General features: G+C 39.1%; 2 protein-coding genes and 2 pseudogenes across 38 annotated transcripts; 3 read left to right on the top strand and 1 right to left on the bottom strand.

The window, feature by feature from the left end:
- The first annotated feature begins 8,818 nt into the window (after positions 1 to 8,818).
- Positions 8,819 to 9,424, top strand: LOC307097315 (glycolipid transfer protein-like; annotated as a pseudogene). The gene has a single exon. The product of its transcript is annotated as a glycolipid transfer protein-like (transcript).
- An 82,055-nt stretch (positions 9,425 to 91,479) lies between these two features.
- On the top strand, positions 91,480 to 91,864 carry LOC307096337 (small ribosomal subunit protein uS8-like; annotated as a pseudogene). The gene has a single exon. The product of its transcript is annotated as a small ribosomal subunit protein uS8-like (transcript).
- Positions 91,865 to 160,948: 69,084 nt separating this feature from the next.
- On the top strand, positions 160,949 to 406,445 carry ABI3BP (ABI family member 3 binding protein). 31 transcript variants are annotated; one of them, XM_079766383.1, is made up of 63 exons: positions 160,949 to 161,095; positions 221,107 to 221,286; positions 248,558 to 248,626; positions 252,089 to 252,221; positions 258,698 to 258,879; positions 259,425 to 259,480; positions 268,860 to 268,908; positions 270,179 to 270,250; positions 271,105 to 271,197; positions 277,543 to 277,620; positions 279,777 to 279,851; positions 280,582 to 280,656; positions 281,290 to 281,361; positions 281,859 to 281,933; positions 292,282 to 292,344; positions 293,629 to 293,703; positions 294,247 to 294,321; positions 295,140 to 295,199; positions 296,934 to 297,005; positions 297,798 to 297,872; positions 301,314 to 301,355; positions 302,499 to 302,546; positions 303,190 to 303,270; positions 303,715 to 303,762; positions 304,824 to 304,886; positions 305,004 to 305,078; positions 305,862 to 305,912; positions 307,431 to 307,490; positions 308,314 to 308,439; positions 308,737 to 308,769; positions 309,557 to 309,643; positions 311,228 to 311,287; positions 311,543 to 311,626; positions 315,337 to 315,396; positions 316,211 to 316,294; positions 317,557 to 317,616; positions 318,706 to 318,789; positions 319,470 to 319,529; positions 320,308 to 320,391; positions 322,033 to 322,089; positions 327,650 to 327,724; positions 329,428 to 329,484; positions 330,154 to 330,228; positions 330,679 to 330,726; positions 333,818 to 333,892; positions 337,749 to 337,823; positions 343,619 to 343,678; positions 344,514 to 344,561; positions 345,367 to 345,447; positions 347,515 to 347,592; positions 351,810 to 351,875; positions 354,036 to 354,110; positions 363,231 to 363,308; positions 365,020 to 365,124; positions 368,029 to 368,157; positions 368,698 to 368,766; positions 373,682 to 373,891; positions 380,545 to 380,653; positions 399,963 to 400,042; positions 400,845 to 400,874; positions 401,495 to 401,656; positions 403,606 to 403,728; positions 404,985 to 406,445. In XM_079766383.1, the coding sequence occupies exons 1-63, from the start codon at positions 161,017 to 161,019 to the stop codon at positions 405,098 to 405,100; spliced, it is 5,079 nt and encodes a 1,692-aa protein (XP_079622509.1). In that variant the 5' UTR covers positions 160,949 to 161,016; the 3' UTR covers positions 405,101 to 406,445. The 31 variants fall into 31 exon arrangements, with proteins under 31 accessions (XP_079622509.1, XP_079622498.1, XP_079622512.1 ...); XM_079766372.1 differs by having other exon boundaries at positions 292,279 to 292,344; positions 330,154 to 330,225; XM_079766386.1 differs by having other exon boundaries at positions 292,279 to 292,344; positions 347,518 to 347,592.
- A 1,115-nt stretch (positions 406,446 to 407,560) lies between these two features.
- Positions 407,561 to 441,478, bottom strand: TFG (trafficking from ER to golgi regulator). 5 transcript variants are annotated; one of them, XM_079766937.1, is made up of 8 exons: positions 441,362 to 441,478; positions 437,394 to 437,620; positions 434,372 to 434,455; positions 424,745 to 424,891; positions 420,713 to 420,880; positions 415,869 to 416,009; positions 412,251 to 412,349; positions 407,561 to 408,385 (listed from the first exon to the last, which is right to left on the bottom strand). In XM_079766937.1, the coding sequence occupies exons 2-8, from the start codon at positions 437,575 to 437,577 to the stop codon at positions 408,006 to 408,008; spliced, it is 1,203 nt and encodes a 400-aa protein (XP_079623063.1). In that variant the 5' UTR covers positions 437,578 to 437,620; positions 441,362 to 441,478; the 3' UTR covers positions 407,561 to 408,005. The 5 variants fall into 5 exon arrangements, with proteins under 5 accessions (XP_079623063.1, XP_079623067.1, XP_079623064.1 ...); XM_079766941.1 differs by having other exon boundaries at positions 441,229 to 441,477; XM_079766938.1 differs by having other exon boundaries at positions 407,561 to 408,382; positions 441,229 to 441,362.
- Between the last annotated feature and the right edge of the window lie 10,672 nt (positions 441,479 to 452,150).

Raw genomic sequence — 452,150 nt, 5'->3', positions numbered from 1 at the left:
TTCAAATAACTTCTTATGCTGTATTACTGAAAACATATAATTTAAAAGACATCTTCATTTTGTTGTTCACTAAAATCAAATGCACAATTATTAAGAAAATGAGTCAAATGCAGTTTGTCTGGTGCTTTGCTTGGTTTGGAGTGTTCATCTTTTGCTCATATTTACCACTGATTGTTAAAGTGTCCCTATCTTCCTTTCTTACCTCTTCATTTTTACCTAAAAGACTGTTGGGGGAAGGAGGATAATGTGCCAGGTCGACAGTTGGCATCATATTCATTAGCCTATCTAGGGTTTGATGGAGACTAGGATTAAGATACTAGATAAATTAAATGTTAAAGAGCTGTCCTGGGGCGTGAAATGAAAAGTCATATATTAACTTTCATGAATAAAGATACTTAGAACTTTTGCCAGGTAAATCTGATGAGTGCAGATCTGGATTTTATTACTTTTGTTTGGGTCTTTATGATTACATGTACAGATGTTCCCACTGAAAGCATAAATTATGCTGTTGTCTTCTTTATACCATTGATTTCAGCTATGCTTTTATAAGTATTTTCATTAATTAAACCAATATTAATAGTGAAAAAAAATATTAGTTTCAGTTTTATTTAAAAACTAGAGACCTGGTGCATGAAATTCGTGTCCCTCAGCCCAGCCTGCACCATCTCCAATCTGGGACCTCTCAAGGGATGTCCGACTGCCTGTTTAGGCCCAATCCCAATATGGGATCGGGCCTAAATGGGCAGTCAGACATCCCTCTCACAATCCAGGACTGCTGGCTCCCAACTGCTCACCTGCCTGCCTTCCTGATTGCCCCTAACTGCTTCTGCCTGCCAGCCTGGTCACCTCTTAACCACTCCCCTGCCAGCCTGATTGATGCCTAACTTCTCCCCTGCCAGCCTGTTTACCCCTAACTGCCCTCCCCTGCAGGCCTGGTCACCCCTAACTGCCCTCCCCTGAAGGCCTGGTCACCCCCAACTGCCCTCCCCTGCAGGCCTGTTATCCCCCAACTTCCCTCCCTTGTAGGCCTGGTCCTTCCCAACTGCCCTCCCCTGCTGGCCTGATCGCCCACAACTGCCCTCCACTGCTGGCCTGATCGCCCACAACTGCCCTCCCTTGCAGGCCTGGTCCCTCACAACTGCCCTCCCCTGCTGGCCATCTTGTGGTGGCCATCTTGTGTCCACATGGGGGCAACTATCTTTGATCACATAGGGGCAGCCATCTTGTGTGTTGGAGTGATGGTCAATTTGCATATTACTCTTTTATTAGATAGGATAACATTTATTGAGTGTGCTTACTATGGCCAGTAATTGTATTTTACATGTGTAAATTAAGTAATATACTATTTACAGTAGTGGGGAAAGTGAAAGTAGATACTATTATTATCCCCTTTGAAGAGGTGAGGAAACTAAAGCATAGATAGGCATAGTACTTTTCCCAGGGCTATACCACTGGAGGTATACGTTAGGATGCTAATAAATAGAATCAAGTTCCTGCATGATATTTTTGGAATGGAGGAGGTAAAAAACCATCCACATGATCAAGTGGTGACCTCAGCTTCTTCTATTCCTTACTCAGACTGTTGGCTCAAAAGGCAGGTGAGTCACAGGTAGGCTTTCTGTGGCTATTGGTATGTGGATGGATAATTCTGGTCTACGCTGCTCTGGACATTGCACTAAAGATAAAGCATGTGGACACCATGACTCAGTTTTAGCCAATCTTCCAGCTTTTACTTGGAAATATCCCAGGGGAATAGAACAAAGATTTTGAAATAAAAATTGTGAAGAGAATGGAAATGGTTTTATCATTAAGCTTGTTGCTTAGAGATTTTTTTTTGTCTAACCAGTAGCTATTGGGTAGAATAAATGAATCTAAAATTTGTCAAATTAAAAATGATGACCTTTCATTTTAATAGAATACCACTCTCATCCCCAGCTATCTTTTCCTTTAGTTTGGCCCTTTTGAGTTCAATTAAGCAAAATGTTATTGATCAAGTTTCAGTTAAGCAAATATCTGTGTAATGAAGGACAAGACACACATGACTGTACTGTCAGTCAGCTTTTGATGGGGGATAAAATACTAGACATAAAAAAGAAGTAGCCTGGTATACAGGCAAAGAAGAGATGATTTCTGACATGAGAGAGGAGGGATCAAAGCTTCAAGGAGAGGGCAAAATTTGGAAACATTGAGATGAAGAAGAAAGATATTCTAGGTAGAGAAAACAGTGTAAGCAAAGATGGAAAATTGTAGTGCATGTACAGGCTTGGTGGGGTTGAGGTTAGAGTTGAGAAGGAGGAGGAACAGAACAATTATATGGGGGATTGAGACAGGAGATGTTGAGCCTAAATTATGGGGGCCTTACCTATTATGTAGGGTTTATATTTTATTCTGTGGGCAACAGAGGCCATTGCAGGAAGAAGGTGGACAAGGAATGGACTTTAGGAATCTAGCTAACTCTACCCTCAAGGCTAGATTTTAAGTGTAACTCTGTGTGAAGCCTGGTTTATAGAAGGTAAAGAACAGAGGCAGAGGCTCGTTGGGAGGTTTTTAAGGTAGTTCAGGAGAGAGAGGTAACAAGGATTTGAGATCTGGAGTACAATGCGACAGGAAAAGAAGGTCCAGACTGAATGTATGTAATTGGCTATGCTGGGGATGGAGGGTAAAGGAAGGAGGTTGATCAATGCTTCTTGCCTCTGAGTCTTCAAGTTCTGATGAATGAGATTATCCCATGCAATTGACGAAGATAAAAAGGAACAGAGATCAACTTGTTTTGCCTTGTTTGTTTTTGCAGTGGTTGGTCACAGGGAGGAGATTACTTCTTAAAATAATCTGATAATATGTTTTTCATGTTTTTATTCGATATAGTTTGAAGGAGTAAAGTAGAAAAAACAATCTATAAAAATTTTTATTAGATAAAACTAGTAGAATATATTTGTTTTTCTTAAGCAGGTAAAAAAAAGCAACCAATTCAACTGTATTTGGACCACCTGAGGGTAGGCAGGGGCTGTTCCTCATGATTTGGAGCATGGAGAGTGGGGGGTGTGACCAACAGGCCCAAGGAAGAACAGGTTGTACAGTATTCTAATTCATTTCTTGATGACTGGCAGAAAACATGGTTGTATAAAACAAGTGGATGAGAGAACAATTGTTCTTAAAGATCTTAAGTGTTGTCTTGATCTGAGATGTAGTAATTCTATGAAAAATACTGGTAAGCAGCCTCACCAATTGTTTTAAAATGTATTTTTATCTATTACAAAGAAGACGGGAGAGGGAGAGACAGAAACATCAATGATGAGAGAGAATCATGGATGGGCTGCCTCCTGCACGCCCCCCACTGTGGACCAGCCCGCATGTGCTCTAACTGGAATCGAACCAGGGACCCTTCAGTAGGCAGGAAGATGCTCTATCCACTGAGCAAAACCAGCTCAGTGGATATGTCTCAATATGTCTTCTGATGACCAGTGTGCTCTTTTACCCTAATTGGCCAGCCTCACCAATTTTATGTCATTTGACACAAATACCTTCCTGAGCTGTTTTCCATGGGGATGAAGAAGTTAACGCACTCTTTCCTTTAGTGGTGATGGATTTATATTTGTGTTGATCACCCCTACTCTTTGCCCAGTTCTTTAAAACTAACAGCCAGCGTTTAAAAACCAGTTGTTTGGAGTTAGAGAAACAGTCTACAGATACTTAACTAATTGGAGTCTCTATATTAGGGGTAGCTGCTAAGTGGAATTTTGGCAGGCTACAGTGAGTGTGGGTATCGGTATTTGGAAGGGAGCGCGCAAGAATACCCGTCCGCTGATGATAATTTTTTATTTTATTTTAATCCTACACATTCCTGAGTCCTTTAAAGCTGCACCATGGAAAGAACCCCATGTTTCACAAATAAGAGGCTTGCCAAATTGAACAATTGTTGCTAAGTTTTGTTTGTTTTTTTCCCCCTCTTCTCCTCAGGGCCCCTCAAACTACGGCCCGCGGGCCACATGCCGGCCCGCCGAGGACATTTATCCGGCCCGCCGGGTGTTTTTGCCGCCGCTGCCTGTTCTGCTTAGCAGCCGACTATTCCCGGGCCCGCAGTGCGCATGTGTGGAATGTGCGCCGCACTCTCCGACTCCCCTCCTTCTCTCTGAGGGACAGTGAACTGGCCCCCTGTTTAAAAAGTTTGAGGACCTTTGCTAGAGCTTGAAACCCCTGACATTGACCCCATTTGTTCCACACCCTGAATAAGAGAGTCAGCTGTCAGACCCAAGAACACTGACTACTTATCAGTTCCTGGACACAGGTACTCCAGGAGACGATAACACAATCAATGCTGAGAGATTTACAGGTTTGGAACAAATTAACTTTTGGGTGAATTGCAAAGGTTGGAGAAGGGGGTAGGGTTATAATAAACCAAATTAGTAGAGATTTATAAAATAAATAAGAAACAAACTAATATCATTGCAGCTTTATTTTTAGCAACAAAATATTGAAAATAAATTAAAATTTCTGGAATGGGGGAAGAGTTAAATAAACATTGGTGAGATTATTTAATGGAGTATTAGGATGCTGTTCTTACTCATATGTGGAATCTAATGACCAACATAAATGGATGAACAAAATAGATCCAGAGACAAAGAAGCATGAAACAGACTGTCGAATCTCAGAGGGAAGATGGCAGTGGGTGGGTGGGTGGGTGGGAAGAGATCAAGCTAAGAATTTGTATGCATATATGGATAACCCATGGACACAGACAATAGTGTGGTGAAGGCCTCGGGTTGGGGGCAGGCTAGAAGGGATCTATGGGGGGAAATTGAGGGACATATGTAATACTTGCAACAATAAAGATTTTTAAAAATAATGTTTAAGACTAATGACTGAAAAAAATGTCACAATTTATTATTAAAGAAAAAATCTATATATGTATTGGGATTAAGAGTGATTTTATTCTTTTGCTTGACTATATTTCTAAAATTTCTGAAATAAACATGTATTACTTTGGCAATAAAGTAATGAGAATTCACACCTGAGAGATGAGTTATATCGCCTCCAAACACGACTAAGCCTCTTTAAATGCTGACATCCACGAAAGGACTAACACTGCTTTCTGTTGCCTTTGCTCTGCCCAGTGTTCACGTGTTAAGTCATGAAAGGCTTTGCGATGGGCTGTCCAGGTTGGGTTAAATATCCTGAAAGGCTATTGGAGGTTTATTCACTGAAGCAGTATTTATAATAAAATGCAATCAATTCATCATTGGTTAAAAAAAATAACCAATTCAACTGTATAATAACTATAATAAGTAGTACTATGGTATGTTTATAAAGTTTGAACTCCTTTATCTCCTTGGATTACCCAGAGGTTTCACTACTTTAACTTTGCCTATAAAAATAGTTTGGGCCTGTTTTAGTAAAGCAACTTTCTCACATTTTCTTGGCATGTCCCCCCCATCTAAATGAGAATAATAGAGACATGCACATTTAAAAGCATGAGCTTTCCTTCTTTCACAAAAATTTGTTGGTATCAATGGAAGAACTCTGACTCAGTTCATGATCTCTATGTTAAACAGTATTTTCATTCTAAACAAGTTAAAAATGCAACTTTCCATTAGCACAAATTTGGCCAAAAATCTCAGAGGGAAGTGATTGCTGGTGAGTAAGAAGAAGAGTAAAGTAGTAGTTGAAGACAGGACAATCCCACGATCTTTAAATTTATGTTTCTTTTCTTTCTTTCTTTCTTTCTTTCTTTCTTTCTTTCTTTCTTTCTTTCTTTCTTTCTTTCTTTCTTCTTTCTTCTTTCTTTCTTTTTCCTCTATAAATAACAGAACCATTGAAGAAGGGAAAGCAAGTGAATGTAATTGAGACATTAGATCATTTCTACCTCATTATCCTAGAACCAAACTTGACATATAATTATATAAAAACTTGTACCAGAACTCCTAAATATTTACTCTCTCTCTGACTGGTTCTCTCCAGTTTGCTGGCACAGACTGGTTGCCTTTCCGTCAGGTAGGCAGCTCAGAAGCCTAAATTCTTAGTCTCTTAAACTCCCCTCTCAGGATATTGAGCTCTGCACATTCTAGTTCCTGCTGAAGTTTAGGTATTTGTGAATATTTCATATCTACTAAGTCATGTACACATTTTTCTCACCCAAGGAATTTAGTAGTTAAGGTACAAGAACTGCTTCTAAGCTTAAATGATTTTATTGTTGGAGGACATAGCCTGATTAAGTAAATCTGTGAAACCTCTTTTGCACAATACAAGAAATACAGAAGGTTAATTGTCTGACTTTTTTCACTTTTCAATTAGTATCGATATCATTATTTTTAAAGTTATAAATGGTGTATTCTGATTACAACGCATATGTTGGAAAATGGGCTACAACCAGCAATTTCTGAATTTAGATCTCTTTTGTCTACGAGAGTGAATGGTTTCTAGTTTTAATTCTAAAGTCTTAGGAAAAAACTATTATAGGTACCTGCTACCCAAAGATGATCTCCCCCTGGTATTTATGCCTGTATCAGTTTCTTATTGCTGCTGTAACACATTGCTACAGGTTTTGTGGCTTAAACAACAAGAACATATATTATCTTACGATTCTGTAGGACACAAATCCATTGGGCCTCATTGGTCTAACATCAGTGAGTCAGCAGTACCATGTCCCTTTCTGGAGGCTCTAGGGAAGAATTCATTTGTGTGCCTTTTCCAGCTTCTAGAGGCTGCCCACATTCCTTGGCTCGTGGCTCCCTTCCTCCATTTTCAAGCTATCAATGACAGGTCAGTCCCCGCTCATGCTGCCATCTCTGTTTCTCGGGAGCTGAGAAGGATTTCCCATTTTGAAGTACTCGCCTGATTAGATTGGGCACACGTGGATAACAGGCTACTCTCTCAAGGTCCATACCCCTAATCACATCTGCAAAGTCCCTTTTGCCATGGAAGGTAACATTTTGAAATTCAGAAATCTCACTAGATTTTATTCTCAGTATTTATTTATTCTAGATAGATTTTATCTCAATATGTCTTCTGATGACCAGTGTGCTCTTTTACCCTGAACATCAAAGTATTTTGTTGGTCAGAAAAAAAAATCTATTTTATTCCTGTGATTTTCATTACAATTATTTTTCTCCATCTATCCAGTCCTCCCCAGGGTTCCTAACACGTAGTGCTTAAAGTGTTGTCCCTGGGGACCCTGTTAGGAATGGAAATTCTTGACACCCTTAGACCTGCTGAATCAGACACTTCAAGGATGGGGCCCAGGAATCTTCAGGTTTATCCAAAGAGCAGGTTTACATGCTCTTCAGGTAAACCTGATATATGCTAAAATTTGAGTCTAGCAACCCACTGAACATTGAGAGATAATAATAATAAGCTATTGCTGTGAGATAAAATAACCAGACTGGACGGTTAGCTAACAGTCTCTATCATCCATCTATTCTTGTGAAGGCGAGATCGCAGAGGAGCTTTCTGTCCTGCTCCCCGAAATTTCAGGCTTAGCTCTCTCTTGTATCCTGATGACAGTGCTTTTTCTAACTGTGTTTTTCCTCAGAGGATGCAAGCAGAAATGTCAAGGATCCTCTGACCTTTTTCTAAGCAACTGATACCCTTTCTTTTGAATCCATTGCCAACAGCCTTTAATTCCCCGTGTCTGGTGGAGACTGGATTGGTGGACACTGGCTGGGCCATTGCCTTGGGTCCTGTTGCATGATGCCCTGTTGGTCAGCTCACAGTGCTCCTGGGCCACTTGATGTGGGAGATGGGGAGGGTTTGGCCAGTTCATTTAGCACACACAATTTTGAAAGTGGCAAATACGTAGATTTTAAATGAGATAATGTTTCACTGGTTTATTCCCCAAATTTACAAATTAACCACATATAAATTGAGATATAGGTGAATTGCCCAGCATTGGTTCTTGGTAATATTGATAATATTGCCAAAAAGCTTTTTATAACACTCCCTCACAAAAAAGGGTAAATGGAGAGAGAGTCCAAATGATTTTAAAATTATTTACTACATTGATTACTAAAATAAATGGCTATACCAACATCATCTGGTAAGTTATTACATAAATAGGATGAGCCTTCATTTTCAGTGTGAAAGAGAGCAGGGTATGAGCTATGGGTATAGGTAGCTTGTATCCTAGCTCTGCTACTTGCCAGCTGTGTGGTCTTGGACAAATCACATTATCTCTAACAGTCTCATGCTCTCCCAGCTAAGCTAGCTGGGCATCTAACTGACCTTATTTCTAAATTTCAGTTTCCTTTTCTGTCACAGGAGGCTAGTAATACCTGTCTTGCCAGATAGTTTATTAAGGTCAAACATGACATTTTATGGAGAGCAGTGTAACAGAGAGGGGACTCTGCACTCAAAGTTGGGTTTTAATCTAGCTCTTCCTGTTGGTAGCTACAAAAACTTGGGCATTTTCTTAACATCTCTGTATTAGTTGGTGCAATAACAATCTCTATATATAAAAAGCCAGTGTCCGTGATGACTGTGATGACCAAACGACGGGTCACCAAGAGGTGCATTGAGCACCTCTTGGTCCATCCCCCCTGGTCCTCAGGCTCCAATTGATCAGGGGATGGCTAACGGGGGGACCAGAGTGAGTGGCGCAGTGGGGACTGGCAAGTGGATGGAGAGCAGACCTCTTGGTCCCTCCTCCCGGCCCTCAGACTCCAATGATCGGTGGTGGCGGCAAGGTGGAAATGGGGACTGGCGAACGGGCAGAACATGGTCCTGATGGCAGGCTAGGTGGTCAGTCCAGAGTAGGTTTGGAGTGTGCTGGGGAAGGAAAAGGAAGATCCGATTAGAAAACAGCATCACCGCCAGCCTCGACCCTGCAATGACACTGCTGGCTGAGCACCTGCTGAAGCCACTGCGCGTGGACAAGCAGATGGAGACCGGGCCCTTCCTGGAGGCGGTGTTCCACCTGCTGCCCTTCTTTGATTTCCTTGGGTCCCCAGTGTTTATGCCCATCAAGGCAGACATAAGTGTGTACAACACCGACCTGGCCAAGTTCCGGACCCTGCAGAACATCCTGGAGGCAGAGAAGGAAATGTATGGAGCAGAGTGGCCCAAAGTAGGGGCCACGCTGGTGCTGATGTAGCTGAAAAGGGGCCTCCGCTTCATCTAGGTCTTCCTGCAGAGTGTCTGAGATGGGGAGTGGGACGAGAGCCACTCCAACCTCATCTGCGTCAATGCCACCAAGGCCTAAGAGATGGTGCTCAAGAAGTACCATGGCTGGATCATGCAGAAGATCTTCCAGGCAGCGCTGTATGCCATGCCCTACAAGTCCAACTTCCTGAAAGTGTTCTCTAAGGGCCAGAACATAACAGAGGAGGAGTGCCTGGAGAAGGTCCATCTGTTCCTGGTCAACTACACGGCCGCCATCGACGTCATCTACGAGATATACACCAAGATGAACGCTGAGCTCAACTACAAGGTGTAGGCATGCCCAGCGGCCGGCACTCCCAGAAAGAGACAAGCCAGAATAATTGTGATGCAAGCTGGCAGGCCACCTTGGCCTGCATCCCCCAGAGCAGCCCAGAGTTTGGCTGGGTTGCAGGGGACAGTCCTGGTTTCTGAAAAGTCATTTTTGGGGTCTATCCTCACAGACCAATAAATAACCACCCTACTTCTGACTCACCTTTAATTCCATGGCCGCACAGACTGACTTCCTTCATTTCAGTGTGATAAAAATCAGTTAATGTTGCTAATAAGTCAAGTCCTAGGGTTTTCTGTCACTTCCCCCCACATGGTGCGTGACCCTCGGGGAGCCCTGTCATACACCTCATTTTAAAAAAGAGGATCTGGTGCAGTGATGTTTTGGGTTGTGTAAGGACCACGAAGAGTCTGACTTGAAATTATACAGGATTTTTTTTTTTTTTTTAAGCAGACTGCTGTGTGCTCTCCTGTGGTTGCACAGCCCAGCGTCACAGTGCTGCCAGTATAGACCCCACTCTTTTCTACTGTCTTTTTCCAGACAGTTTTTTTATAGTTGAAAACAACCACAAGCCTTTGATGACCTTTACCAAGGGGACTTTATTTTAAAGCTATCAGGTATGAGTAACTGACCACAGATAACTGAATTTTCATTCTTATGTGCCGGAAACCAATCACTGTTTCACTAATAGAGAGATGTGGACAGGAAGCTGGGAAGGCTGGTCAACAACCTTAATTGCTCTAACCACTCATTGTTTAGTTGAAACATTGTTAGCTGAAGCAGCCTCCACCTCCGTTTGTCTTATGTAAATTTCTGTAATTTCCTGCCTAAGGGCTATGGGTGTTTCCTATAGCCTCAATAAAGGGATAGCAAGGCCAGAGCCTAGGGTAGTTCTCCCACTAGAGGTGGGCTCCTGTCTGGCCCCCAATATTGCCAAATTAATACTTTCTTAGTCTCTTTTCATTTGTGTGCGGCCTTCTCCAGAACCTGAACCCTGAACCGGAACCCTGAATCACGCAGGGTGTGAAAGGGGTTCCTACATCTGGCGCCTAACATGGGACTTCTGGAGGAGATGATATTTTTCACCTAGAGCGAAGGAAAGGAAAAAATACACCAAGAAAAGGAGTGGAAAATTCACCAAAAATAGGTGAGGGAGGTTCACCGCATGCAAAGCCCACGGACTAACTGCAGAGTCGCAATCTGTAAGTAGGGTGGGAACATCTTTTTCAGCCAGGCTAATGGGGAAGAATTTGGTTATAAATATAAAGTAAACTTTATCATAGACTTTTGGTTTGCATGCTTAAACAATGTGGTTTCTTGTTCAAATTAAAAACTTAGTTTGTATTTGGAATTTAAAATCTGTAATAAGAAATGAAACCCCACTGCTGAAACCACCTCTGGTGCAGAGAAATTCAAAGGTGGCAGGAGAGGGGAAGGCTATCTGATCTTCTGCAATGAGATTACTTAAGGCCTTGTTTAAAAATTATAAAAGAATTTGCAGAGAGATACAAATCTTGGCCAAATTGGGTGTTAGTTATTACTTCGGAAAGCGAAAAAGAAAGAAAAAATTTAAGATCTGTCTATCTTTTAAACATGAAAAGAAATTGACAGCCAGTTTGAAATTGAATTGCCATGGCCCAGAGCAAAGAATATTCTTACATGATATTATTCTACAATGTCATTATAATTTTTGATATTTTACGACAACATATTGTACAATTATCCCAAACAAACTTACAAACCAATTCTTTGAATGTTTGGCAGCAATTTAAAAAAGAACATGAAAGGAATTAAGGGACTGGGAAGGCACTTGAGCATTCTATATTGGCCTCTCTTGCCCTTTTTGCCAAGAGGGACCCTCCTACAGCTGTTGCCTGAACTTTCTGTTCATGCTGAGGTTGAAGCCTCATGGTGGCTGTCCCATGGATCTGTTTCTTGCCCAATGGTGTGAGCTGGGCCCTCCCTGGAGAAGAAATATGGGTTCCCCAAGATATGTGATCAGTGCTGGGGCCCCACCAGCAGGCGAGGGGATCCCAAGGCAGGTGCTGGGCATGGAGGCCATGGGGGAATAGGCTACCAAGGAGACAGAACTGAACCTCACATCACCCTGCTTGGCCCCAGAGGATGGCTGGTTAGCCAGAGACGGGTAAGATTCCTCAGGGAAGGAACAACTTAAGACAGGCATAGTTGCAGAGGGGCCATCAGGAGAGAACTTGGGGATCAACAGAGGTGGGGCACAGGACCTCACCCCCCCAACATTGCAGGGGCTTGAATCCTCACCCCTTCTGAGGGAGGTCTACTGCCCCCATGGCTGCTTTGCGCTTCCCATGCCCAGCTCAGATAGGGACCCAGGTAACTGACAGAGACTTGGCCGACAGCAGCTGCCTTATATCTAAATCCAGCCTAGCACCAGGAATGCTCAGAGCCTACTCAAGAATGCAAATAATCCTTTCACACTAATATTTACAGGGTAAAATAGTAGTCAAGTTTTCAGATTAATTTAAATTGGCTAATTGAAATAAGTGAATATTTCATGGTAAAATTGCTTAACATGCAATAAACCTAAAGCAGTCATATTTTTGTGCAAAAAAATTTTAAAGTTATCAAGACTGCATTATAAAAATTTTCCAAAAGCCTCCTAATAATTAAATTAAAAAAAGGGGGGATAGTGGAGTAATATTATGTAAGGAAAAATATCCTGAAAGTAAATTACATCTAGAATTTTTTTACTTTGAAAACTAATTTTTATTTGTAATGCTAACAGCAAGACACCCATGAAAAACACACATGGTGTCAAAATAAGTCAAAGGAAAATCATTTGGGCAAAAAATAAAAAGGATTCTGAGTCAAATTTATAGAAAAGATTCCTTTATTAACTTTTGGTTGATAATATGTTTGTATATTTTCAGAAAACAACTCCAAGACCATGTGGATTCCTGCAACAGAGAGGAATCGACAGGAATGCTCCAGCCATGAAGACAAGAGGAGAAACAGTCCAAAGATGGAAGATGCTGATGATGCCTTGCCATGCTAGTAGTCAGCAGCTGTGCGTTGCTACAGGTTGCCCAGGACCACACCAGAGAAGGTCGGACCTGCATTGCCACCATTTGTCCACCATCCAGATACTATTGCTAACATATACTCAAAAAACAAAACAAAAACAACTGTTGGACATTGAAACTGGGACTCAAAAACTGTTGGCCCAGAAAGAAACTTACTGCAGACTGATTTCATTTGACTCTCAGCATAGTCATTGTTGCTTGTCTCATTTTTTGTTTTTATATGTTTATTTCTAGTTTGCAGATGCAAGATTTTTTAAGGAAAAGAAACGGGGGAGATGCTGGAAACCAATCACTGTTTCACTAATAGAGAGATGTGGACAGGAAGCTGGGAAGGCTGGTCAACAACCTTAATTGCTCTAACCACTCACTGTTTAGTTGAAACATTGTTAGCTGAAGCAGCCTCCACCTCTGTTTGTCTTATGTAAATTTCTGTAATTTCCTGCCTAAGGGCTATGGGTGTTTCCCATAGCCTCAATACAAGGGATAGCAAGGCCAGAACCCAGGGTAGTCCTCCCACTAGAGGTGGGCTCCCGCCTGGCCCCCAATATTGCCAAATTAATACTTTCCTAGTCTATTTTCATTTGTGTGCGGCCTTCTCCAGAATCCGAACCCTGAACCGGAACTCTGAACCACGTGGGACGTGAAAGGGGTTCTTACACTTATGCATAAATATTTCCTTCAGGGACAGCCTACCCCACCTAAGAAACTACCTATCATGTGTGTTCTCTCAGAGGAGAGACTATGAGCCCTCCGATGCCGAGACCCAAGGAAACACCTCGCTGCCTTAAGTGTCCCTCCTGGCACTAACAAGAGCTGTATTTTGAAAGTGTTGGGGTGAATAGAAGGACCCTCAAAGAATTCATGTGTGTTAAAAACCCAATGAGGAACAATTGGTGATTTTTATGCAAACACTAAATAATTATTAATAAATAAATCTCTATTTTGGAATCACAAAAAAACCCACACAAAAACAAAAACAAAAGAAACATAAGACAAACAAACAAACAAACAAACAAACAAATAAAAACATCCTTTGGAAATAGTGAAGGGCAGTTTGTCCAGACTGTTGAGAGCTCAGAATTAGAGTTTAATTGGGATAGAAATCCTGCTAATAGCACCTGATGCCTGAAATCTGAGCACTCTACTTTTAGGTTTTCCAGTTCAAGTTTTTGGAGACTGCCTATTAAAACATTCCTGGTTGGAAAGTGTTTGTATAGAAGCCCATAAGTATTAAGTATTTGCTGTATTTACCATGCTTAGCTCTCTGTAAGAAATATGAAATAATGTTCAATGCCTCATGTCAAGAAGCTTGAATTTTAAAATAAAAAATAAAGAAGAAATATAAATATTAAAAATAAAGAAAAGCTCGAGTTTTAGGGGCAGGCAGGCGAGTGGTTAGGAGCCCGAAGTCCCAGATTGAGAGAGGGATGTCCATGGGATTGGGCCTAAATCTGCAGTCTGACATCTCCCGAAAGGTCCCAGATTGTGAGAAGGTGCAGGCTGGGCTGAGTAACCCACCCCCTCCCATGCACAAATTTTATGCACTGGGTCTCTAGTGCTGCAATAACAAGCAACCTCCAGATCTCAGAGACAACATAATTTTATTTCTCCTAATGCAAGCCAGGGGTGGGGAGGGCAGAGCTCTGCTCCATAGAGTCAATCAGGCCCCACCATCTGGTAGCTGCGTCTGGAATGTGAAAATTCCCGACTCACAGTAGCTGGGGAAGAGAGAAACTGGACTGTGTGTGGGCTCTTTACTGCCTCATCCCAGAAGTGACACATCTCATTTTCACTTACACTGCTTCATCCAGACTACTGGTATTAGTAGGTCAAGTGGTATTCACACTTAATTTTAATATATATGAAATTACCCTTCCTATTTCTACAAAATAATATGCTTGTATAATAAAATTCTTAGGACACACACATTTAATGATGGTAACCTTTGGAAAGTGGAATCAAGGGTTACGTTCACTTTTTCTTAACATAGTACTACTTCTATATTGTGTGAGTGGTTTACAAAACATTATTAATTTTGTAATAAAAACATAGAATTCTATAAATGAAACACAAATGACTCAAATTTTACATATTGGATTGCAACCTTTCCCCAGTCTTGTCATTATGCTGCTTAAAGGAAAGGAGAAAGGGAAATGTAGGATGGGTCTAATAATGGTATTTACCTCTGTTACCTCTTCCCAGAACAACTCCACTCTCAGCTCTTTCAGCTCTCTGCTAAAATGTCTTCCTTTCAGAGAGGGCTTTCCTACTACCTTAAATAAAAGAGCCCCTTCCCCACCATGTTTTCATCATCTTCCTTACACTCCTTTATTTTTCTACACTTCATGGCTTAGCACCACCAGATATGTTATGTATTTACTTGTTTGTTTGTAATTGTCTGTTTCCCTTCCTAAGTCTTCTGGAGAATGGTGCCATGTCTATTTGTTTGTCACTGTATCTCCAGGTCAAGCATAGGAACTGAAATATAGGAGATAGTCATATGTATCTATGTCTTTTTTTGTTTGTTCACAATATTCACAATGTGTGTTTTTGTTTTTGTTTTATTAATTCTCACTTGAGGATACTTTTCTATTGATTTTTAGAGAGAGTGGAAGAGGGGGGAGAGGAGAGAGACATTGATTTGTTTTTCCACTTATTTATGCATTCATTGGTTGATTCTTATATGTGCCCTGACTGTGGATTGAACCCACAACCCTGGTGTATCTGTATGACACACTAACCAACTGACCTACCCAGTCCTCTCTCCTGAGGACTGCTTCTCCTTAGGTCAGGGGTATTTTTGGACTCTTTCCTCAAACCTGTCACTGGTTCTATATACTCCCTCCCCAATTATTTCCACATGACAGGAGTGTAACCTCCTAATTAGTCTTTTGAATAGTTTTTTAAAAAATGTATTTTTATTGATTTCAGAGAGGAAGGGAGAGAGAGAGAGATAGAAACATCAATTGTGAAGCCACGGCCCCTGTGGCCTTGGGTTCAAAGACTTGGAGAAAGAGCTGACGCGTAAATTAATTACACAAGATAAGAAATATAAATTTGGAAATTATGGGGGTAGCCAGTTGTGATCTTGGTACAAGGGACCAAGTTCCACTGAGTCTCCATTCCCATCTGCTTTTATTTACTAGAATACACAATTGCTTTTCAGGAATGCAAACAGACATATCAATGGTAATGTTTAGTAAACAGTAATATTATTAGCTTGGGGGAGTTTGCTTTAGGCCATTGAGTCAGCAGTAGGTAATAAAATGCAGATATTCATCCCTGTGAATATCAAAAAGCCCCATTCAGCCTTCTGACCGGACTTCTCGTATTTCTATTAATTACTGTTGATCTTTCTTCCAGCATTTCCCCTTCTTTAATTTCTTAATAGATGTTGATATTCCGTTTGCAAAGCTCCTATTCTTTTAAGATTTTTATTCCGCATCTGCAGACTAAAATTAAACATATAAGAATAAGAATGAGACAGGCAACAGTGGTTATGCTAAAAGGCCTTTAAATTGCTTCCAGGTATTTGACCAATTAGTTTGTAAGTTTGCCGGGGATAATTATACAATATGCTGATGTAATCCTAAAATATCAAGGGTAATGTTATTTTTGCTTTAAGCACCAAGAAGGTGATTTTTCATTGAAGTTATCATTTTAAACTATATCACTTTACTGGTGCAAGTGCAGCAGCTGATTTCCATTATTACTATACGCAGACCCGTAGGGGCTTCAATCCACAAAACAAAAAACTGTTCTTGACTTTGCTGCTGGTGGGTGCCATTCATAAGACTTTTTACTTAATGGCTTAATCGGGCGAGGTCTTAGTAATGTTAAATTCTGTTTCCCAGGAGCAAGCATTGATAGTAAATGTATTTAGTTTTTACTTCCCCCTCCTTTGGTGTGGATGCTAGCCAGAAAAACCTCTCTTTAATTCTACACACAAAGGAGCAGTAGTTTGATTCTGTTTCATATAAAAAGGGAAGCTGGGTGGGGACACCCATGTAATTATACTTTGTCCATATACTTACTATACTAGGCGGGGGATCAGCCCACGTAAGGGATTTTAACTAGGGAGGACTTCCCCATTAGTCCTTGGTGATATTACCGCACAGCTGGTGACTGCCAGCATGACAAGAAAGACGTTTTCCAGAATTCTTGGGGTTTTGGTCTCTTCACAAATTCATTCAGCTTTCTGGACCATCTTCTTTATCATTCCCTAAGTCATCTCTGGGCTGTTCATCATCAGCTGTGTTCTTCTTCCACTCCTTATCTTCAGTGTATTGCCTGGAGCTGCTGCTGTCTGTGGCTGGGGTAGCCAATTGTCTGCAGCTGCAAGGTGTGGCTCCAGGTGCAAGGTCCTCATTAATCTGGCTAGTTCCTGTCTCGGATCCATGTTGCAGTTTAATATTTCTTGCGTGAATCCACCAGGTTTGGAGAAATTTTCTGGAAATATACAATCATATCCTCGACCACATGTTAGCAATGGGTCGGGTCCCTTCCATAAACCAGACTTGGGATCTTTCAATTTAATTAGACCATTTTTCTTTGTTTTATTCTGACACCAGTGTAACTCCATGGGTGTCTTGCCATCAGCATCACAAGTGAAAAAATTTAAAGTAATTAAGGCTTGGTGCAGCCTACCCACAGGTGATTTCTCCATCATAATCTTCCTTTTTTGCTTTTCAAGTTGGGATTTTAGCTGCTGATGTTGGCGTTCAATAATAGGCTGACCCTGGTAATTATATGGTATTCCTGTAATGTGCTGAATTTTCCACTTTTTACAAAATTTTTGGAAATGACAGTTTGTGTAAGCAGCCCCATTATCAGTTTTAATAATTTTTGGAATTTCCATGATGGCAAAAGCAGCTAGGCAATGATTAATAACCTGTTTTGCCATTTTCCCTGTAGCTGCAGTAGCCCATAGGACTTTTGAAAAGGTGTCTACAGAGACATGCAATGCCCCAAGGCATCCAAAGGGAGTATAATGTGTTACATCCATTTTCCAAATATGGTCCCTTAGCAAACCTCTAGGATTGACTCCTGTGTTAGGCCCTTGAGGTAGATGTAACATGCAAGTGGGACATTCTCTGATAATCTGTTTTGCCTGCTGTCGAGTGATTGAGAATTGTCTAGACAACATTTTTTGCAGGCTGATGTAAAAGCTGATGAGATTCTGTGGCCTGTTTTAATAAAGCAACCAATTGATCAGCATGTGCATTTCCTTTTGTTAATGGGCCAGGTAATACACTGTGAGCGCTTATGTGAGTAATATAAAAAGGATATTGTCTCTGTTGTACAATCTGCTGAACTTGTTTAAATAGTAAAAATAAACTTTGGTCACTGAGCCATTTTAAAAGAGCAGTTTCAATTCTATTTACTAAACCTGCAGCATAAGAAGAGTCAGAGATAATATTAAGAGGCTCTTGAAAATCCTGTAATGCAGCCTTAATAGCTTCTAATTCAATTCTTTGGACAGAAGTATGACTAGTTTGGATGACTTAGTCTAAATTCATTGTATGATAAGCATCTTTGTTGTTAGATGATCCACCAGTAAAAACAGTTAATGCTCCAGGAATAGGTTCCTGCCTAGTATTTTTTTGTATAATAATGGGGGTATAATATAGAAATTGTAATAATTGGTCTTTTAGTAGGTGACAACTAAGTTTCCCTGAATATCCATTCAGTCCAATTTGCCAATTTAAATCAGTCTGAAATAACATTTCTAATTGCTTCCCAATGAGGGGAAGGTAAATACATTGGGGTTCTTCTCCTCTAAGCTGTCTGCAGTGCTTTCTAAATTGAAATATCAACTGAGCCATAAGTTCTATATATGTAACTGCAGTTTTAGAGGATTGATGTCCTAGGTCAGTGGTTGGCAAACTCATTAGTCAATAGAGCCAAATATAAACAGTACAACGATTGAAATTTCTTTTGAGAGCTGAAAACCGACTTCTGCACATGGGCCACAAAGTTTCAATTGCACTGTACGTGTGTGCCCGCACGTGGTATTTTGTGGAAGAGCCACACTCAAGGGGCCAAAGAACCGCATGTGGCTCGCGAGCCGCAGTTTGCCGACCACTGTTCTAGGTGGACCCATTCAATAATAGCAAGAGAGTTTTTATTTTGGAAGATGACTCCAGTGAGACTATTTGCAGTAGGATTAATCTGTCCCAATAAAGGCAATTCAGGCAGTACCCATGCCACTTGGGCTAAGGAGATTGCCTGCTCAATTCTTTGTAACTCCTTTCTAGCTTCATCTGTCAATACTCGGGGTGAGGAAAGATTAGAGTCACCTCTAAGTATATTAAATAAACTTATCATCTCTCATGTAGAGATTTTTAGATAAGGTCTTAACCAATTAATGTCCCCTAATAATTTTTGAAAGTCATTTAAGGTTTTAAGGCAATCTTTTCGTATTTCAACCCTTTGAGGCCTGTTACATTGGTTTTCAATTATGGTTCCTAGATATTTGAAAGGCATTTCTTTTTGTACTTTTTCTGGAGCAATTTTTAAGCCCCATTTAGGAAGTTCCTTTTCTAATTGAGAAAACATTGCTAAAGTCTGTTCTTCCCGTGGACTCGCTAGGAGGAAGTCATCTATGTAATGGACAATATAACACTGGGAATATTTGTCCCTTAAAGGCTGAATAGCTTTGCTACATATTTTTGACATAAAGTAGGGCTATTGGCCATTCCTTGACGCAAAACTTTCCCTTGATATCTTTTCATAGGCTCTATATTATTAATAGATGGCACTGAAAAGGCAAATCTTTGTTTATCTTGCGGTGCCAAGGGAATGGTGAAGAAACAATCCTTAAGATCTACTACTATACGAGACCAATGTAGAGGGATTTGTAAAGGGACTGGGAGTCCAGGTTGTAAAGCTCCCATGGTATGCATAGTAGTGTTAACGGCGCTAAGATCATGTAAGTATCGCCATTTTCCTATTGCCTTCTTAGGGTTTGTAAATATAGGAGTATTCCAAGGACTATTGGAAGGTTCTATATGACCAGACTCTACTTGTTCCTGTATTAATTCATGAATATGACTTAATTTCTCCTTGGTTAATGGCCACTGATCCACCCATATAGGTCTATCATCTTTCCATTGTATAGGCTCAGCATGGGGGTGAGGAGATTGAGCAGTGACCACTCCTAAAAAGGCTGATATCCTAATCCTTGTCTTCCTGTGTTTCCTTTGGCCTGAATGGGTTCTTTAATCTCCTAAACCTTGACCAGCTTGATATCCCATCTGAGTTATTAACTGTTGTTCCTTACCAATAATAATACAAGCTTGTAAACCTTCTAAAAGGTCTCAGCCCCATAAGTTGACTGCAATTCCAGAGACTATATAGGGCTGAAACCATCCTGCTTGTCCTTCCTCTTCTTGCCACTTTAACACTGCAGTGCTGCGTTGTGTGTTATCAGGAATTCCAACACCCGTGATAGAGCCTATAGCTTCTACCATGGACCAACTTGGAGGCCAGAATTCTTGACTGATGACACTAACATCTGCTCCAGTGTCTACTAAACCTTTAAACAGTTTTCCCTCTATTCTTAGATTAATCATAGGACTGGTCTTGCTAATTTCCTGTATCCAATATATATCTGAGCTTCTAAATCCTGTGTTCCTCTCTTCCTATTTATAACTTCACCTTGCTGAATATAAGGTAAAAACAGGAGCTGAGCAATTCTTTGTCCTGGAGTAATTAGCATAATATGTTTGGATTCTAAAATTACTTTGATTTCTCCCTCATAGTTTGAATCTATGACTCCAAGAAAAACAGTCAGTCCTTTTAGAGTATTTTCACTTCTCCCTAAGACTAAGCCTGACATTCCTGGTGGCACAGGTCCCCAAATTCCTGTAGAAACAACTTGTCTAGCCATATCGGGGATTAGGGTGATTGTTATTGTACTATTGAGATCCAAGCCTGCACTTCCTGGTGTGAGTTGAATGAGGGAATCTACTTTGGGCCTGGCAGGGTGGAGATTCCCCTTATTTAACAATGGGGTTGGGGATGCCCCTCTGGCCATTCCCTGTGTCTTGATTTAATGGTTCGCCATTTCTATGAAATTTAGATCTACACTGCTCAAAAGTTATGGGAATATTCTGTCTGAGATTTGAAGAAGTTTGTTCTTGACATTTCTCTAAAAATTCTCCCTTCCATAGCAAATAATCTCCTCCATCCAGAGTTCCATGGGCCAGAGAATACCAATCATAAGGAGCTAGGAATGCATCAGAAATGTTGGTTATAATTTCTCCAGTAAATGGAGCATTGGGGCCATTCTCTATCACACTATCACGCAAGGCCTTTATCATTTTAAAGTCAAATCTTTCAAACTGTCTTATTATTTGATTTTGGAATTGTGGGTTAGCTACCTGTATAATAGGAAAAGCAAGTCTATCCTCCACTGTCATGTCCTTTAATCCTTCTCAGATAGCTCTTTGCATAGGTGATTCTATTAGTGGTGATTTAAATGTTTCAGAATCAGGACATGAAGGCCACTCCCCCAATTTATCTTTCTGCTCCTCTTTAGGAGCAGAGGGTGCAAAGGGAGGAGGTTTTCTTCTCTGAAAGGCTCTAGCAAATGCAATACCGTTTTCCACAAGGAGAAACAATTTGGAGGCAAACTTTTCCCTTGCTGCTGAGCTTCTTTCAAGTTCTGACCTATTCTTTCCCAACATACAACATCCAATGTACTCTCATCAGAAAACCATGGACTATATTCTATAATAATCTGTAGAAACTGTAAAAGAAGATTTTCTGACACTGAAATTCCCTTATCCTTGAGCATCCAAGCCAAAAGTCTACAAGAAAGTCTTTCTCCTTTCGATGAATTCTGCCCCATTATGATTTTGCTGAAACAAAAGAAATTACTCTAGCACCTACAGATCTGTAGGCTTCCACAGCTGACACGAATTTTGCACGCAGTTAATCTTCCACCACTGATCCGGTGATTTCTTTTTCCACTCTGGCGAATTCTTTTCCTGTTCAAGGGTGCCAAATGTGAAGCCACAGCCCATGTGGCCTCAGGTTCAAATACTTGGAGAAAGAGCTGATGTGTAAATTAATTACACAAGAGAAGAAATATAAATTTGGAAATTATGGGGAAGCCAGTTGTGATCTTGGGACAAGGGACTGAGTTCCACTGAGTCTCCATTCCCATCTGCTTTTATTTACTAGAATACACAATTGCTTTTCAGGAATGCAAACAGACATATCAATGGTAATGTTTAGTAAACAGTAATATTATCAGGTTGGGGGAGTTTGCTTTAGGCCATTGAGTCAGCAGTAGGTAATAAAATGCAGATATTCATCCCTGTGAATATCAAAAAGCCCCATTCAGCTTTCTGACTGGACTTCTCACATTTATATTAATTACTGTTGATCTTGGTTCCCAACAATCAATGATGTGAGAGAATCATTGATTAGATGCCTCCTGCAGAGCCCCCCACTAGGGATCAAGCCCACAACCTGGATATGTGCCCTGATGGGGAAATGAACTGTGACCTCCTGGTTCATAGATCGATGCTCAATCACTGAACCACACCAGCCGGGCTTGAATAGATTTTTTAAAGGTATTCAGTAGTTATGCTTCTATGTGCAGTATCCTCTTTGAAATCCAGAAGCTCAGTTAGGTAAAGAAAGCTTTTTTTTTTTTTTTTTTGGTAATAAATCTTATAAGATGCAATTAGAGTAGATATTTTATCAAACCACGTGCATTATCAATTAAGAAAAATAGCAACAAAACTCTTTACCTTTTCCCTTTGGTGTATCTGTTGCTGAAAGCTACTCTTTAATCTCTGCAGCTAGTTTAGTTAATGATATTAGTTCCCACAATAATAACTAACAACACGAGTATTTACTGTTCCCTATCTGATTTGATTCTCTTATTTCATAGATTTTAGCAATTCCAGTTTTCCAACTTGTTTTCACTTATTCCCTGTTTTAGAGGCTTTCAAATGTCAAATCCTTTGAATTCTTGCCAAAATAATTATTTTATGAAAGCACAATGTGTAAAACAAGTAAAATTTGAACTATTCTGGTCAGAGGTACACATCTGGAAATATGCAGCCCTGCGTTTCCCTGACTGTAGTTGATTTTGCTCTTCACATACATTATTATATCTATCCTCTCTCTCATTATTACTGTCACAGTTCCTATTTTTTTTCTGGATATCCTGTGTTATATACCCCTTCTTCTGTGTCTTCTATAGTGTCCTATGCATATCCCTACCATTGTTCTTGCCATACTGAATTTTATTTTATTTTTAAAAAATGTATCTTTATTTTTGGAAGTATTATAGATGTCCCCCTTTCCCCTCCATTGACTTCTTCCACCCCGTCTGCCCCCCAGTCCCTTAGGCCTTCACCACATGCCATACTGAATTTTAATTAGATTTGTTTATTTCTCTCAGTAGATGATGAAGTCCTTAAGGCAGGGACTTCCATATCTTCAGTGTCTAGTAACACAGTACACACCTTATCAAAGTTGTTCAATGACTGACTCATTGGTCATGTCTAAGATCAGACATGCTAAATCAGAAAGGGTAGATTGACAAAGCAGGGATCTAAATGATGGACAGCTGGTGACAGATCCAATAGGTAGGCTGTCATCATAAAAGTGATGCAGGGCAGAAAGTGTAGGAGGCCCAGAGGGGACATGTATCAGTCATAACCCCATCAAGATAGAGATGGTACACTCAAATTAGGATATTTGCAGGGAGATATATTTACAAAGAGACTAATTGTAAAGGCGAATGGTCTGGAGTGTTTAGCACCACAGGATATGATGCAGTAACCTGGGATGAATGGCAATTGAACTATTACCAATCTAGGCCCAAATAGACAAGGGAGGGAACCATTCCTACAACCCAGAAAGAGTCACGCTTCTCCCTCCCGGCAATTTTTTTATGGCTCCCCACTGGCTGATTCCAACTGGAAGTCTGAGAGAAAGGAGCCTGTTGATGCAGTTCACCCAGGTCAGTGTCCCAGGCAGGAAGCAGGAAGGAAAGGGTGGAGAGTGAGTCTGGAGGGGCAAATAAAAGATGTCCAGCACAAGATATCAGGTATGGAACTCAGCCTAAAAGCGAGGATAAAGATGGTTGTTTGCCACATTAGAGGGATATGAGGAAGTTATTAGCTCACTGTATTGTAAACAACCACCAAGTCCAAGTGGCATACAGCAATAAGCGTTTATTTAGCTTATGTGTCTGTGTTTCCTAGCTTGAGCTCAGTTGGGGTGGTCTGGCTGAAGCAACCTCTTCTGTGTGTCTCTTCATCCTGGGACCTTCCAGCCCATCCGTGGATGCTCTTCTCACAGAGATGGCAGAAGCAAATGGGATCAAGGCTAATTGTGCAAGTGTTCTTCAAGCTTCTGGTCATGTCACACTCCCCATAATGTTCTATTAGCCAAAACAATCACATGGCCAAGACTAGGGTAGACAGTGTGTGTGACTGCTTCTGAACAATAATTTATTGTACTCACCAAAGATGATCCTGCATTTTCCCTCATGTCACCTTTTGAATATTGGTTAAGGGAAATGTTGACAAATGATAGAGGATTTTTGGATGGATCTTGGGAAATTCTCTCTGACACTGTCCTTCCTGAAAGCATGCAGTAATCTGCCTAAAAATAAAAGGAGGATGTATTAGTAGTAGATTCTTACACATTTAGCATTGCCACAGAAACACAATTAACATGTAATGCAGCACTAAGGAGGAAAGCAATTTTTTCAGCATTATTCTTGGGAATGTCCACACCAAATGGATGCATATAATATTCTCTAGCTGGCAAATAAACCTACTAGCACTGATGTTAAAAAAAATAAAATAAAAAGAGCCTTTTAGAAAGGTACATGACATTTTTGGAATGCATATGTGGCTTAATTTCAAATGTAATTTAGCAAATCCAGTGGCTTTTTTGTTGTTAATCCTCACCCAAGGATATTTTTCCATTGATTTTTAGAGAGAGTGGAAGGGAGGGTTAAGACACACAGAGAGAACTATTGATTAGTTGCCTCCTGCACACACCTGGATCAGGGCTGGGGATAGAGCCTACAACCAAGGTAGGTACATGCCCTTGACTGGAATTGAACCTGGACCCCTTAGTCTATGGGACAACGTTCTATCCACTGAGCAAAACTGGCTAGGGCAAATCCAGTGGCTTTAAAAAAATGTGAAAAGGAATAACTTTGAGTTCCTGGTTGATGACGAAATCCAGAGATGAAAATACTTGAAATTTTCTTGCTTTTTAAAGGCTAGAACGTAATGATATAATAAATTGGCATGTAAAAATAAATTATTTCATTCATTTATTCACTTACTTTTTATCATTCCATCAGTTAACTTTAGAAAAAATATCTATTTTTATTGATTTCAAAGAGGAAGGGACAGGGAGAGAGAGATAGAAACATCAATGATGAGAGAAAATCTTGATCAGCTGCCTCCTGCACTCTGCCCCATTGGAGATTAAGCCTGCAACCCCAGCATATGACCAGGAATCAAACTGTGACCTCCTGCTCATAGGTTGATGCTCAACCATTGAGCAACACCAGCCAGGCTCCATCAGTTAACTTTTATTGAGCACCTATTATAAATTATGGTTAAAGAGATTAATGAGTCATGATGTCTACCATCAAGAAATTTATCACCTTGTTGAGAAGAGAAAATATAAACAAATTATAGGCAAAAATAACATAAAGACTACAGTATATTTTCTTTAAAACTCACTGTAAGCTTTCTGAGAACCAAACCCGTGGCTTGGGATCCAACACGTGGTATTAGTTGTATTTAATAACAACTGAGTGTGAACAAAAAATGATTCATTCCAATGGGAAAACTTATGGTAAGTTTCATGGAAACTATGATATTTTGGTTGAAATGTAAAATATGGGTAGGATTTTAATGAGTGCAAAAGATTGGGGAGATAATAAGGGCATTATGTTTTGGGGAACAACATAATCAAAGCATGGATATGCAACAATTTCGTAGCATGTTAGAGTAATGGTGAGTGGTTGGATATGGCACAGCATAGGTGCCTGAACAGATGTAGTGGAAGATGGGGCTAAGGAGGAAGTTTTGGAAGGGTTGTTTAGAAACCTAAAATTGAGGCTGAGGAGTCTGCATTTTGATCTGTGAATATTGGGGAGCCACTGAAGGTATTGAAAAAGGGAGTACAAGCAAATGGCTAGCAAAGGGGTGAGTGCGAGCTGGGACTAGTTAGGAAGTCTAGCCACACACCAAGCAAACAATTGATGTTAGGGCTGGAACAGGGCAGTGGCGGAGTCAGGGGAGAGGAGGAGATGGGTGTGGCCAAAAGCACTGAAGCATACTTGAAGGGCTTTGGCAACCAGCTTGGTGTGGGTTGAGAAGAATTTCTTTGATTCCAATAGCTCAAGTCTGGTGACTGTAAGGATGCTGGTGCCATGAGTGAGGGAACGAAGGAGGACAAGAATGTTTGGTCTGTCTTCAATTTTGTAAATGTTGAGCTTGAAGTCCAGAGGGCACATCTATGTGGCTTGGCCATTAGGTAGTTGGAAATTTGAGCCTGGCACCCCAAGGAATGCTTTTCTTTCCGAGGACCCTGCCCAATGGTATAATGGGTTGCAGGCTGAAAATCTTGTCTGGTCTAAATTTGGAGTGACCAGATTACTTTTGAGTGGCAAAATTGTGACCATTACAAAGACTTTCTAAAGAAGTAATAAAGATTTTAGGATATAGTGTAACACTCAATATTTTTCTTTGATTCTTCCTTGCCATGTCATTTTAATCCTTTCCTTCTCTTCTTTATACTTCCCCAAAGCCATTAACCAAGGTAGGAATGCTTTTCTTTCTGAGGCCCCTGCCCAATTTGGTGAGGTCCAAAGAAACAACATGTTAAGGACAATTTGAAAAGTTTTGCTCTATTCTTAAGCTGGCTCTTAATAGTTCCGGACCATGTATCCCTGAGGTGTTTATCACTGTCTCATATGACCACCTCGACTGTTGTCAGTGAACCGGGACAACCAGATGGCATTGCACAGCGAGCTTCCAAAAACAGCACATTTTTGAATATAAAACCCTGATTTTGAAAAAAGCCCCAGGCACTGTCCCTTCACTGCAGCCCCTGCTCTGAGCCAATGTCTGCTCTAATCCTGTTTTTGGGCTTTGCTTTCCATTTCTGTCTTCACTCAAGCATTTTTCATCTATCAGCATACTTAGCTTTTCTGTTTTCTTTTTAATCGTGGTAAAAATATATATCACATAAGATTTACCATCGTAACCATTTTTAAGTGTACCATTCAGCAGTGATAAGTACATTCACATTGTTGTGCAACCCATCTCCAGACTTGTTTTCATCTTGCAGAACTGAGACCTTACCCATTAAACAATAATTCCCCATTCTTGCCAACTACACCCCATGGCAATTACCTTTCTACTTTCTGTCTTATGAATCTGACCTCTAGGTATCCCATATAATGGAATCACACAGTTTTTGTCTCGGTGATGTCTTCCTGGTTTTGGTCCACCTCCTTGGGTAGGATTTGAACTCACTTTAGGCTTTGCCACTTTGTGTTCCCATTGAGAGAAAAAAGGCTTGGAGCCCAGAACCCCACTGGCCGTTGTGCTGGGCCTATGCTACTCCCCTGAGGGAAAAGATCCCCCTCATTAGATGTCATGAGAGAATGCTTTAGCTACATGTAATTTCCAATATCCAGTCTGCTCCCCATCAGATCATGGAACTGGAAGGAGCCTGAAGCTTAGATCATTCAGAATCCTGCCTTATGGCAAAATGTTGCTTCCTCTGTGCCATCCCCCTCCCCAACTATGCAGGTAGATTAAATGCCAGTGGGAAGAATACAGAATTCTGCAAATCTAGAGAGCCCAAGAATGGCAACTCAAAGAGTTAGAATATAAACAATGAGAAAACAACCACACCAGAAGTTTGGCATTTATATTGTACTTTTTCTCTGAGGACAGTAGCATGCCTACCAGATATTATCTTAACAGAGAGCTAAGTCCTTAAGAAAATTGCATTCTTACTCCCCTAATAAATATCCCACTGGTTGACCTCGTTTGATTTAAAACTGAAGATGTCACCCTTGAAAACTTGGGTCATTGAGGCTGTTTTATGATCTCAGAGGAGTCTCTTTAATACACCACTATGGTGGATCTAGACATGGAGGTGAGTATGTGGGCACCTTGGAATCATAGCTCCAGCAAGAATCTGAAGGATTAGTGCTGAGGGTGAGCTCAAGCCCACAGCGGGAGTGGGAGAGTGCCTCCTGTTTCTTAGAACTCTCTGGCTAAAGCTTTCACTACCTGGGCAACCCCTCTTGTCTGATTAGTTCTCTGTTGTACCCCCAGCTTTTCTCACAATGCTTAACACATAGAAAGAATTCAGTAAATATTTGCTAAATGATAAAAAAGAATACATATGAGATTGTTCTTCAGTTTTAAATCTCAAAACTTTCATTTCTCATCATGCAACTTGAGCTCATAGCTATCATCATTAACACTTACAAAAGTAGTTTGATATATTTAAACTAGAGGCTCAGTGCATGGAATTCATGCACGGGAGGGGTCCCTTAGCCCGGCCTGCACCCTCTTTCAATCTGGGACTGCTGGCTCCTAACCGCTTGCCTACCTGCCTGCCTGATTGCCCCTAACTGCCTCTGCCTGCCTGCCTGATCACCCCTAACCACCTCTGCCTCAGCCCCCCCACCTGGGACCCAGGCTTCCCTCCTCTGGCCACAGGCACCGAGGACCAAGACTGTGGGCAGCTTCCCTGCCTCTGGGGCGGCTTCCCCTGGGCCAGCCCATCTTTATCGGGAAGGATGTCAGACATTTGGTAGATCTGGTCAAATTAGCATATTACCCTTTAATTGATATAGATAGTATTTTCAAGATTCCAAGAAGATTAAGAAGGTGCAATGGAACCTGATACCCCATTTGAGCACTCAGGCTATTAGGTCCCTGGGATTTCTTGTGATCTCCTACCCATTTAATAGTAATGGAAAAACTAGTATAAGCAGTTTAGCTGAAAGGAAGGGAAAGAGAGAGAGAGAGAGAGAGAGAGAGAGAGAGAGAGAGAGAGAGAGACTTAATTTTGTTTTTCTATTTAATGGAAATATCAGGAACTGACAATATACTTGGGTTGGATGAATTCTGAATTCAAGGAACTGATTAATATAGATATAATATCTTTGCAGGGAGGTGGGACCTAATTTTACTATCAACTATGATATTCTCTTGCAGTCCAATCCCCAACATGTGGACAAAGCAATTCCCAACAGGGACTTTGAATGAGATCCAAAGGGATCGGGCCTAAACTGGCAGTAGGACATCCCCTGAGGGGTCCTAGATTGGAGAGGGTGCAGGCTGGGCTGCGGGACACCCCCCAGTGCATGAATTTTGTGTACAGGGCCTCTAGTATAAGTATAACAAGACTAAATTAATTAGTGTTTCAATTAGTAAATACTGAAACAGACAAGGCTATTTGACTTCCATGGACTCTGTTGTTGTTATATAAATGACAGGTGTAGTTAATGATATATGAATACATAAGTGAACTTTCAATAGGGATTTCTTAATACCTAGGCATGATTTTCCCCCCACTCTTTGAGCTGTTTTGTGTTAAAAATGCAGGGATCCAAAAGCTCCAATGTTATTGCTGGCATTTACGTCAAGACACTCTCCACTTACATGGACTTCTGTGGGTCACTTGCAATGTTTTCTTACTCTTCCATTGACCGTGTTTTTCCTTTGTCCTTTTTGGATGTGTCCTAACCTGCTGACTTGCCTCTAACAGACAGGGCGGCCTCACTTGTGGTCAGACAAGTGCAAGCCAAGGCTTATCCCTTTCCTGGATATTTTCACTTTAGCTTAATCTCAGCCTTGGTCAATATTTTGAATTTCTAATCTCTTCATAGGAAGTCTTGGCTAGATTTTAGAGGCCTCAGATTTATTTTATGGCCATTTGCCACAGGCCTGGTCCCAGAACTGGTCAGAGATTTATGCCAGCCCTGCCAATCTGTGTCGAAGGAAAATAGAGGTTCAGCATTGGTATGCCTCCAAGAGAATTCCTGGCAAGACCATTGAAAGTGTGAGATGTTGGTGTTATCTTTTTTCCTAAGATTCTTGCTAAAAGGCCAGCTTGGAGTTCCGATAAAATTTCTGAAATTGAAGTTAATCTCTATGTCTACTTCAATATATTTCCAGAAAATATGGCACGGGCTTACACCAGGCCTTTCCAAGAAGGAGCCTATCAAGGAGAAGACTGGTGGAAAGAGTGAAGGTGAGCTGCGGGGTGAGCTCTTGTTCCTGGATTTACAGAATGAGGGCAATGGTGTGTCTCCTGCCATATGGAACTTCCTCCCAGTAAGGGGAGGACTCAGCTGAGGTCTGAGATATGAAAGACACAGCTGGCATCATACATGTCTATGCCTTTGCCTCATCCATTTTGGAGCTCGGAGTCTCTGCTTTTAAGTATTTCAGGTCCCTGCTTCTGAGGAACACAGGTTTCTTTACTCTTCCATAATCAGGCTCTTAGTCCAGGCTCTTTCTGCACCAAGATCTCAATACTCTAGAAATCAGTCTCATGCTGGTGATCTCTCTCTCTCCCCTTCCCCACTTCTCTCCATCTCTCTGCAATTTAGGTAGAGTGGATGTATTACTTTTGAAGAAATACTAGTATAACCTGGTCTAGATTTAAGTGAGAAGTGATGTAGCTGCCAGTTTGAGACAGAACTCTTTTCTTCTCCTTCTTCTTTTTTTTTCTGGTAGCTTTTTCTCTTGGAGGCTTTAAACACCAATTTGACTTCCTTTCATACTTTTTTTAAAAAAATATATTTTATTGATTTTTTTTTTACAGAGAAAAAGAGAGAGGGATAGAGAGCTAGAAACATCGATGAGAGAGAAACATCAATCAGCTGCCTCTTGCACACCCCCTACTGGGGATGTGCCCGCAACCAAGGTACATGCCCTTGACCGGAATCGAACCTGGGACCCCTGAGTCCGCAGGCCGATGCTCTATCCACTGAGCCAAACCGGTTTCGGCCCTTTCATACTTTTCATTAGGGAATGGACTGCCCCCCCCCCCCCCAAGTCAGTGTTTCTAAAACAGCATTAACTATTCCAGAAATACCTGGGTGATGTATAAACAAGCACATTCCCAGCTCCCAGCATCACAAAGATCCCCATTCAGAATAGCTAGGATGAGGTACTGCAGGAAACTCATTACACTACAGAGCATTTGAAAGTATTGTGCCTTCAGGGGATTAAGTTCTCAGGGTTGCAAGGAGGTGGTGAGGCAGCTCGGAAGTGGAGGCTGGCTTGACATGGAGTTGTGGGATGAGGGGAGTGATGCCTGTCAGCTGCGCTCACCCTACCCCAGTCATTCCCAGCAGCTGAACAACTGTACTAACTTTCTGTGATGTTTGTGTAGAAGCAGGAAGCCATCTTGAACCTGCATGCTCCCAGCACTGTCTGAGCGTCCTCTCAATGTCCTGATCTTTCCAGTAACCTTGCTGGCAGAGCCAAAGTCGAGAAGCAGGTAAGCAACCTGCCTTCCTGTGTTGGCAAACATACACATTTTGATAAAGCTATTGGCATGTTTAGGAGAGTATCATTAACTATTCAAACTCTACTTCACTCTGTGGGACTTCAAAATTGCTTTTGGAGTGGTAAAGAGATTTTTGGAGTTTTCCTTGCTTTGAGCTTTGTTGAGGTTGGTTTTAGTAAAAGCCTTCAGGAGATTACTGTATTGTAGGAGCTAATTCGTATTTGCTTAAAATGAATTTCCTTTAGGGGATTAGACTTTAAATGTGACCAATAACTTACCATATATACTGTTTAATATCACAAGGAGCTGCATATCACATAAAATCGTCAAATGTGTAAGGTAAGTTCTGAAATATGCAAAACTAAAACTCACTGGTATGAGATTAGTGCCAGGTACATAGTACATGCTCATGAATGGTTATTGTTGAGGGAGGAGTGGAGTTTGAAGGATGGATTGAGTAACTATTAACTGAGAAACAGCTTTGTGTTTGGGGAGAGCAATAAAAATGTCCTCTTTATCAGCCAATGTTTATGATGTAAAATATTTCCTGATGGCCCTTAAGCACTAAGTAATGGATGTTTATTAGCTGACCCTTTTAAACACATTATATTTTGTTTTGCTCTTAGTAATTGAAGATAATAAATAGTATTGTTGCCTATACAGCAGCTGTGATTTTATTCCCCCAAAGGATGCTTTGTTTAGATGGTGTTGGGGGAAAGCCTCAAAAATCTAAATTCAGGATTGAGTCTGAAGAACTGACGTGTAGTCTTTTTCAAGCTCATAAGAGCTTAAATGGGAGAAACTTACGTACAAGGGCAAGGCAGCTGCTCCCAGTGGTGGCTGGCTGGTATTATCCATACCCCTCCCAGGTTAGTCTCTTTTTTATAGGGGTTAATAGTAAAACCATATGGTGGGTAGTCATGTACACCATCAGAAAGAACAATGCATTTCTAAATGAACAGATAACATCAGGCAGTTATCACACTCTATACATTCATTAAACTCCTTCCTGGGAGCATGATGTTTATCTTTGGGTGGCATTCCCATTTTCTGGTAGTCAGCCAAGCCTGAGACTACACAGAGTTAAGAGTCCAACATTACCCAGACGCCTTTGCTTCTGGAGCCATATTGCATCTCAGTCTGTAGTATCAGCTTTTGCTATTCATAGATGACAAACCCAAGCCATTTCTCTTTTAGTTAGTGGGAAGTGTTATGAGTTTGAGGATGAAGGTTTAAAGTGTTGATTAGGTAAAGTAAGCTGTCTGACTTCTTTCCAACTGGTCCGTATGAATGGTTCATTTTCCGTAGTCTTATTTTCAACAGAGATTCTTGAAGCCTCTAAAGTTCTCATTAAAAAACAAATAAACCCTGTGTTGAAAAGATATGCATCCTGCCCTGGCCAGTGTAGCTCAGTTGGTTGGAGTGTTTTCTGTTCATTGAAAGGTTGCCAGTTTGATTCCCAGTCAGGGCACATACCTAGGTTGTGGGTTTGATCCCTGATGGGGCATGTAGGAGAGGCAACTGATAAATGTTTCTCTCATACATTGATATTTCTCTCTCTCTCAAAAAAAAAAAAAAAAAAAAAAAAAAAAAGAAAAAAGAAAGAAAGAAAAGAAAAGAAAGGAAGAAAGAAAGAGAAAAAATATGTATGCATCCTTCCTTTTGCCAAATTTCTAGGTTTGGGATACTTTTTCCTTAATAATAGTAATTTCCATAAAAGGTACACTCAACTTTATGTTTCAATAATTTTTCTGTCTGACCTGTGCCAGCATGGCATAGGGAAAAGTGCCTGGGTTTTGAATATGCCACACAATCTAAGGTTTGAATCTTGACTCTGCAATCCCAACCCTTACCCATATGTGATTTGTGTTGTTGGCGAAGGAGTTTGGGACAGCTGGGAGGCATAATAAAAATAGATTTGAGCCGAAACCGGTTTGGCTCAGTGGAAAGAGCGTCGGCCTGTGGACTCAAGGGTCCCAGGTTCGATTCCGGTCAAGGGCATGTACCTTGGTTGCGGGCACATCCCCAGTAGGGGGTGTGCAAGAGGCAGCTGAAGGATGTTTCTCTCTCATCGATGTTTCTAACTCTCTATCCTTCTCTGTAAAAAATCAATAAAAAATATATTTAAAAAAATAGATTTGGGGCTTGGGAACATTAGGAGAAAGCACATTTGATACATCTCTGGCATTCTCTTACGGTAACAGCTCAATATGACCACATTTCACCAGCCCGAGGATACAAAGGGGCATCCAGACAGCAATAAGCCAAAGTTCTTGTTTTTGTCTCCAAATGCATACTTAGAACTCTCCATACCCTTGCAAAGCAACCCTATCTCATAATATTTTTGGCTTTGTCCCAGAGAAGTACCCATTTGACAGTCAATATGACAGTCACCCCAACCTATTCTTCTGTGCCTTGGGCTTCCCCCTTGGGAGTGTTTCTGCTTAGGAGGCCCTTTGAAGCCCCAATAGCAATGGAGAATGTTGGAGAATGAAGAAACCAAGGGAGATCCCTTCTGATGTTCCCAAAGCCAGTAAGTTGCCTTTTCTACTATTCCCAGGTGCCCCTCCCTTCCCTCCTATAATTGGGTGTCTTAACAGGGCAGGTCATTCTGACAAATAGAGTGTGGGCAGACTTCCTTCACCCAAGGACTGCATACCTGGGTTCATGTATGTGAGCTCTTGCCTTAGGGTGAAGAAGATTTAAACAAATATTATTCAGTTGTTATTTGAGTGCTAATTGATACCAGTTGCTTTGAGATAGAGATATAAAGGAACATTCCTGACTCTTAAGCTAGTTCAAACTATCTAGATTAAGTAAGATAAACATGCTAAAAATTCAAATAATTTTGCAAAAATTAAGAAATTGAATAGTAAGTCATTAGAGCAACACCAAAATGATAGAGTATTTTTTCTCTCCAGAGAGAGAACTCAAATGGGATTTATGTACTTAGTGTGAAGATGTTTTTGTGCTTATATATGAAATGTCTAGGAGTTTATGTTGAAATCTTCTGGCCTTCTTGGCAGGGTTTTTGTTTATTTTGTTTTTTTGCCTGGCAAACATATTGACTTGGAAAAGTAATTCAAGAGCTCTATTTGTGCCAGTGGGAATGTGTGCCTTGTACCTTGTCTGATCTTGCAAGTCCTGGACTCCTGTCTTCACAAATACAAATGTGAAGTTTCTTTAGCTAATTAGGCACTGCATTGCACTTTTAGAGAACAGTAGATTTACAACTATAAGATTTGGTCTGAAGTTACATGGTTGAAGTATAAAAAGGTTTTTATAGGGTGCAGGGGGCTCAACATTGTAACGTTTGAAGTAACTACTAAACAGAAACCAGATCTTTCCTAAAAGGAGGTGTTTCTTTACTTTCAGCATTACTGGGTAGGACTGCTCAGGGTAGAAGACTGTATTTTTGATGAGAGAGTAAATCATTACTTAAAAAAAATGTTTTCATATGTCACAAATTTGCTGCTGAAGAATAAACTACATTCTCTTTGCTTTATGATGAAAAACTACATAATTGAGAATCTAAAAAAAAAGGGGGGGGTCTGGGCCTCATTTCAGGTAAGCTGAATTAGAATTTCTGGAGTAGGTCCTGCACTTTGTCCAGATAATTTTTTTTAAACAGAGTATTTTATTTTAGCATTGTTGTTATTTAAATAGGAGGAGTTATATAAATCATCTTTTACCTGTTTTTAAAATAAAGGACTGAATGATAGAACTTATTTAACAAATTTAGCAATATATGAAATGCCTTTCATTTGGTAGCTAGTGAAAAGTAAACAAAGAACAAAAGAGGAGCAAGAAGAAAGAAGAGGGGAGGATATAAATATTATATTGACCCCCCTTCCACAAGATATGACTAATATTGTTTTTTAAAATAGTCAGTTCTTTAGAGCAGGGAAATCTTTTTCTGTAAAGGGCAAGATCATAACTATTTTTGTATTTTGCAGATCACATGCCTTCTCTGTTTTATTTTTTCTTTTACTTAAAAAAATTCTTTTTTTAATTCTTTAAAAAATTTTTAAATTTATTGTTGACAGTATTACAGATGACCCCCATTCCTCCCTTCTTTTACCCCCCTCCACTGACCCCAGCCCAGGCCTTCACCAAACTATTGTCCATGGGCTATGCATGTATGCATATATGTTCTTTGGTTAATCTTGTCCCATCCCCCCCCAACTCCTCCCTTCTGAGGTCTGTCAGTCTGTTCCATGCATCCATGTGTGCAGGTAATTTTAATGTGGATCTAAGGTAGAGACTCACTGCCCTACCCCAACTACCCCATGAAACAACACTGTGTTTACTTAATTGTCTTCAAAGTACACTTTACTTTTGAGCTACATGGGTTTGAATTATGAGGGTCCACTTATATGTGTATTTTTTTTCGATAAATACTGAACTACATTTTCTTAATATTTTATCTAGCTTAGTTTATTGTTAAGAACACAATTTATAATACACATATACAAAATATGTGTTAGTTGACTTTATGTTGAGGATAAGGCTTCAAATCAATAATAGGATATTAGTAGTTAAGTTTTTGAGGAATCAAAGGTATCATGATTCCTCCAACTTAGTTCTTCTTTCACAAGGTTGCTGTGGCTATTCTGGTTCTTGTATGGTTCCATATAAATTTTTGGATTATTTGTTCTAGTAGTGTGAATTACATCATTGGTATCTTAATATAAATTGCATTGAATCTATAGATTGCTTTGGGACATTTTATTTATGTTAATTCTTCCTATCCATAAACATGGTATATACTTTCTCTTAGTTGTATTTTCTTCAGTTTTTTTCTTCTGTGTCTTATAATTTTTCATGTACAGGTGTTTTATAGCCTTGGTTAAATTTATTCCTAGGTATTTTATTCTTTTTGAAGCAATTGTGAATGGGATTGTTTTCTCAGTTTTTGTTTCTGATAGTTCATTTTGGTGTTTAAAAATGCAACCACTTTATGGATATTTATTTTGTATCCTGCTACTTTACTGAATTCATTTTTCAGTTGTAGTAGTTTTCTGGTGGAATCGTTAGGGTTCTCCATATAACGTCATCTGCAAATAATTACAGTTTTACTTTTTCCCTTTTGATTTGAATGCCTTTTATTTCTTCTTCTTGTCTGATTGCTGTGGATAGGACTTCTAGTACTATGTTGAATAAGAGTGGTGAAAGTGGACTTCCCTCCCTTGTTCCTGATCTTAAGGGAAATGTCTTTAGTTCTTGCCCATTGAGTAGGATATGTGGGTTTGTCCTATATGGCCTTAATTACATTGAAGTGTGTTCCTTCTAATCCCACTTTGCTGAGAGTTTTTATCATAAACTAGAGGCCCAGTGCATGGGATTCGTGCATTCCAGGGGGTCCCTCACCCCAGCCTGTGCCCTTTTGCAGTCCGGGAGCCCTCTCACAGTCTGGGACCCCTTGTTCCTTACCACCTGCCTGCTCGCTGCTCCTTAGCGCTGCCACGGAGGCAGGAGAGGCTCCCGCCACCACAGTTGCGCTAGCCATCCGTGAGCCTGGCTTCTGGCTGAGCTGTGCTCCCCCCACCCCCGTGGGAGCACATGGACCACCAGGGGGCAGCTCCTGCGTTGATTGTGGTGGTCAGTGCATGTCATAGCGACCGGTCATGGTCATTCCACTGTTCAGTTGCTTTGCATATTAGCCTTTTATTATATAGGATAAGTGCTGGGTTTTATAAAATGCTTTTTCTGTATTTATTGCTATGATCAGGTGGTTTTTATCCTTCAATTTGTTTATGTGGTATATCACATTTATTGTTTTGCAGATATTGTACAAATCTTGCATGCCTGGAATAAATCCCACTTGATCATGGTGTATGATGTTTTTAATGTATTATTGGATTTAGTTTGCTAATATTTTGTTGAGGATTTTAGCATTTATATTCATCAGGGATATTGGCCTATAATTTTCTTTCTTTATAGTGTCTTTATCTGGTTTTAGAATTAGGATAACGCTGGCCTCATAAAATGAGCTTTGGAGTCTTTCCTCTTTTTTAATTTTTTAGAATAGTTTGAAAAGGCTAGGTTTAATTCTACTTTGAATGTTTGGTAAAATTCACCTGTGAAGCCATCCAGTCCAGGACTTTTGTTTGTTGAGAGGTTTTTATTACTGCTTCAATTTCATTACTTGTAATTGATCTCATTATATTTTCTTATTCTTCCTGATTTGGTTTTAGAAGATTGGTTTTAAGGATTTATCCATTTAATTCAGATTCTACTTCTTGTCTCTATGAATTTGGCTCCTGTAGATACCTCATATAAGTGGAATTATATATATTTGTCTCTTTGTTTGATTAATATCACTTACCATAATATCTTCAGGAATCACCCATGTTGAGCAGGTATTAAAATTTCATTCCCTTTTCAGGCTAAATATTCCATTGAATGTGTATATCACATTTTGTTTATCCATTCATCTGTCCATAGACATTTGGGATATTTCACCTTTTGGTTTTGTAATGCACTATGAACCTGTGTGTACAAATATCTGATTGAGTCCTTGTGCTATGGACTGAATTATGCAAACACCCCTCCCATAGCATCTATCTTCATTCATATGGTGAAGCTCTAACCCACAACGTGACTGTATTAGGAGATAGGTTCTTTATGAGGTAGTAAGGTTAAACCAAGTTCTAAAGGTGGGACCCTAATCCAAAATGACAATGCCTTTGTAAAAAGAGGAGGAGAACCTTCACTCTGCCATGTGAGAACACAGCAAGAAGGTGGCTAACTGCAAGTTGGAAGAGAGTTCTTATCAGAAACCAAACTATGCTGGATCTTGATCAGAGATTTCCAGCTTTGAGAACTGTGAGAAAATAGATTTTTATTGTTTAAGCCACATAGTCTATGGTATTTTGTTATAGCAGCCTGAGCTAACTAAGACATCCTGCTTGCAATTATCTGGGTATATACTCAGAAGTAGAATTGCTAGATTATACAGCAATTTTATGTTTAATTTTTGGAGGCACTGCCATACTGTTTTCCACAGTGGCTGCACCATTTAACATTTCCACCAACAAGCACAAGGGTTCCAATTTTCTCACGTTTGCCAACATTGATTCATTGGTAATGGCCATCCTAATAAGTGAAAAGTAGTATTTCATTATGGTTTTGATTTTCATTTCCCTAATGATTAGTGCTGTCAACCATCTCTTCATATGCTTGTTGGCTATTAGTATATTTTGGGAGAAATGTCTATTCAAATTCTTTACCCATTTTTTAATTGGGTTATTTGTTTTTGTTGTTGAGTTGTTGTAAATCACTTTTAATAGAGCAATAGTGAATACAAGGCATTTTTTAATTTTTATTTTTAAAAAATATATTTTTACTGATTTTAGAGAGGAAGGGAGAGAGAGAGAAACATCAACGATGAGAGAGAATCATTGAGTGGCTGCCTCCTGCATGCCCCACACTGGAGATCAAGCCTGCAATCTGTTCATGTGCCCTGACCAGGAATCAAACTGTGACCTCCTGGTTTATATAGGTCGATGCTCAACCACAGAGCCACACCAGCTGGGTTACAAGGTACTTTTTTAGACAAAGGTTTCAGCTTCGATATAATATTAATTTTCTGGAATTTCCTTGCTGTATTTAAATTTCACAATTTCCTGTCAGAATTTTTTCATTGATTTTTTTTTTATGGTTACTGGGAAGTTGGGATTTTTAACTTAGCATCTATGTTATGAAATGCTGGTGACTCTACTTTCTGACAAGTGTTCTAATTTAGTTGCTAGTTGGCCAAACCATATTTTTAAAAGTTAACATTTTAGAGAATAAATCCATAGCTTTGGTTTCAACTTTTAAAATTAAATAGTGATGTTGTCTTAGGTCTTATAACACAAAAAATCTGTTTCTTACCAAATTGGATGTGAGAAGAGAAACAAAATATTATGACTCTCAACTGAGAAATCTATATATATAAAAGCCTAAGTGACTGGCCGACTGGCCGACCAGCTGGTAGGTATGACGTGCACTGACCACCAGGGGGCAGATGCTCAATGCAGGAGCTGCCGAGCGACAGCTCAATGCAGGACCTGCTGAGTGACAGCAACTTTCCTCTCACACTCCAGGACCCCTTGTGGGATGTTGGACTGGCGGTTTTGGCCTGATCCCCTCAGGCCAGGCCGAGGGACCCCACCTTGCCAGAGGAGCCCTGCTCACTCCACAGATGCCCTTCGAGCCTCGGTGCCGCCCCAGGTGTGGCTGGCAGGGGAGAAACCGCAGAAGGTTGGCTCTAGAGCATATCTGGACCGTCTCACCCAGTCCCGCCCCACTGGCCACCTTTTAATTAATTTTCTTCAATGTGCACGAATCTGTGCACCAGGCCTCTAGTATCTTATTATCTCTTAGAATTTTTTTGTTTGTTTGTTTAAGAGCAGGTGACTTAATAGACTAAATTTATTGCCAAAGTAAAATTGAATATTGACTTATGTGTTAGTTTCCTATGGCTGCTGTAATGAGTTACCACAATCTGGGTGAGGAGACAGAAGAAAGCTAGGAGGATAGGGGCAGGACCATGGGAAGGGAAAATAAAACCCAAGAACCCAACCAGATGGAGATACTAAGACACCCCAACTGGGTGGGGAAGGAAGGGTGTATGCAAGAGACATGAACTTTAAAATGCATGGTCATTGCTAAGAGAGACAGCTTGCAGATAACCAATCACACACACAAAAAAATAAGACATATAAGCCAATCCCAAGGATGTTGCTAAGAAAAAATTCTTTGAAAGGACCAATCAGAAATTAACAAGCATGTATACAAAAAGTGCGTGTACCTCTTCTCTCTCCCCCCAGGGCACTAGGTGCTAGATGCTTGGGTTGGTGGCAGGAGATGTGCTCCCTTGTGCCCATGAGGCTTATGACCATGTGGGTCTCCACACATGGTGTATTAGGCTTTAAATCGATTGGATACTACACTACTCTCAGCTATAACATGGAAAGGAAGCTCTGGACACTGGCCTGCTCCTGGAACCCCAACTGCACATTGTCCAGGACTGGCTTCTCTCAATAAACTTGGCTTCCACTAACCATTTTTGTCCGTGACTTCATTCTTCGATTTCATGAGACAATGAACTCGGACATAAAAACCCCACATTTTGGTTTAATTGGTACCTTAAAGGAACACAAATCTGTTCTCTTACAGTTCCGGAGGCTAGGAAGCCCAAAGTCAGTTTCACCGTGCTGAAATCAAGGTGTCGGCAGGCCATCCTCCCTCTGGAGGCTTGAGGGGAGACCCTGTTTCCTCACCCATTCCACCTCCTAGAGCAGCATTCCTTGCTGTCCTCATGTGCTCTCTTCCTCCATCGTCAAAGCCAGTGGCATAGCATCTACTTCAGTTGTTGCATTCCTTGTTCTGGATGTGTGAAATTTTCTGCTTCTTCTTCTTATAATAATACCTGTGATTTCATTTAGGGGACACCGGAAGAATCTAGACTACTCTCCCTATCTCAAGATCCTTAAGTTAATCACATCTGTAGAAACTCATTTTGCTATTTAAGGTTACATTCATAGGTTTCAGGGATTATGATGTGGCTATCCTTGAGGGACCATTTACTAGCCTGCCATAACCTACATACGACTCTTTGGTAATTAAAAAAAAAAAAGCAAAAGGAAGTTGTAAATATTATACATGTCATTGAAACCTAGTTATGGAAACAAAGCTTAAGTTCAGTAAAATTCTCCTGTTTTAATCATGCTAACTGCCTCACATTTTCATTTCCCATTTTGTTCTTAACAACTTGCATTTGGCTTCTGCTCCATGGTGTTGATACAATGCTTTCAAAAGTTTATCAGTGACCATCGAACCAAATCCTGGAGCATGTCTCCTTTCATCCTTCTCATTCTATTTGACTCATTCAACAGACCATTTATTAATAAATGAAACTCTCCCTTTGCTAAATGCCTGAAATACTCACCTACTGGCTCCTCTTCTTCCATCATAATCGTTGCAACCAGTCCTTCTCTGTCTTTTGGTTTCTTTTATTCTCTTAACACTGATATTAAAGTCTTTGAGGTTCTGTGCATGGTTCTCTGGTTTCTTCCCATAACCCAGAATCTTTATCCTCTCTTGGGTTTAACTACTGTTTTAATGAGACTTGCCAACCTTTACCTTTAAATCTGAATTTTAACTATATGCCTTTGGCAGCCATCTATTTCCTGCTCTCTTACAGGTCATGTAACATAGATATCCTGATGTGATCTCCAACCCAACATTCATAAAAACAAACCTCATCTCTTACTGGTTAGAAAACACCACCACCATTTCACTAGAAATTTTGGTATCTTATTCCTTACTAGAGGCCCGTTGCATGAAGATTCGTGCAATAGGCCTTCCTTCCCCTGGCTGCCGGCACCGGTTTTCCTCTGGCACCTGGGACCCAGGCCTTTGCTCTGGCCACAGCAGAGAAGCCAAGCCTCTTCAGTCTTCAGTCTTCACTCTGCACCTGTGTATGTACATTAACCCGACAGCTTTATTGGGTTAATTTGCATACCCACTCCTGATTGGCTGGTGGGTGTTGCAGAGATAGGGTCAATTTGCATATTTCTCTTTTATTAGTTTAGACTAGAGGCCTGGTGCATGAAAATTCATGCACTGGAGTGGGGATCCCTCAGCTTGGCCTACCCCCTCTCACAGTCCGGGAGCCCTCAGGGGTGGAAGGCGACCCGGTGATCAGGGGAAGGCAATGCCCCCATCACACTTCTGCTGCTTTCATCCAGCCCTGGTTACCTGACCTTCGGGTGGCCCTGGGTGGCTGGGCAGCCACCATCTGAGGCTTGCCTGCACCTCAGGTATTGGCTGGGCAGCCGCCATCCAAGGCTTGCCTGAGCCTCGGGCTGGCCCTGGGCAGTTGTGCATCTGCCATCCGAGGCTTGCCTGCACCTCGGGCCAGCCCTGGGCGGCTGGGGGCTGAAGGGACTGGGGTACTCTGGAGGCAGGTGTGCAGAGCAGCTGGACTTGCCTGGAGGCAGGCCCAGCTGTGCCGCCCGCCTGCCACCCTGGTGGGGCTGAGGGGACTGGGCGCTGCCATCTTGTGGCTGTGGGCGCTGCCATCTTTGAGGGCGTGACAGTCAATTAGCATATTCCCTCCTTATTGGCTTGTGCGCCACCATATTTTGTGAGGGTGTGATGGTCAATTAGCATATTCCCTCTTTATTAGATAGGATAACTATGCTTTGCCCTATGCTTTTGATTCTTAGTGAAAATAGTTTTTTGGTTTTGTTATTTTTACCTAAGCAGTCTAGAGCAATTCCATGCAGAGTATGATCAGTAGATCCACAGCATTAGCATTACCTGGAAGCCTTTAGAAAAGCAAATTCTTAGTCTTATCTCAGACTTTCTGAATTACAATCAGTATTTCAGCTGTTTTAGCAAGCTCTCCAGGTGATTCTAAGGTGTGGTGGTGTTCAGTACCACTGGTCTAAAGTCAAGTCCAGACTGGCACTCCATGCTTAGATTACTTCAACAACTTCTTAACAGGTGAGTCTTCCTATTTCCAGTCAAATATCTTATGAACAATTATTTTCTTTTTGAATTCCTTATTCTCTCTGTCAATCTTATTTAATATCTTATAGCATTATGTATTTCATGTGTGTGAAATATGTGGTAACTTGCCTGGAGGACATGCTTACGGTGACTGGACAACCAGAATTGACTAATGCACTTCAAGTGTTTCATTCCTGTTTTGAGTGACAGGCTATGTCAGCTATTTTTTCTTTTTCTTTTTTTAATGCTCCCACCTCACTGAATTTAGCTACTTCCTAGTAAACTTCAAAATAGAAATCTTTTCCATCTAGGAAAGTTGGTGACAGGAAAGAAAATAGCAGAGAGGGGAGGGAGAGGACTGGTGCCCCAACTAAATTTGGATTGCAAATATGAGTAGGAATTTTAGCATTGAATACATTTCTGAACTTTGTCATGCATCAGCAGTTTAATTTTTTAAGAAAAATAATATAAGTAAAATTCCCAAGCCCTGTAAGTTCCCTTTAGCTTTCTTCATGTAGCTAGAGTTCATGGTAATGATTTATTTGAAATAAGCTCATTTTCTATTCTTCAGCATTAGTTAAGGCCAGGACACAGGGAGGAGTTCCTTTAGTTAGATAATTAGCATTTGGGAAGAATTTAAGTCTCCAAATAAATTGCACACTTAGCAAAAAAAATGAATTGAACATTTGTCAGTGTTGGGGTATATGCTGAAACAGAACACAGTGATGCTTAGGTGAGGTTCTTTCACGTTGTTCACAGTTTAATGTGGGGGACAGAATAGTAAACAGACACCTAAAATATGGCCCACATCAGTGTAATTGACTCAAGCTCCCTCTGCTTTTAGGATGTCAGAGAAGATCTTAATTCTGCACACATGTACGAGGGGTTCAGCAGTGTAAAGACTGTCCTCTGAGGCACCTGCCTCTGTCAGTTCTTCCTCTTCTATGTCGTAAGTCCTGGAAGGGTAGATCAACAGGACAACTTGTGCTGGGAAAATGGTAGTCAAAGGTGTATGAGATTGTTTTCAGTTACAAACCTTATTGACTTAATCTAGGAGGAAAAACAAAACAAAACAAAACAGGAGTAGGGCTCTAACTAAATCATGCCTACTTAATTTCATGACTGGAAGTTAAACTGAATTGTTTTGGCAATGTGTCCAAGATAATAGAGTTTAAATGATGGATTAACTCATTCATTCATGTGCTAATTTAAGTCACTATGAACCAAGACCAAATTGTTCAAAGCTGCACTGAGATGGCTTATATCTTTGATCATTTTAGGTTCAAAAGTTACTTAAACTTGTGAATGTCCCTAGAGTTTTATATGTATACTAGAGGCCCAGTGCATGATTGAATCATGCACGTGTAGGGTCCCCTACACGCGTTCGCTTTTCACGGTGGAGCTGGGTGCCTGTCCACTGATGCACCAGGCCTTTCAGAAGCCTCCGGCTCGGCGGAGGCTTCTGAAAGGCCTGGTGCCGGAGCAGACAGGCACCCAGCTCCCCCACTTTTGATGGTCCACGGCCGCTGAGGGGGGCTACCCTGCTGTTGAGAGGCCACTGAGGGGGGCTGCCGCGGACAACGGGCTACCCTGCCGTTGAGAGGCGCAGCTGGGTGTCCGCGGCAGGCCCCCTCAGTGGCTGCAGATCTGGCCGTTGAGAGGCACAGGGGGCGGGAGTCCCACCCCCTGCGCCTCTCAACAGCAGGGTAGCCCCCCTCAGTGGCAGCGGATCCGTGCCTCTCAATGGCTGGATAGGCCACCCCGAGTCCCGCCCCCCAGCCTCCCGCCGCCCAATCGTGGGCGTAGTGGAGTGATGGTAATTTACATGTTACTCTATTATTAGATAGGATATATATATGATTTCAGAGAAGAAGGAAGAGGGAGAGATAGATAGAAACATCAATGATGAAAGAGAATCATTGATCTGTTCCCTCCTGCACGCCCCACACTGGTGATTGAGCCCGCAACCCAGGCATATGCTCTGACCTGGAATCCATCTGTGACTTCCTGGTTCATAGGTTGACACTCAACCACTGAGCCATGCTGGCTGGGCCCTAGAGTTTTCTTGATTCATTAAGCTGATGATTCATTCTTTTTCAAAGAAGAAGCTGGTAAAGTAATAAAAGCCAGTCTAAATCATTTATTCAGAGGTTTCATCCTTTAAATGAATAAACTATTGATTTCACATTGTCTGTTGAACAAACAATAAGAACTTTGTAGTTTCTCATCCAGATAGCATAAAACCATTGATAATGATAAACAAAGTTGAATACCCATGATCTAGAGTACTAAATATTCTTTAAATAGTAAAAAACAGATTTTCCCCTCCCTCCCTCCCTCCCTCCCTCCCTCCCTCCCTCCCTCCCTCCCTCCCTCCCTTCCTCCCTTCCTCCCTTTCTCTTTTTCTTTAATGAACGTGGAGTGGCAAGGACTATCCTTTACAAATTTCTGACAAATATAACTCTTAAGCATTAGTCTACCTTAAATCTTTCTTGGCTATTTCTAAGAAAATAAGGTATAGAGCCAACTTATTTCATATTTTGGTACTAATGCACTTAATCCAGTGATTAGCATGAGGCCACATTTTAAAAATTATACCACATAAATTAATAGAATCACATTTCAAGAGTACTTCCCATTGATTTTTACTTACTATGTTAATAAATCCATAGCCAACATTCATAAAAGTTGAGTATACAGAGCACAATCCTGGGCACAGTGCACATGATTGGAAAACACTCTTTCCTTTAAATTTACAATGTTCTTGTGAAATCTAAACTAGCATGTAAAACCATGGAGAACATACATTGCTGCCTGTAAGTAGAAACAATTAATGGGCACTCGACCAAACAAGTAGAAAAATAAACAAAAGATTCCTTAATTGTGAAGGCTTGCAAATCAATTCCTATGCTAACTTGCTCTGCTGAATAGCCTGCAGCTCTGTCCGGGTTGGGGGAGTTCCAGAATGATGTTTATGTGAAGATGTGTTTATATGACATTTAGGAACCATTGGCATGTATGTCTTTGAAATTTATTATAAGCAGCATAAATCAAATCAAACCTTGTAATAAGTTGTGGCAGCTTTCCACTTCTGCTGAGACATTTTCAAAGCCTCATTAGCCTGGAAATCAGAGGGTAGGAAGTAGGGTTACCTAACATCTTAGGTGATTTTTTCACTCTTTCAACTCTATTTTAATCTCATCCTTAACTCTACTTCAGATCAATGATGTATCTTGTCATATTCTCTTAGAATTTTTTCAAGTATATTAATTAAAAAAAATAGTTTGTGCTAATACAGTGTTTTATAACCTCTTAACCTTTGTCCCATTGTGATAAATCTTATGTCTTCCTTTAATTTTATTTACAATTTTAAAATAAAACATCATTACAGACACTATTAATAATAACCATAGATTATTGCACATCTCTACATTTCCCAGTCTGCTTTGCAGCTAGGTTGGGGCCATGTGACTACTGCAGGAAAAAAAAAAAAAGTAAAGAAATGATTTCTTGGCCAGGGCAGTTAAGGACCAGTGTGCCTACACCATCTCTTTCTTTCTTTTATCTGTGTAACTGGAAGTGAAGAAATCCAATAGGGTGCAGTTGCAGGACTGAAGAGCCTGGGCCTGAGTCACTCACTGCTTGGCCAGCTGATTTGCACTGAATGGGATGAATGAAAAAAATAAATCCTTGTAGTTAAGTCATTGAGATTTCAGAATTCATTTGTTACTGAGGCATAACCAAGATTAATTAAATAATGCCAATGTCTTGAATAAAATATAAATCAGACAAATGAGATAAAAGGTTACTTCCTATGCCGATTTCACAATCATTGGATGGGGTTTGGAATTAAATCGATGAGTTTCTAAGTAGCACTTCAGGAGTGCTTTCAAACAATGAAGTCCTGGGATGAAGATTTATACTGCCTAAAGAAGCTGTCAACCCTCACAGTCAAACTGGGTTCTTGAACATCTCTCATCTCCAACAATTCGGTTCTCAACCAAATTAAATTGTTCATGGAAAAAATGTCTTGGTCTTTGAACAAAACTTCTGTTCTCAAACTCACAACCCATTCAGGTTGATACATCATCATGTCAAAAAGCATCTCTTAGGCCACAAACAAAGGAGAGAATTCAAGTCAGTTTACAGCTAAACCTCTGAGTTGTTAATATTTCTGGAAGTTGTGTTGTGAATTTTTTTTTCTTTTGTTGCTGGCAATGGATGATTAGCACTATTTTAAAACACAAGGAGGCCATCCAGAATGCTAATATTGCTAAGGGTGTGAAAGAAACGATGATCACAGGCAATTGAAGAGGTAGAAAAACTGTTGTTGATTGGATAGAGGAAAAGCAGTTAGCCAGGTGGCAGCATTTCTGAGGCAGTGCCTGTGAAAAAGCGAAGATGTGGCACACTGACCTCCTAAAAGACACCTCTGAAGTGAGTTCTGAAAGTGATTCTTTTAAGGCTAGTAGGGGGTGGTTTGATCAATTTAAGAAAATAAGTATTTGCTTATAGATTAAACAGTACATTAGACATGTTAGACATGTACTACATATAAGAAAGGTTAAAATGGAATAATTTGAGGGTCTGGAACAAATTAATCCAATTTACATTATTTCTAATGGGGAAAAATAAGTTGATTTTCAAACAAATAGCTTCTCGAACAGCCTTCCAGAACGAATTAAGTTTGAGAACTGAGGTTCCACTGTATTATAAAAAAATATATTGTGATTCTATAATATTGATGCCCCAAAAGACGTTTTTCTAAATAATAATTTTAACTACTGGGTTAAATGACTGAACGTTATTCTTACCAAAGGTTTGCTTTTTATACTGAAGGAGAATATAGGGGGCAACCGGGCGGGAGGGGGCCGGGGGGGGGGGGGGGGAGGATGTGCTAGCAATCTGAATCTGTACCTAGTTAACCAGTATCCTAATGCACATTCTTATTAGCCTATAATTAACTCACTGCCCCTTCCTGAGGCAATAATCTGGTTTCCTAAATACTCCCAGTTTACAAGGGCCACAAACCAAGAATTTAACAGCTTAGCCAGAAGGGAGGTCACTGGCACCACCCAGGCCAGGCCTTTAGCTGTAATCTTACTTCCCCATTCTAACTAACTTAGGTAGGGCTGCAAAAGCCCACCACAAGAGCCCAGAAGTTAGGAAACAAAGAATTTTAGGAATATATATAAGACGTAATCTCATTGTATAAGGGGTTCAGGCTTTGGATCTTCAAATACCCTGAGCCAGCAGCGCTGCTTTGAATGAAGGTTTCTTTTTTCCCCTGAATCTTCTGAATACCCGTTGTGTGTTTTCCAGTCGCCTGGTAAATTCTGCAACAATACATTTTTTTTTTTTAAATTATAAAAGCAACATATGCTCATTGTTGGAGAAAAATTTTAATAAATACAAAAAATAAATTAAAAATCCCCCCAATCCCTCATAATTTTACTCACCAAGAGATAAATGCTAATATTGTTAGATAGCTTTTCCTTCCAATCTTTTTACTTTGTGTATATAAATACATGGTCTTATTCAGAAGACTTACAATATTATATTTTTTCCTCTTGATTTTTCATATAATTATACCATGAGCTCTTCTCCATGTTAGTTAAATATTCCTTGTAAATATTGTTTTAGTTTTTATTTGAATTTTAAATGGGGCTTCCTTGAAATAGATTTCTTTTTAGTTAAGATGGTAACTTTGTGGGAACTTTAAATCTGTTTATTTATAGAATTGATCCTGATGGCCACATTGAACTTCCGAGAACAAATGTGTGGAATTAAGACTCTCTCTGTGTGTATACACACATACATATACATATTTATAGATACTGTGTGTAAATATACATCAAAGAGATTGACCTGTCTTACAATTCTAGCTACCATCCACTTAAAAAAATTCACTTTTATTTTGGGACTAGAGTAACTTCAAGAACAGTTGTTAATTGTTTCAAGTCAAGAAGGATTTATTGAGTATCAATTTATGCAACTACTGTAAATTGCTGGAGGTAAGAAGATGTTCATTCCTCCCCTAAAGAGCATAAACTCTAGACTAAATTTTAAATAAATGGGTCCTTGGTTGATGTCTGCTGGAGTTGAGGAAACACCAGGCACTGATACCACTTGGACAAATTACCCAAGATGCACTTATTTGAATGATACAAAATGAAGTTAGTATAGTTAGACTATTCAGTAGAGATCTACAATGTTACCCCCCAAACACACACACACACACACACACACACACACACACACACACACACACACATACACATCTTATCCCATGACAGGAAGCACCTGTGAGAACACAGTGGCAGATAGTAGCTTGTTGTGTGAGGGTATATTATACTTTTTGGCCTTGGCAAGGTCATCTTAGCAAGGTCAGCTACATGGGTGTGTGACCTTTGCCGCTGTACTAAACCTGCACTCAGAAGGGGACCCTGAACTTGAGGTTTAATGCTCTATTGTTACCACGTTAAAATTCTTAATTATCTTTGAGTTTGTGTTCTGTGAGTGAAGTCTGATGGGACAATGGAATATGCACTGGGGTTGGAGCTTTGACTCCTGTGAGGTCCTGTCTTTGCCACTGCCCTGACTCTCCAGATTGGGTTCTCAGCCACCTGTTCCTCGGCTCCATTCAGGGATTGCTGTTGCGCTCCATCCCTGGTGGGGCCTGGGTATGGGGAAGATCAGTTTGGGGCACTTGTGTCCCACCCCATCACAGATACCCACAAGTGTCTTTGTGTCTAAAGGACTGAAACAATAAAAAGCAAAATAACAACAACAACAAAAATCACCCCAACAGGTTAATTAACAGACTGCAGAAGGAAAAAGAATTTTAATCCTGACTTTTGAATTTTCATTGTCTGCTGGGCACTACAAATTCTGCTGCTGGCTCTGCATCTGGGCCAGGGGCAGGTCGTCAGTTCTGGAGTTATACAACATTTGATTGCAAGGCTGAAGTCTACTCAAGTGACAACAAACATTTCCCCCTCTTTTCTCTCCTTCAGCTTCAGGCTAAAAAGGCCTGACCCAAGGTACTGTCCTATGAGGCAGAACCAGAAAAAGGATCAGCAAATCTACCCAGGTGTCTCCGGATGTCATATGAACATGCCCTTAGTCTAGCTATAGGATCTACTTGGCATCATCTAAAATCCTTATTTGGTATGAAAAATACTGTAGTCATGCCATTGCTGTTCTCTGTTAGTCTGAAATTAAGATAATATATTCATGAGCACTGTAACATTTTAGTTCTGTGAACAATCTTTATTGCTGTAGATGCATAAGAAAAAATAACATATTTTAAGCTAAAAATTGGGGAAAATTTGGCCTGAATTGACATGAGGGATTGCTTTATGAGTCATATACTTATACAAATCTACTTTATATTTATGCACACATTCATTTATTCAACAAATATTTATTGATCACCTATATGCCAGTTGCTTTGCTAGGAGCTGGAGATAGTATGGCAAAAAACAAAGAAATATGGCTCTGACATCATGGAGCTCACAGATTAATGGGCAATAAGGACATTTATAAAATAACTGCATAATTAAAATTGTAATCGCAAACTGAAATAAGTACTCTGAAAGAAAGGAACAGCCTATAGTAGCAGATAACAGAGGGACCTAACTTAGCCTAGGACAGTGATGGGCAACCTTTTGAGCTTGGTGTGTCAAACTTCACCAAAAAACTGAGCATAACTCGGGTAGTGTGTCACTTTGAGGAAAAAACATTATTTCGCAAATGTTTCATCCTCAGGAGCAGCAAATGTTTCATCCTCGGCATGCGGCCGCTGAGGCGGCCGCATGTCATCAGAAATGGCTACGCGACACGCGTGTCATAGGTTCGCCATCACTGGCCTAGGAGATCAGAAAAGCCTTTCCTGTAAGGTAGTGGTTGAACAAAAGCTGAAGAATCTGTTGTTAACGAGGTGAACAGGGCTGGGGAGGGAATGGCATGTGCAATGACATTACATATAGTGGGATAGTGGCAGGGGGAGTATGGCCCATCTGAAGAATTAGAATGTCAGGTTGTTACAGAGAACCAGAATAAATCAAGCAATGCTCGGAGAGTTTGGAGTTACATTCATTACGCGCAGGTCCAGAGGAAAATGTCTCTCAAATTCTGGGCCCCAACATGGAGGAATTTTCCCTATTTATATGTTTTTACCTTCTTTGTCTCTCAAATATGGGGTGTTTCCAGCCCCTTTTGCAAGTTCTTAAAGAGCCCCTATGTGCTGGGGCCTTGAGACCTCAACCAAAGGCCTGGCCTGGTGCCAGCACTGATAATTTTGTCCGGGAAAGGTTTAATGGCCTCTCTGAAGTGGGAGTAGTCTCATTTTCCTTATTATTTAAGCAAGCAAGCATTTACAGAAGCCAAATAGCAGGGTTAAAATTTCAAACAGCAGTTTTTATATAAGATGGATGCTTCAAGGTCAGAGCTCAGAGAGTGAGAGGAGAGTTCTGTGAAATGAGTCTGAACAGTAGGCAGGGGTCAGGCAATATAGGCTTGGTAGACTCATAGAGAGCAGACTGACAGCTATTGATGGGGATGGGGGTGGCGGGATTGATAAAAAAAAAAAAAAACAAGAAAGAATTCATGGACACAGATAATGGTGTTTGCTGGGAGGAGGGGGGTGTAGAGCTGGGAAAAACTATAAGGGGGATAAATGGTGATGGAAATAGCTAAAAAAAAGAATATTGGTTTGTGACCTATAGACAATGGGAAGACACTGAAGTGATTGAACAAGGGCTTGGTAGAACTAGAGTTACGTGCAAGGTCAGACTTATACTTCGTAAATGATGACTCTGTCTGCTGTGGGAAAATAGTTTGGAAGGAGTCCTAAGTGAAGGGAGAAAGACGTTGGGGAGCTGGTTCAGTAGTTCAGGTAAAAGATCATGGCAGCCTGGACTAATAATGGTGATAGTGGAAACAGAGAGTTGTATGGATTCAAGAGACATTTAGAGAGCAAAATCGGTAAGTCAAATGTAGGAGGGGGTATCAGAGATCATTTCAAGTTTTTGGCTGGCATACTTTGATAGATGGTAGATCCACTCATTGAGAGGAAACAAAAAGAATCAGGATCAGAGGTAAATATGAGGCATTTTTTAGATGCCCCAGCTTTCAGAGTGTAAGTGCGGAGGAGATAAATGTAATATGGGTGAGATTTTATAGTATTGGGCTTATTGATGGGTAATTGAAACCTGGTAGATGGTGTTCCTGCAAGGGGGGCAGAAGGAGTGCTATATCTTGAAAGCAAAGGGAAGAAAGTGTTTCAAGAATGAAGCACTGATTCCAGGTGTTGTATGTAACCAAACAGATGAAATAGGAAGAGTTCTGAAACCTCAGGGTCTTCATATTAACAAGAGCTGCTTGGACAGAGTGACGAATAGGAGCAAATGAGACCACTTTAGGCAGATCTAAGTATGTGTGGCCTTTATAGAGAGAAGGGAGAAGTCAAGAGCTGGAAGGGGATTCATGGCAGAGTTTTAAACTGGTGAGGCTTAGATTGATGAAACTAGCATACTAGTAAAGGTTTTGATATTATCACCGAGTAACAAAAATATATATCTTTATAACTTACACATAAGGCCCATTGGTTTTATTTTTAAATGCACCTTCTCTTCAAATTTACATTGTATTTTCAGCTCTTTCCCATCATAAGCATTCTTTTAATAATAACTCTATGACACTCCCTATTACATGCCTTCTCTCTAGAGACCCAAGGTGAATGCTCACAAAATTTCTTATAAAATAAGCTAAGTGTGAATATTTCCAAATTGTTTTCATAGCGATGCTGTCTGATGTAATTCCCAAAGGCTACATCACTGGGTTTGAAGGAAAATTTGCTTTAAGCTTTCATGTGATTGCATGTATTCTTTCTTCCAAATGGTATGTTTTTGGAGCAGAACACAATGGGTGAGTAACATAGAATAGAGTTGGCAGAACATGTTTTTACTTGCATTATACTAGTAATGCTTTTTTTTCAACTCTGTTAAGAGTGAGATAGTTATAATAGTGAGAGACGCCATGGATCAGCTTTCAACTTCCATAAGCCTACTTTCAATAATATTTGTAAATGCCACTGGCATATTTGTATTTTCTTCTCTTTTCATTATAAATTGATGGAGTTAGTGTTCATAATTGTGGACACATTTGGTGAACTTTCTCATTCTGTGGGCCCCATTACACTAGGATATTTCTCTCTCTTCTTCCTCCTGTTGCAACAGCTCTATAACTTTCACAGGGATGCATCTACATTTTTTTCTTTCTTTTTTGTTTTCCTCTTCAAACTTTTGTTGATATCAGTTCAACTCTTACAGTTATGTAAATGCCTCTTGAGTTTGTATTTTACTCCAGATTTTCCCCCCAGACACGTACTTCACTTTTTGTTGCATCTCCCAGTGTCTTTATCTCTTTTCTTCAACCCAGTTAATAATTTCCTATTGTTTTTTGGTTTCTATGAAATCACTTTTCCAATTACCAGGTGTACCGGTTACTAATGAGGATTTTGTAATCAAAGAAAACATGATAATTTCAAGAGAAACATCAAAAGTGCTTTATTCAAAGTAATGTCCATCGCTAGCTACACATTCCCCCCATCTTTCAGGTAATTTGTGGATACCGTCCCAATAGAACTTTTCTTGTTTTGAGGCAAACCATTCAGAGACCCAATTTTCCACTTCATACGTTTTGAAGTGCTGCTCAGAAAGTGCGTGTGCCATGGATCGGAACAAGCGGTAATCTGAAGGAGCAAGGTCTGGTGAATACAGCGAGTGGGTTAATACTTCCCAGGAAAGATCTTTTAACGGATCTTTAACTGGTTTTGAAGTGTGTGATGGTGTGTTATCATGGAGCAAAATTACTTTGTCGTGTCTTCTGGTCCATTCTGGTCATTTTACGATCAAAACGTGGTTCAAATTGATTATTTGTTGTGGGTAGTGATCAGTATTAATGGTTTCACCTGGTTTTAGAAGCTCATAATACACCACACCTTCCTGGTCCCACCAAACGCAGAGCATTGTCTTCTTTCTGAAGCGATTTGGACTTGCAGTCCATGTTGATGGTTGACCTGGATCAACCCATGATTTTGTGCATTTGGGATTCTCAAAATAAATCCACTTTTCATTGCCAGTCACAATTCTATGCAAAAAAGACTTTCTTTCATGCTGTTGAAGCAACATTTTACTGATGACTTTTCCGTTTTCCATTTGTCTTTCATTCAGGTGATGTGGCACCCATGTTCCTTTCTTTAAAATCTTTCCCATTGCTTGTAAACGATCAGAAATTGCTGAGCAACGTTTAATCTTTCTGCAAGTTGTTTTAATCTTTCTGCAAGTTGTTTAATCTTTCTGCAAGTTTGACATGCATCTTCATCCAATGAATGCTTGTAATTGTTGGTCTTCAAACTTTTTCAGTTGACCTGGTTGTTCTTTGTCTTTCACATCAAAATCATCACTTTTAAAGAGTTTAAACCAGCATTCACAAGTACCTTGAGCTGGAGCATGTTCACCATAAGCTTCCCGAAGTAAACAATAACTTTCAGCAGCACTTTTCTTCAAAATAAAGTAATGAATTAAAACTTCCTGCAAATGCTTTTTTTTTTTTGGCACGAAATTCAACATTTTTAAGCGTAAAAATATCTATGATGTTAATACCTTCAGCAAATTTGACATATGTTTTGAAGCTTGCTGTCAATACAACAAAATAGCATACATATCAAATCGCATATATATCAACATATGTGTAACTCCATCTATTGAAAAAAATCCACATTATTAACCGGTACCCGGATTGGGGATGTGCCCACAACCAAGGTACATGCCCTTGACCAGACACAAACCTGGGACTTTACAGTCCGCAGGCCGACGCTCTATCCACTGAGCCAAACCAGTTAGGACACTGCCTTCATTCTTTTTTTCCTTTAATCTTCCAAAGCTCCTAATTAGCTCCTGATAAGTAAGCTAATTCAGGTACATGTCTTCTGATCAGTAGAGAACAACTTCTGAAAAGCAGTAGTTTTCTGCTTCTCCCTTCCCTACCTGCACTTCCATTTTCAGAGGAAAGTGACCTTAACTTTTCGTTCTCCTGTGGTTATTTCAAAAACTGTAGGTAATGTGTTTATACATGTACTTATTTATTGATCTACCAATTTCATGTCTATTGACTCCCAACATAGCATATAAATCTTTTAATTGTTTACCCCTCCGCTTCTGATGTTTTGATATTTATATTTGTAGTTTTTATTCTTTTTACTTTTATCACTTTAATCTATGTAAGCTTTTATTTCTTGTTCTTCAACTCTTTTATTGTTTCTTTTTACCCCCCAATAGATTGTTGATTTTTAGAGAGAAAGGAAGGGAGAGGGAGAGAGAGAGAAACACTGTTGTAAGAGCACAACATCAATAGGCTGTCTCCTGCATGCCCCTGGCCAGGGATGGAGCCTGAAACCCAGCATGTGCCCTGACTCGGAATTGAACCAGCAATCTTTCAGTGCACAGGACAACCCCCAACCAAACCAACTGAGTCACACTGGCCAGAGCACTTTTATTATTTCTTGATTTTCTTTCTGTTAAATGAGAAATCAGTTCCCCAACCATTTCCTCTACCTTTATTGTAGTCATCAGTTACCTTCTATCTGCATCACTTCTAAGTTTTCTGTGTTGTTGTTATTTTTACCTCTAAAGGTTTAAAACAAAAAAACCAATTGCCTCCATTATTATAACATTATACTGTATATGCCCACAGCTGGGCCCCCATTACATTTCTTCCCCTCCAGGAGTCAATGCCATTATTTCCAGGCCCTGAAGGAACATGTGCTTTGTTTCAGGTCTATTGAATTCCTGCTCTTTTTTGTTTTGTTTGTTTGGTTGTTAAGGAGAAATGATTGTTAAGGTATTAAAATAATAGTGCAATTGACACTTGAACAATGAAGGGGTTGGAGTGCCAACCCCTTGCACTGTAAAAATCTACATGCAACCTTTGACGCCCTAAAAACTCAGTTGTCCCTCAGTATCCTTGGGGGGATTGGTTCCAGGACCCTTGTGGATAACAGAATTTGCAGATGTGCAAGTTTCTCATATAAAATGGGGTGGAACAATGCATACAGTTGTCCTTCCACATTCGCAGATTCCCAACTATGGATAAAAAAAATATTGTTTTCAGCCCTGGTCAGTGTTTCTCAGGGGTTAGAATGTCAGCCTGTGCACGCAAGGATCTCATATTTGATTCCCAGTCAAGGGCCCAGGATGGGTGGAGGAGGCAAGCAGTCAATGTGTCTCTCTCACATTGATGTTTCTCTCTCTTCCCCACTCCCTCCCTCCCTTCTACTCTCTCTAAAAAGCAATGGCAAAAATATCCTCAGGTGAGGATTAACAAAACAACAAAAAAATTGTTTTCAATCTGCAGTTGGTTGAATCCATGGTTGGGAAACATGAGTATACTGAGGGCCAACTGTAAATTTATTGAAAAAAATCAGCATGTATGTGGACCCCTGCAGTTCAAAGCCATGTTGTTTAAGGGTCAACTGTACATATATTTTTGTATTTAAGTTTTATTATTTTTTTTTCAGAGAAGTTTTAGGGACATAACAAAATTGAAAGGACAGTACAGAGATTTCCCATATGTTCCTTGCCCCCAAACATGCATAGCCTCCCCTGTTATCAACATTTTCCACTATAGTGGTACATTTTAAAATAATTGATAAACCTACATTGATACATCATTATCAGCCACAGTCCATAATTTACATTAGGGTTCATTCTATGGGTTTGGACAAATGTATAATGACATGTATCCTCTATCATTCAGAGTGGTTTCATTGCCATAAAAATCCTCCGTGTTCTGCCTATTTATACTTTCCTCCTCCCTAATCCCTGGCAACCACTGATCTTCTTCCTCTCTATAGCTTTGCCTTTTTCAGAATGTCAGGTAGTTGGAATATTTCAATATGAAGCCTTTTCACGTTGGCGTCTTTCATTTAGTAATACATGTAAGGCTCTTCCATGTAGCATTTACATGGCTTGATAGCTCATTTCTTTTTTGTGCTGAGTAATATTCCATGTGTACATGTACAGTTTATTTATCCACCTACTGAAACACATCTTGGTTGCTTCTAAGTTTTGGCAATTAATAAATAAAGTGGTTATAGACATCCACGTGCAGGTCTTTGTGGGGATGTAAGTTTTCAACTCCTGTGGGTAAATACCAAGGAATGTGCTTGCTGGATCAGATGGTAAGAATATGCTTAGTTTTGTAAGAAACTGTGAACTGTCCTGCAAAGTGGCTCCACTGTTTACATTCCTACTAGCAGTGAATGCAAGTTTCTATTGCTCCTTATCCTCCCAGCACTAGTGCCAGTCTGGATTTTGGCCATTCTGATTCCCGTGTAGAGGTATTTCACTTAATTTGCATTTCCCTAATGACATAATGTGGAACATATTTTCATATATTTATTTGTCATTTGCATATCTTTGTTGGTGTGGTGTCTGCTGAGGTCTTTGGCCCATTTTTTAATCAGATGTTTTATCCATTGTTGAGTTTTAAGACTTTTCTTTATATTTTGGATACCAGTATTCTATCAGACATGTCTTTTTGCAAACATTTTCATCCAATTTGTGCCTTGTCTTTTATTCTTGACAGTGTCATTGGCAGAGCATAAAACTTTAATTTTAATAATCCTAGCTTATCAGTTCCTTCTTTCATGGATTGTGACTTCGGTGTTGTATTTAAAATGTCATTGCTATACCCAATGTCATCTAGGTTTTCTCCTGTCATCTTCTAGGCGTTTTATAGTTTCGCATTTTATTTTAGGTCTGTGATCCATTTTGAGGTGACTTTTGTGAAGGACATAGGTCTGTGTCTGGATTCATTTCCTTTTTGTATGTAGATGCCAGTTGTTCCAGCATGATTTGTTGAAAAGACTATCTTTTCTACATTGTGGATTCATCTACTTCCCTTAGCTGTTATATTTCCATATAAGTTACTGCTTTGAATTGTTGCCCTTGCTCTTTGTTCCTATTTTTGTCTTTTGTACTTATTTGTCAACTCTTTGTCCCTGTAGCCCTTATGCAGCTAAAAAGGTAAAACAAATTTACAAATAAAAAAAGGCTATAAAATAAAACATAATTCAAACAAACTGCTTTAATATGCATTTTGTTGAAAATAAATTACCTTTTATTAGATATAATATTTTTACTTTGAACGTTAGCAGTTGAGCATTGATCTATGAGGTCATGGTTCGATTCCCAGTCAGGGCACATGCCCAGGTTGTGGGCTCAATCCCCAGTGTGGGGCATGCAGGAGGCAGGAGGCAGCTGATCAATGATTCTCTCTCATCATTGATGTTTCTATCTCTCTCCCCTTCTCCCTTCCTCTCTGAAATCAATAAAAAATATTTTAAAAATAAAAAAATATAAAGATGACCTATCTATCTATCTATCTATCTATCTATCTATCTATCTATCTATCTATCCCATCTATTATCCATCTATCTATTTAATCCCTGAGAAGGGAAAGGAAGTAATTAGAAAATACTGTACTACAGTTATAAAAAAATGTAGATGTGCCATTGTTCTTTACTCACAATAGATGCCCAATAAAGACTTGATTGGTTCCAGATGAGTAGAACATTTGTTTTAAAATCTAAAAATGTTTAGAAAGTCTTCGTATCTCTTTTTGAGGCTGGTCCTTGAATATTTGTTTTCTGACTTGTGCTGGAGAGACCTGTCTGAATGAGGGGTGAGGTGGTTCTGTGCTTATGACCACAGAGTTTGAAGCTGCTCCTCTATAGACTCATGCAGTTCTGACTAATACCTGTGTAGGTATTTGAAGATGTGCTGACCTGTGATCTGCTTACTTAAGTAACAGAAAGTTTTGTCGGCTCCTAGCTAAGGTTTTAAAATAATTTTGAAACAATATTGGACAGAATTTATCTCTGAAAAATAAATAAGAACATGACTCACCATGAACAAACACAAGGTACTTTTTCCTCGTGTTGGAAATCAGTGGAGTTTCTCCAGCTCTTTAATTTACTTTCACAAGCTATAAAGTTTTGAGAATTTAACCCAGATTGCAGCACAGCTGCAGTGTTTGGAAGCAGCTGCCTGAGCGGGGTGGGACTTGTCATGGTTATTTGAAAGGATGTTTGGGGTTATTTGACAAAATGAAGAGCTTAACAAAGAATGAAGCTTTTTATTGTTTCTTCCTTCTCTCTATGCCACCCAATATTTTTAATTTGATGAATCATCTGAAAATTACAAAAAGTTGGTTAATGTTAAAATAAAAAGATTTTAATAGTTAGACAAATCGACTCTCTTCCTCCCACCCCTCATTCCTTGTGAGTGAATCAAAGCAATATAAACATATCTCTTTCAATCAATATAATTATTTTGTTGAATGCATTTTTTGGCAAGTCTTTATATACTCACCTCTGAAAAGAGAGTTAGAATTTTCTTAAATCCCTTTTTGTGTGATTTTTTTTTTAAAAGATAGACTTTATTTTTTAGAGCAGTTTTAGGTTCATAGCAAAATTGAGGAGAAAGTACAGAGTTCCCCTATACCCGCTACCTCTATACATGCACAGTCTCCCTCACTATCAATATCCTGTATCAGGTGGTGTATTTGTTATAATTGATGAGAATTATTACACTGACAAATAATTATCATCTAAAGTCCATAGTCTTGGTCTGGGGCATTCTATGGCTTTGAACAAATGTACAGGACTCGTGTCCACCATTATAGTGTCATACAGAGTAGTTTCACTGCTTTAAAGATCCTCTGTGCTCCACCCATTCATCCCTCCGTCCCCCTCCTCCTAGCATCCACTGATCTTTCTACTTCTCCATAGTTTTGCTTTTCCAGGATGTCATATAGTTGGAATCATATAGTATGTAGCCTTTTCAGATTGGCTTCTTTCACTTAGTAACATTTAAGTTTGTTCCATGTCTTCACATGGCTTGATAGCTGATTTCTTTTTAGCATTGAATATTATTCCATGTCTGGATGACCTGCAGTTCATCTACCCATTCATCAACTGAAGGACATCATGGTTGCTTCCAAATTTTAGCAATGATGAATAAAGCTGTTATAAACATCCATGTGCAGGTTTTTGGCTCGACATAATTTTTAACTTCTTTGGGAAAATACCCAAGAGTGATACTACTGGATCATATGGTAAGAGTATGTTTAGTTTATAAGAAACTGCATTTTACATGCCTACCAGAAATGAATGAGAGTTATTGGTGAGATATTTTAAAAATACATTTATTTTAAATTTTATAACAACCTTATAAAATGGGTATTAGATTAATGCAGAAGTGGTCAGACTCAAGGAGACAGATTATCCTGAAGCTAAGAAGTCAGTCTGAAGTCTGTTCTGGTGCAAAACTTTGCATTATGTCTTCTGTGCCATGCTGCCTACTCTAAATATAAACCATGATACACATACAAAATATTTATAAATCCATTAAGTTCAACTATTTTTTCTAAATAATCTTGAAGTATTATAATCAGACATTCCATGTGCTTACTATATATATGTTGAAAATAGGGTCTAGCTTGCTTGAGTAATATGTTTGAAGTCACGCAAGTAATTAATGGTAGAGCTAATTTTGTCCTAAGGTCTCTTGACTTTGGATTTAGCACTGGTAATACTGATTTTCATATGTTGCTTATGGAATTGTGTTGCTACATTATATTGACTTTTATTTTTAAAAAGTTTTGTCAAATTTGGCTTTAAAAATAAAGTTTTGTTCTATTTGTCTATATAGATCATTAAATTAACAGATAAATTCAGATCTGAATAGCTTGAAAAACTGGAGTATTTACAAATGAGAATTTGCACAGAAAGGTTTTAGTGTATGTCATAACAACCAAGAGAATTGATTCCAGTTGCCACGATAGAATGTTCTATTTATCTAGAAATCCTCCAGTGCAGCTCATGCTTAAATAACAATCAAACTTTCATCTTCCCTCTCCTGCTTTTTTACTGCTCTCTGCTCCTCACATTTAGGTTCAACAAGTATTTATAGGTCATCTACTTTGGGCCAGACTGCGTGTGAGTGAGAGTATATGGCACAGCATGTGTCTTGCTGAGTCCTTACTGCAACTCTGCAGAATGGACACTACACTGCAGAATGGACAGCACACTGCAGAATGGACACTACACTACAGAATGGACAGCACACTGCAGAATGGACAGCACACTGCAGAATGGACACTACACTACAGAATGGACAGCACACTGCAGAATGGACATTGCACTGCAGAAAGGACAGTACACTGCAGAATGGACACTACACTGCAGAATGGACAGTACACTGCAGAATGGACACTACACTGCAGAATGGACAGTACACTGCAGAATGGACACTACACTGCAGAATGGACAGCACACTGCAGAATGGACAGCACACTGCAGAATGGACACTACACTGCAGAATGGACAGCACACTGCAGAATGGACACTACACTGCAGAATGGACAGTACACTGCAGAATGGACAGTACACTGCAGAATGGACAGCACACTGCAGAATGGACAGTACACTGCAGAATGGACAGCACACTGCAGAATGGACACTACACTGCAGAATGGACAGCACACTGCAGAATGGACACTACACTGCAGAATGGACAGCACACTGCAGAATGGACAGTACACTGCAGAATGGACAGCACACTGCAGAATGGACAGTACACTGCAGAATGGACATTGTACTGCAGAATGGACAGTACACTGCAGAATGGACATTGCACTGCAGAATGGACAGCACACTGCAGAATGGACATTACACTGCAGAATGGACACTACACTGCAGAATGGACAGTACACTGCAGAATGGACAGTACACTGCAGAATGGACACTACACTGCAGAATGGACAGTACACTGCAGAATGGACAGCACACTGCAGAATGGACAGCACACTGCAGAATGGACAGTACACTGCAGAATGGACAGCACACTGCAGAATGGACACTACACTGCAGAATGGACAGTACAATGCAGAATGGACACTACACTGCAGAATGGACAGTACACTGCAGAATGGACAGCACACTGCAGAATGGACAGTACACTGCAGAATGGACAGCACACTGCAGAATGGACAGTACACTGCAGAATGGACACTATACTGCAGAATGGACAGTACACTGCAGAATGGACACTACACTGCAGAATGGACACTATACTGCAGAATGGACAGCACACTGCAGAATGGACACTACACTGCAGAATGGACACTACACTGCAGAATGGACAGTACACTGCAGAATGGACAGTACACTGCAGAATGGACACTACACTGCAGAATGGACAGCACACTGCAGAATGGACAGTACACTACAGAATGGACAACACACTGCAGAATGGACACTACACTACAGAATGGACAGCACACTGCAGAATGGACATTGCACTGCAGAATGGACACTACACTGCAGAATGGACAGTACACTGCAGAATGGACACTACACTGCAGAATGGACATTGTACTGCAGAATGGACACTACACTGCAGAATGGACAGTACACTGCAGAATGGACATTGCACTGCAGAATGGACACTACACTGCAGAATGGACAGTACACTGCAGAATGGACACCACACTGCAGAATGGACACTACACTGCAGAATGGACACTACACTGCAGAATGGACAGTACACTGCAGAATGGACAGTACACTGCAGAATGGACAGCACACTGCAGAATGGACACTACACTGCAGAATGGACAGCACACTGCAGAATGGACACTACACTGCAGAATGGACAGCACACTGCAGAATGGACACTACACTGCAGAATGGACAGCACACTGCAGAATGGACACTACACTGCAGAATGGACACTACACTGCAGAATGGACACTACACTGCAGAATGGACAGCACACTGCAGAATGGACATTGCACTCCCTACAACGGTTGCCAGGCACTTGGGGCTTCCCACCCTGGGAACCTTCTGTACTTGGCCCATGGTCCTTGCTCTGCTCATGTCTGTCTAACTGCCCACCACAGCATGAGGCCTGGCAAAGAGAAGTTGCTACAGGATTTGTTGAATCATGGTTTTGCAGTCTCCTGACTGCAATAAGCAGTCAAAATAGTTTCAAAGAACGATGTATCTTTGGTTTATTTCTTTCTAAATATTGTAAAATCACTCCCTCATTAGAAAATAGACTCTTATATTTCCTGGAGCCTTAGGAAACCCCTTCATGTATCTTTTGCCTTGCAGATAACTCTTTGCTACTGCGGACTAGTTCTTGTGGTTTTAATTTTAAGTGATGCACTTGGAATAAGGAGAGCCTTTTGAAGTCTTTTCTTGTGAATTCAGACTGTAAACACACATCATTGCAAGAACTGCTGCTGTAGAAAGAGTCTTAAAGCAAAAATAAAACTTAGAAACTTTAGAGCAAAATGGCAACACTCTGTTTTATCCAAAAAAGAAATCCTTATGGCATCATAATTGGGACCCACTGTATTTGGAGCCAGACAGCCTGCCCTTGGCTTTGGAGGCCAGCAGGCTGGTCTCCAGTCACCACAGCCTAAGCCGGCCCTATAATTAAAGAGGAAAGCAAATGAGGAAAACTTTGGAAAGCCCCTATCTCTGTTTATGTGTGTTCCTTTACCTAGTTTGTAATAATGAGGCTTTTTTTTTTTACATTCTGTCCACAGTACTTGTAATGGTTCTCTGAAACCTAATATTTGTCCCTTGTCTCTATACACATATTGATGAATCCTGTAACATAAAGAAGCTTGTAGAGGATCAGTGTAGTATTTTATAGAGCCCAATATTTTGCTTTTAGGTAGTGACAGTAAGCTATTGTCATGGGGGAGGATGGCAGTGACCTCCACTGAGGCCACACATGGACATCAGAAATACGTGGCTCTTGTTTAGCTTCTCATGTAATTATATGGAAGTTTGAAGCATGAATTAAAGAATACCTAAAATAAATATTAAGTAAAGAACTTGCCTTTTGTTTTCTAGAGATTATCTGAAATGGCCAGTTTATATTCCAGATACTTAGCTCAAGAAGTGTGCCCACTTTGAAATTTTGTGCTTGATAATGAAGCACAAATATTTTTGTCACTAAGTGGACATATGACTTAGAAGGCCCTGAAATATTAAATATCACAGAATATAGGTTTCTAAATTAATATGAAGGAAATTAAAAAACATATAGAATAAACTTGCCCCCAAATCAGTGATTCTCAACCTTGATTGCACATTAGATTGACATGGGGAGCTTTAATTGTTACCAGAGAACCACCTTAATTATTACCAGATACCTACCCACTGGGATCAAAGGGAGCTTGGCCCTCTCCTCTTTGGCTCTTGCTATACTCTCAAGAAAGAATTCAGAACCGTGACAGAAAGCAGTGTTGAAGCAAAGCAAATGAATTTATTAAGGAAGCAAAGCAAGCGAATTTTTTAACAATATACTTGGCATAAAGCATAAGCAGGCAACTCAGCTGGTCTGATGACCCTGCCTGGTGGAGGTTCAAGAGTTTTATGCTTTCTCCCCTATAGGTTTCAAGGCTCCCCTTTAGATTGCTGTGGCTTCCACCAGAATTTATGAGAACATCTGGCGATTTTATCTTGGCAAGTCCCAAGACTGCTGACTGTTCAGTGAGTGAGATAAACTCCCCCTTTTTCCCTTTCCTCCCCCTTGACCTAGTAGCTATTTTTCCTGCCACATTCCCCCCTCAAGTGATACCCTCCAAATACTGTTGGGGTTTTGTCATTTGTCCCCCAGATTTCTTCTGTCCTTGGGTTTAGCTTGCACAAATGGCGTTAATTGGGTCTTTGCTCTCTATTTTAAGCTATGTATTTTCTACTTAGAAAGGAGAAGTAGAAACATTTTGCTCTCAAGAGTCCTTGGTTGGGGAAGATAAGGCCTTGTGATTCATAAACTGGCTGTGAGATGCCCAAACTTTTTGGCTTTGTTTAATATTCTTGTCTCAGTTTCCCCATTCCATTTGCCCAGGAATTTTCCTAGCTTCTTACTGACACAAAATGACATTGATGCTTGGGTCCCACTCTAGTCTGACTTATCTCGTCTTGGGTGTGTCCCAGCCATCAGGATTTTTGAAAGCTGCCTTAGGTAAAACTGTTTGATAGGCCAAATGTATTAAAAAGTATTGATTTTATCCAGGTGTTTCAGAGTCAAGTTAAGCAATATCAGATCAAATATAGCTATCAGCTGGTAAGAAGCAGCATAGTGCTCACCCTGATTATTTTCTTAAATTTAATGAAAAATTGTGTATACTCTTCAATGTCTGTTCCACCCTCTATACTGTAAGCTCTTTGAGTGCAGGGAACATAAAGCTATATAGTGGCAGACATATGATGGGCCCTTATACATCCTATACTAGACGATCGGTGCTCAAAAATTTGTGCACTTAGGGTGTGTGGGGGGATCCCTCAGCCTGGCCTGAGCCCTCTCTCACACAGGAGCCTTCAGGGGATGTCCAACTAATGGCTTAGGCCTGCTCCATGTGGGGAGTGGACTTAAGCCAGTCTGGCCTCCCTCTGTGGGAGGTGACCCGGGAGCTAATTGGGGAACAGCGCTAGCCAGCAAGTGGCTGGCCCCACCCCACATTGCTCCACCACCACTGCTGGTGGATTCCCTCTGCAGGAGGTGACCCATGGGCCGATCGGGGGACGGCACCGGCTGGCGAGTGACTGGCCTGCCCCCGCCCCCCATCACCCCGCCACTGCTGGTGACCTCCCTCTGCAGAAGGCAACTGAGGGACGGCACTGGTTGGTGAGTGGCTGGCCCCGCCCCCTGATCGACTCTCCACCACCACCGGTCGCTGCTGACCCCCTGATTGCCATCCCATCCCTCTGCCCGCTGGCACCCACCTTGGCTGGCCTGGCACTGCCTGCTCGCCAGCCCCACCCCCTGCCAACTGGCCGCTGTTCAGTTGATTTGCATATTACCAGTAGGCTTTTATTATATAGGATTGTCCTATATAATAAAAGCCTAATATGCAAATTGCTCTCTTGACCATGAGCTCAACCAGGAGTTTGACCGGGAGTTTGACCAGGGGGTGGGGCCGACTGACCAACTTCAGAAGGGAGGCCCCGGCAGCGGCAGGCAGCTATCGTGGGAAGGGAGGCTTCGGCTGGCAGTGGCGGCAGGCAGCCGGCAGCCTCCAGAGACCCTACCTGTGCATGAATTTCGTGCACTGGGCCTCTAGTTATAAAATGGATAAATAAATACTTATAAATAAGTCTGGAAAGCATCTGATTAAGCTAATGTCATGCCAAATTTTTTTCTATGGGCATGTTATGCCTTTAATTCTTTCAGTTAGTTAGAGCATCATCCTGATACATGAAGGTTGCAGGTTTGATCCTGGGTCATGGCACATACAAAAATCAACCAGTGAGTGCATAAATAAGTGGAAGAACAAATCAATGCCTCTCTCTCTCCCCTTCTTCCTGTCTCTGTAAAATCAATCAATCAATAAAGAAAATGTGCTAAACTATTGATTTTTTAACATTTCAGTGTCATGTAAGAATATAAGCTCCGTGAAGGCAAAAACTTTGTTTTTTTCATTGCTCTATCTTCTATGCCCCCAATAGTAAGATTTGAAATATTTGTTAAACGAATAAATTATGTATCAGTTCTTTTTAAACTGTACACCAAGGAGACCAAAGATCTTTAGCTATGCCCCAAGGTTTGGAGATAGCAGTGCTATATAGCAACAAGAGAGACTATGCAACTGGGGCTACACTCTCTCTCATGCTCATTTCAACTAGAGCACTCCTTTTATTCCTCAGGTCTCCTCATTTTATTTTTAAAAGCTGGAGTCGCTAACTTGTACTAGATCAGAGGAACATTTCCTCCATAGGGACTAAAAAGTTAGTCTCTATAAGTTTATTTTAAAGAATGAGACAAATATTTGTAAGCATGTAATTATGTAATTTCACACACATACATAAAAAGTGCACAAAACATAGGCAATGCATTTATAACACAAAGACAACACCAAGGTCAAGAAGTAGAAGATTGCTAGCATCCCAGAAGCCACTTTCATGTCCCCCTCAAATATTTTCTCCTTTCCCCCAAAGAAATCACTATCTTGACTTCTAACCCTCTGGTTTAGCCTGCATTTAAAAGAATGTGATATGATAAACAACAACAGCAACAAAAACCAAAACCTGTATATACCTTTTCGTGTGCACTTCTTTTTCTCAATATTATTTTTGAAATGACTCCACATGGTTTTATTTGATTTATTTTCAGTACTGTGGTTTATTTTCAGTACACATTATTCCATTATATGAATATACCATGATTTATTTATCCATTCTACCACTGATTGATGATCATCTGTTTCCAGTCTGGGCTACTATAAATAATGTTGCTGTTGTGAACATTTTTGTACTTATTTTTGACGTACATGTGTACGCATTGCTGTTTGGTTTATAACTAGTTTATAGGATACAGATGGGTGTATATTCAACTTTATTTGATATTGCCAAACAATTTTCCAAAGTGATTATTTTAATTTATCATCTCACCAGCAATATATTCCCTTCCCGTTATTGCTTCTTCATACCAATACTTAGTTTTTTTTCAGCCTCTTTAATTTTAGCCATCTTATTGGATGTATAATGGTAGCTCATAATCTTTTTAATTTTTATTTTTTCATCTGCTGAACGTTAGGCCATTTAGATATCTTCTTTCTGAAGTGTTTTTCAATTTCTTGCCCACTTCACTAATGGGTTGTCTCTGTTTTACTACAGGGTTATCTCTCTACTAGTTTGTATAAGTCCATTGCATATTTGGATATAAGCCCTTTGATGATTATCTCTCTATATAAGAGCCTAATATGCTAATTGTCCCTTTGACTGTTCGACCAGTTGCTATGATGTGCACTGACCACCAGGGGGCAGACACTCTGACCAGTAGGTTAGCTTGCTGCTGGGGTCCGGCTGATCGGGACTGGGCGAGATGGACCAGACACGCCCTGGAGCCCTCCCGCCGTCCCTCCCCAGCCCTGATCATGCACCAGTGGGGTCCCTCAGCTTGGCCTGCACCCTTTTGCAATCCGGGACCCCTCAGGGAATGTCAGAGAGCCAGTTTCGGCCTGATCCCTGCAGGCCAGGCTGAGGGAACTTATTGGTGCACGAATCCGTGCACTGGGCCTCTAATATTTATTATAAATACTTGCTTCCATTTGCAGCTTGTTTTTTCATTCTCTTAGTGGTGTCTTTTGATGAATAGAACTTATTACACTTAATGTAGGGCATTTGACTGATATTTTCTTGATGGTTAGGTTTTGTCTGTGAGTGTGTTCTGTTTGAACAGCCTTTCAATGCTGAAGTCATAAAGATATTCTGTGTTATAGTCTAGAAAAGCACTGTCCAATAAAACTTCCTACAGTCATGGAAATATTCTGTTTCTGGTCTGTCAGGTACTATTTTTAAGTGTTATTGAGCACTTGAAATGTGGCTAATGAAACTGAAGAACTACATTTTAAATTTCATTTAACTTTAGTTAATTTAAATTGCTACTTGTGGCTAGTGGCTACTATATCAGACAGAGAAACTCTAGAAGTTTTATTTGTTTGTCTTTTACATTTAGATCTATAGTTCAGCAGGGATTGATTTTGTGTGTTTTTACAGTGTGTGGTAAGAATCAGGCTTAATATTTTTTTTCTATATCCAATTGCCCAGAACAATTTCTTGAAAGTATTGTTCTGTAGTCCCAATTTTGTCATAAATGAGGTGACATACACAGTTGGGTCTGTCTTTGAGCTCTTTATTTTTTGTCTATTTGCATATCTTTGTATTGTTTTATATTATCTTAATTATATTGATTTATTAAAATTTATTAATAGAATAAGCCCTACTTTTTTTTTTGAGAACATCTTGGCTATTCTTAGCCTTTTGTATTTCTATATGAATTTTAGAATTAACTTGTCAAGTTCCACACACACAAAATTCTGTTGAATTTTGATTGGATTTTTATTAATACTATAGGCCAAGTTGGAGAGAACTGACAACTTTACAGTACTAAGTTTTTTATCCAAGAAGTGGCATGACTCTTACATTGTCTTAATTTTCTTTCAAACATGGATAATTTTTCAAATCTTTTGTTAGAATTATTTCTAGGGATTTGATATTTTTGATGCTATCATAAATGATATTAATAAATATTTTATTTTCTGTTTGCTGTTGGTATAGAAATGCAATTGATTTTTGTTATATTGATCTTGTATTTGGAAACCTTGCTAAATTCATTATTCTAATAATTTATTGTAGCTTCTTTTGTATATTCTACAAGTATATCATAAGCAAATAATGACTATTTTATATCTACCTTTTCAGAATTTCAAATTTATTTCTTCTTTTTCTTGTCTTAATGCACTGCTAGACCTGCTCTGAGCAAGCAGGCATACTGCCCACACAGGGTGGCTGCACTACCTGACTTTGAGCCTAGGCAAGCGCACATGGAAGGCTGTTTTCTGCAGTGTAGGAGTGGACCTCCCACTGACACAGGGCAGCTGTACAACCTGGTCCCCCAACCAGACTGGGGACCCTGATTCTCTGCACGAGAGGCAGCACTGAGCACCAGTGACTTGACTCTGTTTCTCACTGTGCACGCCTAGGATCCCTGGCTCCCAGTGCATTCACACTAAGAGCCAGTGACTCCAATTCTTGGTGCATGCACACCAGGGACCCTGATTCTTGGTACGAGGCTGCACAAAGCAACAGAGATTCTGATACTCAATTCTCGGTGTGGGCACAGGGGGACTCTGACTCCTGGTGCATGCTAGGGGATTCTGATTTTCAGCACACACCAGTGGGGCCTCTTTTTCAATGCAATGCAGGTGGGGCCCCTGATTCTAGGTGCGTGCATGAGGCTGCACTGAGTACCGGTGACTCTGATCCTTGGTGAGCATGGCTCCCACCAGCCCACGGCAGCCACATGTCTTGGTGTCAGAGCTCTTCAGTGACACTTGGGTGGCGCACTCCCACTGCACATGGTCCAGGCCCCTGCAACTCAGCATTTGAACCTTCTGGTGATAGAATGGGGAGACAACGAACCAATCCCCAGAGGAAAGAAAATGAGGAATCGCCAAGAAAGGAAATAAGTGAAATGGAGGCATGAAACATGACAGAAAAAGAATGCAGAGTAATGCTCATACAGTTCATAAACCAGATGGACGAGAAAATCAACAACCTATGCAAAAATCAGTAAGAAATCAAAAGTGATATAGCTATAATCAAAAACGCCATGGAAGGTTTCAACAGTAGACTAGAAGAAGCAGAAGACCAAATTAGTGAGTTAGAAGATAAGATAGAGAAACAAGCCCAATCTGAACAGCAACTGGAGAAAAAATTAAAAAGCAGGAGAGCCTAAGGGAGCTTTGGGATGACACTAAACTAAGTAATATATGTATAATAGGGATGCCAGAAGGATAAGAAGAGCAGCAAGGATTAGAAAATCTATTTGAAGAAATAATGAGAGAAAATTTCCCTGATATGGAGAAGAAAGAAGTTACACAAGTACAGAGAGTCCCAAGCAAGATGAATCCCAAAAGACCCACACCAACACACATCATAATTACAATGGCAAATGTTAACGACAAAGACAGAATCTTAAAGGCTGCAAGAGAGAGACAGAGAGTTACCTACAAAGGATCCTCCATCAGATGTCAAATGATTTCTCAACAGAAACACATCGAGCTAGAAGGGAATGGAATGAAGTATACAAAGTGATGCAAAGCAAAGGACTGAATCCAAGAATACTATATCCAGCAAGACTATCAATCAAAATTGAAGGGGAAATCAGGAGCTTTGTAGACAAAAAAAAAAAGGCTAAGGGAGTTTATCACTAACAAGCCAGCAATACAGGATATGCTAAAGGGAATGCTGTAAAAAGAAGAAATAGAAAGGGAGGAAGAAACACAGGCACAAAGTACAGAAATGGCTACAAAAAGGTACCTATCAATAATAACATTAAACATAAATGGATTAAATGCTCCAATCAAAAGACATCAAGTGACTGAATGGATAAAAAAACATGGCCCATATATATGCTGTCTACAGGAGACCCACCTCAGAACAAGGGCTTCACACAGACTGAAAGTGAAGGGATGAAAAAATATCTATCAGGCAAATGGAAATTTTAAAAAGCTGGGGTAGAAATACATATATCTGACAAAATAGACCTCAAAGTGAAGACCATAACAAGAGACAAGAAAGGCCACTTCATAATTCCAAAGGGATCAATACAACAAGAGGATATAACCCTGATAAACATTTATGCACCCAATGCAGGAGCACCCAAATACATAAAAAAAAAACTTCTGGAAGATATCAGGGGAGAGATTGACAGCAACACAATCATAGTAGGAAACTTTAATAACCCATTAACATTATTGGATAAATCCTCTAGACAAAAAATTAGCAAAGAAACATCAATCCTAAATGACTCACTAGATCAGACGGACTTATTGACATCTTTAGAATATTCCACCCCAAAACTATAGAATATACATTCTTCTCAAGTGCATATGGGCATTTTAAAAGATAGACCACATATTGGGACACAGGCAAAGTCTCTCCAAATTCAAGAGGATTGAAATAATATCAAGCATCTTCTCAGATCACAATGGCATAAATTAGAAATCAATTACAGTAAAAACAATCACAAAAATTCAAACACTTGGAGGCTGAATAGCACACTATTAAACAATGAGTGGGTTACCAAAGAGATCAAATAAGAAATAAAAAACATCCTGGAAAGAAACGACAATGAAAACACAACAATCCAAAATCTTTGGGACACAGTGAAAGCAATCCTGAGAGGGAAGTTCATAGCATTACAGGCCTACCTCAAAAAACAAGAAAAACCATCTAACTCTGCAACTTGAAGAATTAGAAAGAGAGCAACAAGAAAAGCCCAGTGTGAGCAGAAGAAAGGAAATAATAAAGATCAGAGCAGAAATAAATGACATAGAGACCAAAAACAAAACAAAACAAAACCAAAAAAAAAAAAAAAAAAACACATAAAAAAACAATACAAAAGATCAAAGAAACCAAGAGCTGGTTCTTTGAAAGGATAAACAAGATTGATGAACCTCTAGCCAGGCTCACCAAGAAGCAAAGAGAGAGGACCCAAATAAACAAAATCAGAAATGAAAGAGGTGAAATAACAACAGACCCTACAGAAATATGAAGAATCATAAAAAAATACTATGAGCAACTCTACTCCAACAAACTGGTCAACCTAGAAGAAATGGACATATTCCTAGAAAAATATGACCTTCCAAAACTTAACCAGGAGGAATAAAAAAAATCTGAATAGGCCAACAACTATGGAGGAAATTGAAGCAGTAATAAAAAAGCTTCCAACAAACAAAAGCCCTGGCTTCACAGATGGCTTCAAGGGGAGTTTTATCAAACATTTAAAGAAGAAATAAAACCTATCCTCCTCAGACTATTCCAAAAAATTCAAGAGGAAGGAGCACTTCCAAGCTCTTTCTACAAAGCCAGCATTACCCTAATCCCAAAATGAATCTCCCTTATAAACATAGATGCCAACAAATTCTAGCAAATTGAATCCAGCATAACATTAGAAAGAGAGCAACAAGAAAAGCCCAGTGTGAGCAGAAGAAAGGAAATAATAAAGATCAGAGCGGAAATAAATGACATAGAGACCCAAAAAAAAAAAAAAAAAACAAACAAAAAACAAAAACCCACACACACAACAAAAAAAACCCCACAATACAAAAGATCAATGAAACTTCATGAGGAAGATCATACACCATGAACAAGTGGGATTTATTCTGGGATGCAAAGATGGTACAATATCCACAAATCAATAAATGTGATACACCACATAAACAAACTGAGAGATAAGAACCATATAATCATATCCACTGATGCAGAAAAAGCATTTGACAAAATCCAACACCCTTTCTTGATAAAAACTCTCAGCAAGGTGGGAATAGAAGGATCATACCTCAACATAATAAAAGCCATATATGACAAACCCACAGACAACATCATACTTAATGGGCAAAAACTAAAACCATTTCCCCTAAGAACAGGAACAAGATAGGGATGCCCACTTTCACTACTCCTGTTTGATGTAGTACTGGAAGTACTAGCCATTGCGATCAGACAAGAAGAAAAAATTAATGACATCCAAATTGGAAAAGAAGAAGTAAAACATCTCCTTATTCGCAGATGACATGATATTGTACATAGAAAACCCCAAAGACTCCCGCCATCAAAAAATGACTAGACTTAATAAATGAATTCAACAATGTAGCAGGATACAAAATCAACACCCAGAAGTCTATGGCTTTTCCCTACACCGATAATGAACTCACAGAAAGAGAAATTTAAAAAGCAATCCCATTTACCATCGCAAAAAAAAATAAATAAATAAAAATTAAGATACCTAGGAATAAACTTAACCAAGGAGACAAAGGACCTGTACTCAAAAAATTTCAGGACGCTAAAAAAAGAGATAGAGGAAGACATGAACAAATGGAAGACTATAGCATGTTCATGGATTGGTAGAATCAACATCATTATAATGTCCATACTACCCAAAGCAATCTACAAATTCAATGCAATCCCCATTAAAATACCAACGGCATACTTCAAAGACCTAGAACAAATTCTCAAAAAATTCATATTGAATAAAAATAGATCCCGAATAGCTGCGGCAATCTTGAGAAAAAAGAACAATGTTGGCGGGGGGGATCTCACATGTGGTATTTATTGGGGGGATCACAATACCAGATATCAAGCTATACTACAAAGCCACTGTTCTCAAAACTGCCTGGTACTGGCACAAGAACAGACATATAGACCAGTGGAACAAAACAGAGAACACAGAAATCGACATAAGCCATTGTGCTCAATTAATATTTGACAAAGGAGGCAAGAGCATACAATGGAGACAAGACAGTCTCTTCAATAAATTGTGTTGGGAAAACTGGACAGGTACTTGCAAAAAAATAAAACTAGACCACCAACTTACACCATACACAAAGATAAACTCAAATGGATAAAGGACTTAAATGTAAGATGGGAAACCATAAAAATCTTAGAAGAAGCCATAGGCAGCAAAATAGCAGACATTTGTCGTAGCAATATCTTTACCTATACAGCTCCTAGGGCAATGAAAACTAAGAAGAAAATAAACAAATGGGACTTGTTATCAAAATAACAAGCTTCTGCACAGCAAAAGAAACCATCAACAAAACAACAAGAAAGCCACTGCATGGGAGAACACATTTGCCAATGTTATCACCAATAAGGGTTTAATCTCCAACATTTACAGAGAACTCATACAACGTAACAGAAGGAAGATAAACTATCCAATCAAAAAATGGGCAAAGGACCTAACTAGACACTTTTGAAAGAGGACATTCAGAAAGCCAAGAGACATATGAAAACATACTCAAAGTCACTAATCATCTGAGAGATGCAAATCAAAACCACAATGAGGTACCATCTCACATCTGTCAGAATGGCTATCATCAACAAATCAACAAACGACAAGTGCTGGCGAGGTTGTGGAGAAACAGGAACCCTTGTGCACTGTTGGTGGGAATGCAGACTGGTGCAGCCACTGTGGAAAACAGTATGGAGTTTCCTAAAAAAATTAAAAATAGAACTGCCATTTGACCCAGTATTACCACTTCTAGGAATATATCCCAAGAAAACAGAAACACCAATCAGAAAGGATATATGCACTCATATGTTCATAGCAGCACTATTTACAATAGCTAAGATTTGGAAACTGCCTAAATTCCCATCATCAGATGAGTGGATTAGAAAACTGTGGTACAACTACACAGTGGAATACTACGCTGCTGTAAAAAAGAAGGAATTCTTACCATTTGCAACAGCATGGATGGACCTGGAGAGCATTATGCTAAGTGAAATATGCCAGTCAGTGAAGGATAAATACCACATGATCTCACTCATTTGTGAAATATAAAAAACATTATAAACTGTTGAACAAAAATAGATAGAGGCAAAGAAGCATCAAACAGACTGTCAAACTATAGCAGGAAGGCAGGGGAGGTGTGTGTGGGGGGGTGGGTAAGAGATCAACCGAAGGACTTGTATGCATGCATATAAGCACAACCAATAGACACAAGACATTGGGTCTGGGAGGTGGTTAGGGCAAGTGCTGAAAGGTATGGGAGGCCTGGGGGGAGGTCAATGGGGGGAAAAAAAGGAGACATATGTACTACTATTTGTAATACCTTAAACAATAAAATAAAATTAATAAAATTAAAAAATAAAATGAGCCAATTTCCAAAAAGATGTACTGACAATGAACCAAATAAAAGTGACATAATAAATGCATTTGTAAAAACACAAAACAAAACAAAACAAAACAAAACAAAACAAAACAAAAACTACAGGTTTATGGCTGTAATTGCATTATAGACATTTTAATATATACTATGTTTATTGTAATTCAGTTCAAAATTATTTCTAATTTCCATTTTGATTTCTTTTTTTAATCTGTAGATTATTTATATAGTAAGATATTACATAATTTCTAAATAATTGGGGGATTTAAAAATTACCTTCTTGTGTTTTTGTATAAGATTGTCTAAGTTTAAGGTGTACAGATTGATTTGATATATTTATATTTTGCAAAAATGATTACCATCACAGTGTTAGCTGACAATACCTCACATCACATAATTACCAGTTCTTTTGGTGGTGAAGACATTTAAGATCTACTGTTAGCAACTTTCAAGTATATAATACAGAATTGTTAACTACAATCACCATGCTGTGCAATAGATCCCCTGAACTTATTCATCTTACAAATGAAAGTTTGTACCCCTTGATAAATATCTCCCTGTTTCCTCTACCCTCCCTGCTCCTGGCAACAACCATTCTACTCTCTGGTTTTATGAGTTAAACTTTTAGAATTCACATGTTAGTGAAATCATGTAGTATTTATCTTTCTCATCTGACTTATTTTACTTAGCATAATGTCTTCCCCAGTTCATCCATGTTGTCAAAATATGAGGATTTCCTTTTTTTCTTATGACTGAATTATATATATAATCTTTACTTAATCATCTGTCAATGGACCCTTGGCTTGTTGTTATACCTTGACTATTATAAATAATGCTGCAATGAACATAGCAGTGCAGGTAGCTCTTCATTATACTGATTTCATCTAGTTTGAACATGTACCCAATAATGGGATTGCTAGATCATATGGCAGTGTTGTTTTTAATTTTTTAAGGAACCTCTACTGTTTTTCATAATAACTGTATCAATTTTACATTCTCATTAACAATGTACAAGACATATGATTTGCAAATATTTTTCCCCATTTTGTAGGTTGCCTTTTAATTTTGTTGATGGTTTCCTTTACTGTGCAGAAGCTTTTTAGTTTGATATAGTCTTATTTATTTTGCTTTTGGTGCCTATGCTTTAGCTTTGCAGTATAGTTTGAAATCAGGAAGTGTGATGCCTCCAACTTTGTTCTTTGTCAATATTGCTTTGGCTATTGTTCCATATGCATTTTAAGGTTATTTTTCTATTTCCATGAATAATGCCATTGAAATTTTGGTAGGGATTGCATTGAATCTTTAGATAGTTTTGTGAAGTATGGACATTTAAAAAATACTAAATCTTCCTGAATCTGGGATATATTTTCACTTGTTTGTTTCTCCTTCTCCTTCTCCTTCTCCTTCTCCTTCTCCTTCTCCTTCTCCTTCTCCTTCTCCTTCTCCTTCTCCTTCTCCTTCTCCTTCTCCTTCTCCTTCTCCTTCTCCTTCTCCTTCTCCTTCTCCTTCTCCTTCTCCTTCTTCTTCTCCTCCTCCTCCTCCTCCTCCTCCTCCTCCTCCTCCTCCTCCTCCTCCTCCTCCTCCTCCTTCTCTTTCTTCTTTTCCTTAAGAGAGAGAATGGAAGAAATAGGGAGAGACACAGAGAGAGAAACATTGATTGATTGTCTCCTGCATGCACCAGGACTGGGGCCAGGGACTGAGCCTGCAACCAAGGCACATGCCCTTGACAGGAATCAAACCAACAACCCTTCAGTCCACAGGATGATGCTCTAACCACTGAGAAAAACTGGCTAGAACTTCATTTTTTTTTCATTAACATTTTATAGTTCTCAGTTTACAGGTTAATCACCTCTGATTAAATTTATTCCAAAGTATTTCATTTTTTGATACTATTGAAAATTGAATTGTTTTATTATCTTATTTTTCATATAGTCCTCTGTTGCCATTTAGAAATGATTTTGTGTCCAACAACTTCATTGAATTAGTTTATTAGTTCTAACAGGATTTTTGGTGGAGTCTCTAGTGTTTTCTATATACTAGTATAAGGTCATGTCATCTGAAAACATACACAATTCCACTTCTTTCTTTTCAATATGGATGATTTTTCTTTTTCTTGCCTTATTGCCCTGGCTAGGATTTCCACTACTCTGTTGAATAGAAGTGGTGAAAATGGACACTGTTCTTTTGTCTCTGATCTTAGGGGAAAGGCAAAGCAAACAAAAAAATCCAATCCACAACATACCAAAAATAGTTCTAAGAAGGAAGCTTATAGCTATAAATCCATACATTAAGAAAAAAGAGGGGGTAGGTAGGACAGGGTAAAGGGTGGATAAATGGTGATATAAGAAAACTTGACTTCTGGTGGTAAACACACAATACAATATGTAGTAGAGAATTGCATCCCTAAAACTTATATAAAATTATACCAATGTCACCCCAATAAATTCAATTAAAAAAATGGAAAAGAAAAAAGATCTAAAAATGCAACCTAACTTTACATCCAAAGAAACTAGAAAAAAAAGTTAGCAGAAGGAAATAATAAAAATTAGAGCAGAAATGAATGAAATACACACCAGAAAGACAACAGGAAAAGTTCAACAAAATTTAGAGTTGAGTTTTTGAAAGGAAAAATTGGCAAACCATTAGCTAGACTTACCAAGGGAAAAAAAGGACTTAAATGTATAAAATTACATATCAAAAGGGAGACATTAGAACTAACACAACAGATATACAAAGGATCCTAAGTGACTATTATGAGCAATTGGATAAACAACAAATTGGATAACCTAGAAGAAATGGCTAAAATCCTAAGAAACATAATTATATCCAGGTTGAATCCTGAAGACATAGAAAATATGAACAAGCCAATAAGGATAAGGAGATTGAATCAGTAATCAAAAACCTCCCAAAAGAGAAAAGCCCAGGAATAGGTGGCTTCACAGCTGAATTTACCAAGCATTGAATCTACCAAAGAAGAATTAATGCCAATTCTTCTCAAACTCTTCCAAAAAATCAAAGAAGAGGGGACATTTCCCAAGTAAGTTTTCAAGGACAGTATTAGCTTGATACCAAACTAGACAAGGATACTATAAGAGAAGAAAGTTACAGGCCAATATCCCTATGAACATAGATGTAAAAATTCTCAACAAAATTCTAACAAACCAAATTCACAGCACATTAAGTGGATCATACATGACGATTAAGTATGATTTATCCTTGGGCTGCAAGGATGGTTCAACACACATAAATCAATAAACATGAGCCCGACTGGCGTGGCTCAGTGGTTGAGAGTCGACTTATGAATTAACAGGTCATGATTCAGTACCTGGTCAGGGCACATGACCAGATTGTGGGCTCAATCCCCAGTGGGGAGTGCAGGAGGCACTCAGTAATTCTCCCTCAGCATTGATGTTTCTCTCTCTCTCCCTCTCCCTTCCTCTCTAAAATCAATAAAAAATATTTTTTAAAAATAAGCATGATACACCACATGAACAGAATGAAGGAAAAAATCATATGATCATCTTATTATATGCAGAAAAAGCATCTAACAAAATTTAACATCCTTTTATGATAAAAGCTCTCATTAAATTAAGTATGTGCCTCAACATAATAAAGGCCAAATATGACAAATCTATAGTTGACATCAGACTCAATTATGAAAAGAACTAATTCTTTAGTGGTGTGTTAATAATTAGATATATGTCAATTCCAATTCTTTTGGTAGTTTCACTGCTCTCTCCTTTTATTTTTTATGTGTGTGTTTTTTTTATAAGTTTCTGTTTTTAATCTAGCTGTAATTTTATAATTGAATGTTTCATTTATTTTCATTCTTCAAAGTCAAAATTTTTACTAAAAGTAGCTTTATAAAACTATAACTCGTAAGTTTTGACATATAAAGATTTCAATTTTATTTTTCCTAACTTACTTTTGCATATTTGAGTTTTACTATTGATATTTTAACTAATGGGGAATTTTAAAAATATGATTCTTTTTAAAAAATGTCTCAGCTGAGTAAGTTCCCCCGCCTAGGTTGGTCATGAATTTCAACTTCTAGCACTGATAGATTGCTGAAATCTTGACTTTACACTTTGGCGTCTCAGCTGGATGTTTTTGCTTGGGTTTTCAAATCTCGCTCTGCATGGGAAAGGCTTAGGAATTGGCAAATGCCTCAAGAGGAAATTGTTGCTGCATTTCAGACTATGCTTTCTATTGCTTGTTCCTCCCTATTATGCTTTGGCACTGTGGTCTGTGTCTCTCCAGCCTGGTGGAACTCCTCAGAGCCCCAGTCTACTAATTTGTGTTTGGAAATGATGGTCCAAATCTCCAACACCTCTAAGGGAAAAGCCAACCATCAAAGTGGGTTCACCTTAGTCCGTCCCTCTTTTCTCTCACATCTTTGCAACTGAACTCCCGATTATCTTGGTTGTCCTCTAATGCCTTCACGGATGCTTCCAAACTTTAAAAAAATGTCTCTTATTCAGCTTTTATAATTGTTTTTGGCAAGAGAACTGATAATGAGAATACAAGATTTCCTCCTTAATTTAATGCATTCTTTTCTTATAATGGTCAATTTCTTTTAAATTTTAATCATAGTTTTGACTTCAGTTTATTCTATTTTCAACTCAACTTTTGACTTAATGTTTCAAAAGTCTATTTTCTTTTAATTTATTAAAAATATAAAGTAGAGCCCTGACCAGTGTGGTTCAGTTGGTTGGAGCATTGTCCTGTGCACAAAAAGGTTGTTGGTTCACTTCCTGATCAGGACACATACCAAGGTTGCGGGTTCAATCCCTAGTCAGGAGGCAACCAATGGATGTATCTCTCTCAAATCTACCAGTATGTATCTCATCTCCCTCTCTCTCTCTCTCTCTCTCTCTCTCTCTCTCTCTCTCTCTCTTCCTCCTTCCCTCTCTAAAATAAAAAAATAATAATGATAAAATAAAATAAAAATACAAAGTAGATAATTTCTAAAAATACCTTCACTTTCTTACTGTAAACCACTTTGTGCATACACCCTGTATCCTTAAGGGAATTTTTCTCTTTATGTAATTTAATATTGTTTTACTCATTCTTGAAAGAGAAAAAATCTGCCCAGGTTCTGTATTTGGAAAAAAACAATTTAAAATTACTCTCAGTGCCCTTTTTTGAGTGTGGAGTAAATCTCACACATCTTAAACTGAATGGGATAGTTTTTATTAGATAGCTACTAGCCAGATGTCAAAGGTCATGGCTCTGCTAGATTTTCTCTTGACTTTCAGCTGAATTCCCTGACTCAGAATGGAGTTTATTGTTAAATCATTAGAAAACAATTGCAATTCGTTCACCAGGGTAGTACTTGATAAATAATGCTGGTTTCCTTGCCTCTTCCTTTACTTCACCCCTGTCTTTTACCTACTCCATATGAGAAGATGCAACATCCCTCCACTTTGTGTTTTTTACGCCATCACTACCTTGGGTTAGGAGGCTTAGACAGAATGACGATGCCTTAAAAGTTGTGTTGTAGAGGAGTGGCTGCCCAACACCAGATATGGAAAAGCGGAGAGTGTTTATGTCAGGTAGAACTGGGCTTTAATACTGGTTACCCCATTCTCAAGTTACTCATCAGTGGAGATTATTTCATCTTTTTCAATGGTAATATTGGTATGATAATGTACCCTCCTCAAAGGATTATTATAAGAACAAACTAACTAACAAAACACGATCAGTATACTCTTGCTACAAAAAAAGTGCTCTGAGTCCTAGCTGTTATTATAATTCATTATTACCTTATTTTAAATAATAATAACCATTAGTAACTTCATTTTGCTAACAAGACTCCTTTGAGAAATCTATGTATCTTGTACATTAAGCAAGGCTTTGTAATATTTCTAATTTGGTGGGGGAGCGGGGTGGGGGGAGGGGGGACACAGTCAAGTGGAAGTTCAGTTGGCAATGCAAAAAATAAGCCTTGTGGGAAGGAAGGCCCTTAGGCTAGTCTTTGCAACGTGAGTGACTCAGCGGGTCCTTTGAGGGGCCAGGGCTTCCACATCAAAGCCTGAGCAAACACCTGTTACAACTATCTGTGCTAGTTCCCCAAAGTTCTGTTGTTGCTGCCATGTCTTCACTTTGAAACCCTTAACAAACTTACTTCAATTTATCATTCCAATCAGAATCTCTGCCATTCATGCTCAGATACTCTTAAGTTACAACTGCACAGGGCAATTGTGATATTCTCTGAATCTGTTAACACTTTTCCTCTTCTATGCAGTTTTGTATGCTATTTTCCAGGCCTGACCAGCCTCGAATGTCTTTTCTCCTTTGTTATTGTCAACACGAATTATCAATCTTTTCCTCCTTCATGACTCACCACAAGTATCTTCTTTTCCAAGAGTTCTTCACTTACTCCTCAAGCTCCTATTATTTTTATTCTGCATATTGAAAACTTATACTTGCTATTATTCACCATCCAGGCTGTAAACTTCTTGAACTGTGTCTTATTTTCTTTTGTATTTCCTGACAATAAGGTGTGATTTTTTGTATCTTTTAGGCATTGAATAAAGGGCATTAAAAACTGAACTCAAGTATCTTAATTAATCATAATGTTTTTTCTTTTAGATGCCATTGGTGAAAGTACTTAGACAAATGGGAAAGAACTACTTTTAAAATCTTTTATAATTTTGTTTGCATATATAGTCAATTGTCTGTAGATGGTTATTTAAACTAATAGTGCCTTAGTTTCTATGCTCTCAACTGTAATCACTGAGTCAGAGAAGGACTTTATTATTAATTATAAGACAGTACTTTACACTGCACATAATGTCTCTAAGTTTCATTCATAAAATCAACAAGGGCACTTCTAGATCTTTATGCCCTGTTTCCAGAGTCTTTAAATGAAGTTCTCATTTCTTTACCCTCAGATGAACACCTTCTTTACTCTTGATCATGGTTAATGATTTTACTCAGTTTCCCAAGTCAGAAATCTCCATGTTTCATTCAATTGTTTTTTTTTTCCTATATTCTATTTATTATCTTATATCTGTCAATTGACTTGAAGTTTAAAAATGAAATGCTTGGGTTGTGGGCTTGATCCCTGGTAGGGGGCATGCAGGAGGCAGTTGATCCATGTTTCCCTCTCACATCACATTGATGTTTCTCTCCCTTTCCCTCCCCCACTTCTCTCTAAAAAAATAAAATAAAATGTAGCTCTTACTTTTTCTTCTTTTCCTTTTGGAAAGAGTAGGAACCAGTCTCTTACTCATGTCACTGACACTAATTTCTTTCCCACCCTAGTCTATATTAGTCAATGCCAATTTAAAAATTGTTCAATAAAACCATCTCTGCTCTTTGAAAATCTTTTAGATTCAAGTGGCTAAATTATTGAATTAAAACTCATTAGTTTTGACCAAACTGATCAGTCTCACCTCCTACTGATCCTCTCTGTACAGCTTAGTTCAAGGAAAGCTTCAGGTCTTTTAGGCTTCTTTGGACTCATTTGTTTCCTATTTCCTGTCTAGAACAGCCCTTCTACTCAACCTTCTAGCCCTAACAAAATATTAATCCCCAGGTAAAAGTTGCTCTATCCATGGGGATTCTCAGCCCTTTGTTAATGTACCCTCAGTGGTTACTGCACTGGTGCTTATCAATTTGTTTGTGTTCCCTGTCCCCCAGAGTATAAGTCCCGTGAGAGCAGGAATCCTAAATTATCATTTAGGCCCAGTGCATAAAACTTGTGCACTGGAAGTGTTGTCCCTCAGCCCAGTCTGCACCCTCTCCAATCTGGGACCCCTCAAGGGATATCCAACTGCTGGCAGTTGGACATCCCTCTCACAATCCAGGACTGCTGGCTCCTAACTGCTCGCCTGCCTGCCTGCCTGATTGCCCCTAACCACTTCTGCCTGCCAGCCTGATCACCCCCTAACTGCTCCTCTGCCAGCCTGATTAACACCTAACTGCTTCCCTGCTGGCCCAACCACCCCCAACTGCCTTCCCCTGCCAGCCATCTTGTGAAAATGTGGGGTGGCCATATTGTGACGATGTAGGGGCAGCCATCCTGTGGTGGCCATCTTGTGACAACATGGGGGCAGCCATCTTGTGACACATGGGGGTGGCCATCTTGTGATGATGTGGGGGCAGCCATCTTGGCAAGGGCGTGAGGGTCAATTTGCATATCACCTCTTTATTATATAGTATTGTAATCCCAAGGTCTGGCACAGTGCCTAATAATGGTAGGGGCACAATTTGCTTTTCTTAATTCTGGATTTAAAATTTCAGCCATGTGTTTAAGGGTATAATAAGAAGAACAGTAGAAGCAAGTCAGGGGACCTGGGTTCTGGTCCTGAGTTCATTGCTAACAAGCTGTATAATGCTGGGTTTATCACCTCATATCAGAAGTTGCAACACACCTCCACTTTGTGTTTTTATGCACATCTCCTTGTACTTCGGTTTCTTCATCTGTAAAGTGGGGGGAGGGGGGGTTTGAACTGGATGCTTGCTATAGAGGCCCTTCCTATCCTAACTGGTGGCGGTTCTAGGTGCAGAGGTTTGTGTATTGACTTGAGTGGGATGGTAACGTTCTATGGCACATTCTTAATTTATAATTATTAATTGCCTCCTCTTCCTTTTTTGTACTCTAACCACACACTCATTCTGATTTAATGAACTGGATTTCAGAGTGAGATGTTGAAGGTTCATAGTGTCATAGTTTAGACATGTGATCTTGTAATCACATGAGGTCCTCAGTACACACATTGCACACAAAAAGCCTTTAATTAGACATGTGAAATGTATTAGTCACATGCTCTTGAGAAAACTATAAAAAGGACTCATCCCAGGCCCAGATGTGCCCTTGGAAGGTTCAGGCCATCAGCAGGGAAGGAGGGGTGAGAGTTTCAGCCATGATTACTCCCATCTGTTGTTCTTTAAAACAAACAAAAAAGTTTTCTAAATGAACACTAGATGTGGGAAAAATGATAAGATGCTGATATCAAAGCTGGAAAAAATATGTTTTGAGATGAGATTTTAGATTTCAAATTTTGTTAATACCTTAACTGCTTGTCTCTCTTTCCCCCCCTTGACTTTCTTGTTTTTAACTTTGATGCTTCGGTGATGAGCCTAGAACATACCATTTATTATGGTGGGGAAATCCACTCCGTGGAGCTAAGCTTGATCACAACTTTTCCATACAAACTTCTGGGCACTCTAAACATGTATGCAATACCAATTTTCCTCATTCATTTAAGGAGCAGAGAATAACTATAAGTGGAGAGAACTCAGTTGAAGGTATATTAATCCATCTAACTCTTTTTTTTTTTTTTTTGGTTAATCCTCACCTCACTCAAGGATATTTTTTCCATTGATTTTTAGAGAGAGTGGAAGGAGAGATACACAGAGAGAAACATTGATGTGAGAGAGACACATCAATTGGTTGCCTCCTGCATGCACCCTGACCAGAGCCAGGAATGGAGCCTGCAACTGAGGTACGTGTCCTTGATCAGAATCGAACTTGGGATCCTCCAGTCTGAAGGCTGCAGCTCAATCCACTGAGCCAAACTGATGACGGCTCATCTAACTTAACAAATATAAACTTGCTACAACACAGGATAGAATTTGTGTTATTAGCTAATCTATTATTTTTCCTGGATGACAGCAGAATTTATGTCTGGGTAGACCCCACATGACTATTGGTATTAATAAATAATCAAATGAACCAACTAAATTCTCATAGATGTATTAATAAAATGTGCAGTTGTTGATGTCTGAGGAGTGTGAAGAATGGAATTGCTATAAATATTTTAACCCTTTGGTTTAAATTTCTAACTTGTTGTTGCCCAATATACATGAAGTCCTACTGTGACTTTACATAAATTCTAAGAAGATAGTTTTATGACTGTGCTTACCCTTTCTAGTATATTTTCATTCAAGGCAGTTAATGAAGTGTTTTAACTTATTTGTTCTACATAACTGAAAAAAATCATCAAGCTCAAAAGTAAATAATAATTCTCCTGAGATACTCCAAGTCCTAATTAAATGCAAAAACATTGAATACTTTAAAAATGTGAAATGTTTATAGATGTAGATATTTTAAAAACAGCAACCAAATATTGTTTTTTCTTCATGCAGATAAAAAAAAGAAAACACATTTAAGAACAGTATGTTTCCTTCACTTCTATTTCCAACAAGGAGTCAAATTTAAAGGCTTCATTCATTACACTCTAGAGAAGCCTTTCACTAAAGAGAAAAGTTGTTGCTTTAAGTTTTAACAAATGTGAACAATTTCAAGTGAATTTGAGTGTTATTTCAAAGCCAGTTTATAGAAATCAGGATCAGAATTGAACTTTTGAAACAATTTTGTTCCTATTTGTCTTTTCTTCCTATTGCAAATCTGGGGGAACTATGACACAATTTGATTTTATAACATGTTCACGTGTATTCCTATTGGATGTCTTAAACCAAGAGAAAACCCTTTATGTTTCTGGGACAAAAAATATTAACACAACTGGCACAAACATACTGTTACTGAATGAGTGGATCAGTAGATGAATCAATGAGTCCAGTCCTTTCTACTCTGCTGAGCCAATGATACCTTTCCAAATAACATCTCAGAGATGTCTTCTGTACAGTTTAACAAACCGAGCTGATAGGAAAAAATGCCTCCTTCAGCACCCAACCATAGAGTATTTGGAAAAACTTGAAGCAAAAACAAATTTTACTTTTTTCTCTTTATTTTATTTTACCCCCATCCCCATTTATCCCCTTATACCCTCTTCCATTTCCTTCTATCCCCTCCCCCCTACAATCACCAGACTGTTGTCCTTGCAAAAGCAAGTTTTAAATGAATAGTTCAAAAGAGAGAAGAAACAAAAGAAAAACACACACCTTCACATAACAGAGATAACTGAGGTAAATCCAAATGGCCATGGATGTATCTCAATTAGATGGACTTAAATGACCGGGGTTTGATATGAGACCTAAATGGAGACTTAGGTCTGTAGGTACCAAGTGTGGAGGGAGCTGGAATTGGGCTGACCATATAAAGCCAGTAGTCTGAAATGGCTGTGTTGTCCCTAAAACTGACTCTAGAAAATCTGGCTGGGGCAATTAGAACAAGAATGACTGCTGTGGGCACTAGGAAGTGTCATCCTGGAGAATTCAATACATCAAGCTCATATTGGGAATGCCACCAGGGCATAAGGCTGAAGAGACAGTCTTAACATCCCTTTCCCCCTTTCCTCTGGGAAGGATCTGGAATTGGAATGACATTGCATTTCTTACCAACAGTACTGGAATCTAGAAAACAATAGATATATGCTTTTTATTTTTTATTTTTATAAAGGTGTTAGTGTTTTGTTTTAATCCTCACTTGAGGATATTTTTCCATTGATTTTTAGAGAGAGGGAAAGACAGAGAGAAACATCGATGTGAGAGAAACACATCAATTGATTTATTCCTGTACACACCCCAGGGCCTGGGCTGAGGAGGAGCCTGCAACTGAGGTACATGCCCTTGACCAGAATTGAATCAGGACCCTTTGGTCCACAGACCAATGCTCTATCCGCTGAGCCAAACCAGCTAGGGCAATAGACATATGCTTTTAAAGTTGAGGAGAAAATACTTCCAGCCTAGAATTCTATGCCAGCCATCTGTCAATTATGACAACAGAATAAACAACCTCGTAGGCAATCTCTTAAGTAATTTGCCCTCAATATCCCTTTTCTCGTGAAACTATTGAAGAATGTACAGTATCAAAGTAAAGAAAAAAATAAGAAACTATAACCAAAAAACCCAGGCAATGGAGAATCCCATAGAGTAGAGAAAGAAACGAAATTCCCCGGATGATAACAAAGTTCAACTTCAGAGTGACAGCTCTTCCTAGAGAGCAAACAGTCTAGTTTTGGAGTGAGAGAACACAGGGATCCGGGTGGATGTTTCCAATGAAAACAAAACACAATGGATGGATCACCCAATGTGTTGAGGAGAGTTTTATGGATCTTGTGGAATGTTTGCTTCTAAACTGGTCATAGCCAGTAGGAAACTAAGGGAGAAAAAAAGTCAACTATTAACTCAGGGATCCCTGAAAAGAAGGATTACACAAAAAAGATGAGTTTTATTAAACCTTCAAGAGGCAAATGACCTCTAACTTGCACCATATGTTTCAGAAACTAGAAAGAGAAAATATCCCAACTAATTGTCTATTATATCTTTGACATCTGTAGTAGATAGGATAATGACCTCCCAAAGATATCCCAATCATTGGAACTTGTGAATATGTTGTGTTACATGGCAAAGGGCAAAGCAGTGGATGGAGTTGAGGTTGCTAATCACCTGAGTTTAAAGTGTTTAAGCTTGAATTGTGCAGGTGGACTGAGTGGAATCTCACAGTCCTTAAGAACAAAATAAATGAACAAAACAGAAACGGACTCATCAATACAGAGAACAAACTAATGGTTGCCAGAAGGGCGAGGGGTTGGGGGCTGGGTGAAAAAGGTAAAGGGATTAAGAAGTACAAATTGGTAGTTACAAAATATTCACTGGGATGCAGAGTGCAATATAGGGAATATAACCAGTATTATGGTAATAATTATGTATGGTGCCAGGTGGGTACTTGAAATATTGGGGGACCACTTTGTAAAGTATATGATTGTTTAACCACTATGCTGTACACCTAAAACTAATATAAAATAATATTAAATGTAAACTGTAATTTAAAAATAAAATTTTAAAAAGTGGAAGGAGGAGTTGGAAGAGAAGGTCGGATGATGTGTTATGAGAAAGGCTCAACCAGCCCTAGCTGGTTTGGTTCAGTGGATAGAGCATTGGACTGCAGACTGAAGAGTCCCAGGGTTTCAGGCTCAATCCCTGGCATGCAAATTAATGTGTAAAGTAAATTCAATCCCACTCAAAATTCCAGCAGGATTTATTTTATAAAATGAGACAATTAAATTCAAAATTCAAGTGGAAGAATAAGGAACCTATTCTGAGGACATTGTTTCAATAAATGAATTCAAATCAGTGGGAAAATAATAGACTATTCAATAAATGAATATGCCAATTGAGTACTGCTAAAATAGGCAACTATAAGAAGTTGCCTATTTTAGCAGTACAGGGGCCCAAAGGCCCACCCCCAAATAAACAAAGAAACAAAAATAAAAACTTTTGAAAAACAACAGGTGGGGTCATCTGTCCTACTAGATATCATGATTTATTATAGAACCACTAGAGGCATGCGGGGAATCGGGCCGAAACCACCTCTCCAACATTCCCCGAGGGGTCCTGGATTGCGAGAGGGCACAGGCCAGGCTGAGGGACCCCACTGATGGCATGATCGATAGGGCCCAGGGAGGGACTGTGGGAGGGCTCCAGGGCATGTCTGGCCCGTCTCGCCCAGTCCTGATCTGCTGGACCCTAGCAGCAAGCTAACCTACCAGTTGAAGCATCTGCCCCCTGGTAGTCAGTGAACGTCATAGCGACTGGTTGAACAGTTGAATGAAAGGTCAGACACTTAGCATATTAGGCTTTTATTATATAGGATGATGTTGAATTGATGCAGGGATGTACAATGGAGCAGAAGAGAGAGCACAGAGAAGACCCATGCATATACAGAACCCTTATGAAAGAAATGGCATTCAAATCAGTGGGGAAATAATAGATTATTCAATAAATGAATATGCCAATTGGGTCTCCATAGGGGAAAATATAACTCTCTTATATTGCACATCAGAATGTAAAAAAAAAACACACAACTTTAAAACTAAAACTATTTTGATTTAGATCTAGCTCATCCATGTTGATCTAGAACCTCTTGTTCAAAAACAGGAAGATGTGTAAATTGTGTTCATTGGTATATTTTTATAATAGCAAAACACTGGGAGTAATTTGATATCAGTCAAAAGGGAAATGGATAGGATAAAGCTTTTAATATGTTGGAAAATGAACAGCAATTCAAACAAACCAAATATAGAGAAATCTTAAATCAAAGGTGGATGAAAAAGCAAGCTTTAGAATGATTCACATTATAGAATTGCATGTATGTAAATTAAACCCAAAGCAATGTTATAGATTGTTTTTGTATTTATGAATGTAGTAAAAGTATAAAAGCTTAGACTGGAAGGCATATATGCCACATTCCTCATAGTGGGTAGGAAGGGACTTGTTGCAAGCATAAGAGTACAATGTCTTGGCTTAAAATATCTGAGTGTTAGTTTATATTTTGATTCAATTTAGACTCAGTTCTTTTTATGTCCTGAAACTGTCTGAACACATTTCTAGAAGTCTCAGCTACAATCAAACTAGTTCTTACTATTTGGGACCAAATAGATATTTGTGTTCTTAGTGTTGTAATTTTGAGGACAAGTTATAAAATTTGCATTGGAGCAATTATGACCATTTTTGTTTTATTTCCCCTCTACAGTCCAGTCCAGTAGGAGGGCTTTTATTTCAGTTTTTAAATTTATTTTTGAATCATCTTAGGTTGATAGAGAAGTTGTAAAGGTGGTCCAAGGAGTTCCTTATGCCCTTCACCAAGCTTGCCACAGTGAAAAATGGAAGAAATTAATCCCCAGCTAATGGAGTAGTAAGACGACAAATGCAGTCACACATATGGTCAGCCGAGAGCAGCTTGTTTAAAATGAGTGAGTTTTCACCCATGTGAGAGGTGACATGCTTCTAAGATGGAAACAATGTATGGGAAGAGAATGAAAGCTTGAACAATTTTTCAATTTGTATCATTAATTGTATTGTGGCATCATTTTAAATTAAGTATTCAATTTATTTGTATGCAAATATAATTATCACGCATAAGTAGAAACAAAACAAAAAATTTTAAAATGTTCGCCACTGTTATTGGTGTCACTCACTCTGGTCCCAATTTCCCATATAGCCTGTTTCCATCTGTTACATCTGAGCTACAGTGTTCTTTTCTAGGCTAGTTGGGTGCTCTGAGCCCTCAGCTGTAATAGACTCCCTCCATCTCTCCTGATCATTTCTAATTGTCTGGAGCCCTCAGCTTTAATTGACTCCCTCCATCTCTCCTGATCCTTTCTAATTGTCTGGAGCATCTGCTATGTGTAAATTTCTCGTGCTGTATTCCTTATCTCTTTACACAGTTTTACTTTCCTATAAAGCTTTTACAAATGAGCTCTACCAACATTCTTTTCCCATTTGCACACTTTCTGATCTCCTCTTGTTTAAATAACGGTTGTAATTATTGCATTGAATCTATTCTACATGTACATACTGCTTGTCTGCAATAATAACAAACATTTGTGGTAACTGGACAAAGATACCTTACATTATCATGGGAACAGAAGTACTAATACACTATTCACCAAAGACCCACCAATTTCTATGTTCAACCCTCTGAACTTCTGCCTATTCAACAGACTATTGGGACAGCTCTGAGTACCTCCAGCTCAACATATTGGAGACCTAACTAATAACATCCCCATTAGACCCGCTCTTCTCTCCATGTTTTCTGTTTAGTCAATGGCACCTCCATCCACCAAGATGTGCAAGTCGGACTGTCATCCTTGAAACTGGATCTCCTTTCCTTATTTTTCATATCCAGTTTTCTCCCAGGGTATGTTGATTCTGCTTTTTACATATGCCACAAATCTGTCTGGATTCAAGCTACCGTGGACCGTGACAACAGGCAGTTTGCCGATCTCCCTGTGTTGTCTGTTGCTGTCCTTCAGTGGGTTCTGTAGACTGGACTAGGGGTGGGGGCAGGCTTTCCAGAATGCAATCACTTCACACATACTCAAACCCTCACACCCTGCTTGCTTAAAACCCTGTCCTCCGGCTAAACACTGAAGTCCCTTATATGACCTGTAAGGACCTGCCCTGTTTTTCCTTGATACCCTTATTGTGCTCTGGCCACACTAATAGCACATAGTACCATTTCTCCTTTATTCTTGATACCTAGATTGCCTTCTGTGACACCCTACTCTATCTAGTTGACCCTTACACTTTTGTCAGATTTCTCCTTCCTTGCCACATCCTTAGAGAAGATTTTCTTGATGTCCCTGAATTGGTCAAATCCTCCTATTATTTGTTTTCAGAGCACTTAGTACCTATTGTCCTTTTTAGTACATAGCACAGTTATACTATTACATTCTTTTGATTAAGTATTTTTCTCACCAGACCTACACTGTCCAATACAGTAGCCACTAGCCACATATGGCTATTTAAATGTAAATTAATTGAAATTAAATATAATTAAAAATTCCATTTTCTAGTCATGCCAGATGCATTCCAAGGGACTAAAAGCCACATGTGGCCAGTAGCCACCGCATTGGGCAGTGCTGAACAAACAGCGTTTCCATCCTTGTAGGAAGCTCTGCAGGACCGCATGCACCAGACTAAAAGCTGCTCAAGGGCAGAAGCTGTTTATTTTCTTCTTTCCTGTTATCTCACTGTCTGACTGTCAGTTTGTCTGTTTTTGTCTTCCCATTGTATTCCCAGTGCCTAGCAACATTCTGGCCCACAGAAAACCTTCAAAACATTTGTTAAGCAAATGAAAAAATGAATCAATTAATGAGCACCTAAAGCCTTGTGAGGATGAAGTGGAGCTGTTGAAAGTGTCTCCAGTTGTTATAACTCTGTGTGCTTGCCCTTCCAGTCCTTTTCCCTTCCTCTTTCTGTGCCGCCATAATGATGCGCATGAATGTCCTGGCTGAGGCTCTAAGGAGTATCAACAATACCAAAAAAAGAGGCAAATGCCAGCTTAGTCGGCCATGCTCCAATATCATCCTCTGGTTCCTAACTGTAATGATAAAGCATGGTTACATTGGCAAATTTGAAATTATTGATAATCACAGAGTGGAGAGAATTGTTATGAACCTCATGGGCAGGTTAAACAAGTGTGGAGTATTAGCCTGACATTTGGTGTGCAACTCAAAGATCTAGAAAAATGGTGGAACAATCTGCTCCCAGCTGTTAGATAGGCTTCATTGTACTTACAACTTCAGCAGGCATCATGGAGCATGAAGGAGCAAGGTGAAAACACACAGGAGGAAAAATCCTGGGATTCTTTTAAAAATTATTATTTTAAAAACTTTATTGAATGTATTGGGGTGCCATTAGTTAATAAACTTATATAGGTTTCAAGTGTACAATTCTATAATACATCATCTGTATATTGTATTATGCGTCTCCTTTCATCTCCATTTATCCTCCCTTTACCCTCTTCTACTTTCCCCATCCCCCTTTCCCTCTGGTAATCACCATACTGTTGTCTGTGTCTATGAGTTGTCTTTCTTAATCTCTTCACCATTTCATCCATCCCTCCAACACCCTCCTCTCTAATAGCTGTCAGTTTGTTTTCTGAATCCATGAGTCTGTTTCTATTTTGTTTTATTTGTTTCTTTCATTAGATTCCACATGTAAGTGAAATCATATGGTATTTGTCTTTCTCTGACTGGTTTATTTCACTTAGCATAATACTACTTTCCAGGTTCATCCATGCTGTCACAAAAAGTAAGATTTCCTTCTTCTTCTTCTCCTTCTTCTTCTTCTTCTTCTTCTTCTTCTTCTTCTTCTTCTTCTTCTTCTTCTTCTTCTTCTTCTTCTTCTTCTTCTTCTTCTTCTTCTTCTTCTCCTTCTTCTTCTCCTTCTTCTTCTTCTTCTTCTTCTTCTTCTTCTTCTTCTTCTTCTTCTTCTTCTTCTTCTTCTTCTTCTTCTTCTTCTTCTGCCAAGTAGTATTCCATTGTGTAAATGTACCAAAGCTTTTTTATCCACTCATCTACTGATAGGCACTTGGCCTGCTTCCAAATCTTGGCCTTTGTAAATAATGCTGCAATGAACATAGAGTGCATATATTCTTTCAAATTAGTGTTTCAGGGGTTTCTTTGAATATATTACCAGAAGTGGAATTGCTGGTAATATATTCTGTCATAAGACAATTCGGTTTTTTATTTATTTTTTTAAGGAAACTCTATACTGTTTTCCACAATGGCTGCACTAATCTGCATTCCCACCAATAGTACATAAGGATTCCCTTTTCTATGCATCCTCGCCAACACTAGTTTGTTGGCTTATTGATGATAGCCATTCTGACAGGTGTGAGGCTATATCTCATTGTGGTTTTAATTTGCATTTCTCTGGTGATTAGTGATGTTGAGCATATATATATATATATATATATATATATATATATATATACACATATTGGCCATCTGTATGTTCTCTTTGGAGAAGTGTGCATTCAGGTTCTTTGCCCATTTTTAAAAATTGAATTGTTTGTTTTTTGGTATTGAGTTGTATAAGTTCTTTATAAATTTTGGATATTAACCTCTTATCAGATGTACCATTGGAAAATATGTTCTCCCATTCAGTGGGTTGTCTTTTCATTTTGTTGATGGTTTCCTTTACTATGCAAAATATTTTAGTTTGAGATCGTCCCATTTGTTTATTTTTTCTTTTGTTTCCCTTGCCTGAGGTGACATATCAGAAAAAATATTGCTATGAGAAATGTCTGAGATTTTACTGCCTATGTTTTCTTCTAGGATTATTATGGTACTAGAGGCCCGGTGCATGAAATTCGTGCATGGGGGGTGTCCCTCAGCCCAGCTTGCACCCTCTCCAATCTGGGACCCCTTGAGGGATGTCCAGCTGCCCGTTTAGGCCCGATCCCGGTGGGATCGGGCCTAAACGGGCAGCCGGACATCCCTCTCACAATCCAGGACTGCTGGCTCCCAACTGCTCACCTGCCTGCCTTCCTGATTGCCCCTAACCGCTTCTGCCTGCCAGCCTGATCACCCCCTAAACACTCCCCTGCCAGCCTGATTGATGTCTAACTCCTCCCCTGCCAGCCTGTTTGCTCCCAACTTCCCTCCTCTGCCATCCTGGTCACCCCTAACTTCCCTCCCCTGCAGGCTTGATCGCCCCCAACTGCCCTCCCTTGCAGGCCTGGTCCCTCCCAACTGCCCTCCCCTGCTGGCCATCTTGTGGTGGCCATCTTGTGTCCAATGGGGGCAGGATCTTTGACCACATGGGGGCAGCCATCTTGTGTGTTGGAGTGATGGTCAATCTGCATATTACTCTTTTATTAGATAGTATAGAGGCCTGGTGCATGGGTGGGGGCCAGCTGGTTTGCCCTGACGGGTGTCCCAAATCAGGGTGGGGGTTCCCTTGGGGTGGGGGGTGGCCTGGGTGAGGGGCCTGTGGTTGTTTGCAGGCCAGCCACGCCCTCCAGCGACCCAAGCGGAGGCCCTGGTATCTGGGGTTTATTTATCTTCTGTAATTGAAACTTTGTAGCCTGGAGCGGAGCCAAGCCTTCTGCTCGCTCCATGGCAGCAGCCATTTCTGTTGGGATTTATTTATCTTCTATAATTGAAACTTTGTAGCCTTAAGCGGAGGCCTGGGCCGGCCAGGGTGTGCGGAAAGCTTGACTTCCTCCATCACCGGAGAAACCCAAGCCTCCCTCCTGATCTCTCCATGGCTGCAGCAATCTTGGTCGGGTTAATTTGCATACTTGCTCCTGATTGGCTGGTGGGCGTGGCTTGTGGGTGTAGCAGAGTGATGGTTAATTTGCATATTACTCTTTTATTAGATAGGATTGTAACCTACATTATTTAAGTTTATTTTTGTGTATGGTTTATAAAGGTAGTCTAATTTAATTTTTCATTTTTTTGCACCTATCTGTCCAATTGTCCCAATAGTATTTATTGAATAGACTATCTTTACCCTATTGTACATAGTTGTCACTTTTGTTGAATATTAATTGGCCATAAAAGCATTGATTTATTTCTGGGTTCTCTAGACTGTTCCATCTATATGTCTGTTCTTATGCCAGTTTCTGTGCTGTTTTGATTGCTATGCCCTTGTAGTATGGTTTGATATCAGGTAGTGTGATTCCTTCAACTTGTTCTTCTTTCTCAAGATTACTATGTCTACTCAGGGTCTTTTGTGGTTCCACATGAATTTTTGGGATATTTGTTCTAGTTCTATAAAATATGCCATTGGTATTTTGATAGGAATGGCATTGAATCTATAGACTGTTTTCAGTATTATGGAAATTTTAATGATGTTAACACATTGCGGACCAATAGTTTTATTGCTAGCTTTACCCAGTGGCCAGATAAGTTTCTATTGAATGATCACAAAAACGTTTTACATAAATGTTAAAGGTACGCTTTAAAGTTAAATGCCCATTGCATTTTGAAGTTATTTATTACATGTTCTTACAAGCTAATATCTTTTTAAAGTATGATACTTTGTAAAACACTGTGTAATATGAAAAGAGAATTATTGTGATCCGTCTGTAAAGTGTTAATTCTTCCTATCTATGAACATGGGACATGCTTCCTCTTAGTTGTATCTTTTTAAATTTCTTTCTTTAGTGTCTTATAGTTTTTCAAGTACAGGTCTTTTACATCCTTCGTGTAATTTATTCCTAGGTATTTTGTTCTATTTGAGGCAATTGTGAATGGGATTGTTTTCTTAGTTTTCTTTTATGATAGTTCATTATTGGTGTATAAAAATTCAATTGATTTCTGGATGTTTATTTTGTATCCTGCTACTGTACTGAATTCATTTTTCAGTTGTAGTAGTTTTCTGATGGAATCTTTAGAGTTCTTCATATACAGTATAACAAATAATGACTGTTTTACTCCCTTCTTTCCAATTTAGACGCATTTTATATCTTTTTCTTATCTGATTGCTGTGGCTAAGACTTCCAGTACTATCTATATATCTAAAAGCCTAAGCGACCATTCCACTGTTCGACCAGTAGCTATGGTGTGCACTGACCACCAGGGGGCAGACACTCAATGCACAGGCATGGAAACATGGAACAGACTGATGAATCTCAGGAGGAAGGGGGAAGGGGAGGGCGGGAAGAGATTAACCAAAGATCTTATATGCATACTAGAGGCCCAGTGCATGGATTTGTGCACCAGTGGGGTCCCTCGGCCTGGCCTGCAGGGATTGGGCCAAAACTGGCAGTCCGACATCCCCTAAGGGGTCCTGTATTGTAAGAGGACACAGGCCAGGCCAAGGGACTCCACTGGTACACGGGGCCTCTAGTGTTGAATAAGAGTGGTGAAAGAGGACATCCCTGTCATTTTCATAATCTTAAGGGAAACACTTTTAGTTTTTGCCCATTGAATATGATGTTGACTGGATTTATCATACATGGCCTTAATTACATTGAGGTATGTTCCCTCTAATGCCACTTGCTGAGAGTTTTTATCATAAGTGGGTACTGGATTTTATCAAATGCTTTTTCTGCATGTATTGATATGATCATGTGATTTTTATCCTTCATTTTGTTTATTTCATGTATCATGTTTATTGATTTACAGATATTATACCAGCCTTGCATCCCCAGAATAAATCCCACTTGATCATGGTATATTATGTTATTAATGTATTGCTGGATTTGGTTTGCTAATATTTTTTTGAGGATTTTAGTATCTATGTTCATCAGGAATACAGGCCTCTAATTTCTTTTTCTTTGTAGTGTCCTTGTCTGGTTTTGGAATTAGGATAATGTTGGCCTTGTAAAATGAGCTTGGGAGTCTTCCCTCCTCTTGACTTTGTGGAATAGTTTTGAGAAGGATAGGTGTTAATTCTTCTTTGAATATTTGGTAAAATTCACCTGTGAAGCCATTTGGTCTAGGACTTTTGTTTGGAGATTTTTTTAATTGCTGCCTCAATTCAGTTAGTTGTAGTTGGTCTATTCAGAATTCTGATTCTTTCTGATTCAGTTTTGGAAGATTGTATGTTTGTGGGAATTTATCCATTTCATCCAGATTGTCCAATTGTTATTCACAATATTTTCTTACAATCCATTGTATTTCTGTGGAGTCAGTTGTTACTTCTACTCTTTTATTTATGATTTTATTTATTTGTGTCTGCTCTCTTTTTTGTTGTTGATGAGTCTGGTTAAAGGTTTGTCAATCTTTTTTATTTTTTTCAGAGAACCAGGTATTGTTTTCATTGCTCTTTTGTATTGTTTTTTAAGACTCTATTTCATTTATTTCTGCTCTGGTGTTTATTATTTCTTTTCTTTTACTCACTTTGGGCTTTGTTTGCTGTTCTTTTTCTAGTCCCTTTAAATGTAAATTAGATTGTTTATTTGAGATTTTTCTAGTTTTTTGAGGTAGGCTTGTAATGCTATGAATTTCCCTCTTAGGACTTTTGCTGTGTCCCATAGATTTTGGGTTGTTCTGTTCTCATTTTTATTTATGTCAATGTATTTTTTGATTTATTCCTTAATATTATTGTTAACCCAATAATTGTTTATTAACATGTTATTTAGTCTTCATGTCTTTGTGTATTTTCAGTTCTTCTCTTGTGATTGATTTCTAGTTTTACACCATATGGTCAGAGAATATGCTTGATATAATTTAAATCTTAAATTTATTGAGACTTCTTTTGTTTCCTAACAGGTGGTCTATCATAGAAAGTGTTTTATGTGCACTTTAAAAGAATGTATATTCTGCTGCTTTGGGATGAAATGCTCTGAAGATATCAATTAAATCCATTGTGTGTGTCATTTAAGGCTGCTATTTACTTGTTGATTTTCTGTCTGGAAGATTTACTTATCAGTGTCAATGGGGTGTTAAAAATCCTCTGCTATGATTGTATTACTGTCTATATCTCCCTTTTTGCCTGTTAAAATTTGCTTTATATATTTAGGTGCTCCTATGTTGGGTGCTTAAATGTTTACAAGGGATATATTCTTTTGTTGGATTGCTCCCTTTATCATTATATAGTGTCCTTCTTTGTCTCTTAACTATAGCTTTTGTTTAAAGTCTAGTTTGTCAGATACACCAGGTGTACCAGTTAATAATGCAGATTTTGTGATCAAAGAAAACACGATAATTTCAAGAGAAACATCAAAAGTGCTTTATTCAAAGTAATGTCCATCGCTAACCTCACATTTCCCCCATCTTTCAGGTAATTTGTGGATACCGTCCCAATAGAACTTTTCTTGTTTTGAGGCAAACCATTCAGAGACTCAATTTTCCATTTCTTCGTACGTTTTGAAGTGCTGCTCAGAAAGTATGTGTGCCATAGATTGGAATAAGTGGTAATCTGAAGGAGCAAAGTCTGGTGAATACAGTGGGTGGGTTAATACTTCCCAGGCAAGATCTTTTAACGTGTCTTTAACTGGTTTTGAAGTGTGTGATGGTGCGTCATCATGAAGCAAAATTACTTTGCCGTGTCTTCTGGCACATTCTGGTTGTTTTATGATCAAAGCGTGGTTCAAATTGACCTGGACATTCTTTGTCTTTCACTTTTAAAGCATTTAAATCAGTGTTCACAAGTATCTTGAGATGCAGCATGTTCACCATAAGCTTCCCAAAGTATACAATAACTTTCAGCAGCACTTTTCTTCAAAATAAAGTAATGAATTAAAACTTCCCTCAAATGCTCTTTTTTTGGCATGAAATTTGACATTTTTAAGTGTAAAAATATATATGATATTAACACCTTCAGAAAATTTGACATATGAAGTTTTGAAGCTTGCTGTCAATACAACAAAATAGCATACATATCAAATCCCATATATAACAACATATGTGTAACTCCATCTAGTGGAAAAAATCCACATTATTAACCAGTACACCTGAAAAGAACTGCTACCCCAGCTTCTTTTTATTTCCATTTGTATGAAATGGTTTTTAAATCCTTACTTTTAATCTGTGTGTATCTTATGTCTGAGATGGGTCTCTTGTAGACTGCATATACATGGATGTTGTTTTCTCATCCATTCAGCTACCCTATGTCTTTTGATTGGTGCAATTAAGCCATTCACATTTAAGGTGATTGTTACATTTAAAGTACATATCTATTGCCATTTTATTCTTTTAACTATTCTCCTCCTCCTCCTCCTCCTCCTCCTCCTCCTCCTCCTCCTCCTAATTCCAGAAGGCCCTTTAACATTTCATGTAATACTGCTTTGGTGGTAACAAACTGCTTTAGCTTTTTCTTCTTTGGGAAGCTATTTATTTTTTCTTCAATTTTAAATAATATCCTTGCTAGGTAAAGTAGTATTCATTGTGGATCCTTGATTTTTCATCATTTAGAATATTTTATGCTAATCCCTTCTGGCCTGAAATGTTTCTGTTGAGAAATCAGCTGACAGTCTTATGAGAGCTTTTTTGTAGGTAACTAACTGCCTTCTCTTGCTGCTTTTAATATTTTCTCTTTGTCTTTAACCTTTGCCATTTCAATTGCGATCAGTCTTGGTGTGGGCCTCTTTGGGTTCATCTTATTTGGGACTCTCTTGCTTCCTGAACTTGTGTTTCTTTTTCCTTCACCAGGTTAGGGAAGTTTTTGGTCATTATATCTCCCAATAGATTCTTGATCCCTTGCTCTCTTTCTTCTTTTTCTGGTATCCCTATGATATGGATGTTGTTATACTTCATGTTATTCCAATAGTCCCCTAAACTATCCTCATTTTAAAAAAATATATATTTTATTGATTTTTTACAGAGAGGAAGGGAAAAGAATAGAGAGTTAGAAACATCAATGAGAGAGAAACATCAATCAGCTGCCTCCTGCACATCTCCTACTGGGAATGTGCCCACAACCAAAGTACATGCCCTTGACCAGAATCGAACCTGGGACCTTTCAGTCTGCAGGCCGATGCTCTATCCACTGAGCCAAACAAGTTAGGGCAAACTATCCTCATTTTTAAAAATTCTCTTTTCATTTTACTGTTTTGATTGGGTATTTTCTGCTACCTTTTCTTCCAGATCACTGATTTGATCCTCTGGTTAATCTAACCTACTGTTTATTCCTACAAGTGTATTCATTTTAGATATTGTATTCTTCACTTCTTACTGGTTCTTTTTATAGTTTCTATGTCCTTTTTTATGTTTGCTATCTCTTTGTTGAAATTCTCACTAAGTTCCTTGAGCATCCTTATATATATTTTTGAACTCTATAGCTGGTAAATTTCTTGCCTTTGTTTCATTTAGCTCTTTTTCAGGAGATTTCTCCTGTTCTTTCATTTGGGCAACTGTCTTTGTTATCCCATTTGGCTGCCTCTTTGTTTTTGTCTCTATGTATTAGGTAAATCTACTATGACTTCCACTCTTTGTAGGGTGGTATTATGTAGTAGGTGTCCTCTGGTGCAGTCTCCTTGATCACCTGATCTGCGTGGTCCAGGAATGTCCCTTGTATGGATTCTGTGGGTCCTCCTGTTGTAATTGTCTTGCTTGCTATTGGCCCATTCATGTGTGAGGTGGATCCTCAGACTGACTGACTGTGAGGATCAACCCTGACTGCAGTATATGAGCTGCTGTGCAGGTGTTGATCACACAAAGCTGAATTTGACTCAGCAGGGTCTGCCAAGATCTTCCTTTGGATATGCCCCTGTGAAGCTAAATGGATCCTGTTGTGATGTTTTTTTGAAGCTGGCCACTGGTTGTGTTATTTTAGGTCCTCTTGTTAGGGCTAATGTCAGACTCTGTCTGTGACTGTCCCTGGGCAACCTGTTTAAGCTACAAAGTGATCCACAATTTGTGGCTGCCTCTGTTGTTCCTGAGTGTGCATGGAAAGGACCACACTGCAAACTAAGGCTTGCTTTACCAGCACTGGGCCAGGGGTAGGTCAGCAAAAATCCCAAGATACCTCAAGATCATCCACCTGCCTCCACCTGCTGGCTGCCTGATAGGCTCAATCACGGAAACAGTCTCTGGTTGCACTCAAGTTGTATGAGATAGGTTCTCAGTGAGTCACCAGGTAGGGGCAAATGGTGTTCACCAGATCTGTACGGGTTCAACTCAGTGTCACTGCTGTGTCTGAGGCTACTTGGCAATGTCCCAGGATATATCAAGTCTAGCTGACACCCACTGGGTGCTTACAGACATTTGTGGTGAGACAGGAGTCTCAAGGCATCATCAGGGTGAGGCCAGCAGAGCTTATCACACTGAAATAGACCAATATTTGGCCGCATTAAAGACGGGCACTGCACCGATTGGGAGTGGGAGGGACACACAATTCAGACCATCCAAGATCCTGCCAGAAGCCCAAACTCAACAGGGCTATCAGGAGACAGGGCAGTGGGCGTGTGGATCTCCTGTGCAGGGGAGGTGCCGATCAGGCTTGGGGGAAGGTGGAAGGACTGGCCTTGTTCCAGAGCCACACAACATAGTCTGTTCTGGATTCTGCCCAGATTTTGGCAGGACGGGGCCATCGGGAGCCCAGAGGATGGGGCCAAAGGATCTGTGAGCAGGAGGCACCAATCGGTTTCACAGGAAAGTGGGAGGAATGACCCCCATCCCAAAGTAACACCACTCAGTCACTGACACCCCCTGAGTGTGCCCAGACCTCTACATCCCTACCCAGACAGCTGACTCAGCAGGACATGAGCCTCACAGGTGGAGTGATATGGAGTCCAGAGGGTGGGACTGTTGCATCCCCCCAGGCTGATCCTATAAGAAGGTGAGTGTTCCACCCAAGAAATATGACGTTTGTGGTGTAGGAGACTGAGCACAGAGGTCCCAGTGGCTCTCCCTCAGCTCTCTTCCCAGAGCCACAAACTGCAGTCTCTACTCACATTACTCCAATTCACTTTGTCTTTCCTCTGAGGGAGCCCATGGAGAGTGACTGCAAATGAGATTTTGTGCATAGGCCCCTTTAGGAGGGTGCCTATGTCCCTAACAGACTCCTGTGTCTCCTTGGCATACAGAATCCCCACTGATTTTCACAGCCAGATATTATGTGGGTGCCTCTTCCCAACCCAGGTCCTCTGAGCTGGGAGCCTGGCCTGGGGCTAAGACCCCTCACCTTGAAGCTGAGATATTACTCCGAATCTCAGCTGCTGGGAGCGGGGCAAGGCCTTTTTGTGTCTCTGCCCCTCCTACCAATGTGGATGTGACTTCTTCTATAAATCCTTGTTTTTAAGACTTCTCTACAGCTAGTCTCTATTTGGATATTCAGGTTGATTGTTCTATATTTTAGTTATAATTCCAGTTTGGTACTGGGTGGAGGTGAGTGTAATATCCACGCCATCTTGGATCTCTATCCTGGGGTTCTTTTTCTAGGGCTTTGATATATACATGCATATAAAATACCTCAATGGAAAAAAAAAAGAATGTTTCAAATTGTGAAAATTTTCTCTGAGCCTGGTATTTGCCGACCTTTGCTACAAGGCCTCAGCAATTTATGCTCCCCAAGTGCTCACTTAGAGACATGCCCACATAAAGCTTTTTTTTTGCTGTCTCAAAATTATACTTGGCAAATCATGGTCTGGAGATCCTTCGTGAACACTTTGTAAGAAAGGGCTCTTTGTGGAAATAAAAGTGCCCAACTGAGGTAGTATACATGTTAGTCGATGTTTATTAGTTTTTGGCAGTGAATAATTGTCATGTCTGAGACGTGTTCTTACACCTAAATGAATATGCCAAATGATGTGAGGGAATCATATTTCTTATTTTACTTTGTTTTACTTAGCTTAATTTACTTTTAGCCAGGAGGAGAGCTATTGAAGTGTAGTCTAAACACCAATAAGGTGGGGCTCTGGTTTCACAGAAATCTATGTTCAAGCTGGAAAACACCTCAACAGGTTCTAGAGCCAAATCCAGCTCAGTGCCTGGGTTTATTGGAACAAAGCCACACCCTTCCATTTACTCATTGATCACTGCTTTTGCCCCACAGTCACATAGTTGAGTAGCTGGGCAGAGACCATTATAGTATAGTGACTATGCCAGAAATGACCTGTTTACTTAAACGCAATTCAATGGTGTGTGTGTGTGTGTGTGTGTGTTTGTGTGTGTGTATATATATATATATATATATATATATATATATATATATATATATATATATATATATTTACTTTAAAATGTCAGCAAAAATAATTTTAAATATTTGGAAAAGTATACAGATAGAATTTAGATGTTGGCAAACAACAACAACAACAACACAAAAAAACTATTAAGAAATAAAGTGCCAGATATGCTTTGTTGAAAAAATGGTTTAATGATTATTTTGTTTGAGAGAAAAAAGTGAAGAGAATGACTTGAACTTTGGTGAAGAAAAATAATGTAAAATAGAAGACATTTTTGTAGAGGTGACATAAAAATTAGAAAGACAGATACAAATGATGCTTGTTCTGAAAGTTCTACACATCAAAGAGTGCAAGCAGCATTGCAGTGTCATTATTCAGTCTGACACTAGCTGGTACTAAAATGAATAGACACAAATGAGTTTATTTATTTTCAAGTTCTTTTAAATATTGAATCAGAAAATTAAATCTGATTTATAAAATGTCTTGCTTTTGCAGAAACAACCCTACACAAATACGAATCATGGTTATTATTGGAACTCTTTTTGCATTGTGTATGAATGTTCAGTTATATGTTTGCAGGGCAAATTGAGGAACCTGGGAAGTGTTCTAAAGAGCCCTGGGAGTATGAATGTGGTATTCACACAGGGAAAAGAGAATTCTAGTCTTACTCAGAGTATAGAAATGAAAATAGGGCTAAGGTGGGCAACAGATGGTCCTAAATTCAGTGAATCCTATGTAGCGCTGGGAAAGAAAAGCTCTAAGGTCTCGGAGCCTATCATTACTGGAGTAGAGTTCATCACATGCTTTGATATGATAGACTTTGAAACTAGGTACTAGCTGAGGGTTAACCCTGGCCCTTTATGGCTTAACTTCAGGAGAAACTGTGTGGCAGGCATTGGGGTGAGACCGCCAGCAGGAGACTGGCAGCACTGCAGTCCCTTTGTTAAAAGGAAGTTCCTAGTATTAGACCCATTGTTGCTGAGGTCCCAAGCAGTATCACTGAATCACAGTTCCTCCATTTATTCAAAATAAAAGTTCTGAGTGATCAATGTTTGCTGGGTAACAGCTAAGATCTGACCCAAAAGTAGTAAATGCATACTTTCTGCCCTTAAGAAGCGCACCTCAACCGTTCAGTGGTGTGTATGGTGTGTTGTCATTGTTTATCGATAGAACTTTATAGATAAAGTTCTACCATGTGTAGAACTCTAAGAACAAGTATCATTTGTATCTGGATACCTTGGAAAGATAGTTCTTCAAATAAGGGGTCATTGACCCACAGTTTCCACAAAGTAGAAATTAAGGGGAGGGGAAGAAGGGATTCAAATGAATGTGAGTTGCTTCCAGGTAGAGTGAGTCAGGGTGGAGTTAGTGGACACCCAAGGAGGGAACTTAGGAAGGAAGGGGAAGGATGTCACTGAAGTCAGAGCAGGTCCTCAAGGGGAAGGTCATCGTAGGTCTCGTGGATAGAGAGTATAACTTTAATTATATGGTATTGAGGCAATTGTGTAATAGCTTGTGAGAACTGGAGGGGACCTGATCTGTCATCTAATTAGCCCACTCCCCTTTCAACTCAACAAAGAGAAGCCTAGAGGGGTGGACTGACTTGCTTTAGTTGAAAGGAACTCTTAGCTTTTTCTTTTTAAAAAAATAGAAATATGCAATGAACACATTGTGTCTAAATCCACACACTGCTTTTCAGAGATCTTGTCTAAGTGTTCTGCTGACTACTTGACACTGGTCACTCTTTTCTATTTAAAATTTCTGGTGCTTTTGATGGCACCACATCCTCCTGGTTTTTCTCCCATTCCTCTGACCAGTCTTTCTCAGCCTCCTTTTTAAGTTCTCTTATTAAACTAATTCTCTACATCCTGCTCCCTGGGGTTTTGTCTATCGTGTGTGTGTGTGTGTGTGTGTGTGTGTGTGTGTGTGTGTGTGTGTGTTAATCCTCACCCAATAGGATTTTTTCATTGATTTTTAGAGAGAGTGGAGAGGGGGAAGAAACACAGAGAGAGGAACATCCATGGTTGCCCCATGAGAGAAACACATCAATTGGTTGCCTCCTGCAGACACCCCAACTGGGGCTGGGGATCAAGCTTGCAAATGAAGTACATGCCCTTGATCAGAATTGAACCCAGGATCCTTCAGTCTGAGGGCCAATACTCTATCCACTGAGCCAAACTGGCTAGGGCTTGTCCATCTTTTTTTACTTCTACAATCCCCATGCATTTTCTGAGCAATCCAATCTAATTGGCCATGACTTTACTGTCTGTAAATTGATAATTCTTAAACATACATATCAAGCTAAGATCTGTCTCCTGGATTCTGGACCCTCATTCCAACATCATGCTGAATGTCTCCACTCAGCTGTTCCATGTGAGCCTTAAACTCAATAAACACAAAACTAAAGTTATCATCATTTCACTACACACTTACCCTGTGCTCCCAAATCTCTTCCTCTTCTGTTTCCTATTTTCCTTGGCACCATAACCTTTGGCTCCTCAAACCACAAATGCAAGTTCCATCTTTGATTTGTCCCTCATCTTCTGTTGAACATTTTTTTACCTCTGTAATTTATTTCCTCACTATCCCTCAAGCTGCTAGGCTGAAGGCCCATCCTTTCCAGATCATCATTCTGCAAAAAACAAATTGGCCTCTTTGCCATCATTCTTGCCTACCCCTAACCACTATCCACAGGACTGAGGGGAATTCTACTGAAGGAGAAAGCCTAATCCTATCATTTTTCTGCTAAGTAATTCTTTGAAGGCTTTCCATCACCTGGAGGGTCAAGTCCAAAATCCCTAGCATGGCAGAAGGTCCTTTCAACACTTTTATGTCAGAAAAGTGTTGAAAGCATTATCCACTCTGACTTCCTGGCTATGCCCTGCTTTGCTGGTGCCGTGTAAACAACCTCACTGGCATTTTCAAGGGGAGTTGTCATCTGAAGGCAGCATGTGATGGAAAATTCTGTTATGTTCCTTTGCTAGAAATTATTTTATGCCCACTAGAGGGGAAAAAATTTAAAAAATGTGACATATCAAGTTTTGGTAATAATATAAAGAAATGGGAATTCAAGCATTGCTGGTGGTCCTTTAGGTAACTTAGCAATAACTAGTAAACTCATATATGTATATATCCTTCAACCAGTAATTGATGCTTCCAAGTCTATACTCCAAAGAAACTAGAGCACACATACACGTGAAGAACTGTTTGAAAATAATTATTACATCTGTGTGCAATAGCAAAAACATGGAAATATCTTGAATGTTCAACCAGAGAAGAGAAAGATGGGGGCAAAGTCATTTAGTGGAATACCATACAGCAGTTAAAATGAATCTACTGGAAGTTGCCAGAATCAACATGGGTATATATAAAAAACATAGTGTTCTGCAAGCAAAACAAGTTGCAGAATAATAAAGTGTGACACCATTTATAAAATTAAAAACATGCAAAAATGATAAATATTTTTAACACATATGGTAAATCTATTATGGTATGCAGGGAATATAAACACTGACTTCCCAGAGGTGTTAGAGAAGAAGGAGAATGAGATTATGGAAAAGTATCTGCAATGTTTTATTTAAAATAAACTACAATTCAGAGGCTTAATGACTTTGCCAAATTGTACCAACTAGCCAGGCTTCTAGTGGTATAAAGAGTAGGAATAGATAGTAAAAGTTGGGATTTAAATATTAAAAAGTAAAAGTGTGTTTTTGGCAAGTGTAAGTATCAAAATAAACCCAATGCCTTGCGTAATTGTGGGTGGATACATAAACGATTTTTTTGTTTTGGCCAATTCACAAAAACTCTCTCTTCTATCAGGAGAGTGTTGAAAGCATTGTCCATTCTGACTTCCTGGATATGCCCTACTTTGCTGGTGCCATGTAAACAACCTCACTGGCATTTTCAAGGGGAGCTGTCATCTGAAGGCAGCATGCGATGGAAAATTCTGTTATGTTCCTTTGCTAGTTCAGTCCTTTTTTTACCTGACCTTTAACTGTGTAATTTGTCATGTTTCCATCCTTTTGACACTATCTGTTATTTCCCTAAGTGATTGCATCCACACTTAAATCTCAAGTTCAAATAGCTAATTTGAGCTCTAGCTATGAAATACCCAACTGCTCACTCAACATCCCAGTGGACATCTCATGGACAACTCCGAGTCCAAATGTGATACTGAATTCATTATCTTTCCACTCACTTCCCCAAGCATATTCCTGCTATGTTTTCTTCCCCAGGATACAGTTTCGCCATCCACCCAACTGTACCTTCCAGAAACCTGGGAGTTATTATTGACATTCCCTCTCTCTTTATATCCAATCCATCACTAAGTTCTGTTGATTCTACCTTATAAACCTATCTCAGATATATTGGCTTTTCTACAAATCCATTACTGCCTTTAGTTTTCCTGGCTTTTGATGGCCTCCTTATAGGTGTCAGCCACCCCCACTCACCCATCCATATTTTATCAGCCTCCACCCCACTAAGCTATTTTCTATTCTATTTCCAGAATGACCTTTTAAAAATGTAAATCTGAATGTATCCCCATGTCTTAAACATATCCTTAGTTCTTCATTGTTCTGGGGTCCATCTAGAATCCTTCATAAGCTATACAGAACATGGTCTTTCCCCGTCTTGGAAGCCTCATCCTATTGCAGCCTTCTACTCTTCTCTACACCAGCTTCCAGCCACACTGCATCCCTTTTAATTCCTCAAATGCATCCAGCTCCTTTCCAGTTCACAGTGATGTCTCCTTCTCTTTCCTTTGCCTGTAAAACTGACTCCTAAGCTACTGCTTCCCAATCCTTCCATCTAAGACATGACTCTTCATTCTTTAGCTCTCAACTCAATCATTACGTTAGGGAAGTCTTCTGTGACCACCTTAGGTGGGATTATCTGTAATACCCAACTCTGCAATTGTTGATAGCATTTAACTAATGAAACACTCACTTGCATAATTGTCTTCTTGTCCCACTAGACAGTAAGTTTTACAAGGGCAGGACAATGCGTGCTGTTCACTGCTGTCCCCAGCGACTAGCTCAGTGCACTCCAAGTGGTGCCTGAGTGAAAGGCTGGGCTTCTGGAATGGCTGCAGAGAAGGAGCTACAGTTGTGCACAACATTTGGAAATCAGCCCTTTTCATTATTCCAGAAGAAAAAATCTGAGATAATAATTTGAAAAAATTTTAAACTTCTGAGGAATTGTATATGTAGATACATCTTCATTCTGTATTAGTTTTCCTAAGCCAATGTGTGTTTCCTTGAAAACTGATCAAAGCCCTGTGCGTGTTACATACAGGTTTGGTTTCAGGGCCTGTGGAGTTTGTGCTTGGGAATGCCGCATTAGAACACTTTTTAGGATGACCCTTCAAATAGCTCATAGCCAAGCAGCATTAGTTGTGGGTTGGTGAGTAAAGAGAAGAGAACTGATTTTTTTCTCATGAATTGAGTGAATTCTTGTCTTTGGAATTGAAGGAAAATGGATTTTGGATTCAGATCTGCATCAGGATCTCAATTTTTTTTTCATTTAAACAATATTGTTTTAGCTAAACGTTTTAATTGCTGCAGGCTTCAGTTTCTTCATTTATGGAACTGAATCTGTTTCTCCTTCAAGTGAACATTTACAGAAAAGCCATAGACTTATTGACATAACATTTATTAGGCTCTGAGCACAGTGCTTGCTGCCGGTAGAGACCCAATGAGTTTCAGCTCTTTTCACTTTCCTTCTAACTGAAACTAGTTCAGTTGTCCTTGAATTGAGAGCCAGAGCCCCAGATAATTTAAATTAGACTTTGACACTTAACAAACCTCTCTTTACCAGAGCTCAGTCTCAAAAACTACTTGGATAGACTGAATAAAAGATTGTATGATCATAGTACACATCAATCAAGGTGCCTGTATACATCTGGACAAAACTGATAATGAAGCAAGGATAAAAGAGGAACTCCCGTAAGTGGAAGACTTTTGACAATATACTACCTCATTGAAAGAAAGGAATAAAGCAAAGTCTGTCTTATCAGGGCTGGAAGCAATTCAGTCATAACCTTCCTAGAATATGGTGGTAGATGTGTTCTGAAGAGTAGCTGGAAGGAGGACCAACATGTATCTCCTTGCATTGGAGAGTGATTCATCCACCCCTCAGGTCACTCACCTCACAAATGTTTGAGTGTTCAGGTTATGTCAGGCACTGTGTCAGCAGCATAAGTCTATCAGTAAACAAGACACAGTTCTGTCTGGTGGAGGGAGGGGAGGAAAGGGAGTAGGGGATAATAATCAAATATAATTGATGTCAGGTGGAGATAAATGCAATAGCACATAAAAAGGATAAGGGGATAGTGTGTGTGTGTGTGTGTGTGTGTGTGTGTGTGTGTGTGTACATATGTACGTACGTGTGTACACTGTTTTTATACAAGGTGGTCTACAAAAGTCTCTTAAAGAGAAATTTCAACATAGACCTGACTGTAGTCAGGAAGCAAGTCTTGTGGGTCCCTGAGAGAATGGTTTCCAAAGAGAGGTGACAGCAAGCATGAAGGTGCTAGGCAGCATAATGAGTGTGTCTGAAGAAAGGCAAGGGAGCTGGAGCAGTAAGAGCACAGCAAGCTAGGGGGAGAAGATGTGGGGGGGAGCAACATACCATACTGAGATTTTGTCTTTGAATCCAAGAGAGATGGGAAGCCATGAGGGAGTTTTGAGCATGATCTCATTTACCATTTAATAGGATCACTCTGGCTGCCATGGGAGAAGAGACTGTTGGAGGGCATGGACAGAAGAAGGGAGACTAGTTTAGGAGGCTATTACTGAAACTAGATGAGACGTGTTTCCCTCACTATGAGCTACAAAGTTATGTTAATAAAATATACCACCATATAGTATTTTTCCCAAATAAAACAAATTTTTCTACTGTCTACTAACTACCATATTAAACACAACCTGTTTCTCTTTGCTTATTCTTTTATTTCCCTCTACATACTACCCTTCAAACATAAAAGCTTAACCTAGAGTAACAATAATGGGGGTGGTAATGAATGGTTGAATTTTGGATATACTTCAAAGGTAGAGCTGAAAGAATTTGCTGAGGGACTAGATGATGGGTATGAAAGAAAGAGAAGCCAAGGATGACACTTAAGAAACGGGCCTGAGCAACTGGAAGGGTGGAAAAGACCAGAAAGGCTGAGAGAGGGGCAGATGTGGAGGATGCTCTAAAGTATTTTTTCTTCTCTAGGAACCCTCTAGCCTTATACAGTGTCTGGAAACAATTCTCTTAGGCTTATAAGTCATCATCTTCTTGCAGTTTAGTTGACTGCTGAAGGATGGGTTCCATGGAATATCAATGACTTTCTGGGCATGAAGGGTATTCTTTAAGGGAAGCTGTGAAAAGTGTAAAATAAAAATTGCATCTATTTGGCTGCTTAGCCAAGGGCTAGCCCTGTTTATTAAAAAACATTCCTGACTAACTGTCTCCCTAGAGATCCAAAGCTGGAATAACAGCTGTAGGTGATTCCCAACTTGGCAGAAGTTACAACAGTCAGTAAGACTCCAAAAAACTGAATCTCAAGCTTTCCCAAGTTTTAGTTAGTGAAAGCAAAGAGCTGGAAGAGGGAAGAACTTAAAAGATGGTCAATAGCTGGAAGGGACCTTTGCTAGAGTCCAAATCAAGACTTAGCGAGACGAGATAGGACTGGAACCTGGTCTCTGACTCCCAGTGCCGTCTTTTCTGGCTGTATGAAGCTGGAGGAATATAGTAGTCCAAGGTATGCGCTGACTCAGAGAAAATCATCTTTTATTCTTGGGAAACTAGAACTTGTGAAGCCTTCAACACCCACTACGTTTAAGCATTTATGAATCCCATGGCTTTACCTTGGGAAGGAAACTGGAGATTGGCTGAGTTTACTGGTCTAACTAAGCAAGTGGAAAATGGCAAGAGCAGTCCTTGCTTTCCTCTGGGGATAAAATAGTACTTTCACATTCATGTGTAATTTCTCATTTGGGAAGTGAGGGATTGTAAGTTATCATGGTTGGAAAAAGACAGTGGTGTAATGAGTGATGTTACTACCATGAATGTGAGGAATAATTAAACTTGATCTACAGACAATTACTCTAAAAATATGTTTGTAGTATTTCGATTTTCTTTATCAAACTGGCAGCAGAAGGCAAAATGGTTTGATTTGAGTTTCAACCATCCTCTTCTGAATATTGAGGGAGGTGCCAAGGAATAGCAAAAGGCCCAGATTAGACTACTAGAGAAAGAAAAGTGATGTGAGTAGTCAGCCCCTGAAAAATTGAGATTTGATTGTTTGTTTCCATTGAAATATTTGGAAAATCCTGGTGGGAGCTTGTGAACAGCTTCACACTGGAGCCAAGACTATCTCTGACTATTACAGAGTTATCACAGCCACATGTCAACAATAGTCACGGCTCCCTCAATCTTAGCTTTTGTGTGTATGTGTGTGTATTTGTAGAATGGGACAGTCCAGCCTTTTGATGAAAGTTTGTCATTGTTTTACAGGTTGTTATGCTTGGTCCCCAAGCATAATATTCAATTTGATTTTGAGGTTCATTGACTCTAGACCTTACTAAGATTTAGAGACCCACTCAGTTCTATCTATACCAGTTGATTGACACCTGATGCTTTTTTTTTTTTTAAGAGAAAAGCTTTTCACATCTCTGTAGATTTCTTACCCTGATGTGTTCTAATATGGACTATTTTATTTCATCCTGACTCATTATCATGATATCTTCTGTCTTTGGTTCCCCAAGGATTTGGGAAGAATATATCCTTCTTCTTTGGAAACTGAATGCTGGGCTTCTGATAATTAAAGATGCTGAGCTATTTTCTAGGAAATGATGTGACACCGTTATTTCCCTCCTTGACCTGGCAGCATCTATAGAGAGGGTTCAATGAACTGCATAAAACAAGTTAATATTTCAGTGATTTTTATGTCCTGTTAAATCTAGATACACTTTGTTCTTTCTCTTATCTCCTATGCTAATTGATTTAGCTCCTACCCTCTGCCCAGGAGTACACAAAACCCCTGATAAACATGAAATATTTTCCCAAAGCTTCAATTTTATTCTAAGATATGAATGAAGGAAGTTGAGGAGTATTGAATTTTTACATTCCTCAAGGTTTTATAATCCACACATGAAGTGAAAAATCAGTGAATTCTGCTTTTTTTGCTTTCCTAGGGGTATATTACAGACCAAATAGAAAAAGTCACTTAGATTTTTAAGAAAAAATAACAGACTAAAAATTTTTGAGTTGGAGTCAGTGTGCTTCTGGCTACGGACAGGCTTCCAGTTCATTATTCTGGCCTTTGGCTTTCTTCAGTGGAAGTGTGAGGAGAGCTTTATCATGCTCTCTCAGTCTCAGCAACCTGTCACCTAGATGAAGGATACTATAATCCCAAATCCTGGCAAGGTAGGTATTATTTTTACTTGCCTCTGCTTACTCATTTGAAGTTGCTTCTCCCTTCCTCCCCCCACCCCCCCTTATAAATAGTTATATGCATTTGGTTGGGAATGAACAGAATGTGTATATAAATTTTTAGGGTCTTATATAATTCATCTCCTCAATTATCCAAGTGGGTGAGCTGCCCTATTTACTCCACTAAAAATAATTTTTTCTGGTTTCTCTTTCTGAGAGTTTACTATTGGTGTATAAAAATGCTATGAATTTTGGGGTGTTAATTTTGTATCCTGCTATGTTTCCAAATTCATTTATTAAATCTAGTAGTTTTTTGATGGAGTGTTTAGGGTTTCTTATGTACAGTATCATGTAGTCTGCAAATACTTCTTCCTTTCCAATTTTGGATGCCTTTTATTTCTTATTTTTGTCTGATCATTATGGCCAGGACTTCCAGTAATATGTTGAACAGGAGTGGTGAAAGAGGGCATCCTTGTCTTGTTCCTGTTCTTAGGGGGAATGGTTTTAGTTTTTATCCATTGAGTCTGATGTTGGCTATAGGTTTGTCATATATGGCCTTGATTACATTGAGGTATGATCTCTCTATTCCCACTTTGCTGAGAGTTTTTATCAAAAAAGGGTGTTGGATTTTGTTGAATGCTTTTTCTGCATCAATTGATACGATCATGTGATTTTTGTCTTGAAATCTGTTTATGTGATGTTTCACATTTATTGATTTGTGAATATTGTACCAGCCTTGCATCCCTGAAATAAATCCCACTTGATCATGAGATACTTAGGAATAAACAACCAAGGAGGTAAAAGAACTGTACTCTAAAAACTACAGGAATTGAAAAAAGAAGTAGAGGAAGATATAAACAAGAGGAAGAATATACCTTGTTCATGGATTGGTAGAATCAACATCATTAGAATGTCCATATTACCCAAAGCAATCTACAGATTCAATTTAATCCTATTAAAATACCAATGGCATATTTCACATACCTAGAACAAACACTCCAAAAATTTATATGGAACCAAAAAAAGACCTGGAATAGCTTCAGCAATATTGAAAAAGAAGAACAAAGTTGGAGGAATCACAATACCAGATATCAAGTTATACTATGAAACCACTGGGCTCAAAACAGCCTGGTACTGGCACAAGAACAGGCTTATAGATCAGTGGAACAGAACAGAGAACCCAGAAATCTACCCAAGCCACTACTAGTATGCTCCATTAATATTTGACAAAGGAGGCAAGAGCATACATTGGAGAAGACATAGTCTCTTCAATATACGGTGTTGGGAAAATTGGACAGGTACATGCAAAAAAAAAAAAATGAAACTAGACCACCAACTTACACCATACACAAGAATAAACTCAAAATGGATAAAAGACTTACTAGTAAATGTAAGGTGTGAAACCATAAAGTTCTAGAAGAAACCATAGGCACTAAAATCTCAGACATCTCTCATAGCAATACATTTATTTTTACCAAATACATCTACTAAGACAATGGAAACTAAAGAGAAAATAAACAAATGGGACTACATTAAAATAAAAAGCTTCTGCTCTGCAAAAGAAACCATCAACAAAACTACAAGAGAGCCCACTACATGGGAGAACATATTTGCCAATGTTATCTCTGATAAGGATTTAATCTCCAAAATTTATAGGGAACTCATACCACCTAACAAAGGAAGACAAACAATCCAATTAAAAAATGGGCAAAGGACCTAAATAGACACATCTCCAAAGTGAACATACAGAAGGTCAAGAGGCATATGAAAAAAAAAATGCTCAAAGTCACTAATCATTGGAGAGATGCAACTCAAAATGACAATGAGTTACCACCTCATACCTGTCAGAGTGACTATCATCAACAAATCAACAAATGACAAGAGCTGAGGAGGATGTGGAAAAAAGGGAACCGTTGTACAGGGCTGGTGGGAATGCAGACTGGTGCAGCCATTATGGAAAACAATATTGAGTTTCCTCAAAAAATTAAAAATGGAACTCCCATTTGACCCAGTGAGTCCACTTTTAGGAATATATCCTAAGAAACCTGAAACACATATCAGAAAGAATATATGCACCCCTATGTTCATAAAAGTGCAATTTACAATAGCTAAGATTTGGAAACAGCCTAAGTGCCCATCAGTAGATGAGTGGATAAAAAAGCTGTGGTACATTTATGTAATGGAATACTACATGGCAATAAAAAAGAAAGAACTCTTACCATTTGCAACAGCATGGATGGACCTGGAGAGTATTATGCTGAGTGAAATAAGCCAGTCAAAGATAAGTATCACATGATCACACTCATATCTGGAATCTAATGAACCAAATAAACTGATGATCAAAAATAGACCCAGAGTCATAAAAGCCTGAACAGACTGTTGAACCTCAGAGGGAAAGCAGGGGAGGGTGGGTGGGAAGAGATCAAGAGATCAAAAGATATATGCATAACCCATGGACATAGACAATGGGGTGGGGAGGGCCTGGGTGGGTGGAGGGCAGTGGGAGTGAGTTGGAAGAGATTAATGGGGGGAAAAAGAGGATCTACGTAATACTTCAACAATAAAGATTTAAAATAATAATAATTTTTTCTGGTGTTACTAAGGTTGCTGGGTATAGAGCTTGATGGGATTTAGAGATGATGTGATAGCCGAAGCCACTTCCTTTGTTCAGATTATTCCATATCAAATCTGTTTCCACAGGAAAGCAGAGGGGAGAAGTTGCCCAGTCTTATCATTTATTTGAAAGCAGCCTCCTTATCAGCTAGAGAGAATGCTTGTGTAGGTGGCAGCTGCTTAGGACCTTTCCCCTTGGTCAAATGGGTATTTTGATGTGCAAACTGACTTCCTACCTGCACGCAGTTGCAGGGGAGCTTTAGAAAGGCATTGTCTCGGATTGTCTGCATGCTCTTTAGTTGCTGTGTAGAATGTGTCCTTCCAAGGTTTTTGTGTGGTTGCCTCAGCTTGGCTTGGCTCTTGGCATCCAGAGACAGCTGGCTCATGCTGCCAAGACTCACAGGACTGGCTTTTGCTACCATCAAGTGTATAATTTAAACACCCGTGTGGATACACATATATAAATAAAGAGACTGAAGTTGCCTCATAGTTCTATCACTCACATAAGGAAAGATGGTAGAAAAAACTATGTACTTAGAAAAAGAATCAAATTTCAATGGGAATGATTCTTTTTAAAAAAATTCAAAAAATAATTTATTAATATGTGACCCTTGAACAAATGTTTTTTTTAAAAAAATTTCTTTTTAAAAAAATTTATTTTTTAAAAAAAAATAAAAAAATAATTTATTAATATGTGACCCTTGAACAAATGGTGTTTTTAAAAAATTTCTTTATTGATTAAGGTATTACATATGTGTCCTTATCACCCCATTACCCCTCTCACTCCTCCCACTCATGCCCTCACCCCCCTCTTGTCTGTGTCCATTGGTTAGGCTTATATGCATGCTTACAAGCCCTTTGGTTGATCTATACTCCTTGCCCCCACCCTCTGAGGTTTGATGGTCTAATCAATGCTTCTCTGTCCCTGGATCTATTTTTGTTCATCAGTTTATGTTGTTCATTATATTCCATAAATAAGTGAGATCATGTGATATTTATCTTTCTCTGACTGGCTTATTTCACTTAGCATAATGCTCTCCAGTTCCATCCATGCTGTTGCAAATGGTAAGAATTCCTTCTTTTTTACCACAGCATAGTATTCCATTGTGTAGATGTATCACAGTTTTTTAATCCACTCATCTGCTGATGGGCACTTAGGCTGTTTCTAAATCTTAGCTATGGTGAATTGTGCCGTTATAAACATAGGGGTGCATATATCATTTCTAATTGGTGTTTCTAGTTTCTTGGGATATATTCCTAGAAGTGGGATCACTGGGTCAAATGGGAGTTCCATTTTTAGGCTTTTGAGGAAACTCCATACTGTTTTCCAGAGTGGCTGCACCAGTCTGCATCCCCACCAGCAGTGCACGAGCGTTCCTTTTTCTCTCCATTTTTGCCAGCACTTGTCATTTGTTGATTTGTTGATGATAGCCATTCTGACAGGTGTGATATGGTACCGCATTGTCATTTTGATTTGCATCTCTCAGATAATTAGTGACTTTGAGCATGTTTTCATATGTCTCTTGGCCTTCCTTCTGTCTTCTTTCAAAAAGTATCTATTTAGGTCCGTTGCCCATTTTTTGATTGGGTTGTTTATCTTCCTTTTGTTAAGTTGTATAAGTTCCCTGTAAATGTTGGAGATTAAACCCTTATCGTTGACATCATTGGCAAATATGTTCTCCCATGCAGTGGGATTTCTTGTTGTTTTGTTGATGGTTTCTTTTGCTGTACAGAGCTTTTTATTTCGATGTAGTCCCATTTTTTATTTACTCTTTAGTTTCCATTGCCCTAGGAGCAGTATCAGTGAAGAAATTGCTTCAGCATATGTCTGAGATTTTGCTGCCTGTGGATTCCTCTAGTATTTTTATGGTTTCCCGTCTTATGTTTAAGTCCTTTATCCATTTTGAGTTTATTTTTGTGTATGGCTCATCACTCCTGTTTGACATAGTACTGGAAGTACTAGCCATTGTGATCAGACAAGAAGAAGAAATAAAAGGCATCCAAATTGGAAAAGAAGAAGTAAAACTGTCCTTATCCGCAGATGACATGATACTGTACATAGAAAACACTAAAGACTCAATAAAAAATTATTAGATTTAATAAATGAATTCAGCAATGTAGCAGGATACAAAATTAGTGCCAAGAAATCTATGGCATTTCTATACACCAATAGTAAACTTACAGAAAGAGAGACTAAAAAAGCAATCCCATTTACCATCGCACCAAAAAAATTAAGATACCTAGGAATAAACTTGACTAAGGAGGTAAAATACCTATACACAGAAAACTACAGGACACTGAAAAAAGAGATAAAGGAAGACATAAACAGATGGAAGAACATATCGTGTTCATGGATTGTCCATACTACCCAAAGCAATCTATAGATTCAATGTACTCCCCATTAAAATATCAATGGCATATTTCACAGACCTAGAACAAACTTTCCAAAAATTCATCTGGAATAAAAAAAGACCCTGAATTGCTGCAGCAATCCTGAGACAGAAGAACAAAGTAGGTGGGATCTCAATACCAGATATCAAGCTGTCTTACAAAGCCACTGTTCTCAAAACAGCCTGGTACTGGCACAAGAACAGACATATAGATCAATGGAATAGAACAGAGAACCCAGAAATTGACCCAAACCACTATGCTCAATTAATATTCGACAAAGGAGGCATGAACATACAATGGAGTCAAGATAGTCTCTTCAATAAATGGTGTTGGGAAAATTGGACAGATACATGTAAAAAAAAATGAAACTAGACCATCAACTTATACACCATACACAAAAATGGGAATGATTCTTGACAAACCTGGAATCTGTAGGAAAGGCTTGAGGTCCTTGTGCTGAGGTGACTTGGTGACACACCTTTCTCCAATCTAGAGACCCTCCCTACAGAATTGAAACTGCATTTCCTGTCAGGGCAGGCCCAAGATAGTTCTCCCAATTCGCATTCAATCTTACTTTAACTATGAAAGACTTTTAAAAATTTTGGCTCTTCAATGACTTGCTTCTTTTTCATTTCCACACAATTTTATAACAAGGTCTCAACTTGTTTCAGACACATTATATTAATGATTTGTGTAAATATCTAAGAAAGCAACCTAATCTTATTAGCTTATAGTCTATAGACCAGGTATTCCCCAATGAGTGCTTTATGAAAGGCTGCTTGCTATTATATGTAGAAGGATTTTTTTTATCTTTAATTGATAAACTTTCAGTCAACACATGTTTTCTGCTAGGCTTGAGTTCCCTGACTTCTCTTATAAGCTTTCTTTATATCAATGTTTTTGCACTAAAATATTTATCATATAACATTTTATACATACAAAACAATATGTAATGAACATTCATGACTCTACAGTCAAATTTAGAACTAATACCATTGCATATAGGTGTGTTCTTTCTCTTGCTTTCAGTAAATGGAAACCACTATCCTGAGGTTATGTTGTTTATCGATACCATCCTTTTTGGGGGTCAGGTTTTACCTATAATAATAAAAGCGTAATATCCTAATTAGACTGAACATTCTTCCGGATGTCCTTCCGGAAGTGATTGTGCAGTTTCCATATCTATCATCACATACATAACAATTCCTTTTGATTCGTATCCTTCCAATACTTGTATTGTTAGGCTTTGCAATTTTTGCTAATCTAATGGGCATAAAATGGCTTGTTTTCAGTAACCAAGAAAATGCAAATGAACCTGCCAAAGTGGTTAGGCATTTGCCATATGTATATTGGCTGTTTCTCCTTTCTCCTTGTGAAATAACTGTTCAAGCCTGTTGTCCATTTTTCTAATGGGTTGTTTGTCTTCTCCTTACTGACATGCAAGAATTTTTATATATTTTAGTTACTTGGTCGTTGTCAGTTGTATGTGTTGCCATTAATGTCTTCTAGTTTGCGTCTCTTTTTTTTTTTCCACTTTATTCATTTCTGATGAGAAGTTCTTAATTTTAACATGGGTAAATTTATAATCATTTTTTCATGATTAGTGCTTTTTATGCCTCAAGATGACATCCCCTAACCTGATGTCATAAAGATATTCTCCCATATTTTCTTTTAAAAGTCTTACAATTGTGACATTTACTATGATGTTCTTAATCTATCTAGATTGGTTTTTATATATGCATGAGGTGAGAGGTCCAGTTTCATTATGTTTTCCTGCGGGAGAATCATTTCTCTCAGCACTATTGCAGCTCCTTCCCCCAATAATCTGCAAAGTAACATAATATTTCAGATTTCCATGTTCATGTCTGTCTGCCTCAGAACTCTTTGTTCCATTTTGAAAAAAATGCTTAAAAACAAACAAAAGCTTGTTAAAAGTTGGTATTGAATTTCAACAAGCATTTTTTTCCCCTGCAAAGTTGAGATCATATGGTCTATCTCAAGCAATCTGTTAAAGTGGTAAAGACATTTATAGACTCTATTAAATTGTCCTAAAATTCCCTAGGATAATCCCAACCCAGTCATGGTGTTATATGTATTTTTTTAACTGCTGGGTTTGGCTGGCTAATATTTTGTTTACAATTTTTGCATCTGTGTTTCTGAGTGAAATTTGCCTGTAATTTTATTTTTTAAAGCCATCTTTTCCTGGTTTTGGCATCAAAGTTACATTTGCCTGAGAATGCACTGGGGAATGTTCTTTTTCTCTTTGCTAGAAGAGCTTGAGATTATTTGTTCTTTGGAAGTTTCATATAATTCATTTTAAATATATACATGCATATATAAATATATACACATATGTACATATGTATATGTATTTTTGTGGGCTTTTTTTTCAGCTGAAGAAGATTTTAAACTACTAATTAAATTTCTTTATTGGGTATAGTACATTTAGGCTTCTAATAATAAGGCAGTTTTAAGTTCTTTTTTTTTCCCCTGAGGAAAACCTCCCTTTTAGAATCTCTGGCTTTAAGTAGGAATCTTAGGTTCAGTTTCCCAGTCTTGTTCCTGCTTCAAGATTTCATCTTGTATTTTCAGAGTTATAACCCCCATCAAAATCATCTTCAAAAATAATTTTCACAAAGGTACTATTTGGGTCAGCACTGTCCTTGTAGATGCTATTGTTGAATTTTGTCTTCGGGACAATTTACATTTTATTACACAAACCTGAATTCCCTAGCTGCTTGCACACATGATTTTTCAGAAACATCTGGGAAGATTCTGATTTTGGTTTGCCTAATTTTGTGGATGTCCCAATTACAGGAGCAGCGCCCCCATCCCGGGGAAAATATGTACCACTTGGCCAGGGACAGAAACTCATCTCCCTCTCCTGTGGCTCCTGGGAGACTGCCCTAACTATAAATAACTCATGGGTAAGAAGCAGTATATGGCCTGTATGTGCATGTGGATACTTAGCGGTTATAAGAAACTGATTTCCTTTACTATAAACACAATAAATCAGGACTTAGGTACTGAGTTGGCATTTTGTGCATCTGCAGTATATCTCTGCTGCTCAACTGCTGCATTTGTCAACAATTGCCACGGGGAGGGGAGACCTAGCAGATACTTCAAGTGTCACATATTTATCACACCTTCTGATCCTCCTCATTTTATTAGCAATCTGCTAGAGTTAAAGGAAGATTCAACAGTAAAGCAAGTTCATGCTTTTGAGGCTGCCAAAGGCTTGGTTGCATTAGCTATTTTCCTCATAATAGTCATTTGTTTCACAGCCCCTGATCATTTCTCCTTGCAAATTTTAGCAAGTGCTAGAAACTGAAGGCATGGTAGTAGGATGTGCTCAGAAGAGTTTGAGTAGAGAGGTTGCTGGGCAAGAAATAGTAAAATCTAATGACTAAACTGGAACCCTACTCCACCTCCCCTGCCTTCTTCCAAGCCTTGAACTACTCATTTTAATGATACCTTGCCAGCACAACTCATTTTTAGTTTACAGTAAATGCTTCTCCCAGAAGACTAGATGGGTATCCAGTTATCGTATAGCTTCTGAAACAGAAATAGTGATAGTTGATAAAAATTATTTCCTTTCCCATCTGCATAACTGTATTCTGTGTTTTCTGCAACCTTAGGAACAGGAGAACACGAGGGGTGTGTTGCAGCAGGAGTTGGCAGCTTTTTCTGTAAAAAGCCAGGCAGAAAATAATTTAGCGTCTGTGGGCCATATGGTCTCTGTGGTAAGTACTCATCTCTGCTGCAAAAGCATCCATAGACAAAATGGCAATACACAAACAAACAGGCGTGGGCGTGAACGTGTGCCAATACAATGCTATTTACAAAAATAGGCAAATGGGCCAGGTTTGGCTCATAGACCACCGCTTGCCAACCCTATTTTAGAGGCATTGTTTAAACTGGGACTTTTCTCAAGGTTTATTCTAATCATTCATTTGTTTGTGATCATTTATCTAAAGCAGTGTTTCTCAACAAAGACCCTATTGAAATTTTAGACTGGTTAATCCTCTGATTAAAGGGCTTGTCCTATGCACTATAGAATGTTTAGTAGAGTTTTTGATTTCTACCCACTAGAGTTGTGATAACCAAAAATGTCTTCAAATAATCATTAAATGTACCCTTGGGGCAGAATTGTTCCCAATGGAAAATCGCTGATGTGATGTGATGTGATGCGGATGACACGTCACATTTGGGAAGTGTAAATTGTTAAATTCTCTGACCATAGAACAAAGGAGGGAGTAGCAGAGATTGAGGCCATGAGGTAGTCAGGGCAAAGGTCATTCCGGGCCATTTAGACTTCCTTTTGAATGCAACTCGATGCCATTGAAGGGTCTTACAGAGAAGGGTGTGGTGGCATGTCTATGTTCTTTCATCAGAGAAGAAAATGGATTAATCAGAACAAGGCTGGAGGCTGGGAGGTTAATAAGAAAACCCAATTCCTGATGTTTTGACTGGTACATCTTGAAAAATGTTGGTTTGGTTTCTGGGTATTACTAAATCCTCATAAAATTTATGTAATGCTAACTGAATCTAGGAAAGACTGATTAGTGCCATCATGTCAATCTACTATTTATTAAATATGTACTTGACCTTAAAATCAAGTTGTCTTAGAACACTTATTTCCTTCTGGTTGGGAAAGAAAATTACCTTAGAAAACAAAATCACCAATGAGACTTTTCGCTGTGATTACAGAATAAGAGTGAGGCTGCTGACCATCACTATGGGATGTGTTCAATAAGCTATTATAGCCAAAAGAATAGGCCAATTTCATTTTGGGGATCAAATTGCAAGGAGCCTTAAATATTCAATGTTCATTGAATACATTTATAGAACCATTTGCAATTGATTATATCATCTCCCTTTAAGTAATTCTAACTGTGTCTTGGCTCCCGAGAATGCTTATGACATTTTTTAGTCTGTAATTATTAGATAGCTCTTTTGTTTTTTACTTCCACAGATATTAGGCATTTGATTTTTTTTCCCCAAAGACCTGGAATACTTGCCCTGAATGAGTACCCTCTTTCCTGGACAGTCTTGAGAATGTGGACAAATTCTCATTCTCAAACTTAGCTGTTTTGTTCTGCCTTTAATTCCAGTTATTCTTATAACTGTGATAACCCAATTATATTATCAAAGGTCTCCACTCCTCCAGCATCATAACAGGTAGTGGGGATACAAAGGTGATAAGACAGAGATTCTGTCCACAAGGAGCTCACAGTTTCATGGGAGATGGGGGAGGGGATTCAGATATTAAAATAACAAGTATGTACTTGATACAGTTTATATTGTGTGATACATTCTTTATCAGTATTGAGGAGGAACAGGAAAATTACTCACCTAGTTACTGTCTAAAATTGCACTTTTCCTTGAAGCAAATTATCTAATGGTGCTTTTCGCAACAGGAAGTATCTTTTGGGTCATTTGTTCCTCCTCTTGGCTGATAATGGACTCCAACTCTACTTTCTTAATCAACACCCTATTGATTCCAGCTGCAATTTTTTAATAGCTATTCTGTTTGGGAATGTTTATCTCTTATTGGCCATAGTCCAAATTTGACAAAATATACAAGTCATAGAGGTGCTTTAAGGTGTTCATATAGGAAAAGGGGTTACTCTAGGCATTAGCCACCACCAGAGAGACATAATTTTCCTAATAACTTAAACCTATAAATACTCAGAAGTGGGGGACTGAATAATTTCAGAATGTATGGTTTCCATTCTAGCAAACTGGGAGATAAGCTTAAGCACTGAACAATAGCCTTGATTTCATATGTAATAGTTTAATACTTTTATATGTGCTTGACATCATACTCACCAACCTCATCACGCACATTTTGATTCAGTGAAGTAGCAGAAACAACCTCCTTTAGGTATTTGTTCATGCACATTTGCTTAAGCACTTCTGTGTATCTTCCAGTAAAAATAGTAAGTGAAGTATTATAAACTGGAAGACAGATAAGAGTTGTGAGATTTTTTTTCTTTCTCTTACCATCTGCACATATTTTGCTGATAGCATAATGCTTTGGATAAAATTCAGTAAATTTGGTAAACTTTAAGAGAAACCAAGGTGAGAGCTTTTTCTTTTAAACTGCTATATTTTTTGAGTTTTACAGAATCATTATAACTGGTATTTAATGGAAGCATACCCTGGCCTTTGAAGACACAGAACTATTATAAAATTTAGTTTTATAAACATAAGTGTTATAGATTTTTGAAGTCTGGATGAGTAGCAATTCATCTGCTGGAAGGCATTTTGCTTGACCTTCATGAAACAGAAGTACAAATTGGGAAAATCACTTAGTTTCGCACATTTAAACATATCTTCATCTCTAAAATGTAAAAGTAGTATTTGTTACACTAAGACAAAGAAAAACCCACAAAAAATGGTATTTTTTTCCTAGTAAGAATTCCAGGAAAAGCAAAAACTTGTTAAAACACTTAATCCTTCTTTTCTGAAGTGACTCACTGCTTCCTTCTTGCTCTTGACAAACTACGTATCTTTGTATCTGTGCATCAGCCTGCCTACGGCTTCATCTCCTTCCACCGCCCAAAGACAGCGCCGTGGGGACACTTCCAAGAGTCAGCTGAGGAGAATGCACACACTTAAAACCCACACCTGTTAACTTCCCATCTTTTCCAAACGAGTTTCTTACTCAGTTTTAGACTGAGAGGCTTTGTGAAGGAGTCCAGAATATTTTAACATTTCCTGCTTCATCTGCAACCAGAGCCAAAAGCATAGTCCCCGTTTCTTCCAAGATGTTTTATGAGGGAAAAATCATGTGCTCCGCAATCATTCTTAAAGATGCCTCAGGCTTCACACTTTGAGGATAGAGGAGGAAAATACATTTTCTCCTGGCATTTCAAGTTCATGTGATATATATTTTGGAATGCTCTTCCCCCCCCCCCCCCCAGCTGAATTGTGATTTTCTGAAAACCAAGTTGGGATGCCATGTTAAAAAGCATGAGTCTTGATTTATCAAATGACATGTTACTGTGGTTATAAGTGACCAACTATAAGCAAAATGGTGCAGTCAATTATGTGTGACTTCATTGCCCCTTGCTTTGATTTCCTATGTGGTTTTTGTTGATGCTGCCCTCTCCCAGTCTTCTAAGATGTCAGTCATCCTTATATTTTTTGTTTTTCCCTCCTATCAAAATCTCTTCTGAAAAAAACTAGGGGCCTGGTGCATGAAATTCGTGCACTGAGGGGTGGGGTCCCTCAGCCCAGCCTGCCCCCTCTCACAGACTGGGAGCCCTCAGGGGATGTCCTACTGACGGCTTAGGCCCGCTCCCCATGGCAGTCTGGCCTCCCTCTGCGGGAGGCGACCAGGCTGATCAGGGGAAGGCACCAGCCCCATCATCCCACTGCTGCAGCCACTGCCAGCCACCACAGCTGCCAAGGTGTTTTCATCAACACGGACTCCAGTCCCTTCACCATGAAAAAATGACAACTTTCTTTAGGCATTTTCAAGATGTCTCTTTCATAGGATATGACATTTCTTTCTTTTCTTTTTTTTTATCCTCACCTGAGGATATGTTTCTATTGATTTTTAGAGAGTGTGGAAGAGAGAGGGAGAGACAGAGAGAAACATCAACGTGAAAGGGACACTTTGATTGGTTACCTCCTGCATGAGCCCTGACCTGGGCCCTGGCCAGGGAGGAGCCTGTAACCTAGGTACATGCCCTTGATCAGAATTGAACCCGGACCCTGCGGTCGGCAAGCTGAGGCTCTATCCACTGAGTCAAACTGTCTAGGAGAGGATATGACATTTCTTAGCCCCTCCTGCAGCGAACCTTCATTTTTTTCTCCAGGAGTGTGGTGGAAAAACCCTAAATCACCTTCTTGGAGTCTTATTACCCAAGTTACCAAGAACACTGCAAGTGGCAGCGTACAGAGAGCTTAGCCAATGAGGTGTCAGAAAGGGTGTTTACGCTCAAACTGGTTTGGCTCAGTGGATAGAGCGTCGGCTTGCAGACTGAAGGGTCCCAGGTTTGATTCCTGTTAAGAGCATGTACCTTGGTTGGGGGCACATTACCAGTGGGGAGTGTGCAGGAGGCAGCTGATCAATGTTTCTCTCTCATCGATGTTTCCGACTGTCTATCCGTCTCCCCTCTTCTCTGTAAAAAAATCAATAAAATATATTTAAAAAAGAAAAGGTGTTTCCTCTGCAACTCATGCACAGAGGACCCCTGCGTTGTGTCCACTGGGATGGGGGCATGTCCTGCAGCCCAAGGGGCACACCCCCAAGGCTGGCATCCCCACGTTGTGCATGCTGGGCTGGGGGCATTGACCCGGTCTGCCGCTTGGTGCCAGCACACGCGCAAGCGGCCACAGGGCAGAAACATCCGCCACATCACCATGGCTACGCTACAGATGTTCCTGCCCCACCCCCAGCTGCTTGGGGCCTGCGCCTTAGGCCCGGAGTGGCCAGGGGTGTTCTGGGACCCTGGCCACTCAGGGCCTACACACGGGCCTACAGGCTAGGAGCGCACTGGGTCCAGAGGATGTTCCCAGGACTCAGGCCACTTGGCGCCTGTGTATGCAAATTAACCCACCATCTTTGTTGGGTTAATTTGCATACTCACTCCTGATTGGCTGGTGGGCGTCGTGGTGGTACGGTCAATTTGCATCTTTCTCTTTTATTAGTGTAGATATTAGTAGCACACTCACACTGACTAAACATGGCTTAAAAATTCCTCTTCCCAAATAAATTCACATTTAAACCAGGCCCTAAGCTAAAATGCCTGTGTTTTCCTGTAGATTGAAGAGATGGAGGTCAGGGCTTTCCTGAGGTAGCAATCTAACTCTGATCCTAATTATTCATCTTTTGGTCATCACTGGGCTGATTCTATAGCAAACATATGTTCCTTTTTTGATCTCATCCTTTACTGCATGAAATAGAAGGGAACAAAAATAACTTAAGGAAAGTTATTCTTCATTACTTCAAAAGACATTATTAATTGTTTAAATACATCACATACCTATTAGGCAAATGAAGGTACTTAAACTGGAAACAAATAGTGGGCACAAAATGCTCGTGAGTGGAATAGACAGCAAGAGCCAGATCAGAGGAAGGAAATAGCAGAACAGGACTATGGGATTTAGGGAATTTTTATTGGAGGTGGTAGAGATCAGAAAATTGGTAACAATTTAGAAAACAGCTGCAGTGGTCCAAGAGTGAGAGGAGGCTACACACACACACACACACACTCACACTCCAGAAGTGACAAATGGCTATAGAGGATAGTTCTTCCCTTTCTTTGCTCCTTTTCCACATGACAGAGTTGGGGACTACTGAACCTTATTTCTCTGGAGTTGTATTGTGGGAAATGCCACATAACAAAGGAGAATGGGTGGTAGCTCCTTGTTCAACAGGTCATTATTGAGTGTGCAGTGGACTGGCAGCTGGGCTTTCCTGTAATGGCCACCATCAGCCTCTGTTCTGAATGAGACCTACTTGGGCTCCACCCCTCTGTGTAGTGCCTGAAACAGACCACTCTCATCTAAACCTAAGACAATATATAAATTGGGCCTCAGCCTATATGATTGATCTAGGCACCATTCCTGGTTAGTGCTTTTCTTTTGTCTTGTTGTATTGAGTGTTTGAGCTACCAATATATGTTGCAATGTGGCCTATATGTTGTGAATAACTCCCTTGGGTGAGAAGGGTGAGAGATCTGATTATCTGCTGTATTAACATCTAAACCCCTCCTAGATCCACTTACTTCTACCAGCTATTTATTGCGATGGTTGTGAATAAGAAAAAAATTATTTCCAGAACGTTTTGTCATTGTCTTAGTCCATTCAGGCTGCTATAACAAGATAGCAGACTGGGTTAATAAACACCATGAATTTATTTTTCCCAGTTCTGGAGGCTAAAAATCAGGATGCCAGCATGGTTGGTAGAGGGCCCTTTTCTGGGGCTCAAACTTCTCTTTGTATCCTCACCTGGTGGGAGGGGGTATGAATCTCTCTGGAACCTTTTTTATAAGGGCACTAATTCCATTCATGAGGACTGCTCCCTCATGGCGTAAGCATCTCCCAAAGGCCCCACACCCAATACCATCATCGTTAGAGGTTAGGATTTCAACATATGAATTTTTGGGGAACACACTCAGCCAAAGCAGTTATTGTACAAAAAGTATTTGCATATCATGAATATTTGAAATTATGAAAAAAATAGGGGGGAAGGGGAAGGTGTCTCCATAGTTCTACATACAGACAACTGGTCTTGGTTTATATTCTTCTAGCTTTTTTGTTCACATATTTTTAAAATAGTTGTGTCTGTCAGTGTATAACATTTTACAAACTGCATTTTTTTTCTTTTTGCATTTTAGGATTTCTCATGCAGCCAATGTCATGTGGGTTTTAGTCACTAACTCCTATTTGTTGGTTCGATTGTGCCTCAATTTATATAACAAACCTCTTTTTTTTTTTAATGTCTTTTGTTGTCTCATGCTGTTGTAATTTTAAACTTTCAATAAAAGTGTTTATGTGATCTTTATATTTTGGATTATTACCTTGGCCTATTTCCCAGTGTGAATTATTAAGTCAAAGGGCATAAACATTTTTAAGGCTCTAATTACTATCGTTAGAGAAGCGTTAAGAGGTATTTCTCGGTATGGATGTGTTGGTTTCATTGTTTTAGGTGAAACCCAGTGACAGGGCCATGGTGCATTGAAGTTGGTAAGACTAACCCAGTAGAGATATCTTAACACATCCATGCACACAACAACGCATATATACTAGGTTTCCTTAGGTAGAATCAACAAGCAATGGGCTTAAGAATATTTTAACTAAATCTCCTTGTTTATCTTTACTGCTTTGTCTCTTTAACCATATTAACCTCCCAAGGTGAACATAGTTTATTTAACATCTGCATTTTCCTTAGGTTCTTTGAACCATCTTGTCATAGTGATTTTAGAGAAACTTCACTTCTTTGGGAAAATTTCACAAAGACGTTCACATCCTAATCCCCACAACTTGCGAATATGTTAGGTTATATGACAGAAGAGAATTAAGGTAACAGACAGAATTAAGTTTGTTAATTAACTGATCTAAAATAGGAAGATTATTCTTAACTGTCCAGGTAGACCTAATGTAATCACAAGGACCCTTACAAGCAGAAGAGGGAGGCTGAATACAAGTCAGAGAAAGAAATGTGGTGATGAAAGCAAGGTCAAAGAGATAGTATGCTGCTGACTTGGAACATGCAGGAAAGGGCCCATGAGCTAAGGAGTGTAGGCTTTAGAAGCTAGAAAAGGCAAGGAAACAAAGTCTTTCCTAGAGGCTCCAAAAAGGGAAGTAGCACAGCCAACACATTGATTTTAGTCCAGTGAGACTGCATCAGACTTCACAAGTACAGAACTAAAAGATACTACATTTTTTATTGTTGACACCATTACAGATGTTAAATTTATGTTTGTTTTTAGCCACTTGTGGTGATTTCTAATGGCAGCAGTACAAAACTACAACAGATAGTTGTCATTTAAAAGAAGATATTTTTATTGACTTTTTTAGAGAGAGGAAGGGAGAAGGAGAGAGAGAGAAAATCATTGATCAGCTGCCTCCTGCATGCCTCCCACCAGGGATTGAGCCTGTAACTCAGGCATGTACCCTGACCCCAGTAGTTGAACCCCTGAAACCTTTTGGTGCATAGGATGATGACCAACCAACTGAGCCACACCAGGCAGGGCAGTTGTCATTTCTAAATAGAGTTAAACAACGTTTATCTCTGTTTTCTATTTTATATCATTTTAATTTTGCCTTCCATTTATGGATTAATCAAACTGCCATTATGAGGAAGTAAATATTCTTGTTTTATTCGAGTCTAAAACTTGCTTGCCAAGAAGTGTTTCAGTAGATGCATAAACTGTGTTGTATCCAGAAAATGGAATATTATTTAGTGCCAAATGAGAAATGAGCTAACAAGCCACAAAAAGACATGGATGGATCTTAAATTTATATTACTAAGTGAAGGAAATAATCTGAAGAGGCTACCTACTATATGAATCCAACTATATGACGTTCTGCAAAAGGCAAGACTATGGGAACAGTAAGATGTCAGTAGTTTTTGTAACTTCCTCTTCCCTGTAGTAGTGACCAGAAACTAACACCTTTGGGAGGCCTTTCCTGCACCCACCTGTCTAGGAAGGGATGGATGCTCTCTTAGGGTTTCCGTATGTGCTTGTGTTTACCACTATCCATAAGACACGACACACTATTTAGTAACTATTGGATTGCTTTTCTTCATTCCCTAAATGTTAGTTTTCCTCTTGAGCAAGGAATAATCTCTTCTTTGTGGCCTAATTCTTTAGAGCCGTGGTTGGCAAACTCATTAGTCAACAGAGCCAAATATCAACAGTAAAACGATTGAACTTTCTTTTGAGAGCCAAATTTTTTAAACTTAAACTTTTTCTAATGTCACTTCTTCAAAATCGACTCTCCCAGGCCGTGGTATTTTGTGGAAGAGCCACACTCAAGGGACCAAAGAGCCGCATGTGGCTCGCGAGCCGCAGTTTGCCGACCACGGCTTTAGTGTATCTGGCATATATTGGGATCTCCATAAATATTGGCCAAATAAATGCAAGATATATATCAGTCAATATAACTTATTGCTAGGGACAGTTCTGCTTTTTTTTTTATACAAAAGATCTATTCTTTATAAGATAGCTGAGGTACTTTTTAAATTAAGACTATTTATTAGAGCAGTTTCAGGTTCACAGCAAAATTGAGAGAAAAGTACAGAGATGTCTTATATACCTCTTGCCCCCACATATGCATAACCTCCCTTATCAACATCTCCCACAAGAGTGGTGCATTTTTACAGTTAATGTATGTACATTGACACATCAGAATTACCCAAAGTTCATAGTTCACATTAGGGTTCACTATTGGTCTTGCACATTTTATGGGTTTGGAGATGTGTATAATGACATATATCCATCATTATAATCTCATACAAAGTATTTTTAATGCTGTAAAAATCCTGTTTCTGCCTATTCATCTCTCTGTCCCACCCACACCTGACAACCACTGATTTTTTTCACTGTCTCCACAGTTTTGCCTTTCCAGAATGTTATATAATTGTAATAAATACAATATGTGGCCTTTTAGATGAGTTTCTTTCACTTAGTAATATGCATATAAGGTTCATCCATTTCTTCTCATGACTTGATAGCCCATTTACTTTTTGGGTCTGAATAATGTTCTACAGTCTGAATATACCAGTTTCTATTCACCTACTGAAATAAATCTTGGTTAGTTCCAAGTTTTGGCAATTATGAATAAAGCAGCTGCAAACATCTGTGCAGCATTTTGTGTGGACATACATTTCCAACTCCTTTGCATAAATACCAAGGACCTTGACTGCTATATAAGATGGTGAGAGTATGTTTAGTTTTGTAAGAAAATAACTGTCTTCGAAAGTGGTTGTACCATTTCGTATTCCTGCCAGTAATGAATGAGAGTTCCTGTTGCTCCACATCCCTGCCAGCATTTGGTGTTGTCAGTGTTCTGGGTTTTGGCCATTCTTATAGGAATGTAGCTGTATCTCAGTGTTATTTTAATTTTCATTTCCCTGATGACATATGATGTGGAGCACTTTTTTCATGTACTTATTTGCAATCTATATATCTTCTTGTGTCAGGTGTCTGTCTGTTAAGGTCTTTGGTCTAGGTTGTTAGTTTTTTCTTATTGTTGAATTTTAAGATCTTTGTATGTTTTGGATAACAGTTCTTTATCAGTGTGTCTTTTGTAAATATAGTCTCCCAGTCTGTGGCTTGTCTTCTCATTCTGTGGATATTGCCTTTCACAAAGCAGAAGGTTTTCATCTTAATGAAGTACAGGTTATCAATTCTTCCTTTTATGGATTTTGACTTTGGTGTTGTACCTAAAAAATCATCCTAGGTTTTCTCCTATGTTACCTTCTAGGAATTTTATAGTTTTGCACTTTATTTTGGGTCTGTGATTCATTTTGAGTTAATTTCTGTGAAGAGTATAAGGCTTGCAACTGGATTCTTGTTTTTTTTTTTTCTGTATGTAGATGTTCAGTTGTTGAAGAGGCACTCCCTTAAAAGATGATATTTGCTCCATTGTATTACTTTTGTTACAGATGTTTGTAATGAATCACATAATTTTAAGGAAAGCTATTTTCTTTTACTTTAACAAGGAGAAGTTGGGGGGAAATATAATGTTCTCAGTGTTTGCCTGAGATAGTCAAAGAGCAGTTGACTATATTTATGTGTAACTATTTCTGGGTTCTCTATTCTGTTTCATTGATCTATTTGTTATTCTTTTGGCAATACCACACCATCTTCATTGTTCTGGCTTTATAGTGAATCTTAAAGATGAGTAGTGCCAGTCCTCCAACCTTGTTCTTCTTCAATATTGTGTGGCTAATCTGGGTCTTTTACCTTTCTATATGAACTTTAGCATTAGTTTGTTGATATCCACAAAATAACTTTGTGGTATTTTGATTGAGATTTCATTGAATCTATAGGTTAAGTCATCTTGATAATGTTGAATCTTCCTACCCATTAACATGGAATATCTCTCCATGTATTTAGTTCTTTGAATTTTTTCATCAGAGTTTTGTAGTTTCCTCATGTAGATCATAATTATATATATATATAGTTAGCTTTATACCTAAGTATTTCATTTTTAGTGGTTCATGTAAATTATATTGTGTTCTTCATTTCTGATTCCACTTGTTCATTGCTGGTATGTAGGAAAGGGACTGATTCTTATATATTAACCTCACTGGTTTGAGAGCGTTGGTCAATATAGCACATTCTGTGCTGACAAATGAGTTGGGTCATTTGAAATGAGCAATTCCAGTCCTCTGGGAAAACTCAGAGCCCTGTCAACATCCTCTTATGTGATTAGCATTCTTTGACACAATTTAATGTCTTTCCTGGGCACTGGTGCAGGAGATGAGGTATTTCACAAGTCAAAGGTCACCAATTTTCTGTCCAGGCAGTGAGAGCTGATGATACATAGAGTAAGAAGTTGCCACATGTCATCCCATGGACTCTGTATCAGACCCTCCCTGTTGCTTTATCTATGTCTTTGTAATTAAGCCTTGTTCCTGGAATTAATTACTGTCAGATGTTTGTAATGAATCACATAATTTCAAAGAAAGCTATTTTCTTTTACTTTAGCAAGGAGAAGTTGAGGGGGAAAGATGATGCTGTCAGTGTTTGTCTGGAATAGTAATTGAGAAGTTATTTTCTGAAGGATTCTAGTCTTTCTTCACTAGGTCTGAGATCCTGCTGGAGATATGTGAATAGCCTGTGGCTTCAGGGGAACTGATTTCACCTTGTCAAGTGGGACTATGAAAGCTGAAACTTAGGTTTGTCTTGGTCAAGAGGCAGTCATGAATTGGGTATGTTTAGGGATGCTAAGATGGTTCCTTGCTCCTATTGTTTTTTTTCCTTAAGTTCTTGTGGTTAAGGCTAGAGGAAGAATAAGGAGCTGAAAACAAGCTAGAAAGAATGCGTTGTTAGATGAATGGGTGGATTTAAAGGGAAGGCCTTAGGAAAGTAAGGTCCTCTGTATATTTTAATGTCCTTTAGGATTAGCATAGGCCTATATTTCATTCAAATCCTTAGGAGAATCTTGGTTGCAACTTCCTGCATAACTTTTCATCTTCTCCCCACTCCTTTCAAGAACCCAAATTCTCCCCCATCCTCTAATCTGTCTAGAATGTCTTCATGAACTCTAAGCCTTAGAGTCTAAGGTGTAATGGCTGGTAATATACTGTCTCATAATGTTACCCCTCTCAAGGATCTTTACTTTTTTTTTTCTGTAGCCAAAAGAATTCTCTAAAATATAATTTTAGACATAAGCTAGTTAACAAGAGAAGACATTTTGTGTTTTAAGCCCTCTAGAGATTATGACACAGTAAAGTTTGTGAATCCCTAAACCATACAATTAATTCCGTTCCTTGGGCAGGTCTCTTAAGTTGTTTGAATTATGCCTTTTTCATCTCAAAATTTCATAGGGTTGCTAATGAGAATCAGAGGATGTAAAAATGTATTGTTTGGAAAACCAAAAATTGAGTACTCCCAGTGGACTTCTAGAGGAATAATTAGATCATCTTCTAGATATAAACTGGGAAGAAAGTTTTAGAAAAAAGTGGTGAACATCCAATAAACAATAGCTCCTATTTACCAAAATCACCATCACTATCATCATCATCATCATTGTCATCATCATTATCCTAATTAGACTGATGCTAAATCCAGATGGTCTCATTCTGGCCAACATTTTTTTTCTATTATTTTCTGGTCCTAATTACAATAGAAATTCTAATTACAGAGTATTCTACTCAGTAGTATCAGAATATATATTTTATTCAAGGTCACAAAGATAGACCATATTATGGATCACAAAACAATTCTCAGCACATACAAAAGGAATCAATTCATTTAAAGTCTATTTCTCAGGGAGTGAGGAGAGAAAGGAGTCCTAATATATAGTGACCGAAGATTTGACTTTGGGTGGTAGGCACACAGCACAATATACAGATTTTGCAACATAGAAACCCACACCTGAAACCTATATGTTCATGTTGATCAATGTCACCCCAATAAGTTTAATAGATAATTTAACTCCACAATGGAATTAAATTAGAATTAATAACAGAAAGATCCTGGAAAACATCCAAATATTGGAGACAAATAATATACTTCTAAATAATACATGAGAAAAGAAGAAACCAAAAGGGGAATTAGAAATATTTTTAACCAAGTGAAATGAAAATATAACATTTCTAAATTTTGGTTGAACAGAAGAAGAGAGAAAAGACATAAATCAATATCAGGAACAAGAAAGGTGACAAGATTGTAGATTCTACAGATATTCAAAGATCAAATTCCTCAAAAGATACAAACTCGCAAACCTCAATCAAGAAGAAATAGATAATCTGAATATATCTGTATCTATTTATTAGAGGAATTAAATACTTATTAAAGCAAAAAATTCCCACAAAACTCATCCCCAAAACAAAACAAAACAAAAATCTTCCCACAGAGAAAAATCCAAGCCCACATGACTTCACAGGCAAATTGTACCAAAAGTTTTAGAAAAAAATAATACCAATTTTACACAAACTCTTCTAGAATATAAAAAAGAGAAGGTCATACTTCCAAACTCATTCTGTGACACCAACATTACTCTGACACCAAAACTTGACAAAGACATTACATATATATATATATATATATATATATTACAGACCATTAATGCAAATATTCTAAACTAAAATTTAGCAAATTGAACCCAACAATATATTAAAAGGATAATAAATTATGACTAGGTGGGATTTGCTAAAGAACGTAAGGTTTATTTAACAGTCAAACATCAATCAATGAAATCCACCTTATTAACAAACTAAAAAAGAAAACCATGTGATTATCTTAATATAGCAGAAACTCAAAAAAAGTTTAACATTCATTTCTGATAAAAATTCTCAGAAAACTAGACATAGCAGGAACTTTCATAATTATAAAAAGCATCTACAAAAAAACTAAAGATAAAGCAAGCTAGGATGTCTGCTCTCACTTTCATTTAACACTATATTGGAGGTTCTACTTTTTTCAATAAGGAAGAAAAAGAAATAAAATGCATCCAATTGGAAATTTAAAAACTGTGAAACTGTCTTTATTTGAAGATGACATGAATTTCTATTTAGGTTATCTCATGGAATATACCAAAAGGTTTTAAAACTAATAACTGAAGTTGGCAAAGTTGCAAAATACAAGCTCAACATATGAAAATAAATTGTATTTCTATGCACTAGCAGCAAAAAGTTGGTAATTGAAATGAGAAAAATATGATTTATGATAGCATTAAAATTAAAAAATATTGATGAAGAAATCTGACAAAATATGTGTAAGAACTAAACATTGAAAACTATAAAACATTGTTGAAAGAAACTAAAGAAAAGGTATAATGGAGACATATACTTGATTTATCTGTTAGAGTACTCAATTTTGTTACAATGTCAATTCTCCCCAAATTGATCTATAGATTCAATGTAATCTCTATCAAAATCTACTACAGCTTCTTTTTTTGTTTGTTTGTTTTTGTTTTTTTGTTTTTTTGTTTTGGTAGAATTTGACAAGCTGATTCTGAAATTCATGTGAACATACAAAAGAGTTACCTAGATGGATTAATACTAATTGATTTTAAAACTTATATAGCTGTGGTATTCAAGACAATGTGTTATTGGCATTAACATAGTACAAGTAAAGCAATGGAGCAGAATAGACTCCAGAATAAACCAGGGTGATATGGTAGTTCTATTTGACTTTTTTAAGGAACCTCCATCTCATATAAGTATTGCTACCCTGCTTCTTTTCATTTGCATTTGCATAAAAAGTCTTTTTTCATTCCTTGTACTCTGTGTGGTTTGATCTGAAGTGGTTTTCTTGTGGGCAGCATATCTATGGGTCTTATTTTCTTATCCATTAATCCACCTTTTGTCTTTTGATTGAAGCTTTTAATTTACATACATTTAAAACAATTATTCATAGGTATGTAGTTATTGCCATTTTATTATTCATATTTTTATCCCTTTTTCTTAAAAAAGTCCCTTTAATATTTCTTGTAACACTAGTTTCGTGGTGATGAACTACTGAAGCTTTTTCTTATCTGGAAGCTCTTTATCTCTCCTTTGATTCTAAATAGTAGCCTTGATGGGTAGAGTAATCTTAGTTGCTTAGATCCTTGCTTTCCATCACTTTGAATATTTTAAGCTAATCCCTTCTGGGATGCAAAGTTTCTGTTGAGAAATCAGCTGACAGTCTTATGGGAGCTCCCTTTTAGGTAACTAACTGCTTTTTTCTTGCTGCTTTTAAGATTCTATCCTTGTCTTTAACCTCTGACATTTTAATTATGATGTGTCTTGGTGTCAGCCTCTTTGGGTTCATCTTGTTTGGGACTCTGTACTTCCTGAACTCATATATCTGTTTCCTTCACCAGGTTAAGAAAATTTTCGATCATTATTTCTTCAAATAGATTTTCAATTCCTTGCTTTCTCTCTTCTCCTGGTATCCTTGTGATGTAAATGTTGTTATGATTGATATTGTTTCAGAGGCCCCTTAAACTATCCTCACTTTATTTTTTCATTTTTCTTTTAGCTGTTCTGATTGTCTTCTGCTACCTTTTCTTCTAAATTGCTGATTCAATCCTTTGCTTCATTTAAAATACTGTTGATTTCCTTAAATGTATTCTTCATTCCAGTTGTATTCTTCATTTCTGACTAGTTATTTTTTATTGTTTTTATTCCCATTTTTATGTTTCCTATCTCTTTATTGAAATTCTCATTGAGATAACCTATTCTTTGCCTAAGTTCATTTAGCATCCTTATAATCAGTGTTTTAAACTCTGTATCTGGTAGATTGCATGTCTCCATTTAATTTAGTTCTTTTTCTGAATTTTTGTTCTTTTCTTTCATTTGGGACATTTTTTTTTTGTCTCCTCATTTTGGCTGCTCCCCTGTATTTTTTCTACATATTAAGTAGATCTGCCACATCTTTCAGTTTTAGTAGGGTGGCTTTATATAGTAGGTGTCCTGTGGGTCCCAGTGGCACAGTATCCCTGGTCACCTGAGCTGGATGCTCCAGGGGTGTCCATTGTGTGGGTTGTATGTGCTCTCCTGTTGTAATGGAGCCTTGATTGCTGCTGTCATGTCAGTGGATGGGATTGACCCTCAGGTAGTGAGTACTGGCCATGACTACAGGGAATAAACTGTTGTGTGTGGGCTGACCCCAAAGAGTAAGATTTATTGTAGTGGTGTTCTGGTGCCTGCTGAGTTCACCATTTGGGTGTGTAATTTGTGAAACTAATTGGGTGGTACTCTTAAGTGGTCTGAAGCCAGCCAGGCCACTAGGTATGTTGGTTCTGGGGATTCTTGGGAAGGCCCTAGTGCAGGCCCAGGTCATCTGCTGCCTCTGCCTGGCACAGGGCCATCTGACAGGAGCTAAAAGTGATTTGCAGTTGGTTGCTGCCTGTGCTGGGCTTGGAAGCACCTGAAAGAGGCTATTCTGTGAACTGAGGCCCCCTGCCACTAGTGCTGAGCTGGGGACCATTTGGCAAGAGGTACGGAGCATGCTTAGGCCAGCCACTGCTTGTTAGGGGTTTGTTAACTTTCAGAGATTTTAGAAATGTCTGCAGAGTGGGCTGATGCTAGAAGTTTGTGAGGAATAGCCACTCAAAGAGGCTTGGTCTGGCCCTGGCTGATGTTTCCCAGTAGTTAGAGTGTTGGTCCATGCAATGAAGGGTCACAGATTTGATTCTCAGTCAGGGGCATGTACCTAGATTGCAGGTTTGATCTCTGGTCCTGGTTGGGGTACATGCAAGGGTCAACCAATCGATGTGTCTTCTAACATAGATGTTTCTCTTTTTCTCCCTCTCCCTCTCTCTCTCTCTCTCCCTTCTTCCCTTCCACTCTCTCTAAAAATCAATATAAGCCTAACCAATGGACACAGATACCAGGTGGGTGAGGGCAAGAGTGAGGGGCTAGGGGTGATAATGAGGGGATAAGGACATATATGTAATACCTTAATCAATAAAGGGAAAAAAATAAAAATAAATCAATGGGAAAAATATCCTCTAAAAGGAGGATTGAGAAATAAAAGAGGTTCTGTCTGATACTGGTACATGTGCTGAGTAGGGTGAGTTCTCAGAGAATCACCAGGGTGAAGTCAATTTGATGGTGACTCAGATTTTGGTGCCTGCCTATGCCTGAAGGCTAGATTTAGGGGAGGGCTCAGGAAGGTAACAATGGTGCCTGCCAGCACTTTAGTTCTGAGATAGTTGCCCTGCCACCCCTCACCCCGAAGCCAGATAATTCAGTTCCTGGTGCCTTCTGAGCTACTCCCAATGCTGGAGCTTAGAGCTAGTGTGTCTGTCAGTGGGTAAGTCCCTGCGCAGGCCCTTTAAGAGGAATGCCTGAGACTCTAGCAGCCTCGGCCTCACCCAGGTGGACTCCCTGGTGATTTTCACAGCCAGATATTGTGGGGACTCCTCTTCCTGGCACTGGCAGTCCAGGATGGGATCCTAGTGTGAGGTTTGGACCCCTTGCTCCTCAGTGGGTCCTCTACAGCTTAGATATCCCTCCCAATTTTTAACCACCACATGTGAGTGTGGGACCAGCTGTTCTTTGTCTCTGCCCCTCCTACCAGACTAAATGTGGCTTACTCTTAAAATATATATATATATATATATATATACATATATCCTATCTAATAATAGACAAATATGCAAATTGACCGCACCGTCGCTATGCCCAAGCCACGCCCACCAACCAATCAGGACGAATATGCAAATTACCCCAACAAAGATGGCGGCTAATTTGCATATCACGGCAGCGTAGAAAGAAGCCAAGAGCTGCAGAAGGGAGCAAAGCTGCAGAGAAGCAAGCAAGCCGAGGGGGGGGGGAGGAGAAGGGAGGAGCGGAGGCGGGGCTGGGGGAGAAGGAAGTTGAGCAGGCGGGGCCGGGGGAGAAGGGGCGGGGCCGGGGGAGAAGGGAGGAGCGGAGGCGGGGCCGGGGGAGAAGGGCGGAGCGGAGGCGGGGCCGGGGGAGAAGGGAGGAGCGGAGGCGGGGCCGGGGGAGAAGGAAGTTGAGCAGGCGGGGCCGGGGGAGAAGCGGCGGGGCCGGGGGAGAAGGGAGGAGCAGAGGCGGGGCCAGGGGAGAAGGAAGGAGAGCGGGCTGGCGGAGAAGTTAGAAAAGCAGGGGGGCTGGCGTAGAACTCGGGTTGGGGGCAAGGGAGGAGAGCAGGCAGGGTGGGGTAGAGTGCAGCAGGAAACCCTATTGCAGGATTTTTCCTGCAACGGGAACGCTAGTATATATATATATAATTCAGAGAGAAAGGGAGAGGGAGAGAGATAGAAACATTAATGATGAAAGAGAATCATTGATCGGCTGCCTCCTACACACCTCCTACTGGGGATTAAACCTGCAACCTGAACAAGTGCCCTTGACCCAGGACCCTTCAATCCGCAGGCCAATGCTCTGTCCACTGAGCCAAACTAGCTAGGGCTAGATGTGGCTTATTCTTTATATCCTTAGTTATAGAGTTCTGTTCAGCTAGTCTTCAGGTGGTTCTCAAAGGAGATTATTCTATGATTTAGTTTGATGTGGTTGTGGGTGGAGGTAAGCACAGCATTTACTAGTATTTTCTCTACCATCTTGACTGGAAATCCATGGATAATATGTTTTATAAATAAGATTTTATTTGAGACAAATTGATGACATGCAGAGAAGCATGTCATCAATATGAAGATGCAAAAGTAATTCAGTAGAGAAAGAATATTCTTTTCAATAAATGGCAGTGAAACAATTGGCAAGTGCCATGGGGGTAGGAGAGGCTGGGAGGAGGTCAATGGGGGAAAAAAAAGGAGACATATGTACTATTATTTGTAATACCTTAAACAATACAATAAAAAAATAGAAAGAACTTGGATTCATACCGTATATTACATATAAAAATAAACTAAAAATGTATCATGAATTTAAATGTAAAACCAAAATTATGAACTCTTCATGGCCTTGGATTAGGGAAAAGATATTTAGCTATGACACCAATAGCACAATCCATAATAAAAAATTGCACAAATCAAACTTTACCCAAATTAAGAACTTCTACACTTCAAAAGACACTACTGAGAGAATAAAAAGACAAACTACAGATAGGGAGGAAATATTTGCAGAGCATATATCTGATAAAGAAATATCTAAAATAATAAAGAACTCTCAAAACTCTATAATGAGAAAGCAAACACCCCCACTACCACCAAATGCGGGCAAAATATTTTGAATAGACACCACCAAAAATGATAAACAGATGGCATTTAAGTATATGAAAATATATTCAGCATCATTTGTCATTAGGTAAATGCAAATTAAAATCAAAATGAGATACTACTATACCTATTAGAACGGCTAAAATTAAAAGTCTGACATGCAAGTGTTGGCAAGGATATGGAGGAAGTGGAACCTTCATACACTGTTGGTGTGAATGTAAAATTGTGTGTCCCCTTTGAAAAGAATTTGGCAGTTTCTTAAACATTTAAATAAATACCTACAATATGACGTAGGTATTTAACCAAGAGAAATAAAATTATACATCCACACAAAGACATGTATGCAAATGTTCATAACAGTATTATTTGTAATAGCTAAAGTTGGTAATAGCCCAAATGTTCATCAACAAGTGAATGAATACACAAATTATCGGCACGCAATGGAATACTACTCAGCAATTAAGAGGGATGAACTATTGATGTATGTTCCAACATGGGAGAATCTTATTACAATTATGCTGAATGAAAGAAGAGTATACACTGTATAGTTCCATTTATGTAAAATTCTGGAAAATGCCATCTAAAGCACTGTAATAGAAAGCAAATAAATGGTTGGTAGGTTTGGGGAGAATATGTGGAGGAAGAATTATGGGATTGAAAAGGGGCACAAGAATTATTTTGAAGATGGTGGATATATGTGCAGTTTTATGTACCAATTATATATCTTCTTAATAAAGCTGTTAAAATAAAATATAGTAAGAAAGGCTTTGGTTTGAGGAAGAATATCCTGACATAGTTTGATTTTTTTTGAGAGGTATTAATTAATTTTGTAAAGCGAGAAAAAGGTTATTGTAAGTATGAATGTAAGAGAGAAGTACTATAGGGTTATTTTAAGAGAAAGAAATTTTAGGAGTAGTCTTCACATTGGACATATAATTCAACTTTTTAAAGGGGTATTTTAGACACTAACATGCTACTTTGAACTATTTATACATTTTCAAGATACAGGATTTAGGGGAGTGAACCTAAGCTTTTAGGGGGCCTAACATAAAATTCTGTTGCAAATATGACTTTTGAAAATGTAACTGCGTGAATAATAGTTTCATTCAATGCCTCAATTAATCTTTGGTAGGAAATCAAGTACTTGGAAAAGGCACTTTTAGAGAAGTTAGTTCAATCTCTTCTATACATTTGCCAGCTTCTGAACTGATGTCTCTTCGGAGGAGCAGGCCTAAATTGCCGTGTAGTCTCTGTTATCATGTAAAGTGGCCACATACTTTGATCTGCAAGAATTACAACCACCACCAACCACCACCAAAGCACCAGTAGCCAATAGTGATTGACTGCTTGTCATGGACCAGGCACTATTCTAAGCATTTTACATATATTAAGCCATTTAATTCTCACAATAACCCTATTAAGTAGAGACTACTATCCCCACTTGCAGAAGAAATTGAGGTACAAAGATGTACAAGTATCAAATTACCTGACTAGAAGTGGGTTAAACAAATACATTTTTACTTATTTACTATATAATGTTTCTATAACAAGTCCATAGATAGGCCATTCCAGGGTTGGTCCTAGAGTCAACAGTGTAAGGGCGTTATGTGAGCTTTTTTGTGCTTTTCTAGATCTTTCAGCCATGGCCACAGATGACTGCCATACCTCTAAGCATTTGTTAATGAAAAAACCATTGAAACCTGTAAAGAATTTTAGTGAGTTTATTTGAGCCAAACTGTCGACATATGCCGGGAAGCAGAACCTCAACGAATTGAGATTATGCTCCGAAGAATGGTGGGTTACATCTGTATTTATACATTGCCATCAAAGGAGGGACATAGGTGGGCTACATGAAATTCATTGGATAAAGTCAAATGGTGGGAAACCCCTGGGATTGGACAAAAAGTAAAATGATGGACACATACTTAGGTGGGTACAGGAACAATTAACAGGATAATGAAGGAATTTGAGGCATCTGTCCTGGAGCCTACCACATTTGGTTGTGCCCCAGGGGCTCCAGCAAAAGAAGGAAGTTACAAGTTACCCAGACTTCTCACAGATATGTTATCTTAGAGGCAAAAAGGCAAATGGGCTCAGGAAAGAAGATCTAAGTTGATCTTTGTCAGGGAAGGTATCAGCTTAGGAATGACTGCCCACTATAACCTGTTTGTAGTTAAATATTTAATTTTCAAACCATCCTTTGTGGTTATTCCAGGTCTCTGAGTTTGCAAGACTGCCACGCAGGCCTCCCCTGAGCTTGTCAGGTTAGCATGTGGCTCCTTTCGTCCACACATTCCCCTTTTGGTCATAAATCAATCCAAAGGATGCATTGATGACCAACCTTTTGGTTGGATAATGGAGTCCCACGGTGCTAGGAAGGCTCATTCCTAGGATGTCTCAGTGTCAGCATGTCTTGCTGAACAGGTGGACCACTGGGGATGGGGCAAGACCATAACCTTAGATGGCATTTAAGGTCGAATTATATATTTTAAAAAGGCAGGTAAATGGGAGGCAGTCAAATCCTATATGTCCTTGTTAAAAAGTATTCTGGATCATTTCTAATTTTGAGCCACCATGATCCGAGTCTTTTTGCTGTTTGTCTTACGTTTTGCTTTTCTGCATCTAATATAACATTTACATATCAAGAACAAAAGTAACAATAATAAACCAATAACACTGATTAGGAACAGAAAATGTGTAATACTAGACAAGGAAAATTCTAAGGGGAACAAGCATCACAGCTAACCAAAAAACCCTTTACATGTATTATCATAATCTTTTATTAAGCTAATTATGCTTTCCTCCTTCATCCACTGTCATTTGTACCTTATGATATGTTTGGCCAAATGAATTAAGACTCTACTATTTCATTATCTAGAAGCTCTAATTTTCTTCTGGCCAATTAGTTCCCATAAAAATGGCTTCATGGGGAGGAGTTCAATTTCCCAATACATTGGTTTTTCAGTATCAATATTATCACAGATTTTATGAACACCAGGCAAAGTCATTCTGACTATAATTTCAGTATTACACCATATTCTAGTATTATTTAATGTAAACTTGGTGATATTACAGTAAAGATTGCTTTTAACCCTTCCCAGCAAAAACGCCCCTTTCCTATATACTATATTGTTATTTGTTGGGGTAGATACAATAAGCCAGGACTGGGTGAATTCAGTATTCCATATGGATTGAGGGCATAACCATTCACTTTTCCAATTTTCAGACAGTGAGATGGGTTCACATTGTTTATTATTTTTAAATATGGCCCATCTACTTCCCATTGGAAGTATTCTAGTATTATTGAGGATGGTCCCTATGCCGGCCAGTTGAACTACTGGGAATTTAAGCCTAGGATTTAACTCGCACCTGGGCTTTTAAAAACACAATATTGTAGATCACATTTCCCATTTAAAATTTTCCAAATGCCTGGGGAACCATATGAGTCCCATAAGTGTCTGGCCTGGGCTTCTGCAGCCATTATAGTTGGCCATTGTTTCATAGCCACTTCAGATTCCTTGCATTAGCATAGACAACAGTTGAATTAGGGCACAAGCATGTTCCCATTGTTGGGTTTGGGCATGAGTTTTTAGTCTGTACAACTTCAGCTTGTCCCAGATACCAAGGCCAGCCCCTACTGCTCCAAGTATTCCCCTTTTGCTTCTTTTAGGGGGACCAATGTTGTTGGATCCACCAGGAATGTTGTTGCCATTGGGTAGCTATGGCTTGGGAGCAGTTAGGGTATACTGAGTGGAGCCCAAAATGTTGAGTTTCCCATGCCATAGTTAAATGGGGAAGGTGACCCCCAAATGAGCTAGAGTTTGAGTATTCCATAGGGCTTCCCACAAGCATCCAGGATGCAAGGATGGAGGGGTAATTATAAACATCTCTACCCACCAAATGATGTCAATAATTTCTGAAATGGGATCCATTGATTTCTTTCTTGTTTCACAGACATCCAGCCACAAGAGCATGGCTGGTGAGTCCGAGGACATGGTATGCTATGACAGATAGGACAGGCTGCTGCAAGCCTTTGGCCATCATATCCAGGTGTTTTTCTTAGCTATTCATCACCCATCTCTATAGCCATACAATATTCATCCAGATTACATCCATATACAATTCTACCAGTGGAATTACCAGGGAAATATTCTTGGAGGTATTTGCCTAAGGTGGGTCCTTTATAATAGATAGAGCCAGAAAACAACAACAACAACCAAAGCTTATATTGATAGGAGAAGACCAATGTGTGGCTAACAAGGCATTAATTTCACTATCATACCTGATAACCAGAACATCATTGTATAGTAGGTAGGAAAGGTTAGCAGGTATCTAAGTTAAATTTTTCATATCTAATAAAGAAAGAGGTCTGGGGGGGTAGACATTGTTTCCACTAGGGAACCATAAGGATGATAATAATATGAAAATCATTTTATGTACATTCAATCAGTATCAATCAGATGATATAAAAACAAGCTATCAGTTTGTGAGTATACAGGCCTTGTTGACGTCATCTTGGGATAGCTGTCTGCCTCCATGGTCAGCGACTTCTCGTCCTTGAAAAGTCTGTGATCTCCGCTGCAGACTGAGATGGTGTCAGAGATGGGAGTAGATGTCCATTCACAGTCAGATGCCTTTTTTAAATGAGAAATGTGAATCCATGAGCTAACTCCTTTAAGCTTAGCTGCACATGGGTTAGTTAGTAATACCTGGTAAGGTCCCCTCCAATGAGGTTGGAGAGTTTTTTATTTGGTGTCTTTTCCAAGACAGCAAATCTCCTGGTTGTAAGCCATGATCTTTGAACGCTTCGTCTCCCGGGAGCGCACTGTGAAATGAATCTGTTACCAATTTGTTAGTTCCTATAATGCAGAATGTCTGCTCTTTACTTTTCCCTATATTCAGGAAACAAGAGATTTGAGAGTCAACAATATTTTAAATAGAATCATAAGAATAATTATCTTCAATTCATTTAGTCCCATAGTTGTTTTTGTTTATTTATTCCTTGAAGTTCTATAAATCTTCATCCAGTTCAAAATATGACCTGCTTAGAAGCCTGCAAGTTAGAGTAAATCTGAGTCCTTTTCATGGATTTTTCTAGACATATATACCTACAAATGCATCAGAATAAAGCTGTCCACAAATGACAAAAATTTAAAAGTGGCATGGTTATAGATTTGATAAAAACTTTGCTTTTCTATAAAATATAACATTCCAAGACAACAACTTCTTGGTAAGTAATAATCCCTGTAAAATGACATAGAGAATAATATAAAATTTGTATACCTTTAGATTCAATTATAATTTCAACATATAAAGAATAATATGTAAGAGTTTAAAATGAGGCACATGGCTTATTGCAAGCAGTGTATTGAGCATTGAAAATAATTCATAAACTCCCAATATGTGAAACGCAAATACCCAGAGTATCACTGGCAGACGCCCCCACAGGGAATCATGACTCTTGGCTTGCCAGTGTCCCTGACTGGACACATGCTACCCTCCTAAAGTTTCCTGTTTGAACTTGGCTCTGAGAATCTCTGCAAGTTTCTTTCTGAAGCAGAGTGCCTTAAGAAGGCACGTAACCTGTCCTTGCTCTTGATTGGAGCTCAGGCACACCGTCTTTCCCGATTGGCTAATTCAAAGGGAGGGGTTGGCCCTTGCTCTTTCAAGGGGAGCAGCAAGCCATGCGGCCAACATGGCGGCTGCCAAGTCACAGTCCAAAATGGAGGCTGTCTAAACTATTCTTTGACAGAGAAGATGATTTGTTTATTCTCACAACAAATAAGGAAAGAGCAAACCAAATCCCTAAAAGATAGACAGCCACAATTATATTTTCAGACAAACAGACAGAAATCTCACTAGCTGTTTCCGGAGGCTGAACCCTGAGAGGGAGAGCAAGAAGAGCCCCCAAGATTAATAAGAATTCTTGGCAGCTGCTGGGACGTTCTTGCAATCTCTCTCACGCTTTCAACCCCACCACACACAACTAGGCTTCCCCAAAGCGGGAGTTGCCTCTTCTTTCAACAAATTAAACAACAACAAAGAGACACAAAAACATCAACACTCTTATACAGGCGCGCAGAAAACACACTAAGAATTTACACCAGAGAATGTCTAGCATTAAAATTACCAAAGCAGTGTCTTTTGTCCCCGGTTCGGGAACTGCCTCTCTCTAGAATTTCAGTACATTCCCAAAGGACTATTCAAAAATGGCTGTAGACATTTGTTAACTTCAAAATAGTTCTGAAACAGTCTCTGAAAATCTTTTTTATTAATTTCCATCTTATTGGAAGAAAATTTTTTCTTAGAAGCTTCTAGTTTCCAAATCAAGATACGCTTCCCATATACTCATTCACTTTAATTTCAGAGCCGGCATTTTTTTTTTCTGCATGCAAAATATTAACATAGGTACCCCAAACAAACTGCATTTTTTTTTTCTTTCTTTTTTCTGGCCATTCCTCAGTTAATATTTTCTAGTTAAATTTTCTCATTTCTGTTAAGTACTTGCAAGTAAAGGCTTCTTATCAGGAGTGTTAAATGAGGGCTGGGGTCTTGGGAGCTTCTAGCCTTGGAGGCACAATTTCCCATGTTAAATTTTTTTATTTTTGGATATCTGTAGTCTGAGCAAGCTTTAGATATGTTATGTAGTAGGTCAAATGTGGCCTCAGTTTCTCTCCCGGCTGTCTAAAACCACAAAAAAAGTTTTGGGGCCCGGGCAGACCAAATCTTATGGTGGCCCCCTAGAAAAGCCATTTAGCAGTTGTGTCGGAACTTCCAGATGGGGCTCCTGCATTTCTGACACTTCCACAAAATTCTTAGTCATCTAAGAACACCTCAGAATCGGACTATTCTTTAAAAATAAAGAAAATGTTGCCCCTTTATCTTCGGAGCTGAATGAGTTCAGCTCATTTATACGGCGAAAGTTACTTTTGCTCAGACTCTCAGCAATTCCAATTGAAAAGCCAAAATCAAAACCAGCCACCCATTTTTTTTCTCCAGTCCCGCCTTAGCCTGGGTTCTGCCAACCCTTAACCTGGGGTTCTGTCAACCCTGGTTCCACCTCGAGGATTTTAAAACACAGCTCAAATAAAGTCAGACCCTCTACCAAAGCAAGGGAAGGTCCTGGATCCAAGAGACGACTCACCCACGTTCACCCAATGGGCGGAGAACCGGTGGGCTCAAGGGGCCCTTTGCTGGATCCTAGCTCCAAGTCCAAGTCCATAGGATGATCCTGGGTGAGTTTTCTTTGGAATCCTGCCACGACTACGCCAAGTAATGTTAATGAAAAAACCATTGAAACCTGTAAAGAATTTTAGTGAGTTTATTTGAGCCAAACTGTCGACATATGCCGGGAAGCAGAACCTCAACGAATTGAGATTATGCTCCGAAGAATGGTGGGTTACATCTGTATTTATACATTGCCATCAAAGGAGGGACATAGGTGGGCTACATGAAATTCATTGGATAAAGTCAAATGGTGGGAAACCCCTGGGATTGGACAAAAAGTAAAATGATGGACACATACTTAGGTGGGTACAGGAACAATTAACAGGATAATGAAGGAATTTGAGGCATCTGTCCTGGAGCCTACCACATTTGGTTGTGCCCCAGGGCCTCCAGCAAAAGAAGGAAGTTACAAGTTACCCAGACTTCTCACAGATATGTTATCTTAGAGGCAAAAAGGCAAATGGGCTCAGGAAAGAAGATCTAAGTTGATCTTTGTCAGGGAAGGTATCAGCTTAGGAATGACTGCCCACTATAACCTGTTTGTAGTTAAATATTTAATTTTCAAACCATCCTTTGTGGTTATTCCAGGTCTCTGAGTTTGCAAGACTGCCACGCAGGCCTCCCCTGAGCTTGTCAGGTTAGCATGTGGCTCCTTTCGTCCACAATTCTTGCCACATTTAATAATAGTCAAAGCCGGAAAAGGGGGTTGGAAAGGAGTTATCTTCTTATTGGCAAAATTCCTTTCAATTTAGAACTTGGGCTGGAATTTGTTTTCATGGCCTTCCCAAACCATCTTCCAGCATGAGAGGCAAGTTCTCTCAGAGAGGAAAAAGGACAAGGAGACAGGCTGTTTGGTTGGCATCTGACAATGACTGGACCACTTTGATGTATTCTGCCATTAACCCTAGATTATATTCCTAGTGATGGCTTCCTGACACTTCAAGAGCCACAATTTGTAGGCGAGATGCTCTGGTCCTCCTTAGTTACTTCCTCATTTTGAGAAGAACTTTCTATATCAGTTAGTTTAACAAAGAATATTATAAAGCATGTTATCTTAATTTTGAAAGAAATAAGAAACCAAAAGAGAGTGATTCATTCAATCTTCCATTCACTAATATTCCAAATATAAATGTTGGTCATTCTCTATTAGAGTTGAATGCTAGTTAATATGGTCAAGATCAATGTTGTTCTACAGATAAACAGGAGACCAAAAGGGGAAAGGTTAGGAGGAGAGTGATGGCATAATGTTAGCGTTGAGATAGGGTAAGGGAAAGATGCAAATAGAATGTAGGACACTAATCCCAAAATAAAAGAAAGAGAAAATCAAATGACATTTAAAAAAAAAAAAAGTAAAATAATAGTAATAATAATGCTGATTGAAAATAAAAATGTAATAATTAAAAAGGTGAAAATCGAGTGAGGAAAAAGAAAAAAATTTAGTTTCTTAAGTAAAAGATGCAAAAAATGAAAATAAAAAAATTAGAATAAAAAAATTAAAAAAAATTGAAAAAAGAATTTAAAATTAAAAAATAGGAAGACTAAAATGTGCAGTAGTGGCTGTCATTCACTTCCTCTATTATTCTGTTTGGTATGCCTGTTTCCCAGACTGGGCGGTATTTCAGTTCAGCTTCGTTCCACTGCTCCTCAGTGTTGTAAGCCAGTCCTGCTTTTTGAGCCAGCCGTGTCTTAATTTCTCGTATTTATTTTTGATTACACCAGAGACAATTAGCGTTTTAATTTTTAAAAGCTTTTAAAACTGATTTTTAGAGAGAGGAAGAGAGAGGAAGATAGAGAGAAATATTGGTGCAAAGAAAACATTGATCAGGTGAGCCCACAACCTGGGCACGTGCCCTGACCAGGAATTGAATCAGAAAATTTTTGGTGTATGGGATAACACCCAACCAACTGAGCCACACTGGCCAGAGCCAAACACGTTTTTAAGCTGGAGTAGATAAAGAGATGAGAAGGAAAAGGGTATCACAAAGTCAAAACACAGAATTTCACAAGTGAAATTTTTGTGCACTTTTATCCTCGTTAGTTATTGTTACTTTAAATACTAAAATTATTCAACTATTTAATGCTATCATTTTCTAAGAATAGCTTGTTATTCTCAATTTAGACCCATTTACTACATCTTTCCCTTTTGTATCAGGCTATATTTTTCTGATTAGATTTAGAATGTGTCCTTCTCTTTGGAATACTGTTCTATACTTTATTTTAGTCACTAGCTATAGCCAAAAGGACCCCATAAATGCCTATCTTGTGAGAGAGATGTGCCCTAAATGTGCTTCAAAGGGTCCTTCTTTTTTGTTTTCTTATTTCTGTTTATTCTCTCATTAGAGACATTATTAAATGATGTAATTCTCAATCTCAGTTTTGCAGTATTTTCATTTTATCTTATTTTACTTTTAAAAATTTATTGGGGTGACATTGGTTAACAGGATCCTATAGGTTTCAATTGCATATTTCTATGATTCATGATCTGTATATTGCATTGTCACCACTGTGGACGAAAGGAGCCACATGCTAACCTGACAAGCTCAGGGGAGGCCTGCGTGGCAGTCTTGCAAACTCAGAGACCTGGAATAACCACAAAGGATGGTTTGAAAATTAAATATTTAACTACAAACAGGTTATAGTGGGTAGTCATGTCCTAGTCCGATATCTTCTCTGACAAAGATCAACTTAGATCTTCTTTACTGAGCCCATTTGCCTTTTTGCCTCTAAGATAACATATCTGTGAGATGTCTGTGAGATGTCTGGGTAACTTGTAACTTCCTTTACCCTGGACCCCTCAGGGCACAACAATGGCACCGGGACATTCCCTCATTGTTATCAAGTTAATTGTCAACTGTTAATTACGTTAAAGTATCCTGTATCCATCTCTGTAAGAGAAGCACATGTCCATCATTTCACTTTTTACCCTATCCCAGAGGTTTCCCCGCTTTGCTTTGTCCCACCTCCCTAATCTGTCACCAATGGATTTCATGTAACTCACCTACGTCCCTTTCCTTTGATTTCAATGTATAAATATAGATGTAACCCTGCAGTCTACGGAGCATTATCTCAATTCATTGAGGTTCTGCTTCCCGGCATATGTCGACAGTTTGGCTCAAATAAACTCACAAAATTCTTTACAGGTTTCAATGGGTTTTTTTTCATTAACACCACCCAAAGTAAAATCATCTTCTATCTCCAAATATTTGCTTCTCCCTTACACACTCTATCCCCCACTTTCCATCTCCCACCCCCTTCCCTCTAGTAACCAATATTTTTGCAAAGATATGCTGGGGTTTTCTAGATATCTTTGCAGTATTTTAAAAGCATTTAATTAACTCTACTTGCAGTCTGGTTGTTACACCTCAAAACAATGCAATGAAGTTGGGAAGTGTCTAGAGATTTGGATTCTGTTGTTTAGGAATCTATGACCATGGCTATCCCAGCCTTTAAAACACATCAGGCCTCCCATACACCACATGCAATAATGCGTAAAGTTAGCCTGCTGGCCAAAGCTCCTCTATGGTGTATTCCCAGGACTATCATCTTCCTACTTGTCCCACCTGCTGCCTCCTTGCATTCCTCCTGCTCTTGAGCTCCCTGCTGCTATACTCTATTTTAAGACCCTCCTCTGACACATCCTCCTGTTCAAAGGAGAATGGTTTATTGCTAGAGGCTAATTCCAGCATGTCATAAATGCAAGAAGTTTCATCAAAAGGTTGATGGAACCTTGAGGCTTCAGCAGGGCTGAAGATACATATTGTTGCCTGCTGGAATGGCCAAAGGCTTTTCCCCAAACCTGAAGATCTGCATATATTATTGCCTGTTACCAGACCGCTGAGGGCATTTTAATCTACATGTTATTGCCTCCTGTGGGCCAAACAGCTGAACAGCCAAAGGCAGTTCCCCGAATCTGACCATGCCTACTGTATACTAAACCTTACCTTTGATATGTATATCTACTTTGCTTTAGGGCAATTTGTGTTAGTAAAGAGCGAGGGGTCCAGAGATTCAGAGAACTTGGTTACTGAAGTTAGGTCTCCTCTGGCTCCCCAAAATGCCTTCCAAATTTATATTGTATTTCTAGCCTCTTTATTAATTTACATGCAGCGCCTTCTCCAGATTCCTGAACCCTTCTAGATGCCGAGAAAACCCCCGGCATTAGTTTATTAGGTTATATTTCCCACTCAGTACTTGACTCCCTCAATTTTTACATTATTTGAAGCTCAGGTAAGATATAATACCTCCACCTGTTCAAGCCTGGCATCTTAACAAAGAAAGGGAGAATTTAGAGAAAATAGGGAAGGCAAGCCTCACCACTCAGAGATGTATAAATTAGGTCTTAAAGAAGCTTGTTTTGAACCTAACAGTGAAGTATGGTAGCAACCATACTTAGGTAAAAACTGCTGTTTGAATTTTAACCCTGCTATTCTGGCTTCTGCACGCACTTACTTGCTTAAGGTAATTTTCCTGTGCCTGTGGACCAGAACCACAGGAGATTGATTCCCATTGACTCAGTAGCTCCAGGAGTTGAAACTGCAGATAACCTTTAGATATTATTAACTTTGCTCAGTTCTGCTTCTGTACTATCTGCTTTCTCAAGATAGGTCTACATTCCAACGTCCAGCAGGATGTGGCTGGGAATGACCCTGCGGGCTGTTCCCAGCATTTAGAATTTAGAATTTAGAACAAAGGAAAATTTTTGTGGTTTAGACCTTTAAAAGGACTGCCTACACCTGGAACAGCGCAGTCGTGAGGGTGGACTCCACCTGCGTGTGGTGCTCTTGCGGCCGTCGCTGGCCAGCTCAATAAATCCTTGCCTGCTTTTTAAATCATTAGCAGCCTCTGGTGGTCATTATTTTGACTCCAGGGTTTGACCCCACAACAACAGAAAGAAAGGATTCTTTATACTCATACTAGAGGCCCAATGCACGAAATTCATGCAAGGGGCTTGGCCCTCGCATCTGCGGCGGCTTGCCTCGACCCTTGCAACCCCGGCTTCATCCAGAAGGTCATCTGGAAGGACATCTGGAAGGTTGTTCGGCTGTCCAGTCTAATTAGCATATTATGCTTTTATTTTTATAGATAAAAGCCTAAGTTGCTAATTACCTTAAGATTATAAAGCCAAAAATCTAGAAACTAAGAAGGCTTTAGATAGATTGAAGAATGATCTGCAAGCATCACTTAGGCATGTAAGGGGCAATACTTCCCCGTACTATATAGAAAGCAGAGAGGAGAACTTCATTCTCTGGTCCAATATCCCCCCATTGGAGCAGGATACTCATATAATTGGATCACAGGTCTCGCTCAGTACAGTAATTATAAAAACAACATTTGGGCTGAAAGCATGGAACATTGGTTTTCCATTTTCAAATAGGAGTCATAAAAATTATTTTTATTAGCATCTTCTAGAAAACCCCAGCATATCTTTGGGTATGAATTTTAGATATATATAAGCCTTTTTGAATCTCCTAGCAATAGGAGACCAAATATGAGAAACTAAAAAAATGAGAACTGATAGGTAAAATGATTGCACAAAATTTACGTCCAAACTTTGAAGGATTTATAAATTTTAGTGAAAGTCTCATTTGAAATAATGGAATTAACAAGGAACACTTAAAAAGTCAAATATGCACAGCTTATAAATATGACACTTACTTAGAGCAGTATGCTGGATGGCCTCCTGCCTTTTACCTACTTTCCCAAAGAGAGAAATAATATAAAGAAATGATGCTATATAATTATTGTACCAAAATTCCACCAGGGTCTACTGTTGTGTAAAAAAAAAGCAGAGAACAAGTTCACAGATTCTCACATCACGTATTTGACTAATTTTATTTTTGAAGGCTCCAGTGGCTTTATTTGTGTATTTTTATGATTTTTTTTATTTTTTAACTTTATTTTTATTGTTGACACATTAAAGATGTTCCCATTTTCCCAACCCCCTTTGCCCACTTCCACCCAGACCCCACCAGCCCCTTCCCTCTGGCCATCACCTCACTCTTGTCTTTGTCTATGGGTTATACATATATGTTCTTTGGCTAATCTCTTCACCTTTTTTTTTCTTTTAATGTTTATTTATTAAATTGATTGGGGTGGCATTGGTCAACATGAACATATAGGTTTCAGGTGTGAGTTTCTATGTTACCAGATCTGTATATTGCACCATGTGCCCACCACCCAAAGTCAAATCTCCTGTCAACTTATATTAGGACCCCCCGCCCCTTTACCCCCTTGCCTCTGGCAGCCACCACACTGCTGCTTGTGTTTATGAATTTCAGTTTTATATCCCACACGTGAGTGAAATCATATAGTTCTCAGCTTTTTCTGACTGACTTATTTCACTTAGCATAATGTTCTCAAGGTCTATCCATGTTGTTGCAAATGGAACTATTTCATCCTTTCTTATGCCTGAGTAGTATTCCATTGTGTATACATACCACATTTTCTTTATCCAGTCCTCTATCATGGGACACTTTGGTTGTTTCTATGTCTTGGTCACCTGAATAATGCTGCAATGAACATAGGGTTCTTCACCTTCTTTCATCCAGTTCCCCATCACCCACCTCCCCATGCCTCTTTGTTCAAAACTGACAGCTGTCAGTTTTTTTCTGTGTACCCATGCCTCTTTGTTCATCAGTTTACTTTGTTCATTAGATTCCACAATACCATATAAGTGAGATCATCTGGTATTTGTCTTTCTCTGATTGACTTATTTCACTTAGCATAATAATTGCATCCATGCTGTGGTAAAAGGTAGGAGTTTGTTCTTTTTTATGGCCACATAGTATCCATTGTGTAAATGTACCACAGCTTTCTTGTCCACTCATCTACTGATGGGCACTTGGTCTGTTTCCAGATCTTGGCTATCTCTCTATATAAAAGCCTAAGTGACTGTCACAACTGAAACAACCAAATGGACGACTGAACAGGCTGCGTGGGGTGACCAGGCTGGCAGGGGGGTTAGTGAGGGCCGACCAAACGACTGAGCAGCAGGCCGCAGGGGGTGACCAGGCTGGCAGGGGGGTTAGTGAGGGCCGACCAAACGACTGAGCAGCAGGCTGTGTGGGGCGACCAGGCTGGCAGGGGGGGCAGTTGGGGGTGACCAGGCCATCAGGGGGGGCAGTTAGGGGTGATCAGGCAGGCAGGCAGGTGAGCAGTTAGTAGCCCGTGGTCCCGGATTGTGAGAGTGATGTCTGACTGCCGGTTTAGGCCCGATCCCTGGCCCTAAACCAGAAGTCGGATATCCCTGAGGGGTCCTGGATTGGAGAGGGTGCAGGCTGGGCTGAGGGGACCCCTCCCCCCCATGCACAAATTTTGTGCACCGGGCCTCTAGTTGTAAATAACACTGCTATGAACATAGGGGTGCATATATTCTTTCAAATTGGTGTTTTGGAATTCTTAGGACGTATTCCCAGAAGAGGGATCGCTGGGTCAAATGATAGTTCCATTTTTAATTTTTTAAGGAACCTCCATACTATTTTCCACAGCGGCTGCAGCAGTCTGCATTTCCACCAACAGTGTACAGGGATTCCTCTTTTTCCACATCTTTTCCAGAACTTGTTGTTTGTTGATTTATTGATGATAGTCATCCTGACAGGTATGAGGTGGTAGCTCATTGTGGTTTTAATTGACATCTCTCTGTAGATTAGTGACATTGAACATCTATACTAATAGATGTTGTTGAAATATATAAGAGAGAAATATGGTAATTGACTGTCACTCTGTGATGCCCACAGCCAATCAGGAGGGAATATGCAAATTAGTGCTACAAAGATGTTGGTGGCCACGGAGCCAGCTGGAGCAGGCAGGAGGCTTGGCTTGCCCCCGGCGATGGAGGAAGCCAAGCTTCCCACCAGCCTGGGCGGGCCACTGAAGGAGGGCCCGTGGGCGGTGGCCACGGAGCCAGCTGGAGCAGGCGGGAGGCTTGGGTTGCCTGGCCGGCCGCTGAGGGAGGGGCCTGCAAACAGCCCTCAGGCCCTCACCCAGGCTGGCCACACCACCATCGGGGTGAGGGTCCCCGCTGGGGGGCATGGCCAGCCTGCAAACAGCCATCAGCACATCATCAAGGCTGGCCAGGCACCCCAGTTTACTAGTTATTGCTAAGTTACCCAAAGGACCACCAACAATGCTTGAATTCCCATCCTCTACACTAATAAAAGAGAAACATGCAAATTAACCATCATTCTGCTACACCCACCAGCCAATCAGGAGTGAGTATGCAAATTAACCCAACAAAGATGGTGGCGGCCACTGAGCTGGAGCAAGCAGGAGGCTTGGGTTGCCCCCGGCAATGGAGGAAGCCAAGCTTCCCACTCGCCCTGGCCGGCCCTGGCCTCCGCTCAAGGCAACAAAGTTTCAATGATAGGAAATAAATAAATCCCAGATACCTGCTTCCAGCTGGCCCTGGCTCAAGGAGGTGCTGAAAAAGAAAAAAGGGAAGGGCTGGGAGCTTGGGTCACTGGGGGGCGTGGCCAGCCTGAAAATGGCCATTATCCCCCCACCCAGTCTGGCCAGGCACCCCAGTGGGATCCCCCCCCCCCCCGAAGGGGCTGTGGCCAGCCTGAAAACAGCCCTCAGCCCCTCACCCAGGCTGGCCAGGCACCCCAGTGGGACCCCCACCCTGATCTGGACACCGTTCAGGGCAAACCAGCCGGCCCCCACCAGTGCACCAGGCTACTATCTATACTAATAAAAGGGTAATATGCTAATTAGACTGGGAGACCTTCCAGGAGATCTTCCAGACGTTATTCTGGACAAAGCCATGGTGGTGGGGCCAAGGTAGAGGTGGTTAGGGGCCAAGAGAGGAGGGCAGTTGTGGGTGATCAGGCCAGGATGGGATGGCAGTTGTGGGTGTTCAGGACAGTGGGGGGGGGGGCGTTGGGGGTGATCAGGCCAGTGGGGGGGGCAGTTGGGGGTGAGCAGGCTGGCAGGAGGGGCAGTTGGGGGTGAGCAAGCTGTCAGTGGGGGTCAGTTGGGGGCGATCAGGCCAGTGGGGGGCGCAGTTGTGGGTGAGCAGGCTGGCGGGGAGGGGGTGGCAGTTGGGGGCGAGCAGGCTGGCAGGCATAGTGGTTAGGGGCAATCAGGCAGGCAGACAGGTGAGTGGTTAGGAGCCAGCAGTCCCGGATTGCGAGAGGGATGTCCAACTGCCGGTTTAGGCCCTGTGGGATTGGGCCTAAACCAGCAGTCGGATATCCCCCAAGGGGTCCTAGATTGGAGAGGGTGCAGGCCAGGCTGAAGGACACTCCTCCCTCCCCTCCCGTGCATAAATTTTGTGCACCAGGCCACTAGTCTTTTCATAAGTCTATTGGCCATCTGTATGTCCTCTTTGGAAAAGTGTCTATTCAGATCCTTTGCCTATTTTTTAATTGGATTAACTTCCTGGTGTGAAGTTGTTTAACTTATTTATATATTTTGGAAATTAACCCCTTATCAGATGCATCATTGGCAAATATGTTCTCCCATACAGTGGGTTCCCTTTTTATTTTGTTGATGGTTTATTTTGCTGTGCAGAAGCTTTTTAGTTTGACGCATATTTTTGATACAGCTCCTGTGTGTGGAGTTTGTTTATCCCTAACCTTATTCCAGAAAAAAATAAAAGCAACTTACAAAATCACATAAATTAAGACTCCAAGTGAGCAAGAAATAAGGGTGGAGATGGAAAATAAAGCCAGGCATCATGCCAAGACATGCATCATGTCTATACACTTAGTGTGGGCCGGGGACACGTTTGGCTCTGGTTTTCTAGCAGTCAACACAGAACGAGAAACCTGGTTACGATGTCACGAAATAAATACAGTTGCTCCGAAAAATTACAATCTTTTTTCACGTAAAGAAGAGTTAAAGTTTCTTCTCCATGGTTTTTACAAAGAGGATACTATACGATTTCATACGCAACGTCTAGCAACACTCTTCCTTTGCACAATAGAGTTTCATGGTTGATTCTTATAGAGGATTTCAATGTGGGTGATGGCATTATACCAAAGATTATCTAATAAAATATTTTGGAATGAGCCAATCTTATTGTCAAGAACTATGAAGGGTTGATATTTTACTGTACGTGCAAGCTAACACACACAGTACATGGATGCTGGCAGGAGACACAAGACTCCTGAGTCAGAGACAAAAAGGACTGTTTATTTATTCATAGCAATAGCAGTAGCCTGCATACCAGCATTTGTGCCAGTTCTAGGAGCCCCAGTGCCCACAGGGAAGCACAAGGAGGTACAGGTGACAGCTACACATGCCATGGGTTGTATTACAGAGAAGGAGCACTGGCCTTAGGAAATCTGAATCTTTGATAATAGGAAGTGAGCATGTGTTCCCTTTACTCCAGAAGGAACCATGACCTTTATTACATGGGGCAGTAAACAAACTTCTATCTTCCAAAGCTGTTTGCTATACAAATATGCTTTTTGTTTAAATTTTAAAAAAATATTTTAAAATATTTTTTTATTGATTTCAGAGAGGAAGGGAGAGGGAGAGAGAGAAAAACATCAATGATGAGAGAATCATCAGCTCCCTCCTGTGCACCCCCTATTGGGAACGAGCCTGAAACCCAGGCATATGCCCTGACCAGGAATGGGATAGGTGACCTCTTGGCCTCTGTGTCCATGTTCAACCACTGAGCCACACTTGGCTGAGCTAAAATATTTTTTATTGATTTCTGGAGAGAGAAGGGAGAGAGAGAGAGAGAGAGAGAAACACTGATGTGAGAGTGAAACATCCATTGGCTGCCTCCTGCATGCCCTGCACTGGGGATCGAGTCAACATAGGGATGTGCCCTGACCGGGAATCAAACCAGCAACCTTTTGGTATGTGCTAGATGACCAATTGAGCCACACCAGCCAGAGCCAAACATTCTTGAAAAACAAGCCTGGAACACAGGGAATCAGTGCCTCTTCTCATAAGATGTGCAGAAATGGGAGGGACCTTGAATTGTCTTCTAACAACTATAAATCCAGTCATACTCTAGTTTTTTTCTGGTTTGATTCAGAGCTAACCTTTACACTATCTGGAAGAACTGATGAATTTTGCCTCATTTGATACTTACTCATGATACTTACTGCATTTTCATTACATGCACTGGGTACAGTGATAAGCAAAAACAGACATGGCTCCCGCCTTCACAGGATGAAGACAATACGCATATATTTTATGTGTTTTTCCAGCAGTTCTTCCTAAATGTTCTCAACAGGATTTTTTTAATAGTTTTTTTTAACAGCAGTTTTAGGTTCACAGCAAAATTGAGCAGAAGGTAGAGATTTCCCATATACCTACTCCTTGACCCCACACATTTAGAGATACATCATATACCCTCCACCCTCCCCATCAGAGTGGTACATTTGGTACAATTGATGAGCCTAAATTGACACATTGTTATCATCCAGAGTCTATTTTTTACATATGGTTCACCTCAGTGTTGTGCATTCTATGGAGTTGAATAAGTGTGTAAAACTAGGTTTTTCACGGATATTGGTGAATACAATATTCTACAATCTCACAAGTAATGGAGCTTTAGATTTCTATATTTTCAGATAAATAAAGACACAGCCAGGGCTTCATGTTGGCATTCTCTTATGACAGCTGAGAGACCCCACCGGGATGCATGGATTAGTCCAGAGTCGTCATCTCCCGTTACCCATGGTCAAAGGGTAATTCCCCATTGAATATGGCCTTAGATCCTCTAATGATTAGTACATGCCCACAGCTCTGAAGTTTTATTCCATGGAGCAAGACGCTTACGGTTCCTCTGGGCTATTTGTCCACCTCCCGCTTGGGTTGGGACTCGGACATGATAGGAAACTTTTTGTTCATTGAGAAGTGAGATGTCTCCTCTCACATGGTCTGCTGCTTTATTACGTGCTCCCTCCCTGGTCTTTTCAGAAGAAGTCTTTCAGTGTCTTCACTGACTGCTTAGTGTCCTACTAGTTAAGGCAATAAATCACCTTTTCCGGACAAAATAATCGGAGATCAGCCTTGAGTTAATTAGCTCCCAGACAGTTTCAAACTGCAAATAATGATTGCTCAAGCAGCCTACAGGCCAAGCAGAGACTGATCCCTTAATTCCATTACCTAACCCGCGGACCAGCCCCGCACAGAGCCTTCTTCTCAATACTTCTGCTCGCTTATTTTTTCCCCTCAGGAACCTGTCGTTTCTGCTGGCACAGTGGCCTCCCTGGCAATGGCATATAGAGGCGGAATCAGCGGTGCCAGCTGGACGAATGTCCAGGCTCGGGTTCGAGAGAGCTGCCTCGTCAAGTAAAACATTAGAGATGAAAAGACCTGGTAAATAACCCGATCCCCTCCGTCACCAGTGCCAGAGCATTCCTATGGTCGCCAGCTCTAATGACTTTAACAATGTGCCTCCTCACACTTTATTTGGAAGACAGGGCTGTCTCTTCAGTTTCTCTTTGGGAAGTTGATCGACTAGAATCTCATTTGACCAGAGTTAGTCCACTTCCCTCAGCTACAGCAATCCCATGAAACAGGCTATTTTCAGAGTCAATATAAATGTACAGACAACATTTAAAGCACTCTATTAATGCAGCCATTCTGGCAAGGCCTATATTCAGGGAACTGTGAAGTAGGAGGAGAGCGGACACTCATGAGCGTTGGAGATAGAAGCACCCAGTTAGAATACAGTTCTACTTAGGTGGGGAAAAGATTTTTGTTGTTTTCAGTGACTGTTAGTTATTAAATGCTTCCTGTGGGTCAGGTACTATGGTAAACACTATCCCAAAATCCTGCTAGCAAATGTCTGACATTGGTACTGTCATCTCTGCTTTAGAACTTCAAAGTTTACTAAGTACGAGTGCACGGTCTGGGCTTAAATTGCCTGATTAAAATGCCAGCCCTGTTGCTTACTAGTTGTGACCTTGTGCCTGTCACTTATCCTCTCTACGCCCAGTATTTGTCACCTGTGAAGTAGAGATGATGACACTGACTGCTTTTAGGTTATTTTGAGGAATAAATGTTTTAATTTATGTGAACTGATCATGTCAGCACCTGGCATGAAGCAAGCACTTAAATGTAAGCAGGGTTGATGAGCTAGAGATGGAGCAATTTGTTCAAAGGCATATGGCATACACATTTAAACTCTGGTCAGTTCTATTGCAAAGCCCATCCGAATTATTAACCATTAGAATACACTGTCAGGACATTTAACCTGTCTAAGCTTCAGTTTTTTCTCACTGATAAAGTGGTGATATCATCATACTTTCTATACAGCCACTGTGAGGATTAAATTACAATAATGTGGGCAAAGATACTATTACAGACCATGGACCAGAGCTGCAGACAGTCAGTGACAATGAATTCACCATATCTCTGCATCTATATCTATCTAGAGACTATCAGTATGTATATCTGTGTGTGTGTGTGTGTGTGTGTGTGTGTGTGTGTATACAATGAATAGCTGTGTAGCCAAGTATTCACTTTTAAATGTTTCTTATAATACTAAAACTTCAGAATGGTTAAAAGTGCATTTTTATGAGTTTACTCCCATTTAAAAGAAGAATTGGATTGGTATACTAGATAATTAAAAACAGTTTCCTTCCTAATAAGGTTTTATTTTATATTTTTAACGTTCCAATGGTTTTAAGTATGTCTTTTCTGGATTTTTAAAAATAGCTCAACCAATGTTTCAAAATTGACTAAATACTTTTTCTTTCACAAATACAGATTGAACATAAGTTTGATGTTTATGTCACAGAAGGAAGAGACAGACAGTTATAACCTAGCAGGAAATGTTATGATATGTTTTTGCTGTTGTGCCTTTCTTTTTTTTGGTGTGAGAAAGGGTGTGATGTCATTCTGTCTCCACCCCCTGTGAGTAAGCCCAGGGCACGGCTAAATGCAGCCGCCCGCCTCTGTCACCCGGAGACAGTCCACTTAAATGCAGCTCCAGGGTTGCGGGACACCCACCAGCATCACTCCCCGTGTGAGGTGGCAAATGCAACATGCTGTCCAGCTTGGGGTGTCTCCTTCTCTGTGGAAGTTTTGCACTAGCCCTGGGAAATGCACAGAAATTGCCAAAAGGCAAGTAGCTCTGATGTTTTGTGTTTTAGCAATAATTTTTAAGCGATACTAGTTTTGAAATGTTGACGTTAAGTGTGATCTGCTTTTCCAGATTTGGGGGAGGGGGAATAGTGTTTTATAGGGTGGACAGTCTAAGTTCAAATGTGTGAAGGAGTTACTTAAACTTTTACTTTTTTCCCCCTCTCTCTGTTATTTACTTTTCAATTGGATCTCTTTATTACAAAAATAAAAACCAACTTCTTATTAGGTTTAGCAGATGTTCACAGGAGCTTGAATGGTATTGTGTCAAACTACAGTATTTGTATGTGAGATCAAATTATATAGATGAGCATTGTAGTCTGTTTAAAAGAGTGGTTTGGTGTTTTCATCCCCCTTCCCAGAGACTAAGCCAGTACTATCTTAAGGTTTTAAAGAAGCTAATTTGGAAACCTCGAATCTTTGGTGTAAACCTCAGGCACACCTGTTCACTTGGAGGTTTGAGGATCCTAGGCATGGCTCATCGGTCATGTGTTAATTCATAGACACGATTCTCCAATGGAGTTTGGATGAGTTTTGATCTGCTGGACAGGACACTCCCCCCTTTCCTGGCTAAAGTGCTCTCATTTTAGAATTGGTATTTTGTTTACAAATGTCATCGGAAGCAAATTAAAATTTTGAAACAATCTTTTGAGCCCCTCAGCATGAAAACAAGAGCTTTCCTTTCTCCTGCCTTTAAACGTAAATGTTACAAGTACTTTTTTTTGTTCCTTTGCAAAGGCACTTTCCGAAGCCAACTGCAGGTCCGAGAGGCATTTTATGGTGACAGACTGCTTTAGTCAGCAGGATTAGGAAAAATACAATGGAAAATAGTGGAGGTAATGCAGAGCCACAAGCTTGTCAAAACCCTGCTGGGCATGGAGTCAGAAAGCAAGGTTGTTAGTGTCAGATCATCCGAAAGATCCTTCCTAGTGGATAGTTTGTCCCAAGTGACAATTGTTTTCTCCTCAGTGTGCTGAGTGAAAGTTGAATCTAGAATGGTGAAGGCTGAAGGGTTTGGCTAGTTGATATTTAACATGATCACATAAAAAGTAAAGAAAAAGGCAAAGTTAAACTCTGATTGGATAATTTTACAAAGAAAAAGAAAAACAAGTACACACTATTAGATTTTTATCTTCTATCAAGAATTTTGTTTTTTGATCATAGAAGTGTTGCAATAAATCAATTATGAGCCACAAGCATAAGCACTCAGAATTAATGGTTCCTGCTGCTGAAATATTTAATAAGAACACACCATTTGAGAGGCATCCAGGGTTTTTCTCAGGCTCATTTTTTTAACCTTGGTTTTATTTTACCTTTTATTCACTGTGCGGGGATGATAGTCACAATTTGTTACTGCAGATTTCTGCAAATTCCAAGTGATTTAATTATCATGTTGTAATCACTGGGTATAAATCTGTTGACATAATTTTAAAAAATATGTTATGGTAAAAAAATTATCAAAGCAGCCACAAAATTCTTCTTTAGTCCCAATGCACTTTAATCTGAAGTATTTTTATCCAGGATTTTTTTTTTGTAATTTTTGAAAATATCCATAGATTTGATAATATTATAAAGTAAGTGGAAGTCTCCTTGCCTGTAATGCTATATTTTTTCTTTATTATGAAAGCTACGAAGAAACTTTCTTTTAGCTTTAACTGAAGTTGTCTTTCTCAAATTGTATTTCAGGAATAGGTGTACTGTCCTCAAAAGGGGGTTGGGGAGCATCTACTGTCTATCAATAACTTGGGGAGCACTGATGCTTTGTCTGCTTTTGGGGAGTCACAATAAACATAAGAATTTTACAGGTTCTGAAACTTCTTAGTTAAGGAACCTGTCCAACTTTTTTAACCTATTGTTTCCCAAACTCATTTGACTAAGAATGCTTTTCTGGTGGAATAGCTATAATATCTTGCCAGGGGCTGTCTTTCAGCAGAACACATTTGGGGGAAATGCTGAAATAAACAAGGGAAAAGGCGATAACACTTTTTCTTCTTTTCTACTTTAGACTCAGCTAAATATAATTTATGATCTAAGAACAGGATAGAATTTTGAAGCTAGAAAGTGCACTAGTGATCACATAGTTTAGTGTTCCCTGACCTTTGGGTTTATAAACCAGTAAAAATACATATGTGTTTTTAATGTCAGGTCCTGCTATGGAGGACATTCTTGAATTTTACCAGGTAAGGATGTCAAAGGGAAAAAAAATCACCATTGTTTATTAAAAATTAGCCACTTTAGCTGATTTATAAAATAAGCAAATTTATGCAAATATATCCATTGTTCTTATTTTTCTCATTTCACCTCAGACTGATGAAGTTCATCACAGGCCAACATTTGGGAACTACTGACTTAATACAACCATGTATTTTCAAATTAAGAAGGGCAGGGGAAGTTTAGTAACTTTCCTACATTGATGGAAGAACCAGAACTGGATCCTGGGCTTCTGACTTGAAACTGTGTTCTATTTGAGATATACACTGAGTGGCCAGATTATTATGATCTCTGAACACATAATAATATGGCCACTCAGTATATATATATATATATATATATATATATATATATATATATATATATATATATATTAGAGGCCTGGTACATGAATTTGTGCATGGGTGGGGTCCGGCCAGCCTGGCCAGGGGGAGGGGACATAGGCGGTTGGGTGGCCTGCCTGCTGATCGAACTCCTGGTCGAGGGGACAATTTGCATATTAGCCTTTTATTATACAGGATATACACTGAGTGGCCAGATTATTATGCACTCAGAGATCATAATAATCTGGCCACTCAGTGTATAATATAATATAATATAATATAATATAATATAATATAATATATATACAGGGTGGGGCAAAAGTAGGGTTACAGTTCATATAGAAAAATAATACAACAATTGATAAATAATTTATATATATAAAAGCCTAAGCGACTGTTACAACCAGGAGACTGGACGACTGGATGACCAGCTGGTCGCTATGATGAGCACTGACCACCAGGGGCAGACGCTCATTTCAGGAGCTGCCCCCTGGTGGTCAATGCGCTCCCACAGCCAACCTCCCATGGCCAGCCAACCTTCCGTGGTAACTCCCCCTGGCCAGCCAGCCCTGATCAGGACTGGGTGAGATGGCCCCGATTGGCCCCGATCGCCAGTCAGGCCGAGGGACTCCACCCGTGCATGAATTCGTGCACCGGGCCTCTAGTAATACAATAATAAACTCTGTGTTTTGTGTACTCACAACTGTAACCCTACTTTTGCCCTACCCTGTATATATATTTTGTTATTTATAAGAAAAAGAAATAATTTTTAATAAGAAGTCACTCAGTGCATATCTTATGCATGTTTGCATATCTAGTCACACACTTATAGAAAATAAATTATAAGAGTTTTGCTGCTTTTTAAAAGCTTAGAGTTGAAGACTATTATTAACAGACTTCTTGTCTTCATTTCTCAATTACTATATTCTTTGATAAATCATTTACCTTTGCTAAGTCTCAGTTTTCTCATCTGAAAATGGGAATACTGTTAATAATCACACAGTATTTTAGGATTAAATGCAGTAAGAGATGCAAAGCTTTTAGTGAAGACTCTAACATATAACAAGTATTCATTCAATAAATATTATTGGGTCATAGAAAAGTGGGTCAATACTGAAAAAAATATGCATTTCAAATAATACATGTGTCCAAACTGTCAGATAAACCTCTTGGAGGATAGAAAATGTGGTGACAAGTTCTTGGCAAAAAGGTGGGGCAAGTGAATAAGTGTTGCCCTCAATGAGAAAAGGCCTCTACCACATTCCAGCCTGACCATTGTCAACACAGTGTTTGATTGTCGGTGGAAATCTGCACCTTTGCCTTAGGATCAGCTTTTCCCTGGAGATTGGTAAGACCTCATGGAACCTCCAGGAGACATCCTCTTCCACTTGTTTTTCAGGAGGAGGATTATGCTATAACACACAGGCCCTAGAGAAGAATTACCACATTGTTTTACACCTTTGACATCCCTGTGCTCCAGCTACCTCGCAGAATCTTTGTTCTTGGCACCATAAAACTTCTTTTTTTTCCCCCCTGGAGTCCAGGCTAAAGTAAAAACCACAGAGAACACACATATAGTGAAGGAAGCCAACAAAAACTTATAATGAGACATGAGGGGCTTGACACACCTCTTTGCAGAAAATCCCGTGTAATAAGCCAGAAGGCAAAGGCTACTATTTCCAGCCAACTCTATCAGTCCTCCTGAGGCACAGGGGCAGAGAGCCGCCACAGAGGGGCATCCAAGATACAAGTGCAATCATATGGGCCGAGGGCATGAGGCTCTTGGGAGTGACTCTTGGCTTGTGGCAAAGGAAAGACACATCTGGCTCTTTGCCTCAGGTTCTTACCTGACAAGGTAGAAATCTCTGACTCCACGGACAACACACACAGGGGTGGATGATAACGACAATAACTCTCATAGCTATTAATAACTTATTATTATTATCACAGATAACATTCTTTGAGCTCATATTAGTTAGTTGTGGTAATTTATGGCTAAATATTCTTAATGTGGAAAATCTAACTAAATTTCCAAGCTTTCCTATAAAGCAGGTGTTTTATTACTCTCATTTTATAGAGCATAAAAAATGTGTGCCTCAGTGTTTAAGTGATTTGCCCAAAGTCACTCAGCCAGCAAGTGGTAAAAGACTATACCCTTAATTTCTATGTAGTACCAATTCCCTGCTCCATGTAAAGATATGCTAATTTGTTCAAGTAACAAATTATAGTCCATATACATGCAGAACTCCCAAGGCTGGGAAGACACAGCTCAGCACTTGTCTTCAGGGAGCTGACCAGTTACTGGAAGAGACAGGGATGTATAGGCATCATTACAATCAAGTGAGGTCAGCATTTGATTTGGGAGAAGTACGAACAGCTTTGAGAACAAGCAGGAAAACCCAACCCTGACAGAGGATCAAGAATTATAAGAGAACTAGTGGCCCAGTACATGGATTCCTGCACATTGAAAGGAAATTAATTAGAAGAAAGATTTGTGTGGTAATTACATTACTGAAAAAAATTACATGTCAAAATAGTATATGTAATATCTATAATAATAAACGTTTAATATGCTAATTAGACCGGACAGCTGAATGACCTTCTGGACGACCTTCTGGATGAAGCCGGGGCTGCGAGGGTGGAGGCAAGCTGCTGTGGCTGCGAGGGCCGAGCCCCTTGCATGAATTTTGTGCATTGGGCCTCTAGCAGTATTATAAAATTAAAATGTGTGCAATTGGCACCAGAAAGAGCTTTATATGTATCACACATGCACAAGTCAATGTTTATTTTTAAATTGCCAGTGTGCGTCCTATGTACTGGCCGGTCGACAGTAGGATGGTTCGGGCAGTCGGTCACTTAGCCTTTTATATATATAGATATGGCACCCAAGTAGAGGCTTAGAAGACAATTCAAGTTGGGGTAAAGGAGGATGGTTAAGAGGTGAGGGGCCTTTCCAACAGGGATATGTATAGGGCCAGACCAAGGCAACCCCCAGGGGCCAGAGCTCAGTAGGTGTTAAAGTACTCAGAGGGGAAGCCAAGACTAAGAAGTCCACCCAGGTTGCAACTTTGTCTTCCTTGTCTAGATCTACCCTGACTCCCCAAGATTGATCACAAGGAGGCAATAGAAGGCAGTCTTTGGAGAGAAGGGCTCCTACATCTTGCTCTGTAAACTTTACCAGCCACTCAACTGGGATCTGGCTCTCACTCTCCACGGAGACCTCCCATGTTGACAAAACAAGAATGTGTCACTCCAACGGTCAACTCCATTTTTTCAAAGGGGATTGATAGTTGTGAGTGGCTAGAGAGGATTTCTTTCATCTCAGGGCAAGGAGGTTGTAGGTGGGGAGGAAAACAGTGAGGAGTAAAAATAAGCCTAGTGGGAGGGGTTCTGCTATTACTTGAGTAATATAATTTATGTATTGGTGGGACTGTATTAAAGAGTACACAGGAAAAATGGTTCTACTCCTACAAGAAAACAAAAAAGTTCAAAAATCACAGAAAATTAGCTTAGCATCTTTTATAGCTCTAAAGTTTCCTGGAAGTTTTAGTGATTTCTTTGTCTATTCAACTACTATTTATTGAGCCTCTACTAGGTAACACTGAGATCCAGCCCCTGCAATAAGAGAAACTTGTATTAGAAATGTAAAATTTTTTAAATCTCTGTTGTTGAAAGTATTACATATGTCCCTCTTTTTCCCCCATTGACCCCATCTAGCCTGCCCCCATCCCCTGCCTCAGGTCTTCACCAGGAATATAAAAATTGATCAAGTATAATTTGTTTTGTACTAAGACTATCATATTTAGAACCCAAGGTTTAAAAATAAGGTTTGCCTGTGTTAATTATATGTTTACTAGTTTACTATCTTAATGAAAAGATAGTTAAAATGTTTTTGTAGGTTAATATCAGTTGACAGAAGATGTGTTTGAGACCAAAATGAGCTATCTGATGACAGGAGAGCCTTTCAGGAGATGTGACCAACCATGCCATCTGGGTCACTGTCCTCAGAAAGATTCCCTTTGCCTGTTCCCTAATTTTATAAATTGTCATTTATAAAGGTAGGTATAAGATAAAGAATATGGAAGGTAAATAGATGAACTTAATAAATGTGAGCTAAAAGATAGATAGGATAATCTAATGTGAGAGACTAGAATAGTAAAATAAAAATATAAAAAATAAGTAGTATCACCTAAAGAAGAAACATACTAAAAATAGAAAAAAAATGGTATATACACATGCATTCTATTAAAGTTATGTTTAAAGAATATGATAATAATTCACCAAGTTGTTATATATCATGCATGGTGTTTAATGCTAAGTATTTACTATATAAATTATCTCATTTTATTCTTATGCCTATGAAATATATATTATTACTGTCTTCATTTCACAGATGAGGAACTAAGCTTAAGGAATATGTTAATTATCTATTGCTGCATAACAAATTACCACAAAACTAGTAGCTTAAAACAACACATTTATTATTTCACAATTTCTGAGGTTAACAATCAGAGTCTGGCCTAGCTGGGTCCTCTCCTTCAAGGTCTCTCACAAGACTGAAGCAAAGGTGTTGGCCAGGACTGGGATCTCATCTGAAGGCTTGACTGGGAAAGGATCCACTTCCAAGTCCTACAGCTGTTGGTAAAATTCAGTTCCCTGATGGTTGTTGGTTTGAGGGACTTGTTTCTGCACTGGCCATGGACCAGAGGTCACCTAAGTTCTTTGTCACATGGGCCTTCCTATTATGGCCACTTGCTTCATCAAAGTGTACAAGCCCAGATGAGTCTGTGTACAAGGCAAGATGGAAATCATAATCTTATGTAGTTCAATCATGGAAGTGACAGGCCTAGTCCTTGCCATAGTCTATTGGTTACAAGCAGCTCACAGATACTGTCATACTGGTGATTACACAAGAAATGAATGCAGGAGGAGGGGATTATTAGGGGTTATCTTAGAGTCTATCCACAACAAAATGGGCAATGGCTAGAAAATTATATAGTGGAACTATGAATGCAGAAATCTAACTCCAGAGAAAATACTGTTTGGAGCATTGATATGCCATCTATTTCCCACAGAATTGAGCCATTAGTGGCAGATACCAAACTGCCAATTTGTCTTTCAGATTTTTATTTTATTTTTTTGGTGTTAATAAAACAATTCTTCCATAGGATCTAGGAATCAAAACACAAAATTTAGGTTATACACAGAACATATTCTTAATATGACACCCAGATGCTTATAGACTAAATACTGTGGGTTTTCCCTCTAGCCCACAGTCTCTTATTGTGTTGGGATGGTCCCAAAGGTCTAGAAGGTACACCGTAAGAAGGGTAGTAAACCTCAAGGTTTCAGGCTATTTTGTGAAGGTTCTGTGGACAGCTAGACTGAGTCAGGACTTACTCCACTGCTCATAATGTTAGCTTGGGTTCCCCACCTAGAACCTTCCATGGTGAGATTTTTGGAGCATGTCATAGGGTTCCCTAGTCTAACAAAACCCTGACTTGTATTCTTAGTGATTTTGGTAGAAATGTGGGAGCCTTGAAGCTAATCTGAGGATTTTAGGCCCTCTTGGTACAGCAAGCATCCCCTATAGAGTCAACTAATGCTCCTCCCTGCGGAAGTCCGAAAAGAAGGTAGATGTATCGCCTTTATAGAACGTTCATTATTCTCCAGTCATGGACTGTATATCGAAAGCCCATATGTAAGAAAGCCAGACTGAAACCACCCACTCCAAGCACCTTCTGGCCAGATTAGAAATTAATTTTAGAGAAAATTGAGGTCCAATTCACACCTCACCTGTCATATAACAATTCAAGGTTTTCTTTAAAAATAAATTTAGTTATGAGTACAAATACTATAGCATCTATCCCAAGTGTTGTAACCCATATTGCACGTAGAATAAATGAAACTTTCCAAAATATCAGTACTGTTCTGCTTCCCTACTCAGTTATGATTTTATTAGTCTGAGGTGGGAGACTTTTAAAAATTCCTCAGATGATTCCAATGTGGCCAAAGTTGGAAACCACTGATCAACAGTTTTTCAAAAATTTGCATGTGTAAGTGGATGATAAACCTTTCAGGATAAGTGCAGGGTAAAATTTAGGAGTTGCAGTAAATTATTTTGCTATTTAAGTTTTAATATTAATTTAAAGATTTAATTAATTAATTAATTTATTTATTTATTACTTATTTATTTATTCACTGCTTCATTCCAGGATTTTAAACCATTATTTGAAAAAAAAATTGAGAATTCCTTCTCAAGCTGTATAAAATAAAGAAATACTTATAATTGAGATTAACATTCGTTTTTGGTGTTAAAAATGCTAATCTTTTACAAAATCTCAGAAGCCAGATCTAAAAAGCTATGGCAGATTGTGTTTTTCAGGACTGGACTTACTTTTGTTCATTTTGTCATTCAACTAACATTTTTTTAAAATTATCATATTAGGATTACAAAGATGAGTAAGACACTTCAAAGAATTTGAAATTAGTAGTATTTAAAATGACTTGGCTTCACCAAAGTCATTTTCTTTTAGATAAAACTGTGTCTTAATTCTTCAACTAACATTAGTAGGAGTTAACCTACCCCATTGCATTGTCATGTACTAGCTTTAAGTGATATATGTGTGTTTGTGTGTGTGTGTGTGTATACACACACACACACACACACAAACACACATATATCACTTAAAGCTAGTAATATATATATATATATATATATATATATATATATATATATGAAAAAATGAATTCATGTAATATGTTAAGAAAAACAAAGCACCCCATGATCTCAGTCAATGCAAAATACAGGAGTTAAGCAAATGTTCAATAAGTTTCCGTATTCAGAAGGTCCAGTTTAGCTGACTTGCCTTTGGAATGGTTCCTTTAGTTGTGCAAACTATTTTATACATTCCAGCTCATCTTCTTTCTGTTTTATGCTAAGGAAAATTTGTGGGCATGTAAGATGATTTATAATCTGAAACATATTCCACTGTGTCTCCCATACAGTCTCTCCTCTCTGAGTGGAGAACGAGCCATTGCCAGGACATAGCTTGGGGGATGCCTTGCTTCCCACAAGTTGTCCAAGTGGAGTTGCAGATTTCCTTTCTCCTTAAATGCCATCCTTTGATTTTTCCCTTCTGCTGGTTGATAAGAAAACATTCTGGTTTTCCAAGGGCCTTGCTGAGAATCCACTGTGCACGTGTGTGTGGGCGTGCGAGACCTAACAGGCTTTCCTTCTCCGAGAGCAGCAGATTCTGTCGTTGAAGGAGGGGTTTGGGGCGACTGCCAGAGTCGTGCTGGCAGAGAACCCTGGAATTCAGTCCTGTTACTGATATGCTGGCAGGGGATACAGGACAGAGTTTCCTTCTCCTTTCGCTTTCCTAAATGGAGTTAAAGCCAGCTCCAGTCAGGAAGTTTAGGACAAGGAATCAGAGAGTCTGAAGAACACCCCCTCCCTGGCTCATCCTCTTCAAATACCCACCCGATCATGTTGTCCCAGAGTGCTTCCCTAGGTACGCACATTTTCATAAGAGTTAGAAGATGTTCTCCGTGGAGTTTCTTCTAATCTGTAGTTTCATTATGAACTGGAAAGATAAATATTGGAAAATAGCGGTAGGGGCTAGTAGGGAAAGCCCAGGAGTAAACATGTCCTGACCTCTCTCAACATCAGATTTTCTTCCTTGAAAAAAGGGAATGATAAAGATAACAGTTCCCTTTTTAGCCTCCACTAAGAAATACTATCAGGGTGACTTTAATGGAGTTTTTTGGTAGTAATGTACTTAACCTAAGGAAGAGGAGATGTGAGGACCAGACACATTTTTTCTTTAAATTTTTTAACTTTTTAATTACAGTTGACATTAAATATTATATGAGTTTTCGGTGCCATTTATACAACTTAAAAACTTTTTACCTGCTGTGGCAGCTAGAAGTCTGGTCTCCTGGACACGTCCTGAAAAGACACTGAGCTGAGAGAAAGCCGCTGCGGGATGTTCACGGTGACTGTGTTGGGGCCTGTGTTGTGTAGCCTCCGTGGCACGGGGACTGAGGAGCGGCGCCATGGCACTACGGATTTTTTAAACATAATTCTTGCTACCAGCATTCTGCTCCTATCTTGGTCCAACTCCCCCTGCAGGGTTTTGGAAGGTCCTGCTCAGAGCAGATTTATCTTTTATTGTGAAAGATTTGGGAGCACAAGTCGTGGTCTTTGGTAATGTTTTTCCCCTCCACATATTCTTGGGATGCAGGTCTGTGTACTTGGTTTTCCCCTGGATGCCTGCTGCAGTCTGTCTGGCTGACTCAGGTCCTGGGTTGGTCTGATCAACTGGCTGATCAGTCCCTGGTTAGATTCTTTTTCCCATCCTCCCTCTTTTTTATTCCTAACCCTGCTTTCCCGTTAGCCTCTTTCTCTCTTTCCCTCTTAATCCCCTCCCTTTCTCTTTTCCCCTTCTCTGAACACCATTAGAGTCCCCAGAACTTCCTCCTGGCTTCCACCCCAGCTTCTGCTACTGGCCACGCTGGCCCTCATTCATGCCTCACAGCTGACTCTTCATCTGTTTGGATATAGCAGAAATCATCCCTTTGGAAGACAATGCACACTTTTATTTTTATTTTTTCAAAGCAGGAGTGGGTGTTTCCATGTCATGCTAAATGTTCCACTTGATTGAAAATACCATGGTTTCTCACTCATTTATCTTGGCATCAGCAAGCTTGCAAAAAGCACAAATCTCCATTCATCTGATCAACTCTGTGCATGTCTGATTGGACAAGCCATAACTATGTACTAGTATTAACACTAGTTCATTCTTAAGAGGTTTTAAATATGGCAACAACATATGCATGATAAAAGCCAGATATTACAGTGTTATTTTGTAAGATCACTTTTCGATTTGCTTCTGGATTTTTGTTCCATTGTTGCTGTTGGAGTTTGATATTTTGAAGAACTTGCAAAAAACTTTGCAGTTTTCCAGCGGCTCATTGAGTTGGATCTTTAGTTCAAATGCCATGTTTCTCTTCATTTGACTGGTAGCCAACATTTCCATGAAACCAAGTTTCTGTGTCAAATGTCCTCATGAAATTAGATCCTCTAATTGGCAACTGGGTCACAGTTGCAGGCATCTAACACCATTTTTACATACAAGCCTCTGATTCTTTGCTGTTCTCCATAGGTGACTTCCAATTTTTCCTCTCACTCTTTCTATACAGCCCTCCTCTTTCATATCTTTTTAAAGTTCTGATCCTTGTGCTTGGGAGACTCCATGATATCTGCCATGGAAACGTTATGTATTCTGTAGGCTTTTAGACTTTTTCAACCATATCAACAGTAATAATGACTAGTGAAAAAAATGTATATATAAGTAGGTTTCCAGATCCAAGTAGGTGTGCTCACACACATGTGCCATTCTGCATTGTGCTGGTTCACTTTGTAATACAGATAAAAAACAAATAAATATTAAACAGATGAAAGCCCTAGGAATGGATTAAATTGGGTGTCATGCACCATTGATTTTTGATTGGTCAATAATTTAGTTGCAAAACTATTTATAAAGTCTTTGACTGGAGAAAATAATTATTTTTATTATCCTGTTTGGGAAACAGTAACTCAAATATTAAATACTGATATTATAACTGAATCACCAGAATTACAAATAAAAAAATATCCTTGAGTCACTTAAAAATTAGTCACAGGGATGTGAAGTATAGCACAGGGAATATAGCCAATAATATTATAATAACTGCATGGTGCCAGATGGGTACTAGACTTACTGTGGTGATCCTCTTGTAAGGTATATATGTCTAATCACTATTTTGTATAATATTGAACTATAATGTTAAAAGAAATTATAAAAAGTAACAGTACTTCATACTCAAGGTTAGTCAAAATTTCTTCTTTGTATACTCTGGGCAAGAAACCCCACATTCATAATTTTTCAGCATGTCAGTACTTTTTCAAATACTTCCAGGTGCCTTTATCAGCTGTTTACAAAAAATACCATTTAGTTTTATAATCTCCTAAATTGTTCATTGAATTGCATTATGTAATACTTATTCTCCCCCCTTGCTTTTATTTATTTATGTGTTTATGTATGTATATTTAGATAGGGTGGAAGGGAGGGAGAGAGGGGGGAGAAAGAGAGAGAGAAGTGAGAGAGACACATTGATGGTTTGCATCCCACACGTGCCCAGATTGGGGCCAGGGAATGAACCTGTAACCCAGGTATGTGCCCGTGACCGGGAATTGAACTGGAGACCTTTTGGTGCTCGGGCTGATGCTCTAACCACTGAGCACTCACTGGCCAGGGAAACACCTATTCTTAATCATCCATTTAATACAAGTATCTGTGTTAAGGCAATCAACATTTACTGTAGTGTTTTCCAACGTTGTCATAATCATGCCTCACAGATGTGGTGTCCCAGAAACATCCATTTCAAATATTCCTTTTCATGGTCAGAAGTTCATAAGCCACAAAAGGACTACAGATGTTAACAAAAAAATAAACTTCCTGTAAATTATGTTGTAAAATAATTTAAAAGGCATTACAGGATAAGAATTAATAGAGTCAAGATCCTTTTAGGTATATCTCTTTCTAGGGATGTCCTTATTTTGTGAGAAATTTTTTTGTTTTTGCTTTTTTAAAGGGGTGAAGCATGTACACTTGTTTATCTGTTTTGAATCTAAAGTCTTTCTCCCACCTACCTTTTCCCTTTATAGCACTTGCAACCTACATCCACCCACAGGACCTGGCTGTGCAAGATGAGTAGATGGTAACTGGAAAGGAAACCTCTGTGTTTTGTGTCATTGAGATGCAGCTGTTTACCAAACCTGGCCATAATAATTCTCAAACTATATTGAGGAGTAGGGAATCACTGAGGATAGTTGTCCTCAAGCTTGATAGAGCATCAGATTCACCTGGAGGGCTTGTTAAAACTTGGAATGCTAGACGGCATCCTCAGAGTATCTGATTCAGCAGATCTGAGGTGGGGTGGGTCCAGAGAGTTGGTGCTGCTGGTGCTGCTGGTCCCAGGACCACATTCTGAAAACCATTAACTTAGTGAATCTCTTAAGTATGTAGAGCCCCACTGCCTCCACCCGTCACCCTGCCCACACTTACTAGACTCATACCAGATTAGGAGTTAGTAGGTATGATTATCTGAATGTTCAATCACTACCACTGATGATTCTGATGGGGTTAACTGTGTATGGAGAAATAATACTGATCTTTTATATAACCAGTACCAAGCACTGAGGCACTAATTGGAAGAAAGAAGTTAAGAGAAACTGAGCTAACTTACTATAGTTCTGTACATTTGGAGAACCTGTGCTTTTCGTTGTTCAGATATATGTCTATAGAACAAGACTCATCTTGAGATAGTGAGAACCTAGGTCTTGTGTTGAACTTCTTAATGCTTAGAAACCATCTTTTCCCATAGCTAGTTGGAGTCCTCAGCAGCATTTGCAGTCAATGCAGCCTTGTTTGGTGGTGAGTAATGTTTAAAATTGGGGCTGGAAGATTTTGGTGACATTTTGAGATAGTAGTGAGAGTCATTCTGTCTGTGTGTATATGTATGTTAAAGTCAATGCCTAATATTAGCTTGAAGCATCTGTGTAGTGTAACCCAAACTCAAGAAAGTCCACTATAAAGTATGACCAGTTTACTTCACTGAGTCAATCAAGAAAAATACAACTCTGAAACCAAAGATGAATGTGATACTTCACATAAAAGTTCTGTTATTTTGGCTTACATAAACTGGTAGCCAGTCCTTCAGCTAATACTGGACACTGGTCTGTTGTTGAACATTAGCTATAACATTTGTAGTTGGCAGGCAGCTGAGAACATTGTGTATGTAGCTTGCAGGTTAAAGTCTCTTTTCTGAGCTCCAGAAGTCCATAAAAAAATAAAGTAGTACACTTATGGGTATATACATTTTTCAGGTATTGGTGCTTCAATATTGAGATTCTCAAGGAGTCTAAGAGCTAATAAAAGTTAAGAACACCATGTCTAAACAGGTGCCTTTTCCTGAGTTAGAATTGGGATGCATCAAGTGAGTGGCTTTAAAGATTGCTACTATATCATGAAACATGCAGAAAGGGCTTTGAAATGGCCCATGAAAAAGTTAAACTTCATAAGGAAAATGCAAACACAGTTTATTTTATGTAATTGATTTTGAATTGCAACAAAAAATTTAAATGTGGAAGTATATCCAAAATGACCCTTAACTCTTGGTATCCATACCCTTGTCCCCTCACACACTGAATCATGGCTGGCCTGTGTATCCATTAGAGTACAGAAGTGAAGTGGGGATGTGTGATTTCTGAGGCTAGCTCATAAAAATCATAATAGTTCACACCTTGCTCTTTCTCTTGGATCACCCAATGGAAAAAGCCAGTTGCCATGCCATGAGAACACTCAGGCAGTCCTGTGGAGACGTCCACGTGGTGAGGACTGAGACTTCCTGTCACAGCTAGCACCAACTTGTTACTCATATGAGTGAGCCATCTTGGAAGTGCATCCTCCAACCTCAGTCAAGCCTGCAGATGACTGCAACCCTGGCCAATATCTTGACTGCAACTTCATAAGAGATTCTGAATTATAACTACTTAGCCATGATGTTTCCAAGTTCCTTCCTGACCCACAGCAACTATGTGAGTAATAAATGCTTATTATTGTGTAAGTCACTGAGCGTAGAGGTAACTTATTATGCAACAACTAGTAATTACACAGAGTGTGTTTGCTGCCTTTTTATTGTAATTTAAAGGACTATTTAAGTGGAGCAAAAATAGAATGAGAAATACAGATAATCTTATTTATTGGCATATGGCTTTAGACATGTAGTTTTGACTGTAGGCGAAAGATAAGTGGAAATAAATTCTGAAGGAGAATTTTTGAATCATTTAGTTTTTCCTGGATTACAAAAAAAAATGGCATAAATGCTGATCAGAGTGATTGGAAAATTATGTGAACAAATATCCTTTTAAAGAAATCATGGAAAATGTTTGATGGTTTGGAGCAGCTTGAGGACCATGCTTTCTAAGGCCTTGATAAATGGCCTTGTCCTTCATTCCAGAGACATTTTAGGACTGGCCTTAGGCCAAGGGTAAGTCTGTATTGGTCCCGCTAACATATAGGAGAGTCAACCTGTGTCCAAGACAGCTTAAAGAGAACCAGATCCAAGATCCACACTGTAGCTGACCTACATCACAGAATTCTCTGAGGAACTAATGGGCCTCCTGGCACAAATTTGGATCAGGCCGGACTCTCAGGCCTTAGTTAGCTTTGACCTCATGCTGAAGTTTTTGCCATGGAGCTATAATTATATCTCTAACATAAGCCTTTGTGAAATTTATCTCTTATGCAATATAAGCACCTAATGTTATAATAGGAGGAATAAACATAAAAAGAAGAAAAATGGTTACTGTCCCAGTAGAGTTTATGTCCTAGCAAAAGGAATAGATGAACTAAACAGGGTAATACAATGTAATAACAGCTATGATTGAGAAATGAATGAGGCTGAATTGGAGCATAGAGAAAAAAGAGATTTATTTTGCTTGGAAAAGGGGGAAGACTTTGAATAGGACCTTCTCTGTCATTCTACAAAATTAAAAACAAGTGTTTATTTTAAAAAAAACAAACCCACACACTTCATGTAAGGAATTTCTTTATATGTGCTATCTGTGGAGGGTGAGCAAAGTTTTCTAGCTCCAAGTCAGAATGCGTAAGAAATAAGATTTTTTAAAGACATTGAAAGTGTTTGTAAACTAGGGCTCTTTCAGAACATTAAAGATGCTCTAACTGTATTTAACTTACAGTGCCATTCATTAATGGGTGCTTTTAGTGCTTTAAACAACTCATTTGCTCCCTTTAAATATACAATTGTTTATAAAATTATTACAAAGAAAAATCACAGACACCATCAATTACTAAGACCTTATTAACAAAACATGTAACAAAACAGAATTGGGTAAGCAGTGCCATCTTGTTGGCCAGTTCATTGGCCAATCAATATCTGAGTCAATGGGATGATCTAGGTCACAAGGAACAACAAGTCTTCCTGCTTAGAACCTCTTCCCAGACCAAATTCTAGTCTAGATCTAGACTAGATTTTTACTAATATCTATCATCACCCAGAGACTCACAAGGCCACATGTGGTCTTTGCTTTTTCATGCCAATTCAACGCACCATGGACTTGACTTTCCCAGAGCATTTTATCATGGTTGCTAAGGAAGGGCTATTTTATCCGTAGACACAGCTCATCTCTACCACTGCTTTGCCCATTCTCAGTGGACACAGCTAGTTAAGCAATCAAAGCATTCAGGCTTTTAAAGCAGAATCTATTTGTGGTCAAATCAATCAGGGCAGGCAAAACATTTAGTCAGATCTGAAACTGTCATCCAAGCAGGCAGCATGCCACTAGAGGAGTCACAAATGTGACCAGATCAGCTGTTTTAGAATCCTTTCCCAATCCAAAGTGGGGACCCCGTCATCCTCGGCAGCCCACCTCCTCCAAGGCATCGGTGAGGATCACTTTGCTCCTCACACTTCTCCATTAGAAGTGCGGGTGTATTGCTATTAGGTTCAATTTTGCCATCTTGCTTACAAATGTTTTATTTAGTGCAGCACAACAAATCAGGAAGCAACTTCCAAAGACTAAAGGTTTTTATCTACATTCAAATGTAAACTATTTTTACTTTCTCAATATCCTATTTCTCTTTTTTTCTAAAATAATTGCAACAAATTCTTTAAGAAATTCTTTTTACTATTTTTAATACATTGGGTTATTTAGTACTCATCAGATCAATGTTTTAAGAGTGACTAACTTCTAACCAAACAGGAGAAATGTTGGGCCTAGACTGCCTATAAACAAGGTGCCTGTTATCTGTTAGAGAGAGAGAGGATCCCAAATAGCACCTTGGGCAGGTTTGACTTTCCAGAGTGCCCTTCTTTTGGGAAATGTTAAAATATGCACCCTAAAGTTAAATGTGACTTATTTTAGCATTACTTGAGGTAATTAGTAAATATTCTGTAATTATAGCTTAATCTAGGAGGATAAGCAAAAAATAACTTACTTTCAGCTTTCCTTCTAAATTTGAACATTTGAAGATGTCTCTGTTGCCTATTTGTCTACTCCTTGTTTCATCAAACCTCATAAATTTTTATATTTTGTCAGTTTCAATCAACATATAAAATATTTCCGTCACCACAGAAGATTCTATGGTGCTCCTTTGTAGTCAATCCCTTCTCCGATCCCAGCTCCTGGCAACCATGGATCCGATTTCTGTTCCTTTAGTTTTGCCCTTTACAAAATGTCCTATATTAGAAGCATATATTATGTTGCCTTTTGGGGAGGAGGTATCTGGCATTTTTCACTTAGCATAGTGCTTTTGTGATACATCCATGTTGTTGCAGGCATTAGGAGTGGGTTTTTTATTTATTTTATTTTATTTTAAATATATTTTATTGATTTTTTACAGAGAGGAAAAGAGAGGGATAGAGAATTAGAAACATCGATGAGGGAGAAACATCGATCAGCTGCCTCTTGCACACCCCCTACTGGGGATGTGCCCGCAACCGAGGTACATGCCCTTGACCAGAATCGAACCTGGGACCCTTGAGTCCGCAGGCCAACGCTCTATCCACTGAGTCAAACCGGTTTTGGCAGGAGTGGCTTTTTTAATTAGTTGAGAAGGGTTCCATCATATGGCTATTGTACAATTTGTTTACTCATCCACTAGTTGATGAATTAAGTTGTTTCTAGTTTGTGGCAATTATAAGTAAAACTGCTATAAACATTTGCTTGCAGGTTTTTGTGTAAGCATGTATTTTTATTTCTTTTGCCTAAATATCTAGGATTGGGATTGCTTTGTCAAAAAAAAAAAAAGCATGTTTAACTTTATAAGAAACTAGAGGCCCAGTGCACGAAATTTGTGCACAGGTAGGGTCCCTAGGCCTGGCTGGTGATCAGGACCAATCTGTGGGGGGTCAGGCAGGGGAATCAGGGGGCCTCACTGGCACCTGCCTTGGCTGGCCTGGCACTGCCTGCTCGCCAACCCTGCCCCCCGCTGCTGCTGATCGCCTCCCTCTGTGGGGTGACCGTTGGGGTGACCGGGGGGCTCCGCTGGCACCCACCTTGGCTGGCCTGGAGCCTGCGGACTGGGGGCAGCTCCTGCATTGAGCATCTGCCCCCTCGTGGTCAGTGTGCGTCATAGCGACCAGTCATTCTGCCATTCGGTCGATTTGCATATTAGGCTTTTATTATATAGGATACCAAAGTGTCTATAGCACTTTTTTATAGCAAAGTATGAAGATTCAATTGCTCTACATTCTTGCCATATTTGGTATTGTCAGTTTTTTGGTTTTCGTTTCTTTAATTTTAGCTATTTTACCAGGAATAAGTCAGATAAGATTTGAATCCATATCTTTACTCCTCAGAGATTGGCTCACACTTGTTAGGCATCATTCTTTTAAAAATATGGGATCAGTTTTCTTAAAAGCAATAATATTTTCCAAAATATAATAGGTAAATTAACTTGTTAAAATCTACATTGATTCCTTATTAGATAAGATAAAATATGGGAATCAGGTACATTTGCCTGATACAGAGAGAACAGTCAATAGATTTGTCTTATCTCCCTCTCTTCCTTTATCTTATATTCATGAGGCATCAAATCCAAACATTAGAAAGATAACCTAAACTGAACTGTCACATAGTTTTTTGCCCTTTTCAGCTTTAAGACTAAATTTAAGCTTTAAACACTTTAAAAGACGCAGTCTGGCCTGACTGGGTGTGGCTCAGCAGTTGAGCAGTCAACCCAGGAACCTCTTGATCACCAGTTCGATACCTGGCTGGAGCATATGCCAGGGTTTTGGGCTCTATCCCCAGTGGGGGATGTGCAGGAGGCAGCTGATCAATGATTCTCTCTCATCATTGATGTTTCTATCTCCCTCTCCCTCTCCCTTCTTCTCTGAAATCAATAAAAAAAATATTTTAAAAAGACACAGTCTGGATATGAGAATGCTAAGTAAATCTGGGCATGCCATGTTATGCAGAAATGAAAGCCCTTTTCTTTCTCTATAACTGAGGTGTGCTTAGAGAAAAGTGGCATGAAGCAGGAAAATGACCCCTGGACTTGGAAACAAAATGCCTCAATTTTAGTCTTCACTCTCCTTCTAACTGGATGAGTGAACTCAGAGAGGAAATAATTTAGTCTCTCTGGGTCTTAGTTTTCTCATCTAAAAAACATGGAGCGTAATACAGTTGATTCTCATTACTCGCAGTAGTTATGTTCTACAAAGTTGCTGCAAACACCAATTTAGCAAATACTAAGTGAACTATTATTTCTAGGGAAAATAGTGGGTTAGGTTCCTGGGAGCCTTGGTCACAACATTTTTGTCAACCAATCAATATATAATCCTGTTTTTTATATGTTTCTGTTTAAAGACACCTATTTAATACATGTATACTGTTGATTCATTAACATTGAACTCACAGTCAACAGCACTATATTCACGCCTGAATAGAGCTCATCTTACATTTTCTCCATAAGGCACAACTCAGCCTTCTTGTGCACATAACCACTTCACAGCACATTAGCACTACCTTTGGGGGCCATTGTAAACAGAAAAAGGACAAAAATGAGAAAAACAAAGCAGTAAACAGACCAAGCAAAGCACACTTGTTTATAGCTGCGAGCTGCAACAGAGGCAGAATGTTGCCGTTTTCCACCTCAGCGTGGAGTGTACACATCAGGGACTCAAATATTTGCCACTCGGTGCATGTCCATGAATGACTGGGAAAGTGCTGTGAGTATTGACTTTGTGGCATCTGCTCATAATGAGGACTGAGTGAATCTGTTCATAATGAAGGTGGATCATGCATGTTGTTTCTGTGAAAGAACATGGTGATGCTGTTATTGTTTATGGGTGTTTTCTCCAGCCAGGGCCTAAGAAATCTAACATTCATCAGGGGAAAACATCTCAGTGCCTCACTCACAGGGCCTCAAACACCATAAGCAGAAAAGGAAACCAGAGAGCCTAATGGAACTGCTTATTTGGCTTTAAAAAACATGCATTAACATATGAAGATATCATCATGTTGAAGAGCCTCGATTAGCAAAAATAATAACTGTATTGTTTGATTTTTTTTTTTAAAAGGTGAGCGAGGGCTTGGGGAACCTGATTGCCTTTGTGTATATTTGCAGCTGCCGTAGGATCCTTTTAAAACTAAGTGGTCATCCATCACTTCTCCTCTTGGCCCAGAGAGTAGTTTTCACATGTCAAGGGTGCTTTATAAATATTTGCAATCACCAGTTTATTGGTAGATTCCTTTTAGTACAGACAGAATTTTTTCACATAAGATTTGATTTTTGCTTACATTAATTTCTATGGTGCAAGTTTCATTTTCTAAAATATACAGAGGTTGTTTTAATGGCAATGGTAGCGTTATTAAATCAAGGAAACTCTAAATACATGGATGTATTGCACTATTGAGGTGAAATTACCAGGTTGCAGAAATGTTGATGGGAATTCAGGGCTTCAGGGAAGAATGACATTCCATCCTCAGTTGCCCTCCTTTCTACCCCTTTTTTGGAAGGCACACCCCTCTCAGCCCGCATTTCTGTGATTCCTTCCCTGACAAAGTGCAAGTTGATTTGACTGGCAAGAACTCTCACATCTTTCTATTTTAATTTCCATTTAAAAAATCTACTTTTGATGATTTGCATTCTTGATCCATTCATTGAAAAAAAAACCTGTGGTTTTATTGGGACAAAGAAAGAGAAATACTTTAATAAGCAGACAAGTGAAGTTCAACTTCCATGAACATCTGTTAAACATCTCCCAAATATCAAGCTTTGTACTTGCAGTTATTGTCATTTCCATCTGTATCCTCTGGGAGGCAATTGTGATAATTGGGGGGAAATCCAGAATGGGTGGGAGATATAAATGCAAAAGTGGGAGCACCTTTTACCTTTGGGGCCCACGCACATTCTCAATGTTCCCCTCGCTGGAGCTCAGTATGTAAAGACTTATATTGTCTCACTCTGGACTTGCCTTCTCTTTTTAATGCTTCAGCTCCAAACTATCCCATCACTACTCTTTAACAACATTTCCCTGGTCAGTGCCCAATTCCTGCTAGCCTACTTTTTGAAAATAATCTGATATTTTTGTTCATAGTAAGATGTTAATGGCTGGTAACAATGAAATGTCTTCTTTTTCTGAGAGGTTTGTCTTTTATCCAAAGGTGCTTATATGAATAAAGCCTTAATGCAAGAGAACCTGGTCTATCTTCTATAATGGGAAGACTTCAACCAAGTAGTGTTTGTGGGGAGAATTTTGTTAAAGCATAAGAGCCCTTCTTATGTCTCTCAAGTCTTTCAAATACGTGGCAACGGATTTTGTTTACACGTCTCATGGGTCCCAGAAGAGACACCAAGTAATGTCTTCACAGCAGAAAGTGTTTTCAGGGAACTTGCACTTGATGTATTTGATATTGGGAGAAGGATGTATATTTATCCAGAAAGTAGTATCAGCAGCCACAAAAATTTCAGTTATAATTACCAAGAAAGCAGCTTGAAGGTCTTTTGCTTAATGAACTCCTTCGAGTTACTCAGTTTTAATTTGGACTTAAAGAAAAAAACTCTTGGCTTGGCGCATGTGACGTGAGCACCTGTGATGGTCCACTTTCCCATAGTTTCATTCAGATGCTGAGATGGAGCAACACTAACTAGTAGATGGGGCCTCACAGCCCTCCCTGTCCCCTTGGTCCACTTCTATTCTTCCACCTCCCCCACTCTCTAAGGAGAGGGAGAACAATATTGCAGCTATAGAGGAAAGCTTCCAGCACAAATGGAAAAGCTGCTCTTCTCAGGGTGGGGCTCCAGAACGGGGTTGTAACAAGCCAAGAGCTCATGGGCTCTCAGCCCTGAAGAGAAAGAGCGAGAGAAGAGAGGCCACGTAGCAGCACCTGATGGCACGGATATGCGAGGTCAGTCATGTGAAGCATTGGGGGCTCTCTAGAGTGGTGAGAACAAGTAAATTTACTGGAAGTTGCTGTGCTCCAAGTTCTTAAGTCCTTTTGAATATTTGAGAGAGACAAGAGTAAGACCCCAAATCCCAGTCGGGGTTCATATGTCTCTAAATGTGACACTACTTTGCGAATGGATACCTGGGAGTTGGGCTTGATGTGCTTGGTCATAGTTTTTAGTGTGTTCACTTTGGAAGGGACTATAGCTACCTACTCTACCTTTTGAAAGGAGCAAAACCCAACACATTTCAAAACCAATTGATGTTTCTGATTTTGCCACTAATCATCATTAGGAAATAAGAAGCCTAATTTCTGCTTCAAATCAATAGGAATTCATTCAACAAATACTTGTTAATCGCCTTCAATAGCCCAGGCACTATAGGGGGATGGGTATGAATAAGAGTGCCCTTCACCTTTTTTATAACAGAGACCTGAACAGCTACAGAGGTTGTTGGTTATCCAGGCATGTAGCTGTGAGGGAAGTGGGGCTGCAGTAAGAGTTTAGAGGAATGGCCCAGATCCGGCTAGATCTGCACTTGTAGGAATACCCCCATGGGAGTGCTCTGTTGGAAGAAATGCAGTAACTCCTATGCAATATGAAGTTTTTAAGTAGAGACAATTTAATAACGATTTCCTTTGAAGGATATTTATACTATAGCTTTTTGTTTGAGGCTATCTTTACAAGAACAGAAAAAATAAGTACAGAATGCATTTTTCCTCAAATCTCTGAAAAATTTTTTTTTCCTCTGCTGAGATTATTGGGGATTTCCTCTGACTCTTGGCAGATGGTTTACAAAAATGAGTTAACACCCTCAGATGTGGAGTCTTCCTACTCCACCCTGACTCTTTTCCAGTGAAACCTATTCTGCTTCTCAAAAAACTGTGTGTGTTTTTATTCTTCTTGATGACATAGATCTGTTTTTCTACCTGTTCAGAGCTATGCCTTGAAATTTGAAGATACTAAAGTTTCTGTACCCTCCTTTTCAAATGCACATTTTTTGGGGGGGGGCGGGGGGACAAGATGCTGTTCTGATTACTACACTTACCATATACATTTGTAGTTGAGGGAGATTTTTTCAAGTTTATAATAAAATCCAGAGCCAAGGACCTGCTGCTGGCCATGTTTATTGGTGTACCCATCTCTTTAATGATTGGCTCTTGCTCTCACTCCATGGGGCAGCATGAGGTGCATAGTATGGGGCTGATTGGTATTCTGGAGAGTTCCAATTCCAGCGATGGCACTGGTTAGCTCTAGAGCTCTGTATCAATCACCTAACCTCAGTTATCTCTGCTTTAAAATGAAGAGTGCATTTTACAATCTCTAAACTCCTTTCCAGCTCTGAAATTCAGGAGGATTCACGCTAGAAGAGCACACTGAGAATTGCCTTATGGCAGTCTGCATTGTGGACCATTTGTTTGGCTCTCACTCAGGTCTGTGACTTCTTGCTTCATGGTTTGCATCACTTAGACCATGTCTGCGCCTCCCCACCCTTTGTGTCAGACACTGGATCTGCGTAAAATGAGGCAACGGTGACCCTGCTGGTGAACTGAGAATAAATAGATCACTCCAAAGGAAATTACACATGAGCTTAGTCTGAAGGAGAAAGTCACATTCAAAGGATAATCTGTATTATCCTTTTAAAACAGCAAGTTATATTTTAAGGGCTCTGAAATATATCATTCAGGATTTTTAAAAACATGAATCTGAGATTCAAAGCTGTATAATATATACTGAGAGAACAATAGTCTGAAAGATATCCAGAATCTGGGTCAGATTGCTGTATGAGAACTCCCCCAGGTCACCCATGGTAGTCCTTGCCTATGACCTCCAGTACAACAGAGCCATGTTTTGATGTCAGCCTCAACCATCTGATAGTTTCTAATCTCATTTTTAGTAAATTTTGAAAAGCTATGTCACTACTAACCTAAATAGCTATAGGTTGTTGTTTTTTTCTTAAATGTCTGTGAATGTATATTTTTTATGAAGACTGGGCTAAACTGAAAATTTTTGGCTAATTGTAGAAAAAAATTTTACCTTTATAAAATGTTAATTGAGATATTTTTATTCCAGTCTAATATAATAAAATTTAACTGTTGGGCTAGTTGTAAGAATTCTACCTTATTGGACAATTTTTATTATGATTGAAATCAGAAAATTGCATAAAGACATAAGTACATCACCATATAATTAGAATTAATTATTTTTATTGTATATTCACAGGTTAAATTGTTTTTTCTCACATCAGTGCACCAAAAGGTTGAGAGGTCCAACATATCTGAGGCAGCATTAATTTCAAATAATATTTGATTTAACAAAATTCTAATCTACACTAATAAGAGAGAAAGATGCAAATTGACCATACCTTCGCGACGCCCGATGGCGGGTTAACTTGCATATGCAGGCACCGAGCGGCCGGGGGCGGGGCGGGGCAGGATGCTTGTGTCGTCGCCATGGTGATGACGCAGGTGTTCTGCACCGCCCCAGCAGCTCCGGGCCTCTGGGCAGCGTGGGAAGGCGGAAAGGTGGCTCTGGGCTGGAGCGAAGGTGGTGCCGGCAGCCAGCGGAAGGAAGGCCCATTCTTGCACGAATCTTCGTGCATCTGGCCTCCAGTAGAATATAAAGTGGATCTGTCCCTTGGAATTGATGGTAATCAAATGGGATTTACCTTTACTAGTCTTGGAGTTCAGAGCCCAAAACCCCAGAGGGTATACAGTTCAAGCCCTCCCTTTCACAGATGAGAAAAATAAGGTTTAGGAACATTAAGTCAATTAACTATGACAACACTGCTAGTCCAGGACAAAACCAAGTCTGCCAAAGTAACTTTCTTCTGCCCGAGAAGGCTTCAGTATTGGGATGGGGGAATAGCCTTATAAATTCTAGAGTTGTAAAATTCATTGCACATGCAACAACATTTGAGTTCCTTAGTGTAAAACCTTGTGCTCATCAAGGCGGGGTTGGGTAGGGGGTAGATGCAGAGACATAGCATATGGTCTTCTAGGAGGTAATCATGAACACAAAGCCACCAAGCCTGACATCTAAAATAGCAGCTTATGTCTTGAAAGAAGAACAGCATTCTCAGACCAATCTTTTTATGTGTCGTGGATCAAGGGAGGTATATCTGAGTCTTTATATTTATGCAATTCATAATGCTTAATCTGTGCTGTAGTTTCATAGGTTTAACTAAGTAAAAAACTGTAGTTAACAAAGCATCTTAACTTTTATTTGCAATACAACTCTAATAAAGAAGAATCTGCTTATTTTTGTTGCTTAATTATTTAACTTTAGAACAGGGGTCAAAAAAACTTTTTCAGCAAAATATCTGATAAGTCCTGGCCAGGTGGCTCAGTTGGTTGGAGTATCACCCTGTACACTGAAAGGTTGCAGGTTTGATTCTTGGTCAGGGTATAATACCTAGGTTGTGGGTTTGATCCCTGCTTGGGGCACATATGGGAGACAACCTCTCTCTCTCTCTCTCTCTCTCTCTCTCTCTCTCTCTCTCTCTCTCTCTCTCTTCTCTCTTTCTCTCAAATCAATAAACATATGATCAGATAAGGATTTTTAAAAATCAAATAGTAGATTTTGTGAGCCATACAGTATTTGTCATATTCAACTCTGCTGTTTTTACAAAAACAGGTGGCAGACTGAATTCGGCTCATGAGCCACAGTTGCTCTTTAGAGCATGAAATTAAGAGATAGCATTGCCTCACTTGCTTCACTTAATCAGAGAAAAGTTGGCAACAGCTACACTGATGGACGAAGGTCTTACCCAGTTTTCTAAATGATCAAATTAGCGAGATTGGGCTTATTGATAGCAGATCTCTTGTCTGCACTCATAGTTCACACATGAAGTCATGGTTCTCTAGTTGTGAACAACAGCTGTGCACAATTGAAATAATTAGTGTTGGGGATCCAATGTGACCACTTAAGGTTGAAGAACACAAGCATTCTCAGAATTATGAAGTTGGTCCTGCTTTCATGTAGCCCCGTTTAGGGTTAATTTGGGCGGGGGGGGGGGGACTTAGTCACAAAATTAGTTCTGTTTCATGGACTTTTTTTCAGCCCATTTTTGGGCTTGGGCATGACAAGTGTATGCATTCATGCATTTCAGACACCTCTATAGTAGTGGTATATTTATCATTTAAAAAATGATTTAGTAAGTGAAATTGAACATGTTGAGGCCCTGGCTGGGTATCTCAGTTGGTTAGAGCATCATCCCAATATGCCAAGGTTGCAGGTTGGATCCCCTGTCCTGGCACATGCAGGAATCAACCCATGGATGCATGGATGAGTGGAACAGTGGATCAATGTTTTTCTATCTCTCTCTCTTTTTCTCTCAAGTCAATAAAAAACAGCATGTTGAGGACAGGGACTTTGTTTTATTCCCAATTAAGGTGTTTCGGCAAAGTCACTTCACCAATCTAGGTCTTTGTTGACCTCATTTGTTAGCTCCCTAAGGCTCTTCCACTACTAACAAGCCATGATTTGATTCTCTAGAGCACCCAGAATAATGCCTGACACATGAAATTTCTCAAAAACAACAACAACCTTTTTTTTAAATGAATGATACATAAACTCAGTCTTTTCCTCACTAAAAACCCTCACTAAATCTTCTGATGTTGAATCAAGTCCTTCCTCTGCTATTTTGTTTTACTTCATTCAAAGAGTGCAGGCTTCTCATGTTTTCATGACATTACTATAGCAACTCTACTAGACTGTACTTTGGTCCAGAAATAACTGGCCATGTTTAAGGATACTTGCTAAAACTGCAGAGTTTTATTTCTTTTGTGAACCCTGCTATTTGAAGAAATTGGAATGCTTAATAATTTGAATTGCACAGAATTGTCACAATATCCATTAAAGTTTCTGAATTAGGCCTTGAAGCAGAAGAGATTGGTGGGAATTGAGAAAGCTGGAACTTGACATGAGTCAGGGTCATGGACCCCTAATGTAGCTTTACCTTAGACTCTGATTCCGCTAGTTCAGATGGCTGAGGTTTGGCTTAATATTCACATTGAAAAGGGCTGGCATATGTGTGGAAGGGGAGGTGGGCATGGGAAACAAGTTGCAACTGACTAGTAAGAAGCCTCCATCCCCAGGTTATCTCCCATCACTGTGCTTATACTATTGAAACTTAGATGATGCAGTTTGGTTTCCTTTACATGAACATTTACCATGACAGAAGAAACACCTTAATTCTTGATCAGTCTTTTCCAACTTAATAGGAAGGAGCTCCAGATCCTTCCAGCATGATAATTAGCCAACCAGAGCTTTAAAGAAGGGAGTCTGGCACAACCAGTAAGGATGGAGAAACAAAAACCACAAGTTGGGGTAAATGTCCTGAAATTGGAGATAGGAGGATGATAACATTTTGCCTATAGAAGTTTTTTTCCCCCTAGGACCAACCATGCGGAAGCTTGCCACAAACTATTATCTTTTTAAGATGATTTAAATGTCTCAAGTCTTTTCTCATCAAAAAGAAAACTAATCAACAAGGAAGAAAGAGAAGAGAAAGAGAACAAAAAGCTTGGGTGGATGGCATCTGGTTCATTGACATTTCTGCGCTATTGAGTACCAAGGCATTAGGCTACTAAAGTGAACAAAAGTAGACAGTTGTGCTTTTAAACGATGACATTTCAGTGGGCAAAAATATGTTAATTATACACCGAATGAATAAAATAAACTGGGATGAATGTTTTTCATGAAGAAGAGCTCGAAGCACAGAAACCAAATCCAGGCTGCAGTGTCAGGGAAGTCTTCCATAAGGAAGAAACTCTCCCACCAACAAGTTTGAAGAATGGGTAAGAGTTAACCACGTAGGGGAAGGAGTGAGGTTCAGAGCTCTCCGGGAGAGGCACTTGTTCTGAACAGACAGTTGGAGGAAATGAAAGTTATGTGGATGGAACAAGTAAGCTGGAAAAAATGAAAGTTGGCCAGTGTGACTGGAGTGCAGCAATCAAGTGGAGAGGCGCTGACAGAAGAGAATGGAGAGAGAGAGAGGCAGCAGCTAAATCATGCCTTGGGGGTCAACTATATTAAAATCATTGGTCATCTTAAGAGCAATGGAAACTTTGAAGTGCCCTATGCCCAAGTGATGTAAACAGAATCATGCTTTAAGAAGTTGTCCCTAGTCATCAGTGTGAATCTATTTTAGTAGCTGAAGTAATAGATGACAATAGTTTGGACTAGTGTGGTAATTTAGTGATGATAAGGGTCAGTTTTAGGGCTAAAGAATATGTGTACAGTCTTAGACGTGTTGAGTTTGAGGTTTCTTTGAGACTTCTTAGTGAAGAGTGTTGAGCAGGCAGTTGCATACAAAGAGCCTGGAACTAAAAGTGACAAGGTCTGCACTAGAGTCATACATGTAAAGTCAGGAGTGTATAAATGGCAGTTCAAATCATAGAAATGAATAAAATCACCATAAAAAGGCTTCATAATGAGCCTCAGGGGCCTCTAATATTGAATGACCAAGTAGAAGAATTAGAGAAGACAATAACACACAAAGGAGCAGTCAGAATGTTTGAATGAGAGTGTGGTCAATAGGGTCTGATGCTGCTAAAAATATCAAAGAAGATTAAGAGTGTCTGTAGAATCTTAGGATCTAGAAAATGCAGTCACTGCTGACCTTACAGGGAGCAGTTTCATTTATGTAGCTGACACTGCAGCTATTTCATAGTGGGCTGTAGGGTGAGGGAAATAGAGAAAATGAGTAGAGACAATGTGGAGAAGTTTGACTGTGAAGGAAAGGGGAAGGAGAAGGAACTGAAACAGAAAGGAGAGGTCAACTGAGGACAGTATTTTGTTGCCATTGTTTTTCTCTTAAAATAATAATTTATTTTTTAAGAGAAGTTTAAGGTTCACAGCAAAATTGGGAAGAAAATATAGATGTTTTCCTTATACCCCCTGCTCCTGTAGCCTTCCCCATTAGCAACATCTCCCACCACAGTGGTCCATTAGTTGCAACTGATGAATGTACATTGACACATCATCATCGTCCTAATGCCATAGTTCACATTACAGTTTATGCTGGCGTTGTACATTTTATAGGTTTAGACAAATGAATAAGGACATATTTCCATCATTATAGTATCAGACAGACTATTTTCACTGACCTAAAATCCCCTGTGCTCCCCCTATTCATTCCTCCTGTCCCCAACCCCTGACCACCACTGATCTTTTTACTGTTTCTATAGACTTTTCAGATTGGGTATTTTCACTTAGTAATATACGTTCAAAATTCATCATTCACCGTATCTTTTTAATGCTTGATAGATAATTTCTTTTTAGTGCTGCATAATATTCCATTTTCTCTATATATCATTGTTTATTTATCTGTTCACCTACTTAAACCCATATTGATTGTTTTCAAGTTTTGGCAATTATAAAGCTGCTATCAACATCATGTACAGGTTTTTGTATGGGCATAAGTTTTCAACTCCTTTGGGTGAATGACAAGGAACTCAATTACTAGATTTTATGATATGAGCATTATTAGTTTTGTAAGAAACCACAAAACTATTTTCCAAAGTTACTGTACCATTTTGTATTCCCACCACCAATGAAAAGTTCTGTTGTTTCACATCCTTGTCAGTATTTGGTGTTGTCAGCGTTCTGGATTTTAGCCATTCAGATAGGTGTGTAATCTCATATTTTTTTCTTTTATTTGCATTTCCCTAATGACATATGATGTTGAGCATCTTTTCTATGCTTATTTGCCATCTGTATATCTTCTTTTGTCAGATGTCTATTAAGATTTGTGGCCCATTTTTTAATTGGGTTGTTTGTTTACTTGTTGAGTTTTAAGAGTTCTTTTTATATTTTGGATAACACTCCTTTATCTACTCCTAGTCTTATTGATTTTAGAGAAAGAAAGGAATTGAGAGGGAAAAAGAGAAAGAAAAACATTGGTGACAGGGAATCTAACCAGAGACCCTTCAGTGCACGGGCCGATGCTCTAACCACTGCGCACACCGATGAGGGTGTGTATTTCTTTCTGTTTGTATTCTATGTAATTTTTTTCTTGATAACCGCACATGTGAAAAGAACTGCTATAAATAGGTCTTTAGGAATGTGGCGATGTGTGAGGGGAGGAGAAGAATTCTAAAGTTCTTTGATTAGAGACACAGTCTTTAATGATTCTGTCCTCTGGACTGTGAACTTCACAAGTGTTTCTCAGGTGGGTTTTTTTAAAATATGTTTTTATTGATTTCAGAGAGAGGAAGGGAGAAGGAGAGAGAGATGGAAACATCAATGATGAGAGAGAATCATTGATCGGCTGTCTCCTGCATGCCCCTTACTGGGGATTGAGCCCACAACCTGGCATATGCCCTGACTGGGAATTGAACCATGACCTCCTGGTTCATGGGTTAACACTCAACCAGCGAGCCACACTGGCCAGGCATCAGGTTTGCTTTTTTGTTTTTTCTCTCCATTTAGGTGGGACAGAATGGCTAGAAGGGCTGGAGGTGAGACTTTCTCTTCCCCAGGTTAGTTAAGCTCTGACAATACCTTAGCTGTCTGGGCTCTGTTTAACTACTTTCCCCGAGGATGGGCTTTATTACAAAGAAGAAAGTACTCTGGGATATTTCAAAATGGTTCCTTTCCCTCTTCTGCCTGAAGCATGAGGGGATTTTTCTGCAATATTTTTTGTGAGAACCTGGTTGAGCTCCTGGAGGTAAATCTCAGAAAATGGTGGGGCCTCCCCTGTGATTGGACCCCCTGGAGTGTTTAACTGTATTGTCCACACTGAGCCTCCAGCAGTTCCTGCTTGCAGGGCTCTGCTCTGGTAAGCATGACTCCCTGTATTCACCAGCCCTGTGTCCTGCCCTCTCCTACATATCCAAGAAGAGCTGTTAATTTTTCAGTCTGGTCAACTTTTTACTTGTTAGGATGAGTGCTGACCTCTAAGGGAACAGAAAACTGTTAAGTTGCTGTTGATTTTAAGATGAGAAAGATTTGCATATTTTAACTGTCAAAGATCAAGTTGAAAGAAATAGATTGAATAGTGTAATTTCCCTGGCAAAGGTAAGAATGGGTAAGATGCAGAATATAGGTTGAGGAATTATCTTTAAGCAAGAGGAAAGATAATGCCACTTATACAAAAGAAGAAATGGGTGTTGATGTAGGCAGGTTTGTGGACTTACTAGCAGAAGTGGGAATTTGAAGTTGCTCTTGTCCAATGGTTCCACTTTTCTTGTGAACAGATGATCTGCTGAGTGAAGAAATGGAGGTTGGAGGAAAGGGCTGAACGTTTGACATGATCATTAGGGAGAAGTGGGAAATAACCTGGCCAGAGGAATGGGAACCCACTAGAGATTAGTGACCATGAATTCATAATGATGCCATCTGCCCTGCTGTGGGATATTCTCTGGCTGAATTTGCTACTTGGAGGCAGGCACCATGAAGCAGATGGTTGGGTTCAGCCCGGGTGGAGATATCACCAGAAGGGTGTGATGGGGGGGGGGGGGGGCAGGGGGGAGTGACCTAAGCAGTTTGGGGCCTGAGAAGAACGTAATTGTAATGACGGAAATTTAATGATGGGCCATAGGACAGGCTGCTAGTTTGAGAGAAAGTGAAGGTGTCTGTGAAGGCGATTTTCAAATGATAGCTGTAGTGAAAGTAGTTTAATAAGCGAGGGGGAGAGGTGGTGGTTAGGGTCTTGGATTCCTGAATTCCTGATCTAGAGGAAGAACCCGTTTATGGATGGTAATTTTAAGGCCGATTTGTGTGAAAATGTCTTAAACAGAAAGCTCTTAGTTTGTAAACACTTAAAATTCTGCAAAAGGAAAGTTTGATCTTTGCATAAATAGTAGCAATAATATCTGAATCCGGGTTCATGACTTCCCATACCACTCATTGTAAATTAGGCTGAGTCATCTGCCTCTTGTTGCATTTTGTGCTCACTCTGATATGTAACTAGACCTACTATTATTTCCAAACATCCCTCTCATGCCCCCATTTCTCTCCTCCTCTTTTTTCTTTAAATAGTGCTTAATGCTGACCACCTCACCCCATCCTAGAATGAACTATTATTATCCATGGAAGTGGGGCATCCCTTTCCCAGAGTGCTGGGGGTGGAGTCATTGCAATATCTCCAGATCATATGTCTGAGACTCCAAGGAAGGACGAGTGATGTTTATTTGCGTGGAATTACATCTTTGTGTTTCTAAAGTCCCATTTCCCCTAGTCCAGGCTTGGAAGAAGTGTAGTTGGGGCTACAGTAGAGCTCAAGCCAGAGCCAGTGTCCAGCATTTCCATTCCATGGTGCAGCCAGGTCTAGTTCAGCATCAGGCTAGTTACAGTTCATTGTGTGTGAGCGAATGCAGGAAGCAGGAGAGGGAGCCCCGAAAGCTTGGAGTCAAGCACAACAGGCCAAGAGCCAGGAGAGCTAACTCCTTTGTTCAGGGAATTAAATATCTCAAACCTTTCCTGGCTTGCAGTGGCCATGCTTCCTCTGGCCAGTGACCTGTTCCCAGCCAGCATCTTCCCTAGTCTCCCCAACTTTACTGGGTATGCATCTATCTCCCCCCTTTCTAGACCCTTCTCCCAGTGATCTGCAGGGAATGGACCAGTGGCTCCCTGGGGAGTTAAAGCTGCAGCTTCCTGGCAAAGCTGCCCAATGACATGCTCATAATACCTGGCTTTCCCTTTGCTCCTTTCCTGTTATTAATAATTATGTTAATCACAACAGTATCACCGTCACTTCCTAATCTGTGTGATTTATACCTGAGCCTTGGGAGAGACCATGCCTTACTCATCTTCTATTTGTTATTAACACAGGTAATTTCTATCTCTAAGATTGACTCTGTTATTCAAATCTGAAAATTCAGGCATGATGGTGGGCAGCTGGGGTGAGGTGTATTTCATTGGGTAGAGTCTTTCAGTGCCTGCCCAATGGGACCGAGATGATTCCTTCTTTGCTTCCTTATTACTTTGAATAATTGGTGCTTGGGCTGTTTTTGCTGAGCCTTGCTGTTTATAAGGCCTGCCTTTGAGTGGATTGATAAAAAGACATTGTATTTGCTTTTTTCTTGCTGCTATAATAATTACTACAAATTTAGCAATTTAAATTAACCCAAATTTATCTTACAGCTCTGTAGGTGAGAAGTATGGTTAGGCATGGCTAGTTCCTCTGCTCCAGGTCTTCAGAGACATACAGCTGATGGCTGGTGTGGGCTGTGGATGTGGCCTGGAGGCTTTAAGGGAAAATACACTTTCAGGCTCATTCAGGATTTTGGCAGAATTAAGTTCCATATGGTTTTAGGGCTTGAGGCACCTGATTCTTTGCTGAATGTTATCTACGTGTTATTCTCACCTTCTATGGGCCACCTATATTTCTTGTCTTATGGTCCCCTTATTTCATCTTCCAAGTCAGCAACCATGGGTTGAGTCGCTCACATGCTTTGAATCCCTCTGCCTTCTCCTGCTTCATATATCCTGCCTCCAGCCAGAGAAAGCCCTCTGCTTTTAAAGAGTCATTGATTAGATTGGGCTCACATTGCTAATCCATGAAAATCTCTCAACTTTAAGTTCCATAACCTAATTACGTTTGAAAAGTTCCTTTAGCACTTTATATACCTTTATTCTTCAGTGTGTAATGTCCTTTTGCCCTGATTGCCTTAAGTTTTGATATTTTGTTTTCAACAATTTGAAAATAATATGTCTAGCTATTGTTTTTGTTTGTATTTATTCTATTTGATGGTTTTTAAGCTTCTTAGATTTGCGGGTTGGTGCTCATCATTGATTTAGAAAAATTTCAACTATTTCTCTCTTCAACTATTTCTTCTGCTCAGTTCTCTTTCTCTTCTGATTTTCTAATTACATGCATGTTGAACTGGTTCATATTGTCCCTCTTAAATGCTCTACTTTTTTAAAGTGTCACTCCTTTTTATTTGTTTATTACAATGTTTTTCATTTCTGACATCCCAATATGATTCATTATTACACTTTTCTTCTCTCTTCTGAGATTATCATCCAATCATACATACTGTCCACATTTTCCACTAGAGTCTTAAGCATATTTATGATAGTTATAAATTTTCTATCAGATAGTTCTAACATCTGTGTCATAAAAGTCTGTTTCTGTAGATTGCTTCGTCTTTTGACAGTTTTTTTCTTTCTTTGTACATCTTATTTTTTGTTTGTTTTAAACTTAGCATCTTTGTAGGACAAAAGAGACAGAGGAAAATAGTTTTATGCCTGAAAATTAGCATACATTTTCTTTTGTTAAGACAATTAGGTCATGGGTTGAACTAGATTTGTTGTTTTTACCTCAGTGTGCTACAGGATTCAAATTCCTCTGGCATTACTTTGTGGCCAGAGCTGTGATCAGGGGGTATTTCTCAGTGTCTTCCCTTTGAGCCTGCACCTCAGAGGTTCTCTCCATGCTCTTGATGCTGCCTTAGCCTTAAACTGCTATTACTTGTTACTCAGTGCTTGTTAGCCTGTTGCTAAGGGACTTGGAGAGTGTTTCCTCTGTTGTTCTGATCCAGACTCAGTCGTAGGAAGGCACCCTTTCCTGGGTCTTAGGAGTGTTCTCAGTGATCCTGACTCCCTCTCTAAGGGTCTGGGTGTAGGAGGTATTCCTGCCCTTCTCCCAGGGAGAACATATGTTTTTCTAGTCCCTTCTCCCAGCTCCAGGTGGCTCTTCAACTGTGCTCTAGGGCATGTCGTGTCCCCCATGGGACTAGGAAAGAAGGATCTGGGTGGTACTTCATGACTTTCCACAGTGGCTGCTCTTTCCCCAGTCTTGAAACACAAAGGAGCCTTTCTCATAACACTCTGCTGCTTCCAATCTTTCCATTAAGTAACAACGGGTTTCATGTAGAAAAACCATCAAGTGGGTGCAGATTCTCCTCGTGTCTGAAGCTCCCCGGCATTCTGTATCCTCATGATATTCCACACTAGGCCGAGAGGAATTCATTGTAACTTCCAACCAACTTCTTACTAGCTCCCATGACATCCACTGACATCTTTCTTTGGATGTGCTTGTCTTTTCTTAGATTCCAGGTTTCCCTACGATCTCAGTTCTGAATAATTTTTAAAAAGCCAGCAAATTTGAAGATTGTTTGGGTGCTCTTTTTTGATTATTATAGGGTGGGAGTGATATTTTTCCCACCTTTCTACATCCTAATATACATGGATGTAGAAATAAGAAGTTTGATGTTTTAAAGAAGTTTTGGAACACTTTTATACTATATTCCTTTTTTAAAAACTATAGCTATGCATATTCTTTTCATTAGTTTTCCCAAAATAGTGCATGAGAGCATATTTTTCAGATGGTAAAATTATCCTGGATAAGAACACTGCTGTAAAGTATATCCTCAAAGTACATTTTCTCTAATGGAGTGAGACTGCAAAGAAAATGCTTGTTCCAACCGTTGCTTTGCCTCTTTCTCTCACTCATATACACTCTTCTCTGTTCTGTTTTATTTCTTAGTCAATTTATTGTTTGTAGCCACATGTTTCTCAATTGGGCCAATTTTTGTGAGCTATTCCAGAAAAAAGCAATATGCAGTTATACTGAGTCCCAGCACAGTCTTCTTGCACATGAGCTGAACTGTGAGCAGCGGAGCTCCGGTCACAGTCCTGACAAGTAACTTAACATCTCTGGGTTTCTGCTTCCTCATGTGTCTAGTTCTCATTTCTCACTGGCTGATCCTCAGTCTCCTTTGCAGACTCATCCTCATCTCACCAATCTCTTAAATTGGAGTGTCCCAGGACTGAGTCCTTGGATCTCTTCTCTCTCCCTTCTCCTCCCTTGGTGATCTCATCTACTTTAATGACTTTAAATATCATCTAACCACCAACAAGCTGAACATTTCTATCTCCAGCCCTGACCACACCCCTCAACTTCAGACCTCTTTATCCAGGTCCCTACTCAGTAGCCCTGCTTGCCTTTCTAATAGGTTTACGAAGGGAATCAGATACCAAGAAACAGCAGTGGTATCTGTCCCATCATCTGACATACCATGTGTCTTACTTATTATTTGTCTATCTCTTCTCATTAGAATGTAAGCTCAATGAAAACATGGATTTTTGTTTGTTTTGTTCACAGGCATATTGTTAACTCATAGAAGTGAACTTGGCATATGTAGATGCTCAATAAGTATTTGTGAAGTGAATGAATGAATGAATGAGTGAATGAATGAATAATTGATTTTCTATCATAATTTGAAAAAACCCATCATTCCTACAAGTTTGTCAATAGATGCAAAAGATTCTTCCATGTGTAAATTATTGTCAATACTATTGTTATCAGTGAACGTGGGTTATCCCTTTCGATATAGAAAGTGGAGTCTTTACAATATCTCAAGAAAAAGAATTTTCTGAGACTCACATGGGAGGATGAGTGATTTTTATTTTCGTGGAATTACATTCTTGGGTTTCCAAAATCCCATTTCCCTTAATCCAGTCCTGGTAGATGTGCAGCTGGGGTTGCAGTAGAGCTAAAAGCAAAGCCAGCATCCCAAGTTTCTGTTTCGTGGTGGAGCTGGGTCCAGGGTAGCATCAGGCTAGTTGGAGTCCTTTAGTCCATTGGGTGGGGTCCGCATGGCTCCAAGCCATGTGGGCGAATGCAGGACTATGAGAGCCCTGCAAGCCAAGAGCCAAGAGCAACCAGGAGCACAAGAGAGCCCGGATGCAGGGGCCAGAGCGTGAACACCTTTGTTTAGGGTATTAAATATCCCAAATCTCCCCACACTTACAGTGGCCATGCCTACTCTAGCCAATGACCAGTTCCCATGCGTGACTGACAGACAAGTGCCTTCTCTGTCTCCCAGACTTTACTGGGCATGCGTCTGTTCTTCACCCTGTTCAGTCCCTTCCCCCAGCCATCGGTAGGGAATAGACTGTTGGCTTCCTGGGGAGTGTTAAACTGCAGCTTCCTGGTAAAGTTGCACAAATGACATGCCCATGCTTTTTGGCCTTCCCTTTGCTCCTTTTCTGTTATTTATAACTAGGTTAATTTTAACGGTACCTCTATTCCTTAGTATTGTTGTTGATGATATTATATACGTATAATTAGAAGATATCTGTGAAATGGAAATATTTTTTAAATTATCAAAATAATGGAAGATTTAAGCAGAGAATTGTCTAACTTAAAATCTTATGAAGAACAGAAATACACAGATCATATATCTAGTATGGTTCCCAATAAGTTACTAACTGTAATGGAAATTTTCTAATATCATTTATGGAGGGTTGGGGAGAGGCCACACAGTGAACATGTTGTAAAGGGAAACTAAATCAGCACAGTCATTCATGACAAAATTTATCTTCATTAAAAAAAAAAAAATTATTCATCTTCAGGGAGGGGATCCTCCAGGGCCAGTCCTGTGCCCTGCCCCACTCAGATGATACTGTTGTGACATTTGTCTGATATGCACTGAGTGTGGTGCTTGGACTTGTGTCAGGAATAGGACCCGTTTCTTTCTCGGGCAGAACTCATTGTTTTCTTGGGCAGACAGCAAGCTCTTTGAGCTAGAAATAGGTAGCAGGGATTGTCAACCTCCAAACCACCATTTCCCTCTGTCTGATGACACGTGTGTTGATTGCTCTCTGTGGTTATGAAGAGCTTTTGCTGAGTTTATGAGGAAGACATGCCCTGGTTTCCCTGCCTAGTCTCTTGCTAGCCAAGCTGTATGATTCTGTAAAAATAAAACCCAAGTTAACAAATGAATGACAAACACATTTTACCTTTGTCCTGGGATTGGTGGAAACATGCCATTTCCGATAAAAATAAAAGCTGCCTGTGGGCATTTCCATGTGTGCTTTTGTGTCTTGTGGATTTATATGCTAATTTATCTGGCATTTTAATTGGGGCCCAGGACTGCAGAGAAAAAGGGTCCTCTATCCCTTGAATACTAATGCAGATTACTATTGGCCCCTACACAGACAACATTTTTGTGCTAAGATTATCTAGGGCAGGTTATCTACTAAGACTATCTATGTATAATGTAAAGGCCCATGGAACTGGCTGCACCTTGTTTTGTCTCAGACTATGTATTTTTGAAAGGAGTGGCTAATAATACTGTAAAAATATTTGTAATTGCTTATCACAGTCAGTTTATTGCCATTTTACTTATTTCATTGAATAACTAATATTTAAATTATAATAGTGAAGGACAGAGGAAAGGAATAAAAAATAAAGAGCGACTCCCAAGAAATGGCCATTCTAAAAATAAATGTAATGGGGGAAGTTAGGGACAGCATGTAAATGAAAAGAATTCTTAAATTGATTAGAAGTGATTCCGTGACTAATGGCTAACCAGTGAAATTCTATTCAAAGGGTAATTCCAAGATTTCATAATTCCCAGCCCTCTTCAGACTTTTTATAATTTTGCCAAAAAATCAAAGTTGTTGCCTTTTTGGCCCAAAGTTAATGCTTCCTGTTTGTATTGCTGTTTCCAAGTTTGGGTTTATTATGCCCCATTAACAAATAACAATAAGTCTTTCAAATACCACTGAATTGTTTCTAAAAGGCAAATATCTCATGTATATTCCTAAATGCCATATTTGAGAGGAAAATATTCTGATGAAAAACAGAAAAGCAGTACCTGGATTGCGATAGTTGGGTCATTGTTAGAGGAACTAGTGTTCAGGAGGGCGAAGGGTTCTCAGTTTATAGAGAAAGCTATATGCTAAAAGCTAATCCACAGTCTGGCTCCAGTGTATCTGTCTAGTGTCATTACTAGAAAGAACAGACACGATTACTTTCAAGTCCCTTGCAACTCTGAGATTCCAAGGACCTATGAACATGATCCTGTCATTGCAACCAAAGTGTAGTTCAATATGAATTTCTGCTTCTACCATTTTCCACCTGAAATGCTCTTCCAACTCCTGCTTTTCATTTGGCTTTTACTTTCAAGGTTCAGCTGAAGTTCCAACTTCCCCATGAATCTTTCCCTGGACAGGAATCTCCAATCCCTCTGAATTCAATAAATGTCAAACATTACTTTGTATAAATAGTATCTCCAACTGTCTGGTCATTTTCTCAAAGGCAAAAATGGTATTACTTCCTCAGAGAAGTGTCCCTAAAAATATCTTCCTCCTTGCCTCAGAAAATCCCTTTTCTTTCCTTGCAAATGCTCTCTGGATAAAGCCCTTATCATGTGTTAGAGTTAACACTTAGACATCAGTAGCCCTCATTTCAGAGGTACAAGAGTTGGAAGTGTCTAACTCATTTTTGCGTACGTACTATTTCACCTGGGCCTGCAACGTTACTTTGTAATGTTTTCCTTTCTTTTTCATCTATAAGGATAGCCTTATTTTAACCTTTATGCCAGGAGCATTCAGGAGTCATCTACTATTTTAGTGCTAGATGTAGAAGGAGGAAGAGGTAGCATAAAGCAGGATTGTGTGATGGTTACATACAAATATGAAGAAGGATAGATTGGAGAGGTGATGAATTTGATTACTGTAATAATGGGTAAGATTGCCAGTCTTTTCCAGGATAAGTCTATGGGTATTATCAGGCCCAGAAGATCCATGGCCCCACCCCCCAAAAAGAAATGAGGCCATCCGACATGGGGGTTGGGGAGAATTATATTTGAAGAGTGGAAAAAAAAATCAAAGATGCATCAAGAGGATACAGGATCAAGTTTCAGAAGTTAGAAATGAAAAGAAAGAGAACGGGGAAAAAGTTAGGAGCGAGTAACAGCTCAGGGGAACTAAGTGGGATTTTACAGAAACAAAAGGACAGATAATATGCAAAGTGTATCTAGACTGCATATAGGAGAAAACTGACAAGTCACGGTTGAGATGGTGTTGTCTTTATAGCACCAGTGTCTGAAATAACACTCTGTTCACTCTTTAAAGATGAATTGGATCGGAAGAGTGGAAGTTTTGACCAGAACTTAAGGGATTTATTTGTAGACCAGAGACAAAATTACTTCTTCTCCTCAGAGACCAGAATGTCAATAGGAAGAGCTAAGATGTTATTCAATAGTATACAAATGGAGTGAATTAGAAATAATAAGCAGTGATTTTATTGAAAAGGCTAGGAAAGAGGGTAAAATTGGAATGGCTGGGAAAGTGATTCATTTACAACCTGTTTTATGTAATGTATAATGTATCAAACCACAATCTATATGCGGTTTGTCATTTAGAGACTCTTCAGTTATAACAAAATTGGTGGGATCGGAAATGACCTCCATTTAAGTGGACAAGTAGAAAGAAAGAAGACAGGGGAAGTCACTTTTTCCTCAAATTTAGCTTTTCAGAAGAGAACCACCACTCAAAGCAATAGTGAAGCAAAGTCATAGGCATCTTTGCATTCAGAATTTGCTATTTGATGCGTTTTATAGTAAGATCTGAACGATGACTCTGCAAGGGTGACTCAGGTGCCTAGGCCTGTGTCAGAAGAAGGGGAATAAGAAAAGCTGAGAAGTAAACTGGTTTTTGTGGAAGATTGTGATGGTTGGGTTTGTGTGTCATCGATGACAGGTTCAGAAGCTCACGAAGTCTGGAGAAGTAAAGCTGAATGAGTATTCAGAAATAGCGGTACAGGTTCCAGAGAAAGCCAAGTTACTTGGTAGTTAGCAGCTAAGTTACTATTGAAGACTTGACTGTAAAGGAATTCCCTGGGAGCAAAAGACTGAACCTAAGTGAACTACCAAGTTATGAGGGCCAGAAGAGGAAGGAATGTAAGGGAAAGAAGTGTTCTTAAAATATGATGAGCTTGAAGATACCACTGTGTCCCAGAGTAAAACCAAGGGGGTGTGAGTGGGTGGGGGTGTGCATCCATGGGTCCACATGTCAAAGCACATGCATGAAGGTGGTCAAAAGTGTTAAATGCTATAGAGAAGTTATGAAGATGGGCACTTAAACCAAATGTCTAAAACATGGACTTCTCCAGTCTGTACACTTGCCTCAGATAGTTCTAGAATCATTAAAACCATTGAAATTGTTCTAATGCTAGTATGGGAAATAATAGATAAATTTAAGAATTAGTCCATCATTGCTCATTAGAGAGGACTGAGGTGCATCTCTTCATCCTCAGTGGGTGTAGTTTAGTATGCTGGATTTATGCTAACATCACGGCCTGCGGGCACACTGACCCCGCTCCATGAAACTGGACATCATATTTCTGTGAATGACTACTGTGCGATGCCTGGGGTAGGTGGACACTGCAGAAATTAAGTATATGTATTACTTTACGTTTGGACCCCTTAGAAATAACTCCTCGCTCAGAGGAATGATTTCTGTGTGGGAACAATATGAAATGGCATCAGTGCTTATGATCTGATATTAATTTTAAATTAGAGAGTGGATGGAAAGACTGTTTTGAGCAGCAGGATATATTGATAGAATATGCCTTACTCAATGCCTTGTAGAATGGATTATCACAGACATCAACCCCCAGACACTCATCTTCACTTTTCCTCAGTCTGCAATCCCTTCCTGCCATCCTCTGGACAAGGGCTTCTTACCATTCAAGACCCAGCTCAGAGGCTACTTCTTCTATGACACCACTCCTGACCCACCCATTTCTAATTACTTCGTGCTCCTCTGAATCACCTCAGCTGCAGCTTACTCTTCTATGTAGAATTTATTGAATGTACTGAGTAATAACGCTCACAAGTCTTTACCTTCTAATATAATAACAAATTCTTTGAGAAGATTCGTTTGTTTATTTTAGCATTAATTCTGAGCAGGCACAATATTTTCCATTTAAATAAAATGATGTATGTGTTTGCTCATTCATTTGAAAAATATTTATTGAATATCTTTTCTGTTGCCAGGGTCAATGTTCTTGTGTAGCTTACGATCACATAGAGGCTACATCTATATTTATACAAGGAATATTTGGTTGGAATGCAAGGAACTCTAAAAATTCAAAGTACACCCAAATTGAAACACACACACCATGAATAAGGTCACATCAATAACAACTATCGCTGAGTAGCACAGTTTAGAACTGCTTCTCATCAACTATTCCACTTAATTCTACCAGCATCTCTGAGAAGATAACTATGTGTGATTAATCCTATTTTATAGGGGAATGTGACATTCAGCTATTGAGTTAATTATCATATCACTTGGGACCTGAACACAGGTTTCCTGGCTCCAACCCTGGGTGTTCCCATTATGCAGTCCTCCCTTCCTAAGCACTGCCTCTTAGAAGACCAGGCAAAGAATCTTGAGACATGGAAACATTAGCACCCTCAGAGCCAAAATATTCACAATCATCTCACAAACAATACAGTGAGTTTATACAATTGCCATATGGACTCAATAGAACAGATCTCAAGTGTGATGAAAAACTAGGTCAAATTAATGATACAAACTTTATAAGACCAAGTCCTCATCTCTAAAATAAATACCAAATGCTACCTAAATAAATTCAATTATGAAGCTAATTCACTGGGTGATAAGGGTCAAAAGTACAGGTTATAAAATAGTACTTAAAATATAATCCTATTTTTGTAAGATAGCTTATATGTTATATCAGGAAAAATATGTAACAGGACATATAAAATATTCAGAAGACCACTCTGCATATTAAATAATAGGTTATTTTAAAAACAAATTTTATCTCTTTTGCAACTCTTACCTTTTGTTATTAAAATAAATGTGTATTATTTGCATACTTTTTAAGTTAAAAAGTCAGTGCATGGATTATTATTGGGGTGGGGTGGAAAGGGAGATGAAAGAGGAATAGGAATTGTGCTACCAGCCAGGGCTAAACAGGGCGATAAAGGAATAATTTGGGGAATACAGATTATAAAATATAAGCAGCATAATTCTCAGGCTGTCCTTGCTAGTAGAGTCAATTAGAGCCAATTGTTTTACTTTATTTTAACTTTTGGCTAAAGAATGGATTTAATAATTGATTTTTTTAGAGAAAAATAAGCCTTTATATGCTTCGTTCACACAAAAAAAAGCTGGCTGACTTCGTTATAATAACAATTGATTTTAATAGCACATGATGTTTGCATGAGGACCTGTACTGTTTGAATTCCATTTCAACTGTGATCTATTTGTGAAATATTTTTGATGTTTGTTTATTTAAAAAAAAGCATTTTTTTTTCTACCAAAAAAAATTTCTTGGCTCTGAGCATTTTACTTGAGCTGTTGTTGCTGAGGGCACATGAGGCAAGATTCCTACCATGTGGACATACTTTATAACTGTAGAAGATTTAAATTTTGTATTATTCATTTCTCAGAAGTGCGTGCGTGTGTGTGTGTGTGTGTGTGTGTGTGTGGCTGGCAGGGGAAAATAATTTAGGTTTGCTTTTAACTCAATGACAGATCTTTTAATGTGACCTATAGGGGCCCTTGCTCACCCCTTGCCCCATTCCATCCCAGCCACACCGACCTTCTTCAGGGTGCTCTGGGAGACTTCTTCCCTCAGCACTGTGCTCATGCTATTCCAGCCTCCTGGGAACGCTGTTTCTGCCCTCTCCTCACCCCATATGCACATTGACACTTTGGCTGATTAATTCCTAACCATCCTTAAGATGTGTTGCCTCCTCAGATCACAGCAGCTGTGGTGCTATGGAAGGTCTGGGCACACCAACAATGGAACCTCAGATTTTTACTCTAGTATTCCCTTGTGTCTATTTCCTGCTACCAATAGCTGCCTTGTCCTATATACTTTATCTTTTTTTCTCAGCTTTATGATAGCTTCTGTTACCTAACAGTTTACCATCTCAACCTTAACTGACTTTGGTTCCTTGTTACCTCTTCTGGCCCCTCTTCCCCTGCTTCCCTTACAGCTTAAATTGATTGGGGAATGGTGTGACCAGTGGAAATTGAATTACTCACATTTTCAGTGTCTAAGGGACAATTTCCCATGAATAGTACTTGGAACACTCAAAAGGCAATCTTGTTTCTTCATTTTCTACTTTAGAATTTGGAATGGATTGGGGGCAAATCATCACAGATTCTAAGTTCTAAATATAAGAAAAAGAAAAGAAAGCTAACTTTGTCACAATAAAAAAGAGTTATGAGAAATACTTCCTTTTTATTTTTTTAATTTTAAGTCAAGAAGACATTTCCCCCCAAATAGTTTATTTAGTTATATTTTGCTAACATTTAATAAATGCTTTAAAATTTCACTTTAAGGACCTGGTCTTAAGCTTGAATCACATCTATCATGTCTTACTGGGAAATTTTAATAATGTCATACCAGTAGGCAATGATAACCCATTTTGGCTTTCTTTTCCTAGAAAAGTTCAAATGCTACATTAATTACAACCATCAGAGAAGTTAATGATATATATATATGATATGTGCATGATCACAACTTTCAATATTTTATTAATATTAAGAACATTTTAGGCATTCAAAATGTTTTAATTCTGTTTGAATTTTAATTCGTTGGAAAAGAAACAGTGAAAAATATTACCAAAATAGCAATAAATCCTGTCATTATTTAGTTACATATTCAGATGAACCCAACTAAGGCATTTGGTTCACAAAGTCAAAGTTTACATTACATTTCACTTTAACATTAGGTATCTTTTTTTATAAAAGCCCAGCAACTGAAACGGCAGAACAACCAGAATGACCAGAGGCCAGAAAGACCATGGCCCCTCACCCCGGCCGGCCGCCCCCCAGCAAGTGATTAGGGGCAATCAGGGAGTCAGGCAGAGGTGGTTAGGGGCAATCAGGCAGGCAGAGTGGTTAGGGGTGATCAGGCAGGCAGGTGAGCAGTTAGGGGCCAGCAGTCTGGATTGAGAGAGGGATGTCTGACTGCCGGTTTAGGCCTGATCCACAGCAGGATTGGGCCTAAACCAGCAGTTGGACATCTCCTGAGGGGTCCCAGATTTCAAGAGGGTGCAGGCTGGGCTGAGGGACCCCTCCATCTTGTGCATGAATTTTGTGCACCGGGCCTCTCGTCTATATAATAAAAGCCTAAGCGACCATTACAGCGGAACAACCAGATTGACTGGTAGCTATGATGCACACTGACCACCAGGGGGCAGATGCTCAATGCAGGAGCTGCCCCCTGGTGGTCAGGGCACTCCCACAGGGGGGAGCACTGCTCAGCCAGAAGCAGGGCTCACAGCTGGCGAGTGCAGTGGTGGTGACGGGAGCCTCTCCTGCCTCCGTGACAGCGTTAAGGAGCAGTGAGCCAAGCAGTAAGGAGCAGCGAGCAGGCGAGCAGTAAGGAGCGAGGGATCCCGGTCTGTGAGAGGGTGCACGCTGGGCTGAGCGCCCCCTCCCCCTGCAGTGCACGAATTTCATGCACCAGGCCTCTAGTAAGTTATAATAAAGTGAATCTCTCCAGAACTGGCTAATTCTCTGGTGAATAAATATTAACATAATTATTATAGGCTAAAATATTTTTAAAACTGAAATGACTAGAGATTGAGAAGACAACTTAGTAATTTATTCCGTATCATAATTATTGGCAGAAAGCTTATTTCTTGCATTCTGGATAAATTGGAGTTACTTTAAAATAATTCTTTTTTTTTTTCTTATTTTTTTGAGAGGGGGCGGTGAAGGATTGAGAAAAGACAGACAAGAGAATGAAAGCTGGGTCTTGGTGGGACGTTGTCCTCTAATGGAGAGAGACAGCGCCCTAAAATAATTCTTATAACAAGATAAGTGGTTTTGTTTTCATTAATGACTAAAGATAGAAATCTAAGGGTTGAAAGTTATTAATTTTATTATACAACATATATTTAATGATAGTGACCAAACAGGATAGCTCATATTCTGGATGATCACAATTCGGTGTTGTCCTCAAGCAAGTGTAATAGTCATAATCTTAAATATTAATATAAAAATTGAAAAGTTTGACAGTTTCTTAGAAAGTTAAACATGAAGTTACCATATTTTATACCTAAGTATTTACCTATCTCTATATATAAAAGCCTAAGCACCTGAATGACCAAACAACTGAATGACCGGTCAACTGGTTGCTATGACACACACTGACCACCAGGGGGCAGACACTCCATGCAGGAGCTGCCCCCTGGTGGTCAGTATGCTCCCACAGCCAACCTCCTGCGGTCGGCCAACCTCCCACAGTCCTTCCCGTGGGAGTTCATTTGGTTTGATATAAGTGAACTCATACCACATCTGTGTTGTATGAGTTCATTTTTATCAAACTAAGAGCAAAACAGGAAGCAGACTAGTGGTTACCTGACGCTAAGGGTGGGAGCAGGGATTGACACAGGGGAGTGTTTTAGAGTGATGAAAATGTTCTCAAACTGGAATTTAATGGATTTAGTAAATTCTAGAAGTTTTCTAAAAATTATTGAACTGTATACTTACAGTGGGTGAATTTTATGGTGTGTGATTATACCTCACGAAGGTATAATCTGAAGCTGTTAACAATTATATGTGACAGTCACATTCTTTCCACAACCCTATGAAAATTTGTGTTCTCTTTTTCACATTTGAGGTATAAGTTTAGATTTCTGTGAAAAATAAATGTTATCTGGAAATTATTAGGCTAGTGTTTCTAGAAACAAATTTTCTTTCTGATTTATTTTCCTGCATTTTTATAGGAAGATATTATTCTGTCTAGATGAGGTGTTAGGGATAGCCTTAAGATTGAGAATGTATTTGGGATTCTACAATTCATTCCACAGAGGAGGACAATGAGCCTTAGAGAGGACAGGTGACCTAGGCCAAACTCAGTGAAAGGCAAAGTTGATGCCCAAACCCCTTCTGTTGCTCCCACAACATATTAAAATGGGATGTCCCACTATGGGGTTATTAGCAAGTGGCCCTGTCTGCCTTAGTACCCGAGGCCACGCAATCACACTCTCATGGTGGTTTAATCATTTTTCTCTAGGGCTTTTAAAAAAAAGTGTTTTTATTGATTTGAGAGAGAGAGGGAGAGAGAAAGAGAGAAACATTGATGAAGGGAGAAACATCAATCAGTTGCCTCCTGCATGCACCCGGACTGGACCCCTGGGGACCTAACACTGACCTGGAATGGAACCAGAAATGTGTAGTGCATGGGAGGACACTCAACCAACTGAGTCACACCTGCTAGGGCTCCTCTGGGACTTTTTGATGCTGTGAAAGCTCAAAATAAGCAACTGTATACCATCAGCACTGGGTACTTATTAACTGAACAAATTATAAACAATTCATGAAGACTCCAAATGTCTAAACCAGTGGTCGGCAAACTCATTAGTCAACAAAGCCAAATATAAACAGTACAACGATTGAAATTTCTTTTGAGAGCCAAATTTTTTAAACTTAAACTTCTTCTAATGCCACTTCTTCAAAATAGACTCGCCTGCATGGGTATTTTGTGGAAGAGCCACACTCAAGGGGCCAAAGAGCTGCATGTGGCTCGCGAGCCGCAGTTTGCCGACCACGGGTCTAAACAGTGATAGTGGATAAAACCATCATTTCAGCTCCATGTCATGTTTTCATTTGTGAGACTTTGCAAAATAAGTAAATAAATAAAAGCCAGATTTATTTAACAAAGTATTATTAATGACTGACAGATTTTTACAAGATAGCACAATTTTTATTTTCATCAAGAGTCTTTCCAATTTGCTCCCTGCGGCAACGTTTTCACAATGGGAATATTTAAACTTGTATGTGCAAGATTTCTTCTAGTGCAAGTGAAAATGGTGCATTTTCTGCTTCGACCTATAAAGAAGAATTTTGACTACATTTGACTTTTACTTGGTTGATGGAATTTACCGTGTATCCAAATTGGAGTTGTTGAGAGAAGAAAACAAAAGAGTCCTTTAGGGAAATTGACCAAATAGAGTACTATTAATCAGAATGACAGATTTTTGATACCAGATCATTATAAGATTGTCTGGATAAGCAATTTTTTTTTCTTATGACACATGTTTAAACTTATCCACTTTCTTCCTAGTGAAAATCACTCTTAGATAGGAAAGTCAATATCACATTTTACTGTTAAAAGCGGCTCTCTTGTGCCTGGTGCTCCATTAGCTGGGAGTGAGAGGGAAAGATAGCAGATACTTGAGTATCAATGCCTTAAGCCTTCCAGTGAAGATGAAACCATTATATAGTTTTGTCTGCATTTACTATGAAACATTTGTTAAAGTCTTACGATTAAGCATTTATTGTAAATAGAAGAGTTTATAGTTTTGTTTGCCTGGTAAGTAGCATAATGTAAATAAATATGTGGAATATACATAAATTCTCCCTTCTACTCATAGAAAATTTTATTAACATATAATCAGCATTTTAAAAAAATTAGTAAATCAAGACAGATTGATATTTTGTGAAGACACTGGAAGATGTAAAAATGTTGCTTTTAATAATAATTATCTGAATACTATGCAGTAAAAATAACAAAAAAACCTACTTATTTATGCAACAAAATTATACATCTCCAAAACATTTTATGTTGAGTGCAAGAAGCCTTACATAAAAGAGTACATATTGTATGATTCTATTTAACTGAAGTCTAGAACAGGCAAAACTAATCTAGTAAAAATCAGAATAGTTGTTTCTAGGAGGATGGGGTGGGAGTGGACTGAGAAGGAGCATGAGGAAACTTTCTAGATTGATGATAATTTTCTAAATCTTAATAGAGTTTTGGGTTCACAGATACATGGCATTTAGAAAAAAAATAAGTAATGTGTAGTTAAGATTTATATATTTCATTATATATAAATTTATCCCAATAGAAAAATAAATATTGAATTCTGATGATATGCATGCTGAAGTGTTTGGGAGTGAAGAATACTGAAGTGTAACTTACTTTGAAATTTATTTTAAAAAGTAAGATGAATTGATGGATGGATAGAGGGATAGAGAGATGAATCAATATGTGATGAGACATGGACTCTTGGTGGTAGCTCCATGGATGTGCACTGCACAATTCTTTCAATGCATCTGTAGGTTTGAAACTTTTTATAATAAAATGTTAACTTGTCTTCTAAGTCTCTAAAAAGTTTGGTTAGATCTAAAGACACACAACTGGTGCTAGAAGTCAGAGGAATTTTCCAGACATTTATAACATTTTATTTTGTGTGTCTCCAGAAATTATAATTCTAGAAAACTCGAATTCACAGATCAAAATAAATATAAAATGAACATGGTAGGAAATCTAACAGTATTGTAGGCAAGGTCCTTTTTTTCTCTATATGGCATTGCATATCTGTAAATCTCTTTTTAAAAGACATTGGCCCATTGATTTTATTTTTGATGCACTGAGTTTGCACAGAGTAATGGTACTCAAACCTGAGTATACATCAGAATCTCCCAAACAGCTTGTTAAAATACAAATTGCTGCCCCCACCCCAGAATTCTGATTCAAGAGGTTTGGAGTGGGGTCTGAGGATGTGTAAGTACGGCGTCCCCAGTTGATGCTGACGCTCGGACTGGGGCACTGTTAAGAGCCCTCTCCAGGAGGCTCTCTCTCCTTCCACAAGGCGCACCGACTGCCTTCACTCCTTACTTTAAACGACAGGACAATGTCAGCAGATCAACCCCAGGATTTTCATGAAAATCCAGCAGAGAAAGACCAAAAAGAAGGGAAATGCGTTTTGCTAAATCCCTTAGCCTGTCCCAGTTTTTCATTTACATCTATTAAAAAATAATAATTACTAAGAATATGCCAGTTGTCTAAAACAGTATAGAAAGAGTATTATAAAATAGACTTTGAGATCTACTTCCCTACATGCATTTGCATATCCTTGTGGAATAAAAATTATTTTGGTGACTAGTTTAACAAAACTAAAGGGACACATTTTGTACATATTTTCTTTCCACCTCTTCTATCAGATTTAGAGGCCCTCAACTGTAGCCACATTGTACTAATTGCACTAATAGTTGACTTACTCATCTGCCTAATTTACTACTAGAATGCAAAATCTTTGTGATCAGAGGGGTCATATTTGAGTCAGTATCACTAATTGTTAGTACCCGATAGTGAATGAGTGGATAAAATGAAAAGCAGATGAATAAAAATAAAAATTCCCCAAAGCAAATATAAATTTTACTTATATTTTGTTGTTGTTTGAAGTTAACCATGTCACTACTCCCCTTTCGTTATGGTCATTGACTACTTGTGGTTGCCCTCTCATCCTCCCCACTCCCCACGTACAAAAAAGCCCAGCATGCTCCTGACTTTAAAGAATAATTTGAGAAGAATTAGATCAAGGGGAGGTGTGTAAGTGACAGCTGTGTATGTCTCAGGATGAGATTTATCCTTAAAAATTAGAAGCTGTTGACATAGAAGGTAGTCTATGAAAAGTAATTTTCCTGCTTGGCTGTGGTGGGGTCACAAAGTAGGTAATGCGGTTACTGCTCTTGCCATGTGATGCTGAAATGTCAACATTGCCAGGTCCAGGCAGTCTCTTCAGTCATCCGAAGTCACCAGCCAGGGAAGTGTTGGCCTGAGGAGTCAGGGCACTGGGAATTCTGACTGAGGTGGAAACTGGTGGTTTTAGCGGAAATGGAACTCACTTATTCAAACAGTTGGGCAAACATATAAAGTACCCCATTAGGGAGAAAACATTTTCTCCCTCAGGTTTTTTGGCAAAATAGCATTTTTTTTCTAAATTCAATAGCAAATGTACTCTGGGTATTTGGTGACTAGAATGTCCTAATGAAAATTTAGCTGACTCCTGAGGTCATGGCTCCCTGGGAGTTGTTCGGGTGTGGCTTTAGGAGAGGAGCTCTCCAGGTGAGCTATGGTTTTTTATTGCCTGGACTCTAAGCACATGCTACATGTGGGAACGAGTCCTCGAGCTGGCAGACTGGCCTCAAGGCCCTGGAGAGGGAACATGCTGCTCTGCGTGTGCTAGGACTGGGGTCATGGGACTGTAGGTGGAGCCTGCTGTCGCTGGTCATGTTGTGTAAAGTCATGATCTGAGTTTATTTAAAGGACCCCATTCCCTGGCTCATGTGGCTTATGGTACTTTTACACAATTTTTTTTTCTGTACTTTTTTTTTTTTTAATTTCTTTAGATTTATTAAAATCTTGCTTTGTATATATCTACATTAGTTTAATCAGGATATTTTTTAGGTTTTTAGATTTAAAAACACAAGTAGGTATGCCTTCTGTTCACCTCTAAAGCAGTATGCTCTATTTTTGTGGGTATATATTTTTAATTTCATTAGATTTACTGGGGGCCATTGGATAACAAGATTATATAGATTTCAGATATATAACTCTATAATAGATCATCAGTATATTGCATTGTGGGGTCTTAATTCACCATTTCCCAACTGCCTAGAATTTCTTTTCTTTTATTGTTCTGATTTAGATCCTTGATTCATCCTATGAGTTGTATATATTTGGTGAAGTAATTTTACTTGTAAATTAGGGATAACAATGTCCAAAGTTTTGTTGCAAATTCCTATCCTCCTCACATCAGACCTCCTACCACCCTTATCCCTCATTACCTGTGACAGCAGAATCAGAAGGCAGGGAGATAGAAGTCAAAGTCCTGAAGTGAGTGGGTGGGAGCATGAGGGCTATGGGAAGAGATCAGAGATTTTCAGTTTGATTATCGTATCAGATCATCCAATCTTATAAGTAGCAATTATTTTTGCTTGGTCTTTGTGAATGTGGCTGCTATGTAGAGCCATAGATAAAAGATGGTTTGACTGGTGACATTTAGAGTTTTGCACTGTGCAATTTAAACAATAGTTGGTGACAGCCCTGTTCCCGGAAGGCATGCTGTCGAGCTGCTCCATGTTTGCTGCACACTAGTTCTTTGCAAGCTCTCAGAAATCTTCTTTTGTGCCTCAGTAAAACTTCATCCCCCAAGAGAGTAATAGACAATCTATGAGATTTTTGAGAAAAAAATTCCTGTCTGGAGATCCAGAGAGCCAGGATGTCATGAGGTATATATGATTAATAAGCTGGAATATCAGAATCTGAAATTTAAAAAGGATTTATCTAGTAATTACTCTGTGAGTGCTTATAATTGCAATTCTGCATACATCTACTACCAAAACAATTTAATTCTTTCCACCTATCTTTTCTGTGGAATGAGTCATGACTTTCCTCATCTACATAACCACCTTGCACAGACTCTTTTTCCCATGGAGGGTTTATTTAAACATTTTGCCATTACAGCACTGGTGGAAATAGTTTTTATAATGCCTAATGTAATTTAATTAATAGCAATATTTAATTTTCATTCTCTTTCAAATATTTAACTGCAGTTGCAATGCTTTTTCTGCTATGGAAAATTTTTATGTGTATCATTGGCTTTCGAGTTGGTGTTATTGGTATGACAAAGTCATGCTAGAGATTACAGACCACACATTTCTGTTTAAGGATCAGGAACGATGAAGATACCTGTCTAATTGTCTTTGACCACTCCTTTCACCCTGTGGCTGTCACAGAAAATTTCCTGAAACTCCATATGGTTTTCTTTTTCCTCCTAACATCTTTCCTTGGATCATAGTACCAGGACAGGAAGAGATTTGAGCACCAAGCCTATGTTACATGATCCCTTTTTGATTGTCTGAGAATGTTAAATTATTGCCAAGTTCTATGTTAAAAGTATGGTTTGTATAACTTAGCATTACAGGTCAATTAAATACAATCTAAGCTATCAACTATGATTTTGGAAGCCTTTGAATATGTTGTCAGACAGTAACTGCCCTACTTAATACATGAACTTGAGATGTTTTATCTTGATAGCTCCTTAACAAGCTGCTGTGACCATAAGGCATTGGAATGTTTTCTGCTTTCAATTTACACTATAAAAACATAGAATAGATTAAAAATTTACAATTGTCAGTTCTTGGAGCATAATAAATCCTGAAAGAACTTGCTCATTTTATATATGTGCCATTTGTTGAATGGCAAATAATAATGTCAGGCACTATTAAAACTACTTTCACCAGTGCTGTAATGGCAAGATATTTGGATGACCTTCCATCAGAAGGAGATGAGGAAAGTTATGACCCATGATGATGTGCCATGTTGAATTACATAAATAATGTGTTCTGTTTTATTGCTGAGTCATATCCCATTATATGGATGTTATAATTTTTGTTTATTCATTCAACTCTTGATGGACATTTGGGTTGTTTCAAATTTTGTGCTGTTTTGAATATTTGCATAGACTTATGTTTTTATATCTCCTGGGTAAATACCTGGGAATGAACTTGATGGGTTATTTGGTAACTGCCCAACAATTTCACACATGACTATACCTGTTAACATTCTCAAAATGTATGAGGACTCTACTTGTACCAAATCCTGCCTAACACTTGACAGTCTTTTTAATTTAGCTATTCTTATGTGTGTGGTATATCATCATGGTTTTAACTTGCATTTCCCCGAAGACTAGTGGTGTTGACCAAGAGTTTGTAAACTATGAACTGGTAGCTAAATCAAGCTGCCTATTTTTATAAATATAGTTTTATTGGAACACAGACACATTCATTTGTTTACATAATGTCTGTAGCTGCTTTAGTGCTATAGTTGAGTTGATTAGGCAGAGTTGAGTAGTTAAGTTAGGTAGAAAGCCTCCAGCCTGAAAAGCCTATAATATTTACTATTTGGCCTCTTACAGAAAACATCTGATGACCCTGAGTATCTTTTCATTTTGCTTGTTGGTTATCTCCTTTAGTGAAAAATCAATTTGAATCTTTTGCCCCTTTTTCTTAAATGTGTTGTCCTCTTACTGAATAGAAAGCATTATTTTAAATATGATGGATACAAGTTCTGTAATTGACATATGTATTACAAATACATATAGACATGAAAGAATTCCTCCTACTGAAAGGGCTGTAATGATAATTCCTTTCTCACACATCGTGCCTGGATGTCTGCAGGAGTTGAACTGGTTTAAGTGCCACCTGTTTGTACTGTGTGTTTGGTCAGAGCTTTATTGAAACTGACCACAGCCACTCAGAACTCTAGGTTCAACATGAAATGTTTGCTCAGCACCTGTGCCCCCAGCAACAGCAACCCACTTCCTTGTGTTGATAGAGAGAATTCTATGGACTTATAGGGTCTACCTTTTGTCTGATTTTCTAACCTCACCACCTCCCTCGTTGTTTTTAATGCCACAGGGCATGTATTTACTTTTGAAAATTAAAAGGGGATTAACTGTAATTTTGTTTTGAAAGACTTTTTTTCTTAAAGAATTTCACAACCCCCTTTGAAATATTTAGAGATACTCTAGGGTGTTGCAAAGAGAGGATGAGAAACAATTGCCATAGATCCAATAATCCACTTTGCCACTATGCAGTCTTTTTCTCAGCCATTCCAGTGTTACTTTTCTAAAGGTTTACATTCTTTACTTTCTCTCACTCTTGGCATTTGCTTTGTTTACTGTATAGTACAAATAAGTGTTTTTCTACTCTTGTTTCTCTGTACTCATCAGGTTTTCTGGGTGACATATATGCCATTTTACTTATAAACATTTTCCTCGTTAAGCTTCTATCTTGTTGTATTATTGTTCTACTAGTGACCCGGTGCATGGATTCGTGCACATTGAAAGGAAATTAATTAGAAGGTGGCTGGCGTGGCAGGACTGGGTTAGATGGGGCTGGGCATGCCAACCTTCCTCGGTCCCTCCCTGGCCAGTGGCACCTGGGGTAGCACTGTGGCTTGAAAGGCGTCTGTGGTGTGAGCAGGGTCCCTCTGACAGGTGGGGTCCCTCAGCCTGGCCTGCAAGGATTGGGCACAAACTGGCTCTCCAACATCCCCTTAGGCGTTCCAGACTGAGAGAGGGCACTCTGCAAAGTTGCTGTCATACAGGGTGTGGAATGCAAATGCAAGTGTGCAGTAAACCAGATTCGGGGCCAACAGTGCCTCAGCAACAACATAAACCATGGCCAAAGGTGGAATCGCGCAGCCCCACTAGGAATCAAGCTCCCTCCTCTCTGGTTTCAGGGTGCATCACCCGAGAACTGCTACTGCCAAGTCACTGCAGCTCAGCAGCTACTGCATTGAGCATCTTCCCCCTGTGGTCACTGTGCATCATAGTGACCGGCCAGATGATCCGACACTTAGCATATCAGCCTTTTATATATATAGATAATCTCTAAGTCATTCACCAGAGGCCTTCATACTAACTGTTGAAAGATAATTGTCACTACATGATCTAGTGTTTCAAACCATTAAGCCAGAATTACTCAGAGTGAAGATGATTTTATCAATGATTAAAAATTAATATAGAATGCACAGATATCTCCTAAAATATTGGGGAAATTGTCCAAGAGCATAGAGTTTAATGGTACTCTAAATATGCAAAAGAAAAAATTTGCTTAATCTTTTTGCTGAGCACTGAAAGAATTAATGGGGTTATAACTGGATGAGCAAAGAAGTGGAGAGAAACAAACCTAAGACAGAAGTAACCATACCAGTGATAATGTGAGCATAGGTGTAGGGCCAGGGCTTCATATGCATTGAAGAATATGAGAAAATTATACTGCTAAAAAAAAAAGAAAGAAAGAAAAGTAGGATAAGTTGAGAAGCTATAAGAGAAGAAGTAATGTGTGGCTAGATAATGAAAGGATTTGAGTGCCTACTTCCAAATAAAGAACTAGGATGACAGTCTCAAAATATGAAGTTGATGATGCTGTGGTTTTTGAGGTAATATTTGTCTGTGTGTGTTTCTCTTTTATAGGACTTTAAAATTTTTAGCTGTAGAAAGTAGTATGAATTGGAATTTTTTTATTATGTAGGGAAGCTAACCACCAATTCATTTAAAAAATCACATGATGTTGATGTATTTGTTTTTTTTGTTGTTTTTTTTAAAAATATATTTTTATTGATTTCAGAGAGGAAGAGAGAGGAGGAGAGAGAGAGACATCAATGATGAGAGAGAATCATTGATCAGCTGCCTCTTACGCGCCTCTTACTGGGTATCGAGCCTGCAACCCAGGCATGTGCCCTTGACCGGAATCGAACCTGGGACCCTTCAGTCCGCTGGCCGACACTCTATCTACTCAGCCAAACCAGCCAGGGCTATTGATGTATTTGTTGATATAGATTATTAGGAAAAGGGGGAAAAGACTGGAGATATGAAAATTCCTGTGCAGAGGAAATGAGAACACTCCCATTTCTGCTGGTCTGTGATTCTGTTTACAGCCTGCCTTTTTCTCACTTGGTGTAGCCATCCTTTCCACTGGCCAAGGGGAGTAATAATGTGGTACATCATGCCAAAATTTATAGCAAAGGTCTAATCTGATGATGCTGTGACTCTTGGCACTTAGTCAAATGTGTGTGCAGCCCAAGCACACTAAGATTCCTTACAAGGTGCTGAAACAGGCTGGCTGTGTTTTCATTTATTGTGAGACCTGATAAGGTTCTAAGGTAACAGAATATGTGCTTGACTTATATTTGCTCCATCTAGTGAGCAGGATGGAGTAACTCTGGGGTTAATTTAGTCACACAACTAAGATAAGAAAATTTGGCTTGGATAAAATCTGTTGTATCTGAAGTGTAAATCATCTCATCGAAATCTAATGAAGTTTAGGACAAAACATCAGAAGTTAACATCAACTTAAGTGTTATGGTCTGGGGGCTGGCCACTCCTTACTCTAGTGGGTGGTAACAAAGGTCTCAATAAAAACAAAAGAAGTCCAGCCTAGAGAGAACCTGAGACCCAGTTTTGAGCCTGAGATCTGACTTGCAGAGTGACGGGGTATGTCTCCCTTAGTTTAGCTGTTTGGACTAGGTGAACTGGACTAGGTATCTTCCTCAGACTTTAAAAACCCATTGTCTCTGGGTTTCAATTTTGTTACAAGTGTAGGAATAGCTTGCTTCTCAGAAACAAGAAGTTCATGGAAATAACATCAAATTCTTGGGAAGTACAAAGTACTATGCACATATCTAGAAATAGTAGTACTGACTGCTGAGGTAAGAGAGTGGTTCATTTCCACAACCTGGTATTCAAGAAGGGGCTGTGTTTAGTTTTTCAAAGGCCTAATAGAATCCTTTTATGTAGCTATACTGAGGTGGTCCGGGCTGATTTTGACTGGAATGTGATGACTTTGGGAAACCCCATGCTTTCAGAGGTGCTGACTGGTATATATACAAGTCTTTTATTAATGAGGAAGGAAATGTGAGATATTAAATTAGTAAGTGCAATTTTCTGAATAGTTACAATATTTTAGAAACATGAAATTCCTGTGGAATAGAGGAAGAAAATATTTGAGGCTCACAATTTTTTATCTAAAATTTTTAGCCAGACATATTTTTGAACTCAGAAAATCTTTGGATTCTAGAAATGTATTAGGATGCCTAGACCATACATTAAGTAATCTCTTCAGTGGAGTCTTGACCAACAACCCTTAATTAAACACATTAGTATTTCTACAAGTAAACATGTGAATAGTCACACTGACTATTTGATGAGATTATGAAAGACTAAGAAGACTTAATGACAGTTCAGATCAGGTTTGTTACCAAATTAATTTGGTGTGAAGTTACAAAAACCTTACAAATCAATTTTGGATTTCTGAATTGTGGCTAATGTGTTAGCAATCGACCTGATCAAGTAACCAATTATTAAGTAATTACTACATGCCAACTTTGAGATGGGACCATTTGCACTAATCTTTGTAAACATCCTGTTAAAGTAGGTATTGTTATCTATTATCCATAATTTACGAATTAGGAAAGGGAAACCAAGGCTCAGCCTATTCAGTGAGTGGCCAGCAGCCATAAGTATGTGGCAGACCTGGAATTTGAACTCAGCTCCTTCTGCCTGAAAGACAAAGAACAATTGTCTTCCTCACTGATTGATCACAGTTATTGTGATTATTTGCACCTGTTGCCTTCACAAAAAAAAAAAAAAAAAAAAAAAAGCCAGTTGGTTAGAGTATCATTCCAATATGCTGAGGTTGCTAGTTCGATCCCCGGTTAGGGAACATACAAGAATTGATGTTTCTCTCCCTCTCTCCCTCTAAAATCAATAAATAAAAATTTTAATGCCTTAACAACTTAAGTTTTCTCTCCTCACTCTACAATCTTTCTCAGAAAATTCAGCCAATGATCATTTATAAACAAACTAGAGGCCCAGTGCACGAAATTCATGCACGGGGGCGGTGGGTGTGTGTGTGTGTCCCTCAGCCCAGTCTGCACCCTCTCCAATCTGGGACCCCTCTTACAATCCAGGACTGCTGGCTCCCAACCTCTTGCCTGCCTACCTGCCTGATTGCCCCTAACCGCTTCTGCCTGCCAACCTGATCGCCGCCTAACCACTCCCCTGCCAGCTGATTGATGCCTAACTGCTTCCCTGCCAGCCTGGTCCCCCCTAACTGCCCTCCCTTGCCAGCCTGGTCACCCCTAACTGCCCTCCCCTGCCGGTCTAGTCACCCCCAACTGCCCTCCCCTGCAGGCCTGGTTCCCCCAACTTCCCTCCCCTGCAGGCTTGGCCACCACCAACTGCCCTCCCCTGGAGGCCTGGTCACCCCTAACTGCCCTCCTCTGCTGGCCTGGTCGCCGCCAACTGCCCTCTCCTGCAGGCTTGGTCCCCCCCAACTGCCCTCTCCTGCATGCCTTGTCCCTCCCATCTGCCCTCCCCTGCAGGCCTGGTTGCCCCCAACTGCCTTCCTCTGCAAGCCTGGTCCCCCAACTTCCCTCCTCTGCAGGCTGGTCCCCCCAAACTGCCCTCCCCTGCAGGCCTGGTTGCCCCCAACTGCCCTCCCCTGCAGCCCTGGTCCCCCCAAACTGTCCTCCCCTGCAGGCCTGGGTCACCCCCCACCTGTCCTCCCCTACAGACCTGGTTGCCCCCAACTGCCCTCTCCTGCTGGCCTGATTGCCCACAACTGCCCTCCCCTGCTGGCCATCTTGTGGTGGCCATCTTGTGTCCACATGGGGGTGGCCATCTTTGACCACATGGGGGAGGCCATCTTGTGTGTTGGAGTGATGGTCAATTTTCATATTACCTCTTTATTATATAGGATGATACCAGCTGGATCTATAGCCCACTCCTGAGTACCACACTTAAATATTTGACTTACTGTTGGGCATCTCCATGTAATTGTCTCACTGTCCCAGTGACCTCCAAATAGAACTAAGCATTTTTCTCCTCCACATTTGTCTTTCAGAATTCCCTATTCTACCATCTCAGTTACCCCTAAGCTGAACTCTTCCCATTTCCCTCCCTCTCCAACTCTGTAATTACGAAGTCCTGTGGAGTGCAACACAAGAGCAGCACTGAGGAAGCTGGGGTTCTCCCAGTGCAGTAATTTAATTTACCAACCACAGATCTTGTCACCATTCCCAGACAGTATGTATAAAACGGAGGTTCTGGCCAATTGTGGATAGCCAAAATAGCCTGAAATCCCACCTACCTGCTCAATGGCACATCGCTAAATATTAAACCCCATCATTTTACCTTGTAGTCTAGACTACTTTATGTGTTAAAAAACCTGTTTTCTGTGACCTCAAAATTACCTGTATTTCCTCTATTCCTGTGGGTGTGTCATAATATTGAGTAACTAAGTGTATAAAATGCTTTCCGATAACAACTAACCTTAGCTCCAAACTTGTGCTGGGATGCTCATGAGGTAAAGTAACAGCCACCTGTTTTTTCATTCCCACCTTCAGGTAAAAGGCCGAGCCTGAAAGTCCACATCAACACCACAAGTGACTCTATCTTCTTGAAGTTCCTGCGTCCAAACCCTAATGTAAAACTGGAAGGTTTTCTTCTGGGATATGGCAGCAATTTATCACCAAATCAGTACTTCCCTCTTCCCTCGGAAGGGAAATACACTGAGGCGGTAGTCGGTAAGATGCTTGTCTCTCGGGCCTGGGAAGGAGAGCTAAAAGTGACGGGTGTTACATGATACATAAATTGTGAGGGCAACACCATTTCTTCTCCATCCTCAGCTGAATCGAATGCCGGAATTACAAATCCTCTTCATAATTGTTATCCATGGCACAATTCCTTACATCAAAGAATATGTGATGCATATTCTGCATGTACTACAGAAATAATCACCTTCATTGCCATTATACCTACAATCCCTGAGCACATACTTAGATTGCATAGGGAAAAAATAAGCTGAAACACCTGGTTTAAATCTCTGTAATATAGCTTATGTGGAGTAATCCCCCCTTCCCCCCCTCCCAACCCCCAGTTCCTTAACTTTCTTTTGGAGGAAAATAACAACTATGGCTTTCTGGATGCCTCTTCATGAGAAGCTACCTTTACAAATGTTATTGATGCGTAACCCATGGACATAGACAATAGGTGTTGGAGGCCTGGGATGGGGGGCAGGGGTGGGCTATAAGGGGTCAATGGGAGAAAAAAGGGGACATATGTAATATTTTCAACAATAAAGATTTAAAAACAAAAACAAAACATAAAAAAATAGAAAGAGGAAAAATAAATAAAAATGTTACCGGTAGAAGCGTGGGATCTTCTTCCCCACTGGGTGCTGGGAGGTGGCGGCCTTATGATATCTAGAGGCAAAGTATTTCCTGAGGCTCGAGAGGGAGGATGCGAGATTTTTATTTGCATGGAATTACATCCCTGGGTTTTCAAAGTCCCGCTTCCTTTAATCCCATCCTGGAAGAAGTGCAGCTGGGGATTCAGCAGATCTAGAAGCAGAGCCAGTGCCCAGAGCTTCCGTTCCGTGTTGGAATTGGGTCTGGTACAGCATCCGGCTAGTTCAGTCCATTAGTCCACTGTTGGGGCCCACATGGCTGTGGGACCTTTGGGCAAATGCAGGAGCATGAGAGCCCTGCAGGTCAGGAGTCAAACAAGAGGGACCCGGAGCCAACCAAGAGCAAACTAAGAAAGCAATAAGCAAGAGAGTGAACTCCTTTGTATCTCAAATCTTCCAGTGCTGGGCCATGCCTACTCTAGCCAATGACCTGTTCCCCGGTGTGACTGACAGACAAGTGCCTTCCCTGTGTCACCCGGACTTTACTAGGCATGCCTCTATTCCCCACCCCGTTCAGTCCCTACCCCCAGCCATCCGTGGGGAATAGACCCGGGGCCTCCTGGGAAGCAATAAACTGCGCTTGCTGGCAAAGCTGCACAAATGATATGCCGGCTATTTGTCCTTCCCTTTGCTTCTTTCCTGTTAAGAATAACTAGGTTAATTACAACGGTATCCAAAATAAAAAGTATCATATTTTGAAAAATTTTTTAGTATGTCAGACACAAAGATTAGAGTTTTCATATATAATAAAGTATAACATTTCATTGAAAATGTTTTTAATCACATTAAAATATAATTTGGAGGATGTGGGCAGCTTCAAGTCTTGTTCAGTAAAATTATTTGCAGATAAGACCTTTTTAAAGAATAACACTTTTTAAAACAGAGATCATCTATTATGAATGCTCTCAAAGGCTTCTGAACAGTCTGAGATTTATATTTTGCTCCACTGCTAGGATTATTGCTAAGGAGCTTTTCCATGAACTTCTGATATTTAAGCCCATAACTTGAACTATTGTAGATCAGATCTGGCATTTATTCATATATACTCAGATGAATCTGTTTTTTCCTGCAGCCCCTTGCTTCTCATAGAGAAGTCTCGGTTGTACTTTAAAATCAGGCAAGGGAGTAACATTGTTAATTAAATGTCTAGACTAGATTTTATGTAAAATAATCACTTTAATAAAACAAGCTAATTATAGTTACCAAAAAATTGAGATTCAGGAACTTGGACAAATATAACCACATTAACCTTGATCATATAAGCCATAAAGAATTTGAAATTTGCAAATATTCCCCCATCACACTCACTCTTTACTATAAAAAGTGACTGGACGCTGTATACTATAACTCCACACAAACAGAAACAGATCTACTGCTCCTGTATTTACGGAGCATTAGAAGTGATAGTTCTCTTGTGATGGTTCACTAGTTAAATGATGAGCGATAATCAAATGGACTAGTTACCCTTTTATTTCTCTACTACTCTTGTAATCCTTTAAGATATTTTTATTATGGAACATTCAAACATAAGGGGAGAGAATATTATAATGGCCCTCGTGTCTCATCATGCAACTTGAATACATATAACTTTTTTACTAATCTTGTTCCATGTATTCTTCTTACACATTATGTTACTTGACTATTTTAATGGCGTGGCTGGACAGGGACTGGGCCCAGAGCGGGTCTGCCTTGAACGGGCCAGTAGTGTGTGGGTTTTTGACTTTGTGCAGCAAAGATTTCACCACTGAGTCCAGGTGACTTGGAGGATGTGTTTACTAAAGTTGGGGACAGGGAGACAAGGCAGGGCTTAGAATAGAAGCAGCAGCAGGAGAGCCTAAGCTGGGCTGCTTTGGCTCCGGAGAAATGTCCTGGGAAAGAACAGTGCGCCGTGGGTCCTTTGTTTTGAGGCTTTTAATCTCTCCCTAGCTGGTGGGAGTCCTAGGGGAGGTCACACGGGAGGGTCTTAACAGAATATTCATTAACTTTCCAGGTCAGGTGTGTCCTTCAATATGTCGATTGATCATATAGAAGGGTCAGGGTTTTGTTTTTTTTCTGGTTAGTTTTACTTTCAAAGAACGTCATTGAAGCGGGACCGAAACCTAGGCCCCTCTGCGGTCTGGAATGTGTAAAGCATTTATTCCTCAGGGTCCTTGGTTAGGGAAGGTAAAACCTTGTGATTCATTATCTGGCTGTAAATTGCTCAAATTGTTGGGCCTTGTTTAATTATTTTTGTCTCAGTTTCCACTTGTCACGGAATTTCCCTAGCTTCTTACTATCCTGTTACAATTGGATATCATATTTTTAAATCTATTTTTTTATTAAATCTTTATTGTTGAAAGTATTACACATGTCCCCCTTTTCCCCTCATTGACCCCATCTAGCCTGCCCCCACCCCAGGTCTTCACCACCCTACTGTCTGTGTCCAGGGGTTATCCATATATGCATACAAGTTCTTTGGATGATCACTTCCCATCCACCCATCCTCCCCCGCCTTCCCTCTGAGATTCTGAAGTCTAGGCTTCTGTGTCTCTGGATCTATTTGTTCATCAGTTTATTTTGTTCATTAGATTCCATATATGCGTGAGATCCTATGAAACTTACCTTTCTCTGACTGGCTTATTTCACTTAGCATAATACTCTTCAGGTCCCTCCATGCTGTCTCAGAGGGTAAGAGATCCTTCTTTTTTACTGCTGCATAGTATTCCATGGTATAAATGCACCACAGCATTTTTATCCACTCATCTACTGATGGGCACTTGGGCTGTTTCCAGATCTTAGCTATTGTAAATTGTGCTGCTATGAACATAGGAGTGCATACATTTTTTTCCTGATTGGTATTTCAGGTTTCTTAGTATATATTCCAAGAAGTGGGATCACTGGGTCAAATGGCAGTTCCATATTTAACTTTTTGAGGAAACTCCATGCTGTTTTCCATAATGGCTGTACCAGTCTGCATTCCCACCAGCAGTGTACTAGGGTTCTCTTTTCTCCACATCCTCGCCAGCATTTTTCATTTGTTGATTTGTTGATGTTAGCCATTCTAACAGGTGTGAGGTGTTTTAATTTGCATCTCTCTGATGATCAGCGACTTTGAGCATTTTTTCATATGTCTCTTATCCAACTGTATGTCCACTTTGGAGAAGTGTCTATTTAGGTCCTCTGCCCATTTTTTAAATTGGATTGTTTGTCTCCCTTTTGTTAAGTTGTATGAGTTCCTTATATATTTTGGATAGTGACCCTTGATCAGATGTATCATTACCAAATATGTTCTCCCATACAGTGGGCTCCCTTTTCATTTTGTTGATGGTATGTTTTGCTGTGCAGAAGTGTTTTATTTTGATGTAGTCCCATTTGTTTATTTTCTCCTTAGTTTCCTTCGCCCTAGGAGATGTATTGGTAAACATATCACTACGAGAGATGTCTGAGATTTTGCTGCCTATGGTTTCTTCTAGGATTTTTATGATTTCACAACATACATTTAAGTCCTTTATCCATTTTGAGTTTATTCTTGTGTATAATGTAAGTTGGGGATCTAGTTTCATATTTTTTGCATGTATCTGACCAATTTCCCCAACATCATTTATTAAAGAGACTGTCTTAACTCCATTGTATGTTCGTGCCTCCTTTGTCAAATATTAATTGAGAGAAATGGAGTGTCTTTATCTGGTTTTGGAATTAGGATAATGCTGGCCTCATAAAAAGAGCTTGCAAGTATTCTTTCCTCTTGGGTTTTTTGGAATAGTTTGACGAGGATAGGTGTTAACTCTTCTTTGAATGTTTGGTAAAACTCCCCAGTGAAGCCATCTGGACCAGGGCTTTTGTTTGCTGGGAGTCTTTTTATTACTGTTTCTATTTCATCAGTTGTTATTAGCCTATTCAGGTTTTCTGATTCTTTCTGATTCAGTTTTGGGAGATTGTATTTTTCTAGGAATTTGTCCATTTCATCCACATTGTCCAGCTTGTTGGCATATAGTTGTTCATCGTATTTTCTTACAGTCCTTTGTATTTCTGTGGTGTCTGTGGTTACTTCTCCACTTTCATTTCTGATTTTATTTATTTGGGTCTCTTCTCTTTGTTTCTTGATGAGTCTGGCTAATGGTTCATCAAACTTGTTTATCTTTTCAAAGAACTAGCTCTTGGTTTTATTGATTTTTTGTATTGTTTTTTTAGCCTCTATGTCACATATGTCTGCTCTAATCTATTATTTTTAAATCTATGAACATTTCAGTATGCATCTCTAATAGATAAGAAATATTTTTAATAATTCCATGTTTTTATCACATTATAACAATAATAATTCCATAATATTTTCTACCTCGTCCATATTTAAATTTCTCTGGTGATCTTAAAAATGCCTTCTTAGAGTTGTATTTTTTTTCTTTTTTCTTTTTTGAGTCAGGATCCAAACAAGGTCTACATGTTACATTTGGTTGTTATGTCTTTTAAATCTCTATTATTCTATAATGATCCTCTTTCCCTTCCCTTTTAAAATGTCATTGATTTTCTGAAGAAATTGGGTTATACATCCTGGTCCATATTCTATGTTTAACTGGTTGCTTCCATTCCATATTTCTGAATTTGCTCTTCTATCACTGTACTTCCTGTGAAAAGCTATTTAAATTTGAAGGTTGCATTATATTTGGATTCAGTTTTGGGGGGAAATAATATTTTATAGGTGGTACTATATACTTCCTAGCAACTCACAAAAGAGGTACCTGATGGTTGATATCATACTTAGTGTTGTTAAGACTATTGTGTGTAGGTGGTCTCAGCCTGATCCATCCATTATAAAATTCACCATAAAATTTCACTTAATGGTTTAGCATCTACTGGTGATCATTGCCCAGATCCATTATTTTTAAGTAGGGTTATAAAATGGCAAGTTTACATTGTAGATAGAGTATAGATGGAATCTAATTTTATAATTTCTTCTGTATTGTTTAGCTGAAATTCTATAATAAAGAATTTTATTTTATTTTTTCCTTAGTCATGTTTTAGAAAAGGCAGGGTAAATTCTCATTGCAATAAGTTGGTGCACTGCTATGGTGACGAAAGATACTGTTTTTTTTATGATCAATAAGTGAGTTAATTTTTATATATTTAATGGGTTTTAATCAATATGTCACTTATTCAGCTCTATGTTTCTTCTCATTGTCTAGCTTGAATATGGTTGGTTGTGAACTTATTGAAGTCAAAATTTATGTCTCACTCTGGTTTACAATGAGTAGAGAGGCGGTAACTACATATTTATGGCACTGAAGAGACTCAAGTTGGCATCAAGTGGTTAGGCTGGAGAGGCCATGAGAAATTATGCAATCTAGACCTTTGTCATCAGGCAAGTATATATCTAAGCCATCCAAGGTGGATAAAATAGATAGATCACTATGTATTGTAAAAATAGGGACAAAGATTCCCAGCTTCTGGAAAGCATTTTCAAATAGCCTTTTCAAAACTCTTACCTCATCCTTTAAATCAGTATGTTCTTTTTATTAATCTCCTTTGTGTTCTAGTAGTATTCTAGTGGAAGAAAAAAACATTCCTCTTACATATTTCCTTTCCCACCTTTCTTTATGCCAAGGAATTTGTGTGCTTCTACTTTTATTACTTCAAAATGGACTTGCATTTCCAGGTTAAATGTTATTCTTTAGTAACTCAGATTATATATTGATTATATATTGTCTTCCTTAATTATTGTGTTTATATTAATTGCTTCTAATTGATTAGCAGTTGTCTATTAGTTTTCTATTGTTGCTATAATAAGTTACCAAACTTGGCTGCTTAAAACATCACAAACTTACTATCTTAGCCTTCTTTAGATCAGAAGTTCAACACGGGTCTCACCAGGCTAAAATCAAGGAGTGGGCAGGGCTGGCTGAATTCCTCTGGAGGCCCTAGGGCGGGGTGGGGAGGGTGGGGAGGGGGGGTAGGGGGTGGTGGCATCTGTCTTCTTGCTTTTCCCAGCATTCCTCTTTCACCTTTAAAGTCAACAGTGGGTCAAGCAGTTCTACCACATCACTCTGATCTCTTCTACTTCCTCTTTCACTATTTAAGGATCCTTGTCATTATACTGAGCCCACCTAGATAATCCAGGATGGTCTCCCTATTTTAAGGTCAGTTGATTAACAACTTTGATTCCACTTGCAACCTTAATTCTCCTTTAATGTAACATATTCACAGGTGTTGGGGATTAGGATCTGGGCCATTATTCTGCCTGCCATAAACTGTATGTTTGAAATTAGTGTCTCTATTCCCTTTCTGCCACCAATTTACTGCTAATCATTCTCAATTCTATTCATCTGTAAACTGTAATAAAGTCTATTTTTCACAGATGTGCTGTGGGCATATTAGTGAATTCATGGTCATAAGTGATGAGTTGAAATCCCTTGAGGTCAATATGCTATACAAGAGCAAGGAATTTTGTGTGTTTTTTTAAAAATGGAAAAAAAGTATCACAGCCCCTCCTATTACTTTCTTCTGTAATAGGAAATGACACTGACCTATACCCATAGTAACTTATTCCCATTTTCAAAAACAAATACGAAATGCCACATCATCTGACACATCCCACTTGTTTGGTGTGTTTGAAAGATCTCAGCATTGAAATGAGAAGCTGTTGATCATTCAGAAATATTCAAATGAACTTGCAGTGATCTGTGGACTAATAGTCTAAATAATCATTTATAAGTATGTCTACATTTATTTTAATATCTATTGTCTCTATCTAAATTGAACTAACAGGGGCATTTCCAAAAGTCACATGCTGCTCTTACATGCAAAACTAAAAAAATAAAAATATCCCTTTTTGCTATTTTGGAAAATAAGATTCATATGAAACACTTGTAAAAATGTTTTACTAATGTAAAATCTTTTACTAAAATTTTAATAGATTAATTGGAGCAGTAGGGTAACTTGTATTTTCCAAGGTCACTATTAATAAATATTAATGGCTGTGAGAATCTTGCAATGATGTGCTAAAACATGATTCACATATAATAGATCTGCTAGGTTCCTGTGTCCTTTTCTTTACCCACATCATCAATGTTCTCATCTGGTTTACACATCGGGTTTTTGCTTTTATGGGCAGCTGTTGGTAATTTTGCATATATCCAATAAAGTAAAAAATGAGAATATTTTTACTTTGAAACTTTATAGAGTCAGACTCTATGATGTTCTCTTGACATCTGAAAATACTTTAATCAGTGTCACCTGGGAAGGAAAACATTTCAGTCCATCAATTATTAGTGCAAATTAACAAGATATTTTTGTATGTTTACTGCAAGAAAAGCTTAATTTAAAAAAAATCATATATATATTTATCACTATCATTAATTCTGACTAAAGAATCTGTCTTTCAACCGGGTGATAGGACTCCAAAAAGGTTTAAGAGGGCAGATTTCTGAACTCCTGTGTTCTCCCAGCTGCTAACCATCACACTCACAGTCCTAACAACGCACGTTCCTCACGCCCAGCCACAGGCCTCTCAGCCACTCTGCCCAGTCCCACGTGGCCAGTAGCGCCTTAGAGCGACTTCTGCACCAGAGGGGAGCACCCCTCCAATAGCCCCGAAGACTCTCAGCACTGGGAGGAGCCTGCACCAGAATGCTAACCTCTGCATTCTAGAAAGATCCACCTCTACCCAGAGAGGCAGAATGGTGAGAGGAAAGAATGTGTGTATACTTTTTTAGTCAGACAGACCTGGGTTTAAAGTCAACACAACTACTTACTGTGGAGTAGTTCTGGGTAAGTCCTATCTTCTCTGTTATACTTTTCTCATATATAAAATAGAGAGATAATCTTTTAGGAATGTTGTGAAAGCTAAGCATAAATTATATAAGGCAGCTAACATAAACCCTAGCACCGAGTAGGCATGTTTTATAAATTTTTCCCTTGCTATCATAAGGAGCTGAGTGATCCTGGATAATTTCCCTCAACTCTCTGCGCGTTGTTTTTCTCAGTTGCTAATAATGAACGGGCTGAATCAACATTGACGTTCTGGTCGGCTCTCAGAGGCTGACAAACCTCGTCTCAGTGGCAGATCTGTGGTTTTGTTTTCAGTTTTTGTGCGATTTTTGGAAGGTGGGGTTTCAGTAAAATGATAGAAATGGTTGTTTTGGACGAACTGCCAGTTACTAAAAAGAAGTACCCATACACATCTTTCTGTTGCACTTAAGGAATGTTTTCTTGGAAGGGACAACTCCAAAAACAGATTAAGAAACAAAAGCAGCAGCAAGATCTGACTGTGACACAGCTCGACGGATGGGCACACACCTCTCTCCTGGAGTCACGGCCTTTTCATTATTGGGGGGGGGGGGGGGTTCCTGTTCGGTGCCCTTGGATAGAGCTGTCAGGTGCCTCTTACAATTCCACAGCTGTGGCCTCCGAAGAAAAAAAGGTGAAACCTCAAAATATAGTGCTTAAAAAAATACAGCTGAGCTTGTCATCTCTAGATTTTACTTTTCCAGTCTCTGTCTTATTCCAACAAGGCAGTGTTTATAAAGAACATAGCAAAACTTTTTACCTGTTTTACAAAATAAGATAAAAATAAGAGCATGACACTGTTTTATTTACTTAACTGCTGGTAATTTTATCTTGGCAAGTTCAGGCCAAAGGGTAATCAGCAGTTTCTTATTCTGATTTTTCACCAATGTTTATTTCACAGGAGAAAATTACTTTTTCAAATGATTTTGAACAAAGTTTACTTATAATTGATTATAAGTGGTTTAAGCAACCTTCCTAAAGTTACTCAGCTAGTAAATTTAGGAAATTTTACCTGTTCTTCTACAGTAGAAGGTACACACCAGCCATTTATTTGTTGCTTCTATAATGTCCTTTAAACAGAAAAGAAAAAAGTCCATATATTATGGAAGGAGCCATTGGCTCCCTAACTCATTAAGGTTTAAATGGGAAAACATGCAAAGTATTTACTGTGCCTCTTCAACCCCCACCACCATCTTTATTATGAGCTGCCTGTCCATCAAGCCCCACCTCTGTTCTTTGCAAGGCCATTTCTTGGCAGGTACCATGATTACCCTCTCCAAGAATATCCTAGAGCCTGAGCATTTTTTTTTATCATCCTTTTTAATAAATTGGTTTTTTTTTAATTATTTTGGTGTGTCTTGTCTGCTCTCCCACTCCACCCTAACAGGAAACTCCCAGGAGCTAAGGGCCCTAGAGGCCTTGGGTTCCTTTTTTACTCCCAGTATCATTGTACATTTAGAAGCACAGTAAGTGAACGCATGGGAGGGAGGCAGGGGAGAGGCCCGGGACGTCTGGAACAGCTGCGGGTCACATGTACGACCTTGCTGACAGTCATGAGTACACTCACGTTTCCATGTCCAAATGTTGCTGACCAGCCACAAGTTAACTCGTGTCTTTTTCTCAACTCGTCAGTCAGTATTTCCAGAGATGTGATGGGCAATACATCCAATTCTTTCCACCCACCTTTTATTATGACAAAAGTTTTAAAAAAGATGTGTCATGGCAGAGAAGAACGTTTGAGCGAATTATGTGCAGACATTGTGCCAGATTGGCCAGGTGACTTTGGTAGTCAGCCGGAAGATAGTACTTTGTCAGAAGATAGTAATGCGTCTGACTTTAGAACATCACAAAGGCAAAAGAGAAGTATGATAGCAGCCAACAGTGAAAGTGATTCTGAAGAAGAATGAGCAGAAAAAGACATTTTACCAGCCTTGGAGGATTATACAAATATTTCAGGCCTAACTGTTCAATTTGGAGACCCACAAAGCATAACTAAAGTAACCAATTTATTTATTTATTTATTTATTTATTTGTTTGTTTGTTTGTTTGTTTATTTATTTATTTATTCTGTTCATCCTCACTGGAGGATTTTTGCCATTGAGTTTTTTTAGAGAGTGGAAGGGATGGGGGAGAGACACACAGAGAGAAACCTAGATATGAAAGAGACACATTAATTGGTTGCCTCCAGCACGTGCCCCGACCAGGGCTGGGGATGGAGCCTGCAACCCAGGCATGTGCCTTTGACTGCAATGGAACCCGGGACCCTTCAGTCCACAGGCTGATGCTCTATCCACTGAACCAAACTGGCTAGAGCCCATTTTATTTTTTAATAAGGATTGTTTTCTATCTCATTACTTCTCAAACCAATTTATACCGTCACCAAATACCACAAAACCTTTGCTAAAAGATCACCATGGACAGATGTTACTTATATGGATATAAAGAAGTTTCTTGGTTTAATTATATTGATTTGACTAACGAAGAAGCCAGATGGAAAGATTACTGGTCAACTGATCCTTTGCTTGAATCACTCATATTTCCAAAAACTATGACTTGAAAGAGGTTCGAGCAAATACTTAATTCCTTCATCGGAACGATAATTCACAAACATGTAACACAAACTGTCTTTACAAAGTTGGACCTCTTTTGGATCCTTTATCTTGAAAGTAAAATCTTTATATTTTCCAGAATAGCTATTTTCACTCGATGAAGCAATGTTCCATGGAGAGGACACATCAGATTCAAGACATATAATCCGGCAAAAATAATAAAATATGGACTTTTAGTAAGGATGCTTTGTGAAAGTGAGAGTGGCTATATTTGCAAATTTGAGATATATACAGGTGAAGGCAAAAGTTACAATAGACTAGCTTATTCATCTTGCGGCCTTTTCTTGGTTCTTTTGTGGGGGTGGCATTTAAAAATATTTATTGAGAGTTGTTTTATGTCCAGCAGAGTGCTAGAAAATGGGAATCTAAATAAATAAATCTTGATCCCATTATATAAAAAACAACACATAGTCTGGTGGAAAAGACAAACATATGTAAAATCAATTATATTGCAGTGTAATAAGAATTAGATTAAAATACAGAAATAAGGCAGTTTGGAAGCCCAGAAGGGAGAGGAATTTATTTCTCTAGGTGGGACTCACTTACCTATCTGACTTCCTCCTTCAGCTTACTACATGTAAACTACCTTCCTAGCAGTTTTGCAAAAACGTGAACTATATTGCCTTTGGGACATTTTACCGTTTGTTCCTCTGCCCATGTAGCTTTCTCCCTCATGCCCATGGGTCTTCTTCTTCTTTTTTTTTTTTTTTGGTTCTTGGCATCATATTTACCAACATAATTACTGCAACAGCATGTCTACAGCTGAATTATTTTTGAAGAACAAAGCACTGGCCTGTGGAACAGTAAGGGAGAACCATGGGTTGCCAAAACTACTGAACGAAAAGTAGCTGCTGCATGAGCGAGTTCTGGCTCGAAATAGCTGGTCAGCAAGGTGTTAAGGTGTATTTTGCTCTTTTGCTTAAGGCTATTTTCAAAATGTCATCTAATTCTTAGTTCTTTCTCTGGAAATGGTTTTACCACTTGGGAAGTATTTGGCTTTAAATATTCAAGATTAATCCAAGTTTTTCATTAAAAAATAGGAATCTCAGAATCACTTGACTTTTCTCCAAGGTGCAAAATTTAGCACAACTTACATAAGCTTCAAAAGGGATTTTTAAAGAAATTGGCACAGTGGGTATCAATTTTTTAATAAACGCTATGCTATCACTTAAAGAATTCACCATGAGTTTACACCAGAAAGACCTTGATGATCGTAGATGACCATTTTAGCATGTTTTAATAAAAATAGCATCTTTTCAAAGTTCTATGTTTTTAGGATCTTCCTGACCTCACCAAACAGTAGATAAACTGTTTCCAAGACTCTTTTCTTGAAAATGCAATTAAACTTATTCAGAATATTTCAATATAAAGCATAACAATTTTTTCAAATGTATTGCACTAAGGCCAAAATCTAACTTTAAAATTTTATTAATTATATTTAAAATGGTCTCCCAAAATAGCTGGGCCAAAAGTATACCTTGTCCCAGATTCATTGCAAGAGGCTTGCTATTGAGAAGGGGTCCTAAATGGAAAGACAGCTGCCAGTAGGAGGACAAATTAGAGAATTAGAGGGTTATCTGTAACAGATGTGCAAGATAATATTTAGACTTTATGATTTCATTTATTTTTTAGGTTTAAATGAATTAAAATATATAAAGCATTTACTGTGTCCCCAAAACTTGTTCCCTCACCCCATCTCTTCCACCACCCTCTCTATTTATTATGAACTTTTTAAGGAATATATCTCAAAACCAAGAAATACAATCAAATCCTCATTTTCTAGTTGCCCACATATTATTTTCTTAAATGTTTTACTTTCTCCTGGACACTTGATGTTCCCTGGAACATACTGATCACACCTGAAGTGCTGACATGTCGGCCAGCATTTATCATTTTCTGTTTTAAATTTTGTATAATTGCTTTTGTTTTGTTATTGTTCATCTGCTCTTATTTGTGTCATGTCTCACCAGCTAAAGCGTGAGCTCCTCAGGACCTGAGCTGAGCCTCACCTTCCCTCGTTCCTCCATGTCAATAGATCTGTGGATGTAGGAACTGGCGACCCACAGACTGAAGGGAGGTTTGCTGGGAAAGCATCCCAGTCAACATGATAAAAAGTATCTATTTGCCAGGAGTGCAAATCTACCGAAAAATCATTATTCTCAGGCACGGTTATGGTTTACACCTGTTGTTCTGGCATCATTATTAACAGTGTTCCTCTTTCTCTCGAAAGTGTCTCAGTTTCGTAGAAGAAGTATATACTTCATCTACGTGTGAAAGAAAGCCTTGAATTCTTAGCATGGTCATAGGTCTTTCTTCTTCTGATTCTAAGCCAATAGCCCAGCCTTTTCTCTGGCCATCAGGAACACTCCTCAATGAGAAGGGAAGGATAAAATCAAGAAGAGGTTGCCATTACTGAGTTCCATTCACCAGGCTGGACACAAAGTAGCTGCTCAGCAAATGCTGGAGTGGAGTTCTCACCAACTTGTTAGCTGATGATTTGATGTTGAGTACCTACAAAGTGCTAGGCTTGGGCCTTCACAGAAACAGGTCACTAAATCCTCACAGCAGTCCCTTGAAGCAGTACTATTAGTACCCTTGTCTTCCCAATGAAGACAGTAAGTCCCTCCAAATGAAGAAACGGTAAGTGGCAGGTGGCTTCAGACCTGTGCATATGACCACCATGCCCTTGTGCTTTCCCCATGCCATTCATGTCCCCTCTTACCTTCGAACCCTGCGTAAAAACTCATCTCCTGGGAGTTATTCCTGCCTCCTCACTCCTATGTGGTAGCACTAGCCAGCATTTAAGAGAGAAAACACCTGGCTGACTGGAAAGCTTTGACTTACCATCTGATAGCTCCTGTGGCTTAGCTTGAAAGGGAAATACCAAGACACAGTCCTGATTTTTTTAATGGTGTTTCCTGTAGAGATAAATAATATGAATGAAGTGATGAACTCACTGGGAAATGTGCGTATGTCCAGGCTGTCTTTCAAAAGCAAGCCCTTGCCAAACCTTAAACCCCCTACACTGAGTTTCTCTGCAGATTGCACATGTAAAACACGGGCAAGGAACTAACCTGCAGGCAATAAAGTCAACAATTTCAACGCCTCACAAGTCTGCAAACTAGGAAAGGATGTGTATTGGCTGTGGGGCAAGTGGGTAAGAGAAATAGGTTATTAAATAGTCTTTGTTTGCAGTGTAGGCAAAGAATTTGTCTCCAAATCAAGATGGTGGGTATGCAGGGATTGGAGTGGAGGGTAGGTCCGGGCTGGCTTCTCGGGCCTGTGGCCAGTGTACTCAGAAGGGCCCTGCATTTGAAGTTTAAAGCTTTACTGTCACTGTCTTGAAATTCTGAATAGTTTTACCTTTCAGTTTGATGTTGTCAGTTATGTTGGACGGCCCTACACCTAGTCTGGTTCTCAGCACCTGGTCTCCTGGCACCCCTGCTGCTGGGCCTTCTCCTCACTCCCTCTCAACAACTGTTGTCACCTCTACCTTCGGTGGGGACTCGTTGTGATGCAGGGAGGGTCGGGTCTGCGAACCCCCGTCCCCTACCCCTGCCCAGGGGGACATCTGGCAGGACCTGGTGGCAGCAGTTCTGCATGGGCTGGCAGCGACACAGTGCACTCCGTGGGTGATTTTGCCAAAGAAAACTTCCCTCGCACCCCTATTAAGGTACACCGCGTGTCCCAGTGCCAAGGCTGCCATCTCTTGGCATCTCTGGGCTGGAATGGCAGGCCTGTGGGAAGGGGAGTTTGGCTTTTTCACGCTGGAGGGTGGGGTGGGGGGTGAGGTGCTTTGATCCCGAGTTTGCAGTGATGGGGGCGGGTCCCATGCAGTGAGGCAGGCAGGCTGAGGAGGATGGGGTGGGGTGGGGGTCTGCGCTGTCCGGCAGAGTTCAACATTAGGTAGCCCATGAATCCCGTGGCAGGTGTGGACAGGGACTGTGAAAGAAAGGAAACATTTTATATTTTAGTGTCTTTAATGTCACTTCCCCCTGCTTATATAAACGGGGTCCTACCCTTTGCTTTGGAAATGATGAGGCTTGAAAGTATGTGCAGTCAGTGCCGGGTCACGTGTGTGTTTTCAGGAGCAATGCTTCCCCAACTCTCACTGAAATTAAAGCAAAACTCTCAGGAAAAGTTTCCAGTAATGTCTTCCTCAGTGGACTGTGTCTTTGAAATGCCTCTCTGTTTGGAAAAAGGATACATCTCTCCTTTCAGACCACTTTAGTAGGCGGGGGACAGTGAAGGAGCGTAGCAGAGCCTTTGCGGGTACACATTACTGGGCCTAGGAAAAGCCCTCTTCCCGCCTCCGACCTCTTCCTTCCACCTCCTCCTCCTTCCCCACCTCCTGTCTTCCTGTCAAAGCTGAGTCTCATTTTGTAGTTAGAGGTTCCACTCACTCTGCAGCATGGAGACGAGGGGCTGCTTCTCCCTGCCGTCATCCATCTCAAACGACTCTGAAACATACATCCCATCAGCTGTAAGCTCCCTTCAGAGCGTGGCTGTGACAGGACACTCTGGAATCCCGCCAGTGGTGATGTTCCTTGCCATTTTTGCGTGAGTAGTTGCTCTGAGTTAGGGGGTGGCTGTGCCTCTAAAAACCATTTGACCTCCGTATTGCCCCAGCCTGCTGGGGGCCCGAGTCTGCCGGATGCCTTTCAGAGGCTGAGAGAAGCCAGGGCTCTCTCAGGGCCCAGGGCCCAGCAGAATGTTCGGTCCAAGTGGGCGTTGGCTCATTTTTCAACCATTTTTGTAACTTTTTATGGAAATAACTACTGAACAGTGTAGGATTGGCTTTAACATTTGCTTTGAATTATTTTTACAGGTGAAAAAAGGATAAGGATTATTCTTACACACAAAACCATACATAAGAAAAAACTTTCAAGGGAAAAAACCAGTTTTACAGATAGCTTATCAAAGATGAACTCAGTGGTTCACGTTTACTAGCCTTTAAGAAAGATCATTTGCTCTCTTTTGCTGACTGCTATTCCCCAAATCCCGAATCATTTTTTCCTTTCTTTCTGCAAGCTTCACACTTTATTTTTACTCTAGCCCCAGGCAAAAAGGAATAGAGGAGTAGATTCATTTATTCTTTCAGAAAATGTTTATTGTGCAATTACTATATTTCCAGGCCTAATGGTACAGATATCAATAAAACATGAACTGAGTCCTGGGTAGATTCAGCATGATTCTCAGCTCCCACATCTTCTCACAGGGACTTGGAAATACTCTAAAAGGTAGAGACCTTGTGTTAGTTTGTGATGATTCATAATTCTATAGCTGTTCATTTTTATGTGTGGAATAAAATGAACAGCTATAGAATAAAAACTAAGAGCAACGTGCTAGTAACCTAAGTGGTTTATTAAAAGTTACTAAAGTTTTATATTCATAAACTTAGTAAACATAGTGAATTAAGCGCAATACTGATATTACTTGTGACTACTGTGTCTTCTCTTTGGACTCCTGCCACCATGAAGCTTTGCAAAGCTATGACTTAGCACGTGTCTAAGCAGACAGCATAATTTTCTCAATGTTCTAGGAAAAAAAAACCCATTAGTATTTTTCCAGAAGAGACACCAAACTTTGAAAGGACATAAAAACAAACAAACAAGACTAATAATGGCTACCATTCTAGCTTTTGACTTAATTATTATATTTTATAGTGAGTTTTTTTGGTTGATATTCCCCACTGGAGGGATGTATCTCTTGCATCAACAGTATCTGAGCCTCTCATTTTCCACTCACTGGGCTTCAGAATGGATGCGGACTGCGCTCTCATATGAACCGTCTGTACCCCATTGCTGAAACCCATTTGCTGTTGTGGAGTCAATTTGTTATTATTTATCACTAGAATGTGAGAGTAGGTGGTGTGGGTGGGGAGCAAGATTGGTTATTCTCCTGAAATTTAGAATTACTGATGCAGCTTTCAAAAAATGAGTAAGTAGACAAGTAGGATTTGCTGTCTTTTTTATACTCCAACCCCCCCCACCACCACCACCACCACCTCCACCAGACTGTGCATCTCTTGCCCAGCGAGGCCTCCCTCACTCCTTCCTGGCCCAGCAGGTGAGGGAGCTGGTGCCAGCAGTGCGGCCAGGGCAGCTGAGACAGAATGCAGGGCCAGGGCCCGCAGAGCCCTGCTGGCTCACCCCCTCCAGTGCCTCACTCCAAGATTCTTTCTTCAGAACTGACTATTGGTTGAGTGGAACTCTCTGCCTGAGCTTAAAACACAAGGAGGCTGTTCAAGGGTCTTTGCAAACAGACATTACTCAGTGCTAGTGTTGATGAAATGAGGCACAGGAGCTGTCTGCCAAATGTTAAAGCTAAAGGGACTACTTAAATTTGGACTGTACCTTCTCAGGCCAGATTACTGTTAAGGGTGGCATGTGAACACTTGCAGATGCAAGAAAAAAATTGAAAATATTTCTCTGTGGAGATTTCCAGGGCCACAGACTTTTGGTACAGGCTAGGTGGGTGATTTTCTTAACTTCTTAGTTTTGTGATGTGCCATATGGGCTTCTAATAAAAGCACCTACCTTATTTCATCAAATTCTAAAACCCTTTAACTGTAAATCACACCACTATTTATCTAAAATGGAGAAAAAAGTTGCTGATGAATGACATTGCTTTTGCATCCTAGTAGGACCTTTATTTTATCCTTATAGAAAGAGCTTCCTTTGATTCATCGATACATAAATTTTATGTTATCTATTTTTTACAAAGACATTTTTTTAAATAAACTCTTTATGCTAGAACTAGAGGCCCGGTGCACGAAATTCGTGCACGGGCGGGGGGTGGGGGGTGTCCCTCAGCCCAGCCTGCACCCTCTCCAATCTGGGACCCCTCTCACAATCTTGCATTAATATGCTACATTTGTCACAACAAATGAACCAATATTGATACATTTTTAACTAATGGCCATCCTTCATTTGATTGCCTTCATTTTTACCTGAGGTCCTTTTTCTGACCCCGGGTGCCTCCCAGGATACCGAATTATATTGTCACATCTCCTTAGGCTGCTGTAGTCTGTCACTTTCTCAGACTTCCCTTGTTTTTGATTACCTTAACAGTCTGGAGGAGTCCTGGTTAGTTCTTTTGCAGAATGCCCTTCAATTTTGTTTTGTCTGGTGTTTTTCATATGGTTAGCGTGGGATTTGGGGTTTGAGAGAGGAAGATATCTATTACTTAAAAAAAACAAACCACGAAAGGAAAATAAGACAAAGAAAAGTGAACTTACTGTTAAATATTCTTCACCTTGGGGGTTTAACTTTTCTGCTTTACCTTTTGACTCAGAGTTCTCAGTAGCCTTGTTTTCAACACCATCTCACCCTCTGTGCCAGCAAGAACATTGGCAATACAGCATTTTGGAGACACTGCTTTACTGGGGTTTCTTCCAAATCACTGGCCCTCTTTTGCCAGTTTTGAAGCTGTCACTTTCATGGTATTTTGTTGTTGTTGTTGTGTTTTTTTGTTTTTTTGTTTTTTTATATTTTGAAGCTGTCACTTTCTTGACCTTACTGGAAGGTGTCAGGCAAACTCTAGTCTCTGACAAGACATTTGCAACCCAGTTGTCTTTAGCTTATGGAGAAGGTAGCTCTCCACACCTTAATAATTTTAGGGACAGAGAAAAGTAATTAGGAAGGGCACTGGGACAAAAGAAAAGTCTCCCCATTTGTTGCTTGATGCCCAGGATGTATTTAGTAGAGGACACACTTTTCTTATGTAAACAAAATAGATCATGAGTAGAGACTAACATGAATCCATTCACATTAAATTGCAAATGATTGCTTTTGTGATCCTCTCTGAGAACAAAGGAAAATAAGATCAAAGAGGACAAGCTATTCAGTCAAGTGAGAACAAGCTATTCAGTCAAGTGAGGAGATACCTCAAAGAGGGAAATGGTCATAGGAACTTATATCTGGGACCTTCGAGAGCAAGTTTGTTCTAACTCACTCTTCTGGTAAGACTGGTCTTGTGCGTAAATGTTCCAGGAATGCTCCCAACCTACTACTTCATTTTAGCTATTCCCACAGCATTGGCATACAAGAACACATAATATAGTTGGTTACATAATTCTTTGTTTGCCTAATCCTTGTCCCATTACTCAAAGGAAAGCTGAAGCAGGTTACAAAAATAGAATCGTAGTATAACATTTAAAAAAATATGGTAATAAAAGGGAAAGAAAAATGAGGGTTGGATATTCTGATAAAGTCAAGGTGAGTTATCAACAGAAGTGTGTGTGTGGGATCCTGCACATTAAATTAAAGTGGTGCAGATGTCTTAAGATATATTTGATCATATTAAGGAAGAATTTCATTGAATTCTTATTCAGAATTGGTTAAAAAAATTGGTGGGGAGAACCAAGATGGCGGCATAGGTAAACACCTGAACTTGCTGCCTCGCACAACCACTTCAAAACTACAACTAAAAGACAAAACGGATATCATCCAGAACCACGGGAAGGCTGGCTGAGTGGAATTTATACAACTAGAAGGAAAGAGAAAAGCACACTGAGACTGGGAGGAGGTGCGGAGGTGTGGAAGTGAAGTGCGGAGGCACGCTCGTGAAAAGGGCTGGCAACTGAGTATGCTGTTGTCTTTTTCAATCGGGAGGGAGATACAAGCTCCTGACTGCTCTGAACTCCAGTTCCAGGCGAGACTCTGGGGACCCAGACTCATACAGGGAGAAAGTGGACTGTCTGGCATTGGGCCGGAACACGAAGGCACCTTTCTCTCAGAGGTGCTTGCAGCAATCATTGTTCCTACACGGTGCCGCTAGACACAGGGACCTGGGGACCTCATCGGAGCAGGGCTGACGGTCAGCCATAGCTGTTTGCTCTGCCCTGGTGATTCCCTGAGACCCCGCCCCACCCAATTTACAACACCACCCAAGCTGTGCGCAGAGGCTTTTGCATATAAATGGCCTGGCCTTTTGCAATCTAAAACCTAACAAACTACAGCTGGGTCAGAGAGCCCCAGAGCCTCCAAAAGAAGGCCCAAGGCCCCGCAGCAGCTTGCATTGCTTCACAGCTGGGCCTCATCTGGGCACCTCCAAACCCCAAACAAAGAAGAGGAATCTGCAGATCTTTCTGTAGCTCCTGCTGGGTGGCCTCAGGCAGTGACTGACTTTGCACCTCCTTGGAGATCCAAGAGCCAGTGTACCCAGTGGTCAGAGTGAGACCATCCAGATTACAACTCTTCACATCCAAAAGAGACACAGTCAGGGAGCAGATTCAGTGAGCACCAAAGCCCCACTGAAGCAAGTCTTGCCCCATAAAGGTGTCTCCAGCACAGAAGTTCTTCCTTTGTAGACACAACTGATCCTCACAGCCAATTGGCCTGGAGGTCAATTCCTCCCAGTGATACCAACAACAATCAAAGCTTAACAGCCCACAAAGGGGTGCACCAAGAGTGTCCACCTCAGGTAATTAGGGAGGCTGAGTCACTGGGCCCTATAGGACACCTAGCACACAAAGCTACTCTATCAACACAGGGAAGCAGCCAAAATACAGAGACAAAGAAACAGGTCACAAATGACAGAAATGGAGGAAAGCAAATTACTGGATATAGAGCTGAAAACCACGGTTATAAGGTTACTCAAGAATCTTCTAGAAACCGCTGATAAATTTAGTGAGACCCTCAAGGATATGAAAAAGGACCAACTAGAAATTAAGCATACACTGACTTAAATAAAGAATAATATACAGAGATCCAACAGCAGACTAGAGGATCCCAAGAATCAAGTCAAAGATTTGAAATACAAAGAAGCAAAAAACACCCAACTGGAAAAGCAAAAAGAAAAAGGAATCCAAAAATATGAAGATAGTGTAAGGAGCCTCTGGGATAACTTTAAGCATACCAAAATCCGAATTATGGGGGTGCCAGAAGAAGAGAGAGAGCAAGATATTAAAAACCTATTAGAAGAAATAATGACAGAAAACTTCCCCTACCTGGTGGAAGAAATAGACTTACAAGTCCAGGAAGTGCACAGAACCCCAAACAAAAGGAATCCAAAGAGGACCACACTAAGACACATCATAATTAAAATGCCAAGGGCAAAAGACAAAGAATCTTAAAAGCAGCAAGAGAAAAACAGTTAGTTACCTATAAGGGAGTACCCATACGAATGTCAGCTGATTTCTCAACAGAAACTATGCAGGCCAGAAGGGAGTAGCAAGAAATATTCAAAGTGATGAATAGCAAGAACCTACAACCAAGATTACTCTACCCAGAAAAGCTATCATTTAGAATTGAAGGTCAGATAAAGAGCTTCACAAATAAGAAAAAGCTATAGGAGTTCATCACCGCCAAACCAGTATTATATGAAATGCTGAAGGGTATTCTTTAAGAAGAGGAAGAAGAAGAAAAAGGTAAAGATAAAAATTATGAACAACAAAGTGACAACAAATACATATCTATCAACAAGTGAATCTAAAAATCAAGTGAATAAAAAATCTGACAAACAGAATAAACTGGTGAATATAATAGAATCAGGGGCATAGAAAGGGAGTGTACTGACAGTTCTTGGGGGAAAGGGGTGTGGAGGGTGTGGGAAGAGACTGGACAAAAATCATACACCTATGGATGAGGACAGTGAGGGGGGTAAGGGCAGAGGGTGGGGTGGGAACTGGGTGGAGGGGAGCTATGGGGGGAAAAAAGAGGAACAACTGTAATAATCTGAACAATAAAGATTTATTTTAAAAAATTGTTAATAAATTTTGTCAATATTTCAGCAGAAATAGGAAATATTTTTTTCCTCCTTATGTTACATTTCTGGAATAAATTAGACTTGGCCATAATGTTTTCCTGTACTGCCAGATTGTGCTTGCCACTCTATTTTCTAGGATATTTTGCATTGATATTTATGAATATTGTTAAAGAAAAAAAATTACTCAGTGGCACTTGTTAAAGATGGTAAGGAAGACTTCATTCAAGGGGAACTGTCTCAATAGTATAGGGACCACTGTAATGGGGTCTTGCAGTGGAGGAGAGAGATTGGGCTCAACTCTAAATACAAGGAAAAGTGGAAATTCTTAACCATGGAAAAAGGTTGTGGAGAGGTCAATGGATGAAAAATTACTAAGGGGAAACATCAAGTGTAAGAAAAATTTTGGTTAAACCAACCTAACAGATTCTTTCTGAAGGCAAGCCAGGCTGATCAGATACCTCCTGAAGGATGGTGAAGAATAAACAGTGGTTCTCAACCTTTTTAATGCCGCGACCCTTTAATACAGTTCCTCATGTTGTGGTGACCACCAACCATAAAATTATTTACGTTGCTACCTCATAACTGTAATTTTGCTACTGTTAATGAATCATAATGTAAATATCTGTGTTTTCCGATGGTCTTATGCTCTACAGCAGCAGTTCTCAACCTGTGGGTCACGACCCACAAGTTGAGAACCACTAGCAGGGTTGCCTAAGACCATCGGAAAACACAGATATTTACATTACGATTCATTAACAGTAGCAAAATTATAGTTTTGAAGTAGCAACGAAAATAACTTTATGGTTGGTGGTCACCACAACATGAGGAACTGTATTAAAGGGTCACGGCATTAAAAAGGTTGAGAACCACTGGAATAAGAGATGGTGAAGGGATGGTGAAGGATAAGAACCTGATTAGGTATCATTGGTGATGAAGTATGGAGGATGGGGAATTCTGGCTAAACCATCTAAGCAGGATTCTCCCTAAAACTGGACAATGCAGAGATGAACACAGAAACCTAACAGTCAGGGCCTACTTGAGAAAGAGCTCGGAAGAAGAGATTAGGGGTCAAGGACAGAATATTTATCAGTATGGCCTATAATTTTCTTTTCTATAAAATTTTTGTATTTTGGAATCTGTGATACAAAAGGTTTGGAACATTTTCCTTACTTTATTATGTCCCTGGGACCTCTTAAGGCACAAACTTCTGCTTTTAAGAAATCATCTTCATCATCATGATGGTTACATGAGCACTTGCTGTGTGCCAGGCGGTCTGTAGGCAACTCGTCCCTGGGAACCCCATGAGACTGGTACTCTGACTTTTTCCATTTTGCAGACAAGAAAGCCAGGGTACACAGGTGTGAAGTACTTCACCTTGTACTGGGAGGAAGCTGAGCAGGATTATCCAGACTCCGGAGTCTACACTCTTATGCCCAGAAATTTAGTTTGACATGAAACCAAATTGTGAAAAAAGATGGCAGGGTAAATAAATTGGTGTGTTGTTTTTTCTTTGTTTGTTTTTCATGCCCCTTACCTGATTTCCTTTAGGATCATCTGGTTTATTTTATGGTTATTGTGTGGAAATGTATGTGGCAGAACCAAACGGCTGTGTGACAGCATTCTAAAGCAGGTGGCTTACAAGGCAGATGTCCTCTATTAAAACATGAGAGAATTGGAATTTGTCAAACACAGCAATTATGGGAGGATTATTTGTATCATCAAAAACTCTAGTATCTTATAAAGGATTTCAATAGTAGATTTCCCCAAATAGTAAACTGTCTCTATGGTCTACCAGAGGGCATTTAAAATATTAAGAAAATTAGATATAAATAGTCTACAACCATGTATATAGGCTTAACTATTAGGAAAGGAACATTTGTTAAGGTAATTGCATTCCACACAATTTTCTTAAATTGACATTTTAGTTAACACGTGCTTTAAATGAAAAAGTCATGTATTTTGGCATGTTTTACCAGAATTTCTGATCAGGCTACTGTTGTGTATATTTCCAGGTTGCTACAAACCCACAAAGAATTTCATAGCTCAGAACAGAAATAGAAATCTTCTTTTTCACTTGTTTTATTTTTCCGTATCTGTGTTACCAATCAAATGCAAACACTGCTGAAATCCATGAACATTGAAAGTTTTTAATGAGCAGAGAGGGCCACATGTGCACCCAGATTCCAACATCTGTTCCAATTTGTAATTGGCTGTAACTGCCTTTGCTTTATGCAAAATGACTGGGATCATAACAAAAATTACTTTTAAATTGCTTGTATGTCTTGGATCGTGCATGTTATTTTTCTAGTACTTCAAGTCTTCTTAAAAACCACTGAGGCATAGTTGGGTTAATGCGTATCAAGGAAGGAAATAAAAGGCTAACTCTAAGAGGCTCCGTCACAGTAAGGACAATTCAAGAAAAATAGGGATTTAGCTTTGTTTTCTAGAAGCGAATGCCAGAGTTTTAGTAAAAGGGCATTTTGAGGACTAGATTAAAATAGCGACATAATTTGCAGGGTCAAGTGCAAAATAAAAACGAAGGGTTCCTGGTTCAAAAAGCAGGGGGTGGGGGGTGGGGGGAGGGGAGTGCCATTAAAGGTACTAAAATATAAAGTTGTCCCCTTTCTTCCAGAGTTTCCCTCTCAGCTTGTCCTGGTGTTATTTTATTTGCTCCTTAATGTCATTAAATCAAATTTGTTTATTATCAGCATGAATTTTAACATTTAGCATTATACTGGGCATTGCTAGTTTTCAGTGCAAATGTAAGTGCTTTAAACTCCTAAGCAGTACCACTGAAGTTACACAATTTGTAGTTGGTAGTTCATACATGTATTTCATTCTTACCAGAATAGTGGAAATGTACAAAACTAACTCAACTTTTTGTTTTGTTTCTTGATACGTGCACATACTACCAATACTCTGCCTTTGACTTGCTTATGAATGTGGAAGAACCTAAAGAAAGGAACTAGGGGTTGCTCTAACTATTCCTTCTACGTCATCATTTCCAGCATAAGTAGGTGGTGAATACGAGAAGTAACACGAGTAAGAAAGAATATGATTGGATTCCTTACTCATTTGTGTTTCTTAAAAGGCTATTGCCTTCATTATGCTTTGAACCTAGTTCTGGTTCAAATGGGAAGTGTAGCCTCAGAGCTGCCAGTGTCCCCTCCTAGGCCCTGACTCAGTCATAGGTGTAATATGCTTACCTTGTTCTACCTTTGAGTGTTGCTGAACTCCCAGGCAATCATGGACCCTTTGACATGCTGGGCTAATGGGGCATCTCGAATGCTCTCTGTGGATGGGAGGAACTGAGGACATGCATATTGTTCCGGTCTTTACTCACTCGCACGCTCCATCCTTCCATCAAACTTCCCTTGCAAAACACAAAGTCAAAGACAAAAGTATTAACAATTTCAATACGGTGACAGCAGGTTATTAAACCAAGCGTGGCACCCTTCGGGCACAGGACTCTGTGCGACTGCACACGTTTTGTGCCCATCAAGCTGATTGCTGTGGTGACTTCATCCCCAAACTGGGGTGATAATCAGATGTCTTGAGAGGATTGCCATGAGGAGTAATTAAGGCATGAATGTAAAGTGCCTAACAAGTATCCTGCACATAGAGAATACTCAATACCTGGTAGTTTCTTCATACCTATATCATGTTATATCCCAAATAGAATCAGGAAATGGTTAATGTATTTCTACTAGGAAACTTGATTTAGATTAAACGCATTCCCAACATAAGCTTCACTAAACAGGATATGCTTCCAAACACTTGAGACTCTGAAACACAATGAATGCTCCTTTATCTGTGCTGTGCTCATGAGGCAACTAGATGATAAACAGGCAAAGCTCTGTTTATCCTGAAGTTCCCTGGTTTGTTTTATGCAGTGGTAATTACCCAGCAAGTTATAGCAAATAGAGCAGTGAGATGTCCAGAAAAAAACAAAGGCTCTAGTCATTTAGGGCAGTTGAATTTCCAGGTTGCCTTTGGCTGAGAATGAGGTCAGTTCTGTAAAGCCCTGGGCAGACAAGGCCTCTGTGAACCCAGAATGAACACAACACAAAGATGTGCGATGCGCCTGAGCAAGTGGTGGGGAACTCTTGTTGACTACAGCGTCTGAATGCAACTTGGAGTAGAATGAGTTTCAGGGTCCAACATTACTGAAGAAATATCTATACTAATAAAAGAATAATATACTAATTAGACCGGAAGACCTTCCGGAGACCTTCCAGACGTCCTTCTGGACAAAGCCATCGTGGCGGGGCCGAGGCAGAGAGGTTAGGGGCAATTAGGCAGGCAGGCAGAGGCAGTTAGGGGCAATCAGGCAGGCAGGCAGGTGAGCGGTTAGGAGCCAGCGGTCCCCAATTGGAGAGGGTGCAGGTTGGCCTGAGGAAACCACCCCCCCCACCAGTGCACAAATTTCATGCACAGGGTCACTAGTATGCCCCAAGTGTATTTGCCTTATTACATATATTGAAACCAACCATCCAGCTTGGAAACATCAGTTTAAAAAAGAGCATTTGATAAATTAATAACTCATGATTGAGATAGCACATACTAATTATTTAAACATCATTTTATTTAAAACCTAAATATTTTAAAAACAGATTCTCTATTAATTTATTTCCCCTTAGCATATTTTAGGTGAAAATTATAGCAACCTAAACTTGTGAGCTAATTTTAAAATTGTTCATGAAAATGACTGGTTAGATATGAGACTGGCTGAGAAATTATGTAACTAGATAAAATAGGTCATTATAAATACTCATATGTTGCCCTGGCCGGTGTTGTTCAGTGGTTAGAGTGTCAGCCCATGAGCTGAAGGGTCACCATTTGATTCCTAGTCAAGGGGATGCACCTGGGTTGCAGGTTTGATCCCTAGCCTTGGTTGGGGCACTTATGGGAGGGAACCAATTGATGTGTTCATGTGTCTCTCTCAGATCAATGTTTCTCTCTATCTCTCTTCCTCTCTTTCTCCCTCCCTCTCTCTCCCTCCTTCCCTTCCACTCTTTCTAAAAAAAATCAATGGAAAAAATATCCTTAGGTGAGGATTAAAAACAACAAAGTAATATCTTCATAAAAGTGAGCAATTTCAGATCATACAACAGGTGACATGACCATATATCTTATGCAAGTAGGATTTTCCGTCTCTGATTTTAGCATCAGGCTGACTCTCTGTGAGGAAGAGGATCACAGAATCGATTTGATCTGATTTTTAAAAAATCTGTTTACAGAGGAAAGGATTGATGAAGATGTGACATGAAATCCATGTCTAGTAAGATTCTTTTAAGACCTATCCCCTACCCCTGTCCATTTGGTCTTAAAAATCTGGATTTAATTTTCATTTTAAAAACTGAACTAAATTGAACTATGCAAGAAGTATTAACTTTCTTAATTCCTGGGTCCTCTCATCCACTGTGGTTACGATGACTAAAGTTGGGAGCACTGAGTCAGGACATGGGTGTGCTGTGGCAAATGCTGCTCGTTCTCAAAGAATTTTATTGATCAAGTTATTATTATTTCCAGATGCAGAGCCTAAATATCTGATTGTCGTTCGACCTGCTCCTCCACCAAGTCAAAAGAAGTCATGCTCAGGTATTTTTCATTCATTTTGTTTTTTATTAACTCTAAACCAGGACTTTTTGTCTCTTTTCTCCCCACAGAAAGTATGGGAGGCCTTGGGGAGGCCTTAAGAATGCAGATTAGAAGTTGAAACATGCATAGCAGGCTCTGGGTCAATAGATTAGTAGCAGAACCCAGTGGAGACTTCTCAGGATCCTATCCCAGTACCACCACATGTGAACTGCAGGGCTTTAGGCAAATATGTAAATTCTCAGTGCCTCCTTTCTGCTGCATAATTAGGGTCATCGTGAGAATTAAATGAGTTCCTGGATATGCCACACCTAGGCCAAGGCCTGGCACATAGCAAGTGCTCACTGAGAGTTGCTCCTGTTGGTGTCTTTGTTTTGAAATGTGTGACCTCATGCTTGCTATTGTGCCTTTCAGATTTTGAAGGCAAATTTTGATGTCTAACATTTGCTGAAGGATACTGTTTACATTTCAAAGGCATAATTAATTTATATGTGTTGGATTAAATAGACTAGAACTTCGGTTTTATTTACTCCTGATCTCTCCCTTCTAAACCTCTTCTATTTAGTCAAATATAGAAGAACTCCTTTTATGAAACGGCAGTACAACACCCATCTTCCCATGGATAGGACATCTTGAAACAGGAACATAGATGCCATATGAATAAATGAGTAGAATTATTTCCACATGATGAAAAGATTAAAATCCTTCTTGAAATTGCCCCAGTTTCACTACTTAAGTGTCTTCTCAGATCAAATGAGTTACCATTGCTATAACGAGGGACCAATTATAGCTGTGAATATGATTTTACCACCTGATACTACACCTTCCTAACTCTGTAAGTAGAGTTGACCTTGTTTTCCAATGTAAACTGTTCTCAAAATAATTATTTCCTAGTCAGACTTATCTTTTATAGTACACTGGATGCCACACACAAGAAAGGATCTTTTTTGTTTTATTTTATTTTTGATACATCTTTTTTAAGGCATGAAATGGGTGGGAAGAACATACAGATCTTTAAATATACCCAGCAAGGGGTCATTGACAGCTGTGTGTTCATCCTCTAGATGAATCAGCCAAATCTGGTTCACAGAAATCAGTTGCCCCAATCCTCTTCCCTCTCCCCTCTCCCCACTCCGTCTGGTGTTTCCACTTCTTTTAAGAGAGGCAATAAATAGTCAAGCATTTTGAAAAATACACATTCCTTTTCCTGACCTTTTATATTTTCCCAAAGCCCAGGGAAAATTTCAATCACTGCTTTCAACTTGTTAACAATAGTTGTCCAGGCAGCTTTCCATACTCTTCAAGATAAATAATCTCACAATATTTCAAGACTCTATTTCAAAATATTTAACAATAAAGTCAAGAAGCATTGAGTCTGGTCCCATGGGATTCTGGCTTCATATTCATTGAACTGTTTCTTAATGCAAATATGATCATAATACAAATATACAAAAATATATAAGGAAAGTCAAGACGGTGATTGCACCCTAGTAGCACCTTACAACTTCATTTCATGTTGGAGCTGATATGACACTGGCCTTAGAAGGCATTTTTCACTTTGTGATGACCACTGCAGGAAACGGCTTCATCTTGCTCAGGATATAACGCCCCACCTTTCCTTTCAGGCAGCAGATATCATGTTTGTTTTTGTAATCTGCATTTGAGAAGGATATCATGACTAATGGATTCACTTCCATTCATTTTATATTTGCATCTACCACATAAATTGTAATTATTTAATCATTTTATATTAAAATCAAACTTAGTGAAATAATTATTTGATGGGTCGTGTAAGCCGTAGGTTCCCTTGTGAAAGAAAAAATGTATCTTTGGTCTTTAAGTGGCATCATATTCATAAGGTGTGAGCTAAACCAATGATGCAGTAAAAAGAAAATTAGATTACAATTGCCTTTGGTGTGACTTGGGCCACCCTTGAAAGTTCTGTAGGCTGAAAGTTATATTTATCTGTAAAATAAGATTACATTAGTATTACATTAGTGAAAATCAACTCAGGGGTGGAAAAAGGCATACCAGAATCACCTCAGGGATTTTTAAAACTACCAGTGCTCCCCACCCTCATTTTAGATTCTAATCTGCCCATCTTGGTGCCCAGACTTGGACCCTTTATATCACAATCATACAAGGTACTATGATGGGTGGGTTGGAAAAATCTACAGAGAAGTATAAATGCATGTTTGCAACCAAGTAAACAATAACTATCATTGAAAATTATTTCAAATATCTTGTAAAAGTTCAGCAATGTTACAATGAGGCAATTTGTCATCACTAGGTTATGTATTTTCTGGGCTCAGAAGATTTTTTTCACTGAAATAACAATTTTCAGAAACTTAAATCTAATGGAAGCAACAGTATGACACAATTTTCAAGGGCTTTTGGCTCAGATAAGATCCACTAAGCTCATACAATGGGTACTTTCCTACCCACTGGTTCCCACTTGCATTAGACTAAGATAACACAAGTTGGTCCTATAGCAAATACAACACCCATAGTCCCATGAAATGAAAGGGAAATCCAATGAGAATACAAATATATATGTTTTATGTTAGCTCTATGCAGTTTTGCGAGGTCTGCTATTGGATTTTTATTTTATTCACTCTGATTTTTTTATGAACCAGTGTTGGTTTCTATGGTTGAGGATCTTCCCTTCTCTTTTTCACTGTTTCCATTCTTGCAGTTTCACATATTTTGAAAATGTGAAATGTCTGGCCTCTATATACTTGAAAAGAATCTACAGTGGTTTATCAGCATTGCCCAAATCTACTTAGTCCCATCGGAACAGCTGTGCTTCCTGTTACTCCTACTCTCCCAGCATTGTTAAAAGTGGATCTGCATTTTCCATTTGGATACTCGCTATAAAAAATATTCTTATTTTAATGGTATGATGGGGATTTTACACTCCAAAATAAGTTTTAAAGATAGAATATTCCTACACCTAGATGCTAAGCTTTCTTTTCTCAGATGTTATTTCACACTAATTCACAGTCCCAGGGGGGGAAAAGCATGTTTTTATTTTGTGTGTAAAAGAAATGGAATGAGTATGTATATATACATATGTACATATATGTATATGTGAATATAGTATGTATATGTATATGAAAATGTGTGTGTTTTTATTTTACTGGTAACAGCCAAGACCTCCATATTCATCCCTGACTCACAAGAAAATAAAAACTAGATATAATTGGATATAGTTTATATGTATATGTTATACGTATATGAATATATACATATACACACATATGCACACACATAAATATCAAAAAGGAATATTTCATTTGATTCATGCTTAAATTAATTATCAAAGAATTAGTAATATTTGTGCATTATATAAAAAGAACTTGATACTTTCACACTTTTCTTCATCTTACCAAGTCATCTTCATGCATTTTATCCCAATCATGAAAATACACTGTTACAGAATTAACCTGTATGTTACCTCCGTAGGCAAAACACGCTCTCGCAAGCCTCTCCAGCTGGTGGTTGGCACTCTGACACCAAGCTCTGTCTTCCTGTCCTGGGGTTTCCTCATTAACCCACACCATGACTGGACATTGCCGAGTCACTGTCCCAATGACAGGTAACTAACTCATCATAATGGAAGACTTTATTTTTCATCTGAAAAGTAGTGCCTGCTTTTAATAGTATTTGTGCATGCTTTTAGAAGAATGTGTAAATATTAGGAGCATCAGCATTTACAGGTCACCTCTTAGCTGTCCAGCCCATTCTGGATGTAAGGGGAATGAATGCAAAGGCTTACCCTAAGGGAGTTATCACCTACCTGAATAGAAACATGTGCAAGTATGTTTTCTGTTTTCTTTTTTGATTGATTTCAGAGAGGAAGGAAGAGGGCAAAAGAGATAGAAACATCAATAATGAGAGAGAAAAGTTGATTGGCTGCCTCCTGCATGCTCCTCAACCGGGGCATGTGTCCTGACCAGGAATTGAAGAGTGACCTCCTGGTTCATAGGTTGATGCTCAACCATGGAGCCACACAGACTGGACAGTATATTTTCTCAACAAAGAATAAACTACCAGGGAGAATAAGCCACATGGCAAATGGAGAGTATCAGTGAGAAGTGTAATGAAAGCTCAGAGGATGAGGCTGCAGGCAGTTAGAAAAGACTGTTAAAAGTTGGAAAGGTAAATGTCCTAGAGAAATATAGTAGCTTTCTGTTCACCCTTTGCAAGTAAAAAGGGTGGATCATTCCACTACTGACAAAAATAAAAATAAAATAAAATAAAAATTAGAAAGGTTGCTGGCTCCCAGGAAAGATGTATATTTATTTATTTTTGCTTTGTTTGTTTTTGCCTAACTTTTCCACTTACATTCCCATAAGCAACACAGGAAGGGTTCCAGTTGCTCCGCATTCTCACCACGTTTTGTGTTGTCAGTATTTTTCATTTTAGTTATTCTAGTGTAGTCCTCTCTCATTGCCATTTTGATATGCATTTCTCATGTACTAAGGTACTGAGCACTTTTTCATGTATCTTTTGGCCAAATATCTATTTGTGTCATGCTTATTTTTGTCTAAATTGAACTAAAAAGCAAGACCTTTAAAATGTTTATAAGTGCCTTTCATATGACTTTGATTAGGAAATCTAGACTAAGAAAAAAATTAAATTTCCCTTCACATGTCCATCCTACAGTTCTGAAGGAGACATTTTTGGGGAAAGGCATGTAGAAGATATTGCCAAAACCAATTTAAAAAAATAATAATTTTGAGATGTTACAAAGAATCTGAAATATTTTTATTTCACCCACTACTAAACCCATACTTATTTTGTTTGGAAAATGGACTCTTAAAAGAACATGCTTTCTTGTGATAATTCCAGTTTCTAGTGGATTGATCCCGGGTGACAATGCTGAGAAAATAAACATTTATAAATTGCTTTCTTTTTTAAAATAATTTTTTATTCTCTTATTTTTAAAAAAGTCAAAAAGTGGGGAGGGAAAGAAGGAAGGGAGGAAGAAAGGAAAGAAGGAAGGAAAGAGGGAGGAAGAAAAGAAATTTGATACACTTGTAGCAAAATGCAGTTATTCAACTTGCTTGATAAATCACGGAGGTTCAGTAACCTGCAAATTCATATAGCACAATATGGATATGATTTCCTCCCCTGTCCTCAAGCCTTTCCTCTAATCTTACCTGGTCTTACTGACCCTTCCATGAAATAATTTATCTAATGACAGATTCTAATCGATAACTGTTGTCATGGACTGACAGCACATGCAGGTAACGAATGTGGAGAAGGTAGAGGAGCAGATATCCTGGTGGAACTAGGATTTTAATCAAGGCAGGTGGCTCACAGGCCCAAGCTACACAGACCACACATGCACATCACCCCCACCCTCTAACACCCTGGCTCTGTCCTTTTCATCAAGTAGATGCACTCATGCCTGTCAAATCACAATATTTAAAATAAAGAATTCTATTTCAAGTAAAGTTCCTTTAAAAAATGGGCAGGAGATGGGGTTTGGGGGAGTAATGGGGGGATAAGGACACATATGTAATCAATAAAGAAAATAAAAAACAAATAAAAAATTAAAATTAAATAATAGAATGTCAAGATGCTATGGACAGAAATAGGAAATTGTTAAGACATGACTAAAAGGGAAGAATTAAATAGTAATGACTAAAAGGAAGCACTTGGAGTATTTGTGAATTTCATTTAACCATGCTTCCTTTCTCCCCAGTATAGTTAATAAAGAGCTGACATTTTAGTCTTTGTGGTATTTGAGGAAAAAAATAGTAGTCCCTACTAAAAAGCTCTGGAAATGCTGTACTCGGTATAAGCAGCCAAATAAATCCACCAGAACAACTCTAAATTAGTGTAATTGTAAGCAGATTTGGAGAAATTCACTCTCAGATGATCATGCAGATGTTTTTAGAATTTAGACTAATCTAGTAGGTTAGAATAAGCAATAATAGCTATAGGGAATGATTGCTTCTCAAAAATTGGAAGGTTAATACAGCCGAAGTTTTCCTTCAGGAGTATCTTCTTACAAAACCATTGAAATCTGAATGCCCTTGGCTTGCTACAGAAATACCAACTGTTGTTATTTTAATCCATTGGACTCTAATATTTGGCCCCCTGTGTAGTCTCTGATTTAAACACACACACACACACACACACACACACACACACACACACCCCCAAAAAAAACAAAACAAAAAACTTTCACATTGTTTTGTTGGATAGCCTCATTTATCCTACAAATGCAAATAAATTTTTGGAAAAGTTTTTGCTTTTTACTTTGCTTTTGAACTTCCTATGTCAAAGCTCTGTGTAGTAAGTTTCCAGTGAGAAAACCCCTGTTTTGTTTTGTTTTAAACTTGGGAATATTAATTAAATGTTGATTTACTCTTTTGTGGTACATGTTTCTATTCCTATTGGCATAGGTTCATATGGGTCTCCCTGTTTTTAGACCCTTTTCTTAATTCACATTGGAGAATAGATGTGCTTAATTTATGGGTTTTATTCTTAATGAACTTTGAATGGAAGAACGTTACACTTATCCTTGATAAATCTAATGTCAAAAGAAAGCTTTCCAAATTGGCCCAGATAAAGAGTAAAACATGTTTTTAACCAAAATATATTTTGCCATTAATAACTTTTTTCCTTCCTGTGTTTCCAATTTAAGTCGTTTAAGATTGCTTTAGTTATTGCTTCTTTGCCAACTTATTGAAGTTTTATGATTCATTTAGATATCATTTTCACATTTTCTAACACTTTCATATTATATTATTTACTCTTAATAACATTATTTTCATTTTTATGGTTTCTATGTCAATTCTTACTAATCACTATGAAAACAACTATAACTTCTGCTCTCTCCAACTCGAGCATATTATTTTATTTACTATAATTTAAAACACTGATTCCAATGAAGTTTTTGAATGAAGGGATAACAAGAAGAAAGTCCAAGGCCCCCTAAGTTAAATCCTGCTCCATTATAAACTGTGTGGCCTTTGGCAGGTTACTGAAATGCTTCAAGTTTTGGTTTTCTCATCTTTAAAATGGAAGTAATAATACTAATATCTACTAGGGTTGTCAGATTTAATGAAATGACACCATAAAAGGTGGCTAGGTTCCCATAGTGTCTGGAATGCAGTGAGCATTCAATAAATGGTGCTTACTGTGTTCTGCTAGTCTTGATGTTTTTTATATTATTGCCTTATGTTATAATTATCCATTTCTCCACTTATTATACTGTTATAATTATCACTTCAGACAAGCTATTTCATTTTAGATAGCACTAAAATTACTAGAAGCTTATTTTATTGAGCTTAAGCTAGCCAGCAGTAGGTAGTAATAAGGAAAAGAGATTTGAGAAATGGTTGACCAGTTTGAAAATTATTGCAAAAGTTCAAAGATAATGAGGACCTAAACTGGGTCCTTAAACTCCTTAGGAATAGAGACGAGCCAGGTACAAGAGGAATCATGCAGGAAAAGTAACTGGCCTTGAGCACTGATTGGACACGAGGGGAGAAGAAACCTGAAAGGTTTGAAAATGAAGATGGGTAGATTTTAAAGTAGTTATGAAATTCATGGAGGAGTAAGTCATTGGATTTGATCCTAAGGTTTTACTATACTAACAAGTCAGACACCACATTGCAAAGAGGATTACTGGGGTGGTAAACACGATACAATACACAGAGGATGTATTATAGAATTATACACCTGAAACCTATATAATTTTATTAACCAATGTCACGCCAATAAATTCAATAAAAAAATAAACATTTTAAAGCCAAACAAAACAAAAACCAAAGAGGTGTAGGCATTATGAATGGTAAGAAGGTGAGAGAAAGTATATTACTTTCAAGAATTTGTATTAAAAGACAGTGGCAGGAGTAAGAAGTAAGCATCAGTTTTACTTTGTTTTGATAGAATAGAAAATATTTAAACATTTAGACTTAAAGAAAGGTCCTGGAAAGATCAAGAAAATGGTTGGGGAGCAGATTGAATTAGGACATGGAATAAAGTTACCAAGTTGCTTAATTTTCAGAAGGGAGTGGCAGGGAGAGAGTGAAGGGGGAGAGAGACACTTTCAGAGGAAGGGAGTGAGGACAGAATTTATATCACTAATCACAGTCTCGGTGTGGCAGGAAACAACATTGATAAAGGGGGTTACAGAAAGTGTACTTTGATGTGAAGAGAGGAAAAAAATGTGTGGAATAGATGTTTTAGGAAATATAGTAGTAGTCAGTCACATAGAAATAAAAACATTGCTGGGGAGAGGGGGGTTTAACCGGGGAATTTATATGCATACATGCATAGCCCATGGACATAGACAATAGTTTGGTGAGGGCTTGGGAGAGGTGGGTGCAAGGTAGAATGGGTCACTGGGAAAAAAATTAAAAAAGGGACATCTGTAATATTTTCAACAATAAAGATAAATTTTTTTAAAAAAAGAAGACATTGCTGTAAAGGTATGGAAAGCACCATAGATGGCCTGCCATGTGTACCAAGCCAGATAGTTTGTGAAAGACTAACTTTATTTTGACATTTTTCCATTTCTCCACTTAGTATAATTCACTGTCATCTACATCACAAATTTTGTTTTCGGGGTTTCTACCTCTGAGGTTTTACCCTATGTTCTGCCTTTGTATTTTATTAGACTAGAATGTCTGATGTGTAGCTAGAATAAATTTTTAGTAACAGACATAATCCCAAAGATCATCTAGTCCAATTCCTTTCTTTTTCAATGGAGAAAAATCTATGCATTAGTGGGCAAAGAGACTCTCCCAAGGTCACACTACTAATTTGCAGCTGACAAATATCCAAGCCACTGCCTGCCTTCTCCACCACATGTTGAGGGGCTATGGGTTTCTTTAAGCTATAATAATAATTCTTGTCAATATTGAGACTATCGAGGACATCAAAGCACAGAATAATGCCAGCTGAACCAAACACTGCCTTCAACAGTTTTATACTTAGTTGGGGTATGAGATGTGCTCTGAAAATCCAAATTGCTAGAGGAAGGCTTTCCAGAGGTCTTCTCTGATGACGACATTCACGGGCTGCTACCTGTCTAATAGACTTGTTGCCCCTCCATGCACTGGTGCCTAAAGTTAATCATCCACAGTAAAGATGCAATCAACACTTAATCCTGGGTGTCCTCCAACAATCATGGGAAGTCTGTGACGGTAAATACACAATTAAACAAAAGATAAAAAGCCTTAAATAATGCTAAAAGGAATTGTGATTCCTTTTACTCTTCTATTTTGCATCATTTACCTGTCTTTTACCATCTCCTTTTGCCAAGCATCACAGTAGAAAGATAGTCCAATGCAATACAAAAGGTATTGACCTTTTGCCTGGTTCTCTCACTGGTTATCAGACGTTAGACACTTCTCAGCCTCTCCTTTTCTTCCATAGTAATTCTTGCTCTGCTCATTTCAGAGTTTATTGTATGGATAAACCAAAATAAATAAATAAATGTCTTAAGCCTTCTGCACATGTACAATGTAGACATTTATTGTATTTTCCTTCAGTTCGCTCTGGTTTTATAGGATTCGTGAGTTTTGGTAAGTAAAACCTTCTGTAGTGACCACTAAAAAACTATAATGATAGACCTAATTGTTTAAGCAAGGTAACTCCAATAAATTCAATAAAAAGAAAGAGAAATAAGCCAATATATTTTGGTGATTGAATCATTGGCCAATCAGAGCAATTATATTCTAATTTTAGAATGACCCTATGAACACCTAAGTAACCATTCTAGTCATTCCAGAAATATTTATGAAGTATCTGTGGTGTGCTAGGTTGTGCAGGACTGTTTATTATCACAGGCCTATATTTTGCTTTAAAATCAAGGAAACTTCTTTAAATAAGTAGTTTTGTGTACTGTCTCTTTTAGAATTTAGAACTTGCCTATATTACACAATTATCAAGTAAACCAATGTGACAAGGGTAGGAAGCTGACTGAAGCAGAGGCTAATATTAAATATAGCCTTTGGAGTAGATAAGAGGCTGTGATGTTTTGTTAAGAAATAAAACATTCTGAATCTCCCTGTGATTTCAAAGCATCTTATTTTGGGTTTTCAACAGAGTTTATACAATTCGCTATAGAGAAAAGGATAAGGAAAAGAAATGGATTTTTCAACTCTGTCCAGCCACTGAAACAATTGTAGAAAATCTGAAGCCCAACACGGTTTATGAATTCGGCGTGAAAGACAATATAGAAGGTGGAATATGGAGTAAGATTTTCAATCACAAGACTATTATTGGAAGTAAGTACCTGAATTAGCTTTCTGCAATATTTTTATTTTCCCCCTAATGTTCAAATTTCTAATTATGTATTAACTGTATGAGACCAGTTAATTCCCATCTTCTGGTATGTGAGAAAACACAAAAATAAACAGAACTTGTTGAGTATTGTTATTTCAGAATCTATCTTTTATGAGTGTGTTTTTTAAATGATACTAATATTTGATGCTGCCATTGATAGCAGTTCATTGATTGTTATAGTATTTTAAATCAATCCCTGATCAATGAACACCAATTTAGCTGAAAAACTAACAATATGTGCACATATTCAGATGGAAAGCTACCAGAAGTGAATGTAAGAAGACTTTAGGGGGCTCTGGACTTTCTTCCTGTTATCCCTTCATTCAAAAACTTCATTGGAATCAGTGTTTTAAATTATAGTAAATAAAATAATATGCTCGAGTTGAAGAGAGCAGAAGTTATAGTTGTTTTCATAGTGATTAGTAAGAATTGACATAGAAACTATAAAAATGAAAATAATGTTATTTTTTCCTTGTTTTTTTTTCAGGTATAAACAAAGTAAATGGGAAAATTCAAAGTACCTATGACCAAGCAAACACAGTGGTATGTACCAGGTTATTTTTAAGAATGTTTTTTTTTAATTGTGTTTGCGTTGTATTTTTATTGAAATAAGGAAATAGTCCTATTATTGGATACTGAGACTGAATCAACTGATTAGCTATGTATGGGGTGTTAGGTAAAAGTACTTAACATTTTAGGAATTCATTTCTTTTTCAGAAAACAGAGTTGGATGTATAAGACAAGATCATACTAAATTATTTAAATATCTAAAAGTCTGATATTCAATATAGTTACTCCAGTACTTCAGTATTCTAGGTATTTTGAGATTATGTTTATTATCTTCTGTCTTGTGGATTGTTTTTTACTATAACATATTCCAAGAGCAAATTGGCACATGCTCTACTTACATTGCTACTGTTCAAATCTTCATCTATTTTCTATTACTTCCTACACATACATAAGAGTTAACTCTTCAAAATGATAAAGCAATTGCTTTGTTGTTGTTTTAATGTGCCTAGCCTATATTTAGTGCAGGGAATGTTTGTGTATTTTATGTATCAGCCAATTCCCACCATCTAGACACCTTTTTCTCTCTCACTTCAGAAACTCAGTCCCTTGTTCTCCATTTTCCCTTCACCTTTCAAAATCTGTTCTCAGGAACCATTCTAACAGTTATGTATTACCTGTTGCAAATGTAAGCCATTGTTATAACCATCACACAGAAGTTTGCATTTCAAATCACATGCCAATTACAAAGTGAAGTACGTTGTGTCACTGAGCAGGTAGAGGAAGCACTTTGGTGAGAAGAGGGGAATTTGGTCCTAGCTTTGGTTACTAGGTATTGAAGTATTCAGCCAGGGAAATATCCCATATTCAGGTGAACATGCGAAGACTATTCATGGTTGCATGTGTGCATGTGATGTATATGGATAGATATATCTTTGTGTCTAATTAAATTAGTCCACAGAATACTCCATTGATTAGATAGTCCCATGGGGGAAAAAGGTAGTACATACCCCATTGGAAGAAAAAAAAATACTGAATTCTTTTCAGTGACAAATGGGTTTGGATAAAATAGAACTGAGAAATAATCTTGCTGAGGTGACTGTTTCTGTGGTTTGAATTGGCGGAAAAGTGTGCATATTGGAGAATTATCTAATCATGATTATCAGATTATTATGATTGCCCAGAAAAGTATTTTGATGTATTTTAAATAATAATATTAAAAAAGGAGATTGCAGGTACATTCCCAAGCCATAAATCTTGTTTTATTTTTCTTTCCTATCTTTTTCCTCCTCCCCTCCCTCTCTCCCTTCCACTTTCTCTTCCACTCTCCCTCATCCCTTCCTCCCTTCCTTGTTTTCCTTCTCTTTCTTGTTCTTTCTGTCTTCCTCTTTCTTTTTTTCCTTCCCTCTTTCTTAAGTTTTAATTTTTTCTTAATTATTTAATTCATATTTAAAGATTTAGAATATATAAAATTCAAAAAGAAATATTAACAAAATTTTCTATTACACTGCCAAATGACTAGTAATAGAACTATTTGTGGTCTACTGTTAAAACTTCAGAATATTTTTTTATTTCTAAGAATATTTTTATTATAAAATTAAAATCATGCTATATAATTTTAAAGCTCACTCTTTACTTAGCTGCCATATGACATAGCATATTCATGTTATTAAATTCTATTCATATACGTAATTTTAATTGCTGTATATTACATGATCTAAATATGCTTTCACCTACTCAATCAGTTTCCATTTTGTAGACATTTAAGTTATTTCTAATGGTATTTTAATTGTAAGTGATGTTGCAGTGAACATTTATGATCATAAGTCTTTATTCACATTTCTGATTATTTCCTTACAATAGATTCTTAGAATGGGAGTTAACAGTTTAGGTATTTAACAGTTTTTTAACTTCTTAATATGTCTAGTCAAATTTCTTTCCAGAAAGGATAAACCAATTTTTCATCTTGCCAGCAATGTATAAGAGTTACCTTACTATAGCATCCTGATTATTAGCATTCTGTATCTCCATCACTAAATTTCTAGCTAATGTAATAGTGTAAAATGCTTTTTTAATTTCTATGTCTCTGCTGATAAAACAGTACTTTCTTCACTTGTTTATTAGCCATTTGCATTTTTCATTTAATGATGTTTATCTTGGCTCTTGTTTATTGGGCGTCTCATGGTATTTGTTGACTAGTTTAAAGACATAGGTTAAATATATATTGTAATATCATCTAGAAAAATTATTCTCAAATGTGTTATCAACTCTATGAGAATTTTTGAAATAGTCAAGACTTTAAATTTGCTTAATCAAATTATTTATCTTTTCCATTGTCACATCTTTAATTGCATTATATTTTAGAAAGCCCTTTCCTATCCAGAGAGAGAGAAATCTTTTCTCCCCCTTTTTAGTTTTATAAGTGGTTTGATTTGGTAATAATTAAATTCTAAACTATGTGTTTGATTTTTCTCTGTTTTGTATAGTAAGGTTCTATATTGATTAAGTTATATATTTTTCCCAAATAATTGATCAATTGGCCTAGTACCAAGCATCCATAAAGTCCCTTTGGCTTTGTCTCTCTTAAGTCCAATCCCGGGGATTCTCTTCTAGAACAATTCTGTCTTGTTATGATGGTTTCCTAGGAAGCATTTCTTATCTCCCGGCCTCTTGGATGTCATGCTTTGTCTTACATGTGACTCAATGATATCATCTCATCATATTCCAATCATTTGTATTTCTTTTGGCAGAATATTCCATTTAGGTTGAGTTACTCAGCAAGATTGGGAAAGATGATTGAGGTTTTTTTTTTAACTCCCAAGGAACTTAATTTCTTTTTCACATCACAATAGCCATGGCAAGAAGAGCTAGGAAGAAACTTCCTGCATCTGTGACACAGAGCCAGATACCTTATCACTTCAAGCTGTGAGGTGGAGTTACCAGCAGGCAGCTTGATGAAATGGGGTTTGAAATTCTTGGTTATTTCCACATGAAAACCTAAATTAATTGAAAAGATATTTTAAGGCTTCTCTGTGATGTTTTCTTCTTTGTTACGTTCTGGAGGGCAGAAGAAAATGTTTCGCAAATTGCCATCTGTGCTCTTGGGTAACTCAGGAACACAGGAAAGTTGGAGAGAAACCACTTGGGAGAGCCATAACCATCTATTATGGCCACTTAGAATTGATTCTAAAAATTGATTTGATACTTTAGAGGAATATTTAATCCAAATAAAGTCCATGTCATTCCAAATACTAACCCATCTCTTCCCTGAGACTGATCTTAGAAGGCAATATTTCAAGAGATACTGAATTGATTCCAGATGTTTTACTTTTAGAGTTTTAAGCAAAAGATCCATTAAAAATTGTTTTTATTCATATATGCATGCTTACACCTAAAACCTATATCCAGCAAAAACTTCTTAACATCTTCTAAAAAGAGGTATTTGAAATGGGAACAATAATCTGAACTTTAGGCTACCAATTTTAAAAGATAAATACTATTTAGGATAAAAAAAAAATTGGCTGTTGATAGATATTTTTTCAGGTCCAACGCATACATATTACAGTGTTCTATTGCTTCTCCAAAGTAGTGAATGATCCTGGTATTAATGTGTGTGGCGTGGGGAAATGATTTAATGCAGTTTTAATCACTACAATAAAAGAGTTAAGTACAAAATATTTTAATGTTGAACTCAGCCCCCATCTTAAGCATATGGTTATTATAGATTGTAATCCATGTCTGTAAGCACGTGTCCTGCTGGCGTGCTCGGTACACTTGTGCCAGGGACAAGAGCAGGAATCTCTCCTGTTCGGTCAGTGACTTTGTTCTACCAGTTGTAAAATACTTTCAATGTGACCCCTGCTTATACCTCTAGAAAAATCAGTGAAAAGGTATATGCATAAACAAAAGCATTATTCTTTCAATATAAATTGTATTACTTGAGATTCATGTAGTTAAATGAAAAAACATGTTTTTATGATAATTGTGCTGTTTTGTCCATGTTGAGAATATAAAACACTGTTTTTATGAAGGTTAAATGTTTGCGATTAAATGTTTACTATTAGGTTTTATTATATTTAAAATTTTTAAACAATGGCGAAAAGACATAACTTTAATATAGTATCTCTACCATTTAAAAATCTTAGTTATCTAACTAGTTCACTGAACAATCAATTTTTTATGTAGCATTTATTAACCGAGACTTTAAAATAGAAGCTTAATTAATCCAAATCTCCTTAGAGTCATTGTTGCCCTAATATATGACATCTATTTTCACCCTTAAATTTTTCCCATGAGAGATCCACCCATCCTTTTTAAAAGCCACATCTATTATTGGTAAAAAGAGACGTGGTGCTAATCTTTAAAGTGTAAAGTTACAGACAAGTAAAGTGAATAGGAAGAAATACCTTATGGTCCCCACCCATACCTTGAAATTGTGTACAGTAAATACATCAGGTGTCCTTCCATTCTTAGTAATTGTTGTCCTAAGCAGAAACTTGAAAAAATTATATTTAGGCCAATGATATCACCAAAGGTATATGTCTGATTCCTCCCTAGCTTATCAGAAATACGAAGACTTTCATAAGTAGAATGTGAGATTCACATTTCACCAGATGTTAGATTGAATCAGTAGGTTTGGTAACTTTCATTAGAATATCCCCAAAAATGAATTAAAACCAGAATGTAACATGCCCAAATTCTTCTGATGTAGTTTGGCTTGTGAGCCATTTGACATTTAATTTTAAGCAACCCTTAGCCATTGTCCAAATGGACAGCTCCTCCTTATCTCAGAACCTGAACATCAAGTTAAATAAATCTGCAATGAATATTCTGATACCACAATAATACCAAATTGACAAACCTCTCAAGAATAACCTGCAAAGAATAGCATCCTGGTACCATCACTAGTTGTATTAAAGCTAATTTTCAAAATAGCACCAGGGGGAAGTTAGTACAATGCAGGGTGGATTGGAAGTCCCTCGTTCTGTATGGCGGCTGCTGCTGTGGTTATTTCTGGACGAGCATAGGCTTTCCCTAATCAGGATGAAAAAGCTGAATTGGTCATCGGGTCATTGCCTTTTACCTCTTCAGTATCAATCTCTCCCTTGAGTCTCTCCAACTGGGTACTCAGCCACAATGTTCCCAGAAAGATGGTAAAAGTGAATTCCCTTAACCAGTCACCCTGCTCAAGATATATTGCAACCTGGGTTCTCAAGGGACAGAATATCTGGAAACTCAGTAAAAAACAAAACACAATAATGCATCTCTTATAGAGCAGGAAGAAAATATGCTTTCTTCCTGGTATATAGCAAATGTTTGAAAAATACTTGCTGAATGGCAGGGTGAGAGCTAAGGAAGGAAGTGGCGATGGAGGTTTGCAGCTGGAATGGGGGTCAGAAAAGCAGCGGAGAAAAGAATCAGCAAGGAAATGACCTAAGAAAGAAAACTGGTACCATGATGGTGTCCACAGACATCATGTTCTGCTGAGGCCACACCAGCTAAACTGTGCGCAGCCTGTGGGACTCTCACCGCCTCGCTCCCCACCCCCACAGCCCCCACCTGCTGCACTGAGATTTTTATACAGATTGAGAGCTCTTCATAACAGCAAGTCTGAAATGGCAGAGACAGGTTACTGGTACCTTCTAAACAAGCAAGCAAGCAAACAAACAAACAAAAACACTATTCCTGAAACAATTCAATTAAAATTGGGGTGCAATTGGTTAAACACCGTTAACTTGGAAATTATCACAATACTTCATTTTCCAATGAGTCCGGGTAACAGACATTTCCCTACACTTTTATAAGAAAACACAGGGAAAGGATTCACAGTATGGATTTCTTCTTGGGGATTTTAGAGCCTTCAAGATAGACACACAGGGACTCTCCTGATGCCCTTTAAAAACCTGCTTACAGAAAAGCAGCTACCTGCTCAATAGTCCAATCCTGGTGCATCTTTGGATTGCAGAAGAGGCGAGAGAGTAATTATAGGTCTAAAAAGAATAAAAATAATTGGATTCTGCAGCTAAATGATTTCCTTGTTTTTTGGCAGCACATATTGTACATACAGTCTTTCTATTCTCTTAGTAGAACATGGGTCTAACTCAAGTAAGAACTCCAAGAGAAACTTTGTTCCATCCATGTGAAGAGTGAAATATTTTCTATTTGTCCTTGTAAAAAAATTGTTTAAAAAAATCATCTCAGCAAAAGAAATGAAATCGGAATAATGCAACTCAAAGGCTCAACCCAGCGACATGCCGGCCTTTCTGCTATAATATGATGTCTCCCTGAAAAACTTCACACTCAGCAAAACGGGCATTACATTCAGTAAAACAAAGCATTCAAAATTCTTTGGAGCTGTGCTCTAGCAAAAACCATTATTCATGCCCGCGAGGATGGTGTGGCTCCTCCAGCAAGCGCTCCCATGTGACCGGAGGTCCCTGCCGCAGGCATTTGGAATTCTGAGAACGGAGAGGCCATGGGCTGTCAGCCCTTTCACGGGAGCAGGCAGGTGGGAGTCAGGTGGACACGTGAGGCAGTGCCATGGGGCGGACTGTCCCTCTCTGCGGAAGGCTCCTGTGTACGAGTGCTCATACTTAATTTTCTTACGAAAAAGGTGAAAGATATCCTACTGCCAGTGCAACATCAAAGCTGAGATTATATTTTTCTTTCCTCCTGAAGGTTATGCTTCTATTACTACTTTCCTCCTCCCCTTGCCTGGGAAAAATCATATACAAATTATATTTACAATATTTTCTCTTTACCGATAGTATATGAGCTATGCACTGCAGGAGCATATGTAGGAACTGAACAGACTGTTGATTAAATTAAGTTTTTCTAATTATAAATGTACTTCATTCATGTAAGAAATTTGGAAAATAGAGAAAGGTATATGAAATAAAATTACTATCAGCTTATAAAAATAACTACTGTTGGGAAGTCAGAATTCTTGATGTTGAATCTATTCCTCTTTACTATCTACCACACAACCTCCTTACTTTATTGTCTTATAAGTTTCTTAAGTAATAAAATTTCTCTTTTAACAGAAAAAAAAAAAAACAACTACTGTTAAAAAAAACTATGATCTATTTCCTTCTGGCCTTTTGTCTATACATATTTGTTATAAAATCAGGTTATGTTGTGGTTACAAATTTGTATCCTTTGTATTTATAGCATGCATATTTTTCTACTTTATTAAGTAGATGTCAAAAACTTGAACCATACTTTATTTAATAAAACCTCTGTTTTTGGATAATGAGATTGTTTCACATTGGGGAATAAACACCCTTACACATAAAATATTATTTGTATCTTCAATTAGTTCCTTAGGCTAGATTGCTGGGCGTCTTAATCCATTAGGGCTACTATAACAAAAATACCGTAGACTGGGTGGCTGAAATAGGAAACATTTGTTTCTCACACTTCTGGAGCTTGGGAAACCCAAGGTCCAGGCGCCGGTAGGTTTGGGGTTTGGTGGAGCTCACTTCCTGGTTCACAACCAGCCATCTTCTTGCTGTCCTCACATGGTGGAAGGGTGGAGGGAGCTCTCTGGGGTCTTTTTTATAAGGGCACTAATTCCATTTATGAGGGTTCCACCCTTATGACCTAATCACTTCTCAAATGCCCCACCTTCTAATGCCATCACTTTGGGGAGTAAGTTTTAACATATGAATTAGGAGGGGCACAGCATTCAGTCTAGAGCTCTGAGTCAATAGGTAGATTATTTTTAAAACTAGAGGCCTGGTGCACAACATTTGTGCACTTGGGGGGGGGGGGGGGGCGGGCGTGTCCCTCAGCCCGGCCTGCACCCCCTCGCAGTCTGGGACCCCTTAAGGGATGTCTGACAGCTTAGGTCCATTCCCCGCCTAAATCAGACATCCCCTGAAGGGTCCTTAGCACTGCTCCGGAGGCGGGAGAGGCTCCTGCCACCGCCACTGTGTTCGCCAGCCATGAGCCTAGCTTCTGGATGAGCAGCACTCCCCCTGTAGGAGCACACTGACCACCAGGGAGCAGCTCCTGCATTGACCGCCTGTCCCCTGGTGGTCAATGTGCATCATAGCTTCCGGTTGTTTGGCTGTTCAGTTGATTTGCATATTAGCCTTTTATTATATAGGATAATTTTATAATAGTCAATTTTGTTCATTTATTTATTTTTAAACATAAGGACCTTAATACAAGAAGAAAAATAGCCAACGGTAAGCTTGGTATAATGGCACTTCTTTATTATGGAAAGGTCATTTATTAAAATGGTAACATGTTAGTCTCTTTTGCTCACAATTATGTTGTAAGTATTTCATTCAGCACATCCTGATTTATCAACAGGTCTAGTAGGTAGAATATCTGTATTATGTATGCACTTTAAAGTAAGCATCAAGATATTGATGTCTCCCTGGCTGATGTGTCTCAGTTGGTGGGAGCTTCGTCCCATGCACCAAAAGTGGTGGGTTTGATTCCTGTTCAGGGCACATACCAGAGTGAGGGTTTGATCCCTAGTCAGGGTGCATGCGGGAGGCAACCAGTCGATGTTTCACATTGTTGTTTCTTTCTCTTTCTGAAATCAATTTTTTTTTAAAAGAAATTGATGTCATGCTTACCTCTGTAACTCAACCTAATTCTTCTCTATATCATTTGTTGCCTTTCTCTTATTTTATTCCCATGTCTCTTCCTTGGCTGTCTTATCCTTGGCTTCACAGTTATGTCTGATGATGACTGCCCTTTAAAGTTCACACTATACCCATCCCTAGTTCAAGTAGTTCTATGATTTTAAAACTTCCAGTGGGACATCTGAGGCAATTTGGGAGAGATAAAAGTGCACAGTCTCCTGAGAACTAATTCCTTCTAATTCCGAGGTCCCTTGTGCATAAATATGTACAGAATGGTTAAGAGTGCAGGCTTTGGAAGTAGAAATGTCTAGATTTGATTCCAAGCTCAACCTTCTTGGGCAAGGAAATGTGTGGTGTCAGGAGCTCATGGTGGTTGAGTGTGTGTGTGTAGTAGCAGTGGCAGCAATTGGGCACACTCAAACAATCGATGTTGTTTGGTTTAGAAAGATAATATGTAGCTTAACATCTATTTGAGAGAGAATGTAAAGACAGAGTTTGATGGGTTACACCTGAAATCAAGTGAAAATTAACTAGTATTCAACCCAGAAGATTTAGTTTCTTTCCATTGCAGTTTCTAAGTAAACTAATGGGAGTTCTGAAGAAATTGCTTCTGTCAAATCTTTGGACATTTATGGGGAGAGTTGTAAAATAAAGTAGAGGCAGATATACAGTATATGTACTAAAGATCTTTCCAGCAACTGTTAAACCAGTGTCATGGGAGACTTCATTGAAGACAAGAAAGGGCTACTTCCAGTTCTTCTTATTATTTTTTTGATTAGCACTAACTCAGAAACTGACTCTTCCTCTTTTTTCAGCCAGCATATGTCCCAAGGAAGCTGATCCCAATAACAATCATCAAGCAAGGTAATTTTATGAGTCTGCTCTGGATATGTATTTATAACTATTTTAATATACTTTTTTTAATTCAGATAATTCAAAATCACACATATTTTTTCAACTTCTCTGATAATTTTTCAGAAAATGTTTGAAGTAATCAGTATGGCCTCGTAAATTAGAAGTTAATAGGTAATTTTGGCTCTTGTACCAATAGGCCTAGTCCTGGCAAGTCACGTTGTTTGGACAACTAGAGACAAAGCAATCATAAGTATTCAATTCTAAAAAGCCCATTAAATATGTGTGGCTTAGTTTAGTGTTCAGCTAGCATACATGAAGAAAATCATTAAGAGGATATGAATTAATGAAATGAAAACTTTAGGGAAAGGTAAGACATCCAGGCTTCAAGAATTATAATGTCTTATTTTATTTCATTATCCAGTTGTTTTTGTTTTGACTCTCAGTTTTTCAAATTATTATTCTTAACACTTTTTTAAAATCTTTATTGTTGAAAGTATTACATAGGTCCTCCTTTTTCCCTCATTAACCTCTTATATTCTGTCTCGGCCCTCCACCCCAGGCCCTAACCACCCCATTGTCTGTCTCCACGGGTTATGCATATATGCATACAAGTTCATTGGTTGATCTCTTCTGATCCACCCTCCCTTGCCTTCTCTCTGAAATTCAACAGTCTGTTCATGCTTCTATGTCTCTGGGCCTATTTTTATTCATCAGTGTTTTTGGTTCATTAGATTCTACATATGAGTGAGATCATGTGATAATCTTTCTCTGACTGGCTTATTTCACTTAGCATAATTCTCTCCAGGTCCACTTTATTATGTCCAGAAAGTTTCTTGGGAGAAGAGATTGAGGACTTAAAATTATTCTTCATTTTAAGAAAATAATGTCACAAGTATACTCTCAAAGTAGGGTCAATTAGTATTGGAATTATCCAATGATTCTTTGCTTTGAGAATATATACTAGTATTTTCTAATTTTTAAATTTATTAGGTCGTTGCCTCATTTTGTGCATTATTTAGGAAATTTTCAGCTCCTTAGAATAGAACACTTTATGATAAAGTAATAATAGCCTTTCAGTACTTATAGGCATTGGTGTTAAGGTAAGATGTGTCTTCTAGTCCTTTTGTTGGCTGTGTTGTCGACCTAATGAGTTCCTTTTTATTAATTGAAAAGTTAGATCAGTGCTTCTTCAGTGCAGATGACTTCACATTATTAGCTTCTTACTGCTTTCTGACTATTTCCCCCCAACACACAGTATTTTCTTTTTGTATTTCAACAGTGATTCAGAATGTTACCCACAGAGCTTCAATTAAATCCCCAGATAGGACTCCCATTGGAGGAACAATACTGGGTGAGTCAGTCTTGAACTCTATACCAAGATTAAGAAAATCAGGCTATTTTTTTAAAATATATAATAGAGCTTTTATGGAATTTTGCACTGTGAGAAGATCTGTTAAATTGATGTTGATTCATTTCCTTTCAATATTTAGGATCCTGGCTGTGTTTATTCCAGGCTAGGAGCCAAGAGATGGCTCATTAACCTCTTATAGCCCACTTCTGTCTCGGTCCCCCCACCCCAGGCCCTCACCACCCCATTGTCTATGTCCACGGTTTATGCATATATGCATACAAGTTCTATCCCAATGTGTAAGAGAAACAACTCTAGCTCATGCCTAGTGGGAATGATGGAACCCATCCTACCTATCCCACAGGGTTGTTGCAGTTATGAAGGAGTCTTTGTCATATTGAACTTCTTTTTTATTATTTTTTATTTCCCCCCCTTATTGATTAAGGTATTACAAATGTGTGCTTATCCTTCCATTGCCCCCCACCTCCCCCAATCTTGCCCTCACCCCCTGTTGTCTGCGTCCATTGGTTATGCTTATATGCATGCATACAAGTCCTTTGGTTGTTTATTATTAATAGTGGTGTCCTTTGTTCACCACACATCTTAAGCATCCATTTTACAATTTTTAAGTCCATGGATTAAAAGCCAGAGGATTTTGGTAGTTCAGTTCCGAATAAGAAAAAGACTCTGTTTAAAAGGTACTGTCATATTTTTTTCCAACATTTTAAAGTTGGGGTTAAAATTGACTAAGCAAAATAAGTGCTAAACTCAATTTTTACTAATATCTGCCACTCTGAGCTTTATTTTATGTCATGATGCATTTTCTTTCTCTCATCTTTACTTCTGTTTCCTTGCAGTCCACCTTGTTATTCCTGGTCTTAATGAAACCACCGTAAAACTTCCTACATCCATAATGTTTGAGATTTCAGATGCAATCAAGACACAATTAGGTAAGCAGCAAAGTTCTATGATTGAACTTTTCAGTGACCAAATACTAGAACTGATATTCTTAGAATATCCAAGGAATCTAGAAAATGGGCTATTTGGGATCTCAAAGTAAAAGTAAGGGACAGGCATATGTACTGTTGATAGGAATGTAAAGTGGTATAGCTGCTATGGGAACAATATGACCACTCTTCAAAAAAATAAATTACCATAGGATCCAGCAATTCCATTTCTGGGTATATAACCAAAAGAATTGAAAAGTTCTCAAAGAAGTATTTTGTACACCCATGTTTGCAGTAGCATTATTCACAGTAGCTAAAACATGGAAGCAATTTAATGTGCCCAACAGATGAATGAATAAGCAAAATGTGGTTCATACATAAAATGGAATATTTTCATTAAAAGAAAAGGAAATTCTGACAGTTGCTACAATATTGATAAACTTTGAGCAAAGTAAACCAGTTACAAAAAGACCAATACTCTATGAAGGATGATTGCTAGGGACTGGAGGGAGGAGAGGAATGAGGAGTTAGTGTTTAATGGTACAGAGTTTGTTTTATAAGAGGGTAAGTGTTCTGGAGGTAGATGGGGGTGATGGTTGTGCAACATTATGAAAATACAAGAGGCCAAGTACACAAAATTCGTGCACTTAAGGGGGTCCCTCAGCCCAGCTGCACCCTCTCACAGTTCGGGACCCCTTGGGGGATGTCCTCCTGCAGGCTTAGGCCCAATCCCCCCGGGTGTGTGATGTTTGATTAAGTCTGAGTATTAAACTAATTTCTGATACAAACCGGCAGTCAGACATCCCTCTCACACTCCAGGGCTCTTGCAGTCTGGACCCCTCGCTCCTTACTGCCCGCCTACAGCGGAGGTGGGAGAGGCTCCCGCCACTGCCACTGCCCTCGCCAGCCATGAGCCCGGCTTCTGGCTGAGTAGCGCTCCCCCTGTGGGAGCACACTGACCACCAGGGGGCAGCTCCTGTGTTGAGTGTCTGCCCCCTGGTGGTCAGTGCATGTCATAGCGACCGGTCATTCCTTCCAATTGTTCTGCCATTTGGTCGATTTGCATATTAGGGTTTTATTACATAGGATTTAATACTACTGAGCTTTACATTTAAAAATGGTTAGGATAATAAACTTTATGTTATGTAGAATATTTTACCATTATTAAGAAATTGGGGGGAAAGTAAGAGGCAGAGAAGTTGGAGTTTTGAAGGTATTAAATCACATTCTATAGGGAAGTAGTTATATTTATACTAGAGGCCCAGTGCATGAGATTCGTGCAACCGGGGGGGGGGGGAGGGGGGAGGGCAGCCTGCACCCTCCCCAATCCGGGACCTCTAAACCAGCAGTCAGACATCCCTCTCACAATCCTGGACCACTGGCTCCTAATCGCTCACCTGCCTGCCTACCTGGTCACCCCTAACTTCCCCCCCTGCTGGCCTGATCACCCCTCACTGCCTCTGCATGCCAACCTGATCACCCCTAACTGCCCCCCCCCAGCTGGCCTGGTCGCTCCTAACTGCCCCATGCTGCCAGCCAGGTCGCCCCCAACTGCCCCCTCCTGCCGACCTGGCTGTCCCTCAGGGCCCCCCACCGTCCTGGTCGCCCCACGCAGCCTGCTGTTCAGTCATTTGGTCGTCCCTCACTAACCCCCCTGCTGGCCTGGTCATAGGCAGTCATCATGTGATGGCATGATGGTCAATTTGCATATTATGTCTTTATTATATAGGATAAAATATTAAATAAATATACATTTATAAAAAAGAGTGAACATTTGTCAAATTATCCAAAATACACACATTTATATAATTTTCAAATAGAGTAATTCTTATAAATTATACTTAGTACACTATCAAGGGACCACTAGATACTTTCTATAAGAACTGATATAAAGGTCAGGACTGTTAGCATTATAATTTACTTGAGATTCGTACTGCTTCTTACTTCTAGAAAGAACCTGCTATGATTTCAATGTTTAAAAAAATATAAAAAATAAATAGAATAACAAAAACATAAAACATAACAACTTGGAAAACAACAACAACAGCAAAACCTTTTAAAGGGAGCCCAGGGAACAATTGTGGTAGTCACTGGGCTTAGTTACTGCATTTGAGTATCAAATTAGTTTGATACTCAGACTTAATCAAGCATCACACACCCTGAAGAGCTTGTGAACACAGACTGCTGCTCGCCTCCCCCACTTTCCCTGCCCCAGAGTTACTGATTCAGTAGGTCTGAGCTGGGGCCTAGGGATTTGCATTTCTTACCAGTAGGTGATACTGATGCTGCCGGTCTGGAGAATGTCTTGGGCTGTTGATAAATATGAAAGGAGATGGTGTAATGTGATAGAAATTGAACAAGATTTAAAAATGCAGAATATTTTCCCTAAAGTAGGCACTAGCTAAGAACTTCAGCACTTACATAATCAACTTTTCACATTGTATGGATGCAAAAACAGAGGCCCAAGCCCCTGTTTGGTAGCACTCAATCAACAAATACTTATTAAGCATTACTCTGTGCCAGATAGCATGTTACTGGGGCCCATCATGGTGAGCTACACAGCCCGTACCGGGACCTCAGACTTATTTTTCCCTTGTTGGAGACCTAACCTATTTGTTTTTCTGATGGTAGGCAACCAGACTGTAACTGTTTTAAAAATTAGGAACTCCTAAATTCTCCTTAGCTGTTAATTTTGAGAACTTCCTGAAAGAAGGAGGAACAAAGCTTAAGTGGGTAAAGAACACTTAACAGGTAGTCTATTAGACTTACAGTTTTAGAACACTTTTCAAAGCTTATGCATCACCATTTCCTTAAGATGTTAAAATTTGCCAGTAAATCTTTGTGATTTTGTTCAACCCTTACATTTTTGCTGTAAATATTCATCGCTGTCAGAATGGGTTACCTTCAAGGGCATAGACACGTGACCCTAGGCTTCATATCCTTAATTCGTACATCAGGCTTGATCGTCTCACTTTTAACTGCAAAACCCTGAGACCACCTGCACATCATCTGTATGCTGTGCTCAAAACCAGGAAGCTCCCAAATTAAATGCCCCCAGGGAACCTGTGTTTGGAATCAGAGCTCAGGACTTTTGCACTCACCCGCTTTCTGTCTGGAGCCTACACATTGCCTTAGTCCTCACCTGGAAACTTGTTTGGAAAGAGAAAAAAAGGAGCCAGCCAATCTCTTATTGATTTGGTCCCTAATCTGTCTCTCAAAACTACAAAACCCAGGATGTGAAGGAGACTGAAAATGGGCAGTTTTCTTCCCAGATCACTGCTGTCAGTTTAGAATTAGATGTTTCATTCCCTAGTCCTTAGTCTTGAGTGATATTTCCTTTTGGTTTTTTGCAAAGTTCCACATGCTACCTTAATATCAATTCAGGTGTTTTGTTTACTTTAGAGATTCGGGGATTTTGTTTTGTTTTTATTTTGTTTTTCTGATATAATTCACTAAACCTTCAGGATTGTAATTTTAATAGGGAAGAAATGGTATGCGAATAGTTAAATATCTCTTTTAACTTGTATTTCTGGGGAAACACCTGTCAAATTTAACACTGGCAATTTTTATGCATTGAAGAGATTGATAGTATGTTTGAAAATGTGTAATAAATCCATCCACTGTAACATCTTAACAGACTGTATTTTAAAAATTACATTTTAAGTTTACTATAATATTTTAATGCAGACATAAGCAATTCTTCATACTACTGAGGAAGAAATAAACTTTCCTGGGGTTATGTATCACCACAATTCAGAAAAGTCCAATTTTTTGATGGGGTAAATCCTAAAAATAATATCCTCATTCCAGCAGTGTCCATCATGGGACATTGAGAAATTATTAGCTTTTGTTCTAAGAACACATGGTGTGAATAATGAGAGATATAAACAAGAAAATTAGTATTACACCCACATCACCCAGGGATATATGTAGGGTTTGCCAAAGTCAAGACTTAGCTTGCCAAAAATTATCGGAAACAACAGTGTTGAAAAAAAAGGTACAGAAGAATCAGAGAGGGAAAAGAAATTTCCTGGGTTTTAGGTCATTCTGATGGGATTTTGCTCCACTGGTGCCAAGACTGCACTTGTACATAGATGATGTGGAGCAATGTTTGGGTTTGATAGGAAACATAAAATCCCCCCATTTAAATATTTCTCCATCTACCAATTTCTCTGATTCTGAAAGGCAATATTTAGAAATACAATATGCCTTTGTAAGGAGTTGGTGATGTGTAAAGAATACAATTCCCTCTTGGGAACATAGTTTACCCTTTTTTCTTCTTTTCAGCCTAAGGTGATTGCCAGCTAAGGGCATGTTTAGAATATGAGAAGCTAAAGCAAAAACAATTTAGAGCATTCATGAAAGTCTATGGATGTTAAAATACATTAGTAAGTAAGTAAATAAATAGTCCTAGTCACCCTGGCAACCACCAAGAACACAGGATGTTACACAGGGAGGAGAGGATTAGCAAACGTATCCTAAAGGATCAGAGGACACTGAAAAAGAAAAGACCCTTAAAGAGAAACCTTATAATCTTACATTTGAAAAATAAAAGCAAACACCTTCCTATGGCACATCCTGAAAATAACAGAACCAGAACTTGCTCATAAAAATTTGTAACCCAAATGGTTTTTCCTGTGCGAACAATCATAGTGCTTCTAAACAAAAACCGTGACTACAAAAAAGGGCAGGAAAAAGGGTTGATCAAATTTAGAAGTTTTAAAAATAGGATTTTTTTGTAAAATTATACTGGATCGGCATTTTTAGTTATTCTAGAAATAAGAGTCCTCTCTCTTTACGCCCTGCTAAATTAATTTGAACAATGGAATCAAACATTTCTGCTGTGCAAGCATGTTGTACAACTTCATGTGCTCATGAAATCCAAAGCACACACATGGCTATTAGATATGATAGGGCAAGTATATAGCACTCAGGACACCTATTTCTAGCATTTTAAGTCACTCCTGAAAATAATTAGCTCTATGTAGAAATCTATTGAATGCTTCTATAATACAGATTAAAAATTGATTGGCTTCTATTAACACTGTGAAAGGAATGACTTTATAACTGCCTTTGTCATCACCAGTAAATAAATATTTCATGCCCATGTCAGCTGAAAAGGAGAAAATGGTCTTTACAGCAGGGATGTGAACTGCAAAAGGAGGTTACAAAGTTTGCATCCTCAAAGAACTTTGAGAGAACAGGTTAGATCAATAGTTCCCAACAGAGAGCAGTTTTGTCCCCCAGGGGAAATTAGGCAACGTCTGGAGACATTTTTGGTTGCCTCAACTATGTACATGCTAGTGGAATCCAGTGGTAAAAGCCAGAGGTGCTACTCAACATCCTGCAACATAGGAAAGGCCTCACACCAAAAAATTATCCAGCCCAAAATGTCAATAGTGCCAAGGTTGAAAAACCCAAGACATTCCAGTACAGCCTTTGGACTCTACAAAATCCCATCTAGCTATAATCAGTTCAAAGTGACATGATCAGGGTATCTCAAAGATTAATTAATTTTTTCATGCCACTAGACTGTTTCAAAATATTATAAGTAGGTTATTGATTTTGTGTGTGAAAGAGCTGACTCAAGTTAATCCTTGGTGCATTTTTAAAATGGGAAATACTTTAATCATTGGGAAACTCTGGTATAGAAATGTACTTTCTTTGAAAAAGAATACCTACATTTTAGAAGGAAGTTTCCTGAACAGTTGTCTGAAGAGGGAAAAAAATATATTTTAATCTTTACACTGAATCCCCTCTGTGACCAAAACAATAGGTGTTTGTTAACACATGGCTCAAATAAATTACTGTTGGTATTTTTTTGCCACAAGTCTTTTCAAATAATTTAGTTTCCGAAGTGTGTTGCTTATGCTTTTTTAAAATTTCAGTGTCTGAACCTATTGAATGTTTTACCATGCATAATAATGGAAATTTTCTATTCATTGATTTTTTTAAAAATTAGGAGTACTTCAATATAAAATTCCAGTGAGTATTTGCAATGCAACATATGGCTTCCAGAAACTCTATGAATAAGAATGACTTGAGAGTTATCCAAGTGTTGGGTTGTGATTTATTCCTTCATTCCAATGCCAACTTAGATCTTAATTACTGAGGGTTAAAAGAAGGGATTCTGAACACTGTCATCTATTCATGCTAATCCCTGGTAGAAATGCACAATAAATTTGTTGACTACCTGGTGGGAAGAGATAAAAGCAGAATAGATTTCTGGAAATAGTCTGTTACTTGATTATGTTTTGAACTAATTGCATTTGGACACTGTGTTATAGGGAAGTGAGGTAAACTGTTTGTTCTCTAACTTTTTTTTCTTTTTTTTCTTTTTTTTTTTAGCTAAGAATGAAACCTTGGCATTACCAGCTGAATCTAAAACACCAAAGGTAGAAAAAATCCCAGCACAGCCCATAACAGGTAATGAGATCCCCATATTGTTCACTTACAATAAGTAATATTTTTCTAATAGTAAATGACTGACAAGCCTGTACTTTTTTCTAGTGAAGAGCCAGTAGGAAATTCATTTCGATCGATAGCACAAAACGATAGGTGATGTGATTCTAGGTCCTTAATCTAATGTCTGGAAAAACAACAGCTGCAAAATGAACTACTGAACCATATAACTAATATGTAATATGGAAACTGTATTTTTCACTCTAAGTGAAAGCTATTACCTCAACATTGTGAAATAATCTTATACTAAAACGTAATGCCTGGTTTTGGTGTTTTCCTTTTATGTGAAGACATGAGATCATTTTTCATTCCTCCACTTTCACAAGTGGTCATCTGAGCAAAATGCCATCATTAACCTTCACAAATCCATAGCTTGAGAGCTATATCATTTAGCAGCAATGTCTTTGGAAGGTTAAAAATCCCAATAGAGATAATATGTAATAGTTCAGTAAAAATTCTTTAAAGAATAAATGTGGAATGCATTTTCCCCACAGTTTATTGGCCGTTACTAACAAACATTCAGCATTTCTTCTATGAATGAACTGCCCAAGTCAAGCCCACTGGGGACACATTATTCTCTGAACTACAGAGTTTTGCCAGAGCAATACCACCTCATCTAGGACGCAGTGAAGCAAACATCTGGCAAGAATTTCCCCAAATCCACATTTAGCAAAGTAACTCCAATCTAAAGTAAACATTTTAATCCATAAAATTGCTATAAGTTGAAATATTAGTGGTATTTACCTTGTACTAAACTCGTAGACTCATAACTGACCCAGAGGAGTTAAATACTGGTGGGAAAATAAAATAATGTGATTTCAAGAAACCAATTCAAATAAGGATATTTCTGACAAAGCAAGAAATATGTGGCTCTGCCTAAAGGAGAGAGATGGACCTTCCATCCCTCATCTTCATGGCAGGTGGGTCAGAGGTCAACGCTATTCAGGAAGCTGAAATAATCTATCTGAATGAAATCCCTAGGTCAGTGATGGGCAACCTTTTGAGCTTGGTGTGTCAGACTTCGCCAAAAAACTGAGCATAACTCGGGTAGTGTGTCACTTTGAGGAAAAAACATTATTTCGCAAATGTTTCATCCTCAGGAGCAGCAAATGTTTCATCCTCGGCATGCGGCCGCCTCAGCGGCCACGTGTCATCAGAAATGGCTACGCGTGTCAGTGCTGACACGCATGTCATAGGTTCGCCATCACTGCCCTAGGTAGTTTTCTGATTTCAATGTAATTGTTCAATACCAATAAAAACATAGGCATGATCCAGTGGATGACTCCAACTTCTTTTCTGCCCCGAAGATTCTGCCCAATTATACTTTCTTCTCTTGGCACATTATCTCATGGCAGAGTTGACAGATTTCTTAGTTCTCTTCCAAATCTTCCTCACAATTTTCCACTTCAGAAACACTTAAACACCATAACTTATTATTCAGTGTTATTGTGTTGCCACAAGTCCTTAACCCTGCAAAAATTCTAGAATTGTCTAGCTCCCAATTCACCCCAGATCTCAGTGATCCTGGTTCTTATTTCTTGAACACTATTTAGCTGAGGTCGTCTTTGCTTTTGACCTAGCAATTAGAGCACCCTTGTGGCTGAGCATTTGCATCCTTATCATCATTTCAACCCAGTTCCAACCTTTGCATGTTGACTGCAGTTTGAAAGAGAGAAATCATAGAATGTAACAGTTCTCAATAAACCTTTTTGCCCTGGATCATTGTTTTATTTGCCCATTTATTAATTCATTTAATAAACATTTATTAGGTGCTTGCTTACTATACCCCGGACATTGTGCTAAGCCTTGAAGGTGGAGAGAAATAAAAAGGCAGATGAATAAAAAGTTATGACTCATCTGATAAGTGCTTTCCTGGAGGTCAGTTCAGAGTGCTTTTTGTAACACATGGAAAGTGGACCCAACCTGGAAAGGAAACGTCGGGAGCAATGTCAGGTCAGGCTGTGGCGCAAGCAAGCCATGGAGTCCTTAACATAACTCGTAACTTGAACAGTAATGAGCTGTGCGCCAGTTATTAATTCCAAAGGGCCCCGATGTCTTAGGGTCTTTGGTTGCTTCATAATTTTATATTAATTTGTAAAATTGTCTTTTTTACTTTCCAGTGACTCCTGACTCAGTTCCAGGAACCACTAAATCCACTGTGTCTAGTGCATTAGATATTTCAGAAACAACACTGGGTAATTCTAAGAAGTTTTTTTCCTAAAACAAACAAAACCCTCCCAGCACTCTTAGAAAAGAAAAGCAACCCAATACCTTTCCTTTCCCCTCATCTCTCCCCTCCTTACTGGCAGTAGTTAATCTTCCTACTTCTTGGACCAGTTTCATTAGAGTTAATCACATGCCTCGATCCTGGTGAATGATGTTCGAGGGAGCGCTAGATGCTAGCTGCTAGCTGCACACCCTTTTCCCCAGTCTCGTAGGATGTACAGAAACACAGATGGCAGCCTTTTATCCCAGGAGGCTTGGAGAGGTGGGGGAAACCTGGAAGTCTTGACTGTGTCTGTGCTTTCTGTTTTCAATGGCTTTTCCAAGTCTTGTGTGTACTAAAAACGAGGAGAATCCCAAAAAGGGTCACGCTTTCTAAAAGGAATTTCATGTCACACCTGTTCGCTGCTTCTTGGCCCAAGAGGCTCTTACCTGCTTGGTTCTCTTCTGGAGAAAAGGCGCGGCAGGTGCTTTGTTCTGTGCTTGTGATGTGGATCATCGTGCCACACCGCGCTCCTTTGAAAGTGCACCTTCAACTTTGAACAGCCACGCCCACCTTTCCCAGGGACAGCCAGCTATGTCCTCGAAAGGCATCAGCGGCCGGTGCACACTCTGTGTGAGCACGCATCACAGGATCATGGTTAAGCCACAGTGTCGAATCCCAGGTCACACATTTGCTAACCGAATTCTTCTTTATTTTAGTTCTCAGCGAAAAGACCCCGGAAAGATCGCAAACTATTCTAATACCTAGGTTTGAGTTACCACTGAGCACTCTAGGTAAACATTTTTAAATACTACAGCTTATTATTACCTTGCACATTTTATGCATGCTTGAAAGCCGTCCTTAGGCTAATTTATTTAAATTTATCTCCTCACAGGAAAGAAGAAACACTTAGTTTATAAAACAATAAGCTCCCCAACACCACGTTTTTAAATGTTATGAAATATTTATAATTTAGGGTCCTAAAGAGTCTCTCTCTATAGCAAATCCTTCAGGTGTTTAGAATTCTAATTTTCTTTATGAATGCAGTATAATTATAGAGCCATGTGGTCACTACAATTCTATTTTTAAATGCTAGTAGATGGACATTTGCTAGTTCAGACATGTTTAGTACTTGATGTGAGTCTAAATGAGCACACAAACACATAGCTGAATAAATTAGAAAACAAGTTTAATCAAAATTAAAATAAGAGCTCAAATTCCTCAAGTATAGTGTCTGGTTATAAAAACTAGAAAAGGGAGCTTTATTATATCATCCAATGTTGAAACACAGGATTAAAAAATACTACTAACAGTCCCTTACTTAATGTGAATAATTTGCCTTTCTGTGTTTGTTTATTTGTTTAGTAAAATCTTTTCTCTGTTACTTGCACCTCAAGTCATAACATTTCTTATGTGTTTCTTTACAGCTCCGAAAAGACTTCCAGAATTTCCTCAGGCAAAAACACCCTTCCCTTTTGAGAAACCTGGGGGCGCCTTGGGTAATAACAGCACCTAAGACCTTGTGTTAAGATGTGGGTGATGAGTGCTTAATTCTGGAGGCTACATTCACTGGGTCCTATCTCTGCAAACCTCAGTGAACTGATGAATTCCATTAACTTAACCAGACAAGTGGTTGATTTGGCAACGCAACACAAACAAACAGAAAACATATATTTGTCTACTGGATTTTTTTTTAAATTTAGTATCAACCATCACTCTATTAATTCCACATAGTTCATGAAGTTAGTTTCCTGTCCTCAAAAACATTGAGAATACGACGCCAACCTTTGGTCTCTCTCTAGTCACTAACCAATCACGTGCTCTCAGGATGGGAACATAGAAATTTCTTCCTGATAGACGATGGCTTTTGATAGAAAGAGTGTGTGCTTTTCATTGCAGGATTCTCATAGTCAACCATCCCAGCGACCTGTTTCTGTTTCTTTGTCCTCCTCAAAAAAAAAACTTCAGCAAATTCCCTTTCTTTTTACTACTGCAGCTTCGAGTGAAAAGCCATGGGTTGCACCTATAACTAAAACATCTGACGATTCCAAAGTTTTACCACCTCAAACTGGTAATTGCATTCTTTTTTTAAAAATAGACTGAAACAACAGTACAGGCAGTCCTCGGGTTACGTCGGACTCTCCGTACCTTGTTCTGTGGTTACGTTGCCATCTCCCATTTATTTATAAAATAAATTTTTTTTTAAAAAGTTCCGTCATTTCGACGTATGTACATATGTGCTTTATGTTTTTTATTATTTATTTACCAAAAGTAAAGGTCAGGAATTGTTATCTTTCTTTTAATTTTTTTTTTTTTTTTTACTGTTTCACTTCATTACTGCTGTGTATGTGCTCCATGTGAGTGACATAGGTGCTTCTGTAGGTGGGTTCCTACTTACGTTGACAATCGCATTACGTCGCGCCGTAGGAACGGGTCTCTGACGTAACCCGAGTACTGCCTGTATTGAGTTTCTCATTTTTTATCTTTAAATGTTTCTTAATTGATTATCAGTATACTTTGTAGTAAATGGTAAAGCTATAATTCATTCTTATACTTAAATAAATCTCATTTTTTTCTCAGTACAAAAGCAAAATGTTTTTGCATTTGTTTTAAAGATCTGTATCTTAACATCTGGACATCTATTTAGATCTTTGGCTAGAAGATGGACCATGCATTGGCTCATTGAATTTCTAGAGATCTCTTTAGTGCCATGAGGCAGTACCAAAAATAAGAAGCATCTACCTGGGTCTGATTTAACAGTGTGAATTTAATGTTTCCCTTGCAGGTAGATATTTGCTTCTTTTCCAGCAATGAACTTTTTTTAGTGACAATTATTGCTATTTATTGAGCACCTTTTATGTGCCAAACATGGTACTAGGTGCCTGGGAGTGAGCTGTATGACTTAGGGCCCAGGGGCCAGGGATAGGACATTGCATCCAGAGTCCAGCTTTAAAAAGGCTTCCCAGCCCCTGCGTATCCTCAGGTCAGCTTTGATTTGCTCAGCAAGGAGCAACTGAGCTTGCAGGTGGAAATCAGCAAGTCTAGCTGAGTGGGGGTAGGGCAGGTGACTCTCATTGCCCCTCATACCATACCTTATATTTGCCAACAATGAACATTTGAGAGCCTACTATGTACAAGATATTATTACTGAACCCTAAAATTTATAAGCATACTGTGATATAGAGGGAAGACCACAAGTCTTGGAATTAATAATTGACTTTTTTCCAGTTCTGGCTTTCCTGCTAACTGTATACTTTAAATATTTTACTCTACATTTCTGGGTCTTAGTTTGCTCTTTTATAAATTGTGGCAATTGACTTTTTTTCTTCTGAGAATTCTTGTGTTCCACCACTAAAACTGATTAAGGGAGATAGCTCTCCTCTTTTGAAAATAGATTTTTCTCAATTAAAGAGTTTTCTCCTATGTATCTTTTTTTTTATATCTAACAGTCAACTAAAGAGGATGGATATTCAGCATAAGATAATTATAAAACCTCAGAAACCACTTAGTGTGATTACCTCCATGATTTTTATTTTACTTGTTTGTATTTTAATTTTTGTATATCTTCTAGTTGTGGTTTTTGGAGCAAGTATAGTACATACTTCATGAGCATCACATCTCCCAAACCAAACACTTTGGGGGCTCACTGGACTAGATGAACTCGTAGGTCCCTTTCATCTCTTAGCTTCTGTGCTATAGCACAGGAGACACAGGGTCCCCCAAGGTCTCCCTTGAGCAGCCTCTAGTTTTTTGGTGTCTTTGATTATTCAAGAGAAAACTGATCAAGACCTCAAGGGAACCATATGGAATTTTAATGCGTAGGGCATGGATTATATATAAAGCCTGAATTGAACCAAGTATTGGGAGTGGAGAAAATATGTTGGGAAGTGAAGGTTGTAGAGTTCCAAGGAGACAAATACAGGTGTGATTACAAATCCCATTAAAAGCAGAGTTCTTTTTGCCTTTAATTTCAGAAAAGAAATATTCTGGTTTTGCCCTTTTGGAATATAACTAGTGGCTATGCAGTTTTATTATTCAGCTGCCTCACTACTGCCAGGGCAATTTTAGGTCACCAGAGAACTTCCAACTGTTGACCGCCAACCTTCTCTTGATGAAGTGTTGGGGCTTGTCCTGGGCTGTAACAGCACAGTTGGTAATTATTGCAGACATGACCAGTAGCCCCAGGAACTCCTAGCCTGCCCTTATAACATTTAATTTGTACATCCATGCTACTTAGTGCGGTCCTTGGACCAGCAGCATCGGCATCACTGGAAGTTAGCTGAAAGGCAGAATCTGGGGCTCTGCTCTAGATCTACTGACTCAAGATCTGCTATTAAGATCTCTAGGTGGTCTTGCACATTAAAGTTTGAGAAGCACTATCTATCACTGAAGTCTGTAACATTTCACATGGAATAGATAAGAGTCATCAAATGTGGTTAACTGTAGACAAGAGAACTCAGATCAATATAAGATTGGTTTCTCAAAGTGGGTGATTCTTATCCCTTGTTTTTGCTACTGTGCAAAATGCTTACATCTAACTCTTGTATAGGAGTTCTGTGGCATCTTCCTAACAGGTTAAATTTTAAATTAAAATTTATTGTATGTATTATTTGTGATTTAAAGAGTTGATATAGTTATGCCATACTTTTATTGATTTAGCATTTTTTGTTTCTTGTGATTGATTTTGTGTGAATTTACACATGTACTGAGGGTATCTATTACCTATTTAGTTTCAATGTATAGGATTATTTATTTTATATTTCAACCACTCACATGACTTTCAAATGTAATTGTTTGGTGAATTAAGAAGAGAAAGAGGTAGAGAGAGTATTTGAATGCTGGTCCATAAAACCATTAATCCAATTTTCAGTTGTTATATCCTTTGAAGAAACCATATATTTTAACTGGTATTAATGACCTTATTGTAGAAAAATTAACATAATTTGGTTTCTCTGTTGGGATACAATGCATCTATATTTGTTATATCAACTCCCTTCACCCAAAGACCACCAGGAACACACCCTTATTTGAACAAAGTTAGGTTTACTGACTCATTGCAGCAATGGGAAATACATACCATGAGAAACTGGGAGCATTTAGTAAGATGGTGTTGGAAAGGACTTATTGTAGGATTTGGTCTTGTGTTAGGTGATTCTGGAGAGGCTCCAAGGAAGAGAAGCTTTGTGGCTAGGATGCTGTCAGAAAGTGGAGTAATTCTGTGATTGAATATCTCAATAATTACCTTTTTCTATTTTATACATAACTTTAATTTGACTATACATAGCATAATAATTTATTTTTATTGTTGAACACTATTACAAATATCCCCTATTTCCCCTGCCTCTTTGCCCACCTCCTCCCAGCCCCAGCCCCTGTCTTCACCACAATATTGTTTGTGACCATGGCCTATGCATATATGTTTTAATAATTCTTAATGAGAAGACAAGAAGAATGGAGTGAAGCTAGAGTTGTGACTGATAAATAAGCAACAGTTAGTCATATTAGCCAGACTGTAGGGACAGTCATTTTTGTGTTCATTCATTTGTCTGTGTCCCATACAATTATAGAGTGCTCTTGTTTGTTGTCTCCATCCATCTTAGTCACTAAGTGGTCTTGTTTGATATTGGTATTCTTTAAAATTGTTGATGTTCAGCAGAAGAATACCAAGCCTAGCTGTGAGCACCAGACCAGCACGGATGCCAGTGTCTGCTTTTCTCTTTATCAACCATTAAACATGATTTATCAATACCATTTGTAAAATTCATTTTGCTTCCACATTTACTAGATTTGTTTTCCACATTTACTTCATATTCTGTATTAAATCATTAGAATGAACAATCTCCAAAGAATTTTTTGTATAACTTTTGAATATAAAAAGCTATGTGGAAATTCTAAATTGCATACTAAATTTTCAAATCCCTGGGTCATTTCAATAGTTTATGACAAGAGTGGTTCAGGGTATTTGGAATTTGGAATATTCCAGGAAACCTGAGAAGTATAGTCATCAAGCCTATTTCCCCTAACCTTTCATTAGTGCTGCATTTTGTGATCCCATTATTTGAATTGTATTTTGTATTAAACTTTCTCTAAAGTACATTTAAGTAGGGTTGATCATTTTTGAGTCTCTTGACAAATCCAACTCTCCTTAAAGTATAGAAAGGAAATTACAAAAATCTGCTCTACAATTATATGCCAGAATGCCAACTTGTTTATAAAGTCTGTATTAGAAGAAAGTTGACCACATTTTAGAAATATTTTAGTGCTTGTGACAGTCATTCAGAGAATTCAAACTCTCTGATGATAAATAGAATTGGTCTATGTTCTATTGGAAGGTGGCCAGTTGACTATGATTTCTGTGTTATTATAGAGTGAGTTCCAGAAAAGCTCTCAGTACTTTCCAACCCCAACCCCACCCACACCCATACCTGCACCCTACTGAATTGTGCACTGCAAGTATATGCATGTATTTGTTGCATTACTTCTTCATTGGAATAATATAATCTTGTATATACTTGGCAGTTTTCTATTAAGAGATTCAAAGAGTTGTATTTATACCATCATATTGATCTTTTAGAAGTCCCTGGAAGCAAAGAGAGTTATTTTCTTTTATCTTAAGAAGATATGTGAGAGACTTGCCTTTGAATAGGTAGAGAAACAAAAACTAGATTCTCGTTCATTTCTTTCTGAATTTCTCCAATGAACCACTCCATGTGAAACTATGTCAGATAGCTTGCTTTGAAATTTTCACTGAATAGTGCAACAGGGAAAATCAAATATTTTTATTAGAGCCAGGTGCCTTCTAGATTTTTTAAGAAAGAGCAAGTGGTCTGTAAGGAAGGCTGGCCAGTCCCTGATGTTTATTCTCAAAGTGAATGTGACCTCTAATCTGTGAACTATAGGATGAGACAGAGCTGGGTTAATAACTAGCTCAACTATTTACTATTGAAGTGGTTGTAGACAAGTAATTAAACCTCTTAGATCCTCAGTTTTCCCATTTTTAAAGGGAAATAATATATTTTTTTTCCATTGGGTTGTTATGTCCTAGAAATAATGTATAATCACTTCATCTAATTCACAGTACATCAGGGTACCCTGCTACCATTTTCTTACTACAGCAGACTTTTGCATTGAACGCATCCCCTTCCCGTCACCCAAATTTCCTGAATTGCTATAGATGCTTAATAATAACAATAAATTATTTAATTAATGAAAAGAAGGAAGAGAGGAGAAAAAACACTGTTACGCTTATATACATATGATTCATTTCACCTGTGTAAAAATTTTTAAAGAGAATGGAAAGGACATGTGCTATGGTATTAGGAGAACCTTGCAACCCCATGGGAATGGCCTGATGTCCTATTAAGCCCACAGCATGGCTGGTAAATTGGATCACTTGGCCATTCTGTTCAGTTAGAGTGGCAGCCTATATCATTCTGTGAACTGGGCTCAGGCCCTGTCTAGGCTCAGGGAGTAAAATTGATGCCAGGACAACTTTCTGTGTTTTCTGTGGGCATTAGAGTTGAGAGAAGCAGCATAAATGCCATGCATTTACCATCCCTCAGATGGGATATGTGCATGATTTCTAAAGCCCTGGTATGGTTTGAGGGGGCGGATGATTTTCCCCTCCGATTGTACTGTGACTAAGACAGTGACTTCTTCTGGCAAAATTATTTCCCCTTGGACAATAAATAGTTACCTTTAGGGACTTCCCTTTATAGTCAGAACTGAGGATGGTAGACCTCAATCTTTTCATTAGACTCCATTAAAGAGAGCTACCTTTAAGAGTTTATCACCAATTATTTTCAATGTTTAATTCTTTCAGTACTTTGTAGAGCTGTAGTAAATTGCTAAATGCACTTAAGCTCCATCAATTACCTAAAGACTTGAAAGTTGAACTGGTCAGTGTGCCTGAGGAGTCCTATGCTGGATAGAACATTTTGACCCAGGTGATTTGCTCACGGTGGCTGAAAAGAGGTTGAACTCTACGTTTGGATCTTATTGCCCACCTGTCAGGTGTTGATTATCGTAGATCTGGCCCACCCAACTGGATTAAGCCCTAGAGAGGAGAAAAAGTAGGAATGAGTGGTGGTGTTGATGTTTCGAGAGCAGGAAAATAAAATTCAAGTGTAGTAGATGGTTTACAGATTTCCTGTGGCCTCTTAGAGATTTATAACCTCAGCCTTTGACTTTACTTCATGAGTATTTTTTTTTTTTGCAGACCATATTTTCATAAATTTCAGGGTTAATCAGAAAGGTATTTTATTTTCCTATGAATTAAAAAAGCATTATTTCTTTATTGAAATGATAATGAGAACTCTGTGTGTGGTGTTTATAAATGTTTTTCTCATCAGCTGTTTGTTTTTTTTATAATCCTGTTGTATTTCCCCATTGCCTCTTTTTTTTAAAAAAAATCTCTATTGTTAAAAGTATTACATAAGGAGGTTGGGGCATCCGTGGGGCGGGGTGTGGGATGGGAATGGGGGGATGAGGACAAATATGTGACACCTTAATCAATAAAGAAATTTTTTAAAAAAGTATTACATAAGTCTCCTTTTCCCCCTACTGACCTCACCCCAGCCATCCCCACCCCCCAGCACATGCACTCACCCCCCTACTGTCTGTGTCCATTGGTTATGCTCATATGCATGCATACAAGTCCTTCGGTTGATCTCTTACCCCCTCACCCCCCACCTTCCCTCATCGGTTGGACAGTCTGTTCGATGCTTCTATGATTCTGGTTCTATTTTTATTCATCAGTTTATGTTGTTCATTATATTCCACAAATGAGTGAGATCATGTGATATTTTATCTTTCTCTGACTGGCTTATTTTGCTTAGCATAATTCTCTACAGTTCCATCCATGCTGTTGCAAATGGTAAAAATTCTTTCTGTTTATAGCAGTGTAGGTTTCCATTGTATAGATGTAGCACAGTTTTCTAATCCACTCATCTGCTGATGGGCACTTAGGCTATTTCCAAATCTTAGCTATTGTAAACTGTGTTTCTATGAACATAGGGGTGCATATATCCCATTGCCTCTTCATATATGTTTTTATGATTCTATTTCCATGGCAGGATATGGCCACACAAGCACATGGCACATAATTGTGTAGTTGAGAATGAAATTTGTATGCACATATATGTGTATCATAGAATAATTAAAGGACCTGTTCATTTATTCTCATTCATCTTTACTAAGAGCATAAGCTACCCAACTGTCAAACTCATTGTTACTTGTTCATTGTAATGGGCATCTGTACATTAACTCTGTTTAGTCTCTGCTTTGTACCAGGCTTTGGGGAAATAACTTTGGAGCACATAATGAGCATGACAGTCACAATTTCTATCCTACTAATGACGGTCTTTCACATAGTTTATTAATATTCATGCCATTTGAATGAAACAAACTGATAAATTCTTGACAATTGGAAATACCTGTCAGTGTTGCCATCGTATGTTTCCAGAGCAAGATCAGAGCATTTTATCATGGAATTTTCATCTAATGAGTTTTTTTTAAGTAAAAATATACAAATAACAAAACACAGTTAACAATATGGTTTTAGGAAGTTATGAGCAAATGGTAGTGTGGCTTATCTCACACTATAATATTTTTATTTGAAAAATAGAAGAGTAAAACTTAGCTATCATGGCCCTAATTGGTTTGGCTCAGTGGATAGAGCATCGGCCTGCAGACTCAAGGGTCCCAGGTTCGATTCCGGTTAAGGGTATGTACCTTGGTTGCGGGCACATCCCCAGTAGGTGGTGTGCAAGAGGCAGCTGATCGATGTTTCTCTCTCATCCATGTTTCTAACTCTCTTTCCCTCTCCCTTCCTCTCTGTTAAAAACTAACAAACAAACAAACAAAAAAAACACTTAGCTATCATGATCATAAGTCATTACTGTATTCTGAAAGAAACTAATATTGCTCATTGTAACATTTGAATTGAACTACTTATTAAACTCACATTAGATTTCTCCTCCAACCTTTGGTCTCATTTATAGGTGAGAGATAGTGCTTAATGCCAGATGGCTGAAGCATTTCGTCCACTAAGTAAACATTGGTGGCAAGATATTTGCCTCTAAACAATAATGCATGATAGAACATAGAGTGTCTAAAAAACAGAAGGATTCACCCCTAATTCTTAACTATTTATCAGTCGTGTAGCCTCTTAAAAACCTGAAGTGTCTGACCATGTCATGCATTTTACTCTGACATAGGAGTACATATATAAGAGTTTTGTAAAGAAAGCAAGAGCAGTTGGTTTTTAGGGACTTTCATTTCAATACTATCCTCTCCTCTGACATCTATTACTTCAGAGTAAAAAAAAAAATTGTTTAACCCCTGAGTGATCTAAGGTGGTGGTGTGCTTCTCAAGGCAGCCCACACAATGCAAAACTTCCACCAAATGGTGTTTGTGTGATTTTAGCACTCCTGTTATTTACTACTCAATTCTCAAAAACTCCAAAAATAGAAATATGAAGGGCCAAGTCTGCTGGCAAATGTGTTATTTTCATCTTGGAGCATATTTGAGAAAATGTTTGGAAGTAAGAGGTCCCTGACCATTGAGAACTTCCAGACAGGGGCCACCGTTGCCCAGGAATGATGGGAAGGGGCTTTCTCCCCAGTGGAGTGCCTTCTGAGAATAAGCCAAGGAAGGTGGCAGCCAGGCTTGGGAACGCCAGACTAGAAGGAAATTGCAAGTATGGAAAAGCAATAGAAAGAGGGTGAATAGCATCGACATATGGGACAAAGTTGCGGACTATTAAGAGAGGAGGGCCAGTGTCACTAGAGAAAAGGAAAACGTGGGACTTAGGATAACACAAAGACAGTTGTATATTTCAAAAAGTAACAATATAAATAAGTCAAGCTATTAATTCATAATTTCTTTCCTAGTATGAGAGGGTGAAATACAAGTTGGTCAAGGTTTCTTGCTTTATTTAGTAGTAGATAGAGCTGCCTTCGACGGTTCCATGAAATTGGCTGAAAGCAAGACTAAGGTCAGCCACTGCCAGCTTTCCTGTCCTTTGAAAGATTAGTCTTTCTTCTCTGGCCCTTTAAAGTTGTAGCTCCCCTAAAGAGAACTTTACATCACGACGTCATGTATTTATGCTCAGAATGTTTGCACATTTTAACTCATAATATTCTGAGTGCTGTTCTTATTGGTTGTTTGTGTGGTGTTTTGTATTTTTTTTAAGATTTTGCAAAGCAATTGACTCACCTTCACAAGCTGAAATGTATCTCCTGCCTCTTTAGTATGTGGTAGATATAAACTGTCCAATCCGAATTCCAGAGTGTGTCACAGGGTCTGATATTACCTTTCTTACAGCTTCAACTAGCGGTGGTTCAAATCATTACACTGTCATTGAGTGACCAGTAACCCCATGAGAGAATTTTCCCATGAGCTCCCCCCACCTTTCTAGTTGATTTCCGTACAGCCTTTGTGCGGGGGGCAAGGAAAGGAAAGTCTACCTCACAATTCAAGCTTCTGTACACCTGTCATCATCGTCGTGAGAGCTCTTGGTGCGGAAGAGAGGACATTTGTATTTTGGTCCTGCTTTCGCTTATAGATTCAACTCTGATGTGAACATGAAAGTGACCCTTGTTTTAAAACCAGCCTTCGTTTTTAAGGTCACCCTGCTTTCTTTATTTCATGTAGAATATAAATGTTATCTTTAAATCCACCTGGATTATAGAGGGGTTCCTAGCTTAATGGAGGAACAGAGGAGGAAGGCTGCCTCCAGGTAAAGAGACAGGAGTAGGAGTGCAAGGGATAGCGTGCTGGGGCCTAGCACCGCCATTCTGGCCCTGTGAACACAGTGAAAAACATGCTGAACTGGACAATCCCGTGTGTGACCACTGGCAAAGGTATCACCACTGTGAATCTCCACTGCATTGTCTGGGAAATGGAGATAATATCCCTTTGTCTGTCTATGAAGTGGTGATAAAGTCTACCTCACCTATTTCCCAGGGATGTTAAGACAGTTAAATAAACGTATATCTGAGACAGCGCTGTGCAGATTGTAAAGTGCTGTCCGAATGTTAAGGTAGCATGATGTAAATGTTCACTAAGCAGAAAGACGAAGCAGTAGACGTTGTGCAAAGAGTCTCTATGTGAATGTTGTTTCCTTCTTTGGAAATCTCTCCCATTTGACTTCGTTTACGTTTATATTCTTGGAAGCTCTTTGATTTAGAGCCGGCACCACTTTACTGTAAATACACAGCACTATGCGCACATCAGCCCCGAGGCCGGTGTCCGGGCTCGCTGCACGGAGACCTTTAGTTCAGGGCAAGGGGGACTACTGGCAAGTGTTAGTGACTGCTTATACTGTAGTGACAAGACCATTATTAAAATATGTCGTGAAATCTTCTCAGTCAAAATTAACATTATCTCTTTTGTTTTACCTTTTCCCTTAAAGCAGCTTATGATGTTTTCTCAAGCCCTACAACGTCAGATGAGCCTGAAATATCAGAGCCCCACACAGGTACCCAACCTCTCAATTCTTTCCTCAGATTCCATGTGTTCTGACAATACTGCTGATGAAACAGTACACTCTCCAGAGATCTGCAGCAAAAGAAATGGCAGTCGGTGTCAGGGAGACGATGCTACCCTCTCCTCCCACTGAGGGATTATTTGTTTACCTCCATCGGTAAACAGGCTCCCACAAGTGGGAGAAGCAGATAGGTTTGGTTGCTACTGAGGCAAAGTAAGGCAATGGCCTATTGCTCTGTTGTTCAGAATCATTCTAAAAAGGTTTTAGGATCCTAGAGAGTTTTCTCTGGAGCAGTGGTTCTCCAGTGGGGTGATTTTGCTCTCCTCTATCCCCAGGGAATTTGGAAATGTCTAGAGACATTTTTTGTTTGTCACAGCTGGAGGAGGTGCTATAGGGGTGAGGGGTGCTGCTAAACCCCTACAATGCAAAGAACAGGCCCCTACAACAAAGAATCGCCCAGCCCTAAATGTCAATATTGCTGAGGTGAGAAATCGTGCTATGGAGCAATCATGCTATTCATTTATCTACTAGAGACCCGGTGCACGAATTCATGCACGAGTGGAGTACTCCAGCCTGCCCCAATCAGGGCCTATGGGGCCGGGCTGGCCAGAGGGAGGGGCCACTGGCGGTTGGCTGCTGGCCCAGCCCCTGGTCGAACTCCTAGTTAAACTCCCGGTCAAGGGGACAATTTGCATATTAGCCTTTTATTGTATAGGATAGAAGTTCAGGTGGGTCTAATTTTTGGCATTCACTTACTGATGCAGCTACAGTGAATTTAACTCAGTCCAATAGTTCCTCTTGGCAAGTGTTTATTAAGCACCTACTTTAAAGTGAATAAGACTGGTCTCTGCAAAGCATGCATATATGTCTGAGACTTTCTCTTTGTGTAGCCTTATCTCAGCATTATTTGTGTCATTAATAAAAGGTAATAATTTTAAACAGCAGAAAATTTTAAAAAGTGAAATAGAATGCTAAAGGTGGGTCCAATTAGTAGTTAAGAAACAGAGAGAAGAAGCCAGCAAAGTCTGTTGAAAATAAGTTGAGTATATGAGACACTGTTTTATCATGCTTTCTGATGTTTAAAGTATGTATGTTCTTTAAAGTGAGCTCTTGTTTAAATTCTAATGAATCACTCATTTAAAAATGTTGGTCAGAAATCTCTCAAGTGTTCTTGATATTTTTTCCTATATGGGGTAAAATTTATTACTCTTGAATTTGTATTTTATTCCTTGGGCCTTCTGCTGCTTTTGTAAATGTTGACATTTATTCCAACAGCAACAAGGGATCCATTTCTGGATTCTGTCCCACCTAAAACTTCTAGAACTCTTGAACAGCCAAGGGCAACACTGGGTAATGTTTTTAACAGAAAAATCGTGCTTTGTTTTCCATCAAAAGAAAAATCCATGTGAATGCCTTCCTTCCAAATGACCATTTCTTTCCATCACATCTAATCATTTATTTCTTTCCTATTTCTGAATATATATACTTTTTTTTCCTATGATGCAGGCATCTCATGTTCCATTTTGGTCTCTTTTTTTCTTTGTACTGTAATAGATGATATTTTTCCATCCCTAAAGGAATGAAAAGTTTTTGAAAACTGCATGGATACTTTCATCATCCATCTCACCCATCTCATGTGTTTGTGGCCTGTATCACCTCTCTTTCATGCATTGAGTCTGCCTGGAGTCAGCTACTGAACAATTATCACTCCGACCTTCCCCTGACTTTACATTATTATTTCATTCATCAGCTTTGAAGACTACCTACATTTTCATCCTTAATCGTGTACTTGTAGCATGTGCTTTGTAACACCAGCTAAAAGCATGTGAAAACTCCTAAAATACCTCATTTTAACTGGAACTATTTGGTGGGATGGGGTGTTTGTATTTTCAGCTCCAAGTGAAACGCCGTTTATTCCTCAAAAACTGGAAATCATTACCAGTCCTGAAATGCAACCTACAACACCTGGTAACTAATGACATTTGTATAGTTGTTTACTTTCAAAGAACAGATCAATTGACCCCCCCAAAAAAAAAACCAGTCATGTTGTTCCTTTCAGAATATTTTCAGTGGTAAACACTTCTCTTCATTCCCTACCATGAAATTGTGTACATATTGTGAAGAATTATTATTTTTTGGCTATACTTTCAAATTCTCCAACCAGAAAATAGCAGCAGGATTATAGATGATAATTATTTTAAATATATTCCCTCCTAATTAGCACACTCAGATACCATGAGGTCAGAGAATTTTTCTCAAAGTAGTCCAAGTATAACGAGCCCCAAGAGAGCTCTGCAGTCCTGAGCATGATGAAGAAAAAAATGGGCAAAAGAAAGGTAACACAACCTACCTACAATTTAAAATAGGAAATTAATGGAATAATGAAGTTCATTAGTTCCTGGTGAGGTTAGTAAAATGCTACAGAATTAAGGAAGTCCTAAACTTTCTATTCTCTAAAGCCCAAATAGTTTATTTGTGTTTCTCCCCAGCTGTATGGTAAATCATCTTTTGAATTCTTAAACTGTACCATGTGTTCTCAAATTCTTCAAAGGTGCTCACTTTGCAGTACATTTAATTGAAGAGTTCTCACAGAGAAAATTAATTCATTTGGCCCAATCAGCACTTATTGAGCACCTGCTGTGAATAAAGCACAGTATTGGGCATTCCAGGGATACAAAGAAACATAAAGCAATTCTTGCACTCAAGAAATTTACAAGTTTGCGCTTACAGCCTGATCCACCCCTGATGAAAATAATTTATGAAAGTTATTTTAAATCTTCTTTCAGCTCCCCTGCAAACTACACCTAAACGACGCCTCAGGCCCAAACCACCAAGAACCAAGCCTGGTAAACAAAAGTCTCTTTAACCTTTCAGGATATTTAATTCCAAATAGATAATATCCATCTGCCTGCCATAAAATCAGTGACATGATTCCACAGATTAAAGTTTCTTTACAAAATCTGAAGTTAACTGAAGATGAAAAATTAATGAAAATGAATAACAAGAGTCAATAATTTCTGATAAACTTTTATTAAAAATTATGTAAGTGATGTTCTTGCATGTGAATTTTGGTATAAACCTAGACACAAGTCTTGCTATCACAACATGATAGAGTGAGATATCTATACTAATAAAAGGGTTATATACTAATTAGACAGGGTCAACCGGACATCTTCCAGATGTCCGACTTCCTTCCAGACAAAGCCACAAGTGGCAGGGGCCAAGGCAGAGGTGGTTAGGGGTGATTAGGCCGGCAGGGGAGCAAGCAGTTAGGGGCGAGATCAGGCCGGCAGGGGAGAGCAGTTAGGGGGCAATCAGGCTGGCAGGGGATGGCAGTTGGGGGCTATCAGGCTGTCAAGGGAGCAGTTAGGCGGCGATCAGTCTGGCAGGGGAGCAATTAGGGGGCAATCTGGCCGGTAGACAGAGGTAGTTAGGGGCGATCAGGCAGGCAGGCAGAAGCTATTAGGGGCAATCATGCAGGCAGGCAGGTGAGCGGTTAGGAGCCAGTGGTACCGGATTGTGAGAAGGATGTCCTGGATTGGAGAGGGTGAAGGCCGGGCTGAGGGACACCCCCCCACACACATGCACGAATTTCGTGCACCGGGCCTCTAGTATAGTATAATTCTTTTTCTTGGTATGCCATCTCTATTTAAGTATTTATAAGGTGACAGTTCTTGGTTTTTGGTGCCTATTATGCTTTCAGTTTTTCACTAGGGCAATGGCTGAGATGGAAAGGACATGTTCCCAGTTTTCCAATTGCTTATGATCTTATAAAGATAATCCTATATAATAAGAGGGGAATATGCTAATTATCCGTTACACCTTGAGACTTAACAACCAACCGTGTAACGACCAACCATGTAATGACCAGATCATGGATCTGCAGGAGGGTGGGGCAGCGAACTACAAGCGGGTGGCGAAAAGCTATAGGAGGGGGCAGGGCAGCAAGCTATGGGGGGGAGGGAGCAGGGGGGTTGGAGGAGTTCCAGGAGGGCGGGGCAGGGGGCAGAGAGCTCCAGGAGGGTGGGGGCGGGTGGCCAGCTGAGACAAGAGGCAGCAAGCTCCTCGCACACGGGTTCGTGCGCAGGGCTACTAGTGTATCATAAACAATGAGAGAACAACATAAGGTCATATAATCTACTTGTGAGACTAATACTCATGTAGAAGGTAGAAAAAGAAAGTAAGAGTTAAGGATGCAAGCCTCAAAATCTGTGTAGGATTTGGGCAAAGGAAAAAGGAGTGGGGAACAAGATTATTTTCAGGCACAGAGTTTGGGTGATGGAGGCAGCTTATCAGCCTGGAGGTGATTTTCTTCATTGTCAAATAATACACTCAGGATCATACTCAAAAACTGGGTTTTGCTTAGTCCATTGTAATATAAGTACAGTGGTTTTGTTATAGTCTATATTATTTTGATTGAGTTTGAAAATTCTTTTCCAAAACTTTTACTCACTGCATACTTTATAATCACTGACTACTAGCTGTGGCAGGATTTTAACAAGTCATTCAGTTCTTCTCTGGAGGACAACTTTTTATTGTCTCTGGGATATCATAATATCTATTTTCCTTTCCATCACCAGAAAGAACCAAAAGTCCTGGAACAACTACTTCTAAACTTTCTAAGAGCCCTGAACCTACATGGACCACACTGGGTAATGATATGTCCTTAGTGGATATGTTACTTCTTGTCACCATGGGAAATCCAGGACCCCAACTTTCATGTAATGTCTCAGTCAGTATTCTAATGGGCTCATTGCAGCAGTACTGAGTATCTCATGTAGTACATCGACTATGGCTTTCATGGTTTTGGATAGCTGGCCCTATAGTAAGTGGATCTGAATGGAACCTTGTACATCATCCTATGCCTTGGAAAGCTATAAAACCACTGCTTCTTTCTCATCTTCTATCCAATCATGGTATCCGAAGTTGGGTCTTACACACAGTTGTTGTTTTTTTCATAATGCCCTCAATTTCAACTTTAGAGTGCATTTGGAAAAATGGCTATTATGGTATTAGAGGAATTTCTTTATGCTGCAGATCATAGCATTATACCTATCAGTAAATATTAATTTTAAAATATGTCTTTTTTTCTGGTGCTTAAAGACTTAGATGTAAATGAGAAATATGAAATAGCACAAAATGATTACACTGATTTTTTTAAAGCATGGATTAAAATGACATTGTCTTTGTGTAGTTATTATGACTACCTAGTAGCAATGCTATTTCTTTAGGTCAAATATAGTCTATAAATGTTTTTTTTTCAAACCAGATGAAAATTTATCACTAAATGCTACTCTGTGACATAACTCTTTTAATGGACTATTTCCATCATCTCAAGATGATGGGCTCATTCTACTTAAAGTATAGGTTTTCCTTTATAGTTTTAGACACTGAAATGTCTAAAAATGGATTTGTTGATTCTTTCTGTTTCTTTATTTTTCCAGCTCCCAGTAAAACACAATTTATTTCTTTGAAACCTAAAATCCCTCTGAGCCCAGAAGTGACACACATCAAACCTGGTAATTACCCTGATTTTTTTTTTTTAATATTCCAAGAGTAGGATTGAAAGGTTGTTTTATGCCACTCTTTGGAGCAAGAACTTCTGATTTGTATTTTGGTGTTTGACACATTTTGCCATGAAATATGCAAAAATGCAATGAAATGCTCTCATTATTACCAGCCCCTCTGATGTTATCACAGCGCTGCTCTGAGCTGTGTGCAGGAGCATTATGTTCATGACCTTCACAGAGAAAACACAGACACAGAATGATGGACATGACTGAGGACTCCCTTGTCTAGGACTATGAAATAGTTTCCAGAACCAACGTTGACTGGAACTCTTAGGACACTGAACAATCGCCTTTCAGCTGGAAAGAGAAGAGTCTTTCCATCCCCTAAGAACTCTGCCTTGCTTCTTAGTTTTCAGGCTAAAAAGTGTGTATCTCCCTGATGCTCCATCACTTCTTTCTCTGCTGGGGCTGATTTCTGAACACTGACTTCTGTTTACTTCTCAGGAGATATTAAGGGTGTTTTGCTGGAGAAAAGAAGGCTCTTTTACAGGGAGGAGTTATTCTGTAAAATCTAAGACAAAGTTAATTCCCTACATAAGGGTTGTGGGACATACTAAAGGACCGAATCTTCATCATTTTCTATCCAGAACATATACAACAGTTTACATGTTGACTTGCATGATTGTATATGTATGGATCTCTGTCACTGCTCATCATTTTCATCTAAATTTTAAGCCCTTAGCTCTGGAAAGAATATATTTCTCACTGTAATGTTCAATGGATTTTTCATTAATTTATGTTTACAAAGCACAGTTATTAAAGCAAGTGATTTTCTGCTTTAGTGAGCAAGCTTTATTTTTTGCAATGAAATGCATAAGGAAGAAAAAGTAACTGCTCAGAAAAAGAATTCTAATGACCTGACCCCCTTTAAAGAGGCAGTGCAGATCTCAGTCTGAAGAAAATTAGGGATTAAGGGAGTGTGACCATGGGTGAGGTCTCCAAGTCAGGACATGGAATGATGCATTCTTACTCAGGGAGGCTATTTGGAGAAAGAGGCATAGCTCATGATACTCAAGAGCCCTACAAGTTTAAAATCAAAGAACACAGACAGCTATATGAGAGAAGGGTTTCATGTACATTTATTTTTAAAGATGCTTGGAGGACTTTAGATTAGGATAGTAACTATTACATTTATGTTATATTAGCATAGAAGACTATTACCAAACAGACTGTATGAGAAACATTACTGTATGTTTGGGTCACCAAATTTAAATGAATATTTTTCCAATCTAATTATTTCTGTTATTACAAATTAAAATTTGAAAACATCAAAAAATGTCTCCAAATGTTAATTATAATTTACACAATGTAATTTACATTATTAACTTCAATGGTTTCTAAAACATTTTCTGACAGGCAGTACATTAATACAAATAAGATTTGGAGGGTGTGCTCTTATTATTCTAAGGTATTTGAGCAGAGACTTCTTAATTTGACATTTCCTTTTAAAGTGTAGGAAATTATTTGGAAGCTTAATGAGTTATGTTCCTTTCATTTCTACCTCCTCATCACTTAAGAATAGCCACATTTTCTCCTCCTAGCAGCAAGTATAGCCACTTCAGAATCTGCACCAAAATGTCTGCCAACTCAAGTTGACATTGAGGCAACACACAACACAGAGTAATGACTGGATGTCTGAAAACTGTTGCTTGTGTTTTAGCTTTGTAAAAAATTTTATTTATTTTTACTTTAGGGCAGGCCACTGTTACAGCTCTGCTGAAAATTCCTGTTTCTAGCCAAGGTTCAGGAGAGCAAATAAACCACCAAAAGCTGTTTGATTGGAGTGACTCATTGCCTTTCCCAGCCCTCTCCTCACTCTCTTTTTTCCCCATTTCACTTTCCATGCAGGCTGCTTTTCCTTTGGTTTCCCTTGGTGGTTAAACTAACAAGTAAAAACCACCATTGGTTTTGGCTTGTTTCATAAGCAGAATCCAGTGATTTCTTGAAAATCCCAGCCATCTACTCTGTCTCTTCTTGTCTACCTCATCCAATTAGAATTGTTTCTTTCACAGTTAATTTTTGACATTCCACTCTTCAACTTTTAACACAAAAAAATGAGAGAGTCTTCCAATTAATTACAGGTGTGGTGGATGGACTTGTACATTGTTCTCATTGCTAGCCACAAATCCATGAGCAAGTTGTATATTTCTTTGTGTTGTGTTAGTGTGGGTGGTGTAGTTATTTGCATGCCACTCAGTTTTTTTTATGGAATATTTCTATATCTTTATCTACAACACCTAAATAGTGTCAATAGAGGAACTCATCAGAAATGTATTTGTTTCTCATAAACATTGACTCTTTTTATATAGAGGTGAATTGGAAGCTGAATTGATAAAAATACATACCTATGTGGTCTGCGCCTGTCAGGAATTTAAAAAAATGCAGATTTTTCTTTACAAAATTTAAAAGACAGTATTCTTTAATCTTTGTAAAAATGCTGTGAGCAGCAAATTTTACTTACTTTTTCACTCTTTTAGAAGGCACTTTTGTAGAAATTAAAACATGAATCACAACCTCGAAGTTTCAGAAGAATTTTTGTTGTTTGCTATTTTCAGATGTGGATACTTTTAAAATATTTATTATATTTAATGTATTGGTGCTTACTATTTTTTTCCTTTTCTTCTGTAGAATCTGAAATATCGAGGCCCTTCTCTCTCTCTCTCTATCTCTCTATCTATCTATCTATCTCTGCCAATTTGACTGACATTGAGGATTTGTTATCTGATAGAATATTTAAATGATATTGTTATTCAATTTTTTCAGCATTTCAATGAAATCTGAGACTGCCTTTTGACTTTTGCTGATTTACTAACCAAAATGGACTAAATTTTATAAGTAAATCAATTTGTTCACCAGCAATAATGCTAATAAACATGGAGAACATCATATGAGCACTTTGGGTTCTTTTTAGACCATATGTTCAATTTTTATTTTTTATAAAATAATATCAGATCCAGCCAGGCTAAAAATCATCCAAAATGAACAGAACTCAGACACAGGTACAGGTCTACGGAGTCTGTTCCTTCTTCCTTGGATGAACCCACTGTCCTGCATAGGAGCACATGGCCCGTGGACAAGAGCGCCACACAACCTTTCAGAGCTGCCTGACCTCCCTTCAATGGAGTATCTCCTCAAGCACTAGAAACGGTTTTCAGAATATTGTGTAGTAAATCCAATAGCTAAAAAGCTACCAAAAAATACAGAAATCTCAATTCTTACTTGTATTGTGGTTTGCAGAGAGGATGTGGGTGTTGAGCTTTTCGGTTGTTAAGCCAGGAGAACCTGATTGCTCATCAATGAGAGAATACGTTTTCTACTAAAGGACATTTAGTTTCTGTCTTAGATGGTGCTCTTCAGCATTGCCTTTGATAATACTTGCTTTTATTGCAGCCCCGGAACCTCTGACTCCAACACCATCACAGTCAACAATAGGTAATGAAGTTTCTGTTAGTTAGTGAAAAAGAATTATCTCTTTTTTACACCCTCTATCTTCAACTTTGTCCTTAACTCTGGCTTTTTAAAAATTTATTTTGCCATGGCTGGTGTGGCTCAGTTGGTTGGGCATCATCCCATGAACCAAGAGGTAAAGAGATCACTGGTTCAATTACCGGCCCAAATTGTAGGCTTGATCCCTGATAAGGGGACAGGCAGCCTCACATCAATGTTTCTCTCTCTCTCTCTCTCTCTCTCTCTCTCTCTCTCTCTCTCTCTCTCTCTCTCTTTTCTCTCTCTCTCTCTCTCCCTTACTTCTCTCTAAAAATTAATAAAAAATATCTTTTAAAAAGAGATTTAAAAAATAAAAAAAATATTTCTTCATTGTTTTTTAGCTCTTTCTTTCAGCCATTTTTGCCAGAAGATAAACTTTCTGCCTATGCTCAACAAAGTAGAGGTTCTGAGATAGCATGAAAGCCATACTGATTTTGACTTGACACATTCTTTTCATTTTTATTTTACATGCTTTATTGTCCTTCCTTATATCCGAGGAATGTGTCCTGAGCTGCTTTTAACCTGGTGAGGACCATGGCTTTCCTAGGACATGTTTTGCATTCACATTTGGAGGTGTTTTTCTTCCTTTCGAAACTCCAACATTTGCAGATTTTCTTGAAAGACATTATGGTCTTTCCAGATCTAAATATCCTGATATGTCACTAGGAAATTCATTAAAAGAGAGAAATATAAAAACTAACCCTAATGTTATAGCTTCTTTTTCTCCAAGAGAGCAAACACTGTGTTCTGCTGGTGCCATCTTAGCCAATTATCCATATTTTCCTTCATAACACGAACTGTTGGTTACTCTATTGCATTCACATATTCCAAATAAGAACCGTACCTTTTTCTTTCCAGTTCTCTTTCCAAACTTAACTGACTGGCTATATTTTCGTTCATTTTGTCTAAAAGCACAGGGATCAATTTAAATAAAAAAGGGAATTTTTATGTGGCTAAAATTTTCATCATGTATATTTGTTCAACTTAGTAATTAAAATTTAAACATTTTTCATATTTATTTCACATTAATATTTCATGTTAATCATTTTTCCTTTGATCTTGATTCTTTTTTGATGATGTTTCATGCAGCCTTAGAACTTGGAACACTGGAAACCAAACCTTCAACAACAACATTAGGTAATGCAGTTATTGAGTGACCTCTTTTCCTGACTGCTGGTATCTTAATTAACAGGCTCGTATTAATGGATTAATCCATTAATATTCATTTTTATGTGTGTTTTCTATTCTTACTCCCAGAGAAACATTTTTAATCTATAGTTTTATCAACTGTATCTCAATTTTAAAATATACCTTCCCTGAAATAATTTCTGAATTCAAAATACATCTTGCTGATTTGCAGATATTTTTAATGCTAAGTGCAAAACTTTTTCTTTGACTCTTAGGCCAAAGAAATTTTAATTTTTATCCCTAGTGGCTTTTTAAACATAACTTTTCTCATGTTCCTATTGAACAAGCACTTTCAAAATTTTTATGAGACTGTTTTCTCTAAGCTACACAGAGTTTTGGGTTTTCCATCTCAAAATGGATGAATAGGGGATCTCTTGAACAGTGATTGTTTATAAATCTTTGTCCAAAATATAATTGAAGATTCACTTAACTGGCCCAAAAAATGTAACTGAAGATTCACTTATTATTTAATGATAGAAAGGTGCAAAACAGAAGTGTACATATCCACAATAAATCAAAGAGTTTAAATGTGCTTCTAAGGTATATGTAAAATTGTTTGTCCTGTATTAACTAGCTAATTTTCTTTCTTCAGCTCCACCAAAGACCAAACGACCAGGTCGTCGCCCCCGCCCTAAAACCACACGTAGTCCAGATGTGCCCAAGTCCAAACCCGGTAAATGTGATGTTGAGGGTTTCAATTAACACAGAAAGTGGAATATGATAGCTTCTGATATAGTAGCTACCTCCTACCTAAGTTGATGGACTTTAGGAACCACTATAGTTGATGTTTATATTTAAGTATCTATACTAACCTTCCATATTCATGTTACATGAATATACATATTTATATTTTCATTTACAGTTACACACAGCAGTAAGCTGACTCACTAAGTGTATTATTAAAGTAGAGCACCCTAACATGTTATGGAGGATGCATATTCATGGCAGATGAGCTGTGGCAAAGCAATAGGGAAAAGAGGAGGGAAAGGGGGAAATAAAAGGTAGAATCGCATCCAAAATGAGCACACAGGTTAAGTAAAGATTGAGGAGTAATGTTTCCTTCCTCAGGATGCTGCTTCTTGATGTAATTATGCTTTTTGATCTTTCACTTCTATAGCGCTGCAACCTGCTACGGTACAACCGGAGCTCTGGGTGCCCACAGTCGGTAATTCTGCTCTCCCCAACTGCTCTCACGTTGTCACTTTTGCTTTTCCTACTTTCCACCCAGGCATGACTGCATTTCTGCCAGATCACCACAGTTTCATTCCATGCGTCCCCTCCGTTTCCTATCTGGGTCTGAAGAACCTGAAGATAGGAGACTTCTAGAAGGATCCTGTGTGCTTGTTTAAGGAAGCTCTGTGGCCTTACACAACTTCCTGGTTTTTCACTAACCCTCTGTCTTTCCATCCCACGTGTCCTTGTGTTGAAAAGACCATCTACCCTCCCAGACAGAGGCTTCTGTGCTCATCCTGAACTTGACAAATGGCAACATTTCATTTCAGTGCCCTCATTATCATTTCATTGATTTACTCATTCAACTTGTATGACATTCTTTCTTCTTAAAAGCTGCATGAAATAATGGCTTCTTCAGCTTTTTTGTTTCTTTGAAGAAAAATTTTGAGTATGTTTTGATAACTAGAAGGACACATACTATCCTTGGTCTAGGATCTAATATAAAAATAGGATGGTCTCTAACTTGAGAACATTAGATGTCCCAAGCTGGTTTTATTGTTTTTAGTACTAATGCTGTTGATGATCATTAGTTCATTGTAAGTTATCATCATTCACAATAAATCTGTTGCTACTTTAGAAAATTCCAGAAATCAGTAGCCATGTAACATTGTATATAATTTCAAGTGTTAAAGATTATTTCTCAGGTTCCCCTACTAAGCAAGTTTCAAATTTCTACCATATTATTTTTATACTGAAAAAAATCAATTAAGAAACAGAACTATTATACTTATCATGTTTGAAATTACTTATGTAGAAAAGAAGTCTTATTACAGTTCTCATTATTTTTGCTCAAAGACACATTTTAGCATTTCCTGAAGAGTTTTTTCTTTTGGACGTATTTCCCATTCTTTCCACAACCTAGGAGCTAATTTTGCTGTATGCTCACTGAAATTATATGGTAATTTGTCCTTAAATATGCTCAAGCATATGTGTCCTTAATTTTGACAGTTACAGCCATGACCATTTCGCTAATTTTAATGCCTTTTTCTTTAGCATCAAAACCATCCAAAAGACCTAAAACCACACACAGACCAGACGTACCTCAAACCCAGCCTGGTAACCACTACTTTCAGTGCCTTGATTTATAACTAGGAAAAATTTGTGTAAGTAACATTAATCTTGACATTCACAGCTCTCCCGTGACACTAATTATAGCACCTTTTTTTCCTTCAGATTCAAAACCACCAAAGCAATTACTTCCTAAACCCCAAACCACAGCAAAGCCAGATATGCCATCAACTAAATCCGGTAAACACAAATTCCAGTGCTTTAGTTTAAGAAGCTCTTTCTTTGGGAATGTTGCTGAAAATGTTTACAGTTTGTTATATCACATAAAACATAGAAACCCGCGTACCATGATTTTGTTCCTTGTTGTCTCAAAGTAGTCACACTAATGTTTTAGGTGTTAAATGAACAAATCAATGTGTGGAAAATTAGTATATTTTACAACTGATACTGACAGATACTGTTTTCTTAACACATTAAGCACCAAGCCTGTTTTGCCTTCCTTTCCATTTCAGTCACCGGTGACTGACATGGCGCTTAACATGTTAAGGAATTTTTAGGCGTTGTTTTCTGAATGTGGGTTTGTTACGAATGGAAGCCTGGTTTTCTGTATCTGGACCATTTCTGAAAGCGCTGTGAGCAGCCACTGCCAGGCAGCAGTCGGGAGGCTGGCACTGCGTTCTTCCTTTACGGGCACATAATCAGAGCTTGGCCTCCTCTCAAATACCTTATTGACATTTTAAACAGTAACTATTTACTAAGCGATTTCCTACCAAATAAGGAGATATTTATATAACAGTTCTGAAAATTCAACTGTTTTGCAATTGAAAATTTCTCCTAAGATTCCCATTAGTATAAAATTCTAACTTACTAAGAACATCTCTCATTAAGCCTATCAAGAAGACAATTTATATCACTTTTGAATTTATATCAGGTTCTCTAGCCTCTGAAATAAGCATCAGTGATCACCTACAAGTTTAGACTTACTGCTTTTATTATTTTTATCTGTGTGTTTTTGTGATGCAGGCTTTGAGCCTGTTGTTACATCGGAGGCCGGAGCTCCCTCCATAACCTTAGGTAATGATGGATGACTTCCTTCTTGGTCAGTGTTTCTCCGAGCTTGCTGAATCTGAATCTCGTGTAAACGGTTATTCACCATCCTTTTCATTCATTTCCAACGTTGTTAGGGACCTTTTTAACATTGCGAGGCCATCTGGCATCTGCTGCTCAGCTTACAACCCCTGAATGTTACTCTTCCTTGGGTCACCTTCGGAGGCATTCACATTGCTTCCAGCACTTGATGCTGTCAGGAGTCACAGGGGCTCTCTCCATCCATCCTTTAAACCAGGAAATTGTTGAGATCTCTGTTTTTATGTGTATAATTTATAAATGTGGGAGGGGATCAATGAAAAAGCTGGTTGGGGCTTGACGCAATACATAATTATTTCCTTCTCGACAAATCTCTTGCCTCCTTGATTCCATACTATTCAAACACAACTTGAATGAATGTCCATTTTCTGTTGAAAAATTCAGCTTGTGATGCTGAATTCCAAACAAAATAAGGATTCCCCTTTTTTGTTTGAAGGCAGTCAGTTTTGAATATGGTTTTCATCCTGTTGTTCTCGCTTTCTCCCTCTCTTCTGTCTGCCATGTTTCCATTCGTTCAGAAAATGTTCTCAGATGTGGCTTAACCCAACTCAGTGCTATGTGCCTTGAACAGTCAATAAAAAGCAATCTTCATATAATTGCTTACGGGGTTTTTAGTGATAAAAATGTTTTAATGTTCCATTTAATCTTCTGAATTTAATGAAAAATATAGACTAATTTAAAACTAGAGAGTTAATAAATCTTAATTTTATATCTATGTATAATTTAATCATTATAGAATTTAAAATTAGAGAGTTACTAAATCTTCATCTCTATGCATAATGTAATCATTACAGAATTCTAGGTATTCTGTTTATCCAGACAAAAAATTGAAGTATTGCTTTTCAGAGTTTTTTCTTAATCATCTCTGTTTCTCACTTGAATAATTATCTCCTAATTATCCATTTGAAATAAATGAATAAATAAGAAACAGTAAGAAAGTGTATCACATTTATTCTGGAGAAAGGCAAAAGTTTATCTTTTGTATAACTGCCACAGATCTCCGATAAACAGACTGACTAAGATTTTTAAAAATTCTCCTCACTACCAATGTTCCTCAAAACATATATTAATAATGATGGTAAAAGGGTTTCAGATACAAACAGAGGTTTTTATAATAAATTTTCAGAGTAATTTAAAATTAAATAGATATCAGACAACTAATTATCTGATTGGGGGCGGGGGGCAAGTTTCCAGTATAGTTGGAATCAGATAATTAAACACAGGGAAAAAAGAAAGCTTTTCATTGGCCTCATAAGTGCAAAGAGTATGACTATCTTGTGAGATAAATGGATACCAGAGTACTGTCAGTTATTAGAGAACAAATACTATTTTTCCAGAGTTCAGCACTGCTTTTTAAACATTACAGAGCTAAGAAGATTTATTTTCAAGGTAAATTTTTCCCTATGTTTCTTAATCTCCATTGCTCATTGTATTGCTTTTGGTCAGTTCCTGCCACAGACATTGAACCTGAAACTCTGAGAACTGAGGCTCCCTGGACAACATTAGGTAATGACCTTCTACGTCTTAAATAAGTGCATTTTCTGCTCATTGTCTAGCCTATTCCATTACTGTGTTGGTCAGGGGCTTTTCTCTTTCCTACGATTTTTCTCATCATCCTCTCTTGTCATTCCACTTAGATCTTTCACTTTGTATTGAAGATGTCTAAAACAAGTTACTTGGTTAGAATATAAGCCTGTTTGCAGCTAATGCAAAGCATCTATCTCCCATTCTATCCAGCTTTACTAATACTTTACAGAGCCTGTGAGTCTGCTCAGTGTTCGGTGACTAAGCTAAATTTCAAATACAATTCTGCCCCATAAACATCATTTATAACTCTGTGTACATCAACAGAAAGTTGTTTTAAAATATGCAGGGCACCTTTTTTGTCTACCAAGGATTTTAAGTAATGAAATGTGCTTTTCCCAATCATGTTTCATGGGATGTATGCCTAACTGAAGTAGTATCTAAGTAAAGTCCCCCAGAAGCTGGTGAGCCGGGGTCCCTCTCTAACCTGACAAGTACATGCTGCGCTCTGACGTCCCGTCGTCAGGGTCATCGCTGAAAATCTGACCCCAACAATAACAATAATGCTTTCAGGTTATTCAAATAATGTTATACAGAGTTTTTCAAAATAAATGTTAGGAGACACCCCCCCCCCCAAAAAAAAAGTATGTTTTGCATATGGATGACAGAGAAATTTTTTGAAATAAAGAGGAAATTTTCTCAAGACTCAAGGAAATCTAGCAAAATTTTAGAAAACCTAGAGCCATGTATAAATCCTTTTTTAGTTTCTGGAGTTATTTGATATTGACCGGTTTCCTTTCTTCAGCTCCAAAAACATCAACACAACCAAGAACACGTCCTCGGCGTCCCAAACCTTCAAAACGTCCAAAACTTCCAAAACATCCCAAACATGAAACCACGCCGAGCCCAGAGGCACCTGCGACCGCACTAGGTAAATATATGGCTCCGGGTGCCTGTGGGGCCTCCCTGGATGTGGTACTGGGGTGGCCGTTTAAATTGCCACCTAATTACCTCTGTGACCCTTAAGGGTGAAGGCCTAGCCAGTACCTGTGACTCCCTGACAGGCTTGGTATCTTCTTGGTGCCTGTGTATTTACTTACTTCTCTGACCACTGAGTTACATTTTTCTCTGTGATTCTGACCAAGTTCATTTTCAAGAGAACTTGACAACTCTTCTCCAGTGTTTAACGTTTCTTTTTAAAAGTACTTTTGATCATTTCTTGCTACAGGCATTGAACCTGTCACTCCTGGGACATCTTTAGGTAACGATTCTTTATGTCCTTCAGCAAGAGCCTTTTCATATTCATTGTCAAACTTATAGACGATGACATCAAAATGGGTCATCCTGTTACAGTATTCATCTTAAAATCTAAACAGCTTTCTTTCTAACAGAAATGGGCATGGACTTAATTCAGGACAGATGTCTTCTCCATATCCCAGCTTGAAATTGCATCTCTGTTTAAATAGTACTGTTTGTTAGAGCTGAGGTCCAAATGTGATTATCTATATATCCTATATCCCTTATTGAGACCACCAGTACAGTATCAATTGTAATACCATGAAGTTTCTCTAAGTATCTCACTTTCTACATTCAAGTTCTACATAACTTTTTTTTTTACTTTGTTGATGTTTCAGCAAATTTTGTATACTATAGTCTAGTAAATTACCAAGTGGAAAATTTGTCCAAGCCTAATCACTTTAAATTATTATAAGTGAATATAGGGTGGTTTGAACTCTCACACCATCATAGTTTAGCAGTGATTTGTAATCAGTTTTGGATTAAGAGCATTTCAAGAAAATGAGAGTTTGTCATCTTTATTTTTTAAACATGATTATAATATAATTTTTAATCTCTGGAGAACTCTTAATTATAAATGAAAACCTATTAATATACTAAAGGAGAAAATTTCAAACCAAAGTAAAAGTTTTCTCCACTCCACTTAAAGAAATTCTGACAAGTTTTAGAAAGCTTAGAGCCACGTTATATCATCCTATTCAGAGCTTATGGAGCCATCAGCACTATATTAATATGAATTTTTCTTCCTTCAGCTCCAACAACAACAAAGAGACCCCGTCGTCCACATCCCAAACCTAAAAAAACCACACCCCATCCAGAAGTACCTCAGATTCCACTGGGTAAATATATGGTTTCTCATTTAAGGAATCCCAGCAGTCCACCCAAGTTGGAACCCTAAATTCTATGCACTAATTGGTACATGTCCAAATATCTATTAGGAGTAAAAGCTACTGGTTAGGCCGAAACCGGTTTGGCTCAGTGGATAGAGCGTCGGCCTGCGGACTGAAAGGTCCCGGGTTCGATTCCGGTCAAGGGCATGTACCTTGGTTGCGGGCACATCCCCAGTAGGGGTTGTGCAGGAGACAGCTGATCGATGTATCTCTCTCATCGATGTTTCTAACTCTCTATCTCTCTCCCTTCCTCTCTGTAAAAAATCAATAAAATATATTTTTTAAAAAAAGCTACTGGTTAGGAGGACATGACCTGAGTACCCCATGCCTCCTGTGTGGGAATCTTCTCCATCAATGTACCTTTTGCTATTGGAGTCCATTCATGTTAAAGTTTGCTCAGTAAAGTATGAGCCTATACAATCAATTCAACTACTTTCATTAATCCCTTCTAAACCCCCATAACCATATTAGCAACTGTGAGCTACATCAGAAGTAGGAAGTATGTTTTATTTCCCCAGTCAGTTTGTACTATAGTTGTAAACAAAAGCTGTTCCTGCATAAACCAGTAGAAAATAACATAAGGCAGCATGTTTATGTGAATGTAAACTTCTCAAATGGTGCAATTACTGTATGCTAGGAGTGTGATAAGTATTTGGAACAGAAAAAATCCAGGATAATTAGAAAGAAATCAATACAGAATTTGGACTAATGGAAGACAAGCAGGGGATGTGTTGAAGCTGGCATACCAAACAGAGGATGACTTGTTGATGCCCTCCTGTTAAATAGGCTCATGGGATGAATTAAGGGGGAGTCTGGCCCTAGCCAGTTTGACTCAGTGGATAGAGCTTTCGCCTGCGGACTGAAGGGTCCTGGGTTTGATTCCAGTCAAGAGCACATGCCCAGGTTGTGGGCTCTATCCCCAGTAGGGGGCATGCAGGAGGCAGCCAATCAATGATTCTCTTTCATCATTGATGTTTCTATCTCTCTCTTCCTCCCCTTTCCTCTCTGAAATCAATTTTATTATATATATATATATATATATATATATATATATATATATATATACACACACACACACACACACACACACACACACACACATATATATGTAAAGGGAGTCTGGGATATCTACTCTAGAGCTTAAATTCGATCCAATGGGCTTTTGTTAGAACTGAAGATGCCTGGCTTAATATGATACCACAAACTGAGAGGTTGTTCCTCATCTTAATTATATTACGTGCCATTGTTTTCACTACGATTAGTCTCTTAGTGAGTATAGTCTCAGCTTCCTTTAGGGCTCTCTGTTGTATGTGTGGTAGATAGACTCCAGGGTAACCCCCTACTCCCCACCCCACTTCATCTCCCACCCCCATAGTTCCTGCCTCTTGGTGTTAAAGCTTTTGTGTAATCCATCTTTTCCCTCCCCCCCTTCCCCTTCCCATAGAAGCATTATTTTTACTGGCAAGATGAATTTTCTGACACTTCATTAATTCACAAAAAATCTCTTTGGTTTCTCTTATTGTTTTTGATCAGTTCCTGCCACAATCTTTGAACCAGGTATTCCTAGAACCGAGGCTCCTGGAACAACACTAGGTAATGACACATTATGTTCACCAGCATCTGCTTTTCCTGCTCATTTCAACCCATTTCATCACCCTCCCAACCATGGATCTTCCTGCTTCACAGGACTTCTGTGTCATCCTCCATTGTCATTCAATTACTTCTTAATATTCTGAAGAGTATTAAAACAACTCATTTGTTTTAAGGAGGCCAACTATAACAAGCATAATCCTATTTACAAATTCTGGAACAAAAACACTCTATTAACCAGAGATTTTCTTCCTTTAGCTCCCAAAATGCCTGAACGAACTCGCCGTCCACGTCCCAAACCTAAAACCACACCAAGTCCTGAAGCTCCTCAGACCGAACTAGGTAAATGTGTAGATCCTGGATAAGGAGTCCTGGCAGCCCATCCCCGTGGGGCCCAGAGAAAGGGAAGGGACCAGTCCGGGTCAGCAGCTGCTTCCACTCCACAGTAGGCTTGAGAACACGGTTGGAGAGGTCTTAGGTGGTAGCCAGATTCCCTATACATTGTGAATCTGAATCTTCTAAATGTCTATTTGACTTCTTATTTGATTCTATTCATCCTTTAAATATTGAGATTGTATCATGGACTGAAACAACTACAGAACAACTTATGTTTGGGCAAATTGGAAGTTATTTCTTGGTAACTATAAAGGTTGTGTAAATCATAGTAAGGATCACCTGGCCAGTGTGGGTCAGTGGATGAGCATCAATCAGGAAACCAAGAAGCCACTGGTTTGATTCCCAGTCGGAGCACATGCCTGGGTTGGGGGCTCAATTCCCCAGGGGTGTGCAGGAGGCATCTAATCGATGATGTTTCTCTCTCATCTATGTTTCTAACTCTCTATCCCTCTTCCTCTCTCTCTAAAATAAAAAAAAAAATCAATAAAAACAACATTTTTAAAAAGTCATAGTAAGGATCTTGGGCCAGAGTTAGCAAACATTTTTTTCGAAAGGCTAGATAGTAAATACTTGGGAGCTTTGGGAGCCATATAGTCTTTGTTGCCTATTTTTTTCTTTTTTTCCCACAACGTAAAATAGGGTAGAAAAATAATTTTTTGCTCTCATGGGCTGTTTGAAAACAAGCCATGGACAAGATTTGGTGTAGGAGGCATAGTTTTGGGGGGAAGCGGATGAAGAAGTACAGAAAGGAAGGACATGTGTAGAAGCCAGTGAGAGGAGGCAAAGGCTTCTAAGTATTGATTGGAGCATTTCATTGAGATTGCAGCAGATAAATGAGCCCATTGGGCCAGTTGAAAAGGAATTTTGAATGTTGGCTTTGGGAGTTTGGATTTCATAAGAATCATCAGTATCCTTCTATGGTCCAGCTTCCCCTAAGCACTGGACAGAAGGATAGATACTCTGCTACCTCAGACTGAATGGATGCCCCTTATGCTGCTCTCTTAAGTATCCTGGTGGTCTCTTTCAAAGATGAGTTTTCAGCAAGATACGTATGGTCTACTTTGGTGCATTACTTAGACTAGGATCATCAAAGTGAGTGAGAATCTTCAGGGGCACTTCATGGGGATAGTTATCTGAGTACAAAGATGGTCTCAGAGTGACACATTGGTACCTGAGTGCAGAGATGCCATATCCCTCAGCTCAGAGGGTTGGTAGTGTTTGCTTTGTACTCTAGACACATGATTACTTTGGTACAATTCTTTTTGAAGTGAATGTTCTGAGATTATATAAATGTTTACCATTTCATTGTTTTATTGTTATTCTTTTTGGTCAGCTCCTACTCTAGTCCTTGAACCATTTACTCCTATAAAAGAGGCTCCAGGGACAGCATTTGGTAATGCCACTTTCTGACCTTCAGCAAGTGCTTTCTTTGCTCATTGTCAAACCTGTTCCACTTTGTTGCCATTCAACTAAATTCTTCAACTTATGAGCTGAACAAGTTACCTCTTGTTCTTAAGAGAGCCATGCCTAAATCTACTTTGGGATAGCTTCTTGCCCTGTACAGTACTTTAACATTTTTTCATGCCACCTTACATTTTTAGATTAACCAGAGTGCTCTGTTAAGGTAAATTACATATATGCCTGATCTTGGTCTATGCTAACAAGGATTAGGAAAGTTTCATTATACATTCTTTGTACATATACCTTTTTATCTGCCTGTTTTTTTTTATTGTTTTGTTAACATTTGGGTAGTATGTTTTTAGTGAATTGTATAACAGATAATGTGATCAAGGCTGATAAGTTTAAATGGCAAGTTCCATCCTTATGGTTCATCTGACTCTCCCTTACTCTCCACCATAATTTAGAAATGATTCTTGCCCTAGCTGGTTTGGCTCAGTGGATAGAGCATTGGCCTGCACCCTGAAGACTCCTAGGTTCTATTCTGGTCAAGGGCACATGCCCAGGTTGCGGGCTCGATCCCCAGTAAGGGGCGTGCAAGAGACAGCCAATCAATAATTCTCATCATTGATGTTTCTATCCCTCACCCTTCCTCTCTGAAACCAATAAAAATACATATTTTTTTAAAAAGAAATTATTCTTAACATTTTAAATGTAGTCAGGGAACTTTAAGATAATGTGAAAAATACCAATCTGATTCCCTGAACTTCATTTTTATGTCAATTTTGCACACACCCATCTTTAATAACAAAAGAAGATACAGTAACATAGTAGGAGAATTTTTTTTATACTAGAAAGATCCATTTCCTGAAACTCAAGAAAATCTATCAAGGTTCGGAAAACTTCAAGATTTTTTTTACAACCATAAACTTTAAAGTAACTGAACATTATATTTTTTCACGTCCCAAAACTTCCCAATGGACATGTCATTCACAGCACAAACTTAAGACCACTCCATGTCCAGATGCACCTGAAGCTACACCAGATAAAATCAGGGTCTTGGTTTAAAGAGCCTAGGAGCCAGTCACTGATGGAGAATGTAAACTCAGATACCCCCTGGAGAGGGAATCATGAAGTCCTTCCTCCTTCAGGGTTGGCAAGGAGTTTATGTTTGGAAGAGACATAGTCTTCCCTCTAAGTCTGAGTAATAGAGACACATTTTACTTCTCAGTCTGAAGGCTAATTGAGCAGAAAAACTTTTCCTGCATGAAAAGCCCAGAGAATGAGAAGAAGGCAGGGTGTTTGCACAAATTCAAGATTTTTCTTGGACACATAAACATTAAGTGTTAGATACATCATATAAAGTCTTGAAGAAATGAAAATCCATTTGGGCTTCCGTAGAGTAGGGATAGAGTTTGGACCTTGATGTCACATCGGAATTTACACAAATGCAAAGGTGAGAGAGAACAAAGATGAAAAGAATAGGGTATGTGTAGAGGCCAACAGTGGGGGAAGAGATCTTGCTTCTTCTATCAGCCAGGGTATTTTTGTTGGTGATTCTGCATTTGGATGACACCGTGAAAGTTGGAGGAGGCTGATGTTGTTCTCATGGGCATCAGACATGTCTTCTTTCCTCACTGAATTGCGTTGTCCCTGTATGAGAAGTAACGGGTGCTGAACAGTGACCAAAAGTGATGACTAGCTCCCGAGATGAAAATGTTGAGAACTATAGTTTGGCCAAATCAGGACAAAGGAAGTGATTTCTCTTTGTATTCGTTTGCTAAAGCACCGTAGCAAAACACTACAGACTGGGTGGCTTAAACAACAGAAATCTGTTTCTTACAACTCTGCAGCCTAGATTGCTAAGATCAAGGTGTCAGCAGGTTTGATTTCTCCTAAGGTCTCTCCCCTTGGCTTGCAGATGACCACCATCTTGCTATGTCCTTGCATGGTCTTTTCTCTCCCTTTGTCCTTGCACAAATTCTCTTCATCTCTCTCCCTCTTCTTATAAGTACTTTAGTCCTATTGGGTTGGGGTCTCACCCACCAATTACCATTAATTGCTTTTTTAAAGGCCCCATCTCCAAATACAGTCACATTGGGAGTTAAGGCTTCATGTGAATCTTAGGAAGACATAATTCAGTCCATAACTACCTTCATCCAGAATTTTTTAAAATTATTTTAAAAGTGATAGGACACTGGCAAATTCATTTTGAAGTAATGTAGCTCTTGAAACCTTTTTTATTTCTATTACTTCAGTTCCTATTACAGACCTCGGACCTGTTACTTTTACAACTGAGACCTCTGGGACAACATTAGGTAATGCCTCTGCCATTCGCCTAGTGCTTTTGCTGTTCATCGTACAGTCCACTCATTCTCCATTCCCATAGCACTCCTTGTTCATGAGACAGCCTGCATCCTCCTCCATTGCCATTCAAGCACTTCCTTCATCTGAAGAATGCTGAAGCCTCTTAAAAACAAGTTTCCTGTTGTTTTTACGAGAGCAGGCATGAGCTTAGTCCAAATCATGAACCTGTCATGTGGTGCCTTTGAAACTCATGTTATCTTGTGCTTCTCTGAACAGTGTTCTGTGTTAAAGCTGAGTTTAAAACAAATTTGGATCTATTTCTTAACTAGGCTGATTTTCAATAATAGCTACTCCAATGTTCCCTTGGGCATCTAAGTTTCTAGATTTTGTTTAAAACTATTTGCATGTTATTTGTTTTTTCTTTCTTGGTACTTGAAGTACTGATGTATTTTGTTACTAATTTGACAAATAAGGAATTGCCCAAATCTGAAATTTTAAATTACACACCTCTTCCTCAGTATGACCCTAACTTCCCCTCCTCTTGAATCAGAGTTGAGCACTCCTTCTCAATCATTTTTTCCCAGTGAGAAAATACTCTGAGTATCTGATTATAAGTGCTAATTTTCATGACTTGAATGTGTGATGAGGTTGCCCCCAAAGTACCCTCAATGACAATAAGAAGACACATTGGTATAAAATGAGTAAAAATTTTAAACTACAGACAACTTCCTGCAAGTTTAGGAAATCTAACAGGTTTTGGAAAAACCTCCCCTTCGTGTCAAAAGCCATTAGACCTAGAGTAACACAAGTCTTTTCTTTCTTCAGCTACCAAAGCATCAAAAAGACCCCATCGTCCACATCTCAGGCCTAAAACTACACTGAGCCCTCAAGTACCTCAGACCAAACCTGGTAAATGTGTGATTCCTTGATTTAAGGATGAGCCCTAGTAGCCTAGTGAGGATGCAAAGCAGTCCCAAGCTCTAATTTTCTCTAAGTGTGAGGTCATGAGGCAGAGTCAATAATGTCTCCTTCTCCCAAGTGTTAAGGAGAATATGACTGTGTGAAATAACATGTGAAAATATTCTTTGATATGCATTTAGTATATTTCTTACTATCAAATTTTATTCAAATCTTAAACTTCTTTAGCAAGCCAATATATTCCGTTCAAGTAAATAAACAAATTGTAGGCCCCTTTTATATACCTGGACTGATATTGGCAATCGTGGGTGATTTGTCAGCTGTAGGAGACCTATTTTATTTCTAAAACAGTGAAGTTGAATACAAGTTTGCATGATACAAACACTAGATATTGATCTTGCAAAAGAAAAGATCAAGGTGAATTGGACCTTGAACCCACTACAGGATTTGAATGAATGGAGGGAAAAGTGAACCAAAAGAAGGACTGGACATACACTAGTAGGTAGGGTAGGGGTTGGGTCAGCCCTGAGAGTGATCTCGTCTGCCTGACACAGACTCTCTTACTTCAAAATAATCAAAACATGGCTGTTGACGACCCTGCATTTGGAAGGGTCCATATAGACAGAGTTGAAAGAGGATTTTGAGGACCTGAATCATGAGCTTTGACTTCATACAGAGATATCAATTGTCTCTCACCTTTTTCTGGGCTTAGGCCATCTGGCTGAGTATACAGACTGAGTGACTATCTTTATTCTGATCTCCTATGTACCATGGTTTGGACAGGGAACTCAGATTATTTCCATAGATGAGTTCGTGGCAAGATCAACATAGTCCACTTCAATGATTAATTTTTATATCTATTTCAAACTTACAAACTACTTATTTATCCATGTGGACTTAAACATTGTGAGTATTCATGTTCAGCTTCCATAGAAGTACAAGTTGATCATATTTTTTAATAGACAGTTTCTTTTCTGTGTATATATTTGAAAATGCATGTAGGGTTTTCTGTACCCAGGAGAATTTCATGTTGACTGCTTTAAGATACTAAGCTAGTTCAAAGGCTAATCCTAAACCTGGCTGTGAATATAATTTGGCCAAATCTTCAAAAAAAAAAAAAAATCTACTCTTTTTCTCAGTTATTTTTTTTGTTTCTATAAAAGTATTATATACAAGTAAGATTGTTTCAATGTGAATGTTCTAATTTTTCACATATTTTAGAATCTCTTTGGTTAACTGTGTTTTTTGGTCAGTTTCTGCTACAGTCCTGGAACCTGTCACTTTTATACCAGAGGCCACAGGAACAACATTTGGTAATGATACCCTCTGTTTTCAATAAGACTTTTCCTGATTATTGTAAAATCCAGAGTTTCATCTTGCTTCATGTGACAATAGTGTCATCCTTCATGGTCATTCATTTACATTCGTCTTAAAATTATGAAAACTGTTTTTAATTGAATTTATTGGGGGTGAAATTGGTTAATAAAATTATATAGGTTTCAGGTATACAATTCTACACTACATCATCTGTACATTGTAATGTGTGTTTACCACCCCAAATCAAGTCTCCTTCCATCACGATTTATCCCTCCTTTACCCTCTTTTACCTACCCCCACTCATCTCCCTCCTTCTGGGAATCATCATACTGTTTGTCTGTGTCCATAAGTCTTTTTAGAAGGATGAAAAGATTAAGCAAATTTATGAAAACTGTTAAAACAAATTACCTATTGTTTTTAATAGAACCAGTCATACATGAACCACATTAGAACATTTATTTGCCATATAACCTACTTGAAGTTGTGTCATGTCAGTCTTTGTTTTATTTAAGCAGTGTTTGTAGTAAAACTGATTTTCAAACATATCATGGCTCCCCTACCTCTTATCTAGACAGAAAAAGCCATTAACAGCCATCATCGGGCCAAGAGGACCCATTATTGCATGTCTACATTTCTAACTTTTTTTCTATTTGCATAGAATTGAGTTGTTTTGTTTCTATTTAATAGTTGTTTTGTTTCTATTTAATGTCCTTATTTTAATAGTTATGTAAACATGTGCCCAAAATTGAAAGATTAAATTATAAATCTCAGACTTAGTATGACCTTTATTATCCATTAAAATTTAGGGACAGTTCTTAACCTTTTTGTTGCCCAATCAAGTTGTCTTATGAGACTTTGATTATAATTACTAATCTTTACTTATTTAATTTTAAAGTATTTTTGTTTTCAAATAATTTTCTATGATAAAAGGAGATATAAAAGGAGTATATATGACAAAAATCTCAAAGTAAAAAGGCAAATATCTAACAAGTTGTGGAACATCTAGAGCCATGTTTTGACCTCTAATATCATCTAGAACCATCGATAATGTAGTTATGTAGTAACCCAAGAATTTCTTCCTTCAGTTTCCAAACCATCACAACGGAAGGGCCGTCCATGTCTCAGACCAAAAACCACACCAGGTCCTGAAACACCTGAGTCCAAACCAGGTAAACACATATTCCTGGTTTAGAGTCCCAGCAGCCTAATGCAGCAGGATCTCAGGAGGAATGTGTGGAGCAGGGAAAGGTAGATTAAGAGAGAGTGGGGCCTTGAAATCACCATAGTCCATGGATGAGGAGGAAGATGGAGAGGAACAAAATCAGAAAGGGCGGATAAAAATAGAGACTCACCAAAAGAAAAAGTCTAACCACAATACTAGTCTAGAGAATGCCTGACTTCAGGGTGGTAGTCAAAGATTTTCTGGATCTAGATCAGTCCATGGACTTTCATGGTGGTGTTCCTTGGGCACCTGATAGAGCTGTGGAGATTTGACTCGGTAGACAGAAAACTCTTCTTTGCGCACCAAGGCCTGCTCTGTCTTTGCTTAGAATAGAGGGATTCACTATTGGATTCATCATGCAGCGGCCTCAGTGTCTTTCCAAAGATAAGTTCTTAGCAATACCCACACATCCCACTTCGGCTTATTAGTTAGATAATCGAAGAAGGGGGGATAAGAAAATGAGTACCTGACTTAGGTATAACCAAATTTAAAAAAAAAAAATTAACAGTTTTTAGAAGATGCTATATAGTTCTAGAAACTATATTAGTAAGATTCACGTTGAATCAAATGTTGCATTTTCTTTCATTTAAAACAATCATTTGGTTTAGTTTTAATGCTTTTGGTCAGTTTCTACTACAGACTTTGAACCAGTCACGTTCAGAACTGAGGCTTGGGTGACAACACAAGGTAATAACACATGGTGATCCTCCCTGAATGCTTTCCTTCCCATTGTCAGACTCATTCCATCAACGTCGTAGCTACAGGTTCTTTTGCTTCTTAAAGCTGCATTGTCGTTCTTTCTTGTTCCTCTTTTATATTCTTCATCATAAAAGTATTGAAGATTTTGATTCTTACAACAAGTTATTTCTTGTTTCTCAGAGAGCCATGCATGAACCTAACTCAGGTCATCTGTTATACATATAATCATCTGAAATTGTTTTATCATTTTGTGTGGGTTTTTTCACCAATGTTTTGTTAAAGCTGGGTTTAAAAGCAATTATTTTGACTCTAACAACTATTATGGTGTCCAGGAGTTTCTTTGTGGATCTAAAGATCTACTTTTTTTGAACTATGTGATATTTATTCTTTGATAGACATTTTAGTTGATTACGTGGTCTTATTTAGTAAAATGTCAAAGTTTGTGTTTGGGTATCACCACCACAATAATATTTTAGCAGTGATTCTGACCCTTTTTATTCAGCAGAAAAGTCGTAAAAATGATCCTTCACTTCTTGAGTTAATAACAATTTTATAGTATATGACTTATTTCCAATGAACTTCCAATTGTAAAAGAAATACTATTATTTTAATAGGGGTGAAATTTTTAAATTAAAAAGTTACAAAGACACATTTCCTAAAGTATAAGGAAATCTAATAAGTTTTAGGAAATTGAGAGCCATGCATCATGCTATCCATAACTTCTGAACTATAGACTCCATAGTAACTGAAGGTTTTCTTTCTTCAGCTCCTAAGCCATCAAAACGGACCCGTCGTCCACATCCCAAACCTAAAACCACACCAACTACTGAGGCACCTCAAACCAAATTGGGTAAATGTGGGTTTCTGGTTAAGGGGCTGGGTCCTAGCAGCTTTGGGGAGCCTCGGGTTGAAGCCCATGGTGGGAGTGATAGCCCATGTGAGCCCTCTGTGGGTGAAGGCACAAGATGATCTACTGCTCCCACTGTTGAGTTAACAAAGGAAATCATGGTTGGGGGAGACCTGTGTGGCAGCTGAATTCCTTGTGCTTCCTGCAAAAATATCTTCTCTTTTAATAGATATTTTATTTACTTTTTCATATTGCATTATATTCTTCTATTAAAGACAAAATGTCTTAAATAGAACCAAGCGTTTTTAATTCAAGAACCAAACATTAAGTGCCTTTCATCCCCCTAGGGTCACATTAACAGCTGTGAGGATATCACAACAGTAGGCAGCTTGTTTTTACTTCTCATCTGTGATACAGTCAAAGTCAAAACCTACCCCATATGAAACATTCTAAGATTGAACCAAGGCAGTGTGTCTGTGCAAATCTAGCTTGTTCTTTTTGCAGAGGCTGTAAACATCTATGAGCAAAGAGAGAGAGAAGTTTGTGAAGGACAGGAGTAAGGAGTTAGAAACAAGTTGGGTCTTAAAATCATGAAAATGAACAGGCAGAATAAAGGGGGTACAGAGGCCAACCAGAGGCACAGGCTTCTGGAAAAGGGGGGTCCTGCTTCTAAATGGTGATGATAGTGCTGTGTTTGGAAGGGTCCATAAGAGTAGTACAAGAAAAATCCTTGAAGTTATGACTCAGAAGTTTGGATCTGACCCTACAAGTATCATAGGATACCACATTTTTGTGATCAGAGAGGTGCTCTATTGGGCAATGTTCCTTATCCTGATTTGTTGAGTGCCTAAACTGAGGTTTCCAAATTTCAGTTTTCAATGAAATGAACATAGTTCACTTTGTTTATTCTTTATTCTTCTTTCAAATGTAAGCGCAATTTATTATATGATTCTTTAGACATGCTATTTTCTTAAAGCTCCCACAGATATGCCAACAAGTGCCAGAATAGTTACCTAAATATATCTATATATATAAAAGCCTAAGCGACCATTCAACCATTTGACCACCAGGGGGCAGACACTCAACACACAGGCATGGAAACATGGAACAGACTGATGAATCTCAGAGGGAAGGGGAGAGGAGGAGGGGGAGAAGAGATTAACCAAAGATCTTATATGCACGGATTTGTGCACCGGTGGGGTCCCTTGGCCTGGCCTGCCAGAATTGGGCCAAAACCGGTAGTCTGGCACCCCCTGAGGGGTCCCAGATTGCAAGAGGGCACAGGCCAGGCCGAGGGACCCCACTAGTGCTTGAATTCATGCACTGGGCCTCCAGTATTTAATAAAATGTTTAAACACGTTTCTAAGAGCAGTCTTCTATAATAGTTGGAATTAGGTACTTACAAGTGTCATGTTGACTTTATTGAGATACTTAATCAGATTTGCGTTAGGCTATGACTGACTGTCTCATAAAAGAACAATTACTTGGCTATAGGGTGGCCGAGCTTTTAAATAACAAGTATCTAATTTCAGAAAAAAAACCAACAACATTTAAAACTGCTGTACACCTCTTAAAACAATATTATATTTGTAAGATTTAATTTGCTGACTTTCACAAGTGTTTATTTCATTGCTTTTTGATTAGTCCCCATTACAGATCTTGAGCCTGGTACTCCTAGAACTGAAGCTCCAGAAATCGTAGGTAATGAGAATGTGTGTCCTTCAATTAGTGCTTTTCCTACTCATTGTCATATCATTGTAGTAACAGGTTCTCCTTCATCTTAAAACCATCTCAACATCTTCTGTTGTTAATCCATTACAGTCTTCATCTTGAAATTATGCTAAGCTCTATGTCAAGCTATCTGTTGAATTTAAGAGAACTGTGCATAAACTAATTTCAGGACATTAAACTGCCATGTATCGTCTCAACATTGTGTCACATGATCATGTGCATTTGTTTCAATAGCATTGACTCTTTTAAGCTTCATTTCAAGCATGAATTTCCATCCATTCCTTACTTACTCTGCTTATGTCACATCGATTGTGGAAATACCTTATTTCTTTGCTCATATTACTTTTTATTATATTTTATTGTATTAGTATCTGTGTGATTATACCGGTGGGTATATTATTTCAATGAATAATATTTTTAGTTAATTGTTAAGATTTATAAATGTGTAAAGTCTTTTTTTTTATTATTTTATTTTTTATTTATTTTTTTTTAATTTCTTTATTGATTAAGGTGTCACATATTTGTCCTCATCCCCCCATTCCCATCCCACACCCCTCCCCTTGGATGCCCCAACCCTCTGTTGAACTTAAGCATTGGTTAGGCTCATATGCATGCACACAAGACCTTTGGTTGATCTCTCCCCCCTCCCCCCACCCTCCCCTATCCTCCCTCTGAGGCCCGATAGTCCGATCGATGCCTCCTTGTTTCTGGTTCTGTTCTTGTTCATCAGTCTATGTTGTTCATCATTTCCCCTAGATGAGCGAAATCATGTGTCACTATAGATATACTTATAAGAATTGAATGTGCGACGAGCAATAATAGTTATGCTGACAGGCAAATGAATCAGTCTGTAGTGAGTTTCTTTCTGGACCAACAGTTCTTTTGAGACCCAATATCAATGTCCACCGGTTCCCTATGAGTACATGTCGGCACTGACCCCTCAGTTCTGGATGGTGGACAAATGGTGGTAATGCAGGTTCGACTCCTTCTGGTTTGGTCTCGGCTGGACCCAGGGGCACTGCTTCACCCGGATCCAGGGGCCCACGGCCTCACCTGGACCCGGGGCCAGGCTCACCCGGATCCAGGGGCCCGCGGCCTCGCCCGGACCCGGGGCCCAGGGCTCACCCGGCTCCAGGGGCCCGCGGCCTCGCCCGGACCCGGGGCCCAGGGCTCACCCGGCTCCAGGGGCCCGCGGCCTCGCCCGGACCCGGGGCCCAGGGCTCACCCGGCTCCAGGGGCCCGCGGCCTCGCCCGGACCCGGGGCCCAGGGCTCACCCGGCTCCAGGGGCCCGCGGCCTCGCCCGGACCCGGGGCCCAGGGCTCACCCGGCTCCAGGGGCCCGCGGCCTCGCCCGGACCCGGGGCCCAGGGCTCACCCGGCTCCAGGGGCCCGCGGCCTCGCCCGGACCCGGGGAATGTGTAAAGTCTTGAAAGTTTAAATGACAGGCTTATGTGATAGAATAGACTGACTCTTCTGAGGGTTTAAAAATGTTTCTTAACTTATTGAATCAAGGACCACTTTAAAATTTTGACGATCACAGTCCATTTAGTATGCATTGATCCTTATGTTTGCAAACATATGAACTCATTATTTTACTGTGGTTATTTAAATACTAGACAAAAATAGTAGGCATTTATGTCAACTTATACAGAGGGCAAGTAGACTGATGAAGGCTTTTCCCAGTAGAGTTAGAAAAGCATATATTATACAAATGTGCAAAAAATCTTGTCCGGGAGAGTCTTTCATATTAGCAAGAGTTGTATAATCAAACATCTTGTTAAACATAGTATTTAGTAGAGTACAATGCTATGTCTAAGGAAAAAGATGGGTACTTGGCCATTTGGTTAAACCTGCAAAGAACAAGCATCTCTTTTCTCTGAGTTCTGAAGTTTAAAAATTGACCTCTGAAATTAGTCATCACATGAATTTTTAAAATTTCTTTGGCTTATTCTATTATTTTTTGGCCAGTTCTTCCCACAGTCCATAAATCTGTTATTTTTACATTAAGTAATGATGTTCTGTGTTTCTTATCAACTTTTTCTGCCCATGGTCAACCCATTCCATCATCATCATAATCAAATTGTCATCAGCTTCAAAGGACTGTCTTGTCATCCTCTACTGTCTTTCGACTTTATTTTTCTTCTTCTTACAAGTATTGCAGATTCGCCCTAGCTGGTTTGGCTCAGTAGATAGAGTGTTGGCCTGTGGACCAAAGGGTCCAGGGTTCAATTCCAGTCAAGGGCACGTACCTCAGTTGCAGACTCCTCCCTGACCCAGGGCCTGCCTGGTCAGGGCTCATGCTGGTGGCAAATGATCGATCGATGTGTTTCTTTTACATCGATGCTTCTCTCTGTCTTTCCCTCTCTCTTCCACTCTCCCTAAAAATCAATGGAAATATATCCTCTGGCAAGGATTAACAACAACAACAAAAAGTATTGCAGACTCTTAAAAGAAGTTACCTATTTTTAAAAGCTATTCATGGACCTAGATTAGAATGTTTGTGTTATTTGAATTTTTGTCATGTACTTTTGTCTAAACAGTGCTCACATATAAAGCTAAGTTTCAAATGCAGTGGGTAATGTCTGTATCTTTTCTAGACTAAACTAAACATGAACATAACAATTGCTATAGTGCCATGGATTCCTTGGCATATTTAAATTTCTTGGTGTGAATTTAAGACCACACAACCTACAGTTTGGCTATAGTCTTTACCTTTTTTCGAAGTTAAGACTCCTCACTCCTTGACTTAATTTTATGTATTTTATCTCTCAAGACTCTTCAGTAATTAAAAGAAATTAACAAAATAGGAGAAAATATTTTAATCTTAAAAGTTATATACCTTAATTTCAAGGAAATATAACTTATTTTAGAAAATCAAGAGCCTCATTTCCAAACCACCTTCACTAGAGTAATCCAAACTTTCTTCCTTCAGTTCCTAAAACATCACAATGATCTCATCTTCCACATCCCAAACAGATTTTCCAAAGCAAGCTTTCATATTAATTAAGAGTCAGAAAAATCAAACACCTTGGAAAACCTCATGTTGACCATAATAAGATGTTTAACTGAGTTCAAGAGATGTGACTACCTTCTGCAATGAATTATTCCTAGCTACAGTTTGACCAAAACTTTAAAAAGAAACTATTTATTTCTTGTCAATTCAAAAGTTTAAAAAAATTGTTTGTCATTTGAAACTAATGTTTTGAAAGAAAAATTAAGACTTTCTATGTGTGTTTAAACTTTCTCATTTTCATGTTGTTGCTTTTGGTTAGTTCCCACTACAGGCTTTGAACATGTTATTCATAGTTCTGAGGCTCCAGGAACATTAGGTAACAATTTTTATGACCTCATTAAATATATTCTTGCTCATTAAAACCTATTCCATCACTGTCACAGCCAGAGTTGCTCTTGCTTTCTTAGACTACTATTGTCATCCCATTTCATACTTCATCATGTAAGTAAGCAGGATTCTTAATCCCAGTATTACCTATTGTTTTTAACAAATGTCCTTGGATCCAGCTGAGGACATCTGGTATGAAACCCCCTTTAAAATGTTATTATATGATTCAGTGAAGAGTCTGAAGATCAAATTGCTCTCCTTCTATTTGGTATTTAAATCTATAAAACAATGTCATCTAAGTAACATGAACTTTCTCTGAACAACTTTACTTTCTAAAAGGTCTGTTTGATATTCTCATTACTCTCTTCCTATTTTAAGGAATGAGGATTCCTTGTTGTATTAAATTATCAAAAAATGTTGCTTCCTGGAAGTGCCAATTCTAATAAATATAAATTACAAACTCTGCAACCTTTGATGAATTTGGCTACTTCTTATTCTCCACCCCAGTTTAGCAATTGTTCTTAATCTAAGTAGAAATTTCTCTGAGTATCTAATTATGCATGTTAATATTTATTCCTTTAATCAATATATTTTATATATTACATTGGACTCTAAAGGACCCTCAGTGATGATAAGGAACAAATTCTATTAGTATAGTAAATTTTTTCAAACTTCTGAAATAAACTCAAGAAACTCTAATATGTTTTAGAAAACATAGGTCCTATGTATAATGTTGGTGGTTGTTTCTAGACCTTCAGACACTGTAGTAACCCAAGATCTTCTTTCTTTAATTTTAAAGCAATGGAGTGGGGGGAACCCTCCTCCCAAACTTGAATCTTCCTGAAGCTTCTCCATTGAAAGCAAGAAAATCTATGGTTTCTGGCTTAAAGAGTCCTTCCAGCGCATTGCAGTCAGGCCCCAGGAGTGACCAATATGTGTCTTGCTAACTTGCACTTCTCACCTCTATGTCTTCTAAATAGGAAGGTGCAAATAATGGTTAGCATGTCTACAACTGCAGGGTTGACCAGAAGGCTCATGGTTGGGAGATCTATGTAGTAGCCAAATTCATCTCATGCCCTGCATAAGGATTGTCTCTGACAAAAGATCTTGTTCAATTTTCTTACTATTCCATTTCATTCATCTCTTTTTAAAAAGTGCTGCTTCTTTGATTTATGTAAACAAACATTTTCTTGGCCTGTGTGCTCTCAGCACCATATTAGCAGTTGAGTGGGGTGCGGTGGGGAGCTGAACAGAGATGCAGATCAAAATAAGAGTATGTTTTACCTTTTGAACAGATGATAATATAGTTATGAGGAAAAAACTGTTCTCGAGTTTTTCTTAGATATAAGACAATTTGCGTATACAAAGCAGCTTGTTTAATTGAGTGGTGAAAATATGCAGAGGAAATATTTAAAGGAGTCAAGAATCTATGTTAGAAAATAGTTGGACTTTGAAATAACTTTAGGGTTTGAATTAGCAGATGGAAGGAAAGGAACAGCAAAAATAAAACAAAAAGTCTCACCCCCTACTGAGGGGACCCAAGAGGGCAGTCAAACTGAAACATAGAACAAAACACTCTTAGGTGATACTGAGCATTTTGTTAATGATACTATCATGAAATCAGCTGTAGGAAGCTCTTAAAAGCCCTTGTGGGAATTCAGATTCAGATGTAATAATTAACGATAATCTGATTTTTTCAAATAAGCTCTTCCTTTTTTGAAGGATGCTTTAGATCAGGGGTCAGCAAAAATTCTTATGTGAAGAATTAGTGAATATTTTAGACTTTGCAGGCCATTCAGTCTCTGTCACAACTACTCGATTTTGCAATTTAGCCTGAAGGCAACCAAAGCCAATATGTAAATGATATGTAAATATGCTTTGAATCATCTTAGTTTGTGGATTTGTCTTTGTTCCCATAAAACGATATTTGAATTTCATACTACTTTTACATGTTAGGAAATACTGCTGTTCTTTTAAATATTTTCCATCATTTAACAATGTAGAAAACATTCTTAGCTCACAGGCCAAGCAGAGGAGGGCCATAGTTTGCCAGTTTCTGCTTTCAATATGCATGAGCTCTCCATCACCCTGCTATTTTGAGGGTCTATGCATTTCAGTTCATTGCTATCCTTGTCTAAAACCTATGAAATAAATTATACATAATTGACAACTTAGATCCTCTTCTTTCAGCTCCTACTGATCTTCAAACTCTTATTTGGAGACCAGTGACATCACCAAGCCTAGAAATGACACAAAGTCAACCTGGTAAATAGATTGTTTTATTTATCTGGAAACTAGAGGCCCGGTGCACGAAATTCGTGCACGGAGGGGGGTTGTCCCTAGCCAGCCTGTACCCTCTCCAATATGGGAACCCTTGAGGGATGTCCGACTGCCCGTTTAGGCCCGATCCCACCGGGTTTCATTCTAAGAGATCTTCAATATAAAGTGTTATGCACCCTGCATGCTTTGTTGAATTACTTGTAAAATGTCAAGCTAACCAATTTGTGTGGCCTACTTAGTATTTGCATTTATAGCAGACTGCCTTTCTGATTCATATTTGACAGTCATGGAAGAGCGCGGTAAAACGCTTAAGAGAAGGGAGAAATGCAGATGCTTCTCCCCTTCCCCCTTTTTTACAATGTTGTAAATTTTTTTTTTTTAATTTCAGATAGGAAAGGAGAGGGAGAGAGAGATAGAAACATCAATGATGAGAGAGAATCACTGATGGACTGCCTCCTGCACACCCCGCACTGGGGATCGAGCCCCAACACTGGCATGTGCCCTTGACTGGAATTGAACCTGGGACCCTTCAGTCTGCAGGCTGATGCTCTAGCCACTGAGCCAAGCCGGCTAGGGCTAAAATTTTATATACACTGAGTGGCCAGATTATTATGATCTCTGAACGTGTGTGTGTGTGTGTGTGTGTGTGTGTGTGTGTGTGTATTAGAGACCCGGTGCATGAATTTGTGCAAGGGTGGGGTCCGGCCAGCCTGGCCAGCGGGAGGGGACATGGCGGTTGGCTGGCCTGCCTGCTGGTCGAACTCCTGGTCAAGGGGACAATTTACTTATTAGCCTTTTATTATATAGGATACTGTGAGCTTCAAGGGATTAGCTTCAAGGGATTAGCTTCAAGGGTTGTATTTCCAAATATAAAAAAAGACACAAAAGAATGCACATTTAACAACTCTCTCTACATATTGTATAATGCTCTTTCCATGATTGTATATTGGTATTAACTTGGTACTGCATTATGTTTATGTCAATTATGTTACTCAACAGTATAGAAAAACTTACCTTTATTTCACTGTTTGCTCTGTTTCATTTTAGATAATAATCATGTATCTGATTAAGTAATCCACAAAACCACTTAAAAGAACTGATTTTATTCCTTATCCTTATTTTTCACTGACAGCTATGAATTTGTGGTACAGTTTAGCTGTAAGCTCCATTCTGTTCTGCCACGTGAAAAGAATGCTAGTTCAATTGTGACTGTCAAAGGAAGGAGGAAGCTCTCCCTTCAGAAAAGATAAAAAACTTTACTCATACAATATAAACCTGAAATCATTGCCTTCAAAATTGAAAACTAAATTTTTAAAACATCCTTAGCAATGCTGTTGTTACACCTTAACATTTATCTTGAAACATTGGATCTTATTTTTTATAGCATAGGATAGTAACCTTATTCATCTCCTTTGTGCATCTTTTAATTAGCTAATGGCATTTGAGTACTCATGTTGGCAGTACAAGGTATGGTTTTTATTGGTAACCTACAACATTTATACAATTGTGAGTTCAATTCCGTTATCAGAGCTTCTTTTGGTGTTAATAATAATATATTATCATATCGGCTAGCATGGAGCAGTTAAAGGTACAAGGCACTTTTCTGAATAGTTTGTATTCATCCATTCAATGTTCACAACAACCCATAGTGATTAATTGTATCATCCTGTGTTGTTGTTTTTTACCAGTTCCTGAAGTCCTGGAATCTGTTACATTTAGCACTGAGTCATCCGAGGGAGCTATAGGTAAAAATGTTTCCTAAGTCAGGTCTATGTGCTTTCTCCATCTCATTGTGGACGTCCTCTTTGAATGCCCTCATGCTTTGTGACATTTAAAACTCCTCATATCTTGTCTGTGCTCATCCAGTGAATCTTGAAAGTCAAACATTATATAGAGAACATTGTGCTACTGTCTGTTATACTGCTATGCAAGTTTCACAATTTCCTAATTTAGTTCTCTCTCAGTCTGAATGCAAATTTTACACTTTTATGTTCTGATCACTCTTTCAATATAAATATGCACATGCTATTTTTCATTTTAATATCATTTGTAGTATTTATCTTCATGCTTCCCAAGGACTCATTCTATGTCTTTTTTCACTAGAATTCTTTTTTTAAAATGTAAGGAAGTGAAACAAGCTGCTTTGCTCCAGGTAGAAATTGCTATAGTTAGCGTGTGTGTGTGTGTGTGTGTGTGTGTGTGTGTGTGTGTGTGTGTGTGTGTCTGTGTTCCCATGTTACCTTTATTTCCGGCTTTCATTGTGCCATCTTAAATTGTAGTCATCTTCATAAATCACCCCAGTGTTATTCTCACAAATGTACCTCATAATCTTTGTTTTCACATTAAACAATATTCCATTACAGAGTGCTATGGGCTGCCCACCACTAACCAGACATTCCCTGTTTCCTCCCTAGCATCAGCCGAGACACATTATGTATATCCCACTTCCAAAGCACCACTCAGGCCAGAGGAGCCAAAGACTGAAGGTGGTAAAGGTTTTCATGCTTTGATTCATTTAATTCAACCAAATTTAGTTCGTGTATATGATGGCCATGGAACATGGAAGTTCAAGCTGCTGTACTTGTTCTTCAGTTGAATAGATTTGAAGAGCTTTCAAACTTCTTGGATTCTTAACATGATAATTGGCTCTCTGAATACAGAAATAGATTTCAGTTTCTCTGTAGTATCTAAATATTGAGGCATAATAACAATTGACAACCAGTTAATAACAGTTAAAACATAAATATTAGTAGGAGGATTAGTTTTATAGAATTTCCACTCTTGGTTCTGTTTTTTCTTGTCTAAGCTCATTGTCCTATCTGTAAAAATATGATGCAAAATCTTAAGAGAATGAGGTGTGTTGGTATTAAAGAAAAATAGTTCACTATAGCTGAACGTCTGACAATTTTTAAAATTGTTCTCCTTTTTTTTTGATACAGTTGTGGAATCTATTACAAATGTGTCTGAACCACCTGAGACCACGTTAGGTAATGACATACCTAAGCAGCTTTTGTCCTCATTGCCACCATCATCTGAGAACCTCAGGTTCTCTCTCATTGTGAATTCATGTTGCAACATCATTTCTTGGTTCTTCTCTTTATAACCATTGTCCAAGAAGTCTCTTTGTTCATTCAGTTTTGTATCAAGACCTGGTCTCTTTCTCTACTTAAGTCAGCGAAACTATCAAATCTAAAGCATCTTTCTCCTAACATTGCATATTCTGCCAGCTTGATGTTGTGTTGAATATTTCAGATAATATATTTTGTATAATGATCCAATCATACTTTCTACTCTGGCAACACATTTCCCATTAACACTCATTCCATCATGTTCATTTGCATGTTTGATGTTTTCTCCGTTATTTAAGTGAAAGTCAATGCTTCTTGGATTGGCTTAGCTTTACTTTTTTTATTACTTTGTTGTTTCCTTTATGGTTACTACTGAATATAGCTTTCTAGCATTGTTGAGGAGGTACGAGGGTGAAGGGAAAATTTAAAAAATAAAGACATTACCTACTTTGAAACTATTTTTATAACCTGTCATCTCTAAGCATTTTTTTAAACTACGGCATTAGGAAGAAAGAGGAATGCTATTTTTGTTGCAGAGTTGCAGTTTCCTTTCTTTAAAAAGAAAGTCTACTTGTTACCATCATTTCTGTCATCTGTACTCAAGGTGTGTGAAGCACCATGGTAACCTCCGTTATTCTCCTTTAATGAGCATAGAAGCATCAACTCTGCCTTCCCAAACTGTAACCCTACTCAGCCCAAGTGATCCTCAGACTGGACTGGGTAAACACATTATTTTGTACTTCAGGTAGAAGGTGAGTGTTTGCAGAACATAAGAATGGAAAGACAGTAAGGGCACATCTTGACATTGGAAGCCCCACCTTAATCACTCAGCTCACCGTAGTCGCTGCCCCTCTTCTCTTCTATCCATCACTTGTAGGCGTCACGTGTTGTGAATAGTCTTTAGGATATGGCTGGCTGAAAAACACCTCTCAGCTGCTGTCAAATGTTTAACATGGGAAACAGTAACGTTTCTGGGGAAGACCATTTATATTCCATTTAAATATAAATAGATATCCTAAGTTTAAGTACTTGATCATCTTGACTGGTTTTACAAGTCCTGTGGTCAGGTATTAACAGAAACAAGTTTCACTGTTCAATCCAGATAAAAGGTATTACTGGCCTGTCACCTTGTCATTATCTGGTCCTTTACTTCTTTTCACTCCTTCCTGCAGTGGTTTGGCCATTTCACTGCATGCAAGTAAGAGAAAGTGCAACCAAAACAGTGACTATGAAAAATCATAAAAGGTTTACTTGATGGTGGAGTTGGAAATTAAGGAAAACAAGTCATGAACATGGATAACTAAATAGGCTTCTGATTATAAGGAAAAGCCCTCTCAATATTTATCGACTCTCTTGGAATAGGAGTTTATTACAAATAAGTCCAAACTTGTGTTTTGATTGCCATCGGACTTTTTATATGGCTCTATTTCCAAAGATAGAGCTATTTATTTTACTCATTGTTCATGGAAACATCCTATTAAATATTGCCTGTTAACCTCTACAGTTTATTACCAAAATTCTGCATTGACTACATGAACTGAATCTGTGTCAGTTATCTCAAGCTTTTTGAAGTTTATTGTTTTTAATAGCTGTGATAATATTATTGAAATGCTTAAATGTGAATACTATTGGTGATTCTTATCTCTTTCAGAATCATTTTTGTGGCATTGCCTCATGATATGCCTTTACCTGCAAACTGTTTTTCCTATTCCCTGGAGGAAGCAAATAGCCTGTCAGGAACCTCAGCAAGGAAGGAAGTTGGGAGTCAGGAAATCATAAAGCTGAAAGAAACTCTAGAATCAGAGAATCTTAGAATTGAAAGGGCTCTTTAAAAATTCTGTACCTTCGCATGCATATTAGCATAACCAATGAACACAGACACTGTGGCTGTGGGTCAATTGGGGGAAAAGGAGACTTATGTAAAACTTTAGACAATAAAAAAAATAATAAATAAATAAATACTCTGTACCTTTTGATGGAGATCCTGCGGCTGTCACCCAGTGGTTAGCAAACGGAGCTCTAACACTCCAGGTTGCAGGATCCTAAACCAGTGTGACCTCCAACATATCCTGGTGTTTATCTCCCTACAGGCAAGAAGATTCCACTGAAGCCATTGCATGCCTTGCGTATTTTGACTTAGTGTCCTGAGGAAGTCTCTCCAGACTCTAGAAACGTCTTCTAGTATCTAATAGTTCTTATTTTCAGCAATCTTTTTGTAAGGCACCTGGAACTCCCTGACCTTGGAAAACATTTTGCTTATTCTTACCCTTCTTATACCAGATACACTTTAGTCCAACTAAATGAGATGTTTCCACAAACTGCAACCTTGCACTTGATAATTCCTTTTCCCCAGCAGCATATACTTTTCATTTTCTTGGTGAAGAAATAATTGGTTTTTATACCGAGTGTCCTAGAACTCCTTTGGGAATTGCCCAGCGAAGGAATACCTTTCTTCAGTAATCTTTTGTTTTAATTTCTGTTCAATTTCTCTTCCTCAGTATGACCAATAAAAATTATTGTCTTTAATAAGATTAATTTTTCCATCAGCACTTGCTACTGAAATACATTCATTTTTTCTAGGTATATTTGGAATGTGACATGCTAATCTTTTTTTAGAAGAAATTGTATCTATTTGCACTCAAAATATGTATTATACTGGGATAATCTGATAAAATGGTATAAACTTGTAAGGATGAATACTTGTTATTATGAAATATATTTTAACCTGTTTAAAAGGTACTTAAAGTAGATGCTTCTAGAATTCTAACAGTTTCATTTGCCAGCTGAATATCTTGGATATCATTTAATGTTCCTTCTTGTTTTGTTTTCTGTTATAACAAGAAATTATCTTCCTATACTTCGCAGCTGTTTGGAAGATTTAATTGCATGAATTGCTGTGTATCTACCTCATCAGTCACTCGACAAACATATCTGAGAGCCTAGAGGCTGTTAAATAACTGTGATTCTTGCAAGAGCTCAAGAGCTCCAAGCCTTATGTCCTTTCTTTTAGCTCCCAAGCAGACAGCGCGCACTCCTCCCAAAGCACGAACATCTCCACATCCAAGAGTCCCTCAGACACAGCCAGGTAAATACATATTTTACATTCTATGTAAATGAAAAGTTTGAGGTTAGTGAAAACTTTGATGTTAGTGAAGTTGTTCTGCTGAATTATCGTGAATTGGGTTTTTTAACCCTTGTAAAACAAGTCTTCCATTGAAACCTGATAAATATTTACATTTACTTTTATACTAAAAAGTATATTATTGGAATAAGTTATTCCAGAAAGCTACTCTAGTATTATATTATTTTGAGTGGGGGTTGGAGAAGAATGGAATTTCTTAAGAGTAACCTGTCTACTCTCTCTGCCTTTTCCAGCTTGAGAATCCCTAATGCTTCCATGGTCCTTGAATGGGCCTCCTCGTGCCAATCACCTAATTTTTTTTAGTTTTCAGTAGATTTTATTTAGCATTAATGTCATGAAGAATAAACATATATGTCCTCTACTATAACATAACAATTATTATATTGCTTTGGTTGTTTTGCTGTAAAATTTTGATAAGGACCCAAATAAGATTCATTATAAACCATTTTTTATTCTGTTCAAGAAACTCTCATTTGAATGTTTAACTCTAACCCTAACTTCTTAACCAACTCTTCTCTAATTTCTCCAACTACCTCAGCCAATCTCCATGTTGGAATACCATAAACTTGACATGCCTCAAAGAAAGCTTATTGTTTTTCCGCCTTTCAGTTACATCTGTGACAGGTTCTCAGCACTTTATATCTGATTCTTACCTCTCTTTCTCATCCGGCCTCTGTAGCTCATCTCTTGCTAAGTATGGGACATTCTAGCATTGGTGCCTACTCCACGCATCTACCCAGTCATGCCTAGTCTATTGTCATCGATCTACTGATCTCCTGTGTCTCTTCTCTCCTAATTTCAAATATGTCACCCCTTCATGCTGAAGTGATTGTTTAATTCATTTAATCAGTCATTCAACAAATATTTATTGCATTCTGACCATGTGCCAGGCAATGCACTAAACACTAGGAATGTGAAACAAAATTGAATCCTTCTGTGGTCAAGGAAGTTACAGTCTAGGCCAGTCACCTAAATTTAAATTTATCACTTATACATGGTCTGCTTCCAAAAAATGGGAAAGAAAAACATTAGCAGGTAGCAGTTCTGAATTCCCACCACAAATCCTTTAATCATAGCTCAGTATCCCTATTGAAAAAAAAAATCTATATATTTGGGCGTGGACTTTAATGTCTGATTCTAAGAGAAATTTTACCTGTTATTTTTTTTCTTTAAAAGGAAATTCCTTAAAAGTAGATTCTATGTTCACATCTAGCTCATTTAAATCTGCTTTAATGTATTTTAAAATGTGTATTACTTAATTACTAAAACTTTGATATGAAAATTATATGGGTATGATACATAAGTATATGAGGGTAACAAGACAACAATCTCCTGATAGAATGAGAAACTTAAAATAATAACAATAAATACATGTGTAACATTAATATATAAGAAATACTGGGGGGAAAAAAGAAATACTGGGGAAAAGAATTAATGATTAATGAATAGAATATGAATAAAAAACAAAACAAGTAGATTAAATTTATGGATAGGAAACTAAAATCTAACTTTAAAAATAAATCAGTTCAAATTACATGAGGATTCTCTCAACTTTTTATTTGAATATAAAGCATAGACCAAAAGTAGCAGAGAAAGGAGAAATGGAAATAAATAAGAAAGCATGAAAGTTTAATGAATGTTGAAAAATAAGAGGAGAGATGAAAAATAAGAGCTTGGAGTTAAGACATTGGGAATATAAATTCCTGGTTAGTAAAATAAAAAAATAAAATAAAGGAGATATGAAGTAACAATGAAGACATTCATAATTTTCTTTTTGAGCTGTACTCTCTACATATAGAAATATGGAATAATAAATTATCAGCTTACTCTAAATTTCCATTATTATACTATATTCAAAGTTTCAAATTTGTTTGATTTAGACCATTAGCCAAGCTTCCTCCACAGGATATGCAGCTTCAGAACGATAGGTTCATACGCTCAATGCATTACACTCTTTAAATCTGAGACCCTTGAGTGGCTGCCAAACAAGCAAGAGAGCCTCCTGATTCTGTCCCAACTTAGGCAACTAACTCCCAGTCCATCAGCATCTCCCATGGAAGCTAGCTGCAATCAAATACGTCTGGCTTTCTGGTGATACTTAATGCAAGGGAACAATTTGTAAAATTGATCAGGAAAAACAAAATACATTCTAATTATTCCTCTTAAAAGAGGATGACATTGGGATCTCTCTTACCCAAGAGAACATGATCTTACCTAGTAGATCCCAGTAATATCCTGGGTTTTATAGTCTTTCAAGAATGCTTATGTATGTATTCGTATGTATTACTAAATATTTCAAAGATAGATATTCAAATTCTAGTACTTCCCCTCTAACCCTTGGCTAGCTCTTTATGGACTTCAAAAGGCTTTGGGGTGGGAGAATGTCCTGCTCACATGTATTATAGCAAATGCAAATTACTATTATTGGGCTGTAAGGGTATCATCTGACAATAGTGTATACACAATGTGTTCACCCACCACTTTTTTAGGATGAAATTCTTTAACTGGACATGCCATCTTTCTTCTTATTTATACTTGAATTATGTTTCTAAATTAGGTAACAAATTTGAAATCTATATTTGCCATTGAAGGCAAAGTGGGATAAAAATTTTGGAACAAATCATGAAGAATATTTTGTCATTAAATAAAGATTTGATTTTTGAATTTCTATATTCATAAGTAATACTTAACAATTCCATTATTAAATATATACCTAGAAATCTTATAATCTTCCAAACTATAGGTATTCCTAGTTTTTGTAGGAGCAAAGTGAAAATTAGAATGTTCTCAGATCCTTCAATGTCAACTTTGTAAAGATTTTTCTAGAAATAGAAAAAAATTTATGGTAGTAGAGTTTTCACATCATTCTCACACTTAATTCTCACAATCACCCTTTAAGTTAGCACAAGTTTATCATTTCCTCATAAAAATGAGAAACAAGTTAAAATGTGACATGCAAAACTTGGATATAGAGAATCCAAGTGTTTGGACCTAGTGATAATGTCTGGACCTCAGCTTCAGCTCAAGTCTTTTCTCTGGTACTTAATAACTATGCAACCTCAGGCAGATAGTCGCCAACCCAAATCTTTAAAGTGAAGCTGATAACTCCTTCCTCCCAGCATTTTGATAAGAATCAAAGGGCATAATCTTCATGAAAGCATTTTTGAAATTATAAAATGCACTATAAATAAATTAGTTTTTTTTCCTGGTATCTATTACATTAGCACCTGTTACAGAGGAAGAGTTGTAGAAAGACAATTTTAGTTTGCAAACATGTTCATTTAAAGGTTTATTTGGGACCGAAGAATTGCAGGAAGAGTAGAGGCCAGCCCACCCACTCTATCCCTTCCATACTCACTTCCCTTTCTGCTGTGGCCTGATTTGACTTTAAGCTTCTCTTTTTCTTATTCATGCTTCATGGGCTTCTACTCTGACTCATTGAATTCATCTTCAAACAAGGCATAGGGTATGTGTATGCTGTGGGGGAGGAGTGAGAAGTCAAGCAAACATCTAGAAATGAAGAATATTCCTTCATTAATTTGGTAATCTCTTCTGAAATGAAGATTTTTAAATGTTCTCCATCCTACTCTTATGCTTAGTCAAATTTTGCATTTCTTAGATTTCATTTTCTACAAGTATCTGGAAATCTAACTGATCTATTTTTAGAGCTTAAGGTTTATTTTTCTACCTACCATTTTCCAATTTTTTTTATTGTTGGGCTTATACTTTGTCAAATCTTATTTGTTAAGCATGACCAGGAGATGCTGACAGAACTCATGATCTGAGTTCTCTCTTTCAGCTCCTAAGGTGTTCCAGCGTGTTACTTCAAAGCCGAAAATGTCACCAAGGCCAGAAGTGTCATACACTCCACCTGGTAAATGTTTTATTTCACATTTGAGCCAAATGCATTCTATTGTCACATTCTGCTGCAATGAGACATAAGAGCTGATGGATCTGAGGTCAATATTTCACTTATGTTCAGAGAGCATGTTGTATCATACATGGCATGATCATTTCAAAGGTTTCATAAGACTTCTCTAAGTGCTCATATAGTAAGCTATTGATACAATCAAAAGGCGGAGACTTATGCCAAGAATAGAATGTTTCTTTTAGAACTAAAGTTCCCTTATCTTCTGCCTTAAAAAAAAAAAATGACCTGCCAATGCTAACTCTGCTGTACTCCAATGTTCCACCAAAATAAGATAAAAAATTCAGGATTTTTCCCAAAAAATGATAAAATTATGTTTTTACAAACAAAGGAAATGATGTTTAACCATTTTCTTGCGTTTAGAAATTTAACACTATCCATCACTGAGTTTTTTCTGTTTGTTTGCTTGTTTGTTTTTTCTGTCAAATTCTATTTTACCAGTTCATGGAGCAATAGCTTGGGTTCAGAAAAAAATATGTTACACACAAACACACACACACAATAAAGATTTTTTTAGCTACAAATTTATATCTTGCCTATCATTTGAGAAGGCCTTTTGTCCATTTCTGAGGAATAATCCCATATTTGCGGGGGTAGCCAGGGTGGGGACTGCAAGGATCAGACCTTTTCTGGGTCTTGCCACCAATGCTCAGGTCTCCAAGCCGCCTTACGAACTCTTAGCGGAACAGCTCTATAATAAGCAAAACTAAACACGTTTTTAACTAGAGTATCTGGGAAATACTCTCAATTTTTTTCTCTTTCTTTTTAAAGATCCACTTATTATAAATTCCTAGTGCTCCTAGGAGCATATAGACCATTGCCAGGACCAAACGTATTTCTAATCTGTGTCTTGAAATGATGGCATTTTGGAAGCACGTCTGAATTCAGTTGGTATGGTGTTTTCAGACTGTGAGTGGGAGACGGGTGTTATTGCTAGGGAATTACCCGGTTGCTGCAGGTGGTGGTAGGCTAGGGGAGGCTCCTTGGCCCTGAAGCCTGGAATTTAAATTTAAACCAGCAGCCGACATTGTAAATGCCACTTAAAAAATAAATAAATAAGGTGATCTTCCCACTTGCAAAAGAGTGGCTTCTTATTTTCAATTGTGGAAAAAAATGTAACAGAAATTGAGTTATTACAGATAACAGCAGTAGATCTGAGTGATGTTATTCACTTTTCTTTTTCAATAGAGAAAGAAATACTATCGGTCCTGATGTTACTTAATCTCATTAAACCACTATATCAAATAAACGTTTTTTTATTCTTTTTAAATGTCTAAGGTGTGCCTTGATTTTACGAAACACCTTCGTTTTCACAGAAATTCTAGCCTGTAAGTGAGCAGGGAAACAACAGCACAAACAGTTCCCGTGGAGCCTCCCTGGGGCTTACTCGGTTAACCCTCTACACCCAGTCCTCCAGTTAGAATTCTGTCTCTAGATCTGGAGTTGGCCCCACTGGTCTGTATTCATCGGGGAGTGCCCTGGTGCCCAGGGATGTGGGGCCTATAGGAATAATCATAAGGCAACTGTTACTATGTTTCCAACAAGTGTTCAAACAACCTAGATTCTGTTGTGTTCAAACAGTTCCTGGGTTGTGTCTAAGCTCAGGTTTGCCTCCTAAGGAATCCAAGACCTTGTTTACAGGCTCCTGTAGGTTATGTCCCCCAAACAGAGGTAAATTACATATGTACTTAATATTTACTGATACCCTAGAGAAAGAGATGCTCTGTAAAAGTCTAAAAATGTAAAATGTGCTGAAATCAGGACAGAGTTATGTTTTATTGCATGTTTACCTCAAAATTTATACCGAGAGCTATCAGAGGTAACAAAGGTGAATTTTTAGACCTGTATCCAATAAGTCAGTCTAGGATTTGCTGGGAGCAAACCAGGAAGAAAATCTAGATTTCTGCAAGCTATGCAGTCCTCACAGCTGTTCTGCGTAAACGGCTCTTTTTGGCAAATTCTAATTTGCAGTCACACTGCAGCCCATTTGCTGTTAGGAAGTAAGGGAGTGATGCTGAAATGCCTTTGAGATGGAATTGCTAGGGCCTAGAACCCTAGACAATGACTGGATGGTGGTAGGGGGAGAAGGATGGCACTGCAGGAAGGAGTAAAGGCTTGTGTTTGGATGTGCTGGGTTTGCAGGGCCAGTAGGACTTTCAAGTGGAAATATCTAACTGGTGGTTGACATGTATTTCAGGATATCTAAACAGAAGTCAAGATTTGGGATGTAGATTTGGGAGTCACCTGTATAGAAGGTTCTTAAATCTTGTGAGTGGATGATATCATCCAGGAGGAAAGTACAGACTGAGGAAATAAGAGGTCAGAGACCAAAGCCTTGGGCAACACAGTTCTATGCCCGAGGCGTGGGCAGAGGAGGAGGAGTCAGCTGACAGGAGGGCCCCAGGGACGATGGAACCGGGGGTGAGGCAGGGAAGGGTGGTCAGCAACGCCAGTGAGGGGTCAGAAGAGCTGCTGGACTTGATAGTTCAGGTGCACAAACCTGTATCCGAAAACCATGGGCCGATGCTTTGGAATTCAGCAGTTTTCCGGTTACAAGCATATTAATGTGTCTGCCGTGAGAAGTATGGAGAGTCATATTACACAAGACACATAAAAACTGTAAGTAGGCCAGTTCTAGTTAGGTTTCGCTGCGAAATGAGTTTGGGTTATTTGTTTTTAATTTTTCAGTTTCAGAGCCTTTTGGACTTCAAAACTATGGGTGAGGAATCGTGCGTGGGTCCGTGGTTGTAGAAGGCCAGTGCAGTGGAAGCCGGACCACGGTGGACGGAGGAGATGTCATTGAGAGCCCAGGAGGCAGTCAGATAGAGGGTTTTAATGAAAGGGATGAGAGCAAGAGAGGGATGGTGTGACAAAGAAGCCATGTCAGAGGATGACTTTCTTAAAGAGAGGGAGGCATTTGCTCTGTTTTACAGGTAGAGGGGAAGAAATTAATGGACAAATGGAAATATGGACTAATGGAGAAAATATAAAATAATAGAAATAATGGAAAGTAAAAGGTCCCAGAAACATGGGAGGGAGCGTGGCCCAAGACCCCAGGTTGAGCTTGGAAAGTGGCCTCCAAAATGGCAGGAAACCTGCTTCCTCTCAGACTGGCCCTCGGGGAACAAGGTTAGAATAAGGGACAGCGTGCTGGAGGTGCAAGAGTGTAGCCCACACGTATTACTTTGCTGTAGGATCAGTCTCTTTGTAGCCTGTTGCAGGGTAAACCTTATTGCAGATTTCCTATTTCGCTATCTTTATCAGGGAATAACATATTGATTCTCTCACCTGGCATAACGTCCATGCACATTCATTTTCATTTGTCCATATCAGACATGTTACTCATAACTGTCTTGTGTTAGTTGAACTTTCTTGGGAGTGGTGCCCTTTATTCAAAAAGATAGTTCATTTCATTGATTGGTTCATTAACATACGTGGTAAGTTGGTTAATATAATTGAGTCTAAAATATGATAATGGTAAATATTCTTATAAGGAAATCAAAAGTGCCCTCTCAAAAAAAAATTGTCATGATTTACATTGTTTCCCCCAGCATGGAAGATTTAGATTTTAGGAATCATGCTCTTATTTAATGTAATACACAGACGCATGCCACATAGGGAAAAAGAAAACAAAAACAACTTGCATTTCTTGAAGCTGCAATGGACCAAGCAAGAGAATGATTCATCACCCTTTCCCATGAATATTTCTTTTTTATTTTTCTTTCCACTGATTTTAGCTGCTATAGAAAGCCTGCTATGGCAGTTTATTAAATCATCACTTCATGGTTACAAAGTGCCAATCGCAGCAGCAGGAATCCACATTACCCCAGCCTAAATTCCCCAGTCAACTGAAGCAGGCAGCGAGGAATGCATTTACAGTACGGTGGATTTATTGGTTGCACATGTCTTCTGGGTCTTCTTTCCTTAATCCCAGCTCCCTCTGTATAGTCTAGTACTGTAACCAACGAGGTTATTTATAAACTACTGGCACTTTGTATAGTCACGATCTTCACAGACCCAAATGTAAGTGCCTTCTCCTTCACCCTTCGGACAAACGTTTAGTTTGATTTACAACAGGAAATTCTTCATATTTTACCATTTGAATTCCCCAAAATACTAAATAGCAAAGGTGCAACATTCACTATAATGATAGGTTTTCTCTAACTTTGACAACCACTGATCTTTTTTAATTTGTCTTTTTCCTTCCAAAAAAAAAAAAATCCAGATTTTTTAATTCCCCTGGATGTTACCTTTTAGTTTATAGAAGTTCCAATTGAGTCAAGTTTCGTGTCAATGTACCAAATTCGACCACTATAATTTCAGTGGTAGTTAGCGGCCTACACTAAGAATAGATGTGATATGTGCCTTAAATATGATCCCCAAAGCAATAAAAAGTGCATTTCCATTTTATAAAACCTATTTTTATACTAATGGTAAAGTGGTGCTTGGCCACCTGATACAAAGGTGTTTTTCATTTTTCTCTGAGGCAGAACTGAATTCTAATTATTTTCCCCCAGCATCATATAAGATACAAGAAAATTACACTACCTACAAAGGGACTCTGCATTTATGAAATCTTCAGAGTGGCAGGAAAACCTTTCAGTGAGGGAGCGGGGCTGAGAAGGACCTCCTTGTGGGGAAACTGAGTCAAAGAAGCACATTATCTTGCTCTTGGAAGAAGACTTTGCCATAGAAATCTGATTCTAGCAATAGGCAAGTCCCCCTGAAATTTGCCCCACTGAGAAACAAGGTATCAAATTCTCAGCCTACTGTTTTTATTTTGTTAAAATAAAACAGGACAAAGGTATTAAAAATATACTTGATATCGAGGACTGAATATAAATAGATTTATTGTAAAGCTGACATTTTTGTTCTTCATTTTCATATTCTCACTAGAGGCCTGATGCACGAAATTAGTGCAAGAGTAGGCCTTCCTTCCCCCGACTGCCGGCACCGGCTTCCCTCTGGCACCAGGACCCAGGCTTCCCTCGAAGCCCCGGCTTCCTCTGGAAGGTCGTCCAGAAGGATGTCTGGTCTAATTAGCATATTATGCTTTCATTATTATAGATATGTCAGGAGGCCCTGATACCTAATATACTAAAAGCCACATCACTAAGAATGCCAAAAATGGCAACATTTATCTAGTATTTACTATGAAACAAGCACTCCATCAACTTTTCACGTGGTATTTCTAATGAGAGACTGATTTCCTTTTGCTGTCTTCTCCGCGTAATAACTGTTAGTGTCTTTTAAAATAAAATTTTGTTTTTATCTTAGATATTCAAGACTTTTACCTTTCTTGCTATTTTCATCAATTTTTAGGCCATTTATGCACTTTATCTAAGATCATGTATTTTGTATTGCTATCAATGGAATTTTAGCATGAATATCAAATGGCCCCTAACCACTTACTTCAGGGAAAAACTGACTTTCTATTTTGATGTCAACTTGAAGGAGACCTACCTTCTTGTGTTTAATTACATTAGTTATTACCTCTTTTTTTTTTCCCTTTCAAGGGAAGCTTCAAAATGAACTGTGACCAACTTTCTTCTACTCCCACTAGAACCTTCCCGAGACAGTAACATTTTTCCCCTTTGAAAAGAACGGTATCTCCTGGGCTTTGTTCCTTAGTCACTGTGAAAGTATGCTTGCCTCATTCTCGCTTTCCAGGATTGTGTATCTGTGGTTTGTTTCAGGCGTGACATTTCGAGTACACAGTGTTTCCTAACCTTTTCTCTCAGTTCCAGGAGACGTGCTCCTTCCTCATAAACCAGACCACGAAGGCTCTCAGGGCGAACCTGGTAAATGAACCTTCTTATTTTCCCAATTAGGAAGTATATTTTTCAAAAATATTCTTGAGGTAAATATTTTTTTAATGATTGTAGATTTGGAAGACATTTGGAAAAAATTATCAATATAAAAGGTGTATTACTTTATTTCTTTTTGGGAAGGGATAATCATACAATCTGTTTGAATTTTTTTTTCCCCCAATTAACACTAGGGAACAATGTGCAATTAGTTTATTTTTCCTGGAAGTGTTTTCATTGAATAGGACAGTGGTCGGCAAACTCATTAGTCAACAGAGCCAAATAGCAACAGTACAACGATTGAAATTTCTTTTGAGAGCCAAATTTTTTAAACTTAAACTTCTTCTAACACCAATTCTTCAAAATAGACTCGCCCAGGCCGTGGTATTTTGTGAAAGAGCCACACTCAAGGGGCCAAAGAGCCGCATGTGGCTCACAAGCGACAGTTTGCTGACCACAAGAATAGGAAATCATGTTAATATTATATAATATTATAAGGCCTAATGATTAACTGAGCCAACCATTTTCAACTTCTTTCAAAATGTAAATATAACTAACTACATTCCAACTGTGCGTATACTTTGAAGTAAAACATGTAGGAGTTGACTCAAAAAATGTTCTTTAAGTGGCAGTGAATACAAAATTTAATGTTTTAACTAAACTAAGTTTCCTGAGTGGCATCTAATATATATAATTTTCTCATATTTATCATGGTTCTTAGAGGATTTTTAAATGTTCAAATGGATGCATGTAGAAACACAGAAACTATTTTCACTTCACCAGGTAGTAATTCTCACGAATATGTTTCTTTGGTTTGCTTTTGGCCCAGTTCTGCAGCCTGTTACCTTTAGAATTGATCCAGCAGAGACAACAATAGGTAATGGATTTCCCATATTGACCAAGTCTAATTGTTTTCCTTGCCACCATCAGGATTACAGGTCTTTCTCAAATGATCATATTGAAACATCATCTCTTCTCAAACCATTTCATCATTTCATTCTCATTATCACTCTTTCCGAAATAGGAAAGTAATGGTTTCACTGTTCTAAAAGCTTTGCTCTGAAGACCAGCTTAAGACAGCTCACTACCAAGCCCATCCTCACCTACCTCATTATCTCCATGTTCCAAATGACTCCACCTCACTCATGCCCATCCAGTTAACATTTTCTGTTGATTTAGTGGTTCTCAGCTGTAGTGTTATGATGTACTAGCAATTCGTGAGCAGTGCTGGCAAGTAATTATCATTAATATTGGTCAAAGTACTGAAATTTGCCAATGGTTTAGTTTAAAAAATAAACTCGAGCAGACTTGCAATGATTGTAGCAAGCACAATGATAATACTCTCACTCATTTTGTAACCCTATGTGCTGTGTTGGGTGGGAGAACTACAGCTAACACGCTCAGGACCATTACTGGCCCATACCCCATCTTACTGGTATGGTCATGGAGTGTGTCAAGCATTGAATGGCATTTATTACCTATCCCAGTGGGAAAACACAGTTGAGAACCATTATTCCAATACTTCAGTCATTTTCCCAAGGTTCTGTGCACACTTTATTTTCTTCTCCATGACTCAGTGTTTTCCTTTTTCTGTTTCAAATGAAGGAATCTCATGTGATATTCTGATCTGGCACTGGCTTTTGAATCTAGGGATTGAAAACCTTGGTGCTTATCTTTTGCAGCTCCTTTAGACACCCGAAGCAGCCCTTTCATTCCTATGATTTCACCAAGTTCTAGTCAAGAGGAACTACAAACCACTCTGGGTAAATTTTGTTTTGATATTTCAGTCCAATGAGGACCTACCTTCTAGGGCTTGCCCTTAAAGAAACCACATTACATTGTGCTCATGTTGTTTCCAAGCAACAGAGGGTTTCTTTCTACCATTATATAAAACCTCCACGTCACTTGATCCTTTTACATTAATTGTATATTTGTCCTAATACTTATGATGATTTTTAATATAAAATGAGGAGGTTTTAAATCCCCTTGATAAATTTTCAAGTATTCTAAAAAGCAAAATGTTCCCAATGTGTATCAATCCTATATGTTTTATTGTTTCTTCTGTATTTGAAAGTGCATTTGAAATAAAAATTGTATCTAGTATATATTGAGTATTTTATGGGCACAATGCTAAGCAATGGGAGTTTCAAAATAAAACTGTTTTAAAGATGGGTCCTTCCCCTGGAGAACTTGCCCTGTAATATGAAAACAGGATTTAGGGATAGTGGTACTTCCTGAGTGCCCCTGAGGATGCTACATCTACTAGTTTTAAATTTAAGCCACATGACAACTTTGTGAGGTAGGTTCTATTACTTGCCCCATTTTACAGATAAGAAAATTGAGGCATAGAAGGATTTAAAATTGTGGCCAAGTCACACAACTAACGTCAGAGCCAAATTGGGACCCACATACTCAGTCACCAGAGCTCCTGGGATTCACCACAGTGTTATGCTTCACAATGAGGGTGATAGAGAAATGAGCAACATGCTGAACAAGCCAATTTCCTGCAGGCATCAGGGAGGCTTCACAGAAGAGGTGACATTTACACCGGGTGTTTAAGTTGGAGTGACAGTTGAAGTTAAAAATGCAAGGTCCTTTCAGGTTAAAGACAGATGGGAATGAGGCACCCGGCAGACTGGTGGCCAGTCTAATGTGGTGAGCATGCAGGTCACATGGAGAAAAGTTGATGGATGAGTCAGGACAGCTGTTTGGGATGAGCTGGCCATGCTTTCGGGGAGTTCATAGTGTGGGAAATCCCAGTCTGCCTGACTCTTGGCTGAAAATGAACCAGAAAACAAGTGTTCCCAGCCTGTGATTTCTGGCTCCTTTGTCCATGCTACATCACACAGGGCTGTGTTTAAATTAGTGGCCTTATTTCCCTTTCTTCCTTCCCTTTTCAAATAAACTCATTCTTTATATATGGCTGCTGAAATGAAGTTATGGATCACATTTTAAAATAAAATTCTTTTAGAGAAAAAATTAAAAACTGAATGAGCAAATATACCCTGATTACCAAATATTCATCTATTGTAGTCTAGGCCCACAAAGTCAAGATCACCCATGAAAATGAAATCAAAAGTACTTTCAAGAACCTCTGCCAGATAGGCTAATTATCCAACTTCCACTCCCTATTTTTTTTAATGTATCTTGGTTTATTGAAGCAAGAATCATCACCTGTCATTTATCTCCAGTATCTCTCTTGAGCCAAATCCAAATTATAAAGCAGAACAGAAACAAAACAAAAAAAAGATGACAATATATTATTTGCACAAAGTTTTTCCTTGGATCCAGTATGTGCCAAAGTGAACAATTTTCTGTCTGCATGATGTGGTAATGATAAAAGATAATATTGAAGGTGGAACTATTACCATACTTTTTTTTTTTGATGGGGTGGAGGAGAGGTCAGAAGAAGTGTGTCTATTTGTCAATAAACATGAACTTTGCTTTTCACATGAGGAAAATAAAATGTATCCTTATATGGTACAAATAGACATATTTTCATCTGATCTATTTCTTTTCCAGCTCACCAAATAACTTGTGGAATAATTTATGGAATAGGAAAAAGACACGAAGGCCGTTAGGAGTCACATCCAAGTATCATCACCTCCAGTATCATGAAATAATGATCCTGAGCTAAAAGCGTTTCAAAATCATTACAATAACTAGTGCAAGAAGAGAGAAAATATAATAAAAGAGAGTTACTAAAATGCACTATTAACTTTGAATTATGATGATTACTGGGCATACTGATAAATGCAATTTACCCTTTTATTATCACTTGTTTATAATGTTAATTATTTAAAGCAAGCCACCTTCCTGTGCTTTTCCAGCAGAAACAGACCAAGCCACCCAAGAGCTCTTCACAACTAGGATTCCACGAACAACTGAATTGGCAAAGACAACTCGGGGTAATACTGTTTCCCCACCTCTGTATAGTAACCTTCTTTTCTTCATTTTAAATTAGGAAATGCAATTTCTTTACAGAGTGTAATTTCTCATCACAGTGAATTACTTGATTTTTCTCATTTCATAGGTGCAGGACATCAGCCAAATATTAATGTCCATATGACTATCAGTGGATGTAGGGAAGACAAGTTTTTTTAGTTAGAGCTTTACTTGTGAATGCATGGCTGATAACTAACAATGAAAGCTCTCTTTTGTTATTCCTTGATTGACCTTCATTTGCCTCATTTTCTACATCTGATAAATAAGAATCTTTATTACCTTCCCTCTGCCCTATTCCCCACCACCCTCCTCTTTTCCTCCTTTTTCTTTCTGTGCCCAACTTGCTGGACACATTGATATGTGGCCCAATGAAGGAAACTAGTAAGAAGATATCTCAGTTTTTAAAGATGATTTAATATTTAAATTTCCAGGAAACTTTACTCTGGAATGTCCTTTTTTAATTTCTTCTTTTCTATGTTGTGGATATTAAACTCACCTACACAAACCTCTATCTCATGCTCTCAGAAGGATGTTTTTATCCTATCTGGGTTATAACCATTGTGGATTTCCAGTATTTTTGTGTGTTCTTTCTTTCTTATTTGTCCCAAATGACCCCCTTTGCCCATCTCTGCCTCTTTCATATGGAAATAAGCCCTAAAAACAAAAGCAAATATTTTTTAAGGAATTAGAAGACAAATTTATTTTATTCTTTTGTTTATTATAATTTTGGGGTGGGAATTTAATGGAAGAAATTTGAAATAATGAGAGCAAATGATAACAAATAAAAGAAGTCTAATTTTATGGTGTATATTTTATAGTAAGTAGAGCAGTATGTACTTCTTCTATAAGTGTGACTGAACACTACAACATAGGACAGTTCTCATAATTTTTGTAAATTTTTTTACTTGTTTGGTTTAATTTTTATTATGTTTTAAGTGTTTATTTTATTATTTGCTTTATCACCTTTCTACTTATTCACTTTTTGTTTATAAATCTACACAGAAGCCTAATATACTGACAGCCCTCCCACATCCTCATTAGTAACAGATGTTTAATCATATTACATCCATACTCCACCCTCTTTTTTGCACGTTTATTTTTTTATGTTTTTACAAACTTCTTTAATGTTTGGCTTAATAGAAGATATCTGGATTATCATAATCAAGCACATTAATTTTTTGCAGGAAACTATATAAGTACTTACACTAAGCAGGAACAATAAAGATTATTCAGTGCAGGTCTTGTTATCAAATGAGAAAGTCTTCAGCTTTTTAGAACTTTATAGGTTTCAGAATTGAGGATGAAAGATCATAGGGCTGTTCTTTATTTTTGCATTTTCTTACTTTAATGGGAATATCGGTATTGTGTTTCCAGTATAAATGTATGTAGAATTCTTACCAAATTCCTTCTAGAACATGGTTTTTTTAGATAGAAGTTTCACAGTTGATCAGATGTCTATCCAGGATTTGATATCATTATGTGAATTCTCTTATCATCGTGATATAGCATACTATGTTTTAATTATTTTCTTATGTTCTGAGGATCCTCAGCTTAAGTCTCAACTGCATTGCCTGGGAGTCACACTTTTCTAGACTGTGCCAAGGATCTTGAGAGTGGCTCACCAGAGATTCATTCCCATGAGGTGACAAGGGACATCCTAGGAAAGAACCCATCTAAGGATGAGAGTAACATCCACAACCTGGCCCAGCCTGATAGCCCTACCTGGGAGCAGAGGGTCAACTTTAGTCAAGGCATGATGTGTGTCTCTAGGAACACCTTTTGGCCCAGTCCTCATAAACGTCTGCCTGAGATCTAGAGAAGGGGCGGCCAATCAACTGTTTTGTTTTGGATGTGCTGTGCTGTTCTATTTGTAACATCAAGCATTAGGAGCACACAATACTTTGATACAGATTCTGTAGGGGTGAAATTGTTCCTCTGGACCTTTGCACTCTACGCATGCCCTCCAACCCCTCAAACATGGGGCCCCAGTGCTCCAAGGAAACTCCAGCACCTCCTCTGTGCGCCTTCGCTCCATCATCTACTGAGACAGTTCCCTGAAGCACTCTGCACCCTGAAATACTCATACACTTCCGCTCTGCCGTCCTCATCTCAACCCGTAGTAGAAATCCACTTGGCCAGGCGCATTTGGGAAGTATTTTCATTATTTTACGGCTTGCAGCCCCTGATACTTACCCACCCAGGGAAAGTTGAATATACTCTGTCCCCTCTCCCTGTACTGGGCAGAACATACCGCATTTTCCGGCGTATAAAACGACTTTTTAACCCAGGAAAATCTTCTATACGCCCAGTCGTCTTATACGCCGGAAAATACGGTATATCATTCACAGTGTTTCTCTAATAATCCCTGTTTGTTTAGTTTTAAAGTTCATTTTACATAGATTTTTATAGAACTATTCAGATATGAAGCCATCTTTTAAAGTTATTTTTATTATTGGTCACCAAAATCTACATGGGGATGATGTTTACAGAGTTACATTGTCACAAAGCTCCTTTGTCCTTTTTTTTTTTTTCTTTAAAACTGAAACCCTAGAGTAGATTTCTCAAGGCCATGTGTTATTTGGTGATGAGATATGTGAGTAACTCACAACCTAAACTTAAAATTATATTTTGGCTTTTTTTATAAAAGTTATTTCTAGATTTAAGTAGAGACTGTGGAACAATAAAAAATTCTGTGACTTTGAAATAATAAATATAGTGCTGATTATTTTTGTGTTCTCTAAGTCTCTTCTAACTAAAGTTTTTAAAATTTAAATTTCTTCTAAAATGAGACTAATAAGAACCATGATCATTTAGTTCTTTAAAAGAAAGCAATCTAACACAGAAGAAATTAATATAAAAACCTGAAATATGTTGAATTGACAGATAATCCTATCATTCTCGAAGAAAATTAAAGAAAAACATGGACTAATCATCATCACGCATTGTAGGGTGTGTAAGAATTCATATTTTGTAGCATCAATGCCTCTGTTCACTCTAGTTATTACACTTTGAAGGGCCCACACTGAATCCACAGAGAATATCAGTGTGTGTCTGCTGGTTTTGGCCTGAAATATGACAAAATTCTGCTCATCAGTCTTCACATTGGAAGCTTATAAATGAGCTACATTATAATCTGTTTTGCAGGTGTGTTTTTTAACTTGTTAGGCAAAGCATTGCTGATTTATGGTTACATACATACCCCCTCAAGATCTGAACAAAAGCAATGTAATTTACTTACAAGTTTTAAAAAAATAATTTTTTTCTCCAGTCTTAGCTAAAGCATGACCAAGAAAGTTGGAGTTAGGAGGCAGTGTGCTGTGTCAAGGGGGCAGAGGAGGGAAGGGAAGAACAGACAAATTCCTGGATAAATGCATATTTTAAAACCTTAGGAAGCAACCAACCTGAGTTTCTTGTGAATTTGCCCGTTTACAGTGCTCGCTCATTTTTTAATTTATTCAACAAATCTTCAGTTGGAATCCTCACTGTGCCAGGCCCCGGATTACAGGAACAGGGAGTGACAAATTGATGTGTTGGTCCCAGAGCTTGTCTGAGTTCTTGCTCCTTGCTCTCCCTAGACTGCTGGGCAGGACCCCTGAGGCTATTTTCTCTCATCCGAACGCTGTAATAGATGGCACTAAGTGAGCATTGATTCATTTCAGGGTTCATGAGCCAGGACATTTTGATAGAGATCACATGTTTTTACTCTTTTCTTCTTACCTACCTCAAAATATTTTATGTGTTGCCTTTAAGATTACTTGTCTTTTTTGGCAAAATAGCGTTTCACAGTGACTACCTAATTGAGTGATGTGGATGGATGGATAGATGGACACATGGATGATGGATGGATGAATGCTTGGCTGCCTTTTATGTTTACCATGTTAAGCAACCATCTGGTAAAGTAAATGTCCTTGAAAAATTGGACTAATGATGACATCTGTAACACACATTAGAAATTACCTACCTCATTCTGACAATGTGCATTTTAATATCCAATCATGAGTACTTTCACTTATTTTATTTTCCTTTAGCTTCAGTGCTGTAATGCCTAATTGGCGGTTGCAGAATGTTCTTTCCATTTCCATGCACAATGTACAAATTGTTGGTCTCTAGGGTTCCAAATCTCGATTTAGTGGGCTTTGGAGTGTAGGGTATTAAACATGAAGCATTTGCTCTGTTTCAGCACCACGCAGATTGTACACCACTCCTGTGAGGCCCAAAACACCAGAAAAACCAGACATCAGACCTGGTAAGTTGTTTCTCTTTCTGGTGACCCAAACAATCAGCACATCTGAGAAGATATAAAATGTATTAAAACAGCTAGATGTACTAAAGAAGAACTATATACTTAAATTGAAATAAAGGACATACAGAAATTCTGATCCTTGCAGATAAGTGGAGAGGTAATGATGGAACCATGGAACCGACAAGACCTGAGTGAGGTTTTTAAGGAGGATCAGATTCAGAGACCACTATAGAACTTTATCAATATAAAATTATTTTTAAATAGTATTTGTGCATAACTCACACACACACACACACACACACACACACACACACATACATACACACACACACATACACTTTTTCAATTTTCCATGACAATTATAGGTAGCATTAACATTCTGTGTGACATATTACTTGCTTTCAAATATTATTAATCTATTTTATTTTATTGTTTAAAGTATTACAAATAGTAGTACATATGTCTCCTTTTTTTTCTCCCATTGACCTCCTCCCGGCCTCCTCTACCCCCCAGCACTTGCCCTCACTGCTCCCCCACCACCAGTGTCTTGTTCTATTGGTTGTGCTTATATGCATGCATACAAGTCAAATATTATTTATCTTTTAAGAAAAGATCATCTCAGCCGAAACTGGTTTGGCTCAGTGGATAGAGCGTCGGCCTGTGGACTCAAGGGTCCCAGGTTCGATTCCGGTCAAGGGCATGTACCTTGGTTGCAGGCACATCCCCAGTAGGGGGTGTGCAAGAGGCAGCTGATCGATGTTTCTCTCTCATCGATGTTTCTAACTCTCTATCCCTCTCTCTTCCTCTCTGTAAAAAATCAATAAAATATATTAAAGAAAAGATCATCTCTTCAGTATAAAGGGCTCTTGTTCTGGGAGAATATTTTTACTTTATTCCTTCTGATGATAAAAAAAAAAAAAAGCACATCATTTTTCAGGTTTTAACCAGTAAAAATAAAGTAATAATTAAACATTAGAAAATACTTTAAATTTACTAAATTCTCAGAGGTTCTAGGATTTCCCTTACTGGAGTTTGTTAGGGAAGAGTTAACTGGAGGGGTTGATTTGAGCCATATAAATAACTTCTATGCTAAAGTACAAGTTAGACCAAAGATTGGTGTTTTCTACCCTTTTTCTACTGTGTTTCTAAATGTCTTCTTGAATTTATAAATTATGAAACTGGCTTATAAATTAATGTTCTTGGTTAACATCTCTCCAGGCACATGAAAGAAAGTACAAATAATTTTTTCTATTCTTTGGTTTATGGAAAGCCAATAAGTTTTAGAGTAATCCTCCAAATCCTAAATGCATTAGGCACAGAAGTCTTTTATAAAAAGTATGCCTCCATGTAACTTTTGTATCATGATAGCTGTTGCGAACTGGTGTTGAGGACTAAGTGTTTCTACAAAATAATGAATAGTAGCACTAATGGCTAACATTGACTGAGTATTTGCCTTGTGTCCTGTTAGGTAGAGTTGAGGAAGCTAAGACAGAAGAAGAGATAGGAAGTAGATTCAGAGTCAAGCAATCAGGGTCCAATGGTTACTCTCTTAACCATGGTATATTTAGTTCTTTTCTTTAACGAGCCTTCTAAGCGAAGGATAAGACAGGTGACCTCTTAAAGTTTTGATAATGCTATGGCTGTCAACAGAGCAGGAAAGAATGCTTTTATTATAGTTTTGTGTTCAATGATGGACTTGTACCAGGATTATCAAGGAGCATCTGAACCTAGAGACTCATGCAAAAGGATCATCAACTTATGAGTTATGAATTAAGGCCTTGACAAGTAAATACACTTCAAATTTTATTTTTTCATTAGCGTAGGTAGTCCTAATTGTTCTTCAGTTCATTTTTGGAACATAGCTAGTGCTTATAAATGAAGAAATATATTTCCCATTTAGAAATATAAATTTCTTTGCCAGTTATTTTTTTCAAGCCCAGTGATCACATTAGAGTACAAACCCAGGTTTCTATTTGCAAATACAAGCCTATGATTTTTATACCAGAATTGTGGTTTCTATATTCTGAACAATAATTTTTGGTTAGCCATCATTTTTTTATTGCTTGGTTAAATGATTTACAGTTCTCTGGGAAGTTTTGTTTTCCTTGGCTACAAATTATTATAAGAAAATGTCTGAACTATTTCTTTCCCACTTTATTATAGTTCTGAATAAAACAACTACAAGACCTACTAGACTCAAACCCAGTGGGATGCCCAAAGGGAATGAAATGGGAACAGGTAATGATCACAAATTTATTTCCTTTTGATGCTGCCAAAACTATAAGTGTTTTCATTCAATTTTTATAGTTTTGTTGAATTCTTACTTCAATTTCTTTTTTACTAGTTTTGAAAGTTCCTAGCTTAAGGAATTGAAAATTATAATGCATTCCAAAATCAAAATATCCTATGTCTCTGAAAAATTAAAGAATAATTTATCATTTTTCTAAACCCAGTTCACCAAATTAGCTACCATACATAGGCTTGATTCTTCAAAAGATTCTGATTAATATGAATTATTGAATTAAAATATCAAAATAGCTGTTTTCCTTCATTTCAAAATAAGTCCTATACACAGGCTTGGTCTTTGAGACTGAAATAATTTGGTTTTCAACTTTATAATTTCACAAATACCATTATAACTTTTAAGAGACTTAAATCTGTTAGAAATCTTGATTATAATATTTAAATAAGAAGGGGAATTGGCAATTGATCACCCTTGTTATAGTAATACTAGAGAGGCCTGGTGCACAAAATTCGTGCACGGGGGGGGGCGGGGTGTCCCTCAGCCCAGCCCGCACCCTCTCCAATCTGGGACCCCTCGGGGGTTGTCCAACTGCCAGTTTAGGCCCGAACCCTGTGGAATCAGGCCTAAACTGGCAGTTCGACATCCCTCTCACAATCCAGGACTGCTGGCTCCTAACCACTCACCTGCCTGCCTGCCTGATTGCCCCTAACCCGCTTTGGCCTGCCAGCCTGATCACCCCCTAACCACTCCCGGCCTGATTGATGCCTAACTGCTCCCCTGCCGGCCCGATTGCCTCCAACTGCCCTCCCGTGCAGACCTGATCACCCCCAACTGTCCTCCTCTGCCAGCCATCTTGTGACAACGTGGAGGCAGCCATCTTGTGATGACATGGGGCAGCCATATTGTGGTGGCCATCTTGTGATGACATGGGGCAGCCATCTTGTAATGACGTGGGGGCAGCCATCTTGTGAGGGCATGAGGGCCAATTTGCATATTACCTCTTTATTATATAGGATTAATGTTTCCAAATTGTACTGTTTGATTAAATGACATTAATTTAGTCACATCTATAGCACTAGGCATCATACAGATAACTAGGACAATGATCTGATAAAAGTTCAAACACCCAACTCACTAAGTGCATAAATGATAGTTTTGATTACTTAATATGGAATGGCATCATTTCTTTGTAATATATATTTATTAATATGTATAATATATGTATTTATACATACATGTATATATATATGTATGTATGTATATATATATATATATGTATGTATGTATGTATATATATATATGTGTATATATATATATATATATATATATATATATATATATACTTGAGGCCCAGTGCACGAAATTCGTGCATGGAGGGGGGGTGTCCCTCAGCCCAGCCTGTACCCTCTCCAATCTGGGAACCCTCAAGGGATGTCCGACTGCCCATTTAGGGATCGGGCCTAAATGGGCAGTTGGTTATCCCTCTCACAATCCAGGACTGCTGGCTCCCAACTGCTTGCCTGCCTGCCTTCCTGATTGCCCCTAACTGCTTCTGCCTGCCAGCCTGATCACCCCCTAACCACTCCGCTGCCAGCCTGATTGATTCCTAATTGCTCCCCTGCCAGCCTGTTTGCCCCCAACTTCCCTCCTCTGCTGGCCCGGTCACCCCTAACTGCCCTCCCCTGCAGGGTTGATCGTCTCCAACTTCCTTCCCTTGCAGGCCGGGTGCCTCCCAACTGCCCTCCCCTGCTGGCCATCTTGTGGTGGCCATCTTGTGTCCACATGGGGGCAGGATCTTTGACCACATGGGGGCAGCTATATTGTGTGTTGCAGTGATGGTCAATCTGCATATTACTCTTTTATTAGATAGGATAGAGGCCTGGTGCAGGAGTGGTGGCCAGCTGGTTTGCCCTGAAGGGTGTCCCAGATAAGGGTGGGGGTTCCCTTGGGGCATGGGGCAGCCTGAGCAAGGGGCCTGTGGTGGTTTGCAGGCCAGCCACGCCCCCTGGCGACCCAAGCGGAGGCACTGGTATCTGGAATTTATTTACCTTCTACAATTGAAACTTTGTAGCCTGGAGCGGAGCCAAGCCTCCTGCATGCTCCACCGGCAGCCATTTCTGTTGAGTTAATTCACCTTCTATAATTGAAAATTTGTAGCCTTAAGCAGAGGCCTGAGCCCAGCCAGGGTGTGCGAAAAGCTTTGCTTTCTCCGTTACCGCGGGCAACCCTGGCCTGGTCTCTCCAGCTCCGTGGCTGCCGCCATTATGTTTGAATTTGTTTACCTTCTATAATTGAAACTTTGTAGCTTGAGTGGAGGCTTAGGCCTGTCAAGGGCAGGCGGAAAGCTTGTTTCCCTCTGTTGCCTGGGAAACCTTGCTCTAGGTGGCTGTAGCCATCTTGGTTCGGTTTATTTGCATACTCGCCCTGATTGGCTGGTGGGCGTGGCTTGGGCTGGTGGGCATGGCTTGGGTGTAGCGGAGGTATGGTCAATTTGCATATTTGTCTATTATTAGGTAGGATATATATATATATATATATATGTGTGTGTGTGTGTGTGTGTGTGTGTGTGTGTGTGTGTATATATATATATATATATATATATATATATATATATATATTTTGTTACTTCTCACCTGAGGATATGTTATTTTCTCTATTGATTTTTAGAGAGAATGTAAGGGAGGGGGAGAGACAGAAAGAAACATTGATGTGAGAGAGACACAATGATTAGTTGCCTCCCTCAAGTGCCCTGACCAGGGTCAGGGATCAAGCCTGCAACCAAGGTACATGCCCTTGACCATAATCAAGTCTAAGACCCTTAGGTCTGCAGACCAAAGCTTTAACTACTGAGCAAAACTGGTTAGGGCGATATTTTTTAAATTAGTACAAAATTTGTGCTTGTTTATGTAAAAAAGCATGAAAATGATAATTTATTTAGTGATATATATTTAATCAACCCATGATGGTTTCCTAATGAGAAAGAGATATAAATAATACCTGGAGATATTCAGTATAAAAATCATTTAGATTTGTTTTAGAATGTCTTTTTTGTACTAGGTTATTATAGTGTCTGAAGTTCTAGGAATTAACTTCCCTGAAATCCAAGTAATGAGACAATTGCTATAAGTTCCTGACTCGTGAAAAGTAAGAAACAGTTCTGATTCCTATTTGTGCTTAGCTGCTCCTTTTATTCTTCACAACAGTGAGATTAGGCAATGCATAGTTTCTCACTTGACATGAACAATCTGGCTCTAAACAGAGCCAACTTCTTAATATTCAAAGTAATTCTCTCAAATTTGTCTAAGTAAAAATAGAAGAAAGCACTTATATCAACAAAGTAAATGGAAGAACAACTAGCTATGATCAAACTTGAAAGCCTTCAACCTTCAGTACAATCAAGCATTGATTATCACTAGGAAAGTGCTCATTGTTCTTCAGAGGGAAAAACAGAGTCATTACATTTTAGTTTATCAACAATAGAAACATTTTTTCAGAGCCACTTATAACACAAACTGACGTATATTACCCTCTTGTATAGATGAAGTCAACTATGTAGTAATAACTCATGTAATTTAGCATTACATAATCTCTTATCAGGGCTTTTTCAGTCTAATTAGCTGGTTGCTGGTAGAAAGGGGCTGGTAGGCATAGGTAGACAAAGCTGAGCTCACTTTTCCCCTTATCCTTGGTCCACCTCCACCCTCAACCAAATTGTGTTACACCTATTCTGTATTCTAATATCTGTCTATCGGAATTTTCCTTCAGGGAAACACTTGCTGCCCACCTTCAGGGAGTGAGGTCAGCAGATAGCATCCACTGTCAGCTCCTTCAAGGTCAACCTCTCAATATCTGGGTGGTACATTTCCATGTCAACTACAATAACACATAACAACCAAATGACTCTACCTCAGCAATACAAGGTTGGCTCAACATTCAAACAAATTAGTGTAATCTTCTACATTAACAGAACAAAGGAGAAAAATGGTCATCTCAATAAATACAAAAAAACCATCATTAGACAAACTTCAAAATTTATTCATGATGAAAAATCAGAAAACTAGGACTTGAAAAAATTTTCCTCACTGATAAAGGGCATCTGTGGAAAAATCTACAGTTAACATTATACTTAATAGTGAAAGTAAAATATTTTTCTCCTAACATCAAGAACATAAGCAAGGGCTTCTATTTTTATCACTTCTCTTGAAAACAGTAGAGGCGTATGTAGTCAGTGCACTAAGGTTAAGAAAAGAAGTATGCAGTATAAAAACTGGGAATCACAGACAACATTATTTAGCATCTTATGAAAGGAAAATTTAACAGCTCTCAAACTATTTGCCTAGGGAATAAAAAATTGGTAAGAAAAAGAATGTTTAAAATATATTCTCTCCAAGTTATATGTTTACATGAGTTTACCTTTCTTTGATTCTGCATCATTTTGATCTGATTTGTTTCCAGAAATGCAGGTATTCACATTAAGTTTATTTTCTTCTCTGACCCAGTCCCATTTTCTCATCCACATTCACTTCTAACCTCCATTGAGTCTTAATGAGACAGCATTTCTGTGTCAACTGCTTCCTTATCCAACTTTCACATCTTGCCCAGAATGTTTATCTTTAATATCCATCTCACATACATTTTTCTATAGTTTTCCTTGCTGAAGTTTGCAGCCCAGATACTTCATAATAAAATAAAATCAGTTGATAAATGAAGTGTTTAGGATTTATAGGACATATTCTTCATGGTCTTAGATCTCTTAAGGTTGTGCCCTTAGAAGACTAAAGAAGCAAGATTCTAAGGCCTCAAAACTATCAACCTTTGATTATTTGGGCCTCTCTAATAATTTCGCAATGATGGCATAAACGCCAGAAATCTTTAAGCCATCTTGAGCCAAGTATCTTATCTTACAATTACATATTTTTATCCTGCTTTATGTACATTCCATACCTATATGCATAAATATTTCTCCACCTCCAAGTTAGAAAGCAGCCTATAAGAGGTTGAAGTTTTAGGTCGGTCACCATCTCTGCATCTCTTTTTTCATGGCTTCTAGAGCTGTGTCTCAGCTTAACTTATGTGTTCTACATGTTATAACCAACTTCAGAGATGCAACAAGCATGCGTTAGATCTCATAAACTAGAGCCCCGCAGGCCAACTTCAACTCACTGTTTACTTTTGTAAATAAAGCGTTATTGAAACATAGCTTGCTTTCTCTGGCAGAGTTGAATAGTTGTGACGGAGACATATGGCCCTCAAAGCTGACAATATTTACTACCTGACCCTTGGCAAAATGTTTTCCAGCCCTGTGCTAGGCAGGCTTTCAACTTTCTCCCTGCAGAAGAAAGCTGCTGAGTCGTGCAGCTATTATTTCATCCAACCAACATTTATTGAAGGCCCACTAAGTGCTAGGTGAAGTGTAATTTGGAAACCACCTTGGCACATGTAATTTGGCAGATACGTTCCATACTTGAACCCCAGACTCCTTTTTCTACATCCTGATGAGGTGCACTTCACTGCCCCCACATCGAGTTTGCTTGACAACCAAATCCCAGACTCCTTTTTTGATTTGTGTATTTACATCTAAGGAATGTGTTTGAGCTGTGGCTAAATCTTCCAGTCTGCTGGCTCATCACCCCTGACTTTTTAGCTAGGTGCTAAGATTTGGAGACAAGGATGAGGAGAGCAATTATCCATAAACACCACGCCTTTATGGTTAAAGGAAATAGAGTCTCTGATACATTTGGGAAATTGATGTCTAGTTTACGATGTTTCTTTGACAATTTTTTGTTACCGCGGTTAAAAATACCCGAATCATTACTTTATTTTTGACAATAAATTCCTAAGAGGTGAACTGTGTAAATCCAGAAAATGTTGGAGAATTCCCGTTTGGCCATCAGGAGCTCATAGTGAATGAGACTCAAGTGTTGGTGTTTCCGAAGACAACTCTGCACTTTAGGAAATGTGTGGATTAATCCTGCCTGAGGGGAAAGAATTCACATCACAGACTGGGCCACAGTGGCTGATGACGAACCAGCTCCTGAGAATTCTTTCTCTGCAGTGTCTCTCTTACTGGCTTCTTCCTTTCCCTCCCATTTCCTCTCGGCTCCCTTTGGCCTTCACCTGCTCTCCTCTGCTTCAGGGAAACAGAAGTTCACTGGTCTGCTACTTCTGAGCTCACCCTGCTGCCTAGCTCATGTGCAAACCACAGCGAGGTGGAGGCAAGGCAGGCTCTGGTCCTCAGTGTAGTGCTCTTTCCCTGAGCCCCATGGCTGCCTTTCACGGGAATGTGCCAATGGTTTCGTCTACCACTCGCTTTTCTGTGTTTTACAGGCTAGCCGAAGTCCAGTTTATCAGCTGATGCTTTCTTGATTTGGGTATTTACATTTAAGGATCGTAACAATATGATGCTCCTTCTCTACCTTTATAGAAAGTGATAGGAAATGGCTGGTTTCTGCTGATTGCTCCCTTACTTAGAAAAGAAGCCAGTTTATATCTATGGTCTTACTCATAAAGTAATCCTGCAGAATTTTGGATTCTCTCCTAGATCTCCAGTTCACCAGCTCATGGCTGGTAGATATGGCATGTGCATGGTGGTATCTGCCATCAGCCTTGTATTATATTATCCTGAGTCCCGCACACCAGGGGCATGGCTGGATGATACAGGCATGCCAGTCCTGACCATGTAGCCCTCACACAGTGGTGGCACTTTAAAACACCCAAAGACAGAGTATAGGACTCTAGGGCTGAAGTCACTCAGAGTCATTATGAGGAATAAGAGAAGAATAAAAATGACAAGAGAAAGATAGTATTCTGTACAATCCTGCTTAGGGCTTAAGAGATAGGCTTAAGAGCCAGGCACATGTGGATCTGAATCCCACCACTTCCAGCTGTGAGTCCTTGGTCATCGGCTTAATCTCCCCTTGCCTTGGGTTTCCTCATCTGTGGGACCTGGGTCATATCTCCCACCCAGAAGGTTTAGAAGGATCAAATCAGGTATTGACCATGTAAAGTACTTGCACAGTATCAAATCAAAATGCTTTGATTTTTTTTTAAGGGTAAAACATTTTGGAGAAAAGGCAATGAGGAAGTATAGGGAAGGCACACACAGCCTACTAGCCTTCTTCAGTAAATGATACATATTTTACCCTGAACAATAGTGGTAAATCAAATCTCACCGAGCCAGGGCATCCCAGTGACACAGATGGAAGTGTTTTCCATTTCCCTATGCCGTGCCCAGAGCAACCACCCGCATGAGTCATTTCCCTGGCCCATTACCACGGACAGCGGGGCACAGGATGAAAATTAATGAGCCATTTGTTTCCACCATGCCTGTAGGGTTAGCCACAAAATAGTCATTGACCCCAGAAACATTTTTTTCCTACCGCAAATTAGCAGTAATTAATTCATGACTCCATATAAGCTTTCACTAATATTTCATATGTTATCTTTTATTCAAGCAGCAGAGAGTATGAATTATAATATTTGGGTTCATAAATTAATGTTAATCGTTATTATAATGTTAAAATTATAATAATGCTAGTATATAATGTTAATTATAACATTAATACTAATTATGTTAATTTCTATTGCAGTAGTTATAATTAATAATTTCATAAGTTAATGGGGGAACATCATCTAATTTTTGGCAAGCAAAGTTGTATGTTTAATTTATGATTTTGGTTGTGTTTGTCACTGTTAATGTACTAACTAGTATGTTAATTAAATGTTCTCATTTTATACTATGTGAATTATTGTAGAATCCTGAGAGTATGGACTCTTCTTTTAGAATGAATCATTATATCTAATGTGATACTTTTTAAATCTAAAAATATGTTTCTATCCTTTCTTAGTGAAGACTGTCAGCCATGTCAGGGAAGATTATTTTATAATATAAACAAATAATAACTCTAGCCTTTGTGGCTCAGTTGGTTGGGTGTCTTCCTGTGCACCAAAAGGTTGCTGGTTTGATTCCAGGTCAAGGCACGTGCCCGGTTTGCAGGCTCGATCCCCAGTAGGGGGCATGCAATTGATGTTATGCTCTCACATCGATGTTTCTCTCTTCTCCCTCTCTCAATAAAAATCAATAAACTATTCTTTAAAAAGAAAATAATAATAATAATTTTAAAAGGATGAAACCTAAACTTCAAGCCTGGGTATTTAGATGAATGGCTGAGTTCATCTAAATGATTACTCATCATTTGAGTAATAACCACCAGATTGTGTTTGAGAAGTTTAGGAGTTCAAATATCACACAAAGTAATTTTCAGATCAGTTTCTTTCAAATAGCAATTTGGAGTACTAGGCCTGCCCAGGATTAATTTACAAATTTCAAAGGCACAGATCCAGTTTGTGGCCTACCCAGTCTGATAGCCAAGTCCTCTCCAGAAATATTTCAAAAGTCAATCCATTAAGTATAAACCCAAACACATTGGAATTTTAAGGTTTTTTTTTTATGGGGATAGAACGGTTGGAGGAAATTTTTTCAAAACCACAAAATGTGACCATGAATGTTGGGAAAGAATGGCCAATTACTGTAGATGAGATCCCCCTGGTGAGGCAGTACCACCCAGGAAGGCTGTGCAGACAACATGGAAAATCAAGACAGAAACCACAGTCCACAATCAAGCGTTAACTCTTCATAGAAAATATCACAACCAATTAAGGTAGCCCTTTGAATTTCTTCTATATGAAGATGGGAGAAGCCAATTAAAATGCCTGGCCCTAAATCACCAGTGCCCCTGCTCTGTAAAGAATGCATGCTATACCCTAGCTGATTCAACTCAGTGGATAGAGCATCCTGGGTTAGATTCCAGTCAAGGGCACGTACCTTGGTTGCAGGCTCCTCCCAGGCCAGGCTCTGGTCAGGGCTCATGCTGGAGGCAACTAATTGATGTGTTTCTCTCACATTGATGTTTCTCTCTGTCTTTCCCTCTCTCTTTTTCACTCTCCCTAAAAATCAATGGAAAAATATCCGCAGGCGAGGATTAACAAAAAAAATAAATAAATAAGAAGAATGCATGTTATCACTGAGACTCTACCAAGTTTCCGTTAATAAGAACATTTCACACATTTGTGCTATATATTTATTTATTCCCTTTTCTTATCTCTGCTCATAGGGGTCAAGCAACCACCAAAGCCATCGGGCGCTGGTAGAAATGTGTCCATGGACTCTACCCACTTCACAAAAAAACCAGGTAAGGGATAGGATGCTGACTCCCTTACTCAGCTCCGTGCTGGACCGTAGGCAGTAACTGCAGTATCATTTGTTGCAGCAAAAGCAGCAGTGTCCTCACGGCCCCTAAAGCATCGGAGCCATGCTAGCAGTACATGGGGATTACTAGGAAAGCATTCAAACATCTTATCTTTGGGAGAATGAAAATGCTCTGTGTACAAATTAAACATTAATAAGAACCTCTAATGGGTACCAATTGAATAATTACTTTGTATAATGTCCTGAAGGGCCATAATGCACAGATGCTGGTGAGTCACTGTGGGTTCTAGTCTTCCTCATGTTCAAGTTTTGCTCTTGTGTCATTTATTACAATATCCTTGGGCCTGAAATGATTTATGTTTCTAATTTACGACTATGCTCTACATTTTAGGCCAAAATTATGTAGCTGGTGACTTGGAAAATCTTGGCATTGAATAAGAACTCTGTGCTTTTTGAAAGGATACTGTGAAACCTACTCTGGTGTATTAATGTTGGGGCTACAGATCTAAATTCTGTCAGCACCGCTCATTCCCCGTACACATGCACGCACATGCACACATACTTTTTGGTCTCCTAAGAAGAACTTAAAGACACAGGGCATTTTTCTGGATTGTCAGTTGTACATGAAATTTAAAAAAAATTTAATGAATTTTTTTTTATTGATTTAAGAGAGAGGGATAGAGACATAGAAACATCAAGGATGAGAGAGAATCATCAATGGGCTGCCTCCAGCACACCACCTACTGGGGATCAAGCCCACAAACCAGGCATGTGCCCTGATCAGGAATCGAACTGTGACCTCCTGGTTCAAGGTTCAATCACCGAGCCACACTGGGCTGTATATGAAGATTTTTAAACCAACATATATTATGCAAAGAAAGCTATAACACAGACTTAAAAGAAAATCTGGGTTAAGGTAGACTGCTCCAGGCACCCCTAGCCTTACCAGCCTCAGTGCAAAGTAGGCACCTTGTGCAATTTTTGAATATTGCCTCTTCCCTCCATCCTTTAGGTAAACCATTTACAACAATGTATCCTTCCTCTGGGCTGGCAGCTTCGTACCAGGGCTTGTGGGTGGATGAGCAGAGTGGGTGTTAAACTTTGCTTCCCACTTACACACCTGTGCCAGCTGCCCTTGTGCGCTGCACAGCCACTGACGATGACCCTGCTCTCTATGGGTTTCTAGCTTCTGCCATCAGGGCTCCTTGGTTGTAATGGTTTAAGTTCTGAAAGTGTTCGTTTAGTTATAATTACATCATAGAGTTTGGGGGTGAGGTGGATCACCCGCTAATGGAGAAATTATACACTTTAACAATTCAAAGCTAAAACGGTATAAGAATTGTAGTCTCAAAATCAAAGGCAATTGCAGATAATGAAACTCAAAAATGCTATTGCTGAGACTATGTGAGAAACTAAAGATGTTAAATTCTATACATCTACACAGTCTTTCAAAAGGCAGGTATACCTATACATGTTTATCTATAACCAGAGGATGTTTTTATATACTAATGTGCTTCATTATTCCTGAGTACATTACAATCATTACTTTAGAAAAATATCAGAAATTACTTAGCACTTTTCTATAGAATCTATGCCATTCAGTTACTACTTAACAAACGTTATAATGTTTTAAAACCTGTGATTTTTATAGAGCGAATCCTTATGGCAACTTTATCTGTCATATAATCTCTTAGCCACAATTCCAGGCACTCGCCGTCCACCCTTGCCACCTAGACCTACACCCCCTCGAAGAAAACCATTGCCACCAAATAATGTCACTGGAAAGCCAGGAAGTGCAGGTATGTCAGTCATATGCATTTCCTTCTCCCTCCATGACTTCCGTTGTACTAGCCACCCACAGCCCTCCTTGGTAAACTAGCCCAGACAACGGACAAGACCTTGGTGTGTGTGATGGTGCCTGGGCTTGCCGTAAAGACCAGACATAGCTTTGAGGACTCATATCCTGATTCTGGGTGGGTGGTTTCTTTCAACTGTAGATCCATCTACAGTTGAAAGAAACCATCATTGAGCATCCCAGCCAATGTGTCTGCTTGGAGCCGAGACAGAAGCTGACTCGGGCCCTTCCAGGAGTGAATTATTTGGGGCAAGATGTTGAATGTTGCCAACCCACCAGGGGTAATAGAAAATGTGAGGCCCTGTCATCAGCTTATCATTCTGTCTTCTGAACTGAAATCCCACACATCTTGTTGAAAGCTCCCCTGTCCACCAGCCTTTATGCTGGCTCCAGTGTTAGGTAGTGGAGGAAAGATTAGGGACTAAAATATTAGCAGCTCTAGGCCGAGCCACAAGGCAGGGGTATAATTTAGAAGTCAAGCTGCCTCTCTCCTCTGTGCCTTCGCATGTGTTATCTCCTTCCCATGGAAGGACCCCTCCAAGTCACCTGGGATGCTCACACTTCACTCTTTTCTTAAAGAAGAGCCTTTTCTAACTCCCCAAAGTAGTCTTAGCATTGCTTCTCTGTTCTACTTGTCCTTGATACACACCTCTGTCAGAGCAAAGATCAAATAGTTTTATACCTGTTTGTTTACGCACTTGTCTTCCCCTACTAGACCAGGAGTTCTGTGGGAACAGAGTCCTCGGCACATTTTCTCTGAATTCCCAGAACCAAATCTGGTGTGTGGCACCTAGAGGATATTTGATAAATTCTCGCTGACTGGATAAATGGATGTAATGAAGAATTAGTGAAAATTGACCTGGTTCAGAGCAAAGCTTTACCTCATTTCTCTTTGACTGGACTTGACAGCAAATCACAGCATGTTCCCCACCTCTCCTCCCTCTCTCCGCCATCTCTACTTCCTAAATATTTTCTAGGTGGAATCAGGATAAAAATATTGGACAGCTATGAATGATGAAAGGGTGAGGGGTTTACATGAAGGGGAATAGATGTCAATCTTTTCCCGGGACAAAGGTAAGGCGCGGTGATAGAGAAGCTTTTCTGCTGTATCCCGTGCACAGTGGCCTCTCGATCGTGTTCCCATGAGCTGAAGCAGGGCTCAGCTCCTCACGCATGTTTTGGAGCTTCCTGAGTCAAGGCCCAGAGGCATGGCTGCAGTGAGGACATCTGGTTGCCCTCAGTAATTGTAAGGCAGGGGTATAATTTAGAAGTCAAGCTAAAGATGTTAAATTCTATACATCTACACAGTCTTTCAAAAGGCAGGTATACCTATACATGGGGTCTGATTGGATGAGTCAGACTGAAAGTGATGCCTGAGTGTCCCCCATAGAAAGCTTGGGAACCCACCTGAAGAAGAACCACAAACACATTCCATTTCTGAGATTAACTCTGGTTCCCCACCTCATCCCCCTTGTACTATCCACCTCTCACTCAAAGGAAATGGCTATCTGCAGGAGCCAAACACAGGAAGGGCAGTTGTACAATTTTGGCCTGATTACCGAAAGTGCATCCTGCATTCAGGAATCAGCAAACTGTTCTGGGTGCCTGCGAGCACCGTCTGAGGCTACAGTGTAGATCCTCCACTTGCCCCTTTGTCCAGAGCTGCCGAGGCCTCAGAGTCCCCCTCCCCTGGCCAAAGTAAAAGTGCAGGCTGCATGCAACCTCTGTTGGTTTTTGCTCACCCTCTCACTGTGGCCCGGTCCCACCAGGACCAGGAGCATGAGCCTGCTGGGGTTGCTCCAGCAGCCTGTCTGAGGGACTCGTCCATGGTTTCATGCTGGGCCATGATGTTTGGGTCAACGCTGTGCCCTTGACTCTTTATTGTCTGAGAATGATCCCTTTTCCCAGGAGGACTGTAAAATCCAATCTAGCCCCCAACCTACTCTAAACACCCAGACTGGACTAGACCTGGGGATGGATCTGGTTTGGGAGACCTATTAGTGTTTTTAGTGGAGGAGACACTGGACTATAGTATTACTGTTCTGGCTACTAGGCCAGAATCACAGATGTTACCTTCAAAAGCATTTGCTGCTTCTTCAGCCGTCTCCCATGCCTGCCACTTAACCTCCCCATCAGGCTCTGCCATCTCCTTGACATCCCTCATATCTAATTCCCTACATCCAGCCTCACTGCTTCTGCTGCAGTTCACCTCGCCTGCCCTTCCCTGCACAACTGCTTTTGTCTCCTCTCTTCTCTCTCTGCCTAGCTATTCATCCTCTTCTCTGATCTGTTTGTTTCCCTGTTGAAAGTCTTTCAGTGGCTCCTTGCTGCCTAAAACTACTGTGCAGATCCGTGGTGCATGGCTCTCCCTGATCTGCCTTCCCTGGCCTCCACTCTCCGTTCTCACGGCCCCCAGCAGCACTGTGGGCTCTCACCCTTCAAATTAAAAATACCAAATGGTTACATGCTTCCCTGACTTGGTTCTTCTTGCAACCTCTGATTCAAAGCTTTCATACCTACCCACTGGTCTCTTCTTTATTGTCACATTCTCTGTGGAAGCATTTTTACCTCCCTCCCCGCTCTACAAAACCCTTCACCTTTCCTCATAGATATTACTGTTCCTTCCCCTTGCCCTCTCTGTGACTTTAACCACTTCTTTCACAATATCAGTAATGATTCCGTATATTTGGCTCCCACGTTTCTCTTGATCAAGGATACCAGGTCTTTTCTCTCCAAGCCTGGCATATAGTGCCACGCTACATGGTAAGTGCCAAATAAATATGCATCGGATAAGTAAATGGGAAACTGGGCTCTTCTAACGCCTGACCACTTTGGCTCTACATTTCAGGGATCATTTCATCAGGCCTAGGAACTTCCACACTCCTGAGGGCAACACTCAGGCCGACTGGACCCACCTCAGAGAGAACAGAGACAGACAAAAAGGAACCAACAGCTCCCGCCTCAGGAGAAGATCTTGGTTAGTATGTCAGTCACATCCTACTGGAGACTAGCTACAAAATACTCAAGGATTTCAAATTAGCGGGGGAAGAGTCTCAGCTCTGGATCATCTTTGTTACTTAACTTTATGATCAATATGATTCTTTTTAATTTTAACATAATACTTATTTTTAATGCTTTGGCATAGAATATGCTCCTTCCCTTCACAAACATAGAGAAAAGTACCTAAATTTTTCAGGAAAGTCTTCCTGAGAAATATGTATTACCCAGTGCTTCTTACTAAATCACATCATTATAATTATATATTCCTTATTTTATTAATAAGCATTAGCTACTTGGTTGTAAACTTTAAGCTTTATTTATTACACTGTAGAATGCCTAAAGCAGGACACAGTTAAAGACCTTTTATTGCAGTTGATGTGAATAATAAAAAAAATGAAAATCAAAGTTGTGAACAATTGACTAGGAGGCATATTAAATATTTATAGTCTTTACTACCTTTTATTGTATTGTGAAGCTTTATCTTTTGTCAAAATTGTTTATTATACTCCATTCTCAGGTGATATAACTGACTTTAGCTCAAGTCCAACAAGAGAAACTGATCCTCTTGGGAAACTCAGATACATAGGTATGTCTGGCTTCAAATCTTAATGTTTACAAGGCTGTTTGGTCGGTGTATCAGTCAGAAGTTGCTATGTAATAAACAACTACAACATCTCACTGGCATACCGTAATAAGGATTTACTTCTCATATGTGTACAAGTCAGCTTTAGGATGATATTAACAAATGGGGGTCAGTTGATCTAGGATGTTCTTGGTTGGGTGGTTCTGCTGGGCCTCTTGTGGGTTGGAATGGGCTTCTCCTCATCTGTTCATTCTAGGATGAAGGACAGTGACCCAAAAGAAGCCATTCTCAGGACTATACAAAGTCAAGAGAGGGGGAATCCAAATACACCTTCATATTTTAAGCTCCTTCTTGTGTTATACCTGCCAATATCTATTGGCCAAAGAAAGTCACATAGCAATGCTCAAATCAAGAATTGCAAAAGTATACTCCTTTCATGGATATAGAGAATATTTTTGAACAGTAATCTTATCTAACACAGGAGAGATGTAATATGATTCAGAGCCCAGTATTTCCTTTTGTAATATTTTGTTCTGAAGTATATAACTTGATAACTTTTTACATATGTATATTACCATGAAGCCACCATCACAATAAAGACAATGAATACCACTTACAAAAGTTTATAATCCCTCTCACTCCTCCCACCCAACCTCTAGTCCCTAGGTAACAGCAAATCTGCTATACTATAGGTTAGTATGCATTTTGTGGAATTTTATATCAATGTCTGAACTCTTTCTTTTTTAAATCTGGTTTCTTTCACTCAGCATGATTATTTATCCATGTTGCTGCTTTTATTAATATCTCTTTTTATTACTGCCTAGTATTATATTGTATTCTATGTAATAAAACCCTAATATGCAAATTGACCAAATGGGGGAATGACCAGCGGAACAACCGGTGGCTATGATGCACACTGACCACCAGGGGGCAGACGCTCAACACAGGAGCTGTGTTGAGCATCTGCCCCCCTTCCCTCCCCCCCTCCACCAGAGGGAGGTGACCAATGGTGGTGATTGGGGGGCGGGGCAAGCCAGCCAAGGAGGGTGCCAGCGGGGGTCCCCCCAATAACCCCACCAGCCGATTGCTCCACAAATGGCCCCAATCACCAGCCAGGCCTAAGGACCCTACCCTATATATTGGGAACAGTCTCTTAGATTTAAAAATTAAAACCTGGCAAGGCTAGTCTAACACTGAAATAACAGGATAATGCAGCGATGACATGCATGGACTCTGGCTTGCACATTTTGTGGTCAGCCCTGATTCTGACACTTATAACTGTGTGACAAAGCCAATTAACTTCTCTCTGCTTCAGTTTTTCCACCCATAAGATGGGGGAAATGGTACTACTGCCTCAGAAGGATCATGTTATGTACTACTTTTTATAATCAGGGCAAAAAAATGTAGCTGCCCTTACAACAGCAAGATGCTTTTCATCTGTATGAAAAGTATGGTCACTGGTGCATGCAGTGTCCCAGATTGCGAGAGGGATGTCCGACTGCCCGTTTAGGCCTGACATCCCCTGAGGGGTCCCAGATTAGGAGAGGATGCAGGCCGGGCTAAGGGACCCTCCCCCCCATGCAAGAATTTGGTGCACCAGGCCTCTAGTAGATATATAATAATTTAATCCTGTTCATGGCATTTGGGTTGTCTCTATTTTTTTTTTATTACCATTAAAGCTGCTATGACCATTTATAAGTTTGTGTGGACATACGTTTTCATTCCTTTTGGACAAATTCCTAGAAGAGAAATGGCTAGATTATATGTACATGTATGTTTAAATTTTTAAGAAACTGCCAGATAGTTTGCCACAGCAGTTGTATTATTTTACTGTTCTGTCAGCAGCATATGGAAGTTCCAGTTTCCCCAGGTCTTTGCCAACCTTTGGTGTGGTCAGTCTTTTTCATGTCAGCCATTTTAATGGTGTGTAGTAGTATCTGATTGTGATTTCACTTACCCCTAATGACTAAGAATGACCAACATCTTCCCATGTCTTTATCTTCCATCTGCATATCTTTTTTGGTGTGTCTGTTTAAAATGTCCATTTTTTCTTATGGAGTTGCTTATTTTTTTAGCATTGAGTTTGGGGAATCTTTATATTTTCTGGGTAGGAGATATTTGTCTGATACATGCTTTGCAATATTTTCTCCTAGCGTGTGGCTTCTCTCTTAATTTTAATGAAGCTTGGTTTATAAATCTGCTTTTTTATAGATTGTATTTTTGGTGTTGTCTTTGAGAAATCATGAACTAATCAAAGATCATAAAGACCTCCTCTGTTTACTTCCAGAAGTTTTCTAGTTTTACATTTAGGTTCTATGACCATATTGAATCAAATTTTATATGTGACACAAGCTAATTTTCTTGCTTATGGAGACTTAATTTTTCTGGCATCATTTGTTAGAAAAAAAATCTATCCTTTCTCCATTAAATTTTATAGTATCTTTGTCAAAAAACAAATATAAATATAACTGTTTTGGGATTCTCTACTTTATTCCAGTGATCTACTTACATTTACACCAATACCACAGTGTCTGGATTCCTGTGGGTTTACAATAAGGGCCTCAATCAGGTTGCATTAGTTCTCTAATGTTGTTCTTACTTTTCAAAGTTGTGCTGGTTATTCTGGGAACTTTGTGTTTCTATCTGAATTTTAGAAACAGGCTGGTGTGATTCAGTGGTTACAGTGTTGGCCCAAGCATTAAAGGTTAATCGGGTTCCATTCCCAGTCAAGGGCATGTACATGGGTTGCAGGTTCAAATCCCTAGCCCTAGTCAGAGCTCATGTAGAAGGCAACCAATCAATGTGTCCTTTTCCCAATGATATTTCTCTTTTTCTCTTCCTTTCTCTATCTCTCCATCTCCCTTCCTCTCTTCCACTCTCTCTTAAAAAAGGCAATGGAAAAAATATCCTCTGGTGAGAATTTTTTAAAAAATAGCCTGCTTAAGTTTCTATTAGAATTGGGAAAAAATTGACAGCTGTACAATATTAAGTCTTCCTGCCTATGAACATGGTATATTTCACCAATTACTTAGGTCTTCTTCAGTTTCTCTCACCAATGTTTTATAGTTTTATTTTTTTTTTAAATATACTTTTATTTATTCCAGAGAGGGAGAGGGAGAGAGAGATAGAAACATCAGTAATGAGAGATAATCATCGATCAGCTGCCTCCTACACATCCCACACTGGGGACTGAGCTTGCAACTTGGGCGTGTGTCCTGACTGGGAATGGAACCCTGACTTTCTGGCTCATAGGTCAACGCTCAACCACTGAGCCATGCCGGCCAACCTGTTTTATAGTTTTTAGTGTATAGAAAATCATAAAAGCACTTGTTTTTATTTCTAATATATAGAAACACAGTTGATATTTGTGCCGTGATTTTGTATCCTGCAGCCTTGCAAAAACTCACTTCATCAAGTTTTTGTAAATACATTGGATTTTGACATACAGAATCATATTATCTGAGAGTAAAGTTTTACTTCTTCCTTCCCATCTTGGGTAGCTGTTCTCTTGCCTTAATGCACAGGCTGGAGCCTCAGTAAAAACCTTGAATAGATATAGTGAGAATGGACATCTTTTTCTTGTTTCTGATCTTATGGGTAAACATTCTGTCTTTCACCACTAGGTATCATGTTACCTATAGATTTTTCATAGATGCCCTTTATTGGGTTGAGAACATTCCCTTCTATTTCTACTTTGGTGTGAAATTGATATGGGTCTCTTTTATATCTTTCATGTCTTAACTTTTGACCATGTGGATTACCCTATACTAGAGGCCCAATGCACGAAATCCGTGCAAGAGTAGGCCTTCCTTCCCCCAGCTGCCGGCACCAGCTTCTCTCTGGCACCCAGGAGCCGGGCTTCCCTCACAGCCCCAGCTTCATCTGGAAGGTTGTCTGGAAGGACGCCCAGTCTAATTAGCATATTAGGCTTTTATTATTATAGATAATAAAAACCTAATATTCAAATAGACCGACCTGTGGAACTACCAGTCGCTATGATGCACACTGACCACAAGGGGGCAGATGCTCAATGCAGGAGCTTCCCCCAGCCCTCAGGCCCCAGACCAGCCAAGGCAGGTACCAGCAGGGACCTCTCCTTCCCTTCCCCCCTCCCCATCACGCACCAGTCGCCCCACAGAGGAAGGCGACCTGCGGCAGCAGGGGGCAGGGTCGGTAAGTGGGTGGAGCCAGGCCGGCCAAGGCAGGTGCCAGCGGAGGCCCCCCCGCCCCCAATCACCCCGCCAGTCACCCCACAGATCGGCCCTGATCTCTGGCCAGGCCTAGGGACCCCACCCGTGCACGAATTTTGTGCACCGGGCCTCTAGTAGTAGTAATAACTGCTTTATTGTTTTTGTCTAATGATTCTAACACTTAGCAAGTTCTAGGTTGGTTTTTAAATGATTTATTTTTCTCCTCGCTATGGGAAATATCTTCCTGTTAATTTCATCTTGTTGGGTTCTGGATATGTTTTTATCCTTAAAATATTTTTAATTTTGTTCTAGGTGTAGGCAAATTATTTGAAACCACTTGATCTTTCTGAGTCTAGCTTTCATCTTTATTCGGTGGGACCAGAATTGTGTCTAATGTAGGGCTTGTTATTGCCCACGACTGAGGCAAGACCCTTTTGAGTATTCGTTCCCATGCCACATGAATTATGAGGTTTAAACCATGCTCAGGGTGGACAAATTACTTTGGGATATTAGCACACACTAAACTATCTAGAAAAGTAAATTAACAAACATCCGTATCATGTATCCTAGAGACAGGATTTTCACACTTCTGAACGGTCCACATCACTGCTTCCATCTAGCTGCTCTTAATGTGAGACCAAATGTCCTCAAGCAATTATACTTATTAGTTCACCTTCCCCCAACTTTACTCAAAAAATGCTAACTGTCAGAGACCTCTCTCTCTCTAGGGCCTCATGTGCGATATATTCAGAAGCCTGATGACAGGCCCTGCTCCATCACCGACTCCATCAAACGGTTCCCCAAAGAGGAGCCCGCAGAGGGGAACGCCACCAGCCCGCCGCAGAACCCACCCTCCAACCTCACCGTGGTCACCGTGGAAGGATGCCCCTCCTTTGTCATCCTGGACTGGGAAAAGCCACTCAATGACACTGTCACTGGTAAGAGCCTGGCATAGGACTGTTACTAATGTGCCGCAGTGGGCCTGCGGAACCCTGCGCCAAACTATAGCCTGCGGGTCCGCGCTCAGGGGCAGCGAGTCCTAGCCGAGTTCTGCTGTCCCTGTGGCACATTCCCGCCGAAAGTGTCATGTGATGGGGAAAGATCATCTTTGTCCTGGCTGTGGGCTCCCTGTTCATCATCCTTAGCCGATCTCTCTAAGTTGCATCCTTTCATCTCCTCTTGGAACTCTTTCCTAATGGGGAGATATATCTAGTTTTTTCATTACCCAGAAAATTACAGATAACATATGAGAAGTTGCCACTGACTGCGGATAATATTGAAATCAGTTTACCTTTCACCAACCCAGTTTCTAGATCAACTCAGAACTTACAAGGAGGCTAAAATGTTTTTTCAATCATTTTAGGGTACATGTTTTAAAAAATTCTATCCCTGGTCAATTTTCTGCTTATCTCCTGAAATTTTTATTCTGCTATCCACCCACCCATTTCCTTTAAAAATCCTGAGTCATTCTTTGAACTTGTTAGATGGGAATTTAATTCTCCATAATTAACAGAATAATCAAACTGGAGAGGAGCAGGAAAGATCAGCTTGAGAGTACAGCCTGCGTATGCAAGGTTCCTGCTGCCCACGTCCCTGTGTCCCTGTTCGGGTGCCTGGGGCGGGTGGACAGGCCACGGGGGAGCCCACTAAGAAGTTGTCGGGAGGAGTAGAGATCCCTACACAGAGGGGTGGGGAGTGCAAATTTCAGGCTCTGCCAAAAACGTTTCCTATGAATAAAGAAGAACACAGTAGGTGTATCTCCTCAGACAAACTGTCTGAGAAACTCCAGTGTAAGCAGCCTATCTTTACTTAGCTGGCTTTTTAAAAAACCATATTTTGTAAATTTTGTTTCTCCTGCAAAGCTTACCTTTGTATTGAGAGCAAACCAATCACTGCCCGTGGCTCCTGGGGACTTGCCTAGTCCTGCTTCTTTACTTGGGACTGTGCCCATAGGTGCTAAGTCAGTATCTAAATCAGCATCAAAAAAATCAATCAATCTCTAAGTATTGATTATCTACATGTACTAAAAAGTTCAAAACTTTCAATCCAAATACTGTGCTAATAAGAGGTTCCTGTGGTAGTCTGAGGTTTAATTCTCACAAAACCAAATGACCTATAAAATTTCATTTGCCTTAAAGATGTGGGACATCAAGTTGGAAGTGGTTAGTCTACTAGGCCTAATAATCTAATAGAGCAATTTTCAACCACTGTGCCACGACAATTTTTAAAACATGCAGTACCGGACTGTTTAGTCGGGAGCACTGACCTCCTTTCCCTTAGATTGTCAAATTAAAAAATGACAACAGCTAACACAACAGCCATCCAGTGTGATGGCCCTGTCTGGAACCATAAGTACATAGGTCATATACGAGAGTTTCATCTTATTGGTCACATCGCACATTAAGAGTAGGTAATTACCATTTTTTTTAATCAATCAAAATTGTACCTGTTTTTGTCTGATTAGCAAAAAAATATATTTTTGGTGTGCTGCAGAATTTTAGTAATTATGCGTGCCATGTAATGAAAAATGTCAAAAATCACTGACCTAATACATCTAATACATATTCACTTGTGTATGTCAATTATATCTGATTTTTTTTAAGAGAATGAGTTTTCTTTCTGGTTCATTATGTAACATTTTTTAAAAATCATATAAGCTTGTAATCTCAGAGTATTCTAACCAATTACTTTTGGAACATGGTTACCAAATGTTAATGGGCTGTTTGAGATCCTTCATAAGATAACGGACTTAAATAACAGGTTTCATGGATAAGGACCACATCTCATTAGCTATAATATTTTCTACATAAAAATAATTCCATATTTAACCATTACTCATCTGGCCTGTATTTAAATGTTGGACAGACAATATACCCTAATGGTCTGTTCTATTTTTTTTCAATTCTGTTTATTTTTAAATTGTTAATTGAAATGTAATCTTGCTTTCAAACAAACCAGCAGTCCAGATCTTATAGAAATTAATTCTCCTATCACTGAAAATGATATGAAAGGAAAAGACTGAGAAAGAGAACAGAGAGTGAAACATATTCTTTATTACATGTCTTGGCTTCTGTCAATAATCTTTCTTTTAATTGACAGACATGTACATATTCACCTCCAGTAAATATATTCAAATTCAGTTGCTTCTACATGTCCCTTCTACACTAATATAGAAATAAGGTGACCTAAGAAATTGGCCACACACTGGTGGGGTCCTTGGTAACTTAAAGTTAAGTTGGTTATAAGGTGTTGCTTTGTGATATGCCAAGAGTGTGCTGACATCCATTTAAATCCCAGACCAGCTGTGTTCTAAATATGGAACTTGGATATATAGTTAGCCTCTTTGAACTTTAGCTTCCTTATTTGTAATGATACTCATTATTATCTGTTTATCCTGAGGATAAAATTAAACAGAATGAATACCCAGCATAAGTCAGCAGCTGTTAAATTAATGTTTGTCAGTGGTCAAAGCAGTAGGACAGGGAGAAATAGTATCACCATTACTATTTTTATGCTCTATTGACTAGAGTGGTGTTCCCAAACTTTACTTTTTCTATTAAGTGGATTTTTTCATAATAGGGCAATAAAACCATTTGAAGGGGAAAAAAAGACCAATTATTCAGTGTTAGTTCTTTACAGATATCCTTATGTCTTTACTGATAATGAAATTATAAACAAAATCCTGTATTTGAAAAGAAGAAATATGGGCATAAATTTAAGAGACTGTCTTTACCTTCAGAAATATACTCAGTGTGTCTACAAATATTCATTCCAAAATTAACATTCCATTTTTATAATGTTGGTGGATTTATTAAAAGCTACTATCACCTAAAACATTAAAAATAAAAGATATATTTACAAAGCCCAAAAATATACATTCAAAAAGCTAGAATTCTTAGAGTTCTAAATACCTATTTAATTATGAATGTAACTCCTAGATTCATTTTGAAAACTACAGACTTTTAGGACTAAAATAGTATTAAATCACTAGTGGCCTGGTGCACAAATTTGTGCACATGGAAAGGAAATTAATTAGAAGAAATATTTTAATATTGCAATTCACCCTTTCTTTGTACTAGAAGTGTCAGAGATGAAATAAAATTAGTAAAAGGTATATGAAAATAATATATAAATTGATTAATAAATAAACAATAACAACATGATATAACAACAACATTGATAAAAACAATGACTGATAAATTGATTAAACTTATTCTAACACTGAGGCCAGTGTCAAACAGGGACAAATCAATTCTTGGAGTCAGAACAACCTCTCTTCCACAGAACCTGTTAATACTTCAGCTTCGACTATGTTAGGTCACAGTCTTTTTATAATAAATCTAGTACCATTACAAAGACCCCATTTATTATTAAGATTTCTCAGTAGCATGGTGATTGCACCTACTTTCAATTCTAATTTATGACACAGCATTCCTGAAGGAGTAATACTATTAAGAAATTCGATGAGAAAATTTTCCTTTTCGGCATCATCCGTTGAATCTAGTATTATTGTTGATTATACTGTTGTATCTGAGTCTTCATGCAATATCCATTCCCCAGCCTTTTTCACCATGTGGAAAAAGAATAGGATATGACATTGCATTTAATGTAGGAAACAGGATACTGATTTGTTTCATTTTAGTGGCATTCAGATTATTGGGATCTAGTTTACAATGAATGAGCAAGTCCCTTTCAAAAGGAAGTCCTCCATCTTCGTTTCTGAATATGGTGGCAACTTCGGTTACACAGGGAGAATTATATCTACCCGGATCACTATTATGATCATATTTAGTCGACATTGTTACTTCTGTGTGATGCTGCTGCTTACTTTCAGCTTCAGAATGTCAACAAAAACAACCATATTCTGCACAGTGAGAAAACCTGAAGTCTTTTCAAGGTCCACCATTTCTTACTTCTTTTCAGTTGGGTCAAGTTTCTAAATCTCCGTTTTCCGGCTAATGAAAAGAAAATAGGATTCCATCGAGTCTCTTATCTACCTACTCCAGGACTTCTGTGAGGATCAAATGAGATGAGGCATAGGAAAATGATTCACAGACATTTTGTTAAAGTGTAAAATGTTTCCACCTGAGGCTAGTCGTCGCTAGGGAGAGGAAGCCAGGTGTTGCTACTTGATGTCATTACCCAGACAGTGGGACACTTGGCATATTAGCCTTTTATATAGATAGATTCTTTAAATTTTGAGTCAAAAGAAAATTAGAGAATATAAACAATAAGAGTTTCAAGTTTGAAGGGCTGGGATAATATTAAAAAGAGTAACATATAGTTGACAAATGTTCCAAACCAAATATGTTTTTTGAAGGTAGTAGCTTTTATGCATAACCAATTGGAATGTTGCATAAATTGTTCTTTTGTAACTAAATTATACTTCAATCTTTTCAAATGAAATCTTTCAAGCTTTTGTGACCCTATTTTCAAAACACAATACAGGATAATAAAAGCAGCAACAATAATGGGTGCCACATGTTGAGCAAATAAGCACTGGCTATATATGTTCCTAATTTAATCCCACAAGCAGCACTATGAAGAGACATTATTGACATTTTACAGACGGGAAAATTGGGACTAAGATCAAGGCAAGTGGCTTGGTCTGTCTCGCCCCATCAAGCCACACAGTTTCCATTTTTAAAAAATCATGTTTACTCCCATTTAATTACTAGTACATGTTTCTAGTAAATATCCCTCCACAGCTGAGGAAAGATATAAAAAGGGCATATTGAATTCAGGGTCCTTCCCCTTTCTCCCTCTCTCTCCACCCTCTGTTAGAATAGAAAACCAACGGAACTGGGAACAAAAAGAGTTGGGAAACAACAAAACCAAGCCCAAAATGTTTGGGAACAAGAGTCTGAGGAAGGAATACTAAACACCAACCATTGGTCCTGTAATAGCTGCACTGACGTGTCCAGACACAATGGCGTTGCCTTCCAGTTTACTATTGAACTTTTGGAAAGACAACCAAAGAAATTGTTCATAAGAGTCATGCTCCTTTTTAGAATTTTGAAATATAGCATGAAAATCCTTCCCAAATGAAAATTGGTGATTATAAGTCTCCTAAGTTACTTCATGGCTTCCTACTTTCGGTGTCTGTGCCAATACAGGAATCCTCAGGAACTCGCCAGCTCCTTCGCAGCTTCCCGCTTTCCCCGACGCCCACCACTTGTGTATTTCTTCATACTGATGGAGCTGATTTTGAGTGGGGTTTTGATTTTTAGTTTTTTGTTGGATATTTTTAAATCCTCTGTATGATCTTTTCACATGTGTTATAAACCCAACCGAGAGCAGGGAAAACCATTTAACAAGTTTGTAAATTATATTTTGGATTCTGAAATTCTATTTTCATTAGCCCTGCAAGTTCATAGAAATATGCCTTTAAGTGAAATTTATGCAGCTCTCTGTTCAGACTTTAAGAAATAGCTTCTTTTTACAAATACAAAGATAATTGTCAAAGGGGCATAGATAAGCAGTATGTACAAAACTTAATAGCTTATGTAAGATGTAGGTGTAAAAATCCCATCTATATATATAAAAGCCTAAGCGACCATTATGACCGAATGACCAGAACGACTGGAACAACCTGTCGCTATGACATGCACTGACCACCAGGGGGCAGATGCTCAATGTAGGATCTGCTCCCTGGTGGTCATTGCGCTCCTACAGCCAGAGTGCTGCTTAGCTGACCAACCCATCCCAGCAGCCCACCAGCCCTTTGGCAACCACTCACTCCCTCAGTAGTCCTGCAGATCCAATCTCCGGAGAACAGGCCAGGTACCAACGGACCAGAGCTGCCAGCACAATCCCAACAATGCAGCTGGCCTCCTGGAAGTCAGCCTCGGGCACCACAAGGAAGAAAGGATATAAAAGCTGCTGCCAGGTGGCTCCCGACAACCAGCGCGAACATCAGTGGGATGGATCTGGATCCCGGGCTGGCAAGGCATCTCACCACACACTCAGAGGGCCGATCGCATCCCAGGCTCCTCCACGCCCCTCAGGACCCCACCTGTGCATGAATTCATGCACCAGGCCTCTAGTAATTCTATAAATCAGAATAATGAATGACAGGAAAGTACAGTTCATTGTTTGGTTAGCTGTCATTTGCTGCTATGGTTTGAGACCCAGATGAGCTGTTTGCAGCAGCACCATGTAGTCAGTGGCCTTTTCCCCACAGAGTAGGAAACGGGGCTCCTACACACACACCACTCAGCAGCGCTCTCCAATGGCAGGCTGACTTGCCTCACAAAATCATAGGTACCAGTTTCCAAAGCGACCGTAGGAGTGTCATTGATCTTCACAGTTGCCAGGCCTTCCCTGCTCTGCTAAAGGGAAAACAGAAATGGTCCATGAGCAACTCCCCAAATGCTTTGGGACCTTTGTCATCTGCTGACCATCCCAACCTGGAAATTGGAAATGTATAAGATGTACATGTAATATATACATAATGTGTAATGTCAACACGTAATGTATCAGATCAGAACTGCAATCTGAGTTGCTTAGTTTTATTATGCTATTAGCATCTAGAACATTTAATTCAGCCAGAAAATAAAGATGAGTATCTGTTGGCTTTTTCGCTTTACAGAATATGAAGTTATATCCAGAGAAAATGGGTCATTCAGTGGGAAGAACAAGTCCATTCAAATTACAAATCAAACTTTCTCCACAGTAGAAAATCTAAAGCCAAACACAAGGTAAGGCACCTGTGCTATTTATTACAGGTGAATTCTGAGAGTGCAAAGGTCATCATCCCTCTGTATCCTCAGGGAGGGTCTAATTTGCATTTTGTTCTTTGGCTTTCACAGCACTTGATACCTCTAAAGTCATATTTTGCAAATATGAAAATTACTGGTGGGGATACAAGAGCTAACAAGATGGTCTTGTAAGCTAACATATAGCTGGGAACATTGAAAAATAGAAGTTCATTAGTACCAGATGTTGATATTAAATACCAAAATTTAGAGAAGAAAGTCTGTGGACCAGTGACACCTGGAGTGTGCCTGAGGTGAACTACATTTGAAGTAAGAAGAACTTAGCTGGCATGCTGGAAAGGGGAGGGCAAGCAAATAAAAGCCGTGAGGTAGATGCAGGGGGAAGTGTGTAATAGTTAATGCTTATGGTAACTAGAAATGAGTCCCAGATATAGCAATCCTTTCCTTTCGGGTTTTTTTTTTTAATAATAGATGAGAAAAGATTTTTGAAAAAAGATATAAATAATATTAGCATCATTCTATAATAAGCAACTTTTCTTGATATCCCTCATTACACATTGACACCAGGTTGTTTATATTGCTATGTAGTTTTGTGATTCTTTTATAAATCTAAATTACACAATATTTTGCAAGTTCATTCTATTATTACAAGAAATATAAAGGCCTTAGACATTTCTAGAAATGCAGTAAGGTTTTTTTTGTTTGTTTGTTTGTTTTTTAATATATTTTTATTGAGTTCAGAGAGAGGAAGGGAGAGGGAGAGAGAGACAGAAACATCAAGTATGAGAGAATCATGGATCGGCTGCTTCCTGCATGCCCAACACTAGGGAACGAACCCGAAACCCGGGCATGTGCCCTGACCGGGAATCAAACCGTGACCTACTGGTTCACAGGTCAATGCTCAACCACTGAGCCACGCCAGCTGGGCTGCAGTAAGGCTTTTTATGTTTTGTTTTACATGGCTGAATCACCAAATTTAGGCATGTCAAACAAATAAAAAATCAAGGAGATTATTAAATGGATACAGCCAAGCATTTTTCTTAACAAAGCCAATATGCTAAATGGTCCTGGACTGAATTTTACTCTCTGTGGGAAATCAATCTCCCTTCAAACTCCAAAACACTGTTGGGTAAATTGTCTGTGCTTCAAGTTTAAAAAAGAAAAACAACTGGCATCTTGAGTTATAGTCCACCAAGGAACACAGAAGAATTTTCAGAGGAACATAATCAGGAATTTTTTCAGAGAGAATATTGCATTGCTCAGTGAAGTTCCTCAGTGTTGAAAAGCATCGGCATAGGTAAGGGCTGAAACTCCAGCGTTGGAGACTTTGTGAATAAATTTCACCTCCTGTATCTTTCACTGTCATCAGTGGACTGGATGGAACTGGATATGGACTGTGACAATGCGAAAGAGCCCGTTGGGCTCTGTCAGCAGGAAGCATCCGTTTCATTATAGATGGCTGCTGTGTGTTAAACTCTAGTGCAATTCTGCAAAAATAACACTTCTCCACAAGCATTTTTTTCTTTCAAATTTTCTATTTTGAGCTATAATATGGAAAATTTTGCAACTGCTGATGTCCTTAAAGGATTTAAGTTAGCCAAAATAAGCATATATTTTAGTAATGATGATCTTGGTTCTGTTTTCTTAACAAGATTTAACAGAGACCGAGCCTTTTTTTACTATAATATATCTTAAAGAAAAAGTAAAAAAGAAAACTCACTTAAATTGGACTTTATAATAGTGGACTTGGGCTTACAGGACTTGGAAGGAATATCTTTTCAGTTTCCTGCTTTTTATTCCATTTAATAAAAAAAATGGGCTGTGTAATATACAGGAAATACATTGAAAAGCATCCAGTTTCTAAATGTTCATTGTGTTCCTTTTCTGAATCAGGTTCTCCTCAGAACTCACAGTGCACCATTAGCTATAATCAGAAGTAGAACAGTTATTCCAGTGACAGTTTCTTATTTTTTATAATTCTTTTTAATCCTAATCTGAAGATATTTTTTCCATTGCCTTTTTTTTTTAAGAGAAAGTGGAAGGGAGGGAGGGGGGAGGGAGAGAGAAACATCCATGTGAGAGAGACATCCATTGATTGCCTCCCACACAAGCCTGCAGGAGATCAAACCTGCAACCCAGGTATGTGCCCTTGAATAGGAATTGAAGCCGAGACCCTTCGGTACATGGGCTGATGCTCTAGTCACTTAGCAACACCTGTCAGGGCTCTAGTGACATTTTTCATGTGATTTGTTTGTTAAGGGTTTGTGTTTTCATTTATTGAGTACCAACCATATCTCAGCGGTGTGCTTAGTGTTGTGACTACAAATCAATAAACATGGTGCCTGCTCTTGAGAAGCTGGAGGTTGGGGTAGCAGGGAGGGTAGGCAGTTAATAACAGATGATACTACACAGAGTGGTGAGAGCCCTGGTAGAAGTATGCCCAGGGTGCTATGGGAACCTGGAGTGGGTGGCACTTCACAAAGTCTAGGGAACTTGGGAAAATCTTCCTGAAGCAGGTGGCACCTGGCTGATCCTTAGGATAAGTAGGAAGGAGCTAGCGAGGTGACTGACTCAGGGGAAAGGAATGTCAGAGAGAATAGCACTGTCAGTGCAGAAGCAAGCGTGGCATGGTTGTGGGCAGTGAGCAATACGCTGTTTTTCCCAGTGTGAGAGGTGAAAAGTGGACCGAAGCCGTGGCAGCAGAGAGAGGTGGCAGCTAGGTTGTGGAGAGCCTTCCATGCCAGATCAGGAAAATGGGTCAAGGGATGGGGAGAACTTGAAGGAGGGTAACTGGGGAGGGACTTGTTCTTTCATTTTCGTTTTCATTTTGACTTTCGTTTAGTTGGAAAAATCATTTTTATACTTGAGCTACTTATGAGTGACAGTTGGTGAAATAAATCTACCAGAAAAGAACATTTTGTTAATGTCATGTAAGAACACCATTTTGGCATCTTGTTCAAGAAAAGTACCTTTGGGCTGAGTTGCATTTTATTCTGGAATCACAGGGCCAATCTGGGATTCACATCTAGCGTCTGGTCTAACTGTTGTAGGGCTCGTGCTCATTGTTTCTGTACTTTGCCTCAAACTGAAATACAGCCATGTCCCCTTTATCCCGCCCTCATGGTATGTGTCTTCCTTACGTCTCTTGTCCTTCATCAGTGGCCTTCTAAGGAAGACCCTTATAGCCTATTCTCATCCATAGACAACCCAAATTGGGGGAAAGCAGGACTAAATTTAGTTTAGGAAGCCCTGCTGACTTTTACTACGAGGCATAAATTTGAAGCCATTCAAGTGTGTCTATATGTGGCTTACTCCATGTTATTTTTAGAGTTTGGTAAGATTGAATGAAATCCATTAGGATATGAAGACTGTTGTTGTTCATATATATGATTTCACCAGGATTGTGTTGATAGTCCCTAATGGGTCAGGATTTAAAAGCGGAATATGAGTAATTTGAAGTAAAGAACATTTTCCCATTGGGGGCAAATATAATGCCTGTGGGTGTAGAGGTGCTCTAAGGAAAAATGTTTTGCCTACAATACATGAAACTATGTGGTGTTCAATAGATCCCAGTACCCAAAGAGCCTGTGAATGCATCCCAGGCTCTCTTAACAGAAGCATGCAAGAGATTAGTCTAATTTAATGAGCAAAGGTTTTGAGCTGAAATATTAAAAGCTATTTGTTGAAATCCCTATTAGTCGAAGTAACTTAATGAGTTAAGGAAGAATAAGCTGAAGTCAAATTATTTCATTGAATTTAAGGTTTCAGAAGCCTAAAAATACCTAGAGAAACAAAACTAACACCCATGAAGCAGGCATCATAAAACAGCATAAAAGGACATGCCAGTGTAAGACTTACACCCAATTCTGCAATTTATCAGGAGAAAAAGCCTCATAGAGCACTTGAGACTATAACTTGGCAGTAGCGGATAGGAAGGAATGGGACAGGCTGGCAAGAAAAGAAAGAGTAACAATAGCATTCAAGTCAAATCCATATTGTATTAGGTGAAATACAAGTAGTCCTCAAAGTTACTACCGACAGCAAGGCTGGAGCCAGAATAATAAAATTATGAGTTCCCAAATTTAGGTTCATTGGCTTTTTGATGGAAGCTTTTTTCAGACTGTATCACATTGTAGTTTCATTCCATTGTATCTACTGCCCAACCATGGCCCAAGATTAATGCTAATAAAAGATACGTAAAATAAAGAGGGAGTATGTACAGGATGCAGCCAGCAGGTGGTTTTTATTAGCTTATAAAGAATGACTTTGGTCACATTTCAATGCTTGGGAAATTTTTATAATCAAAATATATGGTAAAATTGAATTCCCAAAATAGGCAAACTTTGAAGTATAGCTGTTCCGAAATTCCCTATTTGAAAAGCTGAAGAAGATAACTTCTAAAAGAATTCCAATCCTGGGAGGCATGTGTAAATAATTTATTTTAATAGCATTTTCCATCATTTGTCCGGTCTAAAACAAAACAAACAAAACAAAAAACCTGAGCTCTAAAATAGGTGATAATTACTGGCTAATCTTTATGCACAGAGGAGGGTGGAGTAGAGAGCTAAGTGTTAGAACATTTAGCACACTTAGAACAAAGCAGAGAAAACAGATCTGCAGAGCCTGAAAAATAGCCCACAGTGTGGGACCATCCGGCAATTCCTTGCTGCTGGGAGGGTTCAGCTCCATACCTGCAGGAGGTGTTTCTGTTTATAGAAAGTGGAGCCGGGCAGCTATTCTGGGGCACGTGGAGGCAGCCCCAGCCTTGTCAATGACCTAGCTAGCCCATACTCTTAAGATTTATTTCCCCCTTCTTTTTCCCCATGAAACCTCACTGTGTGCCTCTTATTGAACCTCAATGTGTGACTCGTATTGAACAAACAGGAAAATATTACGAAGAACCTCTCCTTTCTGGAGCCAACCACTTTGTTTACAAAGACCACTATGATTATTTTTAGTTCTGTGAACAGAACTGATAAAGTATAGGACTTAAACAATTGCACCGCTGCTTAAAGGATTAGGAAGCGTGGACTAATCAATCTCCAGTCTCTCCCAATGCTATAATCTTATAATTTCTGAAGCCAGGCACAGAATCAGTGGGAAAACTGGAACTGAAAATAAAACCAAAACCTAGGTCAGTTTTACATCAAGTAGAATTGTCCCGATGATCCATTTTTCTTTGAATCTGTGTCTGTGATATGCAATTTGTTTTCAGAGAAATTGTTTTTAATACTCATTTTGATAATCCATGGATGGGCCAGGTTCTTCCTGATGAACTGGTTGGGCAACATAGATGGGCACACGCAATTGCTGTACTAACGAAAAAGCCCTCCAACCTCACCCTTCTCTTCAACTGAGCCCCTGGCTCTCCTCCCTGACTGAAAGACTGAAGAATCCACTGTGTGTGCCAGACTCACATGTGGCCCAGCAATTTCCTATGGAAAATGCACCCTGTCTGGTAATTAAATAAATCAAGTTCACTAACCTGCTCAAGTACTTCTACTGTCCTCTGTGGCTCCGGCAGGGAGGGGGTCGTTGGAGAACAGTTCTTCTCTCAGGCTGAAACCTACCAAAGTTTCCTGTAGCTGACAGCAAAGATGGTTTGGGACTATTGTTTATGTTGTTTGATTTAATAAAATGTTGGCACTAAAAGTAAACGGGAACAGAGGCAGCAACTTACAAACTGTAAATCTGGCTGAATGAAGCAGGCATATGGAAGAGCCATTATGTCCTTTGTGGTGTTTTTGTGAAATTCAGGTCTCTGCAGACCCTGTGTTGAACTTTGGGCATCTCTTCTCCTGGGCTGGGTAGAGAGGAGTAACATAAGCTGCCAGAGCCTTAGCCGTTTTATTTAGTTTCATTGTAGGTATGGGCAGCAAAACACTGCTTCTTCATTAGAGAAGGAAGAAATATAGGGGACTGGTCACTTTTGCAACTTTTCTTCGAGCAAAAGGACAGCTAAAAGCATAGAACTCCACTAGTCTATAAAGAGACTAACCAATCCTTCTTTTCACATCACCGTATTCTTATTAGTTTTCACTTAAAATTTTTTAGTAGTTAGCAGAGGGGTGTCAGAAACTCACAGCAACACCATAATTAGAGTGCAGCCCAGGGCTTACATTTATGTCCCCCACAGAAATGGGAGACACGAGAAACGTCCCTGAGGGCACACCAGGCAGCTGATGCCCACTGGTACCCAGCTCCTCTTCACTCTGTCCCTGATTGGGACCTACTTTGCCCTCTAAGTCCCCACAGCTCTGTCCTTTTGCTCCTCATCTGTGTTCCCGGGTCTGCATACCTGCATGTGGTAGGAATCCAGAAATGCTTACGGTAAGCCTGCCGTGTCCTTGGAGAACTGATTGGCTGGGTTTCTCTTTCCCTGTTTGAGCGCCCCTTACTCTTTTTCCTCTTATTCCACTTTTTTCTCTCTCCCTGACTGATGCCTCACCTGAATGAGGCTCAGATACCTCAAGACTACACTAAGGATAAAATTAGCTAACCAAACAATTCAAACAAACCGCTAGGAGTAGCCTTTCTATATAAAAAGCAGGTTGCTTGAGGTTTCATGAGGCTTTTGTTAGAGTGAAAACCAGCTTCTTAAATCAATGGGAGTCTACAGGAAGTTTGTCCACTAATGAAAAGGATAGCTCAGCTCTATATTAAGGGAAATGGTTAAAGAGAGGAATAAGGAAGGGAGGCAGGAGAGGGCACAAGGGTCTGCCGCAGCTGGACCTGCAGAGTATTCTCAGGCTGGATCCTCTGGGCTGGAGCGTCCCTGACTCTGACAGTTTTCCCACTATTTGAAACCCTAGATTTTTACTTTTCTAAAAATTAATATCTAATGCTTATGCTGGTTTTCAGTTATTCTCAAACTCTCCCCTCTTCTTTATTATCCCGCTCCTCTGGGATAAAAATTGGAGCTTAATACCAGAGAATATGTACACTCACTACATACCAGACCCGTTGGAATCTATTATCTCATTTAATCCTCACAAAAAAACCTCACACTTTTCTACCCTTTAGAGGCTATAGTTGGCCACAAGTAACATGATTACCCTCGTTTTTCTGCAGGAGGAAAGTGAGGCTCGTAGAGGTTAAATAACTTACCTGGAGGTCCCACAGCAGTGCAGCCGTGAGCACAGTCTCCCCGCTTGACCTTCACCGTAGCGCCACGCTGCTCCCACAGGGAGACTTGGGAAGAGTATTTTTGTTTGGATCCGTACCTACCCAGGGGACCAGCAGGGCCTCTGCCAGGGGGAACTTGCTGGGCTTGCCCTCTAAGAGGCCCAAAGGTTTGACTACAGTTGTCATCTGGACTGCACCCCGTTCAGATATTCGTTTTGATTAAACAGGCCTTATCAATGGCTTTTTAAGTTTAATTTTCATTTTTATCAGAAATCCATGTACATGGTTTTAAAACTCAAATGTTACAAAGCAGCTCATTTCTAGTCTTAAATTGTTTCCCAGAAGCAAATCTTTTCAATTATTTTTTCAGCTTTATTGAGGTATAATTGACAAATACATTTGTAAAGATAAAGTATTCAATGTGATGATTTTATATATATAGTGAAAGGATCCCCCCCCCCACACACACACACACACACACATCAAGTTAATTAGCACATCCAGCACCAAGTATATGTAACTGGGCAGGGGGGAGGGTGGTTACATTTAAATTTTGCTCTCTTAGCATATTTCAATTATACAATAAAATGTTTACAACTATAGTCACCAAATTATATATTACATCCTTAGGCCTTATTCATTGCATAACTGAAAGTTTATAACCTTTTACAAGCTCTATTTCCCCTACCCCCAGCCCCTGGCAACCACTTTTCTACTCTGTTTCTATGAGTTTGATTTTTTTTTTTTTAAGATTCCACATATAAGTGATACTATGCAGTATTTGTCTTTCTCTGTTTGCCTTATTTCACTTAGCTTAATGCCCTCCAGGTCCAACCCATTATTGCAAATGTAGTATTTCCTTCTTTTGTGTGTGGGGGTTTTGTTGTTATTTTTGTTAATCATCACCATCACTGAGTGGGAGGGAGGGAGGGAGAAGGTTGGAGGGAGAGAGGGAGGAAGGAGGGGAGAGAGAGAGAGAGAGAGAGAGAGAAACATCAATGTGAGAAAGACACATCAATTGGCTACCTCCCACATGTGCCCTGAAAGGGTCTGGGATCAAACCTGCAACTCAAGTACATGCCCTTGACCAGGAATCAAACCCAAGACCTTTCAGTGCACGGGCCTATGCTCTAACCACTTAGCAACACCAGCCAGGGCGATTTCCTTCACGTTTAAGGCTGAATAATATTCCATTATATACATACAACACATTTTCTTTATCCATTCATCCAGCAACAGACACTTAAGTTGTTTCCATATTGTGGCCACTTGAATAATGCTGCTATGAACATTATAGTACAAACATCTCTTCGAGGTAATGATTTCATTTCCTTTAGATATATATCCAGAGGTGGGATTTCTAGATCCATACTGTTTTCCAGGGTGGCTGTACCAATTTCATCCCATAAGCAATATACAAGGGTTCACTTTACTCCACATCCTCACCAGCATTTTGTCATCTCTTTTTGTTAATAGACAACCTAACAGGTGTGAGATGATATCTCCTTGTGATTTTTATTTGCATTTCTCTGGTGATTACTGATGCTGAGCACCTTTGTATGTACCTGTTGGCCATCTGTATGTCTTCTTTAGAAAAAAAATGTCTATTCAGGTGATTTGCCCGTTTTTTAATTTGTTTATTTGCTTTTTTGTTACTGAGTTGTATGAGTTTCTTATGTATTTTGAATAATCCATTATTGGGTAGATAATCCATTATTGGGTACATGGTTTGCAAATATTTTCTCCCATTCTGTAGGATGCCTTTTCATTTTGTTGATGATTTCCTTGCTGTGCAGAGATTTTTGTTTGATGTAGTCCCACTTTTTATTTGATGTCTTTGCTTTTGGCATTAAATCCAAAAATCATGATCAAGACCAATATTAAGGAGTCTATGTTTTCTTCTAGGAGTTTTATGTTTTCAGGTCTTATGGTCACGTTTTTAATCCATTTTGAGTTAGTTATTTATTGTAATGTAAGGTAGTGGTCCAGTTTCATTCTTTTGCATGTATCTGTCCAATTTTCCCAACACCATTTTTTGAAGAGACTATCCTTTCTCCTTTTTTATATTCTTGATTTCTTTGTCATAAATTAATTGGCTATATACATGTGGGTTTATTTCTGAGGTTTCTGTTCTGTTCCATTGATTTATGTGTCTCTTTTTATGCCAATACCATACTGTTTTGTTACTATAGTTTTATAATATAGTTTGAAATCAGAAAGTGTGATGTCTCCAGCTTTGTTCTTCTTTCTCAAGATTGCTTTGCTTATTTAGGGTCTTTTCTGCTTCCATACAAATTTCAGAATTGTATGTTCTATATTTTTCAAAAATGCCATTCCAATTTTGATAGGAATTGCATTGAATCTATGGATTGCTTTAGGTAGTAGGAATATTTTGACAATATTAATTATTCTAATCCATGAACATGGAATATATTTCCATTTATTTGTGTCTTCAGTTTATTTAATCAATGTCTTATAATTTTCTCTGTACAGATCTTTCACCTCCTTGGATAAATTTATTCCTAAATATTTTTAAAATATTTCTTTATTGCCCTAACCGGTTTGGCTCAGTGGATAGAGCATCGGCCTGCAGACTGAAGGGTCCCAGGTTCAATTCTGGTCAAGGGCATGTACCTTGGTTGCAGGCACATCCCCAGTAGGGGGTGTGCAGGAGGCAGCTGATGGATGTTTCTCTCTCATCGATGTTTCTAGCTCTCTATCACTCTCACTTCCTCTCTGTAAAAAATCAATAAAATATATTTTTTAAAAAGATTTTTTACTGATTTTTAGAGAGAAGAAGGAATAGGGAGCGAGAAACATCAATATGAGTGAAACATCAGTTAGCTGCCTCCTGCATGGCCCCTATCAATGTCAAGCCCACAACTCAGGCATGTGCCCTGACGGGAATCGAACCGTGACCTCCTGATTTATGGGTTGATGCTCAACTACTAAGCCACACCGGCCAGGACTATTCCTAAATATTTTATTTTTTATGCTGTTGTAAATGGGATTGTTTTTCTTCATTTCTCCTTCTTATAGTTCATTGTTAGTGTATAAAAATATTAATGTTCTGCAACATTAGTGAATTTATTAGTTCTAAGTTTTTTTGGTGATATCTTTAGGGTTTCCTATATATGGCATCCTGTCATCTGCAAATAGAGACAAATTTACTTTTTTTTCAGATTTAGATGCCTTTTATCTTGTCTGATTGCTGTGGCTAAGACTTTCAGTATTGTGTTGAGTAAAGTGATGAGAGTGGGCATCCTTATCTTGTTCCTGATCTAGAGGAAAAGCTTTCAGCATTTCATTGTTGAGTATGATATTAGCTGTAGTGTATCATATATGGTCTTTATTATGTTCAGGTATGTTCCCTCTATACCAACTTTGTTTAGAGTTTTTGTCATGAAAGGATGTTGAATTTTGTCAAATGTTTTCTGCATCTATTGAGATTATGTAATCATAAATTTCGTGCACCGGGCTTCTAGTGTAATCATATAATTTTTATCTGTCATTGTGTTAAGTTGGTGTATCACATTTATTAATTTGTGAATGTTGAACCATCTTTGCATCTCTGGAATGAATCCCACTTGATCATGTTGTTTGATCCTTTTAATGTATTGTTGAACCTGGTTTGCCAATATTTTGTTGAGGATTTTTGCATCTATGTTCATCAAGGATATTGGCCTATAATTTTCTTTTCATGCGTGTCCTTCTCTGGCTTTAGTGTGAGGATAATGCTGGCCTTGTACAATGAGTTTGAGAGTGTCCCCTCCTCTTCAGCTTATTGGAAGAGTTTGAGAAGGATTAATATTAATTCTCCTTTAATGTTAGAATTCACCAGGAAGATCATCTGGTCCTGGGCTTTTCTTTGTTGGAAGGTTTTTTATTACTATTTCAATTCCTTTGGTAGTAACTGGCCTATTCAGATTATCTATGATTCAGGCTTGGTAGGTTGTATGTTTCTAGATATTTCTCTTTTTTTTTTGTATGTATACCTTATTCAATTTGTTGGAGTATAATTGTTATAGTAGTCACTTATGATTCTTTATATTTCTGTGGCATCAGTTGTAATGTCTCTTGTTTCATTTCTGACTTTGAGTCTTTTCTCTTATTCTAGCTAAAAGTTTGTCCATTTTATCTTTTCTAAAAAACAGTTCTTAGTTTCATTGATTTTTTTTCCTGGTCTCTATTTCATTTATTTCTGCTCTGAACTTTGTTATTTCCTTTCTCATACTAACTTTGGGCTTAATTTGTTCTTTTTTCTAGTTCCTTGAGCTGTCAAGTTAGGATAGTTGACATCTTTCTCCTTAACATAGGCATGTATCTCTATAAACTTTCCTCTTCAAATTGCTTTTTTCTGAATCCCATAAATTTTGGTATGTTGTATTTCCATTTTTATTTCTCTGAATATTTTTTTATTATTCTTTATTTCTTCTTTGCCCCATTGGCAGTAGTAGCATGTTTTTTAATCTCCACATATTTGTGAATTTTCCAGGTTTTTTTTTTCTTATAATTGATTTCTAGTTTCCTACCATTGTAGTCAGAAAGTATGCTTGATTTGATTTCAGTTTTTTAAAACTTATTACGACTATTTTGTTTTGTGGCCTAACATATGATCTGTCCTGAAGAATGTTCCATGTGTGCCTGAGAACAACGTATATTCTGTTCTTCTCAGATGCAATGTTCTGTACATATTTGTTAGGCCCACTTGATATAACATACAGTTTATGTTTAATGTTTCCTTATTAATTTTCTGTCTGTATGGTCTATCCATTGTTATAAGTGAGGTATTGAAATCCTCTGCACCCCACCCCCAATTACTATCTGTTTTTCCCTTCAGATCTGTTAACATTTGCTTTATATATTAAAGTGCTCCTATGTTGGGTGCATAAATATTTACAAGTGTTATATCTTGTTGATGAAGTGACACATTTGTCATTATACAATCATCTCCTTTGTCTCTTGTTACAGTCTTTGGCTTAAAATCTATTTTGTCTGATATAATTTTAGGTGCCCCTGCTTTGTTTGGGCTCCATTTTCATGACATATCTTTTTTCATCCCTTCATTTTTAGTCTGTGTCCTTAAAGCTGAAATGAGTCTGTTATAGGCAGCATATACTTGGGTCTTGGTTTTTTTGTCCACTAAACTACTCTATGTTTAATTAATCCATATACATTTAAAGTAATTAGAGAATTTAATCCATATACATTTAAAGTAATTGTTAATAGGTATGTACTATTGCTATTTTGTTCACTGTTTCTGGCTGTTTTGTAATTCTTTTGTTCCTATTTTTCTCTCTTGCTCTCTTCCTTTGTGACTTGGTGATTTTCTGTAGTCTTCTGCATTTATTCCTTTCTCTTTATCTTTTATGTATCTACTATAGGTTATAACTTTGTGTTGTCACAAGGCTTACATAAAACATCTTCTATTTATAACAGTCTGTTTAAAGCTGATAATTGTGGAGAGCGCCCAGCGTTTGGACAGGTTCAAGCCTCTCATTAGTCCGAGGCTTGAACCTGTCCAAACGCTGTAGCAGCTCTCCACAGATAATAACTTCAAATGCATACAAAAGCTCTGCGTTTTTGCATTCTCCTCTTCACATTTTGCTTTTGATGACAAAATTTAAATCTTTTTACATTGTACATCCATTAAGTTATTGTGGTATAGTTACCTTTGATACTTTTTTCATCTTTGCATTAGTTATGTAATTTACCCACCAAATTATAACACTAGGATATTCTGAATTTTACTATATATTTACTTTAAACCAATGAGTTATATATTTTCACGTTTTCCTCTCATTAATTTAGCATTGTTTAGTTTCAGCTTCAAAAACTCTTTATCTCTTCTTGTAAGGTTGGTGTAGCTTTTGCTTGGGAAATTCTTTCTCTTTCCTTCAATTCTGAAAGACAACTTTGCCAGGTAGTTTTTTATTTCAGCACTTTGAATATATCATGCCATTCCCTTCTGACCTGAAAGCTTCTGCTGAAAAATCTCATAGTCTTATGAGAGTTCCCTTGTATATAACAAGTTGTTTTCTCTTGCTGCTTTTAAGATTCCCTCCTTGTCTATAGCATTTGGCAATCCTATATAATAAAAGCCCAGTGACCAAAACAGCGAAAGGACCAGAGACCAGAACAACTGCCTCCCCTTACCCTGGCCGGCCCCGCCCCCCAGCAGAGACCCCCACCCTGATCAGGGGCGTGGCCGGCCTGCAAACTGCCACAGCCCCTAGCCCCGGCTGGCCCCACCCCCCAGTGGGGACCCCCACCCCAATCGGGGGCCGAATCAGGGCAGGTGGGCCGGCCCCACCCGTGCACTGGGGCTCTATCCCATATAATAAAAGGGTAATATGCAAATTGACCCTAACGGCAGAACCACCAGATCGACCACTTGACCAGTCACTATGAGGTGCACTGACCACTTCTTGGTCCCTTTCCCCAGCCAGCAGGCTCCGATCGCCCAATGGCGAACGGGGAACCGGGGGTGGGAGGTGGGGGAGGCGAGTGGCACCAGGCCAAGGCCCCTGCCCCACCAGTTGCCCCACACACAGAGGGCCACCTGTGGCATGGGCGGGGCCAGCGAGCCCATGACCAACCTCTCGATTCCTCCCCCTGGCCGGCAGGCTCCAATCACCTGATGATGAACAGGGAACTGGGGGTGGGTGGCGGTGGGGGGTGGGGCTGGCTGCGGGCAGCTGGGGAAGATGGCCCTGATCACAGGACAGGCCTAGGGACCGTACCCGTGCACAAATTTCATGCTCCAGGCCTCTAATTTAATAATAATGTCTTGGTGTGGATCTGTTTGGATTACCTATATTTGGAGATCTGGACTTCCTGGATCTGGATGTCTCTTTCTTACCCCAAGTTAGGGACGTTTTCAGCTATTATTTCTTTAAATACGCTTTTTGCCCCTTTCTCTCATCTCCTACTGGAACCCCTATAATGCATATCATGATCTGCTTATGTCTCATATGTCCCTTAAGCTATCTTCTCTTTCTTTCATTTTTACTCCTTTGATTGGATAAATTCCAGTGCCCTGTGAGGTTTGCTGATCTTTTCTTCTACTTCATTTAGTCTGCTGTTAAACTCTAATGATTTTTCAGTTCAGTTATTGTATTCTTCAGCTATATGTTTTCTGTTTTGTACTTTTTACTATTTTCTCTGTTGACATTCTCACTTTGTTCATGCATTGTTGTCCTGGCCTTGGTGAACATATTTACAATTGTTATTTTGAACATTCTATCAGGTAAATAACTTATGTTCATTTCATTAAGATCTGTTTCTGGAGATTTTTCTTCGTTTTGTTGTTGTTGTTGTTGTTGTTGTTGTTGCTGCTGTTTGGACCATATTCCTGTTTCTTCATTTTCTTTGATTCTCTTTGGTGATCTCTAAACATGAGATAAAACAGCCACCTCTCCAGTCATGATAGACTATTCCTGTTATAAAAGTGAACCACTCTGATCAGTCCAGCCAAGCTTCTAGTTGTCTCTCAAGCCTCTGAGAGTGTCCAAGCCACCATCCTTGTTCTTAGTGGCTTCAGGAGTTGAGGGTGTTCCAAAACCTGTCAGTGTCCCAAAAGTGAGAATGGCAGTCAGCACTTAGATGCAGGCTGATTAGAAACTGGAGCCTCAGGTAGCAGCTGGACAATTATGTAGTTAAGCCCCTTCTAGGGAAACACTGGGAGATGGGTGTTTTTGCCTGCTTCCTCTCTGCTGGGCCCAGATACAGCTGTGGGGAAGAGGGGATACTCCTGCACCTGTTAAGAACTACTTCATTTGATACAGTACTGCGGGGCTGAGGAATACAAGCCCCATTGGCTCTCAGAGCCAGGTAATCTGGGGGCCCATCCCTTGGGCAGCAGCCACTAAAGCTGGAGTGCCACCCATTTGTAAAAATTCCTTCCAGGGAGACACTAGTAACTTGGTTTTGTTGTTGGAGTGGGCTGAAGAGAGAGGGCAGGAAAGGTGTTTGCTGTTTCTGTCTCTGGAGAGGATTGCAGCCAGTCACTAGATGTGTCCTGAAGTTAGAAACCTCATCCTCAGGTAGCCTTTAAAGTATGTGGGAGCTTTTGCCTGCTTCCTTCGCTCTGATCCCTGGAGAGGGGTGGGAGGGGAGTGCTCAATGCATTTGTGAGTAACTGGGGTTTGTTTTGCTATATTCTTAAAGGTCTCATAGACACAATCCCCATTGGCTTTCAGAGATGGGTATTTAGAGAGTCTTAGAAGTTGGGAAAAGTATCACAAATGTTGGCAAAATCCAGATGCTAGTTTTGGGGTCCAAACCCTTTGCTCCTCAGGGAAAAGCTGGTAGTTGTGGGTCTGCTCCTGATTGTATGGCCCTGTGGCAGGGGGTTCTGTCAAGTGTCTCAGCCTTTCCTAGGCATTTTGATGTGGGTGGGTGTTCTGTCATTTGCCCAATGTGTAGGAGCTGTTCAGCTAGTTCCTGGATCACTTTCATTAGGAATTGCTCTGTGTGGAGCTATACATTCAATGTCTGTAGGAGGAGGGGAGCTCAGAAGCTTCATATGTCACCACCTTAGTCACCTCTGCAATTTTCAATTATTTTAGCTATTTCTTTTGTCAATTAAATCCATATTTCTAGACTGACCATTTCTCAGAATGATCAAATGCTCAAGTCATCTACACTGAGTGACCAGATTATTATGATCTCTGAACACATAATAATCTGGCCACTCAGTGTATATCCTATATAATAAAAGGCTAATATGCAAATTATCCCCTCAACCAGGAGTTCGACCAGCAGGCAGGCTGGCCAACCGCCCATGTTCCCTCCCCCTGGCCAGGCTGGCTGGACCCCACCCATGCGCAAATTCATGCACCGGGCCTCTAATACACACACACACACACACACACACACACACACACACACACACACACACCGAGTGGCCAGATTTTTATGTGTTCAGAGATCATAATAATCTGGCCACTCAGTGTATATGTTCCATGTACTTTTTTTATGGCAACATCTCCTGGAATTCCTCAACATCATCATCTTTTGGCTCTCTTCTATGTTGAATAACCTAACTCGTACATCTCCTACCTCCCTTCTTTGTTTACTCCCTGGCATTGTGGCACTTCTTGAGAAATACATCTTGGAAAAAGCTTAAGGAAGATAATATTTTTGAGTCTTCGCATATCTGAAAATATCCTTGTTTTACTCTAATACTATCATTTAGCTAGACATGGAGTTTAGGGTACAATGAAGATTTTTGAAGACATTGTTCCATTATTTTCTAACTTCCAGTGCTGTTAGGAAGTCTAATGTTATTCTGATTCCGGGTTCTTTGAATGGGACCTATTTTCTTCTCAGAAACTTAAAATTGTGTCTTTACCCCAATACTCTGAAATTTTGCATCGTTTGTGCTTTGGATAGTTTTTTTCTTTTTTCTTTTTTCTTTTTTCTGGGTGTACATTGGGCCTTTGTAATCTGCAAACCCATGTCTTTCAGTTCTGAAAAATTACATAATTTCCAGGATAATTTTCTACCCTCCTTTTTCCCTATCTCTTCTAGAACCCAATACTTAGGTATTGTATCCCCTGAAATAATCCTATTTTCTTATTTTCTCTCACTTTTCATTTCTGACTTTTTGTTCATGTATTTGTAAAACTTCCTTTAACTTGATCTTCTAAATCTTCTTCAAAGCATTATTTAAATAACTTTATTGTGCTTTATAACTTTTTAATATAGCATCCCATGCTTATTTCCTATGTATAATCAATACTGACCTACAATGTCATAGATCTTGTGATATAATGTGCTTCCTGGGAAAAACTTGGCCACTTCAATATTTTCTCTTTATATAGGGTTTAATCTGCCAAAAATATGTACCTTTTAGTCCCATGCTGTTAATTAAATTTAGTTTAAAATGATTTCTTCAAAACTTGTCAAGTATCACAAAACGTTGGCAAAAAAACAAAGTTTCTTAGGAGTATTTGTGGCCACACTACAAATAGAGCTGAAGTATAAATAACTGCAAGATAAAAAGACAAGGAGATGGTTCCAGCAATCAGAGTTAGCCAGCGCACAGGGCTTTTGGCAGTGGCCTGGAATGTGGGATGCATTGCCCACTTGAATCGAAGTCCAAATGCCTGTGGTTTCTTTTTTCCATTATCAGTTCATCATACTGGTTTGTTTTTGTTTTAAGGTCATCAGGCTTCTGAGCAAGAATCTCATCTCTAGAAAATATTCCATGCCAAAACTCCCTATGTATGTGCAATTTATTTAAATGAGTGACATGTGGTTTTATATTGGCATTCTCTTATTGCAAATGATAATGGCATCTTATATCAGTTGATTAGGTTACAAAATGTTTTGATGTGCAGTCTCTCAGTAAAAATCCTGTAAATTTTTTTTAACATATTATTTCTTATTTCAGAGAGGAAGGGAGAGGGAGAGATAGAAACATCAATGATGAGAGAGAATCATTGATCGGTTGCCTGCTGCATGCCCTCTACTGGAGACCGAGCCCACAACCTGGGCACGTGCAGACAGGAATCAAACCCAGGACTCTTCAGTCCGCAGGCCAACATTCTATCCACTGAGCAAAACCGGCTAGGGCAACCCTGTAAATTTTTATTCTCATTTCACAAAGTTTGTAAAAGTAGACAGAACAATGGTTAAGAGCCTCATCATTCTTAACTGAAAAAATGGCATAACACTGATCTCTTAGGGTTTGTGTGTTACTTTATATACACAGAATGATTAATGTGTCTGATATATAGTAAGCACCCCTAAAGGGGCTGCCATTGTTGTAATGCTAGTCTGTCTTAAGGATTCTAGCAGTGTGTGTTAATACTGTCATCCTTCTGTTTTTCACTTATTTATAAAATATCTTCCTTTTGTATGTTCTGCATTCTTATTCAATTACAAACTTTTCAAAAAACGGGAATTATCTACCAAAAGCCTATACAAATTTGAGACTCACCATACTATCAGCTGACTCAAATTGATTTTGCATCCAAAATACTTTCCGGCACCCAAAACTCATAGTTTTAGGCAAATGGAAACTAGTTTTACTATTTGAATTTCTTAAAAGGATGTGCTCTGCTTAAGTATTCTATGAATCACATTTCTCAGTTATTGCATAGCAATTTAATGCGTACTTCTTAAGGATATAATCAAACATATAACTCCTACAGATCTGGGTTTATTTGGGTGTTTTTTTATCCTCACGGGAGGATTTATTTATTAATTTTAGAGAGAGGCAAGGAGAGGAAGAGAAAGAGAAAGATCCTTCTGTTGCCTCCCACATGCACGCTGACCAGAGATTGAACCTGCAATCTGTTTTGGTGTATGGGCTGATGTTCCAACCGAACCATCGGGCCAGGCCTGTTTTGATTTTTAACATAAAAGCTAAGAGCCGAGCCCACATGCATCTGGTTTGCAGAGGAGAGAAAAGTCTGCCTTTGTGCCCATGCTCTTCAAGACGTGACACTTCCTTGTCCCTATTCTGGAGATGCTGTGGCTTCCGGTGGTCCACAGAAGACCTGAGTTCCAGGAAACACAACCAGGAGGTCCTCGTAAAGAACTTTTTCCATGTGCATTTGTTTCCATAGCTTAGTCTAATAGTTTTCAAATGTCAAATGTAAATTCCTACCTGGACCTCCTCAAAAATTTGATTCCGTAGATGGGATGGAGCAAGAAGTCTGCATTTAAAACTAACTTTCCCCACAGCTGCTGCTACGCGAGTCCGACACAGGCAGTGCAAGCCCCACAAAGAGGAACACGGCCCAAGTGGAAGGCTTTGAGGGTTGGGATAAAAGGAATATAAAGGGATCTCCCTACTTCTTTCCCCCAGGAAGTAGTTGAAACATCTAGAGAAAACTGGGCGTCCTTGTTGCTAGAATTAGCCTGGGCCCACCACATACCTCTTTCCTATATATCCATTACCAACTTTCCCATTCTTTCTACTCATTTGGACTTTAAAAAGACAACTATTTTATTAACTTAACCCTGTTCTTATACAAAGCATTACACAAGCTGTTTAGAAAGTGAGATTCAATGTTTTGTTTTTCCTTTCCTCCTGCTTCTAGAACATATGTCCATTCAAAACAGATTCAGGAAGGATATTAGTATAACAAGGGAATGTTGTCTCCCCCTGAAGAATATATTACTATTTTATTTTCATTTCCCCCCTACACAGCTATGAATTCCAGGTGAAACCAAAAAACCCACTTGGGGAAGGCCCACCCAGCAACACAGTGGCATTCAGTACTGAATCAGGTAATCACATCAACAGCAATTCCCAACGAGGATGTAAAGGGCTACAATGTTTTGCAATAGGGAGCTTGTCTGAAACCCAGCCAAACACTATATAGTTTCTTGAATTTCCAAAAATCACCTATGGAACAAAACCAATTGTGGAAGATGGCCATAAGGAAAGACCACTTATGTTTTTCCTCATATATTTTGATGTAAGAGAAAAGTTAGGTATATCAGTTTAAAAGAAAAATGTTTAATCTATACTAAAAAATCTAGTGAGTTAATGGTCTTCTGTATGCCAGCATCAATGCCTAGAATCAAAATATCAGACATGCTGAGCCATACATGTAGAAAGGAAACTCATTTGATATGTTTGTTTTATGATAAGCAGCTGTAAAATTTCTCTTTTGTGACCTTCTAAGCTCCAATTCCCTAATGAGATACATATATACTCACAGCATCATTTGTATAATTTTACACCAACTGCAGTTCATGGCGTGTTGGTGATTTTATCATCAGTAATTTTTATATGAAACTAAAAGAGGAAGCTTTTAAAATGGAAGTGAAAGCTAAAACAGCAATGAAGATGTCTAACTACTCAAATCACAAATAAAAGATACAGCTGACTATCTGGCAGAAGATTTCCAATTGAGAACAATTTCCAAAACAACACCCGCATACTTTCCAATTCTATTTTAGAAAGAGTAAACTATTTTGTGGGTAAAATTTCTTTACTGTAAGCACCCACCTTCTTCACTGTACCACTGGAACACTGAGACCTACTTACTTAATAACTTCTGACTCTGTTGCTATTTCTCCTCAGCGGATCCAAGAGTGAGCGAGCCAGTTTCTGGTAAGTACCTGTCTTGATGTGAACATAACTACATGCTTTTCTAAACTGATTCAACTACACAGACATGGCGGAATGTAAGTCATGATATCAATATCAATCATGACTTACATTCCGAATGAGTATCCAGAACACTCAGTTTCATCGAGAATCTATGATGTTTTAGGAACAAGTTGGATATTCTGAAGCTTGCTTTCATTCATGTACCAAATTTTTTGTATGATAACTGTGAAGATATAATACCCTCATTTCCACTTTTAATAGCAAGTCACATTAGAGCAGCTGTTGAAATTGTATATGCTGCAACACAAAACAAACCCTGAATTCCCTCAGGATGCTGTCTACGTCTAGCACTGCAAAGACTATTCATCACCTAAAAATACACCTCTACAGCTTTATCACTGTTGACAGGATCGTAAGTGGGGCCTTATGTGTTTAAACTCCTATATTATTTTTGGCTCCAATATTTAGCATTGGAGAAAACCAGCTGTCAGCAAATTGACAGTGAACTTTGCAAACTGTTTTTGTTTGTTTGTTTGTTTGTTTGTTTTTAAAGCTTTCAGGACAGCTCTTCAGCACCAAAATCAGATACTAAACTCAAGTCTTATGTTTTCCTGATGCAGGAGGAAGAGATGCCATCTGGACAGAAAGACCCTTTGATTCAGACTCTTACTCAGAATGTAAAGGCAAACAGTATGTCAAAAGGACTTGGTACAAAAAGTTTGTAGGGGTGCAGCTATGCAACTCTCTTAGATACAAGATTTATCTGAGCGACTCCCTCGCAGGTAAGCAAGACTACCTGCTGTTTTGAGTCTTTGTCTTTCAGGGAATGCTTTGCAGCATTCTGTAAAACTTGGCCTTTTCTTTGGACAGAAACTAACGTCTGATGTAAATACAATTTCTCTTTTTGAGCAAGATGTTATTGAAATAGCCTAGAAAACAAGGACTTGAGACATGCTATTAGAAGGTAAACAATGAAAATGCAATTTGAACAGTGCCATCATGGCAAACTTGAATGTAAAGACACTAGCCACATTTACGCTCAATTTTGTTACAGCCAACCAAGGATTAAAAACCTTACTGATAACAAAATGGGTGTATCTAACCGTACTCCTGGGAGGAATCTGACAATCAAATTTTAAGTCTGATAACGACAAGATCAAGATTACAACAACTGGTTGGAAAGGCTATGTGACCCCTTGCTCCAGACGCAGCAGCTTCTTTTCTCTTCTATACTCCTACAATAAAACTTTTAAATAAGGCTTAGAAAGATAGACATTTGTTCCATTATTCAACAAGTAGTATCTGCTTTATTCAGACATTGTTCTAGGTGCTAGGGACAAAATAGCAAACAAGACACAAGCAAGCCTTCTTGTAGCTTCCAATCTAGTTGTAGTGCTTTGGGAAAAAAAAGAGTGGAACAAAACAGCTGAATGGAAGCTCCTTTAATTAGAAGTGTTAGGAAAAGCCTCACTGAAAAGATAACACTGTGCTAGGAGGAAAACTACGAGAAGGCACCAACCAAGCAAAGATCTAGGGGAAAGCAGAGATGGAGGAAGAGAAACTCAAAGGCCTGTGGCAGAACATGCATAGCCAGTTCCACTGGTGTGGCTGAGGCTTAGTAAGAGGAAGACAAGGCAGGCAGGTGTGAAATCATGTGAGACTCTGGGTTTTCTTCTGAGTACAATAGGAGGTTGCTGGAGAGATTTATGGGAGTAACATCTGAGTAGCATTTTTAAAACATGCAGGATATGAAAGGAAGGGAGGAAGAATAGAGAGGCAAAAGGAAAAACAGGAATGTCAGCTGGGAGACCATTTCATAGTTCAGTCAAAGGGCGCTGATGGCTTGAACTAGGGCAAAAGTAGGGGAAAGTACAAGATCAGGAAAGAATGATTATTTGGAACAATGTGATTATTTCAGAACTAGAGGCCTGGTGCATCCATGCACTGGTGGGGTCCCTCAGCCTGGCCTGCACCTGCTTTCAATCCGGGATCCCTTGGGAGATGTCAGACTGCCGGTTTTGGCCCTATCCCTGCAGGTCAGGCGGCCGGGGAGGAGCCCGGGCTGGGTACTGCGCGGCTCCCACTCATCCAGGCCCCTCTGCGCCTACTGCGGAAACTTGGCAGCAAGCTGCCGGGGAGATGGGAGAGGCTCATGCCACCGCAGCTGTGCTCATCAGCCATGAGCCCAGCATCTGGCACTCCCACTGTGGGAGCACACTAACCACCAGGGGGCAGCTACTGCATTGAGCATCTGCCCCCTGGTGGTCAGTGCACATCATAGCTACCAGCCAGTCGGCTAGTTGCTTAGGCTTTTATATATATAGATAGACTAGAGGCCCAGTGCATGATTGAATCATGCACGTGTAGGGTCCCCTACACGCTTTCGCTTTTCATAGTGGAGCCTGGTGCTGGAGCAGACAGGCACCCAGCTCCCATGCTTTTGATGGTCCGCAGCCACTGAGGGGGGCTACCCTGCTGTTGAGAGGCGCAGGGGGGCGGGACTCCCGCCCCCCTGCGCCTCTCAACAGCAGGGTAGCTCCCCTCAGTGGCAGTGGATCCGTGCCTCTCAATGGCCGGATAGGCCACCCGAGTCCCGCCCCCCAGCCTCCTGCTGCCCATTCGTAGGCGTAGCGGAGTGATGGTAATTTACATGTTACTCTATTATTAGATAGGATTGTCTTTTATCAAAGAAAGTAACATTTTATGATCCTTTTAATTTTGGGTTCTTCAGGAAAATTTTATAACATAGGCGATCAGAGAGGCCATGGAGAAGATCATTGCCAATTTGTGGACTCGTTTTTAGATGGACGCACAGGACAGCAACTGACTTCTGAGCAGTTACCCACAAAAGAAGGTATGTTTTCTGAGCCTCCTCAAAAGCAAGGTTTTATAAATTGACCCAAAAAGAATTCAAGCTGAGGAAAGCAATCACTTTTAAAATAATTCTATGCTAGCACTGTTATAATTATCTAGCTAGAAAGAAAAAACTGTTAAAAGGCCTTACTTAGTATGAAGACTTTAATGAAAGTTTCTCAACTTTCCTCCCAGCCCCACCAAGGAAAGCTACACACAGACAAATGTATTCTACTTCAAGGAAACCTGAATAAAAGAACAATGTTTCCTAAACGTAAATCATTCATATATTACCTTTATGTTTTTTGTCAATACTGAGCACATAGGCATTTTTTTATTCCCTTAAAAAAAATTTAAGACCGACTACCACAAATGGAAAAACAGTACTATTTGCCTTCATTATATAAGTTCAGTTAAAATAAAACAATTATATTAAAAAATAAATAACCAAGGTAATGCTGATGACACATTAGCACTAAGCTGCTTAATGAAGATTAAAAAGATGAAAATTAATTTACTTGCTGTACAGGCAAGGTAGGAGAGGGTAAATTAAATGTCCACATTACTTGGGAATCACCAAGAAGTTCGTTAGATACCTTAAATCATTTGACTAGTCTTTTCAGCAACACATTTTGTTCACTGGCACCATGAAAAGATACCTTGATAGGATCTGTGAACCCATGAACCAGAAGTTGAAACTGGTATCTCATAGGAATTGGATATAAACATACTATAAATTTTGTATATTTCTATATTTTACTTTCACAGAGAAATTTTGAAAGTTTTAATCATTTAGTATAGGGTCACTGAAGATTCCACCTAAGTTTAATTCTTAGAAATTTAGCAAGCTTGATACTACCTTTCTTTTGTTTCTTAACACAGTGGTAAATACACATAGCACCATTACTCAGGTCAGTTCTTCACAGACCACCATAGGTGTGTAATGTGCAGAAAGTACACTTTCACATAAGACAGAGTGTAGATGTGCTCAATGACACTCAAAAACACAAACTCCTCTGACTCCTGCTCCTTTCCAGCTTTGTTTCCTAGACAGTACCAGCAGTCCCATGCTTTGTTAAGGAGTTACAGATGCTCCTGATGTTTAGCCCCAGTTTCTACCTCAGGAAAGATTCCATGGCCTCTGTTGCTCTCCATTTCTAAAATACTTCACCTAGAGTAACCTTCAGCCATTCAATCTATGAGCAAAGAAGGCACATATATAACATTGCAATTATTATAACTAATTTTCTCTTGTAGGATATTTCAGAGCAGTTCGCCAGGAACCTGTCCAATTTGGAGAAATCGGTGGTCACACCCAAATCAATTACGTTCAGTGGTATGAATGTGGGACCACAATTCCTGGAAAATGGTAGATGCTGCAATCGTGTTCACAAGTGCCTTGTTTCATCGTGGCAAAAGATAATTGCAAGCACTATGGTATTTGTCACATCCATTTAAAGCTGTTCTGTTTACTATGTGTAAAAGTTTAAAATCTAATTGATAGCAATATTAGATGTTTATTAGAAAAATTGCTGAGAATATTTATCAGGTTTTAAAAAGTCATTTAATAAAGCAAGGTATTAACAGAGTAACATTTTTCTGGGGAAGCTGGCTCCCTGTTCATGGTATTTTAAGAGATTTTTTGTATATTATTTATCACAATGTTGTAATGTTTTGAGATACTTTTATAACAAAATTAACATCAAAAACTAATATACTTTTTAAAAAATGTTTACTTTTATTAATGTGTATTCTTCCTACTGGTGAGTTAATTCCATAAATCTCTCTTTGGTTTAACTTATTAGATCAGATTAACTTCAGCATATATAGCTGGGGATAAAATTCACATGTCTACTTAAACTTCAGTTTTTTACCAATAGTTGAATATCTTTTCTGAATGTTTAAACATTCATGTGAATATACATTTCCTCAAATATTTGTAAATTATTAAAAAGGTTTAGTTTCAATAAGCACATTTCATTTCAGCTAAAAATAGAGTTGAGAATGACTTACTATACTCATAATTATATATTACAATATCTGAATATACTTTATCAAACTATCCCTTCAAGCAACTGTCTTTGTATTGTTTTTAATATAATTCTAAACAAGTTGTATGAAGAAACTGAATGTGAAGTCTGAGCACAAAAAGATAACACATGATGAAAACGCTACCATTTTACAGGATATTTACTACATTTTTACACATAGGACTTGTAGGAATGAATGTATCAGAAGATGTTTTCATAGTCCAACTTAACCTGTACTGACTCAGACTCGTTTTTATTTAAAAAGGAATTTTCCTCATTTGGAGAGGGAGGTGGGAATGCTGCATTGTTGCCCTCATTCTGAGAGGACCCTTTCAACATGCTTCAATTTTATCAATGCTACATTCTGTACTTTTCAAACAAGTAGAAGCTGCAATAAAGAGATTAGTGTTTTTTTTAAGGCTGAGTTCTTTCTTTCTAAATGACTCATCTCTATAAGGAAAATTAGTTATTCACGATCTACCAAAACCCCCTTGTATCTTTTAATACTGTACCTTTTGTATTTATGTATTATGCTAATCTATCTTCCTGTGACATCAATTTTAAAGTTTCACTGTTTTAAGCCAATGATTGTTAAATGCATTTCTTTCAAACCAGGACAAAAATCAGTTTCTCTGAATAGAAACTGTTCTAAATTAAACCATCTATACTTTATTTACAAAACATTAGTAAGGATTTGTTTCTCATCTACACTAATAAAAGAGAAACATGCAAATTAACCGTTCCTCCCCTACGCCCACCAGCCAATCAGGAGTGAGTATGCAAATTAACCCAACAAAGCTGGCGGCAGCCATGGAGCTGGAGCAAGCAGGAGGCTTGGGTTGCCCCCACGATGGAAACCAAGCTTCCAGGCCGCCCTGGCCTCTGCTCAAGAAGGGGCTGGGGGCCTGGGTCACAGGGGGTTGGGGGGTCGTGACCAGCTTGAAAACAGCCCTCAGCCCCTCACCCAGGCTGGCCAACTCCCCAAGCAGGGAACCTCACCCCATGGGGGCGTGGCCGGCCTGCAAACCACCGCAGGCCCCTTGCCCAGGCTGCCCCATGCCCCAAGGGAACCCCCACCCTGATCTGGGACACCCTTCAGGGCAAACCAGCCAGCCCCCTCCCGTGCACCAAGCCTCTATACTAATAAAAAGGTAATATGCTAATTAGACTGGGAGATCTTCCGGACGTTCTGGACGAAGACATGGTGGCGGGGCCTAGGTAGAGGCAGTTAGAGGCCAAGAGGGGAGGGCAGTTGTGGGTGATCAGGCTAGTGGGGGGGGGGGGTATTGGGGATGATCAGGCTGGCGAGGGGGGGCAGTTGGGAGTGAGCAGAATAGCAGGGGTCCAGTTGGGGGTTAGCAGGCCGTCAGTGGGGGTCAACTGGGGGTGATCAGGACAGCAAGGGGGGGGGGGCAGGTTAGGGCGAGCAGGCCAGCAGCGGAGGCAGTTGGGGGTGATCAGGCTGGCGGGGGTAGGGGGGGGCATTTGGAGGCAAGCAGGCTGGCGGCAGGGGGCAGTTGGGAGTGAGCAGGCCCACAGGCAGAGTGGTTAGGGGCAATCAGGCAGGCAGGTGAGTGGTTAGGAGCCAGCAGTCCCGGATTGTGAGAGGGATGTTCGACTGCTGGTTTAGGCCCGATCCCTGTAAACCGGCAGTAGGACATCCTTTGAGGGGTCCCAGATTGGAGAGGGTGCAGGCTGGGCTGAGGGACACCCCCCCCCCCCCCGCCCGTGCATGAATTTTGTGAACCAGGCCACTAGTAAATATATAATTTTAGTGATTAAATTAAACTACAAGACCACTAATTGATTCAATCATCTTTATTAACCTATCAATGTTATTACATTTTATACATAATATCTAGTTGTCTTTTCAAAGAGATCTATTTTTAGTACATCATGTTAATAGTACAAAGCCAAATAAGATGGCTAAATTTCAACCTAGCATTTTAATAACCTCTGGACAAGGCAAGCTAGAAAGTCAATCACTTTACACACATAAGAGTAGTGTTCCAAAATTACTAGGAAGCTGCTACACTTTTAAGCAGGGGAGGAAAAAAATTTTCATTTTGGTCTTTTGTTGTGTTCTAGCAAGTTATACTCTCAATTAACAGCAACAATGATATCATAAAAAATGCTCTGCTTTTTAAATTTCTGAACTTCAATACAAATTAAAATAAAATAATAGTATTGGAGTCTTTTGAGAGGCAAATAGCTAGCAGCTACATTTCATCAATGTAGCTGAGCCTCTTTATCGATAACCAGGTCCAGGTTGAGTATAGCCCTGACCAAAGGGAGGACGGTTACGTGCATACGGGTTAGGCCCACTTGGAGGAGGGGTTATGGTACTTGCAGATTGAGTAAAACCTGGTCTTGGTTGATAGGCCCCAGCTTGGCTTGGAGCCATTCCAGGTTGTGAGGCAGGGGCCACAGTATAACTGGTAGGCTGAGAAGTTTGGGTAGCGTAAGTATGTGGAGGGTAATTGCTCGCCTGGTACTGCTGTGGCTGTTGAGCAGGCAGTTGTTGAGGCTGACCAGAAAAGGCAGCAGCTTGTGCCTGGGAAGTTGCTTGCTGGCCATATCCCTGGAACTGCTGAGGTTGCTGGGGTCCAGTCTGCTGACTATAGCCTGCTGAAAAGGCAAAATAAATAATGTATATACTATCTTTTTCTGCTGATTAAAATTTTCCAGAGAAATAGCCTTTACTGTTATGGACCAAAAATGATGAGAAATTTAACAAACTTAATCCTAAGTATTTATATAACAAGTAAGGTAGTAAATTCTACCATGTAATCTTATTTCCAGACTAAATGGCATCAAAATTTTTCTAAACATTTTTTAAACCCACTCATCTTAAATTGAAACCTGTATATACATATTTCTTCACTACCAACAGCTTCTATACTATATAATCCCTGAGAGCATAATTCCTAGTATAGAGTAGATGCTCAAATGATAAAGGGCAGAATTAACGCAAAAACTAGTCATTAGTCTGGTTTTGAGGGAAAGCCTATTTAACAACAGTACCAAATAAAAACACATTAGAGAATTAATATTTTAAAATGAAACAATGGTGCTACAAATACATCTAACTGTGCTACTGAGATGCTTTAAAGGTTTAGTCACTCTATAAAAACTAAGCCATTTAAGAATAAACATTAAGTACCCATCTTCACAACCCTTAATATTTTCACTTTTTTTAAATTTGGTATCTGATTTTTTTTGCCTTTACAACTCAATATTATGATTTAGCAGTAATAATATAACACACAAAAAGCATACCATATTGCCCCACAAAAGCAACATCTATATTCATTATTTATTAAGGATATAATTTTTTTTTAAAGAAAAAGTCTGCTTCACTAAAAACTTTTATCTCTACCATGAAACACACCTGCAGCTACTTGCAATGAAACCTCTCCATTGACTGGAATCCTGTCAGCATTAAATACCAGATACATAAGAAAATTATTAAAATATGTACAACCCCGCACATTTGGAAAAAAAGGATTGAATGAATTTGTGTATATTCTGAACTCACCTTGAACCTGGGTTCAAAATTTACTCATGAAAGAAACCTTTTTGACATAGTCCATGAATAAAACTGGAAAAAGGTCAGAGGGAAACTGGCAAACCAACAGTGTCAAAAATGGTCCAATGCTACCACCACCACTTAGTCTCCAAGCAGAGTATTCAGTTGACTATTCCCATATCTCCCAATCAAATTCAAATTAATAGGACTAGTGGGATCAAAAATACAAAGACAATTTCAAAAAAGCTAAATTTTACTCAGAGTGGAGACCCTGACTAAAATCATTAAGAGCAAGCTTAATTTTAAAAAACTAAATCAAATATCTAATGCATTTTACTTACATTTTCTAAATACTGAACTAAAGTCAATTCGTGATCAAATTTTGAGTGTCATACAGTTTCTCCTATCTTCTACATAAAATATTTTAACTTAAATTTTTTACTATAAGATTATGGAAAAACAGACGGACTCAGCTTTTATACTGAAAAGGTCTATTCAACTTAAGACCGTGAACAAAAACACAAAAAAATTAAAACAAACAAATTTTAAAAAACCTTTCTTTTCATCCTGGCAAAAATGAACAAAAAAATCTAAACTGGCTTTTTCACTAAGGAGTCTGGAAACAACTTGATCCTTAATTATCTCTTAAGAGAGAGACTGACCCCTAGGGGCCTAAGATGCCATTTTCATTAGCAAACTAGTAGAGTCTTTGACCACAATGTGACAATACTTCCAAATTATATGTATAATTTCCCTCAAACCACAATCCCTCCCTTAAAAAATGAGTAACTTTGGTGAAGAAACCAGAAATCATAAGAAATGAAAATTCTGTTTTGAACAAATGAATAGTGGGATCATATGGTCCACAAAGCCTAAAATATTTACTATCTAGCCTTTTATGACAGAAAAGTCTGCCAACCCCTAGCTTGGTTTGAGAATGCAGAATGATATAGGGAAGTAATTAACTGGGTTCTTATCTAGCAACCCCACTGAATGGCTACACGTCTTTCGATGCACCACAACCACTCCCAACCCTAGTTGCCTCATTTCTAACATGAGTGGTGGGACAAAGTCAGTGGTCCCAACCTTGCTGACTTTAGAATGACCTGCAATGCTTCCAAAATACAAAACCTCAGTCCCACAAACTAAATGAAACAAAATCTCTGGGAGGAGGGCCCAGGTGCCTGTAATTTTCAAGGAAAGCTCTCCGGGTGCTTCTAAAGCTCTAAGATGTCTACAAATTACATAATTTGTAACATTTTGATTTTTCTTTAATTTTAAGGACTTGCATCCTAAAAATAATCTTCCCTCAAATATCATAATCCAAGTTTAAATTAATTCCACCTATTTTATATAATTAAGAACTAGCAGCTAACAGTTAAATCACTATACAGCAAACATAATCCAAATAAAAATTGCTGTATGTGTTAAGATATGTCAAACTGCAATTAATGATAGAATTTTGTAGTCTAGTTCAGGGACAGGCAAGCTTTTTTTTTCTGTAAAGGGCTAGATAGTGAATATTCTAGATCTTATGGGCCTACTAGAGGCCTGGTGCACGAATTTGTGTGCCAGTGGAGTCCCTTGGCCTGGCCTGCGGGATTGGGCCAAAAAGGCACTCTGACATTCCCAAGGGGTCCCAGATTGCAAGAGGGTGCAGGCCAGGCCGAGGGACCCCACTGGTGCACAACTGGGGCCGGGGAGGGACGCGGGAGGTTGGCCAGCCAGGGAGGGACTGCGGGAGGGCTCCAGGGCACGTCCAGCCCATCTTGCTCAGTCCCAATCAGCTGGACCCCAGCAGCAAGCTAACCTACCGTCTGCCCCCTGGTGGTCAGTGCACATCATAGAGAGCGGTTGAGCAGCCTTAGCGTATCATTAGCATATTACACTTGGATTGGTTGAACGGACAACCAGACACTTAGCATATTAGGCCTTTATTATATAGGATGATCTCTGTTGCAACTACTTAACTCTGCCATTGTAATTGTAATGCCAAAGCACCAATAGGCAGTACAAAAATGAATGAGTGCAGATGTGTTCCAATAAAACTTTATTCACAAAAATAGGCAAAATGTCATATTTGGCCTATAGTTTATAGTTTGCTGACTCCTACTCTACTTTTTACAACAAAACTCCATAAAATAGAAATTAGGCAAGATTTAGATAAACTGACTGTAGTTGAAATTTGACACTTAAATGTTTCATTGTAAAACAAGAGTTGAACATGAACTCTCTAGCAAATGTAAAAATTACCTTAATTGTTATAATCACTATGTTCAAAACAACTATATTTAATGTTCTTAATTGTCTGAATTAGGTTTTTACACAATTCTAATTTTTTTTTTTTTACCTGTTTCTGGTATTCCTACATACTTTGGAGTAATTTAAAAGCCTAAGTAGCTTAATTTGCTTCTTATTTACAGGGCTGGGCAAAAGTAGGTTTATAGTTGTGAATACACAAAACAGAGTTAATAAAGCTATTATAATAATCATAACCTGCATGTCTATTCCACACAAACCATGGTAAGCCTACTTTTTCCCCACCCTGTATTAAGATCACATATTTTTACAGACACTAAGAGTATACTGGGATTATGAGTTACATTAATGAAGTGAAAAAACCTTGCATTTTTGCAATTCTAAGTTACCTAAGGGTAAGCGGATCACATCAGAAGGAGATAACTTTTTAATAAAAACTTTTTAAACTACAAGTTATTAGAGAATCATCTACTATGACTGTTTTACTTGCCCACTGAAAAACTGAAATGTTGATTTACAATAAAATATTTATATAAAATGTTTTAAAATAAATAAAACAAATGTTATTTCCCTAATAAATAAATACTACCTGTTTTGACAATGTAAGGATTACAAACCAAGGAATTAAGAGCAAAGGATTAATGTTTAGTGAGTATAGCAAGAGCTCAAAAACCATGAGCCAGATCCTTCTGGACACCTGCTCACCTGAATACTGAATGCCATACTGCTGTGCTGGCTGAGGTGGTGCCTGTGGCTGCTGAGCACCATAACCAGCCTGCTGTGGGTACTGTTGATACATCTGACCTAAAAAAACAAGAAAAAGAGGCAGGTTTAACTCAGTAGAAAAACAATACCTTTAAGGCACATTTAATTCTCTGCCCATCCAAACACATAAACATACTGAGTAACAAAGACAGAAGAATGTTTGTTCCCCTTTAAATGTCAATGAATACACATTTAACAATTTAATGAACAATTTAACAAGTGTTTTCAAACCCAACTGCCAACAGGTATGTACTGCTAATGTTCAATAAAAATCAAGTGAGTCAAAAAACATGCCCTGGCCGGTTTTGCTCAGTGGATAGAGCGTTGGCTTGCAGACTGAAAGGTCCCAGGTTCGATTTCAACCAAGGGCATGTACCTTGGTTGCAGGCACATCCCCAGCAGGAGGTGTGCAGGAGGCAGCTGATCGATGTTTCTCATCAATGTTTCTAACTCTCTATCCCTCTCTCGTCCTCTCTGTAAAAAATCAATAAAAATTTTTTTAAAAAATCTAAGAGACACACACCATTAATAGCTCCCAAATCTTTCCTAAAACACTGTATTTGTCATCTAAAGGTTTGAACTTTTTTTTGGTTACCATATGAACAAACTCTTTGGTAGCAAGGAATTACATGGTATCATTCATTCCAGACCTCAAAGACACCTTTGGCATTTTGACAACAGTTTGCTTTTCCGTCATCTGAAGATCCTAGCCAATCATGTGGAATCTGAAAAAGCGTAAATAGTTCCTCACTGAACTTTTTAATAATGGTAGACCTGCTTAACACTGGGGATGTGTACTTGGAAATGAGAGTACTATTTATGTCAGTAGACAACAGTTCCTACAGAGAAACCCTTCAGACACTTTTATTAACTGTGATTTCCAAACAAATAAGTTTTTCTTGATTCACGTCTTTATCATCTTTACTACTTTACAGTTGTTCTAATGATGGATTTATCTCAATCTAATGCCTAGAGTAGCAATAAAGCTCTCATTTTAATATCTAGCTAGTATTTAAATCCTTAAAATTTTATGTTGACTAATTCTTTCAAAAATATTCAAACTATCTAACTTTGATCAAAAGACTGGAAATAAGTAGCCTGGCTAGTGTAGCTCAGTTGGGTGCATGTCATCCCATGCACCAAGAGTTCGCCAGTTCGATTACGGTCAGGGCACATGCCCTGGTTGCGGGCTCTATCCCCAGTGGGGGGCGTGCAGGAGGCAGCTGATAGATTTTTCTCTCTCATCGATGTTTCTATCTCTCTGTCCCTCTCCCTTCCTCTCTCTAAAAATCAATAAAAACGTATGTTTAAAAGACTGGTAAAATAGCACACTTTTGGCAGAAAGAGACAACTATTAAAAAAAGTCAACACAGCATCCAGTGCCACTTTAACTGTAACTGAAGTGCAGCAGGCAGCCAGCACTCACTTGCTTCTGTTGCTGAAAATACATCTTACCACCACATGTCCCCTTTATATAAATAGTTAGAGCACCACCTAGTGTTTGTTTTAAAGTGAAATGTGTACTTTTAAAGGTCCTTTTACCTATGGGCAATTCACAGAACCAACATTTAAATATCTGGAAGGCACCCGAGAGATCAGTAGCTCAATCAGCAATTACAATAATCCTCACCCACTTACCCACCAGGAATATGTTCCAAAATGGATACCTGAACCACGGATAGTACCCAACCATATATATATTTAGTAATCATGTTTTTTTCTATACATACCTATACTATATATAGTTTAATTTATAAATTAGGCACAATAAGAGATTAATAATAACTAATAATAAAATAGAACAAATATGACAATATACTGGAATGAAAGTTATGGGAATGGTTTTGGGGCCATTATTAAATAAAATAAGGGTTGCCGAAACCGGTTTGGCTCAGTGGATAGAGCGTCGGCCTGTGGACTGAAGGGTCCCAGGTTTGATTCCGGTCAAGGGCATGTACCTTGGTTGCGTGCACATCCCCAGTGGGGGATGTGCAGGCGGCAGCTGGTCGATGTTTCTCTCTCATCGATGTTCCTAACTCTCTATCCCTCTCCCTTTCTCTCTGTAAAAAATCAATAAAATATATTTAAAAAAATAATAATAAGGGTTACTTGAACACAAAGCACTGTGATAACACAACAGTAGATATAACCATATACAGTGTGGGTACGAACAAAAAAGATGACTCATATCCTAGTTAGAATGACTCAAGATTTCATCCTGCTACTCAGAACAGTGCCTAATTTAAAAATTACAAATTATTTATTTCCATTTAATATTTTCAGACCACAGTTGACTGCGGGTAACTCAAACTGCAGAAAGAAAAACTATGGAAAAGGAAAAACTACTATAATTAGCCAATCTGCAGAGCTCCAAGGGTATAAATGAGGCACCTCAGTGCCTGCTATCCTGAGCTTTTGGCACCTCAATTTCCTTCACATATTGCAGCAACTTTTAACCAGTGTGCCACAAGAATTTTTAAAACATGCAATACCTGACTATTTAGTCAGGGACTATGACCTCTTTCCCCTTAGATTGTCAAATAAAAAAATGACAACAGACAACACAACAATAGCTATCTGGTGTTAATGCCCTATCTTGAACCATAAATATATGTCATATAATACAGCTGCATCTTATTGGTAACATCACAGATTAAGGTTGCATTTGACTGTTTAATTCTTGGTACCAGAAATCCTTATATGGATACCTGATTTATTTTTAAAGTCACTGGAGCAAAAATGATAGGTAATTACTACCATTATAGTTTTTGTAAATCAATCAAAATTATACTTATTTTTTGTCAGATCAGCAAAAATCTATTTCTTGGTGTGCTGAAGAACTTTAGTAATTAGTTTGTGTGTGCCATGAGATAAAAAAGACTGAAAAATCACTGACACATGGCAATGACCCCCTTTTTATCATAATATTGTAATACTGAGCTTACAAGTTATATTTCATTCAGGATTAGATTTTCCTTTAAAACTACTGGTTTAGTCCAATTTTCACAATTTACAGTGAGAGAATATCAAAACCCACAGAGTAAATTTACTCATCCAAGCACACATCATTTAAAGAAAAAAAATTTGATTTTAAAATACACTTTTTCCCCTCAAAAGACATTATTAACAGTACTACCCTTAAGTATGCTTTGCTTCTATTTTTAAAATATTTTTAAATTACAAAAGTAATACACAGTTGCATAAGGAGGAAGGGAGAAGAAAGTAGCACCTAAATCAAAAGTATCACCTCAATGAGCCATCTCTTACCCTAAGGTCAACACTGACTGGTATGAATCCTTCCTGATCTTTCACCTTGTGTTTTATTCACATAAGTACTTTCTTAGGTTCTTTTTTCCTTTCAATAATCAAAAGCATACATAACATATTGTTCTATTTGGTGTGTTTTTTTTTACCCCAAAATATACCATATTAGTCAATCAAAATCTTTCCTACCTGTGTTCATAGCATGAATACAAGCATTTACCATTACAAACAACGCTGCAATAAACATTTCTGTATGTGTACTTTCCTGCACATGTGCTCTAAGCTCTATTTTACCTTCACTCTGACCTGCTTGTGTCTGAGCTCCTGTATATGGTGGCTGCTGTGGCTGAACTCCGGGGGGATGAGCTGCGGAGGAGGAGGAAGCAATGCTGTCAGGTGTTCCTGAACGGTCTTCTGCAGGAGCACTGGGTGGCCCTGGATGGTCATAAAAAGTCAGTTCAATTTCTAATGCAAGACCATTCCGCTGCAAGCTCAATTCATAAGTATGGTTAAAAGAGACTAAGAATAAAAGTGCTATACAATAAACATTAACGTAAATGCAGGATTTTACATTTAATGTATATATTTTATTTTTTTCCTTTGCTCCAGTCTCAAGAATCCACAGCTACAACTGGAAATCCTTCCCTATAAAGTGCAGAGTGCTGTATTTCTGAGTAGTAAACGCCCCCTGCGAAAACCAAAACTCGTCTCTGCAATACCCATGTCCTCCTTATCATGCAATCTAGTTCATAGGTCAACCAAAAGTATAATTTCATTCTTTAATGGATCATCACTGCCCATTAAAGAAAATACAGCTGAAACCGGTTTGGCTCAGTGGATAGAGCGTCGGTCTGCGGACTGAGGGGTCCCGGGTTCAATTCCAATCAAGGGCATGTACATTGGTTGCAGGCACATCCCCGGTGGGGGGTGTGCAGGAGGCAGCTGGTCGATGTTTCTCTCTCACCGATGTTTCTGGCTCTCTGTCCCTCTCCATTCCTCTCTGTAAAAAATCAATAAAATATATATAAAAAAAGGAAAAAAAGAAAGAAAAGAAAATACAACCCTATAGTTTGGTATTTAAGGATATTTAAATTCCTTTTCACATGTCCCCTTCAGCTAAACTAATCTATTCCCTATTCCACCAATATATGTATTTTTTTTGCCTCCATTTCATTTATCACTATTCCCTCCACTGTCCCATTTTCACACATCTAAATACAACAGTCTTTAAAACTCAGTTATAACTCCACAGTTCTAGTAACACTTCTTCACCCATAAATACTTTTTCCTCTTGTGAACTTCTATAGAGATACTTTTATTATGACTCTTACCAACTTCTGCTTTGCATTTCTGAGTAGATTCCACCTTCCTTTACTATAAGCTCTTTGACCAGGTTCCTTTGTGATCCTTTTCATCTGCCTCACAACCCCTACCTCTCTTATCCATGGAGCTACTCATATTGTTCCAAAATCATAAAGCAGTAAATGGAGAAAATTCACTAAAGTTCCATTAATGTGAGTAAAAAAAAGACATTCTGAAGACAACTCGTGATATGTTTACTCCTTTAAGTTCCTTTTGTTTAGAAAATACAGGAGAGTGGTTAAAAGCACAGGTTTTGGAGGCAGACTGCCTAGGATCAAATCCTAGTATTTCTACTACTAATACTAATTCCTACTCCATAAGGTTCTGTAAGAATAAGTTACAAGTGTTTATAAAAGTGATTATTTAGCAAGAGCTTATTAAAGTATTAGTGGCCCGGTGCATAAAATTCGTGCATGGAGGGGGGGGTTCCCTCAGCCCAGCCTGCACCCTCTCCAATTAGGGGCCCCTTGGGGGACATCCCTCTTGCAATCTGGGACTACTGGCTTCTATCCGCTCACCTGCCTGCCTGCCCGATCGCCCCTAACTGCCTCTGCCTGATTGCCCCTAACCCCTCTGCCTACCTGCCTGATTACCCCTAACCTCTCTACCTGCCAGCCTGATTGCCCCCAACTGCCCTCCCCTGCCAGCCTGATTTCACCCCCAACTGTCCTCCTCTGCCAACCAATTTGGTTTTGATTGGTCGGTTTCTATGCCAGTCAGCATCAAAAGCTCCGCCTCCTAGGAAGCCATTGGCTCCTCACAGTTCACTCAGACTTAGTTCTGATTGGTCGGTTTCTATGCTAGTCAGCATCTCTGGGCTTGTCAACGGGGCCTGATCAGAAAGGCAGGGCTGATCAGCAGCCTGGGTGGAGGCCTGGAGAGAAATGGAAGCGTGGCTGTTGGCCAGGCCTGGAGAGAAAGAGGGGGGCAAGTGCTGATCAACAGCTGCCACAAAGGCTATGGATCAGACCCTGCTTCTCTCTTCAGGCCTCTCTCCGGGCCTGATTCACAGCCCTCTCAGCAGTCAGTGCTGGGTCACTGAGCCTGCAGCCACAGCAGTCAGTGCTGGATCGCCACGGTAACCCAGTGCTGACTGCAGGACTGACTTCCCATTGGTAGAGCCTCCGGTCATGATGGACCCAGGGTTTTTATATATTAGGATTACCACTTATAAAGCTCCACATAAGTACTTGCTTGCTATTGCCAGCAGACTAATTTCCTTGAGGGCAAACACCTAACCCTTGCACTAGTATATCCCAGAACTTAGCACTTTATTAGGCACACAGTTGGCAGCTGACAGTCCAGATTTGATGAGAACCTAAACTAAGATTAACAGCAGTGGTAATACAAGAGAAATTGATGATTACCAGAGTAAAATGGCTGACTGCTCCTGTGTGCCTCCGTTTCACTGACACCTACACACATGTAGACAAATTCATATACACATCCCTTCTATAAAAAACACTGTTATTAACCTTAAAAAATTCATTACTTTGAGGGCTCTTTTCTCCCTTGCACGTAATTAATGTACTTTATCCAATCTGTAATACTTCATCCTTCCTTCCCATGTCCATTCACTATTATAGCTGAGTTTTTCACCACATCATACCGGAATAACTACAAAGTATTCTGACATTTTCAATGTGTATAGTTTTTGTATTTCAACACACAAAGCTACCAGAAAAAATGGTCTGCAAATAATGTGATTGTATTAACCATAATATTCTGGCCTGGCACATAATATATCCTAATAAAAAATTTAAGACTGCTCTCATATATAATTATTTACTCCGCTCTCTGGCATTTCTTGAAGTTTTAAATATAAGAAGCTGTAATATTAACTCATTTCAGTTGCTTTAAAAATGTGTTTTTCAGCTGTGTCATTTGTCTATAGCCTCCTTTTGCCAAGAACATACATCATATACAAATAAGAGTCTCTTCAGAATTTTACAATTCTCTCTAGTGAATAATCTCATAAAAGTATCAAAGAAAAATAAAATTAACAGACTGAATCTTACATTTCTAGTTAATAATGGCAAAGTAAACTAGTTAGGTAAACCCTTTCACGGGTAACAACTAAAAACCTGAACAAAATAGAAGAAAACAACTATTTAAAATCACTGAAAGTCAACCAAATGTCTGCAGAAATCAGAGTTTACCCCCAATGGGATTACAATGGGAAAGAAATGCAAGCCTTGACTTCTGCAGCTCCAATAGAAAGCCAGTGTTAACTTCATGGCTAGCCAAACACCTAGAAATTTGAAGGCAAAATCCTTAAAGTGAGAGACCACCAACAAAGGAGTGAGACCAAAAATCTGAGTATAAACCAACTCCCAAATTCCCAGCTGACCAGAGTTAGGAGTAGAGCAACAGACAGCCAAGAGGGCTCAGAAAAAAAGCAGCACCTAGAGCTGAAAGAACTGAGCAGAGATGTCAGCGGCTATACTCTGTGGGAAGACAAAATGAGCAATTTGAGTCCATACAAGTTAACTACCTGCTAGAGAACAAGTAACAAAAAAATTCTCAAAAGAACCGAAAAGAATGCCAAGTCATTACAACATATTAACCACGATGTTCAGTTTTCAATCAAACACTATCAGACATACAAAAGATTAGAAAAAATGTGCCCATACTCAGGGGAAAAAGGCAGGCAAAAGAATGTGACTCAAAATTGGCCCAGATGTTAGATATAGCAGACAAACATTTCAAAGCAGCTATTATAAATATTTTTTAAGAACTAAGTAAAAATACATTAAATTAGTTAAAATGAAATAATCTTAATGAATGTAAAGGTAAGGAATCTCAACAGAAAAAAAAAAAAAAACTATAAAAAGAACCAAATGGAAACTCTAGAGCTAAAAGCAAAAGACAATTCTCTAGAAAGGTTCAATAGCAGAATGGAAATGACAGAAAGAACCAGTGAACTTGAAGAGAGTTCAATAGAAATCATCTCAACTGAAGAATAGAGAGAAAAAACAGTGGGGGAAAAAATGAAACTCAGAGACCTATGGGACAATATTAAGCTCTACAATATATGTGGAACCCCAAGAGAAGGAAGCAAAAAAATGTTGAAGAAATAAAAAATTAAAAGGCAGAAATCACAGTATAGTGTTATAATATTTAAAATATTCATATAGCCTGGCTGGCGTTGCTCAGTGATTAAGCACTGACCTATGAACCAGGAGGTCACGGTTCAATTCCCAGTCAAGGGCACATGCCAGGGTTTCAGGCTTGATCCCAGTAGGGGGCATGCAGGAGGGAGCTGATCAATGATTCTCTCTCATCACTGATGTTTCTCTCTCCTTCTCCCTTCCTCTTTGAAATCAGTAAAAATAATTTTAAAAAGTATATTCATATAAAAGCACTTTCTACACTAAAGCAATTTAACCAGAAATGTACATTTAAATTTCTCTAATTTCTGATCAGAAGAGAGACCAAGACAGTAAATATAATTTAATCATGAAATGATAATATTTTTAAAAAATAAGATTTCTGATTTCTACTTTTGATAAAATTTACCTAAACCAAACAGTGATTATTCTATGAAGAGGAGTTTTCTACTAACTGGGAGAGGGTATGAGAAAGTTTTCTGGGAGCTGGAAATCACCTACATCTTGATATAGCTGGGGTTTTATATAGGTGTATACATATGTAAAATTTACTGAACCTTAAGATTTGTGCACCTCACTATATCCAAATTATCCTTCTATTAGAGAAAAAAAGGGAGGGAAGGAAAGAGAGACCAAATTAAGAATGGGAGGAAGGAACTAACTTACCTGAAACCTGATCATCTGTTAAGCCAAACGCTGACATGACATTTTTACTGATTTCATCTTGGTTTTTTAAAGGATCAAAAGCTGACATACTTGCTGCCATAACCTGAGTAGACTGTTTTCCAGAAGAATCAGAAGCAGCAGGCTTTTCTTCCCTACCATCCATAGTATCTATAAGAGAAAAAAAAAACAAAACTTGTTTCCATTTTATCTATACTCACTAAAGGCTAACAAAAAGAAGATAGGGAAATACAGGGTGGGGCAAAAGTTAGTTTACAGTTGTGAGCTCACAAAACAGTTTATTCTTGTATTATTACTTATTCATTACTATATTATTTCCCATATAAGCAACTGTAAGCCTACTTTTGCCCACCCTGTATATAAGTGTATATAGTCTGGAATGTTAACAGTAAGTATTTCTGAACACAAGATTAGAGATCATTCTACTTTCTTCTTTATGCTTATTTACATTTTTAATTTTTAAATTAGAAAAAAATAGTCAAAAAGAAACAAGATAAATAACAGCTTTTTCAAAAAATTATATCAACATTTTTCCCTAAAAATTATCCGATGAAAAAAATATATATAAGCTCCTTAACAAACAAGAGGAAAAAAAATATATTACTTTTGTTTTGTTTTGTTTTTTTAGTTCTTGGAGCCCCAAGACCTATACCCTAATATCAGACACATACTGGACACTTACTTTGTAAAAGGAGAAGATATTAACTAAAGTTACAATTATCAACGTTTATGTTTTATTTCTACTTGTCTACTGGTCTATTACTAGATTACATGAAAATCCCAAGCCAACCAATACACTAAAAACATTATTTTAACTTGATATGTTTCTGTTTCAAATACTTATTTAATTAAATCCTTACAGACAAAATGAAATGTGTTTGGGATCTGCTCAAAATAATATGGGAGGAGTGGAAATCTGGTGGAGCAGGCGTCCTCAAACTACGGCCCGCGGGCCACATGCGGGTGTTTTTGCCACTTTGTTTTTTTACTTCAAAATAAGATATGTGCAGTGTGCATAGGAATTTGTTCATAGTTTTTTTTAAACTATAGTCCAGCCCTCCAACGGTATGAGGGACAGTGAACTGGCCCCCTGTTTAAAAAGTTTGAGGACCCCTGGTGGTGGAGTATAGATGACATGATGATGACTACGACTTGAAGTTGGGTGTAGGTTCATGGGATTCATTACAGTATTATGTCTACTTTTATATAAGTTTAAATTTTCCATAATATACTATTTTCAAAATGGAAAAATAGAATTTTAAACATTATGAGCAGGGTACATTTAAAACCATTTTTTTCTTCTAAGGATACTAAGGTACTCAATAGGTATTTATACTACTACTTTGTAAAAGTAAAGGGATTCAAGAATAACCTACATTTCACAAATAGGAACCTGAGGTCAAGACAAAGAAAGATATAAAAACAGAACAAAATATACAAGTAAAAAGAATATTGCTAACGATTTACTCAATTAACAGTTAGTAATCAATTTTTTTGTTACCAAGCAAGTAAATAAACATGTCATTAGATCACATCCTTAATCAAGAAAAATTTATCTTGTAAAAGAAAACATAAGTACTAAGGGGAATATAAGCACATAAGGGCTTGTATCTCTCATTCATTCCTATCATTCCACTGGTTACACTAACATTTCCTAAATTTCTAAAAGAAAACTCCTACGAATACTTCTTTTGAATACTTCTTTAAAATAAGTCCCCCAGTTATCCATCATCCTCACCAATTTTCCTTCCTCTAATTCCAAGGCTACACCCCAAGAGCATATCACATCAATCTTACAAATTATTCATCCTCACACTACTACCTTCCACTACCTATGCATCCTTCCAATTGAAAAACTAAATACATCAGAAAACACAATATATGTCCACCCGCCTACTAGTTGCTCCGTTAGCTAGCTGCTGGAGCTACTGAAACAGGTCAATCAGTATCTAAGGTAGCCTCCGCATTATCTGCTTCATAGAGGAAGCAAGTGTCCAAGAACCACTGCAAAGGTAGAGCACTGAAAATCATAGATAGCTGTATATTTCTGTCAGTTCCAAATTTACTGATAAATCTTGTTTTATCTGAATGTAAATAGTACATGTCATCTGTAAAATGGAAAAAAAATTCATTTTTCTTTGCATATTTTAATTAAAAATTGTTAAGATAAACTTTATAATACGCCATTTGAATATACTAATCTAGGTTTGTTTTTTTTAAATCTTCATCCAAGAATCTTTTTTCCACTGATTTTTAGACAGAATGGAAGGGAGGGAGAAGTGGGAGAAAGAGAGAGAAACACCTACTGGTTGCCTCCCACTCATACCCTGGGCTGTGGATGGATCCTATAACCAGAAGTTATGTGCCCTTGACCAGGAACCCCTGACTGGGAATAGAACCATGACCCTTTGATCCAACACTCTAACCACTAAGCCAAACCAGCCAGGGCTAGAATTATTTACTTGAAACTACTTGCATACCAATTGAAATGAAATTATTTCAATTCCTAAGATTCATTAACTAACCATTACACTGAAAAGGACTCAAGAGTCTAAGGGGTTTGAAAAATGACCTATGTCACAAACCCAGAAGTCTAAAACTAGACTGAAACAGTCACCAAGAGAGCACTTTAAAAATGGAATTCCTGGGTCCTGCTCTGCAGTAGGCCTATAATAAGACCTAGGACTCTTATCTATTTTTATAAAAGCCTAAGCGACCATCGCAACCGAAAGGACAACCGAACAGGCTGCATGGGGTGACCAGGCCAGCAGGGGTGTTAGTGAGGGGCGACCAAATGACCGAGCAGCAGGCTATGTGGGGCGACCAGGCCCGCAGGAGAGGCAGTTGGGGACAACCAGGCCGGCAAGTGGGGGAGGCAATGAGGGGCGACCAGGCTGGCAGAGGGAAGCAGTGAGGGGTGACCAGGCCAGTGGCGGGCGGGGGAGTTAGTGGCAACCAGGCCAGTGGGGGCACAGTTGAGGGTGACCAAGCTGGCAGGGGGGTTAGTGAGGGGCGACAAAACGACCGAGCACAGGCTGCATGAGGTGACCAGGCCGGCAGGGGGGTTAGTGAGGGGCGACCAAACAACCGAACAGCAGGCTGCATGAGGTGACCAGGCTGGAAGGGGTGTTAGTGAGGGGCGACCAAACGACCGAGCAGCAGGCTGAGTGGAGTGACCAGGCCAGCAGGGGGGTGAGGGACGACCAAACAACCGAGCAGCAGGCTGTGTGAGGTAATCAGGCCTGAAGGGGGGTTAGTGAGGGGCGACCAAACGACCGAGCAGCAGGCTGCATGGGGTGACCAGGCCGGCAGGGGCAGGTAGTGAGGGACAACCAAATGACCAAGCAGCAGGCTGCATGGGGTGACCAGGCCTGCAGGCGGGGCAGTTGGGGGCAACCAGGCCGGCGGGGGGGCAGTTGGGGGTGACCAGGCCAGCATGGGGACAGTAAAGGGCAACCAGGACGGCATGGGGGGCAGTAGGAGGCGACCAGACGGTGGGGGGGGGACAGTTGAGGGGGACCAGGCTGGCGGGGGGAGGGGGCAATTAGGAGCAACCAGGCCAGCGGGGGAGGAGGGGCAGTTGGGGGTGAACAGGCCAGCAGTGGGGCGATCAGGTAAGCAGGCAGGCGAGCAGTTAGGAGCCAGTGGTCCCGGATTGTGAGAGGGTGTAGGCTGGGTGCAGGTCCTGGGGATCAGGCCTAAAGCAGCAGTCAGACATCCCCCGAGGGGTCCTGGATTGAAGAGGGTGCAGGCTGGGCTGAGAGGACCCTCTTCACCCCCCCACCCCAATCACAAATTTCGTGCACCAGGCCTCTAGTTAGTATAAAATCCCCCAATAATCCTGATGAACAGCCAGGTTTGGGAATACACATATGAATATTAGCAAAGGCAAAAATAAAAAGATATGACAATGGGAGTGCCATCCGAACTCCTACTGAAGAGTATTTTGTTTTGTTTTAATCTGCAAAATGATGTAAGGATAACTTTTTTTTAAAAAGTGGGGTCACAGTCTACCATTTTCAGGAATACTGGTGGAAGGTCCTGGTTCACCAGGTGGTTCCAAGCTATCCAATAAGCGATTCACTTTATTTCGAAGTTCTATGAGTTCTCGACGGAGATATTTCACCTGACTTGATTCAAGGGGTCTTGGTTGGCCATTAACTGAAATAAAAGAATTAATTTAGTTAAAATTAGGAAATGTACATTGTATATATACAATAAATGTAAAGTACATTGACAGACTAATATGCACTAAGAAAAAATAAATATAATTTCTTTAAAAAGTGAAACAAAATCAAACAAGATACTTATTAATGTCACTTGAATAGTAAGAATTATTTATTGCTAATAATTTACTTTTTCGAAAAAAATACATATTCATTAGTCTTTGCTGATGCCATATCTACAGCTTATGATCACATTCTTTAAAAAGGTTTCTTAGAAGAATTTAATGACAGTAAAATAAATTAAAACCTAAAGAAAGCTCTGATATCATTTCTTTAAATTTTTATTATGAGAGTATTACACATGTCCCCCTTTTTTCCTCCATTGCCCCTCCTCCCAGTTCCCATCCCACCCCAGGCCTTCACCACCCTATTGTCTGTGTCCATAGGTAATACATATTTATCTACACTAATAAAAGAGTAACATGCAAATTAACCATCACTCTGCTATACCAAGCCACGCCCACCAGCCAATCAGGAGCAAGTATGCAAATTAATCCAACCAAGATGGCGGCAGCCACGGAGCTGGAGAGAGCAGGAGGCTTGGGTTGACCCTGGCAATGGAGGAAGCCAAGCTTCCTGCCCACCCTGGCCTCTGCTCAAGGCTACAAAGTTTCAATTATAGAAGATAAATAAATCCCAGATACCAGGGCCTCCACTTGGGTCGCCGGGGGGCGTAGCCAGCCTGAAACCACCACAGGCCCTTGGCCCAGGCCGTCCCATGCCCCAAGGGAACCCCCACCCTGATCTGGGACACCCTTCAGGGCAAACCAGCCAGCCCCCACCCATGCACCAGGCCTCTATCCTATCTAATAAAAGAGTAATATGCAGATTGACCATCACTCCAACACACAAGATGGCTGACCCCATGTGGACACAAGATGGCAAGCAGGGGAGGGCAGTTGAGAGGGACCAGGCCTGCAAGGGAGGGCAGTTGGGGGCAATCAACCCTGCAGGGGAGGGCAGTTAGGGGTGACCAGGCTGGCAGGGGAGCAGTTAGGTATCAATCAGGCTGGCAGGGGAGTGGTTAGGGGGTGATCAGGCTGGCAGGCAAAAGCGGTTAGGGGCAATCTGGAAGGCAGGCAAGCAAGCAGTTGGGAGCCAGCAGTCCTGGATTTTGAGGGGGATGTCCCAGATTGGAGAGAGTGCAGGCTGGGCTGAGGGACACACCCTCCCTCACCCCCCCACCCATGCCCAAATTTCGTGCACCGGACCTCTAGTATATATATAAAACCCTAATATGCAAATAGACCATACGGCAGAACAACTGGTCACTATGATGTGCGCTGACCACCAGGGGGCATGTGCAGAACACGGCGGGCATCAGTTGCAGTGGGATGGTGGAGCAGGTGAGCAGAGGCACCAGACCAACATGGGGCGCCAGTTGCTGTCATCAGGGAGAGCCTCTGGTGGTGGTTGCTGAAAATTCTTTGTTCCCACATGCCACGATCCTTCCGGCTTCTCCACCTCCCCCTGCTCCTGAGGGGAAATCGGAGCCAGCAGCCGCCTCTCGTACCCACTGCAAGCACCTGGCACCAGTCCCAATCACTCGGCACCATCAGCGGGTGTGAACAGCAGCTGCTGGCCCCAATTGCCCATGAGGGCTTCTCCACCTCCCCCTGCTCCTGAGGGGCAATCGGGGCACAGCTGCCACTCACACCTGCTGCTGGTGCCAGACCCAATCACTTCTCGCCATCAGCAGGTGTGAGCAGGGCTGGCGCCATAAGGGCCTGGGAGCGGTGGTGGGGCTGCAGGCAGACAGGAGACCGGGGGCCACGGTGGGAGGGGCCGGGCAGGGGTGTAAAGGATGGATCAAAACCCGCCCCTGTGCCCACCGCAGCCTTGCAGCCCACAATTCCTTTCAAGGTGCACTGGGCCCCTAGTATGTATATAAGAACTTTGGTTAATTTCTTCCCATCTCCTCCCTTTCTCTCTAAGATTCATCCGTCTGTTCCATGTTTCTATGCCTCTGATTCTGTTTTATTCATATTTATTTTGTTTATTAGGTTTCTTGTTCACTTATTTTGGTTTTTATATTCAATTGTTGATAGATATGTATTTGTTGCCATTTTATTGTTTTTTTCTCTTTTTTGTTGCCATTTGTTCATATTTTTCCTCCTCCTCCTTCTCCCCTCCTTCCCCCCTCTATCCACTCTGCTTCTCCCCATCCCCGTCCTCCTCCACCTACTTCTACAAGAATACCCTTTGCCCTAACTGGTATGGCTCTGTGGATCAAGCACTGGCCTGTAGACTGAAGGGTCCCATAACCCTCCTCCTCCTCTTCTTAAAGAATACTCTTCACCCTAGCTGGTTTGGCTAAATAGATAACAGTATTGGCCTGCAGACTGAAGGGTCCTGGGTTCGATTCCGGTCAAGGTCACATGCCCAGGTAGCAGGCTCGATCCCCAGTAGGGGGCATGCAGGAGGCAGCCAATCAATGATTCTCATCATTGATGTTTCTCTCTCTCCCTCTCTAAAATCAAGAAAAAAAATATATACATATATATATATATGTATATACATATACATATATATACACACACTAGAGGCCAAGTGCACGAAATTCATGCATGGGGGGGGGGGGGGGGGTGTCCCTCAGCCCAGCCTGCACCCTCTCACAATCCAGGACTGCTAGCTCGCACTGCTTGCCTGCCTGCCTTCCTGATTGCCCCTAACCACTTCTGCCTGCCAGCCTGATCACCCCCTAACCACTCCCTGCCAGCCTGACTGCCCCTAACTGACCTCCCCTGCAGGCCTGGTCACCCCTAACTGCCCACCCCTGCAGGCTTGGTCCCCCCCAACTGCTCTCCCCTGCAAGCCTGGGTTCCCCCCAACTGCATTCCCCTGCAGGCCCAATCACCCCTAACTGCCCTCCCCTGCAGGCCTGATCATCCCCAACTGCCCTCCCTTGTAGGCCTGGTCCCTCCCAACTGCCCTCCCCTGCTGGCCTGATTACCCACAACTGCCCTCCCTGGCTGGCCATCTTGTGGCAGCCATCTTATGTCCACATGGGGGCAGCCATCTTGTGTGTTCGAGTGACAGTCAATTTGCATATTACTTTTATTAGATAGGATAGGAATACTGGTTTGGTGGTAATGAACTCCTTTAGCTTTTTCTTGTCTGTGAAGCTCTTTATCTCCAATACTAAATGATAATTTTGCTGGATAGAGGAATCTTGGTTGTCGGTCCTTACTATTCATCACTTTGAATATTTCTTGTCACTGCCTCTAGCCAGCAAAGTTTCTATTGAGAAATCAGCCGAGAGTCGTATGGATGATTCCTTGTAGGTAACTAACTGCTTTTCTCTTAATGCTTTTAAGATTCTCTCTTTGTCTTTAATTATGATGCGTCTTGGTGTGGGCCTCTTTGGGTTCCTCTTGATTGGGACTCTGTGCTTCCTGCCCTTGTAAGTCTATTTTTTTCACCAGGTAGGAGAAATTTTGTCATTATTTCTTCAAGTTTTTAATATTTTGCTGTCTCTCTCCTCCTTCTGGAACCTCATAATGTGAATGTTGGTATGCTTGAAGTTGTCCCAGAGGCTCCTTACTATCTTCATATTTTTGGACTCTTTTTTCTCTTTGCTCTTATCATTAGGTGTTTTTTGATTCCTCATATTCCAAATTGTTGACTTCTCAGAATCCTTACTCTACTGTTGAATCCCTGTAAATTATTTCAGTTAGTGTATGCTTAATTTCTGACTGGTCCTTTTTCATGTCTTTGAAATTTAAGGTCCTCAAAAGTCTCACTAAGTCCCTTGAAGCTCTCAAGATGCTTGAGCAACTTTATAACCATTATTTTGAACTCTGTATCATTAGTTTGCTTTCTTCCATTTCTTTCATTTCTGACATTTTTCTTTGTCTCTGCATTTTGACTGCTTCCCTGTGTTTATATATATTAGGTAGAGTTCCTATGTCTCCTGGAATTGGTAGAGTGGCCTTGTGTAATAGGTGTCCTGTAGGGCCCAGTGGCTCAACCTCCCTAGTCAACCTAAGCTGAGCACTCTAGGTGCACCCCCATGTGGGCTGTTTGCACAGTTTTGTTGTAGTTGAGCCTTGATTTCTCAGGCCAATTGGTTGTGGGGACCAGCTGTGACTACAGTGGAAGAGCTATTATGCAGGAGACACCCCTATGGAGCAGGATTTGCTTCAGTGGAGCTTTGGTGCTCACTAAGTCTGCCCCAGGAGTGTGTCGCTTATGTATGTGTAGAGTTGTAATCTGGTATCATTTAAAGTTGTCCACCAGGTGCACTGGCTCTGGGGCCTCCCAGGAGTTACAAAGTCAGCCACTGCCTTGGGCCACCCAGCAGGAACGAAGAGAGATCTGCAGATGGCTGCTACTAGTATTGAGCTTTGAAGTGCCCAGGAAAGTCCAGCTGTGAAGCAAGGCAGGCTGATGCTAGTACTGGTTCTTGGGCCTCTTATTGATAGGTTTGGGGCACGCTGATGCCAGATGCTGCTTGTTTCAGAGATTTTAGGAAAGTCTGACACCAGAGCCAGAATAGCCATCTATAATAATAAAAGCGTAATATCCTAATTAGACCAGACGTCCTTCCGGATGAAGCCAGGGCTGCGAGGAAAGCCCGGGTCCCAGGTGCCTACCAGCAGCCAGAGGGAAGCCTGGGTCCCAGGTGCCTGGCAGTGGCCAGAGGGATTCCCGGGTCCCGGGTGCCTGCTGGCGGCTGAAGGAAAGCCCAGGTCCTGAGTGCCAGAGGAAAGTTGGTGCCTGCAGCCAGGAGGAGGAAGGCCTACTCTTACATGAATTTTGTATATCGGGCCTCTAGTTTATATAGAAAAACAGCTGCAAACAGCTTGGGTAGGGTTGCAAATTGGATGGGGCAGGGTCCCAGGGGATCACCAGGGCAGAGGGAACAATGTGGGCCAGGATGATGGAAACTCAGATATGGCTGCCAGTCGTCTCTGTGACAGAGGAGGTCCCAGAACAGGAACAATGACCCCTGTGAGCACCCCCATCTAGGAGAAAGCCGCCCCTAAGTTCCTGCCCTGATGCCAGACAATCAAGTTCCTCCCCATATGTCCCTTTGTCCCCCAAAGCTGCTACCCGGCACTGGAGCTCAGAGGAAGTGGGACGTGTAAGTTTGTGTGCCCACTCTTTAAGAGGAATGCTGGGTCTCCAGCAGCCTCCATGTCACTCAGCCACAATCCCTGCTGGTTTTTACAGCCTGAAGTTACAGGGACTTCTCTTCACAGTCCTGGAACCCTGGACTGGGGGGCTGGTGTGGGGCTGGGAACCCTTGCTTCTCTTAGGAAGCCTCTGCAACCACAATCTCTCTCCCTATTAAAAAACAAAACAAAACAAAAAAACACCACGTGGGTTTTGGACCAGCCTATTCCGTACTTCCACCCCTCCTGCCAGTCTTGAGGTGCTTTCTCCTTTACTTCTCTAGTTGTAGGACTTCCACAAAGCCACATTTCAGGTGGTTTTAAAAGATGGTTATTCTGTATTTTAGTTGTAATTGTGATGTAGTTGTAGGAGGCAGCAAGTACCAGTGTTTACCTTTACCTCCATCTTGATTCTAATAGAAATTACATACTTTCAAAAACTCATTTTATCTCACCCTATTCTTTTATATTCTTGAAATAACACAATAAACACCTTATTCTACACATTAATGATAAAAGGTGCATGACTAATAGGTCTTCTATCCCTCTTGCCTATTTTTCACCTAAAAAAAATTTGCTACCTAAAATAACTGACCTAAAAAGTAACCTATTAAAACAAAAATATGCAGAATTCATGAATCCACACTATCATCCTTAAAAGTAGTTATAGTTGGCCCTTGAACAACACGCGTTTGAACTATGCAGGCCAACTTATACACAATTTTTTTTTCAATAAATACAGCAATATTTTCTCCTCCTTATAATTTTCTTAATAACATTTTTTCTCTAGATTACTTTATTGTAAGAAAACAGTATATAACACACATAACATACAAAATGTGTTCATCGACTATTTGTGTTAATTGTGAGGCTTCCAGTCAACAGTAGGTTATTAGCAAAGGTTTCAGGGACTCAAAATTTATATGCAGATTTTTTACTGTGTGTGGGGTTGAGTCTCCTAACCAGGCTTTGTTTAAGTCAACTGCACTTCTAAAAGCAGTATCTGAGTAACAAAAAGTCAAGAAATTTCTCAATAATCAGTTTGTTTTTAATGAAGGCAACATTACTTCATTTAATTACCCATTTTGTCCAAATGACTTTCAGCTGAATTTAAAAAAAAAAGTGACACCAGGCTCTGAATACAAAACTCAAGATAGAGGCCCAAAAATTAAACTAAAAAGGCTTTATGCATTGCCTTTTATATACATATATACGAATTCCTAAGGCACCATCTTAGAAAAGGAAATCTATTTGAAAATAAAGGTTCACATATATACGAATTCCTAAGGCACCATCTTAGAAAAGGAAATCTATTTGAAAATAAAGGTTCAAAGAGATTCTTAAATATATTTCAAACAGACCACTAATATAAGCTTTTAGAACACAACCCACCAGTATTTTACATACTCCCTATATAGTTATGAGGAAATTAAATATCATCTCCTACCTATATCAATTAATTCTTAGCTTTTAGTGGGTGACTGGTTTTTCTCTAATATCTGAGAAAGAGAAAGGCAGCCAGGAACTGGCCTGATACTGTTAATGCTGCTGGAAGCTGGCCTGGCACTCCGGTAGGCTCTGATGTTCTCTTGCTGAACATGAACTATTTCAAAGAACACCAACAATCAGAACAGATCACTCCATTACTGTGATCAAGACAAAAACAAAGCCATTCCATAATCATGTAAGAACTCAGACAAAAACAAGAACATTGACCAACCATAAAAATTATCAAACATCCCTGACTAATGTGAGTGACTGCTGCTTTTTAACAATTGCAGCTTTAGCCTTAATTCACTCCTCCACCTCTGGTTTAGATTTACTAAGGTGCCCAATCACAGGACCACCCCTACCACTTCCTGAGAGCATCCAGTCTAGAACAAAGCCCCACTTCCTTGAACCTTATCAAAAATCACCTAACACAAGCCCAAGACCTATGAAAAACCCTTTCTAACACACTTTTACTGAAACAGCCTATTGTCCTCCTCACTGGGGAAATATTTGTAGTTATGTCCCTTTGCATTTCTAATGTTGCTTATTTGTACCCTTTTTCTTCTTGAATAAACTTAATAGAGGTTTGCTAAGTCAATTCCCTGACTTCTAGTTAATCTCTGCACTTTATTATTTTCTTCCTTCTAAGTTATTTGGGCTTACCTTGTCCTTTTTGTATTTAAGACTATCCATATAAAATTAATGAAAATACACCCAACTTTGTTCAACTACAGCTGTGGTCCTGGTGGTCTTTGTATGAAAATCCCAGCAGATATATCCCTAATATGGCCTATGAACTGAGGTCATCTATTTAGTGGCTCTTGGAATACCATGTGTTATAAGTTTAAATTCCCTATTCCATAATTATGTATTTTTATTAGTATAACTTTATGACTTTAATGAATTATTTCAAGCACACAAAAAAGATACTCATTAACATCTTCATTAATCTTAGTATTTTTCCATCTTTGCTCCTGATCATTAATAAAACAATACAGACATAATTAAATTTCCCTGGCAAGCTCTCCCCAAAACCCATACCCCTGCTTCATGATTCATATTAAAATTTTACACATTTTTCCATAACAATCTTGCCTCATTACATTTGTCTCATTATCTTTTTGTTATAATTTTAATTGGTATTTCAGTTACATTTTATAATCCTTTTATATTAGAGTACAAAGCAATATGTGATAGTTGCCCAATATAAGGTTAAAGACTTCCCTTCTATTCCTAGTTTGCTATGACTTTTTAACATGACTGGGGTCTGAATACTTTTTTAGAGAAGATGGTTCAGTTTTGCCTCTATATGAACAGTGGTATTAATAGATTTTATTTAAATCAATCCTGCATTCCTAGGCTGAAAAAATCTTGGCAATGATATATTTTAATATTCACTGCTGAATTTGATTTATTAGTAGTAGTATTTTGTATCTAGGTTTATGTGAGACTAATCTGCATTTCCTTTGAGTGGTTTTCATGTTAAAGTTATAACCTCCTAAAATGAGTTACTACAGATTCCATCTTTGTCTATTCTCTGGAATAGTGTGTATAATTTGGGATCATCTGTTCCTTAAATATTTAGTAGAATAATTAGTGATTTCTTCAATGTTTATTGGGACAAATTTGCTATTTTTGAAATCCTATCTAATAAAAGAGTAATTTGCAAATTGACCATCACTCCAACACACAAGGTGGCTGCCCCCATGTGGACACAAGATGGCCACCACAAGATGGCCAGCAGGGGAGGGCAGTTGGGAGGGACCAGGCCTTCAAGGGAGGGCAGTTGTGGGTGATCAGGCCTGCAGGGGAGGGAAGTTGGGAGGGACCAGGCTGGCAGAGAAGGGAAGTTGGGGACGACCGGGTCTGCAGGGAAGGGCAGTTGGGGGGAACCCAGGCCTGCAGGGGAGGGCAGTTAGGGGTGACCATGTTGGCAGGGGAGGGTAGTTAGGGGCAATCAGGCTGGCAAGGGAGCAGTTAGGCATCAATCAGGCTGGCAGAGGAGTGGTTAGGGGGTTATCAGGTTGGCAGGTGGAAGCAGTTAGGGGCAATCAGGAAGGCAGGCAGGTGAGCAGTTGGGAGCCAGCAGTCCTGGATTGAGAGAAAGATATCCTACTGCCCGGGCCTAAACAGGCAGTAGGACATCCCTAGAGGGGTCCCAGATTGGAGAGGGTGCAGGCTGGACTGAGGGACACACCCCGCAGTGCACAAATTTCGTGCACTGGGCCTCTGGTATTTATATATTAAATTGTCCATGTCATTGGAGTTTTCAGATTGAAAGTTATTTACAGTAGTCATAATATAGATTTTTTTTAAGTTTCTACTATATTTTATAGTTATGCCTCTTTTTATTTCTAATACTAAAGGCCCAGTGCACAGATTTTGTGCACTGGTGGGGGTGTTCCATCTAGCAGCAGGGCCTGACACAAAAACAGGTGGCCATGAAGCAGATAACATCAAGGCCACATGCAGCCACTGCCCAGAGATTTAGGATAATGGAGCAAATGGGGAATTTTAAACATGACTACTTTCTATTAATCATATATATGTATAATTATAGTTACATATATATAATTAAGCCTTAATAATTCAAAAATTCTGATACAGCTGAAACTTATCGTTTAATTCTGAGTATTTAACCTTTTGCACTCGGATGTCGAGTGTGACTCGACACGGTTAGCATCGGTAGCAGGAATCGAGAAAAAAGCAAGTGAGTGCAAAGGATTAAAAGTAAAAAAAACTAGAAAAGTCTTTAATAAAAATACAATGAATAAAATAGTAAATTTATTAGAAAGTTTACCACTTACCAAATAATGTCAGTTTCAGTATTCTACTACACTGAATTGCAAAGGAAAGGTCAGAACTATCAAAAATTGTTATAAGATCTCCATCTGGATAAAAAAAGAAAAGAAATGAGTTTCAAACTTGCATCAGTAGTAAACTAGGATCTACATTAAATTAAAATCAGATTGCATAATTAGAATCTCCCATAAAAACCTCACAAACAGTAAGAGATCAACCAAAGGACTTGTATGCATGCATATGAGCAAAACCAATGGACACAGACAGTAGTAGGGGTGAGGGCTTGTGCTTGGGGGAGGGGGTGGCAGGGGAGAGGTCAATGGGGAAAAAAGGAGACTCCTAATACTTTAAACAATAAAGAATTTTTAAAAAATTAAATAATTATCCAAAATTCCTTAAAAAAACCTTACAAACATTAAGGGATCTAGGGAAAATGTAGGTTCAAAAGAATACTAAACCAATTTTGCTTATTACTTTTATAAGAATAGCCAAAACATAGCCAACATTAATGCATTAAGTCATCTTTTACTAGTCACCAGGAGATGCATGGTAGCAATATCACAAATTACTAGTTCAGATTAACATCTTTCCATTCCAGAAAATTTAAATATATACGATGTCTAAAAAAAATGTATACACATACTTTGAATAATTATAAAGACAGTGTTTATTAAAATACATTTCATTCTCAAAATAGAGCTATCAGCTGTTAAAGTGTGTATACATTTTTGGGGGACACTCTATTTATCAAAAGTTAAAGTAATATTTTCAAGGTTCAAATTTTAATTCTAAGTACATTAAAACATCCCTGATACAAATGGCAGAGAAGCCATATATAGAACATTAACTAAAAGTTTTGCAAAAAAAATTTTTACAGACTCGCCCTAATGATGGGTAGACACTAGTCTTTCAGGTCACTGACCATTTTAAGATGAAAATTATCAACTCACCCCAAAAAAATATTCATATACACCAGATTCTGAATTCCCCTAGATCCCAAGAATAAAAAAAAAAAAGATAATTTACATATCAATCCCCTATTTCAAAAGCTTTCAAAGGGCTAGGCAAGAGAGAAAAATGTTCTCTAGAGAGAACAAGCACAGAAAAGCAGCTACAGGCAAGGTGTTAGTCAGAGGGTCCTGTGCAGGGTATCTTCAAAGACAGTTGCTTTAGACAAGGAGTTTTGTTCTCAGGAGGCTGAGAGGCTGTTCTTCTACACCAATTTTACCACTGGTTGGGCAGATTTGACCCGTTGGCAATAAAAGCCATACGGAGAACTTTATCATTGTTTTTAGTTCTTTATAACCAGACATATTTCTTGTAACAAACATATCTAATGTTCAACTTCAAGGATTCTATTCATAAAAACATTTTAAGGAAAATATAGTATATATGTAATAGAAGAAAACTTTTTATAACGGCCCTTTTTCTTTTCTAAATTCCACAACAGAAATAGAATATCTCTGATGGCAAAAAACTTTATGTAAGCCAGCAGAAAACAAACCTGTACAATTCAAAACACCTAAAACTACCATGGAAAATAAATGTATTTGGTAACTAGATGTAGAGAACAAGGTTTCAACAATAAGGATACTCTAAGTTAGGGGTCCACAAACAGCAACCAATGAATAAATCCCTGTTTAGAGACTGCAAACTAAAAATGATTCTTACACTTTTAAAAGGTTTTGAAGAAAAGATGATGAGACACAGCACTTATATCATGCTAAAATATGTATCTTATCCTTTAAAGAAAAAGCTGGCTGACCCTGCCTGACCTAAACAAAAATAAGGGAGTTAAGAGTAAGCCAGATAAAGAGTTGAAGATATGCCAAGTTTGAGGTAAAAGCAAAGCATCTCAAGTACTAAAGTAAAATAAAAAAAATTAAAAAATAAAAGACATTTATAACTGATAAAATTCAAGCACCTATTTGGAAATCAAAGAGATGAAAGTTGGTGTATTGTAAATAATAAATCACTCTCCTTTATTGTTTCTTATCATAGGTGACTCTCAAAAATTAGTTTTGGATACTGTTAGGGCATACATTATGAAAAAAAGCACAGTGTCACAGATGTTAAGGAATAAGAGTACTTAATACAGGGTGATATGGTCAGCACTGCCAGGTATTAGGATTAAAGTAAAATAGACTGGGAATAAATTCAGCAGTAAGAAAGATACTGGTAACCACCTAAAGTACAACTTCAGTAGAGATGTTAACAAAGAAAACAGGTTTAAAGAAAAGGAAATGAAGAATCTCTTACTGTAATTCCACTGTGTGTTTGATAAAACATTTTTCATGTTAAAACTCATCTCCATAAAAATAGTTTAGTGGTCAATAAGTCTGGGAATACTGTATGCTATAAAGCAGAGGTGGGGAACCTTTTTTCTGCCAAGGGCCATTTGGATATTTATAACATCATTCACGGGCCAAACAAAATTATCAACTTAAAATTAGCCTGCTATATTTGATCAACCATTTAATTAACTCGCCCCTAATGCTTTGGCAGGGCAGACCAAATGATTTCTTGGGCCTTATGTGGCCTGCAGGCCAGATGTTCCCCACTCCTGCTAGTATAAACTGACAATATGCATCAGCATAATTTCCTACAATAAAGAAATACATTTGTCTTTTTTTAAACAAACTTTTCCAGGCTTAGTTGACCATGGAATCCTTTTTCATTCAATACCTACTGATATGCCTTCCACTTTGGACAATATGAGTGAAAGTTTGGTTTTAAAAGCAAATATGAAGCCAGAATTGCACAGGCAGAAGAGAAAAAGAAATGCTTGTGAAAATATCTGTGACAGTGTTCTATCACTTAAAACCCCTTCTATTAATAATATTCCTTAGCTATTTTTAACTTATAAAAGAAAACTAACTATATAAATATCCCATTTAGTAAAAGAGGTGGGCACTCAAATCACCATGAACGGGACGAAATTTTTATTCTGAGAAAGTTCAATCAAATATTGGCAAAAGAACACATAATAATATGTGTTTTTAAAACTAACTTTAGAAACACTCTTACCTTCATCTTTATACTTTATGATAACTTCATCATTACTCAGAAGTTTTCCTCTGAAAACTCTTTGCATCATTAGCACTAATTCATCATAAGTAATATCTTCATTATGAATGGGAATTCGTCGAATGTCCTCCCCAAGTTGAGCTTTGATGATTAGCTTCCCACTTAGGTCCAACTGTCCATTCATGGTGGACTCCAGGATGTTAGATATATACAATTCTAGAGAAATACTGAAAAAATGGTTTTGATGATTAAACAGCTATAAAACATCTTAAAAGCTGAAAAGCAAAGCTATTATTAGAATCTAAGAAATTCTGACCATCAAAAGAGATTCACAGTTCCAATGTTACCATATTCACCTTAAAATGGTCTAGAGGTAACTTTATTATGTGCACAGTAACATAAGTTTCATTGTTTTATATCTAGTTGAATGCATATCTGACATTACCATTTAGATTTCTATTTTAACATGTCTAAAAACAAACTCCTGGTCTTCCCCTCAAAATCTGCTTCTCCTATAATCTTCATCACCTCAGTTAATGACAATTCCTTCCTTCCAGTTGTTCAAGATTACATATATACTATACTATAGGCCGATGCACTAAATTCGTGCAAGAGTTGGCCTTCCTTCCCCCGGCTGCCGGCACTGGCTTCCTTCTGGTACCCGGGTCCCAGGCTTCCCTCTGGCCGCCAGCAGGCACCTGGGATCCTGGGACCGGGTCTTCCCTTGCAGCCCTGGCTTTGTCCAGAAGGACATCTGGTCTAATTAGCATATTACGCTATTATTATTATAGATTATTATAGAAGATTAGTTCCTCTCTTTTCCTCACAAAGGTACCTAAAATCTAGTTGACACTACCTTTAAAATATCTCTAGAATCCAATCACTTCACTGTCTTCACTTCTAATCAGATTGATCCAAGCCACCATTATCTTTTGCCTGAATTATTGCAAAAAACTCCAAACTGATCTGCCTGCTTTTTACCTTTGCCCACCTTTTGATCTATTCCCAACACACCAGGCCTATCTCTCTTTCAAGACCAATGTGTTCTTGAATACATTACCTATAACCACTGAGCATTTCCCTGGCATCAACTCCTTCCTCCTGTCCCAAGCAAATGATCTCTCCAAATACTTAAAGCATCCTATTATCTCCTACTGGCTACATTCTGGTTTCAACCTCATGCTTTACTATGGCCGCTTTCTATTTTCTCCTCTTAAATTTGTTATTTCATTAATTAACATCATACTTTGTTTCCATAGTGCTCTACAATTAGCGTGTGTGTGTGTGTGTGTGTGTGTGTGTGTGTCTAAGCACCACGCCTGCTCCCCAACACATCTCAACCATTCAAATATTTGAAGTATTCATGAATCCTAATTCATTTCATGAATTTTACTTACAAATGCCCTATATCCTTCCAACTATTCCTTAAATGTCTCTAGACTCCCTCACCATCCTTTGAAGAGATTACATTTTATTAACAAATCTTTAATGCCCCATCTTAAAATGGGACATTAAATACTGAATCTAACACTCTCAGGTCAGTTCATAACAGAATGGATTGTAATCCATGATTTGGATGCTGTGCTTATCATAATGTAAAGTAAGAATACAGTTAGTTTTATCTTTGCACTCTTTCACAATGGACTTCTGAAGACTGTGATTAACTGAAACCTCTATACAACTGCTTTACGTGTTAGCCAAATCTGCCTTCTTCATTCAGGAAAAGTTTACTGGAATACCTGCTATGTTCCAAGCTCTTAAGTATGATTACTTCAACAAGATGGTGAAGATTCCATCTTGTGGGCCTTGCAGCCTGAGAGTAATAAAGAATGTCAGTAAAACAATGTTACCTTCTATTACCTACAGGTTGTGTAAATCAGCAATAATGTAGTTAAAGACCAGGGCTTAACTTCAGCAAGATGGTACTATCTACTCTCAGCAGCACGTAGAATAAAACCTGGCATATAGTAGGTGAAGACTTGATTTTGTTCCATGAACAAAACATGAATGAGACATAATAAAGTTCTGATAAAGGAATTGGGAGGAGAAAACTGTACTATTAGGTCAGCTCCTAAGTCAGACCTTCACAATGTACCTTCATTGTAGAGCTAGAAGTGACTCCCCAAAACAGACATACTCCTAATTAAAAGAAATTTCCAACATCAGATATTATTGATAGTATGTATGTCCTTTTATCTGTGAGGGGATTCTTGCTCACCAATGGGTCATAGAATTGTACACTGGAAACCTATATCATTTTATTAACCAATGTCACCCCTAAAAATTTAATCAAAATAAAAAGACCAGACCTGCAGATCAAAGCAATTTGCTCCAGTTCTTCTATTTAACAGTAGTCTACACTTGCCTCCTCAGTTAACAGGAATATCACATTTTCATCCCAATTTTTATTTATATTTATTTGCTCTAGTATGTATGCCCTTTTGTTTGGGGGGGGGGGGGCAGGAATTCTTGCTCACCTATGGACTGGAAAACATGGGTCTCTTTCACTTTGTATCTGTCATGTTTGCCTGCAAATTCACTTATTCCTTGGTGTTTCCCCTGGACTGTAAACTCCCTGTGGCTAGGAACTAGGGCTTCGTTCCAAAGGTTGTCCCCAGTTGGTGCAGTCACCTCCTTAAGGCATGCACAAACACCACAAAACTAAGGGTACCACAGAATTTTCCCTTCCCGGGGAAATCCCACCCCCACACATATTTTGTGTGTAACAGCATAATTTTAGGTCCTCTTTTTCTCTAACTTCAGTCACAAGGTCGAAATGGGTATAAACTAAAAGTGCCCAGGACTGCTGCTGAGACCCTCACAGCATTCTCTCCTCCCACCTGGTCCCTGCCCCACGCCCTCCTAAGGCCAGAAATGGCACAGCCATTAACGTAGGAAACTTTCCAACAGGAGCACTGGTCTCCGCACCAGAGAACACAGCGACATGCCCGAGGACGCACACGGAGCCCACCTCCCGAACCAGGATCCAGGTTCCGGCAGCGGCCAAACCTCCACCTCCACCCCTCTGGGTAGGGCCCTGCTCAAGCTCAGCAGGGCGGGATCAGGCCCGTCCAAGAGGGTAGCAATTTCCTTCCAGGAATTCTAAGCAAAATCAACCTCGGATTATTCCAAAGAATCCAAGGAGCCTCCAATCCTGCCTGACCGGAGGTAATGCAGCGAGACGGTGAAGATTCCCACCACTAGCTCCGTGACCTTACGCAAGTACTTCTGGAAGCTTCTTCTTCCATCATTTGCAAAAAGGGAGTATCTAAATGTGAGAGGATCCTTGTGATTAAATGAGATCGGGTATCCTAAAGGACTTTGTACAGTGCCTAGCAAAGCAAAGTCTCAAAAGTTAGCTATCATCCTCACCACAAAACTGGGTTGGGCCTTCGGACGGCGCTCGGTGAAGCACCAACACAGCCAAGGAAACAGGTTCCTCTAAGGGACCCCCGCCACCTTATCCCCATGGGCGCCCTTCGCCACCCTTCTCACCTTCCCTAGGAGTCCCCTCTGGCTAACCGCTCGACCCCCACAGGCCTCCCAACCACGCCTCCTCCCCCTCGGGCAGCCCGACCCCTGGGAGCCAGGCGGAGCAGCCCCCAGCCCCCCGCCACCGCGGGCCCCTCTCCCTCCCCCACCGCGCCGCGGCCTCCCCTCCCCCCGCCCCCCGCCGCGAGGCCCCACCCGGCCTCCGTGCTCACGGCCTCCAGCCCCCAGCCAGGCCCCTCCGGCCCCGGCGCCGGCGGGAGCGAACGAGGCCCTGCCGGCGTCTCCTCGTCCACCGCCCGCTTTGTCCGAGAACGCGGCCGCGCCCCCGGCCCAGCGGCCATACCGGCTGGCTGAGGCCGCGCTGGCGCCTCTCCGCGGGTCTCCGCTGACCCGACCGGTGCTAGGCCGCCGGGCTCTCGGGCGTCCGGGGTGGCTGCGCTCAAGGCCCACGCCGCCGCCCTCCGCAGCCGCCGCACCTCGTTCGTAGGATCGCGCGGGCTCCGGCCAATCGCACGGACCCACCAAACCTAGCGAGAGCTCGCTCGGGCCCGGTACGTGGCAGGTGGGGGAAGAAGAGGGGCGGAGCAAGGAGAGAAATCTGTCCTGTCGCCCCGCCTCCCGGCGAGCCGACCACCCCAAGACGCATGCGCAGCGGCAGGGGCGTGGGGCTGCCCTGGCCCGGGCCAGCGAGTCTCTGCTTTCTCACTGGAGGACCCGAGTCTAGGAAGTCCGAGCTGAGCGGATGCACGCATGCGCGGGGTCTGACCAGGCATTTCCGGTTTCCCTGACAGCTGGTACCGTCTCTTTCGTCTATCACCGTGGGCGGGGCGTATAGTGTGCGGGTCTGGAATCTTTTTTTGAGAGCCGGTTGAAAATGGGCATTTGTCCAAGTTTGCGTTTGGTTGTTTTGTGATCATTGTAGTTCTCCGTGTCATAGCTGGCAAAAAGTAACCTTTTCCCGCCTTTCTGCTACAAACTCATTCATTCATTTTTGGGCGCCTACGCTTTGCCAAGCACTGTGCTGGAATGAGGATGAATCAGTTTGTGAGCAAGGACTTTCCAGCAGCGTTTACGAGACAGGACAAACCTATGAGTGTGTACAGGACAAAGGCTGGGAAATCAAGGCTGATTGAGGATTCCACACGCTTTTTTTTTTTTTAAGCGTTTCAGCATGCCCTACATCCTCTTCCCCTCTCTCTTACCTAAAGCATTTGTTTTGAATACATTTATGTAAGAAATGCCCTGACTCAAACTCTCAGACTGAACCCTACACGGGGAGAGGGGGGAGAGTGCTATTTTAAAAGTTGCAAGCAAGTTTTGCCTTTTCAGACAGAAACTAAGCAAAAAACAATTCGAATTTACCTGGTCCCCAGTTCTTCACCGGATAGAAGGCCCTAAGTAAAGGGAATTCAGAGTGAGAAGTCATGTTCTTTTAGTACTTTGTAAATAGTGTGGTAGTGTGGTCTTTTTTAGAAAAATCTGTTTGAGAGTGAAATATGTCAGAATGCTTTTTGCCTCTGAATTGTATTTTCCAACTGTGTATATTGTTTTTGGGCAATTAATTGCTTGCAGGAATTAGGGACAGAGTATTATAGAAAGTGGGAAAAAAGTTCTTAATCTCCAAAAACAGTTCTTGTTATATAGAACTAAGTAATCCAGATTTGGGCGAATGGACTGTTGTTCAATAATAATATTCTGATGTCTTTGAAATTGAGATTGGATAAAAACACACAAATATGAATGGAGGTAAAATGTTCTCCCCAGGAAGTGAATATTACCACTCTCAATCTTCCTATATTGAGGTCAGATCCTAGGGCAGGAGATTAAGGGATGAACCTTGGCCTGGATTAAGGGGACAGAATGTCTTCACTCACTCTAGGCTCCCAGGAAAGAGGCACTCACTTAACAGTCCTGCCATTGAGGAGAAATAAACTGACCCCTGTTACACTGGCGCCAGCTGGAAGCTAGGAAGCTAGGCATTCATAGGGTGTCTTGTGGTTGGGCTGGAGTTTGTGGACTCTGAAAGCAGCTGGAGGTTCTTTATGTTATAGTTCCCTCCTGCTTCATCCCCAAACAATTAGTGAAGTCTTGTTTAATGTTAAAACCTATTCCCTGTCACCTTTGTTCAAATTGAGAGATGCAGTAGTGATGATTCCTCAGGTCAAAGCAGAAGCAGGAGCTGCCAGAGCTAAGAAGTGAGAAATGAGAGAGTAAAGCATTCATGGGAAGCTAGATCAGAGGCTCAGGGGACATGAGATAAGAAGGACATCTATGCAACATTAAAGCATTTTCCCAGGACTCTCCAGAAAGAAACATTTTAAAATTTGTAACAAAGAACTTCATTTAAAAATTTGCCTCCTGCTATCCAGCTGGAAGCAGGCTTACCATATTGTGTTTGCGCATGAAATTGAGGAAATTCAGGTTTACTTTCTGTCATATAAGAGCATGTATAGAGAAGCACACAAAAAAATATCATCTGAGTTTGTTAATTTGCCTCCTTTAGGTTATAAACACCTTAATAACCAAAGCCATTCCCTGCCAGTTTTCTTCTTTCAACTTAATACTAAATTGTCCACAAAAACCTCAATGAACTTTCCTGTTCTTGACCTTATATAACGACTAGAGGCCTGGTGCATGAAATTCGTGCACTTGTGGGGGGGGGAGCAGCCAGGCCAAGGGACCCCACTGGTGTACGATCAGGGCTGGAGAGGGACACGGGAGGTTGGCAGCCAGGGAGGGACCATAGGAGGGCTCCAGGGAGTGTCCGGCCCATCTCGCTCAGTCCTGATCAGCAGGACCCCAGCAGCAAGCTAACCTATGGGTCAGAGCATCTGCCCCCTGGTGGTCAGTGCACATCATAGCGAGCAGTTGAGTGGCACTTTGACTGGTTGAATGGCCGACCAGACAACTGGACACTTAGAATATTCGGCTTTTATTATATAGGATTACATTGTTTAATTTAACAGCATAATGAACTGCTAGAACTCACTGCACAACCCAAGGATTAGAACATTACCAATTGTCCTCCTATGTACTCCTCCCCCATGTGGTGCCTCTCTTCTGAATTTTGTAGTTAACATTCCCTTGTTTTTTTAAAATCTATATTGTTTAATCACATATATATGTATACCTTTGGAATATATTCAGTTTTACTTGTCTATAGACATTATATAGAGTATATATCTATGATTTTTCTGGGGTAAATTATTTGCACTCAATACATCCATGCTGTTACATACAGTTGGAGTTCATTTGTTTTCATTTCTTTTAGGGAGTATACCACAAATTTTTACTTTCAGTTTTTGCTCTGTGCCTCTTGTACATGTCTCTTGTATGAGCATATCTGTATCTGGTATTGTCTGCCCTGTGTGTGAATACCAGGCATTTAATGAACATCTGTTGAGTCAATAAAATAATTATTACTATTTCTGTAATGATACGGTTGCTGATGCTACAGGTGATAACTGGCCCACAGAGTGATAACCTGAATTGAACCAGTTACCACCATTACCAAAAATATGGTTTCTCCCACAGCATGCGGAGACACTGATTTTAGTTACTACTGCTTTTTAATAGTGAAGCCCAAAAGGCTAAGGTATCAAATAATTATCATTTGCTAAACACTTCTGGTCACATTTATTGATATAAGCATTAATCAATTGTTCTAGGAATTCCATATATAATCATACCTTTAAAACAGTTAGAAAACATTTTACCTTCTCTTTTTGTGTGGAGTTTAGAAAGGTAGTGAACCAGAGAAAATTGAACTTCATGCTCACCTGGCCCTTTATCCTATGTCCAGGTGAATTTGGTTTTATATGAACACCAAGAATAGCCTTGAATCAGAAATGTGAAAGTTTGAAATATGTGAAGAAAGGAGAACCAGTGTAAAGAAATACCTTTGACCCCACCTGTATCAAGGGGAGAAATGCGGCTCTGCGTTCAAAGGTTACTTCCATGTTTCACAGACATCTGAAGAAGGGTTGTGGTCTTGAGAGAAGCAGTCAACTCACTTAACCTTCCATCTACTCTTTCTCACTAAAAGTCTGGCTAGAACTTTTCAAATAGAAGAGGGGAAATCCTAAGAATGAAAAACAGGAGATCTCAGAGTGGGCAGGAAATGGAACAATGACTGTGAGCCTTGTAAGCAAGTTGGATGAAACTTGTGTTTCATCATGTTCTCCTTTAGCAGTTAGTATAAATCATTTTGAAAATTTCAGTCATCTCAGCTACCCTCAGGGGAACCAAAAAAAGGAGGTAAGTTTCTCCTTGGATGAAAATTGCAAGGAGAAGTTATGTGCCTCTTGAGAATGAGCTCTTTTGTGGTGACAGTCAGCTAAATGAGGAAAACTCCAAACAGCAGGTGGAAACTCATTAGGACCAAATAAGGGCCAGTTGGTCAGATCAGCCTCCCCTCCACTGGCCAAAAAAAATATATATATATATGTTTGCATAAACAAAAGAAGCTGCCACCTGCTGCAGAATGAATAAAGGATAAAGTTATGATATTTTTACCATGTATCTTGCTTTATCATGGGGTTCTATGTTCAACCCCTCTTTAGAGAAGTTGTTCCCTTTTTTTAATATATATATATATTTTTATTGATTTTTTTTTTTTTACACAGAGGAAGGGAGAGGGATAGAGAGTTAGGAACATCGATGAGAGAGAAACATCAATCAGCTGCCTCCTGCACACCCACTCCTGCCCGCAGCCAAAGTACATGCCCTTCACTGGAATCGAACCTGGGACCCTTCAGTACACAGGCTGATGCTCTATCCACTGAGCCAAACCAGTTAGGTCGAGAAGTTGTTCCTTGAAGACAATTCTTCTTAGGCGCATCTTCGGTATTAAATACCTATTTATTGAATGAAAGAATGGAAACTGAGCTCCCCACCATTTCATAGGGCAAGCTTTCAGAAACAAGAGGCAGCCATCACTGGTAAGTTCCTAGCTCCCAATAACATAGAATTTTATCTGTGGGTAATTTAAAATTGCTTACTTTTCTCCATTTATGTCTCCTGGAAACAGTGCTGAGTTTCCTCTGTGCACTTTGCCAGAGTTTAGGTTGAAAGACTAATGCCACAAGACTACAGGAGACTTCACAACTTTTCATTTGATTAAGAGTAGCTTAAGCGACAACTGATGGTTACCAGAGGGAAGGGGCGTTGGGGGCTGGGTGAACAAGTGTGAAGGGAGTAAGAAGTACAAATAAGTATTTACAAAATAGTTACAGGGATGTAAAGTATAGCATAGGGAATATAGTCAGTAATATTGAATAACTAAGTATGGTGCCAAATGGGTACTCGAAATATCATGCAGACTATCACTTCATAAATTATGTATATGTCTAACCACTATGTTGTACACCTGAAACTAATACAAAATAATATTAAATGTCAACTTTAATTGAAAAATAAAATAATACGCTAGCTATGAATAAATATCTCCAAAAAAAAAGGAGTAGCTATTTTCAGCTTTTTTGAGAAACCTAGATGTCTGAATCTAGAAATTATACATGGCAAATCAAACTCTGGGTACCTGGAAGCTCTTGAACCTCTAACATTTATGCCAATGACCCTGCTTTTGTCCGACCATATAATTGCATAATTAAACAAGGCATTCTCAATAAGCCATTTCAACGAAGAAAAACACATTCCTAATAAAAGATGCAAAGTAAACTACAATATGTAATTTTCACATTAATTTGATAAAAAATCAAAGTTTCATAACACTCTATAAGGGTATGGAAAAATAGACCTCATACTTTGCTGAAGGGGGGCATAAATTGATACAAACTACAAGGTGTTATGGTAATGTTTATCAACATCTAGAACACCCAACCCTGTATGACCCAGCAATTCTATTTCTGGAGTACCAGAGAAACCCTTGCACATGAGAACACAGACACCCATTAATGTATTATTTTCAAGGAAAGGACTATAGCTCAGTTAAAAGAATATACACACATACAGTTCGATCTCAAAAACATTTTATTGAGTGAAAAAGCAGGTTTCAGAAAGCTATGTTACTGTGCAGGGAAGCGTTACCATAGCAGCGCGAGACTGCTGTACTTAGGAAGATCTGCTTACAAGGTTGGCCCACAGCTAGTGTCTGGGGACTAGCATTCCGGGAGCATTTCCAACATTCTTTGATAAGAATGGTGCACCGTAGCCAATCAAAAACTGGGCAAAGGACCTAAATAGGCACTTTTCAAAAGAGGACATACAGAAGGCCAAGAGACATGAAAACATGCTCAAAGTCACTAATCATCTGAGAGATGCAAATCAAAACAACAATGAGGTACCATCTCACACCTGTCAGAATGGCTATCATCAACAAATCAACAAACGACAAGTGCTGGCGAGGATGCGGAGAAAAAGGAACCCTCGTGCACTGCTGGTGGGAATGCAGACTGGTGCAGCCACTGTGGAAAACAGTATGGCGTTTCCTCAAAAACTTAAAAATGGAACTCTCATTTGACCCAGTAATCCCACTTCTAGGAATATATCCCCCCAAATCAGAAAGGATATATGCATTCCTATGTTCATAGCAGCACAATTTACAATAGCTAAGATCTGGAAACAGCCTAAGTGCCCATCAGCAGATGAGTGGATTAAAAAACTGTGGTACATCTACACAATGGAATACTATGCTGCAGTAAAAAGGAAGGAGTTCTTACCATTTGCAACAGCATGGATGGACCTGGAGAGCATTATGCTAAGTGAAATAAGCCAGTCGGAGAAAGATAAATATCATGATCTCACTCATATGTGGGATATAATGATCAACATAAACTGATGAACAAAAATAGATCCAGAGACAAGGTAACACTGAACAGACTGTCCAACCTCAGAGAGAAGGTGGGGGGCGGGGGGGTTGTCCTGTGGGTGGTGGGGGCTTGTCCTGCAGGGGTTGGGGGGAGTGGCTGGAAGGGGGGTCAATTGGGGAAAAAGGAGACATATGTAATATTTCAAACAATAATAATAAAAAAAAGAATGGTGCACAGTGCTAAACTGTTTGCATAAATAATGTGGTTTATGCTGAACACCTGCTTGCTTTCTGGGAGCGTGGGATTTTGGGACATGCCAGGCAGAGGGTGCCTTTGTGAGGAGTCCCAAATAAAAACCTGGGCACTGCGTTCCTAATGAGCTTCTCTGGTAGACCACATTTCACATGTGCAGCCACCATTCATTGCTAGAGAAGCTAAGCACACCCTATGTGACTGGAAAAGAGCTTTTGGGAGCTTGTGCCTGGTTTCCTCCAGACTTCACCCCCTGTGACTTTTTCCTTTGCTAATTTTGTTTTATGTTGTTTTGCTGCAATTAATCTTGAGTCATGAATCTGACTTCTATGCTGAATCCTATAAGTACTGTAAGTTCTCCTGCTGAATTATTGAATCTGGAGTTGGTCTTGGGGACCACTGAATTAGTTCTCCATATCATTTATTTTTTAAAAAGAGAGAAAAGAAAAAAACACACACACGACTGAATTTCTATGGGTATATAATTCTGTGTATACATATTTCTTAAAATCTGAAAGGATACACATCAAACTTATCACAGTGGTTAACTGTGGGGAGAGGAGAAAGGAAGAGGCGCGGAGGGGCCTGAGTTTGGTAGAAATTAGTCAAAGGGAATTTTATCTCTATCTGGCATGCTCATTTTAATTTATTTTCTCTTTTTAAGAAAAATATACACATGCAATACTTGGGTGGAAAAAGTACTTTAAGTTCATTTAAAAATAATTTAATCCTGCATTTAGAGCTGGTAGGGAATTTAGAGTTCACCTAGTCCCACCTATCCCCTTACAAAGGCAGAGCTTCAGGCTTATGCACAGAGAGGCCAATGTCTTGCCTCAAGTCACATAACTTGTAGTTGGGACCACAACTCCCTGTCCACCATGCTTCCTAATCTGCAGTTGGTTGGTATGTACTGTGGCCAGGAAAAAAAAAAAAAAAAAAAACTCTTCTTTTTTTTGTTATTGCAAAGTTCCGAAGGTCTCAACTGTTACATCATGGTTATAGCAGCTTATATCAAAGTTCAGCAAATTATCAATGTCACACTTCCACGTGTAACCAAGCTCTACTGGAAGAAGATAAAAATTGGACTATAGTTCCCTGGGAAATATAGTTTGAAAGAGATAGCAGCATTAGATCATACCACTCTGCTTTTCTTTTTCTTTGTCTTCTTTGTTTTAAAAAAGGGATAACATATTAAGTAGGATTTTTTCAGAAACATCATCAGTATCTTGCGAAAAGGATTTATAACCTATTTCAACTTTTTGAAAAACTTCACAAATCAGAACTTTAAAAACTAACTCCAAAATTTATATATTGCAATTGGTAGTATAAAATGATACAACCGCTTTGGAAAACTGTTTAGCAGTTCCTTACAGTTAAATATATATATATATTTACTCTGTGACTCAACAATTTTACTCTTAGGTATTTCAAGAGAAAACACACGTTCACACAAAGACTTATTTATTAATGTTTATATCAGTTTTATTCATGGTTTTCAAAACTTGGAAATGACCAAATGTCCATAAACCAGTGAATGCATAAGTAAAATGTAGTCTATCCAAACAACTGAAAATTTTTTTAGAGCAAGATGACATCTTATTTATTTCTGTAACTCACAATCCCCTTTTTCTGAAATTCAATATTATATTAGTTTCAGGTATACAGCATAATGGTTAACTTATGAAGTGGTCCCCCAATAAGTCTAGTACCCTCCCAACACCACACATAGTATCGTTGACTATATTCACTATGCTGTATTTTACATCCCCATGACTATTTGGTAACTGCTAATTTGTACTTCTTAATCCCTTCACCTTTTTCATCCAGCTCCGCACCCCAATCCCTTTTGGCAACCATCAGTTTGTTCTTGGTACCTATTGGTACCAAGAGTTTGTGTCTGTTTTGTTTGTTTGTTAATTTCAAAACAAGTGAATTCTACTAAGCAATGAAAAGAAGCAAGCCACTAATGCACACAACATGGCTGAATCTCAAAAACACTGTGATGAGTGAAAGAAACCAGACTCTGACATTCGAGAACAGGCAAAACTATTACATGGTCATGGAAAGCAGGTCAGTGGTTGCCTAGGGCTGGGGATCCGGGAAGGGTTTAATTGGGAAGGAGAACTAGAGAACATTATAGGATGACAGAAATGTTCTTAATCTTGTATGGGGTGGTGGTTTCACAGATGTATACATTTGTTAAATTCATCTAATTGTACACTTAAAATTGGTGATTTTATTTCATGTAAATTACAGATCAATAAAGTTTACTTAAAATTTTTAAATAAAGAGAACGAACCCCTTACCAAAGCAAACAAATCAGAAAACTAACTCCAATAACCAGATTAAGGAAAACCACTTTGCTATTTTTAAAAGAAGAAACAGTCTTCAGTGCCTCATTTGTGATTATGAAGGCTCTTGTGGTACATGAAGTGTGTTGTGTGTCTTTGTAGATACATGGTATTGTGTAACTTTGAAGTAACATTGAACATCACCACGACTGTTTAGCATACACTTAGCAAACTGGCAGGCATGGAAATTGCATTTCCAAATGTGATAACCCTTCTGTTTGTTCAAAACAGTTTACCCTCTCATTTGGCAATATATCTAGATGGACATTTTCAAGAAACCTTAATACCAATTTCAAGTAGTGTTGGAATAACTATGTGTTTATTTATTTCATTGTTAAGAGATATGTGACTTGTGTGATTACGTTTCCCTATTTATGTTGGTTGTCAGAAAGCTGACAGTCCAATCTGTGGCCCACTCCTAGCAAAAATACCAGACCTTATAACATGCTTCTTGGGTAGTAATCTCATGCCTGGTTTCTTACTTTTTGCTCCTAGATTATTTTCCCTTCCTCCTGATTTTTTTACTTAACCAGTTTTTCAGCAACTGTTATATATTATTTTCAAACACACATTTTAATACTGTACCTATATGTAAATGAAGTAATATAGATGATGCATATGTAACACTACTTTGAATCTTTTGTGTGTGTTAGTAAATAATTGTTAATAAAGCTTATTCCCCTCTTCTCCAAGATTTAATGTTTTATTTTTAAGAAAAGGTAGATGGACAAAAATAGTCAAAAAACATATTTGAGAGGAATAAATAACTTTGTCATGGAACCTCATCCAACAGCTGAATGATATAATGAAGGGTTAGACATGTCATGTACCTGTCACACATGATTCGTTTGTCTTTGGTTGGCATATTTATGTCCCTGTTCTTCATTTTAAAAGCTTCTTACATAGTCCCTAATATATTCCTTAACCCTAAATTAAAAATAATCTGCCTATATGAGGACATGTAAACTCAAAAATTGCTAAATCCTTTATAAATCTTTTGGATATTTTAAATTAAATGCAGAGGGAGGCATTTATTATATTAAAAAAGAATAAAATAATAAAATGAAGAAAATATTTTCATCAAATAACCCTAATGAAAAGGAACTCCTGAGAATTTATCTTAAGGAAATAATTTAAAAGAAAGGAAAAATATAGGTACTAATTTAATCATTTGACACTATAATATTAAAAATGGAAATGATATATGTATCCAGTAATAAAACAACTTAGTAAACTATACTATATTATGCAAACACTGGTTATTATAAGGATTTCATTAGTAGTTGATTTAAAGTAAAAATCAGAATAAGGTGTTTTTTTTTACTATTAGCGGCCCGATGCACCAATTTGTGCACTGGTAGGATCCCTTGGCCTGGCCTGTGGGGATCGGGCCAAAACCGGCTCTCCGACATCCCCCAAGGGGTCCTGGATTGCAAGAGGGCGGTTCTTGGGTGACGCACTCCGGAATTGGGCTCCCTCCACTCTGGTTCCAGGTGTGTCACCCAAGGACCACCACTGCCAAGTGACCGCAGCTTGGCAGCTCCTGCATTGAGCGTCTGCCCCCTGGTGGTCAGTGTGTGTCATAGCTACTGGCTAGCCAGCTGGTTGGCCAGTCAACTTAGGCTTTTATATATATAGATTTCAGTTATGTAAAATTCTTATATAATCAAACAAAGAGCATAAGGGAACATGACAAAACAGACATTAATATGTTTGGATAGGGAATTATGAATTTTGCTTTTTAAAAATATATACTAAGTATCTTTTAAAATCATTATAAGATGGCTAACACGGTGTTTTAAAAATATAAATGTAAATGTAACCTGCCCCATCTACACCCCTGAACCTTTGCCCCCAGGTTCTACACATAATCTTGGTGTCTCTGTCTTGGA

The sequence above is a fragment of the Cnephaeus nilssonii genome (genome assembly GCF_951640355.1).
Source record: "Cnephaeus nilssonii genome assembly, chromosome: 3".
In the NCBI taxonomy this organism is placed as follows: Eukaryota; Metazoa; Chordata; class Mammalia; order Chiroptera; family Vespertilionidae; genus Cnephaeus; species Cnephaeus nilssonii.
This window is presented reverse-complemented; position numbering and strand designations above follow the sequence as displayed.

Bases quoted from the DNA above. Each gene is read 5' to 3' on its own strand.
- ABI3BP (XM_079766361.1), top strand. From the start codon at position 161,017: ATGCTGTCCAGCTTGGGGTGTCTCCTTCTCTGTGGAAGTTTTGCACTA. The intron at 311,627-315,336 runs GTAAATGTGTAG...CTATTACTTCAG, and splicing joins AGCTCCTCAGACCGAACTAG to TTCCTATTACAGACCTCGGA. The intron at 400,875-401,494 runs GTAAGTACCTGT...TTCCTGATGCAG, and splicing joins AGTGAGCGAGCCAGTTTCTG to GAGGAAGAGATGCCATCTGG.
- TFG (XM_079766937.1), bottom strand. From the start codon at position 437,577: ATGAATGGACAGTTGGACCTAAGTGGGAAGCTAATCATCAAAGCTCAA. The intron at 434,456-437,393 runs GTAAGAGTGTTT...TTTTTTATCCAG, and splicing joins CATAAAGTATAAAGATGAAG to ATGGAGATCTTATAACAATT. The intron at 408,386-412,250 runs GTGAGCAGGTGT...TTGCCTTTTCAG, and splicing joins GTATGGCATTCAGTATTCAG to CAGGCTATAGTCAGCAGACT.